Source organism: Ochlerotatus camptorhynchus, unplaced genomic scaffold (assembly GCF_037179485.1).
Source record: "Ochlerotatus camptorhynchus isolate MF236.1 unplaced genomic scaffold, CSIRO-AGI_Acam_v1.1 ptg000251l, whole genome shotgun sequence".
Lineage (NCBI taxonomy): Eukaryota > Metazoa > Arthropoda > Insecta > Diptera > Culicidae > Ochlerotatus > Ochlerotatus camptorhynchus.
The window spans coordinates 2,176,513-2,719,366 of NW_027040741.1; the positions used below are offsets into that span (position 1 = coordinate 2,176,513).

Here is a 542,854-nt window from a genome sequence, read left to right on the forward strand (position 1 = left end):
TCATTGCTGTTAGAGAGGTAAAACTCATTAACAGTAAACAATTTTAATTTAATTAAGGTTTATTTGTGTGGAGGCAGACAAAATACCGGAACAGCAGAATTTTCTCGATCAGGAGCTAGATTCATCTGTTTATGGCAATTGGTAATCAGTAACAACTATTAAATATACAAATTTTAACATTATATTTTTGACAGGCTTCGAACCATATGGAATAACGGACACAAACATGCACTATGATAAAAGCACAAACGAAGTGACAGACGGAGCGGCTCGAAATTTGATTTGACGCACTTACATTTTCAATTTTCGAGTGTACCTCACGGCAACACTATCTACTCATATGTACTAGATTAAACTAGGGGGTACCGCCTGTTATCTCTTTTTCTCTAACGAAAATTGAAAGGGAGGGCCTGTTGTCAAACAGCATGTCATTATATCGCTTCTTTTGTATAATGAAAGACCATAGGCCAAAATGATTAGGGATGAACACATCGGGTTAACATTTGCTTACAAGTAAACGATGTTGAGCTGTCAATGACTCGCGCTTGTTGCAATTGTTGCTACAGATTTCTTCAGTCCGTGCTAGAAGCAACAATCAATACGAAACTAACGATTTTAAATTGGCTCACCACTTTAGTAGCCTATTGGTCCCAAGCAAACGATTAACGTACCCTATTCTAGTTGAAATTCTATTACTACACTATGTTTGTTTTGATTCGCTATGAAAGTTTGACAGATAACATCAGGGGTGTGTGGATTCATGCAGAACATGCAGGGGTGAGTGAAATAGCTTGGGACTGCTTGGGACCGTTGTTCTGGTACTGAGTGAGCCAAAAATAATAATGATTTTCTTCGGGACCTACTAGTCTTAGAGTTACCTCTATGCTAGAAGCCTAAGTCACAGTCATTCGCGACCGAGAAGACAGACATCGTTGTTGGACGCCAAACAGAACCCGGCCATACTCGGTATGCTGGTATACATTCACTCCTCCGTAGCGGAACTGGAAGGATCCACCCAAGCTGCCGGATATCAGTTTTGTTTGCTCCAGCTTCTTCTTATTATTCTGCAGAACCAGACAGTGCGAGTACTGGTCGTGTTTGCCAAACCAACCGGTGGAATACTAATCTGAAAGCCGATTTCTTAGGCACGTTGCATTTGTCGCAGTAGATGGTCACTTGCTGCTGCACTTTCGTGGAGCGGATTACAATCGCCGTGGCAGTAGTTCGTACAGATCGATCACTGGATCGATATCAACCCGATAGGTATGGCCGGCATGCTTCGCGTAGTGACGCTCGCTCATGTCACGGGGAATCCTTTCCGAACAGGCGGCGCATTGAAACTTCTGTACGAATCGATCGGGACATAGGATTTGATGTCACGCTTTTGTCTCTTGCTGCCTCGACTGCTCAACCTCTACTTATTCATCATTCAAAACATTTTCCGGTACGGGTGCGGGTAGTGGATGTCCCTGTCGAATTGGTTGATTAGACGAGATCATCGTCATCGACAAGTACCAGTTATCAAACTTTCCAGCTATCATGCAGATGAAGTTTTCAACTGAGTAATCTCTTCCACCTATGCAGCACAAGCTCGGTTAACAAGCTGCGGCAAGTTTTTACGTCGATGCAAATGGGAAATTGGAATTCAATCTGAAATTGAAAACCAACCCTAATAAAATTGTTATGGTTATTTTGCTTAACGACGTGTTCGGGGTATCATCCAAACCATTTGTTGAATAGTTTTATTATTTTGGTTTTCGTTCATGTATGGTAGTTTTTTATTAGGGAAACAGTAAAAAAAAAGTTGTTGAATATTACAGCAGATAAGCTGCACATAACATATACACATTAATCCAGTCAGTAATGTTTTACTGGGTTTTTGAATTGCCTACTGTTCGAAAAAAGTTTAAAACTCTGCAGGAAATTCAAAAATATGAAACTTTTTCTGAACTTGTACAGATAAAGTTCTGTTAATCTCATTTCTTTTTTTTTTCCTTTGATTTGTTTTTCGTCGATCTGGTTTTCCGTACTGAGCACCAATGCTACCGATGCCAGCACTGATAAAAATCCCCTTATACATTTTGGCAAATTTCCATTGCTGATTATTCATAAAATGTATAAGGCTACCACCAACCAATTTGTTCCGAACGGCCGGAAGACCAAGCTGAGGCATGGGATGCTCACTATGCCCCACTTGTTCACTATGCCCCTCTTACCCTTACCATAAAATCACAACGAAAATCATGGTATATGAGAAATGTACAATAAAATAGGGGGCTTGTTAAGCTAAGCATCTTAAAAATAAAAAAAATGATTTTTGTCGAACAAATTTGATCTCATCAAATTAATTTTCATTGATAATTGTATCGTTAAAAACGAAATTTATTATTCCTCCTTTCCAATAATTTAATAATAAATTTTTAATGTGCCCAAAATTCAACCGTAAAATTCATTGTAATTTCGTTATTTTATTATATTTTTTTTTGCGTCCATCCTCGGTATGCATTCGTTACTCCGTAGCGGAACCGGAAGCTCTCGACGAGGGCGATCTAAAGGAGGAAAATTTACTCCAAAATCGTGCCGAGATCCATCGAATCAAAGAGGCGATCGACGTGCTGGAGGTGAGAATGAAGGAGGATCGGATGAAACTGATTTTTTTTTTAATTTATTACGGCTAGAGATGCTGTATGTCAAGCGTTTGAGCATGATTGCGGTACGATCAGCTGGCTGGCATGCCGCCATGTTATTGAAACCAACATCTGAAACGTCACAATTCCAGTGTGAACTGCAAAAATGGCGTGACTGAATTGTCTTATTTTTATCAAATGAAATTATTTTCCCTTTTATGCCATATAAATGGTTGACTTCGTGGAAGAAAATCAGAAAATAATATTTTATGAGTCCTAAGTTTATTTTTCACAAAATGTAAGCAAAAATATTAAGAATATCCATAATATCAGTCACGCCTTTTTTGAAATTCTGGCTTGAATCTTCTATTTGTTTACAAATTATGAGCTGTCAGTGGGGCCCGCAATTCGCGGGTCCGCAGCGATGTTAGCTCTTTTCAAGGCAAGGCAAACAAGATAGGGATGCCAGCTAGCTGGGTACGATGCACTATTCTGGACTGGTCTACTATACGTGGCAAAACTAGTCATTATACCTGATACGTGTACCTTGTTACTTGAAGACGAGGAGGGAATCTTCGGATTCATGGAGGAGGACATCGGACATCAGAAATGAGGAAGCTCGTATGCGAGGACAAAAGTGTTACATCTGCAAGGGTTGATGCATATATTATGTCACGCTCTAGGGGGGGGGGGGGGTTCTAAGATTTTGTGACAAGCAATGCATTAGGTATAGGAAAAACGTCACGATAGGGGGGGGGGGTAAATTTCTCTTCGATTTAGCGTGACAAAATTAATGCATGGGCCCCAAGGAACGGTATGCGAACGTTTTGTGTTGCACGAAGAAGTGCTTCCGTTCATTTCAGACGCTTTGTGGGATGCAGAATGAGTGCCTGTCGCATTACGTGGATACGTTCCAGTCGTGGTGCGATAAGCACGTAGCGCTGGTGGGTAAGGTGAAATAATCCGGGACCGAAGCCTGTGGGATTTGCTACGATGAGATGGGACCGTACAGGAAGCTGGAATCGATTCGTGCTGTCAGAATGTCTGGTTCCATCGGAGCTGCATGGCACAGTTTGCCCAATCGGCGGGGTACTTTTTCAAGTGCCCTTTGTGCAACAACAAGGACGACTTTAGTCAGCAGATGCAGCAGCGTGGCATTTATATTCCACTGCCACGAAGAACTTCCGTCGAAAACTTCGAGGAACTTCCGTCGAAAAATTGCTTCGAGCCAAACCGGTCGTATCAAATCGTTGACTTCTTCGGACAATGAAGACGAAGCATCCTCCGCCGGATCGTCGACCGTGTTCGATTTCAACTATCGTGTGAATTTAACCAAAAAAGCAGTGCCGAAAATCGATGGTAGAATTGCAGTCGATCAGAGTTCATCCGTTCCGACACGGACACGCTAACGGATGCCTCGGTGGGACAGGAGATCGTGCGTCCCAAGACGCCTGCCAGAAATCTTTTGAAAATCTGTTCAAATTGTAGCTTTTCGGGTCGAAAACCGTCCCACGAAAACGGTCCACCAGCGAGTCTGATCCGGAGTACGTTACAGCGAAGAAAATTAGGTTGATTTAATTTTAATGGTGACCTTCCTTAGACGGTGAATTTTCCAGTACTAGTCAGGTCTTTCCCACGGCGCAGTGGATTACTGCCAACGGTGCCACCTCAAGTGGGAATGCGATTCGAAACCGAGTTGACGTTGATGCTCAAAAGTGAGAAAATGTTCCGGATTTCACTACCCACACAGATTAGTGGGAAAACAAACCGTCCGTTCATCCATGTGTGCTAGATAGAGAAAGATGATGAAACGTCAAAAAGGGCTATGCACCTGAAACCGACGGAGAATCGCAAGTGCTGTGGTGAGGCAGAAGGAAACAAGTTAGCACTTTCATTATCACGACGTTCTTATGCATAATCTAGTGTGACGTAACGTTGGATCATACGTAAGAACACCGTGAGAACGAAAGAGTTGTCAACATTCCTTCTGCCCCACCTACAGTAACACACACGGTTCCCGCACGGATTGTTCCTTACTTTCTCACTCTAATCAAAATTTCCTTCGATGAGTGAGAAAACAGCACCACGTCAACGCGAGCGAGAACGAGGGTTGCCAGATCATTGCACACAAAACCAACTTGAATTAATTCAAAGCAAAAATACTAGCGAACCTGGCGGTGAAGGGCGCAAGGTCTAGTCTAGTCTAGTCTAGTCTACACATACACAGCCAGTACTTGAAAGAATCCTGGAAAATGATACATCTATCATTTTTCTTGTCATTATTAATGCCTGCTGCACATCAAGGATGTGAAACAAACAATAAAGCGGCCAGGCCTACTGTGTAGCGTTTAGTTAATTTTTGTGGAATTGAATGTTTACCATGTCTACTTAATAAGTATAGACAGTGGTTAACATTTAATCCACAGGTAATCAAAGAGCGGGGACATACCGTACCAACCGCTCCGTATGCAGGATTTGAAAATAGGCTATATAAATCGTTGGGAGTGACAGAGCTAAGAAAGTTAATGTACACTCCTTGGTTGTCCGATCTCCTGGGATGGAACACAGGTATTTACCCCTTGTGTTCGAGCGTACAGTCCTCCCTCCGTACAAGCGTGGACGGCACCGCCCACCCACTGCCATCCCTCAATCGATCCAGCCGACCTGAGTCGAAGGACAACAGAGAGCGGTGTGCGGACGTAACCTATACGGAGGGAATGCTGTATTCGCCTAGGTTATAGCGCCCTTGCTCGCTATTCGTTATTCGCTGTCTACAATGAGAATAAACAATGCATGAAATTTATAGTGAGTAATTTTAATGAATATATATATATATATATATATTGACTTAAATTGATATATATATATATATATATATATATATATATTAGCCGTCTCGATTGAATGCGCATGTTTAAACAACGTTGATCCAGGTACCTATCATATAAATTTGCATATAATCTAGTTATGATTATTGTCAATAATACTTACATTTCGATAAAGATGATGCTGCCTACTTTACCTGTTATGTGATACTTATCATCACAGAGTCCAACCTTGAATTGCAGACCAGGTCCACTAACAAAACACTCGTTCCGAGAAGGGGTTTATGGTCTTCTTCTTCAGGTTCGCTCACCACCCGGAATGAAGGCTCGGTGCGGTTAGTAATATCAAACAGTGTTACATGCAAACGAAAAAACGAAAAAGAGATGCAACCAGGATTAGTTTTTGAAAGTAATAGTTTCATCTGAATACCCAACTAACCATATCTCAGTGACATTGTACCACTCTGAACCCACACCTAAAGCTATTTTGTGATTATATGGTTACTTTGGTATTCACATGAAATGTCGTGCAAGTACCAGAGGTTCAACAACGCCCAACTATGGACAGCTCAATGTTAATACCATTTACTCTTTGAATCAGCTTACACCAACATGATAATCTACTAAGAAACATCTAAGAATGTATAGAGATAAAGTTCAAAAATACAGTTTTAACTGATGGTACTTTATAAACGTCAAACTGTTCAATATTGGACCCTGCCAACACACGGCGCCAGCACGGCAATGTGGGCCGTCAGAATGGTTCATCGGTTGCGAAGTGAAGTGCTTCTTAAACTGAAGCGATACATTTCTCAATGTTTCAACGTTGTCCTAACGTAAACTTAATATTATCACCCATATGCCTGTCCACGCCCGAAACCCATCCACCACACAAAATCAAATAAAAATGTTTCTGTATGGCAAACACGTCCAGACATAAACGAGAATATGGGTGTATATCTTCACTGTAACAACTACGGGTAATCAACGAAAATACTTGCATTTTACTCAGGCACTTTTGAGCAAACTGCAATCACTCTCTCATACTCGTAATGTGCCACGACCAAATTGGCACAACGACGCCCTATACGCTCTCTGACCAAAGCGCAGGGTGGCGGTGAAGGGCGCAAGGTGGACTAAAATTCTATTACAGAGAACCACATTATTTTAATTAATTTCTTCGGAGAAAGTCGTCTGTCACTTCGTTTGTGATAAAAGTGTCGTGATCTGACCCACACCGCCTTCCTGCAATCCTGCAAAATCTCTGCCGGTGTCTCGGGATTAATCCACCACCATTGCTCAACCAGGACCATTCAGTGTATGTGTGTGTGTTGTGCAGAGTATTTCAAAATAAATAAATTATGACTATATTCTACATTGCTTCTCAGAACAACTTTTTCTGAGATTTCAATTGAATAGAAATTTTCATAAATGATGAAATTTTTTTATTTGATTGGAATCTGCAAAGAGGTCGAAAGTCTCAAAGCAATGCAATTTTATTTTCGCAATAGAAATTACTACATAAATATGGTTACCAATACTATTCTCAATAGTAGTAGAATTAACTGAAATTTCGTTTACTACAACAATAATTTACGTTGTAGTTGATGCAATCACTTTTGTTTTTGTTTATACTAGAAGAATGGTTCACCGTACTACGCCAACGTTTTTGACGCAGCATGGTAACATCAGCAACAGTTGTATTCATTTCAAATACAATATTCGTTCTACCGAAATTTAGTGGTATTTTGTTTTCATTTTTAACCTACGAAATAGTAGTGGTTACCATGGGGCTGTTTTCAGTGTAGATAACAAATTTCTATGGTTTTGACAGATGGGATCACTGCACATTTTTTCAACACATTTGAATCCGCCGTTATAGATTCTCGATCAAGAGTTAAGTTTAAATTTCATGTCGGTTTGTTGGTACTGTAGGTATTAGCACAGACAAACAGACGTAACTCTTAGAAAAACTTGTTCTTGAAAACATAGTATCTCAAAACATATAACCTCAGTAACGACATCTCTCTGGCTTCTCGCGGAAAGCAAGCTTGCTCGCTAACTCGTAAACAATATTGCATAAAAGTTCTATAGAATATATAGAAACGTCAAAGTGATCCGATGCCAGCGCTGCGGCGAGTAGTTCGCGGAACTGATAATATTCAAATCAACCGTTAAATGCATGAACGAAGATGCACAATGAAGAGTTACGTCTGTTTGTCTGTGGTATCAGGGTCCTGGTCCGGAATGCAGGTGTCCGGGGATTCCAGTTCAGTGGAGTCGGTGAAAATTTGTGATATTATGTTACTTTCAACGTCCTTTTGTCATTTATGCCACTGGTCCTCATACCGGTTTCTACGTTCGGTGTCGGAAGAGGATCCGGAATGGATTCAGAATCCATTTCTGATTTTCGTTGTTCTTTCGAAGTCACGTGTGGGAGAGGATGATATAGGGATCGGCATCAGAAAAAACGGAATGAAGTTGATACTGTGGGGTTCCGCCGGGTTTGTACACACAAAAAATAATCGTTAATAAATTTAATAAAAACATTGGTAAAATTAAAAGTTAGCGTTGGTTCTTTTTGGTAGAAAGTATTTAGCATTCAAAACTAAAGTCCCCTAACTGTCAATTCAAAAGTAGCTCTCTTTCTACTTTTAAAAGTTGAAACTTTCAAATCAAATTGTAGAACTGTCAAACTGAAAGCCTATAGTTTTTAAATTGACGTATAACAAATTTTAATTCAAATTATAAGCATTTTAATCGCAATTACATACGTTTTTATCTTAAATGTGAATTAGTTTTAAATCAATTACTTTTATTTTTTAAAAGAAATAACCAGGGAAATTCCTTTTATTCTAATTTATTTTTTATAATAATTTTATTGTCCATTTCAAAGCAGCAGAAGTGACGCTCCCGATGCTTTTACAATATGAATTGTATTATTTTAGATTGTTGATCAAAGCTGGAATAATTTGCTCCTGACGGACTCGGTGTGGCGGTGTGGGGGTACTTGAATGAAAGTGGCATCTTGATGGGGGTGAGAGTCGAGGTGGGAGTAACCTACTGAGGCTGCCTACCTACGGCAAGACTGAGGCTGCTGAAAATTAAAACATCTCAATTAGAACAATCGGAAATTCATTGAAAATTATACCAAATTACCTTCAATTCCAGCACATCAATTGTTTCTTTTGCCCGAGAGCGCCATCATTGCCGCCATGCTATGATAGAGTTTATGTTTCATCTAAGATTGCTTCCCTCCGTTGGCTGCTTTGACGATCACCTGCAATCCGATGAAAATGAGTTAGAGGTGTCGTACCACTTTTTGGGAACCGATTCCAGTTCGAAAGAGATACCGACGGAAGAGTAATGTGGAAACGTAGAAGACACGGTTTATTTTTCACGCTTTCAAATTTAGCGGCAAACGAAGGTTAAGTGATGCCAAAATCTTCGCAATGACGAGGAAGTTTTGAAAGATCTGCGACTTTTATTTAAAAAAATAAACTTTTGAAATTACAAGTTGAAATTGAAAGAAACACTGTTAATCCGAAAAGCTGGTTTCCGGATCCATCTTCGGTTTTGTCACTCTCGGGCCGCTTGAGTAACTTTTTCCGAATGCAACAACCCGACCAACCGTTCGTGAAACTTCTTCAAAGTGCTTTATACAGAAATAAAGATTTATGTCGGCAATCCTTTACTTTAAATTTTCTATGATTTCGATGTACACATATAAAAATCTTTATTGCTCGATACTTACATTTAAGATTATTTCTTCATCGGTCATATGATAGTAATCTATAAAGGTGCCATACTAAATTTCTTTTAATTTCGATATCTCACATGGACTTTAGTATTCTCTACAAATATTCATCAAGAAATATTTAAATACTGATATCATCGTAACTTTGAACTTTGACAAAGAACAACAAAGATTGCCATCGATGCACATTTATAATCTCCTTGTTATCGATTTGCATCGCTGGTTAAAGAGAGTTCGAGCGTTCGAGACACACCAGGTGACAGATAGCAATGTTTATATTATTTATCGACATATTCGGCATTTCATCGGAAGAAGCAATCTGCTGGTAAATGAACGAGAAGACCGATGGCCGTGACGCAGCAAATGTTTACCATTGTAGTTCTTCACGTTTTATATTTAATAACCCGTGAGAGCATGCGTGGTGGGATTCTCGGCATTTGGAACCCAATGAGGAAAATTAATACCTTTTTGAACTCTATTACACCTACATGGCTGACTGGTTGATGGTTATGACAAAACAATATTGAATTCATGTATGAAAAGATTTACAGAAATTTCAATACACCACATACTAGAGTGTGTTTGCCTGTCGTTGATAAGCTCATCAACAGCAGCCGTGGACCCGAGGATTAGCAACCAACAACGAAATCAGTAAACCCCAGATGGCCTGGGATCGAAACTAGAAATTATGCAGATAAAAAATCACAAATAAAATCAGCAGTTGTGTATCGATATTTTGATTTTACAACAGAAATCGATATTTTGATCTGGCAACACAATCGATATTTTAACATTGGTAACGATTGGTAGCAATATTTTGAGACAGATCTTTATAAACGATTCACGATTAGACTTTTAGCATCTTTACAATTATTCATGAAATGGTGACGATCGCTATCGATTTTTCTTATGAATGGCTTTGAAGATCGATGTATAGAAAATTAAAGAAAATTAACAAAATGGTTGGTCGGGAAGAAGGAAATAAAAAGACATGACACGCTAAAAACCGTTTACCCAAATCCTATATTATTGAAATAAACATACTTTTGCATTAAATCGAAGAATGAAGAAAAATGAGCGAATACACAAACCCCTCTTCTAAGGATGTAATCTTTGCTATCAAATTCGTTCGCAGCATTTACCTTTGAGCGGCAGATGACGCGATTGTACCTGTCTCATAGCGTTCGTATGAGAAAATGGAAGAGTTGCCAGTCTTCTTGATTTGTTGTCTTCGATTTAATTCAAACATAAATATTTTAGTTTTAAACATGCTTTCAATTAACTTTGAATAATTCATATGTTTAGAGTATAAACCAAGGGGCACGCCTAGGGGCATCCCACTCTAAACTTTGTATTTCTCTTGGTATTTCATACTGATATCAAAGATACCTATAAATATTTTCAAATACTTAAAAATACTTCAAAAATATTTAGCATTAGTTTGTTTGCTTGGTTGCTACACAAACTTCCTTTGTTTTTTTAGCTGATGTGAAACGTAAAATGTATTGAAATATGCATTGCATCCTACTAGTGCAGTACTTACATCAATGATACAACGAAACATTTTGTGTTAGGGTGCCGTATTCTAATAAGAACAAATTTAAATTTAAATTTTCAAATCGGTTTGGTGTCTTCGGAGCACTTATTGCTTCATCTTAAGAAATAAGTGCACCCAAGACACTAAGACGATTAGACGGAAGCTCGCACTTTAATCACACTTTTTAATAAGTGAAAACGCGCTTTTTAGTCCAGTTTGGTGTGAAATGCGCAATAAGTTGTTTGCACAAAATAACACGCGGCGTTTTGCTTTAGGCAAGTGCGCGTCGCGCTTTCAGCGTCAGGTTTACTCAATCCTTATTGAAGATAACATTGCGACATTTCACTCGACGCGGCCGTTCCTTTCACAAACCAAAGGCCGCGGAGAATTTTGTGCAAATGCGCGTTTGAGAAAAATTGAAATGCCGCGCGGTGTATCTTCTTCTTCTTTCCTTTATTTAACGTCGGCCTCTGTTCCGCAATCTAGTGCCAATCACCGACGGACATCGATTGTCATCCATCGACGGCAATCGAATGTGCAGGAAGGCAGCTTCCACACCTGCGTAGGATATCGCACCCATTCAACACACATGGGCCGGGACCAACGGCTTTACTTCCCTTCCGAAGAAAGACGTGACCAGAGATTTTTATGCCTCAGAAAAATCCCACCGACCTCGGCTGGGATTGAACCCAGACCCATTGGGGTTAATGAAAGCAGTCACGCTTACCACTACACCACCGGCGCCGGCCGCGCGGTGTATCAAATTGACGGAATCCTACGCTATGTTTGTTTCCTTAATGCTTACTCATGTTTTTAGATTTTTGTGATTTATTTTATGTTTATTGGTAAACCGAAAAAAAAAACTCATCAGATCTGTTATTTATTATTGAGTACACAGCAAAAAAAGTTGTTGAATATTACATCCAAACTGCTGCAACCAGGTCATTCCATCGATTGCGTGATATTACATTGCACGATGTACACAAAAATCGTGAACTAATTTACATCCACGGATGTAATATTGTATCTGCTTTTTGCTATTCCATCAATATTTCGTACATCAGCTTGAATTACGTTGATCGATGTTACAATTTTATTTGCTGTGTATATTCCAAAGTATATTCATATATAATCAAAAATGGTTAAAATAAACGTGCATGCACGGCCAGGTTTTTCCAGGTTTTTCCAGGGAAAAATTCCCTAATTTGAGAAAAGTAAAGATTGGATCCACTCAGTCTATTGGTACTTCTCCGAGACTGATTAAAATATTCGTCAATTTCCTCATTTTCCAGCAGATTTTTTAGGTTTTCCACAGGAAACCATGAGACAAATTTTACTCATCGCTGAGTTCCTGCACTTTTGGCGATTATGATTGAACTAAACTCAAATTTGGGTCGTTCTCATTCGCCGTGTGCACAGGCAAACAGTTTTATTTTTTACTAATGCGTTGAGACTTTTTTCATACCGTGAGTTAGGGTAAAAAATGTGTAGTTGGGACTCAGTTTTGAGGAACATCGAACTACCGTGTTGGAGCTTGTTTACAAAGATTTATCTGTCAAAAAGAAACTGCAGATAAACCTTTGTTATTGATTGTTAAATTTCACGAGTTTTAAAATATTGGAAATCTCGCGTAACATTTGAAAAGGGCCTATGTCCAAAATGTAAACAATCCAGAAAATGAATTGTAAATTTTTCCGCCAGTATTTAATTCCTATATAAATAGATTGAAGTATTTTAAGCATTTATATTGTTCACAATAACAATAGTAACTATATCTCAGTACACAACATCCAAAACATGCGAAACGTTTTCAAAAATACATGAAAATCGATAAAAATTTAATATCACAGTAATAAGCCTTTTTGTGAATCTTTAAATGGTTAGGCCCTTTTTGTTAAGCCGTTGTGCTTGTCATCATAAATTGTAGGCCCTTTGCTAAGCCTTTTCTTAACGTCAAATAAATCATCGGCCCTGCCTCAAGCAGTAGGGCTTAGCTTTGATTTGAAATTTTTCAATCATCGGCCCTTCTACGTCGCTAGGCTTATGAATGGAACCTCATCGAACGAAAAAAATATATGTTAGGCCCGAGGTTAGGCCGTTTTAGCATGAATGATTGGAAAAATTTGGTGGATCGGCCGTTTTTAAAATCAAGCTATTTTTAATGATTTTTATCGATAATGCGGAACATTCCTATACGACTGGTAGCTCATTACCAGTGCTACAGAATGGTATCAAAAATCGGTTTGTTTACATTTTGGACATAGGCCCTTTTCAAATGTTACGCGAGAAATAGTCTATATAATTTCGTAAAACTATTCTGGAAATACGATGGATATACTGAAAGCAGAGATAGCACGCAAACGGAAGCTTTTGGAGGACAAAAAGCTTGTGGTAAGTATCAACCTTGAACTTATAGATGCTAAACAGACTCAAAGGCAACATAGGTATCAAGAAGACTGGTAACTTAGCCAGAATCAATGCGTCAATAGCAAAGCAAAATAAGCAAATACACATACACTAAGTCTTCTAGAATTGAAATAATAATTGCTATAAATTCGGCCAGAGTATTTACACTTAAGCAGTAGGTGACGCGATTGTGCCTGTGTCTCATAGCCAATGTATGAGTTGCCAGTCCTCTTGACATGTTGTCTTCGGTAGATCCTAGAAATTAGTTAAGCTGTTCGCTATTCTTCAGGATGAAAAGAAAAAATATTTCAAACGAGGGGAATTGCTGGCCCAGGAACAGGAAGAATACAAAGAGAAATATAACCAACTGGCAAGCGGTAGCGGAGAATCAGAAGCCAATTGCGCCGATGGTGACAAATCCCCGACAAAAGATTCTAAATTCGATTTCCGGAACCTGCCTCGCACGGAAGTGATAAGAAAGTTGCGTGAACGAGGAGAACCAATTTTACTCTTTGGAGAAAGTGAAGCGGATTCATGCTCTCGGTTGCGCCAGCTGGAGATTTCGGCACCGGAGGTTAATCGTGGTTTTCGAAATGATTTCCAAGAAGCAATGGAGCAAGTAGACGAGGAATATTTAAATGAAATTTTAACTTCCAGTGGTACTGGCCTAAGCAAAGGAAAGAGCTCGAATGAAGATTATGCCATAGATGATTCGGTAACCTATGAATCGATACAGGAAATGGCCGTTCGTCTGGGAAGAAGTGGCAAAGAACATGATATGCACGTTATTACAACCTTGATCCAATTCATGCTTAAAATGTGGAATGATCAGCTGAACTCTGGAACAACGGCGGAACGTACAGCGACAAAGTGGAAAATAGCTAGAGCTACGTTCGAGCAGACTCGACTTTACTTAAAACCATTGCTAAGAAAATTACGCAACAAAAGTATTCCAGAAGATATTTTGGACAGCTTGACGGATATTACCAAAAGTCTACTAAAGAGGGATTACATTCACGCCAGCGATGCGTACCTTACGATGGCTATCGGTAATGCTCCATGGCCAATCGGTGTCACTATGGTTGGTATCCATGCTCGTACCGGTCGTGAGAAGATCTTCTCGAAAAACGTTGCCCATGTGATGAACGACGAAACCCAGCGAAAGTACATTCAAGGATTGAAACGATTGATGACGAAAATGCAGGACTATTTCCCAACCGATCCATCCAGATGTGTGGAGTATGTTAGCAAGAAAGATATGGTTTAGTCTTGCTTTAGTTTTAGTGTATGCAAAAATAAAGAAATAAACTGATACATTTACAATTAACTACAAAATACACTTAAGCAATCTTATTTGTCAGGGGTCTAAAACCTCTCATAAACTTTAATGCAGGAATAATTATTTCCTGGGAATTTAAATTTATTGTGGAATTTTATTCGAGTTTCGTTAGGGTTGCCATCTTGTCCCACATTCCCCGAAGGCTTTCTCATTGAGCGAACAAATTGGGCTTAACTTTCATACGCCGATGAGTATTATATTATTGTTTTATGAATATCATCAACGTTGAACATTGAATAGTGCAAATAACGAAAACATGTCGAAACAAGATTTGTGCTTCAATACTTCACTGCAACTCCTTTGCCCGAGCAGCAGACTTTTCAACCGCATTCATCAACGTTGCTCTCATTGCTCCTTTTTCGAGCTCATGAACGCCGTAGATGGTGGCGCCTCCCGGAGAACAAACTTCATCTTTCAGAACGGCTGGATGCTTTCCAGTTTCCAGCACAGTTTTTGCAGCTCCCAACACAGTTTGGGCTGCCATTTTGATAGCCATTTCACGAGCAATACCCTGCTTTACGCCACCGTCGGCTAAGGCTTCGATAATCTCATAAACATAAGCAGGACCACAACCGGTCAGACCGGTAATTCCGTTAATTTGCGCCTCTTGAACTTCATACGCTTGCCCTAGCTGATTCAGCATAAATTTAATGTCTTCATAGTAGCTCAGTACCACCTACAAAACAAAAATAGTCAGAAGAACTCAAATGCATTGATTGTAGCTATTTACCCCTGGACAGTTGTTGTCAAATCCCCCGCAGTATATGGTACATCCAGCTCCTACTTGCATTGGGGTATTGGGCATCGTACGCACATGTTGGATATTCAAAAAGGAAAATGTGTCTTTCAACTTTTCCAGGGTAACTCCTGCCAGAATGGAAACCATAACCTTCTCTCCACAATGCGCCGCAAGGTTTTCCAGCGAATCCGCTTCATCTAAGATTGATTGACGGCAAACCGGGAGGATGTGTGGCTTCACACTGAGGAAAATGATTTCGGCTTCGAGCAAAACTTGTGCGTTGCTTGTGGTGACCCTGTTAACGCCCAAAGGACTCCACCGCGTTTTCAGGTTCTTCAGATTAGTTGCAGACACAATAACTTGGCTTGGCTTGAGAACACCTAAAATCACGCACACATTATGTTATCAGCAATTACATTTATCAGTTTAGAGCCCAACACACCCGTTTTGAACAATCCTGCCGCAATGGCATATGCCATGTTTCCACCACCTATAAAACCAACATTTAACTTTGATAAGTCTCGTGCTCCGCTCATTTCGAACCAGCTGAATCTACTAAAAATCTCGTGCTGCAGGCGTTCTTATCGTCACCAAGTGCGGATCAAAACAAAGATACCGTAATCGGATACCAACAATGATCAAAATAAAACGCTTTTCGCGAAACGAGACGAGACGAACCGAACCGACGACAGTTGTTATCTAATCGCGATTTACAATTCAGTGCCAACATTTCAAAGGGGCGTAATTGCATTTGTAAACAATGGCTTTAGCCGTTGATTTCTCGCAAATAAATGCTCACTCTTCCAAATTAACAATGCTAGCTGGTAGAGGAAACATTTCTCTTCCTGTTGATGTAATTAATTTTCATGAGTGCGCTTTTATTTGGGAGAAATCGACGGCTAAAGCCATTGTTTACAAAAGCAATTACGCCCCTTTGAAATGTTTGCACTGAATTATTGAGTAATAGCTTCCACTATCAATTCCGTCAGATGTCGCTCCATCAGTGGTGGATAAACCAGCTTTGCGGTATGGAGGTTCAAACCTTGCTTCTAGCACTAAGAAAATTTCTACATTTTGTTCGTTTTAGTAGCAGCAGTAGCAGCAGCGACGAGTACAACTTGGGCTGAGTGGAAAAAATGACCTGAATTCCTTTTCCACCGGCTTGTCGTATAGGTGGGTTGATTGCTGTTGCTTTTCCCGGGGCTAGAATCAGCAGTTGGAACGAAATCAATATTAGGTACTGCAGTAACGGCGCCGGTGGTGTAGTGGTAAGCGTGATTACCTCTCACCTCAGCAGGCCTGGGTTCAATCCCAGTCGGCACCGCCGGGATGTTCTGAGGCATAACATCTCTGATCACGCCTTCATTCGGATGGGAAGTAAAGCCGTTGGTCCCCGGTTCATGAGTTGATGGGTCGATAGGTAGGGTCCAGGTGTGGGAGCTGCCTTCCTGGCACGTCGGTAGCATTAGGTTTTGCACCGTCGGGGTTAACCTCAATCTGATGACAGTTTACTGGTACTGTTTACGTGGACTTAGTCGATTTTTTCTTGGGTGGATTTTCTCGATAATTTTTCAGACTGCAGTGAGATGTAAACAGCATTTCTGCAATGTACACGAGCAACATCCTTGCAACGCAATGTTCCTCGACAATTTTCAAGTTAAAATTCAGAAACTTTAGAAATTTTTTTTCGAGAAAACGACTAAGTGCTTGTAAACAGTACCACTGAACTGTCAAAAAGGTTCAGCCGTTTAACACTGAGTTCATTTGTGACGTCACGCTGCAGAACCTAATTGGTGCTCAGCACGGAAAACAAGATCGACGGAAAAAACAAACCAAAGGAGGTACTGCAGCGTGACGTCACGAATGAACTCAGTGTTAATCGGCTGAACCTTTTTGAAAGTTCAGTGGTACACTGAAACAAAATCCATTGGAATAAATACTATATTGCTGGTTTAAATTAAATACCTTTACCAATAGATTTTTGCAGAAAACAAATTTATTTAAATTTACTATTAATTCTATCAAAATTACTATGCATTTTGAGCAAGCATAGTAGTTTTGTCAGAATCATAGTAATTTTTTTAACATTCATAGTCAACTATAATAAATTCCTAGTAGATTTAACGGTAATAAGCGTCGTTATATTGAAAACAAGTGTTTTCTGCAAAATAGTATTCATTACTATGGTCCTTGTTTCAGTGTACTGTTTACAAGCACTAAAATTTCCGAATTTTAACTTGAAAATTGTCGAGGAACTGCGCGTTGCAAATTTGTTGCTCGTGAATATTGCAGAAATGTGATTATAGAGAAAATCCACTCAAGAAAAAATCGACTAAGTCCACGTAAACAGTACCACTGAACTGTCATCAGATTGAGGTTAACCCCGACGGTGCAAAACCTAATACATAGTTGCTTCATGCATGTTCGGCAACATTCCTACACTGAACGTAAACACCCGCCGTTTACTGAATGATTTTTGCATCACCCAAGCCCCATGCTTATTATCAGATGATTTTAAGAAGATCGTCATTCAATTCATCTTTTGATAGAATCAAGGCGTATGAATATAATTTAAAATTAGCGTTATAATCATACATACAACAATCAAAACAGAACACTGTGTGAATGATTTTCATACAAAAACTTTTCAACTCATCAGTCTTGTAATGAAAGAAAATTAGATAGAATTGGGTTCTTTAAGGGTATTGAGGTTAATGCATATTCGTAATCTGCATTAATAATGGAACCCAAACCCAAAATTTCCTCAAAATGCGTGCATGGTATTTCAAAAGTTCCCAAATTTGAGTACAATCCACCCAGATCGGTCAAAATTGAACAACCCAAAAATGGATAAACTGTGTTGACAGTGACAAGTTGACAAATGGACTATATCGACGTGAATCCGATCGACTGTGTTCATTTGTCAACTTGTCACTCCCAACATAGTTTACTCATTTTGGGTAGGTTCAGTTTTGACCGATCTAGGTGAATTCTTCTCAAATTTGGTAAGTTTTGAAATAGCGTGTGCATCATCTGAGACACCAACTCGGGCACCAAAATCCCAGCCACAAAAAAAATGTATGTGGTGCCACCTGGTTCTTAGGGATGACAACATTTTCGGGTCACTAAAAATAGCATGCACGCTTGCTCAGTTTACCCTAAAGTGAGTAGCTTCTATTCAATTTCTTAATTTCGATCAAAATGTCAAAAACTGTGGAACATTCACTCAAAGATAAATTAAATAAAAAAACCTTAAAAAGTATGCATATTCCCGCTTCAACTTATTGAGTCCGAGCCATGATTACTTCGGCAGTAGTCATGCATGATTAAAATCGAAATAATCTTTCCAGTATTAATTTTTTTTCATTTTCAATACTGATATACAATCAAATGAGATAAAAATTCAACCAAAAATTATTAAAATAGAGTCAAAAATGACTAAAATTTATTCAAAAAAAGATAATCTACAATCTAATCAACCATGATTAAACTGGGATTAATATCAGATGCTTATTTTTTAGAAAGAAAGGATTAAATTTTAATCATTCGATATGATTAAACTGAGTTTAATGTCAAATTGATTAAATTGCAAGCAAAATAGGAATAGTTAAATTTATCAGTGTTGATTTAGTAAAGTGAGTCTCTTATTTATGTTTACCTCGTTTTGAGTATTCCGACACAAATGAAACCGAGAATGAAACTCACCGTTTTTTTTTTTCAAAGTCTAGGCAAACTTTTTACCTTTGTCAAGTTTGCTCCGCATATCTAAACACAATTATCTCGACAATGTTAATTTAGAAGTGTGAATTAAATAAGCAAATGAGGAGTTTCATCACAAACGAAGTGACAGACGACTAACTGGCGAAGAAATCAATTAAAATAATGTGGTTCGCTGCAATAGAATTTTCTTAGAAGCTTTTGCTTTCATCCGCCAGATGGGATAGTATTTTTGTTTGCACATCCTATGTATGTACGCTTTTTACGCGGTTTTTTTACACGGTTTTTTTTATGCGGTTTTTTTCTACGCGGATTTCGGAATTTACACGGTTTTTGACGTAGGACTACGTCTTTGATTTCTATATGGGGGTACACTTTGTGAAAACCGAAAATGGAACATGTAACAAATTAAGAAAGATTTTGAACGTTAATAACTCAGCTGTCCCTGGTCCAATTTCAATAATTTTATCACCAATCGATCAGAAATATGGCTACGCATCGATAACAATGCTTCCGAATGTTGATTTTCAACAAGAAACTATTGAAAAACTGGTAAATGTCCAGAATTGTCCAAAAGCGTCGAATTAACTAACAAATCCACCAATTACCTCCATGCATATGCTGCTTCCCCAGCACAGTCGTCAGAGAGTAGTAAGGCTGTGAACCATTTGCCGAGTTAAATTTAACTCGTGGTTAAAAGTGACATTTCGAAAGTTATTTTCTATGTTCGAAAATCCCCGTGCTGTCGATCGACCGGTTTTTGAGCCACGGTTGTCAAAATTTAACTTCTTGTCTGTCAGAAATAACCATGCTCGGATAGCAGGGTTAATCGATAACGTTTCATCTGTCAAATTTTTACCAAAAGTTAAAATAATCCACCAAATGGTTCAGAGCCTAAGGCTGTGAACCATTTGCCGAGTTAAATTTAACTCGTAGTTAAAAGTGACATTTCGAAAGTTATTTCTTATGTTCGAAAATCCCCGTGCTGTCGATCGACCAGTTTTCGAGCCACGGTCGTCAAAATTTAACTTCTTGTCTGTCAGAAATAACCACGCTCGGATAGCAGGGTTAATCGATAACTTTCCATCTGTCAAATTTTAACCAAAAGTTAAAATAATCCACCAAATGGTTCAGAGCCTAAGTAGACGAAACAAGTCGAAGTGGCATTCGCCTCCGATCCTCGGGCGCGCGCGAATGGGGAGGATGGAATTGCGTAATATTTTGCACACTAATCGCAATATTCAGAACCAAACGGAAATTCTTTGAGATAACCACCATCCGTCGTCTGGCACGCCGTGGCGGTGTCTGACACATCTCCGGTCTGATTTACGAGGTGTGCTGAAGGTGTTCCTGAAAAATGAGATCCGTGATGCTGTCACCTACACTAAACACGTGAAGCGTTAGCGACCATGGATGTCATCTACGTTTTGAAGTGACAGAGACGCACTCTGTTTGGTTTAGGAGGTTAAATCATCACCAACTTTGGCAAGAAAACGGCTCTTTTCAGGGCCACCAAGCTTATTACAGTAAAGAGTAGGAATATAAGCCATCTGCCTGTTTGTCCATATTCAGAAGCAACGACCACACAAAATGCGCATGTAATCATACTGCAAGCAGGGGTATAAATTATTTTGATCAACCTTGATAAACTTGGAATCGCCACGGCCGGATATTTTCGATGGAAGAATCAACAATCTAGCATCTAATTCGACGAAGACGGCAGGAAACATTTGTGAAACCGAGTTATTTACGAAAGAGAGTGTCGATGAAGAGAATCGATCAATGTAGATAGGACCTATTGGAAAGTGACGCGAGATTTGTTTTCCGTACTGAACTACAATGCTACCGACGCCAGGGAGGCAGCTTCCACACTTGGACCCTACCAATCGATCCATCAACTCAACCGGGGACCAACGGTTTTACTTCTCGAAGGAAGGCGTGATCAGAATGTTATGCCTTAGAACATGCCGGTGGAGTCGACTGAGATTGGACCAGGCCAACCACCGGCACTGATATCTTTCAAGGTGATATTACGGCGAATGAGATCGACCCAAATTTGAGTTTAGTTATCTCAGATATAAGAAATAAAGTGCAGGAACTCAGCGATGATTAAATTTGCCTCATGTTTTCTCAGATTTTTCCAGGGAAAAATTCCCGAATTTGAGGAAAGTAAAGATTGGATTCACTCAGTGTATTGGTACTACTCCGAGAGTGAATAAAATTTTAATCAAATTTTCTTATTTTCTGGCAGATTTTTTAGGTTTTGCACAGGAAACCATGAGACAAATTTACTCATCGCTGAGTTCCTGCACTTTTGGCGATTATGAGTGAACTAAACTCAAATTTGGGTCGTTCTCATTCGCCGTGTACGCAAAAGGAAAAGAGGCAGTGTCGCTACTTGATAGCAAACTAGTCATAATGAGATGAGTCTTTGTAGCTTTTATACCACTACTTGGTTGCACATCATTCTGCTTTAACCTGAAAAGATATAAAAGAGCGCTGCTGTATAGTGAACAGCAACTCCTTTACACCTAACAAGCAACAATTGTTGTGGCAAAGAAGGAACAGGTCTGGTAAAGGAGGCGCCAAGAGTCATCGAAAAGTTCTTCGAGATAACCGCCTTCCGTCGTCCGGCTCGCCGTGGTGGTGTCAAACGTATCTCCGGTCGGATCTACGAGGTGTGCTGAAGGTGTTCCTGGAAAATGAGGTCCGTGATGCTGTCACCCACACTAAACACGCTAAGCGTAAGTGGCCATGGGTGTCCTCTTCAATAAAACGGCCCTTTTCAGGGCCATCAAGCTTACATAGAATTTATCTGTGCTTGTTTGTCCATATTCAGAACCACAAGCCCCCAACGACCACACAAAATGCTCTCCAGAGTTGTAATCTTGTAACCAAACTTGGAAGCAGGGGTGCAAGTGAGTTTGATTGATTCTCTTAATCAACTTTCTCTTTGAAAAAAATTACTACAAACTTGGTACGCCTACAATTCAAAAACGGAAAGAGTTGAGATAATAGATAATTGATCAATTAAAAGAACTAAATGCTCTTCACATCTATTCCGTCAACTAGCGGTCCTACGTCAAGCTTCCGTTCGTGCCCCTAGACACAGACCCTTCTACTTTTGTTTTTACGCGGGACGAATCACCCGCGTTAAAAGCGACTCCAGTGTTTTTGATTTCATTGCTTGTTTGCTCTCATCTCGTTATTAAGCCTTCTGTTGTGTTGTCCTCCGATTTTTGTGCTTGTTTTTTCTTTCGCTCTTCAGCCTTCTTTTGCTTTTCTTCAGCTTCTCTTTTCTTCTCTTCCTCAACAGCTTTGTGGTCCCAAGCTTGTCGAATCACCCCTCGAAACATAGGAAAAACCAATAACCCCTCATTTTATCTGTCAAACTTTCATAACGAATCAAAATAAACATTGCGTAGTACTAGAATTTCGACTAGAATAGGGTACGTTAATCGTTTGCTTGGGACCAATAGGCTACTAAAGTGGTGAGCCAATTTAAAATCGTTAGTTTCGTATTGATTGTTGCTACTGCTCTGCTTAACGATGAGTAAAGTCTGAAACGCGCAAAAATTGGTCAATTTCAAATTGGTGTATTTCTGTTAAAAATGCATAAAAAAACCTGAAATGCTGCATTTGGAAGTTGAGTGTATATACAATGGTTGCTATGATGAGTTTTCACCGTTTGCTCTCCAGTTTTCAAAATGACGTCCAAGCAAGAGGAGCAGCGTGTCAAAATTTTGCTCGTGCAGTAAGAGAATCAAACGTTCTCACACGCCAAGTTGGCAAAATTGCTGGATGTGGCCAAATCGACCGTGACAAACGTTTTAAAAGTGTTCGGGGAGCGTATGTCGACCGCCAGGAAGCCTGGAAGCGGCGGCAATCGTAATCTGGATGTGGCAGCGGCGACGAAGAAGGTGGCGGTGAAATATAAGCGGAATCCTAACCTTTCCATCCCGGACGTCGCTGGCAAGCTCAATGTCTCCCATACTACTGTGCAGCGGGCCAAAAAACGAGCCGGGTTTTCGACGTTTAAGAAGGTGAAGGTGGTGAACCGAGATTACAAACAAAACACGTCGGCAAAGCAGCGGCTCAGAAAGCTGTATACGAATCTGATCACAATGTTCGACTGTGTCGTCATGGACGACGAAACTTATGTGAAGGCGGATTTCAAGCAGCTTCCGGGACAGGAGTTTTATACCGCATCAGGAAAAGGGAAGGTGGTTGAAATTTTCAAAACCATCAAACAATCGAAGTTCCTGAAAAATATCTCTTCTGGCAGGCCATATGCACGTGTGGTCTAAAAAGTAGCATTTTCATTACTACGGGAACTATTAATCAAGAGATCTACGTCCAGGAGTGCCTGGAAAAGTGGCTGCTACCATTCCTAAAGCAAAATAATGTTCTGGCCGGACTTGGCGAGCTGCCACTATGGGAAAAGGCAATCGAGTGGTACGATTCGAACAACGTGGTTGTGGTACCCAAAGACCACAACCATCCCAACAGCCCAGAACTTCGCCCTATCGAACAGTATTAGGCCTTAGTCAAACGGAATCTCCAAAAAAAAAAAAAAAACTAATAAATCCATGGAAAACGAGCAGCAGTTTAAATCTATAAATGATCGCCAGGCGGCGAATAAGGTCGATGAGACCACTGTACAAAATTTAATGGAAGGGGTTAAGCGGAAGACACGGCAGTTCGGATTCGGCAAACAAAAAGAATAAATGAACATTTTTTCCTTTAAATATATGAATTGAACTACCAAAAGAAAAATAAGAAAATTTTTGTAATATGAATTTTGACTGAAAGAAACGATTTTTTTGTCGACCAATTTTTGCGCGTTCCAGTCTTTAGACGAATGGTAAAGCGCTGTCAGAATTGGTTATAACGGGTATGGCGAAAATATGTTTTCTCCAGATAATGGCGAACATATTTTTGTCATGCCTCAGATCACTATTTTAACACATTTTATCGCTTCTTCGAGCTAAAAAACGGATGCAATGGAATTTAATTGACGCAACAATCACATTCACATGTTCAAAATATATACATTTTAAGTTAAGTTAAGTTGGGTTCAATTATGCCGTCTCCTATTGATTGTGGACCAATTCAGCACGAGTGTTTTTTTTCAATTTACTACCACGAAATGGAAGCTTCTACTGAAAACAAAAACGGAATGAGCTAGGTGTTGTAAAAAAATTCATGTAACTTTCACAATATTCTAAAGTTTTTAACGTGGTAAAATGTGCAAAATATAGCCAGGTGGGCCAACATATGATTGTGGGCCAAAATATATCATAACTTGAACGAAAGTAAAACAGCTCTATTTGATAATCTCTCTCTCTCCATTTATTTCATCTCAATCAGGTTGGTTTTACAATATACTGAGTAATATTTCTTCTCTATTTTTCCTCTTTTTCCAGAGCGTGTATGCGTCTCTTTTTACACTTATTTAAAAATTGTAAAGGATAGTTTCTATCCCTAACCAACAATACTGTAGCCGTAAGTAAAATTAATAAAAATCTACAATTTTTCTACCATAAACAGCTTCAGTTCCTGGAAGAATCGCACTGCAAACATTGCATTGGGACGGTGAACGATTTTCCATAGCTCATATTAATTATTTAATTAAACCTCTTGTTGATTTTCGATCCTATCTTATCAGCTAATCGAATGACTCAATATGTACATTATGGATGAAGTGTGTACCAACATAAATAGTTCGGTACTACTATTTAAGCGCAATATCCTTACTATTTACAAAGAAGCAGACTTTTTATAATATTTCATTCGTTCGGGTTTCTTTATAAATATGAATGTCACAGTTAATCGACTCAGTGATAAGAAAGGGATAGTGTTATGTATATAAAACTAGATTGTTAAGAATCGTGTAGATATTTATATAGAAAAATGCCACATAGGTTTACATAAATGTAAAAAAAAAGATTGAAAACAAATAAAAATATTGCAGCTATCTAGAGGTAAAATCTTACGACATAACAAAAATAAAACAACGGTTAAAATATCTATACACTAACTCAAAAGGCAGTTGATCTACACATTCGTTCCAGGATGGCTTCTCACAAATTTGAACTTTTATTGTAAATTTTGTTCTCACCATTCTTTCTTCTCCGCAGACCATTGACTTGGTTAGCCGTTTTGGTGAGAAAACGAATTTCTTCGGTGGTCGTTGGAGTGTTGATAATTTTAATTTTTATTAAAACCTATAGTTCAGTAGTCGTTTCTGCATCCGATCGATCCAGATCGTTAAGGTAGGAGAATGGAAGTTGGTTATAGTCTCTTTTACCAAAGGTTACATTCTCGTTGGTGGGACTTGTATGGTTGAGCTGGGGCTGAGACTGCAGATCTCCGTTTTGCCTAAAAGAGAGGATAAGTTAATTAATAACGATCGATCAGCTTTGGGGCTTGACTACTGAGCAAAACCTTCGTAAAATTGAACTGACACATTTTTTTAGTTGGCTTTTTTAAGAAAAAAGTAAACGGTTTTGCATAACTGAGGCAAATAAAAGAATTCCATAAGAATCATTTATATTTTCACCACATCATTTATTATGGAAATTATAAGTTTTATCTATGAAACAGAATTTATAAGTCTAAACAGTGAAATTCATAAGTCAGCTTTCAAACATAAAAAGGCCCAAAGTTTTTTTTATGTTACTTCATACGCGAAGTTAGCGATTTTCAGAGTTGGTTGGAAATGCTAACATGAAGCTTTAGTTTGATAATTTATTAGCTAGTGAATGATCCTTACAAGAGGGTAGGTGGATAGTTCCGTTAGAGTACGGCAGTATGAAAATTGAACAGAAGGTTGAAAATGAGCGAAGGGCCATTAATGCGACAGTTTTTGAAGTCAGACGCACATCTTTTGCCTAACCCGTACGATGTACGCGGAGACTTGAAGTATGACTTCAAGTCGACAGGCAAAAGATGTGCGTCCTCCTTCTGCTCATAACTGACTGCGGCTGTGGAATAGTTCTAGCGACGTTTCATCACTACCTAAAGCCCCACGTCTCAAGTCTCCGCGTACATCGTACGGGTTAGGCAAAAGATGTGCGTCTGACTTCAAAAACTGTCGCATTAATGGCCCTTCGCTCATTTTCAAACTTTTATTCAATTTTCATACTGCCGTACTCTAACGGAACTATTCACCTACCCTCTTCTAAAGATCATTCACTAGCTAATAAATTATCAAACTAAAGCTTCATGTTAGCATTTCCAACCAACTCTGAAAATCGCTAACTTCGCTAACTGGATTCTGATTAGAGGCGAATTGTGCAAGAGATTCTTTGAAGATCCAATGGAATGTTGTGAATTGTTGAACTAGAATTAGGAGATGCAACAGTCTTTCAGGTTTTTGCTTCACGGCGAACCATCGTTTATTTGGTGAGTTCGTTCCTGTTCTTTAACCTTTTATGTTATGTACAACGTTGTCTTAGGCATCATTTCGAAGAGCCGGCTTCGTGCTGTATTTTGTTGAGAAATTAAATGTCAAGCATGCTATGTTTAAAGGCTGGGAACGAGTGGGAATGGTCAAATTCCAGCACACATTTGCACATAGGTTCAGAATAGAAATTCAACAAGAGAGTCGTCCTATTTTGTACTTGAAAGTTCCCTTTTCCGTGGTCTGAAGAGTTTTGTTTTTTTAACTAGTTTGGAAATAACCCGGAAAAGTCTTGAAATAGTCTTTGTTTCGAAGAACTGCAACGAATTCTCTGTGACGTAATCTTCCAATCCTTCTCGGTTCGTATTTTTTATTCTCGTAATGTTTCTTCCACTGCTCTTCTTCTTCCAGGTGCAGTTTCGAACCCCTTCAGATACGGTTGTGTTTTAAGTTTGTTCTCATAGTTTTCGGCTGCATTTGCCTGATTAGCGCTGGCACTCTGCCTCCCAATCGGTAACACGTGTGCGATTGGTTGTTTTCTCGCTTTCCGGGAAGTTTTAGAATCGAGAAAGAAAACTTGATTCGTCGTGTTTGCAAGCATCATTGTTTGATTTTTTCTCCCGGACCAGAAATTTGTGGCATCGCGAGTGATAATTTTTAATTTCAGTTTATTTACGCGCTGTAAGGTGCGTGAAAGAGCTCGGTACGGTCGGTGTTGATGTTGGTTCGCTGGCAACTATTTTTGCAAAAAATTAAGTGTTTTCGACCGAAATTGATATCGAAAGCAGGGCTCTACATTTTCGAAGTTCTAAAATGAACTTGAGTTTTGTTTCTCTCATGCAACGTGTTCAATGTTTAATTTTTATAACGCCTAGCTAGACTATCAGCAAGAAACGAAAATGAAAAGGAAGCACGCTTAGAAGGAAAGGCTGACTGTGGATCTTCTCGTCGTTGCTTTCAATGTATGTTACGTCGATTTTCTAGTTAAACGAAACCTCATTATGGCTTTCAATCCCTTTCACGAACATTATATCACCACTCTTTGAATCAGTTTAAAATGCGTTGTGTTCCGTTTTCGTCAATTTTTTTTAGATAAATATGTGGATGGAAGATAAATTAAACATATTACGTATAATCTTCAAGTGCTTTCCCGTGAGAAATGCTTTAAATATATATTTTCATTTTCCGTCATATACGTCATGAAACCTCTGTTGATGTGTTTCATGAAAGACGAAACTATCAAAGTCGAGCGCTCTTTCGCTCGCCCGTTTCACCGAAGCTTGGGAGAAAGACTGAGGTTCTAGAATGCTACGAAGCTGTTCAACTTTAACAGAAAAAGAAAGCCAGCTCTCTTCGTCGCATCGATTTCGTCGATTGAAGCTGATATTGTGACACCCTGATTGAAAGTGTACCAAAAGTGCCTCTCGCAGTTAGGTGTGGGTAAATTCGTGCATTCCCGGTTGATTTTCAATGGAAACTCCGTATCACAAAATTGCTCACCGAGTTCCGTTTTTGCCGTTCGACGACGACGAGGTTGCTTTCGCACGTTCTTCGCTTGTGATTTTCATTGCCTCCCGGTTCACCGTATTCGGATATCAAACTTTCGGCGTGTAGTTCTATCGAGTCCGGTTGGCAAATTAGCTGGGGAAAGTGCTGATAACGTGTCCGTCGTGAGTTTTGGTGGTGATTCGGTGGCCGACGTTACCGTGAATCAGCAAGTTTACGGCTTGCAAAAGTGCTCGTCTGTTTGTCTCTCGCCAGCGACGGAGATTGTGAGCAAGCTGAAGGATGGCTCGCTGGATACGCCCAAGACTGGACTAGATCTTCACACCTTGTATAAACCAGGTTGCTTGGGAGTCATATACCGTTCCGATTCAAATTTCGGACGATTAAAATTTCGGACACTTTCATTTTTAATTAAATATTACATCCAGTTAGAAACAAAGTAATAATGTTATATGATCGTGGAGGGCACTAGTCAAAAAAATTTAAAATTTACAAGACATGTGGATCATATTCGACCGAGATAATCAACTTTTAAAAGTGTCCGAAATTCGAGTTTAAGTGTCCGAAATTTGAATAGGCACGGTATTTTCTAATTTTTCATGATTCGTTTATTTAACATCGGTCTCTGTTTCGCAATCTAGTGCCAATAACCAACGAACATCGATTGCCATCCATTCACAGCAAACATAAATTTTAATATTACATCCAAGAGGATGCACTTCAATCATGTCAAAAACCTCATGTAATTTTTATGGCCACAACAATAAACAAATGCAGTAAAAGCAGCGTAATGTCAGTTCATGCACTGTATTAATAATAATGTTGTCCTTTTTGGCCAGTAATATTACACCGAGTATTACACCATATTTTCGACACGATTGAAGCATAGAGGTAACTCTAAGACCACTGGGTCTCGAAGAAAATCATTATTATTTTTGGCTCACTCAGTACCAGAACAACGGTCCCAAGCAGTCCCAAGCTATTTCACTCACCCCTGCATGTTCTGCATGAATCCACACACCCCTGATGTTATCTGTCAAACTTTCATAGCGAATCAAAACAAACATAGTGTAGTAATAGAATTTCAACTAGAATAGGGTACGTTAATCGTTTGCTTGGGACCAATAGGCTACTAAAGTGGTGAGCCAATTTAAAATCGTTAGTTTCGTATTGATTGTTGATTGAAGTGCATCCACTTTGATGTGATATTATTTTTTTTTGCTGTGTTGACGGCAATCGAATGGCCAGGGTTAAAAATTCCATAAGGCATGACTTATGAACCTGAACAATTGGATTCACAAGACACTTATGTATTCTATAAGCATGACTTATGAATTGTTATCGTCAGGCTTGCAATTGCTCATTACAGCTAAAATGGTATTATTCGGAATTAAGAAACTATGAGATATTATAACGATATTATTTATTTTTAAGATGCAAGAAGAGGAAGTAAAGTTTGTGTGTGACACATAAAACCTGTTAATTTCATTTCTAGAGTATCACAATCAGCGATTAGCTATACTGATGAGCGGTCACTCATCGCGATTGCTTATTACAGTAAAAATCACTAACTGTGACCCTTTGGCAGCAAAATTGACAGGTTTTATGTGTCAGTCATACACACATTTTACCTCCTCTTCTCGCATCTGCATGTACAAATTATTATTATTATATCTCATAGTTTCATTATTTCGAAAAATAGCATTTTAGCTGTAATGAGAAATTGCAAGCCTTTTATCATTTTATCCTATTCATTGTACTACATTAGGTGGTTTATACGCCTTTAGCCTATTCAATTTTCACGGACTCAATTATTAGAACGCCCAAGGTTCGAATCCAGTCTGCTCCATTTTATAATACTTTTTTAAAAGTTTGATAAGCTGATTTATGTTTTTTTTTTACTTATGAATTATGTTTCATAGGTCAAACTTATGATTTCCATAATAAATCCTTGAGGCGAAAAAAAATCATAACTGGTATTCTTAAGTTTATTTGCCTCAGCGCACAAAACCATCATAAAACCCTAATAGTTACTTGGGTGGATTGAACCCAGACACACTGGGGTGAGAAAGCAGTCACGCTTTCCACTATATCACCAGCGTTTTTGGGTCAGATCTCACCACAGCTATTTCGAATGAGGTTTTGTTCACGCGGGTTTTGGAACTTTCGCAGCAAAAAAATGTATTTTAGGAGTTTGGATAAAATTTATGAGTACGGAAAAAACAGTGTATGCCTATATCATGTCTAAGAGAGGAGGGGGCTGGGGTTTAAAATTGTGTGATAGGCAGTGCATTAGGTATAGGAAAACGTTACAAAAGGGGTGAAAAGGGGGTAGAAGGTGGGTGGGGGTCTTTCTCAATTTTGCGTGACATAATTAATGCATGGCCAGAGCCAATTGCTTTTCTGACGATTGTTCATTTGGGTCCTTCATAAGTATAGGTGTGAGTATATGTACACGGTTTTCTTGTACTTATACTTTGAATTAACCTCATAGCCGATAGCCTATAATTATAGCCTTCTCCAGCTGCATAAATGCATATATGTATTGTATAAAAATTGCATACATATGTATTGCTGTAAGAACTATCAGAATACTATGAATTTACACGCTGCATTAGTGTTTGTAAAATTCTGCTTGGAGAATTCAATAAGGTAGCTACGTTACTTTTCATTATTACTATTGTAATTGCTAACTGTTCAAATATTAATCAGTTTATGTAGGAATATGGTCAAATTTAAATTACATCGTAGGTTACCTAATCAATCGACACCATAAAGGGTGTCCACGATGAAATTGCCACACACAAAATTGATTCGCAAAATTCGAGTTTTCATCCGATTTCCATCAAATTTTCAGGGATTGAGAAATAACTATTAAACTTCATTTTACCATTTTACTCGTATTTTATTTACAGTCCATACGCAAATGCCCGCACCTTGGCCTTAACCCCGGCCATAAGATTCTGCACAACCTGTGAATCAACCGTTTTTTGCATGTAAACCCATACTTTCTTCAGTTCCTCGACTGTCTTCACTACCTTAGGTCGTTTAAGAAGGTGCTGCTTCATAATCGCCCAGTACTTGTCGATGGGGCGGAGCTCCGGAGTGTTGGGAGGGTTGAACATTTTCGGCACGAAATTGACCTTATTGTCCGCATACCACTTCAGCATGTCCTTGGAGTAGTGGCATGAGACCAAATCCGGCCAGAAGATTGTTGGGACGTTGTGGGCTTTCAGGAGAGGAAGCAACCGCTTCTGGAGGCACTCTTTTATGTACACCTGTCCGTTCATCGTGTCCTGGGTCACGAAAGGTGCACTCCGCTTCCCGCACGTGCAGATGGCTTGCCAAACCAGGAATTTCTTCGCAAATTTGGACATCTTCTGAGTGCGGACATGCTCCGGAACGCTGAACTTATCCTTGGCCGTGAAAAACAGGTTGCCGGGGATCTGTTTGAAGTCGACCTTCACATATGTTTCGTCGTCCATGATGTAGCATTCAACTTTCGTCAGCATGTTGAGGTACAACTTCCTGGCACGGGTTTTGGCGGACTTGTTCTGCTTCTCGTCGCGATTAGGGCCCTTTTGTACCTTGAACGTTTGAAGCCCAGCCTTAGTTTTGGCCTTCTGGACAAAACTTCGGCTTAGGTGCAGCTTCTTAGCCACATCCCTAACGGAGGCGTTCGGATTTCGGTTGAAGGCCCCAACTACGCGGTTGTGATTTTTGGTGTTGTACGGAATACTTTTTCCTTCACTTCTGGGCTTCCGATCGGTGGTCAACCGTTCCTCGAACCGCTTAATCACTCGCGACACCGTGGAATTCGCGATTCCCAACGTTTTAGCGATGAAACGATGCGAGAGATCCTTGTTCTCGTGATGAATGCGCAAGATTTTATCACGCACGAGCTGTTCTTTCGACTCCATTTCCGCGAGTTTTGATCACAGGACTTTAAAACTTGCAGGATGTAAATAATGCACTATGAACTAAATCTACCCACATTTTCATTAAATTCTACCCAACGGTTAAAAAGTTAGAGCAATTTCATAGTGTGGCAATTTCATCGTGGACACCCTTTAATCAACTTACCGAATGTGGAAAAGGGGATTACTGATTGGCACGTCCGATGTGTAGCGATTGTTCCTTCCCAGCGTATTAGTAACAATCTCCGTCCCATTTCCGGTACCATTGTGGTTGTGATTGTGATGGTGGTGGTTTATGTTATTGACGTTGCTACTGTTGGTGTTATTGTTCCGATGGTTTCGGCCCAACGTGTTGAAAGTATTATTTTGGGCCATCGACAGGTTGTTTCTGTTGAGGGTATCCCCGTAGCTGGAATTGGACAATTTTCATAACGAATATCTGTAATGGAACATTGCAAAGCTATCTTTCTTACCCATTGATGTAATTGTTTCTCTCGGATTTTATCCGCCCTAAGGTCAGCGTCCCCGGTAGTGTTCCGTTGCTGACAGAACCTAATGGATTCAGGTAGTTGTTACGATTCATCTCAAGAGTTCGATTGAGGGTATTTTGTCGATTGTTTATGTTCAGGTTGTTATTGTTTTTGGTGTTGTTATTGTTGTTGCGATGTAAAGTACCCACAACAGCGGTCGTCGCGTCGGAGTTCGTAGGACTGTGTTGACCTAGAGCGAAAGCGAGACAGTAGCGTCTAGAGAACGTAGAAAGCACTCGGGTTAGGACCGGGGTTACATACCGTTTTCCTTGTGTGTGATGTAGCTAACGTTGTCCAGACTGAAGGCATGGTTCTTGGCGCTAAAATCTAGCTGAAGGTCGTCGCCTTCGTCTACAGGGACAGCCATTGCAAGTACCTGGGTTTCGTACTCTTTTAGGCTAGTTTGGTTTTCTGCTGCTGGGGCTTGGGAGTTGATTATAACGGGATCGTAGCGTACAGGGCTAGCAGGGGCATTATATTGGCGCATACGCTGTTTGAAATTTTTATATCTACGGAATAGGATGGATGATGTACTAGACTACTAACGATGATTAACAAAAGTTACTTACTTTGACCAGGATATACAAATATAGACGATTCCAATCGATCCAAGAATAAGTATTACTACCGCAACAGCTATGAGAGCATACGGAAAGACATCGTCATTAACGACTACTGCTGCTTTAACTTTTTGAATTTGTTGTTTTGGTTCGACTGGACCAAAGATGCCCTGAGCTGTCGCTCGTGCTATGCTGGATGCTTCGAAATTAATTTGCGACAAAACGGTTGGAGTCAAGATAGTACTCATAACCGACGTAGAATTACGTGCCAAGATTCGCTCTGACATTGGATCCACAGCATAGAACCTACATTAAAGTTTCATTTAGTAACTATTCGTAGAATAAACATTAAAAAAAAACTTACCAAACATCAGTTGCTCCATTGATTTCCTCAACCGTTCCATTTTCGTTAAGAATCTTTCTAATGCTGAACCGCTCGATTCCGGTTATGAGACCTGTAGATTTTTCATGCAGCAACTCTTCCAATGCTCTTACATGTCTTCTCACATCCTTGGGAGCGGAATCGGAAAACACCAGCGCCATGCGGTTGATGTCTGAGATCAGATTTACTACAACCCTGGCCTTCGCTTTGTGCACTACTCCTGCCAACGGATCACCGTTGTTATCCCGAGCTTCTACGATAAGTACCAGTGGAGTTTGTTTTACATTTTGAAATCTCTTTTGGGTCTTCAACATTCCGTTGTCCTCACCGATAGTGAAGAACGAACTAGGTGAGTCGTCATTTGGGATTTCGTTTACTTTTTCATCGTAAATATTATATTTTATTTGTCCGAAAACACCTGCGTCTTTATCTACTGCCTTTACTGTAATCAGTGGCGTATCCATATCGGCTTCAGCACTGATCACAGTGTAATAGGTGTCGTTACGAACTCCCTGCTGGTAGCTTACAGGGAATTGGAACATAGGGATGTTGTCGTTGTCATCTTGAACAATGACTTTGAGCTGAGCAAAATTTTTATGCTGGTTTACAAAATATTTGTTGGATACCAGGCGAACCTCTAGGTTGTGACTAGATGCTTTTTCGTAGTCCAGAGGTCCATTTAACACCAACGCACAAGCATGATCTTCAATACTGATCCGGAACAAATTGAAGTTATTTCCTTTGATTATTTCACATCGGAATCCTCCGTTGTGTTTGGTAGCCTTCTTAGAATTAATAATTTGGATAAGCTTGATGGTGGCGTTGATTCCTGTAGACTCTGGAACGCTCGTACTGTAGCTGTCGTCACTGAAGGCAAGACCTTGTACTTCAAGGTTAACGATTCCTCCGGCATCAACTCGCGATTCCGCAGAGTCATTTGGATTAGCTGGGATGTGACTGACGTAGATTGGTAGGGTTGCGACCGAACTTAACTGAGGTTCTCCCATGTCGTAAGCACGTACATCAACCAAGTATTCTGTATCATCCTCTTTGTTGAGCTCGTCACGAATGCGAACTATACCGGAGTCTGCATCTACCTGGAAGTATTTTAAGGCCTTTCCTCGGCCAACCATTTCGTAGCGAACCACATTGCCAGGCGATGAGCCATCGCCATCCACGGCTGGCATCGAGCCTACAATCGTACCAATTGGTAGGTCATCGTTGACATTGATTGGTTCCGGAATCGATACAAAAACAGGAGGTATGTCGTTGCGATCTTCTACTTCGATCATTATTTTAATGTAATCTCCTGGATTGGTGCCATTGTTTTCTACCGTGCCTATAATTAGTTCATGAATCTTATCCTTTTCGTAATCTAATCCACGAATAGTTTTGATCAATCCTGTCCTTGCATCAATCTTGAATAAATCACCAGGACCTCGTTTCAATACATAGGTAATTTCTGGTTTCGTGTCGGGATCAAATGCTCGTACAGTTGTGACAACCATATCTGGTACATTTTCCGGGATCTTGACTTCGATCATTGACTCCAGAAACCTAGGAACCTCATCAGGAATGTCTCGTACTTTGACGGTTACACTTGCTGTTCCCAGTCGTGGTTCTGGCGCGCCATCCTGCGCGGTAACTACAAACTTGTATTCTGTCTGCTTCTCGTAATCTAGTTGAGACTTTGTTCTAATCTCCCCCGTTCGAGAGTTGATTTTGAATGGTATATCAGATGGAATCGTGTATGTTATTTCAGCATTCATGCCTTCATCTGCGTCGGTGGCATGAACAATTCCAATTACGGCGTTCTCTCTTCCTTCGTCTACGGTGAACACGTATGGCAGCAGACTTTCGTCGAACTCTGGATTTTTATCGTTAATGTCAGTAACTTTGATGTTGACAGTAGCACTGCTAGCCAGACCCCCACTATCTTCAGCTCTGATGATCAGTTGGTACCTCGTTAAGTCTTCCCTGTCAAGTTTCCGAATGACGCTGATAACTCCACTTTCTTTTCCGATCGAAAACTGCCGTAGATCATTTCCTGTGGTGATGGCGTATTTTACTGGATCGTTTTCTGGATCCTCAGCCTTCACAACTATGACAGTAGAGTTGATTTCGGCTCCCTCGCTAACCTGTACGTCGTACACTGGTTTCACGAACCTTGGGGGCTTTGTATTCGGCCCTGGAGTCACTGAGACTTCAACAATAGCTTGCGAAGATAAACCTCCAATATCGGAAGCCTGAACTGTAATACTGTACTGTTCACCGGCGTTTAATCTCGCTCTAGTTTCAATCTCACCGGTCTTTGGATCCATGCCAAATTTGTTGGCTCCATTGTTTGAAACATGAAAGATGGAATATGTAATAACAGCATTTTCTCCGGAATCATTGTCAGTTGCTGTCACCTTAGTTACCAATCGTCGACCATCTCCTGCAGTCAAGCTAACCAGAGGTACCATGGCCAATTTTGGAGCATTGTCGTTTACATCTTTCAGGTGAACCGTCAAACTCATTGGTGCACTTGCTGCGTTTCCATTTGCTTCACGGGCTACCACTTGAAATCTGTACTTTCCCTGACTGGGTGGATCCCGGTCCAAACCTTCTTCGTTAACCTGAAGAATTCCGTTCTTGGACACGACAAAGGAGGGAGTCGTAACTTCGTAGATGTATTCGGCTTGTTCGTTTTCGGATGCAGCATCTGCATCGGTCGTGATTAGTTTTATCGGGTTTCCTTTAGAGTCTGTTACGGTTGTTCCTATTGGAGAATTTTCATCAACATATCCCTCTGTTGATGTGATGCCGATAACAGGAGGGTATGCGTCTATTGGTTTAACGTGAATGGTAAGCTTAGCCGTTGCAAATCGTTTCGTTTCTGAAACCTCTTCTGCTTTCACGATAATATCGTACTTTTTCGCTGTTACAGACGAGTCCACCAGTTTGGTTTGCTTCAACACTCCCGTTTGGGAATCTATTTCGAAGTAGTCATCGTAATTACCTGGGATTCCACTAAGGAATGAGTATCGGATAGGCGCACTGATCGTGTCCAGGTCGATGGCTTGTATTCGCTCCGGAGTAACGGTAAGGACGCCTTGTAGAGTTCCAGCTGGGACGGAAGCGATGTATTCCGGATTGAGACAGGCACCGTCCAGCAGCACACACCCTCGATAGATAAAGGACGGATCCTGATCATCCGAATCGGCAACATCAATGGTAAGGGTAGTTGTAGCCGATAGTCGCTCCGATGCGTTGCGGGACCGGTCCTATGGGAGGATAAAATAAAACAATAATTAATGTATGTTAGCAGAGAGCTCAGTGCATTGAATTGTGATAAGTTTCGAATTAAATGATTCGGCAATCGAAATTGCCGAAGTTACCATCAATTTGAAAGAATGTAGTGATTTACTTTTTTGAAATGATCCAGTAACTGCACCTCAAGTATTATGCTTACGGTAGTGCCATGAATATCCCATACTAGATTTTTGTTTAGTTTTGGTTAGTCCGTGCTAACTGAAACTTTACGTCTGCTCCTAACTGGTACTACGATGCTCTATGCCAAAGAAAGTCTAAACATTTTCGAAACAAAAAATCCTAGAGCGGACCTGGAATCAAACTCTTCGCTTTCAGCAAGGTTATGCTTTGAAGCTGCGTCTTATCGATTGAGCTAAGGGAGGCCTGCTAAATACTTGTTAAATATTGCGGTTTCGTAAAATCTATAGCATTCAATAAACTTTAATTTGGAAGAATAGAATTTAAGGCGATACGCCCAGTATATTCGAGAGGCTACCCGGTGTATCAGGAATTGGGCTGCACCAGGACCAGATTTTGTGCATAACTTCTGGTATAAAAAGTTCACCTCAATCCATAGGCGGATGGCGGAATGCTTCAATATGGTACTAGAAAACCCCCAACAGCTATCAGATTCATTACCAGAGGGTTAGCCTATCTTCTGCCAAAGGACCAAAACACGGCTAATTCAGCCAAGTACAGGCCAATAACATGTCCCTCGAGCCTGTAAAAAGTGCTCTCAAGGTACTGCAGTTGTACAAGGTGGACGGTGGAGTCATCAGGCTTATGCAGCACGCAATGGGAATGTGGAGCACATCTCTCCACGTTACTGACGGAGCAGTGGTGTTACGGTCCAGAACTCTCAGCATAAGAAGGGGGATTTTCCAAGGCGGTACCTTTAGTCCGCTATGGTTCTGCCTTGCGATGAATCCCCTCAGCAGAGCACTCAACCAATGCAACTATGGCTACCATTTGAACAGTGGAGAAAGAAGCACAAATGCTACCCACACCTTCTACATGGACGACTTGAAGCTGTTTGTGGAAACAGGGGAGAAGCTGCACCGTCTCTTGCAGCTTGTAACGGTGTTCAGTAATGACATCCGGATGGAGTTTGGAGTCGATAAATTTCGAACAGTCAATATCCGTCGGGGTCAAGAGTGGATACTGGCAGTTCCCGCATCAACGAACAGGAGGAGATTCTGAATATGGTTGAAGGCGAAACCTAAAAGTACCTGTGGTTCCTGCAACTGAAATGGATTCGCCATACAACGATCAATAAGGAACTGCAGGAAAAGTTCTTGTATCGAATCTATCGTGTTCTGAGGTCGTTCCTGTCGGCCGGCAACAAGTTAAAGGTGATAAACACGTTTGCCGTGCCCCTGTTGACCTACAGCTTTGGGGTGATCAAGTAGACCAAAACAGACTTGGAGGCGATAGAGCGAGCAGTACGAGTGGCGTTCACTTAGCATCGCATGCATCACCCAAAGTCGGCCGTCGAGAGAGTCACCTTGCCACGTCATGAAGGAGGAAGAGGCATCACTGATATCCAAGTGCTATGTGTTTCCCAGATTCAGCAGTTGCGGAGCTACTTCGTAGAAAGTCAGAACCGTCAAAAAGTCTACCGTGCTGTTTGTGAGGCAGACCACAGGTGCAGCGCCCTGCATATGGCGCAGGAAGACTACCAGTTGAATTGCGACCTAAAAACTGTCGAAGATAAAGTCGCATCGTGGAAGCTGAAGGAGCTGCATGGGGCGCATCCCTATCAGTTGGAACAAGCGCGTGTGGCGACGAATACGTGGCTGGTGCGAGGTGAACTCTTCTCAGAGAATGAAGGTTTCATTGCAACGAAGATCTACCGTAGGTACATATTGCACGAAGAAGTAGAAGACCGGTGTAGAAAATGCAATGCAGTAGGGGAGACGATCAAACGTGTTGTTGCTGGTTGCCAAGCGTTGGCAGAAGTAGCGTATCTCGGTCGTCACAAAGATGTCGCTAAGATTGTGCACCAACAACGTGCACTGAAGCACAACTTGGTGAACCAGTACGTACCCTACTACAAGTACTTGCCAGACCCGGTACTGGGAAATAGTTGCATAAAAATGGGTACTGGGATCGCGAGATCATTACGGATGTCCACATTCGTGCCAATCACCCTGACATTGTGGTTTTCGACAAAAGGATGAAGCGGGTATATCGCTGTACCGTTAAATCGCAATGTTCAGTCAAAGTTCACGACCAAGATACTGAAGTACCACGATTTGGCGGAGGAATTGGCGGAATTGTTCCCTGTTCCCAACTGTATTTGAAGAGTTGGAACTACGAAGATAACTGAACAGCATTCAGAAAGCAGTGAATCTTGGAACCTGTAGTATTGTCCGACGGTTCTTACATTATCATAACTGATCCGACTGAAGCAATAAAATTAGGGTGTAAGTCATCTGACGAATGAGATCCACAGAGCCTAGCCCCCTTGGCATAAAGACAGCCCGGGTAGATGACATTTTCCAGCATTTTTGCTGATAAGTGCCAAAACTCTATAATAATAATAATAAAAATAATAAACTTCGATAATCGTTCAATGTTTCGTTAAAAATCGATTAGCAATATTATGTTAATTTTCATCTGCAATATAGCTGACCGACGCTGCAGGAGCTCGTCAATGACTCTTAAGTCGTTTAAGGGTTTCCTTTTCATACACAGCGCAGCTTGAAAAATAATAACGACAATGTTTATTAGTCCATATTTTAACACTAAGATAATCGTCTTCACATACAAACCAATATTTAAACTCCTATGTATGACATAGTACATGTTATTGATCTGAGAAAGCGATTACGCATAACCGTGCCAAGCGCCATTATGGGAAAACACAAGTTTATTATTTGCATCTTTCGTTTACGTGTTTTTAGGAACCGATTCTCTCTACCCGGTGTCGTTCGTTAATCAAAGCGTTCAAGTAAAAGGACTGAAACTTGGTTTGGTGTAGATAATTTATTCTCCATCAACATACGGACGATGACACGATCAATCGGGTTTGATATTTCATGGAACGATCACACTAATGAAGTAATAAAAAAGGAACCATGCTTAACAAGCACCCTTCTTGTACCTAGATGGGGTGATATTAACAGGATTGCATGCAGCTTTATGTATTATTTTCTGCACTCCCCTTAAGGTACGCTGTGATAACGGTTTAAGATATGTACCATTAATTTGATAACCTAATTAAAATGTACAAAATTTTATATTTATTCGAAAAGACAAAAATCAGGGAGAACTTTGCGCCATTTAAACGACGAACCCTTCTTTAGGATTCTAAACTGTGTGTACCTTGCAGAGCTCCATTCGATCACGATGCACCAATGCAATCGAAACATTAGTGTTTTGTCTGGTTACAGTCCCCGTTTTGATCCAATTAAGCAACATCGTTGTTTAAATAGTTCGTGCCGGATTATATTGCCCGTCCATTAACCCTCTTGTATGTGGACCACATTTTTCGCGTCGCTTTTGTGCTATTGGTTCTTACCAATATAGCAGTTTACGCGACCTTCTCTGAATTGAATGAAACTTTGCACAATTTTGTTAAGATCGTTCACAATTGAGGTAAAATTCGGCAATTTTGAATCTCGCAAAACATTTCAAAATGGCATATTTGATATTTGTCAACAAATCATAACTCGAAAACGTCACTTTCAATCGACTGTGACAAAGTTATAGAAAAAATACACATGGTAAAAAATGTCAAGTAGTTTTGGGTAAAAAATCATAAAAGGTGTTTAAACTTAAATAACAAAGCATTGCTCTCTTCAATATTTTTTAAATATTTTTCATAAAAAAGTTCTTTTGTGCAGTTTTTGAGATAAACACCTTACAAATTAACATAAATAAAAAAATATATATAATTAAATTTTTTTTTTACCAAAAGTTGTTGTTCAATGATTCTTGTTAATTTTCAAGTGTACAAATTGAAAATATCAGAGACGCTAGTATTTTCATAAACCTTCTAATGAAACAAAATAAAAAAATGTTGTAGAGATTTTTTTTATTATACTTATTTTTATTTCTTACCCATAGTTGTTTAAAATTTTGTACTGTACATATTTTACGTGAAAAAATTAAGGAGAACAATTGACACTTCTCAACAAGGGATTAGGATATGCGATCTCCTCAAAACCTGACGTGGAAGCCACCCAAGTAACAATTTCGGTTTTATAAGGGTTCTGTAGACCATGATTTAGATTTTTAGCATGCTTTAAAACCTCCATAAAACTAGCAATGTTACTTGGGCATCGTTGACATGGAGACTGCAATCACTAACACACTATTCAATTACACGAGACTGCCAGGAATTTTATTTCAGAGACAATACAAAACGGAAAGGGACATTCACTTAGTAAAACCGAAAAAGAGGAAATTCGAATTTTCAAAGAACTAAAAACAAAGCCGGTATTCTATACAAAAGCGGACAAAGGTAGTGATTTTGGACAAAGAGGACTATGAAAATCGGATGACGGAAAAATACTAATAGCCAAAAACAGACAGTTCTGGATCAACAATAGAAAAGGGCCCATCAGCATTTGTAAACAACCCATTCCAAAGCCCTTTACTCACAAAACGAAGGCCACCTACGCAAACCAACACCATCATCGGATAGGATAAACTTCCACCTACACGATGATGGTGTTGGTTTGTGTGGGCGGCCTTCGATTTGTGAGGAATGGGCTTTGGAACGGTTTGTTCACAAATGCTGAATGGCCCTTTTCTATTGTTGACCCAGAGTTGAGGATTGACCCCCTCCCATCTATGGTTAATGATGTGGATAAAACGTTGAAAGAGTGTAAGGCGTTTATTGGCAACACTACGAATCAATTGAAAGTTTCAAACCCTATTCTACCTAGGATCAAAGGTTTACCAAAGATTCACAAACCAGGAAACGAAATGAGCGAGATTATCTCGGCTGAAGGACCCCTCACTCATAAGCTTACCAAATGGCTTTTAAAGAAATTTTAAAATATGCCTGAACCCTTTATCACTCGCTCAGTTAACAGCACACAGGAATTCGCAAATCAACTTCAGGCATCATGAGAGATTTGGGAAGATGATGTCACAGCACTTTTTCCGAGTGTATCAGTAAAGGAAGATATTAGCCTTTTAGAGGACTGGCTTCTAAAGCAACGTGAGGATTCTACTTGGAAAAACAAATTTCGGTCATATCTCAAGCTAACTCGTCTTTGTATGGAGGAAAATTATTTCATTTTCAGAGGATTTTTTTATAAACAAACTAAGACGAAGAGAATCGATCAATGTTACTTAGGACCTAATGCAATGTTCCGCTTGATATCTTTGCAAAGGGGCACCATTTGACAAAGGATAACATTAATATCCCGCGGAGTGTATCTTAGCCTTGGAAACTAGACGTAGCAGAAAGTTTAGAAATATTTAAACATAATCCATCAATATTGCTTAATAGAGATCAAGGAAACGGATACTCGAGACTCTTTAGCATGCTACCTATAACATACTACCTGATTTTTAGTACCTATTGATTAGTATACAACTCGTAGATAAAAGATGGATTCATCAGTGGTGTTGAGTACTTGGCACTGATGAAGTCTGCAACTAGTAGACGAAATACGCGTATCTGTCAAAAGATAAGCAATTTTAACGGAATTTAAAGGGAATAAACCAACACACTCAAAGCTCTTCATAAAGAGATTCCGTTGAAAATAGATTGTTTGTTCCAACTACTTTGGCTCATACTTCATTTCGATTCAAAGTGACGTTTTTGAGTTATGATTTGTTGAAAAATAATTTGAATTTTATTTTTATTTTGGTGGTGTGCTCGTTAAAGATTCATTTGCTTAAAGCTTTGTCTCCATCACAAATGATTATAAATATTGCTTAGAGTTTTGGGAATTTCTGATTTACCGTTTGTGCTCTTTATTTTTCTGGCTTTCTTCGACACTCTTTCACAAGTTCGGGCCTTAGAGCAGGCTTAGTAATATTTAAAGCAATTCTACAGTTATGAATTGAGAGCTTTCTATGTAAACCAATTCATGATTTTATATATTGTGTGGCAGCCACAATGATGTTCTAAATCACAGTTGGAACTTGAGTAAATGTCCATCCCAAAAGATTTTTTAGCGCGGACCGTAATCCTATAGCTAAGCCTCTGGCTTGGTAATATCGGTCTTGGTCTTGGTCATATTAAACACATAATTTATACGGGGCTATGTCATTTCGCCGAAGGACGTTGCGCCAAAGGACGTTGCGCCGAAGGACGTTTCGCCAAAGGACATTTCGCTGAATGGGATGATTTTGCCGAATAGGTCATTTCAACGAAAAAAAAAATCGAAATCAGTACTATTCGAAAGAACTGGTCATGTTTAAAAGAGGAAACATTTCTACAAATGTAAAACATTGATTATTGAAAAATTACTGAAATCAGTACAACTCGAAAGAAATGCTTCAATTACGTTAAAACTAAATTAAAATCAGACAATTTTCCATCAAAAATCCTTTTAATGAAACGGTTGGCGACAACGCAGCAGATATCTGCAATCTTTTTTTATTCTTCCTTCCAGGAAATTTAAACCTCTTTTTCAGAAGATAATCGTGATCGTGATTGCCTTGAATTCATCCCAGAATGTATTAGTGATATACAAGTTAATGAAGTTAATGTGCAGGATATTATGGCAACTTTGAACAATTTGGATACTTCAAAAGGCTCTGGACCAGACGGTATTCCACCAGTATTTATTAAGAGCCTGGCACAAACTTACAGCTCCATTATTCTGGCTTTTTAATATGTCACTAGATTCTAGAATCTTCCCAAAAACATGTATTTCTAGTGCCTTTTTTCAAAAGTGGCAAAAATCTGACATACATAATTACCGATGAATTGCTATTTTTTCCTGTATCCCAAAGCTTTTCGAAGCGACCGTTGATGAAAAACTATTCAATCAGATCAAAAACAGAATCGCTAACATGCAACATGGTTTCATTTTACTTGAATTCATCAACGTCGTGGTACAAATTTACTTGAATTCGTCAACCATTCTTTGATTGCAATGGACAATGGAAACCAGCACTCTATCAGTGCTGCAAAATCTCGACAATACACGGTGATATTGACAATTCTGCTTTGGTCACTCATTTGAGCTAACAGTCATAGTCAAGGCAAACCATGTCAATTGTCAATGACAATGCTGTCAGTGACGAACATGTGCAGATTTTTTATATTAACTAAATTTGTAACGAAATTTACTGACTTGAGCAACACAATTACATGAAGCCGTTAATGTGAACAAGCATCTACCTCTTGAACTACTTGGATAACAATAATATGACACAGAATGTACGAAATTACACTTTTTGTTACCAGGCGAATCTTTGTCATTGACGAAAACATGAATGAGATTTTGACGAAGGTTTTTTTGAGGATCAAGTCTGTCAGTGACTATGTGACGAACAATTTTGTCAATATCGCGCGAAAGTCTGTCAAAGAAAATTACAAATCTCAGTACTGCACTCTATACTGATTTTAGCAAAGCATGCTTCTTTTCAAATTACAAAAATAGGAATTGAACCTGGACTTCTCAAATGGCTTGAGTCATATTTAACTAATCGCCAATAAATAGTTAGATTCAAAGGTGAAAAATCAAACCCTCCCAAGTAACATTGCAAGTTTTATCGAGGTTTTAAAGCATGCTACAAGTGTAAATTATGGTCTAAAGAACCCTCATAAAACAAAAATTGTTACTTGGGCTATTACTGTTACTTCTGAAGTCCCCCAAGGCTCGCATCTAGGCCCTCTTTTGTTTATTTTATTTGTAAACGACATCTCCTTTATTCTTAAAAACATAATAGTTTTAATCTATGCGGATGACATGAAGCTCTTTCTAGAAATAAGAAACAAAGAAGATATACAAACATACCAGAATGAAATAGGCTTATTCTATGCTTGGTGTAACAAAGCGTCCTGCAACTAAACGTTCAAAAATGTAAATCAATAGCTATTAGTAGAAAAAGAAACAAACCAGAAAATACAATTGTTTTAGGAAACCAGGCAGTAAAAAGTGTGAACGAGTTAGTAATTTAGGAGTTATAGTTGATTCAAAACTAGCATTCACTGATCATTATAATACAATTATCAACAAAGCAAATAACATGCTTGGCTTTATCAAGCGATTCAGTTACAACTTTCATTACCCATATACAATAAAATAGCTGTACATTTCATATGTAAGATCAATACTTAAATATTGCGGCATAGTTTGGTCACCTTTTTCATTCACGCATGAAGAACGATTAGAATCAGTGCAAAAGAAATTCTTATTATTTGCTCTTCGTAAATTAGGTTGGACAAGATTTCTTCTTCCATCTTATGAAGCACGCTGCATGCTCGTCAACATTCAAACATTGAAAGCGCGTCGTGAATTTGCAATGTTTTCGTTTGTGAGCGAAATAGTATTGCATCGGATTGACTCAGTAGAACTGTTATCAAAGGATAATTTTTACATACCTTCTCGGCAACTGCGAACTCGAAATATATTTACTATAAATCACTATCGCACATATTATAATATCCACTTAATCAAATTATGACTGCTTACAATAAACATAGTGAAAATATTGATTTTATAATGACAAAAACCAGATTAAAGAAGGACTTTAATTATATTCATAAGTTTAACACATGACTTGTAACTTGGTCTTCATCTGATTGAATAAATAAATAAATATTTGAAAATTTCTGAAATCAGTACAACTTAAAAGAACTGTTCATGTTCGAAAAGAAGAAGCAAGACAAGACTGATTTCAAAATTTACAGAGCTTTGAGAAAAGTTCAAATTGTAGAAAATGGCTTGCTCTTCGGCGAAATGACCCATTCGGCGAAATGACCTTCGGTGAAATGATCCATTCGGTGAAACGATCCATTCGGCAAAATGACCTTCGGTGAAATGACCCATTCGGCGAAATGTCCACAGGCGAAACGTCCTTCGAAAAAACGTCCTTCGGTGAAATGTCCTGCTCTCAATTTACACTATACACATAATTTCTATTGTCGGGATCAGCACCACGCCCAAGTAGCATTGCAAGTTTATCGAGGTTTTCAAGCATTCTACAAGTCCAAATCACGTTCTACAGAACCTTAATAAAACCAACATTGTTACTTGGGCGGTGCCTCTGAAAGAAAAATTTATTTAAAAAAAAATCAGAATCGCTGAAATACCCACCAAACGAAAGCTTAGGGTCACCCCTTCCATATGAGACTAGTATGGAAATATTCTATCGGGGGGCATAGAACATTTTTTTTTTCGTATTTTTAATAAGATTTTACGACTTTTCCAAATATCCAATAAGCCATTTTTGCAATGATTTATATAAGTGTATCTCAAAATTGAGCATACAGTATTGGGCGTATTCGGAAGAGTGTGTAAGATGTTTAAGCTATTTAAAAAAAAACGTCGTTTCCTTAAAAAAAACATTTTTTTTAAATACAGTGCATATTGAAATTTTGCTCATTTGTAGTCACAATAAAGATTTTTCCAATGCCGCTAATTTTACTAAACTCCGTCTACTATGAAAAATGTTGAAAATCAACCATTTTACTGAAATTACTCAAACTTCATACAGACTCTGCCAATAAAGTTAAAAATATACAGATAAATCAATCAATAGTTGTTCAACCACTAGTCAAAATTCCAAAAAATCTATCAATTCACAGTGTTTATAAAAGGTGCAATGCACGTACGACTAACCTGACATTTTGATCTACTGTATGCCTTTTATATTGTAAAAGACCGGGTTGTTCATCGATAACCGTCGATAGCGTCTGCGCTAACGTCTGCAATGCAAATTCACTATGGCAGAGGTTTTTTTTTTTAATAATAATTATTTGGTAAGTTCATTTTCTCTTAGAGCCAAACGGAGCCGAAGGATATACTATTTTTACTATACAATTATTCACATCTTGTTTTTTCTCCAATCTATTTTTTCTCCCAATCTCTTTTTCTTGTCCATCACTTCGTGTGCCACAAGATCCACCCAATGTTCTGCCGTCAGATCGGGTTCCGGTCTCCGGAATAGCCATGTCCATTTTTACCACTTCCTAATGCTGTACCTTGATAATTTTCTCGTTCCGATTGTCCAAAGCACGTACAGCCGCTACTCTAGCGTACTGCTCTGTTTTTTCCTTTATTACTGCCATGCTTTCGTTTTCCCTCTTCCGGATGGTTGCGGGCCATCCGCTTGGACAGGAATTCACTCTGTTGTCCTGAAACTTACACACCTACGAGGTGTATATATGAACGTGAAAAAGGAGATTCTCTGTCTCTCCTCGCATCCTCAATCGGAAGGGTACTGAATTCTAGGACGAGATTAAGGGACCATATACTATGACGTTATTTAAAACAGTTTCTCGGATGAAGGCGTGTTCCATTGCCAGGAAGCAACCAGGACGAAGTTCAAAACGACGACGATGAAACCAAAAGCAGGGCAAAGAACATAGTGGTAGCAGTACGTAGGGGAAAACAGTCCATAATGTACCCGAAGGAAAAATGACCTTACATTGTTTTCCACAGAAAAACCTTTGCCACACACGGACATGCATTTGTTAAATTATTATACAATTTAATTTAAGGCAGGTGGATGGATTATTTAAAGTTTTCTACACAGTGTTATTCATATAAGAGCTAGATACCTTGTGTCCCGTCTGACACATGACAGCATTGTTGGGATCATCTAATGAAACTTTTGGGGACTGTGAATTTTTAATATGGGTCTACTAAACTTCTGCCCATCGTTCTTCTCGATCAAAATGGTTTAATAGCCATTAACACTATAATATTCACTTAACCGTTATGTGTGTGCCGGGTTAGTTGGGTACTCAGCTCTTATTTGTATAACACGGTGAAGAAATAAGCAAAACGAATTTCACACACATAAGGGTTAAATTTAACACATTATGTTGGATATCATGTTGTCAAGCCAGCATTGAACATCATTGAACTAAGCTAAATTTTCAATTGAGCGATTTTTTTACATAAAGAAGTCAATTCTATTCTGCGCAAAGTTTTTTTTTCTGTAATTTGTCTCTTAGAGGAGATCCATTTAGTACGCCACGCCACAAATTGAGGATCAATCAATTCCCCTCTCCCCTTACGTTTTTCCTGTACTTGATACATAGTTAATCTCAGACTCTGAAACCTCCCTTCCCCCCAGAGATGCCAGATCTACGGAAATCTCCGTAGATCTACAGATTTGACAATTTTTTGCAGAAATACAGATCCGTAGGTAAAATCTACGGAGTTCGGTACAGTTTCTACGGATTGTTTTATTAAGTGTAAGTCAGTTTACTACACTCAAAAAATTCTACGCGTCATCATCATGTGTCTCACACTTAATTTTGCGCTTATTGTGAAACACATCCATTTCATGTGTGAATCTTATGCTATGAATCATGTCTGAACACTATGGATTTGAATTGTGACACACTTGGATTCTATGTGCCTCATATGATATCAATAGCTTTGTACATCATAGTTCAATATTCTACAATATTCTACTTTATCGACTTCCACTTTGCCGACTCTAAAAATGAATCGATAAATATATAAACAAAACTGCCAGAGGCCAGAGCTTTCACATATCTTTTTAATGGGTCTGATTTGGGATTCGATCATGGACTGTTGGGGTGTGCTGCTGCCGGAGTCTTCGTTCGATCACACTGTGCCACGGTTGTTCTCATATATGAGGCGGGTTGATAGGATAAAGGCACAAGTCTTGCACAAGAGTAAGCAATTCAAAATCACAGTAGTGAATTTGAACAGTAGTGTGATTCAATGTGCAATGCACTTGTACAGATAGTGAGAGATTTTCAACATTTCAAAGCTTAAAACACTAGAAATTAACGTTACTAACACATTCAACCAAGGTGAAATACACTCAAAGTAAATGTGATTGTGCATTTAAAAAACTCAAGTGTTTTAACACTTCGATCAAACATGTGGAATTTGTTGAGTGTAGTTTCCTCCCTTCATAATCCAATTTTACGATCTAGAGTATAATCTGGTTCTGAAGGGAAAGAAGCATAACGTAAAATACATCCCTGCAACTTGTCAACCAATTTCTTGCTCGTTTCCAACGCAATGAAAATAGAAACGTGCTACAAGACCCAATTGCCAAGCTGTACCTGGAGTTGCTTAATTTAATTCTGCCGATTGTCGATAAAACTAACAAGCTTTTTCAAGCAGAAAAGCCAGAAATTATATTCATGCACTCTACTTTGACACGAAAAGTAAACCAAATCTTGAACTATTTCGTAATACACTGGAGTCGCTTTTTACGCGGTTTTTTTACGCGGTTTTTTTTACACGGTTTTTTTACGCGGTTAGTGCCGCTGAGTCGCAATTTACGCGGTACGTTTTTAACGATTTCTCAACAACGATACAACCTATCGACTTGATTCCAATCACATTATCCGTTTCAAGCTATACACACTAAGATTTTTTTTACAGGAGTCAGTATTTTTTTACTGGGTAAAAATTCAAATGTCCGTTATCCGTAAGGAATCAATGAAATCAATCAATTTTATTCTCTATCATTAAATGGGACTAACAGAACTAAGTATGTGCAAGTTCACAACAAATTTTCTCATTCATAAATTTTCCACAGATTTTTAAACTTTTACCGAACAGTTCCGCAATTAAAAAAATCGGTAAAACCGTACTGACTCGATTAGTGTGTAGGTAATCGAATGGCATACTTTAAAAAAAAATCACAATTTTTGGTGTAAATACAGAAATTTTTAAAATATGTCTATATGGACCATAGCATGCTATAATAACGAATGGCATCAATATCCGATTTATAAAAAATATTTAAGCATGTGAAAAATCAAAATCTCGGTAGTTTTTTTTACGCGGTTTTTTTTTACGCGGCACGTATCCCCCGCGTAAAAAGCGACTCCAGTGTACCTCAAGTTTTGCTCGCTGCTTCTAATCCGAAAGAGCTTAGATTTGAAAACAATGATTTCAAACTATTGGGTGAAATATATTTTGGTGTTAAAGCATCAGTCCTCATCAGCTCCGTTAAATACGACAGGAAAAGAATTACACGATTTCAAAACCGGTGTGTGTGCTTAAATGTGGAGCTGGTTAAGTAAATGCTTAAACGATTGCAATTGGATAACGGGGTATTCAGGAATCTAACCCTCTTGGAGCCGAAAAAACTGAAGCATTCCACTAGTTTGGGCAATCTACTCGGTCATTTCAACAACGTAATTGACAAAGAAGACTGGCAGCAAGTCGATAATGAGTTCAGTGAGCTGCAAGTTTTCGACTTTAAAGACATCGGCGTTACGGATGAAGACAACCCAAGTAACAATGTTGATTTTATAAGGGTTCTGGGGACCATGATTTAGACTTGTAGCATGCTTTAAAACTTCGATGAAACTTGAGATTTTCAGTCTTAATAAAGACAACCAACCGACAACCAACCGACAACCAACCAAGTGGGGCATCATTTTCTCCAATACTAATTTGATGAACATCCCGAATAGAATTGAAATCTTTGGCGCGACCTCTTAACGTTGACCAATTCAGCTGATGCTTTGGACAGATGTTTGTTTTGTGTTATGAACTGAACTAGGGGGTGGTCTATCAAAAATATCAATCTTTTTCCAGAATGAAACACCAAAGTGTGCACGTGTTAGTAAGAGAGGTTCCGAAAATCGAAATTTGAAACCATTTTTAAAAAAGTTCTTTCATCGATTTATCATTTAACGTAAAATATCACCTATCAGAAGTTCGACATTAAAAAATCGTAGAAATCCGTAGATTTGAATAAGTCTACGGAATTGCAAAGAAAAAATCTGGCATCTATGCTTCCCCCTTAGAGCATGAAGTACTTAGTAGATGTCCCCTGATGAAAACTATTCTTTGTCAGCATATGGTTTTCTTTACTGCATTTTCAGCTGAATTCGTTATTCGAAGAAATCTTTTGACCTAAGACCAGCAGGCCTGGGTTCAATCCCAGTCGGCACCGCCGGGATGTTCTGAGGCATAACATCTTTGAACACGCCTTCTTTCGGAAAAGAAGTAAAGCCGTTGGTCCCCAGTTCATGAGTTGATGGGTCGATAGGTAGGGTCCAGGTGTGGGAGCTGCCTCCCTGGCCTCGGTAGCATTGGTGCTCAGCACGGAAAACAAGATCGACGGAAAACAAATCAAGCAAAAAAAAAAAGGTCAAAACGATAGCGGAATACGAAAGATATGACCAGTAAAAAAAATCACTATCTTGAAAATCACACCTTTTTAAGCATCGTGACATTCTCTGACAATTTTCATCTGTTTTATTGACTCTTTTACAGTTCAAAACAGCATAAGTGAGAATTATTGGCTTTAAACTACTAAATGGAAGTAATTAACGTAAATGAACTTTTAATCATACATTTCATAGCCTGTTCAGATGGTTGGCAAAGTAATGCTATCTAAAAACCATGACAACGTGAAATCCGTTATCGAAAGCATAGACGTATGTTTTTAATCACCCAATGATAGTAAATGAAAATTAGAATATTAGCTATGGTATGTTTAGGATTTTGCTGACTTTTCATGTAATTTGTGTAAAATGGATTTTCCTTTTTTAACCACATTGTCCAAAACGCATTAGCGCATATTTTTTTTGACTCCATTTCACAAATAGAGGAAATGGCTCTAATGTTGGCCTATGGATCTAAGATTGGGCCAATCGCTAAAAATCTGCTATCTATCAATTTTATCTAGATGAACGCGTCATTGGGACGGAACTAGTGGATATTTTTGGCCGCTATGGAAAATTTAGTCGATTGATGAATTTATGTATGGGCCCAAATTAGGGGCATTTAGGCCTAAAGAAAGTTCAACAATATTTTTTTCATCGAAAGCTGAGATCCTAAATTTCATTTAGCTATCAAAATTTAATTTGTTTGAACTTGGCGTGTAAATTCGTTATCATACCTTTTCTATGATGAAGGTCTCTTAATAATAACCGTTATACATATACTTGTTCAACCCTGGACTATATAAAAAAAATACATTATCTGTAATTGTTCTCAATCACTTACAGTGCCCTTGACGTCTAACAAAACCAGCAATAGACGACCATAACAAAAGCTCACCTCGTAGTGTACACATGTATGCCAAATGCAGTGCGTCGTCCACCTTCGACGAACAATATGACTTATGCGTGGGTTTCGCAAATGAGATCAAATCTTAAATTAATTCGAGCTATTTGCGGGTAACGCTAGTTTTGGCACGATATGTTTGAAGAATACCGAGCTTCTTTCGTACCGACTCAAAGGAGGAGAAAGAGAATTAATTGCGCTAACAATTTTGAGCACCCTTATAGACTACTTACGTATTATTTACATTTTCATCAAGCAATTAGCTTCGGTAGTTGTTGTCATGTCGCAAACCATATAAAAATAATTTCAGATCAATTGCCGCATTTGCACAAACCGAATGGGTAAAGTACACCTTTACCCCCCTGGCAACTAAGGGCAGCATCACAGCAATGCTAATGTGCAGCCTTATATTCAGCCGAGGCACAAAAGCAGAGCAACATTGTAGTTAATCTGAGGCTTTTTAAGCTTGCTTCTGTCGGTGTGGCAAGCGGTCTAAAATTAGTCTAGTCTCCTAATTATAGATTCACCGTCTTAACGGATATTGCGGCAGAGTCTTTGACCCAAAGCACACCCCATCATCAATGCAGCAGTGTCCAGTTATGTAGGGTAGAGAGAAAGTGTGATCAGACTAGCGCCTCTGTCGATGTGAATTAATGATCTTAAGAGGAGACAGTTTTTTTTTATAAATATATGTAAAATGAGGTTAATGTGTTTGAAGAGGTTTTTGTGTGTGTGTTGTAATTAACAAGTTTTAATTTGACTGGAACTGGCCGTTTTGTTCAACTTACCAAATGATGGTTCTTAATTTTATATTTTACAAAGCTCGTATTTTTATTCAGAGAACATGCTTTCGTTCATCCACCACCATAATCTACGCTAACGATTATTAATTAAACCTGTCTTGTTCTTTTAATCAAACATTACACCATCACGGTGGCACAGTTAAACAGAGGATAATTTTTCGTACCATGAACAACCGAGCACAACCGATCAATATGTCACATGGGATATCCACAAACACATATCGATCGATCGGCCGTTCAACTCCCACGAGATCCGACACCGATAGGTTGAACAGCAAAAACCATTCACCAAACACCTTTTGAGGTAGAACCCATATGTGTAACCAAGCTGAAGCACTGAACATACCAATATTCGAAAGAGTAAAACAAACAAGCCCGTCCAGAGATGGTGTCAAGGATTTCCTACACATTGATTGTCCATCTACCTTCACTAATTAACGCTATTTAATATCAACGAAGATGCACCACGTCTAAAGTGTTGTAGAGCTATACATTGGCCATTACTGGGTCGAACTGGCATTCCAAGCTCAGTCCTCACCAAACAGGCAAACAAGCAATAAGTGGGAGTTAATCGAATTAATTTAATGCCACCTGTATTGCTGCAGGTTTGACTCGCCGACTCACAAAGCACGAAAGATTGCATCTTTCCTCCCACTGTAAAAGCGATCGTTCATTGCCGGTGACAATACTGCTGCAACTCTTGGGTCTTCTAACTCTGAGCTTAAACACAATTTACCGAGTGTAGGAGAATGAGGCGATCATTGGCATTAGTGCATTGCGTTACGATCTTTGTCCACTCCACTGGTGCTACCTCTTTTTACAGAGACATTAAAAGTCCAAGTATCTACTCTCCAGACTTCCTTTCCCAAGCGAAAGGAAGCCTTTAGGAGATAAAACGAAGATTAACTATTGAATCCAAATGTCACACAAATGCGAGCATGCTTTTTGGTTTTTTTGCGCAATCCAGCACATACAGCTAACTATTTGAATACGAAGGATGGAAAGGCTTTGCGAAAGTAATATCTAGGCCCTGTAGCCTTTGAACATAACTTTGAGAAACTCACGTGCAAAAGCACAAACCACCTGTGTGTGGGTGGGCACGGTTAGTAAAACTTTATTTTCTTCAAAGCAATCGATGCAGCTTGTACGCGTTACCATTCGCAGTCGGTGAATTAAAGAAAAACTATAGTGGTATGCTTAATCTTACTTCCGAATTAATATGGCAAAATATGCATTCAGGAATTCCTATTAATTAGAGATGGATGGTATGAAATAGTTGTGTGATTATCAAATGCAAATGCTTTATGACATAAAATTTAATTTCACAAACAAATTAATAGTGTTTATAGATAACTTAGGAGGTATATTCAATTTAAATATAAAATTAATTTCATTTGTAGTTGTAACTTTTCAAGGAATATAAATCCGATTTAACACCCTATGCATATTTCGGGTGCAGCTAGCCTATTTTCCTGGTGGACCTGGAAATGATTAAATAATTCATCTCACGATTCAATGACTACAGCTATGATAAAACGTGGTTTCGATCAAAGCATTGTAAATTGGATCAATGAAATGTTATCAAAAAAGAGAAATATCAGCAAACCTTGGAAGCTCACTCATCAGTGTAAGAGCAACCAAAGGATGCCCGCAAGGAGGCGTGTTATCACCTCTATTGTGGTCTTTAATAGTTGATGATCTTCTCAATAATTTAATAGCCCAAGGCTTCGAAATAATTGGCGTCGCATATGATATAGTCATAATTGTACGTGGTAAGTATGATTGTTATATTGCTAACAGAATGCAAATTGCTTTAAATTTTGTCTCATCGTGGTGTGATAGGAAAGGATTAAACATAAATCCTTCTTAAACTACTATTGTGCCATTTACGCGAAGGAAGAAATTTTCATTAGACAACATAAGATTGAAAAGCACACTTTTGGAACTTTCTAATGCTGTCAAGTATCTTGGAGTAATCCTTGATAGTAAACTTAATTGGAATATGCATCTAGAGCAGGCAATAAACAAAGTTACTAATGCTCTATGGATATGCAAAAGAACATTCGGTAAACAGTGGGGACTGAAACCGAAAATGATCCATTGAATTTACTCGGCAATTGTGAAACCCAGGATTACTTATGATGCATTGGTCTGGTGGCCAAACACAAAAGGGAGTGTTGCTCAGAGACTGTTAGAACAACTCCATTGGTTAGCAACTCTCTCAATAACAGGTGCAATGAGAAGTACACCATCGAAGGCATTGGATGCTTTGCTTTAGATGCTACTATTGCATCAATTTGTACAATTAGAAGCCGAAAAGTGTGCTCTAAGGATTACAAGGTCAGTGAAACTTTTTGAAGTTCAAGTGGGAGCAGGAGTAACTGGCCCAGGGATAGAAATATCGGTTCCTATGGGCAGATGGCCAACTGTGTTCCAAGCTGAAATCCATGAAATTTCAGAGTGTTCCGTTATATGTTTGCGTAGAAACTATAAGAGTTCAAATATATGCGTCATGTCCGACAGTCAAGCTGCTCTAAATGCTTTAAAGTCGGCGACATGTACATCAAAAGTTGTCTAGGAGTGTGTTCAATCACTTCAAAAATTGTCTTGTCATAATCAAGTCAACTTATATTGGGTTCCTGATCATTGCGGGATTGAGGGAAATGAAAGAGCTGATGCACTAGCAAGACTCGGATCTTCTCATAAGTTCATCGGGCCAGAGCCCTTTTGTAGCTTATCGGCTGCATCTCTTAGAATGGAGCTAAAAGCTCGGGAATCTTCAAAAGTGGAGGAAAACTGGAAGAACACTTCTATTGCTAGGCAGTCGAAGCGATTCATTAATCCAAACATTTCTGTGACCCACAAAATCCTGGAACTTTCTAAGAAAGATCTTAGTATATATGCAGGTCTTATAACAAGCAGGGGTTGAAACAGTTGACGTTTTTTACTACACTCGCTTCGTTGTCGTGTGCGACAGTCTATTTTTATTTGAACACTCATGCTCTACCGTCGTCTCTCTCACACAACACGAACGGTAGAATAACATTCGAGCTAAAAGAAAATTATCAAAATAGCTATCATATGACATGTGTGATTTCGTTGTAATTCCTCAATTTGGTGTAAATCAAACCATTTATGGTCAGAAATATTATTGCTAGGACATCATTGCTTGCTATTTTCAGAATTCACACAAGCACACCATCAGCAGCTCTTGTTATAAGAAAAACTAAAATACATACATTCGTGACGGTCTTCAACGACAGTGTCGTATGACAGAGCCTGTTACTGTACTATGATAGCTTGTTTTGCAAGTGTCGGAGGCAAAGGCAGTCAATTATCACAGAAAAGACTCGGAACATTTGCTATGCCACTGTCCGGCAATTTTCAATACAAAGCGTAAGTTCTACAATAAGGGGCTTATAGAACCCTTTGACATTTGGAGAACAACTCCCATTACGGCAGTGCACTTTATTCGAAGTATAATTCCGTGCTGGGATAATGCTATTAGTCAAACGATGGCGATCATTCCTAATAATAGTGAAACGGCATCTTGATATAGCTAAAAAAATTGGGAATATATCACAATAGATCAGAAAAATGGTCGCAGTGATGAAAATACCCAACAAGGAAAAAAAGAAAAGAGGAAGACTGACAGAATCTGTCGAAAGATTTCGGGGCAAGTTGAAATAAACATGCAGAGTAAGTGTAGAGAAATTATAAAGGAAGCTGGAAGATGCTTTCGGGGAAAGTCAGAATCGTCCAGTAGCAGTTAAGAATCTTTCGGATGAAAGATTCCCCTTCAGGCATAGAAAATCATTTAAATTCATTTCGTGCATTCATTTACATTCATTTTCCTGTAACTGTTTTCATCAAGAGAATCCCGTAAAACGATTTTAATATTAGCTAAAACTTTTGTTAGCAACTCAAATCTGCATCTCTTATACATGATGAACCAGAGCCGACAGAAACCATTATTGTTTTTCAGTGAATGTAAATAACATTCACTGAAAAACAATAACATGTTCTGCTAACTCTAGTTCGTCATTCATAAGAGATACAGATTTGAGTTATTGCTAAAAGTTGTATCTTATATTAAATCCTAGAACAACTTCATGAATTATTTAACGGAATTATGTTGTTGAAAAAAGTTAGAGGCAAATGAATGTAAATGACTGTACGAAATGAATGTAAATGATTTTCCATACCTGTTTCACCTTCTGGGGGAAGTCGTAAGAAACCTCCAGGAGAAGTTGGAGAAATCATGTTGTGGAAGTCGTATCGTATGCGTGATAATGTTTGCACCGTTGAGCAATGTCAAAATTAAAAAAAAATCTCAAAAATATCGTTTGCGAGTTTTTTTTTTTTTTTGATTTATTTAAAGGCTGAAAATCTCTCTAATAAAGCAAAAAAAAAATTATTCAAAGGGGGGTAGTTTTTCAGAGTCTTAAACTATATTAATCATCGATCGAGTTTCCACTTGCTGCAATTACGGCCTCCACACGCTTCCGGAATGTTTCTGCAACCACTTCTGAGTGCGGTTCGAGGTGTGTCACGGAGCCCCATCTTGTTGAAACACAACATTTGGCTTCGGACCGTACTGTTCTTTGATCCACGGAAGAACATACTTACTAAAAATCCCGATGTAGACCTCCGTGTTGACCTTGTCGCCTTCTGGAATGAATCAATTTCTTTGCCATCGGAAGCCACCAATCCAAACACCATAACGCTAGCAGGATGCTTGGTCAGATACACGTTCTTGTGCTCGTCGGCCACGTCTTTCACCGGAAGAGAACTAATATACCGATCGGTTCTGGAATTTGATACGGGATCGACGGTAAACATGCTCTCGTCGGTGAACAGGATTACCGAATTTTTTCGCTTGAGGAAGTTCAAGATTTTCTTGTCTCGTTCGACGCGTAGCTCCCGGATGCGGTTGGTAATCATGTGAGTTTTTTCCGTGCCCTCGACTTCGCCCTGCAATCTTCCTTTACGATCTTCCGTGCCGTAAAGTCACTGATCCCGTGTTCCTTTGCCATTTTCCTTATTGAACGCAGCGGATTCACCCGAATCTTCCTTTTGATAGCAGCGATAACCGGAACCCGAGCTGACCTCGGACGACCTGTGGCCACCTTCGCGGATAGTTGTCCTTTCTTTTCTCGGTCTAAAACCCTTTTGACGGTCCACCGGGACACTCCCACGGCTATTGAAATGTCTTTTTGCGACATTTGCGCGTGGGACAAATCACGAATACGCTGCCACTTTGTCATGGTGCAACTGTCAAACTAAGTAAATCATTTTCTTTTATACACAGCCCACTACGGTATGAGCAAAAGGTTACGTGCATGCAAAGAAAACCAAGGCATTGTATGCAGAGGTGAATCGGGAACCTTATTTGTACGATGGTGCAAACATTATCACGCATACGGTAAGAAACATCCTAATAAAACTGAAACTAGCTGCCGTGGAAAAATGGAATATACTTCCTGGAAAAATTGGAATACTCTTGCATGGAACAAACGGAAGGTTCTTTCAGTGAAGGCATAAGAAACTTCCTTGAGAAATAGGAAGATGCTTCAGGGGGAAGTCAGAAAAAGCGTCCAGGAAAAATGTTCTGGAGAATCTTTCAAATGAAATCGGAACGAGCTTGCGATGGTTAGAAGAAGCTTCTAAAGGAAGTAAAAAAAAGCAGCGAATGATTGCACTTGACTACCTACAGCTATTTTTCATAACCCAGGCCAGATTCCTCTTGAACAAAGAATTTACTTTTGGATATTTTTTAAACAAAATAACTGAACCCATACACACTATGGTATCACTGTGTTCTGCGAAATAAATTCTTTTGGACAACATACCCAACCGGGGGATGTAAGATTCACTTACAATTATGTGGGATTCATCATCAGAGGATGTTAGTGGAGACCGCATGAACCGAGGATGCGATATACCCAGCTGCGGTCCAATGCAAGAAAATTGAAGACCGAAACATGTAGAGTGCATTAGTGAGGTAAATTAGTTATATCGAAAAAAATTGGAAACAGACTGCCGACTGAACTCGAACCACGAACGTTGCGATTATCAAACCTGTGCTTTCTCCACTGCTCTCTCCATGTCTAAAAGCAAACATGAAGCGCTCATTTTCTCGCATACTCGACTTCGTATGCTTTTTCTGCTGGAGAGATTCGAGGCAAGTTTGTGCGTCGTTCTACAATGTTCTACAATGTGAGTCGTTCTACAAGCTTACTGGTAAAGTCGAAAGCGCAGATAGAACACGAAATAAAAAAGACACCATTACATTGCCTGCATGCACGGAAACAAATCCGATTCCATTTTCATGAATAAAATCATGAAATGAAAAAAACTTGCGATCCCATGAAATCGTAACAATGGTAATTCATGATTTCATAATGCAGTGGAATCAAGACCGCTACAAGCGTTACACTTACTTGGCAAACCGTGTTTATAAACCACACTACATAAGTATCTCTTATACGCCTTTTTTCTTTCATCTTATACAAGTACTGATAGTCTAATAATTTAAATAAATAAATAAATAAATTCTAATGGTCAAAGTATGGGTTTAATGATTTCAAGGTTCTTGGTTCTAATCCAGTCTGATACTTTATTTTATTCTTTTTGCATTTTTTGGTTAAAAGTTAAACCCATGAATTTAGCTCATGATTTCAACTCGGATGATTCAGAATTTTGGGAATGTTTGCTGCGTTACGCAAAAGTTGCCATGATATCATGAATATTATTCATGGTGTATTTTCATAACATGAAAATACGCTGTGTTCATGAAATCATGAGTCATTTTTCTCATTTCGGAGATCGGATTTTTTCCCGTGTGGTCAATTTCTAACATTCAATGCATTGTTTATGAACAGCGGCTGATAGGAAACGGAACTAACATTCATTGTAACAGATTTTTGGTTTGCGTGTAGTATAAATAGATTTGCCTATCGAAATTCGTCTTCTTGAATACAGCGGAGGAAATGGCTCTAATGTTGGTCTATGGATCTAAAGATTGGGCTCATCGATAAAAATCTCATGTTATTAAATTTTTCTTAAGCGGCACCGGTGGTGTAGTGGTAAGCGTGATTGCCTCTCACCCCAAAAGGCTTGGGTTCAATCCCAGTCGGCGCCGCCGGGATTTTCTGAGGCATAAAATATCTGATCACGCCTTCCTTCGAAAGAGAAATGAAGCCGTTGGTTCCCGGTTCATGAGTTGCTTGGTCGATAGGTAGGGTCCAGGTGTGGAAGCTGTCTTCCTGGCATCGGTTGCATTGGTAATCAGTACGGAAAACATATCAAGGATTTTTTTTCTTAGATCAACCCTTCATCTGGACAATGCAAATGGATATTTGTTGAATGACAAAAAATGATTTCCTTCGAAATTTATGTTTGGGCCCAATATTAGGGGCACTTAGACCAAACTTTAGAGACATTAACCCAGTGCAAAATATTACAAAAAAAATTTTTTCGTTTGAAACCATCACAGTGGTAGTGCAGTCAAAAAGCGGGACTTCATTTTAACTTCACAGCATGATCTTTTAGGACCAATGCACAGTGGTTCCTGGCCGGACAAAGTTGATATTTCTTTTATTTCAATTTTTTTTATCATTTTTACATGTTAAGAGTATCTTAAATTGAATGATTTGTGCAGTTTTGTTGATTACAGATCTTTTTATGGTTGTTGTAAGGTAGCGATATAAGACATTTTCGGAAAAAATCGTAACGTTTTTGGTTACTGTTTTGCTCAAATAAAGCAAAAAATAATGTGTATATCAACTTGGTTGCTTTAGAAGAAATGTTCCTCGGCTTATTTCACGTCAAATGGATAATAAAAAATAGTGTCTGCATTGTTTTAAGGACACATCCGCCCACTATCCTTTAGTAACCAAAAGATAGCTTGAAAAGTTAGCTTTCAGATAAAGTATAATGTGTTTTGCGATTTTTTGCGAAAGATGTTGAAATTAGGATTAACAAGTAAAGTGTTCTTTGAAAAACATCCGTATCTTAGTTATATAATCTGCGCTGTATACTGTAGCAAGCTGCACAATGCATTTTTCAAAGCACACACACTCACACTCACTTACACACACACACACACACACACACACACACACACACACACACACACACACACACACACATACACACACACACACACACACACACACACACACACACACACACACACACACACACACACACACACACACACACACACACACACACACACAAACACACACACACCACACCACACACACACACACACACACACACACACACACACACACACACACACACACACACACACACACACACACACACACACACACACACACACACACACACATTATTACAGCATTTAAGAGCTGTTGTTGCGAGCCCTCGGTCCGCGCTGACTAGTTCAGTAAGAAAGCGCAAACCGGCCCGTCAACGCGACCGGCTGCGGCTCTCGGTTGCTCGGTTGTTTACGACTGTCACTCAAACAATTTCATCTAGTGGGCGTTGTCGAGGCAAAGAGCGAAGAAAAGATACAATCTAATGTAATGTGGTTGACTGCAAAAAATTAAAATTAGTTCCTAAATCTAGTTAAATCCTTCGTAAAAATCCTAAAACTACAACTATATCGTGCAATTATCTACAACCTAGTGCTATCGAATTGCTTTCATTATTTGTTGGAATGTTCTCAAGTTATCCTTACATTTGCTTACTTACTAGTTAATCTAAATTTTGTACGATTGATTAAACAAGAGCTGATCATCAAGTGTGTAGCCATATAAAAACAGTAAGGTTAGAAATAAAAAAAAACGATATCGTAGGACCTTGCAGATTAATACGCTGCTAAACAGTATTCACCCGAAGACAGTGATCTGAATAGGAGTTAGCCGATCCCGTGTGACGGTAGCTAGAAGCAACAACTGAAAGTACTTGGCACTGATGAAGTCTGCAAGTAGTAGACGAAATACGCGTATCTGTCAAAATATAAGCAATTATAACGGAATTTAAAGGAAATAAACCAACCCACTCAAAGCTCTTCATAAAGGGATTTCGTTAAGAGGTTCGAAAAATTAAAAGGATTAACTGAAAAAGATTAAATTATTAATACGACTAATTTACAGCACTTAACTTTCAACCCGACTCAAAGCGACGACAGAAGGAAACACCGAATAGAAGAGTTGAGATACTAAACGTAAGTTGGATGGTAGAGGTTTCCATGTTGTCAAATTTACTTAGAACAATCCTACTGTTATTACAGGAAATTTTTAATGCACGTAGTGAAATACACATTAAGAACTCATAATCTTAACTCGTTTCCTATTCGTTGGTCAATCGCCAACAGCTGTATACACCATGTAATATAAAACATGTGGTATATAACTGTGAACATGTGTGTATAGCGTATGACACACTCACACCACACAACAAACGTCAAATCTTATATGTACGCTAATTTTTGAAGCCATCATCGCATCAGAGTTTGTTCAGCTACCAGTATTCTGAAATATAATTTCATATCGCAAAATGGAAGGTAAACTCTTGTTTATAACAATTTATTTCACATATTTTGATGAACAGTCTTTTCAGTGGAGCAGCAGATCCAGAGAAGGCTGATTTACGAAAAAATTCGTAACGTAGGTTGTCAAGCAGAAAGAAAGAAGGTAATTTTAGAAACATTCTTTCATGGTCGTGAAAATGACCACGTGTTCGAAACTTTTTGGAAGAGCTTCACAAAAAAGTTCGTAAAAGCATCACGAAAACCAATGCACTTTGAAAAGAAATACAAGGGTTGGCTAGACGGAGAAATAGCTGTATTGATTGTATCACCGAATTCAAATCAAAATCAGGGAGGGCGACAAGAAGTGCAGTTCGCAGAGAGCAGCGATCGGTCAAAGCGCAGAAAGACACAAGAAATTCGATCCATTTACTCCCCGGAAGCGCTAGCGTTTGCTGCTGAAGTGAGTTTCCGGACTGCAGGAAATCTAGCAGCCGCGAAATCAATAAAGCATTGTTCTGATTCACAACTGATTTCTCCGGAAAAGGCAATCGCAGTGATAGTGCAAGCTAATTTAAGCAAGAATGCCTATCAAGTTGTCAGGGAACCCGTTAAAGATCGGTACCCAGCATACAGTACAGTTTTAAAAGCCAAAAAAGAATGTTATCCGGATGAAGAAGCATTTACAGTGACAGAATGTGGCATTAAAATTCAGCTACAGGCGATTCTCGATAAGACATCCGAAAGATTAATCAAAAGCCTGGAAGAAGTTCTGATATTTCAATCTGAAGATCTATTGGAGAAACTGCATCTTACTATTAAATGGGGATGTGATGGAGCTTCAGGTCTTGCGGAATATAAACAGAAGTTTGCAAATTCTGATAATAAGGATTCCCACATTTTTTTCACTTCGTTTGTACCTCTACGTCTAGCTGTGGAACAAGGTGGTACGGAAATATTATGGGACAATGAACATCCTAGTTCTCAATATTCTTGTCGGCCAATCAATCTTCAATTTCGCCCAGAAACTGAAGAAGTTATTTTGGAGGAATGTGCAAGAATGAAAAAGGAAATCGATGGATTAAGACCATTCGAAACAGTTTTAAATGACAAGAAAGTAATTGTGAACTATTCACTTTACCTTACTATGGTTGATGGAAAACTCATCAATACACTAACAGCACAGCATCAGCGCAAAGATGCTATGTATGTCAGTCGACTTCTTCGCAATTCAACAATTTGAACAAAATGAAAACGGCTAAAATTATGGATGGTGTGCTGGATTTCGGGATGTCTTCACTTCACGCTTGGATAAGAAGCTTTGAATGCTACATCCACATAGGGTACCGGTTGGATTTCAAGAAGTGGCGAAAAACTGGGAATGAAGAAGCTTTCAAAATCGCAAAAGATAGAATCCAAAAGGGATTTAAATCAAGGATGGGGCTAAACGTTGATAATCCAAAGCCGAGTGGAGCTGGAAACAGTAACGACGCACACTGGGGCAGATCAGTGATTTTCTCGGAAAAAATTAATAACTTTTGAACAAAGCATCCAATCAGAATACTGTCTTCGGTAAAGTTGTTTGTATTAGTTAAGCGCTTCTTCTGAATAAATAAATTAGTTCGCAACTTGGTCGTAGAGATGGCGCGCGAATCTAACTTTTGAATAAAGCATCCTAGACGTATGGTGTTTTCAACAAAGTTTTTTATCTATCAAAATGAAGGAAAGTTGCAGAAGACATAAAACTTCCATAACCTTTAGTTTCGGAGATATAGGGTATATTGAAAAATATGATGTCAAAATTCTTATTTGTTGACTTTTTTGTATATTTTCATATGTTTGCTCTGGTTTCTGCATTTATTCCAACGAAAACAAACTAGGTGCGAATTTTCATTGAACTGTTTGTGGAATTTATAGTGGTTTTAGTGAAATATTCTCGAAAAACATGATATTTTGCCTCTATTTTAGGTGGGTGGGATTCTCGAAAGGGCAGCTAAGGGCAGCTGAACTTTGTCTCTTTTGCTAGCTCATGTCATTGTCTAACATATACCAGAAAACTGAAGACATGATATTCGATGATTTTTTTTAATTTCACTTTATATATACCGATAAAAACATCCTTTACATTGAAATGAACTGTTTCACATAATGAAAAACATTATATAAATTTTTGACATGTCACCATTTTCAAATGCTGTGCTGAATTTTGAGATTGTTTACTTATTATGAGCTGCCAGCGAACCAGGGGCCTGGCTGGCGGCCATGTTTTTGATGCTATCATCTTACTACACGATTATCCGTCCCTTTCCACCATGTATACGTCAGCTCAATCAGCTGCATTACCCAGGTAAAGTTGTATATGTGACATCATCGTACAAGCTGTGTGTTGCCGTGCCAACGTGATCGTGTACAACGTACAATTATCGATTACTTTTTCGAAGAGACGTATCAGCTTTAGTAAACAATGAATTTGATCGTCGGTTTGGTGTAACTGGTAGCTCATCCACGCATACTATCAGAAAATTTCTCCTATCTGATGGTAGTGTTAGTATACGTGAGCGAGCTACCAGTTACGCCAAACCGACGATCAAATGCATTGTTTACAAAGCTGATACATCTCTTCGAAAAAGTAATCGAGAATTATTAATGTACGTCAATGTTTCAGTAGTTGGTATTCATAAGCGTGAATTTTTTTCTCGTCTCAGTTCAGTGATCAATTTTTGGTGTTGAGCAATAATCCACAAAGTTGCTATAATGGATTCACCTTCAATGTAAATTTTCAACAGTTGTTTATTCTATGCCATATACTCAACATGCATTTCGTTTAGTGGTGTCTCAAAATTAATTTTAGTAAAGATAATAGATCACACAAGCACATCAAACTATTTTTACAACCAGATCCATTAATTACAAGTCTGCGAAAAAGACCAAAGAAAAATTCAGCCCAATTAATAAAAAAAAAAATAGCGAGGTATTGGCATTATTACAACCACCGGATTCATTTGACAAATAGTGACTTAAGAGATAGTTTAATCTTTAAACCATTACTGCTTCTGCAATTTAAAAAGTTTAACGAATAAAAATTATACATAACTGACAGGTTTCCTTATTAGTAGAGATACTTGTAAAGGTTTACAAAAGGTGAAATTAAAAAAAATCATCGAATATCATGTCTTCAGTTTTCTGGTATATGTTAGACAATGACATGAGCTAGCAAAAGAGACAAAGTCCAGCTGCCCTTAGCTGCCCTTACGAGAATCCCACCCACCTAAAATAGAGGCAAAATATCATGTTTTTCGGGAATATTTCACTAAAACCACTATAAATTCCACAAATAGTGCAATGAAAATTTGCACCTAGTTTGTTTTCGTTGGAATAAATGCAGAAACCAGAGCAAACATATGAAAATATACAAAAAAATTACAAATAAGAATTTTGGCATCATATTTTTGAATACACCCTATATCTCCGAAACTAAAGGTTATGGAAGTTTTATGTCTTCTGCAAGTTTCCTTCATTTTAATAGATAAAAAACTTTGTTGAAAACACCATACGTCTAGGATGATTAATACAAAACTTAGATTCGCGCGCCATCTCTACGACCAAGTTGCGAACTAATTAATTTATTCAGAAGAAGCGCTTAACTAATACAAACAACTTTACCGAAGACAGTATTCTGATTGGATGCTTTGTTCAAAAGTTATTATTTTTTTCCGAGAAAATCACTGATCTGCCCCAGTGTGCGACGGCAACACGGCAAGGCGATTCTTTGCGGATCCTGTAATTAGTTCTGAAATTTGCGGAGTAGACGTAGAATTGATCACGATGACGAGAAACATTCTCATTGCTGTATTATATGGTAGTGAAATCGATAGTAGTAAATTCGAAAGCTATTGCTGGAAAACTGCAGAACTCTACGTTAGATTATATCCATCGTATTATATGCCAACTTCGCTGCATAAGTTACTTATACATGGACATGACATAATTCGCAGGTAAATTATAAATAAATTGAATTTAAAATAATATTAAAAATGTTTATTGATTAACAGATCAGTTCTACCTGTAGGCCGAATGTCGGAGGAGGCCCAAGAAAGGAGCAATAAAACTATTAAGGTCAGCCGAGATCAGTTTGCGAGAAAGAACTGCAGAGAAAATACTAACCGGGGGACATAATAAACCGGATGCTCATAACATCTGATCCATTAGTCAATGCACACCTGAAGCCGAGTAGAAAACATCATATAGATTCGAGAGAACATCATTTGAGGATGTTCAAAGTATGTTGATAAACTCACAAGAACAAGAAAATGTGAAAGAAGATAAATCACTAGAAACGGATGACAGCGATAGTGCTTTTGAAAACTTATAATATAATATATAGTAAATAAATTATTAAGGTTTTAATGCAGAACATTTTCTAAATTTTTATTGAATAAAATATTTACAAATGAGTGTGTGTGTGTGTGTGTGTGTGTGTGTGTGTGTGTGTGTGTGTGTGTGTGTGTGTGTGTGTGTGTGTGTGTGTGTGTGTGTGTGTGTGTGTGTGTGTGTGTGTGTGTGAGAGATCAAAATAGAGAGAAAACGAGAGGGAAAAAGAGAGAGAAGATAGAGAGAGAAAGAGAAAATTCTACATTTTTGCTTGAAACAAACATTGGTTTTGGTTCTACTATACTTCTCCTTCAATTTTTTGACGTCTTGATTGTCAAGTTTTCTTTGTACAGCTAAAGAACATTCATTTCAACTGTTTTTTGTTTATTTGCAGCATTTTTGAGGTTTTGTCCAACTTTTGTTCTAAGGGGAACCACTGTGCAATGGTTTACCATAGAGCATGAGCATGATTGATCTCCCGCGGTTTCTACTCCGTTATTGACAGATCACCTGTAATTACATATAGTATTAGATGCAATGGATTATAATTATTTAATTAAGTTGGGTTTACCTAATTAATAGGTCACGTTACTCTCATAGAGTTATTTGAAATAATTCGGGCGACCACAGTACAGAATTATCATTTGCAGTTATTTATTCCAAATTTTACATATGTTTTGCACAGAGCGGAATTAAGAGATTCTTACATTGATTGAAACTGTACACACTTAGAAAAATAATGTTAATTTATGTGCTCTGAGACTGCGTCAATTTTGACATAAAATTGAGTCATAATAGACGTGAAATTCAGCTCAATTAAACGTAATTTCGAACTTTTCGTTCTCGGAGCACTTAATTTTACATGACCTGTTTGTTTACGTCTCATCCTTTATGTCAAAGATAGATTCCGTCACGTGTAAGCTTGGGTATTTCTAAGTCTATAGAACAGTTGAAATAGTTTTCGTTAGAACGAGGCTAAGTCGCTTTCCTCTTTAGCATTTATTGCTAACTAAAGGTATTGTGATTAATAAAAAATAAGTTATTCAAAAATCTATTTTCCTATTATTACTGAAAGATGTTCATATTCAGAACACAACATAGTTGTGTCCCACCATTGCCAAACAGGTGGGTATAAAATTTCCTACGGTCGATCGGTTGAAATTTCAATCATTTAATCGCTGAACTCTCGTTCAGCTTAGCCTAATCACCCCTCGAAACTGTCAATGTGCCACAATTACCGGTGATCGTGAAAATTCCTGCACCCTTAGTAGACCTCCCCCGTGCCACCCGCCAAAGACCTCAATAAAGTGGCCCATTTCGCAACATTCCACATTTCCGAAGCCGCAAATCGTTCCAGTTGCCGCTGTTTTGGCTTTTACAGGTCACTTCGGCCGAACGCTTCAACAGGCACAGGCTGATCGTGACGAAGTTTGAGAGAAAAAAAAAAGACAGCAGAACGATAAAAACACAAGTGGGGCGCGCGCAACAAGTGCCAAAAGTGGTACCCACCAATCGATCGAACCTTTTAACAGCGCTCTTTGGAAGCATTCTTCGACTTCTGTGGCTTGGTTGGTCTCGTGTGCTCAGTATGCAGGCCGTTGGAGCCCACAAATCAGCTGCGCGATAGATTGAAGTTTGCGATTAATTTAATTTCATACACCCATTGCTGCCATGCCACGGCGAATAGTGGCTAGTGTTGAAGTAGCCTATAGTTCGCGCGCACTTCAGCTCAATTAATGAGTTATTTAATCATTAGCGAGAGTAGTATTAATGATTAATTATATATCTACCCCGTGGCTTTTTCGCAAGACTATACCGATTGCGCTGAAGTCTTCGGAGTCTCGAAGGGGCGAAATAGTGGGATTACGACAGTCTTGCACATGTTGCCTATTGGTTTCGTAGTGGTAGCCTATTGCTAACGGATTGGTTTTCGTGCATCATGCTGAATTTTTTCAAGACTTCTACACTTGATAACCGAACACCCTACTCTTCCAGTTCTCGCGCAGATGGTCAAGTCTAGAATAAGCAATCAAAAATTCAAATTTCTTCCTCTGTTATATGAATGGCTTGGTGGGACTGTGTGAGATGATTTTAAAACAGGGATAGGCAGATACCAACGATGTCGCAATATTTAGTTGTTTGGCATACACAAAAACACGAAATGAACAGTTAGAGAGTGTTTTCAGATAAGCGCACGTTTCACCTTTGCAATCGAGCCATGTTCGGATTCCTTTTTTTTTCGGTCGACCAGCTTTATTTTCGTAATTCAATCTCCTTCATCGAGGCTTCATGAATAATTCATAAGCGTGTGGAACAACCGGGCACCCTCGAGTCCTCCGGCCAACAACAGTCATCGCGGTGTAGATCGTGGTAGTCGTTCAAATGAATTGCTCAGATTAGCATAATGATCTCGGAGAAAGGGGACATGCTGACAAAGCCGATAGCGATACCCACGAGGCGTCTTCACTCTATCCAACCAGATTAGCATCACCGTGTGTCCTCGGAGCACACTCGCGAGCCGAGATGCAAATGCTCAACGCTTGCACTTTCCGATTCCCCATAGACCACTCGTACGTCGTAGGTCATTTAGATGGTGGCAAGATCGTAAAATATAGGATTATCAGCTGAAAACGGGTTCGAGCGCCACATGAACTCGTGGCATAGGCAATTGTAGGCTGCTGGGAGGTGAAGGATATGTGTGCCATCTTCACCTACAAATAAGATGAATGACTGGACAGAGATTGAAGATGTTTTTCAGGAGACATATAACATCAATGCACTGTTTGAAAGGGAAAGTTATGGTCATTTAAATAGATTTTCCTCCGTGGCAAACAGGTTTAGCAGAAGTTAATTTGTGAGAGCTCTTGCAAGATACACGATCAGTTGGAATTTTTCTTCAAAAGGGCCAAATTGCTATTGTAAACAATTGAATTTATCGTCAATCAATTAAAAATCTACTAAGATAGTTAGGTTTTCGTTCGCGCTGTCGGTAAAGCGTCCTGTAAGTAGGACAGTACAAGTTTTAAACATTTGTATGATCCAAATAAGATGGAATAGTCATCTCCTCCTATTCTGTGATTCGTGTGACTCTTTGTCACTAGTGTTACTCCATTGAATTTGCACGTGGTCACTGAACACGATGTGCCTTTTGTCATTTTGAGAGTCACACGAATCGCAGAATATTTGGGTCTATTTGGGGGGAGTCGGATTAAGTGAAAAAAAAATGTCACAGTCATGGCAGATATTTCTCTTGGTGACGCTAGTGCATGGAGAAAATTGACAGAATCGGATCTTTGTAGGAACTGTTAGTGAAAACTTTTTAACAGTTGTTATTTTAATTCACAATTGTTTCACATGGTTGTGCTAGTGAGTAAAGTAATACTGTACCCCGTATGTGGCAATGTTTTGCAGTTGAGTGATACCTTTCATTTGGTATTTATATGAGTTCAAAATAGGTGAGATAATTAGGTTTGCAGTTATTTATGTTCAAAGTCACTAGTTAGAAAAAAAGTTTGATGATATAAAAAGTTTCTGGCAAAATTGTGCAATGTAGTGAGATCTAATTGATTACTATTAGTATAGTTCAAAATTTGTTTACTAGGAGACATTTATGAGAAAAAAATTGTATTATTTTGTTCTTGTACCGCATCATCGTCCATATAAAAGGTTCCTGGTTTCACAAAGTTATTCGCTTGAGGTCACTAAGTTATTCGCGTTCAATTGAATTTTTATTAGTTGCGAGAATCCCTCACTGCAGCGCTGCCATCATATCTCTTTGACGTTTCTATACATTCTATCGACTTGTATGCAACATTGTATGGCAAGCAAGCTTTTTCCCACGAATACCTTGCGAGACATCGTTAGTGAGTTCCGTGACGATATATTTAAGGAAAATGTATCTAGACAGTTTCGTCTGTTTGTCTGTGGTCTGTTTGGTTCGCGATGACAGATCATGACAGTTTGTGTTTGGCTCGATCTAACGTTCATATTTTTCGAGTCTGCACGCCAAACAAATTTCTCTTACATCCAATGTAAGGTTTTATTCGAAAAATTTAATGGTAGTTCTTACAATGGACTGTAGCTAAGAAAATTTGTAATTGATGTAATTGATTTTCTAGACGCAATGTATTTGGGGGAATAAACTTTGTTCGAAAAATAAGCTTCGATAAAAATTGCACAATTATTTTAAAATCCTTAAGTTGACCACTTTTCAGATTCTGTTCATGTCGCGAAACATTGCAAATTTAGCATACTATTCATGCAAGTCTGTAATAGAATATTACATTTCCCGGTCGGGTGTGGATCTCCCTCCCATGTAGTTGCAAAATAATTATATTCACACATAAACCGACGTAATTGATTGATTTTAAATCGTCGCACACGCATTTAACTTTAAATTCAAACAATTACTTTCGCTAATCCCGTACCACATCTCCATATCACTTCGAATTTTCTATATATATCCGATTCAAAAAAATTACGCCAATAGTTATCAAGACCAATGATCCAAAACAACTCAATTTGGCATCAATAGTGCTTTTAACTCATTTTCAAAATTAGGAATTTTTATGCTCTTCAAATTAGTAGCAATACTCAATAAAACTAATCTCAAAAAAGTTGGAGGGTGGTGTGCAAGAAACGACCGCATTGTTGACGTAGGACTACGAAATTTTTGTTCGATTTTTTAGTCTGAAACGGAATAAATTTAACTCACCGATAAGATTACATAGAACATAATTTATTTCCCTAACAAATTATTTGATTTTTGTATCATTTTGATGTATTTAGTGACAAATTGAATGGGTGAATCATGGGCTACTCTATATAAATTCTATTCCAAAGGCCCACGCACATTACATCCGGCTCGGACGCGTTGCGGCAAAGTGACAGCTAAATCTATTGTCTAACCGTCAAATTTACGTCAACGCAACGCAAATGAATCTAGTGTGGGTGGCCCTTAACTCTTTTCTTAAAGGAACTTGGTGGCCGGTTCCGTCGTCTGGCTCGACGTGGTGGTGTCAAGCGTATCTCCGGTCTGATCTACGAGGAAACCCGAGGTGTGCTGAAGGTGTTCCTAGAAAATATGATCCGTGATGCCATCACTTACATTGAACACGCCAAGCGCAAAACCGTCACGGCCATGGATGTCGTCTACGCTCTGAAGCGACAGGGGCTCACTCTGTACGGTTTCGGAGGTTAAAACTTATCACCAACGTAACAAAACGGCTCTTTTCAGGGCCACCAAGTTCATTTAAGAAAAGAGTTATAGCGAATTCGTTTATTATTCAGTTCCAACCTGGATCGGGTATCAAGATTGGGACTGCTTGTTTTCTGACAAACGTCAGTTTGATCGTTTGTTTTTAAAACCCAGCTCAGGTTGAGGTTCGCACTGACAAAAAGTTCGGTTTCGCACTGGGTTGGAACTGGTTCCAACCCCGATAATAAACGAATTCGCTATTAGAATATAATTTATGTAGAGTATCCCCTGCTTCCAAGTTTGGTTACAATATTACAACTCTGGAGAGCAGCGGCACCCGTGGTGTAGTGGTAAGCGTCCCAGCAGGCCTGGATTCAATCCCAGTCGGCGCTGCCGGGAAGTTCTGAGGCATAACATCTCTGAACACGCCTTCCTTCGGGGTAGGAAAGTAAAGCCGTTGGTTCCCGGTTTATGAGTTGATGGGTCGATAGGTAGAGTCCAGGTGTGGGTAGCTGAGCACCAAACCACGGAAAACAAATCCAAGGGAAAAAAACAGAGCATTTTGTGTGGTCATTGGGGGCGTGTGGTTCTGAATTGGCAACAAAATGTTCCGCAATTGCATTCTCCCTATTCGTACACGCCCGAAGATCGGAGGCAAATGTCACTTCGACTTGTTTCATCTAGGAATCATTCTCTGATGACTGTGTTGGGGAAGCAGCACATACATGTACGTAATTGGTGGATTTGTTAGTTATTTCGAAGCTTTTGAACAATGCTTGACATTTACCCCTTTTTCAATAGTTTCAATTTGAAAATCAACAGTCACGGCATTGATGCGTAGAAATGTTTCTGATCGATTGGTGATAAAATAATTGAAATTGGTCGAGGGGCAGCTACGTTATTAACGTTCAAAATCATTCATAATTTCATTATTCGCTTTTCATAAATTGTGTCCCCATCTTCCCGAAAGACGTAGTCCTACGTCAAAATGTGCCAATTATGCGAAGCTCCGGTGACCTTTAATAATTACCGTCACTGTATTCAGTCTTCTTTATTCTTTGGCTTTATTACGACCCTACTGTGACATTGCACCGTCTTTCAACTTAGTTTTTTTTTAAACACTATCACAGTTATTACTTGAGAGTTTTCTAAAACGCCAATTGCTTTAACTAACACTTATTAGAGCTGATTCTTAAAAATTTACGTAAACTATAGATGGCATTGAAGCTCCAAAATAATTCAAGTTGGCGCCAACAGTCCCAATGACCAATTTTCAAAAATTGAAGCTAATAGCTATAAAGATCAATGATCCGCAGTCCATGTGATGGGCTTAGCTTAGTCTTAGCAATTGCCAAGATGAACACCGCCAAGTGCTCGCAACCGCAAAAAAAAAATTGCCCGAAGTTTACTGCGGTGTTCACTGTTATGGCAACTACATAATAATTGCAAGTTTGGGCAACTAGAACCAAAGTTAAAGCGATTTAAGAGGCTACTAACCGCCACTAGATTTGATTCTGCTTCTTCTTTTTGTATTCTTAAATCATCACTTCTAAAAGAATTGGTAAAATGCAAGGATCGCCGCGCAAAAACCGTCAATGTATTATCAAAATCAACTGGTATGGTGAGCAAAATCTTACCATCTTTTTTATTTCTTCACTTTTTAATACAAGTCACATCACATCACCAGAATGTCGTAGACAAAAGAATCACATTGTCAGGCCGCGCTGTATGAAATTTTGTTTACACCCTTGAGCGGAAAAGCGAATGGCATGCTACGAGCACTGCTGCCATCTCGTCTGTTTGTGTTTAATTCAATATTGTGTTACCTTTTTATTTGGAACGTTTAAGATCGAAAAAATGACCTTTTAATTTTATTTAGTAATTTTTCAAAAATTTATTCTGCATCCACTCATCTAAGTTAATGGGTCAAACTTCGGATTTGTTTGTTTTAATAATGCTAGAAGCAATACATCTGGCAACGCTTGTTCAATGATTAGTGTACGTTCGCTAGCAAAGAAGTACACTGCAAAAAGTTTCACTTAGTTTCTATTAGGAACGCATTTTTCCAATAACAAAAATAATGATTGTTATCTGAATATCACTTGAGCGGCGCCGGTGGTGTAGTGGTAAGCATAATTGAATTCACCCCAGCAGGCCTGGGTTCAATCCCAGAGAAGTAAAGCCGTTGGTCACCGGTTCATGAGTTGATGGGTCGATAGGTAGGGTTCAGGTGTGGAAGCTGCCTCCCTGGCGTCGGTAGCATTGGTGCTCAGCACGGAAAACAAGATGGACGGAAAACAAATTAAGGAAAAAAATCTGAATATCACATAGCATAAGACATTCTACATGAAAAATCATATAGATTTCATTGGACACGTAACGTTCATGTGATCTAGTGGTGCAATTTCCAATCATGGCATCACATGAAAGTTATGTGAAATTTTCTACTGATTATGTGATTTATTTTATGAGTGTAGAGTCGAAGTGATTTTCTTGGTGTTTTATTTTGGTCGCCAAGAGAGTTAAAAAGTAGTTTTTACTGATTTCGAGTATTCGGAATACATAAAATTGTGAAATGCAGCGAAGAACACAAGTAACTAAATGTAGTGTAAATGTTTTACCCAGGAACGAACTAAAATCAGGAAATACTTCATTAAATTTTCAGATTGCTAGTGTATGAATGTATGTGTACTAATGACGAATCCGATAATTTCCCTTAGTAGTTCGCCAAAATCTCTATGCAAATTTCAAACTATTTGTATGACCTCTAAACGTAAATCAATCTGTACCATTTTTTGCATAGACTCATATTTTGGGCTTAGGAATCAACCTGAAAGGTGGCCTATACGAAATATAACATTTTTTTTTAAATGAAGCACCCAGCTACAGAGGGTTCCGTGAGAGATAAATTGATACCCTGGTTGAGTTCCCACAGACAGGTGTGAAAAATTGTTACACATGTTAAATACTAGTTTGCCCGCGGGAATTTATTTAAATTTAAATTTTGAAGACTCGTTCTTCATAACGCTGCTCCGAAATGTTCCACACATTCATTTGTAGCAGGCACTCAAGATTCCTTTCCATTCTCCTTGACTTTCGATACCACACATATGTAGACTCTGCTGCACCGACCACATTTTTTTTTCATCCACCCTCTGACCTTCAACACGCGGTGGTAGTTCTCGTCGCTGACAAAAAAGAACAACCTTTTCAAATGCTTTAACCGAGAAAACCAGGTCACATAACAAAAGACCCACAAAAAGCTAAACAATCAATTTGTGCTGAGCGTTGAGAATGGTGCTCAACCGCACTGTGCGGAAATTGTTCAAGAGACGAAAAAACACCTCCCCGTTATAATAAGATATGTAGCGTGCGCGGCATTAGATTCGTATGCAAGAGGAACGCTCAGTAGTGGAGCTGCTGATGCTGCCGCCGATTATCATCAACGGCTTATCCCCTCCCGCACTTGATCTCCTCTGTTCCGCTGAAATCTCCACTCATTCGCATCTCACACTTCGTGATGGTGCTAAATCGTGTGCGCTAATATCAAATATCAACCTCCACTGAGCTGAAGCCAGTACCGACAGTCCGTCTACCAGCAATGGTATACCTACAACCAATGGGCCTCACTAGCAATTACACATTTAGGTCGTGTTAGACATGATCTTCCCCGATTATATTAAGCTTCCTTCGCCTTTTTCTCCTACATAGGTCGGGTGAGATTGAAGATAATCCCGCTTCTAGGTGATGCTTTCCATCAGGAATTCGAAACAAAAAAAAATGAGTTTCAGGGAATAATGGCCTGAACTAGCAGCGGTAGCAAATGCTAAATTTTTCTCCGATCCAGAGATTCAGACCATGTGCGATGCTTGTCGTGTTGATCGATTCCCTCATTATGCAATATCACGCCTCAATGGTGGGACCTCTCGGTGCTTGGTGGGGAAGAGCAAAGATGATGCGATGGATCAATCTATTCCAGTACGAGTTGTAGACACACACACCAAGAAGGTACTTTGGCGGACGAAAATTTGTGCCACAGGGTGATTGGAATTACTCGCGAGCTGTTGGTTGGTCAGTACGACCGTCGTTTGATGATAGTTGAGTGGGTGGGCTTCTAGACAAGAAGAGGCAAAGTTGTTATTTTCTTTTTCAAGCTACTAAAATCATCTGAATCTTTCCAGACTGGGAGGTGTGCTATTTGGGCTTTGGTGCAAATTGATTTAATTTTAAGGGCAGCCAGGCTATGTGTAATGGCTAAACGATGGGTGGTTCTGACTCGTGAGCAGTAGAACACTCTGGATGTCGGTCATGGGAACTGAGTGAAGGTCAATAAATGTTTCCTTTCTCTTTTTCTGGAGTTCAGATCTGTGGAAATGCTCGCGCATACTAACTTTAGAGCATTTATTTTTTGTTCTAGAACCATTTTAACTGCCACAGTATTTGTTGAATTCTAAATTATACACGCTGATAGTAGCTTGCATCGGGCCAAAATAAAATGTGACTCGAGTACTATTCAGTATTACAAAGAAGTTATTGGAGGAAAGAAGCTTTAGAGAGCATATTTTTACTTTCACCATCAGTGCAAAATGATGGGCTGGAAACCATTTCTGGTGCTATTGGCTCTCATTCTAAACCACACTCATTGCAAAATAGCGGATAAAACTACCACCCAGCGACCAAGATACGTCCCCAAATTTTCATATGACGCCTTTTCAGGCGATCGCCTGGTTCCGTTTGTACTATTAGAAGATAATGATTAAACCTGCATCCGTGTTTCCTTGTTTTCCAATCACAAAACTCCAATCGTCATGTCATTTTGCGAAACCAATCCAGGCAGCCAGCGGCGGTTTGCTTTCGACGGCTGGGCAATTGATTGCTGTGCTCCGTTGTTGGTTGTTTGAAGTTGATTTGAATTTATATGCAGCTCGCTCAGCTCTCGACAAATCTTGGTCTCAGTTTTTGTGTGTGGGCCGATATCGTGTGGATTAACAGTTCTACTCCTTGGGACGAACGGGCGTTCGGTGCAGAAAAGTAGTCTACCGATCCAGCCTGTCCCGACAATCTGAAGTTGTTTGACAAGAGAACCAGTTCGGTGTACCGTGTGTAATATCAAAGCGAGACTATGTGGTGACACTGCACTGGACCGTCGTCGTCGTCGTAGTTGTCGTCATCGTCGTCCGTCTGCCGGTTGTAATCGCGAGCAAACAACCTGGTGATTTCCGGGTTTAATGAGACTTTTCTCTTTGCTTGGGCTTGATCCGGAGGAAAGGAAGAGGGTGAAAGAACTGCGCATGAGCACGATCGAACAAACTCCGAGGAAGAAAGGAGACGCAAGAGAGGTTCCAGTTGATTAGGGTGACGCTAATTAAGTTGTTTCATACTTGGTTTAACTGCAGGCTACAAAATAGCGAGCCACGGTGCATGTTCGTGGCTGATTCGGCGCATACGTTGATTGCACAGGCCTTTTTCTGGGGCTATCGATGGTGTGGCTAATTGCTGGTTTCGTGGAAAGATTGAGTAATATGAGTGCTGCGACTCGACAGTTTCTATTAGCACATGATATATTGGTCGGATCGTAAAGTTTTTCATGATAATTATTGATCATTGATTTTGCGTAATAGTCAAGCTCGTGAAATGAAGCGAGATGAATGGAGCAAAGTTGAAGAAGGTTTTGACGTGTCGCTTTCTCATTAGACTTGAATGCATATTACGAAAAAAAAAATGAAAATTACCAGTCTACGAAGAACCAAATCTGCCACAAAACACGGGACGAATAAAAGGACGTTGCATCAAACCCCCTCCAATACCCGATAACAGCGACAAGCCGCCAGCGTAATCTTAAGGCCGGGCGCCCACTGGTGTGGCGGTGATGTGGCATCAAGCAACATGTCAAAATAATTTGTCGACATACGTTCGCCACACGACTTCAATATGATGTTTTGACATGTCATATGATGCCACATAACCGTCACACCAGGGGCGCCCGGCCTAAGGCCCACTGTTGTGGTGATGGTGTACCATTTGCTAGCATGTTAAAACATACGTTCGCCTCACACCACACGACATCCATGATGTTTTGACATGTTACAATGCCATATCGCCGCCACACCAATTGACAAATCCAAGTTTATCATCTTCCACATCAAGTTCTACATAGCTGAACCCACTGCGAAACCATTATGCTGTATTAACATCTGAGCGTGAATTAGCGGAGAGCAGCAAAATTTGCATTGCCTTGAGAGAAACAACTAGTACTTTTCTCCCTCTTTTACCTTCGTAAAATCTCAAGACGGAATCCACCTTTAGGATGCAATCACGCTTGGTTTGGTGGGGAACAGACGAGCAGGACAACAAAGACAATACCAAAAGTGCCTGTGTCGCACATGGATAGTTCATATGAATTATTGAAAAAGCATTGGAATAAAAAATAAGCTTTGAACAAACAATACAAAACCAACAAAATTCCCGTACGATTCAATCTTAAATCTATGGCTGCGATTCGTATCCCACTACAATCCTACCGGAAAACCCACAACCAGCATCGGGTACCTGCATTGGAATACATTTTATAGGGGGCTCTTCTATTTTTTCTTTAATTTGGTTAGTCACGTATCCATATTAACATGAATCCATGTGGTATGGCTGTTTACATAACCATGTCAATAACCTTAGCATGGTTTGTCAATTTTTATTTTAAGATCAACACATATAATAATAGTTTTTTTTTAGGTTTTGTAGAAGATTCATAAATTTTATTAGCATATTTACACGACCTACCACTGTAATTTAACAATTAAAAAATAAATAAATGTATTGACGCCAATGTAATATATATTGACAATACGATTATGGTCAATAGAAGCAATCGTGTAGGGTCCACTTAAGAGGATGACGCCAGGCATGGACAATCGTTTGCATTCATTTAGTGCATCTATTTACATTCATTTGCCCCTAACTTTATTTATCAACAGAATTCCGCAAAATGATGCATTGAGCTTTTGTAGGTTTTGTTATTAGCTACAACTTTTGCCAGTAACCCAAATCTGTATCTCTTATGCATCACGAATTAGAGCGGGCAGAACTCGTTACTGTTTTTCAGTGAATGTAAAATACATTCACTTAAAAACAGTAGTGGATTCTGTTTGCTCTGGTTCGTCATGCATAAGAGATACGGATTTGAGTTTTTAATAAATGTTGTAGCTAATAACAAGACCTACAAAAGCTCTATACATCATTTTGCGGAATTCTGTTGATGAAAAAAGTTAGGAGCAAATGAATGTAAATGAATGCACTAAATGAATGCAAATGATTTTCCATGCCTGGATGACGCCAAAGCTTTTTCACATTTATATCGCTGTGAAGCAACTGTAAACTCTAGAGGGAATTTATATCTGTAACTGTAACCAGTCCCTTTTTGTTTGCTAACCTGGTTAACATGTTTTATTTAATTATCCACGGCCCATACTAATTAAAAAAATCATGTGTATGGACAATTGTCTACGCAGGGGGAGGGGGCGGGGCAACAGTCCCTTACCTCTGCTTATGGAACATCTAAAAAAAAAGTTTTCATGGGAGTGTACATCGTGTACAGTATCAATGTAAAGTCGCTAGGTAACGCATCGGGTGGGTGTATTTACTGGATTGCTCGTAAAGTGGATAAACTGGCCATCTTGTTAATTAACAGATAGTCAATTAACAAGGCATTTGGATGCGCTAAAGAAAAATGAGCAAATACGCAGGCTGGCATCTTCGCTATCAAAAACGAACGGAGCTTTAGATGGAGAGGTTAAATATTGTTTAGATGATTGTGAGATTTAACAAGGATTAAACCGATTATGGAATTGAGCTCACAGTAATATAGAGGACGAATGGTGCAGACAAATCTGGGGCCATTGCGCAGCTCTAAACGAAAGATTATTTGTAAGAACGCCATATACAAGGTGTGGAATAAATATTTCTTGAAGCAGCTGCGGCCAGACAGGAACTGCATTAGGTGGAAGATGGCTTCTCCGTATTTTCTGTACACTCAGGTCGAAAGAGTCGGTATTAGTCTATGTGTTCATCTATCGTTCTCTGCCGTGTTCCACTTCTGTTGCCACCAACGACTCCGCTCTTACAACTTTCCGTACTCTACCGGCTTCCCTCCGCCTGCAGCACTCGCTGTCCTCCGCTGGTGATGCCGATAGGGATAATTCCGGCGATGACGCATACTGCCTTCGACGAGATGATTCTGTACGCAATCACGACTCGCATGGCTATGAGTCGGAACGTACTGCTCAGTGTCCTTTGGTTCTGCTTCGTTTCCAGCGCTGCAACCCAGCCTGGACCTCCATACCTCAGTATCGACGACGATACACTAGCCAGAAGACGCCTCTTGCCACTACCGGGACCAGCGTTGTTCGGCCTGATTCTAGCTATCGCGTTGAAGGCCTTCAAAGCCTTCTAACAGACATATTTGACGTGGCTGTTGTAGTTTAGCTGGTCATCGATAATCACTCCCAGGTATTTCAACACGCGCTTCGAGGCTATGACGTGCTCTTGGACGGTGCACCGCTTTACAGTTGCTGACCAATAACGCTTCCATTTTTTTTGGTGGGCTATTTCAAGCTTCGCTCCTTGCATCCAGTTACCAATCATGTCGATTGCCTAGGTTGCCAACACTTCTATTCTATTATCTAACACTTCGCTCCAGGGATTGGCATCAGCGTCTCGACACAGTTCTTTAAAACAGTTTGACTTGCTCTGCTCTATGTCTCGTTTAAGTGCGCCCCTGGCCGCTCGAAACACTCCTCTTCGTTCCCTGCCGTCTGCTTCTGTTCTTGCTCTTTGAACACGTCTTCTGGCTCTGAGACAACTTGTGCAGAGGTTGCTAAGGGCCTCGTTCCACTAGTAAATTGGACGCCGTCTGTTATTTGACTCCAGCTTCCTCAGCATGGTCGTGTCACAAACTCTCACTAACGTTTTTGTCAGCTCTTCCGTGCTCAGATCGACCCGCAGATCTTGTCCACACGGAGTGCTTCATCGAAAAGATCTTTGTCGAAAGCCTTCGTCTTCCACTTCCGGTCGCAAGTTCTCGACCTCCGTACTGCTACAGTATTCCGTTGGCCGATGCCTTATCTGATCGCCTGATGATCGGTATGTGTATATCCTGGGTCTGGCGAAGTCGAATCGCAGCCAGCTTCAGACACTATCCAAGACGCATTGCAGCAAGCTTTACTCTGTTCGAACGGTTGTCAAATTGATAAACAAAGCAAATGTGTGCAAGATTGTGAGGGACTCTCTTGAAATATCGATTGGTAGTTGTAGTCTGTTGTAGTTCGTTGTTATTGTCGGTCGCGTTTGACACCGGAAAACTCCACACCCGACTTTCGATTTTACTCTTGTTCTGTACAACAACAAAGCGTCGGACATGGTGTGCATTATGGCGCATCATTGTACAAATACACTATGTACGACGTTATGTTTTATGTACAGATTGAGAGTAAAATCGATTGGCGCGTGTCGAATTTTCCGGTTTTCTACTGTATCAATAATATTTGGTTTTGATAAAAGTTCCTAAGCAGTTAAAATGCGATGTTACGCAAAGTTTTTCAGTTACACTGCAAGTGCACCGGTGAAGATTGCAAGATTGATCCAGAAACCCCTGTTCATCAAAACTATGAATATGTTTCCAAAAATAATAACAACTACGTTTTACTCAGATTACAATACTCCCTATCTGTTTCTTCCATATGAGCTCTTATAAGAACAGTAAAAAATGGTTCGATTTTGACAGTTCAAATTGGTTCGAAATCCATTACGATTCCGACAGACCCAGGGTATATCCTTCGAACACTCTCCAATTCATGTTTGCCACCAGCGACGGACTGCAGAAAGTAACGTCTATAATGGATTGGAAAGTAACGTCTATAATGGATTATAGTAACGTCTATAATGGACATCTCTGCGAAAAGTGTTGCTGGTGCCTGCCGACTACCGGTCTTCGTCCGATCGGTAAGTCCATCCAGCATCTCATAGAACTCCGCCACCCAGTTACCGTTACCGAATCCCTTCAGATTTGATAGGTTCCGCAATGATTGCAACGGCGCACTTCGTTTCTGTTGACGACTGCCACAACAGTTGCTGTGCAGTGTCGCAATGATTGAGGTTCGACCATAGTGCACAGGGCCAGTTTCTTGCCTGGTGACCGAAACCGATGCACTTGAACCATCGCTCCAGTTGCTTGGTAACCCGAGGAGTGGCTTTCAGCGAGCACACTGATAACCTAACATGGACCATGCCCATCTCCATCAGCTTGTCCGCTGAAACTGTCGAAAGCCGTATCACCGCCGTACGCCTTCCGCATCCAGATTGACATCGGGACTGCTCCCAGATCACAGTGCATCTTCAATGCCCTTCTCAGTTCCTCTTCTGTAGTGATCTCTTCCAAATCGCTGCACTCAACCACTGTGTCCTGAGATAGAGCTTTTACGCTCGCCCCTTCGCCAAAAAGGGCTGTTCACTAACTACTACATTAAAAACTGTCTACGTAGTTAATTAACAGCCCCAGAGACTTTTCGACGAGCTCCTTGAAGGCTGAGCTACTGATCGAAGGATCCTTCTTCAGCTCAAAGAGCATCTCGCTTTTCTGGGTTATAATTTATCAATGTTGTTTGGTATATTTGAAAAGTTGCACGAGATTTGTGAACATATCCTGGTTCATTTACGAACGCATTCAATTTCCATAAAATTTAGATTACTAAAGCATCACTCACAAGTGACGACCGTTACTGGTAATAGTCGTAAATTCTCATGATGTTTGAGATCGCTCGAACGAGCAAACGATATTAGCGAAAAAAATAGACCATGGTTGCCAGTTCATCTGAACAAAAATACCTCACAAATTGATGAATCTTCATGTCTTACCTGTAATAAAATAAAAGATAAAAGAAAATCGGTTGTAATTACGGTACAAATTCTGAAATCGGGTGAAACGACAATGATATTGATTAAGAATGATATTCGAGATTATTTTAGTATAAGAAATTAAAAAAAAAAGTTGAACAAAATATAATACTAATAATTTGAGAATGTTGCACAAATTAGTGGGTGATACAAGTCCTTGACCATTGTTTGAGAGTATTGTCTCCTCCATCCATTACCGTATGGAGCGATATGTAGGATTGATCTTGGCCTCTTAGATAGAAGTAACACTATCAACAATCGAGAACTGTCCTGGCAACGTCCTTGCACTGATTGGGATCAGAGATTGTTAAAGACTGTACTCGAAAAAAAAATGCAACTGACATAATGATCACCAAAAATTAATTTTAAGTTGGATACTTTTGAAACTCTCAGGGAAAATGAACACATATTAGCTATGTTTTTGCAAAGTTGGTTTATTCAACCTCCTTTTCTAGGCTAAATGCCCGCACCATGGACTTAACGCTACCCTGTGCAAAACTTGCGCCATCTTTCTTACACACTTTCATCCACTATTTCTTCAAATCCTTGTCGTTTTAAAAGACCTTCCTTGTTTTCCGGAGCTAGCCCTTCATAATCGCCCAGATTTTTTTTCTATTGGGCGAAGCTCTGACGAGTTTGGCGGATTTGCCTTCTACGGCACAAAAACAACATCGTTGGCTTCGTACCACTCCATCATCGGTTTCGCGTAATGGCACGATGCCAGATCTGCCCAAAACAGAGTGTCACCTTCATGGGACCGGAGAAAGGACAGCTGGCGCTTCTGGAGGCATTATATATTTATTTATATATTTGGCCGTTGATGGTGCCGGTCGTTATGTACGGCTTCCTGAATTTGCCGCACCCAAACTTCTCTGGAACATCCAGGTGGGACTTGCCGACGAAAAACTCCAGGCCTTGGATCTGATTAGCGTCCACTTTAATGTACGTCTCGTCCATTACGATGTATTTCGGTTGCACCAACCACTCACGGTACAGCTTCCTTGTGCGGGATTTGGCCACCGTATCCTGTTTATCGGTACGGTTAGGCACCTTCCTTATCTTGAAGACATGAAGTCCGGCCCGCTTCATTGTCTGCTGGACGAACCAGAAGGAAGAATTGATCTTCTTGGCCACGTCCCGGATTGCGCTTGAAGTAATCCCTCACCTTGCTTGCGTTCACGGAGTCGGTCGTCTTTGCGTTTCTTCCGCTGCCAGCTCGCCGCTGGGTCGTCTGGGTCTCCTTGAACGATTTTACCACACGGGACACGGTCGAATTGTCGATTCCAAACCTGCTTCGCGATCCTCCCGTGCGAGTAGTCTGGATTTTTCTTGACCGCCCCCATAATTTTTTGTCGAAGCATTTCTTGCTTGGAAGTCATCTCGATAACTACTAGACAGATTGTGACGAGATTTTTCACATGTAAACATTACACTCTACACTTGTTTTACTCAAAATTTCATCAATTTTTACCCATGCAATAAAAAGTTATACACAAAAGAAAGTGTTCCATTTTTTTCGAGTACAGTCTTTAGTTTTACACTTACATGCAGATAACTCTACACTGAAAAAAGTTTTCACTTAGTTTCTATTAGGAACGCACATAGTATTTTTCCAAAAACAAAAACAATGATTTTTACCTGAATATCACATAGCATTAGAAATTCTATTTGAGAAATCATATAGATTTCATTGGACACATAATGTTCATGTGATTTAGTGGTGCAATTTACAATTATGGGATCACATGAAAGCTATGTGAAATTCAAATGGATATTTTCCACTGGTTATGTGATTTATTTTATGAGTGTACGACCTCTCATAATTGTGACAGGAATTTGGAGGTTTGGCATTGGGGAGGGTAAAACCATAGGATACGTTTAGTAAACGTTGCCTGTAGATTTATAATAGCAATGGAGATGGGAAGGTGACGGGCCTGGGATTGATCCCGAGAAGTTGAACAAAATTGTCCAAAATTCAAATATTGTTCTGCTAAGGCATCGATTCTGAACATTACCCCACCGTGCGATCAACCTCACTCTACATCACTTCAATTTATGTACTTTTCGTTCACGAGCCTCAGGTTGAAAATTGATGTTCTAAGAAGATGTAGGCTTGAACTCAATGCCAATTTGCTTGTTCGGTAATTGTTTACCGGAAACATAGTTTATTACAGATTTTTCAGTTATCAACATTATTTTAACCAACATACGGTAAAGTAGTGAATTCGATAAAATCAGTGCCAAATAATCCGTAAATCAAAAATCACCATTATTTTTTAATTTAAATGCTTTTTATCAGTTGATTTGAACTAAGAACTCTTTTTTTCAATAATATTATAAAGTATTTATTGTTATTTTTATTTTCTCATCAAATGACACATATAAGTTTGGAAATCAACATATCGAGCGTAACGTTTGTGATGTGTATTTGTCGTTGAAAAGTTCCCAGACGCAACCAGAAATCTGGTCCCATTATAGGGTATACGTCCCTAACCTCGGTCTAATATGCAGCCATCGATTACGTTTTTAATCATAACTCATCAATGAATTTACCTGCAAACGATATTCTACTGCTAAATGGTATGCTTAGATATGCTTATCATGTCGTTTGCTATCAGAAACCACGAAAAGTTGAAAAACTTACTTTTTTTAAGACAATAACTCACGAGGGAAATGTATGTAATATGGGTCTATTGTCCCCAAATTGGGTCTATTTATGGATGCAACTTCGTCCTATCTTGTTTGATCCTCAAAAAAACGCTCTTGGTAACGTTTTCTGATGTATTTTTTTTTATCACTATCACTGTTAACTTAATGCTCTTCATTCCTCAAAACATTTCTTAGAGAAAATTTTACGAAAACTACATTAAATCACTCAATTTAAAAATTAAAAATTAAAAATTTCGCTTATCGTCTTTTGACCGCAGAATATCTAAATCAGAACATTGTGATGTTTATTATACAGGTTTGGCAGAAAAAATCTCCCTTCCTGTTCGTTCCTTATCATCCAAATGCAAAACAACATTGTTGACGTTACTCTTATTGCTATATGCTGTCAAATGAATTTCATGGGCCATAGTTAGGAACATAGAAAAGAAATGTGTCCCTAAAGTTGGGTCCATGTTTTACTTGTGAAAACGTTGTTAAACAATTAAAATAAACATAAAATATTCAAACAGCAACTGTAAGTTTTACGTCTAGTGTGTATTATCAGGTAATTCCAATCAATAAATGCCATAATCAGGCCATTTGATGATCGTCAGTCAACCTTCCCATCTTAACCTTATAAGTCATGGCGGCTAAAAACTCCGAACATTGTGATATTCTCAACCAGTTTTATTACTTACGAGAGCTGAAAATGTATTGAAATGTTGTGATATAAATTGATTTGTGTGTGGTACACATTTATCAACCATCAGTGATCAATATTTTCCTTATTTTTTGTGTAATATTCCTTAATTAATTATTTATTTGCGTGATAGGCCGAATGAAAGGACTAGACCCACATTACATACCGTAACCCTATATAAAAAAAATTCCGGTCTTTCGGTGATCTTGAAAATCAAAACAAAAATATGATTAACGATAGTGTGTAATCTAATTTAAATATCATCATTTAACAGTCTGATTGTTTTAGTTCACAGGTTTCTATTCAAGACAGGCCAACAAAGGTCAAAGTGTACCATCACAGCGTCACGCAAGCGGGTGTAACGTGCGAGAGAGGAATCACATTGTTTGCATAAATCAGTTGTTTATAGCCCACTTCTTCTGTTTCCCTACCGATTTGGAATAAATTTATAAATCACAAGCCAATATCGGTAAAAAGACAATGCACTTTTATAATCAATTACGGCGATGGCTTTTCATCAATATTTCAACGAAAATCGTATACATTCTTCAAGAGTCTTCAATTAGCGTTTCTCAACTTGAATATCACCACCTATGAAACAGTGATGGATTCCATCTGCGTTGATATATTGCCAAGTAGGTACCTACTAGTCGGTAAGCTGAAACGTTCAACTGCCTAGCAGCACAGCGGTGCACATTAAAGAATGCCGACAAGATGTACCGTGTCAACCTGTTCATCCTCTGAAGTTCCAGGACACGAGAATGAAAGGTTAATTAAATCAACTGCCAGTAGTGGGATTGAGGTCTTCGTACAGCTCAGCGACTCATCTGATTGCAACTGCACCATCGCTGATGTATGTAGGTGACCATAGCAGTTGCTTTTACGTGCTATAAGGAATTTGTCAAAGTGTTTCATATCACTGTGTTACATACGAAATTTGGTTGAGGGCATGATCTAGTATCTGTGACAAATACAAAATGCCATATAACTTCCTCTATCGTACGAAACATAAAATTGAATCTTAAATAATAACTATAACTAATCCATCTAACATGACGGCGACGGAACCATCCAGCACCTGGCTATCTTTCAATTTGATCTCGTTTTACATCATTGGCGATACGCAGAACGCGTGCGACTATAAAAGGGTTTAGCCATCCAAGTTCTCAAAGGGGGGCCCTTGTCTGTTTGCACCAGCGGCAGCGGCAAAAGAAAAAAATAAATAAAAGTAAAAAGCTGCTCCCTTCCAAATCGGGAGCGCCAAAGTAGACGTGGTGGTTAACCTTCAGCACGCTCCTTGAATGCTGTGAGAACAAGAACTCGCTTTGAGCACCGCGCGTGTGATTTGATTTAGACCAGTTGATGCGTCAGTGTTCTCTGCACTAGAGAATTGCTTAATTAATATGCAAATCAGATTCATGCCCAATTTGGCTCATTGATTTTATGGACGATTAGCGTTAGGCGGATGGTAATCGATTGCAGAACAGATAAGGGGATGGCTGATTCTTCTAGCACGCACACACACATCTCCAACTTAAGCTTTGCAGTTTCAAAAGATTTCAATGCGCGAATACGTTAGGAACTGCAATATTACCAAAACTGCTTCGAATGACTCATTCAGTGTCAAGTGTCTCTTGACCCTAATTAGCGAAATCAAAACCCAACCATTCAAGTTTGGAGATTTCTATCACAATATTTATTGAAGTATCGTGCGACTGGTGGACAAACAATTAGTTTCTGTGTCAACGGTGGTCAACCCATGACGAAGGTGGACGAACGAGCGAGAGCAATCAACGGAAATCGTGCTATACACCTTCTAACACCCACACGGATTTGGCATTGAGCAATCCAGCCATCGCGGGACCAATTGGTGACTGACGCGGTTATTCGTTGTTGACAGCACAGGTTTTTGGGTTAGCGATCCGAAGTGGCAATGCCAAATTGCGGTTGGGAAAGAATGTCGTCTGAGGCTAAGCCGAGCTGTGTGTGGATTTACTTTTCTCGGTACAACAGACAATCATTACCGAAACAGACTGGACATCGCTAAGGTGATAACATTGTAAAAAAGAAAGAAAAAAAATCACTGAACGAGACACTAAAGCAGATGCAAAAGCTAACTCACTAAGTAAGTAGCTACGCAATTAATGTTTCTATATTTGATAAAAGTAATTCCAAACTGCATAAGACTTAACTGTATCGTGTTCCTCAGTTTAATTATTCTTAAGATCCAATAAGGAAAATGCATAATTAAATTTGATTTTATTCGTTTATAAATTGGGATGCCAATGCATTAAAATGCCTTAGCTAAAAAAAGAAACACATTCTTAAATCATGACTCCCACTCCTTCATTATTTATGTTTCGAGCAGTTGACTTAAATCGAAGACAACAAATCAAGAAGACTGGCAACTTTGCCAGAATCCAAGCGACAGATACAGTAGCGGTGTGCTTGAGTGAAGGTGGAAGCAACGCATAGAAAAACGAGCAAATACACAAACCCTTCGTCTGAGGATGTAATCTTTGCTATCAAATTCGTTCGAAGTATTTACCTTTGAGCGGCAGATGACGCGATTGGACCTGACTCGTAGCGTTCGTATGAGAAAATGGAAGAGTTGCCAGTCTTCTTGATTTGTTGTCTTCGCTTAAATGTAGGGTGACTATGGGTTATGCAAATGGCCAAAAAAAGCCGCAATTGTAAAGGATGACCGTGCCGATTTCGGCAGGTTGTTATCCCCAATTTAGTAAAAAATGTATTGAGGTTTGGAATTTGAATCAACTTGTCTAAACACTGAGTATCAAAAAATACCCCCTTGTGAGCAATTTTTAGACTAAACTACTCAAATTAGCGACTTTGCTGTAGACTGGAATTTTGTATGTGGTCAGGATCATTAGAAAAGAGGCACCAGTTAGGAACTGAAGAAGATATCATCAACATAAACTTCAAACACAACGATAGTGTCTTCAAGATATCTTTAAAAACATAACTTCGTGGTAAAAGCACAGACAAACAGGTATAACACTGGGAATTTGTTCATCGAACACGCATTTAACGGTCAATTTAAATGTTTTTAGTTGGTAGTACCGCCACCTGTGGCGCGCATAGTCAATAACCCTTTTGTTTGACTTTTACACACTACCGCCATCTGTTCAGCGTACTATCCATCACAGTATACTCAACAGATGGTGGTAGATGTTTTATATTGAAAAATATTCAATGTGTTATGTATGTTTGTCTGAGGTAAAAGCATTTCACGTAAATTTCCAACAAGAATATTTCATTTTAAATACCATGTTCCGGAAAATTCTCATTACATTAGTACAGTTTCCATACAGAACCTTCCAGCTCTTCATCATTGTATACCTTACCTACTAAGCATTGTGGCATTGTGCACTAGCGTACACTACTAGATTAGAAATAATCACAGTGAGAGTAAATTTGTTGGTCCCTAAGAATTCTCTTCCAACTCTTCGTATTAATTCTTGAATTTTCTTTAAATTCTCCATAATTCGCACAAGAAGTCGCTTAAATATATCTCTACGATTCTTTTTTGAGTTTTCTATGGAATTATTCAAAAGTTTCCCAAAAAAATCTTAATAATCTATAATTATGAAGAGCTTTGAGTGGTTTGGTTTATTTCCTTTAAATTCCGTTATAATTGATTATCTTTTGACAGATACGCGTATTTCGTCTACTACTTGCAGACTACATCAGTGTCAAGTACTCAACACCACTGAAGAATCCATCTTTTATCTACGAGTTAAATACTAATCAATAGGTACTAAAAATCAGTAGGAATCCACTGCCATGTCACAATTTACCTAAAAATAATCTATGATTATTTTAACAAAACCAAAATGAAATTCTCATCAAAATTTTCTGCACAATAATACTAATGCAAAAATGGAAAGCTTAGAATGCGCTCAATTACAAATGCGGAAGTGCTCAATGAACTATAAGATGAGAATCACGTAAAGTTCCAGTGAAGACTCAATAAAACCAAAAAACAAGATGTCACTTCTTTGAAAATTTTGTAAATTTCAGGCCTTGATAGCAAATTTTTTTTCCCTGAATGCTGGAATTCTTGAAAAGTTTTTCTAATACTGGGTCATTTTTTTCTGTTACCGGAATCTTGGGATTTCTTTAAATATCTGAAGAACCTTAATTCTTCCCTTGAAAGTTAACACATAATTTCTATGGAATTATCTCAGATTTTCCATAGATTTCTTTTAATATTTCCCTAAGTGATTTTCTATGATTTTTTTTTAATTTACCCCATAACATTCTGGGAATTCTTTACAGACCACTTCAGAAGTTCTCTTCAGAAAACAGTTGGGATTAAGTCTTCGAACTGTACTCAAAAAAATATTTTCGCAAGAAATCGCTTAAATGTATGCATCTAGACAGTTATCTTTCAAATTAACTGAACTTTCCCACAGATTTCTCTAGTCACATTTCCTCTGAATTTGGTTTCCACGGATTTTTTATACGGATTCCTCTAGAACTCTCCCCAAAGCTACCTTGAACTCTTTCGTTTCCTACTCTCCTCGGAATGCCCGGTGAAAGCTCTGACAATTTCCCATAGAATTCTAATTAAAGTTCTAATTTTGAATCTAACTCTCAATCCCCATGGAATTCTCATCTGAATAATTTCTGACTTCTACTCAGAACTAAGTTGGAATTCTCTTAAGAATTCACTAGGATTTATCCTCACTAAGCCCTCGCATTTTCTATAATCTCTAAATTTCAGAATTATTGAAATTCTTCTAAGGGCCAGAATACTGAAAAAAAAAACTTCATAGCTCTTAAGCATTCCTATTTTTTCATGTATTCAGCGAGATTTAATTTATGGGAACACGACACTCAGGTCTGAATCTAAAAATGAGAAATTGGTTTTGCAATATTAAAATGATGAAATGCGCCTTAACCGTTTTAAAAATGCTACTCAGATTTACTGTCCTGTCCGTTTTTTAGTCAGAGGAGGAGCTTCTAAAAGAAGCATCTTAATAAGGTTCTACAAGAAGCTTCTTAAGAAAATTTAGGTTTAAGGAGCATTTAATCGATTTAATTTAACGTTTCTATGGCTGCCTACACCGGAACATGTTCCGGATATCACAAACACATTTTTCGATCTCGTCGAGCTGATTCGATTGGTATATGACACTCGGCCCTCTGGGCATTGGATTAAAAACCGGTTCCCATATCGGCTTCAATCATGTGGCACCTCATGGCATATCATAGAATTTAAAAAGAAAATCAATGGTTGTCATATTGAGCGTCCAGAACCAAATTTGACACATCCGGACATTCAAAGTGTTTTCATGTTACTTCATACGCGAAGTTTGCGATTTTCAGTGTGATAGTTTATTAGCTAGAGAATGATCTTTAGAAGAGGGTAAGTGGATAGTTCCGTTAGAGTACGGCAGTATGAAAATTGAATAGAAGTTGAAAATGAGCGAAGGGCAAAGTCAAACGCACACCTTTTTGCCTAACCCGTATGATGTACGCGGAGATTTGAAGTATGTCCGCCATCTTCAACTGGAAGTTTTTCTATATTTTTGTGAATGTTTCGTCCAACTTTTCCTGAATGTTTATCTCCCAAAAGAGTCGGTCAACTTCCTCTGGAAGTTTCTTTCAACTTTTTCCGGGATTTTATTCTGACTTCTCTGGCAGTTCCAACCTCTCCAAAAAGTTTCTGAAATTTATCATAATTTATTGATAGATCTATACAATTTAAATTTCCTAGGCATGGTTTCCTGGTCATGACCAACGTGGTCATCACAGAGAGAAAGCAGTAGGGTGCGTGCTGTACGAGAGGAGCAACACAATCGTTGGGTAAAGAAGAATTGCATTATAACACCATCGACTGGAAATGCTCTCGCAACGTGGGATTTTAGGTAGTGATGAAACGTCGCTAGAAATATTCCACAGCTACAGGCAGTAATGAGCAAAGGCGGACGCACAACTTTTTGTCTATAGATTTTATGTCTTCAAATCTCCGCGTACATCGTACGGGTTAGGCAAAAGGGTGTGCGTTTGACTTTGTACTGTCGCATTAATGGCCCTTCGCTCATTTTTAACTTCTATTCAATTTTCATACTGCCGTACTCTAACGGAACTATCCACCCTCCCCTTTTCTAAAGATCATTCTCTAGCTAATACATTATCACACTAAAGCTTCATGTTAGCATTTCCAACCAACTCTGGATATTCGGACATGTTTAATGTACCCCAGGGTAAGTTGCCAGTTTCTGACATGGATCAAAATCCATCGCGCGACATCTCAAATCACATGAGAATTCAAAAACTAGTGCAATGGTGGTTATATCAAGAGCCCAAGATCACATTGGATACACCTAATTTTTCTTTTCTTCCCTCAATGCTGGCGTGAGTAGTTTTTCAAAAAAAAAAAAAAAAATATGTAAGAAGATTCAGATCTCACCAGAGGTGGTTTTTTTTTTGAAGCATTTGGAATGTCGATGATTTGTTGGAAACCGACTTAACCCTCTGGGATCAAAGGTTTGATTTTGAATTCTGATTAAAGCTGGCCAAGTTTAGTTGAAAATAGTGCACTCATTAGAAAGCAAATTTATAAAATTGGTTGAAACAAAAGCTGCTTTAGAAAAGCTATATCGATCTAGATCAGAATAATGTTAATCATTTCTTAATAATGGTTAGAAGGTTTTTCGAAAGGATGAAAATATGTAGAATTATACCGGGTCAAACGATAATTTGGCAGTAAAGGTTTGAAGATTTGCAGATAATAAACTGTATCGAACTGTAGGTCTATTTGTTCATGACTGTTGAAAAGATTTTATAAAATTGGATGACATTTTTTTTTTCAAATCTGAAAATTAATTCCAAGTCTCAACATTTTGAAAATTTTCAGTAGCCTCAAAATATTGACGATTTTCTGATGAAAGTTATGAATTGGGCACTGCAAACTGTATTCGAAACCCTCATTTTTAAGGATACAAAATGCTATGTGAAATTAAATGGAAAATAGTCACATTTTTATTCCACTTACAATTCAATTCTAAACTTTTATTGTGACGGCTACCAAACCTAGGCGAATTTTTCCTTGTTAAAGAGTTGTTTAGATGTTACTTCTTAACTTGAATCTTGGTTAATTAGTTAGGCAGGATTTTGCATATTGTAGTTAAATTTTTGTACATGTTCTTGACATGTTTACTTAAGGGTTGAGACCTTAAGAGGGTTGAATTTCTAAAGGTCTTTAGTGGGAATGACACTGATGAAGACTACACATTGTAGTCGAAATCCGTATCTGTCATGGATACAAAATACTACCTGGAATTAAATGATAAACAGTCACCTTTTATTGCTCATGTCGCTCTTTTTCCGTGGGACTCAATTTTCAAAAGATTGAAGATTTTTAAGATCATGTTTCCAAAACTTGGACTAATGACCAATTTAGCCCAATAGTTTTCATTCATGACCTTCGATTTTTTCCTTGATTTGTTTTCCGTTGATCTTGTTATCCGTGCTGAGTACCAATGCTACCGACGCCAGAGAGGCAGCTCCCACACCTGAACCCTACCTATCGACCCTTCATTCCCCCTGATGGACCGGGGACCATCGGCTTTACTTCGTGATCAGAGATTCATGCCTCAAAAATCTCGGCGGCACCGACTGGGATTGAACCTAGGCCCTTTGGGGTGAGAGAGGCCATCACGCTTATCACTACACCTCCGGCGCCGCTGTGAAAAATAGATGAAATGCTGCATGTTACTGCCATTTTCCACGAAGACACTTTTTCTACAAGCACAACATCGACCATTAATCTATAATCGCTTCTTGTGACAAACTCTCAATATAATCAATTTATTGGCCCTCCACTGTGAAAAACGCAGCCAGCTTACCCACAAGTGCAATTTGCATACTGATGGATGAAACTTGAATGTACATAAATCTACTATTCAATACTAGAATTCTCGGCGCGCAGCAGGGAGTCTCCACATATTCAACTCGTTGCCCAGGTACCTACTTCTCCAAATAATAAATCACCTCAACTACCCAACTCCCCCACTCGCAAACTTTATCAAAAAAAAAAAACGCTGATTCGTTATGCACCGACATAGAAATCCTTTTATGGGAAGATATTCGCGCTATGTGCTGAGCTAGAAGTTAAATTGAAAAATAAAAGAATTGGCGTTCGTTACACGGAGCCCCACAAGAGACCGCAGCCTGATTGAAATCTTTTAGCGGAGCTGGAGAAATATCAACTCCAAACATGTGTGTATGCACTTCAAGGTCTACCGTGGCCATGTGATTCGAGCAACAGGTAGAACTTTTGTACGGTGGATAGTGTGCCGGCATATCGATGAGTTTTTTCGTTTTGTTGATTTATTAATGCTGTACGTTCCCCTCCTCGGTGACTGAACAAGCATATACAAATGGGATGGTTTCTATAAATTTAGATTCCAAATCATGCTCACGCGAAACGTTGTTGACATTTGAACCCAGTGGATTTAAAACGATTATTTTCTGTTGCCTCGCGGTTCATTACGGTTTCTTTACTACTGTAAACTGCGGGAAATGTGACGTATCAGCAAGTATATAGAAATGGTTCTAAATTGGTGCTAAATCACCCCCTGGCATGGTTGGTTCAGTCCTATTGATCACCTTGTCTCGTTTTATGTGCAAATGGTGCACAAATTAAAATTAAATTTGCTACGGAATTTAACTTCGAGATTCTTGCGAACTTGGCAGTGACTAGTGAGCACGAAGCATGATATTTAATAAATTCTCCCACCGAGTAGTGGCAGGAAAGAGAGGTATTCCTAACGCCCAGGACACCTCAAGCCTTAACCTGCGGCAATCAGACTGGAGCCAAATCGATTTGTTTATTTTCTCTCCATCGCGTCTTTTTTTATTGCGCTCTGGGCTAACGAACGGTAGGACCAACCTACCAGCCAGCAGTGGTAATACTTGAGCGCACCCGCGAGTGCGGGAGATAAATGGCGTTGTTTGAGCTAAATGACTGCAATAAATTAATAAAATGTTCCCTCTCAGTCTCGCCAGCCCGTGTAGACACCACAATTAGATCTCTCCGAGGCCGTAAATGCGGCAGCAGAAGCAGTTGACAAAAATCGAAAGCATTAAGCTGTTGATTAATTTAAGTTTTGATAAGTGTGGCAGTTTGAAATAAAGCAATTTGCTTGGCTGTTTGTTTATGGTATTGTTAGGATTTGCGCACCGGCATGTCCACCGGCGCTATTCGAACACATTTCCAGTAGGAAATCAAATTTTATCGTAATGATACCAGCGTCTGGTTTCCAGTTTCAAACACGTGCGGGACCAGACTAATAAAGCTGTGTTTTACCCCTGGGGGATACTCGCTGAGCAGCGCAAACAAACTTGCATCAAGGAATTTGATACATATTCGAAAACCGATCGGTGTTCAATAAATAAGGTGCGATGAAGTGATCATAAATACTGGACTGAAAAATTAAACTTGCTGGTGAGCAGGAAATAAATTGAAACGGAACTCCACAGTGCGGGAAATTAATGGTTCTTCATTGAATAACTTACTCTTGGATCCAATGTAACGAAGGAAATGCCAAAATCAAAACCGCAGGGGTTACGATCGGCAGACTATATTTCTTAGAGATCTGGAAGATACGAGAGATCAAATTAACGAGTGATCGATTTATTTACTGAGGATGGTAGCGGGTCCTAAGATGTTGTTTCCAATAATGATACAACGTTTAGGGGAAGTGTACCAGTTATGGCACTAGTCGTCTAATTGGCCATACAGGCTAAATCTTTAAATTTATTTCGCGGGAAGTTAGTCTCACTGCAGTTCTAAATGTCTACGTTGAAAAATGACATGGCCAATTAGGAGAGCATTAGTGCCATAACTAGCACACTTCTCTTAAGAGATATATATATATTTTTAAAAACGCTGCCCAGGTGGAAAAGTAAAATTCATTGTGCCACATTCCCAGAGGCCTTTAGTTATTTTAAATAAATAATGCAATGAAATAAAAATCACCAATGGTTCCGTAAAGCTCTAAACAATTTTAAACACATCAAAAAGTGCGTAAATCTAATAATGGTTCTATAGATCGTCCATAGCAGCTCACCGCATATTTATTTTGTTGCAAAATGCAAAATGAAACACTTTTAAATCGGCCCAGCCCTGTGATGGTGGTTACGTATGCTTACACATTGACGTAATCTGATATTTATAAGATTTTGAGAATCTATAGGCGCAACAGCATCTTAATCAAAATGATTTCTGTGTAATCAAAAATCTCCTAAGGATCTAAAGTTTGACCTCATTAAAAGAATGTCCTTTTTTTGCTGTTAAATTTACCAAAAAAACTCTTCATTTAAATCGTATGACGGATTTCTGTTGAAATGGTAACTGGCCGCATCTCCATATGACGTCCTAAATCTGTTGCGAAATGGCCATGGAATATGATAAGGAATATGAATCTGGCCACTTCTCCCTGGACCTGTTTAGGGGGATCACTGGCTGACTAATGTGGGCCCGGCCAGTTGGAATGATCTCAATGTTCATTAAAACTTTGTTTGTATTATACCTAGTCACTTTAACATATTTTAGGTCATAACCACCATTGACAAAAGCTTATCATAATTGTAGGCTATTTACACAGCACTGCAAATGGCCGAATGACTTTCACTAGTTGTGTTTATGTTTATAACTTCATCTTCTTCCTGACTTCGACGCTCTTACACGAGCTTTTAGTGTTCGTTGAAGCACTTTCACAGTTATTAGTTGCATGAATTTGCACATTGTGTTGCAAAAACTGTGTACTACTAATGTGCCATATGCTCTAGGAAGTCTTGAGCATTTTCAACTCGAAAGATATCCTAGACCTAGACCTAGGGACCTCTCGACCGAATCGAAACCACAGCCTTTGGATTGGTAATACCGTGCCTAAACTGACTAGGCATATCATACCATATCAGGCCCGATTGTATTTATTAACGATCAAAAGTCACCCCTCGTGGCAAACATAAGAACTATCGAAAGGATGACGAATTCAAATTCTCTTTACAGTGAGGTATGGGAGAGAATTTTTAAAATGCTTGTATTTTTCGAACAAAGCATTTTAATTAAATTTGGTCTTAAATACGTGTTAATGAGTCAGATTGTGAAATACATAAATTAGTTAGACCTTAAAATATGCAAAATCCTGCGCGAACAAAATCCCAGATTTCAAAATAATTATTAAAATAATAGATCGGGGAAAGTTTTCAAGGTTCTTGAGGTTGAATAAAATATCCCTGAATCTGGATTTCTTGGCGTTACATTGATAATTTTTTTGAGAATATCTGAAGAACTTAGGGGCGAAATGAAAGAGAATTCTAAGGATCAAAATACAAAGGAATTGTAAGGAGTATTCTAAGAGCATTCTGACTGAAATTCCATGTTAGATTTGAGGAGAATTCAAACGTAATTGTCGTGTGCTCTTAGATGCCGACAGCAGCAGCTATGTGTTTCGGTGTGGATCACGCGATAGTTTGTTTATTCGATATTTGTAAGCAGTTGATTCGCTTTTGTCGGAGATATTCGTTGAAATAAATTCAGCGTCGCAAATGGAAGTACGGAACCCACCATGGGTAAAATTGCCAATTTAATGAATGTGCTGGATGCGGAACCCGTTCAGATGATTGCTACTTTCCGGTTGCGGAGGAGAAATCACTGGTCATAAAGTTTAAGTCAGGGGAATAGATACTTCATGCGTTGTTGCATAACCATGAGCAATTATTTTTCCATTATGTTGATGGAAAGGCAGTTGAGATATACATGTTGCCTCCGAGGAGTGGCGTTCAATACGTGCGAATTTACGATCTTCCTCCAGAGGTCCCTAGTAGCGATCAAGCGTTGGTACTGGGGAAATGCACTGATTTTTTTTTATTTTTCCTTTGGTTTGTTTTTTCCGTCGATCTTGTTTTCCGTTCTGAGCACCAATGCTACCGACGTGCCAGGAAGGCAGCTCCCACACCTGGACCCTACCTATCGACCCATCAACTCATGAGCCGGGGACCAACGGCTTTACTTCCCATCTGAAGGAAGGCGTGATCAGAGATGTTATGCCTCAGAACATCCCGGCGGCGCCGGCTGGGATTGAACCCAGGCCTGCTGGGGTGAGAGTTAATCACGCCTACCACTACACCACCGGCGCCGTTAAATGCACTGATTTGAAGCGTGTCATTTAGGAAGAATTCCCTGTGGGCTTGGACCTCAATATGTATACAGGTACAGGAAATTACCAACTCACTGCATTTCCTCAATCTGAAGGAGAACCTATTCTATCAAGGGAACAAAAACATATGTTTCTTATGTAAGAAGGAGGGGCCTCAGCGGCGCCGGTGGTGTAGCGGTAAGCATGATTACCTCTCACCCCAGAAGGCCTGGGTTCAATCCCAGTCGGCGCCGCCGGGATGTTCTGAGGCATAACATCTTTGATCAGGGAAGTAAAGCCGTTGGTCCCCGGTTCATGAGTTGATGGGTCGATAGGTGGGACCCGGGTGTGGGAGCTGCCTCCTTGGCGTCAGTAGCATTGGTGCTCAGCACGGAAAACAAGATCGACGGAAAATAAAGGAAAAAAAAGGAGGAGCATCGGGTGAATTCCTACCGCATGCGGAAAGATCGGAAGCAGCCGGTACACCAACAACAACAACAACAACAACAACAACAACAGGAAGAAGAAAACCAACATCAGATGAAGAGCAGAGTAGCGCCTGTTCTTACGGTGGTGTAGTGACTAGAGATGCATCGTCAATGGACAACAACAATACAGATACAGAGTTTCCTCGGTTGACTTGCTGGAAGAAGAGTTGGTGGAGATGGATGTGACGTTCCCGGATGCCGAGAAGAACAGCGGAGAGGAAGCAAACGATGCTCAGAAACAGCAGCCACCTGTTTTCAAGCATCGTAACGGCACGTAGAGGAACGTGGAGTAATACGCAACCCCTAAGGAAATGATTTTTTTTAACTATTATGAGAAGATTTTTTATAAAATCATTTTGTTGGTGATGAATGTATGATTACTGATGTTTTCAGTAACAACAATAAGATTATTTAAAAAAAAACTACTTAAATACGAAGTCCAAACATTCAGCTGTGTGCTCAAAAATCGACTTCCCTTTTCAAGTATCCTATGTCTTCAAAAGTTTTCAAATGAAATGTTTTCAAAATCTTCAATTCCAAAGGTCTTCAAAATGAAGATATAAGCGACGCCAGTGGTGTAGTGGTAAGTGTGATTACCTCTCACCCCAGCTGGCCTAGGTTCAATCCCAGTCGGCGCCGCTGGGATGTTCTGATGCATAACATCTCTGATCACGTCTTTCTTCGGAAGTTGATGAGTTGATGAGTCGATAGGTAGGGTCCAAGTGTTGGAGTTGCCTCCCTGGCGTCGGTAGCGTGCTCAGCACGGAAACAAGATGGACGGAAAACAAATCAATGGAGATGATGAAAAATGAAGATATTTGATGCTTTGATTGGAATCAGTTCAAAATGCTGTATCATTGTAGAGAAATTGTTAAAAACAAACCGCGATATTTCGTGGAAATCGTTTAAAAATAAACCGTGTGAAAAAAAAACCGTGTAAATAATACCTGAGGCCACATTATGGAACGATTGATTTAGTACAAGTGTTCATACGAAAAACGCTTCGTTTCGACTTCCCCAATGAGACCACTGTCAAAAACAGTATCTTACTAATTGAAAATTATCTCGACCAATTATAACTGTTACAACAGTTATAACAGTTATAATTATTATAACTGAACACTCTCTGGAAGCGAAATGAACAGGTTTGATATGTCTAACTCATACTGCGCAACCTCTTCTTGTACCTTACTTTTAATTTTATTTAATTATTTATCGTGGTAATTAAAACATGTGATGCTAACATCTCATCTTCCGTACAATTTTGTTTTATGTGGAATAAGCAATTGCTACCTTGATTCAAACAAATCATAACATTTAGTAAAAAGTTCAAACAAGCGGCATCTATCAAAGCTTTCATTAGACTTTAAATTTTTCGTGGCTTATAAATTAGTAACCGCTATCACTATAATAATTCATTTAGAGATTGGACCATATTTCTGATCATTAACTGGATGCTTTACAATCTCAAAACCTTGATTACATAAAGAAAATACCCATGCATACAGTAAGGTGGGGCAATATTTCGAGTGGGGCAAAAGTTCGTTTTGAGGTATTCGACGCCTGTGCAAAATAAAATTCATTGTTTTGGAACTTGTTTGGAAAGTCTTTTACAGGCAGACCATCAAAAAAAAAAAAAAAAAAAAATAGGCAAAAGTGTGTTTCGGGATGATAAATTATAACACTTGCAACACCTTTGGAGGCGTACATCATGAAAATATCAATAGTGAAGGAGTAATTTCATTTCAGAGCATTATTGCGTTTTTCATGAATATGCTTTTAGGAGAATCAGACTTTTTATATGTTATCAGGAAGCTGTAATTGCCTACAGTTCGAATCGTCTCCCAAACCCATGTAATGTCTCACAAATGTCGTTAACACATTTATTTATTCTAAACAATCATAAGTGTGTCAAAAACCACGGAAAAATTACGAACTTATTGGATTTATTGTGGAAAAACACTATTTTTAAGAAGATTATGTTGATCGAAATGTTCTGATAATATCTGGGCACAAACATGTGGTTTGTTTATGTCCTTCACACTTTTCGTTTTAAACACTCTTCCGAAAAAAACGTTCTAGCTAGAAATGGACTCAAATCAATGTTTTATAACAGAAAGTTGTAAAGGGGAAATTGGAGATCCTGTAAATGGAATTAGCAAATGCTTGGAATTTTGTGAAATTTTATTTTTTTTTTCTTCAATTAAGCTGGTAGGTTTTAGGAAAATCTATTTCCCACAAATGTTTACTCAAATGTTTATATTGGGCATCAGCTAGCCTAATCAGTAAAGACACGGTATCACCAAGCCGGAGGTGGCGAGTTTGATTCCCGGTTCAGTCAGATAAATCTTTCGGGTTGGAAATTTCCTCAACTTCCCTGCCCTTCAGACCATTTCACACAATATACAAATTCATGCATAACAAATTCTCAATTAATAACTGTGGAAACAAACACTAAGGCTATCAAGCCGGCAAAACGCCACATTCATGTTCGAATCGGTTGGGCATATGATTAAAAATAGTAAAAAATTTGTTAGTCTTTCTTGAGAGTGCTAGGATATAAAAAAAGGTTATATAACAGTCATCAGCAAAGATATCAAACGAGGGAAAAAATCAATAAACTCTTTGTGGCATTTTATGACGGCGGCCGGAAACTTTCTACCATTCCGATTCACACCTGTTTTTACCGCATACATACCAAATTTGGTATACCAACCGGTTCGCAGGATCTTGTTCCTTTTGCACTCGTGCCGACACTCTGAACTCTCCATAAATATTCGCCTCTGCACGGCAGGAAACATCATACTCTCGAAATACCCAGACCGAGGCCTGTTGGTCGGGTGTACAAAAATATGCAAATGTACCTACCGCCCAGAGTCTGCGGATCGATAATCACAATAAATTGATCAGCAAATTTATGATCTTCCGGAGTTACTGAACTGAGAGAGAAGAGTTTGCCGGTACCTTGCCGATAGTAGCTCGTTTTCTCCAGTTTCAAGATTTCTCGCGCAACAAGTTTGGCGGAAACTATGAATGAAATGTTAATTAATACCTAGTTGAATAATGGCTAGCAGCGCACTAGGAGACTTAATAAATAGTTGCGTCGGATTTTAGATCCTCGGAACAGCAAATCAATTATCCGTCAGTTAGCGACTGTCGGATTAGCATGGAGTTAGTTTAAACTTTTCGGAAGTGCTAGACGATTGGGTGATTCCGATGAAGTCATCACATACACACGTAACAAAACCATTCATGGTGGTTGAAACTTAAACCATAACTTTAAAATCTGAAAAGTGGGTCTTTGGGAGATTTGCATTATTAATTTAATTACCATTTAAATGGAAGTAGTCTCGAAAGTTGATACCTGGCACGAGAGCACGAGTGAATGGTTCAATTTCAACAAGCTTTTACGACTTGGCTGCGCGCACACCCGTCAATGGTTCTGATTTGCGTTTCCTTTCTCTCATCAGTATTGTAATCAAAGCATTAGGTCATAATTATATTTATTCTTCATTTCCAGAAAAGCTAGTAATTATGGAATTTGAACGATTATTGATTTCTCTTTTGATTCGTTTTCGATTTGATTCGGAATAGAAATCATTTCCCTTACATGTATGTATATCATAAGCGTTTAGATTAGATTAGACACCCTAAGCTGGGGAGGCGAAGTTTCTTTGGACCACCGCGGGAGAGCAATGCCATCATCCGGCGGCGGTAGCACGCGTACCGAGAAATTCGATACCGACGTTCGTGCGCACGATCAAAGTGACAGAGAGAAAAATGCAGCGTGAAATCACCTTCCTGCCATCGGGTTACATTAATTCACTCCAGAGCACACAAAATGAACCTTCATTAGGGCTATTCGTCGTACGTCCAGAGAGCCGTATATCGCAATCGCTGAAAGCCTACGCGTATGCTTTCAGTATGTACCTACACATGGGTGAATAATCATATCATGATCTTAGGCAGCACAACTGCAAACGAACGACACCTAGGGTATATGAAATGGTTCATAAAAATGCCACATTTACGCTCTAATATCGCGCCATTTAAATTAGCCCGAATGCCACTGTATAGCTTTTTCCGCAGAAGTCAAGACTATGCACTGCCCACAAGAAACGAGGATAATGCCTATGAATAAAACCGTAATTATGAAGCTATGCTTGTTAAATTACATCATTAGTTAAAAAGACTACCGGATTGTAAAGGTAACCAAGAACCGATTTGGAGAAACGGTTGCTGCAAAAAGCAGTAAATTAAGGTGAAGAAAGTAATAGGCAGGACGAATATATGAAACAGTTATGACTTTTTTGTACAGATTGTAACAAAACCCTCTAACACATTTTTTTCTCGAATTCGATTAGTGATTTTTTAATAAATTTATTCTGTTTTATTTGTTTGCTAGAGCACTCAACACAAAAGCAGCTGGTTTGAAACAAATAATGTTTTGAGTCAGTCTTTTATCAATGGAAATAAGAATTAATCATCATCATGATTGTCATGATGAGTACATATATAGAATTTCTTCAAAAAAGAGTCAAAAATCAAATGTGTTAAAAAGTAATAATGTCAGGACTTTAAACTACTCTTTGGCTGAAGTTCTGCCCAAAGTTAGCTTTTATATGGTAGCCGAGATATTTCGCTCAATATACGTATTAGAGTGGGTCAAGTTTGTATGGCAGATCCCCATACAGTTGCTCGTGAAAATTTAAAAATTGCTCAATTTTGATAAAATTTGAGACTTAGAATACGAAAACTATGCATTAGGCCAAGTGCTCCGCTTATTCTTACAAGCTTATATGTTCGCCTGTAGAAATTACGGAGCACTTGCTCTTAAGTAATAGATTAATATTTTAATCAATTTGTGATCTTCATCAAAGTTGTTCGGCATAGTTTTTGTTTTCCATCTGAGAAATTTTTAAATTTTTGACAAGCAAATGAATAGTTTAATTCCGATTTACATACATTTTTCCATACAAACTATAAATATATCCAGCAAATCAGGATCAAAGCCAAATTCTTTTGAATTTGCACAGTTTTATTCCTTGTCGGGTATTTTCTGATCTATTATGATGGCAAAATTGTTTGGGACCTCAATACAGATCGAATGAGCAGTGGATAGTAGGGATTGTAAAGTTTACAAACTCTAATACGCATAAATCAGTGTTCAATAGGCTGTCGACAGAAGCAGGCCACTCTCAATGTGTGTAACGCCATCGTCTGTTTACTCGGCAGCAACCATTGTGTGGTCTTCCTCATTGTTCTTCATCAGTAGTTCTTTCGGTCGATGCGTCGTCGACTTTGGAAAGCAACTGTATCGTGATTAGTGTGTGAGTGATGACCACATTTTGCATCCATTGCTGCAATTGAAGCACTCTGCCCCCCTTTGGCGATACTGCCATACAATGAAACCACTGGAAGCGGATCCAATGCTGATCGAGGAGGCTTATTGGATAGCGGAAGATAAAGTGTTTATTGTGGTGTACTTTTTATCTCTAAATTTACTATGTTCTGTTGAGTGAACAAGAATCCTCGGCTCTGTAAATTTGGTTCAGTAGCGCCTTACAAAAAAAAAGAAAATAGTAATGCACATAAATATTAGATTTTGCCTTGTTTGACCAAGTTCTTTCTCACTAGCGATTGTCAACGTATTGTCCCTTGGAAAGCTCAACCATGAATCAGAATTCAGCATTACGGATCAAATTGCGTTTAAAAATGTTTTTTTTTTCCTTCAAATATCGTTGGACTTACGCCGTTATGCCTTACAAACACTTAAGTAAGCTGATGGTTGAAAATAAACGTCATACGACCCACCGTTATAACCGCTAGTTTTCTACAACGGCCCTCATGATCGTATTAGGGAGAATGCGTACGCACACAACAAAACATCAAAATCTAATTGGTCAAGTTCCAAGCCTGCATGTTCGATCGCGATCGCGACATTTATTTTCTACCTCAAATCGAATCAAGTTTCAACACGAACAAAATTTTCATTCATTACACGTACCGAACCGAGTAATACCTCACGCACGATCGAGGTTCTTTAAGCATTGAATATTTCTTGATTTGTTTTCCGTCGATCTTGTATGCTCATCTGTATACTTGATAGCAGCTATTGTGCGGTGTTCATTGTTCATCATCCGCAGTTTGCTTGGTCGATCGTTTTGCTGCCGACATTGGAAGTGTGATGAGTTTGTAAGTGAAGACCGCCCGTTCCTTTGCTTTGTGGCGAGATTGCCATATTTGGAAACCACTGCAAATAAATCCCGTTCTGATGGAAGAAGCTTATTGAATAGAGGAGGATAAGGTGTTTTTTGTATTGCACTTCTTGACTACAGATTTCAGATTTATTGTATTTATTGTATTGTATAATGAACAAGAAAACCTCGGCTCTGTATAGTTCATTCGATTGAGCCTGATCAAATTCATCAGTTAACAATAAAACAACAACCTGTGTTCCTGACCACTCATCGTTTACGTCAATGTAGTAAGTCACATGAGGGAAGCAAGTGTGAGTGAGAGGTGTTGGGAAACCCCATTTTACTGTTAATTCAGTCAATTTAGTTAGTTTATTATCTCAGAACTGTTCTTCCATCAAGAGTTCAGATAGAGCAAATGGCTTGGCCCTACATTAGGCAAGATCCTAGACGTCTGAGTTCGAATCCCGGCGGCATTTTTAAATCTGTAAATCAAACAGGGGATGGTGCTGGGTGGAGGGAAATCTTTTATATGTTGATGATCTAAAAAAAACAGTATTTTCAGTGTTTACCCAAAAATTTTGTTAAAAACCCAGTTTAGTTTTTACCATAATTAGTAATTTTGTGACAAGATATGTTAGAAGAATGATATTTCCCTAACTACAGTTGTTATAATCTTGATTTCTTTTAATTTTAAGTGCTAACGGTACATGATTCATAACAGACCATGTTACGAAGAATTTTGTATCTCAATAGCACAGAGTGTAATAATTCTGATTTTTTGCTCTGGACGGGCAGCACGGTAGCATAACGGTCTACCACAACAACAATTTGATCTTCGTGATCTAGTATAGGGTAGAACAGGGTACAAATGCACCCCGGGCAAAACGCCCCATTTGGTTTTCATAGCTATTCCACTCTTAATTTTGTGTTTGAGCCGAAATGCCATTTTAAGTACTAAACTAGCACTGTGGTTTGTCAAATTGATTGATGAAATACCGCATCGGGCGTTTTCCCGCGGGATGCATTTTGGGCTGTTTTCCCCTACATTATAATAACAACCTTCCAAAGTGGGTGCTATCATTCTGTAACTGAAAGGAAGGAACATGTGGAAGGGGAAGTTGCTGCATCCTCAAAACTGCACTGACAATGCACACGAGTCACACATCATGCCGGCCAGATTCGTTGACTGGAGGTCTAGAGCGTGTGTAAATTAGTTTCAACGCGCTTACCGAGATTGTAAACTATGTTGTTGCGTGTACATGAATTCTTCACCCTCCCCATCCCGGCTGCTTGATTCAGCGCCTCACATTCAGCTTGTGCCCACATGAGCGAGCGAGTGCAAGCAGAAATCCGATACGATTTTATTGTGTGGTTGAATGCGGTTGCACCTTATGGAAAATTGCTTTTGGAGGGCGGGAGCTCGGCGAACTTCAATGAACAACACGGTATGTGCAGCGCAGAAGAAAAAAAAAACTCAGAACAACGAAAAACAATAACGTTAAAGGTAAAGTTCATATCGTGTATCTTCCTCGTTTTCCGTGTGGTATGACTGCAGCCAATCTGCGGGGACTATGTGAACCGACATTCAGTGTTGGAACGCGACAACGTGTAGTTGCTAATGTAAAACAACCAATTAATTTCTATTTTCTTAAGCAAGTACCAGACCGTTGAGAGCAGGGCTAAAAGAAGATCACAAGTCGTGAAAGATAACCCACTTGCATAACCATTGCTTCTATTATCCATTTGTATAACGTGAGAAGGGGAATAATGCTGCTTGCTATTGTTTTATTTTTTAAATAAAACTTTGAAGTTCAAGGTTTCTGAAACTTTGATGAAAAGTATTTAATTACAAATAAATGCATTATTCGATGGTAGTCATCAAATTGCCAGCAACCCAACCCTTCAATTTATGTTTTCCCACGTGCTATTCGCCTACCCAAAGAGGATTTCCAAATCCGGTGCTTCAATCGTGAAATGTTAAGATGATTCGCGATTTTCAACGCTCGATTGAAATGAAATGACTCCCGTATGCTTGCGGCACGAGATCATAACGATCATCATGTGAATTTGTAAAAATGCCAATTGATCGTTTCTTCGATTCAGTACTGCCACACCATAGTTATTGGAAGGCTCGGGATCGGAGGGCTTGTTAAGTGGGTTCGTTTGTGGAATCTGAAACTTTTACTTTTTTTTTTCAGCGGCAGCCAATTACCCGTAAAGAACGTTCAATTTCGCAAAAATTCGTGATAATATTCCCTCGACCTGGCTGAGCATTGAATCACCGAAGAAACTGAGCTAGCACCTTACCGATGGTGCTCGGTGAGCATGATTATCGTGACAGGTGCTGAAAGAGATACTTTGTAGCGGAGCAAGCGAACACCATGCTCACGGTATGTCGTGGTAATTATGAATGTTTATGATTATTTTCAGCCTCCACTGAGTTCCGTGTCCAAAGGGGAGACATCGTTAGCTGAAGCATTAAGTTGATAGTTGAGCGATTAACAAGAATGATGTAGTTATTATTCATGCTTAGTTCACAAGAACATAGGAGCTGCTGAAAATATGACATGGAAGAAATAGGTGCTGTGTCTGGGATTAACGCTAGTCAATTTTGATCGAACCATCGGCAGGGATTGTCTGGTTCACGCTTGTGCTGAGTATTATTTGACTCCTGCATAAATAGTATTTTTTTTCATAAGCGAGAAACTAGGGAGAGCATGCAAAGCTTTCGAAAGATGTGTGACGTGCATTAGTACAAGGTGATTCGGAGTAACTGACACTTAAAAAATTGTCATAACGATGTAACGCTTTCGAACGATTGAACGATATATAACCTTGAACTTAGCTGGCTTAAATTCAAATCTCTCTCCCTTTATCTTAATTATCACCCATATTTGTTACGAAAATGAGTCATAACTTGTACGCACGTTTTAGTTCCAGAATTTTTGCAGTCCGGGTGATGCGTGTATGCCCTGATATTGAACGGATTTTCAAGCATGGTTCCTGCGTACCTCTATAATTCTGCGAAAAATATAGATTTCAGCTTCTAGAAGATAACACACGATTTTATAAAATTTTACATTTTACGACCATGGCTGCTTGAAATTGAAAACGAATTCATCAGTTGAGAGAAAATGGGCAAAAAAAAAAAATGAACACAAGTTATGGGATGGCTATCAGACTGTTTATTCCGATGCATGTAAGAATTGTCATTTTCTTAGGGATGATTTCACGTCTTTCTCTAAGAAGAATTTTTGGGGGAGTTCAGATGTTATGGTAATGTATAACTATCTGTCTATGGTGAATTATCGGCTTGTGAACAACATACAAGCATCGTATTTTGGTGATTATGTGAGCGGAAGAAATTGTCTTCTGGTAGGTTAAATGGTCTCATTTTGCATTTATTATACTACAGACTGGAATGTGCCAATTGTCTAGAAATAACTCTTCTGAATTCGGCGTTCAAGATACTTTACTTTTGTCTTACTGCACCATGCATACAGACAGACCTGTGTATGAGCTTATAGGTATGCATTGCACACTTGGACTGAAATTAAAAGTCAGTAACATTTAGCAAAAATATCTAATTGATTTGCGATCTTGGACTAATTTGTTCTACATAGTTTTTTTAAATCTTAGGTTTAATCCAAATTGTAACCATATTTGAATTTGGTACAGTTGTTGAGGACCTCAATACAGATCGAAAGAACTATTCAAACTTGATACATCTTAATGTACGTAATATAATAATATGAGCTACATTTGTTTAGATATAATGTATGATTTCCAAATATCTCAAATATATCTCAATATATTTCTGAGACATTTTGAGGAATTTAAGTATGTTTGATGTAAAGTTTCTATAATTGATCACATTTTGCGTTCAATATTGGATTGATCAGTGCCAATCGAAGAAAAATTATAAAAGTATTCTTAAAACACATATAAGTAAAATAATTAATATCTCCATAATGCTAACTTGAATCGTGATGCTTCAGCAAAGTTGTTCCTTATAGTTTAAGCTACATGTGCTGAAATTCTGAGCTTAATCGAGTTTACTGAACCAGTTCTATGCACGAAATAATGAAAGCATACTATTTCCCTATACATCCAAAAGCGCTAGCTCGTGTTACATCCAAATGAGCTGAAATTTTCAGAGATTGATTTTCTCACCTAATAGCACAAATTTAGGGGTTGGAGCGTTGAAAAAAAATGATACAAATATCCCCCATATAAATGTAAGCCAGTCTAATCCGTAAGTATAATTCATCTTTTGACCCGATTTGGCCAGCTGCCACTAATCCAAGGTGGTTCTAAAGTGGTATGCTGCCAACAAGATCGATTTTGTCCCCAAGCTAATGAATCTTCCGAATTGCCCGCAATTTCGACCAATCGAAAAATACTGGGCAATTTCAAAGCAGCGACTTCGACGAAGCGGCGGGGCAGTCAAGGACATCCAGCAGTTGGTTGATAGAAGTTTTGGTAGATTATGCTACAACATGATTTTCTGGCGAAATTGATTAGACTGATTAGTGCAACGCTTGATGGGTGGAACTCAAGTGCACGGGTTGCAGAATATTTAGGATTTAACCTCATTTGCGACCTTAGGTGGGTTGAAGAGTGATGCACATTCGAACTTAAGTACTCATAATTTGCAATATTTGTTTTATATTCAGCTCAACTATGTCATTGTCGTGACGATCAATATTATTACTTGAGATTGACGGGAAAAATTGAAAATCTACACGGTCCCATCACATTTAAAATTGTATATGAATGATTTTCCACGCAGGGAGAGTAATTGGCCTAATTCTTTTCAAAAACTGTCAAACCGATAATAATAAAGCCATTTTTTGATACTTAGGGAGCAAATTGAAAACGGAGAAACTGGTTGTACATATATGAAACACATATTGAAATTATTTTTTTTTTATTTTAAGGGAAAGCATAGATGGAATAACATTGAGTGCATTAATGGAGAAGTAGGATTTAAAACTTGTCATTTAAAAAAAAAATGACAAACAAAAATATTGATGCGATATGTATAGCAGTAAAACAGAAAATACTTATAAGCGAAACGTTTTTAATTTTATGTTCAATGAATTGAGGCGCGAACTGGGTAAGAATGACAAATCACATAAATGTCCCACGTGTTTGGATTCATAATTACATACTACATACAACACTTTTTTACAATACAAATACGAGGGAAATAATCATAGACATTAAAAGTTAACTGCGCACTAGGAGCAATCGACTACATTCAACCAGAGGATTGATCCCCGTAGGACGGGTCTATGATCGGAGCTACTACACCAAGCGCGACATAGCTGCTTGCAAGGGATTCAGTTGGACTGATTTGGTGAGATTGTTCCTTTTTTCTACTTTTGTCTATTTAAACTTAATTTCTATGAATGCGTATCGTTTGGAATCATTTGATTCGGATGAGACTCTTAACTTTTATTTTTTTACATTGTGTTTCAATCGGTATTCTTAAGAACTTCACAAATCCAAGTATAATGCATGATAACACTGATTCATTTAAAACCATGGTCGCATCACTTATCAAGGTGAATCCTGATCCAACGAACCCAACTTACTAACAATATCTCCTTTCCTGTGTCTTTTGTTGGGGTGCAGAGGTAAACACGGCCCACAAACAACAAAGGTCACTCTAATATTCCTTCCCTACTCCCACCTGATTGCAAGGACGTGGCCGGCGCCGTTATTGATCTACAAAATATAGAGTCACTGAAACTTGTACAATGAGAATGGACGGTCACTCCCAGCCCCATTCAATTGATTAATTGTACAATTTCACTGATTCTGATCAATCACGGAGTAGCAACCATTGATATGTGCAGTCAATCTAAGCTAAGCTAAGCTATATTTTATTTATTTCATGTAATTATTGCAAATAATAGTTATTCAATAATAGAATCCATATATTCGTACTTTGACGCGAAGCGCTGTGGATTATAAGATGCTCGATGACCCTCGAGGGATCGATTTTGCTTACTGAGCAGAAAATCATGGATTTAACCCCAAGCTCTTCCACAGCACAATAAATCGCCACCATCATTTGTATATTTGATATTGAACATTAACCTCGGAAACTATTTGCATATCAAGCGAAAACGTAGTCCTGTATTGTCGCGAAGCGTTATGGTTCTGAGATGCTCGATGACCCTGGAGGGATCGTTTTTACTTACTGAGCAGAAAATCATGGGTTTAATCCCAAGCCCTCCGTCATGACTCTTAAAATTCATTATCACTAAACAAAATTAATATGTTCTTTCGATAGCCGGCTATCGAGAGATTAAATAAACAACAAATAAACAATACATACTTTTGGTTGCATCGCCAACTTGAGGTGAATCCAAACCGAATACCCTACCCAACCCTCCAACTCCGTAGCACTTATGAGGGTGTCGCTAAGTCGGTGGCCTCTCGTTAAGTAAGTACTACATCAACATTTCCTTCCCTATCCCTAGTTATGGTAAAGATGGGCGTGGCCAGGAATAGCGACAGTCATGCTTCTGTTACTCTTGTTTAGATTGGAACCAATGTTTACTCCTCAGCATTATTCCTGAAAGTAATCTAACTGAGATTTTCAGAAGAGACGTGAGTGTCGCTAGTATCCAATCTACGAAGTATATCATAACAACGCTAACGCTAACGCTAACGCTAATTCTTTTCAAAAACTGTCAACGTATAATATGGACAGTCGAAGATAAATTGTTTATTTGAGTCTAAATTTTCGGTTTCTGATTTCACCAATTAGGACCCACATGGCCACTGGGAACTAAGGTTAATGATATTAAAATTATATTTTGTATTTGCAAGTAACAAGAAGAGGTTGTAAAGTTTCTGTTTGATACATAAAACCTGTCAATTTCGCTTTATGAGAGTCGCAATAAGCGATTTTATCATTTTCTCTCACCCGTTCTTCATTCTTGATTCTTCGCGAACAGCGATCAGAAAATCACTGATTGTGGCTCTTTGACAGCAAAATTGGCAGGTTTTATGTGTACCACACATTCTTTATTACCTCTTCTTGTAACTACACCGTTTGAAAAAAAAAAAATCATTAACATTTCTGCGATACATAGCGCACACGGTATTAACCCTTGATTTAGTAAATTTACACCATATTTCATTTAAATTTAAGCGTGATTGCGCATAATCAGCAGTTTTGCATACAAAGCTTGTAAACAGTTTCATTTTTTATGCCGACTATATCTTAAAATTAAACCATGGAGATATTAAGCGATGGTTAAAATCCAGATTTTTTATCTGTGTAGTAACTACAGAATATCATTATAACAACTCAGTGTCAACATTTCAAAGGGGCGTAATTGCATTTGTAAACAATGACTTTAGTCATCGATTTCTTGCGAATAAAAGCTTACTCATGAAGATTAATGAAACCAGCAGGTAGATGAATGTTTCCTTTAACAGCTAGCATTATTAAATTTATTCAAAGCATATTATTGACAAAATTACTTGGAGTTGAGCTTGTCCAAGTAATCAAAACGAAAATGAAATTGCGTCCTGGCAACGGAATTTCTTACGATTTTTTATTTAGTTCACTTCAAGTCTAGTGACCTAAACAACCTTAAGCCCTAGCTTGAGCTTTATGCTTCATGTCCGAGTGAAGTGGGAACACTTCAGGAAGACTGGAGGAAATTTCCACAACCTCACCCAGTGACGTAATTGCCAAGGATGGGGTCACGGTTCCAAAAATTGCTACAGGCATGAATTGTGGTGATTCCTCTCACACTTTTTGGTTTTTTGTCCTGTGAAGGACGATCCCAAAAAATTGTTCAAATTGTGGTGAAAATCACAAATCCAATGTTTGGGGTAAGACAACATATCGGAATTTTGATATTTTGACTTGCATTGCTTACATTACAGCATTATTGCTCCTTAAATGGATTTTTTACAGAATTCATTAATTGATATGATTACTGATATGCTGAAAACTAACTCCATGTTTGATGCTATTCAAACTGGAGTTTATCTTGCGAACAATATCGTAATGAATTTGAAATTTAGTAATGGATTTTAAATCATTAAATATTCATAACGTCCAAATCGCCGTTATAACTGCAACGTTGCTTATACCTGACTATATGGTTAGCACATTATTTCATTTATCGAAATAATCGTCTTGATTGAGCCTGTGGAGGCGTTGCCATCATTGTTCATAGACATATCAAACATCAAATTATTTCTTCGATAGAAACCACAGTTTTTGAAACTTTGAAGTTTCGGTCGAAACAAAATGTGGACAACTTACATTTATAGCTGCCTATTTACCATTCCAAAGGGTTGCCACAAATCTGATCTGATCTCTTCTTATTTACAGAAATGAAAGATTTCTTCAAACACTTCCAAAACTCATCTTATAATATTTCCACATAAGCCTAGAGCTTATGTAGTATGCTTAGTATTGTGATAAAGTCGATTGTGGCCACGGGAACCGGTATCCGAAACATTTGCGTTAAGTTCAATCGTTCAGAAAATAATCAATTGTCTTCAAAGGCATTGTTTCTATCTTGTTTAGAAGCAAAAGAGAACCGTAAGTCTGCACTCTATGCACAAAAGAGGCAAAGTCATGCGTCCAGATTCTCTATTTACAAAGTTATGAGTATTTGAAAGTTAATTTCGAGTCATATTGACCCTAACACCTAAAGAAGGATAATGAAGTTGATCTATAGTGTATCTGTTGAAACACTAAATCACTTCTGAATACAGCACTAAAATCGTTCATAGCAGCCCTCTGATCGCATTCCTTTGAGGTCAATAAACCAGTAACTCGCCGCCGATGGCAAAAGGTCATCTGGATCAGGAAACCAAACATTTCTTAGAAAAGGAATCCCCTTTTGTTTCCAATCGTAGCATTTTGTTTGCCTATTGCAAACATGCACTCTTTTCCGATATATTAAATTAGCTGAATCGATGCATACCCGAGTCAACAACGTGCATGAATACAAATTGAGTTGGCGCTGCTGTTTCTTTCTTCTTTCACGTTTTGCTCAGAATCAAACTGAATTGTTAGCGGAAACGGTGCAAAACCGAAAAAAGAAGCCTATTCAGATGAAGATGGGAAATCGAAACAATCGCTGCAAAAGCTTTCATTCATGGAATAGAAAAAAAAACAACAACCGATTGAAGAAGGAAACAACAATCTGCAGACCGAAAGTAAAAGCGAATCAAGAAGGAAATAATATTAATAAACGTACCAAAGTGAGCGCGAATGTCCTAAGGTCTGTAGGATCAGTCCAATGATCGCATTTTCTAGAAAGGGTTGAAGCTATGGCATACCATGTAATACGCCGTTTCGCAAACTTAGCGCGAGATGTGACCCTTTTGCAATCCTTTCGGATACATGGGCTAAATAATGGAGAGAACAGATTTATCCAACAATTGCATCATGGGAATCGAAAGGATGAGTTCTTCCACCTTGTTCCGGGCTGGTGCCTTCCAGGCTTATCAACAACGTTAAGCCAACATAATCGAATTGGAATTCTGGCCCCGAGGGCCATCGGGACCGAGCTAATGCACGAACGGTTTCACTATTGAACTGGCTAGCCAGTAAACAAACTTGATCGGATGTAAAATATCAATTCTTATGCAACGTGCGCCCGAGTTCGCAGAAAGTTATGCAACTTTGTTTGCAGATTTATGGAAATTGATTCTGCAGGGAATTTAGTTCGGGCAGGCGATTTTAAGCCATGCTAGGTACTGGGCTGGCAGTAGTGGGCAGTGAACTTGCAATGACTAATGAAAGTTATGCGAATAAATTGGCTACTTACCGATGCGACAATCATCAGGTAGTATCGCTGAATGCGCTCGTAATCCAACGTTTTAATGACGGTGACCTGTTGAATATGGGAGAGAAAAACTCGTGATAAATATGGTTGATAAGAGGGTATAAAAATGTCACATTTTATTCCAGCGGCATTGGTGCGATTTCGGCATTTCGTAGAATTGAATGAGTCAGTAAAAAGCAACGAGATCAGCTCGCGACTATTTGGGAGTAGCGACAATCTGCAGATTAAGTGTTCATTACCTAATTGCAGGATTATGCAGATATAGTGGACATCTGTTGGAGGGAAAGCTTCGGGCTCCTTTGAAGTATTTCTTTTTGAGATAATTTGATCTTCCATCGTTGTTCTTTTAGGTATCATGTGTATAATAGAAAGAAACCCGAATTTCTGCAGCATTTAATCTCATTCCGTTTGAAAGATTCCATAAAAGGGGGATGGTGGAAAGTTGAGCATTTATTACTTAAAACATAATCCTAGCGTTCACAATCATAAGGGCCTATCTGCGATGATCTATTTTCTCATTTAATGTAAAAAAATGAGATAATAGAGTTAATTGATAGTTGAATATGTGTCAGACAACAACCCCAATTTCATCACAGCCTTGGCAACCACAAGTTATTTTTTCAGCGTTCGGACAACTAAAAACATTTAAAAAAAATCCTACAGTAATGTGCTATAATCTCCACATAAACTTCAACCTATTTGCGCGACCTATAAACCTTCAACAATCTTTATACAGTTTTTGTACAGACTCATATTTTGGAGTAATGCATCAAACTGGGTGGCCTATAAGTTTTCTGACACTGTTTTTTTTTTCTTCAAAATTAAACACACTAACCTACACAAATTTGGACTAAGAGATAATTGTAGAAAACTGTCACTAACATAAAAAAAAAAACAAAAAATCATTGACGCACTGATAAAAAAGAAAGAAGTTACATCCAAGACACCTTTTCCGATAGCAAAACTACACATTTCCTTGTACAAAATGGATGGAATTTTTGGTTTATTCAATAGATAATAAATAAAACAAAAATTGATTGTAGGAATTTCTTGCTGAAATTTTCCAATCGTGAGATATGCGCGATCAATCATATAAATTCGAGATTCGTTTCCACTTTTCTAGTGTTCTGGAGAAAACTCTACCTTAATTCGAAGTGTTTCTGGTTGATTGACAAGATCATGTGGTATTCGGACATTGCAAGTATTTTTATGTACCACTTCAATATTGTTACGCATTTGACCACAAACGGGTGCATTATAAAAGAGCTTTGGGGTGGATGTGGCTGGCAGCAAGGCATGTTGGTGAAAATAACTGTTTTGTCGTTATGGTTGAGTAACGCTGAGCTATTAGGGTGTTAAACACGGATGAGGCTGGTGAGCTGTATGTTGTTTGGAACGAGGTCAACGCGCTTGGCATAGATGGTCCACAGCGGCTCAGGACGAGCAACTGAATCTGATCAGTAGCGGTGCGGCTATTCCTCCTTCTTCGGTGAATCGAGAACTCTTGTGGGCAGCCTTGATAGCTAGCTGCATGCGGGGAGCCTTTCGTTGTGTACTGAAGAAAAATGTACAATGCCACGCGCCGAAAGCACTGCTGCTGCTGCTACTGCTAATGACGACCGGACACCACCACTCAACAGAGGCGGTGATTGAATAAACACCGTTCGGCGAGACTGGGTGGAATTTGAAATCTGTGTTAGGGAAAGTGCTTTTCGTAGTCAATCGTCCCTCTGTGTGCTTTGCTTGCACAGTGAATACATCATTCAACTTTTGATATAAATTTTAGTTGGGACATGTACAGAAATTTAACTCTTTTGGAAAATCTTGGTGGCCCTGAAAAGGGCCGATGGTAGTACCATAGAGACTAGTACGTCCCGAAGAAACGTGCTCAACTTTTTGGCTCAGCTCTGGTACTATCTTCGGTCCCAAGCTAATCGATGCACCCCCTGAAACATAGGAAAATCCACGAACCCCTCATTTTATCTGTCAAACTTTCATAGCAAATGTAAACAAACATTGTGTAGTACTAGAATTTCGACTAGAATGGGATACGTTAATCGATTTGCTTGGGACCGATAGTCTAGTCAAGTAGTGAGCCAATTTAAAATCGTTAGTTTCCACCGGTTGGTAGTACAGGCTTAAAGCCTTTGGAAGATGATTATGATGTGTAGGCCACTAGATCAGCAAATCGGACCGGATAATTCCATATTCTTCGGTTCAATGATTGGGCACTCGAAAGAGTGTCGGCCCGTCTGCTGCTGGACAGGGGTTAAACTGTTGTCAAACATGTTTCGCCTGAAACGATTCTCTGATGACTGTGTTGGGGAAGCAGCATATGCATGTACGTAATTTATGGATTTGTTAGTTATTTCGACGCTTTTGGACAATGCTTGACATTTACCACTTATACAAAAGTTTCTTGTTGAAAATCAACAGTTGGAAGCATTGTGATGTGTAGAAATATTTCTGATCGATTGGTGATAAAACTATTGAAATTGGTCCAGGGGCAGCTGAGTTACTAACGTTGAAAATCTTCCATAATTTCGTTACATGTTCCATTTTCGGTTTACACAAAAGGAACCCCCATGTAAAAATCACAGACGTAGTCCGACATCAAAAGTGTCATTGAGTGTGTTGAACGTAGCTTGTTGTAAATTTCGATTTATTTCAGCAATCGTCGTAATTATCCAACTCGGCAAGCCTCGTACTGAAAAAATCTTCATTTTGCAACCTGATGCATACAAAACTATTTCGAAACCACATAGTTTTATTAAGGTTTTTCATAGAGTAATATTGACGACGCTTGTATGTAACCTTGATATAACTGTAGGTAATGGGAAATGATTGGCATGTAGGTTCACTGCAGGTATTTTATAGCATTATCTGAATGCAAATCACATACCTTGTTAACTATTTTGTGTCAATTTATATTTACATTGAGACACATCGTAAAAACTCAAGTCGAATGTGATTTCAGAATGACGTATAAGTCATTAGTAGCCATGCGATGAACATTCCCATCACAGCAGGCTCCTCTAAGTATAGTGTCTTTATTGGAGTGCATTTCAAACGCAGCAGCCTATGACATTTATTGTTCAAAGTCAGTGTGTGGTCAAAAGCAGTGTATATTCAGATTGCGTAGTATTTTGCACACAGTACGCTCAGATTGCATCAAATGCCTGATGCGAAGTACACCTCTAACATACCGCTTTTAATGACCAATCTCACTTGGATTCAACGATGACAGACTTCAATTAGATCTCTACCATTCGATAAGTGAATTTTAAACTTTACACTTTCCATTTCTACAACGCCCACTGATCCGGTCCTAGATCCGTTGGCGGATTGTTTGCGGTAATATATAACCGTTGGAAAGAAATCTTAAAATCGCACCGGGAGATTTGTGTTAATTGAAAATTTATTAAGTACCGATAGCCTCGATTATGACACCAACCGACTTTTTTATCTTAATCTTTCCGGGATGGCAAGCAGAGATATCATGACGGGTAGTCTACCATTTACACGTTCAAGTGTTTCCATCCACCCACTTGTTAGATTGGCACGAGTTGGTTCTAACCTGACTTGCCTCAACAACATACGACCAGTCGTGTTAAATGCTGATTGTGAAATGGTAGGTACTGAGCAACGAACGCGGTGAATTGTCCCGGTTACCCTCTGTCATCGTCATCACCGTTTGAATGGGTTTAGTTTAGTTTACTAGAGCTGCTGTTTATATTGGTTGTCAACATTTGGTAAACCGAGTGCACCTCTCGAACCTTGGGATCAATTAGCTTTATGGATACATATAACCTGATACTGCTCGCTGCCCAGTTCACAGTTGAGGAACGGAGTTGGCGGACATTCTCACGTTTCACGACCGCCATTGATTGCGGCGCTGGTAGGTATATTAGTTTTATTATTTTGGAGCACTGCTTAGGATTTACTGCAATGCTTGGAAATCAATTGAGCGTATCTTTTTCATTTTTATGTGTTAGCATGAGGGAAGTTGGAGGATTTTGTTTCATCTATGTTTATTAGCAATGGAATGAATTCACAATATGCTGACTATGTCTCGTGAGGAATTCTGGCTTCCGCCGACCTCCCATATTTTAATAATAGTAAATTTTAGCATTTTTTGATAATTATATAAATTAAAGCTCGTTATGTTTATAAATAGATTTTTTAATTCAAATGAAAATTATGAATCATGATAAAAATAACAAAAGATGACTTCGATACTCCACAAATTCATGGATCGTTGGCATGTACAAATTAAAACCTATGCTATAAATTGACATATCATTTAAGTTTGACTTGAAATTAATCGTTTGGAGTATCGAAGACAGTATTTGTATAAACACCCCCTGTCCAAATAACTCATAACTTTTTCATCAACTTTTAGCCGAAATCGTATTATTTTCTAAGTTCCTTCAACAATGATGCCAGCAAATAAATACCTGTCCTTGATGCGGGTAGGCAATCGCGAACACTCCGTATCCGTCAGCTGCTGTGAGCGTATCCGGTGAGATATCCGAGATGTTCTGCTGTGAGCCTTCAATCACAAAGTACTCAACCAGGCCGTTGACACCGGCGTCCTTGTCCTGGGCCAGAACGTTCTTGAAGATGGTCGTACCGACCGGTGTGGACTGCAAAGACAACGGTAATGAGTAGAAAAACAGAAATTAAAATAAACACAATAAATCATATCGGGTTCTAATAATAGCGCACGGGAAGAAATATTTAAGTAATCTTTCATGCTCTCATCTCTTGTACGGAGTGGAGGTTTACAAGCGCTCTTGCTAGTGGCAGAAATAAATTATACAAAAGTGGACTCCATAAGGTTGTTCTAGGTATGCGGGACATCCCTCTGAAAAGGAAGAATCATTATCATCATCATCATCATCATCATCACGGTGGCGTTGGTCGTGGCTGCTGGAAGCCCTTTTCACTCAACACGTCGTGATTTTCTCTTGCATACCCGTACGCTCAAAGATGAGGCATCTTTCTCAATTAATCATTTCACGCTGCATAATTTCTTCAGGGGTTATGCAAACAATTTTACCAGCCATCCGGCTCGTCTAGGATAATGTGGTCGTGTCCAGGAGGGTTCGTCGTTTGTTTTTGTTCTCAAGGTGAAGACTTGATTGGAACGTTAAAGCTGGTGCCTCATTTAGCGAATCTTGAGTGATTAGTTTGACTGGAGTACAAAAGGGAGTGACAAGCTAAATAGGTTGGATCAGCCAAGAATGATTATGTTGAGGAGCTATTCTGCAATAGATTTGGGTCACTCATTAATCTTCGTTCCCTTGGCTACAGACAAGTTTATTGACCATAAATGGTGTTCTAGCGTTCTAGGTGCAATTGTAGAAGATAAAAATTCACATATGCCTACAGCTAAGCCAAATCAGTCTTTTATTATTGCGCGTTCTTTGTGAACGATTTCATATAAAAGTTTTCTGCTTCGTAATGTTAACAGGGCTGATTGAACGAGATTCCAATCAACTCGTTGCAGCAGTATTAAAACATGCCATAAAAATGCAAGGAATTTCCTCCGCTATGTTGACGCATCGCTTGAGAAAACTGCATATTCACTTTCCAGGGCGTTCGTTCGTCTTTCATATTCTCACCATCATCATCATCATCATCATCATCGTCGTCGTCATCGTGGGGTTGAGGATCAATGCACTGAATAGAATTGCTATCTTTCCTTTTGCAAACTGACATCATATGATGAGATGTCAGTCTTCTTTCCTTCACTCATCTGCGTCGTCTGCTTTCATTTGTAAACCGTTACTGTTGTTGCTGGCAGATTTGCAATCAACTGGAGCCTTCATCATTTATCACGAGCTCTTTGAATGGGCATCCTAATGAGGTTATGAACTCAGGCTAGATCTGGATCTAGGTCTGACAGATGATTAGAAATGGTTTGAGAAAAGTTACTGGTCGGGAAATGCAATTTTTTGCAAAACGAGTGGAGGTCAGAAACATAGGTGGTCGATCGTAATCAGAAAGATGCGGAAGGCGTCTAAATTTAACTTTTTTTAAGTGATTTTATCCGATTATGATTTATCGTTCTACATTTTTGTATTCTTTTGTCGTTGCTTAAAAACCAGCGCGCGATATTGGACGGAATGCTTTGCCGCTGTGTTACTTTGACGAACTTGGTGTTTGTATGAGAAAGCACAAAAGTTCCGGAAAATTTCCTTGCTTTGGAACAATTCTCCGTGCATTTGCTTTTGCTTTTGATAGCCAATACAACCTTTTACCATACTGTATTGAAAAATGTACAGGAAAATGCGAGGAAAAAAGACTAACTTATTTGTAATACCTCAAAGATAAAATCAATGAAGAAAATCTGTCATATTAGTTAGGTCCTCATGGTTATGAGTGCTAGAATATTTTTTAATTTATATACAAAATATCAAACTCACAATGTACTAAGGCAGTGTTTTTTTCTGTTTCTACTATGTTAACAGAATCAGCAGTGACACCGTGCATGAAAAAGAGTAAGATGAAGAATTCGAGACAGAAAACTTTAAAAATCTCAAATCTAACGCTCACTTTATATCAATAATGTTGTCTGCCAATGCATTATTCAATTATATCTGTCGATTTAGTATGTTTTATTTGAAGAAACAATTTAATTACCCGATTAATTAGTGTATTTCATCAAGTTTCATCAATTTTATAAGCCGATTTAACAGTTGACTTAATCTTGTCCATCGTAAAACAACTGAATGAACCGATTAACTACTCTATTTCGTTTGGCTTCATCAATTTCGTATGCTGATTTATTTGTCGACTTAATCTGTTTCCATCGTAGAAACAATTTAATAAACTGATCAGCCAGTATATTTCGTCTGGTTTCATAGAAGCCCTGCTACAACTCTGTAATCCTACTAATCGTTCGATTTGGTCGCTTCTGGTTGACTGATTTCCTATGTTTTCGACTACCGATTTCGTGTGCTGACTGACCGTGTCCTCTTAAGCAGTCCTATAATAGTCGATGCAACAATTTATAAAAACGTCGGTTTCATAGTCGGTCTATCTTTCCGACGTGAACCGATTTAGTCGAAGGGAAAATCGGGATGATTTTTTATGGGGATTGTTTTTATTTCTCTAGAATTCTGACTCTAGGAATTTTTCAAAAGCAGCAGAATCCATAAAATTTAAAAGTCTCAATTTATTATCTAGTTCATTTATTTGAAAGGCTCAATCGCAATAGCTTGACGGAGCAGATAATTCATTGTTCATTATTTGCAACAAAATTCACTTAATTGTATGCCTAGTATCAATTTTGCCGAATACTTGCGGCTTACCCGAGGTTAGAGGGTTACATTGTCGAAGGATAGGATTAAGAGAGGAGCTTGGAAGTGGGGTTTCGTTCTCTTATCAGAGCGTTGTCACCAGTTGGTAGCGCGGTTCTAGATTCAACTTGTGTGGCTGGAGTTCGACTTTGTGTGGCAACCACTGAGAGACGATGAGACTCATGGACCCCCCGTCATAAACAAAAAACTTATAAAGAGAAACAAAAGAAGTTTCAAGCATTGAACAATTTCCAAAAATTAGGTGTTTCATACTGTTCCTTACAGCACTCACCACCTGAGGGCGAGCTGCCATCATTGGTTGATGGAAGATCGACTTCAGAATGTATAGAGAAATTCACTATTTATTATCGATAGTAATAAGAAACATTTGTATAGAAATCGGTGATTTTCTGAAAATCTCTATATAGCAACAATTTATTAATAATGATAATCAATTATTCGCCCAACGCAACAAACAGGAAGCAGCAATTTTTGTTTTCCTCTGTTCGGGACATAACACCACTGCGACCAGTAATTTGATGTATTGTAGTATATCCCGTGTCCTAAGTTTGGTGCATGTCGTATTGCTCCATCACTATTGAGAAATGATGAAGATTCTAATTGAAAGGTCCCCCTATTTATACCCTTCAAAGAGTGTGAGCACCCTCCAAAGGCGCGCCCCTTTGTCAGTCAAAATTGGATTCCTTAACAACAAAAACAAGCTATGACACCGATAATGACCATGCATCTGACCCCTAGTCTTAACCACTTCAAACTATGGAACAACGAATAGAAGATTAGGAATCACTTGGATGAAGACTAACTAACTCATTTTTTCCATGTTTCAAGATCATCCTCGGTGGACTAAGTCGAGTCTTGTCATTATCAACAAGGCATAAAAAGTAACAAGGACTAAGATATGTTCGTTTGATTACTGAAAATTCCTGTTCCCCTTCTTTGAAGTATTCAAGGCTAGGAATCGGTGGTAGATCTTACATCCCGTAACGTACCACGAAAAGGTATCTACCCACGTTACGGGGCAAGCAGCAATTTTATTACAGTATGTATTGTGTGAGCTAACATGTGTGCTCTTAAAATTTCAAAAGAAGGCTTCCTCAGAGGTTCACTTGAAGTAAATTCGTAAGTGAGTAACGAAGAGAGTCAAATGTTGACGATGCAGGAATTATGAAAAGAGGGCATTCGAAAAAAATCAATTCTAATTATCAGTAGAGTTCCGTATGCTGCCGATGCTGCCGAGTTACAGGACAAAGAGAACTTTTACAGTCAACTGAATGCAGTCGTGGATAAAATTCCGAGAGGTGACATCAAGATCTACATCGGCGACTTCAATGCGAAGATCGGCTCCGACAACACGGATTATGAGCGTGTCATGGGGCGCCATGGTCTTGGCGAAATGAGCGAAAACGGTGAGCTGTTGGCAGAGTTTTGTGGCAATAACGACATGGTGATCGGGGGTTCGCTCTTCCCCCATCGACCAGTGCACAAAGTCACGTGGGTTTCCCGTGATGGACATACCGAAAATCAAATCGACCACATCTGCATCAGCCGAAAATGGAGAAGGAGCCTTCTTGACGTTCGGAACAAACGCAGTGCCGACATCGCGTCTGACCACCATCTCCTCGTTGGAGAGATCCGCCTTCGTATCGCGCGGGTCCAGCGGCGGGAGGAGCGGCTCGGACGGCGATTCAACACACGCCGATTGGAAGATCCAGCAGTAAAAAGGTCATTCGTCGAGGAACTGGAGACCAGAGCTGCGGATATTCCTGATGGTGGCAGCGTAGAAGAGCAATGGACGGCGATCAAGGATGCCTTTACTGAAACGAGTGAAAACAACCTGGGCGAGCTGCGCGCTCAGAGAAAGGAGTGGATCACGGATGACACCTGGAGGAAGATAGAGGAGCGGAGAAATGCAAAAGCCGCGATAGAGCGGGCGAGAACCAGAGGAGCGAAGAACCAGGCCCGCCAACTGTATTCGGCTCTCGAGAAGGAAGTGAAGCGCTCGTGTAGGCGGGATAAGCGAGCGTGGGTGGACTCCCTAGCCGATGAAGGTGAGAAAGCCGCAGCAACAGGCGATATCCGTCTCCTCTACGATATCTCACGACGCCTGAGTGGAGCAAGGATGAATCCTAGGATGCCAGTGAAGGACGCGACTGGTCAGTTGCTCACCGACCCCACTGATCAGCTGAAACGCTGGTTTGAACACTTCGAACAGCTTCTACAAGTTTCGTCGGTCAACCAGCCATCAACATCTCGGCATGAACCGCCAAGAGTGCGACGCATCACTCGCGTCAATTCTGAGGCGCCATCCCTACCGGAGATCGAAGCTGCTATCCGAACCATGAAATCCAACAAGGCTCCCGGGGTCGATCGCATATCAGCAGAGATGCTCAAAGCTGACCCCATGCTATCTGCACAAATGTTGCATCAACTATTCTGCAATATCTGGGACACCGCGACTTTTCCGGCTGACTGGATGCAGGGCGTCTTAGTGAAGGTCCCAAAGAAGGGGGACCCAACTGTATGCGATAACTGGCGTGGCATTATGTTACTGTGTTGTGTTCTCAAAGTTCTATGCAAAGTTATCCTCAACCGGATACAGGAGAAGATCGACGTGACTCTCCGACGGCAGCAGGCGGGATTCCGTGCTGGAAGATCCTGTGTGGACCATATTGTCTCGCTCCGCATAATCTTGGAGCAGGTCAACGAATTCCAAGAGTCCCTTTACTTGGTTTTCATTGACTACGAAAAAGCTTTCGACCGACTCAACCACGAAAACCTGTGGGGCGCCCTAAGGCGCAAGGGAGTTCCGGATAAAATCGTCAACCTCATCGAAGCTCAGTATGAGGCTTTCACGTGCAGGGTGCTGCACAACGGAGCCCTATCTGACCCTATTCGGGTAGTCGCTGGAGTGAGGCAAGGATGTATTCTATCACCGCTACTGTTCCTCATCGTAATCGACGAGATAATGGTTGGTGCGATCGACCGTGTGCCGAACCGTGGGTTGCTCTGGCAGCCTATTACAATGGAGCATCTAAACGACCTAGATTTGGCGGATGACGTTGCTTTAGTATCACAACGGCGTTCTGACATGCAGAGTAAGCTCGACGATCTCGCCGAACGCTCCTCAGCGGCAGGTCTCAACATCAACGTCAGCAAGACTAAATCGTTGGATATCAACACGGGAAATCCATCCAATTTTACGGTAGCTGGTCAGGAAGTGGAGAAGGTTGAAAGTTTCCAATATCTTGGCAGCCAGATAGCGTCGGACGGCGGAACCAAGAGTGACATAGGTGCACGGATCAAGAAGGCAAGGGCTGCTTTTGCGAGTTTACGAAACATCTGGAAGTCAAATCAGATTAGTCTCCGCACGAAGATCCGAATTTTCAACTCTAACGTGAAATCTGTACTGCTGTACGCTAGCGAAACATGGTGCGTATCAGCGGAGATCACACAGAAGCTGCAGGTGTTCATCAACCGATGCCTGCGGTATATAATTCGTGCTTGGTGGCCTCACAACTGGATTTCGAATGCCGAGCTCCATCGACGGTGTCACCAGAAGCCGATATCGACAGAAATTCGGGAACGTAAGTGGAGGTGGGTTGGCCACACTCTACGGAAGAGCGGAAATGAAATCTGCAAACAAGCGCTGGATTGGAATCCAGCCGGACATCGCAGCAGAGGCAGACCCAGGGGCTCATGGCGGCGAAGCCTAAACAAGGAGATTAAGCAAGTCGACCGGAATTTGACCTGGGCCCAGGTCAAGGCGAAAGCAAACAATCGCCCAGGATGGAGATCTTTCACGTTGGCCCTTTGCGCCAGGGATGGCGCTCAGGACACTTAAGTAAGTAAGTAAGTAGAGTTCCGTAGAGATGCAAGAAAATTGCAAGATATTCTCTGAAAAGAATTGCAAGATATTTCAGAGATAAATTTCAATGGGAAATCTTAGGATAATTCATGCGAATTTTAAAATGAATGAAAAGAAAACTTCAGCAATGTTTGGGGGTAGTCATTAAAAGTTTAGTTTTAGTGTAAATTCCAAGAATCTTTGAAACATTCTGCACATAATATCAGGACAAACAGCAAATACATGTAAACAAATTATATCTTCATATGTGTAATATACGTTAAATTGCTCAAGCGCGCATTCTGCTTAGATTGACGAGAATCCGTAAATTCCCCTATTAGCAAAGATAATAGCCTATAGTCTGTAAAAGCACGGTATTACCATAGAGGTAACTCTAAGACTAGTAGGTCCCGAATAAACGTGCTCAACTTTTTGGCTCAGCTCTGGTACTATCTTCGGTCCCAAGCTAATCGATTCACCCCTCGAAACATAGGAAAATCAACTAACCCCTCATTTTATCTGTCAAACTTTCATAGCGAATCAAAACAAACATGGTGTAGTACTAGAATTTTGACTAGAATTTATAGCAAAATTGATTTTTATTATTTTTGGAGATAGCTGATGTCATTTAAGAGCAAGTGTTGTTTAAAATATGCTCTCTTACTATCCGTTAACGCTGGCTTCATACCACTTATACGATTTTCAAATCGTTTGTCAAGCCTCCAACCAACTAATAGAGAGAAAGCACTTCTGGATTGAACTTCATCTATCGTTTCTATTTCACTAATCCCAGTTGGATAATTGGTATTCAGAAAATTGAAGTGCTTCTTGTTAATTTTAGCAGCTATTAATCCTTTTTGTTGATCGGAAGTCAATGAGCAAAGCAAATGACACATTTTGGAGATTATGTTAAAATAAATTCAAAATCCAGGAAAAAGCTACTGTCGAAATAATAACTTATTGAACCTAGTGCTCCGCCGGCTCAATGAAATTCGGTTTTATGCTCAATTGAATGGTACATCGGACAACCGTGTAAATAAAAAGGGTAAAAACCAGAAAATTACTAGTTGGCATTTGCTGGTCTTCATGTACAAGAAAAAATCTAAAAGCATTATTTTTGATGGACGAGTTTGAGTGATAGTAAATGAACTGCTAGAATGATTTAATTAATGCATTCTATATTTAGAAATATCGAAATCATAATACACTGAAACCTGTTTTCGAAGTCTTCTTTTACGCAGTATTCAGTTTACTTCCCACTTTTTACGGAGTAAATCCCAAATAACGAGTTTATTTCTGCGATTTTGTGAAACAGGGAAATACTGTGGAATACTCCACAATATGGGTATTTTTGGAATCCGGGTGACGTGTAGGGGTCGGAAATCCATGTCTGACGCCATTTTGATATTTAAGATGGCCTCATCCGGTTACAGAAACACTGGGAAATACTGTAAAGACTCCACAATAAGGGTATTTTTGGATCGTGGTGACATTTAGAGACCGAAAATCCATGTCCAGGCTTCCAAATAGTACAGCCTTCTCGCGACAGTTGGTTTATACCTGAATTGACTGTTGCTTTGTGTGTTTTACTACCGATTGCTACCGTACGTTCAGATCTGAATCTGAAGTGTATTGGCAAAAGTGCACGCACGAACGAATGAAAGCTGTATTAGAACAGTCGCATCTATACTCACTTTGCTAAAATCATCGTGCTTGGAACGTAGTGAACCGAATGGGCTGTATTTATACATTTCTTTATGACCAGGTTTTCAATGTTTCTGTCGTCATGACAGCCTTCACAAGCGACATCCCTCAGCTTACCCAAGTTATTATTATTATTAATTTATTTGATAAGGCTAAACCGAATTAACTTTACAGAGCCGAGGATTCTTGTTCACTATACAATACTTCTTAAAACTATAGTCAAAAGGTACAACACAATAAACATTTTATCTTCCGCTATCCAATAAGCCTCCTCCACCAGAACAGGAGCCTCTTTCAGTGGTTTCATTGTATGGCAGATTCGCCAACGGGGGTCAGAGCGCTTCCATTGCACCAATGGACGCAAAACGTGGTCAGCACTCACACACTCATCACGAAACGGTTGCTTTCCAAAGTTGACGACGCATTGACCGAAAGAACTGCTGACGAAGAACAATGAGGAGGACCACACAATGGTTGCTGCCGAGTAAACAGACGATCGCGTGACACACATTGAGAGTGGTCTGCTTCTGTCGACAGCCGAGTGAACACTGATCCATCGTTTATATTTCACTAGTCCCAGCAGGTTGTTGGATAACTCGTCTTCAGAAAATTGAAGTGGTTCTTGTTAATTTTAGCAGATATTAATCGTTTTTTTATCGGAAGTCAATAAGCAAAGCAAATGACAGCGTAGATAACTAAAACATAGACACATTTTGAAAATTACGGACGCTAAAATAAATTCAAAATCCAGGAAATATGCTAATGTCGAAATAATTACTTATTGAACCTAGTGCCCCTCCGGCTCAATAACATTCGGTTTTATGCTCAATTTAATGGTACATACATCGGACAACCGTGAAAAAAAGGGTTAAAACCAGGAAACTACTAATTGGCATTTGCTGATCTTCATGTACAAGAAAAACAAAATTAAAAGCATCATATTTGATGGAGTCCGAGTGATAGTAAATGACATTTTAAACTGCTAGAATGATGTAATTAATGTATTCTATATTTAGAAATATCGAAATCATAATACACTGAAACCTGCTTCTTTTACGCAGTATTCAGTTTACGTCCCACTTTTTACGGAGTAAATCCTAAATAACGAGTTTTTTTTAACGAAGTAAATTCCAAATAATGAGTTTATTTTTGTGATTTTGGGAAACTGTGAAATACCCCACAATATGCGTATTTTTGGAATCGGGGTGACGTGTAGGGGTCGGAAACCTATGTCTGACGCCATTTGGAAATCCAAGTTTGAAGATTGCGTCATTCCTGATGCCAAAGAGTATTTATTGCAAAAAGGGTTGAAATTTAAATTTCTTTTCGTTTTGGATAACGCCTTCAGAATTGAACACGCGGATGTACAGATTTTGATTCTTCCACCGAACACGACATCCTTTATTCATCACTTGGACCAGGAAATGATATCCGTTTTTAAAAAGTAATATGTCAAGCAGACCTACAGCAGACTCCGACGAGACACTATAAGTACCGGCAGCGTGGAAGACTTTTACAATCCGACATTGCAGTGAAGTAAAGCGCTCTAAATGGCTGCTGGAAGCCAATTTGGTCAGCTTGCTAACAAGAGGAGATAATAGAAATTATATATGTTAACTAATTCCAGATCTATCGAATAATTCCAATGACAATGAAGGAGCCTTCCCTAACTAACTCAAACATTGTTTATTTCTGGAAGTGTAAATGTTTTTCTTCTTTAGTAGGTTGATTAATTCCAGAAGAAAAGAAAAAAAGAAAAAAAAAGAGCAAAAACATTGAACGTTAATTCTTTTAACATCAATCAACAACAACTTAAAAAGAATCCACTTTAGTATTAATGCAGCTTAAAGTCAAAACAATCTCCTTTAGTTCCATATTATCCACCGTATACATAAACAACAGTCGATCACATATTACATTGTAGATCTCAAGATCTTTACTCCAAGGAGTTCTTGTATAACCTTGAACACAAATTTATTTAAGCATTTATACAAAATGTCGAGTGTTAGTCAATATCAAATACAGAGCTCTTTCGCTCTTATTCGACTTACGAACCTCTGGTTTGGTTCGTAAATTGAGGTTCAGTGTATTGTGAGATACATTATAGTATTTCCCTGTTTTTCTGTAACCAGCAGCCACCATCTTGGATTTCAAAATGGCGTCAAAAATGGATTTACAGTTCCTACACGTCACTCCAATTCCAAAAATACCCATATTATGCCGTTCACAATGCTAAGTTTCAAAATTGTTTTAAACTACTCGACAATTCTATAATTTGAAACTGTCAAAAATAAAACTGCAACACGATCAGCACAACGCACAGTTCTAAAAGATGTTTAAAGGGTGTCCACGATGAAATTGCCACACACAAAATTGATTCGCAAAATTCGAGTTTTCATCCGATTGCCATCAAATTTTCAGGGATTGAGAAATAACTATTAAACTTCATTTTACCATTTTACTCGTATTTTATTTACAGACCATACGCAAATGCCCGCACCTTGGCCTTAACCCCGGCCATAAGATTCTGCACAACCTGTGAATCAACCGTTTTTTGCATGTAAACCCATACTTTCTTCAGTTCCTCGACTGTCTTCACTACCTTAGGTCGTTTAAGAAGGTGCTGCTTCATAATCGCCCAGTACTTCTCGATGGGGCGGAGCTCCGGAGTGTTGGGAGGGTTGAACATTTTCGGCACGAAATTGACCTTATTGTGGAGTAGTGGCATGAGGCCAAAGATTGTTGGGACGTTGTGGGCCTTCAGGAGAGGAAGCAGCCGCTTCTGGAGGCACTCTTTTATGTACACCTGTCCGTTCATCGAGTCCTGGGTCACGAAAGGTGCACTCCGCTTCCCGCACGTGCAGATGGCTTGCCAAACCAGAAATTTCTTCGCAAATTTGGACATCTTCTGAGTGCGGACATGCTCCGGAACGCTGAACTTATCCTTGGCCGTGAAAAACAGGTTGCCGGGGATCTGTTTGAAGTCGGCCTTCACATATGTTTCGTCGTCCATGATGCAGCATTCAACTTTCGTCAGCATGTTGAGGTACAACTTCCTGGCACGGGTTTTGGCGGACTTGTTCTGCTTCTCGTCGCGATTAGGGGCCTTTTGTACCTTGAACGTTCGAAGCCCAGCCTTAGTTTTGGCCTTCTGGACAAAACTTCGGCTTAGGTGCAGCTTCTTAGCCACATCCCTAACGGAGGCGTTCGGATTTCGGTTGAAGGCCCCAACTACGCGGTTGTGATTTTTGGTGTTGTACGGAATACTTTTTCCTTCACTTCTGGGCTTCCGATCGGTGGTCAACCGTTCCTCGAACCGCTTAATCACTCGCGACACCGTGGAATTCGCGATTCCCAACGTTTTGGCGATGGAACGATGCGAGAGATCCTTGTTCTCGTGATGAATGCGCAAGATTTTATCACGCACGAGCTGTTCTTTCGACTCCATTTCCGCGAGTTTTGATTACAGGACTTTAAAACTTGCAGGATGTAAATAATGCACTATGAACTAAATCCACCCAAATTTTCATTAAATTCTACCCAACGGTTAAAAAGTTAGAGCAATTTCATAGTGTGGCAATTTCATCGTGGACACCCTTTATAATCATCAAGTTCCATAAACTTTACTGTTCTCTATGAAGTTCATAGAGTTTTTTTGTGAAGCTCTTCGAAACATCTTAAAATACATCCAAAGAAATTTGAAACAGTGTTCCATTCGTGTTTCAAACTCGCTCGGAAATAAAACAGAATAGTTGAGTAGTTGCAAATCTGGTGCAAAATAGTGCTGGAATAATGAAACTGCAACTCAGCATTGCGAAAGGTGCGTTTCTGTTCTAGTTTCAAATTGAAACAGTCCTTATAAAATACAATTGGGTATTTGACAGTATTTTACAGTTTTTTTTTATTATAACCTGATGCCGCCATCTAAGATTTAAAAATGGCGTCAAACATGGATATTGGGTTCCTAAATTTCACTTCGATTCCAAAAATACCAACATTGTGCGGTAATGTTTTCAATAATCCCAAATAACGAATTTTTTTACGCACTAATTCGATTTACGAACCCCCGGTTTGGTTCGTAAATAGAGATTCTAGTGTATTGATATTGGCAATATATTGAAACGTAAATATCGGATATCAAAAGAAAATTATCGCAATTTCAATGCATCGAAAATAATATCAAAACTTCCCTAGTGACAAGCAATGCATAAGATATAAGAAAAACGTATCGAAAGGAGGGAGGGGTAAATTATTGCTCAATTACTGGATGGACTCTTAATTGTATTTCACTTCATTTTGAAGTTTTAGACGATGGAAAAAAGTACTCATCGATTGGGAAGGAAAGCGCAGTCGTTCGTAACCCAATGTGTATGTGTCAAAAATTCATGAAGGATGCGTGGTTTTCCTCTAAAATCAATCTTGTTGATGACCGGCATCCTTCGGAGTTTTCTTGAATGTTGATGAACCGTACTGCTCATTGTTGATTGAGGAATCCATCTTTATCTGTTTGTACGAAGCAGATCGTTGAAGCTCGCATTGTTCATAGGTATAATGTTAAATTCCTTTGCAGCAGATTGGTGCTTCCTCCAACTGTTAAAACCACGCATGTTCGATTGACCTGTATTTTATAAACCTCGTGCTTTGCTCGTGACTACCTTCAGCAGATACAACGCTGCGCGGTAAGACGTGGCTACCTTATCGACTGTCCATAAATTGCTCCGTACCACCTTAGCCGTATACTGTGTATCTTATCCTCATTTATGCAACAAAGTACACTCAATTACCGTAAATCGTCATAAATGGGCTCGTTGTAAGTGAAAAGTGAGCGCTAAGGAAAAAACAAAACACCGTTTTAAGGCACTGTTGAAAGGAAAGAGGTTGGCGTGCGCGTCAATAAGTGCTAAATTTATGGAAAAAGATTAGCTTCCCTGACTTTTGCACCAACTCGCACTCCCAGAGATATACGCTTTCAGCGAGATGACGAAGAGGCATTCTTGATGGTCGTTCCTATAGAATGGTGCTGGTAGCGGAAAAGGGCGTTGATTGAATCAATTAAACGAGAAATTATTGAACATTTCTTTGCATCCTTCGCATCAAGAAATTGTCTGAGCAGGGTCGCAGTGATGTCAGAGTTTATGTAATGTACCTACAACAATGTAAGCACGACCCAAGAAGTACATGTGTGTTGTTCTATAACTGTTTATACAACCTTTGTATTACTGGATTTGGATGTATAGAAGTTTACTTAACATGATTCTATGAATTTGAGCTTCTTTGGGAGGGTTTGCAATATCTTAAAGACGATATTTGATGAAAGTTATTACTCTTGCTCGATAAAGACTGCATTAAGAAAAGCGTTACGTTCCGTAGTCCTCAAGCTGCATTTATTGATACTTATTGTAATGTTTAAAATTTAAAAAAGTCAAGCAATAACGAGGTATATCGGTTGATTTCTTCAGGTAATACTTGTCTTTAAATTGCGATCGTTAAGGTGAATCATTACTGTACATGGAAGCAGGATTAATAAATAATAACAATCTTAACCGCACTTTCGATCATCAACCACTATTTTAAAGGGAATCTTATTGTAAACATGTCGCTATCCCGCAGAAGGTTTACCTTTATTGCTTCATTAATGCTCAACAAGCACGTGAAGATTCACCATTGCACCGTGCCTGTCGTTGTTTGCTTGTATATGTCATGGTTAATGGCAACGTGGTACAACTGATTCATAACTGACGCTGCAACTGTAAAGCGTGGTCTTATGGAATCCGTACACGACCAATGAGAGTAACTCAAAATTGAGTTGAATTTGTCTCATAATTTCAAAAAGTTTGTTAATGGATATTACATTCAGTTTAGTAGCGAAAGGGGAAATGTGAAGGTGTGACCTATGCAGGTTTTTCATTCCTGAAAGTGCATGTTGCGGACAGGGAGGCACTAGTGAGCGGTGTAAGTTTTACATCTCTTTTTTATAATTTTGTTCCTCATATTTCTGATCACCACAAAACGGCTGCATAAGAATCACGTTCAGAGTGCTTTAAATTTCCCACACGGTGAATTACCATTTCATGTTTTCAGGTAAACATTACCAACAACCATTGCTTCCCCTTCAGACTAGCATACCTACTGAAATGGTAGTTCAATTTTTCAACCATCGGATCGTGAGTAATGGCACTGTGATTTATCTCGAAAAATAAAAATGCCTCACCTCCATGCGAAAAGCCCTCATGCACTGCAGCCATCCTGCCATAAGTCACCTGTTATCGGAATGAATCGACGTGAACTGGGACGGTTTTCTAATGTTCCGTGTCCCCGTTTGTCTCGTTTCTCAGCCCTGCGCTAGAGAAGCGCTTTTCCAAACAGGTTTCTTTTGGCAGTTCGTGCCAGATGGGAAAATGTAAACATTTAGCTAGCTACTACCATCACTACCGTCACCATTGGGTACTCAACGTGGGCAACCTGTGGCAATGAAAGGAATAAATTCGAAGCCCAGAGAGAATGTGAGTGAACATGCTGCATAGTAGATATGGTTGGGCTATTGGCTGGGTGTATGCATACATGAACACATATTGCTGGCCCAGAAAATCGTCCGAAGGTAAATGAGCTACGATGAATAATTTATGACGGATTCTGCGGTGAGGGTTGTGAAAACCAGGAAAGAGGTCTGTGCCTCCTTGCAGCAACTTGAAGTTACATTCAGAAAAGGGAGGTGTATGACCCGTAATGGAACTATCGTATTTAATTCATTTTGGTCTCATCTATCTGACTTTCTTTACTATTATACGTAGGTATTCGGAAGGCAAAAATGAGGGCACAGTGAAAGGATCTGACGTATACCATGCATAGAAAAGGTAGGTTTCTTTTCTCGAATAGAAGCAACACGGTTTCAAAGCAAAAGGCGTGTTTCTTGCTGGATATAAGGTTGTTTAAGACAGGTACAAGGTACTAAGCTATGAGATCTACTTTAACAAACGATCGTGTTTTTACTTAACGTAACCTGCAGAAAGGCTATGACAGAACATACAAATTTGAACATAGAACATACAATGGAAGTAACGCTTACAACCAATCTTCAGATGTATTTTCTAATGTCAAATGTAGCCCACTATATATAGGTTGAGAGCCACACATCCATTGATCTTTTAGATTGTTGTTTTGTATGGCTCTGAGAGGGTCCAATCTACATTTTAAAACATTTTATGAAATAGAATTAAATGAACTTCAACAAACTAAGAAATTCATAAAGAAATGCAATTTTATTATGATGGCCAAAGCGAAAAATTTGATGCCTGTGGCAGGAATGTTATTACTAGGGTTACGGTATGTAATGTGGGTCTAGTCCTTTCATTCGGCCTATCACGCAAATAAATAATTAATTAAGGAATATTACACAAAAAATAAGGAAAATATTGATCACTGATGATTGATAAATGTGTACCACACACAAATCAATTTATATCACAACATTTCAATACATTTTCAGCTCTCGTAAGTAATAAAACTGGTTGAGAATATCACTCTGTTCGGAGTTTTTAGCCGCCATGACTTCTAAGGTTAAGATGGGAAGGTTGCACTGACGATCATCAAATGGCCTGATTATGGCATTTATTGAATGGAATTACCTGATAATACACACTAGACGTAAAACTCACAGTTACTGTTTGAATATTTTATGTTTATTTTAATTGTTTAACAACGTTTTCACAAGTAAATCATGGACCCAACTTTAGGGACACATTTCTTTTCTATGTTCCTAACTTTGGCCCATGAAATTCATTTGACAGCATATAGCAATAAGAGTAACGTCAACAATGTGGTTTGCATTTGGATGATAAGGAACGAACAGGAAGGGAGATTTTTTCTGCCAAATCTGTATAATGAACATCACAATGTTTTGATTTAGATATTCTGCGGTCGAAAGACGATAAGCGAAATTTTTAATTTTTAATTTTTAACTTGAGTGATTTAATGTAGTTTTCGTAAAATTTTCTCTAAGAAATGTTTTGAGGAATGAAGAGTATTAAGTTAACAGTGATAGTGATAAAAAAAAAATACATAAGAAAACGTTACCAAGAGCGTTTTTTTTGAGAATCAAACAGGATAGGACGAAGTTGCATCCATAAATAGACCCAATTTGGGGACAATAGACCGATATTACATACATTTCCCTGGTGAGTTTTTGTCTTAAAAAAAGTAAGTTTTTCAACTTTTTGCGGTTCCTGATAGCAAACGACATGATAAGCATATCTAAGCATACCATTTAGCAGTAGAATATCGTTTGCAGGTAAATTAATTGATGAGTTATGATTAAAAACGTAATCTATGGCTGCATATTAGACCGAGGTTAGGGACGTATACCCTATTATTATTTTTATAATTTATTTGCCGTCAATCTTGTTTGTAGACCATTATTGTAACAGTGATTATCTTAAACGATAATTCACTTAAACTCACTCAGTTATATCTTAGTATAATAAGTATGAGCATATAAATAGTTTTAAATAAATCTATGGCCAAGCTATCGTAACGCACAGAAATATTATTTTAATTTGGTTTTCGACATTGCAAAGTCAATATCTGGGTGAAGCGGTGTGGCTTCTTTTCAATGTTGGCAGAGCTATTCTTCGCCATCGGCTGGCAGCAAGCACTGCCAAACAGTAATATGCGTAAAGCTCATTCGTGGCTCTTCGATTGTTTGATAACGTTCGTTAATTCGTGAATGATTAGAGAGAAGCAAAATGAAACAATTTTTCATGAAATCTCTTGAATGTTCCATATAGGGGAAATGCAGGTTATGTCGGCCTAAGTGTTCCTAATTTGGGCCCATACATAAATTCAGCAATCGACTAAATTTTCAATAGCAACCAAAAATATCCATCAGTAACGTCCCAATCTAAATAAAATTGATAAATAGCAGATTTTTAGCGATGGGCCCAATCTTAGATCCATAGGCCAACATTAAATACATTTTCCCTATAATTGCGAAATTTCCAACTAAAAATCTAAAAATGTACCATTAATGAATCAAAATGAGCCATTAAACAATCAAAATGAGCACTTGAGAACTAAAAAGTGAACTATAAAAAAAAAAAATGAAAAAGCGTCATCCTCGAAAAATAGCAATGAGCATTTCTCGATAAAATGTAGGGCCAATACAGCTTCTAAACAAGATAAATTTCAGTGTTGGTTTTGACACACCTCGATGAACTAACGTTGCAGTGTCTTTATCGGTGTCTCTTTCACTGTCATTTGATTCTTCACTTTTGACATCGCCTTTTTCACAAGAAAAATTTTCAGCTTGCCCCAACCTTCAAATGAACTTTTAAAAAGCAAGGAATGCAGCACTCAATTTGATCAGCAGATTCGTTCAAATCCATTTCGATGTCTTCGTTGACAATCTAATCGATTTGCCCATTGGGAAACGAAAAATTCCCTTTGCAAGCTTTCTTTCATAAGCAGCAGATCGACTAGAGCCTCCCTTAGCTCAGTCGGTTAAGGCGCAGCTTCAAAGCAAGACCACGCTGGAGGTGGCTGCGTTCGATTCCCGGCCCGGTCTAAGAATTTTTCGGATTGTAAAATTTCTCGACTGCCCTGGGCATAGAGTATGATTGTACTTGCCACGCAATTATACTAATCCAAAAATGGTATAGGCATCGAAAGCTCTCAATTAATTACCGTGCGGGACCGAAATCCGTACACCTAAGCACGAGATAATCATTAACGGTCAATACTAAATAATGCTATCACATTATGCTCTGTATCACATCTTTTTCCTTTACATTTATTTTTATTTTTCCAATATTTGCAAACACCAGGTCTTAAAATTACCTTTAATTATTAGAAAAAAGGATTTAAATTGCACATATCTTGAATCAAAATCCGTACAGCGTTTTACGATTGAATCAAAATCCGTACAGTTTTGAATCGAAATCCGTACACTGTGTTGAGGATGAATCAAAATCCGTACAGTCATGAATCAAAATCCGTACATGAATGTAAATCGATCCAAATCAATGAAAAAAAACGTGTTGCTATCTTGAATCAGGATTTTTTTTTGTAGTTGCTTGGCTAAGAGTCCAAAACAGCTATATTCGTTTAAATACACTAGTTTACAGCATATTTGAACTTTGTACGCTGATGGTCATTTCCCATGTAAAATCATGCGCTGAATCCAAAAATGTAGTCCAAAAAAATCTCGGTAGGATAGTTTTGGAGATATAGGGGTAAGAGAGGCATTGTGAACAGGTGGGGCATAGTGAGCATCGCGCGTGCTCCAGCTTGGACTTCCGGCCGTTCAGAACAAATTTGTTGGCTGTAGGATCAATATCTTAATGATATTGATCCTACTACCAGTTGATTTGTTTCATGCAGTTGGAGATCCAGAGCCAAAGTACGGGATGCTCACTATGCCCCGCCTGTTCACTATGCCCCTCCTTCCCCTAGCTAAAAAATGAAATCTCACGTTAAAAAAAAACTAAAACACAAATATCTCTGGCTGCAATGAAGTGATATTAATTATTTTAACGCCAAATTAAACGTGATCAAATTTTAACACACTATTTTTCCGTGAGAGTAATGGTAGAACCACCATAAACATTTTAATTTAGATTGCTTAAAAACTTAGCAGAAATTCAATTTTTCTTAGGAAAACTTAAAAAACAAACTATTAACTAACAACAATACCATCAATCTCACTGACAATTGATGTTTAATTGATCGAACGAAAAAAATTCTTACCTCTAATTTAGCGTTAAAATAATTGATATAATCTCATTACAACCGGAGATATTTGTATTATAGTAATCAAACTTGTTTAAAGTGAATTTTCTTTTTTAGCTATATCTCAAAAACTATCCTACTGACATTTTTTTCGACTACATTGTTGAATTCAGTGCACGATTTTACATAAGAATCATTCGTCAAAAGTTCAAGTTCATTTATTTTACTTTTACTTTTTTAACTAATGATATCAGCGTTAGATTAATTGATGCTCCAATCGATTCAAAGGAGAGGTAACTGAATTCTTTTTATTTAAGAAGGTAACTGTTCTGGATTTTTATGCTAACTAATATCATGTTTAAGGATTAATTTCTTCCAAATTTTATTCTATACCAGTGCTTTGGCTTAAATATTCTTACTGGAGTTTTCCTCCGATCACAACTTCGAGGTTTTTGAAATTTACATGTGATAACGTGCAAGATGCGCCATACTTTGAAACTCCACCAACCCACTGGCATCAAGCGATAAATTAACCGGTTCCTAAGATGGTAGCCCTATAATGGCGGATAAGTAAAAGAAAAATACAACCATCTTAGAAACCAACAAAAAAAGACAATTAACTGACATCAAGGATTAGTTTTTCGTTTTGTGCATGAAAATTAAAATTGGTAAAATAACGACTTTAACTTAATTTAATTTAATACGTCAAGAGAGTAATAATCATAAAAATACAGATCCTGCATTGCTTCTTTTCCACAGCTTTCTTCTGCTTCTTCTCCATTGTTACCATTGCCTTTTCAAGTTATAATGCTTTCTTGCTTCCAACCCTAATAAAAATAACCATAATAGAGAGCTTAACGACATGTTCGGGGTATCATCCAAACCATTTGTGGGATAGTTCGTTCATGGTATTTGTTTATTAGGGAACTTTCTTTCCTCTTCTTCCTTTTCTTCCTCCTCTTCCTCTCTCGCTCAACCTTTTTCTTTTGTCGTTCCTCAATCCTTTGTTTCTTTGCGTTCTCTTTATCAATTTTCGCCCGCACTACTTTCATGTGTATTTCCGGTCATTCCTCGCTGGTAGCTACTGCTGGGAATGCTCTCTGTCCCATTTCTGTCTGCTCTCTGTAAGGGAGCATCCAAAAATGACAGCATATTTTTGATCAATTTTATACTCCTCCCTCCCCCCCCCCCTCGTTGCGTATTTGGCTATATCCAATACATGGCCGGTCACAAATTCTGAAACCCTCACCTCCCCCCTCAAATGCTACGTCATTTATGCTTGGTCTCTAATTTGTATATGCGTGTTGGTGATATCCTGTAGGGGAGCTGCGTTGTTTTACTTTTTGGCTGGTTCTTGACGCTCTTCATTAAAAGATATTAATAATATAACGTTTACAATACGAATAAAATAAGAGAGTAGCGATTCAATGCGGCATCTCTTATGGCGGTGAATTGAACGGCAAAATCCCTGGATGTTTCTTGGTAAGGTTTCTCCGCACGCATCATTGCCATAGTCTTCTCCAAATCCTCCGGCGTGTATTTAGTTTCCATGATCTGCTGAAAAACATTGGATAAAGTAGAATCGTCATTAGTGATGCACAAGTGTACGGATTTAGAATCAGCTGTTATATATGGATCGAAATCCGTACAGTACTAATTTTGATAAATAAATACCATATGAACAATCCATTGCTTAGAATTGAGATATAAAACGATAAACACTAACCTTTTCGATCGACCTTCAGGAAACTACTTGCAAACATTACTGAAATACGCTTAACAAACTGAAGTAAATCCGAGAGATTTTCTTAGAAAATTGTTAAGAACGCAACCGATTGACAGAAATGCCCGACACGTGTTAAGGTTTTTATTTTTCTTATTTTAATTGCATGACATTCTGCTTAATTGTTGACGTAGACATTAAGCTAATGCATGAATGAACATGAATATGTATTCATGTATAATATTTACATTGTTATGATGCATATAAATAAACAAATTCAACAGGGTGTACGGATTTCGGTGCTGTACGGATTTCGGTCCCGCACGGTACTGTAGAATTGCATCTAGAACCCTAAGTTGAGAGCACGCAATAAGCTAATATACGATAAGTAATAAGCTTGAAATGCGAGGAAGAAGAAGAAGAAAGAAGATAGGCTCGAGCATATAGATCATCCACATAAAACTGACCATCTTTATGCGATGATTCTGGTTTAGCTCTTCCATTGGAGAATGATCTGCATTATTGCGGATGGTCACGTATTCGTCTTCCTATCCCACCACAGGCATCGACTCCGCTTTAAGCGCTTCGAAGCTCGCAAACAAACTTCATGACAAATATGAGATGCCTATCCATAAAAATATGAAAACAGATTAATATTGATCAAATTTCAAGCTACATCGAGTTACTCACTGCACAAAAGAAATTAAGAGTAGATCTGTCCGTCCCTTGGACGAAACTACAAGGGACAGCCTTATGGGATTGTATGCAATGGTGACGTAGGTCTTATATAACAAATGTTATTTGTTAACTGCAGCAGGAGCTTTTGTTTTTTGTAGGAATAGGAATTTGAGCGGGGTTCTCTCTGCTTATTATGTTCGACTATGATTGCCTTGAAAAGAACCTTTTGATATGAATTTTAGCTGGGGCATTTTTAGAAATTTAACTCTTTTGGAAAATCTTGGGGGCCCTGAAAAACACCGATGGTAGTACAGGGTTCAAGCCTTTGGAAGATGATGATGGCGTGTAGGCAGCTGGATCAGCAAATCGGACCGGACAATCCCATATCCTTCGGTTCAATGATTGGGCACTCGCAAGAGTCTCGGCCCGTCTGCTACAGGACAGGGGTTGAACTGTGTAACGTTGTCCATCTATTTCGATTAGTTTTGCATATGTATGCGGTTTATTTGTTTAGGATATGTTTCCAATTAAAGGTATACCCAAATATGAACCATCTCCAAAGCAATATATTGAATTTATAGCATGGTTCGTTTATTTAATGAATCGCTATAAAATGGTATAATATTTAAATTTCAATGCCTCTTTTCCAATGCAACTTCAAACTATAAATAACCAATTTATAGAATAATGTTGTTTTTCGTATAAAATGGAAGATGGCTTTAGTGCAAAAACGAACATTCTAGAATGTGATAGAAATGTCAGTTGTCATTAGCAGTCGATATTGGCTATTTCCTCTAAAAAACGAGGTCTTTAGTAGCATTTAGGATTCTTCTCGTTCACTTAAAGCTCATAGCAGAGCAGATGTTTAATTGAAACATTCTTCTTACAATCAGTGATCTCCGTTTTAGTTTCAATTAAGGTGAGCCAAGCCAAGAAGGCAAAATTTTCCTGCTCTGGGCAGTTTATTGAAAATAACAAAGGTAATTTTAGCCATTGAATTCTTTTAAATTATTGTTACTAAAATTAGTGATTCGCGTTGGACAAGCAGCGTTCTTCCAACGAGCGCTTTATATACAGGCTTGATTCCTGTCACGATACCACACACTCACGTGTTGACCGCCCTCGCTCGTATGCTCATTTCGGTCCGCCATGATCGGTAGTTAAACGGAGTGCTGGTTTCCCATCATCTAAAGGTAACGTCCGAGTGCTTGGGGGTCTTGAGGGAAGGTTTCATTTCGTCCCGTAGTGATCGAGTAGTGGTAGTTCGCGAGGGTCATTCGGCGGGGCACGTTGGCCTTCTTGCGGGATTTCTGGGTTTCTTTGGACGGCGCCACCTCCGCACCTTTAGTTCGGCCCTCCTTGGATGCATACGAGCCCTCCGAGGTTGGTGAATACCCACCCTACACCGGAATGTCAGCAAAACATTGCTGTGGTTCGATGGACCCCTCGACCGTTTCCGTACCTGGCGAGAAATCAACGCCAGCTTAAACCCTGTGCATGTACGTCATCAATATGGCCATTACACTAAAACATTTACACGCCACATACACATAGTTCAGCCCGAATTAGAAAAAAATTAATTAAAATGAATTAAGTTCATTCATATGAAATTACCTTCTGTTCTGATTTATGCTACGAACCATTCCCTAGGTAAAAGCTTTCCGTTCACTTCGGTTCACTTTCGTTTACGTTCACCTCGCTTTTCGTTCTCCAAGTACGTTCACACCTTTAGCGGCGTATGACCGTGATTTTTTGTTAAATTTTAGAATGCTCTGTCGGCGTAAGTATCAACCGTTCGAAGACTCCCCTGAGGACACAATATTTGCTCTTTAGAGCATAGTCGGGCGATTCAACACGACCAGTAGTCTCTCGATCTCGAGAGTGGCGCATGAGCTACAGGCATTTTAGAAAACTTCTCTTCTAGCGAATTCGATAGACGGTTACAACTGGTGTCTGCGACAGGTTGGAAAGCCGCAGAATGCCAGTGTCCACCCAGCTAAAGCTCCTCTCCCGTTTAGTTTTTCTCGTTAAACTCCTTCTCTCAAGAAGTTGGTAAATCTTAGCCTTTAGCAGAAAGATGCTTAACACATGTTCTTCTATCATCCAGAACAATAAACGTATCAATGAATGTGTTTGCCGTCGAGTTATTAACGAAACAGAAAATCGATGAAGATAATCGATCAAAATCACTTGCACCCCTGCTTCCATGTTTGGTTACAAGATTACAACTCTGGAGAGCATTTTGTGTGGTCGTTGGGGGCGTGTGGTTCTGAATATGGCGATGAGTGTGCAAAATGTTACGCAATTGCATCCTCCCTATTTGCACACGCACGAAGATCGAGAATGCCACTTCGACTTGTTTCGTCTACTAACGACTCTCTGATGACTGTGTTGGGGAAACAGCAATGCTACATCAACATGTTTCGTCTAGAAACGATTCTCTGATGGGGAACCAGCATATGCAAGTACATAATTGGTGGATTTGTTAGTTATTTCGTCGCTTTTAGACAATGCTTGACATTTACCACTTTTTCAATAGTTTCTTGTTGAAAATCAACAAACAAAAGCATTGCAATCGATGTGTAGAAATATTTCTGATCGATTGGTGATAAAGTTATTGAAATTGGTCCAGGGACAGCTGAGTTATTAACGTTAAAAATCTTTCATAATTTCGTTACATGTTTCATTTTCAGATTTCCCAAAGTGTACCCCCATATAGAAATCACAGTAGTCCTACGTCAAAAATCGGATTTCAGACTCAAACTTCTCCGATTTGCATGAACCGTTTCATAATTGTGCATTATAACGGTTTTCGTATCCTTGATTTGTTTTCCGTCGATCTTGTTTTCCGTGCTAAGCACCAATGTTACCGACGTCAGGAAGGCAGCTCCCACACCTGGACCCTACCTACCGACCCATCAACTCATGAACCGGGGACCAACGGCTTTAATTCCCTCAGAGATGATGATCGGAGATGTTATGCCTCAGAACATCCCGGCGGCCCCGCCTGGGATTGAACCCAGGCCTACTGGGGTGAGAGGTAATCACGCTTACCACTACGCCACCGGCGCCGCTATTATAATGGGTGATTAATAAAAAAAAATGAGAATAGCTCCAACTCTCTCATACCAAACCACAAATGTCCACACAAAAAAAGACAGCTTATGGAAATCAAAACTCCCTCTCCACAGAACTATAGATTTTTTTATTTTGATTTCACAGATAGCTAAACAGATGGCGGTAGTGTGTAAACGTCATACGCAAGGAAATTGACTTTGTGCGGCAAAGGCGCTGGCACTACCAACTAACAAACATTGAAATTGACCGTTAAATGCGTGTGCGATGAAAAGCGTGCAAGATTTTCGTCTGTTTTTCTGTGCTACCGCTATCTATTGAGCACACTGTGATGGGCAGTGCGCTCAATAGATGGCGATAGTGTATAAACGTCTAACGCAAGGCAATTTAATATGCACGCCATGGGCGGTAGCACTACCAACCAGTGTTGGAAAAGTTCACGATATTTCACGAAGTACACCATGGGAAAAATTCGCGAGTCATAGTGAATTTTCGCGAACTTTTCCATCACTGAATAAATTGACCGTTAAATGCGTGTTCGATGAAGTGTAACTTACGAGTGTTATGTCTGTTTGTCTGTGAATAACGTAACAAGGACTATAATGTGTTCTTTTGATTGCTGAAAGAACTTGTTTCCCTAGTTTGAAGTAGTCAAGTTAGAACTAGGGTTACATCTGAAAATATGAACACATTTGAGAATATGCTTTAAAGAACTATTCGTAAATAAATAAGAACTATTCTACTAACCCCAGTCTTCCCTGATTTGTACATGTTCCGATTTAATATTTCAGACCACGTTCAAGTTCAATTTCAGTACAATTATTATTAATATGCGATTTCGCTATCTGTCAGTTATAGATGGGCTTCTTACTTTCCAGTTCTCTACCCAGCATCATGAACTCATGATGCTCATTCTGAAGTGCATGCTTCTACACTCCTTCCATGAGCCGATGGATGTTGAGCAGTAGACCTCTGAATGAAGAAAGCATAGAAAAAAAACGAGAGCATGCACACAGGAGTTCAACTTTCAAAAGCAATCGATCTGATCTCGTCTGTTAGCTTTTGTAATTCATTATTTGAGTGGTTGAATCCGTACCGAAATCGTGACTTATTTATTACAATTTTGTGCAATGATAACCCATTCTAAAGTAAATAAGTTCACCAGGGGGAAATTTCTATTCCAGCTTCTTAAGGGCACTATAGAAAGATGCAACGCAGGAGGAAGCAGAAACAGCAAAGTAATAGCCACTTCTCGTCGCGCAGTGCAATACATAATTACCGGAATCAGAAGGCTTCATACGACCCACGCCCTAGAGCTGTTCGGTTGCCGAGTTGATTGTAGGATCTGAGTGTGCTGATGCACGGTCGCCCAGAGGAGTCTTAGAAGATGCTACCATTCATTGGTCGCTGGCCAGGAAAATGTGGTACCCGTTGTCGTTCCCGATTTGTCGGTGTATGTATAATGATGATGATGAAGAAGAAGGTGGGTGAAATTTTTCACGACTCATGTTTCCAAGGAAGCAGCTTCCTATTCACTTGCTTGAGTTGCCCTAAAAGCTGATTAAATCTCAATCGTATTTTAATTAATTCCATGCTGATTCCACTCGGAGAACTTAATGGTGGCAGCACGAGCCTGACCGCCGCCAAGAAGAAGGATTTTGATATCCATGCTGGGAACTTGGTCATTTGCAACAAAGAAACACAATGTTTCATTCATCGCGAATGTAATAAATGCAAAGCTCGTGCACATATTGTACCCGTTCCGATGGGTTTATTTTAAACTTGTTTGGGTACAAAAGAGTTGAAAGGAAGACCTTTGCAAATGACCTCGCTCAGAAAATGGTACTGTGACGCCTTTAATATCTTAATTTCCCCCGATACAATCTAAAGCCCCTTTTTAAAACCATTGACTAGAGTTTTCGTATCTTACTTTCATTATTCCTCGATCAAAGTTTCTAATCAAAACATAATTAACGAAAAGACCGTCCCCAGACGTGGAGTAAGACCTCTCCCATATCACTTTCGATGAGTTATGACACAAAAGTTCAAACTAACCGACCTCGCATTCATTCATGCCATGTGACGTGTTGTGCTGTCTTTCCATGGTGGTGAATGCTACACACTCGTTGAGTTATATAGATGTTTCTTATGACAACGCCTCTTTGACGGCGACTGGGCCCATGTCTTAAAAGAAATTAATTTGGCCGTAGGCGAGGATTACCGAGTGCATCATCTACCCGAATCTGCCTCTTTTGCGAAAGCTTTGGTTGCATCGACGGATGGGTCATTTTGCGCCATAGCACAGCGAGTCTAACGATTAGCGGCCGCTTTTTTCCTGTTCCATTTGCGATGTTATTGGTTATTAATTTACGACCCGGTTATAACTCAGTGTGCTGCAACTACACTTTAAAGGTGAAACACGATATGTGACGACCGGTAAGAGCTACCACCACAATGGTGATGCCGTAATTCGCGCTGGGATTTAGGATACGGAAACGCAGATGTCAATTAGTAATTTTTGATAGGGATTATCATAACGCCGTTTCGGTGATCGACTGTGCTAAAAGCATTATTTTTTGGGTGATAATTTGATTTTTATAGCGAGATTATGAATTTTCGACTTTCCAAAACGTATTTTCATATCCTGAAATAAAATCTCATTCCCAGAAAAACCGATTGACTCCAATAGCTTCTTTACATTCACAGGGTTGGCTCAAATAAGTAAGGCATAACATTGAATCGGAAAGATATCTTTGTTTGGTTCTTTTTGGGTTTTGTTACTAACATATTTAAATATATCAGGATGAACTTACAGTTCAATTCACCTTAATTTGGTGTGATTTACCTTGAGCCTTCAAATTGTTACAGAAACCAATAGTGAAGGATTACGAACTGATTTTATGGCAACGACGTTTAGCGCTAAACAACGGACAGTGAGGCCCGCCGTACGAAGCTAGAAATCCTGGGACTTAGTGAAGTCCGCTGGCCGAACTTTGAGAGCACAAGCTGCCTTCGGGACAGGTACTTTTATATTCTGGTATGCGAGGTGAAAGCGCTCTGCGACATAGTGGAGTTGGCTATCTGCTTAGCGCCCAAGCACAGGCTGCGCTCATCAAGTAGGAACCTATCAATGAGAGAATAATCGTTGCCACTTTTAGAACACGGGTCCGAAACCTTACCATAATCCAATGTTATGCGCCAACAGACCCCACTGACCAGTTGAAACGTTGGTTTGAGCACTTTGAACAACTTCTCGAAGTTTCAACGGTCAACCAACCATCAACATCTCGGCATGATCCTCCAAGGGTGAGGTGCGTCCCTGATAAGATCGTTAACCTCATCGAACCGCAGTACGAGGCTTTCTCATGCAGAGTGTTGCACAACGGAGCTTTGTCTGACCCGATTCGGGTAACCGCGGGTGTGAGGCAAGGATGTACATTATCACCGCTACTGTTCCTCATCGTAATCGACAAGATCATGGTTGGAGCCGTTGACCGTGTACCGAACCGTGGGTTGCTGTGGCAGCCTATTACTATCGAGGATCTCAACGACTTCGATTTGGCTGATAATGTTGCGTTATTAGCACAACGGCGCTCTGACATGCAGAGTAAGCTCGACGACCTTGTGGAACGCTCCTCTGAAGCAGGTCTAACCATCAACGTCAACAAGACCAAATCGTTGGATGTCAACACGGAAAACAGTTCCAATTTCACGGTAGCTGGGCAGACAGTGGAGAAAGTCGAAAGCTTTCAATATCTTGGCAGCCAGATAGCGTCGGACGGCGGCACCAAGAGCGACATAGGTGCATGGATTAGGAAGGCGAGGGCTGCTTTTGCCAGTTTGCGAAATGTATGGAGAGCGAATCAGATCAGTCGACGCACAAAATCCGAATTTTTAACTCGAACGTAAAGTCTGTGCTGTTATACGCCAGTAAAACATGGTGTGTATCAGCGGAGAACACTCAGAAGCTGCAGGTGTTGCCTGCGGTACATAATTCGTGCCTGGTGGCCCCACAATTGGATCTCAAATTCCGAGCTTCATCGTTTGTGCTATCAGAAGTCGATAGACAGAAATTCGTGAACGGAAGTGGAGGTGGGTCGGCCACACACTACGACGGAGTGGAAACGAAATTTGCAAGCAAGCACTGGACTGGAATCCAGCAGGACATCGCAGCAGAGGCAGACCCAGAGGCTCGTGGCCGCGGAGCCTAAACAGTGAAATTAAGAACGTTGACCGAAATTTGACTTGGGCACAGGTCAAGGCCAAAGCTAGTAATCATCCAGGATGGAAATCTTTCACAAAGGCCCTTTGCACCCCTGGAGGTGCGCAGGATCGTTTAGTAAATAACTGTTTCCCACAGGTATGGTTTATGAAAGAATAGTATAATAGTGGTATTAAACAAACAGTTTCATTTTCATTACTTATGATTATAAACCCTTATTACTATGCGATACTAATAAGAAAAATTTAAGTTATATTGAGTATGCGTTTTGTTGTTGACTTGAAATTGATTGCAACAAAATTTGGTCTGACCCCGCCTAAAACGGTTTTCACTAAATTATATTATAAATAGTTAATATTTTTTATCTCAAACTACATCGCGTGATGCAGCTTGACAAACTTCACTTTCTAGGGAAAAATCAAGATTTTTTTTATGACTAAGATGTTCCCGTTGATTCACTGTTCTCAGTATTGACTGCTTTCCCCTACATTGATTTATCGCAAATGATTTATTTTATAAACATTTAGTACTTTTGATGGCGCCTGAAAAGTTATTAACAACTTTTATCAATAAAACATGTCCTTAATAAAAGTTAAATCTTAAGCAAAAGAAGCTCTCGTAGCCTTTTTGTACTATTAATTAACGAAAGCATGATCTATCAAATGCAAATAAACCTATTTGCTCCTTTTTGAGACATCAACATTTAAAAATACCATATCGCACATTTTGCATTACATTAGACTCTTGTGCAAGACATAAATGCATTTAATTTTTTTCGCACAGGTCAGAATATTTAAAAATCAACTAATTTGAAATCAGCTATTGACAAGCTAAACTCATGAATTCAGAACAGTTTTGGCAAGCTACATTGATGAATTCAAGCTATAGAAAATTTAAAGAAGTTCAATATTTAAATTTTAATACCAGTGGGAAAATGTTACAGTGTACTTATTTTTAGCAATTAGTTGCGAAATTTTCATCAACAATCGTTTATATCCTTCCAACAGTCTAGGCTCTAGATTTCATCTTAAAAGCATCCAAATTACCTGTTGCTGATTTTAAGTTATATTTTTTTAACTTGTTCGTTTATTTAGTACGCTCTGTGGCACTTTGCGGAGTAAGCACAGAAACAGGAGGAAATTGTTTGGAAAGAAGAGGATGGTCACATCAGTTCTAACATCAGACAAATAAAGGAATTCGTAGATCGCCTGCATGTAGGGAAGATCACGGGTTCCTAATACATCTCTTACTTCACGGAAGGGTTGTCTACCTCGGGCCACTAGGATATCCAACAGTCGTGCTCTGGAGGCTTCATCACCCGGACTATAATAAACTCCGTCATCGATTTCATCATAACCGGTTCAAAATGGCAGCGGATGCCAATTGTCCACTTCCCATTATCGAGCCCATTCCACAGATACCCATATTGCATAGGTTTAGATGCATATTCCTTGCCGGGGGGCCGCCATATTGGATTTTGGTCCACCATCTTGAATTCCAAAATGGCGGCGGATGACATTTTTATACTTTCACGCATCGAGCCCATTCCGTAGATACCCATATTGCATGAGTTAAGCTGCATATTCCCTGTCCAGGGGCCGCCATATTGGATTTTGGTTCGCCATCTTGGATTCCAAAATGGCGGCGGATGTCATTTTTATACTTTCACGCATCGAGCCCATTACGTAGATACCCATATTGCATGGGTTTAGATGAATATTCCCTGTCCGGGGGCCGCCATATTGGATTTTGGTTCACCATCTTGGATTTCAAAATGGCAGCAGATGTCAATTTTCCACTTCCCCTCATCGAGCCCATTCCGAGATACCCATATTGCATGGGTTTAGATGCATATTCCCTGTCCAGGGGCCGCCATATTGGATTGTAGTCCTGAATTTGTGGGAGCCATCTGGGCTTGAAATCCATCATTTTAATTTCATCCGGAATGTTGACCCAAACTCTAGAATTTCACATATCTTCTAATCCTTTGATTTTCGATGATTTTGATCTTGGTTGATATTGATGCTGGTTGATTTTGAGAATGGAAATCCCGGCTGATATTGGTCGAAAATCACGTGTGATTTTCGTGGTGATGATGGCTTGTGATATTGGTGCCTGTGATTTTAGGTGATATTGATCTTGAAAGATTGCTGATTTTGATTTTCTGATCTTTCAACCAGCAAACTCATCTGCTCCCTTACCTTTGAAAGGAAATAAGATGAGTGCCTACCTTGTTTCATCAACCGAATAGCCTCAATCGAACTGAGACTATCCGAGAAGATGAAGTAATGGTCTATGGGCATGTCGGAAATCATCCCCAATGCGAAGTTGATTGCTGCTAGCTCAGCAATATAAACGGAACAAGGTTCCTGAAGTTTACGAAAGGCGGTTGAGTATTCATTGAAGACGCCGAAACCAGTGTATCCATCAATGCATGATCCATCAGTGAAAAATCTTCTATTGTAATTAATCATGTTTTGTTGTTTTTGACATCATCCACATCCAGAGGGCCATTCACTTTCGAATGTATGGGAATGGTAGGAAACAATTTGGAAATGCATGAAAATTTTCAGTTTTTATTCATTATCGTCTTTATGGGCAGTTTTAGATGCACACAAATTGCACGAGTACATTACTATGGTGATAAGGTAAACACTCGTTTATTTGTTTCCTTCTGTAAAAGCATGTTTAGTCACAAATCGTGGATTTTCTGATATTCTCCATACTGTAAAAACGATTTTCCTACCACTGAAGGGGCGTCATCTCTCGGATCTTCAATATAGCTACTAATCAAATCATAAAATTAATTGACTTGTTGAAACTTTTCAGCAAAAATACAGCGAATTGAGATAGGTCGAATTTGATCTGGAACTCCTTGAATAGCCTGTTTTATGGAGAGATCATAGTCAATGGGGGATCTGTAGTTAGTAAAGCATACATGAGGGGGGTGATTTAAAGTTTACTATCGGTTTTGCAACCTAATTCCGATCACAACACATAGATCGGACCCATGGAAACCAAACTCTAAAATGATAAAATATTTCCAAGAATCGACAAATTCAGGATTTCGCTTTTTGAGTATGTCAAGCCAATCTGGAAATGTACTACACTGAATTTAATTTCAATTAAATCATTGCTCTGGAATGCTTCATCACACCGCACAACGAGTCCAAACTCTAAACACGACCCAACAATGCCGCCAGCACGTGCCCTATTATGGTCATTTGTGCCAAAGAGCACAGCAAAGCTAGTAGAGTGCTGGACACTCTGCGCACACATTACTCGAACGGACTCGACAATGTGCTTCACCATCACGATCCGAGTGCGACAGTAAAAAATAATTACAAACTAGAAAATTTCTCTTTCCACTACATAACACACACTTCTCACACAAAAAGTAGCCAGCATTGCATTTGGCTAGCACTCCATCAAACAAAAAGTAGTTCGTTCCATTTCTCTGTCCTCGTGTTCCATGGCTTGGCAGAGCGAAAAAATGCCTCAATGTTTATTCGCTTACCTACTGCAAAGGAAGATCGAATCTTAGAAATTTCCTCATTCCTGCAGCAAGTTTTTACTTTTTGGTCTGCTTTTTCTTTCCTCCTGTTGTCCAATGCCCAGTGCCATTTAAAGTCGGTATCGTTTATCCGCTGGGGAGAGAGTAATGGGGTCTTCTGAAATCACTCATTTTACGTTAATTATATCACCGCCTGGAACGCCACCAATGGGACCAGAGCACAGACGAGATGAATCGTTAGTGAGAAAAACTGGTTCTAGAGCCAGTTGGCTAGGCGACATATTGGAAAGCGCACGGATCACTTTTCCTGCCCTCTGGGTGCTCCACACAGGCTCATTTCCATCATTACTTTTATTGAATTTTAATCATCTTGTATGACAGTTTGTTTCGATTAATTAACAACCTATAAATCATCATGGTTTTTCATCCCGCTCCGAACAGATCTGGTGCAAATAGAGAGCTGTGTTACCTAATCGAGTGCTTGAGTGACTCGGTGACATGTGCTTATGGCAATGGTTGATGTTTTTCTTCATTAATCCATCATCTCTGATCATTGATCATTTGATTCAGAAAGAAGAACAGCTGAGCAGCGAAAATAGGTCGACGAGGATGAGGTCCATGAGGATTATGATGCTTATCCGCACCAGCTCTCAGGAACTCAGTATGAAGTTGCTCAATGCTCAACTTCCTTATTGCAAGACTCTGTTGGCCCACTTGCTGACCGTATTCCCTGTGGTTCCCCATCTGTATGCTCGCGTTGCTACAACATAAAACGATGAAATAAGGTTAAATGAAAATGGAAAAATGGCTTGCGCACACAACAGATGAGAACTGGTGTAGATTTTATTGATTCTGATCATGCTGTGTGGAATAGTAGGTAACGCAAAAGGGCTTATCGTGCATATAAATAGGAAAACATGGAGAGTGATAAAACACTAGTGAGCTCAATTACGGCAATTATTTAATAAAAATGTAATTATATCATTTCTGGATTGCGCCCTAGCAGGTCGGAAGCCTTTTCTTATTTTTTTTTTCTCATAAAAGAGAGATCTTCATTAGTTAGTTATAATTTACCTTATTTATTTCTGAAGAAATGAACAGTTATTTTTAGCAGCAGTATCATTCATACAATGTCGGCTCAAGCGTGAACCGAATACAAGAACCTATCCCAACAGAACAGGTTACTATTGATTGCATTACTTCCACCATGGTTTAGCCGGTTTAAACAAACATAGGACGATCTTTGCTGCTGTTGTTGCATGAAGTGCCATTCTAACACGATTTCCTCGGCTCGAATTCCTCACACCCGAGCTCGGCAAGTCAACAGACACAAGAACCACTTGTGAAGGGAAGCAATAACAAACACCCGGACTAAAAATGTGGGTCTGGTAGTTAAGAAAAAAAAAGTCAAACATGACCACCGACCGACCGAGTTACAGTTATGCGCGGAGGCTGGGCTCTTTGGCATGACACACGACTTGTAGCGGCCTGGGTACCCACTAGATCTTACAGGTTTCTTCAACCGACCAACCAAGTGTACGACGGAAAGCATGACCTCCGGTTGACGGGAGGAATCCAAGCCTCGGCAAATAGAACTAGGAAGTAAGGCGGTACATAAAATTTTCATTCACTCGATTGTGATGTCGATTTGGTTTTGCTTTTAGTGTTTTTTTCTTTACGGAATGGCTGCTTGTCTTTGTACTATTCCATATGCCAGAATTGAGTTTCTTCAGATGCAGCGTGTTTGGTTTTTCTTTTTTTTTTCGGAATCCTCTTATTCTGCGGTAGAGACATCGGAATACGCTGAAGTTTAAGAAATCAAAGGTAGAACAATGATTCGATCGGAAAGGAAATGATGAGAATAAAAATAGTTGAGTTCTTTTCCGGGTTCCAATGTAGTCTAAAATGGTAAACGTTACCGCCTGTTAGAGGTGATTGTCTCACACATTGTAGCGCACTGTGGTTATTTCATGAATGCATCGGTATGTGATCACGGATATGAATGAACAAGACTCAAAAGTGGACTTGTTATTGAAGACGTTCTTGTTATTCAATAGTCTTACTTACTCAGAAACCTGAATGTTGTATATTTGTCATGTTTACCTGAAAATATAAAGATAAATAAATGAATGAATGATGTGAGGTTATAAATACAATAATTCTTATATGAGAAAAGTGTACTGAGTTGGCACTCCAACGGACTCAGCTTGCTGATTTGAGAAAAAGTGTCTGTGTGTTTTTTTAATTGAAAGTAGAAAAAGCTTCAAATCCTGGGGAAACTTTTAAAAAGCCGTAGTAATTTCAAAAAGCACCAATACTACGAGCGTGATAATGCAGATGACCAGTGAGTGTGGTTTTTATCCAACACCCTATGGTATTACTTTGACGGGGTGGGGAGCCTGTGTTCATGTTCTTATCTTTGAGCTCGTCTACTCGGTTTTGTTCTTTCTACTTTCACTGTAGCTCTAACAAAATTAGGGTTACTGTCCTGTTGTCTCTATCCATTTCTCATATGACATTCTCCGTGTTGACGAGCACTTCGTTAAGGACCAACATCTCGTTTCGCACTAACACATATGTTGGGTAATCGAAGACCACGTGTTCCGTTCCGTTACCTTGTTAATAGTGATAAGTCATCGGGTTGCTTGGACCGAGGATGATCTTGAAACAAGGCAAAATGAGTTAGTTAGTCTTGACCTAGTGAGGGTGTGTACTCGAAATGTTGAGGTTGCTTAAGCTTGATCTACGTGATTCCTAATCTTTTATTAGTTGTTCTCTAGTTTGAAGTGGTTAAGACTAGGATTCTGATGCATGGTCATTATCGGTGTCATTGCTTAATTTTGTTGCTAAGGAATCCAATTTTGACTGACAAAGGGGTTTGCCTTCGGAGCGTGCTATCTTTCTTCGAAGGGTATAAATAGAGAGACCTTTAATTTAGAATAGATTCTTTGCGATGAAGGCAAGAATGACAACTGTATCAAAATAGAATACTTCATCATTTCTGAATAGTGATGAAGTAATATGACATGCACTAAACTAAGGACTCGGGATATACTGATATACCGAACTGTGAGTTGAGAGGTTCTGTTTCCCGGGCTTAGGAAAATACCAGGATCCGGGATTTTATTTTTTAATCCCGGGAAATCCTGAGATTCCGGGATAAATTTAAGCTACCTAAAAATAACTAAAGTCATTAATAATAAGCCCTATTCCATGAAGTTGATCACCACGACTTTCAAACTAAATTTATTATTTTCTGTGCTTTATTTGAATTGAGGCTTACTTCAGACATAGCTTACAAAACATGTTTGAACTTATCTGAGTAATATTAAAACATCAAATTTCTATTAAAACAGAGCTAATATCGAACAAATAGTTGCATTTATTAGTAATAATATTGGGTAGATCACCTTTTCGTGGTACGTTACGGGATGTAAGATCTACCACCGATTCCTAGTCCTGACTACTTCAAACTAGGGGAACAGGATTTTTCAGTAATCCAAGGAACACATCTTAGTACTTGTTACTTTTTATGCCTTGTTGATAGTGACAAGACTCGGCTTTTTCTAACGAGGATGATCTTGAAACAAGGAAAAACATGAGTTAGTTGTCTTCATCTATGTGATTCCTAATCCTCTATGCGTTGTTCCCTAGTTTGAAGTGGTTAAGACTAGGGTTCTGATGCATGGTCATTATCGGTGTCATACCTTAATTTTGTTGCTAAGGAATCCAATTTTGACTGACAAAGTGGGCGCCTTTGGAGGGTGTTTCAACACTCCGAAGGTATAAATAGCGGAACCTTTCAATTAGAGTCAGATCCTTGCGATAGTGGCAACTGTGTCGCAGTAGTGTTAGGTCCCGAACAGAGGAAAACATATATATTCATAACTATTGATTGGAAAATAAAATCATGTCTCTTTTGGTATGCATACACTTACCAAAGTATTAAGTTTATTATAAGTTTGAATCGAAAAGAGTAATCACTGGCCGTAAATCTGCATGTCACGTTACCTGGAATGGATCAAACCTAAACGATGGATGTGTAGAATACAGGGTTGTACATAATGGCGAGTCAACTTAATATCCCCTACTCCCCACTGCTGTTTCGATCTGTTTTGAGGTCCTCAACAACTGTGTCAAATTTGAACGAATTTGGTAATGATCTGGATTTGCCGTTGAACTTTAAAGTTAATATGGGAAAATGTATGGGAAACGAAAAGAAACTATTTATTTGCTTGTCAAAAATTCACACATTGCTAGATTTTTACCAAACCTAAGGCTTAGGTTAGGAAAACTATGCAGTAAACTGCCAAAATCTGGAAAAAAATCTCTTACTTTTAGTAGACAATAGGTCTGCCCTCGTACCTGCTGTTCGGTAAGATTCTGTACAGCAATAATCAAAAGCATGGTCCTATAAATCTGATATCATGATGAATTTGAAGGCAACTGCAAAAGCAACACGATTGTCAATCTGAGCGTCAGTTTTCTATCCAACACGTAGTATGAAACGTGTTTTTGAATGATATATGCTTCACCTGGTGTCTGCTTCGTTGAATTTTTGATAGTCCCATTACATTGGTTGATATTGGCCTTACACTCGAACTAAAAAGATTGATATTGGTTGTCCAACTCATTCTACACACTACAATACAATATTGAACATAGAGTGTTTCAAAATAGGTCAATTATGGAATTTCAACCGCTGCCTCCTGGAATGGTAATTTGAAGGGTTGAAAATACCCTGCCAAAATTTGAAGTCATTTGGTTCACGGGAAACCCTCGCTCAAAGGGCTTGAAGTTTGTATGGGAGCAATCGACAAAATGTATGGGAGAAAGAGCTACTTTCACATTTGCAGCTCTAGATGGCGCTGTAGTTGATCGTTCGATTTTGGCTGAAGACCAGATGGGAATCCGAGTTAACTCCGAAAAGTTATTAGCGTTTCAAATGAACACTACCTGCCTTACTATTGGTGAGGGCCTAACGCGCTCTATGTGCTTTTTTTTGGAAACAGGCATATGAATAGCAATGTTTGTATGGGTATAACTTTATTGTTTTACCATGAAATTGGCTGGATTTTTCACAGTGTATGTATTATAGGTGTCCTATAGCGTATATCTACGGTCCAAAAAATGTATAGACGGCTGTCAATGCAGAGGGTAATCATCCAGAGATGAGATTTGAACTCATGACTTTCGCGTGAGATGTATGCGTTTTGTAGACGCACATACATCATTTGGACTCTGGGTGTTTCTATGATGGGAAAATAGTGGCTTCCATATCTATCACAGATTACAAATCCTACAGTGAGCATACAGCAATAACTTGAGCACATAACCGTTTCTTGTTGTGTTTGTCGTATTAGACGCTAAATAAAAGCTTCTTTTATCGATCTGTGTGCTGAAAATACCTGGGAATGTCTTTACATGGCCGAGGGGATACAAGGAGAAAGTCGACGAAGATACCTTAAGACCTAATGCAATGTTTAGCTTGAATTGTTTAGCTTAGATGTAGCAATGTAAAGAAAAAATCTATGAAGAGAATCGATCATTGTAAGTAGGGCCTTTTGAACGCTCACTATCGAATTTCAGTACCTATCACTGAAAAAAAAATCGACTGTACCTCTATTTATGCTAATACATAAGCATTGTAAATCCCTCCTACTTGGAGAATTATGCAATCGAACGACTTGCTATGCATCTGCACAACTGTGGTATTTTATAAACCGTTCTATAGCATAATTTTCCAAATAGAATGGACTTTCATAGCTAATCTAAAACATAAATAGAGGTACCATCTGATAATTTCACTGCTTGGTACAGAAATCTGTAATCTGTGTAGGGAAATCTTTATTGACGTAGGACTACGTCTTTAATTTCTATACTAGGCGTACACTTAGTGAAAATCGAAAATGGAACATGAAACAAAATTATGAAAGATTTTGAACATTAATAACTTAGTTGCCCCTGGACCAATTTCAATATATTAACACCAATCGATCAGAAATATTTCTACGCATTTCTGACTGATGATTTACGAGAAACCATTGAAAAAGAGGTAATGTCAAGCATTGTCAAATTTACAAATAAAAAGTGATTACTGTTTTCATGAAATAAACGTTCTTCCCAAACCCAGTCGTCATCACTTGGTACCACTTGGTTGCACATCATTCTGCTTTAACCTGAAAAGATATAAAAAAGTGCTGCTGTCTGGCATCAGCTCATTTTCGCTTCAAACAGCGTGGTGGCCAGTAATAGCAGCAGTAGGAAGGTTGTGGCTAGTCCACTCTTCTACACCTAATAAGCAACAATTGACTGGTCGTGGCAAATGAGGAAAAGGTCTTGGTGAAGGATGTGCCAAGCGTCATCGCAAAATTCTTCGAGATAACCACCATCCGTCGTCTGGCTCGCCGTGGTGGTGTCAAACGTATCTCCGTTCAGGTGTGCTGAAGGTGTTCCTGGAAAATGAGATCCGTGATGCTGTCACCTACACTAAATGTCATCTACGCTTTGAAGCGACAGAGACGCACTCTGTACGGTTTCGGAGGTTAAATCATCACCAATTTTGGCAACAAAACGGCCCTTTTCAGGGCCTCCAAGCTTTTCACAGCAAAGAGTAGGAATAGAATTCATCTGCCTGTTTGTTCAAATTCAGAACCACACGCCCTCAACGACCACACAAAATGCTCTTGTAACCAAACTTGTAAGCAAGGGTACAAATGATTTTGATCGATTCTATTCATCAAATTTCTCTTTGAATCGCCACGACAGGATATTTTCGATGGAAGAAGCAACAATCTAGCATCTAATCCGACGAAGACAGCAGGAAACATGTTTGAAGTCGAGTTATTTACGAAAGAGAGATTCAATGAAAAGAATCGAACAATGTAGATAGAACCTATTAAAAAGTGACGCGAGATTTGTATTCCGTGCTGAGCACCAATGCTACCGACGCCAGGGAGGCAGCTCCCACACCTAGACCCTACCTATCGAAGGAAGGCGTGATCAGAGATGTTATGCCTTAGAACATGCCGGTGGTGCCGACTGAGATTGAACCCAGGCCTGCTGGGGTGAGAGGTAATCACGCTTACCACTACACCACCGGCGTCGCTAACTTTCAAGGTGTTGCCATTGGCAAACTACGCAAAAGGAAAGGAGCCAGTATCGCTACTTGATAGCAAACTACTCATGATGGGAGGAGTCTTTGTAGCTTTTATACCACTTGGTCGCACATCATTCTGCTTCAACCTGAAAAGATATAAAATAGCGCTGCTGTCTAGCATAAGCTCATTTTCGCTTCGGACGGCGTGGTGGTCAGTAATGGCAGCAGTATGAAGGTAGTGACTAGTCCACTCTTCTACACCCAAAAACAACAATTGACTGGTCGTAGCAAAGATGAAAAGGTCTTGGTAAAAGCGTCATCGCAAAGTTTTTCGAGTCAACCACCATTCGTCGTCTGGCTTGCCATGGTGGTGTGCTGAAGGTGTTCCTTGAAAATGTGATCGTGATGTCTCAACGGACTGTTATTAATGATTCTGTTTTCAGTCCCATCGGGAATAACCTTGGAGTGCCCCAGGGAAGTGTATTAGGGCTCCTGTTATTTATTATGCATATTAATGACTTGCGACGGTTTTTTACGATTTTTCGACATTAATCTTTTTGCAGATGATACTGTGATTGCAGCTAAGGATTTAGACGATGCCGTTTTATACTTGAATGAAGAATGTAGATGGTTGAAGTATTAGCAGTTGAAATTAAATACAAGTAAAACTAAATTTATGGTAATTTCGCGGTATCGAGCAAATGAGAACGTCTCTGTTGTAATTAATGATGAGAATATTGATCGCGTTCAGGAGATTAAATATCTTAGCGTGATTATTGATGACAAACTTAAATTCAGCTGTCACATTGACAATGTCATCAAGAAAATTGCCAAGAAGAATGGAATTCTATGTCGACTGAAAAACGATTTAACTATTGCCAGTAAAATACAGCTATACAAATCAATCATCTCTCCTCATCTAGACTTTTGCCCTTCCATTTTATTTCTGGGACCATGAAACACAAATACCGAGATTACAGCGCTTGCAGAATAAAATAATGCGTTTGATATTGAGATGTAATAGATTCACTTCCTCAACTCAAAATTGTAAGGCATCAAATTTTGACTATGGTGTTCATTTTTAAAGTAGTTAACGGTTTGCTGCCTCGATATTTGTGTGATCGAATTGAAAGAGGAAGTGACTTTCATAGATATAATACTAGAAACGCAGTTGAAATAAGAACACCACATTTCTTGACTTGTGATTCACAAAATTCATTATATTTTAAAGAAATAAATGTTCTTACGCGATTGAGCCTTACAAATAAACAAACTAGAATACATGTTTTCAATTCGATGCCTAGACGTATCAAACGTTCAGCAGAATTTAAAAAACACTGCATTTCACACGTTAAAACTGTCATTTGAACAATTATCCAGTGATTTTTTTATGAATTGACAAATTATGTATCTTGACAAAGTTATCTACAACGGATTATTATGTGTCGATAGCTGTCATAATCACTTTTTAATAATAATTGTAGCACTGCAAAAACTATTTTGTTTGCCACGATGGTGATGGATTTTTAATATTTGATGTAATAATAGTAGATTAAAAAAAGTAGTCTACAAAGGTTTGAGCCTCGCGCGCGTATTACGGATATAGAGGACTGAATTTAACATTTGATAAAAACAATGCAATTTTGAAGCTTATTTGGAAGATACCTTGAGTTAGTAGTAAATTTTCTGGCAAACGTCGGGGGTTCGTGAACATTCCTGACATTGCTGAAAATTATGATAGCATCAGATTGCGAGGCTGCTAGTGTTATAGGATGCTTTGTTGATTGTTCATTAACTCTTGATACTTGTAATACTTATGAATATTTTAGGTGGACAAAAAGGCAAACTAAGAGGTGGACCCCTGAGCTTGTTCACATGTATCTCGCTGTGAAGCAACTGTAAACTCTAGAGGGAATTTATATCTGTAACCTGTTCGATTTAGTTTGCTGACCTGATTAAAATGTCATATTTAATTATCGTAAAGGTACATCGTCCAGCTCAAACCTTTGTAGGGGTAAGAGGTGCATCATCATTATCAATCTTGAATAAGGGATCCTGTTTATCGAATTAGTTTAATTCCAAATGCTTTGAGTTTTTACAAATTTTATTTTTCCAACTAAGGTCGAAATTTAGCCCCACCTTAGTCTATAATTTAGTCCTCTTTTTGTTTTTTTTTCATACACCACACAGCGAAATTGATGTTGAAATATTCCAGAAGCTTTATTTTAAATAACAGCGTTTTTTAAACAAAAGCAACTAAATAAAAAATATTCAGAAAAGAGCTTCCATTTAAAGCTTCTCCACTTGCAAAAGCCAACATTCCAGCACAAAAGATCTCATGTACAATAAGAAACAAATAGAGTCCCAAACAAACGAAGGCGGAATTGGAGATGACTACAAAACGCACCCACCCGCGCGATAGATCACGATTGCGATTATTCCTCTCGATTTCTTACCGTTTCTATTATTGTCGAATGATTGAAACGCGGTTAGCCAGGGCGGCACTGTTTTGGCACATGCACTAGAATAGTCTACAATGTTGTTTAGCTGCCTTCTGGCTGCCCGGTTAATAGAGAGGTTAATAAATCAAATCCTGCATGCAAACCACTGACTGTGATATGATTGAGAGTAGAGTGTAGGAATGTGAATACCAAACTTTGGTCGAACAACGGCTGTCAGCAAGATCATTTCATGAATTGCCATAAATCATACTTGTCTCGATACCATTCGGTTCAGTAGTCACTAGATGGAATTGCTAATGGAGTCTACAGAATGGGTCGTATGTCACACAAACTGGCTAGATTCTTTCATCAAATGGAAGGTGGTCAACTGAACGGTTGAGCAATTATTTGACAGTTCCCGTTGTTAAAAGTTACTGACGACGAATACCAATGTGTCCTGCCTAGGCCAGTCCAGACTTTATTTAACGCATGAATTATGAGGTGATAATTTATATCAGTCACGAGCTGTTTGATGAGCGGGTGTCCTTCTCAAGTCCTTAGCAATCAGCTCAGCTCTGTTAGGTTGGTCAATATCTGGATATCGTTAGCGTATTTTCCATCAATTTTTATGACCACTGATGATTATGATTATGGGTGGAATCTGCGAGCCGTTGAGATCGTGGAAAAATGTAAAGTATCGTCGAGCCCCATAAAATAAACATGGCCATTAAAATCGATTTTATCGCCACGGAATTATCTTTCGTTCCATGATATTGCTGCTGATCTTTGTTTTAGCCGCTATTTGGGGCAAAGGGTCTACCATATACTGGGCTCGGTAGGTTTCGCAACTTCTGGGAGGCATCATAGCGTATACGGCGACATAATAAACGCAGCTCCAGATTTATAAATATTTTATGAGCACGATGAAAATTTGTCGGTTCCAAAGCAAACTGATAAGAGATCGTTAAAAATTGATCGCCACTTAGGTTGAGCGAGTCAACCACTCAGCAAGATTCTCAGCCGTGCGACGGATCATTAAATATTTGGACAAGACCAGCTTCCATCCCCCCAGGGGATACGGACATATCACCTGCAACAAGATGCTTGCGTGAATTGATGCGAACCCTAATACTTTTCGACGTGGTCGCATCATCAACAGCATAAAATGATTTCATAATATGCGTCTCGCATATTTTAATTTCAAAAGTGTTAGAAATGATTTCGAGTCCCAAGTGTTATGGGAGCACTCCACTTTTAATAAACCTGAAGATTTTGATTTTAGCAATTTCCACCATCGTTACGATCAAGCGACCTTCGCCACCATTTAAGGGATACTGCTTCTGAAAGATCCATTTTTAATTCACGATTTAGACATAAATGTATTCCCCAGTCAGTGGAGGTGACATTTTGTCCATACTCGGTAGGATATATCAGAAAAGGAGCCAAACAAAAGCGAAAACTACTTGTAAGCTAAAGGTTAATGCTGTCGCGCATAAATTTCATTGCCATTAATCTCTTCAACGATCGTCACGGATATACTAGGAGTAAGACGAGAAACTGAAAGGAAGACCGCTGGTTGGTCAATTAACCACCAGCACCAACGATTTTATTATTCACAAAATGAAAAATACTCCTGTCTTGCACTTTACCTACACAGGTAATACTGGGATTGATTCGTTCATGCATCATACAATCAGAAAATTAAGTTGCACTAACTGGTGCTGCACCTTAGCGACGCGTGGCCAATACGTTTGCCAATTGCTACTGTTTTTTATATACATGAATTGTCAATGAAGGTTACAACCATTCAAGTGAACGCAAAACAGTGGGAATTTCGAATATCGCGTGGATGTTAGAACTCCTTTATGTGAGTGGAAAAAAAAATCAATTAAGTGACTGTGGTTCAATCCAACGCTAGATCACGACTCAATGTGAGTTAATGCAATTTTAGAATCATGTTTTTTTCTTCTGATTCCAGTACGGGATGCACATGTGAGAACAACAAGTAATTTGAATTGAACAAGGTTTCGCAAAGACATTTCGAATTTCAAATTAACACTATCTAGCTCTCGTTTTCAATCATATACTGCAATGTTACAGGGGGGAAACGGAAGTATTTCGAAAATACCGAAAGAGTTATATTTTCCATTCTACATATAAAAAAAAATATATCACCATTTCGGATCAACTCATCCACTCCTTGTTCCGTGTTTCCAGGATTAAAACCATGCAGTAATTTACGAACAATTTATCAGCTTAGCAGCTGCAACTGGGCCAAATTGGTCATCCAATCCAACAATGTAGTCGGATTACGAATCACCTTGATCAAAAACACACATCAGGCACACCACCTTCAGCACCGGCGCTGGGTATTAGGTTTCTCTCGAATGCAATTGTGCTGTAATGTGCAACTGCGGTCGACCGAAAGTAGAGCAGTGGCCCTCCCGACAAGTACTTTAATCTGACATTTAATCTCCCGAACGGTGGCTTTTCATAATAATAGCCCTCCGAACCGCTGCTGCTGGCCGACGTTTCGATTCGATTGGGTCTGCGTTTTATAAACTTGCTTGCTCTCTAAGTCTCACACACAATGCAATTTTGTGGGAAAATGTAATCTCAATTTTTGCATCGATTGGTGGTCGCATTATTGGTGCAGCAGCATTTATAACGATTATCGCAATGAAAGTGTGTGCTTTTCATAAAAATTACACCTTTCTGCAGTCATTTTTAGTCAACACTTTGTTGATCTTACACAACCCTCACGATTAAGTAGCAGTTCAATAGAAACACCCATTCTCACGTTTCTCGGCGGATTGTGATCTATTTTTTGTTACATCGATTTTTTTGGTGTGGCGAAAAACACGCAGGTTTTTTCACGCGTTGCTTCCATAGGTACAGGTGAATGGAATGTCGAAGGAAAGCTAGATATACAAAATTTATTGGAATCAATGATTAGAGTTAGAGTTGAAACTGTCCAGTCATTCTGAAAATATTCGTACTGTAGAAGCGTTTGTGTTGACGGAGGTTGTGCGAAAAAAGATTATTTATGTTTGCTTCGACAATCGCGTGAACCAGCATAAGAAAAAAATCAACGTTCAGCGCCAACATGAATCGGAACCTTCAGTTTGACGTTGCGCCGTGGGCACAACCATTTAGATCGAAGTTTAGATCAAACATCACGATCATATATGCGAGAATTATCGAATGGATGGATATAGAAGCCTAGTAACTGTTGTTTTGAATTCGAATTACGTGACGTTGCGATTTCTGGAAGTTTTATACTATGACGGGTGGGTGTTGTGGAACAAGTGCGACGGTGCTATTAGATTGCTTGACCATGAAATATTAGGACGAATCAATCACGCTTGAGTCGGAACGATGAAAGCGACTGCTTTGTATATTAATTTTGCCAGACCTTCAACACATTTGATTGGTTACTGGATAGATAATTGATATTTGAAATGGCTCTAGAGTAGATTAATGATTTATTTTCTACTTCTTGCGTTAAATTTTTGACACGATATATTTTGTCGTCAGTATTTTTGATAGACTGGTCTTATTATCACCCTCACTTAAGTATTCTGAGCATTTCCAGTCATAAGGTTAACGTGAAATTTGTTTTTCGTGAGCAGCTGCTCGGTTTTGCCTTGACCTTTTGTTGAGGCTCTACCCTCATGAGCCTCTGAGTCTACCTCTGCTGGCGGATTCCAATCCTGCGCTTGCTTGTGGCCGATGCACGTTCTAGCAACGGAATCTTCATATGTAGTTGTTATGCATCCCCCAGATCGACGATGGAGCAGTGCCGTGAGATGCTGTATGGACTTACCGAAGAGCTGATCAGACGAAGACCGGTAGTCATCGGAGGAGACTTCAATGCTTTTGCAGTGGAGTGGAGAAGCAGATGTTCCAATGCAAGAGGGCACAGCCCCCTGGAAACTCTGAGAAAGCTTGAAGTTATGCTGTCCAACGAAGGCACCACCAACACTTTTCGCTGTGATGGCCGGGAATGCATTATCGACGTCACTTTCTGCAGTCCGTCAGGTCTAGTGGCAAACATGAATTGGAGAATGTGTGAAGAATATACCTATAGCGCGCCCATGAGGCGATCCGATATGGCATCGGATAACGGAATACCGTGGCAGTATGGAGGACGAGAACTTGCGACCGGAAGTGGAAGACAAAGGATTTCGTAAGGATCTTTTCGTTGAAGCACTCCGTGTGGACAGGGGCTCCGCGGATTTTAGCGCGGACGAGCTGATAGAAACGTTAGTGCGAGCTTGTGACACGACCATGCCGAGGAAACTGAAGCCAAATAACAGACGGCGTCCAGCGTACTGGTGGAACGAGGCACTTAGCACCCTCCGTGCTAGTTGTCTCAGAGTCAGAAGACGTGTTCAGAGAGCAAGAACTGAAGCAAACAGAGACGAACAAAGAGAAGTGTTCCGAGTGGCCAGGGCCTCACTTAAATGAGGGATAAAGCATAGCAACTCAACATTTTTTAAAGAGGTGTGTCGAGACGCTGATGCCAACCCCTGGGGTGACGCATACCGAGTCGTGAAGGCGAGTATCAGAGGTCCAACGATGCCCGCCGAAATGTGCACATAGAAGCTGAAAGTCATCGTGGAAGGCCACCTACACTGGAGAGGTGGAGGTAGAGGGAGATAACGTCGAAGTCACCAACGAGAAGCTCCCGGTTCGGATGGAATCCCCAACGGGGCGTTGAAAGCGGCGATCTAGGCGTCCCCAAACATGTTGAAGATGGTGCTGCATAAATGCCTGGACGAGGGTCACTGCCCTGACAGGTGACAGATACAGAAGCTAGAGTTGCTGCTGAAACCAGGAAAACCGCCGGGGGAACCAGCATCGTACAGGCCTATATGCCTGCTGGATACACTCGGAAAACTCTTGGAGAGGATCATCCTAAACAAGCTGACGGAATGCACGGATTATCGCAGAGGCAGTTCGTATTCCAGAAAGGGAGATCAACGATGTATGCAATTCGGACAGTGGTCAAGAGGGATCGATATTGCGCCGTGATAACAATCGACGTCAAGAATGCGTTCAACAGCACCATTTGGGAGGCCATCGCCGAAGCGCTGCATAGAATGAGGGTCCCTGACTACCTGCGCAGGATCATGAGGAATTATTTCAAGAACCGGGTTCTGGTATACAAGACAGACATGGGGCAGAGATCAATTAGGATCACAGCGGGAGTTCCACAAGGCCCCATCCTTGGTCCAACGCTTTGGAACGGGATGTACAATGGCGCGCTAACGCTGAAGCTGCCCAAAGGAGTTGAGATCGTTGGATTTGCGGACGACGTTGTCTTAACGGTAACAGGCGAGACGCTGGAAGAGGTGGAAGTGTTGGTAACCGAGGCGATCGACATGATTGGTAGCTCGATGCAAGGAGAAAAACTGCAGATAGCCCACCACAAAGCGGAAGTGTTATTGGTCAGTAACTGTAAAGCGGTGCAGCGATCAAGAAATCACCGTCGGGGAGCACGGCATAGCCTCGAAGCGCGTGTTGAAATACCTGGGAGTGATGATCGATGACCAGCTAAACTTTAACAGCCACGTCGAATATGCCTGTGAGAAGGCCATCAACGCGGTAGCTAGAATCACGCCGAACAACTCTGATCCCAGCGGTAGTAACAGGCGTCTTATGGCCAGTGCGTCGTCGTCGATATTGAGGTATGGAGGTTCAGCCTGGGTTGCAGCGCTGGATACGAAGCAGAACCAAAGTAAACTGAGCAGTACGTTCCGGCTCATGGTCTTGCGAGTCGTGAGTGCGTATAGAACCATCTCATCGGAAGTAGTATGCGTTATCGCCGGAATGATCCCTATCGGCATCACCATGGCGGAGGACAGCTAGTGCTACAAGAGGAGAGAAGCCTCAAAAGTACGGAAAGTTGTGAGAGCGGAGTCGTAAGGTGGTCCCGGGAGATCCTGGTAGAGGAGAGAGTAAGGTATGGGTTTTAGTGGAGCTGCACTAGGCAACTAGTGGATACCATAACACGCCAACTTCACTACAGGCCAGGGTTTTTGAAAATTTCCTAAACCTTACTATAAAAAAAGGAAAAATACATACACACATAAACATACATGATACAGATATTATAACCCTTATGTAAGAAAGGTAAAAATAGCAATATTTGTGGTGAATGGAATGAAAATCATAGTTGCATTTACTGGATTTGAACGGTGATTTGTAGTGATATGAGGGATTTGTAGGCCTCGCGGTGTCCCTTTATGCTTAATAAGCAGAAGATCGTAGGTTCAATCCCAGGGTCCTTTACATTATGGCGAGGGGTGCATTAATTTCTTACTGTTCATTTTGTAGCTTCTCTTCTCAAATACGACCATTTTATAACATACCGACCACATTATTCGTCAAACCGATTTCATTTGAATAGCATCGTGCAGTTGGGTTTGAAGAATCTTTGTTTGTATTGATGGATTGAGTTCGATGACCTAGCAGTGCCTTTTATGGTCAATGAGCAGAAGATTGTGGTTTAATCCAAGGCATCTTCCTATTATAAAAGTTTTGTCATGATAAAAAAACGTGGATAATCGCTACTGATACAGCTCGGTTGGAGTTGTACGGAAAAATAATTCTCAGTAAAATAATTATCCTCGATCCTGGTTCAAAATTATCGTTGACTCCTTCCGAGAATTTCATTTATTTGAATAGCTTTATTTCGTAAACCTTTGATAATTGTCCGTCATAATGATTTGCTATGATTTAAGGGGTTCGGTGGCCCAATGGTGACCGTTTTTGCTTGCTGAGTAGAAGATCACCGGCATCTGTATATTACTGAGTTTATAGGGCCACATTATTTATTTATTAACCTCTAAAAGCAGGCTTGCAATTGCTCATCACAGCTAAAATGCTAATTTTTGGAATTATGAAACTATGAGATACTATAATGATAATTTTTATTTGTAAGAAGCAAGAATGGGTAGTAAAGTTTGTACATACACAATTTATCAATTTTGCTTTCAGAAGGTCACAACTAGCGATTTTATGATCTCTGTTTGCTCGCTCATCACGTTGCTCGTCGTTACAGCTAATCGCTATGTGACCCTCTGAAAGCTAAATTAACATGTCTTATGTATCATACAAATACTTCTCTTCTTGTATCTTATAAATAAGAATTACCATTAAAATATTTCATAGCTTCATAAATCCGAAAAATAGCATTTCAGCTGTAATGAGCATTTTCAAGCTTGTCTAAAAGATCTAATTTACCCTTCCCACTCATAGAACGTCCTTCCTCTGGCAGCCATCATTTGCAGAGGCCTACTCGGTCTAGTCACAACGGATGTCGAATATACAATCCTCCCCTTTGCCGTTATTAACTTTGAAAGTACTAGGACCACATTATACACACAAGCCGAAACAGCTTTTTCATACTAGCGTTCATTCGAAAAATGCTTCGATTAGACCTCCAAAATGAGACCTATGATTAACCGAAGTTGGCACATTGAGAATAGCTTGTTAACCTCAAGCGTTGTGCAAATTTTGCTGGATCATGAACGGATGCCGAATTAATCATCCTTCCTCGATGACCGTAAAGACGTGCCAGCACCGTTATGTTTATTGAATGTACTGATTTACCGATACTATTACGATTACACACTGATACTAGATTGCTAAGCCCAAGCTCCATTCAATTGGTTCCTTTTGAAAATTTGGCTGGACCTGGTCAATCACGGAGTAGCAAATACGAATATTAACTATTTTTCAAATGTGGTAAAGAATTTTGCCTTGTAGGCACTAGAGCCCATGTTTCAATTATTACATCTTAAAAAATGTCAACAAGATAGTATCGAATGGAGAGGGTCTAGTATAAGAGAGGAGCGGATTCAAAACAAACTGCCTTTGCAACGTATGCCTAGGTGAATTCTAGCAACACTGCCAATGCAATCAAGATAGGCGCTGCTCGATTGGCTCTGGCTTTGACAGTTCGTTTGGCTCAAAACCAGCCAGTCCGCTCCTGTCTTATACTAGATCTTCTATACTATCGAACAGTATGCACATGTTTCTAAGTTAGGATGATTGCGGGTCATATAACCGATATCCGTCTGGCAGAATATTTAGGAATTATTAAAAAAAAAGTTACAAATCAGAACTAAATAAAAACCATTAGAAATTCCGTTCGACGAATCGCCAGGACGGGATTTCATTTTCATTTTGATTACTTGTCAATTCATCTTTGATCTGATCCAGACGTTCACTTTTGGTGTAGTAAGTGAAAAGTTGGTGTTACTTCTCAGTAAGATTCTTGAGACGGCCGACGGCCAATTTGAAGTGAAATTTAACTTGAATTTAACGAAGTTAAAAAGTTTCGTGTGAGAAGCATGGAAATCGGAAGTGGTTACTTCGATAGGGGAACCTTTTTCTTCTTGACACTAAGCCGGGAATGTTTAACGAAATTTTGCCTGGATTATGGATCATTTTCATAATCCGTGAGAATATCAAATTGATTGCTCAAATAAAATTCATCAGAAGGGGGATCCACATATTACCCTTTTCTTTTGCGTTTAGGCACAGAAGAAAATTTCTCCAAATCGACTTCCAAGCAGATTACTATAAGAATCCGAAGTCAAAAGCCAAGCAGGAATAAGAGTCAAACAAGGTAGAAATTTGACAGGTAATGTTGAGAACTGAAAAGTGCTGTTTACGGCAAGAGAGCACGATGCGGACTGAGTTGAGTAACTTAATCTGCACTTGATGATAGTCTTCAATTAAGCGGAATCAAACAAGCGAAATGTTGTTTTTACAAGCTACTATAAAGCTACCGGAAAATAACCGCTTATCACACGGAGCACGAGTAAAGAGTTGATGAAATCGCACTCTCAGGTTGTTTCACCATTCGCTGAATGTTGCGACGTTTGATTTTCTCAATCGGAAGGTGAATATTTTCTGACGGGTTAATAAACAAGTGTTTCTTATGCTAGATAGACGGGCATCGGATAACTTCTTTTCCCAATCAAAAAATCCGCAAACAGCCAAGACAGCAACAACAGGAAGAGAGCAAGAACAGAACAAATAAAACTACCAGAGGACGAAGAACAGTGCGGTAGCACTACATACGCTGACGTTGTGGCTGGAGATGCCTCGATGGACAAAACAAGGGAATGCAGGAAGATATTGCGGTGCTCAAGGGAGAGGTGATAGAAATGGAAGATGAGACCATCCTGGAAACCTAAAAAAACAATGAGTAGAAAACGAGCGAAAACGAAGCCCCTCGGGCAAAAATTTACAAAACCGCGACTAAATTGAATATCTCGGCTGCCAAACGGTTTCAGTCAACATTTTATACATGTTCTCAAAGGAAAAACTCTGTTGAAATAGTAGTAGGAAATGCCACTATCTATCGACATAATTTTACACTTTACTTAACGTATAATACTGGAAATTGATAGTATATGGTGTAAAGACACCAGGAAAACTCTACTACCCTAAAGGAGGATCCGGAACGACCGATAAAGTGGCCACATTATAAATAATGTCCTAGAACCAGCGTTGGAAAAGTTCACGATATTTCACCAAGTTCACCATGGGAAAAGTTCGTGAGTCATAGTGAGATTTGGTGAAGTTTTCCAACCCTGCCTAGAACCTTGTGATTTTTTCTATGGTGTTCAGAATCAAGAGATCAAAGCGTATTTAATATGGAAACTATATTTTGGGGTATAGTGGCCATATTCTGGTTCTCCAGATAATCTGGATTGACCGATAAAGTGGCCACATTATAAAAATTGTCCTAGAACCTTGCGATTTTTTCTATGTTTGTTCAGAATCATGGGATCATAGCGAATTTAATAAAGAATTTTTCTCAACTTGCGCGGTAGACAAATGCATTGTGTTCATGTACCGTAGTTGAACACAAGTATCAAGTATCTGTATTTCCTGTTGTTAGGCTCAGAAAATGTGGAAATAACATAAAAGGATCGACGAGGAAAAGCCAGGAGTAATACAAGAAAGATAACATTGAAGGTTCTTTAATAAACACTTAGTTGAGAGCAGGCATAAGCTCGTATTAGATCGTCAATACCAGGAAGATGAAGATTTCTAAATCTAAATCATCCGACGGTATACTTTGAACGTAGGTATTGCTTGCTTGAATTAATTTCGTTCGTTAAATTTTTGCTCTGAATATTTCTCTAACGGTGCGTTGCACCATACCATTTCTTCATATGGAATAAATTACACTGCATCAATTCCCTCCACATCCTTCGCGAACAAAACAATACCATCTGAAAATTCTTTCACGATCGCTACGTTTCACAACCTATACGCAGCCCCATAAATAGTTTACCAATTTGTCAGTTAAGTGGCAAAAGTCCTAGGCAGGTACGCGTTAGTATGTAGATAATTGTGCAGCTAGTGTCAAGTCGTTGATATGGAGGCACCCTTCCATATACAGTGTACGATGCCTGGCATTGTTTGTCTATATGGACAAATGATGTGTTGTGATGTTAACTCTGTCTTGGTCCACATCTAGACACGATCGTTATCGATTGCAGTGGATCGATTTAATTTATTTCCATCTATATCAACTTGACGTAACGGTGTACGTGTGATGGATTAAAAACATTGAACACCCAGCTGCTGTTGTAGGGTTCAGTGGGATTAGTTGATGAGTTTTAAGAAAATAGCTTTGTCGAGTACCTGACAGGAGTACAAATCATGGGGAATAAAACTGAGCTGATTTGAAGTTAGCATGGAAATAAATATTCTGTATTCTTTCAAGCTCGTCCTAGCCATTTACCATGATACTTAATATGTGTTGATTAAAATCATTAATTTGAATTACCATTGAAACCGTTTGAATCTAAAACATGACCTTTTCGATTTCACTTTCGATCGGCAATATCCCCTCAACTATGGAAAGCTAATGCGGTCTTCACGCACCCCAAAATAATCATCCCCTGACAATCGGTCAAGGGGAATGGAACGTGCGTGAATAACGCGTTTAACAGCTAATAGCATCAGATCAGACAGTCTAACAATTGGTCAGCTTACGTTGTTCAATTACACGGTTGTATGTTTTCGGACCGCAACTAGGAACGAAGCGGATGTGTCGAAAGGGTATCAACTCTCGATTTCGAAATCAAGGCAGATTTAAGCTAGACGAAACATTTCTATACATGCTGGCCTCGCTCTCTCATGGGAGTCCGATTTCACGGATTGTTGTGGTTGTTGATTCCAGACAATGACAACAAGGAATTTGGGCAATTTAAATCTACGATGTGCTGAAATACACAAATCACAATCACAGCTCTAATTATTTTCAGTTTTGTTCACCTCTCACCGAACTACCTCGTAACTCCAAAAATGCCTACGTTTGAATCATTCCAATTCATTATAGTTAAGCCGCTCCAAAAACTGTGGCAATAATCCATATAAATATTTCTCCCCTTCTGTTGTGGCCGTAAACCTGTCTGCCAAAGCATAAAACTGTCAACGACAGCAAACTTCAACCTTCCTTGATTGGTTTAGCATTGGTGCGGGTTGATTTCCCGCTCAATAGTAGAGCAGAAAAAAAAAGCAAATAAAATACAACCAACGCGATCGGGCAACCAGACTTCAAGTCAATTAGCTCGATTTATTTGAATATATTAATCTACCCGTAGCAACGTAGTAAGGGACATTTCCAAAATTGCAGTGATCGAGAATAGCGTGAGAAAATTGAGAATGAACCTCATTTGCTGCAGCGTGCGGTAGCTCAAAATCAAAGAAAAAGCTGGAACATAAATCCATTTCGGCTTCAACATTTTGGACACTTTCACGACAGTATTCAGGGTTTCGGATTTACTGTAATCAACCGCATAATCAGAGTAGGTATGTATACAGCTTTCAATTAACCACCCAACGAAAGAACGCACTACGGACGACTGTGGGATTATGCTGAGCGGTCTGTCAAAAGGCGAACGATCATGTCGTCACAGCACTCAGAGACACATGTTCCGTTTACGTGCCACTACTATTTCAATCAACATCAACGTGACAGGAATCGTGTGTGGTAGATGACAAATGTATTAAAATGTTTGAACGACGCAGGATTAGGGGCTGTCAGATGTAGCAAAGATAAAATGTGGCTAATTATGGTTGTGGTTTTATAACGAAATGCTCTGTTTGCTGGGTTTAAAAACTTGGTATTTATACTTTAACTATTTGTTTTATATTACTTCTTCGTTGACTTCACGATTTACATAGTTGAAGGTGCTAATTTCAAATAACAGACTAGAGTGGTAACTTTTATACGATAGACGAGGAGATGAAAGTATAGAGTTGATAGTTCCGTTGGAGTACGGCAGTGTGAAATTATATATTTATAGAGAGTAGAAAGCGAGCAAGGACAACTTTTATGATTGAAGGTACACATCGGTTTGATCATCTCTCTTTACCAAACTCCCCCATTGGAGAGGGATGGTGAGGGGTACGCAGCCTAGTCTCCAAAGCCCCCTAGGATGTGTCCAGAATTTGAAATAAATCATCTTGCCGACGCCAAGTACAATAAAAAGAATATCGAGTTCCCACCCGAGCAAAGTCCAGCATCAAAATGACAGCAAATTGAAATTAAGTTTTGATATCAATATCAAACTGAAATCCTAATTTGATTTCAGTTTATGCAATTGACAAATTAGATACCAAATTTTGTTTTCATTTTGCTGTACATTTGCTCTTCAAAACTATGTTGTTGCGGGTTTGTTTTCATTGCCTTAGCATAACATCAAATTGAATACTTGTTTTATTATCAACATGAAAAATTGATATCAAATAGAGTTTTCAGTTTGCTCTCACTGATAGCAGAAATAGTTTTCAATGTGATGCCACAGGTAGATTTGTTTGCTCTCAATTTTGATATTTTAATCGTTAAAACGACCAAAACGACAGCAACCTGAGTAATCATTATCAGCAAAATCACAACATCAAATTTAGATTTCAATTTGATCTCCGACTTTGCTCGGGCAGGGTGCCACCGGGAAATTGGTCAGAATCTGAATACTAAAGTCACGTTACAATTTACAATTTCGATTTCGATCATTTTCACCGGTTTTTTTCCCTTGGTTTGTTTTCCGTCGATCTTGTTTAACTGCTGAGCACCAATGCTACCGACGCCAGGAAGGCAATTCCCACACCTGGACCCTACCTATCGACCCATTAGCTCATGAACCGGGGACCAACGGATTTGCTTCCCTTCCGAAGGAAGGTGTGATCAGAGATGTTACGCCTCAGAACATCCCGGCGGCGCCGACTGGGATTGAACCCAGGCCTGCTGAGGTGAGAGGTAATCACACTTATCACTACACCACCGGCGCCGCTATCGGTCATATTCTGAGTGCTCCTTTGATAAAAACCTTAGTCAAAACGTATCGCATGAAAATTTAATCACAGACCCACATAACATTCAGAAATTATATTACAGAGCTTACCTTCATGCGGTATTGACGAATTCTTCCAGAATTTAAACTTGTAAGAACATTTCTTACAGTTTCTTACAATGGGTGAAGGAGGAGTTAACATTTTTTTACATATGATTTTATAAATTATTTTATCTTTACCTGTTTTTTTTTGCCAAAAAATCAGAATAAACATTTAATGAACAAAAAAAAGTGATGATTTTTTTATGAAAAAGTCCCCAACTCAAAATTAAACGATTCATTGATTTTTTTTTATATTTCACTAAGATTTTGGGGGGAGGGGGTTAACCTAAAATCTTACAGTGTCTTATACAAGGAGAGGTCCTTATTCACAATAAAGGGTGATACGGTCAAAATTTGGTCAATATCAACTTGACGTATTTCTTTCAATTTTGCATTTTAAAAACCTGAACACCCCTCATTTTGAAGGTGTGTGTGTGTAGAATGTTGCTCCTATTTTTATTTTGGAATTCACTCTTCAGTTGTCAAAATGCCGTCCAAGCAAGAAGAGCAGCGTATCAAAATTTTGCTCGCGCATCGCGAAAATCCGAGCTACTCGCACGCAAAGTTGGCAAAATCGCTAAAAGTTGCCAAATCAACCGTTACAAATGTAATTAAAGTGTTTGGGGAACGTTTGTCGACAGCCAGGAAGTCTGGATCGGGGGGAAATCGAAAACCGGAAGCCGCTGAGACGACAAAGAGAGTTGCCGGTAGTTTCAAGCGAAACCCTAACCTCTCTCTCCGAGATGCCGCAAATAAGCTGGGTGTATCGTCTACAACCGTGCATCGAGCCAAAAAACGAGCCGGACTATCGACTTACAAGAAGGTAGTGACTCCAAATCGCGATGATAAACAAAATACGACGGCCAAAGCGCGATCCCGGAGGCTGTACACGACGATGCTGACGAAGTTTGACTGCGTGGTAATGGACGACGAAACCTACGTCAAAGCCGACTACAAGCAGCGCAGCTTCCGGGACAGGAGTTTTATACGGCAAAAGGAAGGGGAAAGGTAGCAGATGTTTTCAAGCACATGAAACTTTCAAAGGCCATGGAGTGGTAAGCCGCCAACAACGTGCAGGTGGTTCCCAAGGACAAGAACCCTCCCAAAACGCCAGAGCTCCGCCCAATTGAGAAATACTGGGCTATTGTCAAGCGGAACCTAAAGAAGACCAAAAAACTGTTAAGGGCGAGCAGCAGTTCAAGGCAAACTGGCTTTCTGCGGCGAAGAAGGTGGACAAGGTGGCTGTACAAAATCTGATGGCAGGGGTCAAGCGTAAGGCCCGGCAATTCGGATTTGGAAAAGCGGAAGCCTAACTGAATATTTTTCCTAAATTTTATACTAATTGAACTTGAAAAAGAAATTTAATTTGATTTTTTAAATAAACGATTTCACCGATTTACACGCGTTTTCCCTTGACCAAATTTTGACCGTATCACCCTTTAATCACCATAAAATCACTGTAACTTTTGAAAAATTTCGCTGAGGTATAGCTGGGAGTCATTGATGAAAAAGACTATGATTGGTGTTTACATTCCATGTAAAGATGGCGATGAATGAAAAACACATGCGTGAGTGGATTTTATGCGGATGTAATACATTACAGACAATACGGGAAACTGCAAAAAAAAAATGTATTTACCTAAATCTACTGTTCACGGTGTGCTCAAACCATTTCCGGAATGTTTGACGGTCGAGAAGAAACACAAAAGTGATAAAAACCATTGGACGTGCTGATCCTGTCATGCACAGCAAAAAATAATTTTCATATCATATCAAAGTGGATGCTCTCCAATTGTGTCAAAAACATGGTGTAATATTACTTGGCAAAACGGACAAAATTATCATTAATACAGTGCATGAACTGACATTACGCTACTTTTACTGCATTTGTTTGTTTTTACGGCCATCAATATTACAAGAGATTTTCGACATGATTGAAGTGCATCCTCTTGGATGTTATATTAAAATTTATTTTATGCTGTGTGGACCGAAAGGTGAAAAGGATTTTGAAGGAAAACCCGAATCTCTCTGTTCGAACGTTGGATCGTAAAATAGGAATGTCACCTAGTTTTTGGGCTGAAGTCGTATAAAGTAAAAACAGTTCCAAATCGCAACGGGAGACATAATTTGACAGCAAAATCACGGGCTCGACGGTTGTACTGCGAATATTTGACTGTACTGCGAATATGGACGATGGAACTTATGGCCTGGTGGATTTCATGCAGCTTTCAGGGCTGGCTTTCTATTCTGCTATGGCCAAAAAATGCTACATCTGAGCAAGGGCGTAACCAAATTTGGAGCTAGGGAGGGACGAAACAAAATTTACTATGGAAAATTTGGCCGAATGCCATTTCACCGAACGCCGTTTCACCTGTGTGGTGTTGTTTTGGTATTGCATTATCATAATTTGGTATTGGAATGGTATTGTGGGAGCATTTTACCTCTTATGTCAGGCTCATCCATACCAATTTAAGGTTCGAGATATTCATTCCTGCTCGGGTACAGGCCCAATCAACAAGGAGATTAACCAGAAAGATTGCTTACAGAAGCCCTTCATCAAAATCCACAAAGAAAACCCTTGGTTCTGGCCCGATTTGGCATCATGCCATTATGCTAAAACTGTGATGTAGTGGCACGAAGCAAATCAAGTGATTATTGTACCAAAAACCGCAAATCCATTCAGAGTTACGTCCAATCGAGAGATATTGGGTTCTGATGAAGCGGAAACAATCAAGGAATCAAAGATATCAAACACTTCCAACAAATTTGGACAAAGACGGCCACCACGGTATCTGAGGAGTCTGTGCAAACCCTTATGGATGGAGTTGAGCGCAAAGTTCGAAAATTTTATGCAAATACCGAATAACTATTTTTTGGCTTCGTGAATTTTTAACTCATATCCCATGAATCTGAAATAAACAGCTACAATTGAAATATAATGCAAAATTTGTGTTTTACTTATGCTTTGATGTGTCCGGGTTATTGTGAATACAGACCTTAGAGGGGGTCAAATAACTGCTCAAAACCCGTTAAGTAATTTGTGGATGGCCCCAAATCAGTTTCTGATCATCTTTTCAAAGTAAGAGCTCATTTTATTGCAATCTTATATTGCACTGGTCTTTTGATCTTTACATGGGAATTACTAAAAGAAAAGTGAACTGTTTGTTTACGTCGTCCCTGCCTTTCGCCGTAGGTATTGCTCTAAAGAGCGACGCAAAATGGATTCGTTTGCGTTGCGTGGACTTAAATTTGACAGGTACACCATGGGATCCTTTGTATGTGGCCTTAAGAGTAAGCTTGTTATCGGCATTTTTTGAAAAATTTCAAAGCTTTAAACATGGCTTTCCCGTAAAAATGTTTTTGGTACATTTTTATTGTTTGCTATGTTTATCAATAAATTTAGATTCTATATTAACTTGACGATGACGGGAGCACAGAGAGTGGTAGAGGGAACTGCAATTTAAAAACCATCGACTAGATGCTTAAGTAAGATGGCGACTCAAATGTGTAACGATCGATAGAACCGTTTCCGAACATCGGAGGTACAAGAGCGAATCCGCCATCATTCCTTTTGCCAGTGGTTGAGGGGGGAAACACCCCTCACTACTCCTTACAAACGGGTGAGTGTGGTAAAAGGAATGTTCGATCCAATTCCGTACCTTCCTCAAAACCGTCCTTTGCTTGCTTTCAACTTTCTATACACAATTTTCACACTGCCGTGCAATAACGGAACTATCTATTCTAAACCTTCATCTCCTGATCTATCATATAAAATGTTCATTTTAAGCCTGATATTGACGTTAACCATCTCCAAATACGTTTGTATTGTTCTAAAATTTTTGGAAAATCTAAGAAAATAAGTTCTTATTTTCTAAGATTCATGAGAAAAATTTTATGCATACATATTTTTTTCTTTCTAATCAGGAAAAAAATTGGACCCTTCTAATCAAAACCGAAAGGTTATTTTCAGGTTAAACTTTTTACCGCGTTTAGTAAAAAACATTTTACACTTAAATTTTGTTGAGAATTAGAAAAAAAATATTCTTAGTTTTTTGATATCTCTTTCAAATATTTTTAGAAAAATCAAAATGATTTATTTCTGGCGGTAGCATCCCATTTAGACCACTTTTTAATTGAAGCTAGGAAAATTACAAAAAAAAAATAATCATGGACGCTGTAGTTGAATTCCCCGACAACGAAAAATAACACATATTTTGGGAAAATAATGAGAACCTTATTTGGAAACAATTGAGCATTTGAACTACCTACCTAGCAAGAAGAATACTGTTTACCATAAAAATCATCGATCGAAATGAAAAAAAAAAAATCACTCTCCGAATGGGTTCAATGAAACCATAACTTTAGTTGATCGTGATAACTTTTTAAATAACGCACACACACACGCCTGTAATTCTGTAACAATGTAGGTATGCATATGCCGCGTGATGAAGTAAACATGTTAAATTCCCTTCCCAAATTAAATTTCCTCGATCCCACGGTGACATCCACTGCATTCTGACATGGCGTCGTCGTCCCGCAAACGCCATGCACGTACACTTTACTCACTAAGAATTCTCATGCAAAAGACTTAACCATTTTCGCATAGAATCGCGAAAGAAAAAAGCGGAGCGAAACCCAGGTAACACAAAGCAAATGATAATCACATTCGGATATGAGCAGTGAATTAATTTTTGCTCCAGAGCCAGAGCCGTACCATTCGTTTGCCCATTTTGGGATTTCTTGCGCCATTGAAATGATATCATCGAATGAACTGTTGAAGGAGCGAGCGAGCGTCGTCGCCGGTGCCGCTCGTGTATAATAATGAGGTATGAATGCCTCGAACATGGGACGATGATCAACGTTGCAAGAAGGGGACCCTTTCATATAGGCATAGCATAGGTATGCCGCGATTATTATGCGTAGCGAATTAAAAGAGTGTTCTCTAGTAGGTAGCCGCTACCACCACTCAACAGTTGCGGGGTAAAATTATAGGGTCCGTAGATTCTCAAGGTTTGCAAAGGGAACTGCTTATTGAAGGGCTGAGATGAGAATGATTCGCAAGAAAGATGCTCTAGAAGGCCTCAAGTGTAGAGCGGTGACGATGCATCGATGGCAATAAATAATGTACGTTATTCTTGCAGGCGTTTCAAGAAAGGAACCTTCATCGGTCTCATGACTCAAAGAAGTTTAATGCATATAAACACTGGTATCTTTAGGAATGCACGGTTAAAAAATTAGCATCTAAAATGTTATGAATTTAACAACTTGTCCCGTATTACTCACTTTCGATATAACTCTCCAACAAAAATAGAAAGTTTTAGAAAAATTTTTAAAATTACTCAGCACTTATCGGTGGGGTTTTAGAAAAAAAAACTGCAGAGATCTTGTATTGAGCTGCTGTGCGCATATTGTTCTACACTAGAACCTCCCATAAATAACAACTAAACTGCCCCTTTCAGTAGAATCATGAATCCGGTTGTATCTATCCGCGTCATACGAGATCGAAAAGGAGAGATCGTTTGCGAACATGTGTTTTGAGTTTCAGGCTAGAGAAGCCATAGTTCATCTGGAAACATGGACTCACCTCGGGCACTACGGTTTCATATGGTGTGTTGATAAACATCGGTGGATTATCGTTGACATCCGACACTCGCACTATGATCGGAATATTGCGCCTTCGACGCGTTGATCGGATTGTACAGCTTATCTGTAAGTAAAAGAACCAGAAAAAAAAACAGTCGCGGTAAGTTCAAGGTTTGAATGTGACAACGGAAAAATTGGGCGTGGATAATAAGCCACATACGTACCTGGAAGACTATGTGACTGAGATTTTCTTCATCGCGATCCAATGGATGGATTAATTGCAGGGATTTGCCACTTAACGTGAACGTTGGATTGCCCTTAGGGAAGTTGAGGTCTAGTTGGATCTCGCTTTCTGGATCACCATAGATTGGAAGCTCAGGAGGCGTTGTTCGTTGACCAGTAACTACGAAATAGAAACGAAAAACAGACAGGTCATTATCGATTTCGTCTCCTCTGAAAAGAAATCAATTAAAATTAACTGCTACAGCTTAAAATAGGTATAAATTCTAGCAATGTGATTTTTATTGACCATCTCAAGAATGTTTCAGTAGCTATTAAGTCGATTCCGGCAGTTCAAAGTCTGCCATTAATTTCCTCGGCACGTTTTATGATCGCGAAAAAGCACCTCTTATGGTTGTTCGTTTCCGCGAGCCTATTAACAAGTGCTAGAATCTGAAATTCATGTAATAAAGATTCTTAACAAAACATGTTTTATTTGAAAGCATGAGTTTTGCACAATCGCCAACTTCAATTATACTGATCCTGAACCATATGAATCCCTCGTGGTTGCTCCTATGCTCTGTTTATGAAACAATTTGATTTGTAGAGGATATTGACATGAACGAAAGAGCTCTTCGAAAGGGAAGCCGACACACGTAGCAGTGCCATCATAAAACAAAACTGATTTTAATCGCCGGAAAATAAGTCTGTAACAAATCGATTTCTAGCTCGCTTTCTTTGCCCGTGGATTACGTATCTATTCTTACGATTAAGAAGCGGACGGTGAAATGCCGTTCATCTGCTATAACAACGCGGGTGATCTTCACACAACGGACTGGTATGAAAATAAAATTAATCCGATTAGTTCTGTCGGTGTGGGTTCTGTTTTCATAGGAACATTTTTCTGAGGTTTTGAAGTTGTAAAGTTCGGTTCTACCTCAAATCATCTCCTAGAATTAATTAAAGGTATGCATTTGGACGGGAACGATCATGGTACCGTAAAAAGGGGTTTCTTTGATAATGCGGGTAGCTTTGATAGTATAATATAATGATTAAATTTACTCTCTGCGCTTTTTCTGAATTAGAAACATTGGTTTAGGGTATTTCCGTTGATATCGTATAAAGTTTTTATAAAGTATGTCAGTTAAAACCTCATGGTTTTGTGATACGTTTTTAAAAAAGGAACTAACTAGATGTTACCTCTTCCAAGTCCAAAACAATAATGAATTTAATTTTATTTGTCAGAAGTTACAGAGGCCTCACTGGAGAAACGTGCCTTAGCTATGTGGTGAAATAGAATCGTCGTCCGGTCGCATGTTGCTGATGAAGCGCATTTCAGTTTGTTTGGTTTGTTGCTATGCTGCTCAGTTTATTTCGATGAATTTGCTGACTATGAACATGATGATTGAGACTGCTCCTCGAAGGAGACCTAGGGCTGCTGCTACTTGATGTTGATGAATGGTTTTGATTTGATTCATCCTTGTGTATGAAATTCAAATGGCTTCTGGAACACTGCGTTCTTAACTTGTGTTACATGTTTTACAAACATATTAAAATGCAATTTTCGTGTTTTTCACCTGTATGAAAAAACACTCAAACCTTTACTTATGAAATGTATTCCCGATATAGCCATAACAAATTCAATGTTGTTTTCTTATTACTTATGATGTTTTTCTGATAATATACTCATTCAGAATTTCACATTTCAATAACTAAATTGTCTGAGTTTCACGTCTTTTTTTTATCGTGCTTTTATAATGCTTAAATTTCCGTTAAACAAAATACTAGCAAATTAACTCTGGGATCCTCAGTACTCGTTTAAAAAAAATTAAATTTGAAAAGCAATTAGCTCAGTCGGTAAAGGCGCAGCTACAAAGCAAGACCTTGCTGGAGGTGGCTGGGTTCGATTCCCGGTCCGGTCTAGGAATTTTTCGGGTTGGAAAATTTCTCGACTTCCCTGGGCATAGAAGTATGATTGGACTTGCCACACAATTATACCAATGCAAAAATGGTACAGGCATCGAAAGCTCTCAATTAATAACTGTGGAAGTGCATCTAGAACACTAAGTTGAGAGCACGCAATAAGCTATGTTACAAATAAACATACCTCAAACAACTCCAAAGTCCGCCAATTCCAGTCATCAATCATCTATGACGGAGTGATATTGCCGGGTCAGGAACTTGAGCCTCAACACCACATTTTTATCAATCGATTACCGGGACGCTCACTTGCCACTAGCATTTTGGAAGCCCCTGATCAGCTCATCACAGACGAGCCTCTCCTGCCATCGACCTGCAGTCGTCTCGGTCCTGTGTTTGAGTCCGGAAACGGGGTCTTCCAAAATCCAACCGCAGGCAAGTATGATCGCTTTCTGAATAATTCCGTCCCTGAAACGATTATCACTTCCAGTCGAACTTCAACAATAAACTCCTTCGTGATTGACCCATGTTGGACACCGGGACGCACGCCTGCCATATGTGTTATGGAAGCCCCTAATTCATCCATCACAGTCGAGTTATTCCTGCCAGCGACCTGCAGCCGTCCCGACCCTGTGTGCGGGCCTGGTGTAGGGGTCTTCCAACCACTCGTTTACGGCAAGTATGAACTCGTCCATGTGAATTCAACTGTTGATCCGCCACTTCGTTTCAGTTCATCTTCGCTTATGGCCACCACTTCGAGCCTTTCTACGTCAGGTGATCTTTCGCTGCCTGATAGTTCACCGTTCTCTCATGTGGATCCTGGACAAGTTATCATTGACACGGCTCGCACCGAACCCTCTAGTGGTTTACGTGTCTACTATCAGAACACCAGGGGGCTCATGACTAAATTGGACGATGTGTATCTGGCTGCGCTTGACGGGAATATGTTTCCAACGAATTCGCCTCCTGTGTAATCTCCAACGAACTATTTACTACAATTGAAGCGGTTTGGGTTAAGGTCAGCCTCACTTCGCGGGACATCCTCATTGGAGCGGTGTATATTGCCCCTGAACGTCGACATGACTGCACCACAATGCAGCTTCATCTGGATGCTACAGAATTTGCATCGTCCATGGCTGATATAACGGATGTGCTTCTTCTGCTTGGTGATTTTAATCAGCCTGTGCTTAGCTGGTCACCCTCAGGCCAGGGTTATGCGTTTCCAGATCCGATTGCATCTTCAACTACTCCTGCCAGCCGCTTGCTTGTTGACGGCACGGCTTTTCATGAACTGAGCCAGATAAACCTTGTTCCCAATTTCCAGTCTCGTTTTCTTGACTTGGTTTTTGTTAGCGAAAGTGCACTTCTGAACTGTGTCGTCGCTGAAGCGCCTGATGTCATCGTTCCTCTTGACAATTTCCACCCTGCTTTGGATATATCTATCGCGAACGGATCTCAAATTCGTTTTGATGAAACCATGACTGCCACTCGGCTCAATTTCCGGAAGACCGATTTCCGTTTGCTGAAGCGTTCCTTGTCCCGGATCAACTGGAACGTGTTGAATGACCTTGATATCGATACAGCAGCCGCTCGCTATAATAGCCTTTTGCGCGACTGTGTTTGTGCTTCAGTACCGAAGTGCCAACCTCCAAGAAAACCGCCTTGGTCTAACGCTACTCTCCGCAACCTGAAACGAGTGCGATCTAGAGCTCTCCGTGCTCTCACTCATCGACGATGTACCCTTACCAAGCGAAATTTTTCAATTGCCAGCAATGATTATCGCCACTACAGCAAGCTTCTTTACAAGAGGTATGTAATTCGTACTCAACATAATCTGCAATGCCACCCTAAGGGATTCTGGTCGTTTGTGAATACTAAGAGGAAGGAAACTGGACTGCCGTCAAAAATGTTTCTCGGCAATGACGTAGCATTGACAACTGAGGACAAATGCAGCCTATTTGCTAGGCACTTCTTAAGCGTCTTCTCGAATGACTCCCCATCGCAAGCAGAAATTGAGCGAGCCGTCCGTGATGTGCCAACCGACGTCGTAAACATGGATGTTTTTGCCGTAGATGTACAAATGGTTCTCTCTGTGATGAGTAAAACCAAATCATCATTTTCACCAGGTCCGAGTGTTATTCCATCTGCAGTCCTAAAAAAATGCTCCGATATCTTAGCTGCTCCGTTGTCCTTGCTCTTCAATCTGTCACTTCGTCAACAGAAATTTCCCGCACTATGGAAACGGTCTACTATGTTCCCTGTTTTCAAGAAAGGAGACAAACGCAATGTGGAAAACTACCGTGGGATTACCTCGCTTGGGGTTGAATCTAAGGTGTTTGAGTCACTGATAAATGAGAGATTGTTTGCTTCCTGCAAGCATTACATAAGTACATGTCAACATGGTTTCTTTCCTGGCCGCTCCGTGGAAACTAATCTCGTCAGCTTTACGTCGTTCTGTATGGAAAATGTATGCAAGAAACTTCAAGTGAATGCTATCTACACTGATCTTAAAGCTGCGTTTGATAGAGTTGTGCATGACGTTCTGCTAGCAAAGCTTGAAAAAATTGGATGTTCTGTTTCCTTCTGCAGCTGGCTTAGATCGTACCTCGTGCAACGTGAAGTTACTGTATGCATTGGAAACTACTCATCGTACTGTTTCTCGAACAGATCAGGAGTTCCACAGGGTAGCACTTTGGGACCAATGCTCTTCTCTTTATTTGTGAACGATGTAACGTTTATTCTACTACGTGGAGGTAAATTGTTTTTTGCCGATGACTTGAAGATTTATCTAGTCGTTCGAGGCTATGCCAACTGTTTAGAACTACAAAACCTTCTTGAAATCTTTAATGATTGGTGTGAACGTAATTTTATGGTCCTGTGCGTCTCAAAGTGCTGCGTAATTAGTTTCCGTCGAACTAGGACTGCCATCTTGTTTGATTATAACGTTGCTGCAGTTCACGTTAAAGACCTCGGTGTCATGTTGGATGAAAAGCTCACATACGCTCGCCACTTCTCAACCACGATCGACAAAGCTAATCGACAGCTTGGATTCATGTTCAAGATATCTAAGGAGTTTCGTGATCCTCTGTGTTTTAAAGCCCTTTACTGTTCATTGGTACGCTCACTACTGGAATTCACGTGTGTTGTCTGGAATCCCTACCAAGCTGTATGGAGTGGACGATTCGAAGCTGTTCAACGTAAATTCGTCAGATACGCACTGCGCTATCTTCCATGGAGTGACCCGCTGAATTTACCACCGTATGCTGACCGCTGTAGTTTACTGGGTTTGGATACTCTTGCTAAGCGACGAAACATATCGCAGGTCATCTTCGTTGCTAAAGTTTTACTCGCAGAATATGATGTTCCTGAGTTACTGGCCAAAATTAATCTGTATGCTCCTGCCCGAACACTCCGTCCGAGAACCTTGCTACATGAAGTAGTACATGCAACCAACTATGCTGCAAACAGTTCCTTTGTCGCTATGATTCATCAATTCAACGAAGCCTCTGACCTATTTGACTTTGACATCAATGCCTCGAGGTTTCGTCATCGTTTGCTGTTGGCCAATTTTTAATTTTTAACGAGTGACTACATTTAGATTTAAGTGTTTCATTGAGACTATCAAGTCAGATGGACTATAATAATAATAAATAAATAAATAAATAATATGCGATATGCAATAAGCTTGAAATGCGAAGAAGAAGAAGAAGAAGTAACAAATATTTAGAATAAACTTTAAAAAACTATCAATGTTACCCCGTTGTACGGTATTCACTATTGTATCATTTGTCTCGTTAAATGTATGCCTCTGATAAGATATGTAAAGCTAGAAAATTTTCATATATTTATTTTGACATCAGGTTTAGATTGTTCCTATAAAATAGAGTGCATAAATGGATTTTTTTTTAGTATAGTGGTTTCTTACGCATAAATGGATGATTTACATTTTCATTTTACATTAGCTTTAGCTGCCGGTAACTATTCAGCCGCATCATTATTCAGTTTATCTTTCTATGTTTTTTGAGCTGTGCTCTTGAAAAAAGGGGGTTTGTTCAAGAAAAATTAAATAAATGTATACCAAATCAAATTGTTCCACAGCAAAAAGTAAGTAACGTCAGTTCCATTAGGAAAAAAATGTGGTTTCATTCAACAACGTCAAAGTTATGTTTTTAGGCTTCCTTTTATAGAATGAAGAATGTAAGACAACATATTGCATCATGAGACCTGACTCAAGACAGATTCCATGTCCGGATGTGGCTAATATAGTTCTTACAACTTTCAATATAACCGCCAATTGATATGGCTGTGAATTATCATGTGATTTGATGTGTAGCATGATTGATTTTGATTTAAAAATTATTTACCATTTCCCCGGGGATATTTGAAACATGTGCGGCCAACATGGTGCTGGTTACTCATCATGACTCTTATTGATCTTATTTTCGAATTCTCATGTGAATTGATTTATAGTATGGTGGGTTTGGCACGTTTTTGAAAAGTTATGGTCTCAAGACACATTGCTCAGGAAAAAGCGGAACGAATCCAGAAACATTCAATAACGTTCTATGGGACCATGGTATCTTTCTACAGTTCAATACTGTGCTAAACTAATGCAGCATCGTCATGGCATTGTGACTGAATTGTGGTTATTTTTCTCATTGACGTGAAACGCAATCGCAAGTGAGTCTTACTCAGATTTTGGTCATACAATTTCACAATATTTTATCCTATATTTTTTAGTAAACATTCTATCCCATAGTTATCCCTCCAAAATAAGTGCAAAATCAGAAAACTTGTAAAAGCATTGAACGCCGTTTCCTCATTCCAAGTTTTTTACAGGAGGTATCGGTTCACCCTCTGTTACCTTCTGTTATACAAAACCAGCATACTTTTATGTACTTTCAGTGCAGATTTGTTTAAAAACTATAAATAATTTGTAATGAATCACCGATTCTGTAATGAAGCCGTTGGAAGATTTTTCATAAAATTTCATCAAAGTAATGTGTGCTAATTTTACAAAGTGGCAAACTTGTTTTTTTTTTAACAAGGGATCACATCATTCGAGCAGTTTAAAATGACGTTTTCTACCTCAACAATATTATGACAATTTTGCTTAGCTAGAAAAATCTGGCCATTTTAGATAAAGTTGTCGTAAAATATATAGCTTTTCCAGAAAAATCATATTCAGTGTAAATAAAAAAACATATAAAAATTATATTTTTAATATTTTTGTATGGTAGATTTATATATTTTATGTAATTTTCACAAAGCATATAAAACTATGCTAAATTTTCTTAAATTTTTAAAGTGAACATAAATTGTAGCACATCAACATTTCGTATTTTTTTCTGGAAAAAAATTCCACAGAAAATCATTCATAACTTAGTTTACATTTTTTTTTAAATGAGATCTCATCAAAAGTGACGTTTACTTCAAAAGACTATGAAAATGTTTTTCAACTGCTCAGATCTAAAAAAACCGTTAGGACGCCTTTTTAAATCTCGATACAATATTGCCATGACGAGATAGGAAAACAAAACTATGAAAGTAGATATTTTTACTGCGTACATTATATACAACTATTGTATATGAAAACAATTCTTAATAACGTTTAGCTAAATGTAAATTCATTCCTATGTTTTTGTGTCCTACTACATATACGAAAAATATTTTCTCCCTGTTGATTTTATGCACAGTCCATTTATTTGTCAGGTGCTTAATTTCGTAGCTTTGCGGATCTGTAATTCAATATACTTTAACATGATTTCTCATAACTAAAGTTAGCAGAACGGAGACCGGATCTTCACGGCATACTTGAGGACTGCAATTATTCAACAGAAGTTATTTATTCGCAAAAATATTTCTAGACTAACATTTGAAAAGGGCAGAAGAGCCAACATGTAAACAACCCATATTTTGCATGATGTTAGATTACACTATTAACTATATGTTAAGCTAATAAATGCGAAGCCATGAAATAGGATTAATGTTTGGTCATCAAAACTCGGAAGCGGTTTTCTCGATATGGTGATTTTGAAATTCCGCCCTTTCAAAATGTTGTTTTAGATTTATAAACTTGTTTTCGATTCTCTTTGTGCTTTGACTCTGACGACAGGAATGGAACTTCGGATCAGAAAGTGGCTCCACTTGTCATTTGCGAACACTAGCGTTCCTAGCGGTAGAAGGCATCTTCTGCCTGCAGTTCAGATAGACAGCATGCTATGATAGTGTGAGTGCACATAGAAAGCCCGAGTGGAACGCTACCACAACACATCGCTTGTTAACCACTTTTGATTCACCGATTTGTTTGCACTTCCCCTTCTGTTCTGTGCTCTGACGCTCTTTGTTCAGACGATAAAAACGTAGCAATAAGTCAAGACTTTTCTGGAGGCAATGCGTTCGGTTTCCGGTCAGGTCTTGATGTTTTTTCGGGATGTTAAATTGAGTGTTACTTTCTACCATCAAATGCAACAGATGGTGGATAAACCAGTATTTTTGTATGGAGATTTTCAGAAAATCGGTGATTTCTCTTCAAATGTTGCTTCTCTCGATGTGAAAATTTCTTCATTTTGTTCCTAGTAGTAATAGCGATATTCTGTAGAAATAGTGTAATGAAAAATGCGACATTATTGCTATATTTAATTAAAATTGGATTACTCCACACACATAGAAATAATTATTTTTATGACACTATTGCGATTATAGGGATCAAATTTGCATTACCATATTGTCTGCAAAGTACCAAACATGGGGAACCAGGTTCGGTACTGCATGTTTTCAGGTAGCAACTAATTGTCTCCTGGAAAATATAAAGTTGGTCTTTTGGATCTACCTTAACAAATATGCCAGGTAAAATTAAATATTCCGAATCCGAAACATACGGAACTCAACGATTAATGGAATTATAAGGATTGTTCATTATTGAAAGTAGACACCTGTTCCTCAAAGAAAAATATTTACTTTCGAAAAAATTCATAAGTTTACTTTATATAAATGAAAATCAACATACATATGACCGATTTCAAGTGAGTTGTTTGCTTCTCATTTCTGAAGATCCCTTGGACTTTTCTCTTGATACTCTTGATAGATTCTGCACAACTTTCTTCTTAACTTTTCGTTGTACTGCAGACCAAATTTTCTTGAAGCAGTCAACAGAGCTTGCTTCTCTTTCATCTTTCTTAAGATGCCGTTTAACTATTGCCCAGTATCTTTCGATCGGACGTTCAGGGCATAATTTTTCTACAAAATCGACTTTCTTCTTCTTGAGCAGCTCCAACGTAGCAGAAGCATAGTGAGCAGATGATAGATCCAGTCAAAACAATGGAAGATCCGTATGCTTTCGGTAGAAGCCGTTTTTTGATGCATTCTATTCTCTAGTTTTCACCATTGATTGTACACGTTATGAAATACGAAGAACTCTTCAAGCCACAGGAGCAAATGGCTTGCCACACCAAAACCTTTTTTTCAAAACAATTCGGTTCGGATGTATCACACATCATCGGGCACATCTATCCTCTGCTCAGTGTTGAAAAATTGCGGCCCGGAAGTGTACTGGTACCCAATTTGACGTCCGTCTCGTCGTACATCAAAATGCACTGGTTTGGCTTTTGAAAGAGAACGTTCCGTGACCGTATTTTCGAAGAAGCTTGCTGTGAATCCGTTCTTTTGGGGTGCGTTTTGCTTCTTGTAGGTTCTGATATTATAACGTTTTTTTGATATTCTGCACAGTTCCGATGCTAATGTCCAATTTTTTTTGGCAATTTCATGAACGGACCACGGTTTATGCGATTTCAAAAAGCGTACTGCTGCCAGCTCCTTTTTCTGGTCCGATGACACCTTTTTGCACCCAGATTTCGGTAAATCTTCAAGAGAACACGTTTCTCCAAATTTCTTAACAATCTTGAACAAGGTAGATTTACTGCACTTCACGCTTTTGCCAATTCTCGAATCGACAACTTTTCAGAAAACTATTTGTGCAGAATTAATCTGCGAGTTGATAAGCTGATCCGGCCCATCGTTCGAAATTTCTCCCTTTTTTATTTTTCAGGTAAGTTGCCAAAATAAAGAATGTTTTTACACACTGAGCGAAAATTCACAATTTTTCGTTACGTTTTAACCCTAAACCATTGATAAGCAGATGTCCACTTTCTTTAATGAACAGTCCTTATTTACTGTGTCTTCCATCTGATTCTTTTGTCAAAAGGGTGGCTTGTCGGTTTCGAGGAATTGAAATTTACATTACTTATCGTAGTGTGCATACATTATACAGTCGATTGTTCATCAGCTCATACAATTTAAGACGGCTCACCCTCTGGTGGTGAGTCCTGTCCGAAGCAGTAAGAAACATATAATTTTTAGACTCCCGGAATAAAATGGAGTAGCCCTGTGCTTGACACAACATTTGAGTGCAAAAATAGGCCTATATGCCCTCATTTAGAAGCTCTCGTAAAATCCAACAGATCGACATCTGACATCGACATCGACAGTGGTGGATACTGAGCTCGATACTGAGATGAACACACTGAAAACGAATCTTACTCAGAAAGTGAGTCGCTTTTACTCATACGTATGGATAATTTTCTTAAAACGCTGAGCAACCTACGCTTTTAGAAATAAAATAGAAAATCGCCATACGAATTTTTAAAAGTGACTCACAATTGTTTTAAGATCGAATATCAGAAGCTTTAAACATTAAAATGTGCTTTAACGTGCGCGAGAATGATATATAATGTAAGCTATGCTAATTGGATCTAGTTTTCAACGAGCTCACAAACTCAATTACAGAACCGATTATCGAATTCACGGAATTACGGAATTTTTTCAATCCTGATAATCTCGGCAATCTCTTTTTTAATCACATTTGAATGTTTATGGGTATTAAGATTTGATTTTATTACAAAAATACGATCAATGGAGAAAGTACTGGTATTCAACCAAAGCCTTTATTTCCGAAGAAGAAAACCACATTTCCAAAATGGGTTCGTTCTTTGGTTCATATAGCAGCATGACAATGTGGTAAACAAACACACACGATTTAAAATTTCTCTGATTTTGAAAATTAACAAAAGTCGTACATTTCAAAACGTCCTTTTAATAATGTCTACTATTCATAATTAGCTTACCAATTTCAAGTACATAAATTTGCTTTAGATCACTTGTTTTTTAATCAGAATAACGGAAAGTTATAATTTCTAATAAATCCGTAATTTTACACTATTTTTCAGCATTTTAGCAAAACGTGTGTTCCATTATGACAAAAATAACATTATGCTCACCGTGAAGCTCGAATAAATCTGAATACTAAAAGATATTTATGATCCAGACCGGTTCAAAATTGTGAAGGTTTTGACCGATTTAGTGAAATATAGAAATTCTAGTTAATTCTATTTCAATTCTTAAGGGGAAATTCAATGCTCAAAAAAAAAAAAAATACGTTTTGATTTTTCTAAAAATATTGGTAAAAAAAATCAAATTTTTCTAATTTTCTAAAGAAAATTGACGTGTAACAACATGTTTTAAAAATCATCATGCCATAAAGTTGGACTCAAAAAACCACAAAACATCGAAATTTCGGGTTTGCTGAGAGTCCATTTTTTTTCAAAATGAGATAAAAAAAAATTTACATGTAAATTTTCTGAGGAATCTTAACTGAGAAAAAAGCTGATTTTCTTGGATTTTTTATAACTTTTCTCAATATTTTTAGAAAAATAAAAACGTGCAGAAATATAAATTATATTGTCGGGGCGGTAAACTTCCCCTCAATGAGAGTGATAACCATTTTTCAACAATGTAACCCCTGAATCAAGGCCTGGAATTCCCCTGTATTCCAAACAGAGATTCGCCTGAATCCCGAACAGGGATTCGTCTGAATCCAGAGATAGAATTCCATAATTCCCTTCATAATTAGTATACATAGAGCATCTTATTCCCGAATTCCTTGTCCAGGATTCCAAGGACACATATTGCTTCTAATTAAGGATTGACACATACTTAACTAGAATTTCTTTATTTTCACTTCATCGCTGATAACTTCTACAATTTCCAACCAATTTTAACCATAAATATTTTATTTTCTTCAGATTTGTTTGAGCTTTATAGCATGTAAGTATGAGTATAATTTTGAAACAGTTTTTTTAATACTTAAAAAGTGGAAAAGGCAGAACAATTATAAATTATATGTAAACTGTGAGTCAGATTAAAGGATGGAATTTTTGACGTAGTACTACGTTTTTAATTTCTATACAGGGGGTCACATTACAAAATTGAAAATTCAGACATGTAACGAAAAATCCCAAGCACGGACGTAACGATAGAGCGTAAATCGAACACACATTACACAATGCGCATACTCACATGAGCGAGCTCCCTGCTCGGTTGACCGCTCACCACTTCACCAATGAATGAAAAAAAAACGCTTGCCAACTCGTTTTCTTCTTAAGATTCAATTTACTTTGATGCTTTTTTGGAAAATTTCAAAAGCAGTTTTTTCCGACGCATTATTTCAGATTGCAAAAAGCTCGCACTATTCAATTCCTTTTGATATTTTACACAAAATGACGCGAGTTGTTTGCAATCTAAAATAATGCGTCGAAACAAACTGCTTTTGAGTTTTTTAAAAATGCATCAAAGTCGGACACGACGAATGAGTGGAACAGCATGCATCGCAAAAATAAAAAGACGATGACGAATGCACCCACTTCGATTGGAGGAAAGGCTTCCCGCAATAGGCAGCATGACTGGGCCGCCGTCATCCGGTCGCCATCTACTTGCACTGGTCAGAGTCAAGTAGCACTAGTTGTTCTTTCACATCGATCTAATTCAATGCTGGTCGGAGCAAGTCTTGGTCTGGTGTGAATGATGCCATATATTTGCAACTAGGAACGCTCTGACAAAAAATACTCCAATAGGGAGGGGCCAAATTAGCTATTCTGCAGGTATAAAACAGACTGTAATTCAGTGAAGGACAGTTGTCACAACTAATTTGAAAGACCCAGAAAGTGGACGCGGACATCGGAATGAGAAACATTACCAACGGCAACGACATCCTTCGAACGTTACACAGCTGAGTTTGACTACAATGATCATCTGCGTAATGCTGCTGCCAGGAAAGCCAACTGAGCATGCTGTCTCTGGAGATACCCAAGTACACCAGTTTATTCGCTTCAATCCAAAATGGCAGTTTGAATTGCGACGGAGATGGTCACCAGAAATTTGGTAGAACCCTGAAGGACGCGGACATCGGCGGCTCTTTGAGTAGCTTCTACAAAATGGGTCATCTGCAAAATTTCAACCGCTGGTATAAGCACGTTGTACCAGCAAGTAAATCTCTTGGATCCTAAATGACCTTTTTCAGGGTCACTGTATTTCTACGCTATAGAATTTCTTTTAAGATCTCTAGATGGTGGGCAAGACAGGTTCACAAAATTGAAATATTTTTGAACCATGGAGAGAAATAACAGCAAAGAATCACCAATCAGTGCCAATAGCAGTGTTAGGAAAATCACTATCAGCTTTGGGTCATTGAGTCTCCGTGAAAGAATAAACTTGCGTAAATCATCCAGCTCTAAACCTTCCCGCAGACGTCAATTGGTTTATGCATTTCGTGTTAGTTCTCTATCCACTCAAGCAATATCAACAAACAGCGCCAAAATAAAAGGTGCACCATCTGAAAAACAAAAGTCTCTTTTCAGGGCCAACAACCAACAAACAAACGGCCCTTTTCAGGACCACAAATTCAAATACAGAAAGAACTAACCGTAGCCGTCCCAAACGATCAAAAGGACACCTTTCTTAAAAGCAGAGGGAAATGGTGAATTCTTAAATCGATATGATCAAAACATTTGGTTTTCCCATAATAATTTCCAAAGAAACTTCATAGGGTTTGTCCCAAGTCAGTTTCTAAAGAAATTAGTTCAATCTGGGAAGGCTAATCAGGCCCAATTTGGAACCGTTTGAGCATCGTGTGCGACAATCTCAAATGTTGCATCAGTCTAGTGCATATGCACTACACACCATGAGCTGCTGTATTTCAAGATCCTTATTATTTAGAAGGGTGATGTCTTCGGTATAGGACTACTGGATAGTAAACAGATCAGTTAGAAGTTCTCGCTGGGCGGCGCTTGTGAGCTTGGAAATATTATGTATTGTCTTTTCTGCATCTCCTTATCCTTATTATTTAGAATAGTGATTACTACAGCAAAATTGATCAGGAAGACAAGGCTTGATTAGTTTGGAATTATCTCTTTAGGTGGCGTTAGTGGGCTTGCAAATATTCGGAACTGCCTATTATGCATATCGGGATTCTGATTATTTAGAAGGGTAAGTCTTCGGCAAAGTTGATCAAGAAGACAAGGGCTGCTTGGTGGTGGACAGATTATGTTTATTAATTTATTTGATAAGGCTCAACCGAATTAACTTTACAGAGCCGAGGATTCTTGGTCACTATACAATACATCTTAAAACTATAGTCAAAAGGTACAACACAATAAACACTTTATCTTCCGCTATCCAAAAAGCCTCCTCCATCAGAACGGGAGCCGCTTCCAGTAGTTTCATTGTATGGCAAATTGTTGTACGCCAACGAGGGTCAGAGCGCGTACATTGCAGCAATGGACGCAAAACGTGGTCAGCACTCACACACTCATCACGAAACGGTTGCTTTCCAAAGTCGACGACGCACCGACCGAAAAAACTGCTGATGAAGAACAATGAGGAGGACCACACAATGGTTGCTGCCGAGAAAACAGACGATCGCGTAGCACACATCGAGAGTGGCCTGCTTTTGTCGACAGCCGAGTGAACCGTGGACAGATTAGATTGGATTTCTCCCGCTTGACGGTGCTAGTGATCCTGATTATTAAGGGTTATGCCTTCAGCAAAGTTGATCAGGAGGTCAACCAGTCCTGGACAGATTAATTTGTAATACTCCTACTGGTGGCGCTAGTGAACATGCATATTTTTGGTACTGCTCTTTTCATTTAGAAGGGTGGTGTATTCGGCAAAATTTATCAAGAGGTCGCGGTATTTTTATGATATCAATTCGAATTGCATAAGTGGGCATTCGTTCGATATGCTATTCATCTGCAATGAACCAGTGTATCATCCACTCTTCGAGGACTATTGCCTACTCCAAGGTCTAGAACCATTGTGATTAGCTGTTCATTTCATTACATTCGCAGGAACGTTAACATTGAAGATAAATCTACGACGAGGCCATTGACATGTTTAACATACGGATAACTCTATGTCAAAGGACTATAACCATTTGTATGCCTCAGACTTGTCTTTTTTGTAGTTAGAGTAAGATGGGGCAAAAGTTCGTTTTGAGGTTTTCAACGCCTGTGCAAAATAAAGCTATTTTTTTGGCACAGTGTGTTTCGCGATGATGAATTATGAAATTCGTATCAACTTTGTGGGCGTACATCAAGAAAAAATCAACAGTGAACGGTAGTAAAGGCAATTTTATGTAGAAATAATTTTTACAAACTTAAGAGTAATCTAGAGCAACTTTTCCATCCCTGCCCCGTCAAAAATGCATGCTTGCGTACGTTAGTGTCCAGTAGCCCACGATGTCTCACTAAACGACATCTTAGATGCTTCTTTTTCATTTGTGGCTAGTTTGAAAATATTCTATCAGGGGTCATTTATTCATAAATTGTATGGGCTTAAACATTTTTTGGACGTGATTTACACTAAACATATTTCAAAATTTCTCAAGACCCCGATAGAACATTTCGATAGTAGCCTAAGTACATTTCGACAGTAGCGCTGCGCTCGAGCGAAAGTGGAAGCAACGCATAGAAAAATTAGCAAATTCGCAAACCATTCTTCTGAGGATGAAACCTTTGCTATCCAATTCGTTCGGAGCATTTACCTTTGAGCGGCAGATGACGCGATTGTGCCTGCCTCATATCGGTCGTATGAGAAACTGAGAGAGTTACCAGTCTTTTTGATATGTTGTCCTCGCTAATATGAAAGAGGTGAACCTAAGCTTCCGTTTGGTGGATATTTCAGCGATTCTGTTGATCAGTTAGATTGTCTTTCAAAGACACTTTTAATTGTGTGGTTTCCAAGAATGTAAAAAAATCCATAACGAAAAGATCATCGACTAGTTCAAGCATCGTTCTCGCTTCATCCATCATGGTCTGTTTTATGACCAGTGCTTTACCATCAAAGCTATGGAGCCCATATTAAAAATATTCAGGCTGACATTGGAAACGTTTACCATTTTTCCTTTTTTCGTCAAAGCTGTGTAATGCACACGGTGTACTCACTCTCTCAACAGCACTGCATCTGAGCATTTAACATTATAAATGTGTACATTGTTTCAACAGAGTCACGATTTAAACGCCTCATTTTTTGCGTATGCAGTTTGAAAATAATTGCATAGCTTTTCGATTAAAAATGAACATTTAGTGGGTGGATTATGGAATGGCTTCAGTCTTCGAACTTGATTGTGGAAGAAAAGGGAACAAATCAGTTCGATACCCATAAATAACAAATGTTGTGGCTACTCTCACCACTACAACCAATTAGCAAACCTGTTATGTAAAATCATATATGCCAGATCGTGGATAAACCTTATCTTCTCGAGCTACTCACAGTTGCCACGGCTCTCTTCGATATCTAGGATGATATTCGTCTGTCCGGTTTCCACTTCACACAGTTGCAGCTTGCCTTCTACCGCGTGTACTTTGTGGGTCACCATCATCATAATGGCTAGCAATAGCAATCGCGGTAGCAGCAGATTGCTCCCCACCGTCTTCGTTGTCGTCGATGTCCATCGGGCGGTCGTCCGTGTCCGGTTCGTCATGTCGGTGACCACCTTCGTTGATGCTTTGCGAGATCGTGCCCCGCTGCCTACCCTTCGAGTCTTTTCGTGCGCGGTTCGCCGTTCTAGATCTGGATTGATCCTTTTATGGCTTAATGTAATTGTAGCAGAACTAGTGGAGGCAAGTGGGGACGCGGGGATTCGGGCTGTGACTAAAAGTGCTAATTCTTCTTTGGTCATGTTGTTGTTTGACGTTCGTTGCTGTCACGTTGTTTGTTCTGGTTTCTGCTTGTGGTGCACAGTGGCGGGTGGCTAGTTTGTCATATGAAGAGCAGTCATAGCCGGTGCGTCTGGCAGCACTCTGACTTTCCTGAAACGAGAAGCAGATAGAATGGGAAATTCAAATTAGAGAACGCGAATTACTTATTCATACAATCAATCTACGCGCTCGGTAGCAGCCAAGGCAAAAAATTGTGATAAGGGTAGGGTATTAGAATTGTGTTCTCTTTTCCTGTGATTTTCCTACAAACTAACTGCCGTTGCATTTCTGCTTACCGTGGCAGTTTATCTTACAGTTGTCGCGGAAGCTGACAATGATATCTCGAGGAATCTTGATTTTATGAAGGTAGGAAAGCAGGAAAGAGCCATTAGTATTTTAATCAATTTAAATACTCAGTAGGGAATGACGGGGAAAGGTGGCGAACTCAGGGATGAACACATGACATCTTTGCTGTTATCTATACTATTTATACTTAAACTCTTAATCTCTTCATATTGTTTGCACATTGATGAATTAAAAAACTATCTATCTAGATGCACTTATTTATTAATTAAGAGCTTCTATGCCAACCACGATGATACTGTTTGTCCAGGAAAGTTGAGAAAATTTCCAACCCGAAAGATTTCCTCGACCAGACCGGGATTCGAACCCGCCACCTCTGGCTTGATAATACCGTGCCTTTGCTGATTATGCTCTCTGTGACCTCGTTATAAACCAGAAGCAGGGTGTTGCGTTAAATAATGTGAATTTATTTACTTAAATTTACCTAATTATGTGAGTGTTTTAAAGCTACCAAAGAAGAAACAAAAAAATGTACATAATTTTTAGCCAGACACAAGTAAAAAACCTAGCAAACATTGTTTTTTGTAACATTTTATTAAGACATACAGTCAGATGATGTAAGATTTAATATAAATTAAAAATCAAATATAATAATGCTGTTCTCTGATCTTTTAAAAGGAAAAATATACCATTTTCTCGAAACCTTTAAAAACAGAATTTTATCATAATCCAATCATAATTCTTAATTATTCACATGTCATCTACCCGCAGCTTCAAGGCTAATGATAATGATTGACACCATGATCATATGCGTTCCTAATCTTGCCTCTCTCTACTTTAGTGAACTTATAAGATAAATGTACATATCTCATCTTTCTGTCGACATAACCACGGTCACCCATGTGGAAAATTTAATTAAGTGCTTAATTGCAGCGACCGTGTCACCTTTAACACCAACAAACGAACGACGACAGCCACTACCGAAGTTAGGGGAGCCCAATTTGGAAAGGATTAATGTCTCGGGCACGAATGAGCATTTAACATCCGTCTTGACAGAATTGCTACAATCGTATGGCTTCCACTGTACCAGCACACCAAATTCAAGTTTTTCGTTGTGCTTTTTTTGCGTCGTTCTCATCGATCACTTTCAATTTCCTCACGTAATGATCCTCTCATGAATCATCAATAATATTTCAAACATCATCAGCGAAATCAATCAACGGCACGATTGCAATACTTGAAGACTGGCCCTCTCGTTTGCCGGTTTACCACCAAATATTTTTTAATGGGTGTTGCTGCTTGTTGCCGTTCAAGCCTGAAGGTCAATAAATCTTTACCGGTACAGTGTCCAATCTGACACAGAGAGGTCCAAAAGCGAAGGGAAATGGGTTTACTACACATAATCGTGCCTAAGGTAGAGAGGGCATGTTGGGCATAAGGTTCCGACAAAGGAAAAAAACATAGCTTAAGTAGGTACATTCTTTCATGTACGATCAGATAAAGCTAAGTGCGAACGCGATTATTTATGATCGGTCAGAGTTAATTTCAACCGATTAATGTAAGTGCAAACGTAGAATGCTCATCAACTGCGTGAACTGTTGGCCCATAACACGTAGTGAAATTAAAACATTTTCTATTATTATTTATCAAAAATATAAAGCGAGATCGTGACTTCTGAACATGAGAATTGATTACCGTACAATTCGCAGTTACTACTCCATGATTGAACAGATCCAGCGAAATTTGCACAAAGCACCAAATTAAAGAGGCTTGGAATCAGCAATCCATTCTCAGTGTGCAAATTCTGGTGAATCGGGGAATAGAAAGATTGTTAGTATGATAAAAATTGCTACTAAAAACCGATAACATCTCTGCATCTCCACATCTATCATAGGAAGGGAATTTATGTTAGGGACATTTATAACATCATAAACTATGTAGACTTTTTGAAGGATGGGAGAGGGTGTGCTAATAACTCTATAATATTAAAGAGCGTTTGAATGACCTTCTGCTCTGTAAGCAAAAACGGTCAGCACTGGGCAACCGAGCCCCTTGTATCGAGTCGCTGTTATTACTATTCAATCACGTCGGTGGTGTCAACGACGATGTTTGGAACCGAGATTCCCGGTTGGCTACAACCCTGCCATCGTTAACAGCTGACGAATTCAATAGTCTGCCGGCGCAACTACTAGACAGATTTGTTTACGTCTAGACTATTGTTATATACCATTCACTGAATAGCATCCATCGAATAGAATTAGGGTTAGGTTTATTTGTTCCTTCTTGTATTTGTATTGTATTGTAGTTAGGTTTAGATAGCATTCAATATTAGAGAGAATCAAAGAGATGACGTTCACGACCGATAAGAGTGCCGACTTGGCTTGCCAGACCATCGGTATCCATGACGTCACTTCTCTCGCAACAAATCAGCTTCTCTGGATCTGTTGCGCTGCTCTGCATCGAAAAGGGAAGATAGTCACGAACAGGTCATCGAACAGACCACCGGTCATTTTCATACGTTTGCGGTAACCGCAGAAGATTCGTGTTCCTTTGTATAATCGTGTAGTTTAATTTGATAAGTCGAATAAATGTAGTGATTGTGAGTATGTGTTTCAAAACAAACGATGCGTTTTGATACTGTGACCAGTCCGAGAAAGATAATTCTACCTGCTGCTGAGAGGTTTAGTTGATGGTGGATTATTAACGATATCAAGATCGTTCCATTGCATCAGTAATTTGGTGTTGGAGCTCTATTCAAACCAATCCACTACGTCATCGAAGAAGAGTCGGTTCAGGGCACAACATTTGGTCCTTCGAGCCGGATTATTGAACTCCGGTAGACGACTTTGGAACGAGGCCATCGCGAAGTAAGCCAAGCGCTGCTAGAAACCGCCACAGTATTGTGTACCATTGTCCGCGAACCATAATCAACATCTCAGCCATCGCAGAACGCTGGAAAGCTGGAACAGCAATCAGGTGCTGGACTGCGCCATTGCTCACCAAGTCCCTCTGTTACTGTCGATACTGTTCTGGAAACTCAATAGAGTACAACAAGTGAAATTGAATCGACACCCACAACAACCAAGGTGCAACACACACGTGCGTGAAGACATCTACGGTTCACGGATCGATCATCGTTTTTGGATTGCCAACTGGATTGACTTCATGCCACGATCGTTTGATGAGGCACGATTATCGAAGAGGCAGCGCAACTGATTTTCTGGCCAGCTGTTTGTTTCTCCAGGTGAGATAAACAGTATATGGCCACGGCTGGCCAGACTCTCTTGATGCTACATAATTTGTTCTCCCCTTCCTGACGCAACCTATGTGCACTTGGAGTTATTCGTTGAGATCGTTGATGCTTGATTTTCGGAAAACTAAGCTAGCATTGATCCTTTGTTGGCTTGGGCAACGTACTGCAGTGTCTGCCAGGTAAATAACACTGGACAGTATATGCCCTACCGAAGCTCAAGGATCAATTTCTGCATACTGCATAGCGCTTTCCTTGTGTCCCTCTGCACCATGCCTGCCTCATCATCATCCAAGAGAAAGGCGATTTCTCTCAAGACGTTAGTTACGAAACTGAGGGAGTACCAAAGTTCCTTCAATGATATTTGGGAGTTCGTTGAAGACTTCCCGGCAGATGCTGTTGCATCGGATATGTCCATACGTTTAGAGAGACTTGATGAATTGAGGGAGATAATCGAGGAAACTGTTAGCGAGGTGAAATCACATACCAGCTGTAGTGCAGAGAAATACCCTCTCGACAAGGAGAGGAAGGATTTCAATATGCGGTACTACAAAATTAAATCCTTTCTCATGGACAGTCTTAAGGAGCTACAAGTGACTGAAGTTTCTGAGCAATCATTTCGAGCTACAAATTCGACGACTGCTAGCAATCTCGATCATACTCGCTTACCACAGATAAGGTTGCAACCATTCAATGGGGACATAAATGAGTGGTTAAGTTTTCGCGATCAGTCCTCTTCGTTAATCCACTTTCGAACAGATCTGCCGGAAGTTGAAAAATTTCATTATCTGAAGGGATGCCTCCTAGGTGAGCCAAAAAGCCTCATAGATCCAATACAAATCACCAAAACCAACTATCAAGTAGCTTGGGATATGCTCGTCACGGGATAGCCAGATGCAAACACTTTTCGATGACTAAAGAGTCAGTAGCTGATCTCCACAAACTTGTGGAAGGTTTTCAACGTGCTGTACAAACATTAGACCAGATCACTCAACCTGTGCATTACAAAGATCTCTTGTTGGTCTATCTTCTCATTTCGCGATTGGATCCTGTGACTAGACGAGGTTGGGAAGAAGTCTCGGCAAGCAAGGATCAGGAAACGCTTAAGGATTTGACAGATTTTCTCCAGCGTCGTTTTGGAGTTCTTGAGTCGTTGCCACCCCGGACTGCAGACGTCAAGGGATTGCAAAAACCGGCGTCATCATCATCTTCAGTGAAGCAACGGTTGCCGATCATGAAGACAAGCTTCAACACAGTCCAGTCTGCGTTAGTTGTTCAGAAGATCACCTCCTGTTCCAATGCCAGGTTTTTCAGCGAATGACGTCATCCGATAAAGAAACGTTGTTACGCGCTCATGGTACGTGTCGGAATTGCCTCAAACAAGGTCACCAGGCAAGGGACTGCCGATCGAAATTCTCTTGTCGGAAATGTAAGGGACGTCATCATACGTTAGTCTGCTTTAAGCCAGAGAAGGTCGACGCTAAGGGTGCTGCCACTCCAAGAAGCGCTAGGAATGAATCTTCCAATCATCCAGATGGAGATGCTTCATCCACACTCTCCCAAGTGGTCAACATGGCAGCTACAAATGCCACAGCTTCTACGTCGTCCAATAGTTACTCGTCGCAAGCACTGTTGGCAACAGTAGTTCTTATCATCGAAGATGACCAAGACAACCAATATCCAGCGCGAGCTCTACTGGATTCTGAATCAGAGAGCAACTTTCTGACTGAGCGGTTGAGTCAACTATTGAAGGTACCGTGAGAAACGGTGGACATTTCTGTCGTTGGCCACTTGTTGAGTACTTGGCCCTGATGAAGTCTGCAAGTAGTAGACGAAATACGCGTATCTGTCAAAAGATAAGCTATTATAACGGAATTTAAAGGAAATAAACCAACATACTCGAAGCTCTTAATAAAGGGATTCCGAGGTTCGACAAATTTAAAGGATTGTTCAAACTAGTTGACGAGTATTATCTACATTAGTATATTATCTTCATCTGAAAAACAGTCTTATTGAACATAGTTGAAGATGCCATGTTTCAAATAACAGACTTAAAGAGGTCATTTTATATGATAGATGAGGAGGTGAAAGTATCCAACACAGGGGCGACCCCGGCGTAGTGGTTAGCATCCATAACTCTCACGCCAAAGTCTCGAGTTCAAATCTCACCCCTGAACAAGTCATGAAGTGTTAAACTGACTATAATAAAAAAAAGTATCCAACTTTCCATGCTCGGTAATGGCGGCCTGTTTGTATGAATAAATGTATCCTTCACTGTGCTTTTTGACACTATCTGGAGGTTCAGATTTTGATCACTCCCTTTCCCTCTCCCAGTAACAGAAGAATATGGAATAACATACGCCCTCCAGTAAGTGTCAAAAAGCATAGTGAAGGATACATTTATTCGTACAAACAGGCCGCCATTATCGAGCATGGAAAACTGGATAGAGCTGATAGAAGCGGTTGGTTAGAATGCTTGTCCAGTCAAGGAGTATCACGGTAGTATCAGTACCACACAATTAAAGAAAACAAACATGGTAAAGGCCTATTTACCAACTGTGAAAGGGCTAAAAACACTAGATTAAGATCAGGCGTAAAATTTCAGTAGGGGCGTAATAGCTAAAAAAAAAAAAGGATGCTTGTGGTTTTCCTGGCAGTGTATTAATTTAGATAAGAAGCGAAAGTTTCTTTATCCGCAATCGAACCATCACTAATCACCATGAAAAATAACATCAAATTGAGTCGTCCAACAAGCTTACCCTGCATAATAAAGATACACCGTCGTACCAAGCGCAGACAATATACTCTCGTCGAAGATCGCTTCGGACCAATACGGATCTTACATGATCGATCCATAGGTCTACTTTATGACACTATTGTGCAGGCACCGGTTGAATGTCAAGCTTTTTGTCGTGATCGCCATTTAAGGCCGGGGAACGGTACTGAAGGGATGGAATAATGACGCTAATCAAGCGAAACTTTGCCCGCCTCAGACTTACTTGATTGACATTGATTTGTGCGAGCAGGGGAAGGCTGGGTGCGTTACCATCACCAATTTTCAGTACTTAGTTGTATGTTATTAAGATACTTAGTCTATTCTCTGAGCAACACGAACAAATTGAAACCTTTATAAAGTACGCTTGAGCAATGGAGCTACATGAGATAACTAAAATATATCAGATAATGAAAACAAATACACAGCAGCTCCGTTACAACAAACCGGAATATTATTAAAAAATGCTCAACAAAAATAATGGTGCTGTTTAGGTTGATATTATGCAGCATAACTCACACTTATCTGCATCTTTGAACGCAACAACCAGGCAGTCAATCCGTGTGAATTTGTCACTTATCAAACTTCTGCCTGCCAAGATATCAATCAAAGATACTTATCAACTCGAACATGGAAAACTTTTATGTTGTACTCCAACTCAAACCCCCGTGGACAGCACCAATAAATATCTGTCACAACCTATGTTTCGACATGCCTTGGCACCATACCCCGGCGGTCTGCAAATCGGCACGCACCCACCAAAAGAAGATGCTCGGAGGAGATTCCTATGGTCAAACCAGTTTTTCAATAAGCGACATCTCACGCAAACGCACTAGGTATTACGATGATGCTCGATGATGGGAGAATGGAATCCAATAAAATAAACGTGAAAATGTACGCATCAATTCTCGCATCTTCCTTCATTCACGTGTCTCGTCGGTGAAGGTACATGTAGACGACACTCTGCCCAATGATGAATGGCCAGTTCATGCTGATGTTGTGTACATTTGCCCACTATATTGACTGACCGTCGAGGTCATCTGCGTGCGTACTACTATGCGGGGGTTGAAGACTGCAGTGATTATTGCATAGTCAGTGAGACAATTTTCGATATGAGCTGCACTGTTGGTGACGAGTTTTTCGAAATATTTTATAATTGCAATCGATTGATTCAAACATTATTTGATTGCTTTTGCAAATATTTTTCTTTTCAACTGCACACTTAGGAAAAATCATGTAAATTTAGGTGCTCTGAGATTGACACATACGAGCGTCAATTTTGACATAAAATTGAGTCATAACAGACTAGAAATTCAACTCAATCAAACGTACTTTTCATCGAGCTACGAACTTTTCAGTCTCAGAGCACTTAATTTTACATGAAATATTTGTTTGCGTCTGATCTTTTATGTCAGAGATGGATTCCATCACGTGTAAAATTAGTTATTTCTAAGTGTGTGGACTCGGCGAAAATCCATTGTTGGATGATAACTTTTTTTGCAATTCCTACAACTCATATTCTTAGTTGAATACGAAAAATGTTTCACACCTCGAAACCAGTCCACACTTACAATCGCCATCCTGTTGGGTAATCAATCTTGTTTTTGAACAAACTAAAGAATAAGAAAACAAAATCGGCAGCATGTTAGGTGGCCCTTCAAAACATCGTTCTTCTCTGCAGGTATCGATCCTCGTTTAATCTTGAATTTGGGTGGATCCCTCCAAACATGATAATGATTATTCGCCCAAATAATACTTCATTGTTTTACATTGAATCATGAATCAAAATATGCGAGTTAGAGTGAACAAGCATGCTGGACCTACAAAATAAAATACTCCAGCGATCAATCATTGCGATAAACCGACAAAGGCGCTTTTTGATCCTGCGGGCCATTAGTTTGAATGGTTTGCGCTCGCTTCATTGTTCAGACTTCGGGTACGCGATGGGCGGTAGTTTGCAGTATAATGAGATAATAACTCAATTTAACGTTAGACGGCGGGTGCGTGCATCGCATTCGGGATAAAGTTAAACTGGTATCAATGTCTGAGACATTTATTTAAATAGGTTCAAAACCTGTTGTTCGGTCATCATAAAACAGACCGAAAAGTGCACTAATTAGCTACATCAATAAAACAAGATTTCCTTTCACGATAAATGAGGCTTATTTACAGAACTTCCCTTTCGTTTTTTAACCCAAACCAGATTAAGACCGGAAAGAGAAAGCTTCCCGTAGGTACACATACGCAGGTAGCTCTGCCTGCACTACGATGAATCTTTTATAACGGGGCGTCTCCCCTTCATGTGGTGACGCGGCGGCGCGATAAACACGAAACCTTTCTCCCCGGGCTGTGTTCTACTTTTGGCATTCGGATCTCTCGCTGAGAAGCTGAGAAATATGTTGATTATAAGTCGTAAAATACTACGCCTTTCTCTATAGCACCATCATCAGCAGCCAGCAGAGGCACTGCACTGTGGCCATGTCGATAGCAACACCACCAACAGTTTTTGCTGTCTCAGTCGCATGGGATTTCAGCCGTATAGATAAGCATTTTTTGGATATTTCTTCACAATGTTTCAGTATGTGCAAAGGGATCCCCAAACAGGTATTCCCAGGGAGCTTTCACTTTGGTTTCAATCCACCACGAGTTAAAACATCACTATCAATCTAAACGAAACGTGTTTCACTTCCGTAGTGTGTAAACCGGTTGTGGAATTGTGACAATAGGCAAATTGGATTCATTTCGTTTGAATGGAAACCATTTAATTGTCAGCTTACAATGCATTAAATTGGTTAAATAATGTTAAAACTAAGATGGTGGAAGGAAGAAGAACATATTTACCTATATCTCCAGTGGATCAGGTTGGACTAATATTCTATTTTGTGTCATAAAATAAATAGACAGTGTCATTAAAACACATTTAGCAAATTTACATGCACCATTTTTCATCACGTCAATGATAAAACTTTTAAAAGACTTTCATTTTTATATTGAATTGATTCTAGTGTCTCCAAGTGTGAGACTGAAATATCTGTCGAACATTAATGCTTACAGTTAACCTTATTAATATGATAAAAGCCAACCAACCATAAACAAACATCAAAAAATAATCACTCATAACTAAAATGAACGTCAGTTAAGGGCAAAATTGACAAAATCCTTCCACATCACGTTTTCATGGTAACTAAGCATGTAGCACAGATCAGAAAATTAAACTCAGTGCTTGCTTCTCTCCAGCATTCACAGCAAAAAAATAATTTTGATATCACGTCAAAGTGGATGCACTACAATCATGTCGAAAATATGGTGTAATATTACTTGCTAAAAAGGACAAAATTATCATTAATACAATGCATGAACTGACATTACGCTGCTTAAACTGCATTTGTTTATTTATGTGGTCATAAAAATTACATGATATTTTCGACATGATTGTAGTGCATCCACTTTGATGTGATATCAAAATAATTTTTTTGCTGTGTTTACTATGATACATTCTGAATTTTCGTGGGATGTGGGCCTGGGAGAATACATAGTGGTTAAACAAATCGTGTGAAAAAAGAATTGCTTGAATTCTGTCCTTAAGGTGATACTCTAAGGAAGCCTTAGCGTGAAACTTCGAAGGCACAAATGTCAGCTTCCACAAAACATACAAATTTGAAATTGCTACTTTCTGTTTGTGCACAGCAAAGTAGCAATTTCAAATTCGTATGTTTTGTGGAAGCTGACATTTGTGCCTTTAAAGTTTTACGCTAAAGCTTCCTTAGAGTATCACCTTAAGCAAACGATGATTATAGTCAGCAAAAAGCCTATGTGTCTAACACCGCGGCTTTAGAATCGATAGTTCGCTAATGTATTAAAGTACAACAGCCCAACGCACGTTCTTTCGATCAACTAAACAATAACTTAGTGATTTAATCTTTGTAACTGAGTTCCGTGGACGCTCACGCATTCATTTTATCGCTTTTTTTTTTGATTAATGGAGTAAAAACTAAAAATCTTCATACATACTCTGATTTAAACCTGCCTAGGTATTTCAAGGTAGGCGGCCATGGCGGCCATGGCCATGACGAGAAAATCAATTCAATCAAACGCACTTTTCGTCGAGTTGCATATGTTTCAGTTTCAGGACACTTAATTTTACATGCCATGTTTGTTTACTTTCCATGATTTACGTCAAAGCTGAATTACGTCTCGTGTAAAAATAATAATTTCTAAGTGTGCACCTTCATAAGACTTTCTGTCGAAGCGACTTCCATCGGTTAAGGTGACAGATTGCATTACTACTATTGGTGGCTCCATATGGGGGTGGGGGTCACACAGTTCGAAAAAGTAATGTAAATTTCTGTTACTATGATCCACATAATTGGAGCGTCTTACATCGCACAAGTTCATATTGTAAATCGGGTAAATTTATGAGAGATGGCATACAATATTCCATATATTGTGTGCAACAGTTCATCTTTGAAAGCAAAATTTCTTGCAAGTTACTAGTTTACGTGAAAAGGAAGTTTACATCCCAAGTAACCAAAAGTTCCGCATTCAAGGATTAAAATCACTTCCAAGTTCCGTAAAGTTCGAATAAAGTTCCGACCGAACCTTCAAGTTCCATAAAGTTCAAATAAAGTTCCGACAGAACTTTCAAGTTCCATAAAGTTCAAATAAAGTTCCGACAGAACTTTCAAGCCACAAGAAGCAATCCGCACAAGTCTTTATTATTAACAAAATTTAATGTACGTAAATATTAAATGATCAGTGGCCCAAATTAATCAAAATTCTTATATTTATGCAGTGCATCCACAGTCTATCCAAACATAAAAAAAATAATTAAAAAGTAATAGGGCATGCGATCTACTAACCCTAACCACTGCGCCACAAATGTGTTGGAATTCCATGCGGGCAAATACCAATTTAAAATTCATCAAGGTGTTGTGTTTCGTATTCAAGTCAGTCAGCTGGCACTGAAAACTCCAACAGTAGGCGGGACAACATCTTACTTTATTATATCTCAGATAACGCAGCGGTTCGTGCTGGAGCTCTCACGCAGAAGGACTGGGTTTAATTCTTCAAACAGCTCCAAATCTACTACTAATGCCGATAAATCAATACACATTAATATCTGCCTTTAGAAATAACTTTCATAAAAGTGCAAAGAAAACATAGAATTGGTGTAGAGGACAAAAAAACCTTTCTTAATTTATTTTCTAAAAGTTCCGTTCAAGTTCCACCAGAAGCTGTTTAGAATGCTTTTCAATTATGATAATGGAACTTTCAAGTTCTTATAACGGCTTAAAAATGAGGCTGCTTAGAATTCTATAGACCACCTTCAACCAAGCTGCTTAAGCCACAAATAGCCTTTTATTTGAACTTTTCGTTACTTGGGATGCATGTATATTTGTGTGCATGGATGTTTACATCACCAGTTAAATTCAAGATTTGTTTCTGTACAGAGGGACATATAAACTCTCCCTATTGTGATTAGTCGAGACACTGCACATTGGTCCAGAATGGGAATTTAGCAGGAAAGTAGTCTTACAACTTTTGTTTTAATATTTACACGGTAATGCGGAATAACCATCACTTTTAAAAATGGTCATAATGATTGAACGCTTGCGTGAATTTTTGATATCAGTATATTCCAGATATACTACATATATAACCTTCACCTCAGCATACTTAAATTCAAATCTCTCACATTTTCCCTTATTTACCAGCCACATAGGTCAAGAAACTAAACCACATGTCGATGCATCTAAGCTCTGATATTGAACAGATTTTCCAAGCATGGTTCTTTGGACCTCTATAATGATGCGAAAAATAAACGTTTCATTCTATCGAAGAGATTTCAGCTTCTAAAAGATAACACACGATTTTATACAGATTTATGACATGCTCCGTTTTCACGTTCATGACTGCTTAAAATCGCAAACGAATGAAATTTCAATTCCTTCCATAAATACAAGCTGATATTTGTACACGCTTTAAAACCAAAATACCTGACCATATACCCATTTTATTCTGAATCTCCCTGTAGAAGTTTGGTGTCTTTGGTCAAGTTGATGTGCTTAAAAAGTTACTTCTGTTGGTCATTGTAAACATTAGGGTGATCTTCAAATTAATTGATACTCAAAATATAACTTTCTTATTTTTAAAAATAAAGACTATGATCATGAGCAAAGTTGTAGCTGAATCTATTTTAGGCAACTTTGTGCAGGAAACATTTGTACTATCTCTTAACTTTCTCATTTTAGAGTATTTTTTCAGAATAGAATTAGGGTGTACCTGAAAAAATAGTTTTCTAGCTCGTAATCTTCAGTTTAAAATGTCTCGTGAATGTCATCTTCACCTAACTTTTAGACATTGCTAACAAGCACATTTTTTTTCAAATAAAGTAAATCTGAATCTCTTAAAGATCAATCGATATTATCGATTTTCTTTATAAAATATGCCATTTTCAAACGTTAATAACTCAGCACGGAAAAATACACACAAATTTTTTAGTCATCATTCGGAAGGCCGCAACTTAAAGTACATCGAACGAAAAAAAAAAAATATGTTATTTTTAAAACACATAAAATTATTTTGACTATGTTAGTTTTTTATTCAATTGGGTATAACTTCTATATAAAAAGAGATACAGGTATTTTTTTTACAAAATGAGCTTACTTGACTTTCAAGACAAAAAATTAAAATCATTATTGAGAGCACCATCAGATCGAGAAATACAACAGATATAATCTCTTCAATAAAGACCACCAAACCAAACCAATACAACGGAGCGATACAAACAAAAGTGCCGAACAGAAATGAACTCATTTTTACCCTTCTTACAAAGAAGGGTATAGATATCACTTGAAAAACCGACTATCGATCATTCGAGTGTCATATACCATTCGATTCAGCTCGACGAGATCGGAACATGTCTGTGTGTGTGTGTGTGTGTGTGTGTGTGTGTGTGTGTGTGTGTGTGTGTGTGTGTCTGTGTGTGTGTGTGTGTGTGTGTGTGTGTGTGTGTGTGTGTGTGTGTGTGTGTGTGTGTGTGTGTGTGTGTGTGTGTCTGTGTGTGTGTGTCTCTCTCTCTGTGTGTGTGTGTGTGTGTGTGTGTGTGTGTGTGTGTGTGTGTGTGTGTGTGTGTGTGTGTGTGTGTGTGTGTGTGTGTGTGTGTGTGTGTGTGTGTGTGTGTGTGTGTGTGTGTGTGTGTGTGTGTGTGTGTGTGTGTGTTTGTGTGTGTGTGTGTGTGTGTGTGTGTGTGTGTGTGTGTGTGTGTGTCTGTGTGTGTGTGTGTGCGTGTCTATGTGTGTGTGTGTGTGTGTGTGTGTGTGTGTGTGTGTGTGTATGTGTATGTGTGTATGTGTATGTGTATGTAACGAAATGAATGCGCTCACGTTTCTCAGCAACCGCTCAACCGATTTGGACAAACTCGGCGCCAAATGATAGGTCTTGGGGTCCCATTGAACGCTATTGAACGGTTTTGGAATCGGTGAACCGGTTCCGGAGATATGGCAGGAATAAGATCCGGTGAATATGGGCCTTCACGCTGGATTTAACGGAAAACGTATCAAAACCATCATGCGACACATCAAATTACTACAGAATTCAAAAATAAGATCAATGCAAGTCGTGTTAAGTGTTCCAGACCACATTGGACACACTTGGACATGTTCCGGGTACCCCGGGGAAGTTGCTTGAATATAAATTGAATTAAAACCCATTAAATCACATTAAAATACGATGATAAGGTGATTGGTAGCCTCACCAAATAGAATACACCCGGATATATTCCGGGTACCCCCAGGCAGTGGCGTAGCGTTACTGGATGACACGGGGGTGGGGGGCTTGGTCACTGATAATGACAATAAAATAAATAAACTTGAATAAGTAATAAGGCTCTGATCACACCATAGGTGGATAAATTCGGGTTTTTTTTTTTAAATAAGCAACAACAGAAAGATCGTGATCGCGAAGTCTAGGAGGAGATCGGACAGCTAAAAACAATGGTGATGACCACCTACTGAGCTAGTTATCAACGTTCCAGCAGCCATGCTAGTGCACTGAGTATACGCGTTTTGAAATAAATCGGAAAAATAACTAGTTGAAATCCCATTTAAATTGTTCTGGGTGATAAAATTGATCTAAAGGGTGTCCCACATCAAAATGCATCACGGAAAAAAATGCTGTTGATAATTACCCATTGGGTATTTTTTCTTGAACAATTGAGTAGAAGTAGTTTAGAGTGTATTATTTACACTGTATTTTTATCGCTGTCAGTTTTTTGAAAGTTGGACAAAATGGAGTCACCCGAAAAGCAACGTCGCGAATTGATTTTGCGCAAGCACCTGGAAATTCCTTAACTCCCTCATCGGGACTTCGAAAAACAACTCGAAATCGTGCATGAGTCGTGTAATTAAACGTTGCTACGATACTCTGAGCATCGAACGGAAGGAGAAATGCGGTCAGAATGGATGTTCTATTAATGATCAGGATCACACGCGTGTCGTGAAAGCATTAAAATGGAATCCCAATGCTTCGGTTAGGGATGTGGCCAAAAAGTTGAATTGGTTCAAGTCTTTCGTTCAGAGGGCCAAGGACCAGGAGGCAAAGTGCAGAATACTCCAAATCGTGACGAACGGCAAAATACGGTGCGAAATTCACGGGCCCGGAAACTGTACACTCAGATGCTGACGAAGCCTCATTGTCTCATCATGGATGATGAGACTGATGTCAAGGCGGACTTCCGGCAGCTTCCGGGGCTACTGTTTTTCACCGCCCTGCACAAGTTGGATGTTCCGGAGGAAGTAAGGAAGCAGGAACTTTCAAAGTTTGCCAAGAAATACATGATTTGGCACGCGATCTGCTCATGTGGCAAACGGAGTGTGCCGTTCGTCACTACCAGGATTGTAAACGGGGAGATCTACCTTAAGGAGTGTCTACAGAAGCGTCTGCTTCCTCTGTTGAAGCAACACGAGGGCCCTACGATCTTCTGGCCGGATCTAGCTTCGTTCCACTATTAAAATGTTGCCCTGGAGTGGTACTAAGCCAACGGGGTCACTTTCGTACCCTAGGACATGAACCCCCTCGCCTCAACGCACCAGAACTAAGGCCCATCGAAAAATACTGAGCTATTATGAAGCAGGTACTACGGAAGCATCGCAAGGAGGTCAAATCTGAGGAAGACATGAAGAAAAAGTGGGTTTCCGTACAGAAGAAGCTGCAACCAGATGTTGTACAGAACCTAATGAGTGGAGTTAAGCGTAAGGTGCGAGTGTACGGTTATGGTATTGAAGTTGAATGAAATTAATATGCCAAAATCTTACAAATGGGTTATATTTTATTGTCTGAAAGTTTGAAAAGGATCGGTCAACTAGGTAATTTTCAACAGCGTCTTTTTCCGTGATGCAATTTGATGTGGGACACCCTTTATTGGTGAAAAAGCCTATCAACAATAAACATCATAAAGAAGTTTAAACATTAATGTTTCAATAGTGAGATTCCACGTGTATTCTTCTATACAGTTCGAAAAAGTAGTGTAAATTTCTGTTCAATATGATGCACATAAATGAAGCGTCACAAATCATATAAGTTAACATTATAAATCATGTAAAGTTCTGAGACATTTCATGAAATGTTGCAAATAATGTATACAAATCTTTTGCCCAAAGACGACTTCTACGCTGATTATTATAAAAGTTTGTTTTGGTTCCAGGCCAGAACTACCTGCCTTCGATGCGGTAATGTTAATTCCGATCCGATTGGTTTCAGGCTTCAGTCTAATGTACGTTCCCGCCATCGTCTGAAAGTTCCGTGAAATGATGTCGATGTCATCGGCGATGCAAATAAGCTCGACAGACTTGCTTTAGATCATATCATTCGTGTCTATTCCTGCTTTTCTGATCACACATTTATATTCGATGCTGAATAGAAGATATGCACGCCCATGAGCTTATTATTATTATTATCTTTAATATAGAGAATTTCAGCCGATGGCTGATTCATTTCTGAGCACATTAGCTTGCCGTAACCCCCCGCAAGATTCGAAGGGACTCGAGAGTGTCCCCGAAACTCGAACAACGCAAATCACTAGATCCATTGTCGACGTAGAAAATCCGTCAGTTTGTCCAGAAGTACATATCCGTGAAAAATTTGAGTGCAAATAAAGCTCTTCTAGTGTTTCCTGCCTTCAGTGAAGTTGTTCAAATGGAGGAAACCCATTCAGTAGTGATCAGTTTTGTTTAGAGTTGACCAGGCATGGAAAATCATTTGCATTCATTTCATACATTCATTTACATTCATTTGTCTCTAACTTTTTTCATCAACAGCATTCTGCAAAATAATGTATAGAGCTTTTGTAGGTTTTGTTATTAGCTATAATTTTTGCTTTTAACTCAAATCCGTGTCTCTTATGCATGACGAACCAGAGTGAACAGAAGCCACTACTGTTTTTCAGTGAATGTATTTTACATTCACTGAAAATCAGTATCAAGTTCTGTCCGCTTTAGCTCGTGATGCATAAGAGATACAGATTTAAATTATGAGCAAAAGTTGTAGCTAGTAACAAAACCTACAAAAGCTCAATACATTATTTTGCGGAATGCTGTTGATGAAAAAAGTTAGAGGCAAATGAATGTAAATGAATGTATGAAATGAATGCAAATGATTTTCCATGCCTGAAGTTGACTCCTTTGGTGGCTGCACAATACTAAAATTGTTCTTTTAGTGCTAAGTTGAGATCGCGACCAGATAAAAAATTCCTTTTTTTCTGCAAAGCTTGTTAAATGGGCAAGGTTCATTTAGTAGCAAATATTTAAGTTAGAAAATCAATCGTCAGGGGACACTAGAGATCGATTTTTTTTTTATTCAAATGATAACTTCAGACCGCAACAAGTTTTTTTTTCTTCACCCAAGTTTTTCAACTGGACCATACACTTCAGTAATGAACAGTTTAGTTGGAAAATGATTCGCTAGATGGTGACAAAGTTCAAATAGAGTTATTTTAATGATAATTTAGGATCGTGATCAAATAGAATATTATTTTCTTCAGCAACGTGAATGATGTTATGAGCAATGATGTTTGAGTTCATGTATATGGTGACTGCCTATAATGGCACCAGCAGATTACCAGTCGCATTATGGCAGCAAATCGTGCTTCCTTTGGATCCCAAAGAACACTCCGGTTGAATAAAGTTCACCGTCGCTCGAAGTTGGTTATCTACAAAATGCTATACCGACAGTCTTCTGCATCCACGATACTTGAACTATTCTCGAGGAGGATGGGTCGATAGGTAGGGTACAGGTGTGGGAGCTGCCTTCCTAGCGTCGGTAGCATTGGTGCTCAGCACGAAAAACAAGATCGACTAGAATTCTTCTAGTCCTTTTTAAACAATTGCTCCTGTAGCGTTTACAACCACACCATAACTAGATATCACTTTTTTACCCTTCTTACAAAGAAGGGTATAGATATCACTTGAAAAACCGACTATCGATCCGAGGCCAGGAGGGCCGAGTGTCATATACCATTCGACTCAGCTCGACGAGATCGGAACATGTCTGTGTGTGTGTGTGTGTGTGTGTGTGTGTGTGTGTGTGTGTGTGTGTGTGTGTGTGTGTGTGTGTGTGTGTGTGTGTGTGTGTGTGTGTGTGTGTGTGTGTATGTGTGTGTGTGTGTGTATGTGTGTATGTGTGTATGTGTGTGTGTATGTAACGAAATTAATGCGCTCACGTTTCTCAGCAACCGCTCAACCGATTTGGACAAACTCGGCGCCAAATGATAGGTCTTGGGGTCCCATTGAACGCTATTGAACGGTTTTGGAATCGGTGAACCGGTTCCGGAGATATTGCCGGAATAAGATCCGGTGAATATGGGCCTTCACGCTGGATTTAACGGAAAACGTATCAAAACCATCATGCGACACATCAAATTACTACAGAATTCAAAAATAAGATCAATGCAAGTCGTGTTAAGTGTTCCAGACCACATTGGACACACTTGGACATGTTCCGGGTACCCCGGGAAGTTGCTTGAATATGAATTGAATTAAAACCCATTAAATCACATTAAAATACGATGATAAGGTGATTGGTAGCCTCACCAAATAGACTACACCCGGATATATTCCGGGTACCCCCAGGCAGTGGCGTAGCGTCACTCGATGACACGGGGGTGGGGGGCTTGGTCACTGATAATGACAATAAAATAAATAAACTTGCATAAGTAAGAAGGGTCTGATCACACCATAGGTGGATAAATTCAGGTTTTTCTTTTTTAAATTGCTCTGTGCACAAAAGCAATGCACAGCGCAAAAACCTGACAATATATCAGTGCGGTCGAGTCACACCGGCAACAAAGGTAAGCGAGAGCACACCAAGCACCTAAGCAACATCAGCACAAAGTTTTCCAAATCACGCCCGGGACACAAAACTAATCAAATGCACACCAGCACAAAGACAACCTGACTCAAACAATATAATAAAGCGAAGCAAAAACACAACCGTCCTCGAACGATTCTCAAAGCGAACCGTTGATGTCCTCCAATATAATAGACATATAAAACTAACTTGAAAAGATTTTACAACAAGACAAATCACAAGAATGGTTTCCATTGCGGTCTTAGTTCTGCTGATGTTTATTTATTATGCAAAAATATTGAAATTTGTATGGTTTCATGGAAAAAGAAAACAAGAGCAAAAATCTCGTCCTAATAACCGAACACAACCCCAGTTGGTGCGCTATAAATCATACTTCCTCAAAACCGGTGAACACCATGCGAGAAAGTTTTATTACTTCATTGGGGTCCTTGAAAACTCTCACACTGCGATGTTGCTATGTAGCAACACATGTTCAACAAGACAGAACAACTTGCATCGAGTCACCTGGAAGGACAAGACCTTTCGCAATTTTCTTGTGATTTATTTTGCTTTTCGGCAATTTTTCACAAACAGACAACAATTGCACTCCTTCTCGGTCCAAAGAAATGCGTTGGCGTAGTGGTTGCTGCTGTTGCCTTTGCCGCCAAAGGCTTTCTCGTTCAATGTAAATATCATAAATCAATTTGACGGCATCTGTGCTGATAGCGAGGCAAATAATTCATAACCAAAAAGACATTTGCCATCTAATGTGCACTAAATGCACGTAAAACGCCACTTTGTCATCTCACGGCAGTGAAGGAATTAATCTCGGCCTTCGTTTGCCGCTCAATTACTTATAACGATTAGCGGTTGCTAATATTGTTATCAGAATCGACTTTAATTTACACTCATTTTCAAAGCCGTCAAGTAGGATGAATCAGAATTTGGGTAATTGTTTCTGAGGTGTCTCGCAAAATATAGAATAAAATTTGAAGATATTCATAACATATTTAGAACATTATCAACGGACTCATTTAGAGTACTCGAGTTCCAAAAATTACACAATTCCAAAAGTTGCTTAAGCTCCCGCAATACAGGACCATTCTGTGGTTCCATGGTGCAGTACGAGATTAGAACTTCTACAGCTCCCAGAGTTCCAACAGTTGTGGATGTTTCTAGAAGCCTCGATATTTAAAGAAATCGGGAAAAAAATTCAGGGTTCCAAGAGTGTTGGGAGCTTTACGCGAGTTGTTGGATATTCTAGAGTTCTTGGAGATGAAAAATTCCTGAAGCTATTCTAGTTTTAATAGTATCCAGATCACCGGATTTTCCAGGAGCTCTGCAGATTGCTTGAGTTCTAAATTTTTTTGAAGATCTGAGAGTTCTTCAGATAATTTTTCCCGCAGGAGTTTTACAGTTATTGTAGATATGAAAGTATTGAAAATTATCAAAGTAAGGAAAATTCTTGAAGTTACAAAAATGTTTAGGCTCTCTGAAGCTCCAGAAGTTTATGAGCGTTGTTAAAATTCCAGATGTTTTTGGACAGTTCCTACACACCAAATTTAAGTTTTCATTACCAGTAAAACGAATTACTGGATCATGATCAGCAATCCAATGCTTTATTGAAAAACAGTAAACGACTTTTTTACCGAAAAAATCAGCTAACATAAACTCACACCCAGTCAAAGAGCTGTCAAACTGTTAGCATCACAGTCGCAAGTATGGCATTGTATTTGCATTCGTACACCACCGGTCAAACCGCAAGAGGAGGAAGAGGTTAAAAAAACTACAAATACATTAAATTATGTAGGTAAGGACACTACTGGCTCGGACACTGGTTATATTCAATATATGATACTTGGAAAAGAGTCTGGCGATTTTATCTTTATTATTCGTATATTTGTATCAACGAGAAGCTGGAAGCTCTTTTAATTAAAACAAATTCAATTTACTGAATTTAATAGTTTAATCAGCAAAATGCTGCCAAATGTCAGAATTTTGAATTGCTGAAAGATCAGTAAAGAAATATTGCTGATTTTCAGTAAAAGGTTGCCATTTTGACAGAAGTTGGAATTACTGAAAAAATCAGCCGCATTATTTTGCTGGAACGTTTGCTGATCTTGCATAAAGTCTAAAATCAGCAAAATTTTGCTGATTTTCAGCGATTTAAATTTGGTGTGTAGTCATAATTTCTTGGAGTTCTGATGAGTTTCAATGATTGCTTGATACCATGAAGTTCAGCTTTGAGAGTCGCTGGATGTTTTAAATGTTCTCAAAGTTCTCTAGAGTTTTAAAGGTTGTCCGAAGATTTCTAAGTTTTGAATGTTCTTGCAGATCCAAGACTCATACATACTTGCGATCGTAGAAATTTGGAAAGTTTGCAGAGATTTGAAATTTTTTAAGCTCCTAGGATTTACTTAGGATGTAACAGCTCCATAAGTTCCTGGAGTTTTGAGTAGTACTGCAAAGTCTCAACCATACACGATGGTATTGACAACACAGCTTTCGTCGCTGTTGCAAAGGCCTCAAATTCCAACAACAATCTGAGTAGGAAATTAACCAGTAATAGACGGTACGGTAGGAGAAAATACGCTCTCGACAACTTAACAGCAGCAACGACAAACCACGCATTTTAGTTTAAGTTCTTTATAAACAGTTGCTACCGCGTCTTCCGCGATGCGCGCTGGCTTAACTCGGTGCATCGTGAAAACTCAAAGTAAACATTAAACATCTTACATAACCGTTCCTACCACGGGGAGCATCAATTCTTGTAAAAAAGCAGACACCGACTTTCCAAGAGAAAATCTATCTGTTTCGCTTTATATGTGCATACTGGAGAATAACTATTGTGTAGAGTTTAAGTAACAAATTCATGTATAAAAGGTTTTGAAGAATAAAGAATCGGAGAGTTGTTCTGATGAGTTGATTATTCGAGGTTTGCTAGGTGCGGACGAGCACAGTTCCAACCTCAGGAAAAAAGACCATCAGAGTTGATTTTTATACAGTAGTCGGAATTACTGTCTTTAATTTCATGAAGAAAAGAAAGACCACGTTAGGTTATAAAGTTGCTCTACGTTGGGCACTTCAGCTGTTACGAAATGAAAATCATCATTTGTCGTTTGTCCTGGAACCTGGTAGAGGTCGTCAACTCCAGGGTAGCCTCGCACACGTTGGCTTTTTCCAGTTGCGGAGGACATCAGGTCGCTAAACGTTCGTGGCTACTGGAAGCGATTCGCTCAGAACCGAGTCCAGTGGAGAAGACTACTTCGCAGAATCAACAAGGCGATTCGTAGCCCATCAAGTATCAAGTAGTATATCAACGCAAAAAGGGGACGCAGAACATGCATTGCATGCATGCTATGCGCTATTTCTATTGTCTTTTGACTATCCTAATGACTTCGCAACGGATGAATAAAAGTTACACAATCTAGAATATTGGAGGTGGTGCTGTTGCTGTTGGCTTGTAATTAATTTTTTAACTTGCTGGACTTTTTGTCGTTTACATTGATCAAAACATTTTGAGATGCAAGAGATAATGGTAATTCCACGATAATTAAGAATGTTAGATTTCGCACCTCATTTGAAAATGGACACCAAATAAAAGCATTTATAAATTACAGGGAATTTTTAATTTTTCAGAAACATTTTAAATAGGCGTTCTAAGGGAAGTGTAGGTTCTTCTGAAAGATTCTTAAAGAATACGGTTGCAACACCGCCAGGTCCTGGTTCTTTAGTAAAACAACTTGTTTGCTTCGTGTTGAGATAGGTTATTGACAGATGTGTTGATAGAAATGTCGGGAATTAATGGGGGTTATTCCGAGAGTCGAAATGACTTTCGTCACTAGTGAAGTGAGAAAAGTCATGTCGTAGTGACGTGACTCTCCATTTGATTTGCACAGAGAGTCACGTCACTACGACGTGACTTTTCACACTTCACTAGTGACAAAAGTCACTTCGACTCTCGGAATAACTCCTAATGCAAAGAAGTCGCAGTCGCGCTTTTCTACGGAAAATGTGGTTTATAGTTTCAGGAAGAAATTTGCAAAGATTTTCTACTTCACTATTACATTCTTTATGAGTTAATGGCTGTGTTGCGTTGGTTGCTTATGTCGTGATTGTTTTGCAAATGTGTGATAGGGGAAATGGCTCTTATGTTGGCCCATCGCTAAAAATCTGTAATTTATCAATTTTATCTAGTTGAACGCGTCATTGGGACGGTACTAGTAGATATTTTTGGTCGCTGTTGAAAATTTAGTCGATTACTGAATTTATGTATGTGCCCAAATTAGGGGCATTTAGGCCGACATTACATCTATTTCCCCAACAAGACGCTTTGCACAAACAGGACGGTAATAGCAATCCGGAGGCGGTAGGTTTGATTCCAAATCAGGTTTAAAAAGTCTTACTGGCCCGAAAATTTCGAATTCCTTCTCGCTGACAAATCCTTCTGACGGTGCTATGGCTGGCATTGAATTTCATGGCGATAGCATAATCCGATAGCCCTGGGTTTGCCCTAACCGTTCTCAACACCTTCAAATGCAGCTTCCGATGCTTAGTTCCACTTCGACGCTTGCTATGATCCTGCCGATCGATAGTAAGCCGCTCACGGAAACGTTTGAGAACACTGCACACAGTCGATTTAGTCAATTTCAACGCTTCGCGATTTTTGAACTTTAGAATTTCTAAGTGGGTGTCCATAATTAATTTTCGGTTCACGGATTCCATCAAGTATAAATTCTTTTAAACAAAATGAATCGTGAGGAAACATTTCAATACAAACTGCGGTCAAAACATTCCACATCAATGGCGCTGATAGTGTAGTGGTAAGCGTGATTACCTCTCACCCCAGCAGGCCTGGGTTCAATCTCAGTCGACACCACCGGGATGTTCTGAGGCACACCACGGCTTCCTTCGGAAGGGAAGTAAACCCGTTGGTCCGCGGTTCATGAGTTGATGGGTCGATAGGTAGGGTCCAGGTGTGAGAGCTCCCTGGCGTCGGTAGCATTGGTGCTCAGCACGGAAAACAAGATCGACGGAAAACAAATCAAGAGAAAAAAAAACATTCCAGGTCCGACCGCTAGGAGCACTGCAGTAAAAAAAAAAACAGTGCGTACAGATATTAAATGACTCAAGCTTTATTGTCAATAATTCACCTTCGCGTCATTATATTGATACGAGTGGGGTTTGCTTTAGATGAAATTATTGTCAATGCTCAATATTTTGAGAACTTCAATTGAGTTTGAAATAGTGAAGCCAAAGCCTCAAATTAAAATCAGAGTCTTAAGTAATTGGCAATGAGGATAACAATTTTCGGACATCAATAAATCACTAAAATACAAAGCAATATGTTAATAGTTTATATGCATAAACATTTTTAAAGTATACACTATTGTAAGTGTTTTTATATTAGATCTTTTGAATTGTACTGCTTCTGTAATTTATGAAATGCTGAAACTCCAAAAACTCAATTCTGGATCGAAAAGGGTTTTAAAAAAATCAACGATATTTCTATAATTTAACAGTCTTAGTTCCGTGCGGTTGGAACATGTTAAAATGCAACAAACACATTTAATCTTCGATTTTTGATTTGTTTTTTTTTTTTCGTTTCCCTTGATTTGTTTTCCGTCGATCTAGTTTTCCGTGTTGACTACCGACGCCAGGAAGGCAGCTTCCACACCTGGACCCTACCTATCGACCCATTTGCTCATAAACCGGGGCCAACGGCTTTACTTCCCTTCCGAAGGAAGGCATGATCAGAGTTATTATGTCTCAGAACATCCCGGCGGCGCCGACTGGGATTGAACCCATGCCTGCTGGGGTGAGAGGCAATCACGTTTACCACTACACCATCCCACTGTTAAATCTTCGATATTTTAACAAGTTTAAAATATTTCCCGAAATCTCGGAAAATTTTGTATAATATCGGAATACCCGAACAAACATGAAATATGAAAATCAAAAAAGAGAAAGAACGAACAATCGATAATTCGAATACACTGTTCAGATGGTTGACCTTTGAAAATTCGCCATCCGAAATTGCATTGAAGATTGTAGTGGTGTAACACAACAAAAAAATGTATACATCATTGGTACTCGCCTTCTACTTCTGTGATGCCACCGCAGTGGTAAGGCCAAGTAGGTCAACTGCATCAGTATCAAAAGTGAGAGTGTTACCCTCCGCTTATGGGTACAAATCCGGACAGCGCGAGTGCTAGTCTGACCAATGAACCACAACTAGCTGTTGCCACAATTGTGATGTGGTGATTATTATTGTTGCTTCTCATAATTTCTTCTTCGGTTCACCCCTTCCGCTACTCTTAGGGGTACGTTTTTATTTTGATACGTGTTTCTCGCAGGCTGAGGAAAATCACAAACTAAAGTGATGCCAGTTTTATGCAGTATGTCAGATGCATAATATGGTCATTCCATGATCATGTTGGCATCCCTTACTCAAGGGGTGTTAAGACCCCAAATGAAACTGAAATTGGGGTCATGTTTGCTTTCGACGGCTCTTGACCGATGAGATAGTGCGTTGTTGACGACGACGAAGACGACGATGTAGACGGAACGAGGCGTTGGTGAATATGCTGGTTATTAAAAGATTGATTAAATGCCTCTTTCAATTTTCTGTCCGTTGTTGGTCGGTGGTGCCTTTTGCACGCGAGTTATTTCATCCAGTCGTTCGTTTTATTTTTCTTCTTGTTGTTGTAGAGATGTGATCATGGTGGGCACATCACATGGTTGAAGAAACTGAAGATGCTGATTTTGGATCGCGAGGCGTGGTAGAGAGAAAACTGTGCGAAACTACAAAGTTTTTTTTTATTCCTTGTGTGAGGATGATGCGAATAGCTTATGGTTAAAAGTGAAAGTTTATGATAATATAATGATGAGCGGTGCAGACTGGTCAAACTACTTGAAGAGTAATTATCAAAAAAGATGATTTTGAGGAGGATGTACGAGATTCACTCTGTCTTCCATCGATTACTCGTAGAACAACGTTATGATTCAATGAAACAAATTTAATATTGCATTAATTAGAATCATTTAGGGACCTACATTAATGTTGGTGAATCGAAAATTAATTCACACTGTATGTAAGTATAGCGTATAAGCATAGTTATTTACTGCTAAAAGTTGATTTTTGTTCTTAAACATACCTCATCACCTTTCATTCATCGCAGTCACATAGTTTCCTGCAAAAAGAGAAAAAAGAAGGGTAAATACTTATTTTAGCTGTCTGTAATGAATGTGAATGTATTGCATACAGGTAAAAAGGCAGATTAAATGTCTAATCGACACTTCTTATCCTTCTTATGCTTTGATTTTAACGCTTCTTTTGCAAACGTTTTGTACGCTCTCAACTTAGAGTTTTAAATACTTCCACAGTTCTTAAATGGCAGCTTTGTATGCCAACCAATGCATAAAAGTGTCGTGTGGTATAAGTATTGTGTGGCAAGTACAATGAAACTCTGTATCCAGGGAAGTCGAGAAAATTTCAAACCTGAAAGATTTCCTCGGCTGGACCGGTAATCGAACCCGCCACCTCCAGCATAGTAATACTGATTCGAGTATCTGAACCTCAATCGACATATCAACTCTACCTAATCCGATAACGGTGAACGCATGTTCCTTTGAGTGTTGACACTAGTTCTCTCTAGTAAATAATCGGTAAAAGATAATGAAAATTTAATTAGATGCAACATGACATTCACCGCAGCCGCCACCACTAGTAGCTACCGCACACATGATAGCTAGATACCTACATATCACATTCGGCCAGTCATCCGCTTCTAACTACCTCAACGCAGACTTGCCTGTGTTTCCTCTTTTGGGCTAGATTTAATTGATTTTACTTGTATGGTCTATTCGGTTTGGTATGAAAAAAAGCGGTGTTAAACATTTTCGCTGGGGTTGTACTTCTCGTCTACATGTATAAACTCGCATGGACATCGGAGAAAATAAAACGATCTTAGGCCTACCACGTTTCGATGTGCGCAACCACCGACTGGTAGTAGAGCTGTATCTGGGATGTATTATTATAATTTTGTTTCTCTAGAGTGGACAACGCTATTGCAAATTAATAAGAGTGGTACAGGAAATACATTTAACCAACTGATGTACAACTCTTGAATACACTTACACTTTAAACACATTTTTTGACATGCGGAACAACAAGTTAACGATCAAACATGCAAAGCAATATGATCAATCTTTCAAACAGGAACATTTGAATTTGGAGCACGTACAGAATGTGAGCTAAATTGCAGCACGCGTTCCGAGTAGACGAGGAAACTGGGACAATCTATCACCAAAAGGTATCATAAGACAGAAATAAACCAGTGCAGAGCATTCTTTGCTAGAAACCCATGTTTATCGTTGCTTTGTTTCTTCCGTAAATGTGTCACATACGATGCGCAGATACATTGTTCGGATACAAGAGGAAAAGTTAACAGCCGTAATGGTTTGAATTGTAGAAAGTAGGGGCCTATTCGCGAAGATACAATGAAAACGTGTGATTTTTTTCTCAACTCGGGTCTGTCATATTTACGACTGGATTCTGTTCATTTATAGAATGTAACTGTAATTTTAGGTGCTGTAGGTAAATTCTGATTATAGTCATGTATTGATCAGCAAGAAAGTAACTTTAACAAACATGTCATGTAAGATTTACATAGTGCTCCAAGACCGACAAAAAATTTATTATCCGAGAAGTACGTTTGATTGAGATGAGAGGATGATCGAAGTAGGCAGCGCTGCGAAAATTACGTGTTTTTGTTTAGCTGCGTCGTTTTCGTTCTAGTGAAAATGTTATAAATTTACAATTTCATTTTTAAAAAGTGTTAATTTGAAATTACAGAAGTGATGTTGACAAGTGCATTAAGTGAAAAATTTCGAATTCTCATCCGTTGCATGTGGTGCCGACTGTTCTAACCTCCGCGTAGTTACGCTCAGCTAAGTTTATTTACCTTTTCGTTCCTCTGTCCTTGATAGGAAATATCCATCTAATTCAAGACGATCATTTCAATACTTACTAAATACGCGTCAATCAAGTATTGCACTACTGCTTGATTGAAAGTTTCAGTACATTATCAATGGTTTATATTTGCATCGATAATGTATTGGAGCGGGGCTTATCATGTGTGAAAATAGCTTCGGAATGCTCGAGTTCTTGGAATGGGCTATTCTAGCTGCGGTAGAGCTGTCACCTTCTAACTACCGGGTTCAAGCTTCTTGCATTCATAAGAAATTATTGCAGGCAGATTTTATCCATAATGCAGGGCTGGTAGCGAGTCACTTTTTAGTGACTTGGCCACTTTTTTCAAGTCAGTCACTAAAAAGTCTCTTTTTTAAAGGCCAAGTCACTAAAGTCACTTTTTCTTGTAATAAGTCACTATTTCCAACTTTTTTTAGCGTGAATTTATTTCAACAAGGATTATTCTTTGCGTTGTGACGTTTAATCGTCTTTCTCTATATACAGGATGTCTACACATATTTCTGGATACTATTACCGGAGTTTTCCAACAAAGTAAGTCCAAGATCTAAAAATATTCAATGTCTTGAAGTTTCGTATTCCAAGTACAAGTTGCAGATATTGAAAATATTCAAAGTGCCAGAATTAAGTAAAAAAATAAATGATGTATTTCAAGTTCGTAATTAACTTTATGAAAGATTAGCGATCTTCATTGCAGTCCCATTAACTTTACAACAATTGTAGGAACTTTGGAGAAGTTCTGAGGAATGGAAGGAAATGCTGAGATTTTCAGTGAAGCTCTATAAACAAACGCAGGAACTTAAGGGATGTTAATACGCTGAAAATATGGGAAACTTACTGGAAGATGTAAGAACCTCAAAGTTGTTCTTTTGGCTTCCGAGACTTTTCAGGAACTTTTATGAAGTTCCTAGAATTTTTAGAGAACTTCACAAGTGTCAAGCGAACTTGAGAAATTTAGAAAACTTTAGGGGTATTGTGCAAATTTTTAAGAAGTTCTAAGCACGACAGAAAAGCTAGATAGATTAAAAATCTATAATCGTAAATTTAGATAAATTCAAGATATTTCCATGATGTGTTGAAAAACAAATCGAGAACCCTTAAGATGTTCTGCGAATTTCAGGGAAGTACTAGGACCTTCAGAGAATTTATGAAAACTTAAGAAATATTACAGAAGTCTCGAGATTTTCAGGGAAGTTTAAAGATGTTTACGGAATTCTATTTATTTCCGAGCAGAACCGAGATCTTCAATAGAACTAAGAGCTTTATGGAAGCTTCGAGGACATCAAGACAGGTCAGCGAATCAAACGGCAGTTCAAATAATTTCAAGGAAATATTAGAAACCTTTAAGAAGTTTCGAGAAACTCAGTGAATTTCCGAAAACTTCAGCTAAGCTCCGAGAGAATTCCTGGAAATTTAATGAACAAACGGAAAACGTGAAAGTATTGTAAGGGTGTTATCATGGAGATTTCAAGAACTTAAAAAAATGCGAAAATTTAGCTAAGTTAATTAGAGAACATCAACGAAGTTCCATTAATAAAAAAAAGTGAGAACTTTTAGCAAGCAACAATATCTTCAAGAAATTCCAGAGATTTAGATATTTTGAGAATTACAGATAATCTTAGATAAGTTTAGGGAAAAGCGAGTGTTAATAATCGTTATAATACTTAAGGAACATTTTCGAAACTTCAAGGTACATTAATTAATTTCAGTAAAGTTGCTGGCTCTTAAAAGATACTGATAAATTCAGGGCAGTCTAGAGAACTTTAAAGAAATTCAGTAATCGTTTAGGCACCAGGAAAGTCTAGACTATTGAAGAAGTTTTAAATTAGTGTCGATAATTTAAGGAAAGTTTTATGAAATTCAGTGAAATTCATAGAACTTTATTAATTATTTCGTTCTTTGTCCATGAAAATTGAGAAAGAACAAAAGTTCCATAAATTTAGAAAAACTTCGGAAACCTCAGAAACCAAAAAAAAAACACATTTATTTTTCTAAATTTATTTCTTATGAAAGATTAATCCACCGTGAATCTTCAATGTTCAAAGTGTGAATGAAAATAATGAGAAAAATTAAATGGTTGTATTTTAAAATTCATTATTTTTTTTTTAATATTCTTCCTAATTTTTTTTTAATTATTTGAGACTTCCAGGTATTTTAAGGAAACATAAAAAATCTTGAGGATTCCCGGTTTTCCAGATTTTTGAAGTTAGTAGATAAAGTGACTAATACCGTGAGTTTGGTTATAAACTTTCTATTGAATCTTTCGTTTTAAACTTTCATATTGTACATAAGTGTTTATGAGATGATAATTGCATTAGTCTAAAACATCAAACATTTATTTGATGCGACTTCTCTTAGGTCAGTTTTAGTCACTATTTTTTACAACTATAAGTCACTATTTGGTCACTTATTTGTTCAACATGGTTACTAAAATCACTATTTCTGAAATCGGTGATCGCTACCAGCACTGATAATGCCACTGCCAGACAGTGGGAGTTAGGCCAAGGCGAATCTTCATTCTAATCTACGATTCCACATACTATTAATAACCTTTTACACATGAGAACCTCCTATCGATCAGAATGAATTGTGCATATGTTAACGATCAACAAACATTTTCAGGCGCAAAGAAGCACTAGGGTCGAGCTGGCCGTCATTCATGATTTTTTATATTTGATTTGATGTTACTGATTTTAATACGGAAGAATTTCACGAAAAGAAGCCGCGTCCGACGGTATGCAAAGTTGTTGAAGTAGACGAAATATATTCTTCCACAAGCCCACCCCATACAAGCTTTGGGATTTAGACAATTGATGTGGCTTGAATGTTTGCAAGATAAAGCAGAAAGTTTCCGATGAACATTGCCGAGTGAACGTCCCACGATTGGAAAAATCTAAACTTGTGTTAAAGTTTAGAATTGTCGATATAGGAAACTTGCACAAAGCAGCACTAGATTCCCCTCCAAACTGGAGGCCACTAGTTGGAGGGCCACAAGAAAGAAGTGGTCTTAAATCCAGTAACTTCAATGCATTGTACCTAAATCACCACGTCGAATAACGTCATCGTCCTATTATGCTGGAAAATGGACCCCCGGCCATGAGCGCGTGAGATATAACCAATTCCGTCAAGAAATTCCATCCTTAGAGAAACCGGGTCCCGATCATGACCTATGGTCTATTAGATCCCTGATATCGACTAGAGATCCAGCAAGGGAGTCCGGATAGAGTCTCGAAGATGACAGACAGCCGTCCGTACACCTCAGAAAAAAATCTGAATATTACTGGTGCTGTAAACATCCGTGCGTGTAAACTTGTATCTTTCTTGCAATAAATGTACCATCCAAAAATGATCGTTTGCATACATTATTTGAAATATTCTATGAAATTAATCATAGCTTTACACGATCTTTAATATAAACTTATATGATACACGCAAACCAAAATTTATTACATTCAATGTTAGTTGCATTTCCTATCATCCTCTGCAGCGAATACCGCAGAGAATGATATAAGTTGGCCATTCATACGATGCAATGATTTTTTATCTTTTTTATTTCACGTTCTGTCTACAAATCTTTCGACTATACCACCAAGCTTTTTATTTATAATACTGTAGAATAACGCACAAAATTGCTTCGATTATCTACAATTCTTGGATCGGCAGAAAAAGCATGAAAGTTGCAAAAGTATGAGGGTTTCTTATCCACTTTTAGCTTATCCATGTTGCTAAGCATGGATATAGCAGTGGAGAAAGCACAGGGTGAAAATTACAACGTTCGTGGTTCGAGTGGACAATAGGGTGTTTCATTTTGAAAAAAGTGATGAATTTTTGATAGGCCACCCTCCAGTTCGATTCATAGCCCCAAAATATGAACCTGTGCAAAAAATGGTAAAGATTGATGAAGGTTTAGAGGTTGCGCCAATGATTTGGATTTTGTATGGAGATTTTGGTGAATTAGTATGGGAAATTATTGATTTTCGTTTACATTGCTCTAACTTTGGTTGTAGTTGTCCAAACGTTGAAAAAAAAAAAAAAGGGGTTGTCATGACAATGATCAACAAGCCTGTTGTTGTTGCGATGAAATTGGCGTTGTTGCCTTGTACATATTCATCTGTCAATTTACCCTATTTTGCCATTTTTTCACATTTTTATAATTCTTGATACGCTGCAAAACTGAGCGTAGCAACTGTAGGCTTTTTGTTTATTGCCATAGCAATAACATACTAAATTTTTTCGACATTTGGACAAGTAGAAGCAAAGTTATAGCGATATAAGCGATTTTTTAAATTCTTCCATAGTAATTCCCATACAAATTTCAAATCATTGGCGCGACCTCTAAACCTTCATCAATCTTTACCAATTTTTGCACAGGTTCATATTTTGGGGCTATGAATCGAACTGGAGGGTGGCCCATCAGAAATTCATCACTTTTTTCAGAATGAAGCACCCTAGTGGACAACCAAGGTTGCTTCTACTCACTTGGAATTATAAAATCATTGGATGTTATTAGGAATATTTTGTACTTGTAAGTTAAACAAAGAGACTGTAAAGTATGTGTTCAACACATGGAACCTTTCAATTTCGCTTTCCGAGTGTCACAATTTATAGCAAGTGAAAGCAAGTCTGTCATTTTGCGGTCTCCAATCTCCTTGCATTGAATCACAGCTCTATGTATCTCATCCTCCGTTCATGCGGTCTTCACTAACATCCTGCAATGATACATCCCACATAATTGTAAGCAAATCTTACATCCCCCGGTTGGGTGTGACGGAAATTTACACTTCTTTTTCGATCTATGCAGTATCATTTCAACAAATAGATCCGAAAGTCCGATATACCGCAGTAGTTGACAAGAACCCAAACAGCACATTTTCTCCATAGATCCTGCACGGTCGCAACGCAATCCTCATCCATGTACAAGTACATGTGTTACTATAGAGGCACAACGATACATGCTACAGTTATTCAATTGAAGTTACGTGATGTCAACCGTGTCTTCGAGCCTGGATCGAGCAAACTTTATATTTTACCGAGAATATTACTTGTATACACCTTTAAAACCGAGTTCTATCCGATCTTTTGCTAAGTAAGCAAAAACCGTCTTTACGAGGCCACCGAGCTTCTTATTTTAACAATAAGTCCGACCGATGATCATTCAAACCTGATGACATTTTTTTATTGCATGCCTCTTTATGGACGTATGGAGTCGCGTCGAGGAATCATCACATTTTCGATGGAATTTGACACTCTTGCAGGGGCCCTTGTTCTGAACTTATTGGCTAAAGATGCACACCGTTTCACTCGTTTGGCCCAAATTGAGCGTTTCATGACTTTATTTACTCCCCTGACGATAATGGGGAGAGCTATTGAAGCCGCCATTTGACCTACATTTCCTACATATTTCAACTCAAATGATGATTCGATAGAAAAATTTTTCTCGTCGAATTTTGCAAAAGGTTCTAACAATTGCATTAAAGACATGGAAATGCAGTTATGTTTATTTTTAGCTGATGCAATGATCGTTGCTAGATTTTATATTTGTATCAATACGGTCATGTAAAGACATTACGGCTATTTTCGACACACGTTTTGAAGAAAGAAGCTTTTATGTAGCATTTAATACGTCAAACATGCCAGGAAACGTTTTCATAATCAAGCTTTTAACGGAAGAGGACATTAATAAAGAGAATCAATGCACATTGAATCTTTTGAATTGTTCGGGCTACAATTAACGTAAACACAAAAGTTCTATCACCCTTTCAATGAAACTCTTCACACGTATCTATTGGTCTGTACACTGCAGATGTCAAGTTATTTTTTTTTTCAACGCTAAGGACGACGAAGAAAAACTTGAATTTAACCTTCTCGCAGACTCGAATACGTTTGCCTAGTCATAAATATTCTCACCATTTATTCATGATAATTTTCCATTGATAGCAGTCGTCGTTGTCGATCTGCAACCGGTGCGTGATGTTACAACAGACGATGTCTCACCACGGCTCGTAGTAGTACACTTGTTTTCTGCGCGACCTGACTGTGAAAATGTCACTCATCCATCAAGCTCATCAACGACGAATGCACGGCCTTCCCTGAACCCACTCCATACCTCCTCCACCAGCAATCATGCGACCCCTTCAGTAGGTTCAACATTTTGATCAGCTGAATGTTGTAACAACCCAACGAAAATACAACATTCTCATCGATGTTGCCCATTGCGCGTGTGATTGAGGGTGCCATAAATGATCAATCCGGCCACTTTGGAGATCGTGATGCTCAATTAAAGAAATATCAAAAAGTAATACAAATTGGCACTTGGTTGCTAATGGTGCTCGATGTGCTTTGCAACCGGTTGATCTCTCCGCACTGGAGATGGCTGTGCTGAATGCTGCAGCCTCGGTTTTACTTTGAAGGAGTTGGGTAAAAGGTTCACATCACAATGCAGAAGTGAATGGCTAGGAAATTGACATCTTTTGACCACACAAGACGAGCATTGGTGGGAAAATTTGCATTTCTGGCAAAACAATGCAGATTTATAATTTTCTTTACGCGACTAAGTTAGTCAAGAATACCGAAAAGAGATTACCGTCGATCGATTAACATTTTTGAACTGCACCATTTGGCTGGTGTATACCAATTAACCTTTACCATTTTTATATTATCAACTTGAACAGTAAATTATTATTACCTTGTTGGAATCCACGATACCCACGAACAAAAACGACGATCAAAAAGTGGTAGTCGACCGATCAGAAAATATTTCACCCTGCATTTATGTATGAGCTCACCAGTACCTACACTTCAACGGTAATACAATTCGTATTCGACCACCGCCTTCATGGATGCGTTTAGCGCTTGGTGCAGGCAACATACTGCGAAACGGGTCACGTCATATAATTTCGTTATTGTCCATCCGACGACACTGAATCAATAATATGACATCAAAATGCAGAGTTATTGGAATCCAGAGCCAACCGGCTCTGACGACGGTGACGACGGCGACGACGTCGGAAAAATCATGAGTGCTTTTCTTTGGCAGCATGATTGGCAGTTTTGTCCTTCTACAAGACAGACACAAAGTGCCACAGGCGCTTGGTTGGACTGTCATAAGAGATCGAAACAGTATGCAGTGGGAAAAACGAACCTGACTGCATCGCAACAATGTAGCATGTATTTATGCTTAGCTACACATACCCATGACAAACATGGCCGGCTTAGGGGAGATGTGAAGAACCAGGCAAAGCCGTAAAAGAACGATTGCAATCACTATGGTATTTGAGCTTTTGACATGGGACAGGAAATCCAGCATTCGCAGGTTGGTTATTGGTAGTGACAATTAGATACATGATACAAAGTTGATTTTTATTGAAGTGCTGCTCCCGTTTGAAGATTTAGTGTATTTAAAGCTCAAGGAGGAAAATTAATGAGAAAAGATTAATTTATTTTAATTAGTTGGCAAACAATTACCCGCATAGAAAGTAACAATACGAGGAGCTATCCAAGTTATTCTTGTTATCATTCAAATAAGGGTTTCATTATTTCCCGGGAAAAGGTAATTGAAAAATCTATTTCCAGGGAATTCCCAGGATACCGGTAATGAGAAAAAAATGCTTTAAAATTAACATAACAGTTAGCCTATGGATCAAAGATTGGGCCCATCGCTAAAAATCTGCTATTTATCAATTTTTTCTAGATGAACGCATCATTGGGACGGTACTTATGGCTATTTTTGGTCGGTATTGAAAATTTAGTCGATTGCTGAATTTATGTATGGGCCCAAATTAGGGCCATTTAGGCCGACATTACATCCATCTCCCCTATATTATATTTAAAAATTGCGATTCTCACATACTGTCATAACAGCCGGCGCCGGTGGTGTAGTGGTAAGCGTGACTGTTTTCTCACCCCAATGGGTCTGGGTTCAATCCCAGCCGAGGTCGGTGGGAATTTTCTTAGGCTTAAAAATCTATGGTCACGTCTTCCTTCGGAAGGGAAGTAAAACCGTTAGTCCCGGCCCATGTGTGTTGATGAATGGGCGAGATATCCTATGCAGGTGTAAAAGCTGCCTTCCTGCACATTCGATTGCCGTCAATAGATGGCAATCGATGTCCGTCGGTGATTGGAACTAGATTGCGGAGCAGAGACCGACGTTAAATAAAGGAAAAGGAGCATATTGACATAAATCCGTTAGAAATAAGATTAAACAAAGCAAATTTCATATGTGTCATTCCAGCTCAAGTGAGTACAGAATTTAAAAAAGTTGTGGTCGATGTCACTGATTTGAGCCAAACTTGGCAAACGCCTTTTTTGATTTTGCTATAAAGTGCCTAGATCCTTCTGGGCTACAACCCTGGATTTTCGAGATTTAAAAAAAATCAACTTTCAGAAGAGAATCCTCCACAACCAAATAAGCTATTCGTGATCTTAGAACGGCAATTTGAAGGTTTTTTGTCTGTGTTATAGTAACTACAGTAAAAATACTGATTAATGTAAATGATTTGGACAAATAGTTTTTGAGATATGACCAGATGTGTAAGTGGTAGTTTTGAGCTTTTTTTTGGTGGAATTTCCAATCAATCGAATCAATGCCATTTAAAAAAAAAATGATTTTTTCTTTAATTCCTTCACGCCAATGGCACAATAATATTTTTATGTTATTTTTCACATGTTCTGTACAGGATTCTCAGTATCATTACTGCCTGATTCATTTCCTTCTGTCAATTATTCCAGATTAATTGTAGATGATTTATTTAGAGTACTATAGCACTAGTAAAGAAAATAGTTAGATTTTCCAAAAGACAGAAATAACGGTGGGTGGATAAAGATTGCAGTAAAAACATGGTACATAACGGTTTACAAACTGATTTTGAACTATGGGTTTGCTGACGATACATGACAGTTACGTGAACAGTTAACTCATGCATTGATTTTGGCATCAAAAGCTTTCAATTAATAACTGTGGAAGTGCATTTAGAATACGATAAGCAATAAGCTTAAAATGCGTAGAAGAAGAACATGACACTTACGTTCATGAATGGAAAGTGTGGAAAATGTGTTTTCAAAAGGTTCCACGTTTATTTTTCTTTATAACTATAGTAAAAAAAAATTCTTGCTCGTGAGATTGTATATGAAAAGTTAATTAATTATTCAAATAAGGATATTATTTAAGTAGTTTTAGTAGCCAAAACACGTTTTGGCTGAATCCCATAGGAACGTACTTTTCACTTTTAGGACCATAATTAAATTATGGACAGAAGTAAATAAATGAGGTAGTTATGATTTCATATATTGAGAATCCTGTCCAGAACATGTGAAAAATAACATAACAATATTATTATGCCATCAGCGTGAAGGAATTCAAGAAAAAATAAAAATATATTAAATAGGGGGAGGAGGTGCATAGTGAACAGGTGGGGCATAGTGAGCATCCCGCAGTTTATCCCTGAATCTCTAGCTGCATGAAACAAATCAACTGGTAGTAGGTTCAATATCATTATGATATTGATCCTACCACCAACCAATTTGTTCCGAACGGCTGAATGTCCAAGCTGGTGCACGGGATGCTCACTATGCCCCACATGTTCGCTATGCCTCTCTTACCCCTAGCATTGATTTTGCACCAGAAAAGCTCAAAACTACGTCTCACTCATCTGGTCATATCTCGAAAACTATTTTTCCAAATCATTTTCCCTTGAAATCACATCAAGTACAAGAGTTTTCCTAAGTGTGGTTAAAATTTGAGCCCAAAATATTAAGAAATAAAAAAAATCCCGCCCATGGTGAAAATAGGCTATTTTTTGACAATTTGGATACCTGCCGGTAATCAGCCAGTTTACTGCAGTTACTATAACAAAAACGAAATGTTTGTACATTTATAAGAATTTACATTAAAAACTCTTAAAATTGACGTTCTAATATCACAAATAGCTTATTTGGTTGTGGAGTAATCTCTTCTGAAAGTTGAAATTTTAAAAAAATCTTGAAAATACAGGGTTGTAGCCCAGAAGGATCTAGGCAGTTAAGAGCGAAATCAAAAAAGGCGTTTGTTCAGAATGCCAAAATAAGCGTTTTGGCCAAGTTTGGCTCAAATTGGTGACATCGACCACAGGTGGTGTACCCACTTGAGCTGGAATGACCCATATAGGAAGAAGACACGTTCACTTGAGTTGAAGTCAGCTGGATTGGCTTGAGATCATAAAGTGATTGCCATAAATTATTTGTCTAAAAGTATAAGCTCTTTCTGTATTACTTTGCTTATGTAACTGAAGTATTGGGTTCAGAGAATGCTACAGAGTTCGAAAAAGTAGTGAAAATTCCTGTTCAATATGATGCACATAAATGAAGCGTCACATATCATATAAGTTTACATTATAAATCATGAAAAGTTCTGAGACGTTTCATTAAATGTTGCAAATATTGTATTCAAAAGTCCATCTTTGTAAACACATAAGGATAGATGATTTAGGTTGCATTTAATATTAATAAATTATATTCATATCTCAATTAAAAAAACTACAATTATACAATTTGCATTGAATGAACAGTTAATAAATCTACGATGTAAAAAGGCGAAATGCATTTCAGGGAATCGGTTATCTCGGAAAATCATTCCCGGGAAAGGAAACCCTAATTCAAACCTTGTGTGATATGGTTGCACCTGTTTCGTTGCACCTTTGGCTTTATTACGTCCTTACTATGACTTTGCGTCAGCCCTCTGCTTAGTATTATTTGAGCACTTCCATTGTTGTTAATTGAGAGTTTTGCCAGTCTGTACCATTTTTGCATTAGTATAATTGTATGACAAGTACAATCGTATTCTATGCCCAGAGAAGTCGAGACATTTTTCAACCGGAAAAATTCATAGACCGGACCGGGAATCGAGCCTAGCTGTGATTTTACCGACTGTGCGTAGTCAATGAATACCAAATACTCTTGAAACCTGTTGCCTGCTCCAGAATGATACGGAGCGTGACCATATGTTTCACATAGTCCTATTATTACCATGAGATATTGCCCAGTACTTTTATTTCTTTTCTTAAAAAATATCCTTTATTTAGGATGGATGGATTATTTGGGGACCTAAAGTCGTTGAGAAGATTCTCGTTTATAGAAGCCTATGGTTTGATATATGATAACTAGAACAGTAATGATGACGCTATCCTAGCACGAAAGCCTCTTCAGAGTCGCGTCGATCGTCTTCTGTATCCTAATAACTGTGCACTGCACTTGATGTACTTTAAGGGGCAGTTCCGTGCGTTACATTCAAACCACTGGTAAGGGACCATTCCATTTTAAACTTTACATTTCAAAGAGCAATCTAATCCACTTCAACTTATAAATTATTCTAGGGTAATCTGGACAAAATCATCTCATTTAGTCCGATGCAAGCTGTCATATGCGAAATTTTCATGATTGTTCTTGCATACCTCACCTGTTCACCTGTTGCGCTGAAAGTAATCTTTTGATCTACCATAAATTATGCAGCTTGATGTCTTTTCGCTTGTTCAGGAGCAGCTCGGCACCAGGAAAATGTAGCTAACCGTTAGATCTTACCATCACCATCATTCGGGGTTGACCAACCCTCTTCTTAATCTTAGCCTCGCGGTGCATGCTGCTATTTTGTTTGCTTTTTTTTTGCGGCGGCAGAACATTGCGTAAGTCTAAATGCAAAATTTATGTTCAGCGTTGCCCCCGCGCGTGGTGCGCGTACCTATGCCTCTCTGACGGCACAAGTGTCGAATCCGCCTTGCGCCAGACCTACATATATAAATGCTCTGTCTAACAAGCTGCCATGTTGCTGCATTGGTCCGCCTCATTTTCCGCGTGGCATTTTTTCGCATTTGAGCCCCCGTTCCTCCACCCAATAACCACGCTAATCTTGTGGCAAAAATCGCGCATAAACAGACCCTCCCCGGTGATCAGCGCCAATGGCTTGAGCGGTCTCCCAATCAGGTGTAACTTTATCTATTCCCGGTGGCACACCATGCAAAACACACGCTGGAATATTTAATCATCGCGGTCTTTTCGGTTGAAGTGCACTATTTCTCTACGTTTCAAAAGCTGCCATGTACCTGTTGGTGGGTTTTTTTTTTGCAGCAATATTGAACCATGTACTTAAAGGAATTTAGCAGGGCTTGGTTGAAACCGTCACTGTTCCAATTTCAAATCGATTGACCTCTGACTTAATTAAAACGCGATCCCCTTCTTCGTTGTAAGGTTCGATCGAGCTCCACTGTGAATGTTCAATAATTAATCTAAGTCGCGAAAAGTAACACCGAATTGATTTTAGTGCTTTCAAATACAGGCAAGATCACGTAGATCGTGTTGAATTTGTGATCATTTATCACATCCTTCGAGCACGAAAGACATTGCAGTGGCATGTGACACCGCTTTCGATTTTGGGGTGGTTAAACTATTAGGTTGCAAGCAGTTTTCTATCGATGATTTCAGCCACCCTAAACAGCAGGAAGTTAAAACTGTTGAATCAAAGAGCTCGAAGCTACTCGCAAGCAGCAGTTATGCTGCTAGGCTTATGCTGTGTTATGCGTGCAAAAAACTGGTCATCCACGGCACGAGAGATAGTGAGAGTCTATCGTGTATCAGCCTACCATATATCGTATCCATGTTCATTGCAATAGATTCCCATAAATTATGCATGGAAGAAATCGAATGACAACAACTTGTTAAATCAATTAAAACTCGTTTCACGCTGTTCGTGCTGCATGTTGTTTGATTTTTTTTATATTTCGTTGGCTTGATGTTGAAATTTATTTCATTTAACCAGCGGATCAAAATCAATCATACGGTCGAGCAGATTTGGGACGATCATCTTCCAAAGATTTTAAGAAAACAAAGCAATAAATTCCAGAATTTTCTAGCTTAGCATAAAAAGACCCTATCGAGGCTTTTCTTCTAAAAATATCAAAATATGTTGACACAGAAAAGCTCAAGTAGAAGAAACGTCATTTTAACTGCTCGAATGCATTCATCAAGGATGATGCTAATTAAGAACTACTTTTTTAGATCTCACTAGTTATAAATAAGAAAAATATCGGTAGTTCGCAAATGTCAACTATAACATAAATTACAACATACTGCTATTGATGACAATAATGTCCAACAAAGTAGCAGTGCCATCGCTCTTACATTTTATTTCATTCAAAGGCTCAAATGACAAATAAGGAAGAAAACAATTGCATCGTCGTCTGGCATCTAAAAGCAAGGTGAACAAAATAACGGCATGAAAATGCAAAAAAAAAACTGCAGCATATGCTGTCGTATGGATGAGTCAATGGTGCTTAGTTCTGCATCGCTTTGCTTTGCTCGCTATGTTTATTTTTTTTCTCACGACGAAAAAGTAAGTTTTGCGGATTCAACAAACGGAGCGAACTTGACACAGATGGTAAAACCTCTTTGCTCAACTTCGTAGGAAATAAGCTGTGAAAATGTGGACAAATTTCTTATCTCATTTACCTTTGCGGCGCATAAAGAAACTCAAGGGGCAAAAAGGTGTATTAAAATATGGAAAATTACTATTATTGGGTGCAAGAAGCCCACGGCAGCAGGTTTTTTTTTTTAGCTAGCACAAGGAAAGGTGAAGTAAAACAAAGCGAATAAAAAGAGAGCTGTAGCTAATAAAACAAACAACGACAGTTTAGTGGTTGAACTGTTTTAACGCTTAGTGGTTTATAGTTGCTTTTAGAGATTGTTGAATTGTTGGATGCTGGGTTGAAACAATTTCTCAACATGCGCCAAGGTGAGGAAACCAGAGCAGAGACTCAAAACAAAAGAAAATTGTTGGATAAGTGCTGGGATTCTTTTTCTGCATTCGTTGTTTCTGTTGTTTCATGTTTGACGGATGTGGGTCAGGCATTTTCAGGCGGTTTGTAGAATAATTATGTTGTTTGAAAAAGCAATCGAATTTAATTTGAGTTGTGCACAAGAAACCTATTTAGAGCATGTTGTAACGTATTATCACATCGAAACCACAAGTCACCAAAAGAGGTATCAAGTCGGTTAAATGGCACCCTTGTTTATTTTCCGTCGGTTTTTTTTTTCCTTGATTTGTTTTCCGTCGATCTTGTTTTCCGTGCTAAGCACCAATGCTATCGACGCCAGGGACGCAGCTACCACACCTGGACCCTAACTATCGACCCATCAACTCATGAAGCGGGGACCAACGGATTTACTTTCTTTCCGAAGGAAGGCGTGATCAGAGATGTTATGCCTTCGAACATCTCGGCGGCGCCGACTGGGATTGAACCCAGGCCTGATGGGGTGAGATGTAATCACTCTTACCTCTACACCATCGGCGCCGCTATCGTCGAATATTTGGCACTAACTATTCCGGCAATAGAATAAACTGCAGCCAACAATGGTGAACAACGTTCCTAGGAAACTCAGGATAGCATATGATGTCATGTCATATGTTGTTGTTCAAACTATGTAGTTTGAACCAATATAAACTTGTAATGAAACAGTATGTGCGTGATGGGGAAACCGCGTACCCAGCTTTCATGAGCATGAGCATGATTGACCGGCCGTGGATCCAACTCCGTTATTGCCAGATCAGCTGTAATTACACGGAGAACCAATAGACGTTGCTTGGGACTAACATTTATCCTCAATGTGTAAATACTGGTGATCTAAAATTATTTAATGCCAGCGCCGGCCACGTCCACGTCCGAATCCTGGTCAACAAAAGAATGTGTAGGAATATGTTGACGTAATAACCACTTTAATGAAAGCCGAAAATACGACGGCGCCTACGACTACGACAACAGCGAATTTGGAACGCACTATTTGTCTAGGATATAACACCTTTGCGCGGCATCTCCTGGATATTCATGTCCGCTATCTGTCATTGTTTGCAAAAATAGTACCCGGATACCCAGCTTTCATTTGAATAACACGGTGTAGAAAAAGCAAAAAAATAGACTCACCCACATAAGGATTAAATTTACCTTTCCTATTCAAAAGAATAATTATAAAGTCAAATAGATTTCAATAATATTTCGGAGGATTTTTAATTCATCGGATGACTGAATAATTCTGGCTCCAAGATCTCAAGCCGAAGATTAAAAAACCAATAATCATCCATATCTAACTAAGTGGACGTTCGTGGCATATATTGACAACAAAAGTTATTCCAAATTGCTTAAATTCATCCTGGGGAATGCCATTAAGATCTTTTCAGTACACTTCCATTCAGTGTTGAAAAAAAAAAATCAAATCTCAAGTACTCTGATGTTCACGCTTGATTTTCGTGGACAAATATCATCATGCAAACAATAGCGTATGATATAACAAGCTGTGATATCGTTGGTCCAAATATCAAGCTAGTGAGTTTCAGTTTCAAGATTTTTTCTTTACACCAGAACGCACCCAGAAATTCCATCACCACTGGCAGCGGTTACTTCGTGTCAGGTGTGGGTTAAAAGTAAATCGAGATAGCAAACTTGTGATTGCCTCTCACCCCAGGTTCAATCCCAGTCGGCGCCGTCGGTATGTTCTGAGGCATAACATCTCTGATCACGCCTTCATTCGGAAGGGAAGTAAAGCCGTTGGTCCTTGGTCCATGAGTTGATGGGTCGATAGGTAGGGTCCAGCTGTGGGAGCTACCTTCCTGGCGTGTCGGTAGCATTGGTACTCAGTACGGAAAACAAGATCGCCGGAAAACAAACCAAAGAAAAAAAAAGAAGAAAGAGATAGCAAACTTTTCTATCTCTTTCTAATAGTGAATTTGTTTATTATTCAGTTCCAACCTGGATCGGGTATTAAGATCGGGTCTGCTTGTTTTCTGACAAACGTCAGTTTGATCGTTTGTTTTTAAAATCTAACTTAGGTTGAGGTTCGCACTGACAAAAAGTTCGGTTTCGCATGTGATGAGTACTATTGGAGTAGTCTCGCAGTATCAAAGGAGCTGGTAAAATAAATATCAATCATGATACGTATTTTACGTATACGTATACGTGTATCATTATTATGAAAATTTATAGAGCTAGCTAGCTATCGATTATTCCTGGGGTATCCGGAGACGAACCAGCCCAGGGCTGAAAGTCTCCTTAATAAAGATTTAAAAAAAATATTCCTGAGGTTGTTATTATAAGCTTGTTATGTCACATGATGGGTTTTGGTTTGAGGCTCTGGCTATTTTCCCGGTGAATTTGGAACGCGTCTGCGGGTGGCCAAAGTGGTCCTGAGCACTCGATATAACAACCATCGATTGTTTTGTTATTCGATCCTCATGTTATTTGAGGTGAAGCTTGATGTGCTAAGGTATAAGTTCGGATTTTTTACATTCCCTGTGGAATATTTATCTGGTATATCTTGGTATCGATCTTGGCACTTGTGTGCTTGCAGCTTGTGTTCTCAAATTATCATGAGGTGTTATGTGTTACATGATAAGTCAGGCTAATGTCATAACTTGGTCACTACTCTGGGGTTCCCTGCAGGGGGCTGCTACTAAACAAGCGTTTACAATCAGCATGAAAATAAAATATCTAAGCAACCTGTTAATTTTCTCATTGATTCAGAATAGGATTCATTCAAATCTCATTAAACTATAACATGAAACTTAAACATCCTGAAAATGGTTTGCGGGCGAGATTCTTCAGTTAAATACTGATTGTATCCAGGGATGGAAAATCATTTACATTCAATTCGTGCATTCATTTACATTCATTTGCCTCTAACTTTTTTCTTCAACAGAATACCGTAAAATGATTTATGAAGCTTTTGTAGCTTTTGATATTAACTTCAACTTTTGTTCATAATCAAAATCTGAATGCAATTTACATTCACTGAAAAACAATGGTGGGTTCATATCGTTCTGATTCATCATGCATAAGAGATAATGATTTGAGTTGTTTACAAAAGATGTAGCTAATATCAAAGCCTACAAAAGTTTCAAACACTATTTTTCGGAATTCTGTTGATGAAAAAAGTTAGAGGCAAATGAATGTAAATGAATGCACGAGATGAATGTAAATGATTTTCCATCCCTGATTGTATCTGATTGTTATTTCCAAAATTAGTATCTGATTTTTATTTCCAGAAAATTTCGTTTCGTCTCGTTTCGTTTCGTTTTGACATAGGGGAAATGTTGGCTTCGGCAATACCTTAACCTATTATCGTCAGGGGGTAAACAAAGTCCTAGAGCACTCAAATTTGGCCAATAGATGCTCTGAAACACAATGCTCTCCAGGACGTTGTTTACCCCCTGACGATAATAGGTTAAGGTATTGCCGAAGCCAACATTTCCCCTAAATGGGTAAAAACTAAATTTATGATTACGGACAATTCAGAAGTAAATAAACCGAAATTTTGAATTCACAGGGCCATGTTAACAATAAGCTGACATCATCCAAATTGTGAGTGATTTTATAGGCTTGAGGCCAAAACTTTGTTAGCCTAAGCAAAATTTACAGTTTTATTATGGTATTCAAGTCCATTATTCAAAGCCATGATAAAAGCTAAAATGTTGCTTGGGTGTGTTACGCTAATTTCGGGTTTTCATACAGCTTATCCTTTAGCTGTAGTATACCCCTGATTTTCGGAACGTGTCTGGTACTTGCTAAAGAGGTAGATTTGGGTAAAGAGGCGACATCTCACCAATTTGACAGTTTGTCTGCTTTAAAGGAATGACTTTTCTAATGACTTAAAGAGATAACCGATTGATACAATTTCGACGTGTCGCCCCTTTCTTCAATATTTGCCATAATGGTTCTAGCAAGGGGTAAGTCACTCAGCACATTGTTCCGAAATTAGATTCGGCACAGCTTGGTCACATCCATCGGCACACCTTCGGCACAATCTCGTAGGCATTGCATTGTTGAAAATAAAATGGGAACTGATTGAAGTTGTTCACAACATTACGTGCTGTTTGACTGTATATTCAGGAACGTCCTCTAATTGAATATACCAGAGGAACTCAGACCAGCAGTTCACTTATAGATCTAAATACGAAATGTAGGTTCTAGAGTAAGCTCAAGAGAAAGAGGCAGTTAATCAGACCCCATTAGTACCCTTAATTCAAATAATGGTGCAAATCACACAAAACAAACTAAAGAAGTCTATTAATCATTTTCTATAGTAGGTCTCCAAAATAGCTCCCCATCGGCTCCAACTCTTTGCGGCCGTGGATAGACCAATGCATTTCACATCTCGAAAAGCTAGGTTTCTGGTCTGCCGTTGAGGGCATTATAAAACACTAAAACACAGGACTTTTATTACCCTATGAACACAAAACACCAAAATTTCGCACACCCGCCACTTTCCGCGTCATCCTCAATCCGATTTATCCTTGCGATTTCAAACCAAAACATTCAAGGTGTCAGAAATACCGGGTTGTCGGGATGGGTTTTTACAAACAATCGCAGTTTGCTCTATGAGCTTCACAATCGGCACACCTGCGGCACACTGACAAAAAAGATGACCCAAGATTGGTGTGCGGAGTGACCTACCCCTTGGGTTCTAGGCACTTTTGAAGTTTAACATGCTTGCTTTATTTTCCAATTTTGTTTAGTTTGCGAGAACTATTTTTTATACAATTTAGAAGCGAATTAAAGCCTTTACATCGTCGGTGTATTACAAATTATCAAAAATTATCACGGCGGCGCGCCGACTCAAAGTCATCGGCGTCGGCGGCCTGTGAAAAAGTGTCGTCAGCGGTGGCGTGGCGCGGTGGCGCACAGGTCTATTACGGTCCTGCCCGTCTTTTTTCAGTCAGCGTCTATAATGAGCTTCCAAAAGTAACTTCTTTTAGAATCTTCTTACGAAGCTTCTTCTTGAAGATTTTTTTTTAATCTTCTAGAGAATCTTCTTTAGATTATCAGTAATTCATTTTACACCATATAATTAGGACTTTTTTGACATAATGTATCACTGTTTATACAATCGACTACTGATATACTGACATGATAAAATTTGGGTCCTTTTAAACTATTATGTGCGGGAGGAGTTTTTTTTTTGCTTTTTTCATCACCATGACCATCAAATAATACGGCGGTTAGCAATTCCAAACAATTCCAACTCAATTTTCGGATAATCTTGGGACATCCCATGACCCACCGATAAGTTACGACCCATTGACCCAAAACCGGTAGAGCAGAAAGTTTTCATGGACAAAATCGGATTCACTCATAAGCCACAAATCGGGTCATTAAATCTGAGACATTATTTCAGTGGATGATTCCCCCATCCGAAACAGTTCCACAGTAGAGCTTTGAGTTGTACCCAGTAGCTTGCGTATCAGTTCACCAACAGAAAACAACAACGAGGACAAGGTTATGGTACCTTTCGACGTCACAGCCCTTTTTCCCTGCGTAAGGGTGTCCACGATGAAATTGCCACACTATGAAATTGCTCTAACTTTTTAACCGTTGGGTAGAATTTAAAGTCCTGTGATCAAAACTCGCGGAAATGGAGTCGAAAGAACAGCTCGTGCGTGATAAAATCTTGCGCATTCATCACGAGAACAAGGATCTCTCGCATCGTTCCATCGCTAAAACGTTGGGAATCACGAATTCCACGGTGTCGCGAGTGATTAAGCGGTTCGAGGAACGGTTGACCACCGATCGGAAGCCTAGAAGTGAAGGAAAAAGTATTCCGTACAACACCAAAAATCACAACCGCGTAGTTGGGGCCTTCAACCGAAATCCGAACGCCTCCGTTAGGGATGTGGCTAAGAAGCTGCACCTAAGCCGAAGTTTTGTCCAGAAGGCCAAAACTAAGGCTGGGCTTCGAACGTTCAAGGTACAAAAGGCCCCTAATCGCGACGAGAAGCAGAACAAGTCCGCCAAAACCCGTGCCAGGAAGTTGTACCTCAACATGCTGACGAAAGTTGAATGCTGCATCATGGACGACGAAACATATGTGAAGGCCGACTTCAAACAGATCCCCGGCAACCTGTTTTTCACGGCCAAGGATAAGTTCAGCGTTCCGGAGCATGTCCGCACTCAGAAGATGTCCAAATTTGCGAAGAAATTCCTGGTTTGGCAAGCCATCTGCACGTGCGGGAAGCGGAGTGCACCTTTCGTGACCCATGACACGATGAACGGACAGGTGTACATAAAAGAGTGCCTCCAGAGGCGGCTGCTTCCTCTCCTGAAGGCCCACAACGTCCCAACAATCTTCTGGCCGGATTTGGCCTCATGCCACTACTCCAAGGACGTGCTGAAGTGGTATGCGGACAATAAGGTCAATTTCGTGCCGAAAATGTTCAACCCTCCCAACACTCCGCGGTCTAGGCAGGAACCAATCTGTTTGATCTTTTGGGCTGATTTTTTACTCAACGAGAGGATTCGCCATGGAGAAACAAGGATCGGACGTACCGCAACTCAAGCCTTTGTTTGGAAGAGAAGTTCTTCACGTTATGTGGATATTTCTACAAACCGACGAAAGTAGCTCCATGGGAAAGCCCCTCTTTTGTGAACTTTTTATGGCTAATCTAATGACTAATCTGAACGATCTACTACCAAAATTTTGATTATTTTAATGTGAATTGGTGGAAAAAATGTCTATTAATATATTAAATCCATCGCATATACATATAGCCTCGCCACGACTTAATTAAAAACTCCATATATATTTTATTCAAAACTGTTAGAGAATCTTACGTTTCCCAATTAAGGAAATAGGAATCTCACTAAGGGTTAACAGTGCTAAGAAAATTATACCATCCCAGCTGATTATCCCCGTGCCTTATATGTATCTTAGTTGTTCCTAATGCAGTAGGTGCTGTGAAGAAAAACCGCCGCCAAGTCGAACAGGACAAATGTAATTAGAAATACATTTATCACTGTCATAAATCATAGATCTAATATGAACGAACAACCAAGAACGCAACCGTTGCAAGTACCTACACATGCTCACTGAACCCGCCAAGAGAGTCAACCCACTCACAGAACCCTTCAAACAGGTTGAGTCAGAGCGAGATCTTTGCTACTTCGCTCATTGCACGGAACACATTATTAATATTAATAATTTCTTTCATTTGATAATTGCCAACAACAGTTTCCTTCGGTTTGTCGGGCAAACGCCAATGCGATATGATCACATCTCACCCAGCAAACCATAAATAATAGCAGTAATGAACCAATCTGGACAGTCGTTGACGGTGCAAACAAACTATTAAGAAACCTATAAAATCTGATTCCATCGTGAGTTTTCTCCACGGTCTGTCATATAATGCTCCACATCTCGAACGAGAATGCTCGTAGATATGAAATGACATTTATAGGTTTTGATCGTTCACCTTTCCTACTACTTGTTTGGTGTCCCTGTTCGTGCAAAAAACCTTTTTGTTTTGTTAAGTTGAAAGCAAAAAACTGGATTCGTTATTTGACAAATCTTGAATTATAATCCTATGTATCGTCCATCTTTCGTTTTCCTGTTGGTTCGATCTGAAAAAGTTATCACTTTCCTGTCTTTGATAGGCAATATTACCTCCCTTTTCCTCACAACTCGGGTCACAGCCCTACTGTGAGAGAAGATAATCTACAACATATTTGGAAGGAAACCACTAAATTTTTCTTAAAAAAATGCTTTTTACACATTTCGGGACTTCCGTTGCAGCTATGTGTGCAGTGGCCGCCCATATGTGTATATGCTACTGCAATCACACGGTTCAATTTCTAAGGAAACAACAGTGAGAGAATGAAACCAACAAAGTGCCCCGTGGCTACCTGTTTGAAATTTTTATCTCTTGGATTGGAAGGTAGACAGGGAAAAGAGGAAAAAACATAATCTGAAGTCTAATAAATCGTAACCCTTGGAGTGATTTCACATCGGAATAAATTATTCCAATTATAAATATTTCCCTTTCGCTGTAATATATTCGTACTGTGGGAACCTGCTGTGATTGGGAATATCGTTATTCCATTAGCGAATGTTACACCTTCACATTTATATCAATATTTGTTCAAACTCTAAATTACGTTATTAATAGCAGGCTGCATTTAATGGACTTTAAATTATTGTCACCCATGGTACATTTCTTTAAAAACCATTATTTTTTTCACACAAAAAAACCGCTCAGCAATCAGAAATGCATCCAAAACGCATGGTACGCTAATAAAGCATACATATGATCGGAAAACAAAAACTTTGCTCATAATTTAACCCTTTCGCTTGAGTGTTGTTACAACAAAACAAACGACCGGCAGCAGGGTCGCTGCGGATTCGGTGGGGATTTCATGGGAACTAACTACTGTGCGATTCGTTGTGCCATGGTCTCATACGGCGGCCGGCGTGCCGTAGATCTCATGCGCCTGGAACTGGCTGCAGCAGGTTGCAACAGCGAAACGGTGCGTACCAACCACCAATGCCGTGGCTGTCGCCGCGAGGGCCAAAAGTCAGACACAATCGAATCGAAATGAATACTCAAATAAATTACACAAGCAACCGCACAACAAAAGACACAAGGGAGAAAGGGCGCAGCGACAGAATTATGGACGCCAGGTTATTATAAATTAAATTGTACACAATCCTCGGGGCCTGCCTTACCCAATGATCCCTTGTTCTAGCGGGTGTGGGATCAAGAGTGTATTTTTCTTCTTTTAAGGGTTACTCTGTTGACGATAGGATGGAATTTCAAGTGTGTTTCCATGTGTGGTAAGGCAAACCAATATTTAAAAATAAATTTCAATAGTTCCATATTATCGTTTTTGATTTGTTTATTAATCAATTTGATAAGGATCAATCGAATAAACTTTACAGAACCGAGGATTCTTGTTCACTATACAAAACATCTTAAAACTATAGTGAAAAGGTACAACACAATAAACCCTTCATCTTCCGCTATCCAAAAATCCTCCTCCATCAGAACGGGATCCGCTTCCAGTGGTTTCATTGTATGGTATTATCGCCAACGGGAGCGCTTCCATTGCAGCAATAAATAAGTTAAACTGATTCCAACATGAGTTTTGAAAACCGACAAAAAATGGCAAAGTTGAACTTTTCAAACATACAGTTGCACATGTTTTCTGAGACTCGGTAGGAGGAATGCTAATACAAAAAAGTTCAGTCATCTCCACAACTCGTAACAACTCGATTGAAAACTTCAATTTAAGCGGAACATCGGTTTATCGAATAACGAAGCAATAAAAGTTCTCTTGAAGGTATCACAACAGTGCAGTGATCCGAAACTTCTTTTACGAACTCGATACCGATTGCATTTCGAAATTGACGTGAATAAGAATTGCCATCTTTTGATGGATGGAAGGAAAATGTTGCAACCATACCAATGCAGTAATGTAATGGGGCCTGAGGTAAAACCTATGGTCTTCTGCTCAGTAAGTATCAACGGTTGACTGACTTGGCACAAACCATTTGAAATTTATATGGGCATTATTATGGAGAAACCATAATTTCGGTTCATATCTTTCTCAAAATTCATCAGTTCACCCTACTTTAGAATATGATAACTGAGCTTGTTGAAAATTTTCTCAGCTTCAACTTTGTTCAAGACCACTTTTCGATCAAATGTAACGAACAAAAATAATTAATGATTCAAGTCACTGATGTCTTATGATTATGCTCAATCAACTGTTCAGCAGGCAACATTGGTGTTTATGGCGCATAGAGGACAAAAATCATGGCTACTATCTCACATTGCAGAATACAGTGTTGCCCACAATACATTTGCTTAACCTTGCCATAAGAATATCAATCTCTTAAACAATTAATAACTATTTAATTTGACGTTTGGCTGAAAAACGATGTTGTGCAAAGTTGTAGCTGATAAAAATTCCCATAAGAATAGTAATAGAATTTGTTAACAGTACAATATGTAAAAGTGCTAGAAGACAATGAACAAAAAAAATTGTTTTCCCATACTAATTTCTATATAAACTTCAAATGGTTTGTGCCAAGTCAGTTTCTTATCAGATGAGTTTAAACTTTTGGAGGCTAATCAGGACCCAATTTGAAACCGTTTTCAAATTTTGCATCAGTCTACTGTTCATGCATGGCGGCATTTTTTTTTTTGCAGTCTCGACCGAGTTCCATCTCAATGACGATTGTCTATGTACCAGCGACGACTTCCACAAAATGAATGACATTAAGAAAATCCCAATAACGAAGGTATTCACAAAGAATGATCTCCGCGGAATGCTTAAGCATAATTATCGATCAGGATCAAATATTGCACATCTTTTAACAAAATTGCACTTAGCAACAAAATTAAGGTATGACACCGATAATGACCATGCATCAGAACCCTAGTATTAACCACTTTTAACTATGGAACAACGAATAGAAGATTAGGAATCACATAAGTGAAGACTAACTTACTCATTTTTTCCTTGTTCTAAGATCATCCTCGGTGGACAAAGCCGAGTCTTGTCACTATCGACAAGGCATAAAAAGTAACAAGGACTAAGATGTGTTCCTTTGATTACTGAAAAATCCTGTTCCCCTAGTTTGAAGTAGTCAGAACCAGGCATCAAAATTATCCCTATCAATTATCATTTTCACACCTATCTTTATCACCTATCTCTATCCCTATCACAACTGCTTCTATCAATGATACTATAAGTGATAGAAAAAATGATAGATAGATGATAGAGAGTATTATCCCTATCATTGATATGAGTGAGAGTGATATTATCAGCAGAGCACCTATCAATGATGGAGATGTTATTATACATCCCTATCTTTTCAGAGAACGTTCGTGATATTATCATTATCAATTGAACGGCGTATATTATCTCCATCACATTTTTGTAGACCTGTTTCATCTCTATCATTTTATATTATCATGCATACCGAAAAACCTGGCATAGTGGGAAAAATGGTTTGCATCCGAAAAGAATCTGCCAAACATGTTCAACAAACCATACAAAATATATGGATATTTCCGGAATGGTGGTTACATCTAGCCACCGGAGAACGATGTCCGACGGCATTTTGAAATCCAATATGGCGGCTTTTGGTTATACAAAATCTTGAAAACATTGTCAAATACCCTTCCATATGGGTATTTTTGGAATCGTGGTGACTTCTAAAGACCGGAAATCGATTCCTAACGCCATTTTAAAATCCGATATGGCGGCTTTTGGCTATACAAAATCTAGATAACATTGTCAATTACCCTTCAATACGGGTATTTTTGGAACCGTGGTGACGTATAAAGACCGGAAATCAATGCCCGACGCCATTTGGAAATCCAAGATGGCGGCTTCTGGTTGTATTCAAGTCTGGGAAACATTATCAAACACTTGTAAATATGGGTATTTTTGGAATCGTGGTGACCTTTAGGGACCGGAAAACGATGTACGACGCCATTTTGAAACCTAAGATGGCGGCTTCTGGTTCTAATAAAATCTGGAAAACATTATCAAATATCCTACAAGCCTATCCTAGAAGCCACCATCTTGGATTGCAAAATGACGTTGGCCATCGATTTTTGGTCTCTAGACGTCAACCCGATTCCAAAATACCCACATTGAAGGGAATTTGACAATGTTTCCCAGACTTTGATGTAACCAGAAGCCACCATCTTGGATTTCAAAATGGCATCGGATAAAAATGTATGGTCTCTAGATTCGTTCTTAAAATATCCATACTGTAAGAACAGAAATCAATTTCCGGCATCTAGACTTCGTCCCCGGTCTGAAATATAAATATTGATTCAGATTGGAATGTTTTTTCAGAATAAAATTTATAATTTCGAACTATCATTGATACAGATAGAATCCATATCTCTATCATGTGATAGTTCAACTATCAGATGAACCATTTATCATGATAGCAATGGGAAATGATATTGTTTCTATCTCTCCTATCCCATCATATTCTATCTATCATTGTTTCTATCATGATAGTATCAGAGATGGGATAGGGGTTCTATCATGATAGACTGAGAGAGAATCTATCAAATAGAAACCTATCATTGTGATAGGCCTCTATCTGCTAGATTATATTATCACCATTTATCAGATAATGTTGATGCCTGGTCAGGACTAGGCATCGGTGGTAGATCTTACATCGCGTAACGTACCACGAAAAGGTGATCTACCCACGTTACGAGGCCTTGCACATGTTACTGGACCGCCCTCTTATGCGTCACCTTTCCACATCACAACCACTGACACGACCTGACTATGGCTCAAAAAAAATCCCGCAACATAATGTTGGCCGCAATTGGTACTTCGACGCAAAGAAAATTGAAGTGATATGGAAGCAAAATCAAACTTTATTATTGTGCGGTTGTTAGTATAGGCTGAAAGAAAATGTGTAGAAAGAATTTCTGGAGCTAAATATTGTGTTCGAACATGTTCGAAAGATTTTATTGTAGCTTAGAGTCGGTCAATTTCTAGAAGCGTGGAAAGTGTTAGAATTTATAGTTTTCATTACATCATGTTCTGGACTAAAGGGATGCAAAGGTGGTAAAATGTATGGATTCGCATCATTGGACATCTATCGTGGATTGATTTGGTGAGTTCATTCCAACTATAAAATAGTCTAATACATTTATTAACATTGTTCTTGATTCCCGTTTGTTTTCCGGCGGGATAACCTCGATCGTGCGTGATCGGTTGGTGAGGTTGGATAGATATGTTGAGTTCAACTTTCATTCATATTGCAACATAATTAGGGAGAACAAGTAAGTGCCACGATCGCGATTCAGTAAGTAAGTTTACTTTCTATTTCGTCCAGCATGTTGCTCTACGTTGTGATTTCAAATTGGAACGGCAAAACTTCGGAGCACAATAAAAAAAACACTTTTGGACACTTCATTTACATTTTATTGCCTCCGAGAGGCATACTGCTTGCTCGAAGGATTAATGTATTACTTTGAATAACATTCAAATTGTCTTCTCTTAAATACTATAGCACTAACAATTAAATTCCTAATCAAAAAGCTACAAAAACAATTTATATATATAAACGTAAACAATAACACGAGACAACGAAGTATAGACTCAACTGACACAGTAGTGGGAATAGAACTGTAAATTGTGCTGTATGCGGGCTTCGCTACCATGGGGCGGGGGGGGGGGGGTTTATTATTACTGCTTAACAATTTTACATCACGTAGACCCCGAAGCCGATGATGTGACTGAACATTTTCTTTTCCGTGTGTTTGTAAAAGTTGACTACAATATTTTTTGTATGCGAGTATTTATGTAATCTTCCTATAACCTCATAAAAAACCAAGTATAGTGCAACTTGTTTCAATAAATAAAAAAAAATCATGAAAAATATGCACACTTTTAAGTTTAAGATCTTCATATTTGACGTAAGTATCAAATCGAAACTTTGAACGTAAAAGTAGAATTCAATAAAGGCATAAGTGCTTTTTCGTAGTTTTATGTCTCCAGGTTTAAAAGATCGTCGGTCGCAGTGGTTCATTCTGGTGTAAGGGGCACCGCCATCGGGTTTGAATGGTTAAAGCATCAACTTGATCATAAGTGGTGTGTTGTGATATGAAAATCGTGGGATTAATCCCATGTTATTTCATATTAAGGACATTTTAACGCCATCGTGTGTGTGGCGAAACATGTCGTCCTCATCGTCTATGCTGGATTTGAATGGTTACAGCAATAACTCGATCATAGATGGTGTGATGTGATATGAGGGGGCAGCCTTAGAGCGACCGTTTTTGAATACTGAACATATCAGCATGGGTTTAATCTCGGTCCCCTTCTTATTCAAGATTCTATAGTCGCTTTATTTGATAATACCAAAACGAACCCTGCTGCAAAGCTAACCTTTTATCCAAAATCCCAGTCATTTCTCGTGAAAATGCAGAGGATTTCTCAGCTTCTAACGGCGACTATCACGTCAACACATTTCTACCCATTCCCTAATTGACCTGCATTTAGATGTGGCCGGTGCTAGTATTGCCTATTATAAAGTTTGATTTAATCTGTTTTTACACATTGAGGATGAATGTTAGTCCCAAGCATCTGTGTAATTACAGCTGATCTTGCGGGTGGTTAATCATGCTCATGCTCTTGCTCAAACTTCTTGGGTGAGTATTACTATTGCCGCTAGTTGTTTTGGAAATGTTTGACTGTGAGTGAGTTGTTTTTTCGCCAATCCCAATTTCACACTCATGTGCCGACCACCGACGCCAGGGAGGCGACTCCACAGATGAACATCATCACACGGTTCAAGTCCAACGGTTTTTCTTCCCTTCCAAAGAAAGACATTACCAGAGATCTTCCTCCTCAGAAAACCCCCACAGTTTCGGCTGGGAATGAACCAAGACCCACTGGGGTAAGAATCAGTCACGCTTACCACTCAACCACTGGCGCAGTTAAACGATCAATCGCTCCTCTAATTCCAGCAAATGATCACACTCATCCTGCTACGCTTTAAATAACTACCAATCTCGTTAATTTCCAGCAGCACAACATTCCACCACCCGGAGGTCCTCTCATTTGAGCATTCCAACGCCATCTCACCCACTGAGAAGAACGGCTTATTTTCTTAGACACATGTCCTATTCCAGCCATTCCATCTCACTGTGAAACTACATCAGATGAAGGCACCCGACTTTCTGCTCCCTTCCGATCGTCTTTGTGTCAAATCGTATCCCTCCTCTTTTCCTCCTGTATGCAACCGCAGAGACACTAGGACAGGCGGCCATGAGACACGCATCGAACCAACAGCGGAGCCCTATAATCCGAGATCTCGTTAAGACTGCCTGCGCGCGATCCCTCGCTTGCTTGCTGTTCGATATTTACGACCGTTTTGTTACCGTAAATTCAATTACATTTATTTTACAACATATTTCCTCCGCTAATTTTATCGCTCTTTCATTATCTCAGCATAGAGGCACAGCATTTTCCTGTGGCGAGGGCACGATAGAAGCTCGAAGGAATGGGTAGCAATCGCATAAATTTCCTCTAGCTCTCCCTTCTTCATCACATTTCCATTCCAACCAACAACCCTTCACCTCGGATCAAACCTTTGGATCCTTCAGAACGCCAAAAGGCCTCACAACTGACCGTAAGGCTGTCAACGGGGCCATCAAGTTTGTATACTTTCCTTGCATGCACCCAGCAGCGAACGTTTGCTCGTTTAGTTTTCTCGTGAACATGATCGAGATGGGATTGGTATTCATTAAAATACAACATAATTTATATGTCGATCATATAAAATTTATGTTAAATTATTGCAAAGTTAGGCCAGAACATCATTGTGCTTGAAGCGGAGAAAGACCCAGCAGTTATCTGTTGTGCTGCTGATGTAAAGCAGTTTTCTAGGTGACAGTAGAACAGACGATAGATCACTACCGATAGCCTAACATATTCTAAGGTGTACCTCCTAGGGAGAGAACAATAGAGCATCGTAAACAAACAGTAGGCAAACTGTGAGCTTCCTTTCACTCCGTAGAATAGCAAGGAATTATTTAATTATTCATAGCACACAACACACAAGCGGCTGCTCGAGACGGTAAGAACCTGAATTCGAAGTGCAGTTGGATTTATCTCGTATGTGTGCCATGTGTAAAACACAGCAACTTGACAACCGCAGAAAGGTGCCACAATTAAGGTACAATGGTGCATATCATTAACATTGCACGCGGGATTTACGTCTTGTGTGCAATGTCTATTTACAGGTAAGACGATCATTCACATTCTGACAGGGGCAGCAAACTTAGCTGAACTTTTTCTTATATGAATCGAACCAAATTTTCAACATTAACCACCAGAATCTTTTTTTTTTCCTTTATTATCGAGACTTTCAGCCACCATTATTCAACTTAACAGCCCACACAACGCATCCGGCTTTGATACATTGCTGGAAAGTGATACATAAATCTTGTGTCTAACTGTTCGCAATGTTTTATTAAATCTGAATGCATTGCGTCTGGGCTTAAACACTGTTTTATCAAATCCGAACAATGAATTCAGAATTTTAAAAATAATAATAGATTTTTATCTCATACACTCTGCAGCAATCCGACTCTGAAATCATCAAAAGGAAAACATCTTTTCTATTTTTTTAAATCCAAGGCAGAAAGCGTTTTTGCTGGTTTTTCATAGTAACAAGAAATGATTTAAAAGTTTTAAAATGTTTGGATGCCAAGCTAGCAAATCATGAAATGCAAATGCTTTTATAATGTTTTTAAACTGAGGTTTATACAGCTTTCTTAATGTGGACCGTCCTTGATGCAATACAGTTTCTTGATGGTTGGAAAGATGCACTGATAGTACAAATAGTTTTTTTTAATAAGGTTTTACTATGTTATCCATGCGGTATAAGCAAATTTTAAAACTTGTGTGAAATTCATATTTATCATTTCTCTTCACTTGGCGGTAAATCAGATTCGCCATTGAAAGTATTACACTCATACAGCCGGTTTTGTTTATGATCGAAGCAATCCTGAAAAATACGACCTAGCAGTGAAGCAACCCGTTATCGCCCCTTTAACATTTTCTTATCGTGTATTTTTTTGGTACAGATAGACCAAAATCAGTTTAAGCGCATTAAAAGTAAATTGAAATATCATTGTAATACATTGCTCCTAACTTAGGAGTCCTAAGGATGATAGATGTCCGATGTTCAGGCCAGTGACAAGGCCTATACCAACGGCAGCGTTTGACAGTAGGCAGCATGTCCCGGGCTTAAAACGTTCATTTTTCTGTGCTGGGCCCGCTGTCATGGTATAACATGTTGCCTACGCGCCTGCCACTGGGCTGCCGATGTCCGATGAAGTAGTATTTAAAGTTTCTGTAGAGTACTTCCTTGACTATTCCAGGTTGGCTAGTAGAATCTTGTGGAAGCCTACTTCTTCCGAAGGATCTTCTATTTTTCCCTGATTTGTTTCCCGTTGATCTTGTTTTCCGTACCTTATGATCTAATCAAATCATAAACTCTTGATCAATTCCCATAGGAAAATTAACCATACTTTCTAAATCCGCAATCATATATATGAGTTACTTTTAACTTTTTTCAGTCACAGTACACAAAATTTAAGGAAAAAGAATGAAGAAGAGAACATGATTTGTTATCTTGAACTGCATTTTTATAACAATCGCTATCAATGACAGCAATAAAGTCTTTGTATTGTTACAATTTAGCTTACACGAATTGCTTTTTTTATTTACCTTCATAGGATTGATCTACTTTTGCCCTGCATCTGACAGTTATATAGGCATTTTTGGTCAATTTGGACACCGGAAAACCCCACAAACGACATTCGATTTTACTCTCTTGCTGTACGTTAAACATAACGTCTGTCATAGTGCGCATTATAGCGCATCATTGTGAGAATCCCACACTAAGTTTAACGTATAAAACAAGAGTAAAATCGATTGTTGCGTGTGGGGTTTCCGGTTTTCAACTGTACCTATAATTTAAAATCTCCTAAATAAAGAAAGAAAAAAAATCTACCGATAATACTTAATGAAATGAAATGAAAGTCAAACCGAGAACGAATGATATCCTTCGGAAGGGAAATAAAGCCGTTGGCTCCGGCCCATGTGTTTTTTTTTATAATTACTTTATTTGTACAGGCTCAATCGAATAAACTTCACAGAGCTGAGTTATCCTTTGCATTATACATTATTCCTGTCTTATGTTTAAAGTTAAAGGAACTGGACCGAGTACTCGTGGTTGTCTCGAGGTTAGTGGAGAAGGCCCATGTGTTGATAAATGCGATTTATACCAAGTGTGAAAGCTATCTCCATGGCATTCAATTTCTGTCAATGGACGGCAATCGATGTTCATCGGTGGTTGGCACTCAATTTCGGAACAGAGACAGACGTTAAATTAAGGAATTAAGAAGAAGAGCAAATCATGGAGTTAAACGCAACAATCACTTCCCCCACGCAAGCAATTTGAGCTGATGAAAAGCCGAAGAAGCATTTTTATGACTGCATATGCTCTTATTTCCAGCTTGGGATTCCTGTGTAGTTTCGTAGATCGGACAAGACTCTCCCAATAAATCTTAAACTTGATTATAGGATATCCTAAGTCTGATAATTTTTCTAAGCTTTCCAGGGGAAATCCAGATAGTAATTGCTTTATTTTGGGGGACTGCAGAGCAGAGATGCCAGATTTATTTTTTCAGAAGTCTGCGAATAATTTCTGTAGCAAGCTTGTCACAAATCAATTGTAGGATATAAGTTCCGACTTATTTCAGTCATAAACAAGTTGCTGTAACTTATTGTGATGAAAGTGTGCTACTCGAGCGTATGAGAGTGGAAAAATATTATTTGGTTGATGATTTTGCTAACACTGCTCATATTCTTGAAAACGTGTTAACTCATAGACTGAGTAAAACTTTTCAAGATTTTTCAGGAATTTGTTTTGGAATAAGAGCAACATACACGGAAAAAAGTTTTCATGTAATTTCCATTGGGAATGCAAATTATATTTATCCATTTACATAAGCAATAATATCTATCTGAATTTCACATAACATTCATGTGATCATATGAGTTCTATATGATAAATCACATAAATTTCATTTGACATATAAGGTTAACATGATTTTGTAGTGCAATTCCCAATTATGATATCACATGAAAATGATGAGATTTATTCTTTGAGTGCATACTTCTAGAATGAGTAGACTTTTCGTTGATTTTTGGCATATTCGAAAAGATTTATGAGGTTCGGAAAATTTTACTCAGTGTACAAGTAAATTACGTTTTCTAGAGATTGAATAATATAAACTTTAATTTGAGTCGATCTTATATGCCATGTAGTGTGGAAATCCGTTACACCCAACCGGGGGATGTAAGATTCGCTTACAATTTTGTGGGATTCATCATCAGAGGATGTTAGTGGAGACCGCGTGAACCGAGGATGCGATATACCTAGCTGCGGTCCTATGCAAGAAAATTTGAGACCGAAAAATGTAGAGTGTATTAGTGAGGTAAATTAGTTATTTCGAAAAAAAATAGAAAACAGATTGCCGACTGGACTCTAACCACGAACGTTGCGATTATCAGACCTGTGCTTTCTCCACTGCTCTCTCCATGCTTCTGAATATGGAGAGCCTAAAAGCAAACATGAAGCGCTCATTTTCTCGCATACTCGACTGGTATGCTTTTTCTTCTGGAGAGATTCGATGTAAGTGTGTGCGTCGTTCTACAATGTTCTACAATGTGCGTCGTTCTACAAGCTTACTGGTATGGTCAAAAGCGTAGATAGAACACGACATAAAAAATACAAAAAACCATTACATCACCTGCATGGTCAATTTCTAACATTCGTTGCGATGTTCATGAACAGAGGATGATAGGAAACGGAACTAACATTCATTGTAATAGATTTTTGGTTTGCGTGTAGTTATTTAGTACTGGTCCTTTTGCACGCCAGCAAAAGGGGTAACGAGCACATCTTAGTGAGAGATTCAACTTTCCACCACCTAAATATGGAGAATTCGACAATCAAAAGAGCAATTTATAAGGATTATAAACAATTCGAGCTCAAAAAGTGTTGATGAATCAGGATCAGGGTCAGTGCTGAGATTTGTCATTGTCATTGACAGACCTTCGCGGGATATTGACAAAATTGTTCATCACATAGTTGAAGGGCTTCTCACTGGGGATGTCATGCGTGAAGGTATTCCGCCTTGCAATCCTTCAGGTATTTCACGGCCACTTCATACTCCGCTTCCGTATGGAGCATCACTTTAGTGCCTGCTGAGTTTGAATTCGGCTGTGACACCCAGCGATGTGGAATCGCCTATGAGCATGTTGAGTGGTACTTTCTTTACCAACAGTGGAGGAAGCTTCACTTTCGGCTCACTCGGCTCGGCAAATTTTTTGTTATCGACGGCGTCGCCGAAATCACCGATGCCGCTGCCGCTCTTTGAGGTGACATCTTCACGGCTACTCACTCCATCGGACTGGCCCTGATCAGGGCTCTACATTTTCGAAGCTCTAAAATGAACTCGAGTTTTGTTTCTCTCATACAAACGTGTGCAACGCTTCATTTCTATAAAGCAAACCCCACACGCATCAATATATTGACGCGAAGGGGAATTATTGACAATAATATTGATGATGTGAATTCAGAAATATTGTCAATCTCGATGTATTGACGTCAATATAGCATGTATTGACAATACGATTATTGTCAATAAAAGCAATCGTGTAGGGTTCACTTAACGCCTTGCTAGACTATCATCAAGAAATGATAATGAAAAAGAAGCACGCTTAGAAGGAAACGCTGGCTGTGGATCTTCTCGTCGTTGCTTTGCTCATCGCTTTCAATGTAAGTAACGTCGATTTTCTAGTTAAACGAAACCTCATTATGGCTTTCAATCCCCTTTCACGAACACTCTATCACCGCTCTTTCAATTTGTTTAAAATGCGTTATGCGTTAAATATGTTATGTATTTTCGTAAATTTTTTTTTTTAGATAAATATGTGGATGGAAGATAAATTAAACATATTACGTGTAATCTTCAAGTGTTTTCACGTGAGAAATGCTTTAAATATGTAATTTAATTTTCCGTCATATAGGGTTTTTGATCTAATTTCCTATTAAGCACAACGCGCAGTTTACCTCTCTTTCCTGAACGAGTTTAAACTAAAAATGGAATATTTCTGTCAAAGATCACTTCTAAATTTATTCTCCTTTCCGTACGTTGGATTTGATAAAAAGCCACAAATTGTTGAGATATTGTTTGAAATCTTATACTGCTTCTTGATTCTAAATTCGTTCTACGATGAAATCATTGATATTATTGATCTTTTCTGATCGATACAACGGAAATGGGCGATTACGACGAAGTAGCGCTCTACCCTACGTCATGAAACCTCTGTTGATGTGTTTCATGAAAGAGAAAAATATCAAAGTCGAGCGCTCTTTCGCTCATCCGTTTCACCGAAGCTTGAAAGGAAGACCAATGGAGCGACGGGAGAAAGAGAGACAAGCGTTTGAACATTATTTTGTTTGTGCACGCCGACTGAGGTTCTAGAATGCTGCAAAGCTGTTCGATTTTAACAGAAAAAGAAAGCCAGCAGTCTCTTCTTCGCATCGATTTGGTCGATTGAAGCTGATATTGTGACGCCCTGGCCCTGATTTGTATTCCTCTTCTTGGTCCGCTTCACCACCATCCAGAGTTGGCAAATATCTAAGAGGAAGAGAAGACAACTGGCTTCCTTTTGTCTGTGACGTGTTCTTCTTCTCTCGAGAAAACGACTGTGCAAAGCTATTTTATAATACAAGAAAATAGCGTTCCATACGTTCAACCGACCAATCAGACGCTGGTTCGTGTTTGACAGAAAAACGGTTCAAAAAAGTCCCTCTATTGTCTCCTCTTCCTCTTAGGTAAATATCACGGTCGTCATGTGACAATGAGAAAACAGGTCCTCTCACTATCACGATACGAAACTACTTATTATTAACTTTCTTGTCATTTTCCAATGATCAAGCACTCATGAGCATAATTTTTATGCAGTTTTGGCATCAGCTTTTCTAACTGATTTAGATGAAATTAAGTAAGCAACCGTATGTAATCGGTAGAGTGAATATATTATTAAGATTTCCCCGCTACAAGAAACTTTAAAGCGGCGCCAGTGGTGTAGTGGTAAGCGTGATTACCTCTCACCCCAGCAGGTCTGGGTTCAATCCCAGTCGGCGCCGCCGCTCATTCTCGGCTTAAGATTCTAAAAAGTTGCAGTTTTGAAGCGATTTTTTTCTATTTAAAATTATCTGTACTTCGATACCAATTCAAACTCTGCAGGAGACCATCACAAATGTCATTTCAGATTTGATGACATTACCACGACAGAACTCCGAATTCACTTCAGTTCCACCGCTTGTGCTAACCAATCAGAATCCTAGAAGCAAGTATAACACGATTAAATATTAATTATGAAGAACTGCACTGTCTACTTCCTTCAGCTGTTCTGTCTTTTCGATCCAAACATTATCCTCAGTAGTTGAGTGGCTCACGAATAGAAATAAAATTTAATGAGGTCCTACATACCAGTAACAACCAACGAAGGCTTTCAACCAGAATCGTAGCCCAAGATCATGCTGCGAAAGAACCTGAAAATGTCTTGCCTTACATCGACAATAAATTTGTCAAATTAGCCCTAATTAATTGAAGCACCCGACAGCTCAGTCTCTAGGAAATAGTTGACTAGTTTGCAAGCAGTGTACCAGAAACCAGTTTAACTGTAAGATCATTATAGAATTGTTTATGATGAAGGTCTGCGTCAGAAGACCACACTCAGTTGCGTGTTTGATTTCAAAAAATATGCGTAGGATGATCGAGTTCATGGCTTAGTCTGCGATTAGGTATCCAGCAGAGTTCCGCTTCAGGTTGAAACTCAAACGTGTACCATTTAGGCTGACTTTTAACCAACAATGGTGGTCTTTAGGATCGTTCCCATCATTCCTTAAGATGTCAAGTAGAGTGATTCAACTTTCCTCAATATGCTTTGGAACCCGGATTAAAATACATAATGACACAAATTAGTCGTCTAATCTTAATGCATCAAATTTTTCTAAATATTTATCCATTCTTAAATTCAGGTTGAAAACCGCCACGTGATTAATGTCATGATCGGGAAGTTGTAATTTATAACTCTTTATAACCAGAAAATCTGTGTGAGGTCAGCATCAGTGCCAGAAGCAATGCTAGTTAACTAAATTATTCCGGAAATAAGGGATAAAAAAAATCCAAGTGGAACTTTGGAGACCGTTGACTGTTGTAGCTATAACCACAGTCTTCTGTCACAGCAACAATGTTTCACTACGATAGGTTCATCATTAAATCAATTATTCCCCCGAGGAGGAGACATTGGGTTACATTCATACACGGTAGGTACCCGATTGTGGAACAGGCACCGTACGAGAACTAAAAAGTGGAACAGTGACTGGCAAGCTTTGCTATCGTTTGACAGACGCCTGTGGAACTAAATGGAATGAAGCATATAAAAGCGATGGATGGCTATTATGCAAATACTCGTTTTCCCTCGGGGAATGATGAAGAAAGATGTCGCCCAATCAGTCAATTGTGGATTTTTTTTTGCTAGCATAGATTTAAGACGGCAGCAAAATGACCAGGTTGGCAAGAGTTAAATTTGTCCTAGCTAATAATAGTTAATAAGATTTAGAAGCTTGAAAATAGGCAGAGAAATTATTTAACGGGCCGTGTAAATTTTTTTACTTTCATAATAACATTCTTATTCTTCTTCTTCTACTTGGCTATGACGCACTTACTACTTGTGCCTACTTTCAACATAATGTATTGTGAAACACACAGTTATTAATTAAGGTCTTCCAAAACCTCTCAAACATAAATTTGTATATTTGGTGACAAGCACAATGGTACTCTGTACCCAAGGAAGGCGCGAAAATTTCCAATGGTTTTCGCCCATCGCCTCCAGTTTGGCAATACCACGCCTGTAATGACTAGATTGATTTTATGCAAGCTCAATAAAGCCGTAAAGGCAATACAAATTGCCTACTTGGACAAAAAAAAATATCTTGTTTTTTAATCGATGGAACTTTTTGAAGCAATAGGAATCGATTGAACCAGGATGATAGGTACACAGTTCATATATATGAATACAAAAAACATACGACTTAATTGAAGAACAAACCATAAGTTACCGTAGATTTAATTCCCACAATTATGTACGGTAGCTAATCCATTAAATCAACGGAAATAATAATCACAAAGTTCATGCAACCATCAGACTGTGGCGTTTATTTATTGTTCATGGTTCTCCAAACGCTTCCTTGTGTTCACCATCACCGATTATATTGCCAATAACTAAATCAAACCTTAGAAAAGTTCCGTTCATCTGGACCGAGCTACCGTCCGTCATTTCCCCTGTTGAAATCGAATAATAATTTTCAATTATGCTCGGTTTTTCCTTGAGCTTCTGTGTGACTGCCCAGCTGGTATGTCATAATGACAGTAATTGTACGACAATTAAAAACACATCGCTAGACACTAGCCCAACCACGCCGATCGGGTTTTTTTTCTCTGATCTTGTGCCGATGGAACAGCGATCAAATTTCTAATTTTTCTCAGCCAACAACCCGTCTCCCTTCGATCCGTTTTGCTCAGACCGCAAGTGGAACTTGGAACCGCAATCGGTTAATTAAATCAGCTGCACTTCTCATCATAGAGACATTCCAATAGAACTAATAGAATCTGACTTTGGGTTGACGATGATCACCCATCCATTGGCAAAGGAGATTGCGATCTAGGTTTCCTCATTCCCGTTCCATTGGGTTGGAATCACTGGAGATGCATCGTATCGGATGTCTTGGGACATATCCCGGAGGTGCTCAGGAATTCAAGATGATTAGGGAAAATCAAGGCCTACAGCGCGAGTGCTCTGCCTTACCATTGATCGACAGATCGACGCGCGCAGATCATCGTGCGAGATCAATCGATCTATTTTCCATCCTTCCATCGAGCGAAAGACCATCTTGGGATGTATACTGGCCGAACGTCAAGGGCGCAGTCATATTATGCGGTTAAGCGAGTTGTGGGTTTAGCTTATAGCAGCGATTCTACTATCGTATAATTTATCTCGATTAAAGTTTTCCTACCTTTTCTTGCAATGTGCGGCGCAGTTTTTTTTTACAATTCCCAAGGGGAGAATTTTTCTAATCGGGTCATTTGGGGATAATCTATCGCTGGGTGTATTCAATTTCATGCCTCGACCCGTCCGCAACCTGACAGGGTAATTGGGATAAATGACTTGAAGAATGCTTTCTTTGTGAACTAATGCCATCCTTGAAGCTGCATTTCGATAACGGTTCATTGCAACAAAATATTTAAATCCGTAGAAGTAGGGTAGATGTACCAGTCATGGGAATCCCATAGGCCAATTTTTGATCACACCATAATAGGAACGTATAGCCATTACTGGTACGCCTACCCTAAGAATATTAAGATTGAAATTGAATCCATTGCACACTGGACTAGGAATGCAATCTAGCGGAGCAAAATTAATAACTCCGAAACGAAGGATTTCCGCGACTTGGTGTATTTGGCAAAGTCTCTCATCATAATAAGGACCATTTATTGACATAAACTAATAGTAACAAACTATTAGACCTATAATAAGGACCATTTATTGACATAAACAAATAGTTCAAAACTATTGGCTGTGGAAATTTTACATCTTGAAAAGACTTGTTTATTTTGTCAAGATGAATAACTTTGCCGAAGACATCAAGTCTCCAAAACGTCAGAGAAAGAAATTAGATTGTGGCGCCATCTTTGCGGAAGAGTTATGAACTATTTGTTTCTGTCAATAGATGGTACTTAGGGGCTGTTCATAAACTACGTAGACAGTTTAGGGGGGGGGGTTTGAGAATTATCCAAAGCCCATACAAATTTTAAATTTTTTGTATGGACAATTGTCTACGCAGGGGGAGGGGGGGGTCAAGAATCCCAAAAAAACTGTCTACGTAGTTTATGAACAGACCCTTATAATGATGAGCAACTTTGCCGAAGACACCAAGTCGCGGAAATGCTTCGATTCGTCTATCTTGAAAACTGTCGCTTTAATGGCCCTTCGCTCATTTTCAACTTCTATTCAATTTTCATACTGCCGTACTCTAACGGAACTATCCACCTACCCTCTTCTAAAGATCATTCTCTAGCTAATAAATCATCACACTAAAGCTTCATGTTAGCATTTCCAACCAACTCCTTCGATTCGGAGTTATTAATTTTGCTCCACTAGATTGCATTCCTGGCCCAGTGTGCATTGAAAGGTTGTGTCAAATGTGATTTTATGTGGTTTTCGTGAACTTTTAATTTTGTGGAACATGAAACATTCGGGTCTTTGAGGAAAATGGCGTGATTTTTTTTATCGTGAGTTAGGAATTGCAGGAACATTTAAATAAATTAATGGTGGTACAACATTGTTTGTGCATAGAGATTATCAAAATTAGTTGTTTTATAGTTGATAAATGAACTTGAAAAAAATGCGACAACCAGAAGGGACAATGGTGGTGAATTACACTAATTGTTAGGCCCCAGAAAACCAGAATCTTGAAAAATATTGTAACTTCGAGACTTCAATTTATAATTGTTGGTTATGATTGGGCCTCCCTTAGCTCAATCGGTATAGGCGCAGCTACAAGGCAAGATTGTGCTGGAGGTGGATGGGTTCGATTCCCGGTCCAGTCTAGAAATTTTCCGGGTTGGAAAATTTCTCGACTTCCCTGGGCATAGAGTATGATTGTACTTGCCTCACAATTAAACTTAATGCAAAAATGGTACAGGCATCGAAAGCTCTCAATTAATAACTGTGGAAGTGCATATAGAACACTAAGTTGAGAGCACACAATAAGCTAAAATGCGATAAGCATTAAGAGGCAACTAACCATCACTCGATTTGCTTTTGCTTCTTCTTCTTGTATTCCTAAATCATCACTTTCTAAAAGTACAGTCAGGAATCCTTATTGCCGGTATCCCTTATTGCCGGATCCAGGGTTGCTTCCACTCACTTGCTATAAAAAAATGATTTTCTGAATTTTGAAATCATTCGATGTTATAATGATATTTTGTACTTGTTAGATACAAAAAGTGGATGAAAGGCAAGGGTTTGACTCATAAAACCTATCAATTTCGCTCCCAAAGTGTTACAATAAGCGATTTTAAGATTCGTGAGCGTTCACTCAGAGTGAGCGCTCGCAAGTCGTGAAATCGCTGATTGTGACTATATGAAAGCGAATTTGACAGGTTTCATGTGTCAAACACTTGCCTTTCAACTTCTTCTTGTATCTAACAAGTACAAAATATGATTATAACATCTAATGATTTCAAAATTCAGAAAATCATGTTTTTATAGCAAGTGAGTGGAAGCAAGCCTGGCCGGATCCTTATTGCCGGATCCTTATTGCCGGGCTATCTGCTAATAAGGATACCCACAGCTTATGGGATTTTCTCTAATAGGGGCTGTGGTGGATTATCTCATTTGTTTCAATATATAGAGCTATACTATCTTGGACAAAGTTGTTGTAATGAGATAGACCAACAAGCCTGTGTCATTGGATCCAGGTTTAATTGCGAACTACGCCGCTAGAGGCGCTTCACTTTTATGTTTCTTATGACGGGCGCTATAATATATGGATCTTAGGTCCAACATAGAATATTTCGTGATCCTGGCCATACAGAAAGTTACTGTCTTCAGCAAAGTTGTTCAAGTAACCAAGTCCTTTTGGATGGTGGCCATATTAGTTCATAACTCTCTCGCTACACAGCGCTAGTGTGCACATGAGCTTGCTATATAAGCTGTATCTCAAAATCCTGGCCATATAGAAGGTTACTGTCTTCAGCAAACTTGTTCAGATGATCATGTCCTTTTGTATGGTGTTCATATTAGTTCAGAACTCTCTCACTACGCAGCACTAGTGTGCATGTGAACTTCCTATATAAACTGTATCTCGAGAACCTGGCCATATAAAACGTTGCTGTCTTGAGCAAAGTTGTTCAGGTGACCAAGTCCTTTCGGATGGTGGTTATATTATTTAAGAACTGTCTCAATACGCGGCGCTAGTGTGCACATGAACTTCCTTAATATGTTATGTGTGGAAAGCTTGTCCATATAAGATGTTACTGTGCAATGTGGGTACAGGAACCGGAAAAGGGACGACGTGTAGAGGCCGGAAATCGATACCAGACTCCATTTTGGAAACCAAGATCTTTGTTGCTATGTACAGAAGCATTATGTTGGGATTGCTTATGGTGGACGGATGCAACGGAGCGTTATCAAGGAGCACGAAAGCCTTGATGCTAATGTTCTTGGCTGCGCAAAACTCCTTCAACTTTGGTGAGAAGCAGTCGTTTATCCAGTCCTCAAATAATTCTCGAGTCATCCAACCTTTCTTGTTGCCACGATAATGCCCAGGGAGATTTACTTCCTGTAAATTTTGCTTTATAGAAAAAACATGATTGAGAACCCTTGTTTGTCGAGCGTACCCCATTAGGCATAAATACGTTAGGCATACGGACGTTAGGCATAATTGACGTTAGGCATAAAGTCATTAGGCATAATGGACGTTAGGCATAATATACGTTAGGCATAATGGACGTTAGGCATAAAATACCTTGCTGCTGTGCAACTCTAGAAACCTGTTTCGAGCATGGTAAACAATGCTTAAATTAGGCTAAGCGTTGAATAAAAAATGATACAAGTTAAACAAACAAAGTTTATTTAATAAGCACAGTTTGGAATCTATTATTTATCATATCATAAGTGACGTAGCTACATATTTACTTAGATGCAAGATTAGTAGCGATAGCGGTTAAGTTATCTGGCAATAAAAACTCAGCATAGTTTTGAACTATATCTTGAAATCAATCGCATCTAGAAATAAAAAAAAAATCACACATTTGTTGTAAAAAAAATTACACACATATTGCAATTTTCAAAGAAGAAAAGGTTTTCCTCAAAGACCAGCTCATGAAATAAAGAATGGTGAATTCTGTGATTTTTCATTCAATAACAAAAACAAACATACCTGCTGCTTCCAGATTTCCTGCCATACTTTTCGATACAACGATTCTGTTTTTGTTGTCATCAGAAGGAAAACTAGCGGAACCGACTGCTGATGTGAGGGAGCAATACTTCCATGAACAGTGACGAGTTGCCGAAACAAACAAGGAACTGTGGCAAACGTACCATCTGTAACCCAATACTTTGCCTGTCCAAGACGTCGCAAGTTTTCATGAGTTCCAAAAATTAAGGCTCTTTCATTATTGTCACCGAAGTCAGCAATCAATAGACGGTCCCCATTATCATCCTTCTAGAATTCATCGGGAAGATTATGCCTAACGTCCATTATGCCTAACGTCCTTTATGCCCAACGTCCATTATGCCTATCGTACATTATACCTAACGTCGTGTACATCTTGTTTGTCCCCTTTCGGTCCATGCATTGTTTTCAGATGCTCTGAAAACAGTTTTTTGTTAAACAGTTTTGTTTCATCACAGTTGAACACTTGGTTAAGGCAATACTGAACACTTTCAGTTTTTTTTAACCAACGATCAAATGGCATCGATTTTTGGCTTCTGCACGTCGTTCCCTTGCCCGGAAATACCCATATTTTAGAGTATTTGACAGTTTTTCTCGAATCGATTATAACCATCTTAGATTACAAAATGGCGTCTGGCATCGATTTACAGCCTCTACACGTCATCCCCTATCCGGAAATATTTATATTACAGAGTATTTGACAGTTTTTCTTGAACCGATGGCCTCCATCTTGGATTTAAAAATGGCATCTGGCATCGGTTTCCGGCCTCTGCACGTCGTCCCCTTTCCGGACATACCCATATTGTAGGGTATTTGACAGCTTCATTGAACCGACGGCCTCCATATTGGATTTCAAAATGGCATCTAGCATCGTTACATTCAAAGTGTTTTTATGTTACTTCATACGCGAAGTTAGCGATCTCCAGAGTTGGTTGGAAATGCTAACATGAAGCTTTAATGTGATAATTTATTAGCTAGAGAATGATCTTTAGAAAAGGGTAGGTGGATAGTTACGTTAGAGTACGGCAGTATGAAAATTGAATAGAAGTTGAAACAAGCTGTGGGTATCCTTATTCGCGGTTCCTTATTCACGCCCCCGTTACCCCGGCAATAAGGATTCCTGACTGTATTGGTAAAATTTGTTGGTAGCGTGTGTCGCCGTGCCAAAACAGTCAATGCATCTTGAATATGAACTAAAGGGCGAACACGAAATTATTGCGACACCGAAAATGTCATGCCAATTTTCTTATAATGTTATGGTGAGCAAAATCTACCATTTCCTTTATTCTTTTACTTTTCAATACAACAGCAAATTTGATGTCACACATGCACGTGTGTAAGAATGTCGTAGCCAAAACATTCACACTGTCAGACTACGCTGTATGACATTTTATTTACATCCCTGAACGGGAAAGCCAATAATGCTGCCATCTCCCCTGTTTGTGTTTAATTCGATCTTTTTTACCCTTCTTACAAAGAAGGGTATAGATATCACTTGAAAAACCGACTATCGATCCGAGGCCCGGAGGGCCGAGTGTCATATACCATTCGACTCAGTTCGACGAGATCGGAACATGTCTGTGTGTGTGTGTGTGTGTGTACGTGTGTATGTGTGTATGTGTGTGTATGTAATGAACTGAATGCGCTCACGTTTCTCAGCAACCGCTCAACCGATTTGGACAAACTCGGCGCCAAATGATAGGTCTTGGGGTCCCATTGAACGGTTTTGGAATCGGTGAACCGGTTCTGGAGATATGGCCGGAATAAGATCCAGTGAATATGGGCCTTCACGCTGGATTTAACGGAAAACGTATCAAAACCATCATGCGACACATCAAATTACTACAGAATTCAAAAATAATATCAATGCAAGTCATGTTAAGTGTTCCAGACCACATTGGACACACTTGGACATGTTCCGGGTACCCCGGGGAAGTTGCTTGAATATGAATTGAATTAAAACCCATTAAATCACATTAAAATACGATGATAAGGTGATTGGTAGCCTCACCAAATAGACTACACCCGGATATATTCCGGGTACCCCCAGGCAGTGGCGTAGCGTCACTGGATGACACGGGGGTGGGGGGCTTGGTCACTGATAATGACAATAAAATAAATAAACTTGAATAAGTAAGAAGGGTCTGATCACACCATAGGTGGATAAATTCGGGTTTTTACCTTTGTAATTGGAACGTTTAAGTTCCAAAAAAGGTCCATGTAGTTTTATTTATTCGGGTTTTATTATATATTCATCATTAAAAACATCCACTCATCTATGTTATTGGTTTAAACTTCGTATTTGCATGTTTTAATAAACTTATATTCACTGCTTGAGGTAATACATCTGGCAACGCTTGTTCAATGATTCTTTTACGTTCGCTAGTAAAGAAGTGATTTTCTTGGTGTTTTATTTTGTCCACCAAAAGATTTGGCTTTCAGTTTATATTAATTTTGTGTATTCGATTACGTGAAATTGTGGAATTCTACGAAGAACACAAGTAAGTAAATGCAGTGATGGTGTTTTACCCAGAAAATATACGATGGAAAATCATGAAATACTTGCTTTAAATATTCGGAGGGCTTTTTCAAAAACAAGAAGAATCCGAATTGAGAGACGGTGTCTGGAGCCTTAAGCTTGAAATGCGAAGAAGAAGAAGAAGAAGAAGTTATGATTGGTTATCTATTATGATAGTTTGAAGTTAAATAATAATTAACATTGATTTTGTCACGGCGTGTTTGGTAGATTGCCATTAATATTAACAAACTAGTATTTTTGAAACACCCACCGAACGAAATCAAAGGCTCCACCTTTTTTTTGATGCTAGTGCCATAATGGTCTTTATCCGTACACCCATCGGAGTGTCGGGCCTTAGAAAGTTTGTTTACAAATGCTTTTTGGGTTTTGATAAGATGTTATGCCTGATATGTTGTTGCTATGACAATGACCAACAAGCCTATTTCTGTTGAGGTTAGTTTGATAGTTATTTAAGCTAAATTTAAATGCGTAATGATAAAATAGGGTAAGTTGTTGAATAAATAAGTGATTTTCTGCAACAAAAAATTGATCACAACAAAGTCACTCATTTGGGGTACCGTAAAGGCTCGAAATCCAGACACTTGGTTGGCAAATCGGAATACTTTTAAAAGTTGGTTATAAGTTATAATTTTATCATGGTCTTATAGTAGTAGTAATTCTGGTTCAGAATCATCACACATATTTATTATGCTGCAAAATAGACGAAATATTTATTTAAAAAATTGAATGTCTTGATTTACTAACCGTCTTGTACTCGATTCATTAATCTCCAAATAACTTTATGCAATCTTGAAACCACGACCCCTAAACCTTTATCAAACTACACAAATGTTTGCATAGATTTACATGTTGGGGCTATGAATCGAACTGGAGTATGGACACTTTATTTTCATTGCAAATCCTGCTGTTATTATTTTTCAACAGCAAGCGGCTAGTACTCTTTCAGTTAACCCGAATAAACCCAAAAAGGGTCTTTAATTTAAATTTTAAAAAATATGTAAGAGAAAACATGTTTTTCAACGTAAACATTCTAAAAACTCACAGGGAATTTTTTATTCCTTTGGTTTGTTTTTCCGTCGATCTTGTTTTTTGGTACTGAGTACCAATGCTACCGACGCTAGGGAGGCAGCTCCCACATCTGGACCCTACCTATCGACCCATCAAGTCATGAACCGGGGACCAACGGCTTTACTTCCCTTAACTTCCTTTACTAGGCGTGATGAGAGATGTTATGCCTCAGCCCGGCGGCACCGACTGGGATTGAACCCAGGCCTGCTGGGGGTGAGAGGTAATCACGCTAACCTCGACACCACCGGCACCACTACAGGGAAAGTAACTTTTTCGCAAATGTAATATCGCACATTCGTATGGCATTACGTAGTACTGAGTCATAAAAGCAATCACATTTCTTTCTAAGATATCACATGAAAACAGCCCCGAAGGTATCCTATACCGCATTGCATAGATCAAGCAAAGCAAGTACAATATTCGATAGAAATCAGATTAGCATATGCTAGGACAGTCGCCCAGCGGTGTGCCGTCAAAATCGATTTCGCAGCACCCATAACAACGCAAGCTATTTATTCTGCCGTGTGTAGGGTTGTCCAAAAAAAAGCTTTCTCGTTATCGCGATATAGTTTACTTTTGGCGTGCTGATATCTGGTTAGTGTACATTAGTCCTTATGTGTATTTTCAACTTGAACTACCCAGTGATCATGTAGTAACATTGAAGTTTCTGACGTTTTAAATACGAGCATTTGTTTAGTCATGTTTTCAAGTTCTAAGTACGCACAGCAAAAAAATAATTTTGATATCACGTCAAAGTGGATGCACTACAATCATGTCGAAAATATGGTGTAATATTACTTGCTAAAAAGGACAAAATTATCATTAATACAATGCATGAACTGACATTACGCTGCTTTTACTGCATTTGTTTATATATGTGGTCATAAAAATTACATGAAATTTTCGACATGATTGTAGTGCATCCACTTTGATGTGATATCAAAATTATTTTTTTGCTGTGCGTTATCCTCACTTTAGGCTCTATCGAAAAGGGTCGTTTGCTTATTGTTATTCTCATTTTTACAAAATACCGATATTACATAGATAATTTATCGATATCAGGTTACAAGATATCGATGAATATGACCCTATAATATCGATATTGTCGATATATGCTCACCTCTAGCCGTGTGTAGTTGTTGTTCTGATGGTGTTCTAGTTACAATCGGTGCGCAAGCTTGCGCAGCCAGAGAGCAGTTCTTGACAAATAGCTGACACCTTCTGGGGCGAAGAGTTAAGTTGTACTAGGTACATAGGTATGTTTTTTGTGTGTGTCTATAGTTACTGGTCACTGCTGACGAGATGAAAACAGCAAATGAATAATTTAATGGCGAGAGGAGTTACAGGCAGCTCGTGCGCCCGGGACTCAACTCTGCATAATTAGTATCAAACTGTGCTTCAATGATCGTAAATTGAAGCAAAATTGTACTGTAGATCCGTGGGGATGGCCGGAAAGGCAGCTTGCTTTGAACATGAGGCTGGGCACGCTCTCGGGCTCAATTTAAGTGATAAACGCACAGCAGGGTGCCGAAAAGGACATCAATTCCAACTACGGCACGACCGGACCGAAGCACGCCCACTAATGGGACATAAGACCCCACGGTACGAGTGGCTCCACGAATGCTTGTAAAGTTGTTTATTTCCTTCTTCATGTCGAGTGTTCAAGAGTTCACTGCAACCTGCGTGTTTTTGGAGAGTGACACTCAAAGTGAGACACCCCGTACCTACTCATCTTGGTTGAGCATCTTGTGAATAAACGATCCAACAACAGACAGCCACGGATGGCAGTGCTTGCGGTGTAAATGGAAACTGATCAAGGAAGTCTGACTTGTGGAGTATAAAGCAAAACAGAATAAAATTAACAACAAAAAAGTGCAATGATTGCAAGGTTATAATTACTGCACAGCAGTAGCGCCGAGTAGTGCCAGGGGAACAAAACGACAAAACAAAAAATGCAAATAGAGGAAGTGAAAATGACCTCATTTCGGATGTCGCAGCATGTTGGTGGAGTTTCAGATTCAAGCAGGTGGAGCAGCTGCTTTGTTAGAAATTAGCTGCATCATATATGTAGTTTCGTATTTGAAATATTTCAAAGATGTAATCGTGGTGGGGCTAATTGAACAATGTTGGATTGTACACGTTCAGCATTTTCAAATGTTTTTTTTTGTACCAATGGAATTTTAGTTAAACAAGATATTTGTTTACACTGTATTACCTGATTTGTATCCACGGTATCGTATAACTCGTCTAGTTTAATATAGCATAATTGACATAAAATTATATGAAGTATGCGTTATAAGTCAGGTACCACAGTAGAGTGTGGAACAGTTTCGGCGATATGGTTTACTATATTAACTTTAAATCACTGAGCAAATCGTAGAATCTGAAAATGTATGTTTGATGATTTATTATGATGATTATCAAAATTTAAGAGAATCTTCATTTTCCATTTGACTGTAGACAGCGACCGAACTCCAACTGATAACCAATGAATGTTTGATGAGCCTAAAATTCAGAAAACGATCTTTTTAATTTAGGATCGTGCAGTTGTTTTTCTCAAATTTAAGGGCAACTGCACGCTAAATTTTGAGATTCACTGTACGCATGGCATGTGCGGATGAAACAGCAATACGAAAATTGAGCAGTTATGGTCTCTGCTAAACCACTTATGTACCCATTCACTTGAATCACTTAAACCAAGGAACAAAAACAATAATTTACCGAGCGAAGCGAAACACTGTTTTGCGAAGGATATTTATGGCATCGATTTGGACCCATTCTTTCTGCCAAAAGCATTAAACCGAACCCCTCTCACACTATTAAAGCCACATACTCTGGACAAGACCTTCCGAAAGGAGGTTACTAAAATAGATCAAAATCGTGATCTGCACTTCAATGTGCCGACAGTCAGTCAGTAGCATAGTAGCTGCTGGTGAGAGGTGACAAAATGTGGCTTTTGTTTCTGGTGGGGTGTAGCTGTTACCGTGCCGGTCGGCTGACATTGAAGTTAAGAAACAGAAGGAGTTGTCGTTGGTATGTCTGTGCTGCTACTTTTAGCCGATCGGCCAGTGACAGAGAGAAGGTAATTGATTGTGGTGCCATTTTAAACGTGTCTGGATATTGCTCTGCTAAAGAAGGCAAAGGTTGGTCAGTAATTTAATTAAAATAATATGGTGTTATAGCTTCATTTAAAAAAAAAATGTAAAAAAATCACTAGTCAGTGGGGGTCTTAGTGTTAATGAGTAATAAAAATTAATATGTTTTTTGTTTACAAAAATAAGGTGCACAAGGATTTAGTAAACTTGTGGTATCACCAGGGCCGTCTTAGGCACCGTTGGGGCTCCTGATCTATTTCTTATTGTGGGCCCCTTATGATTTGATATCAATTTTCAAATTCACATAAAATAAAAATAGGTACTTGTGACTTATTTTAACACCCATTTAAACTGAATAAACTAAATTTGTCTACGACTCCTTTCGAATAGAAGTGTTGAAATCAATTTTCATCAATATTTCGTACTCAATATTCATGATCTGTAACCAGCCTGATTATAGCATCCCTCAATCTATTTTTCACTAATTTTAATCTATCTTGAGCATCTATCATTGAAATAAATATCCTGAGAATTATTTCCACATTTACGGAAACTAATTTCACAGCCATTATTTGGACTTATGCAACAAACCAGAAACCTAAAATAGTTGGTGTCATGTAAACCAAGCAACTTTGTCGAAGACCGTAGAGCTGTAGAAAATATGCTCACACAATATGCTCGGCCTAACTGCCCTAATGTTCTTCTATAATCTGACAGAATATTAATCTTATCAACTTGTATGATTTATTGTTTCAAGATTTCATAGCTTTCATCCGATACAAATACAAAACTAACCAGCGATTAATTTCTTGAAACATATTAATAAGCAAGATATGATTAATGTCTCTATGCCGGGGGCCCCAACAAAATTGGGAGGAAAAGGCTTAAATCCCACAATCTCCTTACCGTTAATACGGCACTGGGTATCACAATGGAATGGAGAAATACTTGGATACGAGCGGTGTGAAAAATTACACAGTGTAACACTTTAAAAATGACAACGTTTTTGATTGTGTTTGTGCATTTGTGTGCGTGAATATGAAGTCAAACTCCCACTACTTTCTGGCAATAAATAATTGACGAAATCTTACTGCATTCATAAAATCTGATAAGCATTCCATTTTCCAAACCTTGTATTCAAAATCCCTACCCTGCCATCCATTTGTTACCTCTAACCTCGAGATAGCCGCGAGTAATCGGCCCCCGCTGTGCTAACATTAGTTTTAAGTAATTTGGTGATCTAAACAATGAATATCGGCTCCGCAAAGCTACGGCAAATGAGTCTGGAAAAATAAACGTATTATAACAAAAAAGCATTCCATTTTCCTTCGAAAATATATATTTAGTAACATTCAACTTGTTGGGAATTCAATGGAATGTATCATATCATGTAGTTTTTCGAGTTAAAACAAAAATCTGTTTACGAAATCAAATAAAAAACAATTCATGTTTAGATAACAAGCAATGCAACAAACCAGACATTCACTCTTGAGATTTCTCAAGTCGTTCTAGTTATTTTTTTCCTCTGTTCGGGACATAACCCACTGTGACCAGTTTAGTTTAGTGCATGTCGAAATACTCCATCACTATTGAGAAAAAAAAAAGAAGTATTCGGTTTTGATACAGTTGTCAATTTTGCCTTCATCGCAAGGAATCGATTCTAATTGACAGGTCCTGAAGAGTGAGAGCACCCTCCAAAGACACACCCCTTTGTCAGTCAAAATTGGATTTCTTAGTAACAAAAAAAGCAATGACATCGATAATGACAATGCTTCAGAGCCCTAGTCTTAACCACTTCAAGCTAGGGAACAACGAATTGAATATTAAGAATAACATAGGAAGACTACCCGTGCAAAGTCCAGCATCAAAATGACAGCAATTTGAAATCAAGTTTTGATATCAACATCAAACTGAAATCCTAATTTGAATTCAGTTTATGCAATTGATAAATTTCGTTTTCATTTTGCTGTACATTTGCTCTTCAAAAATATATTGTTGCGGGTTTGTTTTCATTGCCTTAGCATAACATCAAATTGAATACTTGTTTTGTTATCAACAAGAAAAATTGATATCAAATTGAGTTTTCAGTTTGCTCTCACTGATAGCAGAAATAGTTTTCAATGTGATGTCACAGGAAGATTGCTTCGCTCTCAGTTTTGATATTTTAACCATTAAAACGACCAAAACGACAGCAACCTGAGCATTGCTAATTGAGAAATGTCACCACTAAAGTCTATGGGGAAACTAATGTCAAGATATTTTTCTCCATAACTACTAGGGTAGGTGTACCATGGCTATTAGAGTGATGCACAATTTGAAATTTTCGCTCCACAATACTTAAACGATTCCAAATCGGATCCTGACTAACCTCTGAAAATTTGAACCCATTTGGAGAGAAACTGAGATGGCACAAACCATTTGAAATTTGTATGGGAATTACTATGGCAAAACCAAAATTTTTGATCATGTCTATCTAATAATTCACCATATCGGTCTGCCTCAAATGCTTTCAATTGTACTTGTAGGAAATTTTCCAAGCTACAACTTTGCTCAAAACCACTTTTTGATTAAATGCAAGGGTCGAAAGTTATCAATGGTTCAATGCGCTGATGTCTTATGATCATGCTCAATCAACTGCACAGCAGGCAACATTGGTGTTTCTGGGGCGTTGAATAGGACACAAAAATCATGGCTACTATGTCACACTGCAAAATACAGTGTTGCCTATAGAGCAGCTGCATGATCATGTCATAAGTTTACCAATCTCTTAAATAATTAATAACTTTTTCCTTTCTCGTTTTACATAGAAACAATCTTGGGCAAAGTTGTAGCTGAGAAAATTTTCTATAAGAATAGCTATCGAACTGTTTCGCAGTTTAATATGGAAAAATACTAGAAGGCACTGAACAAAAAGTTGAGATTTCCCATAGTAATTAACATGCAAACTTCAAATGACTTGTGCGAAGTCTGTTTCTAACCCAATGAGTTGTAACTTTGGGAGGCTAATCAGGACCCGATTTGAAACCATTTAAGCACTGTGGAGCGAAAAAGTCAAATTTTGCATCAGTCTACTGAGAAATCATTATCAGCGAAATCACAACATCAAATTTAGATTTCAATTTAATCTCAGACTTTGCTCGGGTAACTAACTCATTTTTCCTTGTTTCAAGATCATCCTCGGTCCGGGGAACCCGAGGACTTATTATTACCAACAAGACATAAAAAGTAACAAGGACTAAGATGTGTTCATTTGATTACTGAAAAATCCTGTTCCCCTAGTTTGAAGTAGTTAATGCTAGGAATCGGTAGTAGATCTTCAAGATATCTTGTCTCATTTTAATGAAAACTGGGTGTTAAGCGACCAACCTGCTCTTCCGCATACTTAAACAGAACGTCAGCTCCATTCAAATCAGCTTTATCAGAAACGTTAACATTTTCATCTTCAGGATCAAACGATGAAGAAAGATGAAGGATATACTCATGACCTTGGTTTGTTGTGTAAGATAAGTCATCAACTGATGGTTTGAGTATATTCTCAACGATTTCATCGTCCTTCAGGATCTCGAACTCTGCGTTTTTCTCGTCAATTGTTTCCAGCTAGTTAATATTATTCATTATGTTCCTCAGCCTTTCTTACAATACGGACAATGGCACGTCGTCCTCATGATCACCCGGTATTTCCATATACAATATTCTCCAGGACTTCTGAATGGCAGATTCCGGAATAGCTTCACATGCTTGGGCAATCCAAAACATGGCGTCTGTTGATGCGTTTTACGTTATCGTGAAAATCATCCCCTCTTCCAAGAATCTCGTTTGTCATGATCTTCTTGTAACGAGCCTTCACCATCTGAATAACATGCTGATCCATCGGTTAGATTACAGCAGTGGTATTGGGTGGTAAAAATTTGCAAAATATGGCTCCGACATCTGTTCGCAACTCCTCTCTACAGTTATCCAATACGAGAACAGCTTTCACAGAATAGCCTAGTCCTTTTAAAAAATCAGTAACTAGAGGGACGAATTGCTCAAAAAATAAATTTTTGAACAACTCTCTCGTCATCCACGCATTTTTGGATGCTCTGTAATAGACAGAAAGATCTTTTAGGTTCTTCAGTGGTCGAGGAGTTATGTATTTTCCAATTAACATGAGTGGAAGCTTCAGCGTCTATATTTGAACAGGGCATAAAAGTTATGCGCTTCAATTGAAATCAATTTAAATTTTATTCATTTTTCGTCAAATTTAATTCAATGCAAGGCTAGAACATATATCTACGCAAATAAAACCATGAAAATGTAATTCAAACTTGAGCTAGTCACTAGGGCTGGAGCACTGCTGCCATAACTAGCACACTTGACCTATATCTATGAAGTTGATTTAAAAAGGGATTCCATAAAAAAAATAATGATGAATTGGCGAATTGGTGTCTACAGCAATGCTAATGGAAATGAGGAGCTCTACAACTTTGTAGGATGTATACCTTTCGTAAAATGTCATGCAAAAAATAATTGTCAAATTGCATCCTTTTGTTGCCATTGTTGGGTACATAAATCCACTGCGACCAGTTATTTGAACTATTGTGTTATACCCCATGTCCTTAGTTTAGTGCATGTCGTATTACTCCATCCCTATTGAGAAATGATGAAGCCTTTATCGCAAGGATACGATTCGAACTATAAGGTCCCGCTCCTTATACCTTTCGGAGTGTTGGAGCACCCTTCAAAGACGCGCCCCTTTGTCAGTTAAAACGGATTCATTCAAGCAATGACACCGATAAAGAATATGCATCAGAGTCCTATTCTTAACCACTTCAAACTAGAGTAGAAAGGACAAAGATGTATTTCTTTAATTACAAAACATTCCTGTTCCCCTAATTTGAAGCAGTTCGAACTAGGCTTCGGTGTTAGATCTTAATGCCATTAACGCACCACGAAAAGGTAATCTACCAGGGTTACTAAGCAATTGTATTCTTGCTAATTTATGTTTAAGTTTAATTTATGGAGGACCACTCTATCAGATGTGCCTTTATACAACTGATCGCTGAAGGCGTTAGCTTATTTAAACTACCCTTTTTAATTATTAGATGAAAATCGGTCATTTGTATCACGCTGTGTGTCCCCACAAATTAGAATTTACTGATACGAGCATTCTATTAAGCAGTTAGCAATCAGAATTGTAGAACAGTACACGCCCTGTCCTAAGCGGTGGATTAATCAACTTACATGCACCTCGAAATTTTCTTTACAAAAAATTAATTTGTGTGCATGCATTCCTAAATTTAGCGTTATATTAGGACTTAGCGGTATTCTGGGTATGACACACAGTGGGGGTAAGACGGACAATTCCACTTCCACTATTAATTTGCGATATTCAATGCATTCCAGAATATCTAAAGCTTGAGTCATTTAACATCTGGACGCACTGTTTATTTTCCTGCAGTTCTCCTAGCGGTCGGATCTGGTATGTTCTGACAGCAGTTTGTTTTTAAATGTTTCAGAGCTGAACATATCGTCACGTTTTATTTTGTTTAAAAGAACTTATACTTGATGGAAGCCGCGAACCGAAAACTAATTTTGGACACCCACTTAGAAAAACCGACGTGGTCAGGTTAAAAAATCGCAAAGTCGTTGAAATTGGCTAAATCGACCGTGTGCAGTGTTCTCAAACGTTTCCGTGATCGACATACTATCGATCGGCAGGATCATAGCAAGCGTCGTAGTGAAACTAAGGATTGGAAGCTGCATTTGAAGGTGTTGAGAACGGTTGGGACAAACCCAGGGCTGTCGGATTATGATATCACCAAGAAATTCAATGCCAGCCAAAGCCAGAAGGATTCGTCAGCGAGGAGGATTTAAATATTTTCGGGTCAGTAAGCAACCAACAGGACACTGAAACAGAATCTAGTGGCCAAAATACGTGCGGGGAAGTTGTACAATGAGGTTCTTTCAAAGTACGAAGGATACATCCTCATGGGCTACGAAACGTACGTGATGAATTATGGGCAGCTTCTCGGACAAAAGTTCTATAAATCCACTGGTCGAGGTAATGTCCCTTCCCAAGTAACAATTTTGGTTTTATGAGGGTTCTGTAGACCATGCTTTAGACTTGTAGAATGCTATAAAACCTCTATAAAGCTTGCAGACAAAAAACCCAGGTTTTCGTGACAAACAAGACTAAGGATTCCCAAAATATACAAGAAGGAGTGCCCGAAAAAACGAATTCTTCCGTACATTAGGCTAACAATGAACCTTTAAAATTTTGGCCTGATTTGGCAAGCTGCCACTACAGGGGAGAAGTTTTACAATGGTATCGAGACAACGGGGTAGATTTCTTCGAAAAGGGCATCAATCCACCCAACTGGCCTCAGTTCCTCCCAATTGAGAAATATTGGGCAATTATCTAACAGAAGTTGAAGAAGAGTGGAATGGTGACTTCGGATGCGACAGAGATGAAGATATGGTGGAACAAAATGGTCGCTCAGGTTAGCCAACAGAGTGTCGAAAATATGATGAGTGGTATTCGAAGAAAAGTTTGAAATTTCATCAAAACCAAATTGGAATGATGTCACGGGACCCGAGCAAAGTCGAACACCAAAATGACAGCAAACCGAAATTAAATTTTACTGAAATCAAAATTTAAATTCAGTTTACGCAATTTACAAATGTGATAACAAATTTTGTTTTCATTTAGCTGTACATTTACTCTTCAAAAATATATTGTGGCTCCTTTGTTTGCATTGCCTTAGCAAAATACTCGTTTTGTTCCCTGCTGGAAAAATGTACTGAGTTTTCAGTTTACTCTCACTGATAGCAGAATTAGCTTTTAATGTTATGTCATAGGAAGAATTTTTTGCTCTCAATTTCGATATTTGAACAACCAAAACGACTGCAACCTGAGTAATCTTACCAGTGACATCACAACATCAACTTTAGGTTCCAATTTGATCTCAGACTTTGCACAGGGAGCTGTGAAATCTTAAAATATAAACTTAAACATAAAGTAATCCCCTTGCGGCGACGTGATGTAAATTACGGCGTGCCATTCCTAAGGTTGCAAAGTCAAATGGTTGCAACTATTTTTACTATCTTTCTTCTGGTTCACTTCTAGATTGTTTGTTGAAATTAGTATTGCTGATGCTATTCTGCGTATAATTCATAAGAGACAAATTCTACGTCAATAGGCTCTGATCGTCACAACGAGAGAATGTTTTCATTGTTTCTACCAGTCGATAAAAATGAAGTGAGCAACGTAACAAAACTGGTACCAAAATGGAATTTGAATGATAATCTGTGATATGTGTCATTCAGCTAAAACTGACTGAGTTGCGAGAAGGTTCTAAACCCGCTGGAATAAAGTACCGAGAATTTATTGAACGTCCAAGAAATACAGGAAACAGACTGGATGTGATACTATTTGGAACTAACCTGCTTCACAAGAATTGTAATACTGTGCAATCATTGGAAAACTGTTTGTCATTCTCTTGTCAATTAATTTACTTTTATTGTTATTGTAATTGAACAAAATTATTATATGTTGTACCATTAATGATGTGATGTGTTGTAAACCCACCTGTAAATATTAAATTTACAGTGTGAATCCATTGAAGGATTATCAATTTTACTGTCCGAATTTACTTATGTTACAGATGCCCCTAGAATGTATATGTCCAAAATAGATCCACTGTCACCGCTCATGATCTTGTTATTGAATGCTAATGTGACATTATGTGTCGCATAACGAGTTTCGGCACATACCAAATTGTGCAATTCCCGCTGCCAGAGACCAGCCATTTTGCCGTAGGTTTTCCGTTATGCCAGAATGCACGTCTAACCTTCAACGCTGCCAAGACACGAAAGAGGATGAAGACTTGCGCCGCTTGGTCTGGTGAATTGATGCAGGGTTGGGCGACGGCCATACGGACAAGCCGTAAGTTGTAGAGTTAAATAGAGCTGTGTAGCGTAGTCACGGTATATACGAAGTGGGACCGAATGTAAATGAGCAGTAAGTAGCAGTAAGGATTGCAGATGTATCATCCGAGCAGTCACACGAATCCACACACAGTTGTTACCCACTTCTCCCGGGATATCTAGGACTTACCTGGATGTGACCAATGCGGTCTTGAGTCTTCATATTGACAAACGATAACCATACAATTATATCGATTACTTTTACATGATGTACATAAATAACATTTTCAAGACTGTCCATCTTACCTCCCGCTCACTACTGGAATTCGCGTGTGTTGTCTGGAATCCCTACCAAGCAGTATGGAGTGGACGATTCGAAGCTGTTCAACGCAAATTCGTCAGATACGCACTGCGCTATCTTCCATGGAGTGACCCGCTGAATTTACCACCGTATGCTGACCGCTGTCGTTTACTGGGTTTGGATACTCTTGCTAAGCGACGAAACATATCGCAGGTCGTCTTCGTTGCTCGCAGAATATGATGTTCTTGAGTTACTGGCCAAAATTAATCTGTATGCTCCTACCCGAACACTCTGTCCGAGAACCTTGCACCATGAAGTAGTACATGCAACCAACTATGCTGCAAACAGTTCCTTTGTCGCCATGATTCATCAATTCAACGAAGCCTCTGACCTATTTGACTTTGACATCAATGCCTCCAGGTTTCGTCATCGTTTGCTGTCGGCCAATTTTTAATTTTTAATGAGTGACTACATTTGTATTTAAGTGTTTCATTGAGACTATCCAGTCAGATGGACTATAATAATAATAAATAAATTATCTGCACCTAAAAAACGTTAAAAAAATTCGACCGTTTTTGATTTTTTCAAAATGTGTTAATCGTTAATATTTAAAATAAATGGCAATGTGTAGTTTATTGCAGCATGAGTTTAACTTACACAATGCTGAAATTATTATTAAAAGGCTGAATTTATTGACGATAAAACAATAACCATCCTTAAGATGTCCGTTTTTCTCCGATTTCCCTAAATCTCTTTTACTGAATATGATAATTTTAATTACTGAAAAGACAATGCATTTAGGCAAGATTTCCATTGAATAATAATCACAATCAAAATCGATCTAATTTTGCCCCCATATTTATAGGTTGTCGTCACAAATGTAATCCAGTTCTTGGGCTGCCTATTATCCACCAGGAGTCTATTTATTACCAATACCATACCCCACAGACATTGTAAAACGATGTGAATGCTAATTACATGCAGCTTCTCCTTCGTAGCTAGAAGTGTTGGCCAAAGTCTCCATTGGAGGCCATATCGGCAAAGGGTTCTCGGCGTTGATTTATGGAAGGCACCATCACCACACTGCAGAACGCCTGTGAAGACTATGACCATAGAAGTGGACGCATATTTAAGAGGCTTGGGAAGCGCCCACGCACCTAAAAGATCGCCGCGGCTTGTTTACTGGAAGCACTTACGTTTACATACGTGGAGTGTCCGACCTCCAAAGCACAGCTCAGGTGCCATTATGTGTTTTGAATACGAAACGATTGGAAGCTTGCATTGGAATACTTACACTGGCCCTGAATGGATGTACAATGTTGTTTTCTTTAGTCGTTTGTATAACTGTACGCGAGACAGGCAGAGGAAATAATCAGGTGTTTTATCATTATTAATCATTATTTATAGTGGATTACTGGAATTGTGACTGGACTGTAAATTATATTAAAATTCCTTATGGCTTAGCTCATACTAGTAAGGAATGTGGCTGATACAGATAGCAATTGAATGCTAGTGGTGTCACATTAGTAGGTAAACATAATCATATTCAAATGATCCTTTCTATGAGAGTGTAATCCACCAAACATACGTAAGAAATACAACAATTGTAATTGATGCAAACCCGTAAACTGCAATGCATAGACTAGGTACTCTGTGGAAAAAATCCACAACACAGAATAAATGATAACTTTTCTTTTCTCACTTGCTTGAAAACAACTCTAAGCAGTTATTTTGTTTTTGCCCAAATAATACTAAGCGCCAATATTGTTATTAAATTATTAATAGTAGATGACTACGTAAATGGGGTCGTTAGGTATCAACATTTAAAGTCCTTGCAACATACCAGTTTTATGGTAATGTTAATACATATTCACATCTGTCGGTTCATTTTGCTCTACATTGTATATTTATTTACACAGACTCTAAACTGGTTTTCATCACAACCGTACCAGCCCGAATGATTGAAAATTCAACTGCCTGTGGCTTATAATTACATCGAATAGTATAAAATTCCAAAACGTCTCAAAGCCAAATGACCTCCATTAATCATCACCTACAGTGCAAATTCTTTTGCGCAGATTTATGCAAAGCCCTTTGCCTTTCCGTATGCTGTAGCAGCCACCAAGCAACCAGCAGCAGCGGTGGCTGTCTTCGCGAAAACAATTAGCACTGACAATTATTTGCTCAACCTGTTCTAAACCGAAACCTGTCCCGAAGCAGGCGTTAACTATTCATATTTGCATTTTCAGCCTTAATTATTCCGAAAGTAGGATTACCATATTCGAAAGAACCGCGACTTAACGAGACCACCTCTGCATGTCCCAACCTACAAACAAACGCACATGACTGCATTTTTAATTTAATTAAGAAATTTCACTCACCCAGCGCTTAATGTCAGATACTTTGCTGCTGTTTTTTTAGCATCTACAAAATAACGAAACCTTCACCCTCTCGTTTGGAGCTGAGCGGGGGTTTCGGAATTTCAACAATCGTTCCTCTTGACAGCTCAATAGCTCTTTTGCAGTGGATAGTGTCGCTGCCGTTGCATTCAAGTACACCATGGCTGCGCCAGCAGCAGCAGATGTGTATGTTTATGCAAAATCTTGGGTTCACCGCACGAGTTTTCTCAAGTGGTTTCAATGTAAGTACCTACCTACCACACATGCGATGTGAACGGATGTGGAATTTGCAGGTCACACAAGTCAACATGAATTCCCTTCTGTTTAATTGCAGTGCAGTTATTTTTCTCTTCTCATTTTTGTCATTGTTGATGGACATTGCCGTTTTGGTATGGGAGCTCCTTGCGCTCAAAAGGTTGGGTTAATCCATTTAAATCCAAGGCCTTGATGTCATTATACCAAAGAAGTCCACATTCACAGGTGCAGCATTGCGATCAATTGCGCTGTCGATTGATTCATTGCGACTGCGAGAATGAGGAGGTTTACGATCGTTGGCAGTGTAAGGGTGCAGGCAGACTCTCAGCACCAGGTACATACGTGAAGAGTCAAGTACCATCTATAAATGTCAGTCAGTACGTTTCGTGATCGAAGTGATCATTCGAAATTACAATAATATTGAAATCAAGTAGTTTTGGAATCAAAATTGAATCTAAAAACCAATTGAATATTGGTTCCTGATTCGATTGCACCATGTATAATTGAGGAGGATTGTGTTAAAAAATAGATTTTATATTATACTAAAAACTTCACAACCATTTACATAAACCTAACAACAAATAAATTGAATGTAGAGATAAGTTTATTACGTTCTCAGAACATGTTTTGTTTGGGGAATGTAATGGCCGATTATGCAAAACTTCTATGTTATTCTAGAGCATTTCGTAAATATAACGGGTGTTCAATAAAAATGAGAATGATTTCAATACCATCCAGCGCAGCCTTGAGAGAGCATCGTGACTAAGTTGTGTCGTACGGCTGACCAGGGCCCCTTCTCCAATATTCATTGGCGTTTTTTTTTTTGAAGAATACACATTATGTTTTTAATAAAAAATACTGAATTCATTGAAAAACAAAATGTTTTTACTAGCTATATGATTGAAAAAAATCTAATTTTTTAATGAACACCCGTTAACAATAGTACATATGTAGGGATCTCCCTTAGCCCAGCCGGTAAAGGTACAGCTATGAAGCAAGACCTGGGTGGCTGGGATCGGTTTTCGGTTTGGTCTAGGAATTTTTCGGGTTGAAATTTTTTTCGACTAACCTGGGCATAGAGTATGATTGTACTTGCCATACTAATGCAAAAATGGTTCAAGATCTCAATTAACAACTATGGAAGTGCATCTAGAACACTAAATCAAAGGTTGGCGTAAAGTCTTAATAAAGCCAAAGAAGAAGAACATATGTCGAACAGGAGTATCAAAACACTATTTCCAGATCCAATATTTGATTACAAAATCTTCACAGGATGATTCACCAAGACCAATCTATTGATGATAAAAAAATGCATGCATTAGCTTTATAAAATAAATCGAAATGTCTACAGATGATCATATTAAAATAATGTTAAAACTTCTGGTTGAGTGTATCAAAATTTTTGAAACTCCATATAAATAATGTGTATAATTCACTAACAACTAAATATCAACAGGAAAAATAAGAGGAAAAGCTCTGCTTTGCCGCAAACCTCCTATTATGCAACGGCTTAATCACTAAGAATGAAAGCGAAAGTCACCACCGGCCGGTCTATTCGATCGTCGAACCACGATCGAGACGGAGCAAAACAATCATACAGTACCATTCGAGTCTCTTCCAACCACGCCGTGGTTTGCTCTCATTTCACTTTCAAATTGGCCACATTAAAGCGCCGAAACGGGCCTCACCATGCAACCCATACCGGCTGAACAGAAACCGATCAATAATTGAGCCATTTTGCTATACTGGCTGCAACCTGTTACTGGTCGGTGGTTGTTGTTATTGATCTCGTACAGACGCACAACTTGATGAAAGAGGAATGACTTTTCCGCGAGCGCACGCGCACTCTCTGTTTTTGATAAATTTTGAAGTGTGGTATGCCGACTTAATAAATGATTTATGAGGCAGAAAATCGTTTTCGTTTTATGTTGTTGTATGCTTTGAGGTGAGGACGCCATAATGGTTTCTTCTATTGGATGTATATTTTATTTTAGAGCGGCAGTGATTTCAATGGGCGCCATTCTTAATGCATAGAAGCAAATCACTTTTTTTTTTAAGGTAAGGAACGGCTGTGGTTTACTCATTTGATGTTGTAAGGTTTGTCGGCAAGTAAAGTGGAAAATGGAGTGGTCAACAGGGGGTGTGTTAGGGTGGAAGATCGAAGTATGTTATGCTCGCGGGTGGACGTGTTTATTTTGTCGGTCGCATTTGATTTATCTCGTTACTGTCACTTGGCTTAATTTGAATAGTGGAGCTTCTTGAAAAAGTTTTTGTAACTGCAGATATAAATCGTCACGAGTGCGAAAACGCAGTAGGCTCTGCCCGCGAACGGTTGGTTTTGTTTTCACTGGCGCTGATTTTATCTTTCTTCTGCATATTTTTTAATTGTACCAAATCAAAAAAAATGTTAAATTAGGATCCATCACGGTTTAAGAAGCTTTTCAGTGATATTGTAATTAACGTGAAAACTCTTGGGCAAGAATTTGTTTCGAGTAGCTGTGGTGTCGTGTTGATCGGTTTTTCTTTTCGCTTGTTTTTTGTGCTTTGCCTCCCTCCCAAGAAGAGTTTTACCGAGTATTTTTCTTGGTGCTGGCGTTCTGTCTTCCGGAGGATGCACGCGAATGAGGTGTTAGGCAAAAATTCGGTGCAGATGAAAAACTTTGCATGTGATTCAAAATGTTGTGTTCGGTTGTAAAAACAACGCGGAAGAATTTTTAGATTACCGCGAGTGAAGCGGTGTTTTTGGAGGCAGCATTTGGTGAGATCCATCTGATTATAAATCAATCATAAATGCATATTTCCATATATTACTAAATACGCGCCAGATTTCGAAACATCACATTTCGAAATCTGGTAGTGTGTTTGCAGTACCATTATTCATATGATAACGGTAGCGTTTACATGCGGGGCTTATTGTATGTGAAAGCAACCTCGGAATGGACGTGAATTACCAGGCATTCTAAAATGGGATACTGAATCTGCAGTAGATCTATCGCTTCCTAACTCCCGGACTAAACTTGCTTTAAATTATTACATCAAGGATTGTTGTAAGTAAATTTCTTCCATAATACCACTGCCAGCCAGTCAGTGGGGGTTAGATTGAATGCACACACAAACACACACAGATATAAATCGTCGCGAGTGCAAATCAATCTTCCCGACTATCGACCATCGTTGGAGTGGTCCCCAGAACTGGCCAAGTGGACTCCCAAAGTACATATCCTTTCAAGAGTGTTTATCACACATGGCTGGAGGAAATTGGAGCATTCGGGTGAGATGCTTCCTTTTTGTTAGTAAAATTTTATTCTAATCAGGATTGGAATTTGAATTGAGAAGCTCGGCTAGCTTAACGACTGCCGCTTTTGCTTTTTTTTCTGTTCGGGACCTAACACTACTACGACCAGTAAATTGATCTATTGTAGTATATCCCGTCTCCTTAGTTTAGTGCATGTCGTATTACTCCATCACTATTGAGAAATGATGAAGTATTCATTTTTTTACAGTTGCCACTCTTGCAATTATCGCAAGGATCCGACTCTAATTGAACGGTCCCACTATTTATACCCTTCGGAGTGTTGGAACACCCTCCAAAGGCGCGCCCCTTTGTCAGTCAAAATTGGATTCCTTAGCAACAGAATTAAGGTATGACACCGATAATGACCATGCATCAGAACCCTAGTCTTAACCACTTCAAACTAGAGAACAACGAAGAGAAGATTAGGAATCACATAGATGAAGACAACTAACTCATTTTTTTTCCCTTGTTTCAAGATCATCCTTGGTAGACAAAGCCGAGTCTTGTCACTATCAACAAGGCTTAACAAGTAACAAGGACTAAGATGCATTCCTTGGATTACTGAAAATCCTGTTCCTCTATAGTTGCTTTTGCCGCTTTAGATGACTCTGATTTCATTGCGTTCGGTCAAATCATTCACAAAATGACACTTCGTACGATTTTCTCCATAGCAGGTCAACATTTTGATGAAGCTTTGATAATCTTCAAAAACTTAATCTGGTTCATCATTTGTTCTCAAAAGTCTTTCAAAATCTTCTTCATTAAAATAAGTCTTGGCCATAATGTTGGCAGCATTCAGTAAGTGAGATGTACTCCGCTTCTGTAGATGGCAATGTGACACATATCTGTATCCAGAGTCTATTAGTACATTTGATGCTTTAGCATCTGCTAGTCAAACCGAATAGCCAGTTTATCTATGTACGTCTTTTGACATAAACGGTAGCTATGCTCCGTCTGGATCACTTGAATGCAGAGTAAGTTTTTCCCGTCGCCTAACTTCATCAGCTGATAGTCTGGACCTATTTTTCGAACAACGTCATGATAAGCTGCTTCATTTGTCGTCACCAGGAGCAGGTCGTCTACATATACCAAAAATAAATCATTTGGTTCTTCTTAAGTAAAGACAGGCAAGGATCTGCCCCTGCTTGATTGAATCCGTGCCTAACTGTTTCGTGCCGAAAATTATCCCTAAGATTTTTTTTTTATTTCGCTTAGGTTAGAAAAAAAAATGAATTTAGAAATCCTGAGGAATATTTTTTTATTAGGAATGGGCAATACTGAATCTCAGTTTTTTCTTTGCCAAATTATCTAGAACAATTCCTAAGGTTAATCTCTCGCCTTTTTAAATATTACCTTATGATACAAAATGACGTTCCACTAGTCCGGCCTTCGAAAAAACTTCATAACTCAGGAACTTTTTCAGAACTCAGAAACATTTTTGAAAAACTAGAACAATGGAAAACTTTCGAATTCTCAATATTACAAATAAACCAATTCAATATTTGTAACTAAACAAAACATTTTTTGATATAATTTGAATTTTGAAACATTTACTCGATACACCGATACTCGACGCACGAGTATGAAATAGGAACCTATTAAATATTCAACTAAGAAATATACAAAGGAATTTAGAAAATATCATCACTCATAACAAATTCAGCTCACTTTGTTAACAACTATCCGATATTGGGGAAATGGCTCTAATGTTGGCCTATGGATCTAAGATTGGGCCCATCGCTAAAAATCTGTTAAATATCAATATTATCTAGATGAATGCATAATTGGGACGGTACACAGCAAAAAAATAATTTTGATATCACATCAAAGTGGATGCACTACAATCATGTCGAAAATTTCATGTAATTTTTATGACCACATAAATAAACAAATGCAGTAAAAGCAGCGTAATGTCAGTTCATGCATTGTATTAATGATAATTTTGTCCTTTTTAGCAAGTAATATTACACCATATTTACGACATGATTGTAGTGCATCCACATTGACGTGATATCAAAATTATTTTTTTGCTGTGTACTAATGGATATTTTTGGTCGCCATTGAAAATTTAGTCGAGTGGGTCCAAATTACATCCATTTCCCCTAGAAACAGTTGAACGTAAATGGACAAGATAAAATGCTTACCTAACCGTAATCATATCAAAAAATTACAAAAGTCGACAGTATTTTTCACAACACTACACACTTAGAAAAAATCATGTAAATTTAGGTGCTCTGAGACTGACATATACGAGCGTCAATTTTGACATAAAATTGAGTCATAATAGACGCAAAATTCAGCTTACTAAAACGTACTTTTCGTCGCGTAACGAACTTATCAGTCTCGGCGCACTTAATTTTACATGACATGTTTGTTTACGTCTCACCCTTTATTTCAAAGATGGATTCCGATTGAAAATCTTAATTGAAATCTGACTCACAAGTTGAAGATTTCACATGGATGAACCAGTAGATCAAAACAAACCTGCAAGCATGACACGATTTCGCAACGATTCCAGCCTCACAAATATTACACACATCAGCAAAATCTAACCTCTCTCTGTCAAATGCCGTTGACTGGCGATCCCATAAAAAACTCACCTGTAAGTAAACAAGAAAAGAGATTCAAATTAAAATCAAGCTTCAACAACTAGCAACAGTAGAGGTATAGAGCCATACTCTTCCTCAACTGCGCGGCTATTCCATTTGGCTGTGCGAATGTACTATGTGGGTATTTCACGGGTCAAAAAGGGTAATGCTCGCGTTCGGAGCGAATTAGCAATTTCTGGTTCATCATGCAAAAGATCTCCTTCTCACTGGGTTTCACAACCGCTGCACTGTGGGAAAGTTGCTGACAGAATATTTATATTTCTTGAAGATTCTCGATAATTGTTCCTACAGTGATCACTAGGTTATTCATAGTTGATTTATCATCATCTTAGAATAAATCTTCTTCTACTTGAAGCGACAAAATAGTGCTACCTTTCCCACTGTGCCACATCTCAACATGAGTTCACAACGTTGCTCCGCGCAATGAAATTGGTAGTTACCCCTATTGCCGACCAAGGGTCCCATCGCGGCGCGAACAATTTAATGGCAAAACGTATTAGTCATATCAATCTCACCCGCGCGTTTGCAGCAAAGCCAGTGGCGAACGCGTACACAAATCCCGGTAAAGCTCACCCCGTGCTGGAGTGATTTGAGCGCTATTCATCTATTAGCCCATGCACATGAATTTGTCCGTGTCAAAGAGACGGTCGAGCCGGACGAACGGACCCCCTTTACCTTTGGGGTAAAGTGACAAGCCTTCAATGCTCTATGGCAGATATCCAAGTGAGAGAGGGTGGCAAACTCCACTCCACTGGCTCCAATAAAGCATGGGAAAATAAATAACTTGTGCGCGCCCCTTCGAAAGCGAAATCTGCTGGAACTAATTGGCTTCCCAAAGCCGGGGTTGGCTTTGGGTCTTGGCGCAGTCATGTTGACTGACGATCGGACGGACGGACTGACTTACTGACGGACTAAATCTGACGACGTTTACTTTCACCGATCACGTTGTTTGTGGAATATATGTAAGCATTTTTTTGTCAGCACTTCGAGGGTCCGGACAAAGTCTGTGGCCTAAGACCCATCGTTTGTTGGGCCATGTATGCAGATGTGAGGCAATCATTAATGTCAGTTGAGATGTTTTTTTCGTGCAATTATTTATTTTTGGAACATAAAAAGAAGACGTATTTCGTAGTGTTGCTGTCTGATGAAAGACGCCAAGTATGTTTTTTGATTGGCCAAATATGGGTGCTAGACTGGCAAACATATATTTCATGAGGTGCTGGGCAATATAAAGCATAATGTTCCAGACGAATTTTTTAGTTGCATACACTGGGAAATCCTGCAGTAGTGCTCTATGATTGATGGATTAATTAAATGAAAGTGCATTTTATGGTAAGCAGCGTATTAAACGAAGCGTAGGTACCGATTGCTGGCACGCACGATTATTATACGAAACACATAGCGACAGCATATATTTATAGTTTAAATATGTTTTGTATATTTCTAGAAAGGTCAGTCGAAAAAACACTTAATGGATCATAAAATTGCACAGCATAGTGTAAAGCTAGCAAGGGCACTTCTTCCAAGCCTAATTTCCATCACCCAAAAGAAAAGAAAAACTCCAGGTTCAATAAATTCAAGAATTTATTTTAAAAATGTAAAATATTCCAACTCTGACTTCTCAAACATGTATTTACCTACTCCGTTTCGACATCCGACTTTGAATACAAGTGTCGATAACCACAGCGGATTGAGATAATAATTTCGGAGGATCTTCACTTATTTCTTCTTAATTCACAGTTCAATTTATTTTCATTAACTTTAAACTAATTAACTTTAACCTAATTAACTTTACTTAAATTTATTTCAATTTCACTTTGTACTTTATGAAATTCTCACTGTCCAATTTTTGTCGTCTCAACCACTCGGCACTGATGATAAGGGCTCCGTCTATATGATGGTAGAACAACCAAAGAGGTTTATTTATGCTGCGGCGGTTCCTTATATAGCTGTCAGTTAACGGAAGAAAGAGAAGGAACAGTCGGAATTGCACAAACGTCAATAAACGCACAGTTCTGCTGCACGGTCGATCCCATAATCGATGAACGGGGAGTGGTAGTTTGATGGCGAGATTGATGATCGATGATGCCCACTGACGTATAGGTGTCTCTGCTCGCATATGCGAACATACTGGCCCCTTCGAAGATCGCATTCTGACTGTTTAATCGATGTACAAGATGATGATGCTGTCCCCACGTCGATTGTCGATCAACTCGATGTTGTGATGAGAAACGTCAATTGATGCTTGCGTTGGCGGTGGTGTTTTGCATTGATTGTTGTCCCTTGTCTTGTAATTGTTTATTTCAGGTGCTCTTCGTTGGAAACGTTTGTGGATGGATTTCTGCTTCATTTGATGTTGTTCGCTGGATATCAGAAGGAGGAATTGGCAGAATGGCGATTTTCGAAACCGGTCGAGTATACTGTCCTGTTGGTGTTTTCAATGTGACGACGCGAGTAATGCCGTCCTTCCCTGGATGCAAATCGACGATCCGAGCAGTAGGCCACTGGATAGGTGCTACGTTGTCCTCCTTCAGAAGCACAAGCTGGCCCGTTTGGATGTGTACTGGAGGATTTATCCATTTGGAGCGACTTTGAAGAGTGCAGAGATACTCGATATGCCATCGCTGCCAAAATTGTTGCAGTAGTTTCTGAAGCTGTTGGAAGTGTCTCAGGCGATTGAATGGAATGGTGGTGACATCAGTATCTGGAACGGCCTTCAGAGACAATCCAGTGAGGAGATGTCCTGGACTGAGGGGCTCGAAGTCGGTGGGATCATCGCTGAGAGGTACTAACGGTCTCGAGTTAAGGCAACACTCGATCTGTGCTAGCAGAGTTTGCATGTCTTCCATACCCAATTTCATTGTTCCCGCAGCTCGAACGAAGTGTTTTTGAGCGGACTGAATAGCTGCCTCCCACAAACCTCCAAAGTGTGAGGCTTTGGGAGGATTAAAACGTCATCGTATCCCGTTGTTGGCGCATTCTTCGGTGATTGATCGGTGATGCTCATTGCTTCGGACAAGATGCTGTAGTTCGTTGTTGGCACCTACAAAATTTCTCCCGTTGTCGCTGAAGATTTCGGCACACAGCCCACGACGTGCGACGAAGCGTCGAAGGGCCTGGATGAATTTGGTGGTGCTTAGGTCTCCCACAAGCTCTAGATGGACAGCCTTCGTAGAGAAACATACAAAGACCGCGACGTATGCCTTGCCTGGTGCTGCTCGACGATGGAGTGGTTTTAGCGAAATTGGGCCCCAATAATCGATTCCTGTTATGGTGAATGGCCGGGTAGCGGTGATTCGTTCGACGGGAAGTTCGGCCATAAATTGTTGAACGAGCTTAGGGCGAGCTTTGACGCAAATCACGCAGTGTTGGACGATCATTCTGGCAAGGCTTCTGGCCCCCGTGACCCAATACCGCAGTCGGAGAACATTGAGCAGCAGTTGCGGTGCTGCGTGTAAGTTGATTTCGTGGAGATGGCGAATGAGCAAAGTCGATAGGGGATGAGAGGACGGTAGTAAAATCTGGTGCTTGGTGTCATAAGGTTGTTGTGCGTGTTTCAATCTGCCTTCGATGCGGATCAGCTGATCGGTCGATAGAAAGGGGTAAAACCAACGGATGCGAGATTTTGCTGATACAGGTTGGGACTGCTGAAGATTTTTCCACTCGGCGGCGAAAGTTTGTTGTTGCACAAGGCGAATCAGTTGTACTTCTGCTTGCTGTTTTTCTTCGACGGTGATGGTAGTAGTAGTTGGTCTCGATTTTCGTTGACAGTGCAGCAGAAATCGACGGCAGTAAGTAGACCTGTGCGCCGATCAAAATATTTTCGGCGGCGGCGTGATATGTTATTTTCTGCCGGCGGCGGCGGCGTGGCGGCGTCACGCCGTTTGCTTTCGGCGGCGGCGGCGTGGCGGCGTAGCGGCGTGGGTCGGCGTGAGTGTATTTTTAATGATTTAGAAAAAAAAAATACTTTTCAAACTAATCCCACATGTACAAAAAATGCTACCCACATTTGAGTTCAGATTACTCAAAATCGCTAAAACGTAGGTCACACATAGTGTGAATAAATTTTGCGACACTTTCCCCGGAAAAAGTTCTTGAATATAAGAAAAATTTAAGAAAATTTTACCCACGTTTAGAAGTGCACTAGTGGAAGGACTACAACCACATTCAGTTTTCCTCATATTCGAGAACTTTTCCTCGGAAAAGCGTCGGAAAATTGACTCATTCTATGGGTGAGCTACGTTTTCGCGAATTTGAGTAACCTGAACTCAAATGTGAGTAACTCTTACTCAATTTTGAGTCGTTCTCATTGGCCGTGCATTCAGAATTTGTTTAGAAAAGTAAGTCAAGTGCTTATTTACATTCGCAGGGGGTGGAGTCGTATAGCAAAGTGTAAGCAACCTTTTTATTAAGTATAAGAAAAGTACGTTATGTAGAGGTGTATAGTATTGAAAAGTAATCTTTTATCATTCATTGAGCATTACACGTTATTTATATGTTGATAGTGATAAATGATGTGCTTTTATTACTCTGATGCATATTTGAATGCACGCGCATTGTAGTCATATAACTTGTGTTTATGTAATTGAAGATGAAGTCTTTCGGATATACGTAGAATCCCGCACAACTTGAACCTGTTAGAGATTAAAAAAAGATCAAACTTCAGCGTGTTGTTAATAATAATCCCTTATTCACCTTTATGTAAATCCTATCCTCGTCAGTAAGCCAGTGATTATTGCACAATTCTATTTTTGCAAATGCTGTAATTGTCATGAATTAAGAATGTTTTATCCACATTCTTATGGTGGATGCCTGACCAACGTGCAGATACGGTCGGCCCAGCTATGTTAAAAACTCGTTCACTTGGTGTGCACACACAATACCTTTCGCGAGACCTTGCGAACCAAGGCTGCCAAGCTTTCTAATTTTCCAAAAGCAGAGAATATCTCCATCTACAACGTTCTTCGGGAAACGGCGTCGGTGGTGTAGTGGTAAGCGTGATTACTTCTCACCCCAGCAGGCCTGGGTTCAATCCCAGTCGGCGCCGCCGGGATGTTCTGAGGCATAACATCTCTGATCACGCCTTCCTTCGGATGGGAAGTAAAGCCGTTGGTCCCCGGTTCATAAGTTGATGGGTCGATAGGTAGGGTCCAGGTGTAGGAGCTGCCTTCCTGGCACGTCGGTAGCATTGGTGCTCAGCACGGAAAACAAGATCGACGGAAAAAACAAACCAAAGGAAAAAAAAAAAAAAAAAACGTTGTTCGGGTATGACGTAGCCAAATATGCGGTGCACTCTTTCTCGATGACAGAGGTCACACTATCTTCAACGTTTGAGTGCTTCATAGCAAGACTGAGCAACAAGGAAGGTGAGTTAGAAGGAAGTTCATCGCATTCATCTGATTAGAAACCGATTTGAATATTCGTTTTTCAATGATGTCCGTACAATAAATTCATATCATATAGTACGTACAAGAAATTTGTAATCGAGCGTTCATCCAAAGCACTTTTAATGCATTTCAGGTTCATAAATCGAGGGTAAAGTAAAGTCGAAATCAAAATTAGGTCCTTAACAGGAAACTTTCGATTCAGATGCTCCTTCATCCCCAGATTCATGTGTGTCATGGCAAGCAAGTCCTCATTTATTTTACTGATACAAGCTTCAATCTCAGATCGCAAGAGCATGGCAATGTTAACTGTTGCATTCTTTTCAGCAGACAACAGGGTTATTATAATCTGTAAACCAAAACGGAATTTTACTACAATCTTTTCACCACCATTATGTCATCATGTTTTAGAAACAGACTAGAGTAAAATCACATTGGAACTAAAATGAAACTTTTCACACTAGACGTTCGCTACGTGATCGACTTTTAACTGGCACGTTTTTAACTTGTCCGCTGACTGAGACAATTTTTCAGTTGAAGTACATTTTCTTCCAAAATGATGCAATTTCAAAATGTCAAGATTAACTGGATGAACACTGATGCTTTTTAAATGCATTTCAGTTAGTGAATTTCGTTCGTTAGGGGAAAATCAAACATTATTTTCTCAGCTATCGAATGGCTAGTGTGTCAGTAAACGAACATCTGATCTTCAATGCACTGGTTGGATATTAATTTTCAAACCCTACATGGTCACCAATCGGTCAGATGGAACTTATTAGTAGGCTTAGTTACTAGAGATATAGCAACAATAGTTTCCAATTATAGTTTCAGAACCACAACTTAAAAAAAAAACTCACCTCAAACGGCTCAAGAAAGTTTCGGAAGTATTCAACTAGCGCCCACTCATGTGCTGTGAATATGAGATCGTGAGACGGTTCAATACAGCATTCACACCAGCTCTATTTAGTTCGGAGACTTTTCATCGTCTTACGTAAGTAATGCTAACGTGTTACGCTGATTGTTATAAGTGTTGGGGCTTATTTAGGTCCTTGACGGAACATTGACATTCATTTCACACAAACTCGGAAGTTGAGCATTTAGCTCCTCCTCCATACTAGATAACGGGTTTTGCCCATCCATATCAAGTCAATCTCCAGATTCTTCGATATCGGTTAAGATGTGTCTGTTTATTTTATCCATTTCGACTTACAATTCCGGACCTCGGTATCACTCGGCCTCTTCTTAGCCTCTGACATGCATTACAAGCAGATCACTTTCTCCTTCAATATATGTATTTTCACGTCACTCTTTCCACGTTTCACTTTAAAGGATTTTTCCTCTCGAAGTATCAATCGACAGAAAATTCAAGGGAATTTTATTTAAATTCAAATTCTACTTCGCTGAAGTCGTCGTGAATGGAAACAAAACCTCCAAAAATCAAATGCTTAAAGACGAGACCGATGCGCAGGATCTATAGGTGAGGCAGAAGGAACCGTAAGTCGACTGTTTCATTCATCCGGTGTTCTCGTCGGATCGCGAGAAAGAAAGAGTCGGCTAGTTTCCTTCTGCCTCACCTGTAGATCTGGCCGTTCTTGCTCATCGAGACGAAACCAGTGAACTGAGATTTTTGACGTTTGATCAGCGCACCAAACCGCAATCTCGAACAAGCACGAGCAGGAGGACAAAGAGGAATCATCCATGTGTGCTAGATAGAGCAAGTGCGAACAAACGTCAAAAAACTAATAGCGAATTCGTTTATTATTCAGTTCCAATCTGGATCGGGTATCAAAATTGGGTCTGCTTGTTTTCTGACAAACGTCAGTTTGCTCGTTTTTTTTAAAACCCAGCTCCGGTTGAGGTTTGCTCTGCCAAAAAGTTCGGTTTCGCACTGATAATAAACGAATTCGCTATAAATGATGCTAAATAGTTGCCTCATACAGGCTTGTTCGAGGTTACTCAAACATGAGTCAGACATTTTCATTTTCATAACTTCTTTTGAAACGTCAAAGCATGAGTAGTTGGGATTTCTGAATATGAGCAACATTGACTCAACAATAAATAAATAAAGGCAGATCTCAATTTTAAGATTTCAGCACATTTGTTGACTCAAAAAGAAACAAACTGAAATTTTGAGCAGGCTTGAAAAATCTCATTACAGCTAAAACGCCACTCTTCAATATTATGAAACTATGAGATATAATAATAATAATAGTTTTTTATGTAAGATGCAAGAAGAGGAGGTAAAGTTTGTATAGGACACATAAATCCTGTCAATTTTGCATTCACAGGGTCACAATTAGCTATTTTAGCTGTAATGAGATATTTCAATGAGTTAATACCCTTCGTTATAACTAATAGCTAATAGCTAACACTTTAATAGCTAACACTCTAATAGCTAACACTCTGGAAGTGACATTGACAGGTTTTATGTCCTACACAAGCTTTACCTCCTCTTCTTGTATCTTACATATAAAAATTATTATTTCAACATCCCATAGTTTCATAATTTCTAAAAGTAGCATTTTAGCTGTAATGAAATTTTTCAGCCCTGATTGTAAAAATGTAAAAATACGAAGTTTTCCTTTCCGTCTTAGAAGAAAATTTGAAAATTTCGAAAGAATTTATTCGAAAATGATGCAAATTGCAGCCGCCGTGGATGCAGAAACGTACCGCAAATTAAATGGTAATTGTTTTGCATTTTGTTTTATTTGATGCTTGATGTAACTGTTTTTCAGTTTTTGGTTTATTAATCCTAAAGAAAAAACGAAAAGACACGAAATATTTGCCCATTTGTGTATTTTTGACTCATTTTCCTATATTTTGGATTCTATGGAAATGAGTAGAAATAACTCATCAACAAGTACCTCGCCATTTCACTCAAAATTTAGTTCTGGCAATGTTACTAAATTTAGAGAAGATCCGGTTGTAATGAAATTGAGTGAGTTTTCACTAAATTTTGAGTAGCCATGAACGAGCGTGCACACCCGTTCTAATTACAACGCGTTCAAGATGCATTTTGCCGAAGAGGTGTTGCGGATTTATCATCGGCGTGACATAAATTTATTCGGCGGCGTGGACAATTTTACTGTGGCGGCGCGCCGGTTCAATTTCATCGGCGGCGGCGGCGTATGAAAATCGTCGGCGGCGGCGGCGTGGCGTGGCGGCGCACAGGTCTAGCAGTAAGCAGTCACTCGTAGCAATTTGTTGTAGTTGGAGAATTTGGTGACAAACAGATCGACAAATGATGGATTGTCGGCGGCTGGAACAGCTGTTGCGCATAACTTTCGTGTGTCTGGGATGCTTTTATGGTCTGCTGTGTTGATTGGTTGCTGGATTGGCCAACATTCTTTGTCGAGTGCCAACCATTGAGGTCCCTTCCACCAAAGTGCGTCGTGTAGGAGATCTTCTGCTGGTAATCCTCGAGAGATGTGGTCGGCTGGATTCTGCTGCCCCGCTACGTGATTCCAACTACAATTTTGTGTCGCAAGTTGAATCTTCGAGACACGGTTTGCAACGAAGGTAGTCCATGTCGATGGTGTAGAATTGAGCCAACAGATAACTATAGTTGAATCCACCCAGAAGTACGTATCGGTTGCGAGTTTCAACGATGCAGCCACTTTCTCGTAAAGCTGAGCAGCAAGAAGAGCTCCGCAGAGCTCAAGACGAAGAATACTCTGTTGCTTTAACGGAGCAACTTTCGATTTTGCGGTTAACAGTGCAGTTTTGGTTTCGCCGGTGGAGTTGGAGGATCGGATGTAGCAACAGGCTCCATATGCATTCTCCGATGCATCAGAGAAAAAGTGCAGCTGAATAGAAGAAGGTTTTGGGCAGAGAATGAAACGTTCGATGCGAAGTGCGTTCAGTAGTGGTAGTTGAGCCATGTAGTCGAGCCATCGTTCCTTGATGGGCGTTGGGAGTTCTTGATCCCAACCCCAAATCAGTCCATCGTTGGTCTTTAGAGTCCACAAAGCTTGCATAAACAGCTTCGCTGTTGTGATGACGGGTCCCACCAGGCCAAGTGGGTCAAAAAGGCGAGCTATTTGGGAAAGAGCAATGCGTTTGGTGAGTGGGGTGTTATCGGTCGTTGGTGTATCAATCTTGTATCGGAGATGGTCGGTCGTTGGTTCCCAGTGCAATCCTAGACTTTTAATGCACTGATCACGGTCTAGATCCACGGACGTCTTTAGGGCACGGTTGTCTTGAGGAACATCTTCTAGAACGGCTTCTTCGTTTGAGGCCCATTTCCGCAGTTCGAACCCTCCCCTGCCGAGAAGAGATTCCAACTGCTTTCGTAGTGTGATAGCTTCTTCTACTGTGTCCGCTCCGGAAAATAAATCGTCCACGTAGAAATCTTTTCGAAGAATACCGGCAGCTTCTGGAAAATCGTGCTGCTCGTCGTCCGCCAGTTGCTGGAGCACGCGTGTGGCAAGAAATGGTGCGCTGGCGGTACCGTAAGTAACGGTTTTTAATTTATATGTCTGCAGAGGGGAATCAGGCGATGGACTCCATACGATGTGCTGTAGGTTGTTGCTACGTTGGTCTGTTAAGATCTGTCGATACATCTGTTTCACGTCAGCGTTGAGCAGAATAGGGCGGATTCTGGATCGCATTGTTATCGACCTTAGTTCTTCTTGCACTATGGGTCCGACCATGAGTGCGTCGTTTAAGGATGGCCCATTCGATGTGCGACAAGACGCGTCGAAAACCACGCGTACCTTAGTGGTCGTACTGTCTGCTCGTATAACGGCATGATGAGGCAAATGGTAGGAACGATGTTGCGATTGGTAGTCTGGTACCAGCTCCATATGGCCTAGCTGAAAGTACTCGTCCATGAACGCTCGGTACTGGTTGCCTAGTTCGTCGTTCTTAGCGAGCTGACCTTGTAGTAGACGAAAGCGACGAATAGCTGTGCGACGATTGTCACCGAGATTGGAGAGAACATCTTCCTTTATTGGTAGAGATACGACATAGCGACCTTCGGGAGTTCTAGAGACTGTCCGACGAAAGTGCTCTTCGCATGCAGATTCTTCCACAGAGTAGCAGGTACTGGCGTTATCTTCTTCGATGGTCCAAAATCTTTCCATTAAGCGATGAAGATCGGTGACTGTTGCGACGTTAGCGATGACGGGATTTGTCGAACGGGTATCGGTTGTCTTTCCAGATACAACCCAGCCTAGGACAGAATTGACCAGATTCGGTAGAGACTCACCAAGCTCAATCCGACCGGACACTTTGAAGAGGTCAAAGAAGATTTCTGCCCCCAATACGAGTTGGACGGGTCTTTTATCGTAGAACGACGGGTCTGCAAGCTGAATTCCTTGGGGGATTTCCCAGGAAGAGGTGTCTACAGATGCTGACGGCAGGTTTACTGTAACCTTCGGGAGGATCAAGAATTCCACAGCGGTAGAATAATCACAGGTGCGTGAACGAATAGTAGATTGGAGTTTGTGACGAGCATACGTTGAGGATTGTCCGATACCAGCAATCGGAACGTGGATCTTGGTGCGTTTGGCCTTCATCTGCTGGGCGAGAGATTCAGTCATAAAGCAGCACTCACTTCCCGAATCGAGGAGTGCTCTGGCGACGTGGTTGGTTCCATTGTCGTCGACAAGGACGACCACGGCAGTTGCGAGCAGGACGCTTTTCTCCTTCAATGTAGAAGACGAACAGCTTACGGGTTCAGTAACGGCTGAGGCAGAGCTTCTCGGTTGTTCTTCGCATACAGGGATAGAAGAAACTTTCGGTTGAGCGGTGTCGGCAGTCCTGGAGTTCACAGCGACTGGAGCTTCGGTGGGGCAGAGTTGAGTATGGTGGCGATTTCTACACTTGCGGCAAGTACTGGAGGAGGGGCAGTCACGCGTTTGGTGGCCCTTTCGTAAACAATTGCGGCATAGTTGGTGGCGACGGACATCTCTTTCCTTATCTTCTACCGACATTTTCGAGAAAACTGCGCATTGATACAAAGGATGATGATCGGAACAGACGAGACACTTGCGATAGTTCTGCTGGCTGGCTCCATGGCTGGTGACGGGACGCTGAACAGGCTTCTTTGTGTAAGTTGACGGAGGAGGTTCAGTTGTCTTGTTGATCGACTGTAGAACCGTGACTCTTCGTTGAATGAAAGCCGTTAGGTCAGTGAAGGTGATCTGATTCTTCGTCGATGAGAATTCTTCCCAGTCACGTCGAGTGGTGTTGTCGAGCCTTATGCTGAGCATTCGTATCAGAAGTATGTCCCAGAATTCGGTCCTTTCTCCCAACTGTTTCAGTACTCTCACATTTGCTTCGAACTTCTCAACGAGTGAGTGTAACTCCGTCGCTGAATCCCTTTTCAGCGAGGGAAATTCAAAGAGCGAATCTACGTACGACTGTTTCAGTCTTGCAGAGTTCTGATAATGTTCTGTCAACAACTTCCAGGCGACCTGGTAATTGTCAGCGCTGATCGTGATGGTTTGTATAAGCTTGAGGGCATCTCCGGATAAGGAAGATGTATATTGGATAGTTCGTGCGACGAGTGGACGAGTGAGACAAATAGGTCGTGGAAGTTCAACCAGCTATCGAGTTGACCAGAGAAAACAGGTAGCTTCACGTCGGGTAGTCGAACGCAAGACGATTGTAGAGGTGGTTGCGCATTTGAACGAGGGCTAGGTGACTGTACCAAAGCAGGTGATTTATTGACCGAAAGCAAGAACCCCTTCACACGGTAGTAGGTTGACTCAAAATCAGTACGGACTTTCAGGTACTGGTCTACAGCGGCCTCATCCACCGTTTCCAGATCCACTTGCACCGCGTTAACCTCCTTCCAGAGCTTCACCAGGTGCTCCAAACGCACCGGGACTTGACAGGCATCCGTTTCTTCGTTGTATTCGTCCACGAACATTTTGATCAGGTTGAATGACGTCAGCAGGCTCTTCAGGCGCGTCTTGAGGCCTTTAATGCGTCGTTCCGTAGACATCGTAGACGTAACGATGGCGAAAATGAAGAAGAGAACGGATCTGCAAAGCGGAAGACCGCGTAGCTCAAAAGGGCAGGGGTATTGGATTTGGAAAGGTAATTACCTTGTAAAGGCAATTCGAATGCCTTGTATGAATGTTCTAGAACAGCTAACCTCCTTGACACGTGACTGGCGTCGATACAGCGGGTCCAATGAAGATTCCGGGCTGGCGGACAAGCGGAGTTCACGCTAATCCGGCTCGAAGGACCAATGTCGATAACCACAGCGGATTGAGATAATAATTTCGGAGGATCTTCACTTATTTCTTCTTAATTCACAGTTCAATTTATTTTCATTAACTTTAAACTAATTAACTTTAAACTAATTAACTTTACTTAAATTTATTTCAATTTCACTTTGTATTTTATGAAATTCTCACTGTCCAATTTTTGTCGTCTCAACCACTCGGCACTGATGATAAGGGCTCCGTCTATATGATGGTAGAACAACCAAAGAGGTTTATTTATGCTGCGGCGGTTCCTTATATAGCTGTCAGTTAACGGAAGAAAGAGAAGGAACAGTCGGAACTGCACAAACGTCAATAAACGCACAGTTCTGCTGCACGGTCGATCCCATAATCGATGAACGGGGAGTGGTAGTTTGATGGCGAGATTGATGATCGATGATGCCCACTGACGTATAGGTGTCTCTGCTCGCATATGCGAACAACAAGCTTATATACATATATATACAGTCATTTCATAGCAGACGATATAGTGGTTTTCAGAATTTCGTAAAAATTGGTTGTTTTGTTCCTTATTGCAAAATATTAGACCTGTATTTTTTTTTTGTCATAAGGGTGACCAGTTTCATCTTGGATGGTCCAAAGAGTTGATTTTTTAAATGACTTTAATGAGTCGTTTCAAATATCATCGATTTCAAAGATCAAAATATCGAATGAAAGGTAGTTAAAAATACTTTTAAGGAAAAATATAATGATATTTAATATTGGAATTTTGTATTCAAAAACATTGATTGTAGGGGAAATGGCTCTAATGTTGGGCCCATCGCTAAAAATCTGCTATTTATCAATTTTATCTAGATGAACGCGTCATTGGGACGGTACTAATGGATATTTTTGGTTGCTATTGAAAATTTAGTCGATTGCTGAATTTATGTATGGGCCCAGATTAGGGACACTTAGGCCGACATTACATATATTTCCCCTATTTAGTTTTTATGGTTTTCATGGTTTGTTGACAGAGGGCGCAATATGTTTTCTATTTTTCCTTGAAAAATTAGGCACGTTTTTTTAATGGGTGCAAACCTTCATATCACGCGTTCTCATTGACTTCGTTCGGTAGCTTTTCAACTAAAGTATCGTACCAAACGCATAATTGACTTGTTAACTCTGAAATCATAGATTTATTTGAAGTTTTCTGCTCGATAGGCCCAAAATGGACGATTTTTTTGGTTCAGGACCAATGAATTTCGTGGATGACCCTATTTTTGCCAATTGATCAGCTTTTTCGTTTCCTTCGATTTCACAATGACCAGGAACCCAAGGTTAACCGTATTTCGAGAGGACAGTTGCTGTAATAGTTTAGTACATTCCCACACCAGTTTTGACGTGTATGTTTTTGATTTCAAAGCAACCAGCGCCGCTTGACTAGCTGAACAAATGCATATATTCGCATTTGTATAGTTCTTTTAAATGCAAATCGCTGCACATTCTAAGATGGCATAAATTTCAGCTTTCAATACTGTCGGCCATTTTCCCATGGACACCGAGAAATTAACCCCAGGGCCGGTAATACCAGCCCCGACCATATTATCTTGTTTCGAGCCATCTGTATAACAAAAATTAATGATCCAGGACTAATATTCCGTCTTCCTGCACCCCAGTCAACGCGAGTCACATCAGGAACTTGGAAATTATGGTTGAAAAAATGTCGCTTTAGCATACAATCTTCGTTCATCAATATTAATGGACTTATCTGAGACTCTTTTAGAATGCTCAAATGTCCAATAAGATCTCTTTGCCGAGATTCAGTTAACTGAGGTCTCGTCTAATGAACATAAATTTTGCTGAGATCTCAGTAAAAATAAATGCCGAGCCTGCTCTCGGCAAAAAAAATCTAAGTGTGTAGATCACTTTTCACTGTATCCAGTTGAATAAAAGGATGAGTAAAGCATCTAAAGTTGTAGAGGGAGTACTAAGCATTGCTCCAGTTATGGAAATAGTAGCAAGCCTTTGTAGCTTGTTTAGTTTGACTTGTGCCGTTTGTTGCTTAGTTTTCGGCCACCGTACTTTAACTATAGTCGAGTATATCCAGTGTATCATATTTGGCTTCAGACCCTATTTTTTTCCAAACGTTGTTTTGCAGGTCCAAAAAGCATTCATATTTGTCGATCAATATGTTTGTTCCAGCAGACTTTACTATCTAAAGTTACTCCTAAAAACCTAGTTTAAGATCAGTGATAGAGATTTTACGTCTTTTAGTAAAAGGTACAATTCAATCTTTGCACCACGATAGTGTGAATGTTAATGCTTTTTGCATTGTGTCGAAAACAACTTTATCGAATTGTTCACGGACTATAGACAATATATGACAATATCATCCGCAAACCCAATTATTTCGAATCCTTGGTGCTTTAGTTTTAAAAGAAGGTCATCAACAACTAGAGACCACAGAAGGGGAGAATGAACACTTCCTTGAGGACAGCCTTTTACAGCTGTTACTTTTACTAATGAATCTCCTAGATTATCTGATCTTTCTCTTTTGGATAGCATTTCTACAACCCAGTTGATTATGTTTTTATTAAAACCACTATTTCTCATGGCGCTTATCATCGACGTGAAAGATGCATTATCAAATGCACCTTCAATTTCAAGAACCTTTAGAAGTAGAAAGTCCTTAGCAGCAAAGGATTTTTCTATTTTATTAATGAGAGTATGAAGAGCTGTTATTGTAAACTAGCCTGACTGGAAAGCAAATTGTGTCTTACATAATGGTTTTCTAAGAAGTATTTCTGATTTAACATATTCATCTATGAGTTTTTCCATTAATTTCAAAAGTATTGATGACAGGCTTATTGGTCTAAATGATTTTGGTGAGGATTAATCTCTTTTGTTCGCCTTTGATATGAACACCACTCGGACTTGTCTCCATTTTTTGGGATGAATCCCAATAAGAAACTGTACTTAAACAATTTAATTAAAACAGGAATTATTATAGATTTACAATTTTTAATATGTGCTGGAAAAATTCCATCTGGGCCAGGGGATCTAAAAGAACTAAAAGAATCTATCGCCCATTCAATTCTAGAGTTTGTAAATATTCTAATGGCAAAGTTTTCAGCCTCTTCATTTGACACTTCTAGCCCCGTAGTGAGACATTTGTTTCGGTAGATCTATCACGTTCACCACAGTCTGAAGATGTGGCATTTTGCATGCAATCATGATTTTGTAGTTGATTATCAGTAGGAAGGGACTCTCTCTGGAAAATGGGTTTGCATAATCAGTTTCAGAGTTTCATTTGAGTTTTCAGTCAAATGTCCGTCAGTCTTTTTGAGAGTTCCGAGACCGTTAGAATGATCTTTTGAGAGAACTTTTTGAAGTCTTGCAGTTTTAGGAGTGCTTTTTTTATCTTTCCGCTTCTTATATTGAGACCAGTTTGAAGTAAATTTTGTACGGTTGAATAGTTTCCTAGCTTTATTCCGTAGTTTTCCTAATCTATCATTCCACCAGGAAACATCTCTATTGATCGAGCGCTCCTTTGTAGGACAACTGGAATTGTAAGCCTGATTCATATCAGTTATTAAGTCATTTGCAACTTTATCCAGCTTTGTAATGCACACTTAAAAATAACTATTTTTACCCATCTTTGACGTAAATTATGGACCGTAAATAAACATGTCATGTAAAATCAAGTGTTCCCAAACCGAAACATACGCAACTCGATGAAAAGTACGATTGATTGAATTTATTTTATCGTTTCTTTCAACTGATTCTTATGTTATTTGGGCCGCTTGCATGTGTCGGTCTCAGGGCATGGAAATTTACATGACTTTTTGGTAGTGTGTGGTATCAATATTATTGAAAAATGGGTTCATGTTGACTCTTCATATTTGTGCTCTATAGTTCCCAATTTGTTTTACGAGGATCTTTATAAACCTCCATTCAGTATATCATTAGCCTTAAATTCAAACATAATTTGTTTATGATCAAATACAGAAATCTCGTCTGATACATGCCAATTTACTATTCGATCAGAAAGTATTGAACTACAAATAGTAAGGTCCAAAACTTTTTCGCTTATCGCATTAACAAATGTCGGGGAGTTCCCTTTGTTACATATGTCAATATTATGTTGTGAAATGAAATCAAATAGACACTCACCCCTTTTGTTGATTCCGGAGCTGCTCCATATCGTATGATGAGCGTTTGCATCACATCCGATGATTAAAGCCTTTTTTTGACTTCTGCAGTGAGAGGCGAACGCTGCAACTTCTGGAGGAGGAGCATTTTCAATATCGCCAAGAAAATAAGCGGATTTTATCTGGCACACATTCACCTATCTCTATATGTGCTTCCAAAGTAATCTTAGCTACAATGGGCTTGTTGGTCATTGTCATAGCAACCACACTTTTTTTTCAGAATTTGGACAACTAGAACCAAAGTTAAATTGATATAAGTGAAATTTCTTATTCTTACATAGTAATTCTATAGTCTTCTTCAATATTCACCATTTTTTTTAACAGACTAATATTTTGAGGTAATGAATCAAACGAGAACTGTAACACTTTTTTTAAATGAAGCCCCTACTGTGTATGCGTAGACTTTACTAGAATTTACGGAAGTGCTTTAAAATTTGAAAGAAAAAATTATTTGAAACAGTGTACACCAATTCAGCTGCTTGTCAAAAATTTAAAAAATTAACAATTTCTGCTAAACCTGAGATTTAGTTTGGGGAAACAATGCAGTACAACTAAGACCGCAGATTAACCCTATATTAACTATAGACCGAGCTGTAGAGCCACATCTCTAGAGCCGTATGTATGGGCTTGTAGGTATGCGCGGAGCACTTGGTACAAAGAAACTCTCAAACACTGTATTACGTCATGAAACTGAATCACTTGGACGCGTAACTGCAGCATAATGTAATATGAAATCATTAGCAGACTGCATGTTAACATTGTGGGGCTTGCCTAAGCTCAGCCAGTAAAGGCACAGCTACAAAGCATGACCATGCTGGGTTCGATTCCCGGTCCGGTCTAGGCATTTTTCGGGTTGAAAAATTCCTCGATTTCCCTGAGCATAGAGTAGAGTCCCTGGTAGAGGCATCCAATGCCCTCAATTAATAAGTGTGGAAGTGCATCTAAAACACTAAGCTGTGAGCACGCAATAAGCTAATATGCGATAAGCAATAAGCTTGAAATGCGAAGAATATAAAGAAGAAGAAGAAGATTAACATTGTACGTAAAACAATAGTTTTGTCATTCTAATTTGACTATGTTCTATGTATCACGATGTCGAGTCAAGCTAATTTCTCAAATTAAAAGAATACGAGGATTATCGAAGAGATTAAGCCCTATATGTTCAGTCTATAACTATGTAATTCCAAAATTGATTACGTATATTAATTTGCTTCCTGTCAGACTAGGCAGTTATTCGCATTAGTGTAGGGCCATGCATTAAAATGAACAAATTACACCTGTGGAAATATGGAAAGAAAAAGTTAACTTAAGCAGCATAGACTTCATAAGCAATTTTAAAACCTGATGATGCAACAATTCGGAAAAGCAAAAAAAAAAGTGAACAGTCATTGTCAGCATATTGAACTTCATCATCAGACCAAGAAAAGGATGAAAAATAAATCAAGATCGAGAGCAGTTCAAGCACTTCTGCACGATGATTATTTCAATAGCTTGCGGTGATTACCACGGTCCTTCCAGCACGTTTTGGAGAGGCGTGTGATCAAATTATAGATATGAAGCTCCATTCGCAGACACCAGACGAATGCCAACCCGCGAGCACCGACAGCAAAAGGCCAGACCGAAGAGGATTACTCAAATAATACTTCTGAATCTCATTCTTTCTTATTTGCTGTCGATTCGTGGAAATAAACATATCATTAGGCTTCTGACCGGCAACGAAACGGATTCGTTCCGGGACATCATCCGTGACCACTTCGATGGTGTGTCGTGTCAGACGGACCAAAATGGTTCGAGAGACGATTTCTTATTTGTCAACTATTTCGCCATTTTTTTGTCGCATACTGTCGGTTCTGTCGACAGTCGTCCTACCCATTAAATATAAGTGGAAATCTATTACGCTTGAGATGATCCGGATGTGACCGCTCGGGTAGAAGAGTGCGTATTCTTCGCCCACGAACCCTATTGGAACAGGCAGGGGTGCCATATTTGAATATATCGCTTCATCTTCAACGTGCGCAGCAGTGTCTCTGAGATCATGCATCCCACGTGTTTTCTTATGGTGACTCTAGAGGCTAGAGAGTGATTTACACGATAAATTTTCATAGTGATGTCTCTTCCGTACGGTCGGTCGCACCTTGTCCGAATAGCTGTTCATTCATAAATTTGTTGTGGAACAACTTTACGAAGCACGATAAATCAATCAATGCACTTTGTCAACCATCTGTCAGAGCTGCCGTTCTTCGTTCAAAGGATTGCCATACACGTATCGTTGCAACTAAATTAGCCATTTAGCTGCAACAAGGAGACAACAAGTGACAATCTTTGCGTGTGGATTGAAAAGCGAAAGTGTTCTTGAAAAGTTCTCAGTCTACGCGAGCAAACTTTGTATCATGCTAAACATGGCCGGTCCAGGGCTCATAGAACTATAATTGCCACTTGAGACCATAGACAAATGGGTACAATTTTTAAAAAGTACTGAATCATAGCTCCCCATTCAGTCTGAGAACCCCCCGCGTAGCTGAGTCTATCCTTGAGACAATTTCCAGTTGAAATTATCGACAGTCTGTGAAACAACCAACAGCAGTAGCAGCAGTGGCAAGTGCTCGCCAGACCATGAGATGAGAACATCGTACGCACCCGTACCCTGTGTTATTAAATCACTTGGCAAGCACATTAATTTATATACAAATTAATTAATACAAGAGTCGAGGTATTAGACTCTCCCCTACCACACACCGGTTGGCAACCAGCCACCGGTCAAATGAGATCAACTGTTTCGACTTAAGTATCAAAAGGTGGATTGCAGGAGGCGTTAATTTGCAACTGAGCTGGAGAGCTTCGGCGGTGCCATTAATTACAGTTCGGTTCTTGCTCCGACTGCTGTCAATCGCAATTGACCTGTAGCCACAGCGGTAGTCACGGAATGATGGTGTCGTAGTATACCGTTCCCCATTGCAAATAAACAGGGTCTCACTCAATCAAGATTATAACCTGCAACGTCGTGATTGGATCTGGTGCAGATAGCAACCGAAGATAAGTGTCATTAGCGCTATCTGATGCGGTCTGGGAATTAGTGTAATACATGTGAGTATGTCACATCGGCTGATTGAACGGTGGTTGCTCTTTAGTAGAAAACTAGTTCAAGGAGTTTGAATTCAAGTTGTTCCTCGTTATGTACTATTTTTTCTATGAAGGAAATTAAAAAAAACATTAAAAAATGCAATATTCAAATGTACGCCATAAATTCATTGAAAAACATGTGAAAAACAAACAAACGTTTTTATTCACCGTCTGAAGTTTGAAGTTTTCCTCAAGACAGACGTTAAGTTTGCAAACATACTTTTGAATATAAAAACCAATAAATGATCCATAAAATATTGGAAAACGTTCCATAACAAAAAACATCCAAATGATCCATTTCAATATGATCCATATTTTATGTAAAATTTAGCAACACAACTGTAAAAATGTGCCCTAGATTTCTAAAGAATGAGCATTGAAATTGTACGAATTACCCATAAATACATTTCAATTGATCCATAACACATTCAACAGTGAACCTTAAACTAAAGAAAGTGATTCATAGAAAATCAAGTTTGCGCACTTAACAATATAGCCATGTTCGAATTAATGAAAGCAACTTCCTCAGAGCAGTCTCGTTTTGGACAGCTTGAAGCTGAAATAGATTGTATTAAACTAATATAAAATCCAAACCAATGCTTATAATAAAACCTATTTCAGCTTCAAGCTGTCCAAAATGAGACTGCTCTGAGGAAGTTACTTTCATTAATCCGAACATTCTTGAAGAACAACATCGGGTATAACCTCAAAATGTCAGAGGGATCAACACCACCGTTGAGTGAAGAACAGAACAGCGATCCAAACTGTACGCTTTGTGAAGGCCATGAACACGTAGATGATATGGTCCAGTGTGATGTCTGCGATTTCTCGAAGTGCACAAATATGCTGAAGGTGCCAAAAGGAACCAAGAATTTTGTCCCAAAGAAACCACCTAGCAGAAAGAATAGTGCGAGGAGTGATTCTGGATCCGAATCTGGAAAAGGAAGTACCAATGAGGTCAGACTGGAGGAATCCTTAGACCAGTTGTAGCAGGAGAAAAGCGCAAATGATAAAGCGCTGGAGTAAGAGAAATTCCTCCATGAAAAGCGATAGGAGGCTGAGCGGGAGATTTTACAAACCAAGTGTTATCTTCCGTCACTCTTTCAACAAAGATTTTGCTAGATTTAGGATTAAGGGATTCAATTGTTATTTTAATTAGGCACGCCAACGATGTAGAATGAGCTACTTACTGGTTACTCGGGGTAAATCAAGTAGGGTAAATTATGGCTTCGGCACCCATTGACTGTTTTCGGCAACCGAAATTGAAACGTTAATTTCACTGTATTTTCCCATCAAAACTCTTCGTTGAATGTATTAAGCCGATTCCTTACCTTTTAAGCTTCAATCTGATTACATTTTTACGACTGTGCAATCCTGTTATCCCATATTTTTCTTTAAATTATATATACACACTACAAAATACGGCTGATTTCGAGTTGCCGATAATAGAACAGCTGGTTAACACGCAGTTCAAATGGAAAGGGTGCCGAAGAAAAAGAGACTGCCAACAATAGTCACACTCACCTGAGAAGTTTGGAGCGTTGTAAAAATATGTTCAGCCCGTTTTGATCAATTCTGTCGATTGGAATTGGTAGAACACCAAGCAGCAGATAAATGTCAACAAACAAACCTGTCATGTATATGTGTGACGCTGAGAAATCGCTAATAGAAGTTCGGACGCTGCTTAGATTGACGAGAATACGTAAATTCCCCCATATAGCGTTTAGGAACAAATTGTAGATTACCAGATTTTAGGATCAAATTGTAGTATCTAGATTAAGCAAATATAGGGTTATTAAATTCAATATTTTCACGAATTCCACCTCCAACTAACCTATCCAACCTATTCACGTTTCGGACACGTTTATTAATTTTGATCCATAAACCATGAAAAATTGCTCCATTACTGCGTAACTACTTAGATTTACTGTCCTGCCGTGTTTTTTTTAGGTAGAGGTGCGGAACGATGGTCAAGCGTGTAGAATTAGCTTCCAAACGAAGCTTCTATAATAATTTTCTTAAGAAAATATGGAAAATAAATCTTAATTTTATTGATCATACCTAGGGTAGGTATTCCAGTTATTGATAGACGTTCCTATTATGGTGTGTTCCGATTATAGTCTATGGGATATACATATGTATTTCATGTTTTGGACCCTTTTTTTAATTTGATCCATAAACCTTGGAAAATTGCTATATCAAGTTTACTGTTCTGCCCGTGTTTTTTTTTTTTGCGGAACGATGGGCCAGCGTCTAGAATAAGCTTCTTACAGAAGTTCCTAAATGAAGCTTCCATAGGAAGCTTCTTAAGAATATTATTATAGAATCTTCTTTTGGAAGCTAATTCTAGACTCTTGCCCGTCGCTTCGCACCTCTACCTAAAATACACGGGCAGGACAATAAATCTAATGAGATATGCAGTAGAGCAATTTTTCAAGGTTTATGGATCAAAATTAAACAAAAAATAGTGTCCTAAACATGAATAATTACGTCTGATTTAAAGATCATACCTATATTTTTAAGTGCGCAAATTTGATTTTTTATGGATCACTTTCTTTAGTTTAAGGTTCATTGCTGAATGTTTTATGGATCAATTGTAATATTTTTATGGGTAATTCGTAAAATTTCAATGCTCATCCTTAAGCAATTAGGCGGTACATTTTTACAATTGTATTCCTCAATTTTACATAAAATAATGATAATAGGGGAAACGCACCAGTATTGATCATGTTCCTATTTTGGCCACCTTTTGACGATATTTCACGTTGTTTACAATTTTGAGATGTTCAGTTGCATTCAGTTTATTGGTACAAATCATATTCATCGGTGTACATAAACATTTCGACCACAAAATGCACGAATATTGTAATTTAATCGGTTTTCTGAGGTGTGGCCAAAACAGGAAACTATGGCCAATACTGGTACACTTCCCCTATTGATATTTTTTATGGATCATCCACACTTTTTTAGGGATTTTCTCTGATGTTTTATGGATCATTTGGATGTTATTTATGGAACGTTTTTGAATATTTTATGGATCGTTTTATCAGTTTTAAAGGTGCCTACTCAGGGCTGCCGTTAAGTTTTTGTTGAGAGTTGAGACGCATAAGGCCAACGTAAATGATTTTCATCCAGCGCTGCTGCTTATTGTCGAACCCAGGTCAAATTACTGTTGACATTCATGATTTCCTTGATTCCTTATTGAGCACCTACTGCATCTGCTAACATGTCCTGTCGGGTTCCAATCCATTGCATGAATGAAGATTTCGTTTACACTCCTTTGTAGTGTGTGGCCAACCCACCTCTACTTAATTTCTAGAACTTCTGTTGCTAACGAATTCTATTGGCATTGTCGATGGATAACGAATAATGTGCCGCAAGCAACTGTTGAATTTTTGACACCTTTTTTTCCCGGTTTTTTCACTAAACCTTTCAATTTTTAAACATGAATACTCAAACTTTTCGCTCTGAATGATTTTTATTCAGAATAGGTAGGATAAAGAAAATGATAGTGTTTATCCCCTCCTAGACTCCGGTTGTCATATATGATATATGGTATATACCATTCCATCGTGCAGTTCCAGGTCAAATGATACCCTGATGCTCCCATCCAACCCAGTATTTATTTATATGAAGTAAATATATGTAATGTAGAAATGAAATATATCAGAACATAAAACATATCATATTTGAATAAAAATACGTTTATGTGAATAAAATAGTTGCTATGATATGATAGATGCAATGAAAATAATAAATATTGTACATATAAAAAGATGCAGCTCTAGGGAGACAGCTCAGCTCACAATAAAAGGGTGATGTAAGACTAAAATGTCAAGCTTATATTAATCAAATAAATAGCTTCAACTCGAATAAAATTTAATATTCACTCCTTATAATAATGGTGAAAAGTGAATAAAGAAAGAATTAAAATATATTTATCTTCAAAGTGTTTTTTTTTATGTTACTTCATACGCGAAGTTAACGATTTTCAGAGTTGGTTGGAAATGCTAACATGAAGCTTTAGTGTGATGATTTATTAGCTAGAGAATGATCTTTAGAAGAGTGTAGGTGGATAGTTCCGTTAGAGTACGGCAGTATGAAAATTGAATAGAAGTTGAAAATGAGCGAAGGGCCATTAAAGCGACAGTTTTACAAGGTAGACGCACATTTTTGCCTAGCCCGTACGATGTACGCGGGGACTTGAAGTATGTCTCCAAGTCCACAGGCGTCAGTTGAAAAGGAATCACTCCACTACCTGATTGTGTTGTTAGTTTAGAGATTGAGCTTTTATTCGCGAGAAATCAGTGATTGAAGTCATTACAGTTTCGCCCAAATCTCAAATCAAACCGAACATAAGGGTTCTGAAGCATTTATGTTCGCCGTGGTTTATTTTGAGGCTCAAGGGAATCTTATTAATTTTGCACCTGACGATTTACTTGAGCAGAAGCACAGCCTCAAAAAAAAAAATCACGATGCAATCGACCTTTTGATTTGTTTAGAGTCCAATTTTTCTTTTCGTGAGGAGATAGAAAACATGTTTAAACATGTATTTTGACGTAGGATTACGTCTTTCAGCAACATATTGAAGCTGCAATTAAAAAAAAAAAACCAAAATCAACCGCGTTACGAAAGGTGGTCAGGTATTAAACCACTAATAACTCTGTCAATAGCGGATGGATTTTAATTGTAAACAAACCAATCGATTGGAAATTTTTCTACGAATCTACTAAAATGAACACTTTATAAATTTTCAATAGGTCACTATTGAAAATAACACAAATGTCCGACTGTTGCAATGGTTATCAAAATAATCACCGATTGCCTGCAAAAAGCGCTTTCCCCAACACAGATTTCAAAACCAAATTCCATCCGGTCTCGACGAACGGTACTTATTCAATCACCGTGTGTGCTGGTGTCCGGTCGGTCGTCGTCATTAGCAGCAGCAGCGGCAGCAGTGCTTTCGGTGCGTGGCGTTGAACATTGTTTTCCAGTACACAACGAAAGGCTGCCCGCAAGCAGCGTGCAGCAACCCACATGAGCGTTCATTCACAGAGGAAGGATGAAGAAGCCGCACCGCTACTGATCAGATTCAGCAGCTCCATAGAGGTAACTCGGTCCCAAGCTAATCGATGCAACCCCCCGAAACATAGGAAAATCCATGAACCCCTCATTTTATCAAACTTTCATAGCGAATCAAAACAAACATAGTGTAGTACTAGAATTTCAACTAGAATGATGTACGTTAATCGATTTACTTTGGACCGATAGGCTAGTCCAGTGTGAGCCAATTTAAAATCGTTAGTTTCCACCGGTTGGTAGCTCTTTGTGAGTCGCTATGGGCCATCTATACCAAGCGCGTCACCCTCATTCCAAAAAACATACAGATCGCCGGTCTCATCTGTATTGAACCTTAATAGCTTAGCATTATTCAACCATCACCACAAAACGATCCTTTTCAGAACAACCATAAATTTTTTAAAGGGTATTTTCTGGACATTTGTCAAGGTCATCAATCGGATGTCAGTTCCCATAAGTTTGCATCTAACATACCATGTATGCTCAATGCAACATTGGGCCTGCAATTTCAAAAAGCAAAGTCGGTCGCGGCATGAAAGTGGTTTGATTTGATCCAGAGATGATGGATTTTAATTCTTAACACGCCAGTCGATAGGAAATTTGTCTACGAATCTGTTAAAATTAAGACTTTATCAATTTTCAAAAGGTCACTATTAAATATTGCACGAATGTGCAAATGTTGCTATGATAGTTAAAATTATCACTGATTGCTTGAGAAAGCGCTTTCACTAACAAAGTCGAAATCCATCATGTCCGCATGTGGTGTCGTGAAATTGAATTAGTCAAAATTAGCAGCTTTTCTGCAAGCTTATGAACCTGAACAAACAGTAAACATTAAACCGAAGCCCCAATCTAACCCTATATCCATATTTTACAAAACAATAGACTATTTATTAAGAGTATAATCTAATGTAGAACTGATGTAATACTAAAGAGGTGAAATAGCAGGCCATAAAAGAACTGTTATAGAAGCCCGCATTTAGCACTGCTAATTCCAATTAAAGCACGTTATGAGAACGAATCTTCTTCTTTATCGATTGTCATTAGAAATTTAGACCAAAACAAATAGGGCAACAAATGGTCATTGTTGACTTTTTTTTTCCTTGATTTGTTTTCCGTCGATCTTGTTTTCCGTGCTGAGCACCAATGCTACCGACGCCAGGGAGGCAGCTCCCACACCTGGACCCTACCTATCGATTCATCAACTCATGAACCGGGGATCAACGGCTTTACTTCCCGCTCCCGAAGGCGTGATCAGAGATGTTATGCCTCAGAACCGCGGCGGCGCCAACTGGGATTGAACCCAGGCCTGCTGGGGTGAAAGGTAATCACGCTTACCACTACACCACCGGCACAATTGTGGACTTGCTTATCCTGTACCAATACCTTCAGTACTAGATTCAATGCAGCTTTATAATTTTTGACTAATTTTTATAGGTCATGAAAATTATTCTTGGTAAGACTTAAATCAGGGTATCCCGAAACTATAATCATGTAACAGCATGTTTGTGCTCTCTAAGCTCTCGGTTTTGGGGATTTTTACCAGGGTCCAAGGGATTCTATTCAAATCTCAGTTTAGGATGCAAAGTAAAGGCTGTCAAAATCATGCATATAAGATGTGAAAGAAAGTTCTGCTATATAGTTTTTAAATCAATCCGCCTGATTTATTAATCTAATCACTTATTTTCACATAAAAATTTCTTCATTAAGCACAAAACAAAACGATTGACGAAACACGACAAAAGTCAGCTTTACTCAATGAATCAATCGCATGACCGAACGATACGCTCGCTGCTTAGGTTGTCTAATCCAAACAAAGTAGATAATCGCTTCAAAGGCTTGAAAATCCATCTCACGTATAAAGGGATTGCGTCTAGTTCTGTGAGCTATTAAAAACAAACATGCATTGGTCTACAGCAGTATGGCGGTGGTGCTGACTGGTCACAGTGAAACATGGAACCCATGCCCGCAACATGGTCGTTTATATCTGATGAAGAGCAAAGGCGGAGGAACTAATAAAAATTTAGTACTGTAAGTCAAGCCCCGACGACAGCAGCTGTGCAATTGTAGCCTTTGCATTGACGGCAGCAACGTGAGAAACTATGGACCAATAAACCAGCTATTTGACGAAGCCGATCAATCTATCAAATGTTGCCAATCTTGCGGGATAGATCCAGCAGGGTCCGCTTAATGATACGAGTGGGTGGTAGGTAATTTTAATTCTAAAGCGATGAGGTTTAGGGTGTGATGTTAAAATCACGGTATTTACAATAATTTTCATAGAAGGTCTTCATAATAACTAATGATTCTGAAATAATGTAGATCTCTTTAGTCAACGCGTGGGAGCATTTTAAACACATAAACAGGCCTTAATAGTTCCGTTGTAGTGGACTCCATTCACCCACGTTTATTTACTTATTAAACATGATTAATTTGTCTATTCATCAACAATCAAGATATCTCCTAGCGCTACCATGCAGTTTCCAGCTTCCGGTTCGTTCAATAGGTTTCTTTGATTTGATCTGGAGAAAGATTTTTAACGATACCTCTTAAATAAAGAGGTGTTAAAAGTCACCCCTACCAGACCACAAGGTGCGATTTGTACAAGCACTGCCCATTCAAACATAGAGTTATGCAATCTAACACCCTCGAACCAAAATCCTCCTCTATAAACGTCAAAGCCAAAACGAGCATAAATTATTGTAACATTAGACTCACGACAAGATCAGCAAACCGAGATTACCTCGTTTCGTTTCATGCACCTTAGACAATACCGACACATTTCTGTTCCGTCTCTCATCCCGAAAAGCATCGGACGTCAAATTTGAATAAAGGTGAGACAATGACTGCGCGATGATCTTTAGCGCTTCAGGACGCGTGATCGATCTTATCAGTCAACTCACAGTTTGGCGGGCGCGAGTATGTATGCAGTATGCGCTTGGATTACTAAGTTGATGATTTTTTTTTCGGATGCTGCACCGTCGTCGGGTATTGATACAAAGAGATTTTAGAAAGTTTCCTCATTCCATTAAGCTGGTCGGCATTAACAGACGACGCTTGTTAGCACACAGTTCATGGTAGACAAAGGGAACCTTATTACTGGTAGTTTATTTAATATTTATAATCAATAAATTGCTAGATAAATTGCCGTCGATAACATTTGACGAGGAGAACGTGGTCTCACAGCAGCCGATGGAAGTATCACCGGCGATGTGGACGATAATGTATTCAGGAGTTGGGTTTAATACAGCTTCCGGAGTCATTATGGGTGCTGAAAATATCGATTACAAGATATTTGCGTGTGAATAGAGTCTCACCCGTTTATCGGACGTGTGCTTTCACATGCGACCAGGTAAGCATATCGTTGAAACTTGAGGTAATAAGCACTACTTTGCTATGAAAAAAAAAACAACACACCATAATCTATGCGATGAATCACTGTCTGTGGCATTACATAATCTGTTTAAGCTTTGGGCAGGTTTTCATGAAGAAGCAACTAATGTGCTTACGTGTTTCGTGGGGAAACGAAACATGATACCATTGTTGATAGGCATTTTTCCATGACTAAAGGCTGCACAGAATAACAAACGTACGACTTTGCTCAACAAATGAGCCGTGTCAGATTCTATATGAAATGGTAAACCCTCACCTTGGAATGCGTTGGCATTGAAAATGATACGCAAAAAACATATTGTACCGTAAAATAGTGTAGTGGAATGCCAAGTAACCAATTAGCCCGGTAATTCGCCTTTCTGCAATACAGCCGATAAACGGCTTCATAACATATATTATTTTATGTGGGCAAGAAGACCATATGGGGCGAGATGGGCCACCGTTCGTTTGGGCATAATACCTATTAACTCAATCTAATTTTTTTACAAACTTGTTGAAAATGCTTCTAATGTGCATCTCCATGAAAACCGTATCAAAATTCAACTGAATTACAGCTTTACAGCGAGTAATACACGTAACAGTAGCTAAAAGAACTTATGTTTCTATTTCACATGATTCCTGAATGTTATTTTCTAGCGAAAACCTGTCAAAACGTTAACTTTTACTAGGGTGCGCATATTGCCCAATATGGTTGTTGGTCGGAGCAAAAACTGAAATTGTTCACACATAATAATTTCATAAGTATATCATACCAAATATAAAAAAAATCCATATTATCCATATTTTGAACACTGTATATTATCACACATAATACAAAGCATGAGCATGATCACAGCTATCATACATTTATGAATGTTTTTTTTTCTGTGTTATGATGTGTTTTCTAAGGGGGATCATATTGCACCTATCTACCCTATATGTCTGTCAACCAAATTCAATTTCACGATGATGTGATTCTTTCAGCTTGGAATATATAATCATTCAAAACCATGAAAACTTGTCATGTGCAGGCTCTTGAGTGTATTTCTATAAAACTTTCAAACAATTATCACAGTTCAGCAATGCCGTTTGACATTTAGCCGAATGGATTTTTGACATAAATACATTTGAATGAATGGACGTTTGACCGAATGGTGACGTACGTCACATGAATCTATCACAAAAGGTCGGAGCACACAAGCAAGCACAAAAGTTCTAATGCAGTCGAAAAACAAATGTCGAATGAATCGTTAATGAACAGATGATAAAAATGGGGCAAAAGTCAAAATAAAGAAGTGCTCGAAATTGACAATAGGTCGAAATTGATAGAAGGTTAAATTGATTGAAGGTTAAAATCGAACGAATCGAATTAAAATGAACGATTTTTAAGATAGAGAATTCGACTTTTTGTCCATTTTTCCATCAGATCATTTAACTTTCAATCTTTTGGATCTTTTGCCAATTTTAACTTGTGTCCTCCTAAGTTGCCTTCGTGTTCATTTTGCCCATTCAACTTATTTTCCTTCGACCATTTGTCTGTCAAGCATTTCATCGTTGAATTTTTGTCCTACAGTAGGGAATGCTAAAGACGCTCGCCGTTCTCTCTCTTATCAAAATTGCACACAAAGGTTAAATAAATTTTAATAGATATCTTGGACCTTATTGAGATTTCTCATCATTTCCAGATATACGGAAAATGTCTATTCAGTTATAAGCCAATTTGATCAATAGTCCATTCAGTCAAACGTCTATAAATATCAAACAGGACATCATCATCTGAAGGAATGTCAAAGATAAGAATCTAAAAAGTTGTTATCTAGAAAATCCTGTTTGTTTCTACATCTGCACTTTTGAAAAAATATAGTTCGCAAGCTTGCTAAACTTTTTAGTAAGTGATTTTAAAATTAATTCTTATTTTGAGATCTAAGGAAAATATGAATGTTTATTTAGACAATTTAACCTAACATATGATTTCGATCATGGCTTTCGAGCTAAGGAACTTGAAATTTAGGGTACACCGGAGCAAGTTGGAACGGTTTTATCAAAGTTGGACTTTGAGGCTCCCTGGAAAAATAATAAAATTGCATAAACCAGAAGATTCGTGAAAGCGTTGTATATCATGAAAGAATATTGAAATACAATTAATAACAAACAAACTCACATTTTTATAAGGAGACACGTATGGGTGTGTTTAATTTCATCTTACTCCAGTGGCATAAGTTGAAACAAATGTGTTAGAGCAGTTTTACGATGAAAATTCTCATCTATCTTCTCTTAAATCATGTATAGTAATCAGTGATGGAAATCAAGCGAGCATGATCCGATTTCCAGTTTGTCGTAAACTGTACAAACTACGACCAACGATTAGTTCTCTTCCACCTTGAAAATTCGTTATTGCGTAGGCAACTCACAGATAACAAATACATTGTTAGACTGAGTCAAGCTCAGAGAAGTGAGTTACCTTTTTCGTTCATTATATACACAAATCGCAACATGTGCTTATTTCACGAGACGAGAGTGAGTGTCTCTCTGTGAGTAGCATTCTTTGGCAGTTTGGGGTAACAGAGCAATAGCGAATTTGTTTATTCCCAGGTTGGTACCAGTTCCAACCCAGTGCAAACCCAAACTTTTTGTCAGCGCGAAAGTCGACCCGTGCCAGGTTATAAAAACAAACGATCAAACTGACGTTTGCTAGAAAACAAGCCGACCCTAACTTGATACCCAATCCAGGTTGGAACGGTATAATAAACTAATTCGCTATAAGCGAGCATCAGTAGATTGGTGCTGACCATCGGTAGGGGAGAACAATCCATAATACATCAGGGTAAAATGGCGCCGTGCGGGTTTTCGTTGCTTTCCCTTTACTAATTCTGGAAATATCATGTGCCAGAATGTTAGTTCAAGCACTGAACTAGCAATGCTGATTGTTAAATTCACGAATTGATAATCGGAAAGCTATGAAAAACAGCGCAGGGCCATTTTACCCCAGGGGTGCGTTTTGAACCATCCTACGATCCTACCCTAACTTTTAACACGAAGGCTGAAACGGGGCGATGTGCGGTTTCTATAGGTGAGGAGGATGCAAACAAGTCGACTCCTTCGTTCTCTCGGTTTCGAATGCAGCAACAGACGTGACGTAACGTCTGTTGCTGTATTAGAACGCGATGAGAATAAAAGAGTCGACTAGTTTCCTTGCACCTCACCTGTAAATAGCGCACATTTGGCTCGGTAGTTCATCGGATAGTTCTGTCAACAAGGTGAACTGTTCCTTTCTTTTTAACTCCACCGAAAGGACCAATGCCGTCAACGCAAATACATGCGTCTTTCCTAATTCACAGACTGCAAAAACAAAAAAAAAACTTCAAGGAACCCTATGGGGGGTTGTACGCAATGGTGACGTAGGACTACGTGGTCTTATATAGGGTAGAGCGCTACTTCATCGTAATCGCCCATTTCCGTTCTATCGATCAGAAAAGATCAATAATATCAATGATTTCACTTTGCACAAATCAATAATAGGTTTGTTCCGATGCGTTAGTTCATTAGCTACAACATAAATCCTATTAGAGCGCATTGTATGAATATTTACGCTCAGTGTCCTCAAAACAAATGAAGCGCTCCTAGCTAATCCCCTTTTTCTACGTTTATTCGTAAGACGAAGAAAATCTAATGGCGTTTCAATGCGTTAGGACGGAATTGAAACTCGTAGGACGAATTTAGAATCAAGAAGCAGTAGGGTTAACTACCCCATTTCCGGCCCATAAAGCACAACCCGCACTTAGTCTTTCAATGTAGTGCAGTTTAGCATCAAACGGAATGTTATTATTACTGATGGCTTCCAAATTTATTTACCTTTCCGTATGTACCGTAAGATTTGATAAAGAGAAACCAATCGTCGAGATATTGTCAAAAGTCTAACACTGCTTTTTGACGCCAAACACGGCCTACGGATTCTGAACTCGGCTTAACGCATTGAAACGCAATTGAAACGCCAATGAATTCACTTCGGCCTATCGGATGAAGATTAAAATTGATTCGGTCGGAGCGCTTTTTTTGTTTTTGGGAATAATGGGTGCAAACCCTAATATCACGCGTTCTCATTGATTTCGTTCGGTAGGTTATTAACCAAAGTATCGTACCAAACGCATAATTGACTTGTTAACTCTGAAATCATTGATTTATTTGAAGTTTTCTGCTTGATACGCCCAAAATGGGCGATTAGGCCGAAGTAGTTCTCTACCCTATTAGATTATGAACAATATCTCATCAATTTGTGGCTCTTTATCAAATCCAACGGTACGTATGGAAAGGTGAATAATTCTAGAAGTCATCTTTGACATAAATGTTCCATCTTTTGTTCAAACCCGTTTAAAAAAGAGAGGTAAAGCGCGGGTTCTGCTTAGTAGGACGGAAATTAGATCAAAAACCCTAATAAATCTTATTTTTTAACTGCAGAAGGAGCTTGTGTTTTGTGTAAGAATAGGAATTTGAGCGGGATTCTCTCTGTTCATACGCTTTAGTATGACGCGCTTGACATAGATGACCCACAGTCACGAAAAGCTACTGATTCCGATCAATAGCGGTGCGGCTTCTTCCTCCTTCTATGGATGCTCATGTGAGCTGCAGTTCACTGCTTGCAGGCAGTCTTTCGTTGTGTACTAGAGAACACCACCACTCACCACGCGGTGATTGAATAAACACCGTTTGGTGAGACCGGATGGAATTAATCTTTGAAATCTGTGTTAGGAAAATCACTTTTCGCAGGTTTTAATTATCTTAGCAACAGTTACACATTTTGAAAAATGATTAAGTCTTAATTTTAGCAGATTCGCAGAAAAAAATTTCTATCAATTGGTGTATTGTGTACTGGAGAACAATGTTCAACGCCACGCGCCGAAAACACTGCTGCTACTGCTACTGATGCCGTCCACCACACACGGTGATTGTAACTCCTATCAGCGGTTGAGGCCAGTCTTGATAGCTAGCTGCTTGCGGGGAGCCTTTCATTGTGTACTGGAAAACTTCACTCCTCACCAGGCGGTGAGACCGGCTGGAAATCGCTTTTCACAGGCAATCGGTGTTAATTTTAATTATCATAGCAACAGTTGCACATTTGTGCAATTTTCAATAGCAATATTTAAAAAAAAATGTATATAAAGCTTTAAATTTAACAGATGCGAAGAAATATTTCTGATCGATTGGAGATAAAATGATTGAAATTGGTAGAGTTATTAACGTTCAAAATCTTTCATAATTTTGTTACATGTTCTATTTTTGGTTTTCACAAAGTGTACCCCCATATAGAAAGCACAGACGTAGTTCTACGTCAAAAAATCACGATCCTTATGGCAATGATCATGATTTGATTGCGATTGTTCATCAGTTGTACATAATCCGAACAACTTCTTGCACTCAGAGATCTTTAGTTTGTAGCGTGCACTCACAACAAGCCTTGCGTAGTATAAGTAATGTATCGTGAGTGCACACAGCAATGATGTTGTTATCGTGTTGCTCTCTTAAGATCTTGGTAACTCACTGTTCGAAATGCTCTCTGCGTATTAGTGTTAAGAGTCAGAGTTCATCGTTAGCTTATGATGATGCCAAAAAATCTTGTACCAGGTGTGTGCGTATTCATTGATCGCTAGAAGCGATTTTTTGACATCACTGATAGTAATGCATAGAATAACCTTTCGTGGAGCCCCCTGAAGTATTTCATAAAGACCGAGGTATGCAGCTATAAACAAGCTTATTCAGCTTCTAACCAGCTCAATTGTAGTATGTTCGTGAAGAAAATCGATTTTCTAAAGTTTCCATAACTTAACCTCCCTTTTCTATAGTATTTTTTTTTTTGTTAAAACCCGTTCAAAAAGAGATGTAAATTAAAATCATAAAATAGTATAATAAACGATTATATATTCAAAAGCCTAAAAAAAACTAACAATTAGATATGTGGTTTAATATTTTCAGTACAAACAAATTGAGTCCAAACCAAAGTGGCCAGATATACCGATTTATCGGTATTTATTCCGATTTTTGAACTTGATACCGATATACAGAAAAGGTTCACCAGAATACCGATTTTTAAGGTTTTTAACCGATTTATACCGATTCAACCGGCAATTAAATGGCAGAAAAATGTAATGTGAAATACTTTTATCTTTTTGAATATTTGAATTTTTAAATATCTTAAATTTTATTCATCATTAAAAATGCCTTATGCTTGATATTAATTCCCATTTCCTCACCAGTTTTGGCAACCCACGATTCGAGAAACAGCGGATGGTTCATCTTGAAGTTGGGAAATACTTTTATCCAGTGACCAAATAGGTCCATCGGAATGTTATTTTATATCTCCCTGGAGTTTATTTAATCTTTCCTGGATGTTTCTTCCAACCCTTCCAACTATTCCCTGGAATTTTGTTCCATTTTACCACGTAAGTTTTTTTTTTTTATTCCTCCCGGAAATTTATTTCAACTTCCCTCGGAAGAATATTCCGGCTTCACTCGAAAGATTATTCCGTTTTCTCCAGTCAGTTTCCAACTTCCACCGGAATATTGTGCTAGTCGACGCTCGGTAAAGGCGGCCTTCACGGGTTTTAAAACGTATCGTTTACAGTAGTTTTTGACGCTTACTGGAGGTTTCACGACTTTGAAAGAAGGGTAAAATGTGAAATTTGCGCCCCACTTGAGGGCAGCCCGCGACCCGTGGATTTAGAAACGCTGAAATTAATTATATATACGAATGGAATCCATTATCTGCAAATTAACACCATCACTTTACTACATTAAAAGAGGAACGCATGTGAGAAAAAAAAAACTCCTTGCTAATTAAGCTGTAAATGCAAATGTGACAAAAATCATCCACGGCGGACAGAGTCACAATTCATACATATGTGAAATTTTTTTATGCGCCAGCGCAACATCTTGTGGGTCTCCCTTAGCTCAGTCGTTAAAGACGCAGCTACTAATCAAGACCATGCTGGAGGTGACTGGGATCGATTCCCGATCCAGTTTAGGAATTTTACGGATTGGGCAATTTCTCGACTTCCCCGGGCATGAAGAGTACGATTGTACTTGCCACACTATACTAATGCAAAAATGGTACAGGTATCGAAAGCTCTCAATTAATAACTGTGGAAGTGCATCTAGAACACTAAGTTGAGAGCACGCAATAAGCTAATATGCGAAAAGCAATAAACTTGAAAATGCGAAGAAGAAGACACAAACATCTGCCAAACCACAGGTCTACTAAGAGACCACCCAATATTCCGTTTCCCCTCAGTACATGTACTGCTTACAATCCGGTTAAGTCCGGTAATGAACATAATTTTAATCCTCTGTTTTGCTTTCGATATTTCCTGCGAAGTCGATGAACCTGAAGTAATTTATTTTTTATATTGTGTATCTTGTGCTGTTATTGTTGTTGTTGTTGCAGCTGCATCATCAACCGGCTTTCGAGCGATGAGCCGTGTTGAGTCAGCGTAGAATTTAAATGAGAGTGAGATCTGCAGCGTTATGTGAAGAAGAAAGGGAACCGATGAACATCGAACGAACGATAATTTTGAGTTCGTTTTTTGGATCATTTTGAGATATTAAAAAAAAGACTTATAAACCATGTATGAAATAATGAGATGCAATATTTAGCAAAACTGGCACTACATTAATTCACCTACTGACAGTAATTGTCACATTCATTACCCCACAACTCCCCATGAAAATAGAAGAAATATCAAAACCAAAACAAAAACCGAATTATATAACCGAATGACCTGGTGCCACAGAACTCTATAATTGCTGGGGCCTGAGAAAAGCATCATGTTTCCAAACAATCAACGAACAATTAAATAAAACAATCGTTTGACCATCCCATTACTGGTTTTCGAGGCTATGTTGAGCTGGTTAGTTCTGCGATGACGACACAGTGTGTTGGATCACCAGACTAACCACTGTGCGCCAACAAATAGAAACCAGCATCAACCGACAATATGCTAAAATGGTATTTGGCTACATATTTTAAATAACAATGGCGTCCAAAAACAGTACGAAGTTTGCGTAAACAAGAAAAATTTAACTATGCTGTGGGTCTAGATCACTGGTGACGAACATAGCAATAAAACAAACCGGCACCCCATATATTAGGAACTTTCGTTTTCGTTGAACAAATCCAAACACACTCATTGGAGTAACTCTCCCTCTCTTTCTGCATAACAACCTAAAATATAGCATAAAACAAAGCTGATGATGATCAGTAAAATTTTCTAGCCAGCAATTATCAATTAAAGAGCTTTTATTGGTATTTTGCTTTGCGTGAATTAACTGGTGAATGGGTACAGGTTATTCAAGTTTACTCTTAGGTGACGACCGAGCTAAAAACACGAATGACGAAGATTGAAGCAAACGATTAGGAGTTGCATCATAATCGTTTTTGATTTCAGATGAAAAATTCATAACCCATTAAAGTTTATTTAACAGCCAAAAATGTTGTGCTACATAGACCTTCCCCACACACATATGTAGAGACACTCAATCAAGCTAATTGAATTCAAGATAAACAGAACCTTCTTCAAGCATTCAATTGATCCTTTTCTTTCTAGATCATCCTAATTGATTGACCAATGATCATTTAAAATAAGATTAACGTTGTCAAAATTATAAACCTCTTTTCGCTACACATTTTGCCTGGCACCACGTAGGCCTTATCTGACAGCCAATATTTAAAACATTTCTCCAAAACAGCAAATCAATCATCTCTGAAACGAGTATCAGTGCATGTATTCTTTCGAGGCGGCCAAACATCTAGGAGCTGTGCTAAAACCTATCAATTAGTTGGCTTTAGTCAGACGCTTGTTGAGCTACCCCGACTTAAATCCCACCACTCCAACAAGATATTGGCTTCTGCTCCAACCCAGATTCGTTACCAGAATCAGCTAGATCTTAATGTCTATCATTTTTTACCAAGTGCTCGTTGCTAGTTATCTCCACAGCACAAAGCCATCGATGAGCTGCCTAGAACTTTAAAGCACGACTGACGCACCTACACAAAAGAACCCCCACAGCAGTTCATGATGGACGATCGCGTTCCGTGCCGTGGAAAGGACGATAATGATGATAGAGCTATTCTCCTCGCGCGTACAAGCCGCCGCTAATCATATTAGCGATATTATTCGATCGATGCCATTAGAATCGTTCGGTCGAGGGCAGGGCACCAGTTCATCGAGGTAGAATGGTTAGAATTTTCTCCAACTTTACTCACGAAGCACGAAAGAACCCGCCTGGTTCGAAAGGGTGTGGCGGGATGGAATTTAAATAAATATGCATAATGAAACGAAATTATTGTACGTTCTGAATCACATTCTAATGGCAAGGAGTAGAAGCGAAATACGAAGAACCATACCCTAATGATTGATAGCGTGATTAGCGTTAATATGTTGTTCCTTCTACTGGAGTGCGGTGCTGAATCCTCCATTGCTATCGTGAGCAAAATAAGAAAGAGGCGCAGAGTAGATTCGACATAATAATAGATTGAGGCGTGTGAGGAATTCGTTAGGATCCGTTAGAACTGATCATTCAAATCAGCAGGCAGGAATAGGAATAGACTGTCATCAATGTGGATTTCAAAACCTTTTTTTTTTTTTCATTAGTCTTCAATTAGTTCAAATTACAGTTTAAGATTTTCTCCAGGAAGTTCATTGGCATTTCGTAAAAGACAGCAGAAATCACTTTGCTTTCCAACTGCCCTGTTTGATGGATGTGTATCCTACTCTAATGGTGAGTGCTACCCATACAGTTGAATTTGCTCTTCGCATGCAAACATAAAATATGTTATTTGATGAGTTGGGCATTACCGCTTCTGTCGGTAGACACTCCTTTCATGAATCAGACCCTGGTTAGTATTTTAGTTTGATTTATGAACTTTCACCTGTGCAGATGCTTGAAGGAAGATATGTTTCAAAACAAGAGCAAATGAGTGGTGAATTTCGATTTGGAATATATTACTGTCCACGTATCCAACAAACTCACTATTATGCCATTTTACAATATACGGATAGTATACGGCTGTTATGGTGAGGGGACTCTCTGTCACTAGTGAGGAGACAATATTCACCTCATGTGATGTGACTCTCCATGCAAATTAAATGGAGAGTCAGCTCACTAGTGACAGTGAGTCACCTCAAGTCACTGGCAGTGAAGTATATTGTCATTGTGAATAACCCAAGCAACACAGTTCGCCATAAACGACAGTCTCAATTGTAAAAAATTAGGTCTAGTCACTTATATCGAAGACAAAAAATCAAGAAGACTGGCAACTTTGCCAGAATCCAAACGACAGATACAGTAGCGCTGCACTTGAGTGAAGGGAAGTAAAACCGTTGGTCACCGGTTCATGAGTTGATGGGTCGATATGTAGGGTCCAGGTGTGTGGAAGTTGCCTCCCTAGCGGTGGAAGCATTGGTGCTCAGCACGGAAAACAAGATCGACGGAAAACAAATCAAGGAAAGAAAATAAAAACGTCAAGTTATATATTATTGAATTGTGACTTGTTTTGGCATGATATCAGTTTATTTTTCCATCATCAATTTACAAAATTTATTCTTCTGGAGAATTTAATGGGGCAACTAAAGTGCATAAACTGAGATTCCATACTCCAAAAATTTTCCCCTGCGAAGGTGACTATAATATAAAATGAAGCTATTAAATTGTTATTGTTGTACAATTCACATTGATTGCTGTCCGGGTTTGTTTGTATCTATTTTCTATGCAACCTTTTTTATTTTCACCTTGATCCGATGGTTGGTTCTGGAGATAGAACCAAAAGAGTGATACTTTGCGATAAAACAGTAATACTCACTTAACTTTCTCGGAGATGGCAGAACCTTCACTCAAATCGGTTCTGATTCGATTTTGTTAGTATATAATTCTCATCGAACCCTATTAATCTTCATCTCGATCAAATATTTGATTCTGGAGCTAAGACCAAAATAGTGATAAAACAGTACCGGCTCACCTTTCTCAGCGATGGCTCTACCGATTTAAGTACAACTGTTCCCATTTTCTTTATAGTTGTTATAGCTGTTGTTCTATAATTAGAACCCTATTTATTGAATTTCATGTCGATTGGTTGTTTGTTATCCGGAGGTATGACCAAAACAGTCATATTTTGCGATAAATCAATAATACTCACTCTCCTTTCTCGGCGATGGCTAATTCGATTGGAGTGCAACTGGTTCCATTTTGTTTGTATTTAGTTCACATAGATCCTTATTGAAATTCATTCCGATCGAATATTTTGCTCCGAAGATATTACCAAAATAGTGATATTTTGCGATAAAACAGTAATACTCACTCACCTTTCTCGGCGATGCCTCAACCAATTCGAGTGCAACCGGTTCCATTTTGATGGTATCTACTTATCATAAAACTCTATTGAATTTCACGTTTGCATTTGAACTAATTTACCTCCAGATTAAAAATCCCAAGCAGTGAGAAGGCGGACTCTCTCGTAAAGGTAGGCGTTCAGGAAGGCGAAATGTATGACAGACAAATTTCACACGATGAATTTTACAATTTAATTCTTAAGTCGTCGTTACATTTATTTATTCCCGAAAGTTTACGATGGCAAATTCAATAAATTGTCATTTGTATCATTGGTTTCAAACACAATTACAGCTATTTGACGAATTTCGTGAACATTCTAAAAATTGAATTAAGATCATTCCGAGAATTATTCCATAGGTATCCAGAGGAGGATTTCAAATGAAATTCTGAGTAATTTTCTAAGTCTATTTTTGTCAAATTCTAAGGTGAATCCCAAATGAATTTTGAGGTAAATTCCATGGTTATTCCCAAGGTTATTCCAAAGAAATAACAAAGAGGAGAGAAATTATAGTGATTTTTTTTTAGAAGAATGTTATGATGATAGTAATGACGTTAATGGAGTGGTCTGCAGAGAATTCCTGTAACGTTATCGAGAAAATTTCAAAAGGATACCAGAAAGAATCACTAGAGAAATTCTGAAACGAATTCTTAATAGCTTTCGAGATGACTCTAAAGAAAGTCTTGAGAATATTCCAAACAAATGCTACAAAAACAAGATGGATCTGCCAAAGTCTAAGTTGCGATCTGCTGCACATGTTCAAAACATGTGTCAATCGTCAGAGAATACCATATGTTGAGGATTTTGACGTAGGATTACGTCTTTCGGCAACATATTGGGATGCAATTTCGAAAAACCAAAATCGACCACATTACGAAAAGAGGTCAGGTTTTGACCACACATAACTCTGTCAATAGCAAATGGATTTTAATTCTAAACAAGGCAAACGATTGGAAATTTGTCTACCAATCTGCTAAATACTTTAATAATTTTCAATAGGTCACTATTGAAAAATACACAAATGTCCAACTGTTGCGCATTCCCTGACACAGATTTAAAAATCGAATTTGATCCTGTCTCACTGAACGGTGCTCATTCAATCACCGTGTGTGGTGGTATCCGGTCGTCGGTGTTAGCAGCACCAGCAGCAGCAGTGCTTTCGGTGTGCGGCATTGAACATCGTTCTCCAGTACACAACGAAATGCAGGCAGCCTGCAAGCAACGAGCTGGAGAGCTCACATGAGCATCCATAGAAGGAGGAAGAAGCCGCACCGCTATGGATCGGTGTTTCTTCGTGAGTCGCTACGGGTCATCTATGCCAAACGCATCACCCTTGCTCCAAACAACATACAGCTCGCCAGCCTCATCCGCGTTGATGAACACCCTAAAAGCTCAGCATGACTCAACCATCACGACAAAACGGTCCTTTTCAGGACCACCATAAATTTGTTAAAGAGTATGTCTTGGACATTTGTCAAGTTCATCAATCGGATGTCAGTTCTTGCAAGCAGCTAGCTATCAAGGCTCATCAACCTGGTCTATAGAAGGTGTAGAATTGTAGGCCTAAATGTATTGGTGTAATCTGTGGGTCATCTATGCCAAGCGCGTCACCCTCGTTCCAAACAACATACAGCTCGCCAGTCTCATCCGTGTTGAACACCCTAATAGCTCAGCATTACTCAACCATTTCGACAAAACGATCCTTTTTAGAATTACCATAAATTATTGTTGTTTTAGAGTTTATTTTCATTGAACGTTCGCTCGCCTTTCTGCCAGCCACATCACCCCCGAAGCTCTTTGATACTTCACCCAGCAACCAAATGTTTGTCGTCAACTGCGTAACAGTATTGAAGTGGTACATACAAATTCTCGCAATGACCGACTACCACATGACCATGTCAATTAACCAGAGACACATCGTAAGGTTTTCTCCAGGACATTAGAAAAAGCTAAAAAATCTCGAATTTATATGATTGATCGCGATTGGAAAAATTTGAGCAAGAAATTCCTCCAATATTTTTTTGTTATTATTATTATCTATTGAATAGAACAAAAATTCCATGCGTATTGTGTACGTAAATGTGAAATTTTGTCATCAGAAAACGAGGCGTTTCCGTGATGGGAAAAGTGGTTTCCCTAACACAGTAGCCGAATATTTATATCAAGCACTGAGCATGCCAGACGGTAAAAAAAAAACCTTGAGTCGCCATTGAAAATTTAGACGACTGCTGAATTTATGTATGGGCCCAAATTAGGGGCATTTAGGCCGACATTACATCCATTTCCCCATACATATTTCATTTCCGCACCGCTATTACTTCCAAAAATATCGAGGAAAAATTTCCACAGCATTGTTCTTAACTAGCTTCCAACCCATCGGTCCATTCCACAAATGACTAATAAAAGAGTAAACTAAAGACTAAGAGCTTGAATCCAAGACATATCGTCCAGGATTGGATTGTACTGCATGAACATCGACAGAGCACCTCAAAAACAGAACTCTCAAATTGCTTCCGAATTTCAACCTACCGAAATTTTTCACTGATAACGATTAAGAAATCAATTTAATATTTGCTATATTTTTGCTGTGACATCATAACTACCTTTCGTAATCCTGCATCAAATCTACGGATACAACCTCTTACTTTTTTACTCAATGACGTTGTCAATATGAGAGCTGATCATGAGTTTATTATCTTTCAAGTTGATTCAGGTATAGAACTTTGGGTACGAAAACTTATAATTTCAGATGCAGAATTTGGAAATATTTTTAGCATTTTGAAATTTCGAAAACATGTTTTCATGTGTCAAGGCTTGCAAAAACTTGAGACATGACTTAAAGACTTCAAATATAGTATATAGAATAATTACTGTTTGGCTCCGTTGAACACTTATTCCCGAATTGCGACAACCATGGGGTGTAAGGAATTTGATTTGCTTTACGGATTCCGGCCCTGCACGGTATTGCTAAGCTGATTTTCATCGTTGGTTTTTGTTAATGGGAATCTCATCTCTAAATTTGATCTCCTCTGCCAACATTATTTTGACTTTAATGTTCACAAATGACGGGATGGGCGATTAAGCCTTGTTCTTACAACAAGCTTCTCCTAATCGAGGTTATCAATTCTGCAAAGCTAAACTGAACTACTAAAGCGATTAATACATTAATAAGAGCAAATATAATATACCTACATGAAACAAAATGCAAAAATTGATCAACTTAAACCACAAAAACAATGACTCACCCGACTCAGGTATCGAAACAAGCTACTTCATATAAATTCACATGGATGAAACTGTATATGTATTTAAAACACTTGAAAGTCATGTTGTATCAAAAGTGCTACAACAACTAGTCATCGCGTGAAGCACTTTGGTTGAGAACGAACGAAAACCCGTTTCCATCTGTCAATTAATTGAAAATCTCTCGATCAAACTTTTAAAACATACTTACGCCCAAATCGGACTAGATCAAACAACCCGGCATCGTCGTGGATGTGAAAACACACAAATCTACCTCTGGGAAATCGCACAGTACACCCAATCATAAGACCACTCTATGCAAACCACTAATACAGACAACCACGAGAGCAATTCAAGAGATTCTATAGAAGTTAATTAAATCACTTTTTATGCAGAAGATTGTATTCAATCGAAAGTCTATTGCCCGTCGTTTCAAAATCAATTTCAGGGATACCGATGGTCAAGGTTAAAAATGTTGAGAGCTATGTACCTATCTTGTGTAGAATCAAGCCACGCTCAGATGGATGACAACGCATATTCCACTACCAAAGCTCGTCGTAGGGTCCACACGTGTATGTGAGCGAATGACTTCGAACTTTTGCCTTAATTATACCGATTATCTCATGCAGAGGTACAAACTGGATTATCTTCGGAGGACTTGCTGTGGTCGCTAATAGTTTTGGCCTGATTATAAATCCAACTGCAGTCGAACAAATATAAAAAATGCCACATATGGTGGCCCATGTTCCAAATAAGATAGTTATTTATGAATTTCGCTCGTGCCGAACTGCTCCAAAATGAGGGAAACCGAAATTAAACCTCAAATAAATCAAATCAAATTTATGGATCTCGCAGTGCAACCGCAACAGGCAAAGGATTAATATGAATTCTAAATGTCATTGCTGCAGCATCGGTGAATTCACGTAGCCGGATGCAACCTGACGATAAATGGCACCCGCGGTGTCCCGAGTTCCAAGAAGTGATGCTTAATAATTTACATATCGATTCCATACAGGGGGTCCCCAATGCCATCGGTTGATGGAAATTTGCAGAACGATAACAATAAAGGTGTTATGCTATGGTGCTGATATACTTTTTCCGTTTCAATCCAAGAGATTTTTTTCTATTACTGCCAACATCGATGATATTTGTGATCATGTCTTTGTCAAGCTTTGAATGTAAAACACTTCCACCCAAATTTTAATTTTTGAAAATACCATAATAAGCTTTTCCATGGTTCTAAATGAGTTAAATGTTGTCAGAATACATCACAAAAAAAAATAACTGATTACGTTAGTTTCATGAAAATCATTATAAATAAGCAATTGTGAAGACACTCACCATTTCATTGCTCCCTGCTATGCTGTATCATTCAATCTCCTCCAGTTCAATAGCACTTGCGTTCTATCGGAAATCCACAATCAGTCTGGTTAAGTAATCCTATTAGTTACACGTTAACATCAAGGGAACACAAAAACACTACACCAAGCAGCTGCTGCTTACTCTCGCTTCAAGCAAGACGATCTCACAGAATCAAGATTAGAACACTATCATCCAACATTTCACCAATCATCTGCGAAGCGGCAACGATTTCCGCTTCACCATACCGTTAACAAGTTGGCAGGTACACTTCATTTCATATCTCGCAAAAACGGCCAACCTTATCACGGCACTTTATCTTGCACTTTTCTTCGGATCTCAGTCGATGACGATGTTCATAGTGACCACAAGTAAAAAAAAACCCACCGGCTATTACCATCAATCAACAGCTTTATACTGTGGGTTGCTCGTTTCAGCACCTTGGCACATTTGGCAAAGCCTGGGAACACTAAATATCACAATTGACTGGGCTCGATGCTCTGAAGACGCGTCTAAATTGGTTATAAATTATCGCGAAATAAAAGAACAAAAAACAATTTTGTCTAGTTTCCGCCTCGCCGAACAACGATATACAACTGTGAATTGATTCTAAATAGCCCGGCGCTCTACTAGCGTACGAACTGGTTTGCACCGATCTGGTTCAAATTTGACCTGAAAGCAGAAAAGAAGAAAACACATCTAGGTTAATTTTTTGAATTATTGAATTTTTTGAATCTTGTTCCTTTAATTAAGACTTCATTGAGCAGACTAATACAGGTGAAATTCAGTTCTTGTATTTTAGCGGCGCCGGTGGTGTAGTGATAAGCGTGATTGCCTCTCACCCCAAAAGGCCTGGGTTCAATTCCATTAATAACTAATTACATGGAAGTATAATCAAATATTTTATTTGTGGATGACATGAAGTTTGTGTTGAATCGCTTAAATGTGCTCATATATACTGACGATATGAAACTGTACATGGATATCTTTAACAATTCTGATTTGCTACATTTTAAAAATGAAATTGATGTTTTCTACAATTGGTGCGTTAAAAGTCTGGTGGATATTAATGTTAAAAAATGCAATATTATATCTTATTCCAGAAAACACACTACTCTAGATTTTACATGTACTCTAGGAAACCAGCTGGTTGTAAGGTGCGATAAAATTAGATTCTTGACTCGAAGTTGACATTTGTAGATCATCTGAATACCACAATTCACAAAGCAAATAATATGTTGGGATTCATAAAAAGATTTAGTTATCATTTTCAAGACCCATATACCATCAAAACACTTTTGCTTACGTGAGATAAATTCTCGAATATTGCATTGTGGTTTGGGCTCCATACCATGAAACTTATATAAATCGTATAGAATCAGTTCAAAAACAGTTTTTGTTATTTGCTCTTAGGAAACTAGGCTGGACCTCTTTTCCCCTTCCTTCTTATGACTCCCGTTGCATGTTGATAAACAATGAAACACTTAAGAAACGAAGATCCATGATTTCCTTCGTTAATGATATTATCTCACAACGCGTAAATTCAGAAAAAAAAATATTAGCAAGCTTAAATGTTTACGTACCATCACGCATGTTAAGAACTCGAACTCGTATTTCAACTGTCACCTCACAGAATGAATTATGGTAAAAGTGGACCAATCAATAGAATGATGCGAGTGTATAATAATTATTGTGAGCGTATAGATCTAACGATGTCTGAAGATACAGTAAGGAGAACACTAACTGCTAAGTTTTCATCTCGTTGAGTTTAAAACAATTTTTATTTCTTAGATATTTGTAAATGCAGTCTACATTTATTGACAATTTCAAATAAAACGTACGTTTTAAAATAGCATGTAAGGCAACTGCACTATTGTAAAACGGTCTACACTGATTGACGACAAATAAACAAATAAACAAACAAATGACTTTGATCAAAGTTGTAGCTGATAAAGCTTCCCATTAGAGCAGATTTCTAACTTTTGCGTAGATCACTGCAGCGAAGGGCTAGAACGTTGAGAACAAAAAGTTTACTTTCCCCATAGTAATTCTCATATAAACTTCAAATGGCTAGTGCAGTATGAGTTCACATCCAAATTAAATTTTTTGAGACATTTATCAGAACCTGATTTGGAATCGATTGAGCTTGATGAAGCGAAATCAACATTTGAACCACTCAAAGTAGTTAGTTAGTAAAGGTACGGTATTATCAATTTGAGGTAGCGGGTTCTATTCCCGGTTCGGTCGAGTAAATATTTCGTTTTGGAAAATTTCTCGACCTTCCTGGGCATAGAGTATCATTGTTCTTGCGACATAATATGCAAATGCATGCTTTGCACGCACAGTGTTTATTTTTGTGGTTTTCGTGCGCTTTTCGAATAGCATCTCAAACATTGATTTTAGAGGTACAGTTTGTTTGGAGAAGATTCTACTGTTGCTTCCACTTGCTATAAAAACTGTTTTCGGAATTATGAAATCATTAGACGTTATAGGAGTGTGGAAAATGATATCGACCGAGCGTGATCCATTTTTTGGAGAGCACGAGAGATCAACTTTAATTCGCGCGAGATTTATGCTTTATAGAAAAGCGAAAATAATATAAGCCGCGACAAATTACAGTTATAGATACACACGAGGATCCAGTGGAGGTGCCAAGCTGTATTAATCCTAGGCAAAAGGTAAGCTCCAAATTCGCTATTATCGTCATCGTTGGCAGTACTATTCTTATATTTTAAATTAACCATCGACCGTAGAAAATACACGAATTATCGCGTATTTTAATCGTTCGTTACATAAGGGAAATGGCTCTAATTGCTAAAAATCAGCTATTTATCAATTTTATCTAGATAAACGCGTCATTGCACAGTGGTCCAGAATGCAGATTGAGGTGGAATGATATGTTTTGAGTCTGAAATTGAAACTTTAGACTAAAAGTCTCTTCTACAAAATTGTTCCTTATAGTTCTTCTTCTTCTTCTTCTTATTCGCATTTCAAGCTTATTGCTTAGCGCATATTAGCTTATTGCGTGCTCTCAACTTAGTGTTCTAAATGCACTTCCACAGTTATTAATTGAGAGCTTTCGATGCCAATACCAATGCATGAATTTGTATATTGTGTGGCAAGCACAATGATACTCTATGCCCAGGGAAGTCGAGAAAATTTCCAACCCGAAAGATTCCCTCGACCGGACCGGGGAATCGAACCCGCCGCCTCCGGCTTGGTAATACCGTGCCTTTACTGACTAGGCTATGAGGCCCCTTGAGGTTCCTTATAGTTAGGCCCCATTTTTATGACAATGAATTCTAGGGTGGTTCTTATTATCATTAAAATAAAAAATCTAACTTTTTTGTTTGAATAATTTAAGGTATACATTCTTTGGAAAAGTTGTAAGTCATCTTCAAAAAACTTATAAAACTCTTTAAGACGAATGTTTTATAGCAAAATGTGTTGTCTGTATCTCTTCTAATAAAAAAGATATACCCAAATATAGTAAAAAAATTAGTAAATTCGAATTGATTTTATACGAGTTTAGAAAATTATTATTGAGAATAACATAAGTCCTTTCAAATGCCGTAAAAAACATTTTTTTTGTTTGCCCCAACCAGAGATATTAACATTTGAAAAGTGCACATTTTTAGCATAAAAACCTCAATAGCTCTTGATCGGCGAAAGATATTGACAAGCTTTCTGGAGCAAAAATTTGCGCCTTCTAAAGATCTAAAAGTCATTTGCTTAGAAATTTGAAATAAGAAAACTAGAGAGCAAAATAACTGTTTTTTTAGCGCCACCCTAACTCAATTCAAGAAAATAGCTATAAATCGGCCAATTTAAGAGATACAAAAAAAGTTGTTTTCTAAAAAGTTGCTTAAAATCAGCTCAGCTATAACTTTTCCGAAGAATGTATACCTTAATTTATTCAAACAAAAAAGTTAGATTTTAGATTTTAATGATAATAAGAACCACCCTAGAATTCATTGTCGTAAAAATGAGAGCCTAACTATAAGGAACAACATTGCAGAAGAGACTTTTAGTCTAAAGTTTCAATTTCAGGCTCAAAACATATCATTCCACCTAAATCTGCATTCTGGACCACTGTGCATTGGAACGATACTAATGGATATTTTGGTCGCTATTGAAAATTTAGTCAATTGCTGAATATAGGTATGGGCCCAAATTAGGGGCATTTAGACCGACATTACATCCATTTCCCCTACCTAAGGAGAACTTAATCGTACTTTGACGTGAAGCGCTGTAGATTGTGAGATGCTCGATGACCCTGGAGGGATCATTTTTGCTTAGTGAGCAGAAAATCACAGTTTTAATCCCATGCTCTTCCACAGCACAAAAAATCGGCATCGTCATTTGTATATTTAAGATTAACCATCAACCATGGATACTATTTGTATTATTGCGTATTTCAGTCGTTCGTTACATACCAAGTGAAAACGTAGTCGCGTTTAGTCGCCGAGTGTTATGGTTCTGGTTATGCTCGATAACCCTGGAGACATCGTTTTTACTTACTGAGCAAAAAATCATGGGTTTAATCCCAAGCTCTCCCACAACTGAATAAACCACCATGGCTGGATTTAGAGAGCATAAAGCGCCATTAACCAATATTTGAATTGTTTAAATCATTATCGCATTGGAACGATTCCTTACCTCTCAATAAGCCATAAACTTTAAAATCCACAAACACTAAATCACATAACATATGTCGAACTCGATAATCAAAAATCGACCCCATTTCAGTGATTTCAAGTGGTATAGAAAGACAACTATCTGTCAAATTGATAATACCAGCTGTAAAATGAGAAAGGGGTTCAAGGGGGTAGTCAATTATATTAAAATAATTATAGCGTGGTTTATAATTCTCTGCTTCTCTTAGAACTTTTGAACTTATGTCTTGGTTTTTCCTTAACTATTTACGTCCTTTATTTATAGCTATATAGCTAGCTCCTCCCCTTGCGTCACACAGCAAATAAATATATTAACGTTTGCAATCAAAAAAGTATAAATTTTTCGCCGATTCTGTATGCAATGATCTGCCAACCAACGATTAATCCTGAAATGTCATTGTAAACCATACGTATTGTTTTTCTGAAGTTATGGCAAAAAAGTGGGGAAACTCCACGCCAATACTTCTTCTAATCTTAAATCTTTTTGTATACTTAGAAGAAAATTGTATGTACCTTTTTTTTCGTTAAACTTTTTTTAATGTTTGGAGCCAACTGCATCAACATTTGATTTCATTTTGGATTCGTAGGAGGAAAAATACGACCCCGCAAATTAGGAGTTAACTGCATACATTTTGAAGTCCAAAGAGAAGCAGCATCATTTTGCAACAAGTGTCCCGATTTATGCGGAGATTATGCAGTGTTTTGAGCTGACCATCGTTTCATTCGCAAGAATTTCGCAAGCAGAACGATAAAGCAAATTGAGTGCTTATTGATACCTGTAATACCCAAGGATTCAATCCTCCATATGCTTCTCAGCTACGGCCAAGGCTGTGGCCAATTGAAAATGTTTTGAGCAAAAGATCTACTCCAATTATTTTGCACTAATAACGTGGAAAGATTGATTGAAAAGGCAAAGGAAGGGAACGGCTATATTTTCTAGCAACAATAAGCACTATTTACAAACGAAAGTAATCGTTTGAATCTATATTACATAGGATAAGTGTACCAGTATTGGCATTAGTGGTCCAGTTTTCGGCCCTATGAAATACATTTTAATGGCTTTATTTGCATAGGTTTCTGCCAAAACATATGTTCTTACCTTGTATTGAAACAAATTTAGAAGGTATGTTAAAATGTGAAATTTTAGATAAGGTCAATTCGACGACCACTAGGGCCTAAAACTGGTATACATACCCTAGTTATGTTTCTAGATTTTTCAGCTTTTTATAAATGAAATTATAAATTTCAACTTTTTTATAAACGTCAACAGAATATTACATGACACTCATAAGGGGCTGTTCACAAACTACGTAAACAGTTTTTTTTGGATTTTTGACCCCCCCCCCCCTCCCCCTGCGTAAACAATTGCCCATACAATTTTTTTTTTAATTTGTATGGGCCGTGGATAATTTTCAACCCCCCCCCCCCCCTACATTGTCTACGTAGTTTATGAACAACCCCTAAGTTGACTTACTAATAGCACAGTGAACAATATTATTCATATAAATGTTTAATTACACCTATTCAACGCAAACATAAAATCTTCGAATTGTTTGCATTCAATTACATTCAATTATCGCAATTTACGCAATGAATCGAATGGAATTCAATCAGGTCAAAGAGACTAAGAAATATTGCATCTGTAAATATGCAATATTACTGGTTAATAACGCTCTTGATTGGCTTCTGATCGGCTTGAAAATGCTAGTTAAAAAAACCTTTGATAAGCCCCCTGTAGAGCTGGTCGAAAAAAGAAAGGCCGCATTATCCGATGTCAATCATACAAGGTCTGTACTGGTGTTAGAAGCAGAAATGTTGTAAACATTGCTGCGCAAGCGAATGACGACGATACGTCAGCACAACATTCCATACTGCGAACAGCAGACGTGACATCACAGGTAACAGTTGTTTCGTGTAAAAAGATAAACTCTTAGGTGAAATACGAACACCACCTTACACATTCAACTGTGTAATACCAATAAGTCAGTTGGGCCAGACCTTGTATGATTGACATCGCGCATTACCCTGGCAATTTACAATTCGCCTTCACTCTATATCTCTTAACTCTTTGGTAGAATCCCATCAGCAATCGTCAGTCTGTGCGTGAAGCCTGGTGGACATTTCCTTTTCTTTTCACTCCTATGAAAATCGCATAAGATACTATCAAACTTTGTGTGAAGAGATGGTGGCTCGCTGGTTCTATGATGGAGTGAAGAGATAAGACAAAGTCCGCTAGATTTCATGCACATATTTTCAAATGCATATGGGATTTTACCAAGGAGTAAAGAGTTGTAGGGTCGTCGTCAACGTCAATGCTTACTGAGTATGCAACCATATATCTGCTTTTCTTTCATAAGAGCTAATGTCGCAAACGTAAACTTTTTCTGCGAATTTTCCGAGAATGAAAAACCACTCAAGTCAACTAAACGTAAACTGTGTAGAGGGAGACTCCCCCTATCCAATAGAATTGATCGCTTACATGGAATTACTTTGAACTACAAGAAATATACGAAAGAAGCCATTGTTTACGTTTTAGACATTCGCCCATATGAACGCACAGTAGTGTCGATATCCCGACAATTTTGGTTTGACAGATCGATGGCCAACTATACCAGTTATACCACTGAGGTAACACAAAAAAGGGGTCCACTTTTAGAAAGTTATTTTGCATGCGGTTCCACATATGTTATGTGACTAAATCCAATCTTCGAAGAATAACGTAACAACGGATTTCTCGTGGAAGTACGAAGCTGTTCTCTGCTCGGTGGTATCTTAATCACAGAAATATTGAAATGCAATTGGGAATTTGCTCGTGTTAATTATAATGTCGCGTATATAATACAAGCTGTGATGTTTTCGGTATTTTTAGAAAATAAACCGTCGGTGTTTATGATATATTGTAATTCGAAGAGCCTGGAGGGATCATTTCTACTTATTGTGCAGAAAATCATGGGATAAAACCCAAGCTCCATTGTATCAAGCGCTGCGCCGTCGCCGGTCGTCCTGCGTCGCTACATTCAGCATTTTTTTTTTTTCCAAAACGAGCCCTGCTGCAGACCCTACCGCATGTTTCCAAAATCCCAGTGCTTTCTCATGGAAGTGCAGAGGTGTTCTCGGCTTCCTTCCAAGGGGGGGAGGTGGCTGTCAAATACGAACAATCGTCGCCTACCTCGCATAGCTGGTTCCATACGTAAACAAGCCATAAGAAACCTACAGCGTTTGTTTACGTTTGGAACCAGTTTCATACAAGAATGATCAGTAGGCTGATTTGACAGCACGTCCCCCCCCCCTCCCAGCTTCCTTCAAAGCGAGTATGACGTCATCACATTCCTTTCGACCTGCACTCGGACATGGCGTGCGCTGGTACTGTTTAGTCATCAGTTTTTACACATTGAAAACAAACATCATCTGTTGGTTCTCTGTGTAATAACAGCAGATCTAGAAAGCAGTAACTCAGTAGCAAGCATGGGCGGTCAACATGCACATGCTCATTATGCAATCATTAGATGTTATAATGATAATTGGTACTTCTAAGCTACAAGAAGAGGTTTTGAAGTTGTGTTTGACACATAAAATCTGTCAATATTGCTTTCACAGCGTCACAATCAGCGATTTTACGATTCATGAGCCCTCACTCTGAGTGAACGCACAAAAATCATAAAATCGCTTATTGTGACGCTCTGAAAGTGGAATTAACAGGTTTTGTGTGTCAAACACATACTTTTAAATCTCTTCTTCTAGCTTACAAGGCATTATAACATCTTCTTTTTATTTTGCGCATTTCAAGCTTTTTGCTTATCGTAGATAAGCTTATTGCGTGCTCTCAACTTAGTGTTCTGGATGCACTCTCTACAGTTATTTAATTTTTTTTATGCCTGTCTCATTTTTGCATTAGTATAATTATATAAACTTAGTGTTCTAGATGCACTTCCAACGTTATTAATTGAGAGCTTTCGATGCCTGTATCATTTTTACATTAGTATAATTGTGTGGTTAGAACCATCATACTCAATGCCTAAGGAAATCGAGAAATTATCCAACCCGAAAAATTCCTAGAGCGGACCAGGAATCGAATCCATCCACCTCCAGCATGGTCTTGCTGTAGCTTGGCCTTTACCGGCTCAGCGAAGGGAGGCCCATTATAACATCTAATGGTTAAATAATTCCGAAATACAATTTTTTATAGCTAGTGAGAAACTGTTGTCATTCATTTGCTAAATTTTATCAGTTTACAAGTTCCTTATTTTACAAGAGTAAAGCTTGTGTATGCAATTAATTATAAAATGTAGGGCTTTAGTCCGGAAAGGCAAGCTTATTCCAATGCATCGTATTGCTTTCCATCATCACTTCGCACCCTTCAGAACTAGCTCCCTATTTCAGCTTTCTTCCCATTTTATTTTTTGTTATCCATTCTTACACATAAGCCCTGAGGAAATGTACAAAATCCTGAGCGAGTAACCGCCGCAAAGGTCGTCATGCTGATATAAAATAGTCAAAAGAGCATCAGACACGTACCTATAGGTTGAGCAAAGCAGAGGCAAGGCATAAGCATAACCAACTAGCCAGCCAGCAATTTAATCCAATTTTCCTCGATGCTTTTGTTAATTTTATTACCACCCATACACGTACCTTACCGCCCTACCTTACAACACAAAGACAAACTGACGCGTCCCTAACCATGGATCCGAAACCGGACTTGAGACGTGTCGTCTTGAGTGGAAGTTGGCAAGTTAAGAACCTGAACCCCCAGTCGACAGACCAAGGCGAAACCAAATCCTCTTGCGGTTTTCCAACGTGCCACTTTCAAAGATTTAGCGAACAGTCAGTGTCCCTTCAATATCTTCTCATGGAATAAAAAAAAGAAGAACGAAAATGGTGACGGGCGTTGGTAAGCCGTTCTTTCCGACGCTCTTTCTTAACGGTTCGAAGTGGCTATATAGGAAACCATACGACTTGTCACCACCATACAGTCGAATGATGTTATAGTTTCCAGGGTGTTGATTTAAATTAATTTCCTTGGCTTGGAAGGTATGCTATTCTAGCAGGGTTTGACCGAGCATGTGTCGTAATTCTTAATTAGGGGTTCGGTCTCGAATGGCGCTGGAACACCCCTGCAAATTGAAGTCTTATGCCAAACCCACCTAATAATTACCAAAGCCATTTATCATTCCGGACTATTTTTTCGCGGATCCGTTGATTTACAGCCGATTGGATAGGTGCTGTTGAAGGGAGAGGTGGGCATTATTATAGGGGAATTTACGTATTCTCGTCAATCTAAGCAGCGTCTGCACTTCTACTAGCATTTTCTCAGCGTCACGCACATATATGATGTGTCTGTTTGTTTACATTCATCTGCTGCTTGCTTCTCTATCCATTCCAATCACAGAATTTTTCAAAACGTTTTGAAAGCGTTTTTACAACGCTCCAAACTTCTCAGGTGAGTGTGACTATTGTCGGCAGCCTCTTTTTCTTCGGCAACCTTCCCATTAGAACTGCGTGTTAACCAGCTGTTCTATTATCGGCAACTCGAAATCAACCCCATTTTGTAGTGCGTATGCTTTATTTGAAGAAAAATGTAGCATTACTGGATTGCTCGATCGTTCAAATATAATCAGATTGAAGCTGAAAGGCTAAACAATCGTTTGGCAACATTCAGGGAAGTGCGTTGATGGGAAAACATAGTGAAATTAACGTTTAAATTTTGGTTGCCGAAAACAGTCAGTGGGTGCCGAAGCCAACATTTACCCTACTACACGCTGAAGTCGGTCTGCAACTGCACAGCCACCAACTATCGGAAGGCAATTCGTTTGACTTCTCAGCAGGAGTCTTTGATGGTTTAGAGCATCGACGGGTGGCACGGGGAAATTGATTTCAGCCAACACTAGGCAGTAGGCAATTTTCATACATAAATTAAATCCCGTAAATCCTTCAACTGTTTCAGCACGGTTGGCAAAGACAACCGAAGACTACTTGCATTCCTTGTTTATTCTATGTTACAACATAGTAGCGAAACGCTACGAAAAGATAACTGCAAAACACGTGTACAATTCATAAAGTAGCTTTATCATAAATAAGAAGCAGACTAAAAATATATCAAATTACGTCACCACCCGTCCGGCGAGTCACCAACTTAAGTGAACCGAAAACTTTGTTTTTTTTTTGTCACTTGTTTTTGCCTGCTTGATCCCCACTCGGAAGAGGAAGTCAGGTGCTGGTGTCAGAATACCAAAACTGGCTTTAATTCAATAAGCACCTGAACATAAGAAATCGTAAAGTCCATTTGCTTATCGCTGGCGGTCTCCGATTTGAGCACATTTTGTTCCTACTAATGTTCGCAAAAGCCCTCGTGGTAGGCAAGTCCATTTTCGTACGCCCCAGCAGCAAAAATGGGAAAAGGTCATTGCAATAACAGTTGAACGAGAGAGCCAGCGAGACGGCGAGAAACGGCTGGTTTTTTTTAATCGGGTTTTTGCTTGGCTCACTCGCAGTGCAAAGGAGGAAACCAAAGGTGGACACAACTTCAATAAATTGTGAATTTATTATATGGATTGAGTGGTTCTCGATAGACCAGGGAGGGCTTCCCGATTGGGTCCGCGATAGCCCGGGATAAGAAAAATTTGCTTTCAATGGGCATCAATTGTCAAGATCGCCAGCTGAGTTTTGACCTCGGCACTTTGCAGCAACGTCAGTGTGAACTTGCGAGTGAAGGCGGATTCGTATGCTAATACGGCGCTATTCATATAGGGATATGGGAATGGAAAATAACTATTAGGATTAGCGGTTTGTTTCGACATATTGGTTAGCAGCCGTCGTGATATGTTATGAATGATATCGAAGAAAAATGTAAAGCAAGTATCAATGCCTTCTTGGAAAACCAATACAGACTACGGATTTTAAACTATGTATTGTGGTGGTTTACAAAATAAAGGTTCTTTGGAAGTCAACACCATTATTAACAGATCACTTGTAATTACACAGAGAGCCAACAGATGATCTCAAATTTTGTAATAGACAATACCAGCAATGGATTGTGAAAGGGCTTGAGCATAACCCATGATCACGGCTTACCAGACTAGATACTTCAATTTTGTAAGAGATGAACTAGCCTTAGGCTAAAAATCTCTATAATAAAGATTGAAAGAGAACTTCAATTCTGTCATTTTTTGTATGAATGTGTATGTTTGTCATCAGAATCGGTGAAAAAACATGTTTTCATTGTAAATATACATCAATTTTCAAAACCTTTATAATGAAAATTACACATCTGTGGCCTAAAAATTGGATAAAGTTTAAGATAACTACATTGAAAAACTTCTGTGTGACCCCGGAACCGCTTGGTCTTTGAAGGGTATCAGCCTAAGCCCCGAGCTGCTGGTCTTAAGCCAACGGCAGCTCCCGGGGTGGGCACTCAAGGCCTTCTTTTTGGTTCCGAGTCCCAGGGCGTTTTTGCGTGGAGGGGGTCTCGGAACACGGATTCCTACAAAATTACTCGCGGACAACGGTTAAATACATTTTATTTAATTTCTTCAGTACGCTGTTGGATGAAGCGCCAGGTGGCGGTGACGACATATGCGAGACAGGCGGTGAGCTAGGTAATACCGATGGTAGTGGCTTTGGAAGTAACCGTGCACATGGTGCTGATGGTGTTACGGGGGCCGGATAGCAGTGGCCGGATAGCAGTGGCCGGATAGCAGTGGCCGGATAGCAGTGGCCGGATAGCAGTGGCCGGATAGCAGTGGCCGGATAGCAGTGGCCGGATAGCAGTGGCCGGATAGCAGTGGCGGGATAGCAGTGGCTGGATAGCAGTGGCCAGATAGTAGTGGCCGGATGGTAGTGGCCGGGTAAAAATGCACGCAGCATCGCAGCACGTACAAACAACAAAGATGGCGGCTTGTCGGATGACGAACGTACAATCGCTCTGGAGGCCCCACGATCGTGGTGGAGGCCAATGTTGCTGATGGCACACGCGGGATCGTGTCAGGTACCAACGATCGAGAAGGCGGCGGTCGGTTCACAGAGGCCAAGTAGAATCCCTTGAGCCCAGTGATGGTGGCCGGTAGTGCTGGACGGCGCACACGAGATCGCTACACGTACTCCTCCGTAGCTCCTCGACTCTCGACCCTTCGTCATCGTCACGCTACCCTCTCAAAGAAATCACTTTTCTTATCTTCCGCTCTCACTCCGCTTTGGCTCAGTGGATATCGACACCCACCACTACTGGTTTAGCATCCATCAGTTTAGCTGTTAGTTCGCTCAGCCTATCACCTATAGCGCATTCAAAATAACCGTTGCAACCTGACTGATTCCCTAATATAAATAATCTATTTTCCGTGTTCATTGGTTACTTATAAAAGCAATGTTACCAGCCGGTAACAATATTAAATGCAATGGAAAATGCAACAACAATGAAATCACCCGTTTAAAAAGCCTCTTGCCCTTGAATGTGGCATCCGTGGTGCTGATTTTCTGACACCCCTGTTCCCACTTCGTAGAATATCATCGGGTATCGAAGAAACCCGATGAAAGGTCGGGCTACGATGGGCTTTTGTTCGCAGTCAGGGAAAGGGAACTGTTCCCGGGTCACGAAGCTATCAGGATCCTCTACAACATCAAATACAATTTCTTAGGGCTGCTTGAGTTCCGGGTTTGCCACCATGAGCCAAATCTGGATGAATTCAAATCCCGCAACGTCAAATACCCGCCAGCTGTAAAAAAAAATGTTTCCTTCTACATTATTTACTTTAACGATCCTGATGACGTAACTTCGGCCTACTTCGGTTGATGCTTACTCTCTAATGATAAGCCGTGCTCATGATGTTCTGCTAAATAAGCACAAACGGTCTCTCTAAGGCCTTCGAACCCCTCATATTACATCACACCACTTATGATCGAGTTATTATTGTAACCAAGGAATCAGAAATATCTCTAAATGACAAAATGACAAGCGATCAACGAACCGAATGATAACGCTATGTCAGCAGTGCAAAGCAATAATGATATAATCTTCTTCCTTCTTTTTCATGACAAGCAGCCCGTGCGACACAACTCACTCGGGGCGGTAGAAGGAAACGAGCAAATTGTTGGCAAGCTGCTTCACGAAGTAAAGCCGAACATGAAACACGTGTGTTAATGGGAATTTTTTTGTTATGTCTTTTCTCGATTCATATCAAGCTATGTCCTCATCCGTGTACCGTTCCGATTCAAATTTCGGACGATTCAAATTTCGGACACTTTCATTTTTAATTAAATATTACATCCAGTTAGAAACAAAGTAATAATGTTAGATGATCGTGGAGGGCACTAGTCAAAAAAATTTAAAATTTAAAAGACATGTGGATCATATTCGACCGAGATAATCAACTTTTAAAAGTGTCCGAAATTCGAGTTTAAGTGTCCGAAATTTGAATCGGCACGGTATATTGCAACAAAGCAGGCAAGCAATATATCATTATCCTTCTACGACTCCGATCGAGCTACACAGATAAAAATTCTGAATTTTAATTGTGATGTAAACATTCATTCACGTAAACTTAAATTTAATTTTACACAACCGAGCAACTTGTAAACAATGTTGTTTACAAAGATGGGCTTTTGTATACAATATTTGCTACATTGCATGAATTGTGCTAGAACTTTACATGATATATAATGTAAACTTATATGATACATGACGCTCCATTTGTGTGCATCATATTTAACAGCAATTTACACTACTTTTCGAACTGTGTATGTTACAGAACGAGTTTGACATGGTAGTCGTAGCAACAGTTTTGTCTGTTGGTTGCTTTATGTGTTTGGATTCGCTGGTTGTAACTATTCATATCCGGCACGGACGATGATGACGACAAGTTCCCCAACAGTGTTCACTCGGCTGTCGACAAAAGCAGGCCACTCTCGATGTGTGCTACGCGATCGTCTGTTTACTCGGCAGCAACCATTGTGTGGTCCTCCTCATTGTTCTTCATCAGCAGTTCTTTCGGTCGATGCGTCGTCGACTTTGGAAAGCAACCGTTTCGTGATGAGTGTGTGAGTGCTGACCACATTTTGCGTCCATTGCTGGAATGGACGCGCTCTGACCCTCGTTGGCGTACAACAATTTGCCATACAATGAAACTACTGGAAGCGGCTCCAGTTCTGATGGAGGAGGCTTTTTGGATAGCGGAAGATAAAGTGTTTATTGTGTTGAACCTTTTGACTATAGCTTTAAGATGTATTGTATAGTGACCAAGAATCCTCGGCTCTGTAAAGTCAATTCGGTTGAGCCTTATCAAATAAATTAATAAACAAAAAAAAAAAAAGTTCCCCAAAACACACGATGAGCCAGCCATTTGACTATAGGGGTCTGGTATTTATCCCACGATTCTTTGCTTAGTAAGCAAAAGGCAGCCGAGCCCCTCATATAACAACAAACCGCTTATAGCACCGAGTTGATGATACAGAGAATTAAGGTTGTTTGCGGATGCAGATTTAGCTTTTATTTTTTGTGGATTCCTTGATACCTGGTTTTTGGTGATAAAGAAACCATTTGCGGTCACACTACCAAAGAAATTGGGAAAACTGCCACTAGGAATTGGGAAAAAGATAGACCGGCTAAAACTCCATCCACAAACAACGGTTGTGCCCTTTTCAACCAGCTCCCTCTGAAGAAAATCAATTACAATGTTAGTAAATGTATTACAATATTGTTGTAATTAGAACGAACACCAAATTAATCCATGATAAATGTCCGATGATGCGGATTCATACACTATGATTTCGAACTATACACGCAGGCAAAAGAACGTAAGAATTCCATAAGAAACACTTATGAATTTTAGCCATAAGAAAAGAGTTTGAATTTCATTGATTTGCCTTATGAAAAATAATGTTGACAAAAAATAATAAATCAGAGCAGACTGGAACCGGAAAATGGACGTTGAGGTAAGGCGTGTGTTGACCACTCGCCTTTCCACGCTTGGAAAAATGAAATGGTTCAAGGCGTATAAGAACTACCTCATGTTACCCAAAAATCATTCATAAGTCACGCTTATGAAATTCATATATGTTATTCATAAGTCGAGCCTTATAAAATTCTTAGGTCTATTTTCCTCAGTGTATTCCATTGATCCATAAATAGAAAAAAAAAATTAAAAAAAAATACACCAATTCTAACTCTTTCCATACTTCTCGGAATTGACCGACTATAAGCTATGATAAACTCTGTCAAACATGTTCAAAAACGTTCGGAATGCCAAGTTACACATCTCTAAAACTAAGTTGCAGCAACATGATTGTAACTAAAATTAGTCCTATAGCAGTTACCTCAACCGGTTTGTGACAAGTGTGCTACTACCGAAACACGACCCGGAATACATTCAATCCATACAGAATATATATCTCTACAAGCTCTTTCCATAGCTACGCTGGTGGTGTAGTGGTAAGCGTGACTGCCTCTCACCCCAAAAGGCCTAGGTTCAATCCCAGTTGGCGTCACCGGGATTTTTTGAGGCATAAAATCTCAGCTCACGAAGGGAAGTAAAGCCGTTGTATCCCGACCAATGAGCTAGTTGATGGGTCGATAGGTAGGGTCCAGGTGTAGGAGCTGCCTCCCTGGCGTCGGTAGCATTGGTACTCAGTACGGAAAACAAGATCGACGGAAATCAAATCAAAGAGAAAAAACGCTCTTTCCATATACTTTATCCTGCAGCCAATCCTATCAGCGGCACAAGAATTATCATAGACCATTGATCTTGCTTAAATTTAGTTAATAAAAAGGTGGTAGTTGGATTTTTCACAAACATTGAGCAAATTTTTTTTTTACGCTGAATGAAAATGGTCGTTAGTTGAATAAAAAAATCCGAAATCGGTTATAATTTTTAAATGAGCACGCTTAGTTATATCTGAAAAAAAAACATACTCGAAAAGTAACATTCACCGGGATGTATAGTACACTACACGTTAGCTAAGTTAATAACCTTTAACTAGAATGTAATTAAACTGAAATTCCACTACCTAAAACAAGCTTAAGTTAATGTTCGCATTTCAAATTGTCTAAATGAACCAGATAAACACGAGGATGAATGTGGAAAGGAGGAATGCGTCTTCGATGAAGTGTTTGTGTTTGAAAAGTACCTTCTTTTGGTGGTTATAAACACTAGAGTGGTCCTCAAATTGATTGAAATTAAAAAAACTAACATTTATTTAAAATATAAACATATGATCTTCCGCAAGTTGTGGTTGAGCTAATTTCAAGCAACTTCGTTGAAGAAATATGTTAACTATCTCAACGTTCTCATTTTAGAGTGAGTATTCAGAATTAAATTATGGTGTTCCTGAAATTTTTTGCATTATAGCTCTAAATATTTTGCTTCAAATTTCTCGTGAAATTGATCTTGAAAGGAAGTATGATGCTTCTTAAGACGCATGTTTTGCAAAATAATATCGTCTGGATCTCTTTTTACATGGCTGGTAGCGCTGATGCGATATAATAGTAGTGACTTTAGTGACTAAAATAACGGAAATAGTGACCAAATAGTGGCTTTTAAATAATAAATAAGTAACCAATAGTTACATTTATATGATGAATCAGATAAGGTTTAATATTAAAATAAACTGGTTTAGTCTTGAAACTTAAAATCACATTTCATGAATTCCTCTAATTATTTATGGAAGCTCTCAACGGTATCTCCTATTAAGAGCATTTGAAGTGATTTGAATACTTTCCTTTTGATTACGTTATTCATGATGACCAGCAAATAGCAACTTCCGGTTTTTCCCAACGATTTTTTTTATGTTACTGATTGAGCTATACACGTTAAAATTAATGTACAAACCAATAAACCATAATAAACCAGCTTAAATAGGGTTAAATAGATCATTACATCGACAGTTTTTTTTTTTTTTTTTTTTGAAGATCTTGAATGTGTGAAATTATTAAAATTTGCCGATTTGCTCATGTACCTCAGATGTGCGGAAACAGTTCTATCAATTGTTTAACACTCAAATCGCCATCTGACGGAAGCATCTACCTGATTCGTACCTTCCTAAAAAATGCCCTTTGCTCGCTATCTACTTTTACTTTCTATATACAATTTTCACACTACCGTACTACAACTGAACTATCAACTCTATACTTTCATCCCCTCATCTATCGCATAAAATGTTCACTTTAAATCTGATATTTGACGCATCTCCAACTATGAAAATCGATAACTTCACGCATAAATTAATAAAACATAATTAGTTAATGTAGATTATATTCGATTTTTTAATTATTCTTCCAGGATTTCCATGAAGGTTCTTACCATAAATCCATTTTAAATTTACTTGAGTTCTCCTTAGAATTTTCATGTCATTAACCTCAGAAATATCACGAATTTCTGCTTAGAATAATCTTGGACTCCTCCCCTGAAGTATATTGGAAATTCAATTCGTATTCTCCTCGGAATTTCCATGGCATTTTCTCAGAATACTCAAAATAAAAATCCATCTCAGAATACCCTTGAAACTCTTCGAATAATTCCTTTGAGATTGAACCCTCAAGCTTTCCATTGGAATTCTTCTCGGAATTTATTTCGAGCTCTTAAGAGTTCTCTTGAAAGTATCCTCAGAAATCATGCGAGAATACTTTTATAACTTTCTTAGTGCCAAGTACTCAATTAAAAATGTAGGTTATATTTTTCCATTTCACTCTATTTAAGTTGTTAAAAAGTGAGTTTAGTGACTATTTTTAGGGAAATAGTGACTTTAGTGACTTTTTGGTGTGAAAAGAGACTTTTTAGTGACTGACTTCAAAATAGTGACAAAGTCACTAAAAAGTGACCTGCTACCAGCCCTGCTTTTTATGAAAATTTATATCCAATGTTAAAAAAAAGATTAAAGTCAAATTGATTTTTTGAGAGTTGAACAAAAATCGAGAGTCATTTTTTTCATAAAATGTACTTTCAAATGCTTACTAGGAAAACAATATATTTAAAGCAGACAATTAAATGTTGGAGGTACACACCACTGCAATTCTGAAAAATGTCATTTGAAAGATAACATTACGAGATTGATAAATTGTGTTATTAACAAAGTTGCTTGAAATTAATCAGCTATTACTTTGCTGAAGATCACCATTCATGAGACTGAATAAACTAGACTGTATAAACTTTGTTCAAAAACTTTATCCAAAACCACAAATTTATTCGACATATGTACATTTGGAATTTATCAGGCACCCGTTTTCTAGTTTTCTCAATCATAATTTCAGATATGGGCAATATTGAGCAATGTGTGCCTTTTTGATAGGATAATTAAGGTTTTATTTATTGCTCACATGACAATTCTCCCGCATATTCAAATCGCAGCCAAATTCATTAAATTTGGCACAATGGTTACAGACGTCAATATAAATCTAAACAGTAGTGGGGAACAGATTTGTTTAGCCTACCATTCAATCTATATCCACTCTAATACCAATATGTAAAACACGTCATAGCGTATGACACGAAAATATGAACTTCTACATATCATAGAGGTATATTCGATTCATAGCTATTCTAACATCCAAATGATGCATATTACTTCCACAAGTTTGGTATCCAAGACTGGATGCCCCGTAGCGTGGGTAGATCACCTTTTCGTGGTACGTTACGGGATGTAAGATCTACCACCGATTCCTGGTCCTGAGTACTTCAAACTACGGGAACAGGATTTTTCAGTAATAGAAGGAACACATCTTAGTCCTTGTTACTTGTTATTCCTTGTTGATAGTGATAAGTCCTCGGGGTGCTTGGACCGAGAATGATCTTGAAACAAGAAAAAAATGAGTTAGTTAGTCTTCATCTATGTGATTCCTAATCTTCTATTCGTTGTTCCCAAGTTTGGTCAAGACTAGGGTTCTGATGCATGGTCTTTGTCATTCCTAAATTTTTGTTGCTAATGAATCAAATTTTGACTGACAAAGGGGCGCGCCATTGGAGGGTGTTTCAATACTCCAAAGGGCATAAATAGCGGGACCTTTCAATTATAGTTGGATCCTTGCGATAAATGCAAGAATGACAACTGTAAAATCAAGTTTTCAAAAATTAATGGAGTAATACTACATGCACTAAACTAAGGGCATTTTTTTTTTTTTTCTTTTTTTTTTTTTTTTTTTTTTTTTTTAGTTGATTGATCGTCAATCGGTTTGGACGCGTTTTTTAATCGTTCATAGCCACGTGCGTCCTGTGCTTTTTTTTGCGTACGTTTCGTTCTCGCTGTAGTAATTTCGCGCGATAGCTGTTGGTTTCGTTCATTTCAATATGAATTGTGAAATTTGTTCATTTGACTCTTCCGTTGATTTGCTGATGTGGAAATGCACTGGCTGCATACGCACATTTCATGCAGCCTGCGTAGGAGTGACCGTGCATAGGAATTCACTACGCAGGAAGGACAATAAAAAAGTAGGGGATTTTAATTCTTATCTTCTACCATGCTGCGACTCGTGTCAAGAGCATCTGCAAGCAAAGTTAGAATTCAATCAATTAGCGGCTCAACAAAAACTTCTAACGGAGCAACTGCATGCCAACACAGAAGTGACACATCGTTTCGCGATGCAGCAAGAAAATCCTCGAATTGTTCACGAAGCTGTCGAAGGCCTGGAGGTTCTGCTGGTAGGCATAAAAAATGAACTGCCTGCAATTAACAGAAACAGCACCTTAGCTGGCAGTGTCGTTGCCCTCAAAAATCACACTACATCGCTTTTCGATACAGCTATGATGGCAACAAAAGACAGTGTGTCTACGTCATTGAGAACTGTGACGTCAGATATATCCACCGAGCTCCGAAATATCAGTAATGAAATAAATCAACTGAACCAGCTGTCGCTCGACATTGCTGCAAGTTGTACCATGAGCTCTAACTCTGTGCTGGAACTCGATATTCTTGACGAGCTGAAGTCACTGTCAGCAAATATAGCCTCAACACGGAGCGCTGCACCTTTGCAATCGCCATCTGACTCGTGCCCCAGCTTGGAGGTGGAATTAAATAACAACAACGATGACTCAGGGTGGCGTCTACTTGGTACCAGGAAGGTATGGAAGGCAGACTGGACCGAGTACGATGACCGAAAATCACGCCGTTTGATACAGCAAAAAATAGCTGGAAAGGCTAGAAGGCGAAGGAAACAAAACTTGCTCAACAACAACAACAAAAACAACAATAACAACAACCACAACAACAACAACAACAACAACAACAACAACAACAACAACAACAACAACAACAATAACAACAAAAACAACAACAATAACAACAACAACAACAACAACAACAACAACCACAACAACAACAACAACAGCAAAAATAACAACAACCACAACAACAACAACAACAATTTTGGCAACAACAACAAAAATAACATATCTAACAATCATCGAAACAACAACAACAACAATTTTGGCAACAACAACAAAAATAACATATCTAACAATCATCGAAACAACAACACTAACCGTAACAGTTTCCGCAGCAGTGTTAGTCAGAATAGAAACAACCTACTGCCACCTGATCGAGAGCTTCTTGCGGCAGCGAAATATCGGTTTTCCAGACCGCCGCAGGCTAACTATCGACCCACGATGCAATTCCAACGAGGGGAAATCTTAAACCCCTACCCGGCGTGCGATGTATACCCACGTACCGTTCCAGCGCACTTGCATAACGGGATGGCTGCAACTGCATCATGCGAGGCGTGTGTATGCAGGAATTCGTGTTTTGTACGAAATTGACGCACCCCTTGGAGGAAGACAATGATCCGGCAGACCCCGACATTATCCAGGACTTGACGACTTCTCTACATCAAGGAGAGGCACTCGTTTTTTCTACAAAACTGACACACTCCATAGAGGAAGAAAATAACGAAGATCACGACACTTTGCAGAACGAAACAAATTCGGAACATGGATCAGGGGTAAATAATTTTGATAATAGTTTTATGAATGACAGGTTACCATCAACTTCTTCACCTAATCTTCAGACCAGTACAGAAATTTTGGTATATTGCCAAAATGTTAACCGCATGAGAAGCGCCGGTAAAATGAATGAAATTAACAAAAATATATTAAGTTCTACTTACTCTGTCATAATGGCTAATGAAACAAGTTGGGATGATAGTGTGAGAAGTGAAAAAGTTTTTGGTAACAATTATAACGTTTATAGAGACGACCGCAATTTTCAATGGTCTGGAAAAAAATCGGGAGGTGGAGTATTAATAGCGATTTCGACCCAATTGAATTCAGAAATTATTATGGCTACTAAATTTAAAGAATTCGAACATGTATGGGTAAAAGCGCAAGTAGCAGACGAAACACATGTCTTTGCTTCGGTATACTTTCCTCCAAACAATGCTCATAAGGACACGTATGATAAGTTTTTTGGAAAAGCGGAAGAAATTTTGTCTAGTTTACCCCCTGAAGTAAAAGTTCATATATATGGGGACTTTAACCAACGCAATGTTGACTTTATTTCTGATATGGACAATGAAAGCATCTTACTTCCAGTCGTTGGGGAAAATGAAACACTCCATTTCATTTTTGACAAAATTGCAAATTTAGGACTCTATCAAATTAACCATGTGAAAAATCAACAAAATTGTTATTTAGACCTTTTATTAACAAATACTTATGAAGATTTCTGTGTGACTGAATCGTTAAGTCCCATATGGAGAAATGAAATGTTTCACACAGCAATAGAGTATTCTCTATTCGTTCACATAAATGAAAGAACCAACGACTGCGAATTTGATGAAATCTTTGATTACAATTCAGCAAATTATGATAACATTAGAAATAGATTGAACATTGTCGATTGGCAAGCAATATTAAGAACTGCAGGAAATGTTGAATGTGCAGTTGACGTATTCTACAATGTGTTGCTTGAAATAATTCTTGAAGAAGTGCCAACTAAAAGAAGAAGACGTCAGAGTCATGCAAAACATCCAGTTTGGTACAACAGGGAACTGAAAAATTTAAAAAATCGAAAGCAAAAAGCGCACAAATTTTATAAAAAATATAATAGTGAAGAAACTTTGGCATACTATTTAGACATTTGCGATCAGTTAAATTTGGCCGTGAATATGGCATTTGAGGAGTATAATTTAAAAACTGAACTTGAAATAAAATCTTGTCCTAGAAACTTCTTCAATTATGTGAAAACCAAATTAAAATCTGATAATTTTCCCTCAAAGATGCATTTGGACGATAGGATAGGTGAGAACTCGGATGATATATGCAATTTGTTTGCAAATTTCTTCCAAGAAATATATACTACGTTTTCAGAAGAGGACCGTGACCGTGAATATTTTGAATCATATCCAGAATTTTCAAGTGACATCAGCGTAAGTCAAATCAAGGTTCATGATATCTTAAAGGGTTTAAACAATTTAGATGCATCTAAAGGTCCTGGCCCTGACGGTGTTCCGCCAGTTTTTATGAAAACTTTAGCAATTGAACTTACTGCTCCATTATTTTGGATTTTCAATATGTCACTGGAATCCGGAAACTTCCCTAAAATATGGAAAAACTCGTTTTTAGTGCCTATCTTTAAATCGGGTAAAAAATCCGACATACGTAATTATCGTGGTATAGCTATTATCTCTTGCATTCCGAAACTTTTCGAGGCGATTGTAAATGAAAAACTCTTTCTTCAAATTAAAAACAGAATAACTACTATGCAACATGGCTTCTTTAAAGGCCGTTCAACAACTACGAATTTGCTCGAATTAATTAATTATTCCTTGAATGCAATGGATAACGGAAACCATGTAGAAGTGCTGTATACAGATTTCAGCAAAGCGTTTGATCGAATTGACATACCCATGCTTCTTTTTAAACTTCAAAAAATGGGAATTCATTACGCACTCCTCAAGTGGCTTGAATCATATTTAACTGATCGTCATCAAATAGTAAAATACAAAGGAAAGATATCAAATCCCGTTGATGTCACTTCAGGAGTTCCTCAAGGCTCCCATTTAGGACCACTTTTATTTATTCTCTTCGTCAATGACATATCTTTCATTATTAAGAAATTGAAAGTTTTAATATATGCTGACGACATTAAACTTTTTTTGGAAATAAAAGATGCCAAAGACATCATCACATTCAAAGAGGAAATTCAAATATTCCATACTTGGTGTCAAAAAAGCCTGCTACAATTAAATATAAAAAAATGTAACTCCATTACCATTAGTAGAAAACAAAAGCTACCTGATATAACAGTCACTTTAGGAAACCAGATCGTAGAAAAATGTGATAGAGTCAGGGATCTAGGTGTTATTTTGGACTCAAAACTTACTTTCACCGATCATTATAACACAATTATTAACAGAGCTAACAACATGCTTGGTTTCATAAAACGTTTCTGCTATAACTTTCACGATCCGTATACGATAAAAACATTGTACATTGCTTATGTAAGATCGATATTAGAATATTGCAGCATAGTTTGGTCACCTTTTTCAATCACACACGAAGAAAGAATAGAGTCCGTTCAAAAGCAGTTTCTATTGTATGCACTCCGCAAGTTAGGTTGGACTGTATTTCCTCTGCCATCTTACACAGCTAGGTGTATGCTTATAAATATCCAAACATTAAAAGAGCGTCGTGAATTTGCTATGATTTCTTTCGTAAACGATATCGTATCACATCGAATTGATTCAATAGAACTATTGTCATCCTTAAATTTATATACACCATCTAGGCATTTACGAAACAGAAATATATTTGCTACAAATCGTCATCGTACGAATTATGCCAAATTTGGACCCTTGAACCAAATGATGGATACATATAATAAGCACTGCGATAACATTGACTTTACAATGACAAAAACTAAATTAAAGCAATATTTTAATTCGTCGCATAACGTCAACTAGAAGTAATGTTTTAACTTTTTCTTAAGACATATTATAAAAATATAAACAAAGACAAAATTGTAAAAATAGCACTTAAGACAACAATTGTAAAACGGTCTACACTGATTGACGACAAATAAATAAATAAATAAAGATATACTACAATAGATCAAATTACTGGTCGCAGTGGTGTTAAGTCCCGAACAGAGGAAAAAAAAATCTTAAACTGGATAAAATAGAAGCATAAAAAGTACGAAGCGGTGGTTAAGCGGCAGGCACTGATAAAGGAACAACAACCGATTGGCAGAATTGTAGACGTTGTAGCACAGGAGAAAACACACGTCAAATCACCACCCAATAAAAATTAGAAAAACTTATAACAACCCGAAGACATTGCTTCGAAATAATGTTTTAATTAACTGTAAAACAGTTTTCAGAGACTTTCGGCTTTATAAATTTAATTTGCTTTACCAAATAAACGAATTGAAAAAAAAAACAAATAATTCTTGTTATAAGATAACACATTACTATTGTAGAATGTTTTTTTCTTTTAAACATTGAAAATTAAGCTGTAAGCAGTGAACATATGACAGCTTGAAGACGTATCAGAATTTATAACAAGGTGCCAATCCTCGCCTCCTTAAACATCGAAAAAAAAAATTCCTTTTTTACTGCAAGATCGACATAATGCGTTTGCCGTAATCTTTTTAATCCTCATGATGCAGACTATTAATTCTGCCATTGGTTTGTCCCAATAAAACCAAATGCATGTAACTTCCAAACCATGCCACTCCTAAAACATAAACGAAGAAAAACCAACGTGAATCAACGCAAACTTGCTCATGCCGGCTCACTGCTGATGAAGACCAAAACCATGGGTTTGATGACCGGATTAAAACCACTAACTAATGTGCAAAAAACGAATCTGGACATCCTCGCTCCGAGAGGAGAGAACATCCAAACAAAGATAACCCTCCGATCGGATCCTCAGTTCCTGGAAACCCGGCACAGCTTGAAAACGGACGACGAAGATTTATCACCGGTTGGTGTTGCTAGACCTGAAGCTGGATGATGCTGAGCTGCGGTGTGGTAGCTTTGCGGAACTGGCAGACATACCGTGAATACAAAATGAGACGATACGATTTGCCAGTTGCGATGGGTGTGTATGTGTGGATGTAAAGATCTAGTTTTTAATGATCGCTCTTGGTCACACACAATTTGCTTGTGGTCAGCTGCCCTAGCAAAATCCAACGAAATCTGTAGGTGGATTTTCTACAGCATCCTGTAGTGAGACGCTCGCAAATGGAAAGATAGTGACTAAAAACTGGTCATGGATTACGCAGAATCCTCCAGTCAGAGCCCATAAAACAGGGAATGATAATCTACAGACGATGGCTGGTGGGTTTTGCATGCAAAAAGGCGAATGGTGTGTTTTTGATTTTTTTTTATGCAGCTGATCTTTCTACATAGAAAGTTAAATTAAGGGATGCGATCCAGGAAATGGGATTAGCATGTTTAAATAAATCCAATGAAACATAAAAATGCATTATAATAATGCTGGACGGCAAAACTTTGCTCAGAGAAGTTATTTTTAATACAGTGCACATCGCGCTGCCAAGAAAGCAGGTATATAATGCAATTTCTCTTCTGAATATTAATGGAAATCCCATGTATGATATTAATAAAAAAAAGTCTGTTATTGACGAACATCTTTAAGAAAACTCCTTGCATTCACCACCGACATTCGAATATCGGTCACGTTCTCAGAAATCATACTGCTTCCCGTCCATCATCAAATCAGTAATTTGATACCGCTTTCAACCTAGAATTAAAATCACATTAAAATTGAGTCTGTGATTCAAAATGACTTCCTCTGCATTTTTATTTTCAATCTTTTACGCACGAAAACGCGAAAGACTTCAACTGAACCAGACGACGAAACTGGCATCCATACATAGATCCGGTCTGAAGAGGATAAATTGTTGTGATAATTATCTTCGTGTAGCAGATCGATGGAAAAACATACACCATGCCGTGATGCAGTTGATTGAACGAGAAGAAGAAAATGCTCAACGCAAAGCAGAGAGACGCCCTCAGACAAGAAAGTGTCAGTTGCGTGAAGTTTCTTGGCGAGAACGTCTTCTCGCATGATGACACGCTGTTGCTGGGCGGAGGCTGCGTGTGCGGCATCATCCTTTTGCGTGACAGTAATGAATGTTATTTGTTGAAGGTTTGCCAGTAGCTTGCTAGAAGGGGTTGAGAAAACACGATTGGATCGAGAGTAGTGCAGAAGTGGAGGGTAATGAGATTGTTATCGAAATGGTTTGTTATTTTTTTTATATTCATTGGTAAAATAGCAATCTCCTTGTAACAGACCTTGAGACATACGAATCTCGTTACTTTAACAGTGTTTGCAAAAACTTCAACCAGGTGTATATGCTTAAACATATTGTACTTAGACAAAGCTGGATGAATTTAAGTGAACTAGTGTTTAAGATAATTGATGTAACAAAAACGGTCTACAAACATGATTGATGACCAATAAATAAGTTGCCACAAAATTTTATGAATCACTTCCATGTGAATAGTACCATAGACTGACTGATCCATATTTGTTTTAGTTGATCCTTAATTTTGGGGTCAGTGCAGTATATATGATCACAAGGAAATGCCAAAGGATAGTCGAATAATAATACTAGCGATAGTAGGAGGAATAATTCTAGCAATGCTGTCGACGGAAGGGAAAAGGAATCCAATTCCAGAACATCTTGGGCGGCACAGTAGCTCCGACTGAACCGGTTAACCATGACAGCACAGCCGACTGAGAAGAGTGAAGTAATTGCGGTTCAAGAAGCACTGGAAGGCTTCAAATTGGCCCTTAAAATTGATGGAAGTACCAAAATATTGTCAATGGCGTTTGCGTCACGTTCTGAATAAAAACAGACCAGCCTTCTCCAGAAATTGCGTTTGCGACTGCGGAAAACTGCTGACAGGATGCTTCAGAAACTGTCAGTCAGCCGGCAATTGGCTAACTTCCTAACCATAGGAGCGGTTTAATTAGGCAAAAGGGTCAACTGTCCCAAAAAAATCCAAGCAAGCGCACATAAACTTCATCGCATCATCGCACGGTTCCTGGCTGGCCAAAACCTCAAAAATTAAAGTGGATATTTTTTTATTTCAATATTTTCTATCATTTTTACATGTAGAGTATCTTAAATTGAATGATTTGTGCAGTTCTGTTGATTACATATTTTTTATGGTTGTTACATATCACAAATTTTTTGAAAAAATGTAATATTTCTTGTTACTGTTTTGCTCAAATATAGCAAAAAATAATGAGTTTATCCACTTCACTTCAGAAGAAGTTTTCCTCGGCTTATTTCGCGTCAAATGGATGGTGAAAAAGAGTGTCTGCACTGTTTTAAGTGACAGTTACTAATAAAAATAAGCAAAAATATACTTTTTCACATTTAGACTAAGCAAAACATGTGACGGACACATCCGCCCACTATCCTTTAGTAACTAAGAGATAACTAGAAAAAATAGCTTTCAGATAGTTTTTAATTATAGATACTATGGATTCCATAGATAAGCGGAGGCACAGAAAATTGTTTTGGCAACCATGAAAAAAAAAATGATCTTACTGGCATGCGTGAAAAAAGTTCATGCCATCATAGAGCTCTTCGTTGTGAAGTTTTGTTTTGTTTCGTGCGTAAAAGTTCAAAATGAAGCGCAAAGCAAATCTTTGCAACAATGTATTGAGGAATGGTTTGCTTTATCTTTCCTTCTTCCGTTGTCCGCGAAATAAATCGAATTGTGGAGTGTGGAAAGCGTTTTGTGCTCATAATATTACAATACTTCTCCCTCAAATAACACCATGATGACGTCATGCTCGTTTGGCTGCACTAACTGACCGTTCATTTGGCTACATTATACTTTTCCTGCGATTATCTATGGAATCTATAGTATCTATAGTTTTAATGTGTTTTGCGAGTTTTTGCGAAAGATGTTGAAATAAGGAATAACAAGTAAAGTGTTCTAATTTCTAAGTTATAAAATCTGCGATGTATACTGTAGCAATCTTCACAATGCCTTTTTCAAAGCACACCAACACGCACACACATACACACACGCACCATAAATCTATCTCTTATGGTTCATGAGTTATGATTTTTTTTTAAACAAGCACGTTAGGGTGGCCCTAGACAATTTTTATGCTAGACAAGAACTTTTTTTTAGGCATATTTTTGCTAAGTTGTTATATCTTTTATTTGAAAAGATATGGCTAGTTTTTCCTGAAAAATATTACCTGTTTTAAATTAAATTTAATGCTTTAAACAGAAAAGGCTCCTGCAGATTTTTTTTACCAAAAATGAAGAAAAAACGATGTTTCCAATGAAATTAAATGTTTGAAAATCGGTTTGCTCCATGTTGAGATATTGACAATTGAAAAGAGCCATTTTTTCGAAGAAAATTGCCTTTAACTTTCTAATCAAAAAAGATAGTAACCTAGTTGCTGGAGCAAAACTATGCATCATTAAAAGTTCTAAATGTAATCAGAATAAAGTTTTTACATGAAATTAACGCATGAAAAGATTTTCAAAGAAAACCGATTTTAGTGGCCACCCTAACCTGCTGGTTTAAAAAAAAATCATAACTCATGAACCATAAGAGATAAAAACGATATGTCTTCAATCAAGTTGCTTTGAATTGATAGTTCTACAACTGTTTAAAACACTGCTTTGGTCTATCTCAAATAACAAAAAAGTTTGTATTTTTATGTTTTTGGCAATTTTGAGGTTTTGGCCAAATTTTGTTCTAAAGGGAACCACTGTGCATCGGTAGAAGGAAAACTTTTTGGGAACGATTGTGCTTCCACTTGTTCCAAGATATGTAGATACACTTCCTGATAAACTGCTTCCATTGGATGATCGCCCTTATCGAGGATGCCACGCAACTTGTTGATCCAACGCTGGAGTAGAAGCTCGGCACAATGATCGCACAACAAAACGATCGAAAGATAAACAAATATTGACGTTTAACTTTTTCCAGGCAACTTTGAAACCATTAATCTCGTCATACAACTAAACGGAATAGGATCAAGCAAAATAGCCTCAGATAAAAACGATTCAATCTGCAAATTATCTTCATTAAAGCCGAATTAAAATGTTTTGCATTTGCTAGCGATTTCATGAAAGCAAAATAGCTTTTTCACAATGGAAAATCAGTTTTTATGCCACCGCCATATCGGTATTATTCCTTTTGTTTTTTACTATCTTCGTTTATGAAGATGTTTTTCCTTGAAAATAACTTTAATCTAATCAATTCATCAATGAGCAGTAATATAGATTACGAAAATCATCAAATTATCTCAGCTGAACGCAATGATTAATATAAAAAATAGCTATACTTTGTCTCCTAAATTAAAAATAATAAGTAAAATCCACGATTTCCGAAGGCGGACTTATTTTTTGCGATCTTCCGAAGCACATTTCACATTAAATTTAATCTGTCATCTAAAAATAGACCACAAAATGAGAACTGTTTTGATAATTTTTGTAATTTTTTCACTTTAATGATGAGGAAATTTATGTGGAATTTTTGACAGCTTCATTTTTGTCTGTGCATTTTTGAATGTGACATGATCGGATTATGTAGGGTTAACTACCCCATTTTCAGCCTATTAAGCACAACCCACACTTAGTATTTCTTAATCTAGCACAGTTTAGCACCAAACGGAATGTTATTATAATTGATGGCTTCCAAATTTATTTACCTTTCTGTACGTACCGTAAGATTTGATAAAGAGGAACCAATCGTTGAGATATTGTCAAAAGTCTAACACTTCTTCTTGAGCATGATTGACCGCCCACGGTTGCTACTCTGTTATTGCCAGATCAGCTGTAATTACACAGAGAACCAATAGACGATGCTTGGGACTAGCAATAATCCTCAATGTGTAAAAACTGGTGATCTCAAATTTGGCAATACCAGCGCCGGCCGCCCCTGAACGCAGGTCAAGAAAGGAATGGGTAGGAATGTGTTGACGTGACACTCGCTTTGATGGAAGCCGAGAAATCCTCTGCACTTCCACGAGGAGTCACTGGGATGTTGGGTAAGAGGGTAGGGTTTGCAGCAAGGTTCGTTTTGGTAAACGATAAGCTGAATTGATGTTTAAACGATAGGGAGGGGTTACTGTATAAATAAATAAAAAGGAATGATCTCAGCCAAATAACCAAGTGGACTTGCACTAAAAGCAACCGGCCAAATTCATATTATATTATAATAAAATAAAAAGTAAATAACAATGATAAGCTATTTGATACATCTTCTGGTCCTTCAGGATCTATGTCAAAAGTCTAACACTGCTTAACTCGGCCTAACGCTTTGAAACGCCATTGAAACGCAAATGAATACACTTCGGCCTATCGGATGAAGATAAAAATTGATTCGGTCGAAGCGCTTCTTTTGTTTTAGTGAATTATGGGTGCAAACCTTCATTTCACGCGTTCTCATTGACTTCGTTCGGTAGCTTATTAACTAAAGTATCGTACCAAACACATAATTGACTTGTTAACACTGAAATCATGGAATTATTTTGTGTTTTCTGCTCGATAGGCCCAAAATGGGCGATTAGGCCGAAGTAGTTCCCTACCCTATCCCGTTTTATCTTGATTATTTTTAGTGCTGTTAGCAAGCGTCAAAGGCAAATGGCACCTGTATTGATGCTAAATGGTTTTTATTGTAGTGTAGGATTCCAAATGGTTCTCACTACTTTCATCGTATAACCTTTTTGCAGCAAATCAATCTTGAAGTGCCTCGAAAATATGTCCTTCAAAACCTTCTTCGGGGTGGGCCAACTAGACAGATTCTAGTCTTAATGAGGTTTTGGTGGATGTAATAAATGCAAAGCTGTCTTGATCAGGGTTTTATGAATGTTGATTTATAGTAGCCTTGCAGTACTTCATAAAACGTGAAATGTTACTTGGGTATTGTTGTAGTCATGTTAACACTTTTGTATCATTCGTGACTTGTCCGGAGATGAGATTTTAACTCGTGACTTTGATGTGAGAGGTATGTATGTTAAACACTAATCGAATTGGTTTTTAACATCTTGGATGAACAATTCAATACTATAATTTATTTTCTGCTGATTATTTCTTAAGGTAATTAGTTAAAAGTTCTGATGAATCTTTTTTTTTCATTTAAAAAAATAAAAGCACACACACTTAGATTTTTGCCGAGATGGACACCACCGAGCTCGCATGTTACAACAAGGAAAGTTCTTTCAATTCATGAAATTATGAGGTTTTTTGATGACCACCGTGTAGATTTTCGTAAGTCCAATAATACGGCAAGATCATGGCGCCTAGAAATCGAAAAATATGAAAATTTTACTTTCCAAAATAGGCAATTAATTTACGGATTACAGTCTCACAGCAGATGTGGTACCGTAAAACGGGGTAACATAAATAATTTTTTAAAGTATATTCTAAATAATTTTTACAGCAATGAATGTTTTTCAAATTTTATATTTTTAAAACCAGTACTGAGGATCCAAGAGTAAATTCGTTAGTAATATGTTTAACGAAAATTAAATCATTTGCATTATTTTTTTTTTTTAGTCTTGTGACCGAACATCAGTATTTTGATTTGGGGTTACTTTGAAAATGCTCGTTGAATGTAGATGAAAATGCATAAAACTCAAATAATTTAGTTCTTGAAATATGCAACTTTGACTGAGTATATAATCAGAAAACATCATAAGTAATAAGAATAAAACATTTAATTTGTGATGGCTATATTGGAAATACATGTCATAAGTGATGGTTTGAGTGCTTTTTGAAATAGGCGATAAACAAGAAAATTGAATTTTAATATGTTTGTAAAATATGTAACACATACAATATAAAATCATATCAACGGAAATGCCCTAAGCTACAAAATGGAACCAATGTTTCGAATTAGGAAAAGGCGCAGAGAGTAAATTTAATGATTTTATTCTACTATCAAAGTTACCCGCATTATCACAGATATTCCGTTTTACGGTATTTGTTTTTATTACTATTGTGTATTGTTGCTGAAAGAATGAGTTATTTGATTTATAGGCCGAAGTAAGGGGCTAAGCTAACATAACATCACGTAACCTTTTTATCTTATGAACGATCGACGAAATAAATTGATACACTTTTCACTTACACATACAAGAACTACGCCCAATTCCTGATCGATTGAAAGTTGTTTCACCAAAAACTGTTGAAAAATTATAAGATTGTAATTTTAACTAAAACATCAAGCAAGTAGTTGATAAAAATATTTTTAAACGGGTTGCCCGTTGCTACGCTTTTTTGACTAAAACAAACATTGACAGGGAAATGAGTCGGAGCAGTTTCGCACCTTGATTCAGGGTTAACTTAAACTTAAATTATATTTTTTCCATAATTTTGAACTTTTAAAACATTATGGAATCGAAGTTTGACATTATTTTGATGGTTTTGAACTCTGAAACAGTTGAACAACGTTTGATATAAAGTTTTTAGATTCCAATTTTTTTTTAATATAGTAGATTATATAAAAAAAACCTGAATCAATTTCAGAATGTAAGAAAAAGAAAAATATCTAATAAAAGCCGAAGGTGAGTAAGGCTTTTAGGGCCGATTTCTTCACCTCCGCTTAAGCCTTAAAGTAGGTACCTATGGATGAACCTGGTTTAACATTTAAGCGGAGGTGAAGAAATCGGCCCTTAGTTAATAAGATTCCCACACTATGCCAGAGGGAGATTTTATATTTCATATGATATAAACCATTCCGATGAAAAGCAAAACAAACCATTGTTGAATCATAGCTGCAACACTTCAAATGTTAAGTGAAAAAATGCACCGCTGCATCGTTTATTCACTTCAGCCAATGCGTTATGCACGTTGCACGTTTTGTGCCAATAAAGACACATCATTATCCATGCATCTCACAGTTCGAGATGTTTCTGTTGTGCTACAGCAATTCGTAATGGGTGATAACGCACAATTGTGGAACAAGGAACTGGTACAGGCTATGGCTCCCTACCTCGAAGACTTAGAATTTAAGCAGTCATTTCCGTATGAATTACCAGGATAGACCAGGCGAGTAAAAAAAATTAAACATGAAAATTTACGTCGATGTTGGGAGGATGACTGGCGTTGCAGTTTGTGTCTTTTGTCTAGGCCAGTGGTGCTCACCCAACGGCCCGCAGAGTAAATTTGTGCGACCCGCGGAATGCTTTCAATCCTTGGACCGTGAACTGGCAAATAATTTCAAATGCGTTGTTCAAACTACAGAGCTCTATATTTTCGACAAGAACAATTTCATCAACATAGCCTTTCCAACATGTTATAACTTCTATGCTGCTAAAAATTTGTGAAAGCTTCATCAAATCATTCAGTATACTGCGGCGGCAGGATTTCTTTTTGAATAATGTCAGGTACAGAGAGAATGTTTGAAAAAAATAGATTTTTTATGTGACTCGTTTAAACTAAGAATAACTACAATTATAAGATACGCATATTTGAATGTGACTAAAAGAGATGTTAAATTGTTTTTTTGAGTAAATCAGACTTTAAAAATAGAGTCAAATTTTCACCAAACGATCAGTCAAAAATGTGGTCAATAGAGCCTGGATTTCCATAGAGTAAGGGAAAGTTGACTGTATCAAAATGTCAAAAAAAAATTGTTTATTTAAAAAAAACACAAATTTTGAATAATAGAATTTAAACATCCGGAAAAATGGAAACGAAGTGTGGCCAGCGCTTTACGCAGATACAAGCATAATGGCCCGCAATCTGCCTTGACCTAAGCACCACTGGTTAGACCAAACATCAGCGTCCGAATGTACAACATGCGGCATGCAATGTACAATTTGCATATGCAAATAGCACAAACTGTTATTATTATTTGTTGATATCGTTGGTCGGTTATGCATGTATCTTTCTTCCCTGTCAAGCTATTCTACGACTCGTGCATCATTCTAGAATAACGCAATCCTAGTTCAAATCTGGGCAAAAGAAGTTTAGCCATCATGAATGCGTGTGCATTAGAAAAATTCAATCAATTGCTCGTATGAACGCTGTTTGCATACTATACATATACATACAGAGGGTGTGCTTTCGTACCATTGCATTACTAGACGTATTTTTTGTCTGCAGCGACGACGGCGTCGGTTGCCGTTGTCGTTGTCCGAGCGATGGGAATAACCGTAATAAGAAAAGTCTTGTAACCGTTATGGAGAAAATTACGCGGGAGACTTTGGCGTCGTCGTCGTCGCCGTCTCCATATGACCAGACAGTAGCGCGCAACAAAGCAGGTCACAAGTTCAAAACGCGAATGGAGGCCTCTCACAATTTACATTCTAGTAATAATAGGTGTATGGGACGTGGGGGAAAATGGAATGTACACACTGGAAACAGTAGTGGGTCAGGTTTCATCTGCTGTCCGCAGTTTAAAAGTTAGTTAGCGAGACTGAGCGAAACGCGTAGGTGGTTATTGCATTTTATTCCTGTTTTGCCGAAGCCTATTAGCCACAACGGCAATTCGAAGTATGCGCTAATAGCTTGTAAGAGGCTTAGACAGAAAATTGACAGAATCAACTGTGTGAAATGCAATCCCTTCGGATGGTATTTAAAATCAATCAGCGCACCATGTTATCCCAGTGGTACAATTGGATGTATTTAATCTACTAAAAATAAACTAACATGTTCTGCATTCTTTTGCATTAATAGGTATGTTTCAAGTAAAAAGATGTTATCGAAAAATCACACGGGCAAATTCCCTAGTAAACAGTTAAAAGTTACAAGAAGAAGTTGAAAAGTATGTGTTTGACATATAAAACCAACCAATTTCGCTTTCAGAGCGTCACAATAAGCGATTTTATGAATCGTGAGCGTTCACTCAGAGTGAGGGCTCACGAATCATAAACTCGCTGATTGTGCCTCTTTGAAAGCGAAATTGAAAGGTTTTATGTGCCAACCACATTCTTCACAATCTCTTCTTGTAACTTAAAAAAACCACCTAATAATTTAATCATTAAGAAAAATATGTTTTAAAGCGAAGTGGGTAGAAGCGACCATGCGAGAAAACCAATGATGACAACTATATCAAAACCAAACACTTCATCATTGAGATATGATATGATAGGATATGATACACTAAACTAAGGACAGGAGATATACAACATTAATAGAAAAAAATACTGGTCGCAGTGGAAAAAAGTCAAGACGGATGATACTTGCCCATATTCATAGTCTATCGGCAAAATATCAAAGACTTTATACCGTCAAAAAATCACCATAAATCATGCGGCCGTTAAGATTCTAGAGCGTCTATAAAATTTAAATGATGAAGCCGTAAGTTATTTTTAATGAACACAAACGTAACACAGTCTGAAGTGCATTCCTTTTTGCTCTAATTGGAAAACAAATCTTCCATAAATCCTTCCCGGCTAGAACTGCTAACTTTCCAATCAAGATTTTACAACCCTGTTGTACCAGTTCGCTTTTTTTCCAGGTGCGAACACACAACCTCCACAACTGGACAGGCTCTTTGCACTAGTTCTTATTTTTACCTCCTTGTTCATCCTACCCCAGAAAATAAATGATAATTGAGATTCTTAATGCCAATAAAATTTATTGCTAAACGAATTCGTTATCATCGTTGATTAATTTCACAAATTGGTCCTCTCGAGAACCAATCTCGGCTGCTTGGTGCGTTCAGGAGAAAGGCAGAACGAGAGCATCTCCAGCTCGTAAAAATGGCAAAATAATGACTGTTTTATAATTTTTCAATTTATTGCCTCCCATTTGGTGCGAGGCTTCGGTTGCGCGGTATTTTCCGTGCTTAGGCCCTTCATTTATATTTATTTAATCCAGCCGCCTCACGGGCTGCCACCATTGCTACCGTCCCGATGAGCCACCACCGATTGGCCTCGTTGTTGGAAGATTCCCAACGTGACCATTTCTACCAAAGGATTTTTTTTCTCGCAAAGCGTGCGCATCAGGTGCAGCAACGAGGAATAGTTGATGAAGAGTTCTTCACGCCTCTATTTCTCGTCCCTCAGTGGGATTGTGCGAAGCTGAGGGTTTATTAGAAAGAAATTGATTTTCATTATTTTCTCATCCTAAGCGCTCCTTCTCTCTCTCGTTTTCCAATGTTGATGATAGGGAATTGGGGTACACTACACACTTAGTGCACGTGGACGCGCGGTTCTGCGTACCGCTCGGTATCTCCGGAATGAGAATCGTGACTTGGTCGGCTCCGGGAAATGGTTTGTAATAAATTTCCCAATGGTTCAGATTTGTGCTACCTTCTCGTGTTGAATAGCGTTTATCGCAGATATGAAAAGAAGGAAGCGTTCCGAATGCACCAGGGAATTGAGGTCACTATCCCGTTCATTCCGCCGGTTAGGCACGCAAAATTGCTACCTTCGGAATGTGGGTGTTTGGCTACCTCTTAGTCAATCCGTGGGTTGATGATTGAAGGCATCTTGGACTGGTAGTTTTTTACACAGACTTCAATGGAATACAGATATTCAATTAATTTCTTGACGAGGATCTATTTCATGCAAATTGCTAAGCATGTGCCGAGCGAACATTATTCAAAGGACAGTTTATCTTTTGAAAAGCAGCATTTGGCCGAAAATTTAGTTTTTGTCATTGAAATTACCAAAAAGATTTGTTAGGGATCGAGATTTATTTAACTTTAAGATGCAATAGAAAAAGGTCATGACAGTCATGACGGTGTCATGATTGTGATCGATGCATTTAGGATTTTTTTCGGGGAGGCCTAAACCTATGTTTGTTTTTGTTTTTTTTAGTAATCTTTCTTTTTTCCACAAAATCCTTTTTATGCCATAGAAAAATATCTACCATAACATAAACATTTAATCAGATGTTGTTCACCCGTCCACAAAACCGGATTGATAACATCCTATAAATCTGCTTGCTAGCGGCGATAGGCAGTGGAAATGATCTTAGATGATCTTAGAGTCGGCAAAGACAAGCAGCCATTTCCCATGTTGTTTTAGCTTTGGTGGGGTAAATCGGGAAAAAATATCATTCAATGTGGTCTAATCATGATGATATCCACTTCATTCAATTCTCTAGACATTGAAACAATTGTCCAATGGATTTGAGTTTATTATTCTTGGCACTTATTTTGAAAATCGTATGATATATCTTGTTAATTTCAGTACATGCGGAAAATCGGGCAAAATGATTAGTTACTGAGATCTTCCATTCAATTTCTAAAGAAATGTTTACAATAGTACAGTTTATTTGAGTTCATCGAAAATCGTATGATATATCCTGTTAGTAGGTGGGGAAAATCCAGCAAAATGGACAGTTACTTAGATCTGATCATGATAATATGCCCTCCTGTAACAATAGTGAAGTGTATTTATGTTCAATATTGGTTGTACAAGTATGAATTATTATTACTCCTCAAGGGGAAGAGGGGAAAATTGGGCCAAACGGGACTCTTCCTGAGTTCTACATAAGATAAACAATTTTGCAGGGTCTTTAATTACGGCACATTTTAGGTCTCTTTTTTCCCACTTTGCATTGCCTTGAAACACCAACAAAGCCGAGAAACCATGAAATCTACCTTAAAACGTTAAAATGACAAACCAAAAGTCAAAATTATAATGGTCTATAAAACTAAAAAAAATACCCTAAAATTAAAAAGGTGCAATCCTGTAATGGTCCTAGAACTTTCCAAATCAGTAGTAAGACTATAAAAGCTCCAACATATCCTTATTGACGTCAAACAATTCTTAAGGTGAATCGCTGTGACATCCTTATTCTCGGAACCACTTCAAAACTTTAAGTGCACAAATAACAGCTTCTACGACACGTGCCACATTCAAATTGTTACTCCACGTTTGCTGAACTACAGCATACATGAAGTAGCAATTTCTAATGAAATGGAGCACTGATTTCCGATATTTGTGTAATTAAAAATTCGAAGTGCATGTGCATGTGCCTACGTGGCGGCCATTAGTGGATTCTACAAGGAATCACCTTAAACCATCAACGCATTCTCCAAAACTGCAATGCTTACTAAATGGTTTTAAAAACGCTAGAGTTATCGCCAAATCACATTTCTAAGTTCGGATCGGGCTTCCGTTAGTCTCCAGTCGGTAAATGTGAAGGTTAGAGTGGGTCAACTCTACAAGCCTCTGTTCCCCACTACTCTTTCAATGCGTATTAAGGTCCGTAACTACTGTGCTACGAAATCAGTTATAATCTCGATTTGCAGAAGAATTAAAAATTAGTTTGGTACATGGTACGATCCTGATCATTTGCTTAACTAAAATCCGAATATTGCTCAAATTCCACCAAATCTCGGACATATTTTGAGAATACAACACAATGGGGACATTTGTAGTCTTCAACATAGTTGTTGAAGAAGACTGCAAATCGATTTGATCTTTGTATAAAAAGTTACTAATTTATCAATTTAGACCAAATGTCCGGAAATTATTAAGTTAGTTAAGATTGTGCTTACTTTCCGATAGTTCCATAAATCATATAAAATAGCAATGAAAAAATTAATATAACAAGTGTTATTACACTAACAACAAATCCAAGATCAAACATTCTTAGTTAGAAATTGAGCAAACCTTTTTGATGACATAATTCTCGAAACTTTCAGTTACAGGTTGGTTCTTCTCCCTGAAAACTTTCTAAATATACTAAGCCCAAGATCTGACAATTTTTCAAAAATTCGCAATGTAAAGCCTTAAGAGCATAAAAAAAACCGAAAATGAGCTTTTCGTTGTGGTCTTCACAGTTCTAAGTGTCTGACAACCATTAGCTAGCCGAAGAAGATTGTGTGGAATGCTTCCCTACAACCCATTAAAGTGAAACCATTTCAATCGTTTTGAAATATTTCCATTTCAACTTCAAATTTTTACTATTTTTTGTGAGTTCTTATTCATACCCGGGTAGATGTAAATACCTCACCCAAATTATGATCTTGATATCAACAAATTATACGCATTAGAACGATATACAAGGTATATATATATATATTATATTATATATCTTAAATTTGATCCTGGAATATCGTTCAAATATAAAATCAAGCAATTACGGTATCAAATCAATAACCGTAAAGTACCGTAAAACGGGTATCGCATTATCAAGCGGGTAACTTTGACAGTAGAACAAATTGATTAAATTTATTGTCTGCACGTTTTCCGAATTGCAAACATTGGTTCCATTTTGTAGCTTAAGATATTACCTTTGATTCGTATAGAGTTTCTATAAGGTATGTGTTACATATTTTCTAATATTTTCTAAAATTTGTTTTGTTTTCCGCTTGTTCAAAAAGGTTGTTTGAGTGTAATCACTTTAAAACTGTATTTCCGATATGGCCATCATGAATTGAATGTTGTCTTCCTATTTTTTATGATGTTTTTGATTATAAATTCATTCAAAGCTTCATATTTCTTACACTATATTTTTGAGGTTCACGCATGTTTTTCTACTTTCTTCGAGTATTATCAAAATAACCTCAATCCAAAAAACTGATCCTCAATACTAGTTTTAAAAAAAAATAATATTTTTTCTCTGATTTGTTTTACGTCGATCTTGTTTTCCGTACTGAGTACCAATGCTACCGACACCAGGGAGGCAGCTCCCACTCCTGGACCCTACCTATCGACTCATCATCTCATGAACCGGGGACTAACGGCTTCACTTCCCTTCCAAAGAAAGGCGTGATCAGAGATTTTATGTCTCAGAAAATCCCGGCGGCGCCCGGCTTTTTGGGGTAAGAGGCAATTACGCTTACCACTACACCGCCGGCTCCACTAAAAAAAAAGATGTTAATTATTAAGGTGCCGTGTATAATTTGTAGCTTCATGAAGTGGAGTGATGTTTTTAAATAATATTGCTACAAAATAAATACCTAATAATGAAATGGAAAGCTTCGAAAAACGCAATTTAAAGCATATTAAGCCATTTTGCTCCGAGGGTGTTATATGCATTGTTTTCCTCTGGAAAAACAGGCCATAATGCTCTTTTTCATTGCTTTCCCGCTTATAATTTCGGGATTCTATATGCAGAAATGGCAATTCAAGTACTAAACTAGCTGCTTGTCAAAATCAAGAAACTAGAATTGGAAAGCTATGAAAAACAGTGCTACTCGCCAGCTTACCCTAGGGGTGCATTATGGACTGTCTTCCCCTAACGTTCCCTCGTGGCGGAAATCCATGATACTCTCCCACGCAACCGCAACGGTATTCTGCCATTCTACAGAGCAGGTGGTTTACTTACCGGTCATGCAAACTGTGTCAACAAATGAAACAATGTGCTGCAGTAAATCTACTCTTGCCATTGGTACCTAGCACCTGGCTTGGATATATGAGCACACCCAGTCGTTACCCTCAAGACTACAAAAGGCCGTTGCCGCCATTTGCAATCGTGGGCTGATTTAGTTGCTCCACCGCATTCTTAATGGGACATTTTTACTATTTAACGTTTAGTTTATTCATGCGCCTTTAGACATTTGAATATAATTTTGATTACATGGTTTCTAAAGTTTTTTTTTTCTAAAATCGCGCTAAAACTGAATATATCACTTACTGTGACCGTTCCATTCATCCATTTTCTCACAAAGAAATCAACAGAACATCCGCTATTTCAAACAACCCCCACATATTGAGGAACCATTCCAGCTTAAATAAGCGCTTATGTAGAGAAAATCACAGCCTCACGGTTAAACGAGAGCGCGAACTGTCAATCAAAACACAGCTCAATTCCCCAAACGAAGCCATCTAATAATTTCCTTCGCTTTCAAAATCAAGCACACCGAGCTTGATTTGAACATGATCATGAGTCACCTCAGCCAACTGCTCAGACTGAGAACAACCGTCGCAAATTTCGGCGCACACATGTCTGACGCTCTCGAGAGTTGAAAATTAATCCGCTATCCCTGCTCTGATGCCACAGTTGAATAATTTTTTTTAACGGTCTGAAATGTCATCCGGATCCAGATTACCGTACGTATGTGTGTCTCGAATCAGACAGAAAGGCAGGCATTCACAACTGGTTGACGCGACGTGGGATTATGAACTTCTTATGGTTTCTTGCTATTTTATTCTCGACTTCAGTTGAGATGCAGGGTTCCGTCGTCAAATGGCTTGGAGCAGGTTTTTCAATGCTTTGTTTTCCAGTGAGTAACACCTGACCAGCAACCCATCGATGGCGGGAGAAATATGAGCTCGGTCGGGTCTTAGTCGAAGAGTGTGACAGAACGCGTAATAAAACTGGAACCGGGATCAGTAGGTATCACTGAACGCGCGGATCTACGAAACCAATGAATGAATGGTGTCAGCACATTTCCAGTTTAGCACTGATTTTTTTTTCTCTTCTCATTCTTAAAAACAAAATGTTCACTGAAGAAACCGGCATCATGGGGTCTCCTAATGGTCGTGATGGTTAGCAAAGGTGCGAAAAATGTTTCCTGTTTCGGTCGAAGAAATTGTGAAAATGCTCGGATCATCATTTTTCTTGCCACACAATAAACGTAGGCAATAATAGAACTGGTTTAAATAACTCTCCATTAACAAGACTGCAAATACTCAAATAACACTTTAAGTTGAGGGCAAGTTTTGAAAGGTTGAGTAATGCCTGTGCAAAATAAAAACCAATGTTTCAACAGATGTTTGAAAGATCTGTTAGAGAAAGCTTTACACCAAAAAATAAACAACAAACATTAGTGATTTTTTAAGACTGTTTTTATTCAAAGGAATTTGATTTCTAATTTAAATTTAATAATATTGAAGGTTCATAAAAAAACTCAGACCTATTCAGAATCTGCGCTTTATCTCATAAGTACAAAAATTATAATTTATTTATTTATTTATTTATTTATTTATTTATTGGTGAATGAGTTGTTGGAACTTTAGATTTTTCGTCTTTTTAATAATGCCCAATAATTGAATTAATGAAAATTATATTTGCACCAGCTTAATTGAATTTATTTGAAGTAATCTAAATTTAATTTATAAATGAATCATCAAAATTTGCGGGTTTTCAAACAGTATTTATTTGCAGAAAACTAATTATGACTTCTGTACTAACTTTGCAGGCAAGAATACGACAATGGATGGTTTAATTTAATCACGTATTTCTCGAAGATGTTTTGAGAAGTATGAAATTGAAATGAAGTTCTTATTACAGTTAAGGGGATGTGTCCACATTCACCGTTGACAGTTTTTGAAAGGTTTTAGATACAAGATAGAAACAAAGTTTCTACCGTTGACATTCAAACTAAACTTTCCACGATACATATATAATTTGATATCAATATTTTCGCGTGAGTTTAGCTGGGCAAAAATGTGTTGTTCCTTCATGCCACACATAAATCATCATGAAGAGCAAAAAGTACTTAGTTACCATTTAAATCCACTTAATATATCTATGACACATATGTATTTCAATTGGAGGCGAACCAGCCTAAGGCTGAAAGCCTCCTAAATAAAGCTAAATAATAATAATAATATGTATTTCAAACTACAAGATTCAAGAAATAAATACAAATTTAAACAGCGCAAGAATAACGATAAAAATATAAATCAGAGATCGAAATTTTCGCCTACTTGAGAAGAGAAACGCTATTTTTCACCTGCTAGGGAAATAGATGAGATTGTGAGAAGCGAGACAATATTATACGCTCATAGCAGTTTTCGCGAGAAAAGCAACAGCGATTTATTTTTTTCGGAGAGCATGAGCGGCAGATAAATCGTTTCTTTTTCAGTGAATTCTTGATGCCGATAATGATTTTTCACTTCTTTCATACGCCTGAAAATTCACTTTCCGCACGCAAACGATGATCCGAAATTAAGAACCAAAACAAAAATTAGGGCACATCCATACATTAGCCTGAACATATGCCCATATTGAGTAGTCCAAAGAATTCAAGTCCGGGCTGCTAGGAGGCCAAATGTCCTTTGGCCAAAATTCCATGTGTTCCTTCAGCCACGCTTGAGTCCTTTTTGAGATGACACGGTGCACCGTCCTGTTGAAAAATGACGTGTTGGTGTGCTCCAAAGTTGGCTTTCATCCATGGTAGAACGTGGTCCTTCAAAATGTTTATGTAAACCTCGGTATTAACTTTGAATCCAGCTTTGATAAATACTGGAGTAATTTACTGCTGACACCAAACGTTTCGAGCGCTCCAGCCGTAGTTGTTTGATTCGGTCCGTTACAAGGTGGCGCTTTACTCTTGCCCTGGACGAACATTTCAAGTTATCTTTGACCAACCGTTGCATGGTAGTTTTTGAAATATCGGCTTCCTTAGCCAATTTCCGGATAGATCTGATAGGATTTCGCCTCACTTTGTCTCTCACGTGGACGGCCACTTCCCGGCTTCCGTGGACGTGGTCTATCAAGGAGTGAAAGTTGAATACGGTAAACGGTAGCCAGGTGGCATCCCACAATCGTTGCAATTTGTTTTACGGGCTTTTGGGCGAGCAGCAAACTAGTCACAACCTCCTTTGTGTACATTTTTCTCAACTTTGTTACTCGCGAACCACTGTTTTGTTTACATCGCCTCAGAGTATACAGTCAGATGATTACACACACGCATTAAAACAGTAAAAATAATGTTTAAAGCTACCCAAATATAAGTATTGAAAGCTTCGCATTTTTTATGGGGTGTATTGTATTGTAGATCTATCGCAATAACGATATTTTAAATTTACTTGTATGATATTTATTGTATGCATATCTTGATCGATTGTTGGCAATAAATTTTGTGATTTTATATTATTTTATGGTTAAATTTTTTTTCAGGTGAAGCATAAAACCTGATAATTTCGCTTAATGAGAGTCGCAATCAGCAGATTTAACATTGTTAACTCACTAACTCACTCACTCACTCACTCAGCGATCATACAATCGCTGATAGTGGGTCAGAAAGTAAAACGAACAAGTTTTATTGTATCACACATATACTTTGCAAACTTTTTTTTTTGTAACTTACAAGTAAATCGTATGATCATGAAATCTTATAGTTTCATCGTTTCGAAACACATGATTTTATGCGAAAAGAGCATTTGTAACCCTGCATAAGAACAGAATAGCAATTAGCCGCCATTAAATGCTGCATGAAACTAGTTCGCTCTTAGGGAAGATGCATAAATGACATAGCATTATAGGGTGACCAGCCATGAAGATAAATGCGCTTCAAGGGGGAGAGGGTCCAAAGTTGGTACTTCATCAAACGTAAACATACGCCTAACGGTTGTTTACGTTTCATGAAGTACCAACTTTGGTCCCTCTTCCTCTTATAGCGTATTTTTCTACATGGCTGGTCATCCTAATATACTACGTCATTTATGCATCCTTCCATATGATATTCCACTAACAACCCGATTTAGCATGAAGCATTACATCAAGGCTATATGAGAAAAAGATGTGCATCTTAAATTAGGAATGCTGTGTATAGAATTTGTTGGATGTCAAATGCTGAAAGTTTTAAGACATTAAAATTTTCTAACTAATGTCGAATTTTTGCCCCACCGTACTCTAAGAAAAAGATATAAAATTAAGATTTAAAACTACCGATAAAAATTGAGCAATTGTTGAATGTAGCATGGGGACGCCGTGGAGAAATTTTCCAAACTATCGTCGCCTCAAATTGCATCTAACTCCCAATTTGTTTTGTATGAACTAGTTCATAAAAAAATAGCTCCATATTTTCCATGGTTCTAGCGCAACTTGGGAAAAGGACGTTTATGCCGTTGGTTAAGACTCATTCAGACAATAGCAGCATATGGTATGCCCCGTAACGTAGGTAGATCACCTTTTCGTGGTACGTTACGGGAAGTAAGATCTACCACCGATTCCTCGTCCTGACTACTTCAAAATAGGGGAATAGAGTTTTTCAGTAATCCAAGGAACACATCTTAGTCCTTGTTACTTGTTATGCCTTGTCGATAATGACAAGACTCGGCTTTGTCCACCGAGGATGATCTTGAAACATGGAAAAATGAGTTAGTTAGTCTTCATCTATGTGATTCCTAATCTTCTATTCGTTGTTTTCTAGTTTGAAGTGGTTAAGACTAGGGTTCTGATGCATGGTCATTATCGGTGCTATTCCTTAATTTTGTTGCTAAGGAATCCAATTTTGACTGACAAAGGGGCGCACCTTTGGAGGGTGTTTAAACACTCCGAAGGGCATAAATAGCGGGACCTTTCAATCAGAGTCGGATCCTTGCAATAAATGCAAGAATTACAACTTAAAAAAAAAATAGAATACTTCATCATTTTTCAATAGTGATGGAGTAATACGACATGCACTAAACTAATGGCACGGGATATACTACAATAGATCAAATTATTGGTCGCAGTGGTGTTGGGTCCCGAATAGAGGAAAAAATGGTAGAGGGAATTCGTTCTATCAGATGGCTTACTCTCACATATATTATTGAGTTCACTCTATGCTTTGCCAAATACGAATTAACGAACTTCATGGATGACTCCTTCCATTTAGTTTTGCACAACCTTATTGTATTGCTAAACCAAATCATTTGATAATGACCAATATATTTGATTTTTTTTTTCTTCACTTTATCAACTTATTCCAGATCCTTTTTGAGGTATCAAGTTATGATTGATCAATATTTTAAAAATGGACGAAGTACAGCAAATGGCGGGTTTTAGTCTTTGGCTACAACTGCAACGTTGTTAGTTTCATACATTTTTCGTGTAACTTTACCGCAATGGCAAGATACGAGGTAAGGGCAATACAGCTTAGGGTATCAGTGGTTTCTAATAAAAAGCAATACACATTTGTGCAAACACTCGCTCACGTAAATATTCTGGATGATGATGCCAACTGTCATAAAGATAATTGCTCTTTAGATCACCAGTGAAAACCTCCTACCCAGCCAAATTTCATCTGATTTTTGTGTCTAAATTGTCCTGAACTAGTTCTGTTCCGATTGCCGTATAAAGTTCTTGACCAGGAAGCTGTTTAAAATCTGCCTTCTCAAAGAATGATTCGAATTTAACGAATGCGCGTACATAATTTAAAATGCTACTTCTCTTGTTCGGTAGTCATCTAAAAAACTGAATGAGAAATTCCAAAACAATGGCAACAGATTTTGTAGACACACACCTTCGAATACAACGATTATTATTTTTAAAGGGCATGCTTAACAGAAATGCACTATATTTAAGGTGCCTACTTTTTGCTCGTTGCAGTCTTTATGTCCTTTTAATTTAAGTAATGTCAGATGAACAGATTTGCATAATGTTCGCCAAGTAATACTAATAACATTGATTTATCAAAGTGCCAAATACCTGTTACTTCAATGGGATGGATGTCCGGTTATAATTGTTGTGTACCTAAAATAGTTGCAAAAAAAATCATAGTTATTCGCGGTGCTACAAACAAACTCAGATGAAATTCAATAGTGATAATATTCGAATATTTTTATCGGTAAATTGGTACATTTGTCATTTAGCTTATCCTCATGGTCATTGTATAACATAAATTGTTTTGTGAATTCGCTAACCTCTTCCATTTTTAAAGCAGATTCGAAATATATCATTACCTCAATATCTCTAAAGAATCCAATAATCAGCCGCAGTTAGCGGCATACATCATTGGGTTGGTAGACCAAGCCACAATTGTCTATTAATCACACTGTCCAAATCAAACAATCAAACTGGTCCTTGCCGAAAATATCAGACGCACTATTTGATTTTCTACTGTCCAATCCGCTGGAACACATCCCATTTAACCAACACTGTTTGCTGTTAGTGTGGCTTCCGGTACCATTTTGGGTCTCGAATACCTGTTCTCCTAGTCGTTAGCCGTCGCTGTCGGTTCAAAGCTAATAGTCTTAATAGAAAGCTCCTACTCGTGATTGCCACATGTTGCGACTCCCTGACACTTTGATAAATAGTTTCATTGTCGTCTTTTGCGAAAAGAAGAAAATATCCCCGCTGTCGACGTAAGACCTGCACATTTCGACGACCACGCGTGCTTGCTGAATAGCAGCACTTATGAGCAAAGACAGATGCAAGTGGTGAAAGTTTTCTCCGCTCTCGTATCTATCCTGCTACACCAGACCTGTAAGCAGACTCGGCGCACTGACTGGTCCTCTGGATGGGAACCTCAGCTAGACAAACAGAAGATCGCGCACCCTGGTAGGCCTGCCGAGAGGCGAAAAATGTGATAATTGACACAACATTAATTATATCATTTTCGAATTTCTTCGTCAGCCACGACTACGGATAGGCTTGTTCGCGCGGCTCACACGAGGCATTCCAGTTTGCTTATGTGCATCGTTGCCGGCCCCTTTTCCACTACCATACCACCGCTTTATGACTGAGTCAATGTTTCTATATAACATGATGACATTCCCCGACCGGCAGGGGAAGCTGTCAGCTCTCCGACGGAGCACACTTTATAGTTACCACGAGTCTATAAACTTATCGACCTCTTGCATGGAACAGCACAACGGGTCCATAACGAGTTGCAAAGGGTCACACTAGTCAATTATGCTCAGTCAACTGTGCATATCTGAACCCCAGCAGACACCGACTGTATAATCCTACCCTTGAATTTTCTACCAAATGATTCTTTGAAAAAATTGGAAGCAAACTTCATTCCCACTGTTTTCTGTTGAGCGGTTGCATCGTAATTTTCACTTATGCATCATCTAACTGAAGGTACCGACAACTTTCTACGAACTGTCCAACACACAGCAAGGGGTGTACTAAACCGGTGGTCAAAGGTTGACATCCGACGAATGTGTGGGATTGAACATGTTTGTATTAACTTAACTGCTACATCGGCGATTGAGTTTTGATTTAAAAATAAATTGTACGTCACATAAATATGATTTAAGATAAACCCGGTGCATGTGAAAATAACAGAGCCAGCTGATAGTCTCATTGTAATCGATTAATCTCTGTTGTTTGTGAATAATTTTTATGAATTTTTCAGGACCTATTGAGCGTAACTAACATTATTTTGAAATAAAGACCCAGAATACACTAATTTTACGGTAAACAACATCAATCTGCTTTGGGTATCCATTTTACCAAACCTTTCTTACCGAAAAGCTACCGATTCTAAACCCTCAAAGAAAGCATAAAAAAATCAACATCTGGAATGCAAGTTTAATCATAAAAAACGTCCCGAAAATTCCACTCCAGAGGGGACGATATCCGTTTCATGTTACGATCAACTAGTGGAATGTACGTTTTAAATTTTACCAGAATCTGTCTCATTTCGGAATTACCAACCTCATTATCGTCATGCATCATTCACTTTCATAATCAACTTAACAGTGAAGCATTTTTTTGTTTTTCTTTTAATATCTTCAGTCTACCCATTTTTAATTAGTGATGATAATTTCAACAAACAACTGGCACCTGGTTCATCACTAAATGTATTCAAATCGTTGCATTTTATTAAAAAATTCCCACGCTCATCACTGAACTACAATTCCAAATCCACTTGACGCATCGAATCACCTTCGGCGCAACACAATCCACTGTGCGCCCAAGGGAAGGGGGAGAGCCACCTTTATCAAAGCACTACACCGAGTCACTCGGTTAGTCTCAGGTTACTCATCCGTTGCGCGACAGCAAAGGTAAGCACATTTGCTCGCCATCCTCCACTTTTTTGTTGAAAGGCTGTTGTTGTTGTGTCCGGGGGGTGTCCAGTGGCAATAAATTTCTCCGCCTAGGGGAGATAATTTATTGCCGTAAAGATTACAGCCATAGTGAAAAAAGAACTACCACTTCGACCCACTTTCCATCACGGCAGCGTAGTCCATCTTCTGCCATACTTTTAGCCTATGAATCTGGACCTATTTCTTGCTGCTTGAGTGGTTCCTAGAAAATGTTAAAGCACAAACAGACCACAGCAGCTGGTAGCAGTTTTATTCAGATAACGGGTTGTAAAATGTCATCTCTGAGTGACGTTTCCAAATCGTTTGGAGAGATGACGTGAAATTTGTGTCACAGAAAGGAAACGGAAATTCAGCATCCCATTGTTTTGCTTGCTTTTGAAAGTGAAGCGCCCATATAAATCACAACATAAGATTTCTACAATTCTTTGATGCACTCGAAATTTTGTTTTGCATTATGCTTTAAATATCAGGTAATCATGACGTAGTTGGTATCTTTTCCCGCTTCCGGATCTATTTTAGCTCTAGTAGCTAAATGTTGTAAGTTTCAATAAAATGCCCATGTCACAACAAACACTTAATGTTTCCTTCATTAATGTAACGACTGAACCGTGAGTTGCACCTTCCTTCTAATCCGTTGGATCGTGTCATTGCAAGAAGCAAAAAAAAACATTTCCAAATGTCAATCCATTTCAAAAAGCAATAACCTAAATGGCAAGACATCCCAGATCGCATCACCGCTTTTGTACCTACATGAACATAGCTTCTAATATTCACCTGAGAAAAGAAGAATTTTAATTGAAATGCCAATGTTCACACAAACAGAATCAATTGAACATGGCTTTGATTTATTTTCAGAGTGGTTTCAGCTTGACAGCTCCCCGCGCATCAGACCGCAAATCTCCGTCGCTATTTATTTCTCTTTGCCTATTCGCGCTTCATATTTCTTTGACAAAGTGTGGCTTCATCGTGGGCAGGTGATACATTGATTTAACCATTAAAAAGAAGAAAGATTGTGCCAACCCACCACGTATACAGCTAGAGAAATTGGGTTTGCTTATCCTTTAGTATTTTGCCTAGTAGAATATAAGATATTTAAAAAAAACTTAATTAATTCCCTTTAGCTAAGATCAAACCCTTTAAATGCTCAATATGATCACCAATTATGTAATTTTTAGATTCTGACGTAAATTGAGGCGATGCATGTTAGGTTTTAGCTCAAGTCATATTCTGATCACTTCCCCGCGGGAACTCGGAACATGTCCGAGCGTAGCCAATGCGATCCGGGACACTCTTTATGACTACCAAAGGTCTTATTTTAGAATTCTCATGTGATTTTTGGTGTCGCTTGATGTGTGTTAGTTCCAGTCAGATTATGGACACTTCCTCAGAGGATCCCGGAACATGTCCAAGTGTGGTCAATGTGATCCTGGACACTCTTTATGACTACCAATGATTTCTACTTCGTCTAATTTTTTATCCGTGCGACAATTCTTTGAATAGGGGAAATGGCTCTAATGTTGGCCTACACACTTAAATTTTTTCGCCGAGATTCCAAAAGCCGAGTAGTTCTGCAATTTATTCTGCTGAGATTCAGTAAAACAATTGCCGAGACTCAACTAACAAATAACATTTTGCTGAGATATCAGCTAACAAACTGATATTGTGCAGAGAAATCAGCAAAAGTAAATGCCGAGTTAATCGGCTGTTGGAGATTTTACCGAGCTAGATTAAGTGTGTATGGATCTAAGATTGGGCCCATCGCTAAAAATCTGCTATTTATCAATTGTATCTAGATGAACGCGTCATTGGGACGGTACTAATGGATATTTTTGGTTGCTATTGAAAATTTAATCGATTGCTGAATTTATGTATGGGCCCAAATTAGGGACACTTAGGCCGACATTGCATACATTTCCCTTATGTTCCAAAAATCAAAAATGGAAAACCAATAACCCATACAAGTCTAGATAGAGCTGGAATTAGGGCGTAACAGCTTTTGTAAACAATAACTTCTTGCGATGATTTCTAGAAAGTCATTAGAGACATTTCCCCTATATGAGGGCAACATTTCACAACAGAATATGATATCGACGTACTAGAATAAGAATTATTTATAAACAATGTCTGTTCTAAGCGAATCATACTTTGTGGGATTTCGGTGCAAAATGGTGTTGAAATTGAGTTTGTGGTTTCTATGATAATGGTCACCAAATCTGTCTCTGTCTGGAATGAAGTAACTACTAACTACTGCTATTAAATCAAATATCAAAAATGCATCATCACCATCGTGGTGAACAAAATAGTTTTGGCAATGCTACAATAATTATTAAAGGTGCCATGACAGATATCTATACAAAATAATCTGTTAGATATAACTTCGTTAAGATCCATAATTTGTCAATTCATTAAAATAAAATCACTGGATAACTGTTCAATATACAATATACGCAAAATCTCTTTTAAATTCAGTAAGTGTTGCTGAACGGTTAATATGCCTAGGCATCGAATTGAAGACATTTCTAGCTGAACATTACATTAGGTCCTAAGTAACATTGACAGATTCTCTTCGTCGACTTTCTCTTTGTATCGCTACGGCCATGTATAAAAAAAATTCATGTATTTTTAGCACACAGATCGATAAAAGCACCTTTATCTAGCATCCAATGCGACAAACACAACAAGAAACGGTTGTGCTCGAGTTATAAACGAAAGTGAAAGTCGACGTAGAGAATCGATCAATGTTACTTAGGACCTAATGCAATGTTCAGTTTGATTCATTCCTTTTTGAATATAATGAATTTTGTGAAGCATAAGTCAAGAAATGTGGTGATTATTATTATGTATAGCTGTAGTTTACGGTTAATAGTTATGTCGTTTTTCAATCGACATAGAATTCCATCCTTTTTTGAAATTTTCCTGATAACATTTTCAATGTGAGAGTTAAACTTACCTTTTTTTGGCATTTTTTTTTTTAATTTATAAATTGAAGATTTAATTTTTAAGATACTGAGTTATAAATAATTTTTTTGAATTTTTACTCAAAATTATAAAAAAATACCATGTATATTTGTTTCCAACGAGACTTTATTTTTCTCTTTATCTATGTCTCAGAAGCAACGTGTTCGTGCTACAATTCAAACAAAGTTTTAAGAAAAAAAATTACAGCATCTAAAATGGCCGAGTTTTTGTGAAAATGTGAATGATTTCACATAGTCTACAATTATGGAAAGTTTTATGCAAATCGGAGAAGGTCGAGTTTTTCCGATTGGTCTTTTGGCGTAGAACTGCTCTTCTTGTATCTTTCAAATAAAAAAATAACATTACAGGAGTACATATTTCCGAAAAAAAAAACATATGTTTAAATATTGAAATTAGTATTTGCAATCTTGCCCACAGTCTAAAAAACTCTCAATAAACAGCTGTAGAAGTGCTCAAAGAACACTTGAAGTAAAAAAATGGTGTGAGCAAAATAGTACATGTCAAAATTATATCTGAATTATACGAAAGACTATTTCAAATTAGTAATGTAAGCAAAATAGTACATAGCATGTTTAAATAATATCTGAATTATACGAAAAACTAACTTTTCTATCTTACACAGATAAAAATTCTGTGGTTTTAAATTAATAGTGATGGAAACATTCATTCACGTAAACTTGTATTTCATTTAACGCATCCGAGCAGCTTGTAAACAATGTTGTTTTCAACAAATAAATGTTATAATAAGTCAAAGCACTTCAAAAAGCTCTCAGGGAACACTGCAAATTTGAGCGATACTAAACTAATTTGAAGATCATTAAATGTAGGTATGTGGATCATAATCCTGATTAAAATATTTGTAATTACGAAGCTTAAATCTAATAAATATATATGATGAAATTAAAACATGTTGAATAGGGTGGTTTAAAATATCGATTTTGCTCCTTCCCACTCAAACGATTGCAAATCAGGTTCTAGTCATTCTCCCATAATTGAGCTCATCTTGATGTGAACTCGGACTGAACAGACCGTTTGAAGTTTTTATGGGAATAATTATGGAAAATGTTAATTTTTATACTCTTCGTTCTACCCGAAGGACATTTTTCAGCAAAGTTATTAATTTCCTTTAAGTTCAGATAGCAATCTCTTCCGTATATAGTTATGGTGAAGACCATAACGATATACGGAAGACATTGCTATTTGAACTTAAAGGAAATGAATAACTTTGCTGAAAAATGCTAATTAGGAAGATGATGTTCTTGTGCCATGCTCCATCAACTGCTTAGTAGGCAACACTGGTGTGCCTGGCACGCAAAATAGGGCAGACAAAATACAGGCTACTATGTTCTAAGCACACACTTAGAAATAACTAATTTTACACGTGACGGAATCCATCTTTGACATAAAGGATCAGACGTAAACAAACATGTCATGTAAAATTATGTGTTCCCAGACTGAAAAGTTCGTTACTCGACGAAAAGTACGTTTGATTGTGTTGAATTTCACGTCTGTCAAATTAACGCTCGTATATGTCAGTTTCAGAGCACCCAAATTTACATGATTTTTTCTAAGGGTGCAGGGTTGTTAATGACGTTTACGTTAACATCTTCAATGCAAATCCCTGCTGACGTTAACAATTAATAACCCTGATTATAAGCAGGGTGATAGTGATGTAAGCACCGTTAACGTCACTGAAAACCCTGGTCATCATAAGTACAATATGCAGTGTTGCCTTGCAAGCAGTCAATCAGGGTTGCTTCCACTCACTTGCTATAAAACAATGTTTTTCGGAATTATGAAATTATCAGATGATATAATGATATGTTGTACTCGTAAGTAGCAAGAATAGGTTGTAAAATATGTGTCTGACTCACAAAACTTGTCAACTTCGCTTTCAAAGTGCCACAATCAGCGATTTTACGATTCGTGAGCGTTCACTCAGAGTGAGCGCTCACGAATCGTAAAATCGCCGATTGTGACGCTCTGAAAGCAATATTGAAAGGTTCTATGTGACAAACACACACTTTACAATCCCTTCCTGCAACTTACATCTACTAACCATCACTACAACATCCAGTGACTTCACAATTTCGTAAAACATCGCTTTATAGCAAGTGAGTGGAAGCAACCCTGCAGTCAATTAAACTATAAGGTACTATAAAGTACACACGCAAAACTGTTCACTGAAATTCATTCCTTGCTTTCTTGACGCAGGTCACTATGATTTGACATTTCAGTGAATTTCTCACTTTCGGTTTGTTTTGTTGTTATCATTTGTATTCAATACGCGTGAACTCTTGTTGTTAATCCACGACTGTCGGTTTTTATTCTCTCTTATTTCTATTTTCTATGTAGAATATATATTTCATCTAGGATTCAGCGAAGAAACTGATATGTTTTGGTTATGCTTTTCATTTTGTCTCCTCGTTATCGTATGGTATGGGTATTAGGTTCTGCATCTTTTTGACAGTTCAGTGGTACTGTTTACAAGCACGTTTTTTCGAGAAAAATTCTCCCGAATTTGTCCTTGTGACATGACAAGATGAACGTTAATTATTTTGGTTCATTCTGATTGAATCCAAATACCTACAAAAGAGTGTGATTGCGTGAAGTATCAAATGCGTGGATGCAAAAATCATTAGCGCCATTGTCGTTCTTCTTCTTTTTCTTCGCATTTCAAGCTTATTGCATATCGCATATTAGCTTATTGCGTGCTCTCAACTTAGTGTTTTAGATGCACTTCTACAGTTATTAATTGAGAGCTTTCGATGCCTGTACCATTTTTGCATTGATATGATTGTGTGGCAAGTCCAATCATACTTCTATGCCCAGGGAAGTCGAGAAATTTTCCAACCCGAAAAAAAATCCTAGACCGAACCGGGAATCGAACCCAGCCACCTCCAGCATGGTCTTGCTTTGTAGCTGCGCCTTTACCGACTGAGCTAAGGAAGGCCATTGTCGTTCATTGGGTGGAAACACTCAACACTCCAACCGACGAATTGTGTAATGAATTTAAAAATTAATGAAAAAATCTCGAAACATTCCATACTAGTCCAAACATGTTAAGAAAAAGGTTCCTTTGATTAACTGCCCACGGTTTCTAATGTCAAGATCACCTGTAAGAGAACCAACCATCATCACACAGAAAAGCAACATATGATGTTTGGATTAGGAATTCATTGTCAATGTGTAAAAATAGGAGGCCTTTGTAACAGGCAATACTAGCGCTGTCCGCATCCGAATGCTGGTCTACTAGGGAATGGATAGAAATGTGTTGACGCAATACTCGCTCTAATTTATCACAAAAGATCAATGTGTTGGTCGTTGGTAAACAGTGAGCTGAATTGAACTGATGTGTTCATGCTCATGCTCAAAAATAATGTCAGAAGCAGTGACTACATAATGTGAAAAAGCCTTGGATTGAATGCACAATCTTCTGATCAGTAAGCAAAAGCAGTCGCTCTAAGGCCACCGAGTACATCATATCACATACACCACTCAATCGAGTTGTTAATCAGCTATTAAAAATTCATTAAAAAAACCATGAAAAGTTGCATTTGGAAGTTGAGTGCATATACCATGGTTGCTATGATGAGTTTTCACCGTTTGCTCTCCAGTTTTCAAAATGACGTCCAAGCAAGAGGAGCAGCGTATCAAAATTTTTGTTGCGCAGCAAGAGAATGCGACGTTCTCACACGCCAAGTTGGCAAAATTGCTGGATGTGGCCTAATCGACCGTGACAAATGTTTTAAAAGTGTACAGGGAGCGTATGTCGACTGCCAGGAAGCCTGGAAGCGGCGGCAATCGTAATCCGGACGTGGCAGCGGCGACGAAGAAGGTGGCGGTGAAATATAAGCGGAATCCTAACCTCTCAATCCGGGACGTCGCTGGCAAGCTCAAAGTCTCCCATACTACTGTGCAGCGGGCCAAGAAGCGAGCCGGGTTGTCGATGTTTAAGAAGGTGAAGGTGGCGAATCGAGATTACAAACCAAATACGTCGGTCCCGAAAGCTGTATACGAATCTGCTCACAAAGTTCGACTATTCATGGACGACGAAACTTATGTGAAGGCGGGTTTCAAGCAGCTTCCGAGACAGGAGTTTAATACCGCATCAGGAAAAGGGAAGGTGGCTGAAATTTTCTAAACCATCAAACTATCGAAGTTCCCGAAAAAATATCTCGTCTGGCAGGCCATATGCACGTGTGGTTTAAAAAAGCGACATTACTACGGGAACCATCAATCAAGAGATCTACGTCCAGAAGTGCCTGGAAAAGCGGTTGCTACTATTCTTAAAGCAACATAATAGACCTGTGCTGTTATGGCCGGACTTGGCGAGCTGCCACTATGGAAAAAAGGCAATCGAGTGGTACGATGCGAACAACGTGGTTGTGGTACCGAAAGACCACAGCCCTCCCAACAGCTCAGAACTCTGCCCTATCGAACGGTATTGGGGCTTGGTCAAATGGAATCTCAAATATACTAATAAATCCATGGAAAACGAGTAGCAGTTTAAATCTAACTGGCGATCAGCAGCGAATAAATTCGATGAGACCACTGTAATGGTAGGGGTTAAGCGGAAGGCACGGCAGTTCGGATTTGGCAAACCAAAAGAATTAACGAACATTTTTTTTTCCTTTAAAAATATGAATTGAACTACCAAAAGAAAAACAAGAAGATTTTTGTGATATCAATTTTGACTGAAAGAAAAGACTTTTTTGTCGTCCAATTTTTGCGCGTTCCAATCTTTATTAAACCTGTTTTCAAATCCAAAAATCAAGTAAATTCAAAATTTATTAAGTCTGGGATCATGAAACAAAATAAAGTTCTAAATTTTAAAATATGACACAAGTCAGAGAAACAAGTCCTCAATCATCATAATTTTCCTTGGTACGAAACCATGAAAATAAAATAAGTTCCAGCAGCTTGAAGATTTCTCTCATGTCATGGATCTTTACAAATGTTTCTAAACCCAGAACTCGCATTTATTTTGTTCACTTTCTCTCATGATTAGTTACATAATTTATACTTTGTAATTCATTTATTAGAAGGACAGAGAAATTTTTCCTTGAATTTAGTGCAAATTCCGTGACTTTCCCTGAGTTTCCAGGAGAGGATTTTTATTTACAATGGGCCAACATAACCGAAACAAAACTTCAAAAAAAAATAGGGTGGGTAATTTTCCGGTTAAATAGTAGTTGAATTTTTTTGATTTTCATAACTCATAAACCCCAGTGTTCACTCGGCTGTCGACAAAAGCAGGCCACTCTCGATGTGTGCTACGCGATCGTCTGTTTTCTCGGCAGCAACCATTATGTGGTCATCCTCATTGTTCTTTATCAGCAGTTCTTTCGGTCGATGCGTCGTCGACTTTGAAAAGCAACCGTTTCGTGATGAGTGTGTGAGTGTTGACCACGTTTTGCGTCCAGCGCTTTGCCCCACGATGGCGTAACTGCCATACAATGAAACCACTGGAAGCGACTCCAGTTCTGATGGAGAAGGCTGTTTGGATAGCGGAAGATAAAGTGTTTATTATGTTGTACCTTTTGACTATAATTTTGAGATGTATTGTATAGTGACCAAGAATCCTCGGCTCTGCAAAGTTAATTCGTTTGAGCCTTATCAAATAAATTAATAAACAACAACTCATAAACCTGAATCTAAAAAAATTTCCATGAAAATTTTCACGGTGGTGGAGAATCGGAAGGAAAACCAGGAAAAACCATTATCAGGGTAATATTTTCATACTTCAATACTTCACTAGCGAAAACTTCAGAGTGGTGAAAGCAACTTAACGTTGTTTTAGAAACGACCGAAAAGCTGTTGTTCCTGAATTTCCATACTATTTTCCTTCATCGTGAAAATTTTCGTCGAAAACATTGATTCATAAGTTATTAGTTTTCAAAGTGATGTCTGGGAAAATTTGAATTTTTATTCCGTTCATAAAATCATAAACTCTACCTGAGTTCAAAATTTCATTAAATTCTGAGACCCTTCGACCCGAACCTTTCTGATAGTCAAAGGATTTTTCAGGTTTTTCAAGTAGTCGACACCATGCACATCCACCACAAGCCACTAAAAGAATTGTTGGCTGATGGTTAACAGTCAGAATACCGGGGGTGCAAAGAGCGAGGCGATTATGTGATACAGCACAACTGTCTTGAGTTCGAGAAGCGTGCATGTTCACAGCACCACAACCTAGTCTGCACCCATGATCTACTTGCTCTTAAAAGATGGAAATAAACTCGATGAAAAACTCCTAGGAAAAAAGGCACAAATACAAAAATCATAAGAACAATATTATTTGAAAGAACTGCTCATGTTTGAAATGAGGAAAAACGATAAATTTACGTAAAAAAGCCTTAAGTGCAAAAAATCAAAATAAAAGTATCCTTCGAGTGAACTGCTTAATTTAATTACCCATCAATCAACAATCACAACAATCCAAACAATCAATTATTAATAATAATTTACTAGTTTCAGATTTCTGAAGTATCGTACCAAACATATGATTCATGCACAAATCATAGATATATTTGATATTTTCTGCTCGATAAGATGAAAATAGGCACGTCGGTTGAAGTAGCTCTCTACCCTAGTCCACAATAATTGGACGACAAGTGCGAAACATAACAAAAACCGTCCTCGGGGATCCTTCTCAAGTCGCAAGATTTATTTTACCCCCAAGCTAGTTTCTACAAATCACCATTTCACTGCTAGTATGTCGACTGACAGCACTCAGTCAGAGGGCAGTCGCTTCAACCTAACGGAAGAAAGATGGTCTCCTAGTGTGACTCAGGTAATAAAGAGAATTATTACGGTTTCGCGGGATGGCTTCGACTCCGCACCACATTCAAGCCCACAATGAAAGAGTGTGGTATGCATGCAAATAACTTCGTTTGTGGTTTTATGTTATTCCCGTTGAATGAACTTCTTCACTATTCAGCGAATGTATACCAACCATCCAACCGAGTAACTAGGAGTGATAAATGATTCGCTCTTTCTCCATCATTAGCTCGTACCAACTATTGTCTATATAGCAGCCGTCGTAGAATTAGCGGGTAACGGAGAATGGCCTCCCCCTCTCAGGTATATTCAATAGAACATCGAAAGCATCTTCGACCGCGCGCGAACCGTCAACGGGTTTGTTGGCATATGCAAATTTACCTATTAAGCACCGCATGTGGCTAGTGGCGGATAATCATAGAAGATCTATTGGGAACGCTAAAGCAATCTATTCACATACAATGTACCTACGTGATAACTCCACCTGGGATGGCTGGTGATTGAAGCGTGAGCGAAGTGATTGCGGAACACTACCGAACGATTAAGATCTGCGTTTATTTAACGCGCATCTGCTGAGTGAGGAAGCCCGCTGAGAAGAATTATTTTGGTGTTGAGAAAAACTGCAACAATAAAGCAGTTTTTTTTTCTGTCAATACGAACTTATTCCAACAAGGAATCGCTACGATTTCGTTGTGTATGCATCAATTCTAATTCTTCAATCGAATAAAACAATAAGCAAAATTGCAGCAAAAATTAAGATTTTATAAAACATACTCACATGTCCTTAAAAGGAGACATAATGTTTTCACACAATGCCACGTTTTTGAAATATAAATTAAATTAATTATTAAATAAATGGCTACATCGAACCGGAAAATCCCGATGCATTTCTACAAGCTGAATAAAAATGGCCACGGTTGTTGCTCGAAAAAAGCCTCTTTGTATCGGGACAACTCACACCAAGTCACCTGAATCACGCTCTTCTTTCTCTTTCAGTCTGTGTCCGTTGGCCTACCCCAGCAAGATACGATGTTTTCTAATTCCAAACATTGGGCTTGGATGTCGATAATGACAGGGTGACAAGTAAACAACTTTTTTTTCGGCCAACGCTCGCTTCAATAATCGCTGCGTTGACTGCGCGAATCATTCCATTTCAAGGGGGCCCCGACCGGAGGAACCTAATGGGGTCTCAAATACCCAGAGATCAGTTCTCGGATCTTGTATGTACGTATAGACTGTCGAATGGGTGAAAAATTGACGCTGCTCCGGCTCGATCGAGTTTGGTTCATTTGCATATTCTGCGGTTATGCTCTCCGTGGGTAACGCTTGTAAATATTCTGAATTTATTTTAGCGGCTTGTGAGATGTTTGCATTCGAGAGACGTTCAGTGCAAACAAGGGCGCTGTATTTCAAAACGCGTTGCTAAGAATACGTTTGAAAAAACACGCAAGACACGATGCAGTGCTGGACCAGATATTTATTCTGTATGAATGTTTACAAAATATATTAGAGTAAAATAATACATTGACTGAATGTTCAATTGAGTTGTGGGATATTTACCAGTGAGGTGATGAACGATGATTGGCAAAATGAGATACAAACAATGACGAAAGGTGAAAGGCGACGCCATGTAGACATAGCGCTTTTCTCTATTTGCCTTGTTGATACCACCCTCTTCTTTGTTAACGAATGTTTGCAGAGTTAAAATCACAATACAGGGGAACCGGTTCGTCATACGTTATTGGGGTCAACAAAGTTTTGCCATCAAAGTGAATCTATTTGATCGTACATACGATCGCTAAAATTGTTCCCTAGTTTTTGCAAATGCTTCAACTAGCTTCAACTACACTCTAAAAAATCCACACGCTAGTATAATCTGTATCACACATAGATTGGCGAAAACAGGAAAACATATCAATTTAAAGATCAATACATTTTATATGAGCAATTAAAATCATACACCAGAGTACCTTGAAGTAAGCTGCGTCATACACAAATTTTATATGCGACTCACATGTATATATGAACAGTAAGACACATAACCATCAAATGCATTACTAATGAAACAAATGTGTCAACCAAGTTTGATGATTCGAATGTGATTTGCAATTATTGTGTAAATTATTTTCTTTTTAACTGGCATGTTATAAGCCAGTGGTTTTCAACCGGGAGGAATTCCCACCAGGGTGAAATTTGGTCATCCTAGAGGGGGAATTATGCGTGAAGGAATATAACATGTCACTATAATTGTTGGTCAAAACTTCTAAGAAGTTTTTACCGCAGAATCGTTTCAATGCTTCACGATTCAGCATAAAAGCACAGACAAACAGACATAACACTCGCAAGTAGTTCATCGAACAAGCATTTAACGGTAAATTTAAAAGTATCGTAGTTGGTAGTACCGCCACCTGTGGCGCGCGTAGTCATTTAACATTTTATTTATTTATTTCGTCAACCAACGTAGACTAGTACATATGAGAATACAGTTTTGTTTTCTTAAATTTATTTATTTATTTCGTCAACTTTGGACAAAAGGTTAAAAGTATAATTTTTTCTTTCCTATTTTTTATGAGTTATAATGCCTTATGGAGTAAAAATATTGTTTTAGTTTATGCCGAGACATTGTAAAGTCAATGGTTTCGCAGTATTGATTGTAAGAGGCCATCATGCGGTTTAATGGCCCATATTTTGCATAATTTGTACGATGATGTTTTATGGCAAATACATTTCGATTTCGGAGTTGCCGAGTAGGTGCATGGAAATTTAATTTTGATAAAAGTTCTGTGGAGTCAATGCGTTGCGAAACGATATCGTTTACAAATGAAACCATTGCATATTCACGACGCTCTTTTAATGTTTGTATGTTTATAAGCATGCAGCGTGCTTCATATGATGGAAGAGGAAATGATGTCCAACCTAATTTACGAAGAGCGTATAATAGAAATTGTTTTTGTACGGATTCTAATCTTTCTTCGTGCGTGATTGAAAAAGGAGACCATACAATGCTGCAATATTCCAGTATTGACCTCACATAGGCGATATATAGTGTTTTAATTGTGTATGGGTCCTGAAAGTTATAGCAAAAGCGCTTGATAAAGCCTAGCATGTTATTTGCCCTGTGAATAATTGTGTTGTAATGGTCTATGAAAGTTAGTTTAGAGTCTAAGATAATTCCTAAATCCCTAACTCTTTCACATTTTTCTACATTTTGATTTCCTAGTGCAATTGAAATATTTGAAGTTGTTCTTTTCCTGCTAAATGATATTAAGTTACATTTTTTTACATTCAATTCTAGTAGACTTTTTTTGCACCATATGTAGAATATGTGTATTTCATTCCGGAATATATTGATGTCTTCTTCATTTCTTATTTCTAAAAAGAGCTTCATGTCGTCGGCATAAATAAGACATTTAAGTTTTTTGAGAATGAAAGAAATGTCGTTTACGTATAGAATAAAAAGAAGAGGTCCCAAATGAGAGCCTTGGGGGACCCCTGAAGTGACTTGAATTGGACTCGATTTCTTTCCGTTGAATTTAATTATTTGTTGGCGGTTAGTTAAATATGATTCAAGCCATTTTAGGAGCCCTGACTCAATTCCAATTTTTTGCAATTTAAAAAGTAGCATTGGTATGTCTATGCGGTCAAATGCCTTGCTAAAGTCTGTATAGAGAGCTTCTACGTGGTTTCCATTATCCATTGCATTCAATGAATAGTCTATAAATTCAAGTAAATTTGTCGAGGTCGAGCGACCCTTGAAAAAGCCGTGTTGCATGTCAGTAATTCTATTTTTGATTTGGAGACATAATTTTTCGTTGACAATTGCCTCGCGTTTGACGTTTACACACTACCGCCATCTGTTCAGCGTACTACCCACCACAGTGTACTCAACAGATGGCGGTAATTTTTTAGCGACGATGTTTTACAGTGAGAAATATTCAATGTGTTATGTCTGTTTGTCTGTGATAAAAGTATCATATGCAGCATATTAACAAGCAAACGTCAGTTCAGATTCTTTTCTTTTTCTCGGTTTTTCTCGGCACTCTCGGTCAGTTTATTTATTAGCGTGCATCAACAAGCAAACATCAACGTTGTTTTGACGTAACTTTACACCCGTTTTAATGTTTCTTCAAGCTGTGCTATTTCTAGAGATATTTGTTAACTATTCCAGATCTCCAGAAGTTGCATCCACAACATTCCGATAAAGAGCGGAATCTTAAAAAGATGAAGATGGATAAAACAGCATCATATGTCGTATTGCTAGAGATTGCCTAACATAGAAAACCTCATACAATTGGAGAACCTTTGATTAAACCTTGTGAAATGAAGATGGTGGAAATAGTACTCGAAAATGGCCTGGAGAAAAAGTTAGCGGATGTTTCATTGTCTGATAACCCTGTCCAGCGACGAATAAGTGATATGTCCTTGGATATCAAAAACCAAGTGGTATCTGAGTTTCATCTTGTGTCCAGTTAATGGCCTTAGCGAGATACTTTCTTGCCGAAACTATCAAGGAGAAATTCCGGTTTTGTTTGGCTCTGGAAACAACAACGAAATTTGGCGAAAGTTGACTCGTTTTTTGATTTTGCTTTACTTTCCTGGGACAGTGTTTGTGGTTCCTGTACCGATGGTGCTCCAGCAATGTTGGGAAGCAAATCAGGATTCCAAAAAATGGTAAAGAAACTGAATCTGAAAGTAACATGAGTTCCTGTTACTTTGACAAGCACTTGCTTCTAAAACGCTACAAAAATCTTTGGGTGTCGTTTTGGATCAAATGGTTAAAATCGTAAATTCAGTAAGATCAAGTGCATTGAATTCGAGATTTTTCAAACAACTTAGTGCCAACATGGATTCTAAGTATCAAACGCTTCTGTATCATACCAACGTTCGTTGTTTATCGAAAGAAATGTTACGGATAGATTTTTCGAACTAAAAGTAGAAGTGAAATCTTTTCTTGAACTCCAAGGAAAACCTGAACTTGTGGATGTAGTAAGTGAACCTCATTGGACCTTACAGTTAGCTTATTTGACTGATATTTTTGAACAGCTAAACAAGCTTAACCTTAAACTACAAGGCAGACATACCACCATCACAGACTTTGTTGATTCGTTAAATGCGTTTCTAAGCAAACTACATAATTGGATACCCAAGATCCTGTCCAATAATTTCGCAATGTTTCAAAGATTTTCATCGGTAATTGATGGAGAATCCAAGGCATGGTCCCGATAAGCATCAAAAGTGAAATTTCACAGCATTTGTCAGCACTTCAAAACGAATTCGAGCGATATTTTCCTGATATCAAAGAACAAGATCTTAACTTGGTTCGAAGCCCATTCCGATTAGCAGTGGAGAAAGAGCCCGATCAATTCCAAGATGAACGTATTGAGCCCCAACATGATTCTACCACGAAAGATTTGTTTGAAGAAAAACCCCAAGCTGAGTTTTGGGCTAGTATTAGTGAATCTTTCCCTAATATGACAGAAATCGCCTTGAGAATTTTATTGCCATTTGTGTTCACATACTTGTGCGAATCTGGATTTTCTACAATGTTGCAGACGATAAACGATAAACCGTAACCGATTCTTTCGAGTGAACAGAAAACATGGAGAAGTCAACTTTCACCTAACATAGTTCCTGTCTGCGGCCACAACTGCTTCAGGAAATAACTGCATCGATTCGGACACGCAGCATCACCCCTCTGTCCGGAGTGTGGCAACGTGGATGAAACGCCGAAACATGTGGTTTTCGACTTCCAAGGTTCCAGGCAGTGCGAAGACAATGTCGTCCATGGAATGTGTCGAAAGGTGGGCACTTGGAATACCGTCAACAGAGCAGCTGGACGATTTATATTTAAGATAATTAAGAATAACATTTAACCAGATTAGCAAACAAAAACGAACTGGTTACAGTTACAGATATAAATTTCCTCAACACTTTTCAGTCGCTTCACAGCGATATAAATGTGAAATAGCTTAGGCGTTCACATCTTTGTTCACCTTTTTGTCCACCTCAAATATTCACAAGCATTCCCAGCGATCAAGTGTTCATGAATCATCAAAAAAGCATTCTAATATACTAGCAACCCCGCAATCTGATGCTATCGTAATTTTCAGCAAAGCACGCTAAAACAGTTAAAACACGGCCGTTGAATCGGACTCATATTTGAGTTCAGTTTACTTAAATTCTCAAAAACGTAGGTCACTAGCTTGTGTTAAATTTTACTCAAATATGAGTAAATATCACGGCTGTAGTACATGAATTCACTCGGTCAATGTTGAGAGAACCGAAACCCAGCATTAGACGATTATTACGTCCAAGATACATTCAGTTAGCATTTTTTTTATCAAGATACTTGTGTGCACTTTCCAATCAGTTTACATAAATTAAGACATTCACCACATATAGGGTGATATAAAATCAAAAAAGTAAAATGGGGAAACATGCTCAAAATATTAAATAAAAACTGATCGATAAACTGCTGAATCCAGCAATGTAAACTTTACTCCTATGCTCGTTATTAATATTGCCTCAGATGCACAGATGCCAATGAGATTACGTCTCCCCTTAAATTATATAATATCCCGCCATCATCTCGTATAGTTAGAGCGTGTGACTCAGTGGAAAAAAAAATACAGTTCCACCAACACCGCGCTTAGCAATGCTCGATTACTGCCTAGAATAGCAGGTTCACGAGGAGAAAGCAAACGGAACTTAATAAGCACATCTCGCGCGAAACAATTAAGCCACGTGAAACATCATCATCGCCTTCACTGATTGCCCGTCGCAGCATCAACACAATGCATGGCGCGTTGATCATGGCTCATGCTCGGTTCTGAACTTCTTGCATGCACACATTGAAAAATCCCCATTATGAGTAGCCACGGGCACATTCGAGAACCACGAAAGACAATATTATTATTAGATCCAAACTAATCATCCCTGAACGCACAATGGATACTTGGGATGATGAAGGCAGTCGGGCAGAGAGCAGCAGAAAGTTAAGGACCGTTATGGAATATAGGAAAAATTGTTCGCGTGAGATCACAGTCGAGATCTCAAAAGGGAATCTACGCGTCAAGATCAGCGCGAATCGAAGTGTATTACCTAGCCCATCGTCAAATTGGACTGCCAAAAGTGGTAACACTGGCGGAAGGAAGAGAGTAATGGAAGCATAAATAAAAACAAACTACCAAGGGGCAACCCGCATTTTGTACGTTCGTACCAACCGGTCCATTGTTGACTTAACGCTACCATCATCGGCTGGCCAAAGAGCTTTTGGAGTGAGCTTTTGTTTGCGAAACACTTTTCAAAAGCATATTTACTCATAGACCTAATGGCTGAAGGTTTCTCTAGAGCAGCTTAGTTATATGGGAAGCAATGATAAGCGAATGGCTGAGCGAAGAATATTGAGTGCAGGTCATTGTAGACTGAACAAGCTACTTGGTAAACAATGCTTCTAAATTGCCGGAAATATGTGGTATTGTGCTTGGTTTTGTGAAAAATGCTTTCCACGTTCTGCTGCACATGGCTAGATACGAATCTTGACCAACATGTTTACATACTCAATGCAGCAGGATTGAATAATAGTTTCATAATTTTTGACTTGTAGTAATATTAAAGGTTCAATGACCTCAATCACCACCGTCCCACTTAGTAGGTATCGAAAGCTAAGTTAATTTCCGTTTACGACTTTTTTGCCAATATTATCTTCTCCTCTTCCTCCTGTCAAGTTAATTAGAACTCATTCTTACTTTATCCATACGATCTTTTTCGTTTTCTTTTAAGCTGGGCTCCAATCGAACATCTCATGGGGACACGGTAAGACGTCATCACTTGTCGTACAAAGACGTGCGGACAGAAACATTGTAAGCTCATGTAAGAACGAACCAGCCGACCCACCAAGAATAGCACAAAAGAAACTTGAAGAACATACAAGATCGTGGGAGAACATCGCCTTTTTATTTGAATTGTCGTTGGTTCGTCGCAGGCAGTTAAGATTACATCGTGTGGCTTGCAGATTTAATTACTAACCATCGGTTGACGATGACAATCACCTCCCGACTGACTGGAGAAAAGCGATCTAGCTACAAATATGATTCTGTTTATTTTCAAAGTACTCGGAATGTATTGCTATTATAAGTGCGGAAACGGTTATAAAAGTGCGCTTTACGTTAAATGTAGATGCCTTCGGCACACATATTCCTTCATTCATATGGAATAAATGCTCAATGCAACGCACTTTTATAAGCACTTTTGAGGAGTCCACATAGAAAAAAAAAATTAATTTTAATTTTATGATGATGGTCCCACCTCTTACCACTACAAAGGTTTGAGCTGAACGATTTATCTTTGAGATAATTAAATATTACAATTTAACCAGGTTTGCAAACAAAATCGAACTGGTTACAGTTACAGCTGTCGCGTAAAACCTCATCTCGATAAAGTTTGAGCTATAGTTGGCATAAACATCGAAATTGCTTACAAGTTTGTAAACAATATCGCTGAACATAAAAAGTTCATGTAAATTTCGGCGATATATAGCGCACACGTTATTAACGCTAGATTTGGCGTAGATTTACACGATATTTTATGTAAATTTAAGCGCAATATCGCATAAATCAGCAAGGTTGTAAATAATTTTGTTGTATATGTGATCTATAGCTCAAACCTAATCGAGTAGAGACATTACGCGACAGTTAAAATTTAGATTTGTTTTCTGATGATCTACAAAACGTCAAAATGGTATTAAAACGGTAAGTGCCAAAACGACTATAAGCGTTAAAATGCAAAGAAAAACTCTGAATGTTACTGTTGATGTAAACATCTATGCATTAGCGGCACCGGTGGTGTAGTGGTAAGCCATTTCCTCTCACCTCAAAGGGCCTGGGATCAATCCCAGTCGGTGCTGCCGGGATTTTCTGAGGCATAAAATCTCTGATCCCGGGATATAGAGTCGTTGGTCACCGATCCATGAGTTGAAGGGTCGATAGGTAGAATTAATGGGTAAAAAATACCCATTTTGAATAAAAGTGGCTTAACTCATTGATGAGTAAATTTTTTACCCATTAATGAGTATCTGTAACCCATTAATGAGAAACAATTACTCATTAATGGGTAACAGATACTCATTATTGGATAAAAAATTTACTCATCAATGAGTTAAGCCACTTTTCTTCAAAATTGGTCTTTCTTACCCATTAATGGGTACTTTCAGGTTAGCGTGTACATTCGTCACGAGGTGATGGAAGTGACCGTATTTTGGCTTTTCTTTTAGATAAAAGTGACGCAAGAATGCCACGAGTTAAATTCAATGGAATAAAGTGTTATAAAATGATTTTTAAGCAAAACAGCTATGGAGATTGTTAAAGAGGGTATGTTTGATCATAACAAGTTCTTTGAATGTAAGTAAATGGCCTTAATATTTGTCGAGCATCACACGAACATTCGCCTAAAATTTCTCAATGATATTGCTACAAGTTCACTTAAAATGAAAAAAAAAACTTAGGTTTCCGGTAGTTTCCAGATGAATGGTAAATTTCAAATGAAAGTACAATTCTTTCTTGTTGCAATGATGTTTAAAGACCTTCCAACTGTTTCTGATTTTGAAAGTTACACCACTTTGAATATAATCGAACAATTTTCCAAATTTTATATTTTTCAGCCTCCGGTGGACTAGTGGCATTGGTTACTAGAATGCATCTTTGTGAAAAAATGGATGAATGTTCCGAAACGTCTATTGAAGATAAATCCAAATATTTGGATGAACATCTAAAGACTGTTTATGTTGTACTGTAGACATATAATGGCTACTGAAACAAAAGCTTTGGCACTTCAAAAACGATTTCAAGAAGAAATGGCGGACTGCCAGCTATTGGAAGAAATATTTCCTTAACACGTATAAACTTTGGCTTAACTATGCAATCACATTACCATCTTGGACTAAATCGGCATTCTCACGAGTTGGCCGACCTTCTACAAGTTTTGACAATTTAAGCGAATGCAGTAAGCGTCGTAGGACACGAAGTTTGCGCGAGAATAATTCAGTTGAAGAATTAACGTTCGCTGCTAAGATGATCCAAATGATGCCTCGAGTTTGATTAAGAAAGTCAAGGAAAGTCCATACAAAGCAAGTCAAATCCGCACAGATATTAAATTATCAGAACGTCTCCCAAATCGAAAACATACTCCCTCACAGGCCTTGACTATTTTTGCTATTTCGCAAACAATGGAAAATCATTCAGGATGCTAATAAAGACATTTATCGGTCATATTCAACTCTGAAAAAGGCAAAAACTAGTTGTTATCCTAAAGAAGAAAGTCTTCTCGAGAGCGAAACATGCGTTGAAATTTCTTCTTGAAGACCTACTAGACCATACAGTAGCGAGGGTGTGCTATTATTTGAGAGATGTCATTGAAAGTCCATCCGAAGAAGACAAAGATGCACTTGTACTTGTGAAAAATGGGATTGTGACGGTTCCCAACAATCCCAATACAAGCAGAAGTTTGCGAATCAAGATGACAGCGATGCTAATATTTTCCAAAGTTGCCTAGTTCCTATTCGATTGCCTGCAAATCGAAATGGTTGTGAGAAACTTGTGTGACACATTTTATACAAGATTCAAGAAATATCAAGCCAAAACTGCAACGGAAAAAGCAAGCGTAGCAGAGCCGAAACGAAGGATACAACAAGCATTCAAATCCGAGATGGGTCTACTTGTGAATATGCCGAAACCGGGATTCAGCACGAGGAACGACGGTAATACTGCGAGGAGATTTTTCGCCGACCCGGAAACATTTTCAAGAATAACAGGAATAGATCTTGGATTTACTCAACGATTGAACATAATTCTAGAAGTAATAACAATTTCACAATTGACTCTCGCCGTTATATATCACGAACACTTAAAGAGAGCTGTTGGTTGAAAACAAACCCACCCGAACCACTATGAGAACAGTCAGCTTTCTACCACGATCTTTATGATCATGTTTAGAAGGACGCGTACGCAGACGACTGCTCATTAAATTCTAATCAGTCAAGTGCCAGGCCTGCATGTACGATCACGATCATGACAATTATTTTCTTCCTCAAAACGAATCATATTTGAACATGAACAAAATCTTAAATGAATCTCTTGGATCACGCGTGATAGAGGCCATCATGCTGGGTAGCAAATGTGAATCAGGCATGAAGGCGTGATCAGAGATGTTATGCCTCAGAACATCCCGGAGGCACCGACTGTGATTGAACCCAGGCCTGCTGGGGTGAGAGGTAATCACGCTTACTAGTTCACCACCGGTGCCGCTCCGCTGAAGTTTCTTGATGTCCTCATTGCGAAATTCATCCGCAAACAGATGGTTATGTTGGTTTGTTAGGGCCTTATTCTAGCTCTATCTACTAATGTTCTGTAGGTGTGGTAGTCCACTACTCACTCGTTAATGTGTCCCAAGTACCCAAGCAACAATTTAACAGCCTTTTGGCTTTCACTCTGATTTATTGTGGTTTTATAACGGCAATAAGCAATCTTTTTAGTTTAAATACAGCATTTAACAGTACAAATCATTCTTGGTTAGTAGTTCAGCTTTATGCTGTTTTAAAAACCTTTTAAAGTCTGACGAGAAAATCAGAAAGTGTCTGGTTTTTAAAATGAATTTAATGCAGCACTCTATCCCTTTATAAAACTGTTCAGTAAATCAATTGGTATTTGTTTTAATGATGTCACGATAAAATTCTCAATAAAGGTTTTTTATCATTATGAAAGTAATTATGAAACAGTTCAGTTTCAAACGGGATCAAAAAACATATATTGATGCGTTTTGGTGTCAATGAAGTGTACCACAAAACCTCCCACTGTTTATACAAATAAAAATAAAAAAGATGGTTCCATCTAGAGATAGAGAAAAACATTATCGAGTGTGGCATTTAAACGCAGCGTCACAAGGAAATGCCAAAGGATAATCGAGTAATAATTCTAGCAATGCTGTCGATGGAAGGGATAAGGAATCCTATTCCAGAACTTTCTGGGAGGGCAGCTCCGACAAAATCGGTCAACAACAACAGAGTAGCCGACTGAGAGGAGCAGATTGAATGCGGTTAACGAAGCACTGGAAGCCGTCATATTAGACGCTTAACTTTGATGGGAATAGACAGCATATTGTCAATGGCAGTCTTCTCCAGAAATAACGTTGCGATGATGATCCGAATAGCATCAGTGCCAAACTGGGACTGCGGAAAACTGCTGACAGGAAAGTCATCCAGAGGAAGGGAAACTTTTCGGGAACGATTGAGCTTCCACCTGTTCCAAGTTACGTAGACTCACTTCCTGAGTAACTGCTTCCAATAAATGAATTACCCTTATCAAGGGATATGTATGGAACGGTTCGACTGGGAATTGATGTGTGTTGTGAATGGCTGTTCAGTCTCGACAAAATCAAAATACTGCTATTTAATTTTTGTAAAACGTTTCGGTCCGTTTGGGACCTTCTTCAGGGACTCAATTTTTACAGTTTTCTCGTCTAGTGTGGTTCTGTGTGGTTCATCTTCAGGTTCCACAGAACCACACTAGACGAGAAAACTGTAAAAATTGAGTCCCTGAAGAAGATCCCAAACGGACCGAAACGTTGGACAAAAATTAAATAGCAGTATTTTGATTTTTTCGAGACTGAACAGCCATTCACAATACTTATCAAGGGTGTCACGTAACTTGTTGATCCAACGCTGGAGTAGAACATCATTGCAATGATCGCACAACAAAACTATCGAAAGATAAACAACTTTTGACAATTAACTTTTTCCAGGCAACTTTGCCACCATTAATGCCGTCATAAAACTAAACGGAATAGGATCCAGCAAAACGGCTTCAGATAAAAATAATTCAGTATGCACATTATCTTCATAAAAGCCGCATTAAAATGTTTTTAATTTGTTACCGATTTCATGACAGCAAAACAGCATTTTCATAAATGGCTTAAGGAAAATTTATGTTTATGCCTTGGCCATATTGTTATTATTCCATTTGCTTTTTTACAATCTTGGTTTTTCAAGATGTTTTTCCTTTAAAATAATTTTATTCTCATCAATTCATCAATGAGCCGTAATAGAAATAACGAAAGTCATCAAATTGTCTTGGTTCTGAGCAATGATTAACATAACATATAACTATATGTTGTATCCTAAACTAAAAATAATCAACGTTTTCCGAAGCCGATTTTTTTTTTTTTTGATTTACCAAAGCACATTTCACATTAGATTTAATCTGTCACCTAAAAATAGAACACAATATGAAATTCGATTATTTTAGTAATTCTTTAACTTTGATTAGCACACTACTAAAAAGTCATGTAAATTTCGGTTCCCTGAGACCGACACATGTAAGCGAGCCTTTTGACATAAGAATGAGTGGAAAGAAACGTGAAAATCAATTCAATCAAACGTTCTCTTCGTCGACTAGCTGATGTTTCGGTTTGAGAACACTTAATTTTACATGAAATGTTTGTTTACGTTCTATGATTTACATCCAATATGGATTACGTCTCGTGTAAAAGTAGTTATAGGATTTTAAGCAGATTCATTTTTGAACAAAAAGAATTTGGCAAGATATTTATGCATCCCTTTTTATCTTATGATGCTTTATTTTTAGTGCGCTTACCAAGCGTCAAAGGCAAATGGCACAAATATTAGTGCTAAATGGCTTTCTTTGTACTTTTCATAAGGATTTCAAATGGTTCTCAGCAAGTCATTCTTGAAATGTCTCGATAATGCACTCTTTAGAACCTTCTTCAGAGTGGGCCAACTAGACAGATTCTAGTCTTAATGAGGTTTTGGTGGATGTAATAAAGGCAAAGCTATCTTGACCAGGGTTTATGAATGTTGTTTTGTAGAAGCCTTGTAGTACTTCATTAAACGTTAAATGTTACTTGGGTAGTAACCAGAAATTCCATGTGTTTCCGTTTCCTTCATCCCTGTTGTGTAAAGTTTAAGGTATTGCTTGTTAATTTAGAGGCTCTCTGAAACAATTGGTCAATTGGTAGCCCTTGGGGAAGATGTTGTCTGCAACCTTGGATTTGAAATCATATGGCAGATCCTTCTCTTTTTGCTTCTTAGCCTAGTTTACCTCAGCTATATGTTACAAAATTTCACTTACATAGTTTGCCCTACATATACGTTGTTACAATGTTTTCTACTTATTGTATATACATTTCCTTTACCTAAAACATCACTTTGGTCTTAAGTGGATCCTAACAATGATTTCATCTGGTTTTGTCTACTAGTGAAAAACTAGATCTAAGCCGAAAAAAAAAGATACAGACACCGGGTTAAAATAATCATCCTAACGATGATATGTGACATTCTCGGAAGGGTGGCGTCAATTTAATCTATTTTTATCAAATCTACCGGTATTAAATCTTCTATGGAGGTGTATAACTCAATAGGATTCTACGATAGTCAAATACTAACCATACTAACGTTCAACCTAACATCAGTCAGTTCTCTTTGCCTAGAATAATAATGATAATTCCATGACCATTATTGCATATGATGAGAGTAATGGGACTTCAAATAGTGTGTTCAACTTCAAACATACAATCTTTTGGTCAACTTTAATTGTTTAAGAATATTTTCTTGCTTTTCTTCTTCAATTCTAATTACTGTTTCCGTTTTTAAATTCTCGGCTCATCATCACCATTCCGTCAGCTTATCGACGTTCTTCTTTGCATCAAAGCGAGAGAAGCTCTAGCAAAAGCTCACACAAACAAACAATCAGTACGCAAGCATTAGAGAGATTACGATCGTACCATTAATATAGCCACCCCGAGAGTGACTTCATCTACCTATCTACGTTTATTCCACCTAGCCCTTCTACAAAAAAAAATATCATGAGTCACTGAACGCTGATGTGATGAGTTAGAAATCATAATGACCAAACACACATAACTCCGGCGTACTACAGCAAGCTAATGCTAATGCTCGTTGAAGCCACCATCAGTCACCTGGTACGAGTATTTTTAGCCACGTTTATGCGGGTTCTTGCTACGATATTTAAAGGTGACCACGCCACAACCGCCAAGCTAACTCCAAGGCGATTCGCAGGGGAGGTATTAATGAAATTAAATTTCTAATGTGCTACATAAGCGTACAACGCGCAGGTTGATGATGATTACCGGGGTTCTGGCTGATTTTTCTACCCAGCCAGCACTCTGTCCGCGTTAAGTACGGGAAGGCAGGTTGTTTAATTGAAGTGGTCATTATTCTTACGATCTCTCCTGTGCGCAAATGAGCGGTCTCTCAAACATCACACTTGGTTGAACCACCAAACAAAAAAAAATAATCAATAAATTCTAAACACTACAAGTCACCTTTTTAAGCTTCGTACAAATGAAAACATAAGTTTTAAATCATTGGTCATGATAATAAAAGTGTTGATATTCGATTATCGCTAATCGCAGCTTCCTGCATCTTCGAAATTGCACTCTACCGTCCAGTCAACCATTTGACCCAGTTTGATACTCGTAAACTTCATTTCCCGATTCGTCCCCTTTCCCAGGAGTAGTGCCTTGTTCCATTGCAGGTGCCTAGAGCCTCCAATTTTTCATATCAGTCAAAAGACCTGGGTGATATAAGGCGACGAACCTGTACCGCATAGTGTGGAGTTCAAAGTGAATGGAATGAGTATCTTTCACCAAACAAATCGTCCGACAATCAACGAGAGGTGGAGGCACTGTGGAAAGCGACTCTTCCATTAGTAGACCCGGTTATTCTCTAAGCCACCGCAGTACAGTGCGCTGAGCTGCAACAGTCAAAGTGGAAATATTTCATTTCATCTACTCCAAACCGAAAGGGACGCACACGGGCGAGATGCGGGTCGTAAAAATTGCTTGACCCGACGAAGCTGACCTCTTCCAGCTCCAACAGGGTAGTAGATGGTGTGTCTTCAGTCGTCGGGTTTCAGGAAAGTTACTTTCACATCGTCACATCGTTATTGCAGTACATTAGGCCAATGAGGGAAAGAGATAGAGAGTGCTAGCACGCAAAAGTGGGAAATGAGGATCAACGGAATTTTCTAATCTTAAGCTCTCAGCTGCAAGACAGGTACGGATTTATGGGCTGAAATTTATGGACATTGGTAGATGTCGTAATCGAATAATTCCTTGCTTTAGTGAACTTGTTTTGATAATTGCTTTAAGAAAATAGTTTCCATTTTCTGTCCAAGAGCCCTTCTAGAGTGTTATTTCGCGAGAGACCTTAGTTTTAAAAACAACTTCTTCATTTTATGCTTCGGCCTCCTTCTACGGGATTAAATTGAAATTTTAGTTTCGAAAAATATGCCGTTTTGTGAAGATGACATTTTCATTCATTAAACAAATGCTTATTTCAAAATTATTTGTATAAATCAATTTCACAAAAAAAAACAAATGCAAAAACTACATTCTACAACTTAGGATCAAGGCAAGAAAATATCGGTTTTGTTTCCTGTATCACATCAAAACAAATATGATCAGCTTCGCATGCTGCGGCATCCTAAGATATCCCAATGGATTCAATTTCCAACCGGGTGGTAGAACTGCATAGCATACCTACCTGCAACGATCTTTTCCAATTATCAATGCTATGGTGTGGTAGCCGTGGTGCGGTGCAGTGGCTTCCGACATTCATGGAAGAATGTCAATATCGCACATCTCAACCCTTCGGCACAGTTCGAATCCTACGGTGGTGCCTGATTCCATTCCCATCCAATTATTTTCCAATCAGCAGCTGTTCGGACCATACACAGGGAATCTAGTCGGCTTGTAGGTATTCACATTACCGAAAGCAAAACGCACAGAAAACAAAAGCAGAGGGTAAGAAAAAATAATTGAGAGAACTGCTGTAAGAACACGCATTGCCGCAGCATGGATGCTCTCTTTTGTGGGCTTTGGCCTTTCGGTTTTGACCAATGAAGGACTGGACACTATGCCGACGAAACACAATAAACTCATAAACATGACTTTTTAATGCTTGAAGCTTCACCAGAGACCATACCGACATACTCTGTGTGTGCAATGGAAAGGAAAAACTTTAGAACATTACTTCTGCTATCCGCTCTACAAAATGTGATCTTGGCTAAAAGCTAAATCGAGTACGGAACGCACAAGGTTGTCCACTACTGCTGCTGGTATTGTGGTAGTGAATATGCATAGGACTAACATTCATGGTAGCCCATTCTTCGGTATCATTACACGGGAAACTGGTGTGTGCGTGAGACACTGCTGTACCAGAACTTCAATGCGACTTCGAAGAAAAATAGGTGCTTAGTGCAGCAGCTGTTCTCATACCTTGACTTTTTAGAACGCTAGTTAATACAGACTAAGGCACGAGTAACCTTTTTTAAACATGCTAATGGGTCCACTTACATGTTGTTTGCAACTGGACGGAACGAAAATTGCACCACAAACAAGAACAAATAAGATCTTCCGCAACCATTTTCTGCGGCGCTGTGAAACATCTGGTTCATGTTGAATATTGCTAAGCGATGGTTCATCCTTTGTCTTTTCGGATTAATTTGATGTCCATACATCTTAGGTGAAAAAATACTATTTTATTGATAATTACAGGTAGCTTCAGATTCAAATATCGCCTTTAGATTAGCCATTTCGATGTTCTCTACCACGTATTAAAGGAAACTCTAGTTTTGAAAGCATGCTGGTGTTGAGCTCAATCTTCCATTTTTTTGTAATTCTCAACTACAACTCAACAACTACTTAGCAAAACGTTTGGAGCTGCTGAAATCAGAAACTCTTGATCAATTATTATTAGAAATTAAACGCACTTTCCAAATCTAATAATATTTAGGGGCTACTTTTCAATTTTTTTTTTGAATAATTATACAAAAAATGTCAATCAATACCGCTGTATCCTCACGTAGAATGTGTCAAACAAGTCTTCACCGAAAAATAATTACCCTAAATTTAGGTTCTTTTTACTAAATGTTGGGTAATTTTGAGTTTTGAGCATCCCACTCTCACTTTTTGTTGTTGTCAAAAACGGAACGAGAGAATCGATTTTCTCATGACTATCGTTCAATTAGCTACTAGTGAATATATAAGATATTCTCAAATTTGAGTCAATTGAACCTAATTTTGAGTAGAAAATACTCACGAGTAAGTAATTATTTTTGCCGTAGTCAAATGTAAACTACTATAAGCGGTTTACTGAAAATTAGCTCATTGAACGTAACATGGGAGATGATAGAAAAGAACTTAATTTTGGGTAATTTTTCAGTTCCGTGTTAATATTTGAGGATGCGGATATGGCCAAAAGACAGAAGGTCAAAATCACAAAAGGTCGAAAGGCAAACAATATAAAAGACAACATTTTGAAAGGAACAGAAGGTAGAAAAGGACGAATGGTCAAAAGGACAAATGCAGATGATTTAAAATAAAATCTCGATGACAAATATTACCTACTATGCTGCTTGATTTTTAATATTTGATTGGGGATTGTTGATAAACTACATAGACAGTTTTTGAGTGCTCCCCTTGCGTAGACAATCGTCCTTTTATTTTTTTAATTTGTATGGTCCGTATAACCTTAAATTGCTACTAAGATTCTTTAAAAAAATGCTTCAAAAAGATGCTTCTAAAGAACATTCCAAAAGAATCTTCTAACAAAAGCTTCCCGATAAAGCTTAAGAATATTCTAAAAGAAGCTTCTTTTGGAAGCCCATTTTAGACGCTCTCCCTTCACTCCGCTCCGCTGACTAAAAAAACGGACAGGACAGTAACTCTGAGTAGCTAAGCAGTAAAGGGGCGTTTTCAATGGGTTAATACGGGATGTAAGATCTACCCCGGAGCCCTGACTGCTTCAAACTAGGGGAACAGAATTTCTCAGTAATCAAAGGAACGTATCTTAGTCCTTGTTACTTTTTATGCTTTGTTGATTGTAACTATACTCGGCTTTGTCCACCGAAGATGAACTTGAAACAAGGAAAAATATGAGTTAGTTAGTCTTCATCTATGTGATTCCTAATCTTCTATTCGTTGTGCTCTAGTTTGAAGTGGTTAAGACTAGGGCCCTGATGCATGGTCATTACGTCATAGCTGTCATAAACTTCTAAAGCAGATTTGCAGGCACAATCGAACTGCATAAGTAACCACCAAGCGGTGACCGGACATTAGCTATAAATACGTTATCCATACGTATGTTTACCAAACGTACGATTGCCATAAAGACGATAGCATAATGTACAGTAGCCATAACAGTTGTTAGTCATAATTTTGTTGAATTGGATTTTTTTAATCCAACTGCAATGCAGTAACCGATATATCTATTTTGTCAACAAGCCCGAAAATGTAGTGTTGCCAAAACCGAACGGTTTTATTTTGAAATTACCTTTATAATTCCGATGATTTTGGACCACCGAGAAGTAAAGAGGAATCATCTTCATGACTTTAATAATTTAAATTGTAATAAAAATTGTGATTGCATCGAACGAAAATACATAATCTTCAAAATCCGTTTAATCGAACTCCGTCCCAAAATCGAACGGCTTTGTGGTTTTGTTGACAAAATCGAGCCATTCCAAATTCGAACTGGTACCATACTCAAAAATATTTTTTCTCTAAGAAAAATGCAATGGAAATGCACAAATTGTGCTTTGAGTTGACTCCTTCTATTCTATTATTCCTTATACCATAAGTTGTTCTTTAAAGGATAAATGCTTTTAAAAATTCTTTCATAAAATACTCATAAATTATGTGGCTCTTGGAGTTGGCTCCTTCTTTGTATCTTGAGCTGTTCTTTGATACATATTTTTTTTATGAAAAATTCTACTGAAATATTCACAAATAATTTTTCTCTTGGAGTTGACTCCTTGTTTGCAGCATAAGCTGTTCTTTGACAGATAAAATAGTTTGAAAACTCTATTGAGATGATCACAAATCATTTCTCTTTTGGAGTTGACTCCTTCTTTGACAGATAAAATCAGTTCCGAAAATTCTCAAAAGTAACATCTCTCTTGGAGTTGATTGCTTCTTTACAACATGATCTGTTTTTTGATATGTTTTATGAAAAATTCTATTGAAATACTCACAACACAGATAAAATAGTTTGAAAACTCCAATTGAAAATTCTCAAAAGTAACAGCTTTTTGAAGTTGCCTGGTTTTTTACAGCATAAGCTATTCTTTGTTGTTTTTATGAATCATTCAATTGAAATATTCACGTACATCCGACAGCAAACATGTATTTGAAAAATGTTACTAATTTGATTATAAGAATTATGGCGAATATCCATTATGGCTATCGTACATTATGGTTAACATCCACATACGAAAATAACAGTATGGCTAACGTCCATTCTGGCACAAACGTATTTATGGTTAATGAGGTGTCATCCCACCAAGCCCACAAATTGCTGAATGTACATTATTGCAGTCTTGGTTGATCTAGTAGAACAAATCAACTGATGTCCTGGACGATTTGGAAAATCTATAATTTCCGGTATACATAGTAATAAGTCGTGCATGATCTACAAAGTCACATATATATATGATTTGGTTATGATTCAACAAACCATCATTGTTTTTTCAATCATCACCAAAAAATCAAAAGCAGTTTTTTCGTTCAAATTCAAAATTCTGTCAACGAAAATGTCATCATTGCATTCTACTGGCCAACCGGAACACAGTGATGACATTTTCATTGGCAGAATTTTGAATTTGAACGAAAAAACTGCTTTTGATGGTTGAAAATTCAATGATGGTTTGTTGAATCATTACCAAATCATATATATGTGACTTTGTAGATCATGAACGACTTATTACTATGTATACCGGATATTATTGGTTTTCCAAATCGTCCAGGACATCAGTTGATTTGTTCTACTAGATCAACCAAGACTGCAATAATGGCAGTAGTATCGAAAAATGTCCAATGAGCTTCAAAGTGACTATGTGGATCATGCATGGTCTATTTCCGAGTAATCCAGATGTTCAAGGTTCTTTAAATCGTCCTGGAGTTCAGATAATTTGATCTACTAGATCAACCGAGATTGAGACAATGTCTTTAGTATCGAAATATTTCCAGACAAATGCACATTGTCTATGTGGATCATGCATGAACTATTGCCATGTATACCATATGTTTTAAGTTCTCCAAAACGTTCTGGATTTCAGATGATTTAATCTACTAGATCAACCATGACTGGGATAAAGTCTGTAGTATCGAAATGTGTCCAAACAGATTTATAGTGTCTATATGAATAATGTTTAATTATTTTCACGTATACCACACGATCTAGATTCTCCTAATCGTCCTGCAATTCAGATGATTTGTTTTACTAGATCAACAAAGACTGGGATAATATTGGTAGTATCTAAATATCGATTTGGAAATCCTAGAACATTCAATATACACGGAAATAGGTTGGCATGATCTACATAGACACTGCAAATTTGTTTGGACATATTTCGATACTACAGATATTGAATTAGTCTAGGGTGGTCTAGTGGAAAAAAATAATCTGATCTTCAGAATGGTTAAAGAAGGTTAAAAAAGAAAAAGAAGTGGTTTCAGAACCTTTAGCATCTTGTATACGTAGCAATAGGTCGGGCATGATCCACAAAGACACTTTGAATCTGTTTGGACATATTTCGATACTACAGTCTTGGTTGATATAGTAGAATAAATCAACTGAACTCCAGGATGATTTGGAGAACCTAGAATTTCCGGTATACATGGCAATTACTCGCACATATACAATTCATTTATGATTTGACAACGAAAAATGCTATGTTCACATTGCAAATAAAAAAAATATATGAAAATGTCTCACATTAGAATTTCCGTGTAAATCCGGTGTGAATTATGGAATTGAGATCATTTCTCGATTATTTGCAGGGTGTTTGGATTGAACCGATAAAAAATTGAGAGCCAAATGAACAACAAAATAATCCGGGACGGAAAGGTTACAATGAATTCCACAATTTGTGTGACAGCACATCAGTCCCTTCGCGATTTTCGCGACATTATTTAATGTTTCCGCGATTTTCGCGACTGAAAGTTCAAATCCGCGAAATTCGTGAAATCCGAGCATGTTGTAACAGCCCTGCATTTTGTAGTGCATGTGTTTCATTTCAACAAATAATTGTAAAAACGTGTTTGCTTTATCAACTGTTTATGGCTGTTCAACGCTGTTGACGGTCATCATCACAAGTGAATTAATTAATAGGAACGAACTCACCAAATGAATCCATGAGCAATGTCAACCGGATGAAATTGCATGGCGCTGCTGGTCCATCTTTCTTGCTTGAATCAGAATGATATACACCCTTGACCGCTTCCTCCTGATGATACTTTTCAACTGAAATAACATGTTGCCTCTCCTTGAATACACCTTGATCCATGGTGATTTCTTTTAATCTGGGGAATTTCCTGTCTGTATCTGTGATTAAAGGAGTCTCCAGGATCACCACTTGTGGGTCGCTTCTCCGTGACGTCGTCGCAAACGAAAGAACGTCGGGGGTTCAGTGGGGGAGTTTGTTTTCGGAGCTCCTTCTTGACTCATTGCTTGAACTCTTTGTTCTCGAAAAATCAAAATTTATTCTGCACAAAACCATACGATTCCTTCGTCAACTGGATTCACGTTAGCCAAAGTGTTGAAGTTTTTGCTTTATTTCAATTGAAAACTTTATAAAAACGTTTCAATTTCAGCCTAAGGCTGAAAGTCCCTTTAAAAAAAAAGGACCTTTCAAATTGGACCAATGAAAATTTGCATGCACAAAAAAGGAACAAGCAAAAAAATAAGCTGAAATTCTTACATAATTTGTTGTCTTGCGAGATATGCAATGAAAGTTCTTACACTAGCCTGTAGTGAACAAGCATCTATATTTAGAGTATTGTTTTTTGTACAAAACATTCACTTTAAATATTTGTTATACTGGTGGAAATGTATTGACTACATAAAATCAGCAAAGAATAATTTTACACAATTATTTGAAAATTCTTCAGCTGACCACATTATATCACCTGTTCAAGCGGTGATTCCATAGAGGTAACTCTAAGACCATAAGGTCCCGAAGAAACGAGCTCAACTTTTTGGCTCAGCTCTGGTACTATCTTCGGAGCAGTTCGCATGCACATTCTTGAACTAAGAGAATTAAAAGAGATTAAAAAAATATCCTGGACCTTGGCAATATTTAATATATTCTTAACACTGGAAAGATTTCTTAAGTTTTATCACCTTCACCTGAATTTTAATCAAGATTCCAAAGGAATCTGTTGATAAATTTAATTGGCATAATATTTTTCTATTTTGTGCTTTTCAGGTATACTTTCTGAGATTTTCCACCAATTTTGAAAATATGCATACATATGCAAATAAGTATTTTGTTGAAATCTATATACTTAATTAATTTGAAGATAAATTGACAAATTTATTTTGTACGAGTCTCAGGCACCACCAAGTCTAATAAACAAGTTAGTGTTAGAGATTTGCGTGAAAAACTATATTATGCCGAAACATCAAGAGTAGTCTTGTTATTTCGGAATGGTTATTTTAGTTATGTTATCAATATTATTGTAACTAAGTATTTTGGAAATTTTTAAATAAAAACCTCAGATTATAGCAGGATTCTGTATGCTAAAATCAAAGACGTTAATCAAGACAAAATTTCATTATTCAACACATCTCTTTAAATACATGCCGCCTTAAACAGTCGATTGCTGTTCTTCATTCGGTGTACCACATTTTAACAACCTGAATATTCAAAAGCCTTCTGGTTATCGTTCGAACAGTTGTAAAATCATAAAGAAACTAAATACACCTGAACTAACCTAATCAATCAAACGCCATTAAAACAACGTTCGGTAGGCTAAGCCACCAACTGAAAACAAAAATCGTGTGCTTTCAAGCTCGAAAAAAAAGCTAGCTAAGAACGTGATATGAAATCGATACGCGTGCGCCTACAGTTGCTGAAAATGTCATGCATTGGTTCAACGAAGTCTCTTCCGAAAGAAACTATGAATATCATCTGCATACATGTATTTCTAATTTGGAAGCGAAACGACCTCCTTTTCAACCAGGTTGGGCCACACCTGGTAGGTAGAAGGTTTGAAATCCGACGACAAAAACAACAACGGCGACACGGCAGCTGGTTTGGTGGAGGTGTTCCAAAAGAATGAAAGATGACAAGATGGTAGATGGTTCATGATAGAGAGCGTTCGCTCTGTTGCGGTTCTTCTCATCTTTCTTTGCGTCAGTCGGTCGTATCCGAACTGGCTACCGGTGACGACGATGGTGGCTTACAGACGTGACTTTTCGAAGTTTATTCTTTGATTGGTAGTTCAGGTTGTAAAAAAAGCAAATATCAAAAGGGAAGCGCATACGTATATAGTTAAAAAAGTAGTTTAAATTTCTCTCACTATGATGCACATATAGTAAATGGAGCATCATGCAAATTTACAAAATAGATCGTGTAAATTTATGAGACATTTAATGAAATATTCCAAATATTGAATGCAATATTTGTATGCATTGATGTTTACATCACTAGTCATTCAGATTTTTTTCTGTGTGATTAACAGCATGATTTATGCCATTGAGCCTTTCTTGGATGAAAGAAGAATTTGTTTCGAGATGTCCACTGTCATCTAATAATTAAATCAAAAACTATGATAAGTTTATCTAATAAATCAGTTTCGAGTAGACATGAGCTCCTAAATCGTCTGTTCCACTTCGCTTTAGCTGTCGAAATCTTCTCTTCTAGACGCTTGTGTGTGTTTAGCGATCGTTTCGCCGGCTCTCAACTCAGTGTGCTAGATGCACTTCCACATTTATTAATTGAGAGCTTTCTATGCTAACCAATGCATGAATTTGTATATTGTGTGGCAAACACAATGATACTCTATGCCCTGCTAAATCGAACAAATTCCCAACCCGAAAGGTTTCCTCTACCGGACCCTACCTTTATTGACAAGGCTATCTGAGGTCCCATAGCTTACGTCACTTTAATTTGAGCAAATTCCTTCATTTCAACTCTATTTACATGTGAAGCGCGCTTATGATTTACTTAGTGAAGATCTAAATACAAGTTGAAAGTTATGACTACTACATGGAACAGTTTAGCGGCACCGGTGGTGTAGTGGTAAGTGTGATTACCACTCACCCCAAAGGGCCTGGGTTCAATCCCAGTCGGCACCGCCGGGATTTTATGATGTATAAAAATCTATGATCACGCCCTTGCGTCGGTACCATATTGGTAGCCAGTAAGGAAAATAAGATCGATGGAAAACAAATCGCGGAAAAAACATGAGGCAGAGCAAGAAAAAAAAACAACTTTCACGAACGGAAGTACCTGTTTTTGAATACGGATGCTGAGACTATAACTGAGCAGAATTTCACTAATTTTGTCAGAAACTGGAGGATACTGTATGCACTGGCATAATGGTGCTATATTTTCTGTACGACATGAAATCATCATAAAAAATCAGAATTTGAATCTATATTCCTGGCTGGTAGATGATGTAATTATAGAACGTCCTCAACGTTTCGACGGTTTTGGTTTTGGTATATTTTCTTGAAGGAATCTTTGTTTTTGTTCGAGGTTTTTCCGTGCTTCTATAGATATGTGCTAGAAGGAAATAACTATTTCCTTGTTTACATTGCTTTGCATTTGCTATAATTGATGATTGATGATGAAATAAATGAAATCATCTGGCAGATAATCGTTTCAAACATACCTTATTTGCAAGTAAAATCCTTTTGTATCAATGTACCAGTATCGGCAACACACGGTTCGTTCGGATCCCAATCAGCTTTCGAATACCTTACAAATCCTCGCGCGTTCCTTAGAAATTCCTCAACAAAACAAATCACGGTACCCTATTGCACTTAATCCAGAGTGTTGTAAAATCGATCCTTAAAAGCGGCTCACACGTTTGTTTTTTCTTCTTTATTTCTTATGCATCACCCTTACCGCATCCCAGATCAAATGCTCGCCGTTCGTTGTAATCTACGTCTCGCTTCGCTATAGTAATTCAGCCAGATACACTGCAGTAGCTCAAGATGGAAATTCTGTCGTTTCACCGTAGCAACACAGCAATGACACTTCGATTAAAATTCTTCTTCCTCACTTCCAACAAGATGCAGGCAACCTTTGTCGGCACTTTATCTTGAACCTTTTTTTTTCTTCAACCGTTTTTTCATCACATGCACACGTAGACTCTCATATCCAAAATACAGCCCAACATTTCTCGTTGTTTACCACACGAAATGGAAATACACATAGGAAAAATGTGTCATTCATCAACTGTACAAACGCCAAACACGCAGCATCCTGTTGACACACTTTGATACCACACTTCCTCGGCAGATCTTCTTACACTCTCCTCTGGGGGCCAATCACTCTCTCCAACTTGTTCGCGACGCTGATTTCTTGACACTTCCCGTTTTGTTTCTATTCTTCCTGACCAAACACTTTCTTTCGCCGCCAGGCATAAACCATCTCACCTCAGCACTTCTCCGAAACAGGTCAAATCTCCCGCAGAAAGTAAAAGATGAAACCGGAAAACACCTGTTGTCACACTGATTAATGAGTCACGAAGACTCACACAGGCACGGATGGCAACTTTTCACCTAAATATTCGATTTCAACTGAATGGAAGGACTAGTAACTTCTTTGTTCAAATAATCACTTTGAGTTAACAATTCACCAGAAAATCATGCTCACTTCCTCATAATGCGACGAATTGCACCGAACAGGTTGATTCAATGTTATGTTCCACAGAAGGTGCACACCACATTCTTCCGGAGAGCACACAGACTACGAACGCGACTGCAACTGATATAGGTTCCACGACCTGCACCGTTTCGTAGCTCAAACCAGACTGAAAGGCAAGCATGCGACCAAACGGCAACCACAGAGAACCAGTTTGTCTCTCTCCACAGACAAAACCATCAACGCGTGGTGACTTCGGTTACACTCTCCTGCTGGACATCTGGCAGTGTTTCCAGCTGAGTGACTGTAATGGTGACAATTTGTATGTAATATTTTCAGCAAAACCTACGCCTTTTCTATCACTATCACTATCATCATATTTTTCAAAACTAAACATCTGTTCCTTTCGCAGTGTGTTATTGATGCATTTTGAAACATAAAAGTTAATCCAAACTGTTCATAAGCGACATGACCCATGGTTGGAAAACTAGCAACGAGATCCAGGTCCCCCATGCGAGAGGTTACCTCCGAGAGAGCAGACCCCAAGCCCACACGTTATTATGGAGAGAGTTAGGTGGGCATGAGCCTGAATTGAAATAACAACACACGGCCATAGCGCTGCACTAGCACAGCGAAACAAACCGGTTTTTGTGCAACTTTCTTCTGCTTTGGCTCTATTGACGGCGCGACGTATTCGTTCAACGTTTATGCTCTTTTGTTTACCTTTAGCCGCGTTGCTTGCACGGGTTCATTAGCCATGCACACCTGTACGTGAGGTTCCTACCTGCGTCCATAGTAGTAAACGGACTAGCGGGGTTGCGATGAACAATTCCAATGAATTCTATCATTAGGGTGCTTCATTGAAAAAAAAAAGATTGAGCATTTATATGGTTCCAGTTTATAATCCCAAAATATAAGTCTGTGCAAAAAATGGTAAATATTGACGAAAGTTTAGGGGCCGCGCAAATGATTTGAAATGTATTTGGAGGTTATGGCGAATTACTATGGGATTTTTTTGTTTAATTCCACATACATCGCTCTAACTTTGGTTCTAGTTGCCCAAACGCTGAAATATTTGGTTGGCATGACAACGATTTACGATCTAAGTTACTTGTATTGTTGTGATGAAATTGGTGTTGTTGTCTGTGACGTATTTAACTACTTACCTTCTATTGTCATTTTTTCGCATTTCTATCTTTCTTGAAATGATGCCAAGCTTTACGTAGCATCAATAAGCTCATTGTCATAACAACCACATATTTCGGATTTTTAAGCATTTTGACAAGTTGAACCTAAGTTATCGCGATATAAGTTAAACTTAAAATGCCTCCATAATAATTCCCATGCAAATTTGAAACCATTTGCGTGACATCTAAACCATCATCATCTTTACCATTTTTTGCACAGACTCATATTTTGGGATTATTAATTAAACAGAAGGGAAGATTTCTCATACTTTTTTTTCAAAATGAAGTACCCTAATGGCTATTCATGAGAGCAAATGAATGACCGTTCAGCACAAATACTTCCACCAAAGAAATAAACTTATTAGATGGAGAGTAAATATAGAGAGGCGAGGAACCGGTTTTGAAAGATTGGGCAGAGTGACGACGCCAGTGAGTGCAACATGTAGACCGGGTTGCTTTAACGATCGAAAGTTCATTCATATTTGGAACAGGAATCGCGACTCGCGACAGGTAGGTACACAAATCTCGAGGGCACAGCGAACTACCTACGCGCGCTCGGCCTGTTCTGTGTTCTGTGAGATGAATCAATCATCATGAATATGGTTTAGCAGTCATGCTGCTTTGGTGTATTTTGTAAATACCAGGGCTGTGGAGTCGGATTGAAACTGATCGACTCCGACTCCATCTGCTCTGATTTGAAAATCACCGACTTTGAAAATCCGGATATTTATGAATTTAAGAAAAGATCAGGAAAATAACTAAAGTATACAAATAAATGATAAGTACAAACAAATCAAGGCCTCTGCTGTTCGATAATTTTTGAACCACGGAACTGCTCGGTAAAAGTTTTAAACTTTTACCGAGTTAACACAGACTTTACTAAATTAACCCAATTTTATGATAAACAATAAAATTTGTCGTTTTTAATTTGATTTCTTGTGTGTTCAGTCATTTGAAATGTTACCGACTGTTAAAAAAACCCAGTAAAATTTTACCGACTTCGGTGACCTGAATTCAAGGTGTACATTTGAGCAAAACAATTCGTTTTATATTATAAATTTGTCAAGGCTTAACTGCTGTAGCTTTATGGAACTGAAAAGTTACTGAACGCCTTTGAATATATTTAAGATATTTTCAAAGAAATGCACTCAAGAGTTCACTTATTCGCATGCTTCTTACTAATGTTGTTATATCAAACAGTGACAGATAGCAGAAATGAAGCTCAAGTGGAGGTGTCGGGCAAAAGTGTAATATCATAGGCAAATGGTAAGTTACAAATTCGCTGTCGTCGTAGGTGCCGTCGTATTCGCCGTCGTATTCGCCGTCGTATTCGCCATCGTATTCACCATCGTATTCGCCGTCGTATTCGCCGTCGTATTCGCCGTCGTATTCGCCGTCGTATTCGCCGTCGTATTCGCTGTCGTAATCACCGTGGTAATCGCTGTCGTAATCGCTGTCGTAATCGCTGTCGTAGTCGCCGTAGACAGTACCGTTAGTATATTTAAAATTAACAATCAACCGCTGAAACTACATGAATTATCGCGTATTTCTGTTGTTCATTACATAGCAAGTGAAATTCGAGAACGTAATTCCATTTGAATAGCTTGTTTAACCAGAGTTTAAACAATCGTCACGTCGGTCATAGCTTGTTATGATTGCCTGAACCATGCGTAAAGAGCAAATTGAAACATTGAACGTCACGTGAAAGTGGACCTTAATGAAAGCCTATGTACTCTTTCAAAGCTTTTAGTTTTATGATTTGAAAGATCGTCGGTTGCAGTGGCTTGTTTACTGAGCAGAAAAACGTGGTTAAAAATGTATGGTAAGATCGCTTGTTTATCGTGTATTTTGTAAAATTTTTCGTTGTCGTCGGTGCGGACTATTCAATATAACACCTGGAATTACGGTAGAATGTGATATGAGGGGCTCGGTGGCCTTAGACCAACCGTTTTTGCTTACTGAGCAGCACATCATGAGTCTAATCTCAATCCCATCCACATTCAAGATTCGCCAATCGTTTTATTTGTTAACATGACTACATGGTAGTAACTGCAACTCGATGATTAAAAAGGAGCTCGTCTGCCTAGTGGCAAACGTCTGTGCTTACTGAGCAGAAGACCGTGGTTTCAATCCCAAGCTCTTTCGCGTTATATGATCGCTAGGACATCAATCATGCTGCAAACCCAGCCCTATTACACAATATCCCAGTGATTCCTCGTGGAAGTGCAGAGGTGTTCTCGGCTTCCATTAAGCAAGTGTCACGTCAACACATTCCTACCCCTTCCTTTCTTGACCTATGTTCAGGCGCGGCCAGCACTGGTATTGCCTAGTTTGAGATCACCAGTTTTTACACATTGAGGATGATTGCTAGTCCCAAGCATCGTCTATTGGCTCTCTGTGTAATTACATCTGCTCTGAATAACAGAGTAGCAACCGTGGGCGGTCAATCATGCTCATGCTCATGCTTCTTACTAATGTTGCTGCATTTTATTTTAATGTAAACAAATTCGAAAAGATCCACACACTTAGAAATAATTAATTTTACACGTGACGGAATCCATCTTTGACATAAAATATGAGACGTAAACAAACATGGCATGTAATATTAAGCGCTCCGAGACAGAAAAGTTCGTTGCTTGACGAAAAGTACGTTTGATTGAGCTATATTTCACAACTGTTATGACTTAGATTTATGTCAAAATTGACGCTCGTATATGTCACTCTCAGAGCACCTAAATTTACATGATATTTTCTAAGTGTGCATGCTTGCTAATAGAATGAGAAGGTATTTACTGCATGGAAATAATAAGGGTATTCACAAAGCACATCATAACCGTATACACTAGACAGATGCAAAATTTGAAATTTTCGCTCCACAGTGCTCAAACGGTTTCAAATCAGGTTCTGATAAGCCTCCTCAAACTCATTTGATAAGAAACTGACTTGGCACAAACCATTCGAATTTTATATGGAAATTAATATGGGAAAACTAAACTTTTTGTTCATTGACTTCTATCCATTTTCCATATTGCTTTTTTGAAAAGTTCTATAGCTATTCTTACGGAAAATTTTCTAAGCTACAACTTTGCGAAATATCGTTTTTCAGTCAAATGTCAAATTAAATAGTTATTAATTGTTTTTTTTTATTTGTTTTATTAAGAGATTGATAATCTTATGGCATGATCAAGCAGCTGTTCTGTGGGCAACACTGTATTCTGCAGTAGCCATGATAGGGGAATTTACGTATTCTCGGCAACCCAAGCAGCGACCTTCTTTCTATAACGCACACATATGTAGTATTGGTTTGTTTACAATCTTTTGCTGCCAGCTGCTCTAACAATTTCAGTCGAAATAATTGTCAAAAACTGTTTTGAAACGCTTTTACAAAGCTCCAATCTTCTCTAGTGAGAGCGAGTATTGTCGGCAACCAGTTTTTCTTCGGCAACCGTTCCATTTGAACTGCATGTAAATCTGCTGTTCTATTATCAGCAACTCGAAATCAGCTACAATTTGTAGTGCGTGTGTTTCATTTCAAGAAAACCCTGCTTGATTGCTTTTTCTCAGTGGTAAAAATATAGTCAAATTGAAGCTGAAAGCATAAATAATCGTTTGCATGCATTCAGCGAAGTGTTTTCGTAAGAAAATCCAGTGAAAATAGTGTTTCAATTTGGGTTGCCGAAAATAGTCTGTCATGCCGAAGCCGTCATTTCCCCTATTTGTGCTCTATTCTTCGCACCAGAAACACCAATGTTGCCTGCTGAACAGTTGAATGAGCATAATCATAAGACATCAGTGACTTGAATCATTAATAACTTTTGTTCCTTACATTTGATTTAAAAGTAGGTTTGAACAAAGGTGTAGCTAATAAAATTTGCTACAATCCCTCCTATCATTTTTAAAAACATAATGATGTGGTGAATTGTTAGATAGATATCAACAAAAACATAAGTTTTCCCATAGTAATTCCCATATAAACTTGAAATGGTTTGTGCCAAGTCAGTTTCTTACTAAAGTAGTTCAAATTTTAGGAGGCTAATCAGGACCCAATTTGGAACCGTTTGAGCACTGTGGAGCGAAAATTTCAAATTTTCCATCAGTCTAGTAAACACCCTCGTAAAATGCGTAAACTTCCATTACACTCCAGCGTACCATGGTATTTTTACGATAGTGTATATGTGTACGATGCGTATAGAGAATACCCCTAGTGAGTTTAAACCAGTTAATATAGTTTTCACGCAACACGAGAAAAGAGCCTATAATTGTTGATCGATTATCTTCATCGATGTTCTCTTTGGCGAATAACCCGACTGCAAATGAATTTTCCATTGAACGTGCAACATGTTGTTTCAGGCGCAAGCTATAGCGAGAATTATCGTATCAGGAATGAAGACATTCCTCACGTAACATTTGAAAATGGCCTATCCTCGTTGATCGATTCTCTTCATTGACTTTCTCTCTGGTTTACCACGGCAACATAAACGATCGTTTAAATATGTCGAACCTCTTAACGGAATCCCTTTATGAAGAGCTTTGAGTGTGTTGGTTTATTTCCTTTAAATTCCGTTAAGCAATTATAACGGAATATAAAGGAAATAATCCAATACAATACAATACACGCAATAAAGCTCTTTATAACAGAAAAAGTAGCGACTCTGACTCTGACTGAATCATCATTTTAAACTATAGCTTCTCGAAATTTGATCCATGTCCAACTTTTTTGCCTCATAATAATTCGATTGGATCTACACACTTAGAAATAACTACTTTTACACGAAACGTAATCCATATTGGACGTAAACCATGGAACGTAAACAAAAATTTCATGTAAAATTAAGTATTTTCAAACCGATACATAAGCAAGCCGACGAAAAGAACGTTTGATTGAATTGATTTTCTCGTTTCTTTCAACTGATTTTTATGTAAAAATGGCCGCTTACATGTGTCGGTCTCAGGAAACCTAAATTTACACGGCATTTTCGTAGTGTGTACGTAACGTAATTACGTTATGAATGGCCAAAAGTGATCATTTTTAACGTAAGTACGTTACTTAACATAATTGCTTGCAACTGTTACTATGATTTATTTTAAAAAGTTCATAATTCGACATTTTGGACTTAGCACCTTGCACCGCCTCTAAATGTAAACGAAAAACTAGTTTTTTATGTGTCACTTAATCAGTCCAAATAATCATTTTCCATATGGGAAACATGTCCCCAAGCAATTTTTAAAAATAAGCCCCTCCCTAATATCAGAGATTCGAACGAATAAAAAAATCATATGCAAAATACACCCCAACTATAACACAACATTCATAAAACTCTGGTCAAGGCTATTTTGTCATTCATGCATCCACCAAAACCTCATTAAGACTAGAATATGTCTAGTTGACCCACCCTGGAGAACGTTCTGAAGGGTGTATTCTCGAAGCTCTTCAAGATTGATTTACTGCAAAAGGTTGTATGACGAACGCATTGAGAACCATTTGAAAGCTACAACAACAGCTATTTAGCAACAATGAAAACCCTTTCCGAGCCATTTCCCCTAGCCGCTTGCTAAATCCAATAGGAAAGGATTAATCAGGATAGAAAAGGATTTATTAATCCGATCTTATCAAAATAATTAAAATAGAAACTGATGGTATAAAAATCTTGCTGAATATTCAAATTTATTACAATGGTTCTCATGTTCTCATTAAGTGGCCTAGTTTTAAGTGCCTTATTAAATTTTATGTGAAATGTACGTGAAAACATCGAAAAAAAAATTCGTTCGCCCTCGTAAAACGTCGATTTGAGTAATTATTTTACATTGAAAAAAAAAATATATATTCTTCAGATCGAGGTAGGCCAAGGTTTTTTTTTATGATTTTCGCGTTTAAATGTTTGCTCATTGCTAAATTTACCAAAAATATAGTTATATCCAAGGAACTATAGATTGAAAATCGAAGATTGTGAAAAACAAGCAAACTAATTGTAGCATGGCGATGGCATAAAAGTTGATTTTCATGGGTCATTTGTGAAAAAGTTGTTTTGCTTTCAAGAAATCCTTAACAAATTCATAAGGTTTTAAAATGGCTTTTATGAAGAAAACTTGCAGCCTGAATTGTATTTATCTAAAGCCATTTTGCGTGATCCTAACCCGTTCAGATTTATGGCAGCATTTATGGAGGCAAACTTGCCTGCAAAAAGTTAAACGTCAAAGTTTGTTTATCTTTCGATAGTTGTGCTGTGGGATCCAGGGTTCTTCCAAGTGGTTTTATTCCGATGGATTGCGAGCAGTTGCTCAGATAGTTTGCGATACTGTTTTACAACATTTCGCATTTCGAACAGCTGGAAGCGCAATCGTTCCCGAAAAAGATCTCCTTCTTCCGGATGGTTACAGAATTGCACCATCCAACGATGCAGGGATGTACGCTTGAATGACATTTTCGAGTTGGTTCTTTCGCTGAATAAAATCGCTGATATGGATCGGAAACCAGCTAATCTCCGCTAACTAACAGTTTCAGTGGTTTGCTGTCGGTTGTTATTTCGATTGTCACCTATTCGCAAGATCTGAAGAAGGCTGGTATGTTTTTCAACTTTCGACAATGTTTTATGAATTCGAGGGCCCGCTCACTTTACTCTTCTCCGCCAGATGGTTGGTCGTTGATGATGTGCTGGTTCTTCTAAAGAAGTAAATTTTGCCGAAATCGACTTGAATTTTTCATCCTACTTCGTCTCTCCTTCGAGATTTCCTCGTCATAAATTTGGCTTTTATTAACTATGAGGAACCATTTTTAAGTTCAATTTGTAAACAGAGTAATTGGGGAGCTTATGATGCACTTTAAAAAGCCTAAAAAGCAACAATGAATGCTTTTTGCTCTAATGCAAAACCTAATGGTTTTATGCTTGCTTTTATAATGATAGAACACGTTTATAAAGAATTTTATCAAGACATTAATAAACAATTGCCAATGACGTTTATGCTTGAATTACAGAGTAGTTTTAAGGAGGGATTGAGAACTGTTTTAAATTTATTTTTAAAACAAGACAGTTTTGTTCTTAAAACAGCAAAAAGCTGAATTACTGAGTAGGAATGTTTTACACTTTGAAATGCTGTATTTATACTAAATGGTTTGTTCATTGTCGTTATAAAACCATCATAAATCAGAGTGGATGCCGAATGGTTACTGAATTGTTACTTGGGACGTTATCAAAATACACAATGCATACACAACGCATTGTGTATTTTTTCAGTGAAAGATATTTAAATTATTTCCAGGATTCAGAAATTTCAAAATGTTTCAAAGCCCGAAATTTGTCAAAAATTAAGCCTCTCGGAATCTTATTATTGAGCAAATACACGCTAACTGACAAATCTATCAAACATTACCCTCTCTGCATTCCATGAATCTTTGCATAATTATCCGCCATGGGCAATCAACTATGTTGAAACATCGATAGGCGAGGAGAAATGTGAGCTCTTTGCTGCTCATTTGTCACAGAATCTGTTGACTTGGCTGAACTTGCCTCTGCTATTTCGGATGTTCCTGCAAGTCTTGTAGACATGGATACCTTCGAAGTAACGCCCTTAATGGTAACTAATGCCGCGAAGAAAACTAAAAGTACCTTCAAATAAAGACTAGTCGGCATTCCTTCTGTAGTGTATTGCCGCGCTATTGGAGCTCTAGTTGAGCCACCTTGTAGAATCTTTAATCGATCGTTTGTGGACTCGAAATTTCCTGCTGTCTGGAAGGAGTCATTTATAGTTCCAGTACACAAGAAATGAGACAAACATGATGTTAATAGCTACAGAGGAATCAGCAACCTTTCAGCTGCCTCAAAACTGTTTGAGACAAGGTTGCAAAGACTCATTTCAGCTAAAACAATGTTTTTCTAAATTATGAAATAATTAGATGCCATGATCAAATTTTGAATTGGTAGGATACAAGAAGAGGTTGCAAAGAATGTATTTGACATATTAAACCTGTTTATTTCACTTCATGAGAGTCACAATCAGCGATTTTTCACAAACTCACTCACTCACTCACTCACTCACTCACTCAGCGATCAGCAAATCGCTGATTGTGACTCATAGAAAGCAAAATTTACAGGTTTTATGTTTCCAACGCATACTTTGTAACCTCTTCTTGTAAGTTACAAGTAAAACATGCCATCATACCATCTTTTGGTTTTATTATTCCGAAAAACATTATTTTAGCTGAAATGAGCCTTTGCAACCTTGGTTTGAGATAATTGTAGGTAGGGTAATTCTTGATCGTACCAAATGTTACATCTCCTGCGACCAACATGGTTCCATGCCTGGACGATAACGGATAACAAATCTTCTGGATTTTACCACGACCTATTTCGAACAACTGGAGAATGAGGCGCAAGTCCGCAAGTCATCTATACGGACCTAAAAGAAGGGTTTGATACGATCAACCATGATATTCTGTATTCTGACCTAAAGCTGTATTTCGTGGTGCGATGTACAGAGGATTGTATTCGTCTTCAATCGCTATTGGATCTATTCGTTGATTGGTGCAATCGGAATAGGCTTATCGTGAGCATACCGAAATGCATGGTAATGTCGTTTTATCGCATCAAGCAGCCGATTATTTTCGATTATGCCATCAACGGATCAGTTCAGCGATCTAGGCGTTCTACTAAATCATAAATTAACGTTTAACCTCCACCGTACTGCTGTGATCACCAAGGCTAACCGTCAGTTAGGATTCGTGTCGAAAATATCAAAAGGCTTCTCTGACCCACACTGCTCTTTATTGCTCCCTTGTTCGACCTATCCTGGAAAATGCCTCCTTGGTCTGGTTTCCTCATTAGTTGACTTGGAACCTACCGTGACGCGATCGGCAAAATCTCCCGCCGTATTCTGATCGCTGAAATTTGCTAAGTTTGGAAACCCTGGAACGTCGACGGAAGAATCGACAGGCAGCATTTGTTGCCAAGTTATAGAATGGGGATGTTGACTTCGTGAGTCTTCTTTCGCTGTTAGATATCTGAGAACATTACGAAATGGTACCCTACTCCAACCACGATACCATCGAACAGCATTCGGTTACAACGAACTATGATGCATACGTTCACGGCTGTTGAAGAATTGCTTGAATTTGGGGAACCTTTTTCTCGCTTTTTGACTCGAATTAAAAATGCATGAATGCACACATAGAAAAAAAACTAATTTTACGCGTGATGGAATCCATCTTTGACGTAAAGGATCAGGCGTAAACAAATATTTCATGTAAAATTAAGTGCTCCGAGACTAAAAAGTTCGTTACTCGACGAAAAGTACGTTTGATTGAGTTGAGTTGAGTATGACTCAATTTTATGTCAAAATTGTCGTTCGTATTTGTTAGTCTTAGAGCACCTAAATTAAAATGATTTTCCCAAGTGTGTGGTATAGTTTTTGAGATATTTCATGTAGACAACAGTGTGATGAATAATTAAATAAATAAATGTGTTTATATTCAAATTCGACCATTTTGACACCCGCCTATTTATTTTTTTCAAAAACTCATCCATTGATCATCTATTAATGAGAGGTGATGAGGGGTATTTGGTGAACATAATGCTCGACCCTATTCGTACCTTCCTCAAAATTGTCCTTGCTCGCTTTCTACTTTCTATACAAACTTTTCACACTGCCGTACTATAACGGAACTATCAATTATATACTTTCATCTCCTCATCTATCATCTAAAAATATTCACTTTAAGTCTGATATTGAAGTCTCTTTAACTATGTAAATCGTTAAGCATGATTAGTTAGAGTAAATAATTTGTGTTTAAAAGTCACCATGTGGTGCTACAATATGGGCCAAAGAAAGATCCAATTGCAACAAGTGAAGTTTAGAATTCTATAAACTTCAACTTTTTTTAACTCTCTATTTGTTCTGAATTCAAAATCAATTGAATATCATTTTAACCTATGTAGGTGCTTCAGTTATTACAGTAACTTACCAGCCTTAATTGTTATGATATATATCTAAGTGGTACATTGTTCCTGCCTTGGTAATTCAGTATTTTAAACAGATTATACCTATACCTGCATGTCAGTATAAAAATTGACACCTTAAAACTAAAAACTAAAACTAAATCTTATCTAAGTATAAAGGGAATTAATCGTTGCAACGATTTTTGCAAAGTAGAAACTTCAAATAAATGACGATTCAAAGGAACTTTACAAGCCGTCGGGCCGTATGGACCATAATGTAAATTATATCCAAACGGTCAAGAGACCACTTCGATTCAAGACTAATCTTAAAGAAAACGTACACTCAAGTCTTTTTTTACACGGGGGATACGTACCGCGTAAAAAAAACCGTGTAAAAAAAACCCGCGTTGTTTCAAAAAACCGTGTAAAAAAAACCGCGTTGTTTCAAAAAACCGTGTAAAAAAAACCGCGTTGTTTCAAAAAACCGTGTAAAAAAAGACCATGTGTTTCACAAAACCGTGTGATAAACCCGTGTTATTTCAAAATTCATCATAACAAAAAAACTGAGCAGTGTGCATGGAATGATCACCTAGAACATATTCGTTCATGATAAAGTTCTTCTGGAGGTAAAGACCTTCCGAATGCTTTGATCACACCATTACGGAATTTTCTCTCATTTGTAAATCCTAACCATCTTGAAAGCGGCTGGCTTCCACAAAGCCAGACAATGAACCAGGTTTGTGTTGGAATTCAGCCATTTCCACTCTTGCATGGTATAATCTAGACGTGTAGAGGCCGGAAATCGATGATTCATGCCATTTTGAAATCCAAGATGGCGGCTTCCGGTTTTGTGAAAAACTGTCAAATAGCCAACGATATGGATATTTTCGGAACCGAGACGACATGCAGAGGCCGGAAATTGATCATTCATGCCATTTTGGAATCCAAGATGGCGGCTTCCGGTTTTGTGAAAAACTGTCAAATAGCCAACGATATGGATATTTTCGGAACCGAGACGACATGCAGAGGCCGGAAATCGATCATTCATGCCATTTTGAAATCCAAGATGGCGGCTTCCGGTTTTGTGAAAATCTGTCAAATAGCCAACGATATGGATATTTTCGGAACCGAGACGACATGCAGAGGTCGGAAATCGATGATTCATGCCATTTTGGAATCCAAGATGGCGGCTTCCGGTTTTGTGAAAAACTGTCAAATAGCCAACGATATGGATATTTTCGGAACGGGAACGACGTGTAGAGGCCGGAAATCGATGATTCACGCAATTTTGGAATCCAAAATGGTGGCTTCCGGTTTGTGAATGTTTCAAAAAAATGTTATGCAACAAATTTTAATTAATTTTTTTTTTGATGATCTGTAATTAATCTTCTTACATTTACAAGAACTTCAAAAATTCAATGTTGAACAACATGTGATACCAGTGACTTGGTTGTGGAATGCATGTAGCACTAGAGGTTGTACAGGTACAAGTGGTAATGGCCTGCCGAGATTTGCTCAGCCAAGTTCGGTAGAAAAAAAACTAATTGTGTGGATATTACTTAACATAACAGGAACTGGGGTTGAAGTTGTCGCTGACCGAATATTCAAAGTTATGAAACACAGTGAACGAAGAATCCTTGTCACTGAAATCGATGTTTAGCCAATAAGACATCATGGACACTGCCACTACCAGTGCACGGTATGTACTGAAGTAGACCCTTTAAATTAAACTTCAATTTAAATTCCACTGTTTGACATGGTCAAAAAAAAATGTGGTATACATGTATGTTCTGCAAAACCATTTCATCCATTACTTATTGAAAGAGTCGGCTCAACATAATCAAGGCGCCCTATAGTTTGACGGCAGTGGCATTTCAATAGCGATTTACGGTGTAACCTATTTCATCAAGCGGAATATTATCTGGCAGAATATCCCATTTCGCGTAATGTCCTATCTTGCAGAAATTTTATCCTTATACCGCAAAATAGGATTCTGCAAATCGGAATTGCGCCAAAGAGAACTTCGCGAAATAATTCTTTTCGCAAACATACGACTCCGAGTAAATTTTTCAATTTGTTGATTTTTTTCACACTATAGAGTTTTATAATTTTATTTATACTGATACATGTGCCCTGATTCATCTATTTTTTTTGCAAGCAATGAATAAATTATAAGTTTTTTTTTTCAGAAATGAGCGCTGGTATCAGTGCACAGTGGTACAGAGTGCAGATTTAGGTGGAATGATATGTTTTGAGCCTGAAATTGAAACTTTAGACTAAAAGTCTCTTCTACAAAGTTGTTCCTTATAGTTAGGCCCTCATTTTTATGGCAATGAATTCTAGGGTGGTTCTTATTATCAATCAAATCAAAAATCTAACTTTTTTGTTTGAATACATTAAGGTATACATTCTTGGGCAAAGTTATAGCTGAGCTAATTTTAAGCAACTTTGTTGAAAATAACTTTTTTGTATCTCTTAAATTGGCCGATTTAGAGCTATTTTCTTGAATTGAGTTAGGGTGGCTCTTAAAAAACAGTTTTTTTGCTCTATTTATCTTATTTCGATTTCTCAGCAAAGGAGTCTTGAGATAACTTTTAGATCTTAAAAAGGCGCAAATTTTTAATGCACAAAACTTGTCAATATCTTTCACCGATCAAGAGTTATTGACGTTTGTATACTAAAAATATGCACTTTTCAAATGTTCATATCTCTGGTTGGGGCAAACAAAAAAAAAGTTTTTTTGCAGCATTTGAAAGGGCGTATGTTATTCTTAATAATATGAAAAAAATAAAGGTATGTTATTTTTTAAACTCGTATAAAATCAATTTGAATTTATACATATTTTTTACTATATTTGAGTATATCTTTTTTATTAGAAGAGATACAGGCAACAAACTCAGCTATAAAACATTTGTCTTAAAGAGTTTTAAAAGTCTCTAGTTATTTTCTACAAAGTTGCTTGAAATTAGCTCAGCTATAACTTTGCCGAAGAATGTATACCTTAATTTATTCAAACAAAAGAGTTATATTTTTGATTTTAATGATAATAAGAACCACCCTAGAATTCATTGTCATAAAAATAAGGGCCTAACTTTAAGAAACAACTTAGTAGAAGAGACTTTTAGTCTAAAGTTCCAATTTCAGGCTCAAAACATATCATTACACCTAAATCTGCATTCTGGACCACTGTGCAGTGGACTAAAAATGCTTCGCACTAATGGCATGGTTCCTCTGTTGAAGAGCATTACCGCAATAATATACTGGTTAGCATTGACTGACGGGGTATGCTTTAATTTCATCATTTGCTTGTATTAAGTATCGATAAGTCTTAGTTATGTAAATAAGATTTAAGTCTGTCAGGTTTCCGACTAGAGTTACTTTGGCAGTGGCAGTGTCCATGATGTCTTATTGGCTAAACATCGATTTCAGTGACAAGGATTCTTCGTTCACTGTGTTTCATGACTTTGACTATTCGGTCAGCGACAACTTCAACCCCAGTTCCTGTTATGTTAAGTACTATCCACACACTAAGTTTTTTTTTCTACCGAGCTCGGCTGAGCAAATCTCGGCAGGCCATTACCACTTGTACCTGTATAACCTCTAGTGCTACATGCATTCCACAACCAAGTCACTGGTATCACATGTTGTTCAACATTGAATTTATGAAGTTCTTGTAAATGTAAGAAGATTAATTACAGATTATCGAAAAAAAAAGTTTATTAAAATTTGTTGCATAACATTTTTTTGAAACATCCGGTTTGTGAATGCCATTTTGGATTCCAAAATTGCGTGAATCATCGATTTCTGGCCTCTACACGTCGTTCCCGTTCCGAAAACATCCATATTGTTGGCTATTTGACAGTTTTTCACAAAACCGGAAGCCGCCATCTTGGATTCCAAAATGGCATGAATTATCGATTTCCGGCCTCTGCATGTCGTCTCGGTTCGGAAAATATCCATATCGTTGGCTATTTGACAGATTTTCACAATACCGGAAGCCGCCATCTTTGATTCCAAAATGGCATGAATCATCGATTTCCGGCCTCTACGCGTCGTTCCCGTTCCGAAAATATCCATATCGTTGGCTATTTGACAGTTTTTCACAAAACCGGAAGCCGCCATCTTGGATTCCAAAATGGCATGAATCATCGATTTCCGGCCTCTGGATGTCGTCTCGGTTCCGAAAATATCCATATTGTTGGCTATTTGACAGTTTTTCACAAAACCGGAAGCCGCCATCTTGGATTCCAAAATGGCATGAATCATCGATTTCCGGCCTCTACACGTCGTTCCCGTTCCGAAAATATGTATGTACTCATGTTGTCCGGTGAATCCACTCGAAGTACACTTCCAAGTTTGTTTTTTTGGCTAAGTCCATTCCTCAGAAAACACTTAGAATGTGTTGGCTCTTTAACCGCGTTATTTCAAAAAACCGTGTGAAAAAAACGGCGTTATTTCAAAAAACCGCGTAAAAAAAAAACGCGTTATTTCGAAAATCGTCGTAAAAAAAACCGTGTAAAAAAAACCGCGTAAAAAAAACCGTGTAAAAAAAGACTTCAGTGTATGTGTTTCACAAATATTCTGTCTTAAAAAGTTTTGGAGAATCAATTAGGCATTGTTGAAAAAATATCTCGAGCATAATATTATAAACAATTCGACGGAAGTACTTTTGAAACTTGGCTTCAAACGTCAATTTATCGAACTTGATTGCTCACCCCGCAACCTTACACCACCATTAGGAAGGTAATCTTTTATACTAATCTACATCTATATTACATAGTCTAAAGTCCTATGGAAAACCCATTTTTTACGGTTTCCATTATTATGTTTGCTTTGGGTACACTTACACATCTTTTAGACTTTGTAGCTATCGCAATATCATTGCAAAGCTCATCAATATCACCAAAACTTCCCCAGTTGTTTATTGTTCTACTATAGGTCGGCTTTACCGGAACCAATCCAGTGATTCTCCCCCACTTCAAAACCGTTTCAGTAAGATACCATTTCCAATCGATTACAAGCTATACGATTACGTGTTCATTGGAGAATTCAGTGTACCAGTGCGCGTAACGGTACTCCACAGGAAAGTCATGAAATTGAACTTGAGGGAGGTAACCAATTTACAACCATTTGAAGACCCGTCGTCATGCAACGGGGACCATGTACGGTTCAGCCTGAGCTAGAGCTGGGTGTACTGGAGGAAGGTAAACCACCGAGGTGCGATTATGCGAAACTGATCCCTCCCTCATTTGAACGAACGCAATCAGCAGCTTTTAGCAGCTCTACTACGACAGCAGCTTGTGTGTGAAATGAAAATGGTTTGCCCACTGGGGAAGAAAGCAAGTGAAAGAATAATTGTAGGTTATTAAATTAGATAAGTGGTGCAGTAGCTGAGAACTGATTTTGTGCTGCCAAGGTTTAGGACATTCACGCGAGTTTTTCGAAAGGAGCCCTTAGGGAATTGAGCGCGAAAAGAGATTAATCACGTAAGGCATAATAGTTCCGGCAATTTGCCGTCTGTCAGAGGTGCCAAATTTATTGCTTTTAATCATAGAATTTAGGAAACAGTTTTGTAGACAACATCCAGAAGGCACGATATTAATAGTTTATCAAAGTGAAAGTACATTGAAAGCAAGTGGTGAATACTTTCATTGTAAGTACAACATTCTCATTTTAGAGTTCTTTGAGCACATCCATATTCCAAAATATTCTACATAGGATCAGGAATCAAAATAACCACCCGTCATGGTATGATGGGCGTTTCTGATTAGGTTATCGACAAATAATGTCCTTAATTGTCAGATATGAACAAAAATTAATGAAATTTTGCTTGGTTTGAAGCTTTAATGCTAATTAATAAAAAATGCAAGCACAGTTCCGCTATTGAAAATTCGGTAAAAATGTCCGAAGTCGGTAATCATTTCTAAGTGGGTATACTGAACAATTAAAGAATAAAACTCTGAAGGGCGCTCTAGTGAAATTCTGGATAGAAAAGAAAATTTAAGGAGAGTTTCAAGTAATTTCAGGAGACAATTCTAAGAAGCATTCTAAGGGCTATGGAAAGTTTAAAACAAAATCTTAAGCAATTCTTAAGAGAACTTGGAAGAGCATTCCAAGAAAATCCTGAAGAAAAAGGGTAAAATTAATATACTGATCTCCATTTCTTTGCTAAAAAAATTGTAGAAAATTTCAAACGTACAGAGAAAACCCCTCTGAAACGATCTCTGGGGAAATTCTAGGATGATATTTAATATGATATTTGCAAACGGATGAGAAAATAGGTCCTCTCACTATCACGAGACGAAACTACCTATCATTAGCTTTCTTGTCATTTTTCAATGATCAAGCACTGATGAGAATAATTCTTATGCGGTTTTGACATCAACATTTTTAACTGATTTAGATTAATTTTAGCAAACAACCGTATGTAATCGGTAGAGTGAATATATTATCAAGATTTCCTCGGTACAAATAGCTTTAATAGCATTAAATGAGCTAGTAATTACGATGATCACAACACTGTCACGTTCTGTCATGACGAAAAATTCGATGAGATTTTGAAGAAAATCTCTATCATCGTTTTCTCATCCAAAGATAGTGACAGAAGTATCTCTGTAAATATCGCGTGAAAGATGAAAATGACATTTGCCAGCCCTGATTCGGATAAGAACTCCAAGGGCATTCGGAAGGAAAATATGCACGAAATTTCCTCCGTCCAGGATAAAAAGACACAAACTACACACATAGTTTTTTGATATCACACCCCTCACGATTTGAGAAATTTTGAAGGGGGGCGAAGACATTAGAAAAACAATGTTATTTTTTCCGGCCTTATAATATACAAATTATGTAAAATGTATTACTAAAGTATGTGTCGATCTGCAATACTTTTCGCAACTGTATAATTTGTGCTTCGGGAGATAACAAGTTACTAAAATGCAAAGTTGTGACGATCTTTCGGTGAACGTGCTTCGACAAACACAGAAATGCATCACGCAAAGTTTACCATCACAAAACGACCACCTTTAAGCAAACAAGCCCTACTCAGCGCATTCCTTCGCACTCAAACTGGTAAAATGCTGTTGCTTCGTGACATGACACGGAAAATCTCAATGTCTAAGCAAATCAAGCTACGAGCGCAGTAGCTATAACCGGGCAAAAGCAATTTAGTTATTTAACTTCGTCTCTTCTCGCTAATTTAACTGGAGTTAATCTACTTCACCTTATTCGTAAAATAAGAGGGAAAAAACTGTGAACCTATTCAGACCAATGGAGAGGCCCTTTTGGGCTGAGCTACCGGTGGCAGGTTTCTTCGAATCACAAATTCCTTGTAGCTCCTCCCGCCCACTTCTCTTGCACCGATGTCCCTCGCATAGGCAGTAGTAATGGATTCGAGTGGTATGGTGTCACCGCTTGTTACGGTTTTGGCTCGAAATTGCATCGCTTCGGTACATATATGCAAATTCAACATAGCAAAAGAATGCAAACACACAGCTGGGCAGCGTGCATGCAAACCATGTTTCATTCTCTAGGGATGTCTTTGTTAATTAAAAATCAATTTTATGAATTAGATATATATTTATTTTTACTCCTGACCCTATAAAACCGAAAAAGAAAGTTTCACATTCGATTTGAATTCAACCTCATCGAGATGATGTTTCGAACATCCCAGCTTCAGGAAGACTATGATGGACTCAAAAACAACGAGTACTACCGTAGCGGTAGCAATATAACTGCACAACCAGATTAGAAAAAAAAAACTATCAGATGCAATTACCGTTGTTGCACCCATCAGGTGGCCATTTTGGGGAATGCTTCAGGGCAAGTAGCAAGAGCAGATTCAAGGGAGCAAAAAAGCTGTGCTCCATAAGTGAATTCGATGAAATGGTAGTGAAGAAGGCGTTTGGACCTTTCGGGGATGGCATTTCAAAGTATGGTCATTATGGCCATGGCTTCTAGCAAAGTGTTAACGCATGGTGTAATAATTACAACGGGTTTTGATATATGCCGAGCGAAACGAATGCTCACACGGTGTGTGGTAATTAATTTGTCAACTTTAACACCAAGTATCCCGGGGTAAATGCGTAGAGTACAGCTGGGATGTGAAATGATTTATCTTGGGCCTTGTCGTTTATGTTAAAGCTGTCGAGAGGGAAGCCACCATACAGTGACATAACTTTAGAGTATTACAGCAGCACCTAAAGATTCAAGTTTTGCAAAAGTGCAGTAAACCAATCAATCAGTAAACAAAAATATGCTTCTTCAGCTAAAAATTTGCTTAATCAGCTTTTTATCAGCTCAAATTGATTGATTGTAGATGGTTGACTATCTGCATATCTACATATTTAACTGTTCAGTTTCAGTACCATTAGATATGTTAAATGAAGTTAATATTGATCGTTATTGATTAAAAAAAATCTGAATAAGGTATAAATAAAATCAAGCATTGGTATGCCCGTAGCACTTGGCCTTAAATAAAAAGCTATTAACTTTTAACATTCTAGTCGAATTTATTTGCTGTCCCTGTTCTGCAAAGTTTCCCCAATTTAAGTATCAAGTTTCAGGTCTAGCTAAATCTCGATATTCTGACCTTCACGAAAGCTACTGCGGTTATTTTATATGCATTTCGGAAATAGAGGAAGGCAGGGTAATAAGAAAACTTTCAATTAATAACTGTGGAATTGCATCTAGAACACTAAGTTGAGCGCTGGTAAAACGCTCGCTTCATAAGCGTCAAAAGCCAAGAAGTAGACGAAGAAGAAGAGTAGGAAGAATAAGAAGAAGAAAAGAGAAAGAAGTTGAAGAAGGGTAATAAGAAACGCATTTGGTAGATAGAATAAGATTTTTTTTTTATTTAGTAATATTCTATCGGAAAGCTGACCAAAGCTTTATGATGATGATTATGATTAACAACGTATAACAAAATTTCCCCTTTACACTGTCTTCCCAAAAACCCATATTGTAAGATATTTAAGGGTTTTTTTTTTAGATCTGGAAATCAACATCATCTTCAAAAATGATATCACTCATCTATTGCAGGCCTCTAGCTTCCGTTTTCTCATATTGTAATGTATCTTGTGTTTATTTGTAAACCGGAAGTCTTCATCGTAGATTTTCAAATTATTGTTCGACATCCACAAAACCCCGTTCGATGAATAACCATAATTCTAATGTATCCACAGAATTTTCACAAACCGAAAGTCACCGTCATGGATTCCAAAATGGTTTCATACACCGATTTTCGGCCTGTGCATATCATCCATGATCTGAAAATAAGAAAGGTGACGAAGCTCATCAAGTCTATTCTAGTCAGTATTTGGCCGCTTCTTTTTAATGTGAAAAACTGACGTGTTTTTCTTTTGCTGCGTATTTTTCGTAAGCGAATTAAACACATTTTGGCTTTAAATGTGTTTCAAGTGTTCATAAAGTTATCATTTAGTGATATATCGTGTTTTACCTTGAGCGGCTTGATTGAGCTTGAATCTAACCTCCAAAATATACAATGCAGATTCAATTCCATTGTACGGTGTCGATTTTCATTGCCTCCCGGGAGCCCGGTTCTCTGAGTTCAGATGCTACACTTTCGGCGTGTAGTTCTATTGAGAGATCGGTCCGGTTGGTGAATTAGCCCGGGAACGTGTTGATAATGTGTCCGTCGCGAGTTTTAGTGGTGATTCGGTGGCCGACGTTGCCGTGAATCAGCAAGTTTTCCGTTTGCAAAAGTGCTCGACTGCTGGTCTTTCGCCAGTGTCGGTGATTGCGAGCAATATGAAAGATGCCTCGCTTGTGTTCGTTAAAGCAAGTATTACGTCAAAGGTGCTTAACGAAACGAGATGCAAATCTTAGAGAAAATCAAAATTACGGAATTCATGGATTGGAGGATAAAATTAACATGGTGAGACCAGTCCAAATACATTTTACAATTAAAAAAAAAACATAAACTAAATACGTGCCAGGTTTGAAAAGAATACTTTCGAACCTGGAAGCGTGTATGTAATACCAATATCCATTTAATAACGGTGATGCATACATGCGGGGCTTATTGTACGTGAAAGTAACCTCGGAATGGGCGTGACTCTCCAGACATTCTGAAATGGGTTGCTGGATCTGCAATAGAGTTATCACTTTCTAACTCTCGGACTAAAGCTGGCTACAATGACCATAAATGCGACATTGTAGAGAGAGTTCTTCCATAATAACACTGCCGGCTAGTGGGGTTAGAGGGAATAAGTACACACACACACATATCATCCATGATCTGAAAATAAGAAAGATGACGAAGCTCATCAAGTCTGTTCCGGTTAGTATTTGGCCGCTTCTTTTTAATTACTGTAGCGTCTCTAGTTGTCGCAGCAAGAAACTATTGACAGCGTTTTGATCTAGAAAGATTGTTTATATACTGGTGAAAATGTCATCAGGATTCATATACACGTTTAAAAGCTACCGAAGATGGAACGCGAGAGACGTTAAAAAAAATCTGCACGTTGAAAACCCAACAACGGGGTCTCAAATTTCTAAAATTGACTGTAAATACCATGCTCAAACGTTACCGGAAAACACTAACGTTGGATCGCGCAAAACAAAACAAACATAAAAGTGAAGCATATGACCGGAAATTACGAGTGAATCCTGAGATCTCCGGACGTGATTTGGCGAAAAGGTCAGTGAGGCGTGCAGCACAGTTCGGCGAATCTGCACACTTAGAAAAAATCACCGACTTCGGTAATTCATTTACCGAATTCTCAACAGCTGAACGGTCGGTAATGTTTTCGGTAATCGAGAACATTACCGAAAGATCTGTAAACTGGATCAGCAAAATTAGCTGTCAAATTTACCGAACGATCGGTAACATTTACCGATGTGCATTGCTTGATTTGTAGTCGACTTTACCGGAGAACTGTAATTTTGAGGACGATATGCAAATCGAAAATTACCGAGTGATTTGTAATTTTATAAAAAGGTCACCGACTCAACTGTAATTTGCTGTAATATTGTTGGTGGTCACTGCAATCCATGCAAAAATTTGGCTGCAGCCGTGATCAATAAGCTAGTGTTGCAAATTACACCACCAATGAACAAAACCGTTGGCGACTATCTGAAAACTTAAGTTTTTGTCGGAAAGATTCGGCGCTACACTGAACACAAGGAAGCATTGGAAGATCGTCGCCAACGGGAATGGAACTTGGACCGACAGAAAAAAACAAGCAATAACATCGGCTATCTGTAATCGGTATTTATTTAGATAACGAAAATTAATTATTTACGGAAAATATCTACGATTCGCTCATCTTGGTGTTGCACAAGCACGAACGCTTTTAATGTCGATCGAAAATAACAATATGGTGGATTTGACGTTTACCTAGACCGTTACCGAACTCAGTAACGGAACGCTTTGTTTACCGAAACTTCAGTAAAATATTTCACCGAAGTCAGTGATGAAGCTGATTTACAGACCTGCCGGTAAAAATGTTTACCGTTTTCGGTAAATTAAAATAAAATCACCGAAATTCGGTCATTTCATTTACAGTTTTCAGCAATAAAGCGAGAAAATACCGAAACATCTGTAATTTTTAGCATTACCGATCTAAGACGGTAATTTTTTTCACCGAACTCAGGGTCTCTGTTTAAGTGTGTGTACACTGAAAATAAAGTTTCGTTTATACAACGGAATCGCTCGGTTGTTCTACGAAATTATTCAATGAGCGAAATTGATTTGTACATTGTACACTGAAAATGTATTTTCTTTATTTATTTGAAAACCGTTTCGTAAAAATGAATTTCGTACATAAAACAAATATTTTATAAATGGAACGAAACATTCGTTTTTCCTGTCATCCGACACAATGCTGATATTAGGCCTTATTCGTATAATATACAAATTCAACTTCGTGCAATCAAACCAACAACTGCGCTTCTTGTATTCTAAAGTACTGATTGTGTATTAGAGATGGGATACATTTTTTCTTAAAATATTGTCGGTTTGACCAATACATGCAAGCTACCACAATAAATCAAATTTTTACTGGTCGCGGTGGTTCAATGTCAGAGAGAAAAAAATACATACAAGCAGCAGAAAAAGCAAACGAAATCGAATAACCGTTCCATGAGTGCTTCTTATTAGCCTTGCCATTCCTCGTAGCACAGATAGAGCGACGAATAAAGCACAGATCTTACTATCAAGTTTCATGATTCAAGTCCGGTCTGAAGCCTAATTTATTTATTTTTTGTCAGGTTTATTCCTTCCAATGATGAAGTTAAATAACTACCCATCCTCACTAACACACTCCACATTTTTCTATTTCCACAACCAACACTTGTGGCCCGTTGGTTGGGTGTAGCGATAGCGAGTGTGACAATTCTAATGAAACTTGCTTCATACTATGTACAAATCAGTTTCGTTGTAGAAAACAACGAATAAATTCGTAGAACAACCGAGCGATTCGTATCGGTATAAACGAAATTTTATTTTCCGTGTATGAAGTTAGTATCGTTATAACTGTCACACTCGCTATCGCTACATCCAACCAGCGGACCACAAGTGTTGGTTGTGGAGACCGAAAAATGTGGAGTGTGTTAGTGAGAATGGGTAATTCATCATTGGAAGGAATAAACATAACAAAAAAATTAAAAAAAGGCTGCAGAATGGACTCGAAATACGAACCTTGGGATAGTTTGATCTGTGCTTTATTCTTTGCTCTATCTGTGCTACGAGAAATGGTAAGGCTGAAGGCTAATAAGAAGCACTTATAGAACGGTAATTCGATTTCGTTTGCTTTTTTTTGCAAAAGAGCAGTTGTTGGCTTAATTGTACGAAGTTGAATTTGTATATACGAATAAGGCGTAATATTAGCATTTCTGACCAAGTATAACCGATGTATTTTGATGGACGATGAAGTTTACGTAAAAATGGACTTTGACACCGGGTAAGTTCAAATTTGTCTTCGCAGATAAATTCGCTCGCAAGTTGATGATTTGGTAAGGCATCTGCTATTGTGGAAAGAAAACAAAGGTTCTCATCACTGCAGTGACAATGAATGAACAAATTTACAAGGAGGAACGTCTGCAGAAGAGAATGTTGCCATTCATTCAGTCACACGAAGATCGCGTAAAGTTCTGGCCCGACTTAACCAGCTGCCATTTCAGCGGGGATGTCATTGAATGGTATAAGCAGAATAATGTCGATTTTATTGATAAAATATCAATCCACTAAATTGTCCACATCTTCGTCCCATCGAAAAATTCTGCGCAATTATCAAGCGTACATTGAAGAAATGTGGCAAAACAATCAAAACACCATCTGATTAGAGAAGTGGTGGAAAAATATGGCAGATAAGTTTGACAGTAATACCATAGAGGTAACTCTAAGACCACTGAGTCCCGAAGAAAATCATTATTATTTTTGGCTCACTCAGTACCAGAACAACGGTCCCAAGCAGTCCCAAGCTATTTCACTCACCCCTGCATGTTCTGCATGAATCCACACACCCCTGATGTTATCTGTCAAACTTTCATAGCGAATCAAAACAAACATAGTGTAGTAATAGAATTTCAACTAGAATAGGGTACGTTAATCGTTTGCTTGGGACCAATAGGCTACTAAAGTGGTGAGCCAATTTAAAATCGTTAGTTTCGTATTGATTGTTGGTAATACTGTGCAAGACATGATGGAAGGTATTCAGCAAAAAGTTAGAAAATTCATCCCAAAATCTGACAAATATTGTTTTCCCTTAATGCTAAATAAAAAACCTGCAAAATTATACCCTTAGCCTTTTTGTATGTTGTTTCCCCTTGGAGAAATTACCCATTTTGTGCTACCAAATTCTAAATGGAACAGACTTTATGCAAACTAGTACTGCGCATGGCAAAACCCCAAGCTTATCAGGATTCACAAGGCCTTGACATTCTGGACACCTTTTCCTAGACTTCCTAGATGAAAATGAACTCGAGATATAGCCTATACAGAACGTTAACAAAAGCACCACGTTGCCAGAAAATATTGACCTTATTTGCCTATCATCAGGAAAGTCTTAATCACCTGAACAATTTTGTCAGAGACAACAACTTCTTAGATGGTCAGAAAATCGGAATATAACACAATCTGATAGTTCATATGCCGCTACGCAGTGAGAAAAATGTGATTTAATTTTTCAACAATTCAAAAAGCATTGATTACCGGACAACTTTACCGACAATAGCAACTTCCTAGATGGGCAAGATATCAAGTTATAGTTTATAGGTACAGTTCACAATGAATTTCTTACTCACCTGTTCTTCCCATGGAAGGCCTTAATCATCAGAAAAATTTACCACAAACTGAAAACCCTTTCGAAAACTCACAAAATTAAAAAAAAAAACTCAAAATCCCATTCCAGTTTTAAAAGAAAGTAGAAAATTGTATTCACAAATGCGAATAAACTCAGAAATTTGATAAACAGTTTTAAAGCGCCCATAATTTCAGTTTGGGTCTTACAATTTCTATCGAGATACAAGATGCTCGAGAGTAGGGAATATTTTGAATATTTTTACTCGAAAAAAAATTAGAATGATTCCTGCGGAACTGATTTGGAACTAAGAAAGGACTATATAATCAAAAAGTTTAAGAATATGAAAGCTCCAGATGCTGGGTTGATCGGGTTTTGTTTGGCTGCTGTGAAATTGTGCATTATTTTATGAATTGATAGAATTGAGTGCATTATGAATTGATAGAAATTATTCCTGGAAAATAATTTGGAAAATATCATATTTTATAACAGCAAAATTTTGCTGACGAACGTGATTTATATTTGATTTATATTTGATTCTGTGCTGCGAGTGCGATTAAGTTCTAGTTGTTATAGTGCAGTGAGGCCTTTATCGAAAGTATTTAAAATCATTTGTTGTAAACATTGATGAAGAGTTGTGTTCCAATAAGACACTTTGTTTGCGTTTTGATATATCATCGGATATCATGCTCGCGCTACAAGGGGGTATGAATAGCAATGTGTGTAGGGTGCGGCACCATTTCGGCATACCTCACTTCACTTTGGCACACCCCTCTTAAATCAATCTTCCAATAATCTCTTACTTTTTTTGTATAGGACGGAAATGAGTACCTTATATTGACGTAGAGCTTCACATTGTTTCATCTCAAAAGGCAGTGTGAGTGATAGTGATGCTGTTATTTTGCATTAAGAATAGAAGCTACGTAGCGTCAACTTAACAACAAACAGTGTTGGAAAAGTTCGCGATATTTCATGAAGTTCACCAAGGGAAAAGTTCGTGACTCATAGTGAGTTTTCGCGAACATTTCCATCACTGACAACAAACCATACCCCCCCCCCCCACCCCCCTACTACACGCCAGTAAGATCTTAATTACGGCAAACTGGACACGGCATGGAATAATGGACACGACACGGCACAATGGACTGCATACCACGCTACAGGGCTGACAGTTGTGCTATGCTACTCTCTGAGTAAAGAAAGATGACACCTTCTTGAAATGGCGAGTAGGCTGCCCCGTCCCGGTAAAACCTTGGCAGGCCTCCGGGTACCAATTGATGGTTGGTGAGTAGTAGGCTCAGATGTGACACTCCTGACTTACGTCGATCTGGCTCTGAACACGGCCCCATGAAGGACCGTGTCAACCCTAGCATGGCCTCCCTGCTTGCATAGATAACCATGGGATCACGATAAGCGACTACATACAGTGGAGATAGCGCCCTGGAGGGGGGACCCAACAGAATGGAGAAAAACGGAAAAACAAACAAAAATGAGGAAAATGAATAAACTAAAAGACCACGGAAATACGACCGACAGTGAAAACGTAGGAGCGAATGTGTTCGTAAGGAGCGAGATATTGCAGAGATCACCAGTGTTGAACCTGGTGGCTACAGCGAGTTCCAGCCACAACAGTAAGCTCCAATGTGAGCAACAAGGACTCGAAGGAGAGCTAGATTTTGTGCTAAGCCAGATGTTCACACCGAAATCCAGCAGTAGCGCACCCCAAAAAGGACTGCAGCTTGAGAAGACCAAAATGATGGAGGCCAGGAGGAGGATCAATAAACTCCATGACTTCGTCAAGGATAAGAGCAACGTCCACAAACCAAAAAAGGAAATGGTGATGGGCATAAAATCCCCCATGATTTCTGCCAAACGTGAACATGATGCGCTGAGGACGAGAGCCATGACTGCCGAAAGGGCACTGATCGAGGCCAAGGAGAAAGCAGCTGCTGAAACATAGGAGGCGCCGAACGGACCCCGAAATCCACGTTCGGAGAAGAGGAAACGGGAAACGCCAGGAGAGGAAGAAGAGTTGAAAATTTCAAGAATGACAAGGAAGACGACAAGCAGTAAGGATGGCGTACCGTCGAGAAGCCAAATGAGATGTGGAAAAGCGGAAGGAAAAAGAAGTGAAGAATAACAGATTTGGATATGGTTCTTGTTCGTCTACCGGACCAATCCATCAGAACGGAATGATATTGCAAACCGATAGCTTCGGGACATTTTCTGGATTTCCTCTCCAGCCACCCGTTACACATGAAGATGAACATGGCCATCAATTTCGTTCGTCGGTTTCGAAAACTCAGTACAAACCTATCACCGTCACCGCTGAACAGCATAATAGACCAACATCTTAAGATCAACCACTATCCGGCCTCGCTCCGACACCGGCTGATCAATCAATGCTTTGAACGGGATAGAAGGGAAAACCTGGATCAGCAGCAGGATGTCGTCTACAAACCAATGGTCCAGGTAAACAACTTGTCGCGCCGATTTCCAAACATCAGTCTAGCAACATGAAACGAGTACACGATCGGCTCTCTGTTTACGCAGACCAAGGATCGAATACCGATAGCGTTGCGGCAAAACGTGATCTATCGGATTCCTTGCGCTGACTGCTCCGCCAGCTACATTGGGCTCACCACCACGATGCTAAAAAAGCGATTGAGCAATCATAAGAGCGACATCAAAAAACTGGACGTTCTAATGAACGAAAACAGCAACATGGATGATTACTACAGCTATGAACTCGGCCGGCTAAAAGAGAAAACTGCTCTCTTGCATCATTCGGCCGATTACCAACACCGCTTCACACTAGAAAGGACAGAGATTCTGGACTGCCACCGACGACGATCGGCGCTTCCCGTGCTGGAGGTTTGCCACATCATCAACACAGACAAAGCGGTAAACAAGCGAAGCGATGGTGACAGTTTGAGTACAACTTACGCAGGGATATTACACACACTAAGGAAAACGAAAACAAACCAAACAAATAGATTGACAAATACCAACCAACTTACACCCAACCAGCGCTGCCATTTATACAGATTTATCTGTATTATACAGATTTTTTAATCTTAATACAGACCCGATACAGAATACAGATTTATCACAGATTTTTAAATTACAATACAGATTTATACAGATTTTTATAAAATGCTTGAGAAAAAAAAAATCTATATCAAAATAAGTTATCAAGCAGTTCTCACTAATATCAATATATGTTATAATTTTGATATTCTTCGCATATCTTTTAGCTCTCATTTTTGTTCTGTTAGCCATCAACTCCATCAAAATGAAATCAATTTGAGTTATCAGGAATAATGAAAACAACATAATTCTTGTTTTCATTTTGTTCTCACCCTCTGCTCGGGAACCTATCAAATTTCCATCGACAATTAATCATGTTATGGTGTTTTTGACAGCATTCACAACCAGAGGACCAACCACTTTCGGATGCATATGGAGCTGGTAGTAAACGATTTGAGATTGTATGGGGATTTACAGTATTAATTGAATATTTCCAATATAAGCATGTATGTTAAATACAAGAAAAGTGCCCGAGCACATTAAAATGGTACAAATACAAGTACTCGTAAACATTTTACTTGCATTGAAAATGTATTTCGTAAGAAATTGCGGATTTTTTGATATTCTCTATACTGCAAAAATGATTTTACCAGCACTGGCGGGGCGACATCTCTCGACTTTTCGGTGTAACTACCACACAAATGATGTAATTAATTGTATTCATCTATATTAAAAATATCAAATAGTAATGAACTCGTGCATCTCCATACATTTTCAAACGGCTTCATATCACTCTTATAAATAAGTACGGACGATATCACAAATGGCGCAATTATATACCGTATGGTTAGTACGATAGCCCGAATAGGTGGTTAAGCACTTTTTATGGTTATTTTGTATGCACTGTATTTGTAAAACGACAAAACATGATTAATTAAGAAAAAAATCGTCAATACAGAAAATACAGATTTTTTAATAGAGTGGATACAGATTTTTTATAAAACCACCTGGCAGCTCTGCACCCAACAGACAATTAGGCCCACAAATGTTACCCACTTGACTAGAACGATACAAAATGACGGTTTAAAACCAAAGTGACTAGCGCAAAGAAAGTAGTGACCGATAGCTTTTCCGTTTTTTCGTTTTTCCTGTTTGATAGTAGTTATGACTGTAGAGTGTGTATTTAGACTCCGACAACTAATTGACGATTAATTATAGGTAAATTGATGCATGATTTCGATCAAGTGACGATAATCACTGTTAATCACAGACCACCTGACAAAAAACGTTATTTTCTGTAAGTCACCAAACTTGTAAAATTTGAAACATCTCAAGCTATGTAACAATTCTTTGTAGATCCCTTGAAAAAGATGGAATATACCATTGAAACGTTGGGAGTAGAGGAAAAACATCGTTTTACTCGCTAAAAGACTGAAAGCCAATCAAATTACGAACAGAAGAAGGAGAAACTCAGGCCTCGTCGGGAGCGAAGTAAGGGCGATGCTCTGATCGTCGAAGCAAAAGACACAATGACGTATGAAGCATTCCTCCGGAAGGTTCAAAAAGATCCTGGGTTGAAGAAACTAGGAGAGAACGTAGTGAAAACCAGGCGCACACCAGAAAACCGAGATGCTCTTTGAGCTGAAGAAGGATCCTTCAATCAAGAGCTCAGCCTTCAAGGAGCTCTTGGCGAAGAGGCGAGCGTAAGAGCTCTATCCCAGGAGACAGTGGTCGAGTGCAGGGATCTGGACGACATCACTACAGAATAGGAACTGAGAAGTGCGTTGAAAGTGAACTGCGATCTGGTAGGTGTCCCGATGTCAATCCGGATGAGGAAGGCGTACGGCGGCATGCAAACGGTGGTGATACGGCTTTCGACAGTTGTAGCGATTAAACTTGTGGAGACGGGCAAGGTCAAGGTTGGGTGGTCAGTGTGCTCGCTGAAAACCATTCCTCGGGTTGGCAAGCAACTGGAACGATGCTTCAAGTGCATGGGTTTCGGTCACCAGGCGAGGAACTGCAATGGTCCTGACAGATGCGGAGACCGAGGTGCATGCTCTGCAAAAAAGAGGACGAATACGACCAAAATGCCTAGTATACAAAAAGGCGGTGGCAGGCCAATAGTAGTGGAGATAACCCAAATAAACCTCAATCATTACGACACTGTACAGTAACTGTTGTGGCAGTCTGCAACAGAAACAAAGTGTGGCGTTGCAATCATTGCGGAACCGTATCGAGTCCCTCCCGATAACGGTAACTGGGTGGCGGATAGAGCTAGGATGGCGGCTATACAAGTTATAGGCAGATACCCCATTCAAGAAGTGGTTGAGAGCTCATACAATGGTTTCGTGGTCGCCAAAATCAACGGAATCCTCATATGTAGTTGTTACGCACCCCCCAGATGGACGATGGAGCGACTGTAACATGGCCACGACATATGGTAGTCTAGCCGCAGTTTAAAAAATATAACTCAAAAACGAAAAAAAAAAACATCGCTGATTTTGTGATATAATATGTAAAAAAGCCTAAATTTTCAAGGAAAAATATAAAACACATTGTGGCCAAACCATGAAAACTATATAAAAAATGCAATAAATTTTTAATACAAAATCTCAATTTCCCTTTTTTTTTTTCTTTGGTTTGTTTTTTCCGTCGATCTTGTTTTCCGTGCTGAGCACCAATGCTACCGACGTGCCACAGGAAAGCAGCTCCCACACCTGGACCCTACCTATCGACCCATCAACTCATGAACCGGGGACCAACGGCTTTACTTCCCATCCGAAGGAAGGCGTGATCAGAGATGTTATGCCTCAGAACATCCCGGCGGCGCCGACTGGGATTGAACCCAGGCCTGCTGCATTTGATATTTTGACCTTTGCTATGGAATGGATGATATAATAAAGCTAAACTAGCTAATTTTTGTGAACTTCAGTGAATATTATTTAACCTTATAAACTTCAGGAAAAATCTGCTAGCTTCAGCGACATTCTGTGAATTTCAGGGAAGTTGAACTCCAGTGAAGTTCGGTTAAAAGAGATGTTCTGAGAACTTTGGGAACGTTCCGCATTTTTTTTTTTTTTTGCCAAGTTGTTTAAACTTAAGATATACTCTGAGCTTCAATAAAGTTTTGCAAGATTTAGGCGCGTTCTGGGAGCTACTAGATATATTTGTGAACTTGAACTGAACTGAAGCCATGGAAAATTTTATGAACCTCAATAAAGTGCTGGGAATTCCAGGAAATTCTTGCAAATTCCAGAGAAACAGAGAAATTCAACAACCATCAGAGAAGTTCATTGACCTTCAGGGAAATTCAACAAACTTTAGGAATATTCTGCAAAGTTTCAAGTCATGCTTCGAACTTCAGAGAAGTTCTTCAAACTTTAGGAAAAGTACTGCAAACTACAGGGAAATACTACGATCTTCAGAGAAGTTCTACGAACTTCTGCAAAATTCTGCGAACTTCTGGGACGTTTTGCGAGCTTCAGGGCAGTTCAATGTCCTCCTAGTAAGCTCTATGAACATCATAAGAGTTCTGTGAACTCTAGGAACACTAGCAAAATTATATGAAATGTAGCTCTGCAAACTCTTGGAATGTTCTACAAAAATCAGAAAAGTTCTTCAAACGTCAGGAAAGTTTTGCAAACTTGTTTTTATGTCAGAGAAACCAGGTATGATTGTGAGAATTTGTTACCATATCTCTTTCTCTTTTACGCTACCCTAATGGAATGTGACAAGAGCATCGTAAAAATAATAGAGCATGGGGGGGGTGCATAAATGGTAGTTTATCACCGAAAAGAATATCCTGAGTACGACTTTGTTGATGTCTTGTTCAGACTACAGAGTTATAACATATCACAAGGGTCAAGATAACCTTGTAACTTGTTATAACTCTCTAGTCAAAAATAAGTTCGAAAACGGTAACAAAAGCAACATCACAGTTTGTCAAAGTAAACCACGAATTTGTGTGTACAATTGTCAATATAAACCAACCTAAAATATGGTTATCTTAACCATAATTTTCAATCCGTGCTTCAGTGCCTGGTAGTACAGTTGAAGCCCGCTACTATGGTATTCAAAAGCTGTAAATAATCAATGCAAGCGAATAAAACTAATTTTACAACCAACCCTGCAACCTACATAATGTGATTAAAAGTGAATCTATGTACATTCAAAAATGTTCGTAGGTTCTATAGACGTTCAAAACAGACACTGAATAAAGGCTAGAAAAATGTACCCCCTGAGATAATGAAATAATCCCATAAATGGTCAATGCAACGCCAACCTAACGCACACACGACTGTGCAGTGTATCACAAGAGTGTCATTCGCACTCAAATCACGTACTCAGCTTCTCAACCTCTTCAAATACACTCGCACGTCGATTTGAAACACTTCTGAATGAAAAAAAAGTCATGAATGAAACTGTTTTTCCTCCATCGTCTCAAGTATTATGCAACAGCTTTTGCTTGCTCGATCCAATCGCATCACCGTCGCAATAATTTTTAACCACAGCCATAGCATAGGACTCCCGATGGCTTTTCGGACCCAAACCGACATTTATGGGTTTATTCAACGCAACCTGTACACACACCGGGTAACCGTCGCCGTCGATTCCATTCACCTGATTTCAATATTCGATAATGATACGATGTGTATACTGGAAGTACAGTTAGCCAGGTGCGAAATAATATATTTAGCATTTCACGTTACGATTGACCACGGTGAAAAAAAACGATGACACTGTTTCATCGTCGATCAGACAGCATTAATTTTCACTGTCCATAACAAAAGTCTCATTGTTCTTCGGCCATTAATTGCAAACTGTCACCGAAACAAAAAGAATTTACAACGCAACGTAAATCGCATGACGTAAAAGTTGATCCCCGCGGTTGTGGGTCAGATTTCGTTCCGCCTGCCGAATGAAGAGTGATGCAATCACGTGCCATCGGACTCTGGAAACCAGTCAGTAGCAAATAGCCAGTAGCCAATGTATAGGTAGTGTGTCGTTGACAATGGCCCCCAGAAATAATCAAAGATGAATGTAATTATTTCGTGGCTCCTAAAGTGGGCACAAATTAATTGACATTTCTCGGTGGTGACCCAGATTTGACTAGCACTGAACAGCACACTGGTTCTCGGCACGGAACAAAGATGTGGTGGCGCAAGGAAGATAGGTGAAAGGAGATATGAAACTTAAAACTGGATAGACAACCATAAACGATCGTTTTAGCTATTGTATGTCTCTTTCTGTGATCACTTGCTGTTCGGTTGTTTTCTGGATTATAGGGACTGACTAAACAGTCCGTAGTTCAACTGAGGCATGTTTAAAATTCAACGACATAAAAATCTTCCAGTGCGTTTCCCTGACATAAGAATATTCATTTTTCAAATTGATTTCTAATAGATAAATACACTAAAGGAACGAGGGCCTCCCTTAGCTCGGTCGGTAAAGGCGGAGCTACAAAGCAAGTCCACGCTGGAGATGATGGCTGGGTTCGATTCCCGGTCACATAATTAGACTTATGCCAAAAATGGCAGCGAAAGCTCTCAATAAATAACTGTGGAAGTGCATCTAGAACACTAAGGTGAAAGCAAGGAATAAGCTTGAAATGCAAAGAAGAAGAAGAAGAAGAAGAAGAAGAAGAAGAAGAAGAAGAAGAAAGCAACTAATCCAATTACGATTAAGAGATGAAATGACAAGTCACCAAAGAAACTTAAGCTGAATAATACATTGACAAAGCTAATTTTTAGAGAATATTACCAACGCAAACATATAAATGCTTTTGTGATTTAGCACAGCAGTCTAATAAAATACGAAATGCTTAATCATTGGAAATTGTACAATTAATAAACATGTATGTAATACTGGAAGAAGAGTGCGGTACTGCCGAATCAGTCATTTAACATAATTATTAATAGGACTATATGATAATTCTGAGGATAATTCCAAAAGAATCTCAATTGAGAAGGAATTAGAGGAAGAGCAGAGAGTGTTTTTGCACATTTCCTAGGGCCATGGGATTTGAAGGAGAACTAATTGAGAATTTTGAGAAGCATTTCAAATAACTCCTGAGCAGAAATCAAAAATAATTCATGATAAAATAGAAATTGAATTCATGATACAATTGAAAATCAATTGAAGTTTGTCGAGAAAACTTTTAAAACGTACTAAGAAAATTTCCAGGAAAATTATGAGGGGAATTCCAAGGTAACTCTGTAAATTTGCACTTAATTAGTAAACTATAAAAGTTCTTAATTAATAGCTGTGGAAGAGCATACCCTAAGTTGAGAGCACGCAATAAGCTGATATGTATGCTGAAAATGCGAAGAAGAAGAAACAGTCATAAACGTGTTCGTTGCGAAAGTTCCTTGCCTAAATCCAATTTGCATATTAATTGGGATTCAACTCAATGCCTTCATCCCATATACATGTTTCTAACGCTAATCGATTTCAATATACGTTCCAGCTAGCTGCTTGTACGCAACTATTCCTAATTTGGCGGATTAAAAAAACAGGCAAGCCCTTTGTCAGCAGCCTGCATGTAGAATGTAGTGCTGCGCTTTGCAAGCCTGATATGGATCAGCAGCGACAAACCAGATCAGGGCTAGTTCTGATTTGTAAAGCCGTTAAGCGGCCCGTTTGATATATCTGCAGAAATCTACCTAACATGTGTGCACTAGCACGGGACACGACTCTTTCAATTTTAATATTTATAATTATTGAAGGCACGTTCAGCAATCAGATAACTGGATAACAACAGGTTCAGTGGACCTACAGAGGCCAGTTTTTCCTTGACACCTTTATTTCAAACCGCTTAAATGACGGGTTATATTCTCGTGCACCGAATGCAAGCGAATGAAGCGTACGTTGCGACACGGTTCTATGCTTAACTGATATACAGAAATATACACCTTTCGTCACGGACTATGCTTTACCTCGTAGAACAATTTACCTATAAAATAGTACCAGGGGCGATGCTCGTAAATTAGCAGCTTCAATCTTCAAGTTTATACAGTACACATAAATTGTCCATACTATAAATGACTTAAAATCCCATCAACGCCCAAACATCCACTCAAATAAAGTTGATTGCTGTAAGCAAAATGCTCTATATTTAGTTATAAGTCTCAGTTTTCTGCACCTCTTCCTAGGACTATTAACGACAGTATTCAAATTAGTTCCTACGGCACGGAAATATGTTCCAGCAGTCCATGGTAAGAGCACCGTACGCGATGTGATCTGCTGCCGACGCTAATAGTCATGCGGGCATGAGTACTATAGGCGTATCTCCCATTACATAAACCTGTCATAAAGTTGTTCTTGTTGTTGTTGATTATAAGAAAAAATGAAACCTGTGAACGACCTTCATTTTGACACCTTTTCCAACCAGCAACTCCAATGCATACCATGCTCATTTAGTGAGGGTTTCTCTCCTTGGAAATATTTATCTGCAGAGTGGTGTGCCACTTAACGAGAGCTCTATTCACCTAGAACATCGATACCTAGCTAAGATTTCTAATCCAGAGTAACCGTAGTGGTGCGTAGGGCGCCGTAAAAGATGAACTCATGAACGATCAAATACTTCGACAGAGGCATGTTTTACATCCACACGAAGAATTGTAAAATACCAGTTGGGATAATAGCTATGAAGCAAAATTTATTTATTTGTCGTCAATCATGTTTGGAGAACTTTTTAGTTATATTGATTATCTTAAACACTAGTTTGCTTACATTCACCCAGCTTTGTCTTAGTACAATATGTATGACCATGTAAATAGTTTTAAATAAATCGTTCTCCTAGTTATCGTTACACGCGAAAATATTGTTTTAAATAGTTTGGTTTTGGACATTTTAAAGTTAATGGTATCGCAATAGGCCTACATTTGGCATAGCTCGTGGCGAATATGGTATGAAAAAGTTTAATTTTGAGTTCCATTGCATCAATTCTCTGCGAGACGATGTCATTTATGAATGAAACCATTGCAAATTAACGACGCTCTTTTAATGTTTGGATCTTGATGAGCATGAGCTTTAAAATATGGTAAAGGAACTACAATCCAACTTAACTTGCGGAGTGCATATAATAAAAATTGCTTTTGTACTGACTCTATTCTTTCATCATGTATGATTGGACAGGGAGACCAACCCGAATAAAATTGCTATGGTTATTTTGCTTAAGGGGGTATTCCCGATCTTTTTTTTCAAAAAATCAAATTTTTTTTTTTCACGTTTTTTTGTACTTTAGACTATATACTTTCATCCCCCCAAGCCGTTTTCCGATCAGCGAATTCGGTGTCCAGGCATAGCTGACTAATGGTAATAACCCCCAAATGGTTTTAACTAAAGTCAAAACTTTAAACGCGTTTTTCTCGAAACCACATTTTTTTTATCGGGCGAAGATTTTTCTCAGAAACTATAAGAGATATTGACTTGAATCTTTGCGCATTTTGTTCCTTATTAAATTCTTTGGAGCTTCTCCCACTTTCAGCCAAAAATATTAACATTTAACATTGTTTGAAGCACCTTAAAGCTGCAAAAAAGCGGGCTAAAAATCGCCTGTTTTTTCATATGGCCGCCATTTTGTTAATTTGCAAGATTTTTTGCTGCCAACGGGAGAAGCTCCAGAGAATCTTATGCAGATTATAATTTCATCACGAAATCTGTTTCAGATGAAGCCGTTCCAGAGAAAAGTCTTCGCCCGTCCAGGCGTTTGCGGCGAACAGGGGTCTGTTTGCCGCCATTTTGTGACGTCAATAATGTCTTTTTTTATGTCGAAAAAAATTTATTTGTAAACTTTAATGTTCAATAAACAAGAATCCCAAAGAGTTAGGCGCATTACTATTCATTTTCCTTGAAAAAAAATTAATTGAAAAACAGGCCGAAAAAAGGCAAAAGATTGGGAATACCCCCTTAACGACGTGTTCGGAGTATCATCCAAACCATTTGTGGAATAGTTCTATTATTTGGGTCATCGTTTGTTTATGGTAATTTTTTATTAGCTATGCTGCAATGTTCTAGTATTGACATGACCTAAGCAATGTACAATGTTTTTATCCGGGTCATGAAAGTTATAGCAGAAGCGTTTTATAAAGCCTAGCATGTTGCTAGAGCCAGCAACAGAGCCGTTTATAGTTGTATTATAATGATCAATGAATGCATGTTTACAGTCAAACGTAATACCTAAGACCCTAACTTTACCACAATTTTCAAAATTTAGGAAATCAGAATTGTTATATTGGGTATGTTCGATTTTCCACTAAAGGTAATTGGGATACACTGTTTTACATTTAGTTGTTACACCAAGTCTGGAATATCTGTATTTCAGTTTTGAATGTGTTGATGCCTTCGGAATTTAAAAAAAAAAAGTTTCAAAATAGAATGAATATAAGAGGTCCTAAATGAGAGCCTTGTGGGACTCCCGAAAAGTTCACCAAAACCCAAAACCACCAAACTTCGTAAAACAAGCGGCGCCGGTGGTTTAGTGGTAAGCGTGATCACGGGAGTAAAGCCGTTGGTCCCCGGTTCATGAATTGATGGGTCGATAGGTAGGGTCCAGGTGTGGGAGCTGCCTCCCTGGCGTCAGTAGCATTGATGCTCAGCACGGAAAACAAGATCAACGGAAAACAAATCAAGGCAAAACGAAACTTCGTGAAATATCAGGATCTTTTCCAACAATGCTGCCGATGTGGCTTAAATAGCGATTGATTTTTTTCCTTTGAATCTTACTATTTGATCGCGATTTTGATTTGAGGAGTTTGGACTGGATTGCCATCTTTTACCATTTAAATGTATGGGTATGTCGACGCGATCAAATGCTTGCCTGAAGTCCGTGTACAAAACTTCTATATAGTTTCCACAGTCAAGAAATCTCGACCAACGATTGAAAAGGTGTATCCGCATTTGGAAACAAAACGTGTAATGCCCTTTTCGCACGAACCGAAGCTCGTCTATGCAAACCAACTACACCATCGGTTAGGAGAATTCAAGCTGAACATTGCATTAGGTCTTAAGTAACATTGATCGATTCTCTTCGTCGATTTTCTCTTTCGTTAATAACTTGAGCACATAACCGTTTCTTATTGTGTTTGTCGTATTAGATGCTGGATAAAAGCTTCTTTTATCGATCTGTGTGCTTAAAATACATGGCCGTGGGGATACAAAGAGAAAGTCGACAAAGAGAATCGGTCTATGTTACTTAGGACCGAATGCAATGTTCACGTTGAATTGCTCTTAAAAATATTAAACAAGCAGCTTTCCTATACACTTCCGCAAGATCCACAAACTGTACGCAAGGCAGATTCGCTAATTCTGATTGAGTCATTTTGAACATTGGGATCAGCAGATTTAGCAGGAACCAGGGTAGTTTCTAATTCATGGTTTGTATTTTTTTTATTCAAAGTCATACAAATAACTAATAAAACCAGCAAAGCCATCATAAAACATAACGCTATCAAGAAATATTTAGAAATGCTTCTTTAACATAAAGGGTGAGACTTAAACAAACATGTTATGTAAAATTAAGTCCTCCTAGACTGAAAAGTTCGTCATTCGGCGAAAAGTACGTTTTATTGAGCTGAACTTCACATCTATTATGACTCGTTTTTATGTCACAATTGACGCTCGAATATATCAGTCTCAGCGCACCTAAATTTACATGATTTTTTCTAAGTGTGCTTAAGAATTCTAATCTAGAGGTTGTGTCCTAATGAGGCATTTTCGAGGAACAGCAAGTGATATACACAATTCAAAAAAGTAGTGTAAAGCACATAAATGGACCGTCATATATCATACAAATGTACATTATAGATCGTGTAAAGCTATGAGACATTTCATGAAATATTCCATATATTGTATGCAACCGTCCATCTTTATAAGCAACATTTCTTGAAAGTTTCTAGATTACATAGATGCATACATCAGTAAAATTCATTTACATTTTTAACAAACACATATAGTATGTGATAAAACTGGAATTGGTTGGTTGGTTGGTTGGTTGGTTGGTTGCGTGGTTGGTTGTCTTTATTAAGGAGATGTTCAAACGGGAATTAAACCTATTATGCTCCTATTGTGATTCGCATATCGCATGTAGTTCAGGTTGACTTCAATCTAGCTGAACATTTTCTCAGTGGCTTTCTCTCTTTGGATCCTAAAGACTCTGCATACCATTCAGGATCAGTTGCCTGCTCGATAGCTATAGTGCAGCAACGTCATAGAACGTCAACGAGAACAATTGTAGCTTGGATCTCTGTTTCGTAAGCGTTCAGGACACTACTCCATTAATATCCACGGCACCTTCTGCACTATTAACGTGTATCGCTGTGACATCTTTATTCTCGCTACCACTTCGAAACTTTCAGTACACACATATCAGCTTCCACGACACGTACCATAATAAAACTGTTACTCCGCGTTTGCTGCGCTGCAGTATACATGCAGTAGCAATTTCAGGTGAAATAAGGTACTAATTTCCGAGATTTGTGTAAATAAAAATTCGAGGTGGAAGTGCATTTCTAGCCTAAGTGGCGGGCGTTTGTGGACTCTTCAAGGAATCACCTTAAAGGAAATGCCACATCAAATCCCCAACGTGATTATCTTCAACAGCTGATTGGAGGCAAACCAGCCCAAGGCTGAAAGCCTCCTTAATAAAGCTAAATAATAATAATATCTTCAACAGCGATTTTTCGAAAAATCTGGTTGTTGTAGAATAAATAGTCTGGATTTGTCTAGATTTTCTTTATTATGACGATGTTTTTAATATATGTTAATTTTTTTTTTTCAAGTTGTTCACATTTATTTTTAACAGAACAAAGTTATACGTTTGTCACTTTATTATATAGTTTGAAATAATATATTTGATGATTGAGGAGATATGCTCCGGGCCATTATCATTGGTGTTAAGGTTAACATGATCATTTGTACCCAGAATTTCGTCCATTGTCAAAAAAGGATGTCTGTTTCGAGATTTTGTTCAATTTATATTGAATTCTCTTTGGAATTCTCCAAAGAAACGGTTTACGGAAGATGACGAGTGCGGCAGGCGCAAACTACTTGGAATAAATTTTCGTTATGGTGCCCTTTATGTTGTGAAGACTAGTACTTAAAAAAGGTTAACTTTTGAGGCAAGGTAGGGTGTCCTCAACAAGTTAAAGGAACAGGATGCACTAGAAATCCACAACAGGAACAACAAAACATCACAGACACGCCCTTATTCACACTTACTACTCAGGGGGTAGAAAGTCAAGAAGAGGAGCCACCGCCGCCAACTAAAGCTTGAACCGAGTAACTGGGACTCCCACGGTATATCCGCGGCAATGGTCAGCAGACGATGCCCTGTGCGTTTTAAGTATGTAATATGTTTTATTTGGATATATAAAATGTTTGAAGCCATGCGTCATCAAAACCATAATTTGCATCACCAAAAATACACTTTTCAACAATCTTCAACTGGAACGTACTCACCAAATCATTACATCGGGTAGCGCATTTCCGATGCTTCCACGCATATTTTTCTTTAGTCATTTTAAAACAATTCCTCCTCCAGCGATTCCAACCACACAATAACTAAATAGGTCACTTTTCTTCCCTTTTCTTTTTCAAGTCACTCTGTGCATAAAAGCAATGCACATCGCAAAAACCTAACAATAGATCAGCGCGATCGAGTCACACCGGCAACAAAGGGAAGCGAAAGCACACCAGGCACATAAGGAACAGGGGAGAAAACATCAGCACAAACCATTCCAAATCAAACTATATCGCGCCCGGGACACAAAACTATTCAAAACTGAAATTAAAAACTATCACTCGCGATACCTCAAATTTCTGTTCCGTGAGCACAAGTGAAGAAAAAAACTACGCACATAACGACATCTCTTCTGAAGCTTGCAAACATGATGAATCAAGTTTTCTTTCTCGATTCTAAAACTTCACAGAAAGCGAGAAAACCGCCAAGCACACACGTATAACCGTCCGGGAGGCAGAGTGCCAGCGCTAATCAGGCAAAAGCAGTCGACAACTACGAAAGCGAACGCACGCACAAAACAGAGAGCGAACTTAGAACACAACCGTATCCGAAGGTGTTCGAAACTGAACTCAAATACCAACACGTCAATTGTGTGAAAATTTATTTTACAGACGGGTCACGTCTCATTGGATCCACTAGCTTCCTTGTCTTCAATGAAAACTCTAGCGCCTTCCGCAAACTTCAGGAACCTTTTTTCGTTTATGTTGCTGAGCTGGCAGCAATCAACTTCGCATTGGGGATGATATCCAACATGCCCGCAGGCCATTACTTCATCTTCTCGGATAGTCTCAGCTCGATTGAGACTATTCGGTCGATGAAACAAGGTAGGCACTCATCTTATTTCTTTTCAAGGGAGTAAGGGAGCAGATGAGTGTGCTGGTCGAAAGATATATGATTACCTTTGTATGGGTCCCCTCACATTGCTCAATCCCAGGTAATGAGAAGGCGGACTCTCTCGCAAAGTTGGGCACGCAGGAAGGCGAATTTCGTGACAGATAAATTTGACACGATGAATTTTATCATTTATTGCGTCAGAGTACCCTTTCGAGTTGGCAAACCGATTGGGACACTGGAAATCTTGGACGGTGGTTACATTCAATTATTCCTAATGTATCTTCGAGAGCGTGGTTTAAAGGCTTGGGCTTAAGTCATGACTTATGTCCAACCACTACTCGCTAGATCCGCATCTAAATAGAATAAACCTGGTGGACAGCAACATCTGTCGGTGTGGAAACGGTTACGATGACATCGATCACGCAGTTTAGCAATGTATATACATCCTTATCAGAGACGTTTTGGGTACCCGCGATCTCTGCTATATGCAGTCGAAATATGTGTTTCTGCAAATGACTAGTATAAGAATTTAATTCGTTTTTCTTTTGTTTCTCTTTAATAGTTATTGTTTGTCTTGTCTCCCGTCTCAATGAATCTGATCGTCGCCCACTGGTCACCATAGCCGGTCAAACTCCAAACGAATCTAGAATCACACTACCGTTCATACTGGTGACATCGCTATGATGAGACAACGAAACCCTACCCCCAAGCTCCTCCCCTTACCCTATCCTTTGACAATGTACCCCTCTATCCGCGGGTAAGCCGCGAGTATTCGGCCCAACTCCTACTAGACATAGAATTATGTGAATTTTGTCACAAACAAAGAACAATTAATTATCGGCTCCGTAAAGCTAACACGATTGAGCCTGTAACCGTTGGTTTCTTAAATCGATTTGCATTAGCTTCGCCAAGTGCACCACCTCCTTTAAAAACACCTTGCCTTATGCAAAGTAGTGCTGCCACCTATGTGTCAGTAGACGGTGTTCATTCAGTAGTCGACTTAATTAGACTTTCATTATTCTTACACTGTAAATGCAGCATAAAAAAGGAATATGATTCACGAATGAATAATATTGGTTTTGTCAAAAAAAAAAAAGGAAGCCCCAAGAACCTTCTGGATACCGCCGTCCAACCAATTCTTTCTTTCTGGCTCAAGACTTCGAGATAGTTAGTAGTGCGCGGCGTGTTCTTAAAAATCGAGTTAGTTGTCCGAAGTGAAAAGTGTGATTTTTGAGTAATATTTAATTCTTTTATTTTAGGAAAGTTAGTAGTGTGTAGTAAGGGAGTTAGTGTTTCGTGTAGAAGTAGTGTTAGTAGTGTGTAATAAGGTAAAGAGTTAGTTATTTGTTAGTAGTGTATAAACTAATTGTTAGTGTTACCTTATTTAAGGTTCTGTGTAAAACAAAGCCAACGTGGTCCCTTTCCGTTAAGCGGGTCTTACACGTTGAAGATCGGAAAAAGGTAAAGTTTTGTATGGTTAAGATTTCCAATTCGACGCGGAAATTATGGTGTATGTGTGTGGTTGGGACTAATGCCGGTTTTAATAGGCCTGACTAGGCCTTTTTCCGTCCGTTGTGCACAAATCGGACATTTATTTCCAGTTCTACTCCCAACTTGGACACACGTGAACGCTATACGATTCCTGGAGCCAGAAATCAACCCTGCGTGTACTCCCTTGGAGACAACGGCAGAAGCGGGAAATTCTCGACGTCCAAGTTGTGGATCCACGTTCGTTATCAAAATGGCGATGCAATAGACAATAAGTCCATTGTAGTCAGATCGACGCATGGTCAGGGAAACCATTGCTGTGGTCATTGTTAGTCGCCATTCAAGGACGCCATCATAACGCCTAAAACCACCGTAAGCCACCATCACCGTAAGCCACCATCACCGTAAGCCACCATCACCGTAAGCCACCATCACCGTAAGCCACCATCACCGTAAGCCACCATCACCGAAAGCTACCATCACCGAAAGCCACCATCACCATCACCACCGAAACCGTAAGCCACCGTCACCGATAGTCGGTACCACCACCGTAAGTCACCATCATCACTACCACCACAGTCCCACCACCAAAACCGTAAGTCGCGCTGGTCCAATTATTAAAACACAAATGAGCATGCAAGAACATAATAGTACGAAGACAAAACACATAAGTTAGTTGACATGTATAGTAAAAAGGAAACAGATAAAACACGTGATCACGTAGGATTTTGTATGTTGTAAACCATCAAAATAAATGTTCAAGTATCGAGGCATGATTTCTAAATTACACATTACAACTTTGTTGATTTATTAAGAAGTAGATATTTCTAGAATTTCACACATTTCTGAGTTATTCGTGTTTCGACGATGAAAATTCACCCAATGCTGGAATTTCCCACCCCTCGCTTTCTGAAATCTTTCCGAGGTTAGATTTGGTGAAACTAATGTATCTAGTTGGATTCAACCCTGATGAACCTTTTAGCGTTCATGTTGTTCATGTTTCTTCTTTATGCTAGAAGGTGCAGTGTCAAAGAGAGTAAACATAAAACGACCCTGTGAGCTTTCCTTTATTCGTTTGAATTGAAGGAGGGTATAGAAAGGAGTAACAAGCCTTCCAAATAAACGAACTAGATAATTAATTAAGTGGCATATTTACATCCATCTAGTTGGAAATTTGCAAATATGATTCCTGTATACAGTCGGGTATCCTTATTCCCGGATGTTTTCTGTCCGTATTCCTTTATCCGGATTCCTAGATGCTGGAGCTTCGCCAGGTAGAATTCCGACCGGATATGCTATTCTATTCAGCGAACTAACGGTGTCCAAGTATCCGGTAAAAAAGATAACGAACGAAAAACTCATTCCGGAATAAGGATTCCTCACTGAATACAAAAAGGGAAGCAAACGGGACGTGGATAATTATTGTGGAATCACATCGTTGTGCAAAATTTCGAAGTTATTAGAGTTAGTCATCATGTAGCCTCTGCTCTCCCATTGTAAGCAGTACCTTAGGCCAGGTGTCCACTGAGGTGTGGCATCTGCTAGTATGTCAAAACATCATGTCGACGTTCGCCACTCTCCAGATGACTTTGACATGATGTTTTGACATGTTGTATGATGCCACATTGCCGCCACACCACTGGGTGATCAACACGGCTTCAATTCCGATCGTTCTACTACCACTAATCTGCTGTCTCTGACATCGTATGTCACTTATAGCATAATTGAAAGGGTTCAAACAGTCGTCATTTACACCGAATTGCCAGCAGCCTTCGATAAGATAAATCATGCCATCGTTGTTGCATAGACTTGGGCTTAACGATAACCTCTCGCTCTTATCTGAGACAGCTGGTGGTGGCCATTAGTGACGACTACCAGTCTGATGTTTTCCTTTCAAATGGTATGCAAACATTAAAACTTTTTGCAAGATTTTTTAGATAGGGGAAATGGATGTAATAATGGCGGCCTAAATGCCCCTAATTTGGGCCCATACAATCCATACAATTCAGCAATCGACTAAATTTTCAATAACGACCAAAAATATTCATACTATAGTACCGTCCCAATGCCGCGTTCATCTAGATAAAATTGATAAATAGCGGTTTTTTAGCAATGGACCCAATCTTAGATCCATAGACCAACATTAGAGCCATTTCCCCTACTTTTTTATATAGTAATTTTGTTAACAATTTATGTCTTTAAGTGTTTGTTATTATATGGCGTATGATTAACGATAACACGGGAAGGTCAACTCTTCGTGATGCTTTACTGCTTTAGATCTAGCACCGAGCCCTAGTCCTGACTAATTCAAACTAAGATTACAGGTATATATTCAATAATCCAAGAAACACTTTGTTACGTTTTCCGCCTTGTTGATAGTGGCAAGACTCGTGTGCATTCCACCGAGGATGATCTTGAAATAAGGCAAAAAGGTAAGACGTTGTATCCAAGACAGGACCGTAGATTTGACGTAGGATTACGTGTTCGGAATCAATATTCGGCGACTGTGTTAGGGAAACCACTTTTTCCCATCACGGAAACGCTTCATTTTCTGATGGAAACATTACGCATTTTCGTGCACAAAACGCACGGAATTTTTGGTTTATTCAGTAGATATTTAAAAAAAAGCGAAAATTTTAGCGGAGGAATTTCTTCCTAAAATTTTTCATTCGCTAGATATTTGCAATTAATCATGTAAATTCGAGTTTTTTTTTTTTTGCTTTTTTCTAGTGTCCTGGAGAAACCTTACCTAAATGCAAAGTGTGCTAATTTTGATCAGCATTGCAACAGTTGGTCATAAGTGTAATTTTCAAAAGTGACCTATTGAATGAAAATTGATAAAGTTTTCATTTTAGCATTTGGGGATTTGTAGAAAAATTTCCAATCGATTGGATGGTTTATCATTAAATTCCATCGACTATTGACAGAGTTATAAGTGGTTAAAACCTGACCACTTTACGTAATGCGGTAGATTTTGGTTTTTTTTAATTCCATCCCCAAAATATTTCCGAAGGACGTAATCCTACGTCAAAAAATATTAGTCTTCTATGTGATTATTAACCTTCTATTCGTTGATCTCAAGTTAAGTTAGTCCACTGTTAAGACAACACTGAAAATAAAATTTAATTTAAACAACGAAATCGTTCGTTTGATCCACGAATCCATTCGTTGTTATCTGCAAAGAAATAGATTTGTACTTTTTGATGCCATATTCATTAATTCCTTTATTTATCGTCGGTCTCTGTTCCGCAATCACCAACGGACATCGATTGCCATCCATTGACAACAATCGAATGTGCAGCTTCCACACCTGCATAGGATATCGCACCCATTCAACACACATGGGCCGGGACCAAAGGCTTCACTTCCCTTCTTCCGAAGGAAAACGTGACCAGAATTTTTTTTGCCTCAGAAAAATACCACCGACCTCGGCTGGGATTGAATCCAGACCCATTGGAGTGAAAAAGTAGTCACGCTAACCACTACACCACCGGCGCTAGCTAAATGCCACATTCGCTTCTGGTTTTACTTCGTATGGTGAACGAATGATTAATAAAATAAATACGAAACTTTTGTGTTGGTAATTTAAATTTACCCTATTTTGTCATTTTTTTTTTACATTATTAGCTTAGTAAAAACTTATCGCTATAAGAAAACTTTCGTGTTGGTAGAAAAAAAAGTATGTATGCGTATACTCAAAAATTAATGAGTGCGTTGTACGAAAATAATACAAAGGGCAACGAAAATATCGTTAAAAATAATTTGTCTTCCTAGTTTTCGTGGCATATACGAAGGCATTTTGTACGATCGCACTTTTTTACAGTTCCACAAATAATTTAAACTGCTAATTTTTGCTCTCCACATGATGAGGAAAAAAGCACACTAATGCCAACGGGTCCCGAGGAATCAATTCATTTAGCAAGCAACCAGCCTCCATTCTCTTCCGTGTAGAATGATTTTCCCGCACCAAATTAAAGTCCATCCCTTATTGTAAATAGAGACCCATCTTTAATATCAACTAAGCGATTCCACCTTCATGGCCACCAGCATTCACTCGTTGCTACAAAAACTATGAGCAGGACGATAACAGCAGCAACAGTTATTCATCGCACAAAGATCAGCACATCACCGCCATCAGCAACAGGAGCAACCAAAATATAAACAGGCACCTTAGAAGACAAGACGAGCACCAGTTTGCTGGTCCGTACGAAATTCAGTTCGTGTATTGTACGAATAAGGCGTTACATTAGTATTTTGTCAGATGACAGGCAAAACAAATTTTTCGTACCATTTCCAAAAAATGTGTTTCATCTACGAAACTCATTTTTACGAAACGAAATTAAGAGAATTAACGAAAAAATATTTTCAGTGTAGGGATCTGATGTATGCCAGATCTGAGTTATCCACATCCCTCAGGGCCCGAGGAAAACAACCCGCGATACCCGTTAGAGATGTATTGGCAAGCCGAGACCTCGACTATTTGAATTTAATTTATGTGATTTTAAAACGGATAGATTTGAGGATTTAGTAGTTAGTGTCATCTTGTGTTCCCTCAAGTTGTTAGCTGCCCATCGTTTGTCTTTTTCATCAGAGTGTCGCCTAGTTAGAGATCAAGAGCACATTGCTCTCCAAACCTTGTGTTCACAATCCCTACCCTGCCATCCATTTGTTACAATTTGTTACCCCTAACCTCGAGATAGCCGCGAGTAATCGGCCCCCGCTTTACTAACGTTAGTTTTAAGTAATTTTGTTATCTAAACAATGAATATCGGCTCCGCAAAGCTACAGCAAATAAGCCTGGAAAAATAAACGAATTATTAAAAAAAAATCTGATGTATGATCAATATCGGTGCAATTACTTGATTTTGACGAAAAGGAATCCGATTTTGATTGATACAGGGGCGCGCCTTTGGCGGGCTCTTCCATTCTCCGAAGGGTATAAATACCGAGACCTAACAATAAAAATTGGTTCCTTTCGATAAAGGCAAGAATGATAACTGTATTAGAATCGAATACATCGTCATTTCTCAATAGTGATGGACTATTATACGACATGCATTAAATTAAGTACACGAGGTATACCACAATAAATCAAAATACTGGTTGCAGTGGGTTTATGTTCTGAACAGAGGAAAAAAGGGTAGAGCATTTCCAATCACAACTGACATGCAAAATGTACAATCAGTTGATACTATGAACCAAGATTCTGAAGATCAAATACAACAATTTATGAACTCACAGTCATTTCAATGTCTACACAAATCCGTTTTTCGGACTAAAACATGCTCTTAGTGTGACCAATGAAGTGACATTTTTCATATTTTGCGGTTGTTTAACATGCTTAACAAGCAACAGCTGAAATGTTTATAGGTGTACCAAGTGCAAGTAAACTTTACCCGTTTCTCAGCCGCCGAAACGGTGAAGCAATTAACGTGAACTTTGGCGTATAACACAGTAAAAAATCGTCATTGAAGAAAACATTTTGACTGAATCACAACGAGTACCAGTTTTTAAAACCATGTAAACTTTATCAAATGATTAACATTAATAATATTTTATTATTTTCGCGGTGTCAATTAAAATTTAGCTGCTGAACCGTTTTGATCAACAGGCGAATGTCTCAGTTGCCACCGGTCACCGGCGTGGATAAACAAGTCTCTGCATATGTGAGGCCTATGACCCCCTTTTTTGGAGATTCAACTCGCCAAAAGTGTATTTAACTCCGAAAGAGAAATTGACTACCGGTTATTATGTTTATGCTTTTCCCTATTTTTCATTATAACTCACAGGCGATACAAAAGAAACATGTGGACTACCAACACATCAGAGCAGATTGACACCCAGCCAACATTTCAAGTTTGATCGAGGTTTTAAAGCATTCTTGAACTCTACATCATGGTCTGTAAGATTATGATAAAACCCATATTGTTGCTTGGGACATAATGCATAGGAATAAGCAGAGACATCTTTCTTTTCAAAGAGTTGAACTAGTAGAGGATGAGGTTTTTTTTAAGAAATGTTCCCCAATTTCAGATCAGATATTTTTTTATGTAATTCATGATGTTTCGCTTTATTTTGATCATACATTCATCTGCGGATAGTTACTGCTTTTCCGTATAAATTTATTTAGATAAATAGTCACAGTTATTGACCTCCTAGGTACTACATTAATGTCAGGTGCGTCAATACCGTGAGGCCGAGCCTATTTCTAATACCTTTCTAATTATATTTCGTTAACAAATATGAGTCATACATACAGTCTGCAAGTGCCTCGTGCAAACGTCACTTCCGTTCGACCAAACTAAATCTGTACGCACAGCTCGTGCTGTATGTGACATTGTAAGTTGTTTAATGCTAATTCCCATTATCGGTGCAGATCGGCCCGATACTGCCTTACAGCTCAGCAGCTCAACCAATTTGGAGAGGTTGGTCAATGTCACCTTACTTCATCAAGAGGCTGAATACCACCGCTCCGCTATATCGGCAGCAGACGAGTGGCTTGAACCGTTGATTTACGAGGTGGGCTAAAGTAGAGTTTTTTTTTCGTGGCTGGTGTCAGTCAAGAGAGAGAGCCGTAAAGTGGACAACAAACTGCTCATTGGCGGAGAATGAATGTAGCCAGAGCATTGCAAAGGTGAAAAAATGAATCAAGCGGGCCCTCGACAATCTCCTCATCAGTCAAGAGGGGACACCTACTCATACGAAAAACCATGACCTCCAACATAAAAACTTTAGTCACTACTGACCAGGTTGATGTAGTACTTTTTGTTTACATTTGTTGCATCATTAAAGGCATACAAAATTGGAGTGTTCGGATCTCATCATCTGGAGGTTTGAATAATTTAAACCACACTTGAATTAAATAATTTGAAATTTATCAGCCATTCACAATTCATCCTTTCGATACGTTCAAAGTAATTAAAAGCTTTACCTTATTATATGTTGAATTCGTGGTCAATTCTTCAGGCACACATTCAACTATAAATTTACCCTATTAGGCAATTTTTTCACATTATTAGCTTTCTCGAATTACTGCCGAACTGACCACCAAAAACTTATCACTATAATAATATGTTTAGCGTTCAAACAACCAGAACCAGAGTTACAGTAATTTTGACGTAGGACTCTGTACTTAAAAAAAATCAAAATTCAGACATGTAACGAAAAATCCCAAACACGGACGCAACAATAGAGCGCATATCGAACAAATGACACATTGCGCATACCCACATGAGCGAGCTCAATGCTCGGTTGATCGCTCACAATTTCACCAATGAAATGAAGGGAGGAGAAACTCATCGATAATTAAAACGCTTGCCAAATCCTTTTCTTCTAGGATTGGGCGATCTTCAGAGAAAGATTGACGGCTCTAGAATAGATCCACTGATTAAATCGGTACCAAAGAACCGATCTTTGGTAAATCTATCTTTTGATTGTTTTTTAATAAGCTTGGGGCCTGTTCATAAACTACGTAGACATTTTTTTGGGATTCTTGATCCCCCCCTCCCCCTGCGTAGACAATTGACCATACAAATGTTTTTAAATTTGTATGGGCCGTGGATAATTGTCACCCCCCCCCCCCCTAAACTGTCTACGTAGTTTATGAACAGCCCCTTGGTTCCTTTATAATATTCAATTAAATGTGTTCGTGACGGTAATGAACAATGAGCACAGGAGGGAGGTAGCCCAAACCTTCAAATGTTGCTGTATTCGTAAATATCGGAAACGCAAATAGGGTAAATGTTGGCTTCGGCACCCATTGACTGTTTTCGGCAACCTAAATTTAAACGTTAATTTCACTATGTTTTCCCATCAACGCACTTCCCTGAATGTGTCCAAACGATTGTTTAGCCTTTCAGCTTCAATCTGATTATATTTGAACGATCGAGCAATCCAGTAATGCTACATTTTTCTTCAAATAAAGCACACGCACTACAAAATGGGGTTGATTTCGAGTTGCCGATAATAGAACAGCTGGTTAACACGCAGTTCTAATGGGAAGGTTGCCGAAGAAAAAGAGGCTGCCGACAATAGTCACACTCACCTGAGAAGTTTGGAGCTTTGTAAAAACGCTTTCAAAACGTTTTGAAAAATTCTGTCGATTGGAATGGATAGAGAAGCAAGCAGCAGATGAATGTAAACAAACAGACACATCATATATGTGCGTGACGCTGAGAAAATGCTAGTAGAAGTGCAGACGCTGCTTAGATTGACGAGAATACGTAAATTCCCCTATTATATTTACAACGCAGTCTGTGGTAAGAGTAAATCGTTTTTTTTTTTTTTTTTTTTTTCGATGTAAATACACTTCAAACACTGTTTTTTTTTTTTTTTTTCAAGATCAAAAAGATCGAAGAAGAGATCGATTTTTTCGATCTTTTCGTGGAATCGGAAATCGGGTTGAAAAAAATCGATCTTCCAAAGATCGATTAAAGATCGGCCAATCCTATTTTCTTCGTCGTTTCTAGATAGAGCTGGAATAAGGGCGAATGTTGCAAGTGTAAACAAACTGAGGTTAATATATCACGTTATACTACTATTAAAATGCTACAAAACGATATTTAAAAAAAATAGACAAATAATGTACATTCTTAAAAAAACGCAAAAAAAACATAAAGGCGAAACCTCAGTTTGTTTAAACTTGCGACATTCGCCCTTATTCCATCTCTATCTAGAAATGACGAAGAAAATAGGATTGGCCGATCTTTAATCGATCTTTGGAAGATCGATCTTTTTCAACCCGATTTCCGGTTTTTCGAATCGATTCTTTGCCCACGAAAAGATCGAAAAAATCTCTTCTTTCGATCTTTTATGTTAATAATATTTTTATTTACCTCACCATAATGCTAACCAATAAATGAATGATTAGAAACAGTTCAGTTTTAGAAATGGGTTTATAATTTAAATTATATTTAATTATTTTTGTTCAAACTTCAGATTCATTTTTCTCAGTTCAAGCCCATTGCAACATTGGCCCTTATTCCAGCTCTATCTATATTTGCTTTCGTGCAACGGACCGACGGACACGAAGCACGCTTAGTCTAGATTACCGAAGTCAGTAAAAGTTTACTGAGTTTTTGAATTAATCATGTTTTGTTGTTTTTGACATCATCCACATCCAGAGGGCCAGTCACTTCGAATGTATGGGAATGGTAGGAAACCATTTGGAAATGCATGAAAATGTTCAGTTTTTATTCATTGTCGTCTTTATGGGCAGTTTTAGGTGCACAAAAATTGCACGAGTACATTACTATGGTGATAAGGTAAACACTCGTTTATTTGTTTCCTTCTGTGAAAGCATGTTTAGTCACAAATCGTGGATTTTCTGATATTCTCCATACTGCAAAAATGATTTTCCTACCACTGAAGGGGCGGCATCTCTCGGATCTTCAGTATAGCTACTACTCAAATCATATAATTAATTGCGGATCACCCAGTAATCGCCACAGCATTAATTTTCGTTACCGAACTATCAGTTAAGTCAAACTGTCAAAAACTACTGTACGTTTGGTAATCCATTCGAGTTGCATTCGGTTATATTAACTGGTAAGCCCAGTAAATACGAACGTTATTTTCTTGGCATTTAACTGATAAGGCAGTTTTTTTTTAGTAAATACCGTGTAAGCCAATTCCTTTTTTTGTGTTGCGAGAGAAATACTAATATAAATTCAATAATTAATAATTGCACAGCAAAAAACACGTTTGTTGAATTACATTCTTCAGCAGTTAAGGAGTTGCACTGATGGATAGTGATATTATTCCAAGAAATAAACACCATCAGTGTTATCTTCGCATAATTTCCCACGCACATAAAGGCCTGGGGTTTCAATGTTTACTGTTGGGGTTGGATCGTAGCCTTGAAAAAGAATTATTAGTAATGATATTAAGTTATTCAATATCAACGTCGAGCTTACTTCAATCCGTGATGATAAAACACACTTTTCTCAAATGTTTGCTGATACATTTGTACGAAAAAAATCCAGGGCTGCGGAGTCGGGTCGGAGTCGGTGGCATTTTTGGTAGGTCCCGGGCTCGGAATCACTGTCAATGGTGTTTTATCGGTGTAATAGAAAGAATACCTTTAATTTGGACATCAGATTCCTCGAAAATGCCTCCAACTCAGACTCGACTCCGCTGCCGTGGAAAAAATACTTGCTTCTGGATTTTCAATAAAGCTAAAATGACGATTGCAAAAAATTACAGCTTAGAATTTTGCAATTCATGGTTAGTAAAGTACGTTGAGTATTTTGACGAATGTACAGAAAAAATCTATGATTACTTTGTGTACAGTAATTATAATTACTGACTTTTCGTGCAATACAGACAATTTAGAACTTTCTGGCTTTCTCAGAAATTACAAATTCTGTGCTCAGTATTTTACAATAAACGTTACCGAAGTTCAGTTTGTATTTGCTAAACGTCAGTAATTCCGCTTATTTGAACTGAATATTCAGCACAAGATTTGTTTTGCGGTTCAAGCCTAAAAAAACCGAACAACTAAATGCTGGATTAGTGTGCGTATGAGTGGAACAGCATGTATCGCACCAATATGAAGACGACCACGACGACGAAAGCACCCACATCGACCGGAGGAAAGGCTTCCTACAATAGGAAGCATGACTAAGCCATCGTCATCCGGTCGATCGACTTGCACTGGTGTGGCCACCAATTCAAAAACGGAAAGAGTTAAGACTAAATGATCAACATATTTGTTCCATCCACTAGCGGTCCTACGCCAAGCTTCCGTTCGTGCCCCTAGGCACAGGCCCTTGTACTTTTTTTGTGAAATTTAAACTACTTCGATAGAAATTCGCAAGTTTAGAAAAAGTATTCGCATCCGGCCAGCGGGTTTTTCTATTCTCGTTCATCGGAGAGCAGTATGCAGCGAGTGTTGGAGAGCAGCCAACGATTTTAAATAACTAAGCTGCTGATAACTGTTATCTTGAAAATTAACAGAATATATAAGAAGTGGAATTTTGAAACATTGCTGAACCCTAGTAGGAAGCTTGTCATGAAACAGTTTCGGGAACATCTGTATGACTTTTTTCAGTCACAAATAACTTGCTGCAACTTTTCGTGTTGGCAGTGAGCTAAATGCAAAGATCCTTCCTTGGTTTTCTTTATTTAGTGTAGCAACTTTAAATGCTTGTTAAATGACACAAAAGCTTCTGATTGTGTAAAAATATAGAGAAACCGTATGAGTGCCGATTAACCGAGATTGATAAATTCACATACTCAAACATTTCCAAATGTTTGAATTCTAATAGCTCATATAATTTTTGCAGAGTCAATAAAAACATTCTTTTATATTTCTGGATTTAGACCATAATTTGTTATTTTTACTAAGTACACAATTTTATTTCTTTTGGTACCAATGTGATTGGAAAAATGTTAAAAACAATGTGATTGGAAACGTTACCGTTAATGTGATTGGAAAAATGTTAAAAACGTACCGCGTATAAATTGGCTCCATACAGCAAAAAATAAATTTTAATATTACATCCAAGAGGATGCACTTCAATCATGTTGAAAATCTCATAACGGCGCCGGTGGTGTAGTGGTAAGCGTGTTTACCTCTCACCCCAGCAGGCCTGGGTTCAATCCCAGTCGGCGCCGCCGGGATGTTCTGAGGCATAACATCTCTGATCACGCCTTCCTTCGGATGGGAAGTAAAGCCGTTGGTCCCCGGTTCATGAGTTGATGGGTCGATAGGTAGGGTCCAGGTGTGGGAGCTGCCTTCCTGGCACGTCGGTAGCATTGGTGCTCAGCACGGAAAACAAGATCGACGGAAAAAACAAACCAAAGGAAAATCTCATGTAATTTTTATGGCCACAATGCAGTAAAAGCAACATAATGTCAGTTCATGCACTGTATTAATGATAATTTTGCCCTTTTTGGCAATATTACACCATATTTTTGACACGATTTAAGTGCATCCACTTTGATGAAATATTTAAATTATTTTTTTTTGCTGTGCATAATGATAATTTGGATAATATGGATTCTAACATTTTGCATCAGCACGAATGCATCAGCAGATGTAAAGTGTCGGTAATAAACAACAAAAACAACAACAACAACATTTTGCCCGGGGTTAAAAACGATAGACAGGCCTGCTATAAACTTTCTTCCATCTTTACTCATATTTTTAGATGATGAATGAAACTGGCCTTAATGCTTGCAAATATTGTTTACAGAATAAAGCACCGAATGGCACACTACTGCTGCCTGGTTAGCGAATTCTGAACTGACCTGTACACCATCCATTAGGTCTTATCCGTCAGAACAATTTTGCCTAAAACAGCAATCTTGCAATCTGATTGGAATCGCGTTATTAAAACAAATCATTCAGGCTTAATGTTGGTTACATATACCTAATAACATTAATCGTCACATCTTGTTTGCTCACTACCGAGAAATAAGCCGTTCCTCGTTGCGAGCCACTTGCGCATAATACGGATTGGCACGCAATTTTTCAATAATAATTGACACCGGGCAACGTTCTGAGTCGTCCATCCGTAACAGTTTGAAAACGGACGAAATGAGGGCCGAAGTAAATATACGTAAACGTTCATAAATTAAAGCAAAAATCATATTAAAACCGGTTCAGCATGACATTTGTACAGCAAAAGAAAAAAGAAAAACAATACACAACATAATAGCAATACCTTGCAAGGTCCCAAGTATTTCACAGATTGAAACGGTTTCAACGTTCGGGAAAGTACCACGGGCACGTGCACTGTTGCCGCTTGCACGGTAACTATTAGTCCCATGATTAAACAATTAAAGAACTAAAACAGTAAATTTTCCCTATCTCGATATTGAACGGACTATCGAGATGGAAAGATGTCGTGATTTAAATAAGTCTACTAAGAACTTTTTAAGCGACTGAGACAAATATCGACATAAAGATAAATATGGAAATGTATAGCACATCGTGATATAGAGAATTTACTGTACTACATTTGCCAGACTTGTTTTAGAGCCGATGGAGTGATGCTACAAATTCAGAACTAACAGACCTCCCACATAACCAACCGCTCGAGCACACTTGTTCCTCAGAACGTCGCGACTGCTTCCTTCAATGAAGTCGCTAATCCCACACATTGGAATGAGGCATTTCCATGCGCTAAACTACGAAAGCCCAAACCGTAGCTACATAGCAATATTAAAGTGAAGTGTGTTTGTCATTCATAAAAACAGACAACGCAATAGAAATCAATCACAAGCAGCACACTTCACTCGCACCATGTGGATGTCGGCTGGTTCTTACAGATTGCAGAAAAGAAAAACCAGTCCCACAAGCTCATTTGTCAAGAATTTGCCGTCCTCTGCCGGCTTAAAACACTCGGCCACTCGTCAAGCTTTTAATTAACTTACACGGCACAATTACTCTGACTAAGCATCAACGATTTAAATTCCCGCCTTGAAGTCTACGAAGGTTCTGGCAATCAATCTCTTCATCAACTCCGTGTGTTGGAAAAATTGATTGTAAACAAGAAACTCATTATTGAGTCTTGTTTGTACAAGCTCCCATTCTGGTAGATTCTTGAAAGGTCTTGCCTGGCATTTACTTCGACTAATCGTGATGATAACAACATTTACAGCACGAAAACCAACAATCAGATTTCGATCTACATTGCTTTCTAGAGCACGGCACCGTAAAGCAGCGAAATTCAAACACTTAGTCCCAAATTCCAGACACTTTTAAAAGTAAATTATTATTTCCTACCATGCTTCAAATCGAACTTAATTTTTAAAATTTACAATAATGTGATGGATCATTAGGATGAATGCCATCAAACCGAATGTCACTTGGTCGGATGCCATTAGGCTGTTTGGGTCACTAGCTGGACCGAAATTTAAACTTTTTTTGCTTTTCTATACCGTGCTATTCAAATGACAGCTGACTACCCAGGTATCCCGTTACCCATGGTCGTCATGATTAAATGGTTGTTCGCTTTTCTTCGTGCGGCAACTTTTGTTTTCAGATTTAAGAAAAGCATTAGCACAGACAAACAGACATAACTCTTAGAAGAAAATTCTTCAAAAATATCGTCAAGCGTATTTTGCATGCGCACTAGCACCATCTACCATCCACATTCCCAAGCAATGTTTTGCAACCGAAGCATCCCTCGTGCATGCAATTTTTTTCACTAGTTGCTTTTCCCTCGTTATGTCAACGCGTCAGTTGTGTTGAATAAAAACAAAACAGATGGAAGTCAGTGATGTCGGTTCTACGAAATTTTCCGAAGATCTATAGAATTGATTGAATTCTGCAGAAATACGGATCCGTAGGAAAAAAGAAGCTCAGAAGCTAAGACGTTTTGTTTGCTTAGTGTGCTTTTTCTTTTGCTGGAAACAAGTTTTTATACAAGGTAATGCATCACTTATTAGTGCCCATTCTACCACCGCTCATCACTTCAATGTGTATATAGAAGAAAAAAAAATAATATATGTATATCAATCAATTATATTCATGGTGAAGTATTGAACATCAATAACTGGTAAAAATTAATTGAATATTACAATCATCAACATTAAGCCGGTGTCGGTGGTGTAGTGGTAAGCGTGACTGCTTTCTAACACCCCGATGGGTCTGGGTTCAATCCCAGCCGAGGTCGGTGGGATTTTTCTGAGGCATAAAAATCTCTGGTCACGTCTTTCTTCGGAAGGGAAGTAAAGCCGTTGGTCCCGGCCCATGTGTGTTGAATGGGTGCGATATCATACGCAGGTGTGGAAGCTGCCTTCTTGCACATTCGATTGCCGTCAATGGATGTTAAATAAAGGAGAAAAAAAAGGACATGATTTTTTATCGTATACATCGTACAACGTTATATTAGGAACGGAATGACTAATGTGCAGATGTTTTGATGTAATATTCAACAACTTTTTTTTCTGTATTCGTCAGATGTGATATGTGTCTCCAGTGGGATGCCTCGACCACTTATCATTTTCAAGAGCTGACATCTACTAGCTAGATGTGAAAAAGAACTGGCATCACTGATAAGTTCGAAATGTGGTGGCTTGCTCAATGATTCAGTGGCAAATGCAAGCACATTCCCAACTAAAAGATTATTTGCGATGAATGTGATTGTGAGTGTTATGTCTGTTTGTCTGTGGCATTAGCATCAGAAACCGGAGGCTAAATATATTGATGCATAGTTGCTTTTTCTTTCAAGAAAATCATTAATATGCCCCAAAAGTACCGCCCATATCTTAAAGAAGGAAAAATCTGCTGTAAAAAATCATGAGTTAGGCATGTTTTTGGATGAAAAAGTTTGAAACTCGGATTGACTGGTCATATTTTAAAGACGGAGAAATCTGCTATGAAACTTCATAGGCTTGCGAATGTACCTATTCCTGAGATCTCGGAAAAAAAAGGTCTTAATTTTTTAAACGTTACCAACGCCCATAAGCTTCATCTAAGTTACAGAATCATGAAATATTTTCAGCTCAGCGATCTAAACATCAGGAATTTGTATGAGATCCCAATTTTATTGCTTTTGCTATAAGGCGATATTATTATAAAGTGTTATAACTGTTATAAAAGGTCCTAAAACCGTATTTTATTTTCTTCTAAATGTGTGATTTTTATGTATTCAATAAACATTATTAATTTTTATTTTTCTTTGCTCAAGTCATGGTAACATCTTCAATGTCTCTTTTCAGGCAGTTTAAAAGTCCAAGAGTGTTTAAAATTAATACTCTAAGTTTAATCTATTGTCTTTAAAAATCCAGCAATCTAATTGTGTTAACCCATTTAGCCTAATGACATTCAGTGGTCATATACCACAATTCTTAAGGTCTTTCCTGGGAATGTCTTTTGAAACTCCAATTATTTTTGTTTCGCCAGTGATAGCCACTCAACTTCCTATTCATCTGTTTTCCGATCTCACTCCATAATCTGAAACTTGTTGTAGTAAGTTGTATTTGCTAATCCGGTGGTGTCCAGTTCTTCCGCTAGGGTAAGAATTCATACGAAGCATTTTTTTAATATAGTTATAGAAAATATTCCCCATGTTGATAAGGAAATGAAGAATTGGTGGAATTTCCTTCTCGACATTCATGTATACACCTCATACACCTGTGTTCATATTAAGGCCCAGTTCGCAGGTAATATCTCCCGGATGACACGCATGAATTTCCCATATTTCGTCTGCATCAACGCTAGATCTCAATCCTGGACCTTCGGTGGGAGATCATATTTTACATAATAGTACATAATGGTTACCGATTTAAATTGAATGAAAATCATCTTCCCCTGAAGTCAGGTAAGTTGCTTTCACCTCCACGGGTTTCGCATCCAATGCTTTCATAAATTTGGAAATCTCGACCCACATTTGATTTATGCAAAGGACTTTGACAAGGTGACTGTCTTCCCTGTCTATGGAAATTCCTCAGCACATCAGTAGGTACAAGCCTGAATAACCTTCAAACAATATGTAACCCATTATTGATTAAAAATAGATAACTCATTTACCCCATATACCATACTGAAATTACTATGCAACCACAAAAACACCGGCACGTATAGATTTTCGCCGAGATATCACTGCTAATGAATTTCCCAATCTGGTCCATCGAGTAATTCTCAAAGCGCACACTCACTGCCGCAACTCGCTTCGTGCGGTGGGTCCATGCAGACAGTTAATCTTTGGATCGGACTCTGAAAATTAAGATAAATGTGACCGAATCGATCGAAAAAAAAAACCAACTTCTATGGATGTGTAATATGAAAACCAGTCGTATTTTAACTTTCCCGCAACTTGTCTGTAGCAAAACTAACATAGGCGTTGCTTCGTCGCTCAAAGATGATCATAAATTTTGCAGCTAACTTTATTGCGATAAACTTCTACCGCCGTGTTCGGGCCGTCGATAAGATTTTACCACGGAGATTGAGACTAATTAACATATTTTTACCGTCTGGTTGGATCGTTACCAGGTGGTGAAGATTTGATTAGAAATTCATATGTAATTGATTATTAATTTGCAAGTTCATACAATTCCATGGCAACATCATTGTTGTAATCCTTTTTATAAGTGATAGCATATCACAAACATACATCGTTTTAATGAAAAAAATCTTAGGTCATCCCTTCACGTATGGTGCAATATTCAATGAGTCCAAACTCAGTTTGTAATACTTCCCAAGTAACAATTTTGGTTTTATGAGGGTTCTATAGACCATGATTTAGACTTGTAGAATGCTCTAAAAGCTCGGTTATTCTGGCCCATAAATGGGAGAAATATTTTATCATTTTTTTTTCAACGGCCCCCGATTAAGTTCAGAATTTCAGCATATGTAGCTGGGTCAGCACCGATTTATGCCTAACCTTTCGACGACAACTAACTTGACTTGCTTCACTTAGTTCGTGATACGCCAAATAGAAGTAGACGCTATTTACACAGACTTATCCGCAGTGTTTGATAAAATGAATCATCAAATTGCAATAGCTACATCTGACTAACTAGAGATGAACAATAACTTGCTTTCCTGGCTCCTATCTTACCTAACCGGTCGAAGTATGTCCGTCAAAATTGAAAATCACTTTTCGCCCTCCTTTTCGGTTTGTTCCGGTGTTCCCCAAGGAAGTCACATGCGGCAGTTTCTATTCTTGCTGTATATGAACGATGTCCATTTCAACTTGAAATGTCTAAATCTCTCGTATACCGATAACCTGAAACTTTACTATACGATTAAGCAACACACGCCGCTCTTTTCTGGAACAACAACCAACAAGCCTTTGCTGAATGGTGTCATAGTAAGCTAATATCGCTGGATGTGTTTATATATTCGGATATTTCATTTGGCCGCAAGTACTCCCCGAGCAAAGCCGGTTAACGAAATCATCATGAAAACTAATTTTGATTTCAATTGTTGCGACATACTGATATCATATTGTACTTTTATTAGCCGGCGCCGGTGGTGTAGTGGTAAGCGTGACTGCTTTCTAACACCCAATGGGTCTGGGTTCAATCCCAGCCGAGGTCGGTGGGATTTTTCTGAGGCCTAAAAATCTCTGGTCACGTCTTTCTTCGGAAGGGAAGTAAAGCCGTTGGTCCCGGCCCATGTGTGTTGAATGGGTGCGATATCATACGCAGGTGTGGAAGCTGCCTTCTTGCACATTCGATTGCCGTCAATGGATGGCAATCGATGTCCGTCGGTGATTGGCACTAGATTGCGGAACAGAGACCGACGTTAAATAAAGGAATGAAGATTGTGCTTTTATTATGCAGTAAAAACATTTTAAATGAAAGCAACTTAACTTAAAGTTCTGCTGTGAACGTCTTGTTGAAAATTTAATTTACGTTCATCTGCCGTTGAACTAAAGATTAATATTCATTTGATTTGTTTAACACATGTTAGGTCATTCGTGACTTGTGCGGAGTGAGATTTGAACTCAAGTCTTTCAGCGTGAGGAGCATGGATACTAACCATTTACGTCAGGCCCGTGTTCAGTTAAATATTATGAATGCAAAATCATTAATCAAATTGATTTAATTGAGAGCATGATAAGTTTTTCGTTTTATTCAACTGTGTAAAATTTTGCTCTCATTGTTGCTGTGTTAACCGATAAGTCAACCAAAATGAGATCAACTGGAGTATTAAAAATAAGTTACATCATAAAATTTTGATTTCAATTTGATCTCCACCTTTGCTCGGGTCACTCTTCCATTTTGGATATGCTTTGGGAGGCGTGCATATCGAGGGGGACGACTCTATCTACGATGCAGAAATGATTGTGTTTTGCTGTGGCTAGCTGCGCGCACGCTGAGTAGATAGAGAGAAGATTGATGACGATTCTGAAGATTTCCTGCAAAAAGATGATGCGCAATGTAAGTAGATGCGAGAAATGAAAGAAGATTTTTCGAAGATTGATTCGCTAGTGTGAGATTTGTTGAGCATCTAGACTTGAGATTTAGATGTGTCGCCCCCCTCGGTGCATATACAGCACAAATTGACAGTCAAGGACTTGGGGACTCTGGTTGATACACAATTGACCTTCAAGGATCACGTCGCGTACGTTGTGTCTAAAGCCTCAACGCAACTGGGATTCCTATTTAGCTTTGCTAAAAACTTCAAGGACGTCTACTGCCTAAAAGCTTTATACTGCTCAATTTGGAACGCTATCCTGGATCGTCGTATTGAAGCTATTCAGCGAAAATTCATCCGGTTCGCTCTACGTCATGTTAGATGAAGAGAGCCCCGTAACGTGGGTAGATCATCTTTTCGTGGTACGTTACGGGATGTAAGATCTACCACCGATTCCTAGTCCTGACTACTTCAAACTAGGGGAACAGGATTTTTCAGTAATCCAAGGAACACATCTTAGTCCTTGTTACTTTTTATGCCTTGTTGATAGTGACAAGACTCGGCTTTGTCTACCGAGGATGATCTTGAAACAAGGAAAAAAATGAGTTAGTTGTCTTCATCTATGTAATTCCTAATCTTCTATTTGTTGTTCGCTAGTTTGAAGTGGTTAAGACTAGGGTTCTGATGCATGGTCATTATCGGTGTCATACCTTAATTTTGTTGCTAAGGAATCCAATTTTGATTGACAAAAGGGCGTGCCTTTGGAGGGTGTTTCAACAGTCCGAAGGGTATAAATAGCGGAACCTTTCAATTAGAGTCGGATCCTTGCGATAAATGCGAGAATGACAACTGTAAAAAAATCGAATGCTTCATCATTTCTCAATAGTGATGGAGTAATACGACATGTACTAAACTAAGGACACGGGATATACTACAATAGATCAATTTACTGGTTGCAGTAGTGTTAGGTCCCGAACAGAGGAGAAAAAAAGGTGAAGAGATCCATTTAACCAAACCAGTTGTGTAAGCCGTTGTTTGCTAAACCTAAAATTACTAGAATCGAGATGCAACGTGGCAAAAACGTGATTTGTTGGACATTGACAGTTCTACGGTTGTTAGACTCTTGGACATTAACACACGTCGTCACAATCTTCGATCGCATCCATTTCTCAAAATCCTTCCTGCAAGAATAAACTATGGCATACACGAACCATTGCAAAGCGTATCCCGTGTATTCAACCGGTGTTACTATGTGTACGATTTCAACGTGTAACGAGAAACAAATAAGCGTAGTTTTATAGTACGTTCAGACTACAGAGCTCTAACATATTGTAGCGCTATCATGATGGTGGTTTCTGTATTGTAATTATTTGACAACCGTTATAACATGTTATGTCTGCTCAGTCTGGTCAGCGTTTTAGATGAATTTTATGTTAATTTATGTTCACAAGTTTTTGGTAACAATTATAACGTTTATAGAGACGATCGCAATTTTCAATGGTCTGGAAAGAAATCGGGAGGTGGAGTATTTATTTATTTATTTATTTATTTATTTGAGAGGGAAAAGTCCACTTCAGAAAGACCAAACTTGCCCCTTCTCAAGTGGGCGGAAAACCTCTTCTTTTCGTATCAACAGATAACATAAAATCCTACAGATACATATATACTTAAACTTAATCAGGAAACATTTATCTTTACTTAATCAGGATGATAAAACATTATAAAATAAATACTTAAGGCTAGCACGGGAAGCATTGAAATCAAAAAAGTTATAACATTTATTGAAAATTTTACACATGCTAATAATTGGTTCATTTGCACCATAGTTTGTGCGAGAAGTCGGGATCGTAAAGAAAGAGTGGGTTCGCAAATTGACTCGTCTTATATTAATGTTAAGCTGTTGCAAAAAAGGACTACAGTCAATGTCCGAACGCAGGAGATCGGCGATGAAGACAGCCTTAGCGACGTCACGGCGATCACTGAGAAGTTGTAGGCTTACAGGGTCTCTCCAGGGTAGCCAACGAAGAGCATAGCGAAAAAATCTCCTCTGAATAGACTCAAGCCGATTCGTGGTATTTTTGTAAAACGGCGCCCAAACTACTTAACAGTATTCCAGTGTCGAACGGACTAGTGAACAATAAAGCGTTTTCAAGCACGAAGTGTCTCTGAAATCTTTAGCAAAGCGAAAAATAAAGCCAAGCTGAGAAGATGCTTTACTGGCGACATATGACACATGCTCCTTGAAGGTCAGTTGATAATCTAACATGACTCCTAAGTCTTTGACTGTAGTCTCTCGATTCAGTGTCTGACCATAAAGGCTGTACGTAAAGCAGGTGGGTGATTTTTTTCTGCAGAAAGTGGTGATGGAACATTTGAAAGCATTCAATACCATCCTATTCTTGTGACACCAAGTAGCAAAAACGTCCAGCTGTTGGTGAAGGAAAACTGAATCACTACGATCCTTTACGACAAAATACAGTTTAAAATCATCCGCATAAGATAGCTCCGGACACCTGATTGAATAGTGAATGTCATTCAAATACAGCAGAAATACGAACGGCCCAATATGACTACCTTGGGGTACACCAGAAGAAACCGAAACGACTGAGAAATACGGTCACCTATTTTCACTGACATTTGACGACCGGTGATGTAAGAACGAAACCAATTAAGAAGGGGACCATGGAAGCCTAATCGCTCTAATTTGGCAACAGCAATCTTGTGGTTCATTTTATCAAACGCAGCAGAGAGATCCGTGTAGATAGCATCAACTTGTTCTTTTTCTAGCTCGCGAATTATAAAAGATGTGTATTGCTCGAGATTTGATGCAGTGGATCTCTTCTGCATAAATCCATGTTGTTCGGAGGCAACGTAACTGGAGCAAGTGTGTTTAAAATAATCCAAAACTATCAGCTCAAAAAGTTTTGAAACTGCGAACAGAGCCGCAATGCCTCGATAGTTGATTACTGACTGTTTATCGCCTTTCTTGAAGACAGGAAAAACAAAAGTATTCTTCCAGCCATCAGGGAAGATTCCACAATTCAACGAGAGGTTGAATATAAATGCTAGTGGTGTGCTCAAGGCTCCTGCTCCTATACAGTTTTTAATCACCACAGATGGAATTCCATCCGGGCCAATACTGGAAGAATTTTTTAAGCGAAGGCCTGCTGTTTGAACGTCATCTCTCGATAAAGGTGGATGAGATTCAACGACTGAACGTATGGGAGCCTCACTTGCTGCATCTGAAACGTGTTCGTCAGAGAGCTCCTCGTTGACGAAAACACTACAGAAATGTGATCTGAATATATCCGCGATACCATCCACATTAGAGTATTAAAAGCGATTTCAACCCAATTGAATTCAGAAATCATTATGGCTACTAAATTTAAAGAATTCGAACATCCATGGGTAAAAGCGCCAGTAGCAGACGAAACACATGTCTTTGCTTCGGTATACTTTCCTCCGAACAATGCTCATAAGGACACGTATGATAAGTTTCTTGGAAAAGCGGAAGAAATTTTGTCTAGTTTACCCCCTGAAGTAAAAGTACATATATATGGGACTTAGGGGCCTCATAGCCTAGTCAGTAAAGGCACGGTATTACCAAGTCGGAGACGGTGGGTTCGATTCCCGGTCCGGTCGAGGGAATCTTTCGGGTTGGAGATTTTCTCGACTTCCCTGGGCATAGAGTATCATTGTGCTTGCCACACAATATACAAATTCATGCATTGGTATTGGAAACGAAAGCTCTCAATTAATAACTGTGGAAGTGCATTTAGAACACTAAGTTGAGAGCACGCAAAAAGCTAATATGCACTTAGCAATAAGCTTGAAATGCGAATAAGAAGAAGAAGATGGGGACTTTAACCAACGCAATGTTGACTTTATTTCTGATATGGACAATGAAAGCATCTTACTTCCAGTCGTTGGGGAAAATGAAACACTCCATTTCATTTCTGACAAAATTACAAATTTAGGACTTAATAAAATTAACCATGTGAAAAATCAACAACATTGTTATTTAGACCTTTTATTAACAAATACTTATGAAGATTTCTGTGACTGAATCGTTAAGTCCCATATGGAGAAATGAAATGTTTCACACAGCAATAGAATATTCTTTATTCGTTCACATAAATGACTGCAAATTTGATGAAATCTTTGATTACAATTCAGCAAATTATGATAACATTAGAAATAGATTTAACATTATCGATTGGCAAACAATATTAAGAACTGCAGGTGGGGTGGCGACCCCGGCGTAGTGGTTAGCAGCCATACCTCTCACGCCAAAGTCTCGAGTTCGAATCTCACCCCCGGACAAGTCATGAATGACCCAAGAGCGTTAAAGTGACTATAACTAAAAAAAAAAAAGAACTGCAGGAAATGATGAATGTGCAGTTGACGTATTCTACAATGTGTTGTTTGAAATAATACTTGAAAAAGTGTCAACTAAAAGAAAAAGACGTCAGAGTCATGCAAAACATCCGGTTTAGTACAACAGGGAACTAAAAAAATTAAAAAAATCGAAACTAAAAAGCGCACAAATTTTATAAAAAATATAATTGTGAAGAAACTTTGGCATACTATTTAGACATTTGCAATCAGTTAAATTTGGCCGTGAGGAGTATAATATAAAAACTGAACTTGAAATAAAATCTTGTCCTAGGAACTTCTTCAATTATGTGAAAACCAAATTAAAATCTGATAATTTTCCATCAAAGATGCATTTGGACGATAGGGTAGGTGAGAACTCGGATGATAAATGCAATTTGTTTGCAAATTTCTTTCAAGAAATTTAAACTACGTTTTCAGAAGAGGAAATCCAAGTTTTAGCAGAGACTCATTTTGATTACCAGCATGAAAATTTTATCATTCAACTTTGATGAAAGGTAAAGGTCCTAAAATATTACACAGTTCAGCAAATAGTAACTAGCAATCACCTGCATGAGGCCATATGCCTGACAAATGAGTGACAGAAATGGATAGTTGTGAGTTTTACTTGTCCAGACTTCACAGCACCCCACGGTGCTTAACGCACATTTATCGCCGATAAGGAGACATACTGCCATAACTGCAGAGAATGGTTGTTGTATGAATGTAAAACCGGCATTGCCACTTGTCCGCGAAAGGGCTTTACAAAATCGCATGAATAATTATGGTGTGTCCAAATTTTCACGTATATGTGTGCAAAAATTGTAGACGAAATGCAAAAACGAAAACAACCCAATGTGGTCGGACTGTGCAGCAGATATAAAAAAATACAACAACATCGGAATGTGAATAGCTCTCAGTTAGGGTGAGCAATTGAGTGAAATCCTTGCCATGGTAATATGTCATCACGTAAATCTGAGGCTCGAGACATCAAGCGAAGGCTGATGGGTTTCTTTAGCTGACAAAGAATTGCCTTTTACGATGCGATTAATTGCATGGTAATCTGCAATTTCTTCCAATTATGTATTTAATTATACGCAAAAATCTCTATAGAAGATAATACTTGATAAGTCATTCTTATTTCTTATTCTTTTTTCATCGTTATTTTTACCATAAAAGTCTTCTTTACAATTACAGTTTTATAGAAACTTAATGATTTATATTATCAATGCAACAGCTAATTAACACCGCAAAATCTAATCTTTAACTGTGATCCCGAGCAAAGTCCAGCATCAAAATGAAAGCAAACTGAAATCAAATTTTGATATCAACATCAAACTGAAAACATAATTTGATTTCAGTTTACACAATTCAAAAATTTGATAACAAATTTTCTTTTCAATGCTATACATTTGCTCTTCAGAAATATGTTGTTGCAGTTTTGTTTTCATTGCCTTAGCAGAACATCAAATTGAATACTCGTTTTGTTATCAACAGGAAAAATCAAATTGAGTTTTCAGTTTGCTCGCACTGATAGCATATTTTTTTTCATTAGTTTTCAATGTGTCACAGGAATATTTTGTTGCTCTTAATTTTGAAATTTTAAGTTGAATGTTAAACAATTAAAACGGTCAAACGACCTGAGTAATCATTATCAGTGACATCAGAATATCAAGTTTAGTTTTCAATTCGATCAGAATGGGACCCATTTGATTTTAAAATTAGTATTAATTTTCAACCTGCTCAGCATTTACAATGTACAACCAACAACTAAAATGTCAGTTGCATAATTGTAAATCGGTAATTGACCTTTGGTGCACCGTAAGATAGCACTGCTTATTATTTGCCACCTAATATATATAGAGCACACTAGCCACAGATCAATAACGAAGTGCTTACAATCAGACATCTAATCTTACCACTCGGTGCGCAACTTGCTAATAATAGAGCCCGTTTTGAACTTTTTAACCCCGCTCGTGCTGCCAAACGCTACTCGCATGCAAAACCATTTGCTGGAAATGTGATCTTAATACGTTCGCCCATTTTTCTCGAAAAAAGATCGATTTTCATATCGACAATCCACATGCAGTGCAGCAATAATCGACGACTATGGTACCTTCTTACAAAGTCAAAGTGCCACGCAAAATTGCTAGGTTTCGAGTGGGGTAATTTTCGCCTTCGCAAAATTACATGTTACGGAAAAATTTTGCATTCATTCGGTTTGACGTATCTCCGGCATGTTGCGCAAATCTACTCTTTAAGGCATCACCTCTCTTTCCTTCTCGCAAACATAAAGCAATATAGATGATCGATCAACCAAAAGCTTTTACGAAACGAATAACTTGAGGTTGCTTACTAGTTGCCAGCTACGAATGCTGCAGCTCAATCAGCTGGCAGTCATTACCGAAAAGAGCAAGACCACACACCAACTTTGTTGAGATAGGTCCTGAACACAACGCTCACTCTTTAACTATACTTACTAATTGTGGCTGTACGCGTACAGCAATACCTAATGGTAGGCACACAAAAACACATCAATTTTGGTGCTACTTTTCAACCTGTGAGCCTGCGGTGTATGATGGTTAGTTCAAGTGTTGCAGTTTTCGGACGCCCGAGGCTCACAGAGAAAGGGTAAAGGCATGTCTGAAATTATAGCCGTAAAACCTCGTACTGTGAGGCGGGGTAGACATTTTTGAATAATAGCAATAATAAATCAAAACAACAAATGGCACAGGAGTTGACTTTCAAACATTAAACGAACTGTACTCAACCGTGATTTGCCGTGTGCCAAAAATCAATAAGTTTGAAGAAGCCAATTTATTGAAACGATATGAGTCTGAATGACATCTGAATGAAGAAAAATACTGAAAGCATCCAAACTAATAACTGCAAAGCACTAAAAGACTTCAAGTTAGCTTCGCCAGTGGTGTAGTGCTAAGCGTGAAAACCTCTCACCCCAGCAGGCCTGGGTTCAATCCCAGTCGGCGCCGCTGGGATGATCTGAGGCATAACATCTGTAATCACGCCTTCCTTCGAAAGGGAAGTCACGCCGTTGGTCCCCGGTTCATAACTTTTTCAAAGGGACGTATCAGCTTTTGTAAACAATGCATTTGATCGTCCATTTGGCGTAGCTGGTAGCTCGCCCACGCATGCTAACCCTACCATCAAATAGGGGAAATTTTCCCCTACCTGCTAGTGGTGTAGTAAGCGTGTGCGAGCTACCAGTTACGCCAAATCGACGATCAAATGCATTGTTTACAAAAGCTGATACGTCCCTTTGAAAAAGTAATCGAGAGTTGTCGGGTCGATAGGTAGGGTCCAGGTGTAGGAGCTGCCTCCCTGGCGTCGGTAGAAAACAAATCAAGGAAAAAAATAAAAGACTTCAAGTGAAAACAATTGAGTTTTTAAATGTATCAGACGACATCAAATTTAGTGTTCTTTTGTCTTTAGCACTTCTTTAAAAAAAAAAAATTAATATAATAGGTATAGGGAATTGCATAAAATTTCATTTTTTAAATGACCCCAGGGAACATAAAATAAACAAAATTCTCAACGATCGGAAAGCTTCATATAAGAGCAGCGAGTTTATAGTAGTTCGACGATCTTTGTTCAAGTTGAGCACATTAAATAGAACACAGAGAAACTGCGCAAAACTTCTGTGCAGAGCAAGGAATTATATAGAAACTCAGCGAACTCCATAGAAGTTCGGCCAGAATTTCGAGAATATCGTGGAATTCAGGGAATTTTGTACATGAAAATATTGTAGAATTTCGACATTATGTTCTGAGATCCGGGTCAAATTTCCAGGAACATTGAATGAGAGATAGGAAATATTTATAAATACAGCAGTTTGTGCACCGACAAATCGACATGACACTTAATTCTGACTTATGCTCGAAAATCGTAAACGGCGGATTTAAATGTGAGTGATCCGAACTGTCAAAACCATAGGATTTTTTTTATCTAGATAAAAATAATTCCTCCAGAATAGATCAGACACGAACCAATTCATAGCTTTTGTATGAGGGTTCATGGCTTAGCTAAATATTTCCCGCGAGCACGGAGCCAGATGACAGTAGTGTGAATCCTGCTGAATGTGGGCGTCTTAGTGGAATACCTGTATAATGAGAGAGAGAAGGATTAGTATTTTCCATTTAATTCCACTAGAAAAACACCGCATTTACCGAATATATATTAACACAGGTACATTTTCACTTAGAAACTAGGTAAACTTAAATTTAATTTTCTATAGGAACAGGTACTCCGCTGCTTACTCGTTGATGTGTCCTAGGTGGTAGCTTGAAAAGCCATGTGTGTCCGTTTCCTTGATCCCTGTTGAGTAAAGTTGAATTACGTTGTTTGTTGATCTCGAGGCTTTCTGCAACATCCAATTTCCGTAGTGTAGAAATTCAACGTTGAGGGTATGAGTATGAGTATGAGTTTGAGAGTATGAGACGTTAGATTTTATTTTAAACTATCTGGAAAAAAATATAGCAACCACATATTATTTTTTTGCAGCATTTGGACAACTAGAACCAAACACGGAGCAATATAAGTGAATTTTAAAATGCTTCCATAGTGATTCCCACACAAATTTCAATCCATTTGAGCTAAACCTTCATTAATATTTACCATAGATTAATATTTTCTGGTTTTGGATAAAACTGGAGGGCGACCTATAAAAAATCACCAATTGCCTGCGAAAAGCGATTTCCCTAAAACAGATTTCAAAGTTGAATTCCATCCGGTCTCACCAAACGGTGTTTATTCAACCACCGCGGTGTGTGGTGGTGTTCTCCAGTACACAACGAAAGATTGCTTGCAAGCAGCGAGCTGCATCTCACATGAAGATCCATAGAAAGAGAAAGAAGCCGCACCGCTATTCATCGGAATCAGTAGCTCTTCATGAGTTGCTGTGAGCCATCTATGTCAACCGCATCATACTAAAGAGTGTAGACAGAGAGAACCCCGCTCAAATTCCTGTTCCTACACAAAACACAAGCTCCTGCTGCAGCTAACAAATAGGATTTATTATATAAGACCACGTAGTCCTACATCACCATTGCGTACAACCTCATAGGGCTGTCCCTTGTAGTTTTTTTTTCAAAATGAATCACTTTAACACACATGTCAGATGAATAATAAAAATAACTAGCAAATACACATGTAAAGTATAGTCGCTTTATTCTTAGTTTAGCGGATAGAATTCCGATCTATCAAAATGCGGAACCAATTCAATATATTGTAGACCAACAATTGAAAAGGTACTATCAACTTTTATAAACAAACCGTTGATTATTCTTTCCTCGCCAATCGAAGGTAAATTAGCAGTATCATCGTATAGGGGAAACTTTCCACATTTTAAGATGGTGTTAGTTTGTGTAGGCGAGCCTTGAGTCACGAGAAAACGGTTTCCGAGATTTTGTTCGCAATAGCTGATGTGCTCTTTTCTGTTGTTGGTCGTGATTTGCTCGATTGGTTCCGCTATTTGACAGCTCAATTGGTTCCCAAGATTCTATCCGCCAGACTATGAATATAGCGACTATAATGTAAAGTATGTAAAAGTTAAAAGTAAATTTGGACGCTGGTTTCAATGTACCTGGGAATCTTTTGAGAGAAGATGGTTTATTATATTTTGAGAGTAACTAGTGAAAATGCCATCAAAAGTAATGAACACGTTTCAAAGTTATAGACGATGAAACTTGATATAAGAAAATTCATGCTGCGCCTTCGCCAGGAGAATACTTCGTAGTCTGCTTTCAAGACAGCCAAAAAAATTAAGATATTCCTTTTTCTATTCAAAGCTAAATAAAATCACTTCGATTTGTAGCATCAATCATCTGTGTGCCTAACGATATTCATGATTTTGAAGCGATTCACCAAATAACGTTAAGTACACAGGTGATTGACGTCTAAGTAAGTTTTCTGTGGCACTAGTTTTCTTTTAACTGACATAACCCCAAGGCTGCAAAAAGCGTATCGATGCATGTTGACATGGCTGGTTCTCAGCAATGCAATGACCAATCGTTATGATTCAACCACCAATCGAAAGATATGGCTATCTTATTTTATTTTGAATAGATAGAAACCCAATAGGACCTGTGATTAGCCAGCCGGAACGGAAAAACCCGGAAAAGTCCCGAGCAAAATGCGTGTCGCTTCATGTTGACATGACTGGTTCTCGGCAATTTGGTTACCACATCTTAAGATTGAGCCACTTCCTTGAAAGGTATGACAATCTACTTTCAAACGGAACAGGCAAGGAACCGATTGGAGTTGTGGGCGGCCAATCGGAACGATAAAACCCGTGAAAGGTGGCTCTGTGGAAATTCGGATTCACCGGGAAAATGGTCAATTCCTGAAAGTAGACCTAGAGATCCGCGATTTTTTCCTAAATTGCATACAATCATGAGCACCATCACCATATCGATTTTGCAACCAAGTGGCCAGAAACGGTCCTCTGGATATCCGGAATCACCGGAAAATTAGTCAATGCCAGAAAGTAGACCTAGAGATCCGCGATTTTTTCTAACTTGCATATAATCATTAGCATAGAAGAAATACGACATCAACATATCGAAGTGGCCAGAATACGGTCCTCTGAATATCCGGAATCACCGGGAAAATAATCAATTCTTAAAAGTAGACCTGGAGATCCGTGCTTTTTTAGAAAATGCGAAGAACCCTTAGTTAAGAAGATATATCTCTGTGACATATTGATTTGGTCCCCCGGTGGCCATTAAATGCCATTAAAAATCAACATCATCAGCATGTACACTGCCTATATCCACAAGCAAGGTTGCAAATTATACTCATGTCAGCTAAAACAATGTTTTTTTTTTATGAAATAATTAGATGCTATGATCATATTTTGAATAGGTAAGATACAAGAAGAGGTTGCAAAGAATGTATTTGACATATCAAACCTGTTTATTTCACTTCATGAGAGTCACAATTAGCGATTTTTCACACGCTCACTCACTCACTCAGCGATCAGCAAATCGCTGATTGGGACTCATAGAAAGCAAAATTTACAGTAAGTTACAAGTAAACATGTCATCATACCAGCTTTTGGTTTAATTATTCCGAAAAACATTATTTTATCTGAAATGAGTATTTGCAACCTTGTCCACAAGTTATATAGATCAGAATCTTGCCAATCACAAATCGTTAACAGTTGATATGACATCTCGAATAAAAAGGCAAATGATTGCAACAAAAGTCATTTGTCACAAAGGTATGAAACGACGCGAAATCCTAAAGAAACCCAAAATCCACAACTTTTAAAGGTTTATCCTGTCGACATTGGCTCGTGACCTCTCAGACTTCCGCTACTTTTCATTAAACAGTGATAAAAAAGTTGCATTTCCAAAAATACTTAATTGTTTGATGCACCGCTGCCTCAATGTCACCAAATACGGCAACAACCGGTGTACTTAAATAATAATAAAAAAAAGTTTGGTGAAGTATACCTTTGGTAATAAAACCCACCTCTTTGTATGATGCGACACCAATCAAATTCGATAAAATAGCTGGATGAATACAGATTTTTATGTACACGGTGATTTCTGTCAAGCTCGTGTGAGTAGCACCACTGTACAAAGGTTCAATTTCATTAACTTGTCTGTAACTGTTAAATCATACTTCAACCAGCACAAAGCCTCTCATTCTCCATTTGAACGCTTTGCAGAAGAAGATACTAAATCAAGCTTATAATTAGATAATCAACAACTAGGTGATTACCAAAGCATGTTAAGATAGCCGCTGTGACAAACTTCGTACAATTTTGCACCAAATACCAATTAAAAGTCGTCGTAAACCTGTCATGTCGTTTAGTTATTTCATTTTTATTACTATGAATCTAAATAACCACGTTCCTTTTCTGTTAGGAGTTTCATTTGATGTTCAGCTATACTTTGCATACACAAATCTTGTAGCGGCAATGAAATACACGCGCAATCAACCTACACTCTTTTTTCTATCTTCTGCAGCTCGTGATGTTTTTGGGGTATTAAAAGATACGCTTATTCCGAATTCACTCCTTCAATTGGATAATTGAGCCAAATGTACTAATGCTCCAGTTATTTTCTCTAGGACTTACGTTCACTAAACGTATGTTTATATGCTTTCATTTGCTTAGAATTAACAAAAGATTTATTTTAACCTTCCAATGTAATTAATTTTGATTAGAACATGTGATTTTTTTTTTTATAATAGCACCTATTAATTTTAGGATAGAACCTAGTATTTACGGTCTAAACATATAACATTTACTATACAATAAAATTAAAGTTTTATAGCTTCACTCACTGCATGTCAAGCACCGCATCTTGGCATCTACTTAAGAGATTCATTTCATATAAATTTACTACTTTGTAGGTATTTTGTAGCAACTCTGTTCGAAAGCAACAAATTTGTCTTTTGATCATGATCTACTTCTTAGGGCTTTAATCAGCTTGGCGTTCAAAGCTAGGAAGATTGATGAACCATTTTCCACCTCTTCAATACACATGAAATCCACTGTCGATGCTCAACCTAAACAAGAGAGATCAGTTTGCAAGAAAAAGAGTCATCTACTGCCGTAGTCGATAATAACAATCATTTTCATCCGCTTGCCAGCACCGCCAGAATGTGCGGTTGAAAGCATAATGCCGCCCTACTGCAGTAGATGACGATAGTGCCGTTGTTATTGAACAGAGGCGTGATGCATCTTTGGATCAGCTGGTCTACAAACATCGGTATACCTCAATCCATCATCTGCTTATGTTTTCCTCCTCAGTCGTTTCCATTTGCTGCGATAGTTGATGGTAAGATTTGCTCGACTTAATCCCGTTACAAGTTTTGTTAGTCGTATAATTCAAAGGGTCCGCCGCATACCAGCATGGTAGAAATTGTCTATCAGATCAAATAGCCTTCCTTAGTTGCAACTATGTTAGCTATGGGAAGTGTCTGCAAGCGGTCATTATCACTTTTTTCAGGACGGCTTATCGTAGATCCTGTATCTACCTAGGATGCATTTAAATTCTACAGCTGCTTCATTATCTACTTCCTTAATTTATTGAGTTTCGGTCAAAATTTACAGGCTCCTGCGTTGGATCAACAAGTTGCGTGGCATCCTCGATAAGGGCGATTATCATCCATTGCAGTTAATGAGGAAGTGTATCTGCATAACTTGGAACAGGTGGAAGCTCAATCGTTCCCAAAAAGTTTCCCTTCTCCCGGATGATGCGAGGAAGTTAATGTGTTCTTGCTTAGATTTTTTTGGTTGACCCTTTCGCCGAATGAAGCCACTGCTATGGTTCGGAAGTCAGTCAGTTTCCAGCTGACTGACAGCTTCTGAAGTTTCCTGTCGGCAGTTTTCCGCAGTCCCAGTTTGGCACTGATGCATGTTATTCGAATCATCATCGAAACGCGATTTCTGGAGAAGTTGGTCTGTGTTTATTTGGATCGTGACGCAAACGCCATTGACAATATTTTGGGTATCCCATCTAATTTGACAGCTTCCATTGCTTCGTGAACAACATTCACTTACTCTTCTCAGTCGGCTGTTCTGTCATTGTTCTGACAGAAAGAAGTTCTGAAATTGGAGTCCTTTTCCTTTCCGTCGACAGCATCGCAATAATTATTCCTCCTACTATCGCTAGTATTGTTATTCGACTATCCTTTGGCATTTCCTTGTGATTCTTCGTTTAAAAGCTCCAAATGATTTATTTTTTCTCTGTCTCTAGGCGGATCCATATTTTTAGTTTAATTTATAAACCGTAGGGAGTTTTGTGATACACTTTATTGACACCAAAAAGCAGCAATATACGCTTTTTGTTACCGTTTTAAACCGAACGGTTTTATAATTATGGAGTATCTTGTCGTGGCATAAAAAAATACCGAGCAGGTTTATGATTGACTAACTGAACAGTTTTATACAGGGATAGAGTGCTACATTAAATAATTTTTTTAACCAAACCCGTTTTGACTTTATCATCAGACTTTAAAAGGTTTTTAAAACAGCAAAAGGCTGAAATACTGACCAAGAATGTGTTGCACTTTTAAATGCTGAATTTCAACTAAAAAGATTGCTTATTGCCATTATAACAATAATCATTATAACAACAATAAATCAGTGTGAAAGCCAAAAGGCTGCTAAATTCTTACTTGGGAAATGTCACCACTAAAGTCTATGGGGAAACTAATGTCAAGATATTTTTCTCCATAACTACTAGGGTAAGTGTACCATGGCTATACGTTCCTATTATTGTGTGTTCCAATTATGGCCTAAGGGAATTCCATAGGCCAGAACTGGAACACACCATAATAGGAACGTATGGCCATAACTGGTACATCTACCCTACTACACCATTCAGTGTTGGGGAAAAAAACCGCAGCTTGCGTGAAATGGTGTGAGGTGAATAGATAGAAACGAAGTGGTTTTGAATCCTTGGGACATCAACAATATCCTTTTCTACAAGAGACAAACTCAGTGTTCACTCGGCTGTCGACAAAAGCAGGCCACTCTCGATGTGTGCTACGCGATCGTCTGTTTTCTCGACAGCAACCATTGTGTGGTCCTCCTCATTGTTCTTCATCAGCAGTTCTTTCGGTCGATGCGTCGTCGACTTTGGAAAGCAACCGTTTCGTGATGAGTGTGTGAGTGCTGACCACGTTTTGTGTCCATTGCTGCAATGGACGCGCTCTGACCTTCGTTGGCATACAACAATTTGCCATACAATGAAACTACTGGAAGCGGCTCCAGTTCTGATGGAGAAGGCTTTTTGGATAGCGGAAGATAAAGTGTTTATTGTGATGTACCTTTTGACTATAGTTTTAAGATGTATTATATAGTGACCAAGAATCCCCGGCTCTGTAAAGTTAATTCGGTTGAGCCTTATCAAATAAATTAATAAAAAAAAAAAAAAGAGACAAACTCGCAATATGGATACCGTCATGATGGACTTTGTACACTCAGCGTAAATTTTAAGAATGTACATGTAATGTAGTGGTGTCCTTTTCAGATTAAGCTGGAACAAAAATCGATTATCATTTAATTGTTTGCTCCTTTTCACGGCAGTTTAAGTTTAAAACTTCTATTAGCGTGTATTTTTAACTATTTATTATTAACTGACGTAATCCCAAGCCATCGAAACTTCCTCAAAGTACCAAGGCTGCAAAATGCGTGTCGATTCATAGTTGACATGGCTGGTTCTCAACAATGCAATGACCCATCATTATGATTCAGCCACCAATCGAAAGATATGGCTATCTAATTTTGAATTTTGTATAGATACAAACCCAATTGGACCTGTAGTTGGCCAGCCGCAATGGAAAAACCCGGAAAAGTCCCGAGCAAAATGCGTGTCGATTCATGTTGACATGACTGGTTCTCGGCAATTTGGTTACCTCATCTTAAGATTGAGCCACTAATTGAAAGGTATGACTATCTACTTTCAAACGGAATATACAAGGAACCGATTGGAGTTGTGGGTGGCCAATCAGAACGATACAACCCGTGAAAGGTGAATCTGTGGAAATTCGGATTCACCGGGAAAATGGTCAATTCCTGAAAGTAGACCTAGAGATCCGCAATTTTTTTCTAAATTGCATACAATCATGAGCATAGAGGAAATATACCATAACCATATCGATGTTGCAACCAAGTGGCCACAAAACGGTCCTCTGGATAACCAGAATCACCGGGAAAATAGTCAATCCTGAAAGTAGACCTGGAGATCCGCGATTTTTTCTAACTTACATATAATCATTAGCAAAGAGGAAATATGACATCAACATATCGATTCTGCAACCAAGTGGCCAGAATACGGTTCTCTGGATATCCGGAATCAACTTGAAAATAGTCAATTCTTAAAAGTAGACCTGAAGATCCGTGCTTTTTTAGTAAATGTGAAGAACCCTTGGTTAAGAAGATATATCTCAGTGACATATTGATTTGGTCCCCCGGTGGCCATCAAACGCCCTTCTGAGTATCCAGATTCACCAGGAAAATGGTCAATTCTTAAAAGTAGTCCTAGAGATTCGCGAGTTTTTCTAAATAAAAAACAATCATGAGCATAGATGAAATATGCTTTCATCATATCGATTCTGTCACCGAGGGGTCTCTGGATATCCGGAATATCCGAGAAAACGGTCAATTCCTGAAAGTAGACCTAGAGATCCACGATTTTTGCTAAATTGCATACAATTATGAGCAAAGAGAAAATATGCCATAACCATATCGATTCTGCTAATGGATAGCTAGAAGGTGGTCCTGCGGATATCCGGATTTACCGGGAAAATGGTAAATTCCTGAAAGTAGACCTAGAGATCCGCGTTTTTTAGGAAATGTGAAGAACCCTTAGTTATCTCAGTGGCATATTGATTTGGTCCCCCGGTGGTTATTGAACACCTTTCTGGATATCCGGATTCATCGGGAAAGTTACCTAGTCTCAAAAGTAGTCCTAGAGATTCGCGATTGTTTCTAAAATGCATACACAATGCATAGAGGACATATATCACCACCATAGAGATCCTGCACTGGGTCGCCAGAAAACGATTCTCAAGATATCTGAAATCACCGGAAAAGTAGTCATTTTCTGGAAGTGGATCTAGAGCTTTGCGATTTTTTTTAAGAAAATGCATAAAGCCCTTAGTTGAACAAATATATCTCAGCACCATATTGATTCGATCCCCCGGTAGCTATAAAGTCCCAAAAAACAATTTTAGCTGCAGATTAGTTTATACAGGCAAATATTAGCTATATAAGCCAATTTTTGGCTGTATAAGCTAATCTGCAGCTAAAATTGTTAGTTGGGGTGCGCTTCTGGATATCCAGTTTCGCCGGCGAAACGGTCAATTCCTTAAAGTTATCCTAGTGATTCGCGATTTTTCTAAATTGCATGCAATCTTGAGCACAGAAGAAACATGCCATCACCATATTGGTTACACTAGTTTACAGCATATTTGAACTTTGTACGCTGATGGTCATTTCCCATGTAAAATCATACGCTGAATCCAAAAATGTTGTCCAAACAAATCTCAGTAGGATAGTTTTTGAGATATAGCTAAAAAACCTAAAAAAAATTGTTTACTAAAATACAAATATCTCCGATTGTAACGAAGTTATGTTAATTATTTTAACGTCAAACTAAAGGTGATGAGATTTGCCTTTCATTATTTGAACACCATTTTTTAGTGAGATTAGGGGTACAACCACTACTAACATTTTTATTTACACTGTTTAAAAATTTAGCACTTTTATTCGTAAACTAGTGTTATGCCAGAAAACAGGATTTCGGGAATGACCGTAAAAGTGGTAATAGAACACTGAGATTTTTAAAAAATTTCCCAGTGCCTTGTGTAAAGTGGAGAAATCTCTGCACCATGTAAATTCAAACACCTTGTAGCCATAGAACACCCTTTCTTATATCCAGATTCTTCATAAAAGTCGTCAGTTTTTGAACGTGTAACTGGAGCTATGATTCTAACGGGTGTTCAATAAAAAATGAGAATGATTTCAGTGCCGTCCTGCGCTCTTGTGAGAGCATCGCGACTAAGTTGCGTCGTAAGGCTGACCAGGGCCCCTTCTCCAATATTCATTGACGTTTTTGTAGAGAATAAACATTATGTTTTTAAAAAAAATACTGAATTCGTTGAAATTTTTTTTTTACTAGCTATATGACTGAAAATATTCTCATTTTTTATTGAACACCCTTTATACAAAATGTTCAGAATCCTGAGCATAATTGATATGGTAGTCATCTTAGACGTTCGGATTCCTCTGAAATGTGGTAATTTTCTGAATGTGGTCCTGAGTTACCTACTGTTCTAATTTTTTGTTCATTACGGTATATTAAATTATTCCGCGGAAATAACACATATTCGTTACAGGGTAACAGAAGAGCTTTGCATCTTTGAGTCCAAAATGCATGGTATCGTGAATAAGGCTAATATATCTTACCAACAAATAGATTCACTTACCCGGTAGCCATAAAATGGCAGGATTAACCTGGATTAACCTGAAAAGTGGTCGATTTGCTACAGAAGGGCCATAAATATCACTTTAAATATCATCAGTCTGTCAAAGAGATTCTAGTATTGTGTCGGATAATAGGGTATACGTCCCTAACCTCGGTCTAATATGCAGCCATCGATTACATTTTTAATCATAACTCATCAATGAATTTACCTGCAAACGATATTCTACTGCTAAATGGTATGCTTAGATATGCTTATCATGTCGTTTGCTATCAGAAACCACGAAAAGTTGAAAAACTTACTTTTTTTAAGACAATAACTCACGAGGGAAATGTATGTAATATGGGTCTATTGTCCCCAAATTGGGTCTATTTATGGATGCAACTTCGTCCTATCTTGTTTGATCCTCAAAAAAACGCTCTTGGTAACGTTTTCTGATGTATTTTTTTTTATCACTATCACTGTTAACTTAATGCTCTTCATTCCTCAAAACATTTCTTAGAGAAAATTTTACGAAAACTACATTAAGGTGATACTCTAAGGAAACCTTAGCGTTAAACTTTAAAGGCACAAATGTCAGCTTCCACAAAACATACAAATTTGAAATTGCTACTCCTTGTTTGCTGTGCTACTACAAACAGAGAGTAGCACTTTCAAATTTGTATGTTTTGTGGAAGCTGACATTTGTGCCTTTGAAGTTTAACGCTAAGGCTTCCTTAGAGTATCACCTTAAATCACTCAATTTAAAAATTAAAAATTAAAAATTTCGCTTATCGTCTTTTGACCGCAGAATATCTAAATCAGAACATTGTGATGTTCATTATACAGGTTTGGCAGAAAAAATCTCCCTTCCTGTTCGTTCCTTATCATCCAAATGCAAAACAACATTGTTGACGTTACTCTTATTGCTATATGCTGTCAAATGAATTTCATGGGCCATAGTTAGGAACATAGAAAAGAAATGTGTCCCTAAAGTTGGGTCCATGTTTTACTTGTGAAAACGTTGTTAAACAATTAAAATAAACATAAAATATTCAAACAGCAACTGTAAGTTTTACGTCTAGTGTGTATTATCAGGTAATTCCATTCAATAAATGCCATAATCAGGCCATTTGATGATCGTCAGTGCAACCTTCCCATCTTAACCTTAGAAGTCATGGCGGCTAAAAACTCCGAACATTGTGATATTCTCAACCAGTTTTATTACTTACGAGAGCTGAAAATGTATTGAAATGTTGTGATATAAATTGATTTGTGTGTGGTACACATTTATCAACCATCAGTGATCAATATTTTCCTTATTTTTTGTGTAATATTCCTTAATTAATTATTTATTTGCGTGATAGGCCGAATGAAAGGACTAGACCCACATTACATATCGTAACCCTAGTTAATAAATAAAATAAAAATAAATCCATTTTAGACTCAAACTGGTCGAATAGATGTCTCAACACCTGTCGGGAGTAATAAGAAACGTAAGAGGACCTACAATCTGCTAAACATAATGAATTTTAAAGTTTTCAACACCAAAATTTGAAATTCTACCTTTTGTCAAAAAAAAAAATCTCCCATTGAATTTGAGCTATTGCTTGTTATAACTGTTGTATGATTTTTCTTTTTTAGGCATGCATTGTAAACATATTTGATATATTTGATGATAGTTGATATTTTCATTTTCAGCTGTTCCATAGAAAAATTTTTTGTAACAATTTAGGATCAGCAATTTTTAAAATTTGTATTATTATTGTTATTAAATTTTTAACAACCTTATTCTAAGGTAATCAAACTTTTTCAAAATTTGAAGACTTCCAATCCAAGATTGTTAAAAGTAGAAAAAATGAAAAAAAAAACATAGGCGGAGAAAACGTTTTAAGAACTAAGGTCCTTATTACCAATGTTACTTCACGGTGAAGTGACAACATATCACTCACGGTGAAGTGATTCCCATTTGATTTACACGGCAATCACTTCACCGTGAGTGACAACTGGTCACTTCACTTCGTTTTTATCGTGAAGTGCCACCCGTAATAAGAGTCTAAGACTTTGAAAATATTCGAGATATCTCGCAAACATTTACAGTTGAGGAATTTTTAACCTATTATTTTTCATAGCAGATTTTTGCTTCTTTAAATACATGAGCAGTTCTTTATAGTTTAAAAATTACATTGCTAGCTTAAGATTATTCATAGTAGATTATTTTCCTGATTTGAAACATAAGTGGCTTCTTTGGGGCACACACTTAGAAATAAATAATTTTAGACCTGACGGAATCCATCTTTGACATAAAGGATCAGACGTAAACAAATATTTTATGTAAAATTAAGTGCTCCGAGACTGAAAAGCTCGTTACTCGACGAAAAGTACGTTTGATTGAGTTGAATTTCGCGTCTGTTATGACTCAATTCTATGTCAAAATTGACGCTCGTATATGTCAGTCTCAGAGCACCTAACTTTACATGATTTTTTTCTAAGTGTGCACTTCTGAGACTCCCTGACTTCAATGACCTCAGGGTCGGCACGCTTACCGATTGCGGGCAAGGAATGATTGCACGTGACACACAGAAAAAAAAACTCCACAAGTACTTCACTACTCAAGTTCTTTCCTGACACTTTCCTCTTTTGTTTCCTTAGTTACTCCCTTTTTCGCCCACTTTCTTACAATCTATCTAACCCTCGCAGCACTTTCACCACGTGTCGCCGTTCGCTTCCTCTCTAGATCTCGTTCGCGCTGTAGTAGAACGGGGTGGCGCTGGCGACCACCGAGTTACTCGTCCTGGGCCTACGAGTTGGTGACGTACTCGAGCTGGTAGGCAGCGACGATGTAACCTTCCGGTACGTCTACCGGACCTTCACACAGTACAAAAAAAGCGAGGTCCTGCTGTCCTTTTATCCGTGACACTCTTCTCACACTTTTCACTGGTTTCCACTATTAATTTTCATTTTCAAAATTTGGTTCACTTTTCAAATTAATTTTAGCTAGCTTGCTATGATTAACCGTTTTCGCTAGTGGTCTTACGATCAATGATTTTTAAATTGAAAGTTGAGTGAGTCATTGAGTCACTGCCCCAGGCTGTCGGCCAGTGACCTGGGTCATTCATCGTTCATCTCCAGTTTTTTTCGTGCCCGTTATAGTCCATTCAAAAATGGCCATTTTTATCGCCACCCCTCATGGCCTCAGGCAGTTATTCGGCCATCTGTGGCGGGTTTTGACATTTTCGGTGGGGTGGATTGCTGCGTTCTACGGTAAGCTGTACTATCTTTGCCCACCAAAGTTTGACAACGGAGAAAACTTCACAACACTCACGAACACTACCTGCCATTATTTTTCTACAACAGAACGGAACTAAACACCACAATAATCTAAAATATCCTCGAAACAAAAACGCAAAGCACTTACACAATGCATCAACATAATTTAGTTTTCTTTATTTGCTGCTGATTATTTCGTAAAGTAGTTTGTTCAGGTTTCAGCATCTACGATAAAATATGAAATATGGATTTCACCGTATACTGCAGCACAGCAAAGATGGAGTTGCATTTGCCAAGCCTGAAGTTTATCAGTGTTCTCTCGGCTGTCGACAGAAGCAGACCACTCTCAATGTGTGTCACGCGATCATCTATTTACTCGGCAGATACCATTGTGTGGTCCTCCTCATTGTTCTTCATCAGCAGTTCTTTCAGTCGATGCGTCGTCGACTTTGGAAAGCAACCGTTTCGTGATGAATGTGTGAGTGCTGACCACGTTTTGTGTCCATTGCTGCATTGGAAGCTCTCTGACCCCGGTTGGCAAATCTGCCATACAATAAAACCACTGGAAGCGGCTCTCGTTCTGGTGGAAGAGGCTAATTGGATAGCGAAAGATAAAATGTGTATTGTGTTGTACCTTTTGACTATAGCTTTAAGATGTATTGTATAGTGAACAAGAATCCTCGGCTCTGTAAAGTTAATTCGGTTGAGCCTTATCAAATAAATTAATAATATAAAAGCCTGAAGTTTATGTAGTTTTAGTGCATACTCCATCAAGTACCTATGTGCTCAAATTCAAACAAAGCAGATGCCATATGACGAAAAGTGAACAACTATAAAAATTTGGCAAAATTATCCATTCGGCCAAATGGCGTTCGGTCTAATCGCGTTTGGCCTGATGGCGATCGACCTAATGGCGTTCGACCAAATGGCGTTCGGCCTAATGGCATTCGGCCTAATGACCCATCACCCTTTTCACTTTCGAGGGAAAAATCTTATATTATGTATCATATGATTTTATGACCCGTCTGATAGTTTATGACCGTGTCATTGTACGCTAATGGCAAGCGAGGACCCCTAAACAGGTTTTTAATTTAAATCAGTTATTATACCATACACGTTATTCACAATGATTTTTTTACCACCAGTCAATCTTTTGACAGGCTTCCTAAAGTCAATCCAAAATCACCCATATACATATTTCTTTAAAATTTTGGATCTGTCTTGAAACGTGCGTTGAAATCGATATCTGACTCACCCTTCGGACCCAAAAGACGTGCCACAATGATTTTAATTCTCGGAAAAACCTCCCAGTGAGTGAACCAGACACCACCGAGAAGTGTTGAAGAGGAGAGACATCTACATACCTTTCTCATTTGATCATAGAGAGAAAAGTTATGAAATTAATCGTAAGTGGCGTAAACTAAATCTATGGTTGATATTTTTAAAAGCTACTATACTTAATCATACAAGTATTATATATTCATCGTAATTCCTTTTGCGGATTATCACAATTGTTTAGTATGTAACGTACACAATTCTTATAGACATTTGTGTGTTTTGCAATAATGTTATTCAAGTGAAATTAAATGGAATTTACATAAAGTTATGAGAGAGCACCCTTTATGAACCCGATTTACTCCCAAAAATTGTTGGATTTTTTTTTTGTTTGAACAGATTCAAATCCGCTACCTACTATGTGCATCAAGTATGAAGGGAAAACAAAAACCAAAACAAAAAATCAACCTATCATTTTCAGACATTTTGCCGCAGAATACCTGCCTGATATGAGGCAAAAAGAAGTAGCGGATAATAAAGACGGATTCGCACGACATGGCACACGGGTTGAATCTCAATACAATACGTGATTGGATGCACATCGAGTGCTTCCCTCTTTTCCATTCCTTTTGGTGTGGATTCTCGGCAAACACAGAGGAGAGCGATCACCATTTCGGAACTACGGGAAAGGTGAACGTCTCGTGAGTATTTATTTGTCGCGGTTAATTTCGACTGCGTTAGAGTGGGTGAGCCAGTCATGGAGGAACTGAAACATTATATTAATGAAAAAATAAATATATGTTCTTCATGCAATTTATACGTTATTTTGTTGGAAAAATATTATATTGTGATTAAATTATATACATTTCCTAACTTTGGTTCCTATACAAGTGGAACCCATTGGTTTCTAATTGATTCGGCTATTAATATATTTTTAAAATTTACTAATACATTTATCTGGTTTTTCACCATTATTCCGGTATAACTCCCATACCGTAACTATAGGAGCACCACTATTACTGGAACAACTACCCTATATCAAAAGATGAGCTGCTTTTTTTGGGAGTCACGATTTTGAGGTTTACGCTTTTTTTTCGGAGATTGTAGATTTGCGGTTTTGGGTTCATGATTTATGGATACCTCTTCATTATCCTCAAACCCTAAGAAATTATATAGATGAAGAGAATAAGAGATGCGAAGTTAGTCGCACTGTTTCACGAATTTTAAATACACGGTACAAGCTCCATATTGTGAACAGCTCCATATTCTGAACGACAAGACGTACTTTAAATGTTTACATTAATTCAACTAATTACATTCAACTTTGATATAGCGTTAAATTCCTTTGCTTATGTTATGAATATCTTTATTATTTACAATACAAAAGTCTCATTCACTACATTATTTGTTGGAAAAAAATCAAAGCGTTGTGTCCTAGACACGACCGCAGTATGACGTAGAACTATGCAAAAATGGTGTATGTCATGCATTTTTGACTATTATACTTTATCTTTTTTTCAAGTAGGGGAAATGTATGTAATGTCGGCCTAAGTGTCCCTAATTTGGGCCCATACATAAATTCAGCAATCGACTAAATTTTCAATAGCGGCCAAAAATATCCATTAGTACCGTCCCAATGACGCGTTCATCTAGATACAATTCCGGAGAACTTTGAGATTTGGGCGTAAGTGCATTTGTAAACAAACATGTCAATCGCTGATTTCTCACGAATAAAAGAACAATCTCGTGAATAAACTATACCAAATGATAGAGGAACCATTCTTCTACCTCCTTGTCATGTTAATTTTTGAGATTGAGCTTTAATTTGCGAGAAATCGTCAAATAAAGTGTTTGTTTACAAAAGCAATTACGCCCTAATCTCGAAGTTCTCCGGAATTGATAAATATCAGATTTTTAGCGATGGGCCCAATCTTAGATCCATAGGCCAACATTAGAGCCATTTCCCCTATGTCTTTCGGTTATGGTTCAAAACTCGCGACAATTCATGTTAACATATTCAGACCAGATAATATGTTTAAATTTAATGTAATGGTTAAGAATTGACAGAATTTTCCCTACATAACTACATTGGGTTGATCAATGTTGAGCTATTTTGCTGTGATCAATGTGCACTAAATTCGACATGGACTATAATAGAAAATGATACTAAGGCCTGTACTCGAAGAAAATGCACCAGACAAAAGTGTTCGCCAAAAATTTATTTTAAGTCAGATTTTCTTGAAACTTTCAGGGAATGAACTAATGCATATGGATTATGGTTCGGCATAATAACTTTATTCAATTTCCTTTCCATCGCTGAAAGCCCGCACCTTTCCCTGAAGACCCCTCATTACATTTTGTGCAATGGTGGAGCCGACCTTTTTGATCACTTTCATCCATTCTTTCTTCAACTCTAGCTCGTTCTTAAACACCTTGGACGATTGTCGAATTTTGGCCTTCATTATGGCCCAAAATCTTCCCACCAGACGAATCTCTGGTGAATTTGGGGGTTGGCGGTTTTTGGTACAAAAACAACGTTATTGTCTCTGTACCAATCCAACGTCGATCGCGCGTAATGGCATGATGCCAGGTCCGGCCAAAATAATGTCTTGCCTCCGTGGGACCGCAGGAAGGGCAACAAACGATTTTGGAGGCACTCGGTGCGGTAAATTTCGCTGTTGATGGTACCCATTGTGATGTACGGTTTACTCAGTTTACCGCATTGGCATATGGCCTGCCAGAGCAAGTATTTTTTGGCAAATGTATATATGTCTGTTACGGGTGAGTCATTTTTTTTACTGGTTATGGATTGAGATTCGATCCGGAACTTGTGAAAAATGGAGGCCAACTCCCCTGCACTCGATCTCTCTAGGTCACGTCTGTGGTTTTACCAACAATCAATACGAAACTAACGATTTTAAATTGGCTCACCACTTTAGTAGCCTATTGGTCCCAAGCAAACGATTAACGTACCCTATTCTAGTTGAAATTCTATTACTACACTATGTTTGTTTTGATTCGCTATGAAAGTTTGACAGATAACATCAGGGGTGTGTGGATTCATGCAGAACATGCAGGGGTGAGTGAAATAGCTTGGGACTGCTTGGGACCGTTGTTCTGGTACTGAGTGAGCCAAAAATAATAATGATTTTCTTCGGGACCCAGTGGTCTTAGAGTTACCTCTATGGTAAAACGCTGGAAAAGTATTGATCCAAAAAAGTTATTATGTAAATAATTTCACTACACTTTTGCCTAATATTAAAAGAGTAAGTTATGAACATATAAAAGTCTAAATAAAGGGAGCACAGTTTACGACTTTTTGTAACTGGTAAAGGCGCTTAAAATGGTCAGAAGGTGTTACCAACAATCAATACGAAACTAACAATTTTAAATTGGCTCACCACTTTAGTAGCCTATTGGTCCCAAGCAAACGATTAACGTACCCTATTCTAGTTGAAATTCTATTACTACACTATGTTTGTTTTGATTCGCTATGAAAGTTTGACAGATAACATCAGGGGTGTGTGGATTCATGCAGAACATGCAGGGGTGAGTGAAATAGCTTGGGACTGCTTGGGACCGTTGTTCTGGTACTGAGTGAGCCAAAAATAATAATGATTTTCTTCGGGACCCAGTGGTCTTAGAGTTACCTCTATGGGTATACCTCTATATAACGTAACTGTAACTTTTGACTTCCATCGCCGATTTATCGAAAACGATCATTCAAACAAACAAAGTAATAACACCATCGGACAGATGAGATAATCCCCCATCTATTGGCAATATTAATTTGTATGATTCAATTGTTATTATGTAGATATTGACGATGAAAGTCAAAAGTAACAGTGACGTTATATCGAGGTATACCTGTACAACATTTTTGGGATTACAGGGGCAGCCATTTAATCCTTTTTGTTCCTAAAATTCCAATTGTGCGTTACCCTGAAAGTTGTCGATGGATCGAAGCTTTGAAATCAATTAAGAAAATAAATTATATTTTCTTTAGAATTATGTGTTAAAACAGTATTTCTATCTCATCATGGTAAAATGTTGGACTCAAAAAACAACTTTTTTCATGATGATATATGAAATATTTTTACATGTAAATTTTCTCAAGAATCTAAGAAAAACTTATTTTCTTTGATTTTTGATATCTTTTTTCAATATGTTGAGAAACATCAAAACGTGTTCGATTTTTTTTTGTTGTTATCTTCAATGCAAATTTCAATTGAACACGTTACTGGAGTAGAAATCATTAACAACACTATCTGCAAATCATTATGATGAAAGGCTAGGACGATGCAAACAAAAAGATTACTTTTCCCATAGTAATTCCCATATAAACATCAAAAAGCCAGTGCTGTATGAGATCGCAACCAAATGAGCTCAAATTTTGGGAGGTGGAGCAAAACCGAACCAGCCTATTGTATACAGTTACTATAAAGTTTCTATATAATTACTATACTACTATGTTCAAACAAAATTATCTAATAAATCTGAAAAATGTGATAATATATTTAGCTGTTGTATGTACTCGCTCTTAACAACGGCTCATTACAGTGCACACTTAAAAGTTCATCGGAGCACTGCTGGTTAACCTTTCCTTGTCGCTTTTTCTCATGGCTGATGTCGATGAAGCTGTCAGGCAGCATTCTTACATTTACAATTTAAAGCTCTGCTCTGAAAGCTCGAGCAAATGAATATGATGTATGAATTTAGCTTCACATAAGAAAATAATACAGTAATGCCTCCATATATGCGGTGGGTGACTACCCTTCAATCAATTACGTTATTTTTTTGTATGTGATTAGTGTCAACCATAAACTAGTTATCAACAGAAAATCAGTTCAATTGGTCGACGGACAGCCGAGAAATACCGGTGGGTGGGTGATACCAACCTCAGCATAAATGGAGGGACTAATGTATGTTCATTTACGTTCACGATTACATTAAGTTTCAACCTATTCCTATTTATACTCGCTTCATCAGTACGTTTCTTACTTCGGACGACACAGCATGCAGGCGATGATGGTTGCTTTTGCTCAACCTGGTTGTTGGAATGATATTCTTCAAATTTAAGTGTTTATAGCAAGGATGAAACAATATCAAACGGGTAATAAATTACAGTTGTTATAACTTGCAGGCTGTCATCAAAAACGGTTCTTTCGGCTTTCGACATAGAAGCTTGTGTTATTTTGTTTTACCGGTAATGTTAATTTATTATAAAAGCAGAGCCAAAAAAGGTGTGCAAGCGATATGGCCTTACTCGAAGCTTATGACAAGCATTTGAGGATGTTGAAGATAGTGTGTTTGAGTTGAATATGCACTTGTTTTAATCCATGTCGAAAAATATTGATACTGCTGTAGTATATAAGACATGCCAGAAAAAAAATCCCTGCTTTCAGTGTCAGTGTAACTACAGATGGGTACTGCAGTAAATTTGAAACCGATTCAACATCAGCATGATTACGGAGAAAGGTTAGAACGAGATGAATAAAAAAATCACTTTTTCCATAGTAATTTACCTTACAAAGGGCTAGTGCGGTATGTGATCGCATTCAAATGAGCTTAAATTTTGGACGGTTAGCATAACGAAGCTTGAAATTTGTACTTCCGATTTGAAATACATTGGTTTACATGTTATAAGTTCTTGTAGAATTAATTATGCTACAGGTCCCTGAAGTAGAGTCGATTGAGCTTGGTGTAGCGATAACGATATTTTGAACCGCCGTTATATATAATCCATCTCCCACTGTCCTGCAGTGCTTCTTATGGAAGAAACTTGTCTGCACATATGTTTTGATAGATTTGTTGTTATGCAAACATTTTTAGCCGCCTGGTACACTCCTATTTTGAGCCTATTGCAAAATCTCAGGTTCGGATGAAGTTGGGTTAGATTTTTCTACGTGAATGAGACTGACTGCAATTCAGTCCCGTTTGCGTAAGACAAATGCGTTGTAAGGATTGGCTCATAAAAGAAGCATAAGAAGAAACAACATTCCGTCACCCCATATAAAATGAAGGCATACCTATACCAAGATTACACCGAAAACTCCAAACTTAACCCATGTAGATTAGATTGTTGGAAAATTATGGTTGATTTTCAATTCAAAATTCCAATTTAAATTCAGTCATATTTGTCCGAGGGAATCACAAACGCACTTCATTATGTATAAACATAATGTAACATAATTTTCCAGTCCAAATACGACGATAAACTAGGAAGCGAAATTATTAATAGATCCTTTGCTGAGCCATTATGTTATTTTTTGTATCTATCAATCAAAATACATTAATATGTCTGTCCTAAAACACCAACCTGCTTCAAATTCGTACGTTGGATTGGGTGAAACATTTGCTTTTTTGCAAGACATTGTTTCTCGCGCTTCAGCCTCAAAATATAGTTATTTTCGTAGTAGTAGTTGGATGGGCTTCCTATGACCGCCCCTAGACGGCTAGACGATGTTAACGGCTCAAACTATGCGCGCGCGAAAGTTGTGATCCACATAATTGGAAAATAAATACCTTCGACGCTATGAAAATTGGCTCCGGTTCCAGTGCCGTGGAACACTATACATACTATGAACGAGCGACCCGAAGCCAGCAGTTTCTAATGTCCACTGATTATAGTTTTCTCCTCCAGATGCCCAGAAGTACACCAATTTTCTAATGCCTATCACAGTGTCCGCGCTGTGTGCCGGGTCACCTCGAGTGATAGATAAGTCCAGACGTGAAAATAGGAAGGTTTTATTTTTTTGTCGTAGGGTGACGGATTTCGTATTGACTTACTTCGGCTTACATTGACTCTATCTGGCATTTATTTTTCATTTTTCAAATAATCCATACAGTATCAAATATTTTTCTAATACTAGTTTAAATCAATGGCCATAACATACATAACAGAAATGTTAAAATAATGAATATGGAGGGAAATTCGTCACATATTGCCAATCCCGTCACCCTATTTTAATTACAGGGAAATCCAATCGGTTCAACTGATCTCAAATAGCGACTTTGACTAGACCTAAAAGAAGGTTGTGGTGTCAGTTTTCACTTTCTACCGGAGACTTATTGGATGAGTTACGTTTCAATCTGTTCAAACTTGAAGACCAGAAAATAATCGATCAATTTTATTTTATTGCATAATAGGTGAGCAATTCCATTCAAATTGACGACTGACGACAATCCGATTTTGCTGAAATTTTGCACAGTTGTTCCTTTTTAGTAAAGATGCCATTTTATGTTATCAATTATTCATATTGGGCCACGCACGACTACTTTTCCAACAGGGTCTGTGTAAAAGCAGTACTAATGTGTTAAAATATAAATATTGTCTAATAATTTTCCAACTTGAAAAATTCCTAGACCGGACCGGGAATTGAACCCAGCCAGCTTGATCTTGCTTTGTAGCTGCGCGTTTACCGACCGAGCTAAGGGAGGCTACGTACTTCAAAATGTAATGATAATGATGCCAAAATATTCGATGTTTTTACAAAGTGTATTTTCAATATAAAAAATATGTATTATCTGTAAATAAGGTTTGCGAATAAAAAAAGGAAAAAGAGTTAAAACATTTATTTTGTGGATTTAAGTTGCAATTTTAAAACCGATACATCATTTCCTATATGGAATGTGTAAAAATAGCAAATAAAATGAAAATACATTGCAAAAACGGTTTGTTTGGTTCTTATGATGTGTTCAGGAATGTTGTGCATAATTATGATAATATTCTTGCAAAAATATACACTGTTAAAAAAATGTGTCTTAAATGAAAATTTGAAAAACACGAAATTTTCAAAACATTATAACTTTTTTGTTTGTGATTTTTGCATTACCAAATTTTGCCAGCTAGTAGCAAGCATTATGAAAACTTTCAATAATTTCATAATATTTTTGTAGAATTGCCAAACTAATATCTACAACTTCACTGCTTAATACACCATATCAATCGAACAAACCGTTGCGACAGTATTTATATTTTAACTCATTAGTACCATAGAGGTAACTCTAAGACAAGTAGGTCCCAAAGAAACGTGCTCAACTTTTTGGCTCACCTCTGGTACTATCTTCGGTCCCAAGCTTGTCGAATCACCCCTCGAAACATAGGAAAAACCAATAACCCCTCATTTTATCTATCAAACTTTCATAGCGAATCAAAACAAACATTGCGTAGTACTAGAATTTCGACTAGAATGGGATACGTTAATCGTTTGCTTGGGACCAATAGGCTACTAAAGTGGTGAGCCAATTTAAAATCGTTAGTTTCGTATTGATTGTTGTTAGTACTGTTTCACACAGGCCCTGCTGGAAAAGTAGTCGTGCCCAATATGAAGAATTGATAACATAAAATGACATTTTTACTAAAAAAAAAACTGTTCAAAATTTGAGCTAAATTGTAGATGATCGTTCAGGAACAATTCGCGAGCTCCTCGCGAGGCTCTTTGGAATTCCTCGTGTATTCTCAAATTGCTATTGCGAATGTCATGAAGGGTGTTTAATTATGCACAAGCTGGTAACAGTTGAGGTGTTTTAGATAGAATAAACAGCGTGTGCTTATTTATAGGTCCTAGCAATATGTTTGTGTAATGAGCAGGATCAACATTTATTAAGAAATATTAAGAATATTCTGATAACTGACAAGTTTACCGGAAGCCATGCTTAACATTTTACATTTTCATGCTGGATTGCACGATTTAAGTGCACCGCCATAAATACGATCACTCCGAAGGCCGATTCAAACCTTTTTTCTTCTGATGAAGTTATCGAAAATTACCCAGTCCAGACTTGTATACGTTTTCAGGCAATCTTACTATCCATCGTCCGGGAAAAGGTCAATAATGAAAGCAAAAGCTGAAAAAAACATTATTTATTATTACCTTCAGCATCAACGCACCAAGGAGGGAAATTGACTTGTTATGTTGGTCGGTCAACGGCGTCAACGGATACCTAAACTAAAACAAAAAGAAAACATGGAAGTGCAGAAAAAGCAAAAGTGTGCTAAAAGGTTAAATTGATTTATGCCAATGAAAAGTCACTATTATAAAACATATTTTACGAAAAAGAGCACGAAGCGACAGGCTAACTACTTGGAAAAGCATGTCCTCGGACATCACATCAGTGTTTAATTTTCTTGACTCGTTATCTCATGCGAGTTGCGAGAAGGTAACAGAAGAAACATATACACAAGACAGTATAAAGTTGTTGTTTATTCGGGAAATTAAAAATAAGGCTTAAACTTCTTAAGATGAATACGAAAGGCTTGAAAAAGCAACTTTAATTTATGGTACATTAGATTATTTATCATACACACTCTTTTAGCCAAGGTTCACAAAGGTGTAAATAATGGCAATTAGTTTTCCTGAGATTCTGTATGCAAATTATCGAGATTTGACAATAAAATGTGAGCGCTGTCCACAAACCACGTGAACAGTATGAGGGAAGGGTTGGCGGGTGTCCATTCAAAAGTTCTGGTCGGGAAACTAGAAAAAACGGTCAGCCTCTGCTGTCCAATTGGTAGACCCGTCGGTAACTAAGAACTCAGTGATGTAAGCATCAGTGCGCAAAACATTCAGGTTCAATTAATCATTTTCATATGAATAGTCATCGCCTCATCGATCACTGCTTCGTGAGAGTCTGAATGATTGGGAAGTAAACGAGTCACTGACAGCAGAGCACTCAGTCTGCACGTTTATTCTTCGGTGATCGTACCCAATTCTCGATTATTTTTTCGAAGGGTCGTATCAGCTTTTGTAAACAATGCATTTCATCGGTTTGGCGTAACTGATAGATCACCCACGTATACTTACACCACTACCAGGTAGTGGCTAATTTCCCCTATCTGATGGTAGTGTTAGCATAGAGGTAACGCTAAGACTTGTAGGTCCCGAAAAAACTTGCTCAACTTTTTGGCTCAGCTCTGGTACTATCTTCGGTCCCAAGCTAATCGATTCACCCCTCGAAACATAGGAAAATCAACTAACCCCTCATATTATCTGTCAAACTTTCATAGCGAATCAAAACAAACATAGTGTAGTACTAGAATTTTGACTAGAATGGGGTACATAATCGATTTGCTTGGGACCAATAGGCTAGTCAAGTAGTGAGCCAATTTAAAATCGTTAGTTTCGTATTTATTGTTGGTGTTAGCATGCATGGACGAGCTACCAGTTACGCCGAATCGACGATCAAAAGCGTAGTTTACAAAAGCTGATACGTCCCTTCGAAAAAGTAAACGAGAATTCTTGTTTGTTTGAGTGTACATTTTCTATGGAAAAATGCCTCAAGTATATGCTGTGTGAGCGAGTCGCCTGTTTGTGAGTGACTGAATGTTTTTGTTGGCTCTTTCATTGCCTCGTACTTTACCGTTTTGTGCATACGGTCTGGATAGAGCAATGAATTGACTAAAGCAGTGGTTTCACACTCAGCCTAAGCAGTCAATAATTTTACGCTCTGTGCATATTCTTCTGGTAGACTCCTCGGTACCTAGGGACTCAGTGATTTATGCATGTTCTTGGTTCATTTAAATTACCCCCCTAAACGTCCGAGCCCAACCAATTCATCAGACTGAGACTGACATCCGGCAAAGTGGCAGCTCAAGTGGTAGCTGACTCAGCACAGTGTGCCGAAAGTAGATTCCGCACAGCTTGGGCACATCGATCGGCACACCTTCGGCACAATCTCGTAGGCATTGGATTGCTCATTAAATGAAATGGGAGCACTGGTGGAAAGCTGTCATTGAAACATACTCTAATTGATTATACTAGAAGAACTCAGAACAGCAATTTACTTCTCGGTTCACATTTAAATTCGAAAGGTAGGCTTCCGAGGGCTGTCTATTGTCGGTCACAAGTCTTTCAGCTACTACCCAAATGGAGTGTACTACGAACCGGAATGCAAGAGCAATTTGGATGGATTGGATCATGCAGTGGCCGGCGCCGGTGGCGTAGTGGTAAGCGTGACTGCTTTCTAACACCCCAATGGGTCTGGGTTCAATCCCAGCCGAGGTCGGTGGGATTTTTCTGAGGCATAAAAAATCTCTGGTCACGTCTTCCTTCGGAAGGGAAGTAAAGCCGTTGGTCCCGGCCCATGTATGTTGTGAATGGGTGCGATATCCTACACAGGTGTGGAAGCTGCCTCCTTGCACATTCGATTGTCCTCAATGGATGGCAATCGATGTCCGTCGGGGATTGGCACTAGATTGCGGAACAGAGACCGACGTTAAATAAAGGAAAGGATCATGCAGTGGCGGCGAAGATTACTGGCTAATTAAAAACTCCTGGTCCAACTACTGGGGCAACGATGGATATGCTTTGATGGCAGTGAAAGGTAACAACTGTGGCCTTACCACCGATGCGACGTATTTGTTGGAAGTAAGTAGTGAAAGCCCCTGGATACGCGCATCTATCATGTGAGTCTCTATAGTGGCTCCCAAGATCGAGAATGACAGCTGCCGTATGAGTGTGTATGAGTGCGTGAGAGTGAGAGACTGACGAAGCATAAATTGCTGATGTGTGTACAATTTATGTTTGTTGACTAGTCCATTGTAACTTGTAAATAAAGACGCACGTAGAACGTAGTCCGCGGTTATTTTTCTTTGGTATCACGCGACTCCCGAGACGGGTGTTTATTGTCCGGTAGTTCGGTTTGGATAAACCTGTGTACATCTGCTTGCGCTGGGATTCCCACAGGTTATGGGCCCAGATCCGTGAAGAAAGTAATAGTGGAAAAGTGTTCTCCGGTGGAGGAGACATTTTGTGTGGATTGCGTTGCGTTTGTGCTTTGTTTGCGAGAAGATTTCCCCCGGCGGGTGTATGTGCTGTTGTCCGCAGCTGAACGTTTTTGTCGGGTGAAATTGTGCTGTTGGCAGTGGAGTATCGGCCAAGTGTGTAGCACGGAACGGAATACGAAACGGAAAAAGTTTTGTTCGAGGAGGAGAAATTTTGTTTTTCTCTCCTGTACGGGCTGAAGTGCAAACTTATTGTTTGCTGGTCCGGTCTCTAAAAGTGCGATTGTTTGAACTGAAGAAGTACGCTTCGTTCGGAAAAAGCTTATAGTGGAATAAGAAAGAACACTTTGTGGAAAGTATCGAATTGTGAACATTGTTCGCTCGATTGTGAAGCTGTTTTCTTTGCCCGACCGTGCGCGTAGTGTTTTTGTTTCGTGGAAAATGGCCGAGACGAAGATAACATTAGACCGGTTGAACGATTTTAATTGGGCAACTTGGAAGTTCCGGATGGAGTTGTTGCTGCTCAAAGAAAATCTGTGGACAACGGTGATTGACGCGAAGCCGGAGGTGGTTACAGCAGCTTGGACGAGGAACAACGAAAAGGCTCGAGCGACGATCGGTTTGGCGCTAGAAGATGGTCAGCTGTGCCATGTTATGGGAGCTGCTAGTGCAAATGAGATGTGGGACAAGCTCAAAGGCTACCACGAGCGAGGGTCTCTGTCGAACAAGATCCATATACTGCGGAGATTGTGCTCGATGCGGCTGAAAGAAGATGGCAGTATGTCGGAGCATCTAGTCCAAGCGTCAGAGTTGGTTCACCGACTAGCCAGCATGGGAGAGCCGTTGAAGGAACATCTTGTTGTGGCGATTTTGTTGTCAAGTTTGCCGGAGACGTACAACCCGCTCGTTACTGCTCTTGAAGGCCGTCCAGAAGAAGACCTGAAGCTGGAGTACGTGAAAGGTAAGCTTCTAGATGAGTGGCGGAGAAGATGCGAGAACAAAGTGCATGAAAAGGCCAGTGAAATGGCGATGAAAACCACAATGCGATCGGAAGAACGGAGAAGTTTTGTACGGGTTTGTTACCATTGCAAGCAAGAAGGGCACTTGCGGCGAAATTGTCCTGTGTTGATGGCGGAGAGGCAGCAGAACCAAGCGAAGTCGATGGTGGTTAAGCAATCGGATGCCGGTAGCATTGGCAGTAGTCGAGGAGTGTGCTTCACGACGACGACTGCAAGTGATGTGTCGATTGACGGTCGTTGGATCATCGACACTGGCTGTACGAAGCACATGGCTGGTTCGACGGCGAGCTTCGACAGCATGACGTTTTGCGAAGAGAAGGTGTCGTTGGCGGACGGGAGAAATGTAACTTCCAGAGGAACCGGACATGGAAGGATCGTTGGAGTCGGCTTGGAAGGCGAGTCCGTTGACATGCAACTGAAGGGATTGCTGTATGTGCTTGGATTGTCCGGAAGTGTGCTGTCAGTGAGCCAAATCACAAGCAATGGCTATGATGTGCTGTTTGGTGTGAAGGATTGCAGAATCCAGAAAGGCAAAAAGGTTGTTGCTATAGGTGACCGGATCGGAGGGCTGTACTACCTAAGGCAGCCGGTAGTGACGTAAAGCAGGAGGAGTGCTACGGAACAGGAGGAGTGTTGTAAGTAGATGCAGTAGTGGGCTTCACTAAGGAGGAGTGTTGGAAGTAAGTAGTGAAAGCCCCTGGATACGCGCATCTATCATGTGAGTCTCTATAGTGGCTCCCAAGATCGAGAATGACAGCTGCCGTATGAGTGTGTATGAGTGCGTGAGAGTGAGAGACTGACGAAGCATAAATTGCTGATGTGTGTACAATTTATGTTTGTTGACTAGTCCATTGTAACTTGTAAATAAAGACGCACGTAGAACGTAGTCCGCGGTTATTTTTCTTTGGTATCACGCGACTCCCGAGACGGGTGTTTATTGTCCGGTAGTTCGGTTTGGATAAACCTGTGTACATCTGCTTGCGCTGGGATTCCCACAGTATTTACATACGAGTGACAAGGAAATTTCGGTTTAAATTAAAAGAACCTAACCTAACCTAAAAGAAAAAAATGTAAGTTAATTAGGTTGAGTATGATTGTGGCGTGAAAATGTAGTTCGATATTGTTCAACTGAGTTTGGTTTGGTAGATGACCAATTGACCGAGTGCTGGTGATTTGCTTCTGAAAAGTATGGTCCTTATAAGGCCACATCTTGCCACTCCCGAGTCGTTCATTAATAAACGAACTGTATCCCGGATGGGTAGACTACCCCACAAATGGTTTGGATGATACCCCAAACACGTCGTCAAGCTCTTTTTTATGATTATTTTTATAAGGGTTACCTCAATCTACCAAACCAAACTCACTTGAACGAAACCGAACTACTTTTCACGGGACAATCACACGGAATTGTTATTGCTACCAATCAACCTAATAGAACCTAATTAACTTACAATTTTAAAACCGACCGTAATCTCCCGGAACTCCAACCCGATGGCAAAACCGAACGTCTTAGCTTGAGATCCTCCTTCTTGGCATAATACATTCTGACGTCGAGAAACCTCCAAGAGCTTCAAGCCCTGAATCATAACCTTTTTTTTTCCTCTGTTCGGGATCTAACACTACTGCGACCAGTAAATTGATCTATTGTAGTATATCCCGTGTCCTTAGTTTAGTGCATGTCGTATTACTCCATCACTATTGAGAAATGATGAAGTATTATTCGATTTTTTTACAGTTGCCACTCTTGCATTTATCGCAAGGATCCGACTCTAATTGAAAGGTCCCGCTATTTATACCCTTCGGAGTGTTGAAACACCCTCCAAAGGCGCGCCCCTTTGTCAGTCAAAATTGGATTCCTTAGCAACAAAGCAATGACACCGATAATGACCATGCATCAGAACCCTAGTCTTCAAACTAGGGAACAACGAATAGAAGATTAGGAATCACATAGATGAAGACAACTAACTCATTTTTTCTATGTTTCAAGATCATCCTCGGTAGACAAAGCCGAGTCTTGTCACTATCAACAAGGCATAAAAAATAACAAGGACTGAGATGTGTTCATTGGATTACTGAAAAATCCTGTTCCCCTAGTTTGAAGTAGCAAGGACTAGAAATCGGTGGTAGATCTTACATCCCGTAACGTACCACGAAAAGGTGATCTACCCACGTTACGGGGCCTGCCATAACCTTTAGCAGTTCCTCTTCCAGATTGAGCAGAAAGGTGTAGCAACAATCAATACGAAACTAACGATTTTAAATTGGCTTACTACTTGACTAGCCTATTGGTCCCAAGCAAATCGATTAACGTACCTCATTCTAGTATAAGTTCCAGTACTACACTATGTTTGTTTTGATTCGCTATGAAAGTTTGACAGATAAAATGAGGGGTTCGTGGATTTTCCTATGTGCATCGATTAGTTTGGGACCGAAGATAGTACCAGAGCTGAGCCAAAATGTTGAGCTCGTTTCATCGGGACCTTCTGGTCTTAATAGAGTTACCTCTATGGGTGTAGTGCTTCTGAATCGTTTCCGTCGGATTGACCAGCAACGTTCGTACAACATTAGAGCAGTAGGACTTGTAACGCGCACCCAGAGCACATATGATCGATCGGAAATGCAGATAGTTCTTGTCGATGAATACACTGAACTTCAAGCTGTAATTGCCACCCGACTGAATAATCACCGGGTAGCACATGTCCGGCTAGTTGGTATCCACACCGGAGACGTAACTTTTGTCTGTCAGAGTCTGCTTGACACCCTCTGACAGTTTGGCATGCTTTACTTTCTCATCTGTATCAATAATCTCCATGGTGTGATCCTTGAGGTATTTGTTGAATACGTCTACCGTCACCAGGTAGGCATTCTTGATGGTGATAACATAGAGGTAACTCTAAGACCACTGGGTCCCGAAGAAAATCATTATTATTTTTGGCTCACTCAGTACCAGAACAACGGTCCCAAGCAGTCCCAAGCTATTTCACTCACCCCTGCATGTTCTGCATGAATCCACACACCCCTGATGTTATCTGTCAAACTTTCATAGCGAATCAAAACAAACATAGTGTAGTAATAAAATTTCAACTAGAATGGGGTACGCCATAGAAGTACTTGGGACCAATAGGCACCTCAAGCAGTGAATCAATTTAAAATCGTTAGTTTCCACCCCCTGGTGATAACCTCGGAGTCCTCCTTGGAGCACAAGATGTATCCGATTGAGACGCTAATGTCCACCGTGTCGAAGCTCTTGTCCTTGACGAAGACTCACCAATATTCACAGAATCCACCCGGGAAGTTGTCCTTGAAGAAGACGGCCAACGTTTTGCCCTTGGATCCCTTGATCGCCTCCAGCAGCTTTTCAAAATTGGTCTTGTCTTTGTCGTTCTTATCTCGAACCAACAGCTTCACCGACGGAATGCCCTCTGTCGGGGACCGTCCCGACCGATTGGTGATGACTTCCACTTGCCAGGCGAACGTTCCCTTTATCCTCCTTACTTGATCCTGTTGCCTTCCGTCATCCGTAGACCTTCTTTCGCAAGCACCAACTACACCAATGTCCACACAAAATACATTTATTGCCACTAAAACACCGAGCTAAACACTACATCGAATTTTATTAATATACACTAATTTATTACTTTAATTAAAACTAAAACATATATTTTTTGCGTACGGGGTTCGCCCCCGGTCGACTACTCGCGACGGTGTACCTTCTAGACTAATTAATTTCCTATATTTACATTTCTATCGCATAATTCTACTTCCCACATTCTTCGGCGAGAAACTCTCTCCTTCTCCGTGCAGTTCGTGCGTAGTAGTGAGTGACCACGGCGAATCGGTTCACTACCACTAGCCACCACACTCAACCGATTTTTAGCACCGTGGAGTACCTTAACTTAGTCAGTGCGGTTGGCTGCATCCGTAGTTTCATGCTGCTCGCAGACATTCTCACCCACCCTGAAGTTACCGGGAAAACTTCTGAAAATAAAGAAAAGAAAAGAACTCCTTTCGACGCACTGGACCACCGATTCAATTTTGATCTGAGGTTTGGTTTTGCTCTGGTGACGGTAGTAAACACAATTTTTCTACCGGACGTTTCATCGAACCGGTTGATGTTCGTACTGTAACCACTCTAGTGACTCCATCATCACCTGGGTGAAGTTCTTGTATACGACCCATCTTCCATTGTGTGGGTGGTTGATTTGTGTCAACAATAACAACAAGTCTGCCGATTTGCATTTCTGCTGCTGGCTGCCAATTTTTTGTTCGTGATTGAAGCTGCGTTAAATATTCACGGCGCCAACGTATCCAGAAATCTTGGAGCTGCCGCTGGACTAATTGCCATCTGGATAGACGATTCATCTGAACATCGCTCAAATTTGGATCTGGCATAGCATGTAGTGAACCTCCCGTCAGGAAGTGTGCCGGTGTTAATGGCTCAAGATCAAGAGGATCATCCGATAATGATGTTAATGGCCTTGAGTTCATGCATCCCTCCACCTGTGCTAAGAGAGTGACGAAATCTTCTTGCGACACTGGATTTCCACCGAGAACTCGTAGAAGGTGGTACTTCGCAGAACGTACCGCTGCCTCCCATAATCCTCCGAAATGTGGGGCGCTCGGGGGGTTAAAATGCCAAAAAATCCCTTCATCCGCACATTCCTTAGACACCTTCTCACGATGTGTTTTATCTTTCAGCATCGCGAATAGCTCCTGGATCTGGTTTCTTGCTCCTACAAAATTCGTCCCGTTGTCCGAATAGACATCTGTGCATCGTCCTCGGCGGGCAAAGAATCTCCGCAAAGCCTGTAGAAACCGTTCCGTCGACAAATCTGACACGAGTTCCATATGAACCGCTTTCGTTGCCATGCACACGAAGATCGAAACGTAGGCTTTGGTTGATTGTCGTCCACGTCCTGCTCGAATGTATACTGGTCCGAAGAAATCGACCCCAGTCTTGGAAAACGGTCTCGAAACCGTAACTCTAGCAGCCGGTAACTCGCCCATTTGCTGCTGGATGATCGACGGTCTCGCTCGAAAACAACGCTGGCACTGACGAACAACCTTCCGCGCAAGATTTCTACCGCCTAGTGGCCAATATCGTTGCCGAACCGTACCCAAAAGTAGTTGGGGTCCAGCGTGGAGATGTTTGTGGTGATGATAGCGTAGAACTAATTCCGTGAATGGATGTCTAGCCGGTAAAACCATCGGATGTTTCATCTGCTGTGATTCCTCAGAGTGCGCTAGTCTACCACCAACTCGCAGGATGCCGTTTTCGTCGGTTCGAGGGTTAAACCATCGCAAGGGCGAATTTCGACGAACAGAAGAACCTGACGACAGATGCTTGATCTCCTCCGAGAATGACTCCGCTTGCACCTTCCGGATGATCGCCCATTCGGCTAGTTTCAGCTCGCTAGCGGATAGAAAACCTGTCCGTCTTTGTTCTTCTGGACACCGTAAGTTGTCCATGAAGCGTAGCCAGTAAGCTGTTGTACGAATTAGCCTAGTAAACGATGAGAACTTCACTAAGTAATCCGAAACGAACTCCTTTTCCATCGACGAAGCGCAAACCACCACATTGCGTCGTCGTTCTAATTCTCCTTCTGGTGGGTTTCCAGCTCCTTTCGGCCATTCTTCGGGAGGATCCTCTAACCAGGTAGGCCCATGCCACCATAAGTTGTTCTCGACAATGTCCTTCGGAGCGATTCCGCGTGAAATTAGGTCAGCAGGATTGGTGATTCCCGAAACATGTCGCCAATTGTTTCCCTTTGTCAGCGCTTGAATTTTGGCGACCCTGTTCGCCACGAAAGTGGTCCACGTTCCTGGAGAAGAACGAATCCAGTGGAGAACACAGGTTGAGTCCGACCAGAAGTGAACGCTGCCGTCTGCCTTCAGAGATTCCGCTACCCTTTCCCAAAGCTGAGCCGCTAGAAGAGCACCACATAGCTCCAACCGTGGTAGTGATTGCACCTTGAGAGGTGCTACCTTTGATTTCGAGGTCAGAAGGTGCACCGAAACCGAACCATCTTGTCGTTCACTCCGAACGTAGATCGTCGCACCGTAAGCGAGAATTGATGCATCTGAGAAGCAGTGGTATTGCACGGACACCGCTGTTGGTGCTATGACACACCGTTGTATGCGAAGCATGTTCAGTGCAGGAATTTGCTTGTGAAATGCTCGCCATTCCTCACCCACCGTTCCAGGTAGTGGGTCGTCCCATTGCAGACATTGGCCGTGTTCGCCCTTCATACACCAGAGCCTTTGCATGAATATTTTCGCTGCTGTGATCGTCGCACCGAGCAGTCCCAGTGGATCAAACAATCTCGCAATGAAGCAGAGCACTTGTCGCTTCGTTAGGATCTGGTCATCCGTTAGTGGTGGTATCGTGAACGAGAACTTGAAACAGTCCACGTTGGGAAGCCAGGTCAAACCCAATGTTTTCACCTCTGCATCCTGGTCCCAGTCGATCCCATTAGAATCCGGTAGCGCCAAATTCTCCTTGGGAATGTCTTCAAGAACAGCTGGACAGTTGGAGGCCCATTTTCGCAACTTGAATCCTCCACTGTTCATCATTGCGTCGATTTGTCGCCTCAATTCGACCGCAGATTCGACGTCGTCCGCTCCAGATATAACGTCGTCCATATACACGTCCTCTTCTACCGCTGGTGCAGCCAAGGAAAACTGCTCTCGTTCGTCACTTGCCAGCTGCTTCAACGTACGAGTCGCCAGGTACGGTGCTGATTTGGTGCCATATGTCACCGTCAGCAGTTCATACGCTACAACGCTTCCATCGGTTCCCAACCAAAGAACGCATTGAAGAGGAGTGTCGACCAAGTTCGTCCAAATCTGTCGGAACATCTTCTCAACGTCGGCTACAACCATCAGCTGACGTGTACGACTGCGCAGAACAATCGACCGTAAATCCTGTTGTACCACAGGTCCAGCATAGAGCGCATCGTTCAGTGAAATCCCAGAAGACGTCTTGCACGAAGCATCGAAGACCACCCTGACTTTGGTCGTGGTGCTTGACTCCTTGATTACAGGATGATGTGGCAGGAAACATCGTTTAACTGTCCCCTCCTCTTTATCGTCCACTCTTCTCATGTGACCGAGCTCGAGGTATTCGGTCATGAAGTTGAAGTACTGCTTCTGAAGGTCTGGATCCTTTTCCAGTCGTCGTTCCACAGCTCGAAGACGTCGTAGCGCGATGTCTCTCGATTCGCCTAGTTCCGCTAAAACATTGTCGTTCTTAGGGAGAGTAACGGTGTATCGGCCTTCCGAATTCCGTTCGACAGTGCGCTCGAATTGCTCTTCGCAGCGCGTCTCGTCCGGAGATAACTTGTTGACGGCTCCCACTTCCTCGCAGGACCAAAACCGTGCCATTAGCTCCTCCAGATTGCTCGATACCGACATGTTGCATGAATATCTCACACCAGGATTTGATGTAGCGACCTCGCCTGTCACTATCCATCCGAAAACTGACTCGGTGAGTACTGGCAGACCGGTTCCCAGCGGAATCTCCCTTCCGGATGGGAAGAAGCTGAAGAAAGCTTGGATGCCCATGACCAAGTCGACCTTTCTCGAGCGGAAGAATTCAGGATCTGCAAGTTCGATGTCTGCCGGTATGTCCCATCCATTTGCCTGCACTGTAGAAGTGGGCAGACAAGCTGTGACCTTCGGCAAGACGAGAAAATCCATCGGTCTAGAGTACGACGAGACTCGAGACTTGATGACGGCTTGAATCTTTCGTGTGACCCTCGTTCCGGATTGTCCGATGCCCAATATCGAAATATCCACCTTCTGGCTAGCAACCTTCATCAACTGACTCAGACCTTCAGAGATGAAGTTGCATTCCGACCCGGAATCTAATAGCGCGCGTGCCGGATAGCGAGAACCCTGGTTGTCCTCGATTACAACTACTGCCGTAGCCAGAAGTACCTGCGATGTCGGAAGCTGCGCCGTGTTTGACGATGCTGTCTCGACCGATGCTGCATTCGCTGCCTTGGGATCAAAACTCGAGTCGTTCCGGTTGCCAGTTTTACCCGAATTGGCCTTCTCGGGTGATCCATTCCTACTGCTTCTTCCTTCGCCCTTGAAGCACAGCAGTGTGTGGTGTCGAGCCTTGCAGTTGCGACACGAAAACTTCGACGAGCAATCTCGAGCTAGATGTCCTCGTTTGAGACAGTTTCGGCAGAGTGACTGTGCTCGTAGAAACGACTCCCTGCTGGACAGCGACATTTTCAGGAAGGCTGGACACGTATGTAGTCCATGAACCTCCGTACACGATGGGCACTTAGCGGTGTTCCACTGTACGGCGTTGTGGCTACCCGAAAAAAAAATTACAGTGAAATTTTCAGTGGAAACAATGCTCTAACATTAATATTTATTGTCGACAATAAAAATGATTGTTATAATGTTGTACTCTTCCGAAAACGGCAAAACTGCTACCTAGATGTACAATGAATGTACATAATAAAATGTTGTTACAATGATTTTTATCGTATTTTTAATTTATTTTATTGTTAACATGATTCGATCATGAACAATAATGAACAACTCTATTACAATAAAAATTGTTGTTACATTAAATATTGGTGTATTTTCATTGTGGGTTACTTCACGAACAATAAAAATAAATCTGATTGAAGCATGCAGACTATGAGAGGGTCAGCAACACTGCCAATGTAATTAAGATAGGCGCTGCTCGTATGGCTCTGGCTTTGACAGTTCGTTTGGCTCAAAACCAGGCAGTCCGCGTCCGCTCATATCTTATCCTAGACCCTCTCTAAAGCTTAATGGAGACCTTGTCCGTGCAGTCAATAATCATACAATAATAATAAAAAATTCCACCACTTGAAGATCTCAGGAAGGAACTCTCAGGTGGAAGCATATTTCATGGGTGATTCTCTCCAGTCGAATGCATTAACTTATCAACGACGCTCAACCACCAAGGAGACGTGACCTAGGGATATCGAGCGCAGGGGAGTTGGCCTGCATTTCTCACAAGTTCCGGATCGAATCTCGATCCATAACCAGTAAAAAAAGGACCACCCGTAACAGACATACCACCCCCTTCCCTTCCCGGGGCAATGTTTTATTTTTTCGATTTATTTTTAAAGTCGATAAAGTAGATCTGTCAAGCCAACACAAACACTCTAAAGTACACTGTTATTTTTTTAATAAATAAATTCGCCAACCAACAGTAAAATAACAATAATATATAATGTTATTGAAAAAAAATTATATGGGAAAATCACGAAAATTTCATTGTTAAGATACTTAACAACCCCCCTTTTTTATTGTAAATTTTCCATTTACCATGAAATTTATTGTTTTGTACAACATAAATCAAGGTAAATTTATTGTAGACGTAACAATATAAATCATTGTTAAGACAATAATTTTCGTCTTATTGTTACATTGTTTTTTAATGTATTTTTGTTGTTATTTTTTTTCGGGTAACCTTCGGTGAAAACGACTTCCGTCTGGGTTGTTGTGGCTCGTTTTTGGGTTCTGCCTTCGCTGGTAGAGACTCCAGGATTTGAATTCTCCGATGTAGGAACTCCTGCAAGTCCTGTAGAGTGTCTTGCTCCTTAGCGGACGTGTGTTCCTCCCAGCCCCGTCGAGTGACTGGATCCAGACGAGAACTCAGCAGTTCTACCAGCAGCAAATCCTTGTATTCGGCTGGTTCAATGACTTGATCCAATATCTGAATCGCACGATCGAATCCATCAGCCAGTTTGTGGAGATCCGTGACCGATTCCTTGGTAAGTGAAGGCAGTTTCACTAACGCTTGTACTTGCTTCCTCTTCAGTAGCTTGCTGTTGTTGAAGCGTTTTAGCAACGACTCCCAAGCTATTTTATAATTTTCGCTAGTTATCTTCAGCGGATCGACTAGCGCCTTAGCTTCGCCTGCTAAGCAACCCTTCAGATAGTGAAATTTCTCCACATCCGGAAGTTCTGCCTTCTCATGGATCAAGGACGTGTAGAGATCCCTGAAACTCAGCCAGTCATCGATGTCTCCGTCGAAAGTCTGGAGCTTGATTTGCGGCAGGCGTACACGGTCCATTGTACCATGTGTACTGGTGGCGTCCGCACTCCGTGTTGACTGGTTTAGGGCTGCTTCATCCTGGAACTCCTTGGCCTTCTCCATCAAGAATGATTTCGCATCGTAGTAGCGATTCTCGAACTCCAGTTGCTCCTTTTCGACACCTTCTTGCTCTTCATAGTCCTCATGCGATTCGATCTCCCAAGAAGTCTCACTAATTTGCTCCCACAACAAATCTATACGTTCGAGGCGGACATTGACCTGACTAGCTGTTGTACCCTCTTTATAATACCTAACGAACTGACTAATGTTGTTTAACGACGCTCGAAGACCCTTGAGTTTTGACTTCAACGCTTTCAAGGAGTCGGTTGACCTGGTAATCTTCGTTGACATGGTTGTTGTTGGAGGAATCACGGTACGGAAACGAAGAACCAAGAGCCAGTCAGTTGGTAGGTACTAGTTGTTGATCCTCTCGAAGTTTGGCGAAACGTTGGAAGATCAGAGAATCGAAAGGAATCCACGATGTAGTATACAAATTGTCTGCTTCGGCTGGGCATATACTGTTCAACTCACCTGTGAGAGGAACCAGTGGTGCTACCGAAGCCAGATAGCAGTATATTCCAAAACGGTGCGCCTCAAAACGTACAATCCGTAACCTCAGATTCGAACTCGAGCCAGTGAAGAGCGAAAGAGTGGAAAAGCTAATGTAGTAATCTATATTTGAGCTTCGGCTGAACATATACCGTTCGGCTTACCCGTGCAAACGGCAGTCTGTACCAGCAGCCGAATCCAAATTTGGCTCAATCACGATAACTATCCTCTAGTCACGAATGTATACAAACGGCAAGATCGTCTCGATTGTTTATCCAGTGCAGCGAAGGAGAAAAGTACCAATGTAGTATAACAAGAGAGTCTGCTTCGGCAGGACATATACTTATTCTCACCTGGAGAACTACAGATGGTGCTGAACGTCACGCAGAATGTAAAGTAGCAGTCCGAAAACAAACAAAACCTCAGGGCTTGCGTTCGTGAATGAATTGACTCCAATAGTCCAAATAGCATCGAAAGGTTAAATTTATTTAGGTGCGGTATCAATCAATTCCAGCTTCGGCTGGGCATATACTGTAAAATGTATTTACCTGGCTACGATGACCGATGTACGATGCCCAAGCCTGAAGCTATCGTGTTGTCGCTGTCTCGTCTAGTCGTGAGGAAGGCAGCGCCAGAATTGTAGTCGACCGCCCTCAATCATCACCGAATTCCTCGAATGGTGCTCGAAATCAAGTTCTTCGTGAACTGATTCACCACTTCGACGTCCGAATTCACTCGTTGATTCAACAGCAACAGACAACGAATTGAAATGTGGGCGTTAGTAAGGAATATTTGTCGCTTCGGCGGACATATACCAGTTCTTACGTACCTGAACGGTAGTAGAACAACGCTATGGTTGTCTACAATTCTGCTGAGAATCGGTATTGGCCTTGCGAATTCACAATTCCATTCGTAACGATTGTTGCACGTCAGCGATGGCGATTTTCCTCACTGTACCGCAGCTGTTGTTGATGATTTCCAGTGATGGTGGCTTTCCTGACGCAGGATAATAGGTGGTGTTGTATGTTGGCAATAGATCCTTTCACTATCATCGACGATGGCGATCGGATCCCTTTGATAACGGCTTTAGATGGCGATGGGTCTTTTTCAGGGCACTTAAGTATGGCGTAGAACCTTTGTTGCATACGAGGCTGGCGGTGTGCAGCTCGTTCGATGGCGTAATGTCGATGGTTTTGGCCAGATCTTCGAAATCCGACCGATCCGTAGTCCACCGGCAGTGGAAAGATCCGGCTCGAAGGACCAAATTATGTCGGGGACCGTCCCGACCGATTGGTGATGACTTCCACTTGCCAGGCGAACGTTCCCTTTATCCTCCTTACTTGATCCTGTTGCCTTCCGTCATCCGTAGACCTTCTTTCGCAAGCACCAACTACACCAATGTCCACACAAAATACATTTATTGCCACTAAAACACCGAGCTAAACACTACATCGAATTTTATTAATATACACTAATTTATTACTTTAATTAAAACTAAAACATATATTTTTTGCGTACGGGGTTCGCCCCCGGTCGACTACTCGCGACGGTGTACCTTCTAGACTAATTAATTTCCTATATTTACATTTCTATCGCATAATTCTACTTCCCACATTCTTCGGCGAGAAACTCTCTCCTTCTCCGTGCAGTTCGTGCGTAGTAGTGAGTGACCACGGCGAATCGGTTCACTACCACTAGCCACCACACTCAACCGATTTTTAGCACCGTGGAGTACCTTAACTTAGTCAGTGCGGTTGGCTGCATCCGTAGTTTCATGCTGCTCGCAGACACCCTCATCACCGTCCTTCTCGTCCTGCTTCAAGAAGTCGATCTTCTTGCTGGTCAGGAAAAAGATGAACTTTTCGCACAGCACTGTAATCGTATCGGTCAGCTCGTATCCCAGCAGCCAGGTCTGCTGCGAGGTGGATTTGCTGTAGATGGTTTCCTCGTCTACGCCGACCGCCGTCAGAATATAATCCACCTTCTGCAGCTAATCATCATGGGAAAACTCTGGTTCCTTCCAGTTGGCATAGATGCGTTTTATTCGTCGGTAGAAGAAGGATTCCTTATCGACCACGATATTCTACATTTTCGTGGCCGTTGCGATTGCAAACCAAAACATTCAAGCAGTCAGAAGTACCGGGTGGCCAAATATACCATAATGCTCTATGACCAGCATGGCCGGTACAATCGGCACACCTGCGGCACACTGAGAAAAATGTTGATCCAAGATTGGTGTGTGGAGTGACCTACCCCTTGTGGCAGCTATATCGTCTAACAGTCAAATTTACGTCAACGCAACGCAAACGAATCTAATGTGGGTGGCTTTTTAGGCCCCTGACAGAGTGAAAGCTGGTGACCGAGCGCACAAAAGAATTTATTAATAACTGTTATTCCTTTTGAAGGTCAGCTCGGTCAGCAACATTCGCTCTGCCATGCACCTAATGCTTTGTACAATGGAAAGCATTGCGAAAAATTTAAATTCCTTTGTTTCTTACAACGCAAACCACCAGAAATCATAAAATACTTCAAGTGAAAGCATCTACTCTGATCTGGTAGATGCATACATGATAGCCATTGCTTAAGCTCCCGTTCCCAACCAGTCAGGTAACTGACTTTAGCTAACCAAATATCATTGCAGCAACTCTCTATACGGCATTAGAACCTTAGAACTATGTCATAAGTGCGCTAAGAGTTATTAGTGAAAAAGTGAAGGATTATTGAATAAAAAAATATAAGTCAATTATATTAGAAGAATCTATATTTCAGATGATAACAAGGGAATGCAAAGGGGGAAAAGAGAAGAGAAACGATAAAAGAAACAATATACAAACGGAATACAGGCTGCCGCCAGATGAATCAAGAGGATTTCGAAACGAATGTAGTTGAACAAATTACAAAACTATATACGAGCCAGATTTGGAAATGATTATTTTTGAATCTGGAAGTGTGCTCATGATAATATCATAGAGATAACTCATAATATTATCCATTTGATAAATGAGTGAACATGCGGAGCTTATTGTAAGTAAAAGTGACTTCGGAGTGGTCATGAATTCCCAGGCATTCTGAAATGGGTCACTGGAGCTGCACTACAATAGAACTAACACATTTTCCCGGACTAAACCTGCTTTAATGAAACGATAAAAAGCAGTTTTCTCCCATAATACCAACAATCAATACGAAACTATCGATTTGAAATTGGCTCACTACTTGACCAGCCTATTGGTCCCAAGCAAATCGATTAACGTACCCCATTCTAGTCAAAATTCTAGTACTACACTATGTTTGTTTTGATTCGCTATGAAAGTTTGACAGATAAAATGATGGGCTAGTGGAATTTCCTATGTTTCGAGGGGTGAAACGATAACTTAATTTTTATGAACAGTATTTAAAACGATACTTACAATTTCGATGTTCATTATGATGAACTCGTGCTCACGCAGTCTAGCTGCCCAGCAGATCACAGGCGCAGTAGAAACATAGAGGTAACTCTAAGACTAGAAGATCCCGAAAAACCGTGCTCAACTTTTTGGCTTAGCTCTGGTACTCTCTTCGGTCCCAAGCTAATCGATTCACCCCTCGAAACATAGGAAAAACCAATAACCCCTCATTTTATCTGTCAAACTTGTTAGAAATCCGCTGGGACGAAGCTCTTCACCAGCAGGAAAATCCGAAGAGAATACAGATCAATGAGCTGGATTACCGAGGTGAAGCAATCGGTTAAGTTGTGTGAGTAAAACCCCTGTACGATACAAGCAATTAGTGACGTCACTACTTGCGTTTACGTTGATTTTTTGGTTTACTAATACAACCATATTTCACCATCTGCTTCACCTCTCTCTGTACCTCATTGAATCCAGATGTCCTTTTTCCTGTCATTTTTGTAAACACTGATCGAATTTCACTCCGTTATTCGGACTTAGTATAATTTTGACGAAAATTTTAATCGGACCAATGTATAAATTTTGAAAAACCATAAAATGCATAAAATTTGATATGTTTGAGTGTACTAGTCTTAGAGTTATCTCTATGATAATACCACTGTCGGCCAGTGAGGGTTGTGTCGTCTGCGAACAGAGACAACGATTCACCATCAGGGAGAGCCGGAATATCGGAGGTGAATAGATTGAACAAGATGGGCCCAAGGATACCAATGTTTGGGGTCCAGATTGAGGATGTTGTCGAAACCTGAGGCCATCATATTTTTGGATAATTTGATATAGGCCAACAGTTCATCATTTGTGATCTTGGATTCCTCAGGAAAGATGTTGGGAATCTGATACTGATCTGTTCGAGATTGTGGGAGCTGACGAAGTGTTGACCTATCACTGCAGCCTTTCTACAGGGGTTATCAGATGAACCACTGAATCGTCAGAACGATTCAGCGGAAGCAGTGGTGGAATGGGGACTAGGTTTTTTTCCGTCGATCTTGTTTTCCGTACTGAGTAACAATACTACCGACGCCAGGAAGGAACTACTACACCTGGAACCTACCTATCGACACATCAACTCATGAACCGGGGACCAACAGCTTTACTTTTCGAAGGAAGGCGTGATCATAGATTTTATGCCTCAGAAAACCCCGCGGTGCCGACTGGGATTGTGGGACTAGGCAAGTTTTTTTTTTTAAGAATTTTGGTAAGTTTCCAGAACGGCTTAGCACAATCTGGAAGAAAGCAGATCTTACTAGCAAAGTTGTTATTTCTGAGATCCACCATCATGGCTTGGATAATTTTGGTGAGGCGATTGCAATTGGTCTTATGGACAGGCAGACCAGAGTGTTGGTACTGCCTCCGGATGGTGGTACGGAGTCTTATAAGGTATTTGGTAGATCTGTCAAGGTTCAGAGTATTGCTCACCAGTCTGGATACTGGCACGTGTTGTTCCCTATCCAGGGATATTTCCTTCTCGATGGATTGCAGACACCGGTCAACGTCTTCGGACGTCTCCGGTTGGACATCGTAGTCGATGGTTGCGTCGACGCAGTTTTGATATTGACCTTGTTGACGCGATGGTAGGTACGCCATGAAGCATCTAATCGGTTCACCGAGGAACCAAATTCGGTCTCCGCCGGATAGTGGTCCGAGCTGAGTTCCTGATAGGTGATAGGTTGAGCGATGTTCTTGCCCATGTTGCTGATGAAGATATCGATGGTAGCGTGAACACCGGACCGATTCTACCGCGTGGAAGTGTACGGACTCAACAACCAAGTTTTACTATTTTTCACGATATTTTCTGAACAAAACATGTAGCTTTTAATGCACATAGTAAAATCGGTTCTAATGGATAACTGATTTCAGACAAAAATCCATATGGGACAGTTATGCTTTTATGGACAGTAAACGATTCGTGATGCCACTAACCGCTCTACACAAACGGATTTGAAAGTTACCCATACAAAGAGCAGTGGTTGGGTTTTTTTTTTCGAGGTTTTTTTGACGTAGGATTACGTCTTTCGGTAACGTATTGGGGGTGCAATTTCAAAAAAACCAAAATTTACCGCATTACGAAAAGTGGCCCGTTAATGACTGATGGATTTTAATTCTAAACAAGCCAATCAATTAGAAATTTTGCTACGAATCTGTTTAAGGGGGTATTCCCGATCTTTTTTTTCAAAAGATCAAATTTTTTTTTCACGTTTTTTTTGTACTTTAGACTATATACTTTCATCCCTCCAAGCCGTTTTCCGATCAGCGAATTCGGTGTCCAGGCATAGCTGACTAATGGTAAGAACCCCCAAATGGTTTTAACTAAAGTCAAAACTTTAAACGCGTTTTTCTCGAAACCACATTTTTTATCGGGCGAAGATTTTTCTCAGAAACTATAAGAGATATTGACTTGAATCTTTGCGCATTTTGTTCCTTATTAAATTCTTTGGAGCTTCTCCCACTTTCAGCCAAAAATATTAACATTTAACATTGTTTGAAGCACCTTAAAGCTGCAAAAAAGCGGGCTAAAAATTGCCTGGTTTTTCATATGGCCGCCATTTTGTTAATTTGCAAGATTTTTTGCTGCCAACGGGAGAAGCTCCAGAGAATCTTATGCAGATTATTAATTTCATCACGAAATCTGTTTCAGATGAAGCCGTTCCAGAGAAAAGTCTTCGCCCGTCCAGGCGTTTGCGGCGAACAGGGGTCTGTTTGCCGTCATTTTGTGACGTCAATAATGTCTTTTTTTATGTCGAAAAAAATTTATTTGTAAACTTTAATGTTCAATAAACAAGAATCCCAAAGAGTTAGGCGCATTACTATTCATTTTCCTTGAAAAAAAATTAATTGAAAAACAGGCCGAAAAAAGGCAAAAGATTGGGAATACCCCCTTAATTGAACACTTCATTAATTTTCAATAGGTCACTACTGACAATTACACAAATGTCCAACTGTTGCAATAGTGTTCAAAATTATCAACGATTGCCTAAAAATAGCGCATTCCCTGACACAGATTTCAAAATCTTATTCGACCCTGCCTCCCTGAACGGTGCTTATTCAATCACCGTGTGTGGTGATGTCCGATCGTTCGTCAGCAGCAGCAGTGCTTTCAGCGCGTAGCGCAGAACATTGTACACAACGAAAGGCTGCCCACAAGCAGCGAGCTGGAGTCCACATGAGCGTCCATTCACCTAAGAAGGAGGAAGAAGCCTCAATACTACTGATCGTAATCCATCTTCGTGAGTTGCTTTGGGCCATCTATGCCAAGAGTGTCACTCTCGTTCCAAACAACATACAGCTAGTCAGCCTCATCCGTGCTGAACACCCTAATAACTCAGCATTACTCAACCATCACGGCAAAACAGTCCTTTTCAGGAGCACCATAAATTTAATAAAGAGTATTTTTTGCACATTGGAAAAGGTCATCAATCGGATGTCAGTTCCCATATTCTGAAATTTATTTATTTGTCAGCATCAACAGACTCGATATGGTCCCAATTATGATTTAACTTAAAATTAAAATTAAAGTCATAAGTTAAAACTACAAAACAATAAAACATGATCATTAACTGTTTCCATTTCTGGAGAAGAATGAAGAGAAACGTCTCCGAAGTGTTAGTCGTGGCAGGTGAAAATCGAATACTGATGAAACTCGGTTAAATACTCGCTGAAGTTCGCCTATTGCACCGTTGATTGCATAGTTTGTCCTACGTAGTGGCATTCTCAGCATAACATTGTAACGAAGCATTCGGGGTTGGACGTTAATGTTTACTTGCTCCAAGATTGCCATGCAATCAATTCTGCCATGTAACGTGTCCGCGACAAGCAGGGCTTTTGAAGTATCTCTTCTGGTGCGAAAAGGCTCCAAGTCGATCAGCTGGCAGCGACTTTCATAGCTGGGCAAATAAAACGGGTCTCTCCAAGGTAACATTCTCAACGCGTATTGCAGAAAGCGGCGTTGAACGGACTCGACTCTCTCAGTACCATTGTTGTAGTTCAGACTCCAAACCACAGAACAATATTCTAGAATGGAACGTACCAGGGAACAATACAGTGACTTGAGGCAATGGATGTCGGAGAAATTCTTAGCTGTTCTGAAGATAAAGCTTAATGTCCTTGACGACTTTTGCGACGACGTACGAGATGTGTTGCTTATATGTAAGTTGAGAGTCCAGGATGACACCTAGATCTTTTACATGGCTCACACGTTCAATAATGGTGTCCCGGAGAGCATAGTGAAAAATAACTGGTTCTTTCTTTCGGGTAAAAGTGATGACTGAACACTTCGCAGGATTTAGTGTCATTCGGTTCAAATGGCACCAGCTGGCAAACGCTTCAAACTGACGTTGGAGGAATTGACAATCATCGATCGAGCAGATCCGTAAGTAGATTTTGAGATCGTCTGCATACGATAGTCGTGGACCTACGATAACTAAATTCACGTCATTGAAGTAGAGTAAGAAAATCAACGGTCCACGCTATGTCTGAAGGCACTTTTTTTGCAACATTCATGTACCTCAGTTTTTTCTTCACAGGATGTTAGTATTGATCCTAACAATCAACTCCGAGATGGTTTGAAAATATTTCATCTTGGGTTTTTTGAGAAATGGTGTTTTGAAGTTTACAACGCCGATAACGAAGGCGTATATTGGACTATTGACGATACATAACTATTGCGAATTGAACAAATGCAGTTAAATCAGGTTCAAAAGTTGTTGAATTAATCCAAATGGCATTAAAGAGTTCTCTTTGACTCTCAAGCAAGATGCGTATTGATTATGTCAACTTTGCGCAAAATCAAATAATATTTGTTGCTAGAACAACTTCTTGTTGAATGTCTCTTCCCTTATAAGAGTAAAAGAGAAATAAACGAGCATGACAGTCCAAGACAGCCACGTAATCATAGTAGGCATTGATTTTCTGCCTGTTTCGAGTGTTTTTTGAATCTCTCGAAGAAAATAGAGAGTTAGCTTGTTGTGCTTCAAAAAGCGATTGTAAAAAAAAAAAAATCACGCCACTTTAGTAGCGACGTTTGCTGAAAGATTTTTATCAGAGTTCAATAAAAGAGTTAGTAGGTATCTGAAATGTTTGTGTCTCGTACTCAGCTGGTGACGAAGGTGGCATTTACAACCCTGAGGGATAGAAAATTAGTTTGGATTTTTGGAACCCATGCCGAAGTTGTTTGAAAATCAGTTAACAGATAATGCCGATAATACAGGAATGAAACTCACATGATATTAGCTGCTCTTGCCCAGTGAGTTAAGGTAGCCTTCACCTTTAACTACTACAGAATTACTAGAGTTTCATTGCAGTTCCCATATTTTGTCTAAGGAAACTTTCAGGAAGGCTCAGCGACTTTCTAGGAAATTCTGCGAACTATAGGGAATTATAGTGAATTTTAGAAAAGTTAAAGACGTTCCTCAAAAGAATCAGAGAAGTTTAACAACCTTCAGAGAAGCTCATTGATCTCAGCTCAGGAAAATTCTTCAATCTTCAAAGATGTGCTTCGATCTTCAGAGAAGCTCTATAAACCTCAGGAAAATTCTGCCAACTTCAGGGACGTTTTGTGAGCTTCAGGGGAATTCAATGTCCTTCTGATAGGTTTTACGACTCACAAGACTCAGAGACGTTCTGAGAACTTAAAAAAAGTTCTAAGAACATCAGAAAAAATTGAAGAATTTCATCGAAGTTCAACGAAATTAAGGAAAAACCAAATGGACAGGGATATGAATTTGAATGTATTTAACTTCTATAAGCTGTCTCATCGGGTCGTTGGTGGAACAACTCCCACTCCATGTCTTAGAAAGCAGGTATGATAGAGAGAATTTGTTGCGAAATCTCTTTCTCTTTTACACTTTCTTAATATGTGATCAACGGCATGAGCAGGGTGACAGCAGGGGCGGGTTGTGCTGTCAAATCGGCCTACTGAAAGTCCATCAAAGAGATGTAAATATGGTAAAAAATCTCTCACGAAGATTTACTCAGCTTTAAGAAAGATCTTAATCCGAGTGTTAATAAGGTCAGTATGTACATAGCTTCACACTATATTTGTATTATGTTACATACGCTAAAATTGGCTCAACGTATGAGACATACCGACCGTCAAACTATCCAGCCCGGTCTCAAATCAGCTATGACGAAAGACAACGCGGCCAATAATTCTGTGGCTGCTGCAAATGCGACTCATCCAGCGCAATTTGGATTCGCTGGTCGCCACTTTAGGTGCTTGATAAACGTGTAGTTTTGGAAGCATGCAATTTTGATCATCAGCTAATGGTTTTGGATAATATGGATGCTATGATGAGACATTGTTTTGGTGATGAACTGGATGAGTGCATAGGTCTTTTTTGTGAAAGTTGGTCTACCGAAACCTTCCGGTAGCCCCAAAATTCGATATTGTAAAATATCATATTATAGATTTTTGCAAGAGTACAGGAAAAGTCTTAGCCTGGTTCACGGAAAAAACAAACGAAGCTGTTCATAATGATTTTTCCCAAACATGGAGTATCTATAAAGCAGTGGAAAATAATTTCAGATACGACAAAAACTTGATGAAAGCGGTGGTATCGTATAGTAGTGCTCATTTGAAGTAATCTCCTTACCTTGGCAGCTCCAAGTTTATTTTATCATTCTCTTTAGATATTTATGTAAGCATTGATAAAAATGGATGAAACAGATGGAACTGATAATTATAGTAAATTTAGTTTATTTTCTCAATTGTAAATTATTTCATCATTTTAAACATTATGAGTTCACGACAAAGCTACGACATCTTACGGTACCGAAGAGGAAATCTTACTATACCATTGAAACGAAGTATGTTGACTACCTTAATCTCCAACAATCATATTCAGTTGTATTTGTTTCGATCCGTAACAGTTTTGTATCGTCTATGGTCCATACACGCCTTCATAAACGACTAAGTATACTTCAAAATACTTTTTCTCAAAAAACCCAAGATGAAATATTTTAAAACCATCACTGATTTGATTGTTAAGATCCATTCTAACTTCCTGTGATGAAAAAACTGAGGTACATTAATGTTGCAAAAAAAGTGCCTTCAGACATAGCGTGCGGTCCCAGATGACTTCCTTGAGCTATTCCTGACATAGCTGCAAAAATGTCGGACTGGCAGTCACCATGGCCCGAAAAAAAATAACAACAAAAATACATTAAAAAACAATGTAACAATAAGACGAAAATTATTGTCTTAACAATGATTTATATTGTTACGTCTACAATAAATTTACCTTGATTTATGTTGTACAAAACAATAAATTTCATGGTAAATGGAAAATTTACAATAAAAAAGGGGGGTTGTTAAGTATCTTAACAATGAAATTTTCGTGATTTTCCCATATAATTTTTTTTCAATAACATTATATATTATTGTTATTTTACTGTTGGTTGGCGAATTTATTTATTAAAAAAATAACAGTGTACTTTAGAGTGTTTGTGTTGGCTTGACAGATCTACTTTATCGACTTTAAAAATAAATCGAAAAAATAAAACATTGCCCCGGGAAGGGGGTGGTATGTCTGTTACGGGTGGTCCTTTTTTTACTGGTTATGGATCGAGATTCGATCCGGAACTTGTGAGAAATGCAGGCCAACTCCCCTGCGCTCGATATCCCTAGGTCACGTCTCCTTGGTGGTTGAGCGTCGTTGATAAGTTAATGCATTCGACTGGAGAGAATCACCCATGAAATATGCTTCCACCTGAGAGTTCCTTCCTGAGATCTTCAAGTGGTGGAATTTTTTATTATTATTGTATGATTATTGACTGCACGGACAAGGTCTCCATTAAGCTTTAGAGAGGGTCTAGGATAAGATATGAGCGGACGCGGACTGCCTGGTTTTGAGCCAAACGAACTGTCAAAGCCAGAGCCATACGAGCAGCGCCTATCTTAATTACATTGGCAGTGTTGCTGACCCTCTCATAGTCTGCATGCTTCAATCAGATTTATTTTTATTGTTCGTGAAGTAACCCACAATGAAAATACACCAATATTTAATGTAACAACAATTTTTATTGTAATAGAGTTGTTCATTATTGTTCATGATCGAATCATGTTAACAATAAAATAAATTAAAAATACGATAAAAATCATTGTAACAACATTTTATTATGTACATTCATTGTACATCTAGGTAGCAGTTTTGCCGTTTTCGGAAGAGTACAACATTATAACAATCATTTTTATTGTCGACAATAAATATTAATGTTAGAGCATTGTTTCCACTGAAAATTTCACTGTAATTTTTTTTTCGGGGGGCTACCACCAACTGACGATTGGCGATATATGAGCAAAACCATCTCAAGAGATTTCCGCTAATCCCAAGTTTACACAATTTGGCGATCGCGATGGCGTGATTTATCTTATCGAAGGCAGCAGACAAGTCAGTGTAGATGACGTCTGTTTGTGACCTTTCAACCATACTTTGCGTGATGTACGATGTCAGACACAGTAGATTCGTGGTAGTAGATCGACCAGAGGTGAAGCCATGTTGATCTTCACTTAGATACTGCTTGCAATGGGAGAGCAGAGGTTCTATGATGATTAACTCGAATAACTTCGAAATTGCGCACAACGATGTAATTCCACGATAATTATCCACGTTCCGTTTACTACCCTTTTTATACACAGGGAACATATGCGCAAATTTCCAGTTCGATGAAAAAATGCCACACGATATGGACAATCGGAACAGATGTTGTAGCGGTGACAGTAAGTTAGCGATATGCTTCTTCAGAAAGACTGAAGGGACACCATCCGGTCCAGGGTTGATAGAAGCCTTTAGTTTTAGTGCGGTAGTCGTTATCACTTCAGCGTTGACAACAATTCCACCCAGAGCTTGACCGGAAAGTGGAACGTTGCTTGCTGCTAGAGTCACGTATTCGTTCGTTAAGCTCTCGTCAGTGAAGACACTTGCAAACTTGTTGGAGAACAGGCGGCAGACTTCCTGTGGAGTGGAAGCGACTTCGCCGTTCAATATCATGGATGATGGTAGACCGGACCGGATAAAATAAAATACCATATATTTTTAAGGCAATACTGGCAGTGCAATTGCAGTATCCAAAGTCGGTCACGGCATGAAAGAGGTCTGATTTTGATCCAGAGATGATGGATTTTAATTCTGAATACGCAAATCGGTAGGAAATTTTTCTACGTATCTGTTAAAATTAATGATTTATCATTTCAAGACCAACAATTGAAATGGCCTTAACTCCATTTTGTAAACAAACCTTGTAAGGCCATTTTCTGGCTAACCGAAACCTTCATTCGTAAACCTAAACCACAATCGGGTAGAGGAGAATTTCCCCTACCTGTTCATTATGTTGGTTTGCCTTTCCGGACTTCGGTTGGCGTGAAAATGGCCTTACAAGGTTTGTTCACAAAATGGAGTTATGGCAATTTCAATTGTTGGTCTTAATTTTTCAAAATGTCACTATTGACAATTTCACGAATGTGCAACTGTTGCTATGATAATAAAAATGATAACCGTTTGCCTGCGTAAAGCGCAGGACCACCATAAATTGAATAATCAGAAACGCTTTGTTCTTACCGAATTCTCTTAATAGCAGGGTATTAAAATTTGTATCAAAAAGTATAAACGTAGGTACCGTCCAGTAGGCTCAAATTCTGTGTTTTCCCTAATACATATTTCATTTCCGCATCGCTATCATCTCCAAGAACATCGAGGAAATAATTCCACAGCATTGTTCTAAACTGGCTTCCAAGCTTCCAACCCATCGATCCTTTTCAGGACCATAAATGACTGAGGAAAGAGTAAGAGCTTGTATTCAAGACATATCGTTCAGAGGACATCGACAGAGCACCTCACAAACAGAACTCTCAAATTGCTTCCGAATTTCAACCTATCGAACTTTTTCGCTGATAACGAGTTAAGAAATCATTTTAATATATATTATACTTTTCATGTCCACTAAAAATGTTGGTGAAATCGACCACATATTAACGTAAACAGATTGTTTGTGTGTTTGGGACTTCGATATTTCCGCAAAACGGGATTTACGTGATTTTCAGGTATACGCAAACAAAATCAATATGGAGTCACCGAGCATGGTGGAAGAACACCTCAAAGATTCAAAATTTTCCAGCAGCTTGCTGCAAATATTGGACGGTAATTTGATTCTTTTACATTAATTGATTTATGATTATATGTCGCCCTTTTCTAGTTTTAGAATTTCAGACGGTGGCATCAGCATTTTGAGTCTGCAAACCTCGCTGCAAACAGTTGTTAAAATTTTGTCAGAAATAAAAAAAACTCATACACGTTTCTACCTCATAATAATCAATTAGTCAATAATTTACAATTTTATGAGCAGATGTAAGCATTAATTTTAACACGTGGATTTTATATCTGCCCAAAATTGCATAATATTAACTGCTTCTATATATATACGTTCCATTATTATCATTCAAAATTCACGTACAAATGTGA

General features: G+C 38.8%; 7 protein-coding genes across 8 annotated transcripts; 1 reads left to right on the forward strand and 6 right to left on the reverse strand.

The window, feature by feature from the left end:
- The first annotated feature begins 13,064 nt into the window (after positions 1-13,064).
- Prp18 (pre-mRNA processing factor 18) lies at positions 13,065-14,424 on the forward strand. The gene is made up of 2 exons (XM_065226447.1): positions 13,065-13,137; positions 13,442-14,424. Exons 1-2 carry the CDS (start codon positions 13,075-13,077, stop codon positions 14,417-14,419), a joined length of 1,041 nt encoding a protein of 346 aa, XP_065082519.1. The 5' UTR covers positions 13,065-13,074; the 3' UTR covers positions 14,420-14,424.
- A 320-nt stretch (positions 14,425-14,744) lies between these two features.
- On the reverse strand, positions 14,745-15,895 carry P5cr (Pyrroline 5-carboyxlate reductase). The gene is made up of 3 exons (XM_065226449.1): positions 15,673-15,895; positions 15,222-15,610; positions 14,745-15,167 (listed from the first exon to the last, which is right to left on the reverse strand). Exons 1-3 carry the CDS (start codon positions 15,764-15,766, stop codon positions 14,778-14,780), a joined length of 873 nt encoding a protein of 290 aa, XP_065082521.1. The 5' UTR covers positions 15,767-15,895; the 3' UTR covers positions 14,745-14,777.
- Positions 15,896-24,684: 8,789 nt separating this feature from the next.
- Positions 24,685-420,803, reverse strand: Cad99C (cadherin-99C). Of its 2 annotated transcripts, none has more exons than XM_065226462.1 (14): positions 419,672-420,803; positions 334,966-335,655; positions 222,945-222,972; positions 196,684-197,222; positions 180,168-180,346; positions 179,945-180,067; positions 119,032-119,220; positions 114,557-114,622; positions 33,230-36,513; positions 32,875-33,171; positions 32,567-32,814; positions 32,249-32,495; positions 31,942-32,184; positions 24,685-25,328 (listed from the first exon to the last, which is right to left on the reverse strand). In XM_065226462.1, exons 4-14 carry the CDS (start codon positions 197,090-197,092, stop codon positions 25,175-25,177), a joined length of 5,439 nt encoding a protein of 1,812 aa, XP_065082534.1. In that variant the 5' UTR covers positions 197,093-197,222; positions 222,945-222,972; positions 334,966-335,655; positions 419,672-420,803; the 3' UTR covers positions 24,685-25,174. The 2 variants fall into 2 exon arrangements, with proteins under 2 accessions (XP_065082534.1, XP_065082533.1); XM_065226461.1 differs by having other exon boundaries at positions 222,937-222,972.
- Positions 292,985-293,542, reverse strand: LOC135704942 (uncharacterized). The gene has a single exon (XM_065226483.1). The coding sequence runs from the start codon at positions 293,540-293,542 to the stop codon at positions 292,985-292,987; it is 558 nt and encodes a 185-aa protein (XP_065082555.1).
- Positions 293,636-297,665, reverse strand: LOC135704943 (uncharacterized). The gene is made up of 2 exons (XM_065226484.1): positions 297,640-297,665; positions 293,636-294,482 (listed from the first exon to the last, which is right to left on the reverse strand). The coding sequence occupies exons 1-2, from the start codon at positions 297,663-297,665 to the stop codon at positions 293,636-293,638; spliced, it is 873 nt and encodes a 290-aa protein (XP_065082556.1).
- Positions 299,239-303,017, reverse strand: LOC135704944 (uncharacterized). Its single transcript, XM_065226485.1, has 2 exons — positions 302,667-303,017; positions 299,239-302,616 (listed from the first exon to the last, which is right to left on the reverse strand). Exons 1-2 carry the CDS (start codon positions 303,015-303,017, stop codon positions 299,239-299,241), a joined length of 3,729 nt encoding a protein of 1,242 aa, XP_065082557.1.
- A 98,565-nt stretch (positions 420,804-519,368) lies between the features above and the next one.
- On the reverse strand, positions 519,369-528,759 carry LOC135704945 (uncharacterized). Its single transcript, XM_065226486.1, has 5 exons — positions 527,782-528,759; positions 522,977-526,625; positions 521,587-521,863; positions 520,821-520,975; positions 519,369-519,373 (listed from the first exon to the last, which is right to left on the reverse strand). The coding sequence occupies exons 1-5, from the start codon at positions 528,757-528,759 to the stop codon at positions 519,369-519,371; spliced, it is 5,064 nt and encodes a 1,687-aa protein (XP_065082558.1).
- Positions 528,760-542,854: the final 14,095 nt, after the last annotated feature.

Excerpts from the sequence above, each read along its gene's own strand:
- Prp18 (XM_065226447.1), top strand. The coding sequence starts at position 13,075 with ATGGATATACTGAAAGCAGAGATAGCACGCAAACGGAAGCTTTTGGAG. Across the intron at positions 13,138-13,441 it reads TGGAGGACAAAAAGCTTGTG|GATGAAAAGAAAAAATATTT; the intron begins GTAAGTATCAAC and ends GCTATTCTTCAG.
- LOC135704945 (XM_065226486.1), bottom strand. The coding sequence starts at position 528,759 with ATGTCAACGAAGATTACCAGGTCAACCGACTCCTTGAAAGCGTTGAAG. Across the intron at positions 521,864-522,976 it reads TGAGAAGGTGTCTAAGGAAT|TTGGTGCTTGCGAAAGAAGG; the intron begins GTGCGGATGAAG and ends ACATTGGTGTAG. Across the intron at positions 520,976-521,586 it reads GGTGGATTCTGTGAATATTG|CTTGAAGTTCAGTGTATTCA; the intron begins GTGAGTCTTCGT and ends TGGCAATTACAG.
- LOC135704944 (XM_065226485.1), bottom strand. The coding sequence starts at position 303,017 with ATGTCTACGGAACGACGCATTAAAGGCCTCAAGACGCGCCTGAAGAGC. Across the intron at positions 302,617-302,666 it reads CACCTCTACAATCGTCTTGC|CTGGTTGAACTTCCACGACC; the intron begins GTTCGACTACCC and ends TCAACTCGATAG.
- Cad99C (XM_065226462.1), bottom strand. The coding sequence starts at position 197,092 with ATGACCAAAGAAGAATTAGCACTTTTAGTCACAGCCCGAATCCCCGCG. Across the intron at positions 36,514-114,556 it reads ACCTGATGATTGTCGCATCG|GACCGGTCCCGCAACGCATC; the intron begins GTAAGTAGCCAA and ends ATCCTCCCATAG. Across the intron at positions 25,329-31,941 it reads AATCCCCTTTTCCACATTCG|GCAAAACGGAGATCTGCAGT; the intron begins GTAAGTTGATTA and ends CCTCTCTTTTAG.
- LOC135704943 (XM_065226484.1), bottom strand. The coding sequence starts at position 297,665 with ATGAGCAAGAACGGCCAGATCTACAG. Across the intron at positions 294,483-297,639 it reads AAGAACGGCCAGATCTACAG|GTCTACTTACTGCCGTCGAT; the intron begins GTGAGGCAGAAG and ends ATCGGCGCACAG.
- P5cr (XM_065226449.1), bottom strand. The coding sequence starts at position 15,766 with ATGAGCGGAGCACGAGACTTATCAAAGTTAAATGTTGGTTTTATAGGT. Across the intron at positions 15,611-15,672 it reads GGCAGGATTGTTCAAAACGG|GTGTTCTCAAGCCAAGCCAA; the intron begins GTGTGTTGGGCT and ends GCGTGATTTTAG. Across the intron at positions 15,168-15,221 it reads TTGACAACAACTGTCCAGGG|GTGGTACTGAGCTACTATGA; the intron begins GTAAATAGCTAC and ends TTTGTTTTGTAG.
- LOC135704942 (XM_065226483.1), bottom strand. The coding sequence starts at position 293,542 with ATGAAATTGGGTATGGAAGACATGCAAACTCTGCTAGCACAGATCGAG.